This window comes from Clarias gariepinus, chromosome 19 (assembly GCF_024256425.1).
Source record: "Clarias gariepinus isolate MV-2021 ecotype Netherlands chromosome 19, CGAR_prim_01v2, whole genome shotgun sequence".
NCBI classification, from domain to species: Eukaryota; Metazoa; Chordata; class Actinopteri; order Siluriformes; family Clariidae; genus Clarias; species Clarias gariepinus.
Window position 1 is genome coordinate 25,243,511 of NC_071118.1, and position 576,716 is coordinate 25,820,226.

The 576,716-nt window shown below is 39.6% G+C and overlaps 10 protein-coding genes and 1 pseudogene across 43 annotated transcripts; 3 read left to right on the forward strand and 8 right to left on the reverse strand.

The window, feature by feature from the left end:
* Nucleotides 1-7,417: 7,417 nt before the first annotated feature.
* LOC128507283 (globoside alpha-1,3-N-acetylgalactosaminyltransferase 1-like) lies at nucleotides 7,418-10,480 on the reverse strand (annotated as a pseudogene).
* A 3,297-nt stretch (nucleotides 10,481-13,777) lies between these two features.
* Nucleotides 13,778-32,478, reverse strand: pcsk1 (proprotein convertase subtilisin/kexin type 1). Its single transcript, XM_053477764.1, has 14 exons — nucleotides 32,120-32,478; nucleotides 31,056-31,160; nucleotides 30,536-30,661; nucleotides 25,252-25,398; nucleotides 22,866-22,942; nucleotides 21,171-21,259; nucleotides 20,884-21,056; nucleotides 20,533-20,745; nucleotides 20,026-20,126; nucleotides 19,057-19,290; nucleotides 18,722-18,879; nucleotides 18,491-18,624; nucleotides 17,866-18,027; nucleotides 13,778-17,213 (listed from the first exon to the last, which is right to left on the reverse strand). Exons 1-14 carry the CDS (start codon nucleotides 32,303-32,305, stop codon nucleotides 16,809-16,811), a joined length of 2,310 nt encoding a protein of 769 aa, XP_053333739.1. The 5' UTR covers nucleotides 32,306-32,478; the 3' UTR covers nucleotides 13,778-16,808.
* Nucleotides 32,479-46,380: 13,902 nt separating this feature from the next.
* On the forward strand, nucleotides 46,381-104,998 carry cast (calpastatin). 20 transcript variants are annotated; one of them, XM_053477856.1, is made up of 34 exons: nucleotides 46,381-46,551; nucleotides 79,254-79,322; nucleotides 81,981-82,217; nucleotides 82,677-82,796; nucleotides 83,143-83,229; nucleotides 84,766-84,801; nucleotides 84,939-85,034; nucleotides 85,164-85,244; nucleotides 86,286-86,336; nucleotides 88,441-88,524; nucleotides 88,952-89,017; nucleotides 89,487-89,558; nucleotides 90,029-90,067; nucleotides 94,484-94,588; nucleotides 94,731-94,850; nucleotides 95,005-95,118; nucleotides 95,233-95,304; nucleotides 95,403-95,459; nucleotides 96,355-96,456; nucleotides 96,553-96,672; nucleotides 96,756-96,866; nucleotides 98,277-98,384; nucleotides 98,525-98,626; nucleotides 98,723-98,842; nucleotides 98,926-99,036; nucleotides 99,122-99,226; nucleotides 99,319-99,423; nucleotides 99,536-99,628; nucleotides 99,743-99,781; nucleotides 101,099-101,230; nucleotides 101,354-101,440; nucleotides 101,624-101,656; nucleotides 103,257-103,368; nucleotides 103,752-104,998. In XM_053477856.1, exons 1-33 carry the CDS (start codon nucleotides 46,507-46,509, stop codon nucleotides 103,353-103,355), a joined length of 3,018 nt encoding a protein of 1,005 aa, XP_053333831.1. In that variant the 5' UTR covers nucleotides 46,381-46,506; the 3' UTR covers nucleotides 103,356-103,368; nucleotides 103,752-104,998. The 20 variants fall into 20 exon arrangements, with proteins under 20 accessions (XP_053333831.1, XP_053333842.1, XP_053333846.1 ...); XM_053477857.1 differs by lacking the exon at nucleotides 46,381-46,551 and adding an exon at nucleotides 49,967-50,194; XM_053477853.1 differs by lacking the exon at nucleotides 46,381-46,551 and adding an exon at nucleotides 58,017-58,225.
* Nucleotides 104,999-106,326: 1,328 nt separating this feature from the next.
* On the reverse strand, nucleotides 106,327-110,553 carry cd8a (CD8a molecule). Its single transcript, XM_053477847.1, has 6 exons — nucleotides 110,409-110,553; nucleotides 109,341-109,655; nucleotides 108,460-108,549; nucleotides 108,206-108,337; nucleotides 107,582-107,621; nucleotides 106,327-107,487 (listed from the first exon to the last, which is right to left on the reverse strand). The coding sequence occupies exons 1-6, from the start codon at nucleotides 110,461-110,463 to the stop codon at nucleotides 107,433-107,435; spliced, it is 687 nt and encodes a 228-aa protein (XP_053333822.1). The 5' UTR covers nucleotides 110,464-110,553; the 3' UTR covers nucleotides 106,327-107,432.
* Nucleotides 110,554-125,598: 15,045 nt separating this feature from the next.
* Nucleotides 125,599-132,570, reverse strand: cd8b (cd8 beta). 2 transcript variants are annotated; one of them, XM_053478798.1, is made up of 6 exons: nucleotides 132,428-132,570; nucleotides 129,559-129,912; nucleotides 127,699-127,788; nucleotides 127,524-127,610; nucleotides 126,469-126,493; nucleotides 125,599-125,895 (listed from the first exon to the last, which is right to left on the reverse strand). In XM_053478798.1, exons 1-6 carry the CDS (start codon nucleotides 132,471-132,473, stop codon nucleotides 125,877-125,879), a joined length of 621 nt encoding a protein of 206 aa, XP_053334773.1. In that variant the 5' UTR covers nucleotides 132,474-132,570; the 3' UTR covers nucleotides 125,599-125,876. The 2 variants fall into 2 exon arrangements, with proteins under 2 accessions (XP_053334773.1, XP_053334772.1); XM_053478797.1 differs by having other exon boundaries at nucleotides 126,460-126,493.
* Nucleotides 132,571-138,998: 6,428 nt separating this feature from the next.
* Nucleotides 138,999-145,814, reverse strand: zmat1 (zinc finger matrin-type 1). Of its 2 annotated transcripts, none has more exons than XM_053477929.1 (7): nucleotides 145,648-145,814; nucleotides 142,799-142,905; nucleotides 142,613-142,702; nucleotides 141,230-141,377; nucleotides 140,856-141,125; nucleotides 140,228-140,318; nucleotides 138,999-140,154 (listed from the first exon to the last, which is right to left on the reverse strand). In XM_053477929.1, exons 1-7 carry the CDS (start codon nucleotides 145,754-145,756, stop codon nucleotides 139,269-139,271), a joined length of 1,701 nt encoding a protein of 566 aa, XP_053333904.1. In that variant the 5' UTR covers nucleotides 145,757-145,814; the 3' UTR covers nucleotides 138,999-139,268. The 2 variants fall into 2 exon arrangements, with proteins under 2 accessions (XP_053333904.1, XP_053333905.1); XM_053477930.1 differs by having other exon boundaries at nucleotides 142,876-142,905; nucleotides 145,648-145,688.
* A 1,682-nt stretch (nucleotides 145,815-147,496) lies between these two features.
* dnai1.2 (dynein, axonemal, intermediate chain 1, paralog 2) lies at nucleotides 147,497-181,913 on the forward strand. Its single transcript, XM_053478845.1, has 20 exons — nucleotides 147,497-147,554; nucleotides 147,740-147,808; nucleotides 147,891-147,986; nucleotides 149,514-149,594; nucleotides 149,687-149,813; nucleotides 149,901-149,953; nucleotides 150,035-150,193; nucleotides 150,885-150,944; nucleotides 151,286-151,414; nucleotides 151,561-151,645; nucleotides 152,188-152,305; nucleotides 152,392-152,435; nucleotides 152,522-152,769; nucleotides 153,291-153,380; nucleotides 153,468-153,555; nucleotides 153,762-153,841; nucleotides 156,887-157,035; nucleotides 160,781-160,880; nucleotides 167,188-167,370; nucleotides 180,831-181,913. Exons 1-20 carry the CDS (start codon nucleotides 147,513-147,515, stop codon nucleotides 180,933-180,935), a joined length of 2,106 nt encoding a protein of 701 aa, XP_053334820.1. The 5' UTR covers nucleotides 147,497-147,512; the 3' UTR covers nucleotides 180,936-181,913.
* A 17,286-nt stretch (nucleotides 181,914-199,199) lies between these two features.
* On the reverse strand, nucleotides 199,200-398,604 carry vav2 (vav 2 guanine nucleotide exchange factor). 8 transcript variants are annotated; one of them, XM_053479120.1, is made up of 30 exons: nucleotides 397,420-398,604; nucleotides 336,038-336,154; nucleotides 259,598-259,656; nucleotides 244,094-244,162; nucleotides 234,906-235,011; nucleotides 234,618-234,632; nucleotides 231,932-232,030; nucleotides 229,342-229,410; nucleotides 228,823-228,923; nucleotides 219,827-219,926; nucleotides 217,784-217,879; nucleotides 215,188-215,256; nucleotides 214,862-214,948; nucleotides 212,507-212,592; nucleotides 212,163-212,295; nucleotides 211,754-211,768; nucleotides 211,376-211,485; nucleotides 211,170-211,271; nucleotides 208,745-208,833; nucleotides 208,590-208,603; nucleotides 208,478-208,499; nucleotides 207,978-208,105; nucleotides 207,753-207,824; nucleotides 205,530-205,591; nucleotides 205,104-205,220; nucleotides 204,891-204,978; nucleotides 204,679-204,802; nucleotides 203,063-203,146; nucleotides 202,583-202,737; nucleotides 199,200-201,059 (listed from the first exon to the last, which is right to left on the reverse strand). In XM_053479120.1, exons 1-30 carry the CDS (start codon nucleotides 397,621-397,623, stop codon nucleotides 201,012-201,014), a joined length of 2,640 nt encoding a protein of 879 aa, XP_053335095.1. In that variant the 5' UTR covers nucleotides 397,624-398,604; the 3' UTR covers nucleotides 199,200-201,011. The 8 variants fall into 8 exon arrangements, with proteins under 8 accessions (XP_053335095.1, XP_053335094.1, XP_053335096.1 ...); XM_053479119.1 differs by having other exon boundaries at nucleotides 203,063-203,149; XM_053479121.1 differs by lacking the exon at nucleotides 211,754-211,768 and having other exon boundaries at nucleotides 203,063-203,149.
* Nucleotides 398,605-405,734: 7,130 nt separating this feature from the next.
* Nucleotides 405,735-415,933, reverse strand: brd3a (bromodomain containing 3a). 3 transcript variants are annotated; one of them, XM_053479128.1, is made up of 11 exons: nucleotides 415,822-415,933; nucleotides 413,199-413,568; nucleotides 412,757-412,894; nucleotides 412,314-412,446; nucleotides 412,026-412,213; nucleotides 411,547-411,915; nucleotides 411,276-411,404; nucleotides 410,975-411,181; nucleotides 407,931-408,157; nucleotides 407,511-407,800; nucleotides 405,735-406,919 (listed from the first exon to the last, which is right to left on the reverse strand). In XM_053479128.1, the coding sequence occupies exons 2-11, from the start codon at nucleotides 413,397-413,399 to the stop codon at nucleotides 406,801-406,803; spliced, it is 2,001 nt and encodes a 666-aa protein (XP_053335103.1). In that variant the 5' UTR covers nucleotides 413,400-413,568; nucleotides 415,822-415,933; the 3' UTR covers nucleotides 405,735-406,800. The 3 variants fall into 3 exon arrangements, with proteins under 3 accessions (XP_053335103.1, XP_053335105.1, XP_053335102.1); XM_053479130.1 differs by having other exon boundaries at nucleotides 410,990-411,181; nucleotides 411,547-411,918; XM_053479127.1 differs by having other exon boundaries at nucleotides 411,547-411,918.
* Nucleotides 415,934-419,137: 3,204 nt separating this feature from the next.
* wdr5 (WD repeat domain 5) lies at nucleotides 419,138-434,626 on the forward strand. Its single transcript, XM_053479148.1, has 14 exons — nucleotides 419,138-419,326; nucleotides 421,146-421,280; nucleotides 423,663-423,771; nucleotides 425,137-425,210; nucleotides 428,789-428,878; nucleotides 429,049-429,138; nucleotides 429,219-429,302; nucleotides 429,489-429,544; nucleotides 429,628-429,674; nucleotides 429,775-429,850; nucleotides 429,974-430,007; nucleotides 430,126-430,200; nucleotides 430,314-430,401; nucleotides 432,537-434,626. The coding sequence occupies exons 2-14, from the start codon at nucleotides 421,197-421,199 to the stop codon at nucleotides 432,635-432,637; spliced, it is 1,008 nt and encodes a 335-aa protein (XP_053335123.1). The 5' UTR covers nucleotides 419,138-419,326; nucleotides 421,146-421,196; the 3' UTR covers nucleotides 432,638-434,626.
* A 2,125-nt stretch (nucleotides 434,627-436,751) lies between these two features.
* On the reverse strand, nucleotides 436,752-545,360 carry rxraa (retinoid X receptor, alpha a). 4 transcript variants are annotated; one of them, XM_053478230.1, is made up of 11 exons: nucleotides 545,041-545,360; nucleotides 515,273-515,386; nucleotides 483,210-483,445; nucleotides 462,023-462,173; nucleotides 461,736-461,915; nucleotides 458,184-458,353; nucleotides 448,821-448,950; nucleotides 447,272-447,404; nucleotides 445,728-445,819; nucleotides 443,366-443,471; nucleotides 436,752-442,285 (listed from the first exon to the last, which is right to left on the reverse strand). In XM_053478230.1, exons 1-11 carry the CDS (start codon nucleotides 545,066-545,068, stop codon nucleotides 442,138-442,140), a joined length of 1,488 nt encoding a protein of 495 aa, XP_053334205.1. In that variant the 5' UTR covers nucleotides 545,069-545,360; the 3' UTR covers nucleotides 436,752-442,137. The 4 variants fall into 4 exon arrangements, with proteins under 4 accessions (XP_053334205.1, XP_053334203.1, XP_053334204.1 ...); XM_053478228.1 differs by having other exon boundaries at nucleotides 458,184-458,368; XM_053478229.1 differs by having other exon boundaries at nucleotides 462,023-462,182.
* Between the last annotated feature and the right edge of the window lie 31,356 nt (nucleotides 545,361-576,716).

Here is a 576,716-nt window from a genome sequence, read left to right on the forward strand (position 1 = left end):
TGAATGTCTTGCTTTTTATTACTTGTATAATTCCTCAGCCAGGAAGAGAGATTAAAATAAAAGAACATTAAGCAATTTATGGATGAAAACTTGACCATGGAGAAGGGCAAGACAGTCAAAAGTATATATGGAAAAAGAAAAAGAAAGAAAAAAATGTTTAAAAAAAATACAGTGCGACCTTCTCCTAAAAATACATTGTATGTAAGTCAGGACTTAGAGTCTTGATTGTTCGAGTAAATCCCACGAAAGGGCCCATATCCACTGGAGTAGTTCAGGTTTGCTCTTTAAGTCATGTGTAAGGGAGAAACAGTAAACAGCGTGAATCAGAAGGAAGATCTAGTGATGTTTTACAGTTTAACAACAATATATTTGGAGACCAAGTGAATTTTCTAGCCAGTATTTTCTAAACCATTTCACATACCTCATATCGAAAAAGTTTCATTTTCTTACAGTCCCAAAATAGATGCATCAGTGTTGCGTCTGTCAGGTTTTACACACACATGCTTTCCAGTCGACCAAACCCGCTCTCTCAACTCGTATAATTGTATAAGCTAACATCAGTGATATACTAGACATCAGTGCTATACTATAACATCAGTTATAACTAGTGACACTATACATAAGTTCTAATATCTTAAGGCAATCTCGAGTACAACCTAAATGAGGCTTATATTGCGACTGAGAGGTGTTTATCAGAGACATAGAAATGAGTTGTTTCTAGGGTGTGTGCTGCTGCTAAAAAGCAAGTTAAAAAGGTAACTGCTTATTGGGGTAATTATAAGGTAATAGCATTTTAAAATGTTCTGGTATAAGAAAATAACCAACAATGTAATGTGTGCTTTATACCAACATGTTGACAACATATTAATGAACTTATTAATAAATTACACATTAGACACTATGGACAAAAGTATTTGTTCAAAGCTGTTAATCATTGAATTCAGGTGTTTCAATCAGGTCTCCTTTCCCCAGTGAGGGGCGACCTTAATGCTTCAGCCTACCAAGACATCGTAGACAATGTAATGCTTCCGACTTTTTGGAACACTTTGGTGAAAGCCCTTTTGTATTACAACATAACTGAGCTCCAGTGCACAAAGCAAGCACTACAAAGACATGGTTAGATGAGTTCGGTGTGGAAGAACTTGACTGGCCCTAACACAGAGCCCTGACCTCAACCTCATCGGGCACCTTCGGGATGAACTGGAACGGAGATTGCGAGCCAGGCCTTTTTGTCCAACATCGGTGCCTGACCTTATAAATGCTCTACAGGATAAATGGGCACGAATTACAAATCATTTGGACAGCCTCCAAGAAGAGTGGAAGCTGTTATAGCTGCATAAGGGCGACTGACTCCATTTTTAATTACTGTATGTATTTGGATACATCATTGCAGGTTTAGTTAAATATTTTTGTCCATAAAGCTCCGTGCCATTTAAGGTTACCTGTTAAAGTGAATACTTAGACTTACTTAGCATATGTTACAGATTGAACAGTGGTAATGATAGCCATTAAATCAGCATGTTTTCCACTTTTGCTTCACTACAGAGGGAACAAATTGTTTCTTTTTTTTCTACAATCAAAAAGTCTACATGAAGCAGTTATTTATCGCTATCTGAAACCTATCTAGTAAACACCTTTTTATGGCAGACCGCTACCGACTGTAGTTACATAAAAAAAAGTTAAGAAAGTTGTTACTTGTTGTCTTGTCATACCCAGAATACAAAGCCCTGCCAGTCAGAAAGTGCTTGGTAATGACAGGCTTCCACATGACAGATGCCACGGCTGGCCTTGAGGGCATTTCTTATACCCGCATACACACCTGCACTATCTGCACTAAACCAGTCATGGGAAATACGATCATGTTTTGGTGTGGTGCAGTGAATGGTCTCAGACTGGGTGTGGGGGAGGCTGTGTGAATCCACCAGATTAGGCCAAGCTCACAAAAACAAGCTGCCACACCCGAAATTTACTACATGTGACTGTAACAAAGAGCTGTAACGTGTGTGTGTGTGTATGTGTGTGCGTGCATACTGGCACGTAATAGAGTAAGCAAAAAAAAAAAAAGGATTAAGTCCTTCAAGACGTGATTTACATTGGTGCGTGTTCAGATTTGAAGAGCACAAGAGGAGCTGTCGGGGCTTGCCTCTGGAGCCGACTGTATCATAGAATTGTTCGGTTTATGGTTATTACAGTAGTGCGGTATAAAGGAAAACGTACCTGTTTGTATTGGCAGAACAGGGTGCATGTGTGAGCTTTAGGGTGTCGTGAAGAGGGAATGGTTGGACAGTGCAGTGGAGTTAAAGATGCAAGGAAAATGTGTAATTTTATTAATTTTGGATAATAGCATTATGCTGATGCATCAGAAATCCTAAACGAAAAGAACAAAATGTAGACGTGAACAATTTTTTGTCTCAACTAAATATATCCAGGAACAGAGAAATCATTCCCTTTATTGTGCTGTACTTTAAAAGTTGATAATCATGCTGGTGTACTTTAACGTTCTAACAAACTACTTGACGCTAAGAGCTCAGGACCTACAACGTCCTCTGAACGTCCTGAACATTCGTACAAATATTTACATATGCATTTATGGCATTTGGCAGGCACCCTTATCCACAGTGACTTACGCTTATCTTATTTATGCAACTCAGGCGTTCAGGGTTATTAAGGGCCGTGCTCAAGGGCCCAGCAGTGGCCCTATTTTTCTTTCTTTTTTTCTAGCGTAGTAAAAATAGTAATATTTAACTGTTTAAATATCTCATTACCTTGTTCCAATAATGCCTCTCAGCTGCTAATATAATGCTAATAAGATTCGATTAACTGAATCTTAAGAGACACTGGAAGGAAAATATGAAGAAGACATAATAGGAGGAAAAAAAAACAACAACCAGACAACAACAACAAAAAAATCCTTCTTGTTGAGGTCATTGTAAAAAGAATCACGCCTTTTCGTTGTAATGTAAACGAAATAATGATTAAAGTAATTGCAAAATGGTTGGCAGGCCTCTGTGTAGGGTTAAGGCATAACCACCTTCTGTGTTATGATTGGTTGGAAGAATCCAGTCTCGTCTATGATTGGTTAGAAACCTAGAGCACAAAGGCGGGACAAAGACCTAGAGCATGAAGATAGGGAAAGTGTTGTGTTTTCAGTCCAAGTTTATGATCTTTTTTTTTTGGCGAGAGAATATATATTTTTTCATTTCCCTTTAGGGGCTCAGTAGGAATCCCCTTACAATGATGTAATTGTGATATTATTTAAGAACTAGCAGAGCTTGATATAAAAAACAAAAATCATCTAGAGTTAGATCATTGTTAAGTGATTGAGCATGAGCATGACATTTTGAGATCATCATAATTTACCTTGTTGTTGGTCGCCTCGTCGGATGATTTAAATTTTATTCAGGCTTGGGACTGGCACTGAATCCAGAGGCCGGGGTTTGGGCATTAGGTGAAAATTGAACCCTGGCATTCCGCATAGCGGGCAAGAAACCTACCACTGAGCCACAGATGCTCTTAATTGACCTTTTCGATGCTTTTCAGAACCTGAAATTGCATTTTATGAAATTAAATACTTCCTTTGAATTCTACATTTACAGAAATCCTCATGTGTTCTCATTGCTTATATAACCTGTAATTGTTTTTCCGTATTGAAAGCAGCCGTCTTTTCTGATGTCATCCGTCCATTAACATCACACTAGAAGAGTAATGAAGTTTTGATTAGTTCTTGCCTTTCTTTTTATTTTAATACAAGATGGTCGTCACATCTGAAAGCAGAACAATAGCAGAGGAGATGATGAGATGATGCAGATGTGTTAGAGCCTGATCGAATTTCCTCTCTCAAGCACCTCGTCTTTGTTGACACAAGTGCTCATCCTCGAGAGTCGTTAATGCACGGAGCTGTTGTGTGATTGCACGTCACAAAGCCTGCCTGCTGGGGACATAATGAGGAACGGATGGGAGTTGTTCACTGCAGACTTGCTCAGAGTTAAGAAGAGTAAATCAAAACCAGACCAACAGTAAATAATTGCAAAGAAAACCATCCATTTGAATTTGTATATATATATATATACAAAACATAGGATATTCAATATTTAATGATTTATTTTCTTGGTTTTGTTTATTCCCTCTCCATTATTCAGGCCGGATGTGTTGTGTAAGCATTAGCATCTAGCATCACGTCATGAGTCATGTCTAGACGTCAGCCAGTGCACACCAGACGTGTCTCACATGCGTTTCCGCACTCACTACTGGCAAGAGAAAGACCAAGCCAACTCCGACATTACTCCTGTTGCACATTACCTCCTCTTTTTCCTGTCTCTTTAGTTGTAAATCACATCGCTACACACTATTATACAATAGGGTCCGGGAACAAGAGAAGGAAATCTGGTCTATATTTCTCCGAAGTAGGCTCATGGTTATTTAAAAGGTTTCATCAAACTGTCATGAAGAGTATGTGAATACAATGGGCTGCATGTAAAGATTAAAAGAAGTGTGTGTTAATTCATATTACTCATAATAATGTTTGATCTTGAGCCTTGGAAATCTGTGAGATCTAAAATCAATGTGACGCTGAATAATCCATATACTTGCATCTATGTTGTTTTTCCCTGGGTGACACACACACACACACACACACACATACACTCACAGAGACACACAAAAAACTTTGCAACTATGCAAACTCGAAGGTTACGCAATGGTTGTAGATAAAGAATTTAAATAAAGTGCCCTGCATACTGAAAGTGCAGCTTTGAGATTTCAGTTGAAACCAAGAGCACAGCAGTTTGTTGCAAATGAGCTTAGGATTTCATTGTATGACATGAGGCGGCACGGTGACGTAGTGGTTAACACTGTCGCCTTGCGCCTCCTGGGTCGAGGTTCGATTCCATGCATGTGATTGCATGTTTTCCCGTGCTTGGTGGGTCTTTGTCCTGGTGCTCTGGTTTTCTTCCCACACTCCAAAGACATGCAGATTAGGCTAACTGACATTCCCAAACTACACAATTGAAGTGTGTGTATGACCTGTGATGGATTGGTACCCCATCCAATGTGTCCCCTGCTTTGGGCCTGGGATAGGCCCCACATGACTCTGTATACAGAATAAAGCAGTAGATATAATGAATGACTGAGAGTATGGCATTAGCATCAATTTAAATGTGCAATAAATTTTTTAGGGGGCATGGTAAGTTAAAGTTGCATCAGTTTTCTCCACATGGAGATATAAATTCTATAATTCTATAATTAAACACGGATTGTTGACAACATTGTACGAATAAGCAGCATGTGTATACTTGTAAGCCATTGAGTCAGATATTATGGTGTGGGACAGAGACACATGTTTGATTGGCTATAAAGAAACTGTAAAGAAGGAGGTGAGAGGGAAGCACCTGGGATGGAAGAATGATATGCGAGAGGTAGGAAAAAAGGTCTAAAAATAGAAAGAAAGAAAGAAAAAATAAACGCAAAAATTGTACCATATGGTGCCGGTGGTGAAACAAACAACATTATCGCTCCTGTATTTCTGTTTTTTTCTCTCTCTAGTGGAAATCCCATAAGCACAGACTCTATCCTGTGCAAGATGGATGACTGCCCTTCTCTAATTCACTATTTACGCAGCGCACAATGACTCACAATGACGCACAAATGCATCCCAGAACTGTATATTAGAATATCCAATGGGACGATAGATTTAAGATGATCTGGACATAAGAGAATACAGTACTGTATATGTGGAACAGCTGTCATTAAAAAAAAAAAAAAAAGATATTAAAAAAAGACTGTAAATAACCAGGTCTGGTTAATGTTTGACCAGCAGAGTCAGTCAGCTCTGGTACCAACTCCATTAAGTCCTTATCACACGAAAACACAAATGTTTGAGCTGTATCACTTAGCAGACACAGCTGGTGTGGCTGCTCGCTTGTTTAACCAGAGCAAACCAGGTTATTCCTGTTTCATTTAAAGGGAAACATACGCAACAATCACAACTGGAGTTCACCCGAGTAACTTGTTAACACCGAAAGGATTAACAGAATGAAAGAAACTGTTGGTTTTGGTGTTAAGACTCGTTGGAATACCAAAGAAATGCAACAATGTTTTTTTATTTCAAGTAGATGTACCCAGAAATGATTTCTGCTTTCTGTACAGTTACATTTATTTACATTAAAAGACTTCAAAAGAAGCCAAAATACATGCAATCGAGTTCAAGATTTTGTTGGCTCAATAGTTGCTCCAGGCGTTCCTTGGATTCCTTCCCTAAATCGTCCAATCACAGGCTTAGAAACTCCCATGGTGCTATAACCACTAAAGTCCACAAGAATGCCATTCATTTAAGAAATGTCCCCGATCCATGGAACGCATTGAAAGCACACGCGCTGGTCGTAACCGTAAAGTAAAAGGTCCTTATAGTACGGTATTAGCCCAAGGTTTCAATTCGGATTCACAATCAGTGAGTACTTATGCGTCTACCTGTTGGTTTATAAATGAAACTCTATAACGACTTGCAATGTTTTATGGCATTTCCAAATATTTTATAGCATTTCAGTCCACTATGTCAGGTCTTACAATATTTCACGTCAAACATCTTGTAGATTACACTATTAGTTACGGCCAAAACAGGGTGTAGGTGCTAAAAGGCGCCTGACCTACTGTAGGTGAAAAAGTAAATTTTCAAATAGGATCGTATAACACCATTTTTCATAATAATTAATGCTTTTTATCAATTTTTATTTTTTTTTGAAAAACAAAGACATTTGCTAAATACAATGTCCCGCCCTTTTATATAGTGTCCGTAACTTTTTTTTTTACATTTGGATTTTATTTAAATCTTTCAGTGATATAAATCGTCATTCAGATGCAACTTGTCCGATTTAGATTTCACATGAAAAGACATAAACCTGAAAATGAGTACTATTCTGAAATGCAAAATTGTTAAGATATACAATAGCAACTTTAATTTGACATGGTTACGGACACTACAGATTATTTTGGGAAAAAATCCTTAATTTCGCACGGAATGCTTTAATTTAAGCAACATTTTTCGCAGGTCATATGCTTCTAGGAGCCTAGACCAATTTTTGTATTAATACTCATAAAGTAGGAGTAAATGGCCATTTTTGGGGGCACTCATAAAATCATTTCTCCAAAATGGTTCAAAGTTAGCAAGTTGAAATTTTTAGGGAAGCAAGATTGGTCACCTCCATGTTGCATAAACTTCAGAAGTCGCTCCTTTGGCACATGCATTTTTTGTATTATATGTATAACAACCAAAAAACCCCCAATATAATCAGCACCAGTACTGTGTTTTGGCTGTTAACAAGCTTTTCAATAGCTACTATATTATGCAAAATTATAGCAAAATTACTGATGTCAGCGCAACAGTGAAAAGCAAGTCTTCATGTTTTGGTTTTCTTTCTAATTCTCAGCAAACATTTCTTTCTCCGTTGTACTTGCCTGTCAATCTGCATCGTCTCCCTATAGAGCGCAGCCTCTGAGTGGGCGCTTCTGTGACTCCAGGTGACTCCCACCAGTTGTACTCTGGGAAAAGAATACAAGCAGGCCTGTGCTTGACCAAATAGCGGTTCAGGTAACCCTCCTCTAAGTCCTGCGCTTGAATCTTCTTGACCTGATCCTGTAGCATGAGTAAGGAGCAAGTCTGAGCCATGGCTAATACCCAGGAGCACAGGCCTCCATAGAACTCAGAGCTGTAGTAATAGACCCCTTCCCACTCAGCAACATAGGCCTGTGAGTCTGAGTTCTTCTTATAGGGGTAATAATACCTAGATTTTTCAAAAAACTAGAATGAGGATGTAGTGTGGCCGCCAGCTTCCCCAAGATCTCCGGGCCCACTGGGCTTGTGACGTCCTAATCAACATCAATACAGAACACATATCCACCTCCAGAATAATCTGCTTCTTGATAAGGGTTTCTTCTTTCCTAGAAAGTCTGAAAAACTATTTCATTAACTAGAAAAAAAACCTCGTGGGAATTCTTAACTTACCCTAACTTACAACTTTCATTCATTGTAGTTGGAATAACATATTATGATGTGTTATTCATGCTTTGGTTTACATATTAGATATTGCGTATTAATATGTATAGATCACATGGACCACTCAATCCTCAAGGCCATCGTTCTGTATAGTATATTGGATAATATAAAATGCATGGAAACATACAGTATAACTGCTGTGAAATACTTCTTCATGCTTCTGACATTAAAGGGTTTTTAAGGTGATATTTTACTCCATGATAATATGAGCCTGAGTAACTAGAGCTGCAGAAAATAGTAGTGATAATGTTTTTTTTTCTTCCCCAGCCTTAATAGGGTTGATGCTGTTTTAATAAAATATTTGTTACCTAATCTGCACTTGTTAATGCACTTCTGGTGCAACAATCCCCCAAAGTGCAGATCAGCGAGGGCGATGTTATTAGTGAACAAGGAAATTATATTTAGCATCAATTGTGTGAAATCTCACAGATCAAGAACAGTGTGATAAAGTGTTATAGTATGTTTTTGCTGCTGAGTTCCATCAAGTTTATGGAAAATCTAGAAGACACATTACAAATTTTTAGTACTAAAGTACTAAATTAAAAATAGACTTGTTTTTTAGTCTTTATGACCGGAAGTATGCAGACACCTGAATAACCCGTGTGCATTTTTAAATTTCCCATTCCAGATGTTTTGCCTTTTTTTTGTTTTGTTTTTTAGTATTGATGATGTCAGGGCTTTGTGCAGGACAGTGAAAATCTTCCAAGACAACTTAGGCAAAGCATGTTTAATCATGTCCATATACTTTTGGTCATATAATGTTTATTGCTGTATACTCCCATGACCATCAGTTCATTGTTGGTTGCATAAGTTTTTACCCCCTTTGAAGATGGAACTTTTAATGTGTGTCCTGACTCTTGAAGACCATGAAGCTGCGCTTGGACTCAGGTGATGCAGGCAGTTTTTCTGCAGGCGTGCTATAGTTTAGGACTAAAATTCTCACAAACAGTTTTGTAACCGAGTCAAACATCTTTCCTGTTATTTTATGAACTTTCAGCCCTTATAACATGCAGGTATAGCCGGGATTGACTTGGCGTCATACTGAGGTCTGATATCACACAAATGAGGTTAGGTCTGGTTCTTCTCAAGGTTATTTCCTATTGTCATCTCAGAGTTTTTCCTTGGCATTTTTTTTTATAACCGGGCTTGGAACCGGCGCTGCAGGGTTCGAACCCAGATCCTCAGATCTTCAAACCAACAACCTAGAGCCTCAGCCACCTGTCTCCACTTCTCGTTTACTTCCATATTTTTTGACATTTGTGAAGCTGATTTGTGACAATGACTAAGACTACGTATATTATACATAGTAATGTCAGCTAATAGATTAAGTACAGTATAAGCCTCTTTAGATTTGTATTTTATGAGACTATACAACATAAAATCCTTAGCTGTTTGCGCTGTAGAGCACTTGATTTGCACTTTTTTTGGAATCGTTTGAATAGTTTTGAAGTTACATTTACAAATGTACATTATGTTACAAAGTAACTATAAATAGGTGTGTTTGATACAGGCATGGACTCTTAATTAAGAGTTAACAAACACCCAGCATAAGCAGTGGCTTCCGATTCCCAAAGGAAAATCCTGAAAGCATATGCAAGTTTAATAAGCATCATGCATGCACTTCCAAACCATTCTGAAATATATCACATGTGAAAATAAATATAGGAGCCGACCCTGAGATGTAATTTCATTTCATCCATCCATATAGGAACCTCTGTAGTCCAACTAGAGACCCAGGAGGCCAATAATGACCATTGTATTTATTCTCCTTTTTACATCTGTGGTGGGACCTCCAGTCAACATTTGCACACTACGAGCAATTTGGGAATGCCAATCAGCCCAATCTGCCTGTCTTTGGACTGTGTTTGGAAACCGGAGTACCTGGAGGAAACATGCACACAGAACAAGGCAGGAATCGAACCCGGACCCTGGAGGAGGTGCAAGCCACCATGCTGCCATAAGACATTTGATGTCATATTAAACTCAAATTCACAAAGATTTAATGCTCATGTGTGGCATATAAACCTGTGCATGAAACCTGTTGATCTCTTAAAACGAATCAGCGTATCAACATCTTTGTGTGTTCTGAGGTCCTGCAGAGAGCAGAAAAAGAAAGGAATGCATATTTTAAGACTTCCAATAAAGTTGTTCAGTGATCAAGCATGCATCTGTTTTTTTCTAACGTTTGATAAAAATGCCTTTTCCTTGAAATTAGAGATAGCCTTAAATGCTAAAATATAATGATGATGATGATGATGATGATTGCATATTAAAAATTCAAAGCAGAAATATTGTGATTAGCAAAACTAGCAGGAAGAACTAGCTCAACTCTGGAGAAGTAAGCAAGCCAGGAAAAACTGAGCAAGAGAGATTAAATAGCGGAGCGAAGACTTACTGACCTGAAGGCAGCCTGCAGCATGGGAACAGTGCCATCTCTCTCACTTTCTCTCTCTCTCTCTCTCTCTCTCTCTCTCTTTCACTCTCTTTTTTGTCACTGCTGTCGCCTTTTTACCTTCCAATTCATCTTCTGTACCCTTGATACATTCTCTCTTTCCTCTCTCTTTATACGGCGGGTTTAAGGAGCCATTTCTGGCTCGAACCCACAGCAGCCAGATGTTTAAACCATCCCGGTGAACACACTTCAGACCGAAAAAGAAAAAAAAAAGAGTGCAAAAGGGGGTGGGTAGATACAGCATGCAGATGTATCATAATGTGATAATCTCACTCATCATCATTACTGCTTAAGAGTCACGGGAAGCCTGGAGCCTATCCCAGGAGACTTGGGGCATGAGGCGGGGAACACCCTGGACAGGTGTACAAGAACACAAATTAACCTAAACTGTTAACATGTCTTTGGATTGTGGGAGAAAACTCACCATGAACATGCAAACTCCATGCTCACAGAGATGGGAATCGAACCCCGACCCTGGAGGTGCAAGGCGACCTGGAGGTGCCGTCTATGTGATAACCTATTGGATATTAAAGTTAAGCATCCTGGAGAAAGTGATGCGACAGCGAAGATACAGATTTCGTCTGTCTAGTTTTTACAAATCAGCAGGCCAAGATTTATCTCTCGCTCATCTTCTGTATCACTTATCCTGTACAGGGTCACATAAAACCTGGGGCGTATTTCAGGGACTTGTTGCATGAGGCAGTTTACTCACTATATGATGCGCCAGTCCTTTACAGGGCACACATTCACATGCTTAATCACACCGCGGGGAAATGCATATTAGCCTACATTGCGTGTATTTAAACCTTTGGGGGAAACCACAGTACCCGAAGGAAACCCACCAAAGATGGGGAAAACACCCAAACTGTACCACCCAGGAGATGTGTGGTCACAGTGCTACCGCTATGCCAACGTGCCACCCAATATGGCTTTCCCATAAATATTACTAAATAACTATGCATACATCTCGCTATGATTCACTTTTTTTGTCACTGGAAAGTTGAGAAAACGGACATATCCTTTTTTTTTAGTTCGGGGCAATGACTTCCATATCTAGTGTTGAAATCTGCTTCCTTTTACCGCTTTACCGTCTTGTACTGAGTAGAGCTATTGCGTTATAGCTCCAGGGTCGTAGGTTTGAAGTGTCACTGCATCCTTTTCTAGAGAAACCTCATGAACTGTACACGCAATCATTCATCAAGAACACTTGCATATTACAGGAACTCGGCTGGGAGTTATTACAACATCCCCCGTACAGTCTTGACTTCGCTCCAAACTATTTCTACTGTACATATTTGGGCCATCAAAGGAGTTCCTGGGAGCCCAACGTTTCAGATATGAATCAAGCAGGCTGATCACGGCTCCGGCTTACTGTAAAAACTTTCTACCTTGATGGTATCTGAGTACTAATGAAATGCTGCGGTAAGTGCATTAGTGTAGTAGAGGGTGATACAGAGAAAATAAGGGCGTTTTACTGTCATAACTGTTGTGTTATTCTGCATGATCAAAAGTCATGCCTTTTTTGTTTAAATAGCGAATACAAAGTATTTAATTGATACTTTTTTTATTTCTATTTTATTCAGCATTATAGGGTTGACAATACAAGTAAAATAATTAGCTTACTATACTTTATTTAAACCAGGTGCAACAAGTCACTCTGCCAGATTTTTTTAAACAATGTAACTGCATTGTGTTCTGGAATCTAGAATTAGTTTTCTCCATTCCTTTAAATTTGTTTTTGTCTTGAAACCTTAAAATTTTGACATTTTGCCTGCATAAGATAATGTCTTATTTATCTGATATGTAATTGTAAAGGCGTGCTCGGCTTTTGCATAAAACCACCTGGGTTAATTGCATTTACACTGACATCACGTTGATTTGCATATGTATATTTGTTGCATAACACCACGGTCTCAAAAGGTGTGATTTTTTTTATCTTGTGCACACAAGTTATTATCTTGCGTGTGCACGCTTCTTACCTTCTAACCACAAAGCAAATTAACTGTTCAAATAAAACAATGGAGGCCTTTGTGTTTTAAATATACATTTTAAATCAACAAGGTGTCAGTGTAAATGCAAATAACTTGGCTGTTTTCGTGCGAAAGCCTTAGCATGCCCTTAAACGTATGCAGATAAAAAACTTGTTTGCACAAGATAATATCTTGTTTGGACAAGATAAACTTATTTTTGTACTTTTGCTATCTCTTTTTGCTATGTTCATGATCGTTGATTGTTTTTTCCCCTATTAAAAGGCACGCAACAGTTAACTTCTCATTCTCAAAATCATCACGCACATGGCAAACGTTTTTATAAAAATGAAATTTAATGTGGCCTCGCACCTTGGGTGGCTTGAGGGTTCGATGTGTGCAGTTTGCATGTGCTTGGTTCGTTTCCTCCTCGCACCTATCCCAAAGACAGGTTAACTGGTAATTAGGGTAACTGGTGTTTCCAAAATTTCCTGTTGTGTAAGTGAGTGTGTGTATGCCCAGCAATGCATTGGCACCCTGTCCCAGGTGAACCCTCGAATAGGCTCTCTTGACCCTATACAGATTACATAATGTAGAGAATGAGAGACATAGTCAATGTATTTCAGAATATATATTTTTTTCCTTTTAGGCCTAAATTCATATACAGCTTAATCATATTTAGACCACAAGATGGCGATATAACCTTTTATACAAACAAACATCAGCAGGTTTAACATAAACTCGCTTTCTGTTGCGCTTTTGATACTGTGTGTGTGTTCCATGCATACCGCTTTATCCTGTATACAGGGCCGCAGGGTGACTGTGACATTCCATCGATGGGCAGACACATACCGTCATTCACACACTAAGGTCAATTTGGGAATGCCAATTAGCCTAATCTGCAGGAAACCCACCAAGGACGGGGAGGACATGCAAACTTCATGCACACAGACCCGAATTGAACCCGGACCCTGGAGGTGCAAGGCGAAAGTGCTGACCACTAAGCCACTGTCCCATGAACGATCAGTGACATTAGAGTAGTCTATAGGAGGGAGGTGATTCGGGACTGTGTGCTTGTGTGTATGAATCTTTTACCCATAGTGAACCCATGGGTCAGCTAAAAAAAAAAAAAAAAATCCTACACACAGACCACAAAGCATTCACTTGCAAGATAGCTTGACATTTTATTATGATGTAAAACCATATATTATAATATTCACACATAATTGAAACTATATTTGCTTTTGTAAACAACTTTAATCAATCAACATATATATATATATATATATATATATATATATATATATATATATAAACACTGACTCCACTGAAAAATGAGTAAATTACAGGATGCACGTGAAGGTTTTTCATTCTTTCCCTCTCTCTCTCTCTCTCTCTCTCCATCTTTACATTCAGTTTATCCGAACTGTATATTTTCCGGCTACAATCACAGAACCAGGCAAACTCGATCTAACCCAGGCTTTTGAAGTGGACACCTGCTGTAAACAGAAGAGTTAATGCGTTCGCTTGTGACATGAACGACGATTCAGATAATTCACCGAGCATCATAACGAGCAAACATTACAGCGTTCAAGCTTATTTCACATCATCAACATCAATCACAGACAATACCTTTCAGATCTTTATTACAATAAATATGTCGAATTTATTCATCTATAGATCTGAAATCATTCAGATTTGACAGAAATACAAAACTACCTGCAATAAGAGCGCTTCTTATATGAGGTAAGATGATGTCAAGGTACAGCAGGATGCGATAGATTAGATGTACTTTATTCCTATTCGGTTGCATAAATTACTAGGAATCCATAGAAAAATAAATCTTTATTTCATATTAGGAGCTGTTGAATATACAAAATAAGATGATAGTCTCTTACATACATCATGATTTTTAGGATGGTCTAACAACTAATAAAAATAAGGGGCGTTCGAGTCAAACCGGGACTTTTGAAGGCGCAGAATAACAAAACTTTATTTCTATATATAATCCCCTGCTACACTAATGCACTTATCCCAGTGTTTCAATAGTGCTTGGATATCATCTCAGTACACCAGAGTCATGATTTATATCTGAAACCCTGGCCTCCCCGGAACTCCTCAGGTTTGGAGCGAGATCAGGACTGTATGGGGGTTGTGGCAATAACTCCCAGTCAAGCTCTTATAATGTTTAAACGGTGTTGGTAAGTGATGGTGTATACAGTTGACACAGACAGATGCGTCTCTTCTAAAAGTCAAAAACCGGGCGCTTCGCTCTGTGAATGTTCACGGGAACAACTACACCGGGATCCGAGCAGAAAAGGGATCTTCAGCTAAGAGTCTCATCACCCTACTGGGCTTGAAGTTTTCTGTTGAAGTTAATCAATTTTATGCCTTCATTCATGTGAAATGTCATAACAAATCCCAGTTTGACTTGAACACCCCATGTATGTTCTTAAATCTTTTGAGGATTTTCCAAACTACCATATGGCCTTGGAAAAAAAACATTTAAATGACCTGCTTGTGTGAAAAAGAGGTATAAATAATTATATTATAATATAATATGTAATTATAATATATTATATATTATTATCAAATATATTATTATAATTATATTATTATAATAAATAATAACTGTATAAGCTTCTTAATAATTACATGAACATCTGTGTAGGCTTTACGGTGTAACTACTCGGATAATTTGTGGAAATAAAAGGGAGTTTTACTAACAGATGGATGTAGGAGACTAAATAGATTTACAACACAACTTTATATTAAATCGAATACTATATCGTTAGGTTCTAAAGAAAATATTCCATTGAGTAGCGCATGCAGAAAGTGATGGCAGTGAAAGCAGCATAATGTAAGCAGCTACAGGGCAGAGAGGGCCTGGAATGAGAAAGGACATCGGCACGGGTCATGTGACAGGAAGTAAAACAGGGTGTTACAGGAGCACCTTACATCCAGCTGTTGGGAAATAACCAAATGATTCACGTCATGTCGGAATAACTCTGAGTGAGAGTTTGTAATAAACATATTGGGTGTATTGGCATAAGTATTCACCCCTGTGGTGAGTGGCCCAAGAGAAAACTGTTCACTTTATTATCGGGGATCTTGAGATCGATGACACAGTCATTAGTAGTCATGTCTCAGGATCGGCCACACTTCAATGCTAAGATGGATTCCCCACCACAATCATGTGCATCTGTGAGCTCAAATATGCAGACATGGGCAGGTAGGGTTTTTTTCCCTGTATGTGTTATGCTACCATGTGATGCAGCATAATCAACAGATTGAAAAGATATTAAGGTTGGCCTCACATGACTCAGAGGAAGCACATTCTAGCCCCACCATCCCCAGTTGATACTGGAGCTGCTGTGCCACAGGGGAGTGTTAGCCAGTGAGTCAGAAACTGGCAAGACCGAAAAATTGTTGCACATTATTAGTGCAAAAGTCATGTGATATCAATATAAATACGCCTGTTCCTGGATAGAGTTTATTAGAGAGCATACCTAGATGAACAGCATCGTGAAGATTGGTTATCAAAACATGTTAAACATTTATTTTAGAAATGGAGTGTATAATATGGCACACCCATGACTCTACCTTGAGGAGGCTATGTACCAAAATATTAGCTGTTCACAAGATATGCATTAAAACCTGGATTTATGGAAGAGCTGAAATTTCCATAAAAGGCATGTTGGAAAAGTTTAAACTGGTCCGATCAGACTAAAACGTTTTGGTCTTGTAGTAAGTTCTGCCTTGGCATGACACAGCTCATCATTCGGGAAAACATCGCCTTAGGCGAAGCATGGTGGTGGCGGCATCACCAAGAGTTTCACCTTCTAACCATATAAAATGTGGAAATGGTCAAAGGGGGTGAATATACAGTATATGCAAGGCACTGTACTGTATGTATCATAAAAGAAACAATGTTTTTTTTTAAACTTAGGATTTGTTTTTACACAATATGAAGTTTTCATACGTTTTCGGGTTGATGTGAATGTGGAAATGCACGAAAAGGAATGAGAATCGGTCGTGTGCACAGGAGGGTTGATGAGACTGCGATACACAAAACGGGTCTGGGAGTGTTTACCAATGAGAATGAGTGGTGACAAAAACTACAAACATGCGTAAAAGTGAATGTCTCATTCTATGCCTGGCTCTCATACCTTTATCCATATGCTTTGTCTCACTTTCTGCCATTACAATTCCTCCCGGCCTACATAAAGGATCGTTCTTTTATTCTTACATCATTATGTTTATTTTGTACCCCTGTAATTACTTCTCTGCCCCTGTCCTAATCTTGCTTACCCAACCCCCATAAACCCCCGACCCCAATGCCTCACTGCTGCTCTCCTTCGAGCATGTCGAACAGAGCCTGCATCAGCCGGTCGTCTCTGTGCCGATAGGCTTGTGCTCTGTAGAAGTTGTCGCTGTAGTCGTTGTACAGGTTGCCCTCAGGGACCGTGTCCTGTTTGAGCCAGTCCATGGCTTCATACAACTTCTGCTTGGGGATCCTGTCTCGAGGTTTGGCTTGGTTAATGGAAGCCATCGATTGAGGATACATGGCAGGGCTCTGACTGTTAAAGGCTGACTGGAGGAGGCGGAGCAGAGCTACATCGGGGGAGGACGGAGACTGTGCCGAAGCAGGCTTTTCTTCTGGGTCAGAAGCAGAGTCAAGAGTGGAAGAAGCGACTTTAGCTGGTGGCTGTGGCTTCTCGGGTTTCTTGGAAGAGAGGACGGCCTCCTATGATGAACACATGATGTAATATTAGATATTAATAAATGATAACAATAAACATTTGCACACCATCCCCACTCCCCCACTGGCCAGCGTTCACATTGTCATTGTTAACTAAATTCTTCATGGTATAGGGGAAAGAGGCAAGACCTTCACACTAGACATGATTGATTGAAAATCATGAAATTTCAGTTTTATAAAATGTATGTAAGAAATGAATCATTCCCTCTGATCCTCCAGCGCTGCTTGATTGGTCTCACCATCTGTTAGTGATCGAGGAAGACGTGCATCTTGACCGTTCCTTCCTCTATATGTCCATACAATCAAGTCATTGGCAATCACCGACTAACAACCTATCTGTTTCTTAGACAATTGGGTTTTTGGGTTAACGTCCATAAACAAATATCTTTCCAACAGTGTTTGACTGATGGTACTCAGTTAGTAACCTTGTAACCCAGTGTAAGGATCTCTCCAATGACAGAAACTTTAAAGCACTTTTGTAAGTGACTCTGGATAAGAGCGTCTACCAAATGTCTAAACGTAAAGTAAACGTACAGTAAATTCCATGATTAGTACAGGACTAGAAACAGTGAGAAGTTACAAACTGCACCTTTAATCAATTGGTACTAAATGCGAAAAGAAGTACACTGTAGTGTACCTCCATCATGTCCTCCACATGTTCCACTCCCCTGCGGTCGTTCTGCACAGCGTTGTAGGAAGTGTACACCCTCGGCTTTTTCATGTGCTCCGGTTTCTCAGAGGTCCCGTGAAGGATCAGCTTCCAACTTACGATCTGCCCCTCATTCTCCATCCGCCCTGACTGGAGAGAAAGTAAGATAAATGGAAAATAGAGATATAGAAAACCTATACAGTATATGTTAGATTCAGGCAACTGAGCGCCAGTGGAGCCTATTTCTGGGCCAGAAAACAAATAAAACCGGAAAATTGCTAAACAAAAGGCACTAAAATGATCAACTGCATGGCAAATTTTTTTAATCTTTGTAAACATTTGTGTATCTTTCAATTTAAATCATTATTATATGTCTAGAAGCAAGTAAAATATTACTTACTGCACCTTTAAACAATTCAACATATACTGTAGTAATGTATTAACATGTCATATGTTCTATGATCATTAAAGCTCTCGATGCATTTATTATATAATTTATTGATATAATTATTATTTATTTATTAGCAAAAATATGTTTCCTTTAATTTTATTGTTATATGTAGGATGTTTTATCCAGTGTGTTTCTAAGAAACATTGCGGTCTCCCTATCTACCGTATCAGTGATCTTCAGGGTCCAGGTGCCGGTAGGGTTCTCTCCCCAAGTGTGCACAGACATGAAGGCCCAGTTTTTGAAGCCATTGGAGGAAGTGTCTCTCTCCCTCTCAGCCAACAGAACTGTAGTAGTACCTGAATGGAGAAACACGGTACAGTATATTATATTTTCAATAAAATGCAGTAGATCCGCATGGACTCAACAGCATCTGTTCTAAGTGTAACCTCTCACCTGATGGAGACGTGAGCGTGATGTGGAGGTCTCCTCTCCTGGTGTACTCGATGCTGGCCTCCACCTGCACATGCTCTAATGAGACAATAGCGTTTGTCTGACCAGTGCATGCTTTAGTAGGGATCTCAATGCTGATCTCTCCTGCTGCCTTCAAAGGCCTGGAACAGAGCACAAACTTTGTATTGTATATACCATGATATTAGGTATGGTAATAAATGCATTTTCTTATCTTTTAGGATTAAATTGTAAGTTATAAAACGCAACAAATCATTTAGATAAGAGTATCTGTCGTATATATTAATCACAATCAGCTGAGAAAGTTGTAAGTCCTGTACCTGGGCTGGAAGGTGTCATCTCTCACAATGCATTGCTTTTTCTCAGGCACGTGCTTCCACACTTCGGGATCGGCCAGGTCTACCAGGGCTTTAGCGTTGAGCAAGCCGAATCCGAAGCGGCTGTTTACCATAAGCCCTGCGCCGTTCCTCTTCCAACCAGGGTTATTGGCTAGAGGGTCGAACTCGGATGTCCACACCACCAAGTGCTGCAGATCCCTCCAGGTTAGATCAGGACTGGAGACATTTAAACATATACACATCTTTATAAACCTATATACTGTAAGTTTGACATTTACTTAGCATTTATGGAAGGAGTCTCCAGTGTCAGTGCTTTGTAACAGTAATAAGTGAAGCTGTAACGAGTTGGTAGCCTTATACAGCGACTGTATAAAAGTACTATAATAGCACTCTTCTTGGAAGTCTGTCCACAAGATTTTGGAGTGTTTTCATGGGAATTCAGGCCCATTTCTTCAGCAGAGCATTTATCAGGTCAGGCAGTGATGTTGGACGAGAAGGCCTGGGTCAATATTTCTGTTCGAGTTCATCCCGAAGGTGCACGATGGGATTGAGGTCAGGGCTCTGTGTTCGGGCCAGTCAAGTTCTTTCACACCAAACCATGTTTTTAAAGTCCTTGGTTTGTGCACTGGGGCGGAGTCATGTTGGAATAGAAATCGCCTTCCCCAAAGTGTTGCCACAAAGTCGGAAGCATCGCATTGTCCAAGATGTCTTGGAATGCTGAAGCGTTAAAATTGTATTTCACTGGGGATAAGAGGCCAAACAGGTTTGGCCAAATATTTAATTCCATATAATGTATATATAAAATAAACTACATATACAGTGAGACATTCCTACCGTTATGCTCCTTCGTCTTTTGTTTCTTACTTTATATTGTAATTTGTAAGACTTTAAACAGTAGGCTACAGGTAATTTATCTACTGTGAGTGTTGTTATGACAACATGTGTACATACTTCTGTTCTAACGCCAGGGCGAATATCCCAGCTGCTAGCGGAGCGGAAGCAGATGTTCCAGTGTGTGTTTCTGTGCATTCATTGTGAAGGTCAGCGCTAGTCTGGAATAGAATGGACGCAACACAGACATAGAGTATGTGCATTATTATACATCTATTATTTAGTCACAATATAACGCACCAACCAGGTCGATTACCAGTAGTACTACATGCTGTAATTGGTTTGCTCCGTTCAAGCTGCAATAAAAAACTTAAATTTGGGCTACTGGTGGTTTCTGATTATTGGGTCAATAATCAAAGAAATTGTCTTTGAATTTTGTCTAATTGATGGTGTGATTCACATTTCCATCATTTCACTGATGCCCTTAATTAGAGCGACTTACACAAGTGTATGGATAACTACAATATATCCCGATACTGGTTCATATAGAATGAGTAATCTCAGTCTAATCAGACTACACTTAATGTGAGCTCAGGATGCTGGAGTGTATGCGTTTAAGTGACTCACAATCCTCTGGTCAGTGTAGTCTCCACTGCTGTAGGCGGTGGCGAGGGTGGATGAACATTTCTCAGCGTACCAGGGCGAGAGGCCCTGCTGTGACGCACTGCTGATGGAGATGGTGAAGATACTATCTGTATACCCGTCACAGTCACAGTTATCACCCTGACGCCCACCGTTACCTGACGCCCAAACAAAGATGGAGCCTTTTCCACCACGGCCCTGAGGACACAGCGTCAACAAAGTCTTTCCTACACCTTAAACTTTATTCATACTGTATTTAATTGATTTGTACACAGGAAGTTGGTATACAGTAGGTCTTTTTCTCTCAACACATACGATCTTAATAAGATTTTTCACCTTCTGGATGCCAAACTCGAAGGCCTTCTGTGCTAGACGTCCCGGCCCCTCGACTGTTTTCCCGTCATCATTCGGCCCCCAGCTGGCACTGTAGATGTCAACGTGGTCGGGGTTGAATCCTATAGAGCTTGCCTCGATGGCATCTGTCACAATGCCATCTAACATTCGGATACCTGAGGATAAATCGGTTGATAAATAGTCATTTATTCTGTTAAATAATTAAACACTGTACATACATCTTCATTCGGCATTTAAGATAATTTCTAAGTTAATAACCGATTTCTCACCTCCGACTTTTGAGTTGTACGCCACTCCAACTCCACATTTGTTGTTGTCTGCTTGCATCGCTATTTCACCTGCACACCTTGTTCCATGCCTGAAAAAAAAAAAAAATCAAGATAATATTTTAATATAATGTGATACATTTTTTACAATAACTAACCCACTAATTCCGTATACTGCCTATCCTGAGTCATGAGTGGCTTGGAGCCAATCCCAGGGGACTTGGGATGGACGGGGTACCAATCCACTACAGGGCACACAAACACACACACTCACATATTTACTCACACACCACGGGCAATTTTGGCCGCCTGGCTTTGAACTGTGGAGGGAGTATGTAACAACCTTAGGAGCGGCCTTATTTTCCGTCTCGTCTGTTCCAACCATTCAGCATCCAGCATCAGCAGTACACTAATCACCAGCCTGATCATCTGTCATCATCTACATCCGTTTCTCACTGGTTTATGCCTTAAGTTAGATGGTTTTTACGGTTGAATGATTAATAGGTCATTGTGTGGCTTAACAAACAATGGATGCCTGGAGAACTATTCCTCAGGATGCCATTAAAAATATAGAAGTCTGACTCTTTGGAAGCAAAATATGAAGAAATGAGGGGGCTCAAGACTTTTTTACACACTACAAATCTGAAATACAGTATGTGCGTTATTAATGCATTAATGCTAGCATGATAGCATTAAGCTTTTATAAATAAACCCTCTTTTGAGAATAATTTGACTACTTATAAATGCCGCACAATACCGTCAATTATAATAAAGCACTTCGGGTCCACTGACACTGTGTGTTTCTTCACTCAAGATCTCTACCTACTCTAGTATGAGTCACTCAGATGTATTGTGGGAGCTGGACGCTGCTTTAGTGTAGGAGAATAATGATTGCATACTTCTACCACCTATGACTGCCTCTAATTGCCAATAACAGCTCAACATTCAACATTTTACACTTGCAGAAAGATAATGTTGGTCATACTGAAATTACACATGCGCTAACAGGTTCGATCGTCAAGTATATACTTTTTGAATAAAACAAATGTTTAACATGATGATATTTTCCAGGATTCTCTCTTTCTATGTGCTATTATGTAATAAGATTGTTTTAATCCCATAATGGACAAGTACTGTATGTGTAGTAGAAATAAGAATCACCAGGGATCACATATGATATGATATGATTACGATACCTAAAAGCGATCCGATCTGAATATCAAAATTTTATAAATATCCCAATTTGACGTTATTATTTATTAATTATTATTCTATAAAAAGTTATTCTCTAATTCTTCTTCTTATTATTATTATTATTATTATTTGACAAATGTTAAACAAAATTAACAAACATTTTACTCCTACCAAACTGGTTGGTGTGCTGCATACCAAGGTGTGAAAAGTTCAAAGCGCCAACTGTAGAATTTAAGAGAAACTGGAACATTTTACCACCTCCCAGCTAACATCTCCCAACTAATTCCATATAAATGTGAATATAAATGTAATCCAGTAACACTAGAGTGAATAAGAGACCTTTCTAAAGCAGGCACACAGCTTTAATCATGGCTGCCATTTTCCCAGCTCTGATGATGTCGAATAGCACCCAGCAACAGCGATCCATGCACTGTTGTCCTAATTCCTTAATATCAAGCGCTAATCCTACTTAAAAGCTGAAAATTATGATGGTAAATTACTCACTTGTTCTCATTGGTGGAGTCGTATCTGGGGAAAGGATCAGGATCGTTGTCATTAAAATCATAACTGGCATCGGGATCCTGGAAGAAATAAAAGAGTAACAAATTGTCTATAAAGAACCACTAGGCGGAAATACCATGCACATGGCAACTCTGAGTTATTTTGAAGGATCTTATAATCACATCTTATAAAAGTTTCTTATATAACGTGAACAGTTTAATATAGAAGTGTGACCCCTTAACCAGCGTTGGCAGCACCATCTTTATGGCCGTTGTTTAAATTTTGTATAATCCTTTGCCGCTTTCCTTTCGGTGGATTTTAGACAACGTTGTTGTTGCTCTGAAACAGTAGCGTTACATTATGTTCTCTAAGAATTCTTGTCATGATTTGCAATTTTTGGCCTTGTTGCTAGTTTTTGTTTTAGCCTAGCAACCATGTGGAGCACCTTTGGAACACTTTAGCATCAGACTAGCAACCATCTAAAACACCTAAACACATTAAAAACACTTTATCAACACCTAAGCAACACCTTATCTAGAGCCTAACAAGTATCTTAAGAACAGAACAACAACCACCTAAACACCTTAACAACACCTTAGGAAACAGCCTAGCAGCTTTATCAGCACCTTAGCTACAGCCTAGCCGCCAAGTGTAACACCTTAGCTATAGCCTAGCAAATGGCAGGATTACCCTAGCAACAGCCTAACAACCACCTAAAACCTCTCAACAACACCTTAGCGACACCGTAGCAAAACACACGGAACTCCTCAGCAACAAATTAACTACAGCCTAGAAAACATGTGGTACACCTTAAGAACAGCCTAACAACCACCTAAACACCTGAACAACATTTTAGCAACAGCCTTGCAATCAGCTGGAACACCTCGGGCAACACTTTAGCTACCACCTAGCAAACACCTAGAATATCTTAGCAACCGCCTCACAATCACCTCAGCAACACCTTAGCTACCATCTAGAAAACACCTAGAATATCTTAGCAACAGCCTCACAATCACCTAAACACCCTATCAACACCCTGCTAACATCTTAGCAGTAGCCTTGCAACCACTTGAAACACCTCAGCAACACCATAGCGACACCGTAGCAACACACACTTAACTCCTCAGCAACACATTACCTACAGCCTAGAAAACATGTGCCTTAAAACCTGGTGCCTGGAAAACACCTTAAGAACAGCCTAACAACCACCTAAACACCTGAGCAACATTTTAGCAACCGGCTCACAATCACCTCAGCAACACCTTAGCTACCATCTAGCAAACACCTAGGATATCTTAGCAACCGCCTCACAATCACCTAAACACCCGATCAACACTTTGCTAATATCTTAGCAGCAGCCTTGCAACCACATGAAACACCTCAGCAACACCATAGTTAAAGCCTAGCAAACACCCAAAACACCTAAACACCATAAGAACACCTTAGCTACAGACTAACAACCACAAAAACACCTTAGGAACAGCCTAGCAACACCTTATCAACAGCCTCACCACCCCCAGGAACACCTTAACATCACTTTAGCAACACAATAGAAAAATCATATCAAAAACCTTAGAAAAATGTAGGAACATCACAGTAACCACCAGAAACACATTAGAAACATGACACTCCTCAGCGACAGCTTAGCAGATATTAGCTATACCTTAACATCAACCTGAAATAAATTAGCAATGATTAGCATAATGACGTAGAACAATTAAGCAAAACCTTAGCAACAGCCTAGGCTTCAGATGAAAGACCTTAACAGCACCATAGCAACAAGTTAGCTACAAAATCAGGGTGATAAAATTGTACAGTGCAAATCTCAGGACGAGGTTCGAACCGTGACTGGAAACACATTTGGTATTGATCGTAGGACAGAACGTTTGAGTGTTCCTGTCACTCTACAAAGGAGACACTAAAAGCCTCCTGATTGAGTAAAGATAATTACAGACACTATAGCTCCATCTGTGCGGAAACACAGACTCGATCTCCTTCAGTCTCTGTGTATGTGTGTGTGTGTGTGTGTGTGTGGCCTCTAATTGCACACATCTATTGATGATCACCCACAAAAGGCCCACACTCAAGTGATAAGCGGCTCTCTTACAGCCTCGTCGGTTTGTAAACACGAGACGGAATACAACGCTCCGGAATACAGCTCATGCTAGAATGCAAAAATGCTTATTTTTCAGTATCTTAAAATCACGTGGAAGCATTTCTGTCTCCATACACACAGCGCTTTCATTAGACGCCTCTGCGTGCTCCGGTGACGGTCACTTCAGATAATCGTTCGCCTGGTTGGTGGCGGGGGGGTCGTCGTCACCATGGAAACAGTCGAACAGTGGTAAGGTGTCGGAGCGTGAGTTTGTTGCTATGGTGATGCACTTACGTAATTGGGGTAGATGTCGGTGTGGTTCCATTCCAGGCCGTCATCCAGCACGGTGATGACAACGCCTTTACCCGTGATGCCTTTCTTCCACACAGGGATCACGTGAAGGTCCAGCTTGGGCAGCGACGACGATGTCCGCGTGTCTTGCTAGAGCGCAGGATAGAAGGAGGGAAACAGGTTAAATAGGATATAAATATAGGCTTATTTGGCTTTGAGCATTTGTGCGTGAGTGTGTGTGTCCTTCTCACTTTATGGCTGTAGTATCATGCAAACAATTCAACCATTCATGATTTACAGTTTATAATTATTGCCTTGGCAGCCTGATGGAAAAAACCTGTAAATCTGTGTCCATGTGCCAGAATTGTACCGTGGTTATGTAACCAATCGAGTAAAAAACGGAGGGCTATTTTTAATACCTAAGCCATGTTCTAGTAAAAGGTTTTTTATTTAGATGATTTGTTCTGCTTCAAAAGGTGATCTCCTGCACCCATAAATCGGAGAGAAAAATATGGTAAGTGGCTAATGGTTTATGGCTGGCGTGTTATGCCAGTTCCAGCATTAAGAAAGGCCAGGCTGGGGAGAAGTAAATTACTCTTTGGCAATAAAAGCACTACATCACTGCATCAATGCATTGAACAGTATATTCAAAGTTTTAAAGTAGTTTTCAACAAGAATAGACCTTCCATGAAATGCTTTATTTATTTCAATAAGCAATTTGACATTTATCTAAATGATTGTCATAAATTTCCGCTCTCACGCACGTGTCTCCAGATACATTTGGGAGAGGGTTCGATCCTATCTTCAGCTCTCTCCTGTGATTACCCTATTGTGTTTACTTGTTCTTTGTTGATTAACTAAGTGATTTATTCCATTCCTGTTTGGACTACTTATTGAGAAGTCTTAATTATAATATCATGCAATTCTGAAAGATATTTTGTTTGGAGATCCGTTTTTAAAATTTTACGTTTCTTAAACATGCATTCTCTGACGAAGCCTATTAACCCTCTGTATAGACTCATCTTGCCTTTACTAATCACGTTACAGTGAGACGGACTGCAAAACGGCATAAAAAAATAAAATCATATACTATAGATGAAAAATTCACCATATTAGAGAAAAAACTTTTGAAAGAACATTTACATTTAACAGTCACATGCGTTGACTTTTTTGTAAGGGCTGTAATTTAGAGGTTTTTGGTTTGAATTTGAAAAATGATCAGCACTCTGGTTAAAGTACAAACTTCTTGTCTATATCTCTCCAGTCACTACTGTTCAGGTGTGAACATGTTTCAGTTCATTTGTAAATGTGGCGCAAGCAAAAATGGAATAGTAATGAAATAAACAGTGCATGTTACAATGAGACAAATTTCGGATTAAGGAATGCTATCCAAGGACGTTGTGATCTTGCATGACAATGTACTGTACTGTACTGTACGTCTGCACTGCCGACACTCTGCACTAACTTGTTTTTTTTGGTGTTAAAGCATTGTCCCTATAGTCCTGATCTCACTCTATATGAATTTCATCTGTCTTGTGTCTTGTCCCCTGAAATCAGCCCTACGAGGATAAAGATTCACTTCTGATGAAGAAATGAAGACAGTGGTGCATTCATGGCTCGCAGCTCAGCCTAAAGCGTTTTTTAATGAGCGAATTCAAAAGCTGGATGACAGATGGACGTAATGTATTATAAAGCAAGGAGATTATGTCGAAAAATGATGTATTTGTCTTTTCTGAAGGTTAATAAAAAAGACTTAGAGCCAGAGTGAGTAACATTTTTAACATCTTGCCCTCATACAAATAAACCTAAGAATAATGAAAAGGTTTCTGTACTAATCCTAAGGTTTTGCCTTTCCAAAGCTGAACTGCTCTTGTTTAAAATGAAAAGCCTAATGGATATAATCTTCCATGTTGACCTTTCAGGAGCCTATTCTCAGTCCTTGCCGTGTCACAAAGACATGCCACCTTTAGACAGATTATTAACCCTTAGAAACAGAAATGCAAACACGGCTTTAATAAAGCAAGAAGAACGAAGTGATCAATTTGATAAAGGGAATGTGTTGTTTGTGTAAAAAGCCCGAGATGGAAAGTGGAAGCTCATTAGTGTCAGCTTTAATTGGTTAATGGACAGGGAATAGAGACCCTGCCATACGTTGCTGATGACTCAGAGCTAAGAGAAGGGCTGAAATAAAGAGCTTCGAGATAGAGGGTGCATTGATGTTACACAAGCGCGACCCTCTGGAATGACTCATAACTCAGATCTCTAAGCTCAGAGAGGGGGAAGGGAGCAAAGATAGTACATGTATCAGAATTTTTAGATAGGATGATCAAAGCCTTTAGATATTCACACATAATGTACTATGTAACAGTGTGTTTTTATACTGATAAACAGCAAAAACCAAAATCAATATGTCATCCAAAAAACCATGTTAGCTATCTCCTGCAGATCTCTTCTATGATCTTTTGCTCTGAAAAACTAACACCCACCCAAACACACGCTCAGACTGGCCACACCCTCTCAATTACAGCATGCGGCATGCTGTAGAGACGGAGAGAAACGTCTTGTGAGTCATCTCTGATTGAATTATCGAGAGCCACAAGGTAATGTATTCGCCACACTCCATGACAATCTGTCTTTTCCCTCTGCCCTCCCTTCTTTCTCGGTACATCCTGTCTCCTCCCCGGTCCTCGCACGTCATCCTCGCTCTCTCCCTCTCCCCCTCCCTCTTTCTCTATGCACCACTGCGCTACAATGTCTCGTACCGCACACACAATTGCCACGCAAACCGAGACACTTTTGCAAATTAGTTCTTTAAAAAGGACTTGCCTTGTTTTAGTGTGATGAGATGGTAGACTTTTCACTTTGATATACACATTATTATTGAGCACATGCTTGGATGAACTATATTTTAGAAAAAAAAAACATTTAAAATTGTTTACTTGTTTAAACAAAAAGCATGAAGAATACTTTCACAGAATCACCCACTACTCTAATTTTACTAAAGTATGAGTACCATGGTGTTCATGGTATGTTATATGATGCCATGGTATTTTTCTCACAGTATCATGGTACTTATTTGCTGATATAGTACATGTACCACACTATGGTACATGGTTCTACAGGTACATGCATACTTTGGTACCGGGATACTATACTATAGCATCCATCTATGAACCTCTGTACTGTACATATCATAATGGTTATATTTATATAGGATTGTACTATTGGATATATGTACAATTAATAAAAAACCATAGTGTATGTTAAAACTTTTCAGATTACATACTACTACTACTAATAATAATACTGTACTACACCATATGGTACATACCATAGTACTACCATGGGACCCACTAAAGGGCCATGGTATCTAACTAAGTCCTATGGTGCCACAGTAATACTATGGTATGTCCTATAATGTACCATGGTAACCTATAATACATACTATAAAAAATTGTTATTGGATATATTGTTGTTGATTTACTCACAAGATATTCAGTAGATATTAAGAGACAGATTAAAAAACATCCACCAAATCAAGCTGGAATTTATTGTATGAGGTGTTCAGTTAGGTCTCCGGGAAGCAATAACTTTATGTGCCTTTTATGGTGACTCAGATGTTCCAATATCCTGGTTTACGACTATAAAAGCAAGATAGACCCAGAAAATAATAATACCACTATACCACAATATGACATACTAATAAGAAAACTAAGGAAACTACACTAAGGAAAGTGCAAAAGAAAACATATCTAATGAATACACACGACCAGATCTGCTGTTATTAGGAAATGACCAAGTGTGTTAAGGACCAGCACTGTTATATTTTGTTGTAATATTGTATCTTGAATTGATTCCCTTTTCAGTATTTCTTTTTCTCCTTTAATTTGAAGTTGATACAACAAAAAATGTAGCTTGAGTTATTACTAACCAAAAAACAATCACGCTTTCCCGTGTCAGAAACAACAAAGTTATTTATATCTTTAGCGTTCATTGTTAAAAAGAGCTGACAGTGGAGACTTCTTCCAAAATTGCTAAATGAGCATCTCCTCACTTTTTTTTTAAACCATTTATGTGTAACGTCCACCAAACAAGTTCCTGTCAAGGCATTTTTATTCTAAGAGATTTTGAGTGTATGAATATATTGCTTTGAGGAGGAATTTTATTTCGCTGTTATAGAAAATGAATCAACGCCTTCTGACCAATCAGATTTGAGAATTCAATAGCAAAATCATGCCGTTATAGAAAGAATTCTATTAGATGGAAAAGTGGGTTACAGCTCAAGGCTTGATTGGATGGAAGGGTAAATCTGGTAGAAATGGGACACATGCATTGTTTAAAATAACAACACAGCCCTTGGTGCTAAAACAAAATTAGTCGGTTTGGTTTAACAAAGGCTACTTGTCTCCTTTATAATAAATTGTGTGCTCTTCCCTCCTCTGTGTGCTGATTTCCTCTTTCTCTATCTTTTTGTGCATTTCTTTCCCAGAATATTTCCCATATTTTAAGTGAATAAGGCATCAGACTTTACAGTTATGGCTTCTAAGGTCACTTAATAGGACAGTGGTGGCCCAAAAACTAGTTTTAGGGTACTAATTTTAAGGTTGCAAATTAAAATTTCAGTACCACTAATCTTTCACCGTGGCAACCTTGAGCATGGGTTTTAGCTATTAACCCTGTAAGCCATTTGGGATTAAAAACATCAATCAATTTTATATAAAGAAATGTAAAATTTAACTGCGGATTAATTATGTGTTTGTGTGCTTGCTCTTAAAATCAGCTCATAGAGAAATAGTTTATAAACGTCACATCTGAATCCCGTGTCGGTCCCGGAACCATCACAACTCCAAATCTGAGTCCAGTCCAGGCATTACTTAATTGTCTATTGTCAATTATATATGTTTAATTCTAATTGATGTCTGCATATAATGTACAGTATATACTCATAATCTTTTTACGTTTTTTCCACATTTCTGTGAGGTATATCTCTGTTTATTTCTGCAAGATTTGACTGCAAGTTTTGCCGTCCTTTATGAGTTTGATTGCCATGCAGAATTTTGATTTGGATGGATGGACCAATTTTTGTTCCTATTGACATCCTAATTATGTCATTAAGCTATCATGAAGATGATTATTTTCTTTATTGATATGACCATGATCCATTTGGAAACCTCTCTTTTAAACTTTACCTCCAGCATTATTAAATGTTTATTTATGCTATACATACTAAATGGAAATGGGTAATTTGCACACTGGGATTAGGTCTAACCAACCAAAGGAAACTTACCAAGTACCACTGCTGGTTCCACATGGGGTCATCAAATAGTTTGTCCACAGAGCAGTCTTTACAGTTGCTCCCCATCGGAGCACGCTTACTTCGTTTCATTTCATACTGCTGCTCTGCCCAAGACACCTTCAGAGAGAGAGAGAGAGAGAGAGAGAGAGAGAGAGAAACAGAAAATATTGATATATATTCACATACTGTATATACATTTATGGAGCGACAGATGGATTTATGCATGGAGAGAAGGAGGAATGGTTGGATGGATACATGGCTATATGGAAAAATAAATGAATAGATGGAAAGCCTCCAGATAGCTGGATGACTAGATTAAGTCAGATTAATGGATGGACAGAGGGATAGATGGTTGGCCTGATGGATGGATTGGTGAATGGTGGATTAATATCAAACATGAGAACATTTTAAAATATTATAAACTGTATTAAGTACTGACAATGCAACAGGTCATATATGGTTATAAGACATGGATAGGTGTTTTTTTTTTTAGATTTCTGAGAGATTTTACCCGGTCATCTTCTGACAGCCTTTTGGTTATGTGATCTGCACTTCTTTTGGTCCTGCTAGGATGAAAGTGATGTTTGAATAAATAATGGTTTTGTAGGGCCCCAATCTGCGAAAAATAAGAAAATCATGGATTGAGTAAAAGCTGAACAGTGGTAATTTACCTACCTACCATTTGTTAACCAAGGTAACCATTTTTAACCAGCTCCAGTAAGGTTAATAAAAACTAAAAACTAGTTATTTATAATTAATATGTTTTGTTATTTAAATAATGCTTGAATGGATTTAAGCTTACTTACATTTCTGTAAATTTGAGTAAATTACTTATGTATTAGTTATAAATGAATTAACTTATGTAAATTTGTCCATTAATAGAACGTCGCTAATACTTAAAATCCCACAAGCAGCCTTTTTTCCAATGCGTACCTTATTAATGAAGTAAAGGCCAGTAATGAGTAATAGAGAATGTTTTTTTCACTGGATTATCTTTATAAAAAAAAACATTTTAAAAAGTCTTATGGTATATTTTGGTTACATTCTAAGGAAAAAAAAATAGGTATGTCACTTGGTGAACCACAAGTGTACACTTTCATTAGTTTTATGTATATTTTACCTAGAAATGCATCCACACCTTTAATTAATGCTTAAATCTTAAAGCTAGATTCAAGAGTCTTAACTTCAGTCTATTTGCTAAAATAAAAAATTTTATACTATAAGGAAATATATATCCATATTTCCAAGTGTAATTGCAATGAATGGTATACAGAATAGGGGGAGGCACCAGGAAAAGTATTTTTGGTTGTCTAGAGATCAAGGGGTGGCACACAAAGCAACCTGTGGAATATTTTAAACTTGTGTTTCTAGCTATTTTCTCCATGGTAATCAATCATCCTAAAGTCAAGTCAGATATGCACAATCATATCCTACCTAAATATCTACAACCATAATGCATTCAAAGGAAATGCATTATTTGGATTCTAACAAGAGAGGATAAACAATTTGCACGAAGCAAAAACCTCGCGTTTAAACGCAGTAACGTGGGACGTGCGTGGTTTCGCATCCTCCTACCTGTCGCACTAACTCGTACCCGAGCTCGTCGGCGATGGTCCGGGCAGCGCGTAAACCCCCCGGTACCTCCACGGCCCATTCGTTCAAGTACTGGCGCTGCGAGCGCGCGCACACAGCGCAGAGCAGGAGCGCGAGGACCGCGCGCAGCATCAGCACCGCCGACGGAGCCCGACATCTCACTTCCATCTCAGACTGAACACCAGGGATGGAGAAACGTAGGCGGACCGTCTAATCGTCAATCGGACCGATCTAAGACGCAACCGAGGAAATAATGAATGAATGAATTAAATAAATAGATGAATAAATAAGCAAGCAAATAAATAAACGGTTAATAAATAACGAATAAATTCGAATGTATATATATATATATATGTATAAATATAAATATGTTTTTTAAAGGTTGCCTCTTCTTTTTTCTCCCCTCTCTAAAGGGGAGGATGGTGCGGATGGCAGTGTAGAAGGGCTAACTGAAAGCAGGCGTGGAAAAGCCACCAGTGAATGACTCGGGGAAGGGGAAGGGATGTTTACACGTCAATTTGCGAAAACGCTCTGACGTCAATTTCTACCTGGGGTAGGATGCTCGAGTCCTGAGGGAGATGGAGATGAAGGAGGAGGAGGAGGAGGCAAAGGGGAAGGGACATTTTATCTATAAATAACCACAACATTTTTTTTTTTTTAATCTAAGTGAAGATAGAGAGTCTCTGATCTCAGAACTCGTTTGATGATATGAATAAATTCAATAATTTATTATTCTGTTTACTATTGTGTACTATCCTGTATTAAAAAAAAAAAAAAAAAATCTAATTTATAGCTTGCTTTTTAGTTAGGGCAACACTGACGACAGGATGCGCGTCATCGAGTCGGTTCAGCACCGCAGCTCTGAACAGCTCCAGTGAAAAGGCGAAGATGCATTGACTAAGATTACCTCCTATGTTTTACTATTCCTCACCAATATTTATATTTATTTTTATCCATTTATTTATCCATTTTTTGGATCTGTTTGGTTACTATATAAGGCACATCATCACATGAAGGAACGTGTACTGTTTAATGAGATCAGGTCATGGAACAAGTAGTGATGAACCGCAGGATGGTTCCAAGATAGGACTGAGCACGGTCATTTAGTGGTTAGCACTGTCACCTTGCACCTCCAGGGTCCTGGTTTCCATTTGGGTCTGGAGTTTGCATGTGCTTGGCGTGTTACCTCTGTGTACTCCGGTTTTTCTTCCACGATCTAAAGAAATGCAGGTTTCATGAATTGCTGTTTCAAAATCGCTGTAGTATGTGAATGACAATCGGGCATCCCTCAAGCTACTAACCTGACCCCATTAGTACCTGGCACAAAAATGATGGCTATATCTCCGGGGCAGTGACCATCCATTGCCTGATATGCCGGATGAACCAAACCAAGATAGAACAGGACTATAAAAATGGTTCTTAAAACCTTTAAGCCCATAAAGAAGAGAGGCGTCAGTTATATCAATATTAATCAAAATTCAGATTTTTATAATATATATTTATATTATACATGTATAATATTCTAAAGACATTTTATTGATACATTAATCTGACAGTCTGTCCACTGTTTATAATTAAAAAAATGTTTTGGAAATTATTATTATTAAAGGAGTGGTGGCATAGTGGTTAGCATTATGGTCTCGCACCTCCAGGGTCAGGAGGTTTTTTTTTTTCAGGAGTCAGGATTTTTGCTTTGGATATGTATGTGTGGAGTTTGCATGTTCTCCTTGTGTATAAATGTGTAAGTGTGTGTGCAGGTGGGCAATTGATTGGCACCCTGTTTAGGTTGTACCCTGCCTTGTGCCCAAACTTTCCTGAGATAGGCTCCTGAACCCAAGCCACCCTATACAGGATAAACAGAATAAAAAATAAAGGATTTAATATAATAAAAGATTAAAATGTTATAACTGACTTCTCAGGCTGTGTTCAGTTCATCTCTGTGGTACAGTAGATATAAGTAGCATATGTCTTACATAGTGGACCAGATGAAAATTACTTAAATGTCAATTTTGATTGGGTGCACAAACATTGGTGAGATATCGATATCAATCATATGAATAACACCTGCCACCTATAGGCTTAATCTGGGATTTATAGGTTTAAATATTGACGTGTAAGAGGTACTTTGCAAGCTGGGGAAAAAACGGCTGTCTCCATGTAAGCATGTTTTTTCTTTGTGCTTTCGGAGCACATGAAGCTCATTAAAAGCTGCTTTAAATACATTTTATGGTTACAAGCCTGACTGGCTGATGGTCTAACTTCAATGTTTAATTGTGAGTAACTTAGAAAGCTATTCAGCAGACAATAACTCTAACATTAATGATTCCTTTTTTCAAAACAGAAATTAGTACAGTCATTTAACCAAGTATTATGTCTGAACAAAAGCAATATCTTTAGAAATGGATTTAATAGTAAAATCTACCCTGTTCACTGTGTGTGTGGCCAGGTTGTATTGGTGTCATCCCATTAACAAGAAAGGAACTGGTAGTCAAGATGCCAGGTTGATGAGTTGAAATTGCTAATTGCTTTACTGGTTGTACAGGTTATAACTTAAGTAAGTGGAAGAAAGTTGTTGTTGCTTAGCAGACAGGCAGCAGACCCTACAGAGCATGTGCAGAGTGCATGTCATCACTGTAGCTTGTGGCTGATTGGTTCCAACAGGCCGCCCAGCCCTCGTACACTATTAAATGCACTTGGATTGTGTTGGAACCAAAGAAAAATCCTCTTGTGCTAGATTTATAGACAGCAGTTTGACGTCTTCCATCTGCACTTCCTGTTAGTTTTTCCACACGCTAATTGAGTGCACAGCTGACATTTACTTATTTGGAAGTGAATAAGTAGTTTCCTAAATGACTCGTATTTATTAGATATCTGATGATCTCACCCAAATTAAACATTTCCTTACCTCTTTACGACTGCACTAAAAAAAAAAAAGGTTGCTTTACTGGCAGAGTAAATGTTCCAATTATCTGAAAATCTTAGCCTCTGCAAAACTAAAAGAAGAAATGTAAAATCAATTTTCGGGGAAATCTATACGTTATAGTGTTTATTTGAAGGGTAAATGAGTAAATATTCAGTTAATGTAAGTGAGCGAATGGTGTGATAATGCAGTGCTGTGCCTGGAGGATAATAACTGTACTTGAGCAAACAGTGCATGGAGCAGCTGCTATTTGCTTTTACCTGGCAACACATGTTTGCTTTAGAACCTTTATAGCAGCTAGCTAGACTTTGTACTGGGAGGCCTTAAAGCAGATGGGCTTACAAAGAAATATATATATATATATATACACACTACAGACATACACACACATATTACAATATTTATATTTATATTTTATATCCCTTACTACATTGATTAATGTGTTGTCTTATCATAAGTTTTTTTATGCTCATCAAAGTGATCAGGTAACATTGCTGCCACACGTCTCCAGGGTCTGAGAGACCCATGTGGAGTTACAGATGTTCTCTCCTTATCTGGTAGGTCCTTATCAGACTGGCTAAGCTAAAGTGTGAATCAGTGTGTTTTTTCCGAGTGCTGTCACATCCAGTCTTTAGACTGAGCTGGTAAACACCTCCTAAGGTCATATTGTTATTCTGTTAGTGAAAAAGCTGACCTGAAGATCACCAAGATAACAATGTACAGATTTTGTAATAACTTGGTGTCGTAACCTAGATGGCACAGTAACCTTTCTCTGGTGAGGTTCAGTGGAGAGTACTTTCTCTGGATGGTGTTACTAATGAACCAACAGGAATGTCTTATCAATATAAGGGATATTTCCTATGGATTAAGACTAGTGCAGGTCAAAACCATGTAAATGTATTATTAAAAAAAGAAAGAAAAAAGGTCTTAAAATTTCATTATTATGAAAAAGAAAGGATAGAGGTGGCTATAAGATAATGCAAAGGCAATATTTTTCGGATAAAGCTTTGCAATGTAACAATGCAAACATCATTCCTTTAAAAATGTCTTGTCTTCTTGTTTAAAGACAATCCAACTTGTCTTGTTTCTCTACTTCTTCATAGCTTTCTAATAATAATGCTATATGCATTATTAACCCCCAGCCCAAGCAAACTAAACCAACCATGAGCAACCACTTATACCATCTTGCTTGCTATAGATAATTTACAACAACACCATTTTATATATATATATATATATATATATATATATATATATATATATATATATATATATATATATATAAAACCTGCTTTCAGCAAGTGTATTAATGCTTTACTGGACTGCTTGTTTTGCTGACCATCAATCATGCAGGAAACAGCGAGCTAATTACACAGATCAACCTTGCAAGCTCGAACAGAAATCCTGACCTGACAAAGCTAGATGAGTCAGTATAGCCGACTGCTCTTTGACTCTTTGACTGCATATCAGACATGCTAATGTGTAACGACCCGTGAAATAAGGTCTCTACCATATACATCTAAAGATCTCTTTAATGAAAGTGGAAATGAGATGGCTGAGACAGCAGGGGTTACTCTATGTCACACGGACGTCATAATGACGTCCTTCCCTGTGTGTACATTACAGGAAGGTGGGAAATTAATGGAAGAAATTCACTGGCGTATATCGTGTAAGACGGAGAGCTTTATTCAGCTCTGACCTGCTGCCGGTCCTTCATCTTGTAATACAGTGATGTACGTCAATATTGCGTCAAAACGGAAAGGAAAACACTGTGCCCAATACCACTACCTTTTACTTTTCACATCATTAGGTCAATTACTGCTATTTGAACCTGATATGTATTTAAGAGTCATGATATTCCGATTTTTTTTAGTTAATAATAATTCTGTTTTTAGACCAGATTTGACATACAGAGGATCTGTTACATAATGTCCTTTTCTGTCTCTGAAGCACACAACATTATTTTTTTTAGCTGTCTCAAAGAGTGTCATTTGTCAAGGTTGTGTGGTCGTCATGGAAACCTCGTTCTCCTTCTCACTTTCTCTCACTCATTCCAACCACACAAGACTGACAAGAAATTAACGTGATAATGTGATATGTCATGCATGACTATCTATCTATCTATCTATCTATCTATCTATCTATCTATCTATCTATCTATCTATCTATCTATCTATCCTTTTTAATGTTTACTGATATTCTCAGCTAATTTTATACCAATACACATAATATATATATATATACCTGTATGTATACATTAGGTATATTTATTCTTTTTTCTAAGGAAAGTGAATTCAGTATTTAAATCTGCTGCATTGATGTTGCTGATGCCTCAAATATATTCTAACCCCAATTCTCAGATCACATGCTTCTCTATATTAACTCACTCCTTCAGCACAACACTCTTCCCCATTACCCGTATTTCCATGTGTACACTCAGTAGCCACAGGACCGGCCGCAGTAATCAGGATTGCTGGAGTGTTGCGGGAGACCCTACGTGCAGGGAGAGTTATGAGCAGATCTCGAAGGCCCTGCGGTCTCTGAGGCAGTAAGTTGGTGTAGCTCTGTGGCGTTTCTATAGCAAATAATGACTAAAGGCACCAATTAAGGGCCCGAACAAGCAATACAGCTGATAAGAGGGATTATGCAAAGGACATGGAGTCCATTCAATCAATGCTGTGCATGTTATCCTATTCACTAAAAACTCGATTCATTTTTCATTTTTTTATTCTTTTTTACATTTTTTTTAAGCAATTTTTTTTAAGTAGTTAGTAAAGGAAACATAACATGAAAAAATAATTCTAAATCCATTTTTCATTTTTTTTTCTTTTTTTCTTTTTAAAATATAAATACAAAAAAAAAGATAAGTATTTTTTGGTATTACATTGATATGACTATATTTTATTAATTTGCAAAAATTTATAAAATATATATATAAATAACCAAAAATACATCATGATAAAATAGTTTAATTACATACAAAAATAATTACTGGTGTGCAATAATAAAAAAATAAAAATAAAAAAAGCCTAAATAATAAGATATGCTAGATCTAGCAATTGTTTGATGTAATATTTACGGACAGGTCTATATTTGATTCTTTTTGAATATATCCCACTGTACAACATTTGACAGCCAAGATGCACAAAAAACATACAATCACGCTGTTTATTTCCTGATTCTCTTGACGTATATTGTTAAGTCCTTGTGTTTACAATGGTTGGCTTGCTGGTGAGGTCATTTTAATCATGTTACTGGCTGCCCATAAAATCAGAATCATTTTATGAGGAACTTTACCCAGGCAGACATTGATGTAACTTTTGAACTGAAAAAATCAGCATGGCATCAGAATGTGAAATATTCTTAAATTTGGACAAACAAATCAATAATTACTTAAAATAGGTTTATTTTATCTTTTGGAAGATAACTTTCTAAAATTCCTAAAAACTAACAGAATTATCTGACAATAGAACAAGACATATTTTGCTTGCAATTTTGAGTTAAGATTTTTGCAGCATGTTATTTTTCTGGGTATTAATTAGGTTTACATTCATTTATAAAACTAATTATTAAAACAAATTTTTAAATTATACATAGCTCATGTTATACTTATAATTAATATCATTTGGTTATCTGTTATTGGTTTACATGTGTGTAAAAAAAATCCTTATTTAATAGATAAGGCAAAATATACCAGATTCTAAATATAGATGAATTAACATAAGCAAAAAAAAAAAAAAAACTCGTTAAAGATTTTAAGGATCATTAGGTATATTTCTTGTCAGTTAGCTGAGAAAAAAACAACAACAGCATACTCCCTTTCCCATTGCCTGTCCCCATCAGAGGATGTCTCTTTCCATCTTCTTTTGCTTTGAAAGGTCATGAATGACGCTGATGTATGTGTGGAGCTCACAGATGTCAGTAATCTGAGCAGCGCAGGCAATTAACCTGCTGATAGCAGGATGGTGTAATGGCTCGATCTCCACTGATGAGTAACAGAAATACAGGTGACCTTCTTTCAACAAATTATGGCCAATATCAGACATAGGGGCGTTCTGATTTGCTTTGGTGCTTTAAACCTGAATCACAAGAATTACTCGTTTTATATACTGGCATACACACTAATATTTCCACCTATACAGTACCTCTGCTCATTTATGCAGTTACCCAATCAGGCAATAATGTAGGCGCAGCATAATGTATAAAATCAAGAAAAAACAGTTCAAGAGCTTTATTTAATGTTGATATTAAAAATCACGTTTTAAGTTTCAAAATGTAGACAAAATGTCTGTTAAGACTGCACATTAAATTCTTGTGATGGGGTAATGTACTCTACAGATATGCAGAAGGTATGCAAAAAATTTGACTTTAATCATGGTATGTATGTTGTTTCCAGATGTGCTGAGTGACAGTTCAGTGGGTGGAAACCTCTTACTGATAAGAGGGGTCAGAGCTGCCAGGAAGTATATAGCAACTCATATACTCCCTCTTTACATCCAGAGAGAGCAGAAAAGCACAGTTACCCATGCATGGATAGGCTCATGGATAGGCTACAACAGCAATAGAAAACAAAAAGAACAGAAATCTAAGCACAGGTTCATTAATATTGGACAGTTGGGAGTTATTTTTTTAATTAGCAGCCCAGCACAAACATCCAACCCTAGCAACCCGAAGCAAGGTGTGGGGATGAACTAAGAGTTGGAGCTATGCCACTGCCCCAAACAGTGGTCTTTATACAAAGTAAGAAGTACTCTGGTAAGGCTACCCATGTAGAATAGGCATGGTCTCTGGGGAAAAAGCTCTGGCATCATGGAAGGCTGGGTGCATTGGTGGGATGGTGACATTGTTGACCAAGGGACACATGCAGACATCTCCACCTACCCCAAACCAGAAGGTATCTGGGCTCCAACAGCAGCAAGGCAGAAAAGGAAGAATCTTTATTCCCAATTGACTACAATGGCTGGAAAGAGCCCTCTGATTATCTTAAGAAATAATCTCAACCAACTAAACCAGAGGACTACAACGGCCAACTTTTGTGTAAGACAATTGGATGTGTATGGACCTAAAATTGCATGGACATACAGTTAAATTGGCACCATTGTGACTAAATTAGGATGCTTCAGACCTTAAACAGGTCTACCTTAGTGACCTGCTGCAGCTTAGGTCTTCTTCTGACTGGTAGAGGTTTGAGTAGCATAGTCTGTCAGGAACTTCACATCATGCAAAAGGGGTGCGTAGAAACCTCAAACTCCACGAGTACCTGAAATTCCCAAAAATTGACATGTGCTGTGCAAGAGGCCCATCTGAGCAACAAACAACAGTTCTCTATCGAAAGGTTTGGAACACCCTAACACCATAACAATTGAGTAGACCAAAGGGTGGACTCCTCGCTCTTGTAAGAAACAACATCTCCTCCATTGAAATGCAAAAAATGCTGAAACAAAACAAATAAAGTTCCTTCTACGTGACAAAAGCCTAAGAATCTCAAACCTGTATACCCCACCTGACAAGATGTTTTAGCTCCACATTCTCAAGCCAGGAGGCAAAGATTGTTTGATTGTTCGTGACTTCACCAGACACTCCCTTAGCTTGTGGCTATTCTAAGCTAGATTCCAAAACCAAAAGATTGGGACACTGGTTTCTTCTGAACCAGCATCATGACTGCCCTACCTTCTACTACAGAGTGGTGTGAGAGAGGTAAACCAGCATACCAGAACCAAGAGATCAGTGAGTTAGTTGACTGAGACCCATTGTGCCCATGTTTTGGCCAAGCGTTGCAAGCATGAAACAATGCCTTTCACCTTTGTTACAAACAGCTAACAAAGGTGAAATGCCAACATATCTGGAGTTCACTCTAAACACACAGATGTAGAAGCCCCACACTGTAAAGATTAAAGGTTCATACCAGAGCAGTAATTGAGTATGCCCATAATTCTTGGAACACCACCAGTATCACCAAAAAAACGAAAACTGACATTGCAAAACATGAGAGTCCATACATGAGAGCTATGAACACTTCAATGCCAGAGATGCAGGAACCAACTGACCATTCCCCCAGGAAATTAGAGACCAACTTTCCAAAAATTCAGCAGGCATCAAAAACTTTCTAAGGCAAAAGCGTCTTAGTTACCCAACTATGGACCTCCAGAGTCATTATGCCAAGCACTTGGCCACCACAGAGAAACTTAAACCACTGTCTCAGAACTGGTAACAAAGGGAACACTATCGCCTGTCATGGAGACGGCCAATATTCTGGAGGTAATCCACAAACATACCCCAAGCTACAGTACATCACAAGCTGAACCCAGTCTACCAGATTGATCTGCTTAGGATGCTATCAGGAATGGATGCAATGTTTTTGTCCATCAGTTCTTTTCATTCCCACAGGAGCTTGAAGAACAGAGCAGAATTTCACATCCTCTTTGGTGCCAATGAGTACAAATACGGGAAGGTCTGTCAGAACAGTGTCCTCCTTTCTAACTTCCTGTCCACCCACTAATTGCTAACGTCTGGTCCTTCTGACCTCCCATTCAGGCAGCTCTGCGACAGCCTGAGCACCCTGTTTCAAAACAGCCAGGTCATGCCCTGCCCTGGCCCTGGAGAGAAAATTTCATGGCTCCATTCAGGCCAACAAAGACTGAATACAGGATAAGAAGAAGGAAGTAGTATATACTTTCCACCAGCTCAAACCATTCTGGTCATTCCCCTTTGAGCTCTCTAAGGTGTTTCAGCCTGCAGACCCCCTGGAGAGAGGATGCGAGGATTCTTGCATCATTCTGTGTAAACACAGAGACTTGTGTAAAAGTCCCAGGGGATCACCAGTTCCTGAATTACTCCAACCAGCCCACCTGGCACCAATAACAATGACATAGTTAGAGTCACAGAGATCACACTCTTTCCTCCATGCTTTTGGCTTGTATTTGTATGGTTTTATGAACTGCTAAATGGATAACTGCATAAATGGAGAAGTCTAATAAAGTGACAAGTGTACATGTTTGTGATTAACAATGCCTCCCGTTGAATGCTTTGGTAGCAATATCTATAAGTTCTAACATAGCATACTGTAAATGTAAATGTACAATAAGTCAAAGGTGAGCAGTCAAAAGAATGCTTTGGAAACAAGTGAATGAAAAGGCAAGACCCGGCTTCTTATCTGTGTTGTGAAGGACTACACGCACTAAATAAGGGCTCTAGCTGTTGACAGGCACCACTGTAGCCTCTGTTGGCTTTGTGAAGCTAAATGTTATCAGAGCCACAGACTGCCATGCACTACACCTTGCACTTGTTCAGCGCGTCCAGCAATTACCACGGCACAAAGGCTCACCGGGCCAAAAGGGCTTCTCTCTGTACTGTCAGACACTCAACCACTTTCTCCTCCACCCTTTTGTCAAATTTATTTCAGCTCTCCAAACGGCTGTGAGGATGAGTCATACAGCACCACTTTCCATCACTGCCTGATAACTGCGGAATAAAAAGTGTCAGGGTCAGATTTTAATTATAGCACATGTTTAATAAAATAGGTGCTGGCATTTGTTAGATATAACAGTCAGCAGTGTGAGATACCAAGGCAGCGGTCATTTGTTAAATGAATAAATAATTGTTAACAGTTTTTAACATAATAATAATAATAATAATAATAATAATAATAATAATAATAATAATAATAACAAATAAAAAGGTTTTGTAATGGTGAAGCCTAATCCCGAGAATGCCAGGACTGTCTGCGGCCAAGAGAGAAGACAAGGAAATTGACTGTGACTCCCTCCACTGTCAATCACAAGTAAACTAGCCAATCATGGGTGTTCATGAGCTTACAGTGGTTACTCACGCGGAATGTCTATGACTGCCATGCACTCTGTCGCGGCAAACGGCAACAGCCAAAATAAATCAGTCGCAATTCAAAATAATTTGTGAGATGACCGCCAGGTGGCGCAAGGGGACATTTTGCAAACGGCTGTAAGTATGCAGAAGAGGGTAGATAGCGCTTCTTTTCGAGTGTGTTAAGTTGCCCTGTGATACAGCATTATTAAAAAAATTTAAAAACAATAAAATTGACAGTAAAATCATGTAATATTGTAAAAACCTAATAACTGCCCTGGTATACTTTCTATAATGAATATTTTGGCCTAGTCTGGATTACAGTATAATTGACCATTTTTACATTTTTATCTTGACCAAAGGACCCAGGAAAAAAAATGTCTCTCTGTCTAACAGGCTATCTCTTAGGCGGCACAACGGCTTAGTGGTCAGCACTGTCGCCTTGTGTCTTCAGAGTCCGGGTTTGATTCCCGCCTCGGGTCTGTGCGCATGGAGTTTGCATGTTCTCCCCGTGCTTGGTGGGTTTCCCCGGGCTAGTGTGTGAATAAATGTGTGATGGATTGGCACCCTGTCCGGGGTGTACCCTGCCTTGTGCCCTAAGTCCCCTGGCATAGGCTCCAGGCCCCCTGGGACCCTAGTATAGTTGACAGAGGGCATCAGTTACAGTGAGTGAAAGACTAGCTCTCAGACAAATGAGTCCTAAAATACTTCCTGGTAATGTAGGGAAATCTTATCGTACGGGCTGTTTTGGTCTGACCAAGGTGCCACTGCTGTGTTTATGTATGCAAAAAAAAAAAAAAATGTCAAGGTCCAGTTATAATAAATGAATCAACCGGTTGCATACATAAAGTGATATCTAGGACGGGGACTTGGAAATACATGTCCATTTGGAACGTTATGGCCCTTGCCCAAGCCCTTCTAATGTTTTTACAAGCAATATACTACCATCTATGGTTGTAGTTCGATGGGTCTGTCAAAAATGTTAAACCACTGCCACCTGGAGGGCTGTTGCTTTCATTGAATTTGAAGCATTGATCATTAACATGTATTATTATTATTATTAGTAGTAGTAGTATTAGTAGTAATAGTAATAGTAGCAGTGGTAGTAGTGATAGTAGTAGTAGTATGTTCTTAAAAGTGTCATATATCTTGGTCAAGTGTAGAACTGAGTAGTCTGTTAATCCACCAACATACTATTTAACAAGATTTACACTTATACCTTTTTGCAATAAATTGTTTATTTTTATTTTTGTGACAATTTATTTACTCTTATTTTTATGTAACTTATTAAGCTATAGTATCTTACTGTGTCAGCAACCACTTTATTATATGTTCTCAAGAGACAATACCATGGAAATGAAATTTGCATATTTAAAGTATACAATGTGAAGCTTGTATAACTATACACACTTACTGTCATCTAACAATAACTCAACATGCAGACTTTATTGTCTAAATAACTGGCAATGAAAAAGTGTACACCCTAAGTGAACATGTCAAAACTGTGTCCAAAGTGTCATTATTCTACACCATTGTTCCTGCTTAACCCTCCTGGGCATGGAATTCACAAGAACTGCGCGTATTGTTGCTGGGATCCTCTTCCACTCCTCCATATTGAATCACAGAGCTGCTGGATGTTAGACACACATGGCGCTTGGCCACCTTCCGCTTGAGCACATTGCCCACAGGTGCTCAATAGGGTTCAGGTCTGGAGACAAACTCGGCCTTGTGACTTTGCATGGTACAGATGTTATCACTTGGGATGTACTTACTTTTGTTGCCAGCTATTTTGACAATAATTAAGTTATTTTCAGTGGACAGTAAATCTATACTGGTATACAAGCTGCACACTGACTACTCTAAAATATACCCAAGTTTCATTTCTATCGTATCTTGCTTTCAGAAGATATACTAAAATGTTTGCTGAAATTAAAGGGGTGTACTAACTTTTGTCAGTGGGTGCATGTTAAGTTTAAGTTTACTTTTTTTTAGCAGTTACATTAGCTAGCTAGTTACATTTTGTACACAATATTTATTAATTAGCTAGCGAAATGTGTTTTGAAAGTAACTGCATTAAACTACTTATGCTAGTTACGCGTTGTAAATTAGCTTGTTAAAATTAGCTAGCCAGGATTTTGACACTGTTTTGATGAATTAGCTACTTTGTTACAAAACGGTTATTTAAGCGATATCACACGAGAGCAAATGCTTCCAATAACACCATTTATTATGAACAGATTATAATTTGTTTCCTTTTTCACTAGGCCAACAAATATATCTCCACAAATGATATAACAGCGACTGGCGGAGCTAGCGACTGACTGTTAGCAACCGACAGGAAAGAAGTCTTAAAAGGTTAAAAGAATAAACCCTTAAGATGATGGACTGTCCTGTGAATCTAGTAAGGTCTCATATCGTTATCAGACGGGTTTTCTTAATCAGTTTGTGCTATTAACGGGTATGAGTTAAACGTCCCAGTGATGTTACCGTCCATCATCAGCACTTTCATTCAATCAGATCGCACGGTCAAAGCTAACCAGCAAAACAAATCACACTTTTTTTTTCTGAGTAAGGAGAATATTTCCCTTATCACTGATTGTGTAAAGAAGCAGCTAATCGAGCAGAATCAGGCGATTCAATTTATTTTTATGCTACATGCTTACAATTTCAATTTTGCACAATGTCAACAAGTGTACACAAACTTTTTCCCGAAAAGCCTAAAAAAAAAAATCTGGTGCCAAAGGAAGCTAAAAAAAATAAATCACAGGATGTTACACTAAAATTACATTCATTCGGGCTTACTTCCCGTGTTGGTGCTACTTTCTGGGTGAAAGACGGGATTGCGAGATTTAGTTTAGTAATGACGCGTTCGTGTTGCGAATGCATTTATTGTAAACCTGCGCAACAGTTCCTAGGAATATTTGTTCACACCCTTTGTTAAAGTCTCTTACTGATAACGTCATGCTGATAGATAGCAATCTTCCCATCTGTGCATCATTACTGAGAATGAACAGAAACATCAAACATTCTGCAGTCAGATTAAATGAATGTTGGGCTTTGTAGTGAGAAAAAAAATGACATGAGTTTGTGTGACACACCTACTGAGTCATTACCAGCTTTTCGTTAGAATGTGAGCCACATACAGTACTGTAAATAAGAAATGAGCAGAAGGACCATATGGTTTAACAGTTGTTTAACTGCAACATTAAGGGTCTGCTTTGATGATTAGAAACTAGAGGACATGAAGAATGGCTTTGTTTTTATAAAACATACCCACCCCATTGTTCTAACCCCATTGTTTTTTTTTTTTCCGTGGGGTAAAAAATGCCCCATGACCATCTGTAGCAAATCACTAAACTCCTAATGCATTTATCATATACAGTATAAAACACATAAGACATGAACAATCCACCACACTCGAATGCATTTGCAGAAGGACATGCACAAAGTGTTGGCACTGTTTACTCATTCCTTCACTTGCTTTTTTTCCCCCCGTCCTGTTTGCCTCTGGCATTGCGTCGGTTTAGTAAGACGCATACTTGAAGCAGGAGGAGCGATCAAGCATGCCACAGAATTCCCTAGAGAAAGCGCAGATTCGAGCAACGGAGCTTTGAAAGACTACGACGCAGAAATGCCACGAAAGAAGTCTCAAGGACAAAAGAAAAAGTCCAGCGAGGTATGTGATTGAATTGCGCAAGCGCTCAGGATCTCCAGGCATGTTCAGTAGATTGTTTTTAACTCTCTGCATTTTAGCTTTCCCATTGACTAATCACAGCATGCGGGACACGCAGGAACATCCACATAGCTCAAGGAACATGTCATGGAATTCGGATAAATTTTAGTCATTCTGACACTGTATATAGCTGTTAATTCGGTGTAATTAGAGTTATTTTATTACTTACTCTACTTGTTTACACCTTGCGAGAAGTCAATATAGGTAGGGCTTATTCAACACTGTACAGTAGGTGTTTGCTTGTGTTAAGTCAATACTCTATGAGTCCATTCTGTGCATTCACATAGAATAAGGACTGAGTAAATATTGTATATTTAGACACATTCATTATTCAAGTCAGTTTTATTTGTATGTATTATTGATCTTGTTATAACAATTATAACAGTTGGTTCATTCCCTCTGCAGCGCTGGCTGCGGATCAGTACAGATCACAGGTGTACAGTACGCTCATATGATATCATTTCTAGCCTAATCATGGATATGAATACGAGATTTTTAGTTTATTGCTTATATAAGGAGTCTACAGGGTCAGTGCTTCGTAAAGCTGTTTTTCTTTTTTTATTTTAGGAAAGAATATAAGATATTACAGTTTGGTTTGCTGTGTTTTATGGCCATCATAAGTTTGTCATATTTTTTTTGTCAGATTACTTTTAAACGTGAGAATAATAATAATAGAAGCTTATGTTCTCAAAGCTATGGGAGAACAGGAAGTAACTTGTTCCACATTCAACATCGCTTAAGGAACAATGGAACCATATAACAACAATAAATTGATTGAAAAAGAATAGCATGCTTTTGCATGTTTAAATGGAACTTTGTTATTTTGGAAAATATCTGGTAACAATTACTTTGATAGATGTTTGGCCGCATCACCCCCATAACCCCCCCCCCCCCCCTAAAATTGTGCTACACATGACCTATTCAGATAGGCACGTACTTACTTATTCCGTTTTATCTATATATAAATAAAATAAAGGGTTTCTCTGTACATTGGTCAGAACTCATTCTTTCAATGGTATCTTTATGTTTCATATATTGGAGGAGCTGAAACCAGTCCCAGAAAACTTTCTGTCTGACATTTTTTTTTGCCTGTACGATAAATCAAATCAAAACTTGGAGTAAAAGTGAAGTTATGAACAGTTTTGTGCTAGATTATGTAACAGCATCTAGCGTTTTTACTCTTTTCAACATAGCGCTTTTTCCATCGAGGTGGGCGGGGCTAAACATGTCACTCAACAGAGAAAATTGATGCGATAGTTTATCGTAAAAACACACAGAGTCAGAGGAAGATGGTAATCATCTACAAGCCTGGCTCACTCCAGAAAAAAAGAAAGTAGACTATGAAAACTGAACCTTCTATGATGTATTGACAGATCATTGTCTGTTTAATTTCCTGCAGGGAGTTTAAAACCAGTTTGTTTTATATATTCCGAAACCGTGGTGCTAATAGCAAGCAGGAATGTGAGGCGCCGCCTGAGATAAAACATGGGTTGTTGGCATTAGTTCATATTTCCCCTGCTGAAATAACAGCTTTGAAGTGAATAAAAATAGAAATATTACTGATTGCATTAAAGCTGATCATCTTACTTTTAGCTTAAATTTTTTAAAACTTTTTTCTTAAAACTTTTTACGCATACTTGTGCTAGTGCAGTATACTGTATAAGAAGCTTATGCCTTAAGGGTTTCTTGAAGAGGGAACGGTCCTGGATTAAAGCGCTTGCTCTGATGTCTTTGTGTCTTTGAAGTATTTAAGTATTGTGATATGTTTTCCTACCAAACTGCACAACAGCTAAATTAACAATAAGGGTTTACTTCAAGAGTAATGAGTCACACATCAACACTGTACAAGTCAAACACTGAATTAGAATTTATCACTTCAATACAGCAGGAATAATGTATGAGTGCAGCAGGGAATTTGTTCTGCATCTATTACATAGGACTGGGCAGTATGACAATATCATACTGTATCAATATTGTGATTAATAACTCTAACTTCTCATCATTTGTTTGACTGTCTGTAGCTTTGATTACAGCATGCAGTCTCCGTAATATTTATTCTTGGCCGGGATCTGGTATTGGTGATGGAAGAGCTGAACTATTATGTAGAGTTTAAATAAAAACTTTTATTAGGGTTAAGATTAGAGCTGCAATTTGTATATGAAAATGATTCCTCATGCCCCAAAACCACTCATTCAAAATAGTAAAAAAATTTTTTTATAATTCCTGGAATATAATAATAATAATAATAATAATGCCATCAGGGAAAAAACCCTCCATAGATTTGATGATCATAGATGGTCATCAGGTACATTCAGGTCATCATCTGACTTCACTTGATTGGCACATAACGTTGCTGAGTCTAGACCTGATCAATTGAAGTAACCCAAGATCATAACATTGCCTTGTACAGTGGACACTATGCATGATGGGTACAGCATGGTGGTGTAGTGGTTAGCAATGTCGCCTTGCACCTCCAGGTCCTGGGTTCAATTCCTGCCTTGGGTCTGCCTTGCATGTTATCACCGTGCTGGCTTGGTTTCCTCTGGGTTATCCGGTTTCCTCCCATAATCCAAAGCTGTACAGATTAGGCTAATTAGCATTTCCAATTAGTGTGTGTATGCGTGTGTGAATATTGACCGGAGGTCCTGCCACGGTTGTGAAATGGGAATAAATACAAATAAATTAATCACAATTGGCCTCGATCCCTATTTGTAGTGCAGAGGATGGACATCCTAGATGGATGGACACATAAAACCACATGACCTTTTCCCATTGGTTCAATCTTTATGCTCTTTTTTTCCTAATCAGTTTCACTAACAAGTGGATTTTTTTTACGACCACATATCCATTTAGTCTCATTCCTGTGAGCGTGGAAATGCTTTTACTTTCACTATTAAATCTAGCTGTAATTTCTACTGCTGATTTCCTTAGTTGGATCTACTTAGTTGTTTCCTTTGCTTGAGTCAGGGCAACAATTTGACCCCTTCTGAAACTGAGTAATGTCTTATCCTTGATCCAGCCCCTACAGGATGATACAGATCAGATGTGAGATTTGGTCTAAGATTTGTGTCTTTCTTATCACGTGCATAGCTTTTGCATGCTTTTTGGTCTGCAGGAAAGTAAAGGCCCTGCATGCAGGTATTCTATTGTATATATATATATATATGTGTTGAAAGGGTGAGGTCTTGTGAGGTGTGGCGAGCTGTCCAAGTTCCTCAGGAAGGTGGGTTATAACTGCGATCTCACACTCACACTCCCACAGAGCAGCGAGAGTCTTGCGCAACCCGTAGCACAGAAAGTAGTGAGGACAAGTAAAACATAACTACGGGGCAAAACCAGTCGACGGTGCCAGTTAGACTGGGGGGGGACTGTAAGAAAAAAAGGCAAAGACAAAAAGGAAGCCTTAGTTTAAAACAAAAAGTTAAGTGCACAGCAACGGGAGTGGCGCAAGTGGAATGTGAGGGCTGAACAAAAGTCTACTTCAGCTCTAGTCTGGGAGATTAAAAGCACACCTCCTTCTCCTTCTCCATCTCCGTCTGTGGTGTCGGTCGACTTCATGGCATACGCTGCTTACTGGATTTTCTGTGTAAGTAATTTTCAAGTCGACACTTGTTTATTTAGAGTTTTAAACTCTGAGAAAAGCCTTAAAGGGAAAAAATAATAACGTCTTGTTAAACGGGTCGCGTAGCTTCTTGGCAGACAGCAGTCCAGATGGATCAAACTAACTATTAAATCGGAAAAACATGAACCCTTCGCATTGCATATCTTCATTGGATCCTTTTAGAGGTTAGCTTCCTTGGCTAGCTGATGTATTTTTATCTCGTATTCATGTATCCATAGTGCAACTCTATTTTTGTGCAGTTTATAAGATGAACTTTATATATGACACGATATTTGATGTATCCTTCATTATTGTGAGTATAATATGTTTATAATACGTATTATAATACGCTTTCTGTGCGTCCTGCATACTGGGAGAGTAGAGTTTAAAGGTATTATTTACAGTATTGTTTACAATCTGGCAACCCATGTGGACTCCAGATGTTTAACCCTTGCAACTGTTACCTGGGATTATATTACAGGATTCCTAATGTGCAATGTTTTGGTTTGTTAGAAAAAACAAACAAACATAAAAAATGGACAAAAATGTTCTTTCTGGTGCATTTGTTATACTGTATGCATTTACACAGTACCAGTCCACGATTCGGACACGCCTTCTAATTGAATGTGTTTGTAATAACAATAAATAACAACAACAACAACAACAACAACAACAGTCAGGTGTTATTTTAAAACATGCAAGTCCAGTTGTTCAGGAATAGTTCTTGCAAGAACAGTACTGTCAAATCCATTTGCAAAACCCATGAAGCACCATGATGAAACTGGCTCTCATGACCATCATTCCCAGGAACGCAAGACCAAAACAAACTTCTGCTGCAGAGGAGAAGTTCATTCACGGTGCTTTCACACTGGGGTCTAGGTACTGTTACCGAGAACACTTGGCCCAGATAACAGCTGATTTTGATCAGTGAAAATGCAATCGTTTCGCAAGAGTTACCAGTCTCAGAAACAAACCACACCTCAGATTAAAGCAGTTATGAAGTCTTAGAGCATAAGTAGGAGACATATCTCAACTGTTCAAGAGATCATTGGCTATTTTGGACGCCTTCAGTATTGTTTTACAGTGTAAAAAGAAATAAAAATCAGGGAGGACCATGGAATGAGAAGGTGTGTCCAGACGTTTAACTAGTACTGTATATTTGCGAACAGATTATTTGAGGTTAATTTTAAATTAAATCTTTTCACTCAAAGGCAAATTGATACTACATAGTGCATTTTATTGTCACTTTTATGTGCACGTTATTGTTTGTATAAATTTAAAGGCATGCTAGGCTTTTGCATGAAACCCATATAAGCAAGTTGCGTTTACATTCGTTTAAATTTTCATAGTTTATTTAAAACATAAAGGTTTTTTGCATTGCTTTATTTAAACAAATACTTCGCAGTTGTGGTTCTCACAAAACAATAACATTTAAACATGAAATAATGAAAATATCTGACATTATAAGGGCTTTGCAGTAAACAGTACATCTACAGTAGGCCTCAGTGTGTAAAACTGGACAGCGCAGAACACCTAGAAATAACAATTACTAGTAGGATTATGCATTTAAGCATTTTAGTTTGTCATAAGCTATTTAAGTTTGAGTTTTATGCCGCAGATAGAGTAAAATTTAATAGTCTATTTTATAAACCTACAATAAATCAAATGATGTAACATATCTACAGATCTCGAGATAGCAGGAGAGGATTTACGATAAGGAAGTGGTTAGTGAATGGACTTTTTGGACAATTAAATTGCCATGTTAAAGCTTAGTGTAGCAGACACGCGCTGCTTACTTTAGGATTATTTCTTTCTGTTGAAATAAGTTGGGTTTAACATTAGCTCTATTAAGATTTTTTTTTCGCCTTTTGGTGATCTTTCGCATTTTTTAGCCATTATATCTAACTACATTTAATGCTAGGACATTTAGTTGCTTATGAATTACAGTGAAATGAAATCTCTTTCTTACATTATTAGTGTTAAACCTGAGCACAGGCCTACTGCACATTACAGTGGATTGGGAAACTTTTTCCCCCTTAAGGAGAATATATTTTCATATTTGGGAACACAAAATCCAAGCACTCAGTCGTTTAAATGTATGTGAATTTTTCGAGAAAAACTGGTTTCTTGTGTGTTGCTTGCTCTCCCTGTTTCTCTCTTTCTTACATTCTTTTGTTCATTTCATCATCATCGCCTCTCGCCAGCAAACATTGCAAGTTTCAGCTTCAGCTCCATCTCCTCTAATCTCTGATCATGTTCAGAAATGGGAGTTTTGGAGACACAAATAATACACATGCACTCCGTGAGATTTGACTGTAGTTTGATAAGGTCAGAATAATAATCAAATCAGACTTTTTTTTTTTTTTTTTTTAAAGATCCAATAATAACAACATTATTTCTTAGAATTTTGTCTCCATCTAGTGTACATGATCTAAAAGAGCAGTGATTGATTAAGAGTTTAATATTTCAGCCAACAGCAGTGCAACTTATATAATTGATTTTATATATATATATATATATATATATATATATATATAATCAATAATAATCAATTATATATATATATATATATATATACAGAGTCAGCCAAAATATACATATACATACTTTAGGGAAAAAAAAAACATATAAATATTTTAAGAATAAATTAATTGCTATACGTTATATGATAATATTATTAATATTATATTCATATAATATACATCATACTATTTTTTTCCTGAAGTATGTGTATATATATATATATATATATATATATATATATATATATAAAAGATGTAACATAATTGCAGTGAGAACCATTAGAAAAATCCTGAAAATAACTTCAATAATAAGCTGAAATTTTGCAAGAGTACATACAGTACACATGTTACAATACGCAAAAGTTAAAAATGATATATTTCATCATCAACACGATGGCCAAACCCTCAAAACTAGTCTGACTTATAAAAGTCAGAGTCATGAAGAAAAACATACCTGTGACAACATGTCTTCTGGCAAGCCAAAATCAAACAACGGTGATTTATAATTATCTCTTAAACAAGTATTATGAGGAAATTTTTAAGGACTTAGGAACTTTGTTATTGCAAAAGAAAGAATAAAACACTTCAGGTCATTCTGTTAGAGAAAAACAACAATGAAAAAAACAACTCATTGTTTATACTATTTAAGGGAACATGCACACTCCATTTAGGAATTGAACCCTCAACCCAGGAGGCCATAGTGCTGAATAATGCCTAATTGTATTTTAGTTAGATATACTGCTTAAAATAATAATAATAATAATAATAATAATAATAATAATAATAATAATAATAATAAAAAAATAATAATAATAATAATAATAACTATTATTATTATTATGTCCAAACTGTATGCAGCCCAAAACACAAATGCCTCTTGGGTTCACTGTCCCATAACAAATAAATGATCTATTTAAGTACATGGTTTATTTCAGTAAGAATAAAAATAGTTTGCATATATTAAAAATGTATTTGATTATTATGATTAGGCTTTGAGCTACTAATTTTGTCCTGATTATTATTTTTTTATTATTGATTTTTTTTTTATGTTGAACAATGCACAGTAAAGCCCCGCTGACTCTGACTGACCTTTATTGTTAAAATTAATTGCTCAGGATATCCGCACTATGTGTGTGGCGGTTAATCTTTGCTGTTTCATGTGTGTCTCAAGGGCTTGTTTCAATTTTTGTCAAGTTAAGCAGTTAACAATACAATGGGGTGATGTGGTACATGTCAAAATTAGGTATTTTTTTTTCTTGTGCTATTGTAAATACTATAGAATGAGGACACCCTGGGTATCTTGGAGCACTTTCCAACTTGGAGCAGTGCGAAAAAAAAGGATACCTGAATAAATTATGAAGGTTTGCATAGAAAATGAGGAGGTTATGAAGCTCTTGAGGATGGTTCAATTCTGAGCTTCTATGTCTCCAGGAGCTCCTCAGGGCTGGTGTTTCTGCTCCTCCTGGTGGATCAGAGACTAGACTACATCATCTGTTTCATGCCTAAACTTGTTTAACAAACTAAAGCATTCGGTCCAGTAGAAAAATGCTGAATATGGTTAATATCGAACTTTTTTAACCATGCAATAATTTTTTTTCCCAATTATCAACCTTTATCAACCTCCAAGCTTAGTGCAAGATTGCTATGCAAGAAATATTAGAAACACAGTCCAAAGACATGCAGATTAGACTAATTGATGTTCCCAAATTGCCCTTAAATGAGCATGTGAGTGTGTGTGTATCCAGGGTGTACCCCGGTGCATGCCATGTCTTCTGGAATATGCTCCAGGACCCCACAATCCTGTATACAGGATAAAACCGAGTGAGTGAAACTACACTTCTCTGCATTAACTCTCATTATGTATTTTTGAAATATTTAAAACGTCCAAGAAAAAAATATATATATCATAATATAAGTATAATTCATCTCCCACTAAAATAAAACATATCAGTGTGGGCTAATATGAAATACAAACAAAAAGACAAAGATTAAAATACACATTTAATAGTCATCCAAACTGTAATCCAAAAGCAATCCTAGTCATTGTACTAATTGTGCATCAGTGAACTGATTTTTTCTAATTAAATAAGCAGACATCTTTACTAAAACTAGATGTGTGCATACAGTAGATACTTGTACAGTATGTAGGTGTGACTGAGCGAGCGTTCTTACTTGCAGAACAAAAACAGATCACTCTGATTAACATACAGTACCAGTCACAGGCTTCACGCACCTTCTAATTCAGTTTATTTAGGGATTTATTTTTTACACTCTAAGACAACAATGGGATTTGAAAACTATAAAATATCATATATATGGAATTTTCTCTAACTAACTAACTAACTAACTAACTAACTAACTAACTAACTAACTAACTAACTAACTAACCAACCAACCAACCAACTAACTAACTAGCTAACTAACTAATCAACAACAACAGTCAGTTATTTTAAGACCTGTAGGTCAGCTGTTCTGGATCAGTTCTTGCAGGAACAGTGTTGTGTCAAGTGCATTTGCAAAATCAAGCACCATGATGACACTGGCTCTCATAAAGACCTTCACAAGACCTTCACAGGAAAGCAAGACCAAAACATACCTCTGCTTTATTATTATTAAGGTAATTTAGAGTTACCAGCCTCAGAAGTCACCCATTACAGGGGAATCAATATCAGATACATTTCAAAACAAAGAGTTCAAAGGAGATTATTGCATACTGCGGACGCTTTTAGTATCGATTTTCATTGTAGAAAGAAAATAAAACTCAGGAAATGGCACTGAATTAAAAGGTGTGTCCAAACTTTTGACTGGTAGTACACTATCATTTATGCCACACCCTTTTCATATTCAAATTCAAACTCATATAAATGATTTGAAAAGATTGATATACAGATGGTGGCGAATTACTAGTACACTGGCTGGTGTAATTAAACCTATGTTATTTTATAGTCTATCAGCTGATCCGGCACTTTACACTCCTGCCAAGCTGGACTGAATCCTAAATAACTTGCTGTGAACACAGCTGAATTCCAACATTGCTTAAAATTGTTTGAGTGTTTAGACTTTTGTCTCATTTGTCTCTCTCGTTCCTGATGTTAAATCCGCACGTTAGCGTTTTATGGCGTTTGGACACTTATTTATGGCTATTGGAGGTCTCGTGACTGTCCTGTGTGCGTCTATAAATACCCTGTACATGCAGTAGCTCCTCTTTCAGTGACACCCACGTACACGCAGGCCACAGGCCAGGTCAAGGTCTTGCCATGGCATTACCACATCACCCTTCATGCGTTCACCTCCTGTACATGTACTCTTATAAAAAAATGCCTAAACCTTAAAGGACTTCATGCAAGTGTTATTATCTAAGCACATTATTATGGCTTTGTTTCTGAGATGCTCCAGTCAGGTTTAACAGGCCTGTCGACGTCTCTTCAGGTGTGTCCACCAGCATCCGTTTATCATCTGCTCCGTACCTGATGCGCGTCTTCGGCAGATACGTGGCGTCTGGGTGTGGGACCGTGTTTGTCTCATGCGTGCTGCTTTCTCAGGCATGAAGACGTCAAACCTCATTCCTTTATAGCTTGTTCTACTGCAAGTGTTTGCAAGATTAACAAAGGGCTTTAATGGAGAGTTCATAACTAGGGTGGAATTACCAGGAGAGGTAATTACAAGACTGTGGATAAGTGATTCTTGGGGGTTATGAGAGTTCAAAGAAATACAAACAAAAATGTAAATATTACATTTATAATATACACTGATCAGCCATAACATTATGACCACCTGCCTTATGTTGTGTAGGTCGGCCCTTTTTGCACCATAGCATTGTTCTAACCCCTTTCTATCACAACCAGCATTAACCTTTTAGCAATTTGATCTACACTACGAGCTCTTCTATTGGATCGGACTATACAGGCCAGCACATCGGACTATACGGGCACATGTGCACCAGGGAGCCTTGGCCACCCATGACCAATAAAATGTTAATGCTGGTTGTGATAGAAAGGTGTCAGAACTCAGAGGTCATAACTGTTTTGGCTGATCTGTGTCAGTTGAATAATATATACACTTATTTTCGAACATAAGCTTATATAAGGAGGCTTCATCGTCATCATCATTAAGATTTTGTAGAGCTCATTACGTTTTCCATCGTGGGAAAGTCGCCTTTTTCCCCCATATACGTAACTCAGAGAAATTTGCAAGGTAAATAGAAAGGCTAATAAAAAAGGTCATGTTTATAGCCGTAATAATTTAAGTGATAACAGAAACTAACATGATTTACAGACTTTCATCAGTAAATGTGACTATAGACTGATGAACGCATATCATGCCTGGCATTATTCTTCATCTTCACTGTGGGATGAGACTCCAGGACAAGGATATTTTGAAACTACTTAGTGAAATTATCTGTTGCCATAGTAACAGTCGCATATTCCAACATGTGCATTAATATGGACCTTGCAACGGAAACTCGTCTCGAGCTCCAGACCAATCAGAGTGAAGCAATCAGGAGCACTCTGGTCTAATCAGCGTTAATGAATAATCATACTGAACTGGTGGAATGTTCAGTTGGAGTCGAGTGAACTCCCATTATTAAGCAGCATTCAGAGCATTCATGTCGTGTTCCTCCACCCAGAAGATATACAGTATACAGGGATAAATGACAATACACTTGGACTTTGTTCCCAGTTGTGTAGGTTGTGTTTAGTAAAGATTTACTGTATGGAGGCATGTATGAGGTTTACAATCAATGCATTTTTTTGTGTTTGGTTGCGTTTAAAAAAAAAAGACCTCTTGTCAGATAAGATGATTGAAAGGTGAGGGTTCACGCCTTCGTCCAAACAAGACTATTGAGCCATTCATGCTCTCTGAGAGCACATTTGGTGCAGGTTGTGCGAGTGAAACGAAAACAATTTGTCTAATACAAAGTTTGTCTCACTTTGGCAAGAGACGTATAAATCTTTACACTGATTATGAAGGATTTTTTTTTTTATGCAAATCTCCAAAATTATTGAACTCTCTCCACTTGCTCTGACATTCCAGATTTATTATTATTATTATTATTACTTTTAAAAGATATTATTCTTATTCTATTAAAAAATTTTCAATACGGTTCCTAATTTAGCCCACTGCATATACACCCCTCCTGTGTGTGTGTGTGTGTGTGTGTGCTATTTCAGAAGCTTGGCCCTGCCCCCTGCCCTAGGCCCATGTCCCGCCTCTTCCCCTTTCCTCTCCTCCCTCTTTTTCCAGTGCTTGGAACTTGCTCTCTCTCTCTCTCTCTCTCTCTCTCTCTCTCTTTAGACAGTGTGAGAAAAGTTTGCAGGGACACACACACTCAGTCACACACAGACAACCACAAACACACACAGACAGACAGACAGAGGCAGCAGGAAACATGGGGCAGTTGATCAGCTTGTTACGGGGCACACAGGATTCTTCACGCCTGGAAGACATCACCGAGGAGCAACAGGTCACTCTTACTGGATATAATGTCTATGAGGTCTGAGTAATGAGTGCGGGGCATGATGGGCATGTGTGAGTGTGAGACTGGTAGTGGGTGCTCGATCCGTGGGTTTATACCCAGTGCACGTGTGTGTGTGTGTGTGTGTGTGTATGTCTGGTTGAAGTGAACGACAGAGATTTCTTGTGTGTGCCAGCCTTGATGTTGTTGCATTTCTGTCATGCATTTATACAATAACTAAGAAGGGCTGGGTGAAAAGGAGAGAGTTCCTGGCTCTGAGCCAAGGCTTAAAGAGTAGGAGTAATGGAATGTGACAGGAACGCTTGGAAAACTCTCCAGATTTGTACACAAAAACTTGTACATGTTATGTCTAACAGCAATGATTTTTTTTTTTTTTTTGTGCTGTGCTTGTTTGCAGGACGGTTGTATTTTGTTGAGAGGGAATATTTCATATTTGCAAAAAGTGGTTTGTGGAGGAAAAAGCAGTAGAGCGTTTTTGGTTTATCAGGACAGTAACATTCTTATCTTTGTGGAAGTCCTGTGATTTATTGACTTTATTCTAAGGTTAATCTGAATAGGATTTCTGCCTTCCAGTGCTTCTTATAGATTTTTATTTTCGAAATTTTTCTTAATTTGTCTTATTTTTTTTACATTTAATTTAATTTACTTTTTAATCCATGGTATAGTTTTTAGGAAAAAATAAGAATATGAGATATTTCTTATATTCCTATTTTTAGATTATATATATTTTTATTGTGGGTTATATTTTGTAATATATACAGTATATATATTTGATGAAATCAGTTAAGGATTGATTTATACTAAGCAGTTTACACATTTTGGTAAGACTATTGGAATTTGTGTCAAAGAGTAACCGAAAACCAAAAAGTATTTATGTCATAAAAAAAAAAAAAAAAAAAAAAATTAAATTAAAAAAAGCTAGGTATAGCTTACTGGACGACAACAGATGCAACAAATCAATAAATATATAAAATATATATAATAAACAATAATATATAATATATATTATTGTGGGTCATATAAATAAATAAATGTGTGTATAGACCCACAATAAAAAAAAAAAAAAAAAAAAAAAAAAAAAATATATATATATATATATATATATATATATATATATATATATATATATATATATATTCAGGAACAATACTGGAGATTTCAGTATATGGAATTATGTTCCAATTAGTTGTTCACATTGTTTTGCATTATTTATTATATATACATTTAATATATATAATTTGTTACATCTGCTGTAGTCCAGTATGCCATACCTAGCTAAAAGCAAAAGATAAAAAAAAGAATTACTTTTTAAAAGGTTCTAATACTCTTAACAAAATGTGTAACCTACTTAGTATAAATCAATTAAAGACATCAAAGACCACTTCATTAAATGTTTAATTATGTTTGCACACACCTTCTAATGATACTGGTAATTTCAAAACTTTAATACAGCACATATGGAATTAGATAATTAATTAACAAAAACAACAGCAACAACAGTCAGTTGTTATTTTAAGACCTGCAGGTCAGCTGTTCTGGATCAGTTCTTGCAAGAACAATATCAAACACCATGATGAAGCTGGACCTTATGAAGACTGCCCCAGTAAGGCAAGACCAAAACCTACCTCTGCTGCAGAGGAGACGTTCATTTAGAGTCACCAGCCTCAGAAATCACTAATTAACAACCAGCACCTCGGATTAGAGCCGTTATGAAGCTTTAGAAGTAGCAAAAACATCTCAATATCAACTGTTCAAAGAAGATTATTGCATATTTTTAACGCCTTTAGTATTGTTTTACAGTGTAGAAAGAATTAAAAATCAGAAAAGACCATGGAGTTAGTGGGTGTGTACAAACTTTTGACTGTAGTTTTTTCAAAAACTGTTATAGCCAAATGTAACATAATTCTGACACAAAGTGCTGATAAGGAACTTAAATTATTAAATATTAGAACTAATAAGTTAAACATTAAGAATGAGATGTATCCCAGGTGACATACTGTACTATAGATTGTGTATTATGTTTTAAAATAATTTCTTTATTACCTCAACTGAAATTATGCATTTATTATGTTTTTAAAAACATATGTGTATATATGCATAATCTGAGTTGTTACGTTTTTGAAAAATAATAAACAAATCAATTCACAAATAAGTACAACATCAAAGGAATTGTTTTAATCATGTAACATATTTATTTCAAATTCCATCTTATTTATCTTTGAAGTTAAAAATGAAAGCAGAAATAAATACACATCTGCTTTTTATTTCACTTTGTTTCCAAAAGGCAATATTATTCAGCTTAGGTTTAGTGATAACATTTAAGATTCTAATATGTTTAATATTCACTTTATTTCAGATTATAAAACTATTTTGAGAATAGCTTGAGTTCTTACATTTTTCTGTTTTTGGACCGGTCAGCAGCTGCACATCCATGTTTATGTAGGAGTTCCTTATCACCAGGGGCTTCCTGCAGCTGTGACTTTTCAGACCTGCTGTCTCAGACACACAGGCATGATGTTGTTTTTCCCCCCTGTTAGTTATGGTGGTAGGACCTGGGTCTCTTTAATGCGTGTGTAAGTAACTCTGAGACAAAGTTGTTACCCAGAGTGCACTCTGATATCTGTTTAACATCAGGCAGTGTTATCAACAAAACAACAGAAAAAGCAATGCTCCTTTTGTTGATTTTTGAATGTTGAATATAATCAAGCTTACAATCTGACTAAGACAGTATCGTGTGGTTTAATGGTCTATTTCATTTCTGATATTCAGAAGAGACGTTTTAGGTGTGTGTCAGGAACAGGCTTGTCTGCCACGACCTTTAGTCTTCCATATGACTAGGCAGATAATATGACTTGCTCTCAGCCTTCTAATCGTCCAATCTGAAAGAGACCAGACAGTGATCGGCCCCACCTAGAATGAAACATTACCCGAGACAAATTAAAGGCGAGTTATTAAAGCAGGTAACAGGCCATGTGATAATTAGAACCTAAATGCCAAGTAATATGAATACAGATTGAATTTGGGGTTTGGCTCCTGATTATATCATCTGTCCAACTGGTAAATAAGTCCCTAAATGGAGTTAATGAATTTTCCCGCATAAGCAGTTTTTAAGCATCTTCTGTTGTTCCAGTGATTGAGGCACATGAGATGTTGTTGGAGACTGAGTGATGGTGGTTAAATGATTAAATTTGTCCATTTTAATATGCAAAAAAAAAAAAAAGTACACTTTAAAATCGCCATTTTAGCCCATTTGGGGCTCTACTTACTGTATATATATATATATATATCAAAATTATGCTAATGTCTAGTAAGCCATACCTAAGATTTTTTTATCTGACATAAAAAAAAAAAAATGTTTTGTTAGTTACTTAATGACACCGGTACCAATTCTCATACCAAAATGTCCAACCTATTTAATATGAATCAATCAAGACCTTCAAAAACCACTTTATTTAACTTTCTTTATGTTTTTTTTTGTTCGAATTATGAATTTGTGCTTATTTTCGAAATTATGAATTATGTGTGCATAAATGCGCTCATTTTCTAATAGTATGAGCAAATGAGTATAGTCACGCACGTGACCTCCTTGTCTCATTCTGTACAATGTTAGCAATGTGATCTTGCTGGCTATGCCAGCTATCATGGATTGCGCATGGTTGCAGCAGAGAGCAGGCCTTGTTTCTGTTCAGTTCACTTCCTGTCAATGACCAATACTGGCTGATTAGCAAGAACAACATACCGGGTTAGAGCTGTTACTCACCTAGCATTATCTATAGACATTTTAGCATTTAGGGTTGGAATGGCAGAACATGGGGGCTTTTCCAATTTGCACATGGTTTTATAACTGCAACATTCCAGAGATATTTTAGGGCCTATGATATCAACATATTTGCCGTGACTCTTCTCCAGGGTCAGAGCTTGGAGTTTTGCATGCTCTCTATGTTTTCTGGTTCCAAAGAACATTCTGTAACAGCAGGTGAATTAACTACTGTAAACTACACCTAGGTGATAAAAAGTGTGTGCATATGTGTGTGTGTGTGTGTGTGTGTGTGTGTGAATGGTATAATGGACTAACATTCCATCCCAAGTCTCAAGCATGACCCTGACCAGGATAGAGCACCTACTGAAGATGAATTATTAAAAAAGTTGCAATAACTTTATCTGAATTGATTTAAAAAAAGAGAATAACTTTGATCTTATTATTCTGTTTGCGCATTCGTGTTCCCTGGCCTCGGCTTCCGTCTGAGCGAACCTGTCAGATTTCTCAGCTCAGTGTCCCGTAGCTCATCTCCAAACCCTGCACAAATACAAACACATTCCTTGGCACTGCTTGAGCACAAACAGCTCTCACCCAGTTATTTCATTCTCATGGGAACCTGTCATAAACATTATGCACAAGGTCTGTACGCCTTAACACCACCATTACCGCAGTCTTTTGATTTGAAATGATTCTGATCTTAATGGATATGTTTGCGCAAGATGATCCTTTATTAGCTTGTTAAAGTTTTAAGCTGACATTGTAGCTTCTCTTAGTTACTTACTTATTCTCTATACCACTTATCCTGTATCCTGGAGCCTGGAGATGATCCCAAGGGCGGGCACGGTCCGGGGTACACCCTGCATGGGGTGCCAATCCATCACAGGGCACACACACATATACACACACAATCACATGCTCATTAGAACACTCCGGGCAATTTGGGAACGTCGGTTAACCTAATCTGCATGTTTTGGACTGTTACCAACCAAAGTACCCGGAGTAAACCCATCAAGCACGGGGATAACATGAAACTTGCATACACACACACACACACTCCGAAGCGGGAATCGAATCCCAACCCTGGTGTTTTTTTTTTCTTTTTTTAGAAAATGATGCCCCGATTATTAAAATTACATACATGTACTATAGATGACACCCTCAGGGTTAAGAGATTTTCTTTGAAAAGATAATATCCCAAAATATAGCATGAATAGTCAATATAATTATCACACTAATCACTGCCACTTTAGTTGCCATGGTCATTACTCAGTAGGTTATAAATGAGAACTTAATTAAGTATGCCATATTATTTTGCATTTTACTTCATACCTGATCTAATTGGGCCGCACAGTGGCACTGTTGCCTTGCACCGCCAGCGTCCGGGTTCGAGTCCCACCTCTGGGTCTGTGTGCATGGAGTTTGCATGTTCTCCCAGTGCTTTTTGGATTTTTTCCAGGTACTCCAGTTTCCTCTCACATACCAAAGACATGCAGAATGCCCGTAGAGTTGAAACGAGCGTGTGTGGATGTTTATGTGCTGCGATGGATTGGCACCCTATCCTTGGTGTACCCCGTCTCATGCCCAAAGTCTCCTGGAATAGACTCCGGCTCCCCGCTACCCTGATGATCTTTTAAAGATGGTTGTTGTTCAGGAATTCTTCCCCAGAAAAGTTTAAAGAAGTGGTATATTCATGTTCATGATGAGTGTACAGTATGTAAACCTCTGACTGCAACTGTATATCTTATCCACTCCCGTTTCGTCACATTGGGTATTTCAGTATTGAGTAACTGTAGGTGCTATTTGTGACCCGTTACAGGGCCTGGAAATATATCCACGTGTGTGCTTATGTGTGTGTGTGTGTGTGTGTGTGTGCACAGAACCATTAACCATTTCATTGTGCATCGAATTAATATGTGGCTTCATAATATTGAGATGAGATGAGAACGAACAACAGGTCCCTAGGTGCCATATCTTTGTTTTAATACTGTACAGGAAGTTTGTGTGTAAACAATTAGGTGTTATGCAACATACGTGTTTTATTGACAAATATGCGTTTAATGTCGATGTCAGTCGAGTTTGCATGTGCATCTCTATTCAAAATTAGGTTTAAAAATAAAGACTTTATGACTGTTAGAGCTTTTGTTTATTTTTGGGGTGGTGCCAGCTTCCCACTTCCCTCAGTGTCTAACCGCATGATGCATCATAACTCAGCGTGGACAACTTTAAATTTGGACTGATAGTTGAACAGTTTTTTGACAAAAAATAAGTGAAAACTATATGATGATATGAAAAATATAATATGATGGAGTTTATGGCAGTATAAGCATGAAATTTTATCCTGGATGGATTAAATTGACTAACATTATGTTCTGTATAACTGATTTGTCCTGTTCCTGGGTACGATTGTCCCCAGGATTGTCCAACACTGGCTTGTGCATTTACACTCCACAAGGTAGTAGGTGGTGGTACGCATTTATTTGGTTTGCAAGATGGCCATAAAAGTGAAAAAGAGTACAAGGAGGTCACATGATGCCGTGTTCTAAAAAGCGTTTCACTTCTGTGTTCAGGTTTGGTTGGCCTCCATATTAACTGTGGCCAAATACACTGAACCATGCTCAAATGCGCTGTATTATAATCATGTTTTTCAACTAGACTCGATCCTGGTGCGCTGATCTGTGCCCAGGCACAATACATTTCGTAAATGTACCAGACTTTGGGGTCAGGTATTCTCATTTCTGGGTCCAAGACCATAATGTGAAAGCACCCCACTGTGTGCTTGGGCATGGACCAAATCCAAATATGAAAGCCCACTGTACCTAAACATGGATGTGGGTGGATACTTATGGTGGAGGCAATGTTAAGGTCTGTCATCTCCGACATCTCATTGTGTGATCGCCAGTTTTATCCTCTGCAATGCCAAGTCGAAAGACATACAGTAAGACACAGACACAGTAAGTCCCCAACACATGAACGAGTTCTGTTCTGCGTGTTTGTCCACAAGCCCAATTTGTTCGTAAGTCCAACAATCGTTGTGTGGGTACTAGCATACTTACATCAGAGGTGGAAAGATTCATAAAATTTCATAATCAAGTAAAAGTAGCTTCAGTAAAGTCCAAAAATCTACTCAAGTAAAAGTAAAAAGTAGCGAAGTAGAGTAAAAGTTAGCGAGTTCCTTTTTTTAACAGCGGAGGTGGAATAAGGGATTCTAGTGCAGTTTAAACAAAAATAGTTGTTTTTAATTGAAGGAACACCTTTGCAAAATAAAGCTGTTGCCTTTCTTGTGCTTGAAATCAAAGTGATGCACGCTGCACACATGTGAGATCATACAGTATACCGGACATGTGATCTAAGTTCTGTAATTGATCACGCACTAAAGTATGTTTGTATCTTCGAAAGTTTGTACTGTATGCAGGGGACTTACTGTACATTTAGGCAGAGCATGCAGGTTGACCTCATCGTCCATTCCTTCATTTTGTGTTGATCGGTACGTAAGTGTACTCGGGTACAAAACAGTCTTTTTTAAAGATGTTAAGGCTGGGAAGTGCAGGAGAGGAAAGGGAGGTACAAAACAATGAAGTGTGAAACAATCACGCCTTGTGCCACACCTTTTCACTTTTATGCCACACACACACACACACACACACACACACACACCCTCACACAAAGCTGGTAAAGCCTGATGTACTTGCCATGTTTTTGTTTAATAAGTTGGTCCCCACTTTTCGGTTCACTCTCGTGATGCCAATCAAGTGTGAGTTCAGAAATCTCTACGTAACAGATGAGACACTTTGTGCCTTAACCTGTACCTATACTGTATACGCAAATCTTACGAGTTCTATATCTCTTACCTCATCACTGATTCAGTGCTGCATCACTCTGTTTCTGTAGAGACATGTTCGGTTTTTTACTAAAACGTGCCAGTGGGTGGAGACGGTGGTGACACGGTGTTGCTCCCGGGTGTGATGGTGGACGCCTTAATGATGCTGAACTGTCCTCTTCAGTTGGGTGGCAATATTAAATCGCTGTTAATACTGTAGACCTGCATGTTGCGCAAAGTAATTAAAGGTCATTTAAGGTCATGGCAGAAAGATCATCATATTCATAAATATGGAAGTTGTTAAAAGTGGATTTTTTCACTGCGTAGTAGTATTACTCTTATTTTGTATTGATTTCATGACCCTTTTTTCATGTTTTGTCTTGTATTTCTTATGCTTTTCTTCATGCATTACTGTGTGAAGTATGTAATAACACTAACAGTCTCAGCAGGCCTCCTAAGAGAGGGGCGTTACTGGTTCCAAAGGGGGGAAAAAAAACAAGCAGATACAACATGCCTTATCGCAGTGTCATTTCATGTTCATCCAAATTCTTTGTTTAACACAGTTGCAGAGTTCTTGTGATTATATAACCATAACTGGGGAAAAATCCTGTTTTCTAGATACTTAAATCTTATTTGTTCTTGGATTCCGAGCTATCGTCCATCAGACACGGTCCAGCAAGCATTAACTCTAAGCTTCTATTCCTGTTAAAGTCTTCGTTCTGCTTAAAATTGCTTTCCAAAAGATAAGAGTCGCCAAGGGTTGCCAGTAACCATTTACGTGCTTCAAAGCCGGCAACACGGTGGCTTAGAGGTTAGCGCTGTTGTCTTGCACCTCCAGGGATCGGGTTCGATTCCCGTCTCTGTGTGTGTGGAGATTGCATGCACTTCCTGTGCTTGGTGGGTTTTCTCCGGGTACTCCAGTTTCCTCATGCAGATTAGTTCTCAAATTGTATGTGGGCGAGTGTGTGTATGTGTGTGTGCGCCCTGCAATGGATTGCCACACTGTCCAGGTTGTACCCCGTCTAGTGCCCTGTTTTTCCTGGGATAGGCGCCATGCCCCCCGCAACCCTAAATACTGGATAAAGTGGTATAGATGATGAGTGAGTGAGTCGTCCAAAGCCCCCCTGGAACATGATCCATAATCGCCAACCCATTAAAGATACCACCTTCCTACCTTACAAAAGTGAAAGGACAATTAAGGTACTATAGGCAAATAGTGTTATCTCTTTATCTCACATAAAGCTTAACGGTGGTGCTGGTGTCTTCCATGTTGGGGTTAAACTGCACGCTGTGGTGTGAGTCTGTGGCATTTGATTGCATTCCAGTTTGTTCACATAACAAGCAGAGCTATGCAGCTAGGATGTTGTCCGTTATTATTATTCTGTATCGGTTGATTGTTTAAGATTGTACTGTATCTGGGTGTGTGTGTGTCAACAGAGTCTTGTAGATTGGGGCTACAGAAATAATGCCTGCAACAAGAAGCATGTGGTTTGATGTAGGAGCTCTAGATAGAGGAATAGATATATGTTTTATTATAACTTCATTTATGTTTAATATAAATAATAATAATAATAATAATAATAATAATAATAATAATAACTGTTGTTGTTGTTGTTGTTGTTGTTATTATTATTAACAACAACTATTATTATAATAATAGTAATATTATTATTGTTGTTGTTGTTAATAATAACAACAACAACAACAACAACAACAACAACAATTATTATTATTATTATTATTATTATTATTATTATTATTAACAACATCTATTATTATAATAATAGTAATATTATTATTGTTGTTGTTGTTAATAATAATAATAATAATAATTACTACAGTACAACAGCAACAATTATTATTATTATTATTATTATTATTATTATTCATTTTTAACAACAACATTATTATTATTATTATTATTATTATTATTATTATTATTAACAACAACAACAATAATAATATTACTATTATTATAATAATAGTTGTTGTTAATAATAATAATAATAATTGTTGTTGTTGTTGTTGTTGTTGTTATTATTATTATTATTATTAACAACAACTATTATTATAATAATAGTAATATTATTATTGTTGTTGTTTTTAATAATAATAATAATAATAATAATAATAATAATAATAATTACTACAGTACAACAACAACAATTATTATTATTATTATTATTATTATTCATTTTTAACAACAACATTATTATTATTATTAGTATTATTATTATTATTATTGTTATTATTATTAATGATAACAATAACGTTAATTATTATTATTATTATTATCATTGTTAATAATAATACCTATAATAACATTATTTATATAGCTCTTTTATACGTTAAAAAGTAGATTATAAAACAGGATAAAACAGATAATATGTAATAAACAAATAAAAATGTAATAAACTTTCTAAAAATAAACATGAACTATTATTATTGGTTTGGGTAAACCATTGAATTAAAATTAAGTATTTACAAATGATAATTGTTGACGCTATATGCAATTTCTCATTAAATTATTAAATATATAATAAATTTAAAGGACGGCATGGTGGCTTAGTGGTTTTGTCATGATATATATAATTTTTAAAATTTATTTATATAAAAATAATCATAATAATAAAAAAATAATTATTAAAATGATATATCAGAATATATTTTGTGTTAAAGTAATGACAAAATGAATAAAGCAGGCTTTATTTCACTTTTATGCCGCACACACACTCTGACACACGCCTGATGTACTTGCCATGTTTTTGTTTAATAAGCAGTTCCTCGCCTTAAAGTTCTTACTCGTGGTGACACGCTGTATCCTAAACAGCTCGGAAATGTCTGTGTCAGAGACGAGCCACCCTCAGGCATTTGTTCTTCTTTTTTTCTATTTGAACCTGAACAGGTTCTATGGTGTATACGTAAATCTTACATGTTCTATATTTCTTACCTCATCACTGATTCAGTGTTGCATCACTCCATTTCTGTAGAGACATGTTCAGGTTTTTTATTGTCATGACATGCCAGTGGGTGGATTGGTGGTGACACAGTGTTGCTCCTAGGTGTGATTGTGAAGGCTCCATTCAGAGTGAATTCCTTCCCAGTGTGTATCCGTGGGATAGACTCTGAGTCCACCACAACCCTGAAGAGGAAGATGCGCCTCCAGAATTTCAATCTCGTCTCTATTAGAGTTCAAATCTTGCCTTGTCTCAGATCAAAGGGACTTACCCCACATACGGTTTTGTTTTTCAATTTAAAATTACGCCTGTCCTGTGGGAGAGTGGTGGCTCGGGTGGATAAGCCTTCCTAATTTGGGAGATTTGTGGATCTGAGGATCCGGGTTTGAGCCCGCACCCTTAAGTACCCAGACACTGCTTGCAGTGCCAGTCCCAAGCCCTGATTAAAAGTCAGGAAGGGCATCCGGTGGTGTAAAACCTATGCCAAATTGTGTGCAGATGGTATGGTCTGCTGTGGCGAGGCCTCGATGGGAGCAGCTGAAAGAAAGAGTTTTTAGTGTAGTGCCACGTGGTTGATTGACCATGCCCCTCCGTTCCACAGACGCAGGATAAGAGGCATGGAAAATGTGTGTCGAGACTCTGAGCCCCAGTTTGAGCCGCAAAAATAAAAATCTGATATCTGCGAAGAATAAAGAATTTCACTGTGCATAAACACTCTGAATAAATGCTGAACTTAAATGTCTACAGTAATTCCAAAATGAGCTCCTGTATGTTTTTTATTCAGACACCAGGTGGCAGTGTTGTCACAGGAAATCAAGAAACAAGGAAGTCCTCAAGCAGTGAGTTGAACCATTGCATTGGGCTGCTTTTGTACAAGTACTCGCACTGGCACACGTTCATCAGTCTTGTTCAGGCTTGTGTTCCGGAAAGAAAAAAAAAATGCAAGCGCTTAAACGTGTATTATTATTATCATCACCACCGCCATCTCTCAGTGCCTCTCCTATCTTAATGCTTTTGATCTGTCTTTATTAATGAGGCTTCTTCAAGGCTGTTACTGTATGCATCCTGTTTGTTTTTCCTTGCATAATCTCCCTCTTTCTCTCACTGTTTCTGGGTGGAGTCGTGAGGTTGCGAGGCTGTGAGGCAGGGCCTCGCTTCGACTTTTGTGATCCTTTCTCAGATTCCAGAGTGGTGACTGTAGGAGTCACACCCAGCCCGAGCAGCTCTCAGCCAACGCCTGCTGCTTTGGCACACAAAACACACTTCTTCATCGTCATCCACTATCCCATACCCTACGTCCCCTTCTTTATCGAAAATCTTCCCGAACCTGTCTTCTTTGATCATTTCCAGCATATTGAAACAATCTGCTTTTTTCCCTTGGCTTCCTGTCGGACAGGGCCTTCCAGCCAATGGGAGAGCTTCCTACCTCGGTGTCATCACTGTAGAAGGCGGGCTTTCATAGGAGGAGTCTGAGACTTCATTTTTCTGGTGTGTGTATGTGTGTGTGGGTGAGTTTATGAGGGTGTGTGTGTGTAAGAAGTATACACTTTGAGCTGTCACACCGTGAAGGATTTTTTGACTCTTTGGAGTTTATCAGGAGACACGCAGACTGAGAAGGGACATCTTTCTAAACATAGGATCCAGATGGTACGTACGTAGAGCACCCTGTGTGTTCAGTGTGGTTTCCTGCTTTTGAACCTGATCTCTCTCTCTCTCTCTCTGTGCCTGAAAAGGTGCCAACATGGACTGCAGTTCGTGGAAAATGTGATGGCTGCAGTTTATGACTTTTGCCGTAGATTGCTGGTACTTGTTTTGCATGAAACGTTTGAGCATACAGTAAAGAACAGGCAGATAAGAACTGATTTATATTCAAATAAAAGTTTAAAAGACTGCGAATGTTGTTGCTTATAAAATGGCATTTCTTTCGCAGGGCGGTTTCCTGTCTTAACCGTGGGCCGTGAATATGAACCGAATCCAACCCAAAACCAACATGACAGATTGTTTTGTTTGTTTGTTTATTTTTTTTCCGCCAACAAGCCTTTGATTTTCTGTTTGTTTGTTTTTTTATTGATATCTGTTCTTGCTTTTATGGATGTCATGTCATTCCTAAAAGCACTAATGTAATGGAGAACAGAACCAGATCAGTCATATGGTTGATGATGATGATGATGATGATCACGAGCGGACCTGGAATGTTATCTGGGGTACACCTTGTCCCGGATGATTCAACATTCTTCCAGTCTTTGCTCTGCCATATCAGGTGGTTGTGAGATGGATGGCACAACAGGTCGATGTTGGAGTCAATCTGTGCAAAAATACAATCACGTGTGCATGTAAGCGAGATAGCACACTTTTCCAGGCATGTGGGGTTATAAGCTGCTTGCGAGTAAAGACATGTTCAGGCCAAAAAAAAAAAAAAAAAAGAACAGAATTTATGTTAAGGGGTGTGTCGGAGGATGGACATGGCTTAAAGTTAGAAATTATAATGATTATAATACTCATCTAGACAGAGAACTTTAATACTGATGGGTTCCCCAGTCCGCACAGGCGTACAACGTCACAACTCCCTTTGTTTTAAATGCAATAGTCAAGAACTGCATAGAAAACTCTTAAAAACTTAAACTTTAAGCTTTTTGTTTATTGCACTGTTTACTTTCCATAGATGTGCCTGGTTGCATGGTGCTGCGAGCGTGCATTAGTCATCACTTCCTTTAAAAGAAAAAAAAAATAGAAAAGATTTTATAATGGGGCCAACAGCTGTACTGTTGCTACAGCTGTCTAGTGTTATAATGCAACCATATATATATATATATATATATATATATATATATATATATATAAAGGAGAGACCTGTGATGGGTTGATGGGATGGGAAGAGTGACGTCTCCAAGATTTGCATATTGCATTCAGGAACGATGTAAACTGGGTGTGTTTGTATTTAACTCACCAGTAAATCCACCAGGTATGCAGGCACTAACAGTGAGTTCTGGGTTGTGGCTAGCATTCCTAAACCAGTTTGTCCCTTCTCTTCTGCTGTTCGAGTTTGATTGACTACACACACACACACACACACGGTGTGTATACTGTACGTTTCGTCACACTTGTGTTACAAGCTTTGCTTCATACTCCTTGCACTTTCTTCAGCCAGACATTACACTCATTAAGACATCAGAGCTGCCTTTAACCGCCTCTGTTTCTCCGCCTCTCTTTTCACCGCTAGCACTCTGGTGTCAGGGATCCTAGGGTGCGCGGGATTAGGCCAGCAGCTGCGCCACACCGTGATATGGAACAGCCAGAGAGCAAAGCTGGACACAAGCTGTGAGGTTTTTTTTTTCCAGCAAGTTTTGTTCCCGAGGATTGATAGCTGTGTGTGTGTGTGTGTGTGTGGTGTTTACAGTGATCCTGAGGCATTTGTGGCCAGTGTGTGAGCACAGATTCGGCTGGCTGAGTCATAAGACTGTGCTTGGGGGCGGGTGTGGGTTGGGTTCAGGCTGCAGGACAGGGAGCAGTGCAGGATCAGGACAAGCACACACTTTAGATAATGTAGATTCCTGCTTTATTCTTCTAGTTCTTTTAGTTATCTGATTCAATTTTTTTTTAATGAATTTATTTACATTTTTTTAACACTTATTCGGCTTTATTACCCCAATTGATTCTTATGAATTTAATCCTTTTAAACATTTTATATTATAAATTTTTGTTAACGTTTTGGTTTTGACTCATTACTTTGAGTAACTCGTCTGATTTATTTATTTCACATTCATGATTCCTTTTTTCCAAACTTTTTCCTTTTTTTGGTTTGTTTTTTTCCGGTCTCAAAAGTTAAGTTAAGCCGATAGGGTTGAGGTACCAACTATGGCAACCTGGTGGAGCTGGGGCTTGAACCTCTGACCTTCTGATCAGTAACTCAGTAACATTAACCCCCTGAGCTCCCTAATTGGTGCTATTGTCAGAAGTGGGATCTCATCTCCATTTATATTCTTTTATTCCATTTTTTTATTATTAGCTTTTATCTTGATTTATTTTTTTCAATTCTGATTCATCTTGATGATTTGTTTGATTCAATTAGTTGTCACATGTAGCTTACAGCTTATCCCAGTAAGGAAGATGGCTTAAGCGTGCAGGGTCAGCCAGCACACAACACCCTGGAGCAGACAGGGTTCAGGGCCTTGCTCGAGGGCCCGACAGTGGCAGTGCTGGGGTTTGAACTTCCAACCTTCCAAACAGTAACCCAGTAACCCACAGCCTTAACCGTTTGAGCCACCACTTCCCTGATTTATCTAAACTCTCTAAGGAACTATTTTACATATTAATTCTTCTTACAATTTCTATTCAAGTTATAATCTTTTATTTTTTTTTTATATATTAGTATAATGTCATCTTTTCCCTGCCCTGCATTAATCTCACATTGTTTTTGATAAAAGAAGTGCAGTTGTTCCAGTGTCTATCTGCTTCTGTTGGAGACACATGGGTGGCTCTCTCTAATATGCCCCGCAAAACCTGTCTTCAGTTTGTATTGGCACTGAAATTAGGCGCAGTGTCGCATAGCTGTCCTGTGAGAGTGTACTTTTATTTGCATAGTCATGTTGTTGCAGGTCCGAGTCCCAGTAGTATGATCCTGATGTGCGCAGCCTAGATGTTGCTGTAATGTTGCCTTTTTGTATGAAGGACAGACGCGGTCACATAGGGACCATTACAGGGAGGTTCCTTCTGGTAGACAAAAAGGGTCAAAAGTCACTGAACATGTTAGTTCCTAAATTTTAGTTAAGTATGTTAAGTACATTTCCATAAGTGAGTTCTCCATACAGTGCCCAAGTTTGTTTGTGAGAGTAAACCGAAAGCAGTAGATTAAAGCTTCTGTATAGTTTGACATAAAAAGCAGTTAAGGAAGTTTACATTTTTTTTACTCTTTTACTTTTTTTTGGTGGGGGGGGAGGGGGAGGGGGGGAGGGGGTGGTTAGCAGCTTCCTCTCGGGTTAATACTGCAATTTATATAACAAAAAATATACAAAAAAATATCAGTTAAAATAAACACATGATGAATTTTTGAACTAATAGAGCATAAGTACCAATAATAAAATTGTTAAATAAAAAAATAACATTAACGAGAACCCTCTGTGACAGATATAGAAAAACACATTAATGAACACTGTTGCAGTTTTAAAGTCGTGATTTCCATTTTCACAACCGAGACAAAAGTTTAACAAACCAGTGACTTATTTCGCATTGACGTATAAGCAGAGGTTATTTCTTATCATTAATTGTTAGTCAGTTGAGCTGTGTGCTTTAATTGCTTATACAATTTAATCGATCTTTTGTTGGTTCATTAATTAAATCAATGTCAGGTTTTGATTTTGATGTTCAAATGTTTAAGAGAAAATTAGACAAATTGCTTAAAATCTCCCAAAACCAGGAAAAACAAAAAAAAAGCAAAACAAACCGCTTCCATCTTCTGCTGATACTCAAGTTTTGTGTTGTTTTTCTTCTTCGTCTTTAATTCATAAGCGATTAATGACCACCTACTGTACTGGACTGGCATCTATGAGGAAACGATGCTCTAAAGGCAAGAAAAAGATCATCGATGTGTATGAGAGGTGACATTCAAACAATCATCTTACGCAGCAATTTAGTGTTTATTAGTACAGTCGTTTTCAAAACCAGTAGATAATATAGTAGCTGCAAATTAGACAATAAGCAATTGTGCTACAGAAAGGAATCCAATCGAACTGAAAGTTGCAGTGGCGAAATATCACATGGAGAGGGGATTTAACAGAGCTTTTCCATGTGTTTAACTTCACCACGCTAATGCACTGAGACTTTAATGCTATGACATCACTAAATATTTCATTGACCAGCATGGAAACCTGATGAAGAGGGGTGTTTTCATCTCTCTGTTTAGTAAATGGTGCTTTTTGTGCTTTCTTTGAACGATCCTCAAAAAAAAGACTCCAGATGAACATGAGGTATGCAGGGTATGTGAAGAATGCGGCACGTCTAGAATAACCGAGTCCAATGCAGACATGGGCTCGAGTCCGAGTCCTTGACTTGCGAGTCGTGCTTTATGGCTCCTGACTAACGGACTCGTTAACAGTAAGGTACAAAACGAACAATAAGTATGAATTTGACATATTTATATTTGCATATAAAGTTGATATTTTTCAGATGTTTTTTAAAGATCTGACTTGCAAATTATGTTTAGCATAAGGTTTGTCATAAAGCTCTCAAAAAATGTATATGTAATAACACAAAAATACAGATTATTCAGTATTCCTATTATTTACTGTTTGTATTAACTAACGATACATACGTATGATGAAATGATGCAGTTAGTTATTATCATTACTATTATTATGACCCAAGCACTATGACATGTATGTGTATGAAGGTCCCTTTTGTTCTCTCTTGATTTTTTTTTCTTCAAGTTTTCAAGCATTCAGGGCTTTTTTGAGGTCTTAACATGCTCAAAAAGTCATGAAAAACAGCACACAGGTTGGAACCTGCTGTCATTAGGATACAAGATTCCGCTGCATAGCTGCATACGCACGTGCAAGCCTGGTACACATTTCGATCTCATTGAGCCGAACAACATTCACTGTGCATGTCATAGGCTCTACTCAACAATAAGTCAGTATTTTTGGGTTGTTCACAAAATTGGGCCAATGTGATCTCGAAACAATAAGATTTCAATTCTCGATGTCTCGAATGGTTCAGCCATGTATGTGCCCGCTGTGCCCACTGCCTTTCTGGTGTGCCCGGGTGGTGATGGCTTGGGAATGATGTTACATTTTGCTGAACTTGGCAAAGCAACCACAGTTCCAGATCATAAACGTTAATGGAACATGACAATGCCAGCATTTGATGGTCCTACAAGTTCTCGCTGAAAAGAGATGCTTAAACATTTTTCCATTCAAATGGTAATATGTAGATCTTCAGGTCAGACTTGTTCTGGATTTTGATTTCCGCTGATTTTAATAAGGCGAACAGCTGGGCGCTTGGAATCCATTTAACAATTTATTATGTTGGTATTAGCGGACATCTTGGAGCATGCAAAAGTTTGAGCACCCCGGTCAACAGTTTAGTTTAGCGTTACATGTTGCTTTTTAAGAAATATATGTTTATCTTGAGTTTTGAGTATTTTTTAGTAGTGTATCAGCTATGCATTAATGCAATTCAGACAACCGTCTGTAACCAACATCATGCAGATAAAAGGCTAAGGCTTTAGGAAATATTTATCATCAGAGTGGGGAAAACTATGACTTGGACCATGGCATACTGTAGTTGTAGAGACCAGATGGACTGCTTTGAATATTTCTGTAACTGTTTCATACGCAGTAGTCTGGAATTTTTCTCAGAATGGTATGAAGAAGAAAAAACATTAAGTAAACAACAGTTTTGCAGGTGGAAATGCCTTTATGATGAGAAAGGTCAAGCCAACAGGAAGGATACAGTACTTCAAATAATCAGTATTTAAAAAAAAACAAAAGCACCCCAGGACACACAAAACATCAGCCCTTGAGGTGGATAGACTGGGCAGTTATAGATTTATAAAAAAAAAAAAAAAAAAACTCCCATTAGGAGTGTGTGTTCCAGGAGCATGAGGAATCATTTTCACACCTGAATTGGCCCCCATGTTGTGCGCCGTGATCAAAGTTAAAGGGGGTTTAATGAAGTATGAGAAATGCATTTTATTAATATTTTTTGCATTTATTTATTTTGACATATATATTGTATTTGTATTGTATAAGCCTGGTAGCAAGCTTTTACAAAATATAGTTGCATATATAAAGTATAGTTTTTTCCTAGGGTTAATATTGTCTATTCTGTCCACTTTCTTTGCTATACAGTTGACATTCCCATAAGTATTTCCTCATGTAGAGTCTATTGCCTTAAAGGCTCATGACTTTAACTTGCATTACTGTATATCTTGCCCTATACACCACTGGCATAGGTAGAGCCGCGTGAAGTGTGCAGTGAAATAAAAAGAAAGCCAGGATAAGCCGTGCTTGCTCTACAGCTTCCTCTCTCGCTGTTATTTGAGCGTGTCTAATTGTTTCTTGTTGAGCTCTATTTATAAAAGTTGTGAAATAAAGCAACCGTGCTTTGAACACATAAACAGCCAGGACTCAGGACTAGATTTCTAGTTCTGTGTCTGCTTTAAAGGGTTTGGTTGGATTGATCCAATTCCACTCCATGAGAGTTTCTAAGAAAGAAGAACATTTTAAAAACATACAAGTTTTGTTTGTACAAGAAACAGTATGTATTGTATTTCTCACAGACCTGAGGTGGGAATCGAACCCACACCATGAAGGTGTGAAACCTTGTAAAAGTGCTGCCTGCTTGCTAGATTAATAAAAAAAAAATTCATATCTGGACATGTGTAATATATTGCCACACATTATTGCTATCCCAGCTGGGAACAAGCACACGCTGTTTCTATTTCTATCTGTGGTCATGAATTTGCACGTGGATGAATGAAGCAATACAAAACACGGTGTGAAATTCAATTGATGTTATTTTGGTTTACAGATTTACATAGAATTTTCCCCCCGAATTGAATTTATAACCTGTTTTAATGTAGAATGTTTGCTCTTTGTGTCACAGAGACCGATTACTTAGAATTAGTTCGATTGTTAAACGTATGAAAGCAGAAATTAGTTATGGATAATTAATACTGAAAGCTTTTTTTATATTGTAGTCATGCATGAGTTCTGTATTTCTGTAGCAGTTAGAAATATCAATGCTGTTTGAAAACCAATACAGCGGTACCTCGGTATACGGATTTAATCCGTTCCAGGAGCAGGTTATTCTGGTGAAATTTTGTATTGCAAAACGCATTTTCCCATAGGAAATAATGTAAATCCAGATAATTCGTTCCAGCCACCCAAAAATATTACCATTATTATTAATTTCCAACACTATTATCATATTTTTGTATTTTAAAACAATCAAAACATTGAGAACAGACATGTAAATAAAGTAAAATATAAAATAAATAGACATTAAACTTCGCTTAAACTTAATTTATGATTCCTCTTGACACCGAACAAATTGAAAGCGGCTTCCTTCTCTTCTTGCTACTGTCCTTGCTAACATTCTTGGCACCCATGGTCTTCACCAAATTTTGCACAAAATGGAAAAAACACACACACACACAAAAAAAAACGTACTGTACATACTGTAGCTTATTTACAGTATGACCAATGATCATGCCGGTCATTATTAAGTGATAATACCGCTCTGCACTATATTACCATCTGCATCAATGATCTGAATTTAAAGTCTTTTGTTTTCTTTAATCGCTGCCATGCCTGAGGTCGTGCTTTAGTTTGAAGCGTTCTCACTGAGCCTGTTTGTCAGTAGATTATTAGTACTTCTGACTCTGCAGGTTGATCAACATAAATGTCAGAAATGACACTCTTACTTTCATGATGCTTATGTTGCTTTGTTATAGCAGGCCATAAATCATTTTAGATCAAATCTTTAAGGTTATACTGTATACACACTGTTTCTCAGCCATAAAGTACAAGAGTATGTTTGGCCATTAAGGGCTTACAGCATTTGTGTGTGTTTTTTTTTTTTTTTTTTTTTACAATAGAACATTTATATAAACAATATCGGTCCTTTATTTGCAGTTTTTCCTTCTACTGGTAGAACCATGGACCAGCCACGTTTATCTCATTTTAAATACACACAGCGCCTGGTTAGTTTTAATAAGGCGTGGCCATGAAGTGACATGTGGAGGTCCGGAGATAATCTTTCAGACGCACAAGCTGTGCCTCGTGTGCCTCGTGCGAGTTCCCACAACATCTTGTGAGATCATCATACATAGGTCATGGCTTTTAGTTCCTGATTTGATAGGGTCATATCAAGAACTCTTTTACGCGGGATAATATGCTTGAAGTAAGTTGTAAATAAACTTTGGAGAAGTTATGACCATGACCTAGTTGTTGGTGCCAGACTGGCTGGTTTAAGTATTTTAGAAACTAAAATAGGGCACGCCATCCAGGGTCGTACCCTAAGTCTCCTGGGATAGGCTCCACGCCCCCCCGTGACCCTGTATACAGGATAAAGTTGTATAGATGATGAGTTGGAGTGATTTAACAGGAAGTGAGAAACAGGTTTGAGAAGTTTCCGCTAAATTGTTCAGCTCAGCGATAGCGGTGTATTCAGTAATGGCCAAAATGAACCCAGATAAAGCCCAATGCCCAGCCTGGCACTGATCTGGCGTGTTTGCCCTGCACTACGTAGCATTTGTTCTCTAAAGCTCTGCCAAACAAAGACAGTTTGATGTATGATCTCTAGAATAGCGATGTTTGGATGTTCTATAGGTTTCACTGTTTAGTTGCTGAGATACCGTGTGGAGGTTTGTTTGTGCTCTTTATAGTGATGAAGCAGCTTTGCATGACTGGGACATCATTCCCAGTGTGCCTTTGCCCTGTAGCCATTCAGTAGCATTCAAATTAAATATGTACTGTATGTTCATTCATTATTATTCTCTTTCTCTCTCCACAGTCTCAATCTAAACCTTCCGCTTCCACCCCATCGGTGTCGGCCTCCACCGTGAAACCTGCACAACATGAGGTACAAGTTATTTGGTCACCGTTTTTTATTTTTTTAGTTTTACTATTTCTGTATATTGTGTGAGATATCACTACCAGTCAAAAGTTTGGACACACCTTTTAAGTCCATGGTCTTTCCGGATTCTTTACTTTTTTCTACACTATAAAACAATGCTGAAGGTGTCTAAAGCATGCAATAATCTCCTTTAAACACTTACAACTGAGATAAGTCTGCTACGTACGATCTGTAGTCTTCATAGTCTTCATAACAGCTCTAATCTGCGGTTCTGTTGTTAATTGGTGATTTCTGAGGCTGGGAACTCTAAATGAACTTCTCAAATAATAAAGCAGTGGTAAGATTTGGTCTTGGTTTTTTTCTCGGCAGGTCTCCATGAGAGCCAGTTTTGTCATGGTGCTTGATTATTATTATTTTTTTTTACAAATGCATGTGACAAATACTGTTTTTGGAAGAACTGTTCCAGAACAGCTGACCTTTATGTCTTACAATAACAGCTGACTGTTTGTGGTGGTGGTGCCGGTGGTGGTTCTGGTGGTGGTGTTACCTAAGTTCCTAATTTTCACATTTCCTATGTGTTTATTTATAGTTTTATTTTGAAAACTCCAGTATTGTTCTACAATGTAGAACATATATCGCAAAAACAACAACAACATTGAATTAGAAGGTGTGTCCAAACTTTTGACTGGCAATGTATATTACAGGAACAGGAAAAAAAAAAAAGAACATGCATTGTTCCTTTTCCGGTTGCTCTAAAGTTGGTCTGTGTATTTGAGTCTGGGTTTATTACAGTACAGAACCTTGAGCCTGAATTGAGAAGACGGTACAAAATTTCGAAATCCTTTTGCTTTAAAGGTCCCGTATTTTACTATTTCTGTAACAGGTTAACATACAGATCATAGAGGTCCCTTTACAGTAAGTGTGTGTTAATGCTCCAGCTGAAATATTCCTCGGGTAATGCATTGCCCTCTCTCTGTTTCACTCCTCCTTCAAACACACTCATTTAACGGTAATGCCTTACTGTACTGCTGAGTCTGGTTCTTCTGAAGAACAGCAGAGATGAGGAACCAGCCAGGGAGGGGTTTCTTATATGAGGTCATAATAGAAGGAAAATCTATCCTGACAGATGCAAAAAAAAAAAAATAATAATAGAAAAAAGGCAAAAAGCAGGGAGTGTTTATTTCTCCATTATTGTTTTTATTTTTTACACACACATCTGAATATCTTAAAATGACAAAAAGTGAAATTTGCGTCCTAGACCCCGTTTAAATTTTAAAAATTTGAAGATGACCCGAATGTTTAGTGTGACTGATTATTGAATGCCTGATTGAGGGTCTACTGTTGCAGGAAAATAATCAACAACAGAGTGAGGTGTCATATCTGGACATGATGTGGAGGTGTTTCCTTACTGTACAACATCAACATTAACCAACCAATTAGATTTAAGAATTCAAAGTCAGCAGCGTAGTGATGCAATGTGCTATAACTACTTAAAAAAAAAAAAAACAATGCTTCCTCTAGTTAGGTACCTCCATCAAAGCTGGGTTTCCCCATGTCTTGTTTGCTTTTGTGGCAATGCTTCATGGCAGGTCTATTGTAGCTAGGACAAATAGTTGCGTCTGTGGAAATGACCCTGCCTTCCCACTGTCCTTTAGTTTCCCATGGTGATCCACAACAGTCCGGTGTCATCCTTGTTAATGAAGGGTTTATACTGTAAAGGATGTGTTTTATTGCTGTACGTCTAGGCAACCGGATGCTTATTTGATGCCCTGTAATCTCTTGGCTGAGCAACAAAAAGACTTTATCATTATAAAAAATGTTCACGTTCACAATGTTCCTGTACAAACTGAAACCAGCTTGAGTATATACTGTACATACTGTAGCTTCTGTAACAGTTTTTTTGCAGTTCAGTCTTACAATAAAGGAACTACTAGACTAGTACGGTATACACCCAGAATATTTTCCGAACATATCAGACTCGAGCCTTACTTGTCCTTAAGTAATTACTCACAGACATGCTGATGTGGTTTAGGGCGCAGTGTGACTTACAGCTTTTCTAAAGGTTTCTAGCAGCAACTTTTTTCGAATGGTTCTACCATCTAGGACTTTGTTTCCTATGGGGACATCCAAAGAATCTGTTATGATACTAGGTGTGTCATATTTTTTAATACCTCATAAACAGGAAGAAAATGTCACAGTGTAGCTGAATCTGGGGCAAACAATATGGGGCAAACATGTGGCATGGGGAGGGGGGGGGGTGTTGTAGGGGGTTGATCGAACACACTATGTTAGTTTTATCGAAACTTCCATTTAGAAGCTTTTTCTAATGAAACTTGCTGGTGATGTTTCCCCAGTCATAGTGCTATCCGCGTTAAACGTGCCATTATCACACATTCGATTATGGGAAGCCATTAGGGTCAAATTTGGTCATATGATTAATTAGTTTTTACATATGAAATATTGTAAAAAAAAAAAAAATAATTGTTAGGTGTTAAAATTTCCAGATTAATGGCATGTTAATATTGACATTGATATCATGCCTAATTTTCTTTTGATTCTGTAAAACCACCAAAATTGAATTGAGTTGAAAATAAGTTATTTGTAGCAATTAACTAGTATTATAATACCTTTAGTCAAAATGGCAGTTTGATATCTGCATTGCAGAAAGGGGCTGCATCGTCATCCACTGCAGGTGTGGCTGCAAAGCCGGCAACCACCACAGCACCTGCAGCCAAGACTACTTCCAGTGTTCTGTCTACGTCCACTGCGTCTCCTGCAGCTGCAATCTCAGTGACCAATATAGGGGCTACCACAGGACCTAAAGCCAGTGGAGGAGTAACCACCACTACTGGATCTCCAAAATCAACCATCACTAAAGAATCACCTAAAGTCGCGGCGCAGGTAGCCGGTCATCGCGTTGCATTGGGATTGGTCATTGCTTTCTCCAGTTTCATCGCACTTCTGTACAGCTTTTCATTTCTGCTTATTTAAACTGGGGTCTTCCTTTCCATGTTTCTCAAGCTGTTTCTCAAACCTGTTCTATGGCATCATGTTTGTACGAAATTGCAGACTCTCATCAGCTGGATCTTTTTCACCTCTGGGTTTGTTTGATGTTCTTCACATTGGGCATCAGACATTGACTTGTCTTTATGTCCTGTTTCCGATTCCCTACTTGCGGTTATTTTCTCTTATATTGTAAATGGGGACATTCCTAAATTTAAATACCTTGGTTATGACACTCCCTATTTTTTTGTTGCATATTCAGTACATGCCTGTTGTGTCAGCAGAACAAGTCCATGCATGGCTGTGTGGGGTTGAAAATGTTGATGTCAGATTTTAAGCATAAAATTTTTGATACAGGCCCCACCTGTGTCTCCTGCCAAAGCTCCACCTGTGAGCGCTGGAACAACCGGTGCAGTAGGTGGTGCAGGAAAAACTCCTATAGAAGTGCCAAAGCCCAAAGAGACTCCTAAAGTCCAGGTACACAAACGACAGATACAGTATGTTCTGGGTTCTTCATTGCTTTGCTGGACTTGCCGGAGATTCGTCAACTCTTCACACTGTTTTATTTCCATCTGGAATATATTTCTGCACATATTTCTGCTTGTCAACATTGTCTTTCCTTCTCTGGCTGGGGTACGAGCAGAACTACAGTGTTTTACCTTGTCTTTCCCGTCCATCCTTCAATAACACCACTGCAATTTGCTTTGGCCGTAACAACTTCTTGAATAATGCATTGTACAGTAAATTGCATGCCTTTTAGCCCTCTCATTAAAGGTTACGCATATACTTCAAATAGAACACCACAGTTTCATTGTCCAAACAGGACCCTAAGGTGCCATCTAAGGTGACCTCCACAGTAACAAAGCCCACTGCCACCACTGTCCTTTCTGCAACTGCAAAAGAAGCCAAGGTATTTCCTTTTTTTAATCAGGGGTAAAAAGATATACTGTACTTCTTCTCTGGAAATCTTTTTTCCTTAATAGTCTAGTTGAATAGCCCATTGTGAATTATACATGCTTTTCCCCAGATGGATGGTAAACTGGATATGAAAACACCCAACCTTCTTTCAGATTTGTCCAAAATGTGTTTTTGACCTGAATCGATTGAAAGTCATTCAAAACTTTAAAACGTTTTCATTTTTTTTAAATCCATGTTGTTTACATTAATTACATGAGGAATTTCACATATTTTTGCATTGTCACATTTTCCCAACCATGGCAATCCATGTCTTCATAAACCTTGCTTTGAGGACATTCTGGAACCTGTTTGAGTCTTTTAGTCCCAGAAAAAGAAATGGTATTGCTATAGCTACAGCATACAAGGACATTCTATACAAATGTGTGCTTCCAACTTTGGGAACACCAATAGACTAAACAGCCATAATATTAACTCCAGCCACTGGACTGCAGTGCCGGTCCCAAGCCTGGATAAAATGGCAGGGTTGACAGGAACAAGAACGAATTATATACCAGTAAACTGGTGACAGGATCTCGGCACCCAAGACTCATTTATGCCAATGGGAACCAAAGGCTATTCTGTCTATTCTGATCCAACAGAAAAACCAATGCAGCACAACTTGCCAAAAAGGGTCAATGTTGGCCATGATAGAAAGGTACCAGAAAATTTGGGGCATGGCATGCAAAATGCCCAAGGCCGCTGATCTGGTTTCCACACTCCCCGGATCCTGCACCCATGGGATGCACCGGACGAACAAGTCTTATCAACAGAGTCCCCACCCTATTATCCACAGCACCCAAAGGATCCACTGCCAACATGTTGGTACCAACTCTTGTGGAGGCATGTCCTGATGGCCAAGAGCTGCACAGGTGGCACAATACAGTGCTTAACGTTTTTTATTGTAATGTTATGGCTGATTGGTGTATATGCATGATGGTTTACAAAGTTTTAGCCTTTCACTTGTTTTATAGGTGTTTTACAATATTAGATCTCCCTACTGTATAAATGGATAAAACATACAACTTGTCATTTTTTTAATGAATGAAAAATAGTTTGCATAAGCAATGTGCTGTGAAATAAGCTAAATGGGACACTTTTGTGTAGCACCACATGACAACGAGTGTGTTGTCGCTTTAAATTGACATAATTTCAATCTTGCCAGTCTATAGATTGTGCTAGATTTTTTTATTTTCTGATTATTTTTCGGACTGAAACACAGCCCTCATCTAACCATGTTCCTTTTACTTACCTAAGTGTCAACCCACAGGCAGATGTTTGCACAGAGAGGGTGGGGTCAATTGGGGCAAAACAAATCATCGTGTTCTTATTGCAAATGTCGTTTATATTGCTGAAAACAAACAGCTTTAGTAATAAAAAGAAATTATCTAAACCAGATTTCTTACTTTTATTTCTAATTTAATTTAAAAACAAATTGTGCATGCTCTGCAAGACTCTCACTTTCACACTGTCTTGTTCCTCTGGTCTGCAGGTGAAGTCAGAGGCTTCTGCGAAAGCCAGCACTCCGGTGAGTCAGCAGCAGTCAGGCTTTAAAAAAAAAAAAAAATTATTTCTGCATTTCTGAAGCTGTGTATCACCCCCTATAACAAGCATGGCCGTTTGCATGAGCACCTCTGTACTGCTATATTTTATGATGTAACACAGGCACCCGATATAGATCCATTTGATGCCTTGGCTGGCAGCTTGCCACCTGCAGAGCCTCCTAAACCTACTCAGTTTACTGGTCCTGAGGTCAAAGAGGTATGAGTTTTAATTTTAATGCATGTGCTATGATTTTTTTATAATTTTTTTTTATTTAAGCATGCATTTTGTTTTTCTGCTATGGAAAGACAAAATGAGCATCGTAATATTGTGTTGCATGTGCATTAGCGTGACGTAACCGCAGACGTAGCTCAGCGCTGTGGAGAGAGAGATGACACACTGCCACCTGGATACAGACAGAAGGACATGGTCAGTCTCAGATTAGTAACTCGTTGAGTTGCTACAGCTTATTGCTTTCATCCTCTCTTCATGCACCTACCATCTTTCTAATTCGTGCCGTTGTTGCCTTGTTGTCTGTTTTATTTCTAACCAGTGTGTAAAATGTTCTAAGGTTGAGTATTTTACATCTTATTAATGCTAAATCGTACTTTTTTCGTCATCAGCCAAATACACTCCCTGTTTCAAGTAGATTATTAAATATGGCACTGTTTAACATTAACATTTAGATTTTAGCACATATCTCTGCGCTCTCAGTTCCGGTGTTTTACATGCCCTCACCTCAGAATATATTTTTTTTAAATGCATTGTTTTTTTTTGGTTCATTTCTTATAAAGCAGTAATGTGAAGCGCCACTATTAGCTCCATGGTTTTAGAACATACAGTATGAGACAAACTGATTTTAAACTTCATGCAGGAAGAATAAACATACCTTACTATGTCCATTCATCTTTGAAGGTTCAAATTTCATAGGCTACTTTGTTTGTTTTGTTTTGAGTAAGCCATGCTGTGTCGTGCATTCGTTTGTGTTTCGTGAGGATTTGGATGTGTTGAATTATCACGTTGATCGGCTCTGCTGAATGATGCGTATAGCCACGCCCACCTCGAGGGAAAAGTGGAACGTTTATCCAAAAACATATGCTGGATGCTGTGACATAAACTGGCACAAAATGGCTCATAACTTCACTTTTACTTAACATTTTAATGACATTTATAAAAGATTTTTATCTTCAGGCAAATATTGAAGCACTGGCAAAAGTTTCATAAAATTCTGTCCAGACAGATTTGCGTGATGCTGTGGCAAAATCGCCTGGACAGACATACAGATATACAGACATACATGTACAGTAGACAGAATTTATTTATTTTTTTAAACTGGTTTCTAGTCCTCCAATGTATCAAAAGTGTCACTGAAAGAGCGAGTTCTGAGCAAAGTACAGACAAAACTTTATATTATTTATACCGTATAGATAACCTTAGAATAAACGTTATCGCTTCCCCTATTCACCCCAGGAAAAGAAAACACCTTCTGTACAACCAGAGAAGCCAAAGCAAGTCTCAAAGGTAAGTGTCCTTATTATTGCTACTGATGTCACACTTGGATTAGTCAGCAAGTAGGTCAAGGGCTAATGATATCAGTTCTGAGAGCTGACCGAAATTAACTTTTCAGCTTTTCTAACTGCTCAGAGGAAGACATTCTGAGCCGTGTTTCAAGAATGGTTTGTTCGATTCAAATCATGGAAACCAATCTTGCTTTTTATAATTTGGTGGACCTTTTATTGGACATATTTAAACATGAACGTATTATTATGAAAAACATATCAATCAAATCAATAAAAAAAATCCATATTCATCAAAAGTTTAGTTTTTCTAAGATAACCCTGTTTATGAATCGATACTCAGCGATCGATAGCAAGCTAACAGCAAGATTGTGCTTTGGGTAAAACTAATGTCTGATGTCATAAATTAATCATAGATTATGATCTCATCTGTTGTAAAGAACAGTCTTATTATTTCGAGGCCTTCAATGCCAACCTACTGTGCTCCCGCAACACCTGGTTACTGGTGTGTGTTTTGTACACACACTGTGTCATATGCGTTCACACTCATCCCTGGCTGCTCCCACGTTCGCTCTAGTACTTACACTTATGTCTCTGAGCAAATGGCACCACCACTAACCTGACGTCATCATTACTAAATTACACTCAGTTGTCCTGGCCCATCAAACTCCCCCCAAAAAAAAAACAACAAAAAAAAAATCATGGACAGACGAACAGTGTGTGTACAGGACACACCCTTTTCTTACTTCCTGTCCTTTATTGTTGGGGATTTCCTTTTTTTTTGTTGTCTTTTTGAATTTAACGTGTAAGAATTTGTGCATTTTTTTCGTGCAAGTAGGAAGAAGGTTATTTGTTCTCCATGGCGTTTGTAGAAACCAAATGTTTTGCCTGTTTTTAAGCTGTAATGGAGTGGGGTGTGTCTGTACTTGCCTTCCATTCCTTTTGGGCTTATTGCACCCTCTTGTGGTATCATATTACTGATATTATTTGTTTATTTTTTTCTCTATATAGTTTGTTTTGGTTTTTGTATTTTAAGATGAAAGAATTTTTGTTTTATTTATTCACTCCATGATTAGTTTGTTTGTTTATTTATGTATGTTCGATGTTTTTATTTAGTTTTTAATAATTCACTTATTTTGCTATATTTTAGCTTTGGTTTTAATTTATATAATTTTAGTTTGTGTGATAATTACAAAGGAATGCATAGAACGCATCACATTTATATAATATATTTTTAGATATCTTTAAGATGACATTTAATATGTTTTTCCTATCATCAAAGCATGCATTATGAGTATAACATTACATAAAGTATATTATGTTACCATTTAAGAATTAAAACAAAACAGCTAACAATTAAAATAAAGCCATTAAGACAGAAACACTATTAAAAAAAAAAAAATAAATAAAATAAAATAAAATAAAATATATATATATATATATATATATATATATATATATAAAAGATACTATACTTCACTATACTACACTATACTATACTATAGTATACTATACTGTTAAAAGTCACTATAATCATAATAATAATAACACTAAGTATATAATAATAATAATAGTAATAATAATAATAATAATATTTTATTATTATTATTATTATTATTACAAAAACAAAAACAATTATTATTGTTGTTGTTTTTGCTGTTATATATATATATATATATATATATATATATATATATATATATATATATATAATTTTAATAAACACATAATAATTATTGTTATTTTTTCTCCCTTATGCTCTGTAACGAAATGAATCAAATTGAAAATTAATAACTGACAATAAAACAATATTTTAACATGTCCAAACAATAGAAATAATAAAAGTAAACATGTTTTAAAAAGAACAAGTTGTAATCGTAATGTGTTAACAGCTTGTGACCAATCCGAATCAGTACAGTCGTGCTGTATAATGTATTTAATTCCAACCATCTTGTAATAAAAATAACTTTGGACCATGATATTATAAAGAATAATAATCTGTTCTTTTTTCCACTCAGGCTTATATATATTTACAGTATATTTTTTCCTCCTTGTGTGTTTGTGTGTTTGTGTCTGCACGCATACTGTATGTGTGTGATCTCTAAAAGCCCATAACATCGGACGAGGCTTTGGAATCTCTGTCTTCTGGATTCACATCTTCTCCACCTCCTGCTGCATCTAAACCAGAAGTGGTAGGAACATTAATCATGATTCATATCTGTTGTACCGTTGTAACGCTTAGTCGATGTATAACAGAGGGCGTCTCTCAAGTTGTTTATCTTAGGCTGTATTTTTGATGACTTTATCTTCAAGTGTACAGTAAGTCCTGATGTCTGGTGGAATGATTCCCTCCCTCCCCTGTCAATCACAGCAGACATTAGAGACCATGAGCTCATGTATGTGGAAGCAAAGTGCTTACTTTCAAAAAGTTTTTCAAGTTGATGCCCTTTTGTAAATTTGGAATCTCTTCACATTTCAATCAGCTACCGATTTATCTCATTAACTTCTCATCAACATATTATTAGCAGGAAAGTATACGCATAAGATGAAGAACATTGAGCTGCGCAGATGTCAGGGATTGTAAATTGACTATGATTTTATTCTTTTATTTTTTTTCAGAAACATGAAACTGTGGCTGCTGCTGCTACCCACAAGAGCTTCTCCCCTGCTCCACCCGTCCAGAAAGTAAGAGAGATACGGGGATGTTAATTTAGCATTTTAAGAAGGTGTATCGAGGGTCTATATACTTTATATACAGTAAGTCAGATGAGTAACTGTGAAGTTTTAACACCATAAAACTTGAGCTTTGCAGTTTTACTGTAACATGACAAAAATGGTTTTAAACCATAGTATATGATATTGCATTACCGATATAATAATAAAAGCAATAGTTATTATATTATGGAAACATTAGCACACAGAATATGTTGAAGAACAGTGGACTTAGGTTTAGCCAGGTTTATCAGTCTTAGTTATTATAGCAGTTTTGGATTTCCAGTTTATCCACAGTATCGTTTACGGATAACGTGCATCAGTGAACAAAAGAGTGAGTGTTGAGGATTAGATCTGTGTATACAGTATGGATTGAAATGCATTCGAATGCAATGCATACCAGGTAACCTCGTCTAAACTCCAGTGACAAACTCTTTTTCAGGCACAAGCCGCCTCCGTACCTGCGAATCTGTCCCCTGCTCCTCCTGCTGACAAGAAACCAAGGGTAGAGAAGGTAAGGACGACCATCTTTGAACCTTAAACCACATGGAATAGCTTTGTGCTGCCACTTCGGTGCATTGCATACGCACTTATTATGAAAAGAATAATCTTAAATGAAATTATTTTATCATACATTAACGAAATGCATGACCTCACACCAGCCTACTAGAGACACATCGACTATAATCGCTCATGATCTCGAATCAACTATTTAATTAACTGTTAATTGTATTACTAATTAAACTATTTTGTTTTCATTTTCCGAATAATAGTAACATATTCAAGTCACGTACAAAATACATGTGTAGAGATTTATAGTTTAAAACCAATTGTATGTATAATGTAAGATGCAAAAAAAAAAAAAAAACAGAACTACAGTTCTAACCAGTTATTAAATAAAAAAAAAGTAAGAAACATAAATGAAAATGGATAAATCTGACTTTAAATAAAGACTTTCACTCACTATTTTTTAAATCATGCCAGGTAACGGTTTCTCCAGATAAGGCGAAGCAAGATCCCAAGGTAAAAAATCTCATCTCAAACATTTTTTTTTTTACTTTCCAAGTTTTTGGCAGAATAAAAGCAAGACTGTTTTTAAAGTTTAGTATATGTACAGTAGTATACTATGACATAATCTATAAAGTTGAAACACAAGTTTTTCTACAATCTAGAGCAATTTTTTTTCAAAACTCTCCAATAACACGGATGCCATTAGGTAATCAATTAACCTTAAAATTCAGGAAAGTCCATGGAGTTAGAAAGTGTGTCCAAACTTTTGACTGGTCGTGTACTTATACAGATACAGTATTTTTCATGCCTGACCTTATAATCAGGTCTTTAACTAATACAACAATATGCAACAGTCAACACAATCAATACTAACATATCACAAGCTTAAACCAATCACTCTAACTGCGCCCTCTGGTGGCACTTATGATTAAGTACAGACATTATCGTAACCTTAAATAGCAACGTCTTGTGAGTGGTTCCAGTAAAACATTGCCAAAGCACATTGGGTTCAGTCTCTACATTGTAATACATTAGCTTTTATCGTCTCCTCTCCTTAAGTGTCCTCTCTGCTCTGTTTTATAATGGCATCTATTCATAAACACACAGGGTGTGAACCGTACCAGTGATAATAAACCATTTGTTCTTGAAGAATTGTTTTGACTTTCTATTGCATAAGAGGTGTGGATCTTTTGAATACAAACTCAGACCAGTATTCAAAAACATACACGCCATTACAGTATGCATGAAAAAGGATTTTGAGAATCAGTATATTTGCATTGAGGAAGCGGCTCTCTGGACCTGATGCTCAATTTCCTGCCGTAATTATCGTCCAATTCTTTGCACTTGATGAGTTTTATATGTGTTTCAAGTGCTGTAGACAAAAGGAGAAAGTTAGCAGTGTTCTGGTTTCTTGCGATGTGGAATGTTGGGAGGAGCTGAAGAGAGCAAACACACACACATCCCCTGCAGAAAACCTGGATCAGCTAGTTTCTGATCACACAAACACACTCACACACTCGGCAATATTTACTCAGTTATATGATGAACTCGAATGTACCCGAACTGTATACTGTACCTGTACTGAGACTCTTTAACATACTGTACACTGACATCCACATGAATACTATGCATTTTGGACACAAAGGTCCTTCGCATTATTTATTTAACACGCATTATGGCAGAACGTTTGTGTGATCTTTTTATTCCAGATTTATTCACTCGTTACTGCTTTATTTGAATTCGGAGCATGGTGGTTGGGATTTTAGCGATCTGGTCATGCAGTGATTTTACATGAGGTGGTCTGGGGTCATTCACCGTTCCAGGTCTCCCAAAGCTGTTCGGTGGGTTTGAGGTCAGGGCTCTGTGCAGGACACTTGTGCAGTTCTTCCTGTCGTATGTCATTATGAAGCTTGTTTTGTCGAATGCCTTGTCATGTCTGAACAGGTTTGCGCTATAGCATACCAAGACATTATGTATAACTGTGTGCTTTCATATACATAAGACCATAAGACTTTTTTTTGTGTGTGAGTCATTTTATGTAACAGCAGATGAGACAGTGGTGCTTTGTAATAATAAGAGTTATAATAATAATAATAATAAGAGTTTCAAACAAATATAAAATAATTGTGGGCTTGCATCTTCAGGGTTGAGGGTTCGATGACATTCCAATGACATGCAGATTAGGCTGATTAATAGTTTCAGATTCCCCACTGTGTGTGTGTGTGTGGGTTTGTGTGCACATGGATTGGCACCCTGTCCAGGGTGTACCCCTCCTCGTGCCCTGAGTCCCCTGGGGTAGACTCCAGGCCACTGTGACCCTGTATACAGGATAAACAGTATAAAGATGGAGTGAATGCGAATGAGTAAAATTCTAGGCATTTTTAGTTTGAGTTGTCTATAAATAGATAACTTACATTAATCTGATCAAAATATCCTAATGAGAAATATTAGATATACTGTATTCAAGATATTTTTGCAGTGCATGGTAATGCCATGGTTATGAGTTATACTGTATGGTATATAAAGAGCGCAATAAAAATGCGTTTGTGTTAAATAGTCAAATACGCAATAAAACCATAGAGCACAACCAACAGGATAATAAAATAATAAGACTATAGAAGACACAGATCCTACAGACACTCAGGGATGTGTTATTGCCATATAAACGAGTTTGCATGTTCACATTAATGGGATCACTTACAGTACACACACTGCCAAACCTTTTAAACCAATACAGTGTGATATTACCGGTATACATACACCGATCCGCCATAACATCATGACTACCTGCCTAATATTGTAGACTGTAGACCAGGAAAATCTCACGAGAGCTGCAGTCGCTCTGACCGTCTAGCCGTCACAATCTGTCCCATGTCAAAGTCACACAAATCCTTATACTTGACCATTTTTTCTGCTTCCAATACATCAACTTCAGGAATAAAGGTTCACTTCTGCCTAACATACTGTATCTCACCCACATCCAGCCACCATTGTAGTTAAATATTAAAAATGTACTGTAGCTACTGCGAAAAGGGCTGAATTGTGATGGCTGGAGGACTGAGTCAGAGCAACTCCAACACTGCAGCTCTTTTGAGACGTTCCTGGTCTACAGTGGTCAGGACGAACCAAAAGTATGGGAACAGGTGACAGGGTCATGGTTGGCCAAGGTTCGCTGACGCACATGTAAAGAGAGTGAAGGCTGGCCCGGGTAGTCCGATCCAATAGAAGAGCGAGTGTATCTCATATTAAGGAAGAGATGCTGGTTGTGATAGAAAGATGTCAGAGGTCACACAGGTCATTACTGTTATGGCGGCAAAAGGGAGGACTTACTCAATATTAGACGGGTGGTCATAATGTTATGGCTGATCAGTGTGTCTATCCAAGATGTTGTGTGTTAACTGAACTCAGCTTTACACACCAATCACTTGTCTGCAATTATAGATGTTTGGGTGTGTAAATACTGTTGTCTAGGCAACACTGCAGTCACCCTGGAAACCAAAGTTTTGTTTTTCGGAAATACATTTCAATGTGGCTCAGTTGTGCAGTGTACACGCCTACTTAGACACACACACACACACACACACACACACACACACACACTGACACTGTTATTATCAGAAGCTGCACAGTAAAACCTCAGACAGGCAGGCAGACACACACATGCACACACACGCATGCATGTGCACACACACACACACACACACACACACACACACATGCGTACACAGAGTAGCTGCATATTTGATCAGTGATTTGTACCTCATGTGGAACACAGTTCACAAAATACCTCTGGGTGGTTTGCAGTTTTTGTTTTCATGTGCTTTCTTGTTCAGCGCCACCATGTGGTCTGTTTCATGTATTATGGAAGAGCAGCACAACATATTCACATATTCATATCAATGCCCTCATTCTTATACATGAACACTGCAACTACTTAAGGAAAAAAAAGTATAATTGTTTAGACGAGGCCGTTTTCTGTCAGCACACAGGAAAAGACTTGAGGACTTGTACTGTACAATTTGTGTTTTCTGGTTTCTTGGTAACGCCGGCCATGTTTGGCTGTATTAACGTTACAGAGAAAAAGAAAAGAGGATGGTGAGAGGATGACTGTAATTTATGACCCGCAGTACTTAATAACAGGAACTAACTTGTTTTATGGACATCCAAAAACATCAAATGTACAGTAGTGTCAATATGTGGGGCGTTCAAGTCAAACCGGGACTTTAGTGAAATTTCTCATGAATGGAAACCGGCTGAGATTTATCAAATACTTTAAGGACATTCAGCCTGTGGAACGCCTGATCCTTGATAACTTGCCACCTATTGCAACATCCTCCGTCCAGTCTTGACTTCGCTCCAAGCTGTTTCCACATGTTTGAGCCATTAAAGGAGTTCCTGGGAGGCCAGAGTTTCAGACATGAGCCCGATGGAGCAGCGAGAAAACTTATATATTAAGATAGAGAAATAAAGGGAGTTATTACGCTCATAGCTGTGTTCTGTTATTCTGCGCAATCAAAAGTCCTGGTTTGACTTGAACATGCCTTGTTGATGCATTTTTGAGTCATATTCAGTTAAGAAGGACGCAATTACAAAGATTACAATAAAATAAAAGATGTTACGAGGATTAGATAGAACAAAAATATTGGAACATTTTCATAATAAGGTGTAACTGCACTGTATAATGTAACTTTATTAGTAGAAAGGTATAAACGACGATACCCCAAAAACAGTAACCCTAATTCCCCTTAGGCCATGTCACATCTCTCAGTCATGTTTTATTTTTATTTATTTCATGTTTTTATTACATAAGCAATGAATTTTCCTGTCCCGTTTTCCAGTTTATCAGTGTAGATTTAGCTGAACTGCAGTTAATCACTCATTGTTGTCGGTCAAACGTTTATCTATGTTTCCTCCTGTGTATTTCCTCAGGCAGATCCCATGTCTCTGGACGCTCTCGATGCTCTAGCCGAAACTTTACCTGAAGATAAACCGGCTCCCGAACCCCCAAAACTCAAACCTGAGCAAATTGTTGATGTAATAACTCTTTAATACGACTCTCTTTCCTGATTACATGTTTTTTTCTTTTTCTTTTTTTATTATAATTAAACAGGCATGCTTTTAATGATCATTAGTGACCAGGTTATCAGGTAATTCTGTGCATATTGTGTGTTTCCAGGAGAAAAAGCAGAAGTCAGAGAAAGGTGTGCGTGTGGGTGAGAGAGAAGACTCAATTCCACCCGAGTACAGGTTCAAGGAGGACAAAAACGCCAAGCCGATACCTCCTTCACCAAAAGAGGTGAAGCGTCAGATTCTTAATTATAATTTTTGCGTGAAAAAATAGTAATGCGCTAAGTTTTCTAGATTAATCACATGCGTATTCACACTGAAATGTCCCAGTTTGACTCGAACGCCTCTCATATATTGGTTGAGTAGTATTATAAACATTTCAGCCACCGATGGGCTCGGCTGATGCTCTGGATTTCCTGTCTGGAGATTTCACTGACGCCAGTGCGGCTCCTGCTGTTCACAGCGCTGCTGCTCCTCCTAAAGCCCAAGCCAAGCAGGTAAGAACATCATCACAGAACGATAAAAATATAAGCTAATGAAGCAGCTGGCCATGGATGTCATGCTAGGTCTTCGTCACCAGTAACGTCTACTATTTTTCTGGGTTCTTGCAGCCCAAGGTGGAGGATATCGCAGCTCTTGAGGCTCTAGAAAGTGATTTTGTGGCTCCTGCTCATGCCAAAAAGGTATTTTATACTTCTATAAGTGACAAGTAGGTGGCTCTAGTGGCTCTAATATTGGGCAGCTTGCACCTGTAATGATGTATATCTTGTTGTTTCTGTAGGTCTGTTCTGGAGCTCCTCCTGTCCCAACACCAGCCACTAAAAGCACCTCTGACCAGGTAATCAATCAATCATCTTTCATTTATATACAGGAGCACCTTACAGCAAACTAAGTTGAACCAAAGTGCAACACAGCATTAAAAAAATGACAAAAATGGCGATAAGATGAAATAAAAAAGAAGAAAAAACACATAAACTAAAAAAATGCTAAGAATCAAATGAAAAAAATATATATCAAAAGCCATTCTAAATAAGTGCGTCTTAAGTTTTGCATTAAACGGAAAAATGACCAAAAAAAAAAAAAAAAAAAAAGCCAACAAGATAACAACCTTGACCTGCACCTTGGGTTTAAGGTTTAAGAAAGAAGAGTGTCTTAATTGTTAGGAAATACATTAGCATTTTCCAGTTAACCTCATCCGTTTCTGAAGCTTAATAGAAGAACATGTGTCATGAAGACACGGCAGAAGGGGGCATCTTTTCTCATGTTTCACACAGACGCATGATTTTGATTTCAGTTTTTACATTTGATTTTTGTATCTATTCTGTGCCAATGCCTGCGAGGGTATAACCTCCTGTAAGGTTTCGTGATATTATGTGAACTTTCTCATGCCTCTGTAAACATGAAACAACCGCTCATTCTGCTTCCTGATACCTTATACCATTTCTTACCACTTCCTATAGCCCGTGTTCAGAAGAATATACGTACAGATAGCTCGTGTCTGCTCAAGACATTTCGTCTAACCAGAAAATGCTTATGTGTTTGCTAAACGTTTGCTTTCAGTGTACGTGATGTATGCGAGACATACAGTAGCATTTGACTTAGCATTTAGACTTATTATTTAAAATAATTTTGGTTTAAATCAGAGCTATACCGTTCTACTTTGCTCTTACAGTATATCTACTTCTGTTTCGTATAGCTCTACATTAAAAAATTTAATATCTGTTTTTACTTAGGGAGACATGTCTCTGGATGCTCTTGATGCTCTTGGAGACACGCTTCCGGAAGCGAAACCCGTTCCCGAGTCCCCAAAACTCAGACCTGAGGACATGATTTCTGTACTAAATATCTCATTTCTACATTTATTTTAAACCTGTACGGTACATACCGGACATGTAAAGACGGATCCACTGATGGGTTGTGTGTTTGTTTAGGAGCCTAAACTAAAATCAGAGAAAGGTGTGCGTGTGGGTGAGAGAGACGACACACTCCCTCCAGATTACAGATTCCCCAAAGACGACCCCAAATCACAGCCTCCGCCTCCAAAGAAAGAGGTAGAACATAAACCTCTTATCAGTTGTAGTGTTTGAGTAATGAGATTTGTTGTTTAATGATTGAGTTGCATCTTTTTGAACAGCCTTCACTGGACACGAACGAGGCTCTGGATCTCCTTTCCGAAGGTTTCGACAGCTCGTCCACAGCGCCTCAAGTCCAGAGCCAAATCCCTCCCTCGGCACCGCCGGCAACCGTAAGTCACGTTATTACATCTGCACAGCCTTATACACAGCCATCTATTAATCATTTACACATTTCTAGAATGGCCTTAAAAACAGACTAACACACTTAATTATGTGATGTTGTAGGAATATACAGTATCTAACCTCACAGTGGTACAGTAGCAGTAACTCTGCTTCACATTGGGCTGCATCCCCCCACCACACCTTTTATACAATGCTCAGTGAATAACTTCTGATCGATCATATTTAGGCGAAAATCATGGCATTTTGACGCTAGATAAAGATAAAAAAAATTAGCGATCATTATTGATGACAGTTATCAAATAGGGACATTCCCAGCCAATGCCCAAACCCCAGCCACTGGATGCAGTGCTGGTCTCAAGCCCGGATAAAATGGGTGGGTTACGTCAGGAAGGGCATCCGGTGTAAAAAAAACCCTGTGCCAAGTTGTTGTGCGGATCAGATCGTGGTGACCCCGACGGGAGCAGCCGAAAGACTAACAGCAAATATTAAATGATTAGGAACAGATGTTTTTCTGCAAGATGCAAGTTAACAATAAGTTAAATAGGAACAGATGTTGACTGGCTGCAAGATGCAAGTTAACAATTGGTTGTTTATGCAACAACCTCAGCAGCAACCTCATTTCCCCTTTTGTCTGTTCCAACCACTCAGCCTTCTGAACATGAGAGGCAAAAACTGGCCAAAATGAAAACCAAAAAAAGTATTTTGGGAAGGCTGGAGAACTATTCCTCAATACTGGATTTAAAAAAAAAAAAGCCAAATACGACTTTTGCACAGAAATTTTTTTATTATTCTTGCTAAACACCTTACTAGCACTGATTTTTCATTATTCTTGTAATCAGATTACGTACAGTGCTGTGCACTTGCATGCAAAGGCATGCCAAAGCAAAGTTGCTTTCAAAAATAATATTACACATTTTCATTTATGAAAACATACTATTTAGAGCAAACAGACAGAATGAAACTAAAAATAGAATGATATTCAGGTTGACGATGCTTTGCTGTTTAAAAATGCAGCCCTCAGATCTCAGAGACACATTGTGCAAGTTTTATAAGGAAATTAGCTCGTCATATTTTTGGAGTATTTTTATACTCGTACTTTACAGAAAACAATTGCAAATAAAGCGCAATAAACTTCAAAATGCTTTTTGTTTATAAACTGGTGCATTATGTAATATTTTGCTTCCTTTAATGCCATTCAAACATTTTCCTGTAACGTTTGTTGTTTGTTATTGTTGACTCAGTAATGCACAACGAAGGCCAAAACTGTATTTGTTAAAAAACTGTGGTGTCTATGACTTTTGCACTGTACGGGATAACTATGCAAAAAAACTAAAATAAATTATTTTACTAAAATTAAACATGCTATAATAACAACTGAATTATTTCCCTTTCATCAGAGCTCATCAGACTTTGCACTTGATGCACTAAGCGATGACTTTGTTTCTGTCTCAAGCGCATCTAAAGTCTGTTCTTCCACACCAGCTCCTCCTACAACTGACAGCCAGGTAAATGTAGCTTCCTGTCTCATGCTTTGCAGCACCTTCATAATGTCTGAAGTAGTCTGTTTAAACAACAGCTCTACGTGTAAAAAAAAAAACAAACAAAAAAAATCTCTTGGGTTTTTTTTTGTTTTGTTTTTACTTAGGGAGACATGTCTCTGGATGCTCTTGATGCTCTTGGAGACACACTTCCGGAAGCGAAACCCGTTCCCGAGTCCCCAAAACTCAGACCTGAGGACATGATTTCTGTACTAAATATCTCATTTCTACATTTATTTTAAACCTGTACAGTACATACCGGACATGTAAAGACGGATCCACTGATGGGTTGTGTGTTTGTTTAGGAGCCTAAACTAAAATCAGAGAAAGGTGTGCGTGTGGGTGAGAGAGACGACACACTCCCTCCAGATTACAGATTCCCCAAAGACGACCCCAAATCACAGCCTCCGCCTCCAAAGAAAGAGGTAGAACATAAACCTCTTATCAGTTGTAGTGTTTGAGTAATGAGAGTTGTTGTTTAATGATTGAGTTGCATCTTTTTGAACAGCCTTCACTGGACACGAACGAGGCTCTGGATCTCCTTTCCGAAGGTTTCGACAGCTCGTCCACAGCGCCTCAAGTCCAGAGCCAAATCCCTCCCTCGGCACCGCCGGCAACCGTGAGTCACGTTTTATATATATTATATATCTATTCCTTGTTAAAAGACGTTCTGCTAAACATCAATCCTTCCTCTTTTCCATCAGAGCTCAGGAGACTTTGATCTCGGGCAGCTTGAGGATGACTTGACTCCTTCAAGTGCATCCAAAGTCTGTTCAGCTGCTTCAGCTCCCACCGCAATAGACAGACAGGTAAATCTCTCTCACACACACTCACAATACACACACAGTGTTCATATGAAGACATTCACTGACCGACTCGAGCATCTTTATGTTGTTTGAAGATGTCCGATGGTGCCACCTCAGCCATGGACGCGCTCTCAGAGACTCTCGACGACATCCGTCCAGCACCTGCGCCGGCACCGGTTCTTCCTAAAAATATCGTTAAGGTAAAAAAAAACAACAACAACATAGTGATAGTAATTTTGTACTTCACGTGTAGATGTTTGTAGATATTTGGAGTTTGATCGGTTGCACGTTGTCTCCATGTGATCTGCTCAGGAGAAGGAGGTGAAGGAGGAGCGTGTGCATAAGGCCGGTGAAAGAGACGACTCTCTTCCTCCTGAGTATCGACCCACAGAGGCAGATATAAAGGTACTGAGACTTTTAACACTCTCACTTATCACAAAATGCTGTGTGCGTATTATTTCTTTATAATAATAATAATAATAATAATAATAATAATAATTATTATGATTTTAAATAAAGGCTGCAGCAAAAGCCAAAGCAGCGGTGGCAGTTAAGAAGGTAATTTATTCTCTTTTTTTCACTGTGCTACTGTTAATGAGAATGAAATGTTTATTATTGGTAAAATTCTTGTCCTATTAAGTTGCGTTTACAGCTTATAAGATTATTTTTGAGAAATAAAACACAGAAACAGACGAAAATCTTTAGAAATGCTCAAGAACAATTCTTGTTAAAAATGTATAATAATAACAATAAAAAAAATTATAGCATGATTTTATTTTTTAAATCACATTGCGATTATTTTGACACATACGAGGGGGTAGCAAAAAGTTTCGACATTCACACGTGACCGATCTGGTCGCTTTCACTATACGTCCTCCCTCAGACACCTTAAGACCTGCCAGTAGAATTCGCTATAGACGCTCTGGCCGCTGGAGACAAGTCTCGATGCGCAATGCCGCAAATGTCAGGAAAACATAATGAGCATGCACTTGGTCGAGTTGCGGATCTGCCTTGCCCTTTTCTATCACGGAGATGATGAGCCCATTTACTTTGAAGGTTTTTGCCCTCGATATGAAGCACGGGTCATCCACAGCTCTTGTCAGACTTTGACGCAGTGTTCCTTTTGCTCCTGGGTCAGCAGCCTGGAGACGACCTCAGCAGCAACTTGGCGAATGTTCAAATCACCTGGATTACCTGGACTGTTCCGTATGACATACAGTCAACGGCAGCAATGTTGTGAATTGATCTCCAATGATCATCATGAACAAGTTACCGAATGGTTTTGACATTTTTAGGGTTTGAGCTTGTCAAAGGTCTTCCTGATATCTCGTCCTCTTCCAGTGATGTCCTTGAAGCACGCGTGCACCCCAGTTGCCATAAACCCGCCGAATCGAACGAATCAAACATCTCTGTGGCAGATTTGCCCGAGTTTACACACAATTTCACGTTCGCTTTTTCGTTCTTGCTGTCCATAATGAAATTACAGACGTGGTAACGCAGGTGGTCAGCTCCAGTCGCACAGCTCCCGATGTACACAGGATGATGTCTTTTGGCACACTGACTTATGAAGGTCGGTGCTTCATGTGATTGTGCATGCAGAACTAGTCTCGAAACTTTTTGATACCACCTCGTATTGTGTTTAAAAGTGCAATAGTTAACTATTTAATGAAACATGTTGTGGTTTCATCTAGGCTGACAGCGAATAATTGGACTAATGATGTTTATTAATATTTACTTGTCTCTTCAAAAGTATTTTAAAAATAAACATGCTTAAATTACTGACCACATAAATTCCTAGCTATGATATTCTCGTCTATTCCCGAATGCGTTTATATATGTAGACCTTTTTAAAACCTATTTTGCACTCACTTGCAGCCGTCAATCGATGATTCCCAAGCCCTTGACATTCTGTCCAGTGACTTTGACTCTAAAGTGCCCGTGACTCAACCCGCGGCTCAGTGTCAGGCTTCTGCTGCTGCCTCTGTTAAGACATCCTCCAGCCAGAAGGTACTCAGCCTTAACATCAATCTGCACATCCTCAGTGATTAATCAATGATTTTAAAATAACAATAATAATAATAATTTTAAAAAAGACGTCTAATATCTGTGCCATTTACCTTTGACTTTAAGGAGTCCGGTGTAGTACTGGACAAACTGGCGGACAGCCTGCTACCAGAAAATTTCCCGGCCACGAAACAAAGTGACAGCAAACCAAAGGTGATTTTCTGTTTACTACGTGCACCTTCATGATCACACTCATAGTCTTATAAATCATAAGTCTGGAGCGGTCAGGGGACTGTTTTTAGTCTTCCTAGCAAATCATAAATCATAAGTAAAGTATTTCCACACAGACTATTTTAGTTCTGATTAGTTCATTTAGGGGCGTCTGTCTGGTTTCAGGGTAAAGGTAGAAAATCAAAATCTGCATCAAAGGTAGGTTACAGTATCCCTGCATCCGAGCACACGTTTAAAAGCAGGCCGTGATATCATGCGCTGGATTTTTATTTTAATTTCATTCGAAGTCATCGCATGCAACATTCCGCATGAACTTCATGCTTTGGCAGTTCTGCACATCGGCTGCACTCTTTTAATAGCAAATTCACTTTTTGATCATTTTAATATCATTTTAATATCTCCTCTGCACTACATTATTTAAACACTTCTTGCTGAATTTCTGCTGATACATGATGCTATTGATTTATTAAGAGCACATTATTATTTAATATAATAAATGAGTTGATTTGGTAAATAAAATGATTTTACTGTCAAAACCTGTCATATTCTGGCAGATGTTAAATAACGCAAATGAATATTAAATATCACAGTTTTGGGCTGCATCATAAAAAAACAACAACTAAGGAGGTTTTAAATAACTGGAACTGGGTTAAAAGTTCTTCAGAACATTATCAACATCATCAGCTTTGTGGAAGAAATGTCAAAAAAAAAACATGAATGGAGAACACTTGGTGAAAAACCATAGGCTTTACGAAAGTAAAAAACATTTCCATATGCACACAATGTAATTAAAAGTATTTTACAGTGGACACTATGCATGATAGGTGCATCGTGTGTTAGGGTGACCCTTCTTACCCTGACGCACACAGCACTCTGGAATAGGGTCAGTCTGGACTCATCAGACCACATGACCTTTTTCAAATTCAATCTCTATTCTCTCTAGCAAACGACAGCCTTTTTATCTGATAAGTCTCACTAATAAGTATGTCAATAATAAACATAGCTCTGGTTTTAATCTTTAGATTTTTCTGCAATGCAACTTCACCAAGCGTTTACGTGATCTCCATTCAATTGTTTTTTTTCCCAACCACATTTCTTCCCGTCACCTTTAGCTTTGATCACAGCACACGATATACAGTAGTGTTCATGTGAAAATGATTCCTCGTGCCTCCAGAATCACTCTTTCACAGTTTGAAATCTGCGATCATAAGGAATCATTTTCACGCATGAAAATTATTTGATAAATTCCATAACTGGAAGTTGGAGATGTGCGAACAGAGACAGTTCTGAGAACAGTTTGAGAAGCACGAACCTGGTTCAATCTAATAGACCCTAAATCTAGGACTGTTCTCAGAACAGTTTTTGTTTGTATGACTTCTGCTTCGTGAATTTATCCAGGAAATTTAAGGAATTAAAATGTATTTGTGTAATTAAAAAAAATGTAAACGTTCAACCATTTATGACAAGGAGGTACATGACTTTCAGAGAGCTCTGTATCTTGCACGAGCACAAGTTCTAGTATACTGTAGGCATGTGCTTTTTTTTTTTTTTTTCTTTAAGGGCGCGACATCCTTAAAGGGATGTGCTATCCTTAATACAGCCATATTCAAATTTTATAGACTTTTTGCACTTGATCTGTACCTGCATTATTTTTTTAGTTGCTCTGCTGCCACTTGATACGATTGTGGCTGTTCCATGAATAATTGCATGAATGAGAAGATACACAGGTGTTCCTATCAAAGCGTCAATAAATGCGTATCCGTTACATTTCCATCAACCGGTCTTTCATCTTTCGCAGAAACCCGCAGTAGCCGACGCCCCAGCCGCGGAAACCCTCCCTGCCAAGCCGAGCAAAGACGTGTCCTCAACTTCTGTAAAGAAAGGCGGGAAGAGCTAGATCTCGCACATTAGTAAGTGTAAAATAATGGAATATGTTTTTATTATGCTTCCAGAACCACTCTTTGAACAGTTGATTTCTGAGATCATTTGCTAAACACCAGAACTGGACATTGGAGACAGTTCTGAGGACAGTTTTAGTAGCATGAACCTGGTTCAGTCTAAATCTAGAACTGATCTCAGAACAGTTTTGGTTTGTTCCTGTATAACATCCTGTATAACCAAAATTTGTCAAATCAGATACGTTGAGGAAATTTAAGGAATTAAAATGTATTTGCGTAGAAATGTTTTTAAAATGTTTAACCATTTACGACAAGGACTTAGATGCTTTTCGGAGAGCTCTGTATTATAAGCAATCTGCTTAACAGTAATGCATTGATCCTGTCCTGTCTTTCAGGTTGCTGCCAACATGAAGCGATAAACAGACGCCAATCCAAGAAGCTGCTCGAACGTATTATATGTTGTAATGGTAGAAAGGTGTACAGAAGTTTTTTTGCCACAGAAAAAAAACACATTCAGCTTTCAAAAACACCCGCACAAATTGTTCACGTGTGCAAAAATCAGAGCGCTGATCTGGGATCAGTGCATGCAGTGCATTAAACTACTCCTCAGATCAGTATAAATACCCGGTGCAGGACTGATTTCCATTTGAAGCATAAATAATAATAATAATAATAATAATAATAATTACAATTTCTCATGATAGAAGGAGTCTAATGTGCCTTATATACATGATGTTCTGCTATAGTTCAACATCTCTTCAAGAAATGGATTAGGAATGGTGTAATGCATGATTTCTTAAATTTTTTTTTATTATTTGGGGGAATTATCTTTATAGTAATAAGCATAATATTGCCACTTACAGACACTAGTGTACAGCACTTCCACTTCGGTTTACTTTTACATCTAGTTTACAGTATAGAGTCTAGAGTATGGATAAAGGATAACAGATAACGGATGATACTTGTTGTACTTTATTATTTTGGATAGAATTTGTGCAAAAGGGCTTTTGTACGTACATGTCTTTAGCAGGGTTGTGTGTCTTTTTTTGTTTGTTTGTTTTTATTTCTTTTTTTTCCCTTGCGAGAAAAAAAACAAACTGGCCTTTTAAAAGCAGGAGATCTGAAAGAACTTACTGGCAAGCCTTACAAGCCAAAGAACATCCTTTAAGTACGCACCGAGGAAGCTGTTCTGTGGTTTGAGCGCATGATTCATATGTAACACCACCTGAACTCGTCCTGTACACGCACTGTTGTCATGTCGATCACAGCTTGAGTAGGATGTGGCAGACCAAGTATGAATCTTTGTTTCGTTTTCATCTTAACACCGCTTGGTTAGACAGCTGCACTAGCATGTGCTTTTGGTTTTTCCGTTTTTTTTTTCACTTGTCCATTAAGGCACCTTATTTTGCGAACCTGACTTTCAGTCATTTAGTCGGGATAAGTCTTCCATAGTCATACGATATTGTTTTAGTCCTTTTAGTTTTCTTCCTGTCGTGGTGATATCACTTAAAAATACTGTGCCTTTCTGCTGACGTGCAATCTTATTTTAACCCAGGGACAGAGATATGGAGGAGGGATTTATTATTTTTGTTTTTGTTTTTTTTGTGGTTAAATAAATAATAATAAAAAAAAAGTTAAAACTTTTATAATGGTTTGTGCATCTTTCTTTCATTTTAATATTTTTAATATCCTGGCTTTAGAGGTTAGCACTGTCGCTAACCTTGCACCTTCAGGGTCCGGGTTCGATTCCCACCTCAGAGAGTTTGTGTGTGTTTTATTTAGGATTTTATGTCATGGACCAACACAAAGTGGTACATAAAAGTGGAAGAAAATTTATAAATGGTTTTCACCCAAAAAAAAAAAAAAAAAAAAATCCAGTGGAACCAATTACCTTCAAAAGTCACCTAATTAATAAAAAGAGGCCCCCTGTGTGTAATTTCAAGTCAAGTCAAGTACAGCAGGCTTTAATTGTCATTTTAATCATATACAGTTTAGTACACAGTAAACCGAAACACTGTTCCTCCTGGACCGAGGTGCAGCATAAATTAACAAAACAACCTACAGTAATTAACTGACAAAACAGATCAACATTATATAACTACAAAAAAACAAGTACAGTATTATACAACATAAAACGCTCGTGCAAATGTGCAAACAAGAGCGACAACATGACACAATGTAATACTCTGGTGATGAGGTCATTTAATCTCCGTATAAATACAGCTGTTCTGTGTTGAGAACATTAATGAACAAACAGCATCATGAAGCCCAAGGAACACAGCCGACAGGTCAGGCATAAAGCTGTGGATAGGTTCAAAGCAGGGTTACTGTAGGTTATATAAAATATCCCTCATTTCATGGAGCGTTGTTCAATCCATCATCCGAAAATGGAAATTTATATGGCACAAGTGCAAACCTACCAATAAAAATTCTATGTGTTGTGGAGAACTAACACTGTGCATGGTGGTGGCAGCATCATGTTGTAGGGATGCTTTCCAGGAACAGGGACAGAGAAGCTGGTCAGAGTTGATGGGAAGATGGATGGAGCCGAACACAGGGCAAACTTTAGGGGAAAAAAAAACTGTGGCAGTGGTTCACCTTCCAGCAGGACAACAATACTAAACATACAGCCAGGGCTACGATGGAATGGTTTAGATCACAGCATATTCATGTGTTTGGACTATTAAAAGTCCAGAATGAAATCTAACTGAGAATACAAATGCACAGCACACTTTTCAGATAATTATTTGAAAAAAAAAGAAAGAAAACTATTTATCATTTTCCTTCTACGTCACAATGATGTGACACTTTGTGTTTGTCTAGCTCATAAAATTCCAATAAAATACCTTTACGTGTGTGGTTGTAATGTGACAAAATGTGGAAAAGTTTAAGGGGGGTGAATACTTTTGCTGTATATAACACAATACCTTATGTATCTAAGGTGTAAAACGAGACTTGTAGACAACAAGGTTAATTATTTAGATTTTTTAAAGATATTTTCTTACAGCAGATTAAATCTTACACTGTACATACAGTAACTAACTCCATATAACCCAGTACAGTACAGTACACATACATCTCAGTAACAGGTGTTCTTATTGGTGTGTAATACTTTGTTTCGCCAGCAGATGGCACCTGAAGTAATGATATAAAACTAAAACAAAGGAAATGCCTTTAGACATGTATTCTAATCTGATGAAACATTTTTATAGTTATAGGAGATCATTTGGAATTAAATAAAATGTATACATTAAAGGGACTGTATTTATTACAATTATTGAAAAGAAGGCTTTACAATGCATCAGTGAGAAGAATAAACATTTGTGTATGTGATAGAGTCACGAAGGAAAGAAAACAAGAGAAAGAAAAACAAAAGTTGTCAAATAAAAATAAAAAAATGAACAAAACCTTTGCTGATGCGTGTGAAGTTTAAGTTTAGGGTTTAAAGCAATATGCTGGTGCAAAAGAATCACACAGGAATAAGATTACTACAGAATATCTGCCATTAATCTCAGCTGTGGCAAAAAAATATATACATATATTTTGTGTCTTATATTTGCTTCTTTAGTTTTCACTGGTGTAACAAACCTAAAACATATGTAAACCTAATCATCATCTCAAAAAAAAAAAAACCTTAACGAAATATAAGCTGTTTATCGAAATCATTGGGTATTTGTCTAAATACACATTCCTACACATAATATTTAATATAATCTATATACATCTATATTTTTAGGGAATTAGACACATTTAGAAATTTTGTGCAAGAACAACAGAATTAGGAACATTAAAAACTACGACATAGATCATCATCATCATCATCATCATTATCATCATCAAGATAAGCTCAACAACCAAAAAAAGAACCCTAATCAACTATCTGAACAACTACAAAGAAAGTCTATTGAAATTATCTACATTAGTCTTTGCGTTAAGGATTGTAAGGAACATTACTTGCACAAATCATTTTACATCTCAGAATAGGATCTGACAAAATGAGCATGATTTTAAAAGTATGATTTTTGATGAGTATTTGATGAATTAGTTTAAAACATGATTTTTCCTGGTCACTGTGTCTAATAGTCTGGAGGATTGGGTAGAGTTTTGTGGCCCGCTGGTCTGCTCCGGGGTCTGCAAACATACACAGGAGAGATTCATACAGTAAATTCATCACAAATGTACAGTATTCAGAAAAAAAAGAAAGAATGAGATTAAAAGAGCTTACTGTTTTTTGTAATGATGAGGGCATCGTCGTGTTCTTATATCTTGAGAAGGTGAGAGGAAATGTTATGTTAGTGGTCGAATCTAGTTTAATCACAGGTTAAACTAAACACTTACTGAAATGTACCAATACATCCATTATTTTAGAGATGGATGGCTAAATGGAGGAGAGTCTAAAGCATTAGAATTCCAAAAAAAAAGAAATGTGCCACATCTTAAATATTCAGTATTCAAATTGTTGCAGAATGTCTCCATCCCTGTTTAAATGTAAGAAAGTGTGCAATATTGTGAAAAAGTCTTTTTTATTGAAGCACATATTACACTATGCTCGCTATCTAAAATGGACCATCCAGGTTTTGCACAAACTTGTTAAGTGTGTCAGATTGAGTGCACTACTGTATGACAATAAAGCAAAAAAAAAAAAAAAAAAAAACACTAAAATGTTATATAAATTTAATAGCATCTGGGAAATGCACCCTGTTTTTGATATTGTGGTTTAATTATTTATTTCTCATGTTGTCACTCACATTCAAAGTTACTATAAAGTGGTCTATAAAGGGTTAATGGTGATGATGCTAATGATGATGGTGATGATGGTGATGGTGCTGGTGATGGTGAAGAGACTTACGATTGCAGTAAAGAATAGTGAGGAGAAGAAGCAGGAGTAGAATTCCACATCCAGCAACCAAAGAAATAAAGATGCGCAGCTCACAACCCAAAAGCACATCTAGGTTTTTAGACCTTGTCCCTGCTGGCGCACCTGAACACATGTAATGTTTGTGGTGGAATGTCAAAAATTAAACATTTTCAAGATCTTCATTTGAAAATTGTTAATAATAAAAATAATATAAATAATAATAATAATAATAATAATAATAATACCATTTTGTCCACATGTCGGCCCAGGATTGGTCGTGACAGCCACTGTCTGGACAGGGACCGTTTGTACCTTTGGTTTGACTGTTGTTGGGACTGAAAAAAATGATATGTACCTTTATGATCAATATGTGCAATCAATCAATATATTATTAACTTTAGGACACAAAATGTCCCATATTAAATGTTTTTATTTATTAGCATTATATTAGTATTATTCTATACCATATATTAGCATTATTAGCTGTGTTAGCAGTCTTCTCTAGAAGAAAAACCATTAGAAAAATTATCATTTATATTTAACAATGTAAAGTTCTATTCTGTTTATTTATACTGTTATGTGTGTTAGAATTATTAAAGCCACTGAAGCTAATTCCAGGATTTTTATACAGTATACTAGTAAAAAAGACTTGGACATAAGTTTTGAGAAATGTTTTTAAGGTTCATAATGCATATTTCGGGTTTCTTCTTGTTGAGATTGTACATTTATGATAGGACTATAGGGTTGTTTCAATAAGAAAAAAAAAGTCACTGTAACGCAGTAACATTATAATATCCTAATGTCCAAACATCTGGAAATTGCTTTGATCAGCTGGTAACACAGCTGGATCAAACACAGCTGGATCAGCTGGACAAACTGGAAGATGGAAACTGCTCCTACGGTAAACTACTACTAATAATGTGAGATCACAGAACAGAAACAGTGGAAAACATTATATAGGCCAAGTATTTATTTACAGTAGAAAGCCAGAATTTAACAACACCTGGCTACGATGGTCTACCAGTTTGATCAGCTTTAGAACTTGGCCAGATAAGGCTGACACATCTGGATCACTGTGAATGAACGGTGATGGTGTTATTAGCTGTGCAGATGTTCAGTAACCCACCTGTCTCTCCACGCAGTTCGGTGATGCCGCAGAATTGCAGTTCATTGTTGTTGATGAAAACGCAGCTGTAAATGCCGCTGTCTTTCTGCCGCTCAAAATTTTTTACATTGAAATATTTTTCAGTCACTTCAAATTTATGTTCATCAACTACTTTGCCTAATTTTTTAGTCTTGCTGTATGTTCCAACGTACTCAAACCCATCTCCGTTTCCATTCTGCCGAAGCCAAAAGAGTGTCCCAGAATGATCCTTTTCACATACGATCTTCACAGACTCGCTTTCTTTAATCACCTTTTCAACGACTTTACCTTCAACACCTAAACATGTGCAAAGAAATCTATTAGTCACTGATTACGATGAGCAAGTTTACATATTTACAAATATGCGCAAATATGTACAAATTTGCATATGTGAATATAAACATACAAAGAATTAGAAAGATACTTTAAAAATTTGTTGTTAAAAATAATAATAATAATAATAATAATTGCAAAAACTAAAAAATATTTGTTTTTGAAAATGGAAAATGTGTCTTGAGATGCAGGATGTTGAGCCATCAAAAAAAGTAAGATTTTTATACTGATGTATACTTTCGAGAAATTTAGCAAGTAGGAACAGTATATATTATACAGTATATATTATAAATTTAGATAGATAGATAGATAGATAGATAGATAGATAGATAGATAGATAGATAGATAGATAGATATGTGCAGTAACAATTGAGTCATAAATGAATGTCAGTATGTACATTGTACACACATCAGTACCCAAATTATCCATGGATAATCAATGATAAATACATAGTATAATAATAATAATAATAATAATAATAATAATAAACTATAATTTAGATTTATTTTTGAAAATTCTTAAATTCTTCAGATTATAAAAATGTGTAGAACATTTTAAACCAAGCATTTTTGATGCAAATTATCCAATGAACTCTAGTACTTTATGTGAAATATAATGTTTACATTAATGTTTTATTTAATTTTTAGACCATTAATTACACCTTCTAACCTCTTATACCTCCAATACACCGGCTAAAAAAAGGAAACATTTCTTACCATGTGATACAAATAAAAAGACACAAAGAACACTCTGGATCATTTTCAGAATCATTTTTTCGTTGTTTTTCTTGTTTTGCACTCAGTTTTTGTTTTTCAGTTAATCCCAGCAGAATGGTAGATCATGAAGACTGTAAAGAAAAAGAAGAGGAGGAAGAAGAAGAAGAAGAAGTGAGAAGAAGAACTTCTCTCCTCCCCGTTTTTGATTCGTTTTTCATTTCTCTTTTGATCTGGCTTTGTTGGATTTTTTTAAACAAAAACAAAAGAAATTGTATATAAATTTAAACCTGTATTACTCAGAATATGTATAATATTTAAAAAAAAACAATGGAAACTATTGAATTAACTAACAAAAGAATTGTCGAATTAACTAACAAAAGAATTCAACTTTGAGCACATCCAAATCTACAATATATGTTCTTTATATGTTATATATGTTAGTTAATAACCAGTTTTTTTCCTCAGTTTGTCTTACACAATCATGTAATAAATTTGTTTTTAGCATTATTGTTTTTTTTTTCTGGCACATGATCATTTTTTATAAGCAACTGTTTCTTTTGTAAACACGTTCACTTATTTTCAGATGTCATTTTTGATCATTTTGTCATACAAGTAATTTTTTATTCCCCATCACAATGACCACAGGAAGATCACTAAAATAATAATAATAATAATAATAATAATAATAAAAAGCTTTAGTAATTATATGCTGAATGTATATCTTTCTTTCATGAGCGGTGCATGGCTCTGTCACATGGCTAAAAAAAACTTATTTAATCCCCTCTAGTTTTAATTGCCCACAATCTCAAGTCTTATGAATGTACATACAGTATGTGTGTGTATGTGTATATATATATAGAACTGGATCACATAAAAAGGAAATTGGATAAATGTTGCTTGTAATCTTTCAGTTATCATGCACTTTGCAGCAGGGTTGCAGAACCATGCACCAGTCTGAGGGTCTTGCAGAGCACGCATCGCACCCAAGCCCACCAATCAGAAGCCGAGCTGAGACCCCTTTCTAAAACCACAGAGTTTTATACACACCAGATACTAAACATCACCTATCTATACTTCAGCCAAGTTTGCTGTTCATTGTTCGTTTTTTTTTTTTTTTTTTTGTGCTATAAAATCACCTGGACACATCTGTGTCACAGCAAACAAAACAGTTATTTTATTTATTTTAAATTTCCCATAAATCCAAATGGACATGTGAACAGAATTTGTAAAATGTGTTCAAAAATGATCTGCTCAAAACAAATTGTTTCAGGTATTAAGAATCACTTGCTTGTTCAGTCAACTGCCACGCCTAAGAAAGTGAAAGAGCAGAAATCACATGGTTGTAGAGAGGGCAAAATAAACAGCATACCTATGTATAGACACAGCACTTTTAGACCCATTTCCCTAATTTTTATTTTGATTCCGCAAAGCTGACAATGACTCATTGACAGTTATTGTCAATGACTGACAATGACAATAACTGTGGTTACTCAATAGCACATGGAATTTTTTTAAACCATCTTACATGTTTCATTTCATTTATTATTTAAGAATTCATCTGACTCAACACTTAAAAATCTGGACATGTGTCGAGGTCTGTGAGTCTCCAGGATACCATGAGGTTCTTTAAAAATGCCAAGGGTTTGTTACTACTAGACTTGAATTGTGTTGTGTTGTGTTGTGTTGTATAGTGTTGTGTTGTGTTGTATTGTGTTGTGTTGTATTGTGTTGTATTGTGTTGTGTTGTGTTGTGTTGTATTGTGTTGTGTTGTGTTGAGTTGTATTGTGTTGTATTGTGTTGTGTTGTATAGTGTTGTGTTGTATAGTGTTGTGTTGTATAGTGTTGTATTGTGTTGTATTGTGTTGTGTTGTATTGTATTGAATTGTGTTGTATTGTGTTGTGTTGTATTGTGTTGTGTTGTGTTGTGTTGTATTGTGTTGTGTTGTGTTGTGTTGTGTTGTATTGTGTTGTGTTGTATTGTATTGAATTGTGTTGTATAGTGTTGTATTGTGTTGTGTTGTATTGTGTTGTATTGTGTTGTATTGTGTTGTATTGTGTTGTGTTGTATTGTATTGAATTGTGTTGTATAGTGTTGAGTTGTATTGTGTTGTATTGTGTTGTGTTGTATAGTGTTGTGTTGTATAGTGTTGTGTTGTATAGTGTTGTATTGTGTTGTATTGTGTTGTGTTGTATTGTATTGAATTGTGTTGTATTGTGTTGTGTTGTATTGTGTTGTGTTGTGTTGTGTTGTATTGTGTTGTGTTGTGTTGTGTTGTGTTGTGTTGTATTGTGTTGTATTGTGTTGTATTGTGTTGTATTGTGTTGTGTTGTATTGTATTGAATTGTGTTGTATAGTGTTGTATTGTGTTGTGTTGTATTGTGTTGTATTGTGTTGTATTGTGTTGTATTGTGTTGTGTTGTATTGTATTGAATTGTGTTGTATAGTGTTGTGTTGTGTTGTGTTGTGTTGTGTTGTACACAGGGAATCACCAAAAATCTAATCATTACTTCTTCTTTTTTTTAAAGTTACATAACTTTACCCAAAACACATTTCAAAACATCAAGTGTTTCAACAGTAGGTCTTATTTGTATACATGACTCCTATCGCATTTTCATTGCACTCATTGCATTTGTCTACAGTAGATCTTAATAAAACGCGGATGTGGCATTTTGAAAACTAGTTTGGGTGTTGAACTCTAAAACAGTGTAAATTATGTATTTACGGTCAACACGTGGATTTAAAGTTATACTTACAGAATTCCCACATTTTAGCTCAGAAATACAGAATCACAAACAGGTCATGTTCAGAATGGAAAGAGAATGACATGAAATTGTCTGAGTATACACACAATCCAGTAGATTAATAAATACATTTAAAAATAATCAATACTGTTAATGCCTGATTAACATTAACAATCAAGTCAAATACATTAGGACATAAAACCTAAAGCAAAGTGGCACTGAGCTGATCAGAGTGACTCTAAGTATCCTGACTTGACTCTTATCTGCACACTTTAAGTCAATTTAAGTGACTCTAGATATAGACGTCTGCCACATCATTTCATATTTATTATGGTTTTATCCTAGTAATATGAATAGCTGTGTGTGTGTGTGTTCAGGGTCAACATAAGGTTTATATGCTGTTATATGATATTTTAGCCCAGACAGAAAGGGTACTACATGGGAAACCTTCTCTGTTCTACTTCACCGGATGTCCCAGTTTTATTGAGTGCGCACACAATCCAGTTTAGTTAGTTAAGTCCCCATACTACATCCTTAACAGAGTTAGACCGTATTATTTATTTTATAAGGATATTCCTATATGAATATGAATGTCAGGCAACTATTACCTTACTGTACATCTTTTATGGAAGTTGATTCGGGCGGGTTGTTGGTGGTGGATGTACAGGAGTGGGCGGAGAAATGGATTTTCTCTTAATTTCCATGGTCATGACTGAATCAAATTTAATATGAACAAGCTATGACCTACTGTAGTAAATCCGTAAAAACGCATTATGTTTCCTATAGTAAGCAAATCTAATATAAATCACGGGGTAAAGATTTATCTCTGTATACAAACTATCCAGTACATTTATTATTTATTATATTACATGGGAATAAGACCTGGGTTTAATTTCCAGCCAATACCCGAACGCTGTCACTGAATGTGGAGTATCCTTAGTGCCTGTCCCAGCCTGGTTAGAATGAGAGGTTTGCATCAATGTAAAACCTGTGCCAAGTTGTATAAGGATCAGAAAACCACACGGTACATTCCATATGCCCACCTGCACACCTGGTCTAATGAATCTTGATTTCCGCTGAAGGGAGACGGAATTTGGCATCAAAAGTATAAACTCATGAACCCAACCTGCCTTGGATTAAAAGGTCAAATTGCTTGAGGTGTAATGGTGTGGGAAATGATTTAATGGCACACTTTGAGTCCCATAATACCAACTGGGCTTTGTTTAAAGATTGATTCAGACTATACAAGTACACAATTAATAAGAAGAAATAAGAGTTATGCTGTTACTGTCTTGGCTTTGCACATCTATCTATAAAAAAATCTTTTTTTAAATTTGTTTTGTGCAGCCTGTACTTTTAGTATGCTAATTAGACCCAACCTCCCTTCCATGGCACTGAGATAACATGACCTTATAATTTTCTTCAAAACAACCATTATGGTAGACACAGGGCCAACTCCAAAAAAGACGCAAGCTTTTTATGGAATCCGCCAGGAAAAATCTTCACTTGTTTGTTTCACCACCTTGTCACATGACATTTCATGTGCATACTATAATAATATTCATTAACCTCTGACAAAGATGGGCGTGTACACAGGATCAGCCTTGTCTCACTCACTCTCAGTCATCGTCTATACAACTTTATCCTGTATACGGGGTCGCGGGAAGCCTGGAGCCTATCCCAGGGGACTTAGGGCACCTGGCGGGGTACACCCTGGACAAGGTGCCAATCCATTGCAGGGCACAGACACATACACACTTACATTACAGGGGCAATTTAGGGAACACCAATTAGTTTAATCTGCATGTCTTTGGACTGTAGGAGGAAACCGGAGTACCTGGAGGAAACCCACCAAGCACGGACAGAACATGCAAACTCCATGCACACAGAGCACACAATCAAACCCGGATACTGGAGGTGAAAAGGCCACAGTGTTAGCCACTAAGCCACTGTGCCGCCTTAATTTTATTTTTTGTCTTTATTTTAACATACTTTCTTACATATAGTATGTAATATAAATTTTGAGAAACCTGTATGGTCCGTGTCAATGTTTAAATTCCAAATATTAATGTTAATGTTTAAATATTGAGTATTGTTCTACAGTTTACCATAATTCCTATGGTAATTCCTACTACTTCGTGTCCTCTGGCCAAAAGATCAAAGTAACTGTAATAAAACATGATGAGGATGTATAAATGGATTATTTTATGATATTATTGAAATACTGTAAGCATTTAGGGTAAGCTATGCTTTATTTGCCATTGTGAAACTTTCACAGCACACCTGGCAGGCGAAGAGCTTTAGGTGACTACTGCCCCCTGTGGGCTAAACACATGTCCTGTTTAAAGGATGACGATGTACAGTATGTCCTACAGTACAGTACAGTATGCCACTAGTATCAGACTCAGCTCCTCTAGCTTACAAACTTTATTCTCTCATTTAATCGTAGGACTGTACCAAGATTTCCGAAGTAAACCATCCTCAACTTTGTATTTGGTAACTTAAAAAGATCCTTAAGTCTATTGTTATGATCATTTGATAAATAATGCTTATTTATCAGACTGAAGCCTTTCAAGTAATGCAAGAAAAATTTTTTTTAGATTGTTAATTTTGTTTGTTTATGTAAACTTTTATAATATAAATGATGGAGGCCCACTCAAGGTCCTTAAATCATTTTTTGAAAATGATCTTATCTTATCTTATTAAATAACTTTTGTTCAATGCATTCCTAGCAACACATTATGCAAATCTACAGACTTCTTTATAAGAGCGATGACTTACATGCATTAGAAGAAAATTCGTTTAACCTGTTCAACCAATTTATTTCATATTAGATTATAAATAAAACAACTGAAGAACACAAACAAAACTTGGAATGACTCAAGAGACACTAAAATGTGTCCTAAACAGTTGCCCCCTTTTAAAACTCATATTGAATTACAGCACCAATGTGTAGTATTATGTTTCCTCTAAAGATGTCAGTAGTTGCACCATCGTCGACCGTCAGTAGGGTAGTAGCCCAAAGCCCTAACCACTGAGCTACAAGCGCACTACGCTGGTGAGTAAGAAAAAGCAAAACACCAGAATGTGCAGGGTGGTACTTTAGAACCCTTTGTGGCCACATAAGGCGACATTTTTGGTTTCCCAAAGACCCTTTTAGGATATGACTTTTTGTTGATACCAAAAAAAAAAAAAAAAAAAAACCTTTTCCCCCCTATCCGAAGCACGAGACATCCGCTGTTAAAAAGAAACTAATATCGAAGCGATGCTATCCTGTGGAAAAAAAAAAAAAAGACTGCATTGTAAATAACGTCTTTGCGAACGGCCACTTCCTGAGAGCAATGGAAAAGAGTCTAGAGCTGATAAAGTTTCACATGTGCGCTGGAGTGTGGAAGATAGCCCACTCTGGGCTGTAGGCGTACAGAAATCCTCTGAGGTGTGAAAGGAAGAGCTGCCTACACCACAGCAATCCTCACTCACCTGAAGCTCTTAATGTCGCAACACGTTGTCTTGCGTCACGTGATTCACGTTCACGCTGTCAGTGGGAAAATAACGCAATTTCACCAAGGCCACACACTCAGGGGAAAGACTGCGAGTTACTGAAAACATCCACCCAGGCATGACATTATAAATATAGGCTTACTGACGCTAAGTGAAAACACATATATCACATAAGAGTAGTGTGTGTTATTTGCCAATAACTGTTCTGTTTTATTCTTATACAACAACAGCAATTTGCCTAGAGTATGATTTTAAATATTTATTGTCAAACAATACACCGTACACCTAATCCATCTATATTTGCGTTTAGTGTTCAGAAACGTTCATATAAGCAAGTTAAGTTCTATTATTGTTTACATTACAAGCACTAAAACCTGTCTGTCTGTCTGCCTGTCTGTCTGCCTGTCTGTCTGTCTGTCTGTCTCTTCATGATCGAAAACCAACATGAAATCTGATAAGTATTAAATATGAGATACTAGAGGTTTACTCTGCGGTGAATCTACCCTAGTAATTTACCAGTAACGGTGAATAAAATATACGATCAACTCGCTGCTGCTCCTTTCATCGCTCCATTGGCACCGCCTCCTTCTGCCTGTCATATGACCCCTGATCCAAGCGGTTAGTAGATACACTACTGTATATCGCCAAAAGTGTTCACTCGTCTGCCTTCACATGCATATGAACTTGAGTAACATGAAATTCCTAATCCATAGGGTTTCATTAACATGATGTTGGCTCCGCCCCCTTTGCAGCTGTAACAGCTTCAACTCTTCTGAGAAGTCTTTCCACAAGGGTTAGGAGTGTGTTTACGGGAACTTTTGACCATTCTTCCAGAAGTGCGTTTGTGAGGTCAAACACTGATTTTAGGTGAGAAGGCCTGGCTCTCTTCCTCTGTGAGGAACGCCTGTAACCATAAACGTTGATGATGATGATGATGATGATGATAATGATGCCTACAGTTACATTTAGTGAGCAACACCTGTGACAGAAGAACCTGTGCAAACACACAAACATCAGTCACTGGCCACATAGAGTTTCCGTTTTATATACAATATAGAGATGAGATAAGAGTTCAGACTCTTGGCTAAAGCACTACAAACTGAGCTCAGGTGCATCCTGTTTACATAGGTTATCTTAAGTTATCTTAAGTGATGTGTATAAGGTCCCAGAAACCACAGTGCGTGCAATACTCAAAACCAAATAATAAAGTCCAAGGAACTCTGATTAAGCTTAGTTGAGGACTAGACAAAAAAAAAAAATCAAAATCTCTGAATTATGTATAATTCTCACTCACTCTCTACTGTATACCTCTTTTCACAAGAGGTTTGGAGTCTATCCTAGGGGACTCGGGGGATAAACCAGAGTACACCCTGGACAGGGTGCCAGTTCATGGTATGGCCAATTTGGAAATGCCAATTAGTCAGATCTGTACTGTATGTCTTTGAACTGTGGGAGGAAACCGTAGGACCTAGCGGAAAAACCCATCAAGCACACCCTATGGTAGGACTCGAACTCTTGATCCTGAAGAAGCAATGCCACTATACCAACATGCTGCTGACTCAATAATTTTGAAATTGAGAAGTTCATAACCACCACTACTAGATCTTTCTAGACCTAGCTATTTAAGCAAATACAGAGTAGGGCAATCAAGAACCCACCGGTCACTCAAAATGAGCTTCAGAGGTCCTCGGGAGATAACTTGGCTGATGGGAAAGCCTGGTAGAAGGATAACAATCTCAGAAATTCCTTGCTAATCAGGCCTTTAAGCTATGAATCAGTTGTGTCAACTGGGCAACCTTCTTCCTTGTTAGGTGGAAACATTCCATTACTCATTCAAGTAGCTTCTTCAGTCTAAGGGAAGTTGGTGGCTTCTTGTTCCTTAATATTTAAGTCCTTCAAGGTCAAAGGATCCCCGTCTGAAAAGGCTCGTTATATCAACAGTGGAGACGGTAAAAGTAGGAGGGAGGAGTAGGAGGGAGGGTCGTTAAAGAGTGTGAGGGGAGCTGTTAAGAAGAAACAGCAATAGATATAGATGAGGGCAGCATGAAAAGCAGGAGACAGGTTGTGCTTAAGACCTTCAGAGAAGTATTTTCCACTTTCACACAAGGGCTTTTACCCCTTTCTTGAACCAAATTTTTTGCATTCATACCCTCAAACATGTCCCCATTGTCCTTCAGGTGAAGGTACTGTATACCGCTGATTCAGGCCCAGAGGTGTTGCTCCTTGTGTGTTGATACATTGTCCCACTGTATCATAGAGCTATTATAGAGCTCTGAACACTCTTCACTGCTTTGAACCACATATATTCAATTGCTCTTCCTACAGTATGTTTTTGGTGTGCGGTCTTTGGGGTGGACAAGACTCTGACTTAGTGCGTTGGTGGGTTTAAGTAAACTGGTATGTGGTTGTTGTTGGTCTTTCGGCTGCTCCTGACAAGGGGTCGCCACAGCGGACCATCTGGTCTGCTTTTTTACTGGTTTTACTGTGCTGATGCAACCCTCCAATTATTTCCAGGCTTGGGTTTAAGCACTGGTGGGAATCAAACCTGGGCCTTCCGCCTGGCAGATGAGACACTTACCAACGAGCAACAAGTGTGGTGTTTTCCAAAAATCCTTTTTAACTTCTCTGACACTCCAACCACATACAAGATGAAAAGAATTATCTGTTGCGCCTGGGTCTCAGCTCTCTTTGTTGTCCTTCTTTTGGATATGGGATCTATATTGTTGAAGGCCACCTTATGATATCCGCAGGTCTTGAACACTGCCTTCAGATACTTGTGAGCCTTCTGTTTAACCTATAACAAATATGAGTAACTTACCAATTTAATGCTGCTTGGATGAGTAGTGAGACATTTCTACCTAACAATGTAGACCTCCAGGTTCCACCGAACATCTTCAAAGAGACATGATAATGGCAGGTCACAGATCTAATCTAATAAAGCTTGAGGAAGAATGAGAGACAACAAGCCAGATCCAGGAGTGCAAAACTTGTACTGTAGACTCGAAGATCAAGTGTGCAAAAACTGAATATAATATGAACTAGATAGCACATAACACATTGTTCCGGATAAAGCAGCTACAATATTCAACTATACTGTAGGTACATGGGTCATGAAGCACCATACAATCACTGTACCTTGTTCAATACACTACAATGTTATTGAGCAGAGCCTTTCTTCATCCTCTGAGCTTTATATCTGATTCTGTCTATTTCCTGTCTGATCGATGGTGTTTTCCTTACTGTAGCTTCTTAGCAAATGCTCTAGATATCTGACCCATGTTATTCTGTACTACTTTTATTGCATTATATTGGTATAGATTTACAGATTATGTCAGTTAAAGTAAAAAAAAAAGGTTAGGGGTTGAGAAAAAAAATCATCAAAATATTACACTGTCATATATAAACAACTAGGTTAAAAATAAATTATTAAAAACAACACAGTGTTTCTGTTTATCTGCGTCTTTTCTGTGAAAGGTGGGTGCTGTTAGATTGAGAGTTACCTTATGACTGGTGGTCCACCCTCGGTTTCCATTCCCCTCACTTATTTTTGAGTCATCATGTCTCTTCTGGTACTTTTTCACTCTGCGCTTAGGTCTGACCCGGGGATCCCTCCATGACTCACAAAAGTGAAAAACAAAGGGTTCCTACATGAAATAACACCCATGAACATGTATATATCTGGTTGTGAAGCGAGAGAGAGAGAGACTGTGGGATGGGGATTACCTGGGCTTTCCTTTCAGTGCGAGACTCCAACCCATGTCCTTGTGCACCACAATAGAAGACCTGGATGAGTAACACAGCATCCTACACAGCAGACTTTATGCAGGTGGAGAGCGAAATCATCGTATGATTGCACAGACAGTGAGATTGAACGATGTCAGTGTAGATGATGCGTAGATTCAGAATGAAGGTCCATGAGGAGCGGGAACGTCGTCCACGGTGACTGCGCACCAGCCGAGGTGGAACAAGAGGAGGTAGAGAGCGTTGGTTTTCTCGTCCATACTTCTACACACGTCACTTTCCTGCGCAGACAAAATGGCATCATGCTTGCTCTGCAAATTGAAATCAGTGTCGTTCAAAAGATCTGTGTCAAGTTGATATTTGATAAATTTATTAATAAATGTAAAAATTTGATTACCTATCAAATAGATTTTTTAATTTTTAAAATCTATCAAATAGATTTTTTTTTGTGAGATACGGAAATATACATATGTATGAAGTTTTAAGTTAATACCCACTAGATCAGTTAGCAACATTGCAACAATGTTACTAAAATTGTTTAACATAGAATCAATACATTTGATCAAACCAAAGGAAAATGTATATTAATATAACCGAACTTGTGTGTGTGGGTAGTGTATTAACTCATGAAAGTCATCCAACCTGTAAAACACCATTTAACTTGGAATTTATACATAGATTAACAATTTCTGTAAATCCTAAAAAAATTGTTACATTTTAGATTAAGTAATTTTAAAAAATGTATCTTGATTATGTCATATAAAAGTGTGCACTTTTTCTTGTTTTTTTCTTTTTATAAAGTAGTATTATTTGTGGACTGTGTAGAATGTGGAAGCATTGTTGTAGTATCGTCACCTCTTATTGTGTTGTTTTTGATTTTCTTTTTTTTTTAAATAAAAGATTATTATTATTATTATTATTGTTGCAAGCTGTTTATGGTTATATATCCATACAGTGCCATCTGGAATTATTTTCTACTTAATTTATTAATTAAGCTACTAAGCCTGGTTGCTTAATACAGGTTATTTTATATTATTATTATTATTATTATTATTATTATTATTAATATTATTATTATCTTTATTATTATTTTTGTTGTTGTTGTCCTCGTTATCTAAAAAATTCATATTTTATTCAATTAATTAAAAACAACTCAAATGTTTTTGTATCCTACTATTATATTTATTATTTTGTCGTTTCTTCATGTTTAAAATAAATGGCGGTCCTGCTGAATCAACTAAACGCACTTTACTGCTGAAACACTGACAGTGAAAAAATGTTTCTATTACTGCAGATATTGGCACATGAATTTTTTAAATCTCTTGAGCTTTGAATTAGTGTTGAAGCTCTGGCTTAACTGGCGAGCTTAAAAATACGTATATAAACTGCAAGCTACAGTATAATGTAGGTTCCCTAAACAGGATGTTCTAGCTAAATGCCTAAAAGACTAATGGATATCATAATAATTCTGATTGTCTTGTAGACTTTCACCTCAACATGCAACTCAAATAAAACTGACTGAAAGCCGACGTTTTGAGTTTATCACTCTGGACCCGTATTGTCACATTTCAGTTCTATAAAGGAAGCACTTCAGGTGACAACATTAAAGCGGTGTGATATAACTAAACGCTATACATAGTGTATATATAGGTATACTTATAAATATATTATAGTTATACTTATGTACTTACTGTATATAGTGATACTTATGAACTATACATATACTGTAATATTATATATAGCGTATAGTTATAGCACATTGCTTAAATGCTGTCACCTAAAGTGTTTCCTTTATAGAACTAAAATATGATAATACGGGTCCAGAGTGATAGTATTTACTATTGTAAGTTTAGTAAATGCATGAATAAATAAATTTAAAATTCTAAGAAAAAGCAAACAAAGAAATATTACACAAATGCGAACAAAAGCAAACCCTAAGTATATAAGTTTACATGTTAATCAGCATAGAAACAGTATAATGTACAATGCACACAAATTCTACTTAACGCTAAAGAAGAACCTCATTTATATTTAAATAAATGTCTTTTATTTATATAGGTATACCTTATTTTATTATTATACCAAAATGTATTATGGTAACTTCACTGACCTTGATTTGCAACATAAAAATGGCAACAATGAAAAAATATTATTTGCAATAAAAAAAGGAGAACCAAATAAAAATACTTTAAATTCATATATTTTGTGTTATTTAAGTGTTTTTTTTTAACATTATATCGCACTATATATTTGTAAGGGACTGAGAGTAACACAATTTCAATTCTCTGTACAGTATGTATGTACTGTACATGTAGCAGAATCGACAATTAAGTTGACTTTGATAAAAATATAAACAAACCCATTACAAAAGCTATTTTAAGAATGGATGGTCAAGATATAATGCCGATATATATAGAGATTTTCCAAAAATTTCATACATGGGACAATATATGAATCATATTAACAAAAAATCTTATATATTGCATTATACATATTATTAAATATTATAATATCATGTGAGAGCTTTTTGTTTAAAATATTAGTAAAGCAATATGACAGTTTTAACTCTGCTAAAGGAAGTCATAAAATCAGTAAGCCTATAGCATATGTAATAATAATAAAAAATAATAAAGTAATAATCTGAACTGGCAAGATGGACTGTGCTCTTTCAGTTTCCAAAATTTTCTAGAAACAGTTTCCTTTGCTTGCCCCACATTTGACAGTCACCCTGCATCTGGAAAAATGTTGTGATGTCATAAAGCACATGCATATTTAACCCATATACATAACATTACACATTAGTTCACACCATTAAAATATTATCATTTGCATGCTTTAAATTTAACCCCCTACTACGGTGTTGAGTTAGCAGGTACTTTGAGACGTAGTAAAGGATATAGTATGGTAAGTACGAGTACTGAGTGTAACGAGAGCCTGAGCTGCTCTCTCTCTCTGTGCCTGTGACGCTGTAGCTGTGGCTGGGTCTGTGGTCTCTCTGTGGTTTTTTTGTTTCAGCTCAGCGATAAAAGAGCTCAAAGTTAAACGAGCGATGAGGGAGAGAGATATAACGTCCTCTCTGCCTCACTGCACAGGAAAATGGGTTGTTCATATAAAACAAAACAGCTGTGGATCGCATCGCGGTGGAACAATGGTGCTAGAAAACCTGCCTGCAGCTACAGTACAGCTCTCATTACTGATCACGGTTTGGTGTTTAATGGGACGGGGGTGGAAAATTCATAAGCACGAGACCTGGGAAGATACTGTATCATATTGTAATATTGAGATTGTGATGAATTGTCTCTATACAGTATGTTATTCATTTCTAAGATCATCATTCTCATCATATAAGACTAGGAGTCCTCCACTTTCATGATCTAATATTTTTGTGATAACGCCCACTTTTATAACACACACACCTTCACATAGAGAAACAAACTCACCTACATGGACCTCGGAGAGGGAAACTCATGCTAACAGTCAAACACATAAACCACCACACCCTCAGATATGTAACAAAAACAGGCAGTGTGAAACTAATGTGGTGTACATTCATACTTTATATCATAACAGTGAGAATAAATGCAAATAATAATCATTTAAATAATTCTATTCTAAATCATTTCATTTGTTAACACTCATTTATTTAATACTTAAAAACACTGGGCATAAATGATGATGCGTTTCACAATTTGCGAAACATATTTTAACACCTAAACTGTAGAACTTTAAAAGCAAATGCAACTTCAGTTTATAAAAATTCAAATAAAACATTTAGATCAGATGATTATTTAGGACAAAATTTTTTCAAATAAAAAAAAACAACACAAAATTTACTTGTAAAAAAAACGAAATAAAAAAGAAAACAGAAATTGGTTTTAAAACAGAAAAAAATTCCAAATTTAAAAGGTAACATTGTTCTGCTGGATGATAAGCTAACACTAACACTAGATATCTTACTGAAACTACACTGATGGTCGTCATTAAATAATACCTATTCAATCAATAATTTAAAACTTTTCATTTTGTAACTTAAACAGTAACTTAAATTTGTCATATTTATCTCTATTGCGTTTAGCTACAGTACAACGTTACACCTAAGCTTGCTAGCTAGCATCTACCACACAAGCTAGCATAAAGTACTGTATGAGAAAAATCAAGTAAGCTTCATTTAAAAGTAAATTTACTAACATCACAAACATCATTTAAACCGGGAATATCAGTTTTTAAAGACTTAAAGTTATTACTGACTGTCTTTATTATTATTATTATTATTATTATTTTACAATTTTACAAAAAAAAGTAATGCATTAATCAGTGTTTATGGCATCAGTGAGAAGAAATAAGTGCACATACAGTAAACCAACTTGCATTAAAATAATCAACATGCTAGTGGTTGTATATCTGAATAAAATAAACACTAGTTAATGCATTAATTAATATGTAATAGACTCCAGCATTGTGAAATTCTCAATTCTGATTGGTCTGAAGGTAAGTTCATTAATTTTCTTTTCTAATTACCAGAACAGTTTCAAGGTTTTTGTTCTTTTTCAAAACAAAATATGATCGCTCCTATAGTAACAGTGTACACCGAGGCTTGTATAGTAGACATCTTCACACAAAACCGTTTAATTTTTAGTAGTTTTCTGGGAAATTTAATTTGCAATTACGGAAGGATTCACCAGTGACAAAGGTAAGTTTTTCAAGACTTTAGGACAGAGAGCTTTGAGCTTCCTTTGTAACATGACAAGCTGCACAACTTATTAACTTCCTGAGAAAGTAAAACAAGCTGCAAGTTAAGAGAACACAACTATGGATGTTACAATAAATGGATTTTAAAAACATGCATGAAGTATTTGCTGAATAACTACAAAAGTGTAATTTTTGGCAAATTGCTTTGGAATAAGAGGAATAAAACACTTTTGGGACGTTGTGTTTTAGGAACACACACCATCCTGTTAGTATGATTCCTTGGTTAATGTTAAGGTTTAAAGGTTTTTGATGGTTTTTACAAGCTGCGGGACGAGCAGCTCTATGCGCTTTAAAATGGAGCAAAATCCCATGAACATCAGCTTACAAATCAGATGCATTAAAAAAACACACACAGACACATGCATTTTCAAATATACAGTTTTTTTCTATCATTGTCAAATACAATTTAAAAAAGACATTAAAAATCCTACCCATCCCTGCAGTACTAATGTCAGCGCTGTCACCCCTGATCTGCATTATTCTATAACTGTAATATAATCTGTCTAACTGTAGGTCGTTTCGCATAAAAGCCTCTTGCTGAAAGAAATAAATAACTCTAAACATACCGTTACAGAACAGTGAAGGAAACAGAGCTATAGCCAGGATCAATAGGCTCAGATTCAGAAATGAAGAAAGGGCGTCTGCTTTAAAAATACTCTATATGTTTCTTTATACAGATGATTCATTTACAGGAGCGCTTCCTCTCGTCCCGTCTCATCTCGTCTCGTCTCATCTTATCTCAGCCGATGCGTTCTGTGTTTCAAATAAAAAAGCGATCAATAACAGACCAACTGATTACTTCTTAAACAAATACAGTAATCAAGCACCAGGTTATTATACAGAGAGGTCCAATATTCTGGATCCATTAGCTGGATCCTAATAAAATTATTTTTTTTTTATTTTAGATCAAAAAGGGGTTTGAAACTAAGAAGAAAAGAAGGAATAAAACTAAATCAGAGTCAAAATATATCAAAATTATTAAACTTTTTACAGCAAAAATGTAACAAAATTTTAAAATTGATTGAACTATAAACCTTTTCTATTCTCCATTTCAGCCTGTTTAGGACACAACAGTTGTCTAGAAATTAGATACAGAGAAAGAAATTCTTAGCTCCGGACCTGCGCTGCACATTTTAGTGTTTTCGCCGCCCTATCACACCCACTTCAATTTGGAATCGGTTGTGTCGGAAGCTGAGAAAACACTAAACTACGCAGGGATGGCGGAATTCCATGACCAGTGAATGACAAGACCTCATATGACAACATTGTTTAAAATTTACAACGAGTAAATAAAAACAAGTAAATCATAAAACTAACTTCTCAAACCTGTGTCTGCACTTCTTAGGTAGTCCTGTATCCAGAAGAAACAAAAAAACAAAAAAAAGTGATTTTTCTTTATAGGTTTACCTTATAAACAATATACATTTATATATGACTATAATATATGATTTTAAATGAATAAATCAAATAATGGGTGATGCATAATAAAGCTCATGTATCATACTGTGCAGTAATGTATATGTGACAAATAAAGGCTTAACTTAACTTATTGCCCTGAGCCTAATACATTAGAGAAACTAAACATTCACAGGGATTTGTGTATGCTGTGTATGATTTAAACCAACTTATAAATAAATGTATTTAAAATTTTAAAGTTTATCCAAAAAATGATAGAAGCTTAATGAGATGCTGAATTTGAATTTGGAAGAATTCAGCAAGAAACTACAGTATTTTGCACTCTTTAGCCCACTGTTGAATATACTGGGACAGTAGAAAGTTTTCTTAGCACGCCAGAGCCTTGATCAGACTGCCTGCTTCATGTCTGAAACGCTGGCCTCCCAGGAACTCCTTTAATGGACCAAATATGTGGAAATGGCTTGCAGTGAGGATTTTTTTGGGCAGTTACTTCATAATTGTGTGTATAATTTCACCGGCAGACGTGTCTATTCCGCAATTTTCCAACAAGGTATTTTTCGATTTTTAAGGATTGGGCGTTCCACTCGCTGAACGATCACAGGAGCGATGATCGGCCAGGATCATCATTCACAGTTCTTGAAAAGGTTTGCACCATTTTAATGTGGCTAAGAATCTTATCACTTTTACTGTGCTTAAAGTCTTCTGCAAATGTCAATCGCTTTTTACACCTTCATCCATAAGAAATGTCATCACAAGTCCTGGTCTGACATGAAGGCGCCTCATATAAAAGATAGTGATAACTTTGCAGTTAACTATGTCAAGAGAATTGATTTGGAAGTGCAGACTCAGAATACACAGAAGGGTTTATTTTCATATTTTTATAACTTTTCATGCATCCACTGTCTTGTTGTGTGTGTCTATGTGTGAGTGAGTGTGTGTTTGTGTGTTTGTGTGTGTGTACTCACTGCTAAAATAATACAGTGTTGAGATCAGGACCACCACCAGGAGCAGGACAGCACCGATGCCCGACCAGAGTACCAGAGACTGGCAACCTGGAACAGAACCACAATACAGTAAACATTTAAACATTTCATTGGTAAAACAGAGAATCTTATACGTCTCCATCAAACAAGCCTGTACCTTTCAGAGACTTGGACTTGCAGATCTTGGGTGAACGATTCTTATGTATATGTTTTTTTGTTGTTGGAGGTGCGAGGGTGGTTATGCTTTCTGGAAAAACAATCAATAAATGAAACAAAATGCATCAGGAGCCAAAAAACAAACAAACAGATGATGCATCTTAACCACACGTTTATCAGACTGAAGACTGGTTGCACCAAAAAGCAGAAAATGTGCATTTAATCTAATCTGTGTTTATCTCATAGACATGTGTGCTTTATATTTATCCAGCTTTCTTCATAGACATAATTTTGCGGCCAGGTTTGTTATCTGCAGTATCTAACATGACCATAGAAAACACTTAGGAAGGAAGTATAAGAAGTAAAAACATATACCGTATATTTGTTTAAGAAATATCGCTTGAAAGTTATTCTGTTCCCCAGTTTGTCAGCAGTAATAAGCCACAGCGGCATAATGAATGGATTACTCGGATCACCGCACACATACTGTATACACAGCCTTTCTATATTACAAACAATTCAGTTGTTTTTAATTGTTCCATTGATTTTAATTGATGAGTGATTAATAAGTGTTTAAATTTAAAAAACCTATAATATATCAGTTACTAGCATTTAAAGCGGGAAATGTTATCACTCTGGTCTGTTACTGCTGAGAATAAACCAACAGTAAACCAACTGATCTGCACAGGTTGTACAGCGGATGCCTTTCCTGACGCAACTCTCCCTTTTTATCCGGACTTGGGACCGGCACTGCATCTGGTGTCTGATTGAGCGGGAATCGAACCCAAGAGAAACCTACTGTACCACTGAGCCACTGAGAAATATACAGTACTTGAATAATGAATAATGGATACCAAAAAAGCACAAAATTAATAAAATAAAGGAAAAAAAGAGAGAGTCTTTTTATGCGACTTTCAGTACATTCCTAGAAAACATTCCTCTGACTATAGCAACTTATATACACACTGTCACGTTATGCACACATACATACTGTACACTGACAATTTGCACATTTCATCTCTTTTTCTTATTTTAAATTGCCAGTTTGCAATACAGTATAAATTTATATAAGGTACAATTACAAGGGACCCCCTGAAGACTGTCGTGCGCTCGTTTTTATTCCCAATTTAGTCAAACTGAACATCTTATCAACATCTTATTATCTTTATAACCATATGTCTTCTACGTATATAGGAGTTGAACTAGAATAATAATGTCTAATCTTCTCTCGAGATTACTTACAGGGAGTTTTTCCTCTTCCCTGTCTTCTCTGGCTCACTCGTTACAAATCTCATTATACGTCCACATCTGGATTTATATTGTTCAAAGTGCAGTCAAGCATTAAGAATTAGGAATATCTAGTAAGATTTGTTGCTACACCCAAAACCATGCTGCAGATGAGCTGCTTCCTCATTACGGTCATATTAAACTCAAGTCACTACACAGTTTTTGTTAACAGTTTCTCCAACTTCGAACTGTGCATGTCAGGGAGACCAAAAGTTATCATTACTTTTAAAATGTGTTATAAGATTTTACCACTACCAGAATATGAGAATGACATCACAAATATTTAGACTTCTCAAAATAAGCATATTATTATTATTATTATTATTATTATTAGCATCTGTGCTATTTCTTTGCCTTTGTGACCCATTTTCTGCTCAGTCGTGTTTGTATAGTATGCAGTTCATCGTGCTGCTGATTTTGCACTAAAACAGGTCATCACTCTATACTGCACAATCATATCATATAGGTTTCAAAAAAAAAAATAAAAAAAAACACAGAAGAACAAATTTGGCTTAAAATGCTCTGTGCTTTAAGGGCTACAAGAAACTCAAAGATGAATGAAGAGAATAGAGACCTCCAGGTCTGATAGAATATCCTGTAGGCATCAGATCTTTGGGGTCCTGCGCTGAGTTCTGACTGACGAGCAGGCACGAGTAGAAGCCCGTTTCATTCTTCAGTATGCCAGTGATGCGCAGCGTGTATACCACCTTTCCTGAACTATCAGAGGCCGTTGGCTTGTAGCGGCTTTGGGCGATGTTTGCACCATAGCGTAGGAAGTTTATGTTATTGGCGGACAAGATGAACTCGGGTGTGTCGCTGTCCTGCAGTAAACGGTACCAGTTCACCTTTTGACACTGGTGGTCCGGACAGAGGCAGTTCAGGGTCTCAGAGCTGTTGATGCTCGGGTAGAGCACTTTCACTGCGGACGCTGAAGAAATGAAGAAAAACAAGACGAGTTAGGGAAAAAAATCATTATATTTGTGTATATCGTTGTATTGTTATGAAAACTAAATTTCAAAATCTAATTCATAATCTTGTTTGCCTTGTTACAGGTAAAATTGCTGTCATGCTCAGTAGAGTGTCACTTTATTGTGGATAACCTAACTCGCGTCTTCTTAAGGGGCGTCCTGCACGTGCACGCTATTTGCCTTGTAATTATGTCCAGCATGGTGTGAAAAGTAACTAAAACATACTTTGTCTTCACACTATCATGCCCCATTTAGACGATGCAGCAAAGAGAGAGAGAAAGAGAGAAAGAGAGAGAGAGAGAGAGAGCCGTTGAAACGCTTCACGTCGCCAGGTGCTTTGGAGTTGCCAGGAATACCAGATTCAGAACAACTGGTTCTGCTGCTGCTCGTCCTACAGTAGCTCTGGAAGACCAAGAGTGACAAGACCAAGACGAGACGGACTGTTTCGATGGAGTCATTTAAAAAGCGTATAGAAACTGAGGCCACTACTGCTGCTGGGATTCCGAGGTTACTCATCATACAGTATGGTGTAAGACTAAAATAAATTAAGTTTGGACTTGCTGGACGTGCAAGGTCTTATGAGGTTGTCCCAAATGTTCATGGTCAATATCGTTAAACTTTTTCATCTCTGGTGGACACAGATTTCTGTACAAAATTAACTTTTTTTTTTTTGACAGAAAATTGTATATATTGTAGACATTTATATGTCTAAAATGAATTAAAACGTACTGTAAAAGGGAATTTGCGATTATTACGCGTATAACAAATTGTTCACAAATTGCGCTTGAAATACAAGCGGAATAAAACACTCCGGACACCTCTTGGTCAGATATTGTTCTTGTATCGGTTCACTTTGTGCACGGTGTTTCATCCCTTACATGGTACGACATTTCTACATTTTTGCACTAAGCAGCCACTTACGCAACAACAGATTGGAAAAACAAGTGAGTAAAGAAACACACGTTTGCCAACATAAATCTGTTCCATTTGCCACGATTATTTTGTAAGAACAGAACTTGCAAAATGCCAGAGGCCTTGCTTGGAAAAGGCCGCATAGGGTAGAACATTTTATAGCGTCTTCTTGCAAAATAGTTTTTCCTTACTGGTCCTTCTGAGGCAGGCTGCTGCAGAACCATGAGAGAAATGTGCTGACATGATGTCAGGTTGGTGGGGTTACGCTGTTTCACTGAGCAGTCACCAAAATGAGTTAAATAATGAAGTGAAAACATGTTCAAGTTTAGAAAATAAATCGATACTTTTACAGAAAAACATGAATATGCTGACTCGGTTCCGGCATGCATCGACGATGTCACTAATGCAAGATATACAGTATATATACACAAAAAACAGTTATATACTGTATCTACTGCATGCAATATTGTACAACTTATACTCATTATAAGTCATACGTCTATAACTATTATATACAGCTTATAAACGGTATATAGAGCTATGTAATCTTATAAGCTATAAACTGACTTTATAATCAGTGTATACGCGTTAAATCTGTATAAAGAGTTTTTCATGATGGCATCTCCTTATAATCACTTTATTGGGATAAGTCTTGAGTTATAGTTTACTAATTATAGTGAATCAGATTATAGAGTTTATATCAGTATATAAGCACATAACCAGGTTATAGAACGCATTATCAGTATATAAGGGTAAAATCTGATTAATAGTGTTTATAGTCAATATAAAAGAGTGTAATCAGATTACAGAGTTTATATCAGTATTATATCAGTATATAAGAGGATAATCAGTTTTTAGGGTTTATAATCAGTATATAAGCGTATAATCTGATTATTAGCGTTTATAGTCAGTATATAAATCTATAAACAGTATATAGTTGTAGAAACAGATTGTAGACAGTAGCTTTTACTTATTGTTTATTTATAAATTTTATTTTAAAAAAGCATATAATTAGTATATAGTGCTTATAACCAGTATATAAACGTATAATCATAAACTGTGTTTATAACTAGTGTGTAAGCGGAAAAACAGTACACAATGCTTATATGCAAACACTTATGCGTATTTCACTTATTTTTTGACACAGACAGCTTGCGAAGTCCTAACCACTCTGTTTACATAAAACGAGCAAAATCCGAATGTTTCTGCAATTCTCAAATTTCAAAAGTTATAACGCTGAGCCATAATATTACATCAGTGTTAATCCACTTAAGTTTTAAAAGCATCATCCGACCTGGAGTGGAGAATTAACTTCATCTGCGCCACCTCCAACAAACAACAAACTGTATATACTTTTTTTGTAAATTAATATGTACACAAAAAAATTTATATAAAACATGCACACATAAAAGAATAAAGTTCTTATTACTTTCAAAGCTAAAACAATTAAGACGAAACCTAGACAGCGTCGCAGACAGTCAAGTTGACCGAGGCCTACTTTTTGCGAATTTCAGTGTGAGAGATATAATTTGATCGTAATCTTAGTGAGGGACTATATCATACCTGTTATTATAAAGCAGAAAAAGCTCCATAAGTAATTGAGGGTCATCTTCAAGGATGCAGTTGTGTCGCCAGTATGGGGTTGCCTGTGCGTGTGCGTGTGCCTGTGCGTGTGTGTGTGTGTATGTTTGCTTTAGTTTTTTTTTTTTTTTTTTTGCTGCCTGTCCTTCTTGTTATGTCACACAGCAGGGAGGAACTGAAGTGTCTCGGGCCCCAGGCACTTAGTGAGCCTATCAGAGCATGAGTCACACACACACACACACACACACACACACATGCACATATACACCAAAGATCTTTATTTATTGTTATCTAACAATTATACTTAACAATAAATATAAACTTTAGAAACACATTTAAATGTATAAAAAAGCAAGTGTATAGCAAAATATCTGTAATCTTTTATTTTTTCATTGTATGTATTACAATAACAGCGCATGTACAGTATATGCATAGATTTTGACACAGGATATTTTATCACTATAAATCTTTCCATGCCTAATATTAAACTTATTTTACTTTTTTAAAGTATGTAAATTATTCATTTTTCTGCCTAAATAACAGGCCATCACAAGCACCGTACTGACGTACGAGATATTACGGATTAAGTTCGGAATATAAAAATTATTTTTTTAGATGGAAAAATAAGCCAGGATATAAATTTTTTAAGCATGTAAAAAAAGTTCAATAAAAAAAGGTAGCCCTGGATAAAGATGTATGTTAAAAATGCGATAATTGTAAATATCATTAGAAAACAAAATAGAAAATAAGGAATATGATATTTCACTAATGTCTTCCCAACATTCCATTAAATCCATCAGTACCGCCATGAAATTTGGAGTAAACCTGCCTGTTGTTTGCTCAGTGCTACAGCCCAGGTGTGTGACCTAGCCCAACATCTGCAGCACACCACCAGCAGCCTGCACATCAACACTGCTGGAGTTAGAGCAAACCACACACACACACACACACACACACACACAACGTTGGCTTTGTACACTCTAACTAGAGTTTAAACACACATTTTATGTCATCGTAGAGGTTTTATATCAACGCACATGCATGTGGCTCCATCCCTCTTGCTTCGATTTGTCTAAGTGGGTTGTCTGTCTTTCAGTTAGTGTGGGACTTTTTTTTTTATAAAGATAGTGGTTGTTGTTTTCATGAGATGAAAAGATCTGACAAAAAATCCATCACAATAACTAATTTCACCAATAAACGACGGGTACAATTTCCGACACTGTTCCACACACTGTTTTACTTTTAATTTCCAAGAAAATAGTAACACAAGAAAGTATAACTACTTGTATATATATATATATATATATATATATATATATATATATATATATATATACATTATATCTTAATGTAATCTGATACAATCATATTGTCACTTTTCCCAATTTCAATTACAATAGAGACTCTTACAAGAAAAGTCAAATATAAAAGACAGAATCTGTTCCTCATAGATGTTGTTCTTCCGCGGACCCAATGCCACGTGTAGCTCAACTCAGGACGTATACGGTGCATGAATATGCAAATGCAGAATATGGTAATGAAGCTCTAAATATTACCACTTGAACGTAAACACAGTATAAGTCAGATTAAAATTTGACACTATGGTGTAAATCTAAATATTAATATGCAGAAGCCCCAGACTGACTAAAACACACAAGTTTTATTAGTCAATTACTTATGCAAATGGAAAATGTTTGATGTGGACAAAATTTTTTTTCATTTAGCAGTAATGAGTACATTTTCATCTCAGTATACATCTGAGCAGTTGAGGGTTAAGGGCCTTGCTCAAGGGCCCAACAGGGACAACTTGGTGGTTGTGGGAATTGAACCTGGGATCTTCCGACCCGTAGTCCAATGCCTTACAATGAGCTTCCCTGACTTACGTTTGGAAAGAGGGCAGGGGTCAGGGGTCTATCAGTGGTTATAGCACTGGACTACAGTCATGAAGGTCCCAGGTTCAAATCCCACCATCAGTATAATGAGATAAAAATGCAAGTTGCTCTGGATAAGTGTGTCTTCCAAATGTGGATATTGCACAGGTTTTAGTAGTAACTGTACTGCCTTACACACATGCACTTAATGTAGTCCTGCGTTGTGGTCAAATTTAATAATGTGTAGTCTCATGTAGTCCTGCGTTGTTTTCTGTCGAAGGTTTCATTGTGCACTGTAGCAGCTGTATAAGATTAAAAAGGTAGTAAAAACCGCTTGAGATATTTTAAACATACTGTATTAGGTATTATACTGTAAATACGTAAAAATACAGTTAAATCCATTTTACTTCTGGATTGTAACAGTACAATAATAATGCGAATACTTATGCATTGAGGTTACACCTGGGCTATATGATGGTTTAATATTAATATAATGATAAATGATCTCAAAATAGTCAGAATTGTTTGAGATATTACACATGTATCATATCTTACATGTTGGTTTATTAAAAAAAACTGAATTTGGTACTGAGAAACTGCAATTTAGATCTTCTCCTTAAGCTTTGCTATTTTTTGGACATCAAATAACACCACCATGTAAATTATTAGTATTACTATTATTATTATTATTATTATTATTATATATACTGTATGGTACTGTCTTTCTTGCAGTTTGTTAGCAAACCTGTATATATACAAATTATGTACCTGTATGTCAAACCGTAAGGATGTGAAAAATATAATTTCATTTACACACTTAGCCGTGCATTTAAAAAAGCATTGTATAAACCTCTAAATGAGTATTTCAACAAACAAAAACATTTGTTAGAACTCAAATGAAGAAAAGGTTAAATGGAGGAAAGGTTCAGTTGCCACACTCTGAAGCCCCCATCGCCCCACAGCCTCAGTCGGAGGTCTTCAGAGGCTCGTGAGCTAACGGGAGGGTCGTACGGGGGGAGGATGTGGGCGAAGCATGCGCGCTTAGTGGTCGAAGGTTTGTCTGAGACACTGGGAACGTAACCACATTGTTCTTTGAAAACAGGAGATCTCAGGGGGCTTCAGAGACTCGCTGAACGTGCCGGTGAGGGGTGTGCGCTCTTGGCTTTAAGGTTTTCATACGAAAAAGCTCAAACATCTGGAAAACACGACTCGAGAAACTCAAGAGTGTGTCTATAGAGAAGTTGTGTTATAAACTTGTTATAAACTTGCGTTATGGGTGCCGTATTTTAAGAATCTCCTATATACAGTATCTTATTCTAAAGTACGCCAAAACATCAAAATATATTTCATTTAATATATAACAAGATTAAAGACTTTTTTGTTTTTACATTATTTTATTCGTTTTATGATGCTCTTTAAACAGAAAACACCATACTCTCTGATCATAGGATGAAATGAATGATGTCCACATACAGTATGTAACTGTACACCACCTAGCAAAAAAAAAAAAAGTAATTTGAAAAGGTTTACATTTTTGAGCTGCGTCAAGCAAAGACAACAACCAAGGAGATTTGAAATTACTGGAACTGGGTTAACAACCCCTTAGCAAATTATCAAGACCTGGAAGGGCAGTGCTTTGTCAACTTCGTAGAAGACATATGGTCAGAAAAGAAAAATCATGAATGGAGATCACTTAAACACTTAAAGTTGCATGATAAAACAAGAAGCACAGCTATGTTTCATAGTGAATGCAAGAACATTTCCATCCATCCATACAGGATGTAATGAGAACTCAGTGTAGAACCAGCTGTGTGGCCATAAGAAAACCACCTGACTCATTAGGGAAAAAGGCTTTAATTTGCTTGACAGCAGTAAAGATTGGACTTGGGAAAAGCTCATGTGACCTGATAAGTCAAATTCAAATTTTATTTGTCACATACACAGTCATACACAGTACGATATGCAATGAAACGCTTACAAGAGTCCAGACTGAACCTATTCCAGAGTGATGGGCGTGTCAAGAGTGAATAGGGGAGTGCATGAAGCGATGCACCCATCGTGTATAGTGCCCACTGTACAAGCCTCTAGAGACAGTGTGATGATCTGGGGTTGCTTCAGTAGCTCAGGTCTAGTCTCAGCAACGTTTTGTGGCAAATTTTTACAACCAAACATAATGCAAAAGGCGGGAAACCTTCAATTATCGAAAAAGACTGGAAGGCAAAACTAACCTCATAAATGGAGAAAAGTATAAATGATTCACACTTTCAATTCAATAAAAAAAAAACTTTATTTATCCCCATGGGCAATTTATGGCATGCAGAATAGTTGTTATAATAAATAAAAATAATTAAAAATAAAAATATTATGTACAAAATACTATCGAACAACACAAATGAAATACAGCTGTTGTAATGCTTGTAAATGTAAATAGTCCGTTAATGCAAAAAGCTTTGACTAAACATATGTAAAGTAATTAAAGGTTTGACCTTGCTTTAACGTCTTTATTCCATGGTGAGCAGAAAAGCATCTCAGACTGACACAAAACTGTCTCCAGAACCATGACATTGAGCTCAGTGGACATTTCCCCAGACTTCAGATCTGAATCTTTGGAAGAAGAAACAGGAGATTTGCAGCATGAACCCGCAGGCGACAAACCTGCACCAAACATGTGATGCGATTATATTAATGTGGATGAGAATCTTAAATAAATATTTATTTGGAGCATTTATGGCATGAAAATCTGAAGGTTTTCTGAGCACTTACAGGACAATAAGTGTATTTATTCCTTTTGATGATGTTCTATTAGTTTTAGGATTACAAAATATCTGATATATGTCTACACTTTAATGAGTTTTTATCTCCAATGTATTCACATACAGCAGGGAAAATAAGTATTTAGTTGGCCACTAATTGTGCAAGTTCTTCCACTTAAAAAGATGAGAGGCCTGTAATTTTCATCATAGGTATACCTCAACTATGAGAGACAAAATAAGATTTTTTTTTTTAAAGAATTTATTTGCAAATTGTGGTGGAAATAAGTATTTGTTCAATAACAAAATTGCATCTTAATACTTTGTTATATACCCTTTGTCGGCAATGACAGAGGTCAAACATTTTCTGTAAGTCTTCACAAGGTTTTCACACACTGTTGGTGGTATTTCGGCTCATTCCTCCATGCAGATCTCCTCTAGAGCAGTGATGTTTTAAGGCTGTCGCTGGGCAACACAGACTTACAACTCCCTCCAAAGATTATCTATCTGGGATGTGGAGACTGGCTAGGCCACTCCAAGACCTTGAAATGCTTCTTAGGAAGCCACTCCTTTGTTGCCCGAGCGGTGTGTTTGGGGTCACTGTCATGCTGAAAGACCCAGCCACGTTTTATCTTTAATGCCTTTGCTGATGGAAGGTTTTTACATAAAATCTCACGATAAATGGCCCCATTCATTCTTTCCTTTACACCTATAATGAAAACTACAGGCCTCTGTCATCTTTTTAAGTTGGAGAACTTGCACAATTGGTGGCTGACTAAATACTTATTCTCCCTGCTGTAGACGTTTTTGTCTGTGCACTATATCTTAGTACTTTATCCTTTATTTCGGGGCAATTGAGGTCTAACCCGAGAGCCAGGTGTGAGCTGTAAAAACCAAGTGTCCTCATTTACCCTAAATGCACCTGTCATTCAAGACAACATTAGATTCAAACTCACATCATTACAATCACAGAACCTGACGTTAATAAAGAGCTTTTCCATAATAAACAGGAAAGTATATAATAATTCCTAATCAGAAAACTCACATTTGAGAAAACTGAAAAGCCTCAACATCAAATCATACACATAGCCACTCTGTTGCAAATCCATCAGCAGCAAACATTGGATTTTCTTCACTCTGATCAACAGGATGAACTGTCAGTTGAACAGCGCCACCCTGAGTTAGAGATTGTCATTGCACCTGTCTTGAAAAGTGCTACACTGTTGTGCATTAACATTAAGGTTTCTCATTTTGTATTGTAACAACCTGTAACTAAAGTTAATATAAATAGGATTATACATACATTTATGCGCGTGCACACACAAGTATTCCTTTCTCTTATTAATGAATAAAATAATATACGCTAATGAGTTTTAAACTGATAAGTAAAATTAATCACACATGCATTATAAAAAGGAAAAAAAAAATTCCAGGAGACTGGAACCGAACCTGAACCCTGGAGGTTCAAGGCGACAGTGCTAACCACTAAGCCTCCGTGCTGCTCGGAAATCCACTTGCGTTGTGAAAAATATAATTAAACATAGCTTCAGTTTTTACGATGCAATCTCACTAAGTGTTCAAGTGATCCCTGAACAAGGTCATTTAGGTTTTACCAAGGCCACATTTCTTCTGCAAAGGAGATTATTCAGTACTTTCCTTCCTGTATTTATGAATATGACAGACAGTTCTTAACCCAATTCTGATAACTGTAATGTTTTCTCTGATAATTGCAGGCTGATAATTTTACCCTTGATGAAATGGCCATACAGTATGTTTAAATACTCATTAATCTTTTATACCGCTTATTCCAAGAAAATGAATGTATACCCTACCCTTTTCCTGGTCGCAGAAAGCATGAAGTCTATCCTAGGAAACTTCGAAAACTGCTTAGATGAGAGCATTCACATAAAAAAAAAAAATCAAACCATAATGAAGAGTACATGATATTTATTTCATCCTAGTGTTTTGAAGAGACACATTGCACGGTCTAAAATTTCATCATGCCTGGATTAACCCTGTTGTGCAAAAAAATAATAAATTAGCAGCAGATTAATGGAGTTCCATCGCATAACCCTGATCCAATACACTATTAAAAGGCTGAAAAAGGCAGGAAGCTGTTCGGCGTGTTAGGTACTGTAGAAGTCTGTGGTGTAGAAAAAGTGAATGAGGATAAATATGTCACTTTAATGTCATAATAACTGTCTAGCAAAATACCCCCAGGATAGTTTCATCCCAGAGCTTTTCTTCCTCTGTCCTGTTGTCCTCTCTGCCCTTCACTTTCTTCTCTTTCTTGTGCTTCGACTTCTCCTCTTTAATTCCTTCGCTTTGTACTTCTCCTTCTCCCTCACCTTTCGTCATCGCTACCTGAGGCACTCTGTTCCACTCTCCATTGTCCTCCCCTTTCCGTCTTTTCTTGCCATCCTTTCCTTTTTGCTTCTTTTCTTTCCGTCTCTTTCCATGCTCTTCATCGGAGCTTTCTCTCCGTCTTTTTGGTTTCTTCGTGCTGCCATCGTCTCTCCTTCTCCTCTCTTTCCTCTTTTTTTGCGCATCCTCTTCTGAATCGTCGCTTTCTTCTCCTCTTCTTTTTATTCCTACTCGTCTCCTTTTCCTCCGTTTCCTTTTGTCTTTGCTGTCCTCGCTGCTGCTGCTGCTATACGAAGACGACGAGTCGGAGAACGAGGAGCTAAAAGATTCAGGGCTCCTCCCTCTACGTAAAGCTCTTCCTGTCAGCCCAGGGATGAGTGGAGGGGGGTAGGGAGAGTAACCCTGATCCCACTGGTTTGGCGCCGGGAATCTCCCTCTGAAAGGGGCGGAATTGGGGTGAGGATGAACCGGCGGGCGCCAAGGCGGCGGTCGGAATGCAGGAGCTGGAAGACGGGGTTGGAGGGAGAGAATCTGAGGTTGGTCACAACGCTCTGCGATCTCGTCTTCTTCATGCTCTGCTTTCCTCTGTCCCCGCATCTCAGATCCCTGCCCCGTTTTGGGCTCCAGTCCCCGAGCCCTCTGCGCCTGGATGTAGTCGGCCAGTTCGTCCTGGAACGAGTCGTACACTTTCTTTTTGCTTGCATCTTCTTCCGTCGTCTTTTCTCTGAATTGAAAGAGAGTGTGAACGTTTGGATAGACATTAAGTGTATACAAGGGGAAAAAAAAGAAGTGCTTACTTTATTTGGTGTTTATTGCCTTTCATGTGAGCCTGATATGCGTCTATGGAGCTGAGCGTCACATGGCAGAGTGGACACGTGAGGGAGTTTACTAAAGAAATAAAACAAGAGAACGACAGGAATGAAAACAGGATGAAAGCACATGTCGCCACACAGACGATTAATTACTAAACTGTATTAAAGTGTTGATAAACTGTACCAGAAGTAAATTTAAATAAAAAAAATTTCATTACTTAGTAGTAAAATATATGTAGAAGGAAGTTTAAATACAACTTAAGAGCTAGATAATGTACTTAAACCATCCCTTTATGTTAAAATCTAATCCCATCCGCTAGTGTAGATCACCACAGGCTAGCTCACAAACAGATGCAGATTTGCAGGTAGTCCCCGACTTATGAACATTCTAGTTACGATTTTCCGCAGATATAATTGGACCGTGGTTCAATTCCATTTTGGAAAGCCCAGAAATCTGCATCCACTGTCCAAGGAAGACTACAAGATAAGTTTTCATGCTACAAACGCTCTGTTTCAGCTGACCTGAATTTTAAAACCTGATTACACCGATTACTCATGAAATCTACTTCAGGGTGTACATGAGGTGTAGGTGCCAGAACATCAATGACAGTACCGTGCTCATTCTCCTCCTCCAGCTGACTCTGCGGCGCCTGCCGGGCCAGGTTGCGCTGGTGCTTACGACCACTGTAGTGTTCGGCGGCCATCGTCGGGTTGTTAAATGAAGCCGTGCACAACTTGCAGTACTTGTCTGGGTCACTCAGGTCGACCCCCTGGGCAGCAGAAGTGGTGCTTTCCTTCCTGTCCTGAGCGACATCGTCCTGCGTGCCTGCCTCCGCTGTGTCCTCAACGGCTGTCACAGAAGGACTCACTGTGGCCCTGGCGTCTGCCAACAACAATGATTAATTATGAAACATGCTACTATACTGTGAAATGTATACAAATCAAGCAAACACAACACTATCACTCAAAATGATTGCCATCCCTCACCTACTGAAGACGTGGCGCTAGACTTCCTCATGTTCTTGGCATGGACTTTTCCCCTGTAGTGAGATTTGGCGACCACAGGAGAGGTAAACACCATGTTGCACAGCTGGCAGAACCTCTCAGGATCGGCACCAACACTGTTAAAGGTGACCTATAATGCAGAATTCACATTTTTAAGTCATGGTTAGACGTTCAGGTGCATCTACTCATACAAACAAAACACTTTAACAAACTTTTATAGAATTACATTTCCCCCTAATGTGACCTCATATAAGAGGTCCCTGGTTTAATGTTTAGCTATGCTGTTTTCTGGAGGGTCGTGTCCCAGCGAGACACTGAAATGTCATCCACATAGACACTGAAATGATATGTTTGGAGGAGGAGTGAAATAAGTGGGCGTTTAAAGTATTAAAAAATGCTTTGTGTGAGGTGTATTTTAGCTGGAGCATCAACACACACACGCTTTAGTAGTGCTCTGTGACCTGTGTCCACTTATAGAAAAAGGCAGGACAGCAATCAATCAATCAACCAGTGAGTCTATAAATAAATAAATAAATAATGTTGATTCTGTATTAGGGAAAGTGGGATTTATATCTTTCTAAATTGAATTGATTGAATTGAATTCCTAACTACCACTAAACAGCACTGCGCAACAAATCTGCACCAGAATCACTAATCACATATTAATCAACATACAGTGCTGAAAAAAAGTATTTGCCCACTTCCTGATTTTTTTTTATTATTGTTGCATATTTGTCACACTTTAATGATATAGTACACAATAATACAGTTTTTAAATAATTAATTAATTAATTAAATTAAAAGAAAATGTTCAAACCTGCCTGGCCCTACGTAAAAAAGTAATTGCTTCCTAAACCTAATAACTGGTTGGACACCCTTGGCGACAACAACTGCAATTTAGGTTTGGCAAGAAGTGTTTCACATCGGAGGAATTTTGGGCCACTCATCAGCACCGTCCTGCTGCATAACCCAAGAGTGCTTGAACTTGGTGAAAAAAAAAAAAAAGATTAAACTTTTGTCTCATCAGTCCACAGAATATTTTATCCAAAGGTCTTGGGAAGAATCAAGATGTTTCTTTGGCAAATGTAAGACGAGCTTTTGTGTTTTTTTTTTTTTAACATTGGGACAGTTTTTCAGTTTGGGCAGCCATTTTCCCTTAATAAACAAAATCCTAATTCACAAACTTGATTTTGTATTTACTGTGGTTGTCTTTGTGTAATATTAAAATGTACTGGATTACCTCAATCACATAAGTGTAACAAATATGCAAGTATGACGTTTACTAAAAAAATAGATTTTTGACCCAAATTAGATACAATGACCCAAATGAGCTATCGTGCTAAACCTGCACTCATGGTAACTTACCTGCGAGCCGTCACTCTCATGGCTCTGCTTGTTTCTTTCAGCTTTTTTGCTTTGCAGGTAGATTCGAACCCGCTGAGCGTGCTTTTTACCCTGATGAGCAAAAAAAAAGGTAAAAAAAAAAAAAAAAAAACCATCCACAAACATCTTAACACTATACAATACACAAATTTAAAAGCTCATACCAACCTCATAGTGAGAGACTTTCTGAGACTCAAACATCAAAACCGCCTCACACACCTGACAGAAAGTGTCAGTAAGCATACCTTTAAGGAGCTCTGTGTCAGTCTGGGTTTCTGCCAAAGATGAAAAAAAAAATCACATATTTAGTTATGCAACAACAGTTAACATTATGCTTAAAGAAGACAAGAACTATGTTGATCAGAGTGTGCAGATGTGAGGAACATTGCAACCTAGTGTATGCTGGATTACATGGCAATACATCACTGCTGTTTATTCATGCTTGAGTATTACATAATCTGATGAAGATTTGTTAATTTGTCAGCATTCATAGTAGCACAATAAATTATACCAATTGCTTATCTTTATTATACGATCAATATTCATTTCATTAGGGATAAACACATTGTTCCTTTTCAAAAATGTAGCTACTAATAATTAACTAAAAACCTGATCAAATCATTCAAGCTATTCTAAGTCCTCAATTCACTGTGTAATTATTTTCAAAAATCAATGATACGCACACATAATCTGAAGCTCAACTTTAGCCTGGTCAAGCACAGAAAATCATGGAAAATAATACTAAGATTTATGCTAAAAGATTCTGAGGTGGATGCTAGGTAGACAGTATAAAGCACTAATGTTTTAAGGGGAAAAAACTGTTATTGTTACTTAGCAATTACTCACTTAAAAAATGACATAAATATATATACAGCACTGTGGAAAAGTCTTAGGCACATTAGACAAAAAAAACTATGAAGCTCACCAAACAGCTCAGTAATTAATAAAACAAAGTCAGTATTTGTGTTATGATGCTTTGCCCTTTAGTCTCATGTATTAGTTCTGTACTTTTATAAGGAAATTAGCTTAAGAAATAAGTTTTACTCAGCATCCTGCAGAACCAGCCAGAGTTCTTCTGAGGACCTCTGACTGTTACACCAGCTTTTTATTTCTGTGCAAAACCCATCAGTTTCCATATTGTTTTTGTCTGAAAAGTGGGCGCTTATATATTATACTGCTTTTTTTCCAAATATTTTTTCAAACTACAAATATTTTTCTTTAACTTTTTTTTATATTCTCCCTAAAGACTATACAATAAAATCCTCTAATGACAGACCCATCTTTCTTGTGATCTTTAATGTGAGCCAGGGAAAATAAGGATTTTTACCCGTCAATTTGCGTTCTTCATTTGCATTTTGCTGTTGCTGTGCGTATCTGTAGTTGTCTGTTGCTATACTGTCCGTCTTATTAGGAGTTAACAGTGATAATCTCTGTCTAATAGAGACAGGAATCACAGGGGGCCTCCCAATACAATATTATCATGATATCTAGGTAGCAATTTGTATTGCGATTTTGTAAGCACAAAAAACGTTTTTACTTTGTTACACATTGCTTCTAGCGCATGGAACGCTGTTCTGTGTGAATAGTTTATAGGGTGTGCCACCTGCAGGTTTACACAGGAACAGCTAAATTTTACAACCTCAAATGCAAACATCCATAATTTTAAAATTGATAAATGTTTGCATTTAAAATTTTAGATTTAGTGTGGCGCTACATGAATTGCCACGGAACAGAATCATGATACAACACTAAATAAATGTTTGCACCCATTCCTACTGTATAAGATTTTAGAGGCTTCAGAAATTGTTGAAAGTTGACGCTTATCAACTTATCAACTAAGCCCAACTTGGGCTTATCACCCCATAAATCTTACCATGTACAGCTGACTGCTGAGATGTCAATGACGTACCAAGTACTGTATGTGGGAAATGCCATACTCTTAAGCTGAACCAAATTTTCAGTGATTACATCTAGGACTATTAGGGCAGCAATATAATGTTGAATACTGTTTAGTTAAATCCTTGGTATTTTCCTAATCCTAATTCATTATATTAGCCTTTTTATTTGTCTTTCCTTTATTGAATTACATGTACTGTAACAGGAAATAAAAAGGTGTTTAATTTTTAACGTCACATCAGTTCATCAGTTCATTTGTAACTGCGGTGCAAGCAAAAATAAATGCTCCCTTGCGATTTGCACGAAAGAAGAGATTCCGAAACAATTCTATTTGTGATCTGAGATGGCACCTGGCACTGAAACAACTTGACGGGTACCTTTTTTTTTTTAACTTACTTACCCAACGACGGGTATTTATGCTAGTCTATCACTATACTAAAAGATAGATATACAGATAGATAGATAGGATCAGGAACAAAAAGGTAGATAAATAAAAATGTTTTACATTCATTAGTTTAAAAGTATCCATTTACCAGAGACATAAACCGGATAAACCTTGAGGTGTTATGTGGTTACGTGCCTTCTTGTTCAGGTGGTAAAGGGGTCAAATAATCTTTTAAAATAGTAAACTAGTAACGACGTCATAATAAACTTTAGCTCTATTACGTCATCCTACGTAACTATGACAGTCTAAACTCTAATAATAGCTAATAATAATCTAGTCTAATCTAATATCGGAAATAAATACCTGTTTATATGTAAGGTTTTTCTATTTTTTAAACCTTTTGAATTTATTAACTCTAAAAGCTGAAGTTAAACGCGGAGTGAAGCAGCCCTGAGTGTGTTATTGTTTGATATGGAAGCCAGCCGTGAACCAGCTAACGCTAAGCTAAGCTAGCATGAATTAGCAGCATGCTAGTCTCATTAGCGTTAGCTAATACAGTATAACTGCTGAAACCTCTCCATCTCGAACAATTGGTTAGCAGTGTAGTATTTATGAATCCGGAATCTGGTGAAATACTCGTTAAGGTGTTTTTTCTTTTATATATATTAAACAGGGATGTAACAGACTGAACACAGCTAGCACACAGATGTTTGGCTAATTACTGTGCCGCACTCACCTTCTTCAACATCACAACTATGGACATTAGTACTGTTTTGCACTGTTTCTAAATGCACAGTGACACTGTTTTCAATCGGACACGATACGCTGTCCTCAGACACAGACATGTTTTGTTTTTTTATCTCATAAACGGAAAAGGTAAAGCCACCTAATCCGACATGACTAAACAGAGCCTGGCTAGGCGAATATAACGCAGCACTGCGCATGCGCCAAACGCACTCTCCTACTCGCCTGTATTAAATCAGCTTAAATTAACATGTGCCAGGAACACCGTCAAACAGTACATAAACTAAGGTATAAAAATAAGATAGCAAATAAAGCAGCATTTAAATAAAAGAAAAAATGGCTTTGCGTTGACTTGTGTGAGAGAACTTGTGCACAAATTCATTATCTTCATAGTCTATATTGCTTTATCCGGTACACAAGATGGGGTGCCAATCCATCACAGGGCACACACTATGAGCAATTTGGGAACACCAATTATCCCAGGTTCAATTCCCACTCAATGCCCACACCAAGCCACTGGGTAAAATGGAGTGGTTACGTAAAATGTGTGCGCCAAATTGTGTGTGGATGGGATAATCGGAAAGACCACCAACAACAATAAAGCCTAATCTGGATATCTTTTGACTGTGGAAGGAAACCAGATCACATAAAGGAAACCCACCAAGCACAGTGAGAACATGAAACTCCATGCACACAAACCTGAGGTCGGCATCAAACCCAAACATGGAGGTGCGAGGTGACAGTGCTCAGCCCTATGCCACCGTGCCACCTGTGTTCAAATTATGAAATAGAAATACAGCGCATTTTGAAAAATCATGAAAAAGTTTATTTTCTTTTGTAATTTAATGAAAAAATCAATCTTTCGTATATTATTGATTTATCAATAACAATATCATTATTCAATATTTCAAACATACTCACTCACTCACTCACTCACTGTCTATACCACTTTATCCTGTTTACAGGGTCATGGGGGCCTGGAGCCTATCTAAGGAGACTCAGGGAATGATGCGGGCTACACCCTGGATAGGGTGTCAGTCCATCGCAGGGAGCATACACACTTATTCACACACTACAGGCAATTTGGGAATGCCAATTAATGTGGAAGGAAACCGGAGTACCCGGAAGAAGCCCACTAAGCACTAAGCACGTGGAGAACATGCAAACTCAGACCATGCACACAGTTTAGAGGCGGGAATCGAACCCTCACATTGCTAACCACTAAGCCACGGTGCTGCCTGGGTTCTAGTCTACCCACAGTAGGCTGGGCTCCATATTATACTGTCCAGCCAACTGCTTCAATAAGCAACGAAAATCACATGTACTAATAATGCAAAAAAGTTTTACATTTCCAAATAGTCTTAACCACTTTTCCTTACAAAATAAAGAAAAGTCAGTGTGATTTTAAACAAAATTTAGGATCAAAACTAATATTACTTTTTAAAAGAAAGTAAGGAAGAAAAAAGAGAAATTCATCAGATAAAATGTACAAATTTGGGTTCCAGAAATTTCCAGAATCATCTTTTTATTTTCTTAGATATATTTTGTTGTATTTATTATGCGACTTAAAAGTTGAAAATACCTCTTACAGCTAAAAAAAAAAATTTAAACATTAACATAAAGTGTGTGTGTTTTACTTGTTCCAGTGTTTAAAGGTAAAATATCAGTCTTGCGCCATCTTGTGGCAATAGAAGAGAATGCGCATGCGTGTTACTCAGTTCCTCGTTTCCATGGAAACCCGGACAGCACAAACGCTTAGCAACCAGTCGCAGGGGTGTGTAGTCTATGCGTTTACAAATACCAGCTAAGGAGTTATAACTTAGTTTATTTTAAAAATATAAGGAGCTGAAAACCAAGATGCCGGTCGCTCAGAAACCTGTGACTGTTCGGTCCGTGCGGGTAAATAATCGAAATTAATGTGCAGTTCTGTGAAACTTTTGCTATTTATGTAGTTAGCTGAGAAGTGTGTTGCTCTCTCTCTCTCTCTCTCTCTCTCTCTCTCTCTCACACACACACACACCAGTAATTTCCACCCCACAATGGATTTATCTTCATTTGTCTTCATGTCTTCATGTCTCACACAGGGATCCATCACTCAGTCCCTGTTAAAAGCCCCTTCTGTAAAGGGAGGCAAAATCACCAGCAAAAAGAGGGTTAGTACCAAATCAACACATCATATTTCATCCATGTCATCTGTGTGAAATAAAACACACTGAGGTCTTTTTCACCATGCAGGATGATGAGGACGGAACAGACACCGGAGACGGAGACGAGTGGACGCAGGGAAGGACTTTGGTTAAACCTCCAGACCAGCTGAACCTGACTGAGGCGGTGAGAACAACTGGGTTCCTTGAAGGTTTCTGAGCTTAATGAGCATCCTAAAGGGATTTAAGTTGTAATTGATTGATTGATTGATTGACAGGAGACACTGTGTTGAGCCTTTAAACTTTGTACTATACAGCAATGTGCATTTCATGTCTCAGAAATGATTTCCTTCTGGGAAGTAAAGAACCGGATTTAGAAATGCAACATGAAGATTTTTATTATTATTATTATTATTATTATTATTATTATTGTCTAAACCACAGTTTTTGTACACTCACTGTTTTAAAATGAACATTATGAGCTGCTTTTGAGTTACAGTAGCGTCCCTGTCAGCTTGTTTTTATGCAACTGTATACAGGATAAACTGGTGTAGACAATGAGAGTGAGTGATCTTGCACAGTGTTGCATACACTTCACTAAAATCTCTACAGTCTCTGTCTAGAGCTAGGAGCTGGATTACATCGGTGAGTCAAAAGAATTTACTCTTAGGCTCCTAGTAATGAATCCATGCCTCATCTCCAGTAATGATTCTCTTCAAGAAACTTTCACCTCCCGTAGAGTATCGCTCCATATTTTGTTTGCAGACATCCACACGCTTCGGTTTATACTCTTGTGTTGTTTCTACACCAGGTATACCCTCAGATTGTTTTCCAAAAACAGTATGTCCCGAAGTTTGTTTTTCTTATACCGCAGTAATCTGCCAATCCTAACCATTTTTTATATTAAAAAAATGATACTTACATTATTGCAGCTATAGATCGTCATCCCTTAAACAACTTTCATTTATTTCTCGTTTGCGAAATGAACTAGCTAAAAAAAAGAAAAGAAAATATATAGGAAAAGATACTAAATAAACATCTTGGCACAGAAAACAGTATGTACTTTCATTTTTAGGGCCCAAACACTATGACATCAGCAAGATGATGGGTGTGGCTTGGGGCCCTCACATGAGATTTTGCTGCATAGCTCATATCAACTTGCACGTATGCACACGAAACCCGGTACACATTGCACTGAGGATAGATTGCGGAGAGATTTTTGATATTTCAAATGGGTCAGCCAAGACGATGCCTTCAATTTATGCTGAAAAGTGGTTTATAACCTTCTGTGTCATACTGAAATCACATTGAATGACATCAGATTGAGCGACATCATAGAGTTATCAGTTTTTTTTCAGCATCTGGGCCTTTTTGGAGGTGTAAAAATTAAATTCCTCCTTTTCCTAGTGTGCCCACTGTCTTTTTGGTGGCGATGGCCAGATGGTGCTTGGGCCTGCTCATCGCTGCATGCACCTTAAACGTTGCAGCAGTCAGAGCTGCTGTTATAGAAAATAATCAACACCTTCTACCCAGTCAGAATCAAGAATTTACCAGCACTGTGGTATATTTATTAAAAACACACACTCTTGGCCAAGACAATACTGTGTTTTCGTTGCCTGGCGATTGAAGCTGAGGTCTGCTAAGATCAAACGAACGTTTCCTTCAGTATTCATGCCAATTAACTTTTTAAATTTTTTTCCTTTTGGTCTCTTAGGAGCTGAAAGAGGAGTTCACAAGAATACTGACAGCAAACAATCCGCACGCTCCGCAGAATATAGTCAGATACAGCTTCAAAGTAAAGCCATTGCACATTCGCCTCACTTTTACTCTCCGTTTCCTGTATACTATATATATATATATACACTAAACACGCTACGCCTTCCTCAGGAACGCTCGTATAAGCCGATCAGTAGCGTGGACCAGTTGGCTGTTCACTTCGTGCTGGAGGGAAACCTTCTGCATAAGGATTCTGATGACGCTCGAAGGCAAAGAGCCAGGCAAGGCTTTGCAGAAGGTAGGATGGTTACCATCTGTCAGATTACAAAAAAAAAAGAAAACACACACCATGATGTTATATTAATAGTGATGGTATTGCTTATAGTTTCAGAGCAGACAACTACGGAGACAGAAAACGTAGTAGAAAACGAGGACACGGTAAGTGAAGGCAATAACAGGAAACAGACGTGAAGTTAAATGGAATGATTTAAATGAGTGTTAAATAGTTGTGTTGTTAAGCTGGCAGATGGGGCTGAGGATGCAGGTGATGCAGAAGATGGCAACGGAGAGGAGAGACCGGACAGCGTCGACATCCAAGCAGAGAAGAAAGAGCGCAAAATCACCAACCAGTTCAACTTCAGCGAAAGAGCATCACAAACGCTCAACAACCCTCAGAGAGTAAGATTCAGCTTAGTCAATCCAGGATAGTGCATGAAGCTTGGGTCACTACGTATCTTCCACAGCTGCTATTTTGTAAAAAAAAAAATTTTGTCTCTCAGCTATTCCCTTTTGGATCTCTCCACTTTAAATCATCCGCCTCCATCGAACCCTATCCTCTGCATCCTCGTCTTTTACACCAACTAACTTCATGTCCTCTCTCACTGCATCTCCTCTTAGGTCTTCCTCTAGACCTCCTGCCTTGCAGTTCCAACCTCAGCATCCTTCTACCAATATATTCACAATCTCTCCTCTGAACATGTCCAAACCACATAAATCTGTCCTCTCTGACTTTATCTCCAAAACATCTAACATGGGTTGTCCTTCTGATGCGTTCTTGATCCTATCCAGCCTTGTCACCCCAGTATCTTCATCTCTGCTACCTCCAGGTCTTTTCTTCAGTGCTAGTGTCTCTAAGCAGCTTCACCTCCTTCTTTTCACACTATATGTTGCTTTGGACCGTTGACTCCAAGTACTTAACGTCCTGCTCCTCCTTTACCTCTGCTCCCCGTAGCCTTTCTTTTTAAACTCTGACCGTAGTGATACTATACATGTACGTATCTGTACTCAAGCTGACAAAACGTGCATACTAGACAGTAAAGACCCATGCATGATGATTTCTTTGGGTACCAACTGATTTCTATTTCTGCAGGAAAGATCCTGCCAAACCGAACCTCCTCCTCGTGCCACCTTCTCCGCTACAGTTAATCAGGTAAGAGCAAATGTGACTTTCGTACTCAAGGGGCAAGTGAAAGTTATTTTTACTCAGGTCTGCCGTACACAAGGTGATGTAGATGTGACTAAAGGATGAGCTAAAATTAAATGTCTTGGCATGAAAATAGAATAAGAAATAAAAAAGTTGTGCATTACCAAAAGTTGTGATCATGGACATCAGGAACATCACTCAGGGAAAAATATTTAATTGTTTCAAGTTCCACCATGATGCGTCTTTTATCTGGCGTCTTTGTTCATATACTGTACAGCAAGGCCCATTCTGGCAACGGAATAGATTAACCTTATACACAAACACGTGCTTCGTGTGTGCGTTTGCAGTGGGAGATCTACGATGCCTACGTGGAGGAGCTCCAGAAGCAGGAGAAGAACAAAGAAAAACAGAAGACCCTTTCGTCCAAGAAGGAGGAAGACAAAGCCAGGAAGAAGACAGTGTTGGTGGAGAATCAGGTAGGAAGCTTTGAGTCATGTGTGGTCAACAAAGGCATTCTTTCAGGCATTAACGTCATAAAGCACGTGTTTATTGTCTGCTGTGTAAATAGACATTAATAAGAGGCTGAGCGTAACACATCGCACCGATCTCCTTTATCAATCAGAGTGACGATATCACCAAAGTGGCGAAGGTGGCCAAGATTATCGAGCGCATGGTGACTCAGAACACCTTCGATGACATTGCTCAGGGTAATTATTCCTCCTTGAAATTTAGTTAAGGGTAAGAGTCCACGACCCATAACCTGTAAGAGCCCAGACTCCTTTCTCCTTTAAGAGACATTACAAGGGATGTACTATAACACAGACCAAAAAGAGCACATGGAACACGTTTCGAATGACGTCACGTGACATTTTCCCGGATAATTTAAGGGTTACTGTCACATGACTGCACCAGGATGTTTATTAGATGTCACTAACGGAATTCTCACTCCCTCTTACTTACTCACTTATCATCTATACCGCTTTGTCCCGTGTCTCAGGAGACTAAGGGGACAAGGCGGGTTGCCAATCTATAGCAGGGCACACACACACATGGACGCACGCACATACTACAGGGCGATTTGGGCAAGCCAATTAACCGAATCTCTATGTCTTTGGACTGTGGGAGGCGAGAACATGCACACAGACCCGACGCAGGAACCGAACCCAGACTGAATAAGGAACTTTCCAGGAAATTTAAAGCGTTCATGAAACCCCACCTCTGCTTTTCCTCTGGTCTTCATCCATTTTAGATTTTAAGTACTTTGAGGATGCGTCAGACGAGTTCCGAGAACAGGAGGGCACGCTTCTGCCACTGTGGAAGTTCCAGTATGACAAAGCCAAGCATCTCTCAGTAACCGCTCTCTGCTGGTCTGTATGCATCATACCACCCATCTCCATCCATTTAATTATTAACCTGAAGGAACTGGTAAGTGCTATTTTTTCTTTTCATCCAGGAATCAGAAATACCAAGACCTGTTTGCTGTTGGACTCGGTTCATGTGAGTTCACCTTTAGAGTTTTAAGCAGACTTTAATATTCCTTCCAAATGCAATTTTTAATTGTTCTTTTATCCGTTTCTTTCAAGATGAGTTCACAAAGCAGGGTCGAGGCATGCTGCTCTTCTACTCCCTGAAGAACTCCACTTACCCAGAGTACATTTTCCACACGCAATCTGGGGTCATGTGTCTGGACATCCACAAAGAGCTGACGTACCTGGTGGCGGTGGGTTTCTACGACGGCAGCGTTGCCGTGTATAACCTGAAAGAAGACAAACCTCAGCCTGTTTATAAGAGCAACGCCAAGACGGGAAAGCACACCGACCCGGTGTGGCAGGTAGGGGGCGCTACATTAGAGAACCATAACTACAGTATGACGGGCGTTCAAGTCAAAGTGGGATTCATTAGTGCTCGAATACCAGGGCGAAAGTTTTTTCAGTACGTTGTAGCCGTGATCGGACTGCCTGTCTGCCTCACGTCTAAAACGCTGGCCTCCCAGGAACTCCTTTAACGACCCAAACTATCCTGTGATGTGCAAGTGGTGTTGATGAATAATTGTGTTTCCCCAGACAGATGGCGCAAGTCGACAACACATATTAGATGATTTTCAAGAATCAGACGTTCCACTCGCTGAATTGTTCATGGGAACGAGTGCAGCGGGGTCGAGCCACCTCGGCCGGGTTCAACTTTTAATCATGAAAAAATGTCTTAACAATTTCTTAAGGTCCCAGTTTGACTTGAACGCCTTTCATATTGGCAGAAATCATACAAACTGCATGACAGAAAAATTCCATATTAAGAAAACTAAATAAACATTTTATTCTGTTACGTCACATTTTGTCTTGCAAAATCCTTAAGATAAAGTGGCAGAACGACGACATAGACAAGAATCATAATTTCTTCTCGGTCTCCTCTGATGGACGTGTGGTATCGTGGACTCTTGTGAAGGCAAGTTTAATAAAACCTGCTTTGTTTAATATCCAAGGTTCTACTGTATGTGGTTTAATAATAAGGGTAATGTTTTGTTCCTTTCAGAACGAGCTGCTGTTCACAGATATCATTCAACTCTCTGTAGAAGGAGCTGTTTCTGAAGGACAAGAGGACATGACGATTGCTGACATAGGTGATCATCAGCCATCCATAACTTCTTACAGCATGTATAATTGAGCGTTCAGTTTAATTGGAATGATCAGCCATGAGCGTTCTTCCTTTAAACTCTTGCATGGTCCTTGGTTATTTTTGTTTTGACCAGATTGTTTTTGCTGTCTATTGTTCCTGCACAACATCGTGAAACTCCTCAATGCTATACAGTATTTTTCTCTATTCCAGCCTGTGGAACATCTTTTGATTTCCATAAACAGATCGACTACCTTTTCCTCGTTGGGACTGAAGAGGGCAAAATCCACAAGGTCAGTAACAACTGTCTCTGTAGTCTATCATTATATCACTTTTAACTTATCAGTTTAAACTTATTGTAAGGTATGATGTGAATAGGATTGTTTCCATGCCGCTACGCCCATAAACAACCCTGCTTCCTGATTCCTTACAGTATATAATAACACCTCCCTATAGTCTGTATCCAGACGAAAACAGTGCGACAAAAATTTTCCTTTTTCTAATTTTTTTGGCTTATTTGTCACACTTAAATGATTAAAACATGTTATAATTGCACAAAGATAACTCAAGTAAATACAAAACCAGAGTAAATACTTTGTCAGACGGGTTATATTTAAGTGATTTCTTGATTCGACAGTAATCAGGCCTGGATGTGGCACGTTAAATTAAACTCAGACAAAAGAATTATCAAAGTTTATTCACAATTTATTCTCATTTAGCAAGGGGGCAATTACTTTTTCACATAGGGCCAGGCAGGTTCGGAAAGGCAGGTTTTTGTCCCTTAATTAATGAAATTAGAATTTTAAAACTGCATTTTGTATTTACTTAGGTTATCTTTGCTGACATTCAAGTGTAACAAATCTACAAAAAAATCTAATTCAGGAAGGCGGCATATAATTTTTTATGTCATGCAAATAGCTTGTATCCTCTGGAACTATTTTTTCCTAACCAGAATATGTTAATGTGTTCCTTTTCAAGCAATACTTTTTCCTTCATTTCATTTTTAAACACAACAATTTGGGCACTCGTCTAAAACCTATTACTTATGAACAGAATATTATATACTTAACAAATCATTTTTGCAGGTTTTTTTATTATATTATACTAAAGTATAATATAGGCAGCATGGTTGCTTAGTGGTTAGCATTGTGACCTTGCACCTCCAGGGTCCAGGTTCGATTCCCGCCTCGTGGTCTGTGTGCGTGGAGTTTGCATGTTCACCCCGTGCTTGGGACTGAGGGTCCCACTATGGTCACCATTGACCTCCATGATCAATTAAAGAAAGCTGACGTTTCAAATCGAGCAAAGGAAACATTAAAATTACTGGACTTAGGTGATGAAATGTCCAACACATTCCTAAAACTTGGAAGGACAACGCTAAATTATTAACATCAGTAAATAAATGTGGTTGGAAAAAAATATCATGACTCATGACCTGGATTGGAGATCACTTAAACACTTGGACAGTAGAAATCATAGTTTAATAATGAAAGTCAATGTGATGAGAACTCACAGGGTCGGGACTGAACAGCTGTTTGGCCATAAGAAAACTGTGTCACATATGTCATATGGCAATAAAATAAAGTCAGCTGATGACCTGAATGTACTGAATGACCAGATTATTACAGACATATTTTGGACACTCATGGACACTTATGGACACATTCATGCACACTTCATATTTATGTTTCATTCTTGGATCATTGCACACAAGTCACTTTAATGAGTCACTTTCTTGCATATTTGCACCCCCCCCCCAGTCATTTTTCTTTATTTACACAAATATTTCCATATTTTCTATATTTTTTTATATTGCACAAAATATTTTTATTTTTCTTCTGTATTTTTTTATTTATAAAATTTACTTTTAAGGTCACTGGCGGTCATGTAGACATTCCACTGTATATCATACTTAAATTTGAATTTGATTTGATTTTGGGAGTCACATTGTCAGAGTGGTTCTGGGAGCATGGTCAATCATTTTTACAAAGGCGATTGCATGAAATATTAATGTTTGCGACTTGTTTTTGGCCGAGCGGTGTACAGTGGTGGCCAAAAGTATTAAAACGAAGTTATGCCAATGTATTAGTTCTTCCTGTGCAGAAAACAGATGAATCCACTAATTAGTTTGAGCCTATCTGACTGAAGAGTTGTGCCAATTAACTGAAAACCTAGTGAAAATCATCTCCAGACCTAAACCCGACAGCAAGGCAGTAATGGTCAAGAAACCATGTTCTTCAGGAAGCAATCAAACAAGCATAGATTGAGCAAGTGACACCAGAGTACTGCAGACGTTTTGACTCTAAGCCCAGCCGGATCCAGCCGGTTTTGAAGAATAAGGGACTTCGTACTAAATACAAAATTTTTTATTAGCAATTTCATTGGATCTAATAACAAATTTTTATTAGGTACCTGGTCAGTGTTGTAAAAAATTTGAGAACATCATTAAACATCTGGAATTTCCTTTGGCATTAATGAAGTATCTGTTTACCTAGAACATTGAATTTTTTAATTTCGTCCCAAAACTTTTGGCCACCACTATATACATGTGAGTCAACCTGGAATAAGATAAATGCTGCATAAATTTGCCCACGTTACTGCAGATGCGCGCAGCTTGTTGTGCTTTAGGGACACACTCGAGTCCCAAGTGCAGGGCAAAAATGCCACATCATTGTAAAAACTCCTACACTCGTCTCACTTTATTGATGATAAGAGGTCTGGGGAACCATCATTACCTATCACGTAGGCCCAGGTTGATAATATTCTGCCTGATATGATGGCAGAGTGTTTCCGACTGAAGTTTACACCCCCACAAAAGGTAAAGCCTGTGTTATGCAGTATTTTCACGTTTTATTTTTTTTGCACGAAGCCTTAGGAAGCTTTAGGGTCGAACCTCAGATTGAGGTGATAAATCTGTGACATTTGAAAAAACAAGCTGAGACGCCTTTGTTTGGCAAGGATATTGTGGAGCAGGGCTTCTGGGAACAGTCTAATCCGCTCATCGCAGAGACACGCCATGAGGTTTAGTGTCCATCTCTCTCTCTCCCTCTCTCCCTCTCTTTTTTGAAAAATGAGAGGCAATCTTGCTACCTTTCTGGATTTATTGTTGTTCTTCTAACCCCTCCTTGCAAATCATGTTAATGTTTGGAGTTTGTAGCAAGAAGCAAAATTACAAAATTAAGCATTACAGCAGCATTTACTTCTGTAGTGCCGCTTTGTCTTCATCCAAAATGGGAATCTCTCCCAGTAAGACTTACCGTTCAAGTGTGTGTGTGTGTGTGTGTGTGTGTGGTATGAATGGTTGATATCTAAGCCCGGTTCCATGTGTTCAATTGCAGTGCTCCAAATCCTACTCGAGCCAGTTCCTGGAGACTTACGCTGCACACAGCCTGTCTGTCGATGCCGTGAAGTGGAACCACTTCCATCCGAAGGTCTTCATCTCTTGTAGCTCGGATTGGACGGTGAAGATATGGGATCACACTATCACGTACGTACTGTACTGCACGCCTTTACACTGCAGAGCATCACCAAAGTAATGCAAAGAATAAAACATAACTGGGTGGGCGCTGTTATGGAAAAATACAGTGCTGTGAAAAAGAATTTGCCCCCTTTCTGATTTTTTGGTATATTTGTTACAGTTTAATGATTGTGCTCATCAAACTAAATTAAATATTACACAAAGATAACCCGGTTAAATACAAAAAAAGACTGTTTTGTCCCTCCATGAGGATAATTAAGATTTTTGGCAAATGTCTACATTTCTTTAGCTTTCTCCTTGGAAGTCTGCCCTGGATAGCATTTATGCCCAGTCTCTTTCGTATTGCTTTATCATCAACACTGACCTTATATGAGCCTAAGATATGGCCTGGTAACCATTTCCATTCTGATAAATGTCAATTACTTTGTTTCTCTTTTGTTCTTGAATTTCTTTTGATCACGGCATGATGTGTTGCTTTTTTTTTTTTTAGATCTGCTTCACTTTGGCACACAGTTTTTATTTATGAAATCATCATTTACAAAAGGCATTCTGTATTTACTTAAACTACCTTGGTGTAATATTAAAATTAGTTTGAATGTCTCAATCATTTAAGTGTGACAAATATGCAGGAAAATAATAAATAAAGCCAAGAAGGGGCAAATACATTTTCACAGCACTGTAATAAGCATGTGCTTGTGTTGATGTGGTCTAATGTGAATAAGAGTTTCAACTGTGACGCCGGAGTTGATTGTTTTTTAAACGCTCCATAGTTTTTTTTTCTCAGTATAGGTTTTCTATACATAATAATATTTTTTACGAAGTCTGCTGATTCAGTGTTTTAGGTCTTTTGGCCAGATGTTTTTCAATGATTTGTGTTCCTGAGCCAGTTAGTTATTACTTTTGCTCTATGCCAAGATGCTCCATCAGGCTGGAAAAGGCATTGCCCTGATTGAAGGGTGTTTTTGTACCATTCCTTATTCATGGCTGTGTTCTTAGGCAAAATTGTGAGTGAGCCCGCTCTCTTGGCTGAGAAGAAACCTCATTTATGAATGGTCTAAGGATGCTTTACTGTTGGCATGACACAGGACTGATGGCAGCGCTCACCTTTCCTTCTCCAGACAACCTTTTTACCAGATGCCCCAAACAATCGGAACCTTCGTCCAATCCTTGTACCTTTTACATAATATCAGTCTGGTCATGAAGTCACCAAGTCTCCCCTTGAAGTTCTTGATGATCTAATAAATGGTCGATTCAGGTGCGCTCTTTCATTGCAAAGCAATGATGACGTGTTTTCTTGCAGGTAACCATGATTAACTGAGGAAAGACTATGATTTCAATTACCACCCTCTTATTTAAAGCTTCCAGTCTGTTATTCTAACTCAATCAGCATGACGGAGTGATGTCTCCAGCCTTGTCCTCGTCAACACTGTGTTAATGAGAAAAACACTGACATGATGCCATGAGCTCGTCCTTTTATGGCACGACTGAAACGCAGTGGGTTTTTTGGGGGGATTAAGTTCATTTTCATGGCAAAGAGATCAAAAAATATTAATTTTAATTCATCTCATCTTCATAATCAATATTCATGTCATTCTCAAAACATTTGCTCATGTAGAATAGTAATGATTATCTTTCAGCCATTTGAAAAGTGGAATAGAGTTTGAAATACGTCCGGTTCGGGGTCATGGATAAAACTGCAAGGATCATTCCATAGCCTTTCCAAGCTCTGTTATCTCTACCTTAGAAACAGCAAGCGTAAAATTAAACGCGTTTAACTCCTACAGTTGTTATTAAAATAAACATAATTAGCTTGTCAAGACAATGATTTGACAAATCAGTTAGCCATTCCCGGTCTGTCAAAGAGAGACCCCTGGGTGAGTAATGATTATAATTACGATGTCATTTTGACAAAGCTCACTATGCATGCCGGCGTCTCATTATTCTGGGCCGTGTAGCTCCTCAGACGACCTGCGTTCACCAGCAGAGGGCCCTAGTGTAGTGAAGACGGGAGGAGACAGAGGTCGTCGCACCCTACAACAATCCTAAATAATTGAAAGGAAGTATTCGGAAGGCATGCGTGATCTGCACGCCATTTATATTAAAAACTTCCGTCGGCCGCGGCGTCATATGCTTTCCTTTCAAGTCTACCGTTTTTTTCATGCAAAAAAACATTTTAACGAGCGAATATGAAAGCTTATTCACAGACGGACAAAGTGTATTGTAAGCAAAGCGATTATGTCGAAAAAGTATGTATTTGTCTTTTTTTATTCTGTTAATTAAAATAAATCCTACAGTGGATAATTTTTCATTCGTATATTTGATATTGGCCTCAAGTGATATTTCATAGTCTCTTTAGAAGTATTTGCGCCCTAAACCATAAATTTCAGTAAAATATAATCCAACTATCAGACGGTGGCCCACGCCTTAATGCAGGAATCTTATGAATAGTGATTAAAAATACGTCTGACTCCATAACACCTGAAAAATAACTCAACTCTGTATGTGACTCACTGCGAATGAGTCCTGAGATGAGCTCAGTTCAGAGTAAAGCACATGAAAGATACACTTATGGTTCTGGGTTTTGAAGCTCCATCAGGTTGTGTGGGCGCATAAGAAACCTGGTGAGCGGAGACGCGCTGTAGACCAGGGGTTCGTCTCGGCTGTCCGTGCGCGATTCCATCACCGGAGAAAGGCCAGAACAGGGTCGGTGTGGCTGGAGAGAGGGAAAGAGGATGAGTCTGTCTGATGATGAGGGAGAGGACACAGTGCAGGATACTTACTGTCTGCTCAGCATGACTAAACCAACCTGTACTAGTGATTCACCAGGATTATGATATGCAGGTGATTTGATGTGTGTGTGTGTGTGTGTGTGTGTGTGTGTGTGTGTGTGTGTGTGTGTGGTTTAGCCGAGACTACAGGGTAAAAATCAGACTACATCCAGACACAAAACTACTTTCAAACAACTAAATATTACGAGGGATGTTCAAGTCAAACCAGGACTTTTGATTGTGCAGAATATCAGAGTAAAAACTTTCTTTATTTCTTTATATAATCACCTGCTACACTAATGCACGAGTTCTAGCGAATCACTAGTGCTTGGATACCATCAGGGGAGAAAGTTTTATCAGTTCATTAGAGCTATTATCGGCTCATTAAAGCTGATTAATGTTTGAAACGCTGGCCTCCCAGGAACTCCTTAAATGGTTGTAAACATATGGAAATGGCTTGGAACGAGATCAGGACTGTACGGGGACGTGGCAGTGCTTCCCAGCCGAGCCCCAGTATTTGTACAGTTCTTGACACCTGGCTCATTTCATCTGGTTGAGAAGCCAGTTCACTGCGAGCTAAAGAACATGAAAGACACCTCTTGTATTTTGCTTCTGGTGGCATTCACTTTGTTCCAGCTTTACCTTGGTACGGTTTATGTAAATGTTGACCAAGGAATTTACAAACCTCATCAGTATGAATTCTTTTCATTATTTTGACACTGAAATGTTTTCTTGGTTGTTTGGTTCAGGTGAACATTTTTTTCTCTACGCCAGAAAAAACGTTTTTTTTTTGTGTGTGTGTCTATGTGCGGTAAAGTTCAGTTTTTTTCTTCCTGCCTGCTAGAAGGTCCTTCCTTGTTAGTGATGACGCTCAATTAAACGCAGTTGGATAAGATTCTGGCGACCCGCCATGCGCAATTAAGTCCATGATTCTAAAATCTTTTCACAAGACTTGCATCTGTTCTCTTCTCTCATGTATTTCTCAGGAGCCCGATGTTCACCTTTGACCTGAACACGGCTGTGGGTGACGTGGCCTGGTCACCGTACTCCTCCACCGTGTTCGCTGCCGTCACCATTGATGGAAAGGTAAGAGCTGCTTCGGCATACAGCTCATTCGCACACTACGGGGAACGCCGGTTAGCGTAACCTGGTTGTCTGTGGACTGTGGGAGGAAACCCACCACGCACGGGGAGAACACGATGCGGGAATCGAACCCGGACGCCCGAGGTGCAAGGCGACAGTGATGACCACGTGCCAGTGTTTATAGAGGCAGGAAATTGTAGACACCAGGCATGATTTAATAAATGGTGGAACTTTTAATTTAAAACATTCATTATGAAACTCAGAAGGCTTAAAGTGCTGCCATTGGTACATTAAATAGATCTAAATAGATTCCTCATTTATGTATTTGAGAGAACAGCGGAGGTTGGTAATTGCTAGGGAATGATCCGTCTTGCATCAGATCTTGACGTTGCCTCCTTTATTCATATTTAATCAATTATGTAAAACTTTATTCCTGTACAATGTATTTATCAGTGAATTCACTGCTTATGTCGTGCTAATACGGTACAATGATGCTGAGAGATGTGTGTAATTGTCTGTGATGGTGGTTTCATCATTTACTAAGACATTCCAGACCACTCGCATCAAGCACACACACACACACACACACTTTTAAAAAGTGTAATAGGTGTTAATGAAACAGTATAGCAGCTACACGATGGGATTCCACTTCTGGTGTTTCATAATGCTGCGCGCTCACACACACACAGTGTGTGTGTGTGTGTGTCTGTCTGTTCGGGTTAGTCTCCAGGGACAGCCATTAACCAGCCTGACATTAACTGTTAGCCTCAGAACAGAGGCTGAAGAAATGTCCTGTTCCGTCATCTCCACTGCGGATACGCAATAGTAGGCGACAAGTTGCTCGTGTCAGCTGGGCGCCTTTTTTTCTATCACAAGGGTTTCGAGCTTGTGATAGAAAAGAAATGTCAGTATAATGTTTCTGCTAGTGTAGTGTTTATGAATATCACTGCTGGGCCTCTTGTGTAACGGATATCCGAGATACACAAGACTGAACAGATGCCTGGATGACACAGGGCTCGAGTTTGTTGTAGAGCAATAAATAATGTATAAATATAAGAAATGATATGTTTAGAAAACACTGTACTGTCTGTCTCTGTAGTAGCTGTGAATAAAAAAAAAAAACATCTCAAGTCTTTCTAGAGATTTGTTATACAAGAGATGTGGTACTGTTATTGTTACAGTTATCACCTTGAAGATTATTTTCTATTAACAGCATTCACCATAGGAATTTCAGTGTAACTTTTTCAACAAATCAACATCTTTATTATTATTTTTAATCCATTTACGTGCACATTTTTTGCTTTTGCACATCTACAGTACAAAACAGTCCTCACTTCAAGACAGTTCCACATGTTTGGGCTATTTAAGGAGTTCCTGGGAGGCCAGCGTTTCAGACATAAAGTCTGATCATGGCTGGCGTATTGAGAGAACTTTCTATTTCTATGGTGTCCAAGCACTAGTGAAATGCTGGGATAGGCGCATTCGTGTAGCGGGGGATTATATAAAGAAATAAAGGGAGTTTTTACTCCCATAACTTGGGTTTTGTTATTATGTTCTTTGCAGAATCAAAGGTCCCAGAAGTCTCGTAATATTTATTTTGGTGGATGAATAAGCATAATAATACAGTTAACTGTCCAAGCCAATATATGAGTAAACATTAGAATAAAAAAATGATGGTGCATCCTCAGGGTTGCTGATTTATGTTGTTATTTCTCGCGCCGTCCCTGAAAATGTTTATTTAAATGCAGAGAAGCGAGTCAAGCTTGTGGATTACATTGCATTCTTGAAGTATTTAAGGCCAAGGTTGAGATACATCTTTAATTTGGAGACAACTGAGAACAACTTAAAATGAGTGGACGCCAAAAGCTTCCTGAAAATGTCAACCCTCTTGGAACTTTGTACCACAAAATGTGGTTACATTCCAGCATTTGGCAAACGCCCTTATCCAGAGCGACTTACATTTTTATCTCCTTATACAGTACTGTACATGCATCAAGGATCGGCTCTGAGCCCCTTCTTGTTTCATATGGTGAAGGACTGGACGACAGATGAGGTTAGACAGGATGTTTGCAGATGACATTGTGATGTTTGCAGATGACATTGTGCTTTGTAGTGGGAACAGGAAACAGGAGGAGGAAAATCTAGAGAGATGGAGGTACGCTCTGGAACGCAGAGGAATGAAGGTTAGCCGTAGCAAGACAGAATACAGGTGTGTGAATAAGAGGAACCTAAGTGGAACGGTGAGGCTACAGGGGGCAGAGGTAAAGAGGGTGCAGGACTTTAAGTACTTGGGGTTAAAAGTCCAAAACAACGAAGAGTGTGAAAAGGAGGTGAAGAGGCGGGTACAGGCAGGTTGGAATGGGTGGAGAAAAGTGTCAGGTATATTATCTGACAAAAGAGTATCAGCGAGAGGTAAAGGAAAGGTGTCCAGGACAGTGTTCAGACCAGCGATGCTCTACGGCTTAGAGACAAGGGCACTGAAGAAAAGACATGAGGCAGAGTTGGAGGTAGCAGAGCTGAAGATGTTGAGGTTCTCCTTGGGAGTGACAAGGATGGATAGGATCAAGAATGAGTTCGTCAGAGGGACAACCCATGTTAGATGTTTTGGAGATAAAGTCAGAGAGGCCAGATTGAGGTGGTTTGGACATGTTCAGAGGAGAGATGGTGAGCATATTAGTAGAAGGATGCTGAGGTTTGAACTGCCAGGCAGGAGGTTTAACGTCTCTGTTTGCATGGAGATTTCATGTTCTCCCCGGCCATGGTGGGTTTCCTCCGGGTACTCTGTTTCCTCCCACAGTCCAAAGACCTGCAGACTGGGATAATTAGAGTTCCCAATATGCCTGTAGTGTGTGAATGAGTGAGTGTATCTGTGTATGTGTGTGCGCTGCGATTGATTGGCACTCTGTCCTGGGTGTACCCCGCATCATGCCCAAAGCCCCCTGGGATCGGCTCCAGGCCCCCCGCGACCCTGAATACAGGATGAAGCAGTATAGAAGATGAGTGAGTGACTGCACACCTGGATGCTCACACAGTGAAGCTCCAAAATCTCAAAATGGAAATCCTGCTCAAAAGGTTGTCATGGCAACGAAGTGGGCACCAATTTCATGTTTGTGTCCATAGTTTTGGAAAAGGATGTTCATCGAAGAGAGGTGGTGAGATGTCCACATACTTATGGTGCATAAACTACAGTATAGTGCATCACAGATGTTCAGTCTAAGTGAGACAGCATTCTATGCATGCATTCTTCGCTCCTGTTATACATCTCACGGGATGCTGCACTAAAGCAGGACATTATTGTATGGTGCATCTGTGAGCGTTTCTCATTTTCTCGACTGTTTCCAGCAGCGCCAGTTTGGCTTTCGTTAATTCAAGCTGTATTCTGTTAGATGGGAGTTGCGCTGCGCCGTATTACGGAGCCGTTCCTGGCTCTAGGGTCTTTATTAGTGCCAGTCAGATTGTGTGCCAGCATGAGCGCGCAAGTCACAGTGTGGAAATAACTAGTAAGTGCCAGAGTCTCAGTAAGACTGGCGTCTCTTCAGAAGTCTGCTCCTTTCCTGAAGGCTAGAAAATTTCCACTCTGCAGTATATTCATTTGAAATAAGGTTCAAAGCAGGGCCGAGTCGTTAGATTATATATTATACTGTACGTACTCGCAGCAGCCTGAAGCTGAACGTTCCCGTAGAACGCTGTCATGGACATGGGTTTATACAATCGGGGCACGGGTGCCGAAATTCATCTGCGACACGACTCCATCGCAGAGCCGTGCTGTTGGTCAGTATGTGACTGTGTGCTTTCAGTGGGCCTCCTACAGTTACAGATGGCTCCTTCAGCCCTTACGGGTGTATTTTTGTGTTTCTGCGCCCCTGCCTCAGCTGCTTAGAATAGAGAAGTGCATTTAGTAATGCTCTGTGACTAACTATGAGCAATGCTGCTTGACTAATACTTTACCGCGGGCACTCTCAGCCTCTGTCCCCTGACTCTCACTGACTGTCTTGCTCAGGTGGGTGGCCTAATGGCCATGAAAAATGATCAGCACCATAATTAGCCATATTTTCTCTCTCTCCTTCTTTCTCTGTCTCTTTTAATTCCCTTTTCTAGCTTGATCTCCCATTCTGTCTTTTTATTCATTGCTTCTCAGACTGCGATGTTCAAACCGCAAAGATGCAGGCTTTATACGTATAATCCTTTATATACCTTATTTTCCGTCTATTGTCTGCACTGACTGTTAATCCTGCCTGCAGCGCCTCTGACTGGATATGAGGTGTGTGTGTGTGTGTGTGTGTGTGTGTGTGTGTGGATATTATGGGGCACTTTTCCAGACTGCATTATTTGTTTGTGAGCTTGAGCTCCTTCCTCTTGTGCGCTGGTGTCAGACTGCAGAGTTCAGACTCTACTTCCTTTCATGTACCCAATTAAACTCTTCTGCTAAATAACAGGGCTAAAATTGTTCTGTTATAAAAATAAAATAAATAAAAAAAGGAAGCAGAAATCTCTCTAGGTGTGTGACCGTCCTGGACTTGTCTTTGCACCAACCTTGCTTGAACTGCTGGACCGGTGCATTAGAGCCGCACAATTAATTGCAAACATCCATTTTGTCCTTTAACGCTTCCTTCCTGCTTTTCATCAACCTTTTTATCTGTCTTTCCTGCATTCCATCCATTTATCCATCCATCCAATGCATTCATAATAAAAGCTGCAGTGACACCAAAGGTGGGAAAAATACACAAATCCTGTCCTCCAGTACAAGGAGAGATACCCTAGTAAAATATGACATCATATTGTAATATAGTACAAGTAGAAGTCCTGAATTTACAGTTCTTACCTTCAGATTTATTTAAGTACTGAGCTTGTATTAGCTTACAGTAGTTTTAAAATCATTGGAATATGACTCTTTCTCTCTCTCTTTCTCTCTGTTTCGTTCCTACCTGCACTTGTCTCCGCTTCTGATTTCAAGCACCTGCTACATGATTAGGGAAGGCAAATCACGCAATTATGCATAACTAGCGTTAGTACCCGTTGTTGATGGGAAAAGAGTTTGTAGGAATAGTTTAAAGGTTAAAGCTAAAAATAATCTGATCATCTTTAATGTAATCAGTGATGCCGTTATTTCAGGTTGAAGCCCACATCTGTGTGTCTTTCTGTACAGAAAAACTCTGTCTAACTTATTAATAAAGTATTAATACAAATAAAAACTATTTTGTAAGGTTAAGTATCGTACGCCTACAGTAGTTTACACTAAGTTGTACATCTGTAATTGCAGAGTGAATTACATCGAAAAGTAGATCAGATCAAAATTAAGACAGGTTTTGTCTTGAAACGCCTCCAGCGCATTAAAATTCACTAATACCACTTCAGCGCTGTTATTTCAGTGGTGCAAAAAAAAAAAAAAATTAATTAATCCCAGTAAAAATATTAAGTTTGGCTTTTTCTAATTAATATCTATTGGTGCAGATGTTTGTGTAATTAAAATAAATAAATAAATAAATAAATAATAATTATTATTATTAAATAATTGATAAATATTGTTCAGGCCGTTCTGCGTGATGCTGTGACAAAATCTGGCTGGACAGACAGAAATTTTTCCGAGACTGGTTTTGCGTCCCCTATGTATTCAATAAAAATATATAATCGAAAGAGCGAGTTCTGCCCAATATACAGACAAAAGCTTTCTTTTATTTATATACAGTAGATAGCCAGCTGGTGGCTCTTGAAGTAGGTAACGGCTTAAATACCACATACAAGTAAAAGTCAAAACTTATAAACTTATCCACTAATAAAACTATTTAAGTATAGCACAGATATGTGAAATATGTGCTCAAGTACAGTAATGAAGTTAATGTACATATTACCATCTACCCCGGAGCAACACAGCGTATAAATGCAATATGTAGAACCCTTTATCCATCCATCTATCTCTTTTTAAATAATCAAACCATTCTGTTAACCATCATGCCATGTGGTTTGGGGATGGGATTCTCCTGAAAGAGAGCACTTCCAATATCCTTATCACTTGGCAGTGAACCTTCCGACGACAGTGGCACATGGAGCCAAACCGCGCATGAAAAACGACTCCCACAAGAATGTCACCACAGTCACGGCCTGCCATATTCACTGACAGATTTGTCACCCTCGTCCCTGTTCTGACTGAAACCCTTTCAGGACCGAAAGTTACACAGATCTTTTCCTCCGGGCTGCCGTTCCAAAATGGAGGTTATCAGGGCCATCGTAGCGTTTACACACATACCGCAGAGCTATTAATTTTTCCATTAATTTAAACGACCCTAATCCTGCTCTTCCGTCTGTCTCACAGGTGCACGTCTTCGACCTGAGTATAAACAAATACGAAGCCATCTGCCAGCAAGCCGTGGTGTCTAAGAAGACCAAGCTAACTCATATCGAGTTTAACCCCGTGTACCCCATCATCATCGTGGGAGACGACCGAGGCAACGTCACCAGCCTGAAACTCTCGCCCAACCTCCGCAAGAAGCCAAAGGTAAGGGGGAAGAAAAAACATCATGCTGCCCGCAGGAGCTCCTGGCTGCAAGCCTCAGGCACTAACATGTGATGTATTTATGACAGTATGTTATTAGTTCCCTGGCTTGATCTCCACTTCCATTTTGCTTTACTTTCAATGACGTTAAGCCAAGACAAGACTTTGATTTTGCACCACATATATTGGCAAAAAATAACTGGAACGATTTACATTTATTACTGATTTTTAGAGAGAAGAATTTTAAAAGGATATCATCCCGGCTTAGTTAAAGCCAGCTACTTCATTTCCTTAAAACCTCTTCGGATTGTTTATTCTTATTCTGCCCATTCATATGCTTTATCCCTACTGTACACTACCCCCATCAAATTGTGTATTAATTAATGTACTATATAATGTACTATATTAATATAGCATACTATATATGTGGTTATATTTCATCTCGTAGATTGTCCATGAAACACGGAAGTTCCTGGTATTGCTTACAGTATGTTAAAGCATTTATAAACTCAATTAATGTGAATGCAAACCTAAGACAGAAAAGAAAACGTCTCGACACCAACAAAGCACTGACACCGGAGACTCATTCCCACTCACTCATCGTCTATACCGCGTAATCCTTTATACATGGTTCCGGGGGGCCTGGAGCCAATCCCAGTCCACACAAAGCCGGGATTTTTTTCTACTTGTTTTTTTTTATTTTTTTTATTATTATTATATTGTCTACACGACCTACGTTCCAGTCCACATGAAAATGCAAAACGCCCTGTTAAGTGCTGTTAGGAGCGTCCCTAATCAACAGGTAGCCAATCAGAAGCCTAGACAAAACGTCATCACCGGTTGTAGAAGTCCGACGGGTCTCATCCCAAAACCAGCGTCACTGTCTGCAGGGTCTGTGTGTCGTCGGAGTTTCGCAGCAGTAGAGCTTCGTAGTACATTCAGACGATAACGTAATGTGTGAGTAACTGCGTGTGTATGCACACGTATGTAAAAAGTCCAGTAAGCAACATTAACTTTGGACAGTTTTTTTCAAAAGCTTTGCTTGCATGTGGATGAACCGCGGATAAAAATCTCAGTTTTTAAAAATATCCGGCTATGAGTGGACATGGCCTTAGGGTACAAGGCGAGGTACACCCTGGACAGGGTGCCAATCCATCGCACGCACACACTCAGGCAATTTGGAAAAAAAAATAAGCCTAAGCCTTTGGCCTACCAGTCACAGGGAGAACATGCAAACTTCATGCACACAGAGGGGAGTCGAACCCGGATCTCGAGTCTCGGCAGGACGGTGGCCGAGACTCATTCTATAAACATTAAATAAAAATCTCCTTTACCACATAAACACTTATAACAGCTCTTTATTTATTATACACAAGAAACCATACTGTATTGAGAGAAGCACATTAATATTGTCAGCAGCAGCACTACTGTCAGATCTGCTGTTGAAGAAAATGAATCAACACCTTCTGACTAGTCAGAGTTGAGAATCCAACAGCGCTCTGATAAGTTTTAGCATTCAGGTGGTACGCTCAGACCGCGCCCGCCCAACTGTTCAGCATTTTCACGTCTGTGCGGCAGCTTCTGCGACGCAGCGGCCTTCCTGAGCGAAAGGTCGTCTCGTTATCCCTCGTTTGCTCATTTCCACCTCATCGTCATGCACACGCCAGCATAACCGTGCCACCATTTATCCCGGTGATCTACTTACTGTAGTTGAATCCTGATTAACAAGCATCCTGCATTCCACATCAAGCTACTCAGAATTCATGGATTTCTTTGCATTATTCATGCCAGTGATTGTGTTTGTTTTTTTTGTTTTGTTTTTTTTCGGGTCGTTGTTGGTTTTTTGTTTTCTGAAATGAATCAGTGATCATGAGTAAGAAGACCTAAGCCTGTACTGAGCAGGATAAATAACAGTGTCACACAGAATGAGCTGCTCCCTGCAGATAATGAGCATCTCCAAGCTTCCTCTCTCTCTCTCTCTCTCTCACACACACACACACACACACACACACTCCCCATCACCCTCAATATGCTTTAGAGATAAGCTGCCATCTGGGTGTTTGCCAAACTGCATCAATGTGCTTAGCGTACTCTTTTGTTATTGCAAGAACACGAGTTTGTGTGGTCACTAGTGCTGCGTTACCATTAAAATCGTTTGTACTAATCGCTGCAGTAGTAAATGTCCCAGGCTAGCACTGCACCACTACTGTATAAGAAGCAGGCGATATACAGTACACACTACCTGACTTACAGGTACCAGCCGGCGCTAGGATGGAATGTGGGACGCGCTGGAAAATAGGAAAATACCCAATAACATGGTGGTGTCATGCCGAGGCGCATTTGGTGACTCAGTGGTAGCTTTCTCGCCTACCATGCGGAAGGCCCGGGTTCGATTCCCAGCCAACGCTCAAACCATGCAATGCCGTCCCAAGCCTGGATAAAATGGGAGTTGTTGTGCGGATCAGTTGGTCTGCAAGTTTGAATCCAAGTGATGCCACAGACATCCAATGCCAGGAGTACAGGGAAACAAACTTGGGGCAACATAGTTTGTCTCCCCTACCAATCCCAGTGACACTATCAAGCCAATCAGTGAAATCTGGATGTTAGTTGTCATGTAAATCAGGGTAAATATATAAAATAAAGCATGCCACATACAGTAATCCATATATAGTCACAGTTCATATTGTACAACATCTGCAATCCACGTAATTCTAGCTATAAGGACTGTGAATACTCTTTCCCTTCCTGTCGTTTCTTTTTTTCTTCCTTGAAGCTGAATAAGACAAGAAACACAGCTTGTAATGTTACCAAGCAACCGTACAGCCCTCTGCCTTAAAGACATCCCTGGAAAACTTCAAGTTACAGCTTTATCACTAATTGTTACAAAGCACTCAAGATCCTTTACATAAGTTCAGGTCACTTTAATTTTGTTTTTATTTAGCACTGTTAATAATGGACATCGTCACTCCCAGTGATCCCGACCCCACCTGCCCTCCGCACACGCTGGCTCGTCCCTGTGCTGAACTGGACTTCATGTTAATTTAAAGAATTTCTGTTATATTGAACTTTCAGCTGCATAACACACATGATATCATCTCTATCTGATACCCCAAAAATGAGGATGGGTTCCCTGTTGTGTCCGGTTCCTCTCAAGGTTTCTTCCTATTGCCTTCTCAGGGAGTTTTTCCCTGCCACTGTCGCCGTCACCCTTGGCTTGCTCATCAGAGACATTTCATTATTATCTAGACACATTTTTCTCACACGTACACACTTCCATAAATTTTCTTTTCAATTTTTCTTATCATTTTTGTGAAGCTGCTTTGAGACAATGACTATTGTTAAAGGTGTTATTGAAATAAAATTTATTGAATTAATTGAATTTTCACAAAGCCGATGTACAGTACAAGAATAAAAGTCATGCATATACTGTACACACCGATAGGTTATAATATTAAAACCTGTGCATTGAGACATTTAGGATATGTCTATTTTTTTGATCGATTCGTTCTCTAATGAGCAAGCCGGAGGCGGCGGTGGTGAGGATAAGCTCCTTAATCCTGCAAAGCGTTGAGAGAAACCAGACTCAAAAAGGAACGCATCTTCATTTGGGTGAAATCGGACATCCTGACCCTAAATAAACAATAAACTTATTCTGTAACAGGGTGCTATATGGTCAGTGTGCAAATTATTTGTCAGGAACATGTTTTAGTTATCAGTTTGTTTTTAGGTTGTTTCCTTCGTGCACATTCCACACAGTGTTTATTAAAGCCAGTGTTTATTTAGCGAGTATATGTTTGTGCTTTGTTATTTTATATCATTTTTTATTACATTTCGTCTGCTTTGCAAAAGTTGCCCCTCTTTATGACTGAAATAAATCATGTTTATATCAATGCGCGCTTTCATCTCCCTTTTGATCCAAACGCCGCTGATATGAGCAGCTTTATTACAGTCATAATATACTCAGATATAAAGAGGGGCAAATTTTGCAAAGCAGACAAAATGTAAAATCAGTATCCCAGAAAAACTACATACTGTAGCACAAATATATATTCTCTTAATAAATGCTGCCGTTTATGAAATGAAAGCGTGCGCCAATTGTGAGCAGCGTTATTACAGTCATAAATTCACAACCACGTTCCAGCCATTCGTAGTCAAATAATAATTCAACGCTGGACACAGAGCAAAAAAGCATGATGATTATTATTATTTAAAAACCTGAAGCGCCTAATGTGGATTCATGCGACGAGTCATTTTCTCTAAGACAGATTGTTACATCGATATAAGAATATTTATATTGAAATTTGGATTTTTTTTTTCATTGAAGACCTGAATCAGCACATCGCTCCCCAAACAACACAACAATTAGCATTTATATAATGACATCTTACATCTGAATGGAGTCGTTTACATAAATACTGCATACCTTTTGTGTACATATTTTTTTCTGATTTGCTACAATATAGTTTCATTTACAGAAAAAAACAAAAAACAAAGAGATAAAAAGTGATTGGCATCATGGGCGGGGCCGTCGACCCCGAAGGGTTTTAATCAGATCGGAAAATTCAGCAGTGCTTTGATATAAGCTTTTATTAGCGCTAACAGCAGAATCAGTCTCGTTCTGTCATTTCATTTCTTTATTCTACGCATTGCTTTCTTTTCAGGAAAGGTCGACTTCTATAAGAATCGATACGCTGCTCTTTTAACTGCTAAGAAAGTAGAAAAAAAAAACAGTCTACATCTTGTAGTCTTTTACAAACTCGATCAAGTCTGACCTTTATGTTTCCCGAGTTGTCGTATTACCTCGCTTGGGATTTGTGTACGTGCGTGTGTGTGTGTGTGTGTGTGTGTGTGTGTGCACTTTAGATCGATGCAGTCCCAGTCTGGCCCACAGGGTAGTACAGAGAATATGACTGTGACAGGAAGGAGCAGACTCGACACTGAGCATTGAGCCGAGCCGAGTTAGTGCAGAGTGCAGAGGGAACGTCCTCCAGCCATCCCGCTGGGCCACCAGTAATCCTATCATTTCGGCTCACGGGGTTTAATAAAAAAACAAATAAACAACCAAACAACCAAACAACCATAGCCCATATGAAAATTGTATCCTATTTTCATGATTTTAAACTTTAATGATAAGGACCTTAGTATAAAATATCTAAATTTAAAAATGAAATGTCAGGGAAAAGTAAAGAATCCGACAATAACAGTCACATACATAGAGTACTGTGCAAAAGTTTTAGCCACCCTATTTCATTTGAAAAATTTAAACATTTTGAATTATAGAACTTTCATCCAAAATTTCTTAATTATGTCAGTAAGTAAAACAATACTTTATGATATAATTAATTACTCATTGGAATAACAGCAGTTTAATAAGAGTCACGCAGACCTCATTATTATGCAGACTGTGCCTTTATGATTAGATGTTTTTGTGAGTCATTTCAGTCTCATTTTATTTTCAACCAAAGCATTTCCAAAGTATGGACGTGCCTCCACATTCTCAGTCCTAGTTTTTATTTTATCCTAAAAGTTAATACATGTACACTTAGGCCATTTGGCAGACCCTCATCCAGAGCGAATCACACATTTATCTCATTATACATTGAGCAGTTAAGGGTCTCACTCAAGGGCCCAATAGGGCCAACTTACTGTAGTAATGGTGGGACCGTACACCATAGCCTTAACCACTGAGCTCCCCCTGCCCCTACAAGCCTGACTTTAATAGTTATGTGTCTGGCTGTTTATTTGTTGTTTAGTCTGTATTTCTGCATGCCTGACGTCCCCTGAGGACACACACAAGTCTACAGGGTCACTAGTGCTGTTTACAGTTACACAGAACAGATGAGTGACAAAAGCAGAAGGCAGAGTCGAAGGTGCGTCTAAACAAGAGCACCTACCATGCCTGCAAGGCTCCATAACCTGAGAGACAGGGAGCGAACACCATGGAAATTACGACTTCATAAACAAATGAAGACAAAAGACAATGTGAACAGCGCTGGGAAGTCATTCTGTTATCATAGTCCTTATGTCCACCTTCATAACCATTCGACATGCATCTTTGTAAATGAGTCCCCAGGACACTTGATGGGCAAAATGTAAATTCCCTAAAAGAGCAGGATTGTAGTTGTACACACAGGGTGTGATGGTGTAGGGAAATCAGTTTACATTTTTTGTTGTTGTACAGTTGGGCAGTTTGCCAACAATCTCAATTTACTGTTACTGATTAAAGGATATCATGCAATATAAAAAGCAAGTTAGTTCCTTATATCATTTCCATTATAGCAGCTATAAACAAAATACCCTCTCACCCTTCATCCTGAATACTTTCTCATATTAGGAAACACAAAGTTACAGCTTCAAGATACCTTCAAAGACTCATCAACAATTAAACACTTTTCCAAATGTGTTCATGTGGAGCATCCATTATGTAAATCCTTGTGTTCGGCCATAATGATCAGCCCTTATGGCCACCTGCCTAATATTAAATATATCCACCTTTTTCCTCCAATACAGCCCTGACCTGTCAAGGCATGGACTCCACTAGACCTCTGAATATGTGCTGTGGTACAGTAACTGGCACCAAGTTGTCAGGATCGAATCCTTCAAGTCCTCTACGTTGAGAGGTGGATTGAACTTGTTTTCCAGAATGTCCCACAAATGCTCGATTTGATTGGGGGTCTGGAAAATTTGGAAGCCGGTTCAACACCTTAGACTCATTGTTGTGTTCCTCAAAGCATTCTTGAACCATTTTTGCTGTGTGACAGAGTGCACAATCCTGCTGAAAGAGGCCACTGCCATCAGGGAATTTAGTTTCCATCAAGGGGTACTGTACTTGGTCAGCAGCAATGTTTAGGTAGGTAATGTTTAGGTATTAAAGTAACATCTACTCTACCTTAATGGCAAGACCCAAGGTTTCCCAGCAGAACATTGCCCAGAGCATCACAACTGTCTCAACCCACCCAATGCCCGCTTGCATCCATCCACATTGTTCCATTCCTCGCTGGGCCAGTTCTGATGCCCATTTGTACATTGTAGCCACTTTTGGCAGCGGGCATAGGTCAGCATGGGCAATCTGCCTGGCCTGCACCTATACAGTAGCTCTTCTGTTTGATCGGACCACAGGGGCCTTTGCTCCCCACATGCATCAATGTGTCTTGGTTTTCCTTCTTTAAACTATGTTTGGTGCTGTAAACTAAATACATGAACCATAAATATCCCACAAGAGCTGCCGTTTTGGAGATGCTCTGACCTAGTTGTCTAATTCGTCCCTGGTTAAAGTTGTTCAAATCCCTAAACATGCCCATTTTTTTCAGCTTCCAGCACACCAACTTCAGGGACAAAATGTTCACTTGTTGCCTAACTTGTTGTTGTCTTTGTAATGAGATAATCAATTCTATTCCTTTCACCTCTCTGTGGTCGTGACATTATGGCTGATCATTGTATCGGATATAAACCTTTGAGTAGCCAGCATTCCTGTCAGAGTGCTGTTACAGGCAATTAATCAACACTTTTCTGCCCTATCATCACCAGACGGTAAATAAAGCATCAGGCATTGGATAAATTGCAAGTTGCCATGCCCTCACTTTAGTGTATTACTTGGCAGCATGCTATTATCTGTGGAATAGCCTTTCCTTGGTCAAGTGACCACACAATGCTGCAGCCTGCTATCTTATTGCAAAAAATATTGATTTACATCATCTACTGAAATGCGATTTTTGACAGGACCCTTATCTCCTCATCTTCTGCCTGGAACCTCGTCTCCTTTCTGCTTTTAAAAGCCGTTAAGTACTTTTTAACTGCTTGCTGAACATGACAGCAATTAAAGAACTGTTTGGAACATTCACTGCGTTCTTAACAAAAGATGCAGACTAAGCATTTCGCAAAAGTTCCTTTAGAAACTTTGGTACTTCTTTCTGATTTACAGTCCCTGAATTACTCAGCAGGCATTAAATCTAAGTGCTGCATTACTTTTTGGTTTGATCAAAGGAAATGAGTGATGACTATACAGTCTATACCTCATCTGATCATCTATACCACTCAATCCTATTCCAGGAGACTTAGGGCACGAGTCGGGGTACACCCTGCACAGGGTGCCAATCCATTGCAGGGCACACACACATACACACACTTACACACTCATTCATGCTCTAAGCGCAATTTGGGAAGGCCACATAGCCTAATCTGCATGTCTTTAGACTGTGGAAGGAAACCGGTACACGGAGGAAACCCACCAAGCACGAGGTAAACATGCAAACTCCACACACACAGAGGTGGGAATCGAACCCGGACCCCGGAGGTGCAAGGCGACAGTGCTAAACGCTAAGCCGCCTGTATACCGTATATACTGTAAAATGCACCAAGAGTTTGAGAAGCAAGTACTGAAAGTCTGAGCATGTTATTCCTTTATAGAAGGGAGACAGAGAAACCGTGCGTAACAACACGGGGAGGGAGGACAAAGACAAACAGTTCGATTAGTTAGTGTGTCAAGGACATTCTGAGCTCTCGGCATGAACAGTCAAAGCAAATATTGTGTTCGGAGCTCAAATTTAGAATAGGCATCAGTCAGAAGTTACTCTACTGGGGCAGGGACATAAAGTTAGAGGGATCAGTAGCTTGGAAATCTCATATGAAGAGGTTGACACATCAGAAGTTCATTTAACACATATTTGTGAAGTTTACATATTGTTAACAGCGCAAGCATAATATTTATAGTGATACTGTGGATTAATGCTACCTAGTTGGCCTTGTGTCAGTACATAAATCAACTCTTTTATACTGCTTATCCTGTAGTGTCGTGGGGGGCCTATGCCAGGATACACCCTGGACGGGTGCCAATCCACCACAGGGCACACAAGCATACACGCACACTACAGGCAATTTGGGAACGACAGTTAGCCTACGGTGAACGTCTTTGGATTGTTGGAGGAAACAACAGGAATCCAGGGTTTAGAAATTAAACCCTGAACCCTGGACGTGTGAGGACACGGTGCCAACCATTATACCACCTTGCCACCTGTGTGCTTTAATCTTTGCATGGAAAGCCAGTGTTTTCACCTTGTTTAGCCATGATCCACTCCCTAACCCCTTTTCCATCACTAGTCTCAGAGCTCTGTTTGTCTCAGAGCTCTGTTCAGCTAGCCTATCAATGCAAGAAGCACCAGAATATCTTTATAATCCCCACCAGACATGGTTCTGTGCATTATAGATACACTGTCTGCACTTACACTTTACTTCCCTTGCTTGGAAACTCCAGACTGTTTTTAAGGCTTTAAAAAAAAAAAAAACTCTTATAGACTTTCACCCAGAACCTTCTTCCAAAACCATCCCAGTGTGACAGAAAAACCACAACCGTGGCAACCATGCAACGGTTCTATAAATAAAACCAACCTGAAAATGTGTATATGATCCTAAGGGCAACTTGTGTTTGAAATGAAGTAGGTTGGACTTGTTATAAGGCAGCTCTTTGGTGAGCCACCGGCATAAAATGAGAAATCAGATGACTGGAACTGAACGCTCCCAGACGATAAGTCTGATGTAAAAATCGATTTAATTCAGTTCAGCAGGTGCTGGCAGACAATTCCCATCAGCATTCTGAATCGCTCCTAAGCATTTTTTTTTTTTTACAGAGCTAAGAGTTTGTGCAGAATAATAATAAAGGATTTAATCAACGGAAGGAGATTGTCCTTGAACAACAGGGGAGCTTCATCAGCAGAAGTGGAAATGCTAACAGTTCATTTGGCAGCTTCATCAGGCAGATTATTACGTTTTTTGTATCTTGTCCAGAAAAATGATGCAAGGGCGACAAAGGGACCGACGTCTATAATTTGTAGAATGATGACTATATGGCTGATGTGCTTTCCGGCAGGAGCAGAATAAGCCTAGGAGGCCTATAATTGAGAATGTCAGACTGTGTCAGAGTGTAGACTGTATAGCACCAAAATGCTGCTGATCTAAAAGAACTGTTGACATCCGGTGCTTGACTGATCAACAGCAGGTATAACTAGGAGCGATATTAAAAAAAGATTTAACTCAAAGAAACAAAAGCCTCGCACCTCCAGGGTCCGGGTTCGATTCCCGCCTCGGGGTCTGTGTGCAGGGGGTTTGAATGTTCTCTCCTTGCTTGGTGGGTTTCTTCCGGATATTCCAGTTTCCTCCCACAGTCTGAAGACATGCAGATTAGGTTAATTGGTGTTCACAAATTGCCCATAGTGTGTGTGTGTGTGTGTGTGTGTGTGTGTGTGTGCCTTGTGATGGACTGGCACCCTGTCCAGGGCTGTACCATGTGCCCTAAGTCTTCTGGGATAGGGTTTAGGCCCCCACGACCCTGTACACAGAATAAAGCGGTATAGATGATGTGTGAGTGAGCGAGTAAATTCAGTTTGATTTTTAATGACTTTTTATTTATTTATTTGATTTGCACATTTAACAATGGATGTTCTTGCAAAGCAGCTTTACAGAAATAACAATTCTAGACATAAATTGCTTTATTATTTATAGATTTATCAGTTTCTCCCCAATAAGTCAGTGGAAAAAACACATTTTTCGACAAAGGCTGCAAAGTGTCTAAGAAGACCATTTAAAATTTTAAAAATTGGTTGTTTTTATACCAACTTCAACGTCAACCTCATTTCCCCTCTCGTCTGTTCCAACCACTCAGCGTTCAGCACCAGCAGTAGACTAATCACCGGTCTGATCATCTGTCCTCATCAGCACCTGTTTCTCACTGGGTCATGCCTTAAGTTAGATGCTTCTTGTGATTGAATGATTCATAGCTTACTGTGAAACAGCTCAGGTACTGTACAGGGACTGGACTGAAAATAAAACCCAAAAACCTGCCAAAAATGTGAGACAAAAAAGTTCTTTAGGAACCCTAGAGGACTATTCCTCAAGACTTCATTAAAAATGCAAGAAAGTCTGTCTTATTGAAAGTATAAAGAAATGAGGGCTGGCTCGAGACTTTTGCACATTTCGAAATATCTGATAACAGGAAGAAAGTAAACTTCTGAAAATTCATGAAATGCTTTAGAACACTTTAACCCTAGAGTATGGTTGATTTTATTCTCTGTTCAAATTTAGATAAGGCGCGCACACACACACACACACACAAAACCCATTTATGACAAATTTATTAATGTTTTTTAAGGTTTAAGAATTTTAAGGACCTCTGAGATTGCAGGAAACCTATTGATTCTTCTCCTGCTGCTTTTAATATAACAATTAAAATAAGTGTTCATTCATCCAACTAATGACTTATTTAAATCAAGCTTCTCACTTTTTATTATTTGGAGTTTTTTATTCAATTGCATACTTTAATAAGCTGAAAGCATTGAATCTGAGCTGTTACAGTAGCATGCTTTTAAATTGAACTTTTCCCCTTAAAACAGTGCAATCTGGAGCAGCTTTTCTGCCTCTTTTTTTTTTGTTTTTAAGGCGTAGCAATGCTCTCACCAGCCTGCTATTTAGACCTATTTATTATATTATATTATTTTTATCAGTAAAGAAGTTAATGAGTTTCGTGTAACTTTGGGAAAGAGGAATCTTTTAGAGCCGGAACATAAATGACAAGCTGCTTATATGTTCTGATTGTGTGGGAGACGTTACATCATGACTGGAAAATGCTGGTAAGTTTAGACTATATATAGTTTGTACTTATACAGGGGTTGGACAATGAAACTGAAACACTGACCGATTTAGTGTTGGAGGGTTCATGGCTAAATCTGACCAGCCTGGTGGCTAATCTTCATTGATTGCACATTCCACCAGTAAGAGCAGAGTGTGAAGGTTTAAATAGCAGAGTAATAGCGCAGTTGTGCTTAAAATATTGCAATAGACACAACATTATGGGTGACATACTATATCAGAGTTCAAAAGAGGACAAATTGTTGGTGCGCGTCCCATTGGCGCATCTGTGACCAAAACAGCAAGTCTTTGTGATGTATCAAGAGCCACGGTATCCAGGGTAACGTCAGCATACCACCAAGAAGGACGGACCACATCCAGCAGGAGTAACTGTGGACGCATGAGGAAGCTGTCTGAAAGGGATGTCCGGGTGCTAATCCGGATTGTATCTTTAGCTCTTTGATTAGCTCTTTCGTAAACACACCTGCTGTGTGGAGCATAGATGAATAAACTGCCTATTACGACATTACTCCCTTAATTATAGCCTCTCAACTTGAATTTGTTTGAGGCGATGCCATTATTGAGGTTTTCCTGCAACAGAGCAGTTGTTGGTGTCAGTCAGACTGAAAAAAAAAACGGCCTTCCTAATCATCATAGAATTTGAATACAGTCAATTTGAAGGAACCTTAAAATTAAGGCCCTGTTAGAGTTTCATCGGCTGTAATTTTACTTTAATGCAACATCTTAAAATTTTAAATAAAAGCTTTAAATGTCAGTTATTACTAATAATGTTTATTTTTCATGTATGCTTTCGAGGTGACTTCCCATCTAGATGATACGCTACCGTGGAGCAGTGTGCTGACTGCCCTAGTGGTCAGAAATGGGAACTGCAGCAAGCACTATTTCATAGTGACTGGGGCAGGAATCACGGTGCCTCATGCTCTATCAAAGAGGAGCAGTGGACACTACAGTTATTGACAGGCTGGCATGTTTTTTTTTTACTCTAAATTTGGCTAGTTTTAAAATACTCTTTGGTCAATATATACCTTTATAGAAAATACAGAAATGTGCACTTGTTTAGAAATTTCTGAATCATACAACACTAAAGTCACTAAACAACTCTCTTTACCATTACTTTCCGTCATCATACTCAGGAGTTATAAATTAATAATTTCTATGGAAACTCACCAATGTGAGCTACTTTTTTGAGTTTTGAAGCCTCAGTGGATTTAGGCTGGCATATTTTCAGAGTTATTTATATCATCCTAATAGACTGCCTCTTTCTTGTAGTCATTGACTGCGCGAGGCAAAGCTACTTCATTAAAAATGATCTTCCACATGATGAATGAGAATGAATTATCTAGAGGAAGGTTATGTAACAGCTTAGTTTACATGGCCCGTGTTTTCTTCTGCAGTCAGCAGTTAGTGGGATTTAGCGCAGGGTTCAATGACTCCAAGAATAAAACGGATTTATTTGCAGTTTTCCGACTGAAGCGCTCCTCGGGGCGTCAGGTTCATTAGAGCGTCTGCGAGGTCAGTAACCATAGCGATGATCTTTGATGGGGAGCGCGGTCCATTCCGCACCCTTTCCACGCCTGAGGAAATAATGTGTCTAAATAATTGCCAGCCCAAAGCGGGGGTGCTTGCCTGTCTCTCCAGTGTCTGGCTCAGTGCTGTCCGCGCTCTGGCTACGGTAACAACAGGAAATGCTTTTTTTTTTCTCCCAGGTTCTCACCCAGAGATAAGAATAAACATTTAAATTAGTCATAGTTACAATATGACATGAGGTGAATCTTTTAAAAAAGGCTTACACCTTTTTCCCCCTCTTATTCTCTTTCTGTTCGTAGGAGAAGAAGAGTCAGGAGGTGCCCAAGGGACCGGAAGTGGAGATAGCAAAGTTGGAGAAGCTGTTGAGTCTACTGAGAGATACTGACAGTCCTGAACAGAAGTAACCTACTGTACTGTACTGTACTAACACCTCAAGTGCTCTGAACCATCACATCAGTCCAGGATTACAGTTTTACATAGAACACGCACACACACGCACACACACACACACACATAGAGATAGCAAAAAAATGTAGCAGGAAGAAGAAACAGGAAGGTCTAATCTCTCTCCTGGCTTGTCACTAAGTAAATACACTGCCTGGCCATAAAAAATAAAAATAAAAAATAAATCAGAAGGGTGAAATTATTGGGCTGCATTAAGCAATGAAAACAACTAAGAAGATTTGTAGTTACTGGAACTGGCTCAAGAATAATAATAATAAGAAGAAGAATAAAACACTTAAAGTGCTAAAGATTGGACTTTGGAGTAATAGAAAAAGGTCATGTGACCTGATGAGTCCAGATTGAGTGATGGGTGTGTCAGGGTAAGAAGTGCATAGTGTCCACTGTCCAAGCCTCTGGAGACAGTGTGATGATCTGGGGTTGCTTCAGTCGCTCAGGTCTAGTCGACTGACGAACTGAATGTACTGAACCACCAGGTTATCACATCTATGGAGGTTTTCTTTTCTCCCCTGATGGGACGGCCGTATTCCAGGACTCGGATTGCGTAAGAGTGTTTCTGCGAATCACCTTGAACTGGACACCACAGTGTGTGATGTAATCAAAGCTAATTGCGACTGAATGAAAGCTTTAGTGTGTGTGTGACTTTTCTTTTTTTTTTTATCTTTTGGCCAGGCAGTTTATGTAATGAATGAAACGCAACAGGACATGATGTTGGAGGAAAATAATCAATAACAGTGTAGAATGATGTGGCTGACACAAAGCGGAATTACTGTAACTACCGGACATTGTTCATTTTACACTAACAGCACTTTCACTCATCTGATATTAGAGCAGTTTGCTGATAATGATGATATTTCACTTACCGTACTGTGCAAGAATCTGGACCTCGCCCTCACTATATTTATATTTTGCTTCCAATGAGCCAGACTATCTTGTATTGTTTTTTTCTTTATATATATATATATATATATATATATATATATATATAATATTGAGGAATAGTTCTCCAGGCTTCCTGAAGGACTTTTCTGGCTCTCATCTTCTTCAGCTCTCATTTCAGTCCAGTCCCTGTACCTGAGCAGTTTCAGAGGAATGTTTTTTGGTTGTTAAACCACACACCTATGAATCAGTCCAGCCTAAAACGCATCTACGGTAAGATATGACCCAGTAAGAAACAGGCGCAGATGATCAGATCAGTGATTAGTTCACTGGTGATGCTGAGTGCTGAGTGCTTGGAACGGACGAGAGGGAAAATAAGGTCGCTGCTCAGGCTTTTTAGGCTTTAATGTTTCATAAACAATCGAGTCATTAGGCAATTTGCAGCCTGTTACAGTAAAACATTTTCTCTCATTTCTCATTTGATCAATACCTTTGCACAGTACTGTATATAAACTAAATTGTGAAATAACTGAAAGTTCTTCTTATCACTTACATTAGAGCAGCTACAGTATAAATCATCCTTCCTTTTACTATTATTATTTATATATCAAGTTAATAAGACAAAAATGCCACATTATTAAGTAACCACAGAGAGCTGTTTTCATCCTGAAGACAATGATAATGATGTTAGAATATTAGAACAAGCCCACGAGTGTCAGAGCCGCTGTTACGGAAAATTAATCAACCCATTCTGACCAATCGTGTTTGATAAATGTACTGTGATTGTGTGTGCGCATAATATTAAACATCTCCGAAAGCAATGTGCTACTGTATCTGTAAACGTGGAAACTCTTCCCAAACAGGACGACATGGTTCAGCCTTGTGTGAGTGCTGATGTGTTTATTAAACCCATTCATCACGTCTAACACACCTGTTCCAGATCATATGCAAATGTGATGAGAAGATATTTGTTTATTGGTTCCTCAGGCCCTTTGAGTAAGCAAGCTTTAAGTGGGAGTGGGGGAACAAAATAAATAAATAAATAAAATCAATCCAACAACTCTTGTTTGATATTAAAATGCATCAGTCAGACACTTGTAAGCACTACAGGAGAGCACCTATTCAAAACCCAGATGTATGCGTCATTATTAGCACGGTATTGATTGGTAGTTGGTCCACTGGTCAAGCAGAGTGTGTGGGTTGAGTGCAACTCCAGCAGGCATGACTGGACCGTGGTGAAGAGGACCATAAGTGTCTCTTTACCTTTATATAAACCACTCAGAGCTGAGTGCTAATGAATCAAAGAGCTCAGACATCAGAGACCATGGGCAAGCAGCCCGTCCCGGCGCCACATGGGAGCCCAAAACCGTACAGCAGCAGCAGTGAAGAAACATCTCTCTACTACTTCTCTAAGCATAGAAAAGCTTATGAGATTACACACTGTATGTGGTCTAACTATTGAAATACTACAGAAGTGAATGGTGGCTGCGGCTAATTTCAGCTCCTATGATGTTATCGTACTAATTGGACACTTCGGTCCCTTAGGCGTGTCCTTCTCCAAACCTCGCCCCATTCCTGGTTCGACGCTAAACACTCAGGTAGTGAGGAGGTACTTCTGCTCGTTCTTCTGCTGGGTGTTCCCCGGGGCCAGCACTGGCACCCTTTCCTGACTTGAAGGCACTTTGCAAGCCTTGTACAGGATGAGAAAGAGGACCAAAAGGAGAACAGCCACCAGGACATTACACACTATAGCCACCACTGCTGCAGTGGACAGTCCTGCGCCGTCGCCTCTGGACTCCATGTTGAAAGGAGCGGGCGGAACGAGACGAGTTCAAAAAGTTCTCTGAAGTTCAAAACCCTGCTTGAGGATCACGACGAACAGAGTCGCGGTTCTCCTCCACCATTCTGCGCCGTTATCCTTCTGCTTCGACAGAAACGAGACGCGTCCTAGTTCTGTCCTTTCACATCTGTTCTTCAAGCGCTATACTCGTCTCATGCGATGTGGTTTGATGTGGTAAAATGGTGATCCGCATTTCTTCGTGAAGATCCTGCAAGTGTCTTCAAGGTCTTTGTTTTCTCTCTGAAAAAAAGAATAATATTTTAAAATAGTGTTAGAAAAGTTTGTTTTTTTTACCCCCATATCCGAATACGGTCATCAAAGTATCTCAAGCTGGATTATATAATAAATATAATAAAGCTGAATTAGCGATTCAGCCAAAAGAAAACTACTCATCATCTATGTTGTCACTAGTAATAAAGTATTGGCACCCCAGCTTCGCTTAGGTTGCCCATTGCTATTACTGCTTGCCAAAATTCCTGCTGTTCCTTGAGCTCGTTAGAGGAAACTCTCCAGTGTCTTTGGTTCGCCAAAATCTGTTAATGAGGGAAAAACAAATCATGGAGACAGCCAGATCCCAATCAATCAGCACGAGGAGGCGTCTCTACCTGCCAGTCTACAGGATGCTATAAATGCAAAACACAACAACATACACCAACGCAGCAGCATGTTGAATAAAAATATACGAGTCTTCCAAAGACGACATGTGTCACCTGCCCACTGAATGCGCTACTTCTAAAAATGAAATGTCTAGTGCACATCTGTGCCTCGTAATAAATGTGCTGTGAAGCTTTGGTCAGATTTCCGTGAATGGTTTAGGAATAGTTGTGGATAGAGGAAAATAGCTAGTGCATACTGTATATACACTATTAAACATCGACTGTACAAGCCAGTTCTTCATGACACTATGTTTACATTTACGGCATTCAATTCAGAGTGACGTACATTTTGATCCCATTATACATCTGAGCAGATGAGGTTTAAAGGCTTTACTCAAGCACACAAAAGTGGTGAGACCAGGGACCTTCTGATCAGTAGTCCAATGTCTAAACCAATGAGCTACCCCTGCCCTGATCCATTCATTAGTTATACATGAACTGTAGAATATAACAATCACACCCCGCACCGCTCGTAACTGAGCAGAGGGAGTTTAGCGGAAAGGCTTAATCAGAGCATCTTGTAAACACACATTCAGCTCTGGTCTACAACAACACAACAGAAAGGAAGTGTAGCATTATTTAGGATGAGCATGTAATAAACCTCTGATCGGTACATGAATGCCCCATGAATGGTTTAGGAGGAGCTGCTGATAGAAGACAAGGGTGATGACGGTGGTTAACGAGTGATATGACACAACAAGATAGTGATCTCTAGGTGTTGCCTACGCTTCACAGGCAGTGAAATAAAATAAACACAACAGCAACACCAACCAGAACACAACTAAAACACCAACAAAACACAACAGCAACACCAACCAGAACACAACTAAAACACCAACCAAAACACAACTAAAACACCAACCAAAACACGACTAAAACACCAAACAAAACACGACTAAAACATCAAACAAAACACAACTAAAACACCAACCAGAACACAACAGCAACACCAACCAAAACACAACAGCAACACCAAACAAAACACAACAGCAACACCAAACAAAACACAACTAAAACACCAAACAAAACACAACTAAAACACCAAACAAATCACAACTAAAACACCAACCAAAACACAACTAAAACACCAACCAGAACACAACTAAAACACCAACCAGAACACAACTAAAACACCAACCAGAACACAACTAAAACACCAACCAAAACACAACAGCAACACCAAAGAGAACACAACAGCAACACCAAAGAGAACACAACAGCAACACCAAAGAGAACACAACAGCAACACCAAAGAGAACACAACAGCAACACCAAACAAAACACAACTAAAACACCAAACAAAACACAACTAAAACACCAAACAAAACACAACTAAAACACCAAACAAAACACAACTAAAACACCAAACAAAACACAACAGCAACACCAAACAGAACACAACAGCAACACCAAACAAAACACAACTAAAACACCAAACAAAACACAACTAAAACACCAAACAAAACACAACTAAAACACCAACCAAAACACAACTAAAACACCAACCAGAACACAACTAAAACACCAACCAGAACACAACTAAAACACCAACCAGAACACAACTAAAACACCAAACAAAACACAACAGCAACACCAAACAGAACACAACAGCAACACCAAAGAGAACACAACAGCAACACCAAAGAGAACACAACAGCAACACCAAACAAAACACAACTAAAACACCAAACAAAACACAACTAAAACACCAAACAAAACACAACTAAAACACCAAACAAAACACAACTAAAACACCAAACAAAACACAACAGCAACACCAAACAGAACACAACAGCAACACCAAACAAAACACAACTAAAACACCAAACAAAACACAACTAAAACACCAAACAAAACACAACTAAAACACCAACCAGAACACAACTAAAACACCAACAAAACACAACTAAAACACCAAACACAACAGCAACACCAAACAGAACACAACAGCAACATCAACAAAACACAACTAAAACACCAAACAGAACACAACTAAAACACCAACCAGAACACAACTAAAACACCAACAAAACAGAACTAAAACACCAAACAGAACAGCAACACCAAACAGAACACAACTAAAACACCAACCAAAACACAACAGCAACACCAAACAGAACACAACAGCAACACCAAACAGAACACAACTAAAACACCAAACAGAACACAACAGCAACACCAGCAAAACACAACAGCAACACCAAACAAAACACAACTAAAACACTAACCAGAACACAACTAAAACACCAACCAGAACACAACTAAAACACCAACAAAACACAACTAAAACACCAAACAGAACACAACAGCAACACCAACAAAGCACAACTAAAACACCAAACAAAACACAACTAAAACACCAAACAAAACACAACTAAAACACCAACCAGAACACAACTAAAACACCAACAAAACACAACTAAAACACCAAACAGAACACAACAGCAACACCAACCAGAACACAACAGCAACACCAACCAGAACACAACTAAAACACCAACCAGAACACAACTAAAACAACAACCAGAACACAACTAAAACAACAACCAGAACACAACTAAAACACTAACCAGAACACAACTAAAACAACAACCAGAACACAACTAAAACAACAACCAGAACACAACTAAAACAACAACCAGAACACAACTAAAACACCAACAAAGCACAACTAAAACACCAACAAAACACAACTAAAACACCAAACAAAACACAACTAAAACACCAACAAAACACAACTAAAATACCAATAGAACACAACCAAAACAACAGGAAAACTTAAGCCCCGCTCCCCCCTTAAAAAGAAGGCCAGACACAACAAAACTTAAACATAAAATAAACAACCTAAAAAGAAATCAAGCTTGGCCAAACACAATGAAGAAGCCCAGACACAATACGACTAAAAATAAAATTAAACAGCAGCAAAACCAAAACAACAACAGTGAACCCAAAAACATAGCCAACAAATACTCACAATAAAAAGGGGAGGTCCTTACTGAGCCTGGGTCGCTCTTGCTGATTGGCTCTGCAGTGCGTCAGTCTGAGGGACGGCGTACGGAGACAAGCTGGTGGATGTTTACACAAAGAGGAAATGAACGTTAATCCACGGTTTTAAAATAGCTGCGGCTTTACACAACATAAAAATGAGGACGTGAGCAGACTGCAAAGCACGAATCCTTTTTTTCTTGTGATGGTCACATGCCCTGTCCAGGGACATGTGATGGTCAGACAGGACCGCCCCCTTTCTGTTTCGACTCACAGTGTCACCATGTTCCTGGTTTGGTAATGACTTTTAAACTTCTCTGTCCCTGTCAATCATGTTGGCGGACAAATCTTTATAAAGTAAATCAAGAACATCCTGATCCTGATAGTCTCTCTCTCTCTCTCATTGAAGCGTTCAGGTGCTATTTATGCAGCCTGTCTGTTTTCCATCTGCCTTAACATTTCTCTCTCTCTCTCTCTCTCTCTCTCTCTCACTTACTCACACACACACATATGGTTACACTTTGCATGCTGCCAATACTTTCCCTAGACCTCTTTACTCAGTGAGAAACAAATGATCCTGCATGTGAAGCGAGGCGTCAGTACGAATGATACGTTGTGTTTCCTCCTGATACTAAAACCAAAAACCAAAAAAAGGTTAAATCGTTTCTACTTCGATCAGACAGTAGTGTGTCCTCGTGCCCTCCTGTGGGTTGGCACCACGCCCCTGCCTTGTGCCCCAAGCTTCCTAAAAATAGGCTGCATGATGACCCGTAAACAGGATAAGTGACATAAACTTGACTGTAATACAATAATGTCAGGAATTATAATAAGAAACGAGTAAATGAAGTCTGGTCCCGGTGCCAGTTCAATATTCATGCCCTTGGCTGACGTGTGCAAACAGCAGTAAGGGTTCGGCCATGGAGCGAGCGCCTCCGGTTAGCTGGCAGGTTGTTATTTCTAGTAGTGAGCATCCCACTTGTGTAGAGCAGAATGGAAAGCCACCGAGCACAAAGGGCAGCTGCATGCTGAGCAGTCAGTGTCCCTGAAGAGGAACTCCTCCTCCCCACACACACATAACTCTGAATTTAAATGAATTACAAACAGATGCATCAATAGTCCACATGTTCACACACTAAACAAACAGCGTCACACACACACACAAACGCTGACGTTTCTCTGTCTCGGCGTCATTCACTTAAACACAGTGCAGCAGGGATCTGCGTGGAAAAACCCTCGGCCCGTCGATCACCCACCTCGTTCCCGGAGACGCTCCGAAGCCCCGCTGCACTCTGGGAAGCCGAGCCACTCGTGCGCACGCTTGCTCAAGCTGCTGAATCACGAACGCTGGAGAGTCTAAAAGGAAAGAGTGCAGATTAGAGAAGCAAGAGGCCCCTGTTCCGCTCAGATTAAATCCGCCCCCGTTTGGGGAGACTGGGAAGGGAAATGATAGTGACAGACCCCTCCTGCAGTGAACAAACGTGTGTGTGTGTGTGTGTGCATGGGAAGGATCTAGACTGAGTTTATTGTGCTGAATAAAATCACCTAGTGATTCATGCGGAGAATATCAAAGGCGAGTTAATTTTCTCGATTTTTTTCTTTCGCTGTTGTTGTTCTGACTCTCCAGCGCACTCAGCCTGTAGACATCAGGAATCATTCAGCGTTCTGCAAAGTAGCAAGACCTAATGGATGATTTCTATGAGCTAGTGAGTCAGCTTGCAGATTTTCCTTTTAAGACGTGTAGAGGTCACCACCACCAGGAGCATCAGAGATGCCGTTTCTTCGTCACCCTGATGCGCGGCTCTACGGTACGTCACGGACCTCCCAATGCACTTGTTGCTCAGACGACACGTAGAAGGCACGTAGAGAAGGCGGCACGCCGCCGGAATTGAAGCAAGGCCAGGCCCGGTCTCTCGGAGGAAGCAGATGGAGGAGAGACGCGAGGAGAGAGGGAGAGAGAGGAGAGAAGGATGAGAGGAGAGGAGAGCGTTCCACACAGTGTGTAATTATATACGCTCTATGAGGAGGTCTACACGGCCGTCTGAGCAGTGTTTTACCCAAGCGCCTGACAGCAGCACAAAACGATGCTTTATCCCCCCCTTTCCCTGAGTGTGTGTGTGTGTGTGTGTGTCGAAGGAAATCCAGGCGCAGGGTATTAGACTCCAGCTCAGACATCTGAGGTGAGAATAGAAGCTGAGCTATTCTGGGGGATTTCTAAGAAAGCCTCTGCGCGCTCTACCGTAACCCGAAGCAGCTCCACACAGCTCGCGCTCTCTACAGTATAATGACTCGAACATCCCAAAGGTCACGCCATACGGAGTGTCCATCTCGTGCGGTAATAAAACCCCCGGGGAAGAAGAGGAAGAAGAAAAAAACAATGAGTCTGGCGTCATGATGAGCAGCACAGTGAGCGGTCGGAGAGCGCGCGCGCACACATCTGCCATCGGCCTCTTTCATCGAGGCGGCTTCGCGTAGGGTTCGGAGTGAAAGAACGCCACCCACGTGTTACAATACACACGGAGGGATCTGTCAGAGCAGGCATCTATGAGATCACAGGAAATGAACTGCGTGTAGCGGGGCGACTCCTCCGTCTCCATCTCTCTCTGTCTGTGTCTGATTCATGCAGTAAACTTATTCATAGTCAATTTATTTCCCAAACCAATCCCACTGCACCGATCCATGAGAAAAATACAGCGATAAAATATAAAAATCACAATATAATCTCTTGCTAATTGAGGAACAGGAAATGATGTGCAACAAACACACACAGGAAGCCACCCAGGACGGCGGATCTTCCAAGCCGAGAAAGGAAATTTACCCAGGCAGATCTAGTCAGGCTGTTTACTTTGTGGAACGCCATGTCACATGTTCCTGTTTTTCCTTACAGAGTTCATTTATATTAGATCGCGCTACAGCATGCGAGCTCGTCCTCAATACGTCCGAAGTGAACATTAGTTAATGAGTTAATTGTTGCACGCGCTCTTGAGTTAAGGTGACACTTTAATTGCACGCAGGTCGATTCCATTCAAGTAATTACGTGTCGTCTGGTGGCAACCGGTTGCTACAGAACTAATTTCAGGGTTTCACAGCAGGGCGGGGGGTGGGGGGGGGGGGTGTTGGGGGGGTAATACTTATGCAAGCACAGCTATTCACTTTTTTTTTCTTTGTTTATTGCAAACTCTATTGATGGCATTCTGTGAAGGTTTTGTGCAACATGAGGTAAATAAACTGCGATTTAGATCAGCTACAAAATGTGGAAAGGCTGAAAAGGGGTGAATATTTATGCACAGTACTGGAGGAACACTGGAAACCCCTAAAAACCTGGAAATAAAGTATATTTACATCTGTACAGTACATGCAATTCAAATCCTGACTTATTGTCGTGTCTGTTACAGATCCATTGAGCTGGGATTACTGGCTTCTCACTGATTGTGTAAAACGTTAAGAAAACAAAAAGGGAAAAAGAAAATCATCTCAATTAATTTGGAAAAGCCTTGCATTAAATACTCGAAATATCGAAATACACTGCAGGTTGAAAAAAAAAAAAAGAAAAAGAAAAAAGTTGTGTTTCAGAAGAGTCGAATTCTCAACCTGCATCAAGCAAAGAAAACAACTAAGGATATTTCCGAAATGACGGGAACTGGGTTTAGATCCGTCTAGTGCGCGAAGAACCACTTGTTAGTGAGACTCAAAAGAAGTTTGCTAGGGAGCATAAAGACTGGACTTTGGAGCGATGGAAACAGGTCATGTGACCTGATGAGTCCAGACTGACCCTGTTCCAGAGTGATAGGCGTGTCAGGGTCTCTGGAGACAGTGTGATGATCTGGGGTTGATCAGTTACTCAGGTTTAGACTCAACAACGTTATTCGGCGATAAAATGAAGTCAGCTGACGACCTGAATGTACTGACCAGGTTATCACGTCTATGGAGGTTCTTCTTCCCCCCTGATGGCACGAGTGATTCTGACAGCATGAGGAAAAAAAACGCTCTCGAGCCCCAGCTCCCCGCCGCCGGCTCACGCCGCCAGTGTATTTAGGTTGCTCGCTAAACGCCGACTTACTGAACTCGTCTAAATGATTATTTGTCTTTAATGTGGTTTGAAATGAGCTTCCTTTAGAGAGCGAGGAATAGGGCTTTATATCCATGCACACAGCTATACAGGAAGAATGCATCCATGTGTGCTGCAGGTAAAGGCAAAGACCACCACCACCACCACCACCACCCACTCGATCTGTCTGAGCCGAGAGAGAGAGAGACAGAGAGAGACAGAGAGAAAGAGAGAGAGATAGAGAGAGATAGAGAGAGATAGAGAGACATATCCTATCACCTTTGTGTGCCTTGTCATCCTGACAGGATTCTGGCAGTTTGAGTCACACTGAGCTTCTACCTACCTATCTCTCTCTCTCTCTTTTTCTCTTACACACACACACACACACACACATACACCACTGGATGGATGTCAGGCAACGCAGTCAGACACTTTTATAAACTTCAAATCAATAAGCTGAGCATTTCTTCTCCCAGATGCTCTGTAAGGCTTTAAACCCAAACTGTTTCATCTCATCAAGTCTTTTATCATGGAGACAGCAGGCAAAAGTAAGAGACAGAGACTCTCATGACAGGGGTAAAATATATATATATATTCAAATCCGAACACTAAAACCGGCTTCAGTATTTTCCTCCAACAGAACTAAGCAGCTTCGACTGGAATGCAAGGACCAAGAAGTGGCTCGCTGGTTAGGGCTCTGGAACAATGATCAGAAGGTTGTGAGTTTTAATCCTGGTGTCTCCAAGCTGCCACTGTTGGGATCTTGAGAAAGAACCTCTAACCCTTTTCAACCCTTAACCCTCATTAGCTCAGTGCTTCGCCTGATAAAAGGATCGACCAAATGTTTTCTTAATTCATCCTCTCGCATGACTTTCTTTCTTAGACAAACCTTGCTGTTATGCTTAGGAAGAACATTAAAGACTTTTCCCATGTCAAGAAACTTACTGACCTCTCCAAACCACTGGCACTGGAGACTCCTTCCAAAAATATCTCTTCATTGAGGACTAACCCATACTAACAATTAAACCTCCGCACATAAGTTAAAGCCTCCTGGGTATGTAATATTGTGTAGGTCCCACATGTCCCACATGTCCCACTAAAACAGCTCTGACCCAAGTCACAAGGCATGAACTTCTGCTGAAAAACCCCACTGGGATGAGGAATTACTGTTGCCATGAAGAAGTGCACTTGGTCTGCCAGAACTGGTCAGTTTAGATAAGTGTTATGTGTCAAAGTAACAGTCATGTGAAAGCCAGGACTCATGGTTTCGCAGCACAGCACTTACCAGAGCATCATATTGACCAGAAAGACTACTGTAGCCTTAATGCTCCACTAGACTTTGGAAGCCCATGACCCTGACCATGGTGCACAGATTGTCCTTCTTTAGAAGACGACTTTTGGTAATGTAGGAACTAACCACTCCATACAACAAACACAGCATTAGACCAAGTGTTTGAAGTTCCTCTGACCCAGTCATCTATGGATCACAATTTATCCTCCGTTAAAGTCCTTACTCTTGCCCATTTTTCCTGCAAACAACCAAGGAGATTACTTAAACTACTACAATTAGGTTAAAAGCTGCATAATGCATTAGTAAAACCTGGGAGGATAATTGGGAACCATCCTGTTCTTATTGAATATTAGGAAAAAGAAGTAAGGCGAATGAAGTGATGCACCCATCATGTACAGTCTCGGCTGCAGTGTGTTGAGTTGCTTCTGCTCTTTTCATCAGAGCTCAAATCATGCATCATCCTCACACATGGCTGGCTTGTGGTGTCTCCAGCTATCTCCAGTCCAGACCTTAACACAATTGAGGATCTTTGGAATGTCCCGGAGAAGACTTGACACAGCGATTAGACTCTCACATCATCAATACAAGATCTTTGGGAGAAATTAATGCAACATTGAATAAGCTAATGGAAACGATGCCACATGCCGTAAGCAAAGCAAAAGCAATTCAACCAAATGCTAATGTTTGACCTTTTCTTTTTTTAAACCCAGGAGTGTATTTACTGTAAATAAGGAGGAATACTGCATGGATTTCAAAATACTGTACATGTGAGGAGACACAGACATGAAGCTCAGGTTAATCTGCAGGAATGGGAAAAAAAAGTCCATTACTTCGACCAGCTGATTGATTTGCGTACATAAATATTTGCATATGCAGAAAATACGTTTCGAGTCAGTGACAGAATGATAAAGTTCACTGAAGAGGAAGGAAGTGCTTTAGACAAATCGTAACCAAATACTAAACTGAATTTATAAAACCACGGTAGATATTTATAATAATAATAATAATAATAATAATAATAATAACAACAATAATAATCGGATTAGAAAAACATCTGTCAACATTGAAGCACTGAGCTGAGGTTTTAGCTCTGACCAAAAGCACACACACACACACACACACACACACACTGAGCCCCAGACGTAACGTGTAATGCATGTAAAGTCCACTTCAATTAATAGAATCATAAATGCTTCTAGTTTATGTTACGTCTCCATCTAGAGTAAATATGAACCTGATAACTCGGGGAATTAAAGGAAGGATTTGGGCTTTAAAGAAAAGCTACAGGTTCCAGACAAATGTCTTCACAAGGTCAGAACTCTTAGATATTACTATGCTTGGGGGACATTAGGTCCTCACCAAAATGTAAACACACACACACACACCCACACACACAGCTGCAGTATAAGCTCTACATGACTATGCATGCATGTTATTTCTAGCAACATCTCTCTATTATTTCTCTACATGAAAAAAGAGGAGCATCAGTGACTTCTGAACACTTTGTGGTGTAAATTCTGACTTAAATACTAAATGCTCACAAAGATGCACACACACACACACACACAGAGACAGAGAGAGAGAGAGAGACTACACTCAAAGTCTATTAATGAATGTCCAGATGGAACATCTGGATGAGGGTGTGAGTGAGGTACCTGCTCGGATCTCTCGGATGCTGAGGCTGATGGTGCTGATGCTGAGGAGGAACCCGAGCTCCATCAGACTCCGCGTACACACACACACACACACACACACTCACAGAGTGATCTCTCTCTCTCTCTCTCTCTCTCACACACACACACACACACACAGAGTGATCTCTCTCTCTCTCTCTCTCTCACACACACACACACACACACACACACAGCGTGATGTCTCTCTCTAACCCCACACACACACCCCGGTCCTCCTCCTGTCTGCGGCTCTGAGGAGTGTCTGCGCTCGGAGTCGGTTCATCCCGCTAAGGAAACACACACGCGCACACACACACACACACGCACACACACCTCTCCACTCAGTGCTATACCGCTGAGGATCCGATCACACACACACACACACACACACACTGGGCTTTAGCACAGAATCACACTGATTATGAGGAATCGATTCCCTTTAAAAACGACTCTTCAAAAGAATCGATTCCCTTTAAAAACGACTCTTCAAAAGAATCGACTCCCTTTAAAAACGACTCTTCAAAAGAATCGATTCCCACGAAAGAACTGACTTGTGTTGGTTTGTGTTTTAAAACAGATTTTACACAGTTTTGGACAAAAGTTTCCACACACACACACACACACACACACACACCACACACTCATTATATACATAAATGTCACTGGGCTTGCAATGTGTTGCAACATTAACACACACACACACACACTGATCAGCCATAACATTATGACCACCTGACTAATACTCTGTACAGCCGGGGTCCAAAAGTGTTGAGAATGAGACAAATATTAATTTTCACAAAGTCTCCTGCTTCTGTGTGTTTAGATCTTTGTGCAGATGTGACTCTGGTGTCCTGAAGTATAATTACAAGCGTTTCATACCGTAAGGCTTTTATTGACCATTACTGTAGATGAAGTTTATGAAGAGAGTTAATAATGAAAAAGAAGTCTCGACTCTTCATTTCCACGCTGCTAATCAACTTCTAGGCCACATCCTGACTGATGGCACCTCGCTCTGACATAATCAATGCTTGGACGTTGTGGGTGTTTGTTTGTCCAGCCACCACGTAACAATAAGGTCTGGGGAGGTCCCTGAACATGGATCCCAAATTCCACTTGGTGAGGAGCTACATCATGTTGGAAAAGGTGTTGAAGGCAGATGTTTTTGTGCCAGTCTTTATTTACAGCTGTGTTCTTAGGCAAACTTGTGGGTGAGCCCACTCTTTTGGAACGGGAGAATCAACCCCACACGTGAACATCTCAGGATGCTTTACAGTTGGTAGGACTTCCACCCTTTTTGCATGCATTGTGTGTTCTGACACCTTTCTATCACGACCAGCATTAACCTAGTCCTTAATTTGAGTTATACTGACGATTCTACGGGATCAGACTCAACAGGCCAACCTTCACTCCCCATGTGCACTCCATGTGTCACCGGTTTATCTTCCTTGGATCACTTTTGGTACGTCCTGATTACTGCAGACCAGGAACATCTCACAAGAGCTGCAGTTTTGTAGTTGCTCTGACCCAGTCCTCTAGCCATCACAATTTGGCCCATGTCTAATTCTTATGCTTGCCCATTCTTTCAGCTTCCAACAGATCGACTTCAGGGAAAAAAAAAAAAAAAAAAAGTTTTAATATATTCCAACCATTGTAAGTAGATATTAAAAATGAAGCTACTGTGAGATGGGCCAAAAAAAGAGAGAAAATATGGATCATGGAAACGTGATGGTCCATGAATTAGGATTTCATGTATATGGTGCAGACAATACAGATGTTTTTCAGCATTTATATAAACATATATGTACAAAGTAGCAAATGAACTCTATGTAAAATATGAGAAGACCTGAAGACCAATTGAATAATTACAAATGAATTTTTTTCTCTAGTTACTAAGGCAGAAGACAGCTGGATAAACCAATCTACATACACACGTACAGTAGGGGTCATCGGGATCAAAAAAACATGTGCTCTTTTTCCCTTCTAATGAGTTTCAGCTCACTGACACTTTGTTTGTTAATTGATGAAAGCAGCTCCGGTGAAAAGGACCACTCTGTTTTTCCACTGGTCAGGCCATACTGTACTTACATTCTATAACGAGAATAACACGAGATGAGATAAATAGCATTATATGTAATGCAGTAAATAATGATTTATTGGTTTAAAAAAGTAATAACTACATTATACACTAAAAAGAAACAAAAACAATTCCACAGTTGAGGCGGTCACCTTTCGATTTGACTACAACACACAATGTGGAGTTCAGTTCATGTGTGAAAATGATTCCTCATGCTCCCAGAACCAGTCTCACATAATCAAGAGTCGTGGGAAATGTCCCGTGCCATCAGGGAAGAAAAACTCCATGGATATCAGCTGACTTCATATGATTGCCACATAATGAGCAACTGAAGCAAACCCAGATCATAACACTCTGGTTTTTACTGATGATTTTTTTTTTTACCCTGCAATCAAACCCATCTATTGTTGATCTCCATTCATGATTCTTTCATGAGACCACATGTCTTCCACAAAGTTTACAGTCCAGCGCTATCCTTCCAGATTTTGATAATGTTTTAAAGGATTCTCAACCCAGTTCCAATTTCAAATCTCCTGAGTTGTTTTCTTCGCTTGATGCAGCCTAATATTTAAACCCCCTTTAACATAGTGCCTTTTTTAAACCCTAGGCAGTGTACAATATAGGGAAAACTAGATCGATCAGATTTAACAGATTAGATTGGACAAATCTGATGCTTCAGTCACCTGTCTGAGACTCACCTGCTTTCCAAAGAATCAAAAACATGTACTGTAAATGCTTCATATAACTGCTTGTTGTTTAAGAACGTGCGCAACATCTATGAAGAAAATTAATGTTCATTGTAATCGTGCCCACTGAACCATGTTACTCTTCATCATTGCTTGATATTCTTCCTTCACCCTATGACCTGATAATGGAATAAAGGGCTTGTTGGTTTCATTTTTAAGATCTGTTCAAGAAAAATGATCAGAAAGAAGAGATGTACTGTAGGAATTTCCTATAGAATTACATTATTATTATTATTATTGAGTAAATTGCATGAAAGATGAACTATTAATAAAACTTAAATGTACAAAACCAGTTCATGAAGAATATTTAGTGCTTTGCTGCCCTCAAGTGGCAAAAACGAAGACTTACAGCATTATTATTACTCATACATCATGATAAAATTATTTTATTAATTATTACAGTTTGTAAGAATAGTAAAGATATTTAAATAATTAAATACAGTCTTAAATAAAGTCTATAAAAGATTACTTTTAAGTTGACGAGTTAATGCACAGATTGGATTTCTACGACTCGCTGGTCATTTTGGCAGGTAGGTCTAACCTACAGCTCACATTGTGGCATTGCATTTACTGACGAGTCAATCTTTTGCTATATAGTTCATCAGCTCCTTTACAGAATTCCCATCATCAGTGTCAGAGTCTCATCCTGGATTTATATACTGCACAAGGAGCGTTCAAGTCAAGCTGGGACTCAATGTATTTCTCTATATAATCCCCTGCTACACTAATGCAAAAGAAAGTTTTCTCAGTACATCAGCCCTGATCGAACTGCATGCTTCATGTCTGAATCGCTGGCCTCCCAGGAACTCCTTTACTGGCCCAAACATTTGGAGATGAACTGAAGTGAGGTCAGGGCTGTACGGGGTATGTAGCAATAACTCCCAGCTAAATCCCTGTAATTTGCAGGGTGGAAATTTCACAGAGTAAGATCACAGCTTCCGACTTGATTAGATTCTTGTGGTTGTCAAATATTAACATCAACCACTTTTATTATTATTTTTAATGGCTGTTTGACTTTCCTGCAAGAATGTCGCAAGGACCTTGACCAAGCATCATTAGAAATTTAAATGACTTCACTTTTTGTGGTCAAATGAGACCCAAAGCCTTGGTGTATGAATAAGACTGTAATAGTTTAGAGATCTGGTAAACTACAGTATAACTGTAAACTACAGAGGTGTTTTATTGATGCTTTGAGACTATTTCATGGATGCGGATTTAGGTTGATTGCCTCTGCAGGGAGGTTTAAATTTTAGCAGACTGTACATGTACTGCACATCTAAATCAACACAATTATACTTAAAGGGAGAAAAAAAAACATTAACTGTACAATGGCCATGTCAGTCTCAGTCTCTTGAAACCTGAACTGAAGTTCAAAGTCCATGCTGACAAAACAAACACAAGTATGGAAAGACACTTAATATAAACCGTCCTTTACGGAGTAGTGCCGCAGTATCTCAGGACACATCACAGGAAATTAAAAATGTACCTGCTGGGAACTTTGACACCAAGGTTTTGTTGAAAAATTGCATTGCTAAAAAAATCCTACACAAAGAAATACAATGGCTCCGTGGATTTAAACTGAATCACATCATGTTTTGTACTTGTTCATCTTTTTTTTTTTTTTTTTACAACTTTCCAGCTGGTGCTGTGTTTCAATAAAAAATGTTAGACTTTTAAAGTATGCATGAAATATGTACATGGAATCAGAGGTTAGACTGCGTGGGAAGCACAGAGGAGCGCCGTTTCCCGATTTAATTAAATTCCAAGCAGAAATCATCATTCATTAATATGTAACAGAGTTTCATTCTTGCGCTTAAGGGAATATTTTCATTTCTAAATTGTGTTCACTTTACTGGACTACCAGATGTCTTTCCTGTATAAGAAAATGAGTAAAAGATATTTGGTGTGTAACCTTGACACAATGAGGACTAATGACTCTGAGAACAAATATACTCGTACAGTACGTCTATAAAACAAGAAACAAGCGCGACTTCAACGTTAATAAAGACTCGGCCACTTAGACAAAAGAAGAAATATTTATTTTGTGATAGATTTCAGCTTGGAAATAACCAACCATTCGAAAAAAGTACACAATTAGTTTATTTAATCTTTTTTTTTTGTTGTTGTTTTTTTGTTTCTTTAGGATCACTGACAGGAGTTGTAATATCTATGAGCACATGCAATGGCTTTCTGTGCACTACACAAACAGCGATGAAGCTCCTCGGCTTTAAACAGCACAGACGTCTCGCGTTGGACCCCGGCCAGTGAACGTTTCTCACCGTCTCCATCTTTTCCATCAGTGTTTTGTGAAACAGTGCCAGTGTTGTGATGGAACACAGCGATGTGGTGCTTTTCAGTAGATTACATGACGGGCTGATATCAGTGCAGCTCCAGAGGAGTCCGGAACAGAGATAAAGGCTCGATCGTCAGCGTGTCGGAAAATCACGTAGTACTCTTCCCTCTACCGGGGGACCGCTCGAAATCGGGTCCAAAAGAGACGCCGTGGTTTTTTTCTTTCCAGAAAAGGGCAGTCCGTCTGTGTGAGCGTCCTTGTTTATCTTGTGACATAAGAACTTTCCGTCTTGTTTTTTTTTTCTTGTCTTTTTGCAGCCTGACTCATGGTCTCTGATGGATAAAGTGCACTTGATGGCTGAGGTTCAGGTAAAGCAGCAGGCTCTTAAGTCCACAGAATCCTGTCACGAACCCACGGGTTAAAAACACACCACTGCAGCACCATTGGTCAACCAATCAGTAAGGCAAGATAATCGATTACACAACAGAAAATCTGGGAGGGGAAAACAATTACGGATTTCTTTAGAAACATTTAATCAAAAAAACGTGTTACTGATTAGTTCTGAATTTGGACCAAAAAAAAAGAAGAAGAAGAAGAAGGAAGCTGCAGATTCTAAGAGACCACCATATTTCCCTCACATCAATGCACCGAGTCTCTGAGATCAGCGTATCTGTAAAGCAAGCTGCATAGCAGAAGTCTCCTCTCACATCCACCGAGACGAGGATGGATGTTTTTTCCAGTGCGCCCTCCGTTCTCTTACAGATCCCTTGCCAGAAAGCGTTCCCCAGGCTGGACTGCTTTCCATACAGAAGTGACGGCTAAAAGAGAACCTGTACGTGTAGTCTTAGACCACACTTTGTTTGAAGGCACCGTTTTGACTAAAGAGGGCAGAGGTGTGTTCTCATTAGGCGGGAAACGTTTCCCCCCCGCAGCACATTTCCAGCGCATTTGAAGGACTAAGGCAGGTTTTCTCTGTAAAGAAATGCAAAGTGCATCTTTTCCAGGTTCATAATAAACTTTCAATACCACTCTTTTTTTCTGTTTTTTTTTTTTTATATATCATAGATAGTTCTCTGGAATAAATTATCTATACATACACACACACACCAGCGCAGCTCATGCTGTTTGGCCATAGAAATCTTTATAGATCTATTTTTTCTGGTTTTTTTTTTTTTTTTTTTTTTACACAAATTCAGGATCAGCAGAAGCTCTGCTCTGCTCAAGCCCAAGTTCTGCTCTGCTTTTCGGTTTCTCCAACAGACCGGCGGAAACAGTTTGCAGTTTCCTTCACACAGATTGCTCAAAGAAAAAGAAAGAAGGGAGGAGAAGAAAAAAAAAAGATTTGAAAGAAAAAAAGAAAAAAAACAGGAGTACAAATATTTACTCTTTTTTCCCCCAAAAAAAAGAAGAAAAAGAAAACAGGAATGTAAATCCACAAAGGGTTTTTTTTTTTCTGCAGGAAACGGAAGAAATCCTCTCCCTGAGGGAAGTGGACGAGAGATGATCTGAGTGGAGAGAGCAGATGACGTCAGAGCTTCACTGCACGCCTTCCTCATCGACGTATGTTGAAGGGAACCAGCCGATCTACAGACAGGAACGAGAAAACAGGAAAGAAAACACTTTAGGGTTGGTTGTTTTAGAGAAATAATGAACAATGTTGAGATGAGTTTTGACTCTATGCACCATGAAGCATTATACGGTTGCTTATACTGGATTAAATGTTGTGTTTTATTCCTCTTATACCACAGCAAAGCAGCAACTCATTGAAGAATTCATTCTCACTTTTTTTAAACCTAATGTAATTGTATCCAATCGTGTCCCTTGTCTCTTATTAGGCACTAATTTATTAACTCATCAGCGACAGCAGACTAACGAGCTCCCTCCGAGGCAGGTGAAGTCACTAACTGCTTTTTTCAGTGCAGCGTAACACACTCGGGGGAAACTCGGCGTTATCGTCCACTTCTACTAGCACGAGCTTACAGACGCCACGATCGGCCAGAGTCACCACGATTCCCCAAGACAGAGCTCGGCCAATCTGCTCTCTCGGCTCCTGGCTGTGGATTGCTGTGGAATTATTCACACTTTTAACTATCCGAGATTATATTTAACATTGGCTTGCTAAACATTTACTGTATACGAACGACCGTGTTGGTCGCGTGTACAGTACATGCGATTGCGTGTACATCTGGTCACACCTGCGTCGTTCAAAACTTGTTTGGTCAGAAAAAGCCAAGCAAAGTGAGTTTATATATATATATATATATTTTTAGCATTTTGTGCAAGGTTTAGTGAAGACACAGCACCATGAGTCCCAAGAATGTTAGCAAGGACAGTAGCAAAAGGAAACCGGAGCCGCTTTCGGTTTCATCTGTAAAGCAGCCAGTGCCAAGAGGAATCATAAATTAAGGTGAGGTTTAATATCTATTTATTTAATATTTTACTTTATTTACAGTGGGACAAAAAAGTATTTAGTCAGCCACCAATTGTACAAGTTCTCCCACTTAAACAGATAAGAGAGGCCTGTAATTTTTTATCATACGTATACCTCAACTATGAGAGACAAAATAAGAAAAATCACATTGTAGGATTTTTAATAAATTAATGGGTAAATTCCTCGGTAAAATAAGTATTTGGTCACCTACAAACAAGCAAGTGTCTGGCTCTCACAGACCTGTACAGTAACTTCTTCTTTAAGAGGCTCCTCTGTCCTCCACACGTTACCTGTATTAATGGCATCTGTTTGAACTCGTTATCAGTATAAAAGACACCTGTCCACAACATTAAACAGTCACACTCCAAACTAACTTTTGCCTTACTGTACATGTCTTTTCTAAATGTTTTGATTGTTTTTGTATACAAATATATGATAATAGTGTTGAAAAATAATAATAATGGTAATATTTTTGGGTGGCTGGAACGGATTATCTGCATATACATTATTTCCTATGGAAAAATGCGTTTCACAATATGAAATTTTACCAGATTACTCATTCCCGGATTATTTATCATTAACATTATTTCCAGTGTATTACACTAAAGGACGGAAGCATCTCTCCATGGAACAACGTCAGCTCTGTATATGTGCTTATTTCTAGCTCGTGTCTCACCCTGCCATTAGCCTCTCCTTTCCACCAGCCCTGGTCTCCTCCGATCTTGCTGTAGATTTTCACAATGTCGCCTTCTCTCAGAGACAGCTCTCTCATGTCCCGTGCTGCAAAGTTATACCTGGCCACCGCAGTGCTCACCACCTTCGGCGTGAAAACTAAATAAGACAACAGATTAATTAAACGGATGAAACAAATGACACAGCGCAGCCGACGTGGGAGGGGAGTGGGAGGGGTTTAGGACCCAGGTGTGTGATGTGGATGAATCACGAGTGGAGATAAAACCCGAGACGCATGCGGCGTCTGCAATGTTGTCATGCATCACCGGAAATCGGCGTAGTACAAGAATAAGTAGGGAGCAGGCGAAGGAATAAGGATGTAAAAGAAAAAGGGGACGGATGAATTTATGGTTTCTACTGAGATCATAAGACAAGGAGAAAGAGAGAGAGAGAGAGAGAAAGAAAGAGAGAGGGTAGAGAGTACCTGACCAGAAGGGAGTAGAGCTCTGAGAGGAGAAGTTGAGGCCTTGAGGACTGAGGAAGGAGAAGTTGTAGGAAGCACAGGAGGCTGCTGGGATACGAGTGAGAAGAGAGAAAATAGGAGAGGAAATAAAGTGAGAAAAAAATAACCAGCAGCAGACAGAGAAACAAACGACATTCGCACACTTCTTTCACCGTGCACGTGTGAGTATCTGAGGACCGACAGTCACATCAGTTGTACGGCTGTAAAGAAATAAGCGAGTTAATCCTGGAGACAGACTGCAGCTCGTTTCTTTACAGCCGTTCTCTCTTGCTCGTTTCACAGCCGTGCGTTTCCACAGAGGCCTGTTAGACACAGCTGGACGAGGAACAAAGGCAGGGCTGCGGGCGTCTGGCCAGAGGGTGGAGAATAGCGTTTATAATAGACCCTGCTGCATGCGCTCAACACAACCTATTCAAGCTGCAGGACCCCAACCTCCTCCTGGAGCAGAAAGCTAGGGCAGCGGGGCGGCACATGAGCAACGGGGTGATTGACAGGGGCAATGGGAAGAGGCGTGGCATGCAGCATGTGGGGGGCGGGACCAACAGCTGTTTCTTTAGAGGGAGAGTCAGTGAGGGTGAGAGAAAGATAGACAGGGAGAGCGGGTGATGCCAAGGAGAAGAGAAAGGGAGAGAGAGAGAGAGAAACAGGGTACACTTATACAGGCAAAGAGATGCAGAGAGAGAAAGGATGAGAGAAACAGAAAAAGACATGCACTCCAACAGAACCAGAGAAAGGAAGAATGATACAGAGAGAGAAAGTTTGAGACAGAGAGACAGGGACACAGAGAGAAAGATTGAGACAAAGAGAGAGATAAAGACACAGGGAGAGAGAGATCGAGACACAAAAAGAAAGAAAGAAAGAAAGAAAGAAAGAAAGAAAGAAAGAAAGTAAGAAAAAAAGAGAGTAAGAGAGAGAAAGACTGAAAGAGGCACAGAGAGATACAGAGACTTAGAGAAAAACTGAAAGACTGGGGCAAAGAGAGACAGAGGGAGACTGAGACATAGGAAGAAAGACTGATACAGAGAAAGAGAGAGAGAGGAGTGAGACACAAAGAAACTGGAGTCCCAGAGAGAAAGGCTGAGACAGAGAGAGAGAGAGAGAGAGAGAGAGGGAGAAACAGAGACATAGAGAGAAATACAGAGACATGGAAAGAAAGACTGAGACAGAGGGACAGACAGAGACAGAAAGAAAGACAGACAGAGAGAAAGACAGACACATAGAGAGAAAGACTGAGGCAAAGAGAGACAGATACAAAAACTGAGACATAGACACAGAGAGAAAGACTAAGACAAAGAGACAGAGGGAGACAGACTATACTAAAAAAGAAAAAAGAATTATACTGATATAGAGAGAAAGACAGAGATAAAAACTAAGAGATTCTCAAAGACAAAGATGTACATAAATAGAAAAGATATGGAAGAGAGACAGAGAGAGAGAAAGAGAGAGAGAGAAAAAAATAATAAGGAGCAATAAAAAAAGTAGGTTCTGAGACAGAGAAACAGAGCGAGATAAAGAAAGAGTTTAGAGAGAGAGAGAGACATTGGGAGACAGTGAGAGAGAGTGAGACGGGCGTGTACCTGGAGAGCGGGTGCTGGCTCTGGAGTTGGCGCGCTCCCTGGACTTGTACGGGTATCGTAACGTCGTGTCCAGCAGCTTAAAGCTCTCCTTCAGGGAGTGACACTGATAATACTCCACCAGCTCCTGCACACACCGTCCACATGCGTTCAGAACTTCCTGTTACACTTCCTGTCTGGAGACAGCGTTTAACATCAGCGGTGTAACTCCTTACCAGCAGGCTCTCGAACTTCTTGGCTTCAGTGATGTGGATCCAGTTGTCTTTCTCGACCACTTTAATGTGTTTGACTTCATCATTAAACCTGGCCAAGAGAGCAGGAGCACTGTTTAATACTGAGCCATGACGTCAGAGTCGGGTGAACTCGCATCACGCTTACATCACAGGAAGTGGGCGTGTTTTAACCGCAGTCACGTGACCGTCACTCACTTTATGCTGATGGCGAAGCGCTCGGCCTCCGCGGTCCGCTCTCTGATCAGGTAGGTGCCGCTGCTGTGAGACTTCAGGAGGTTATCAGCCTTCTGCCTCTCCATGTTCCCTGCAAACCTGCATCACACCCACACACACACATACAGACACACACACACACAAACATTCATCATCGCAGGTCTTATGCAGGGGTCGGCGCATTGGGAAATGCCATGGCGTGTGTTGCATACGGCTCAACGCAATCCATCACCTGCATCGACTCGAGCCGTAAGTGCAATGCGGTTGTTTTTGATGAATTTTAGTTGGGTCAAATGTTCCGGGAGTGGTTTGATTAGACGTTTTGCTTGGCTGTGAGTAAACTTACCAGCACACGAGAAAATCAATAGTGTTGAAATTGGAAAACAAAAAGGAAGAAAAGGGACGTACCAAGGATAAACGTTGTAATCCATCTCTCTCGAGGACTGACGACTGGGGTACGACTGAGATGGCTGGAGAGAGAGAGAGAGAGAGAGAGAGAGAGAGAAGAAGTGGTAGAGTCGAAAGAAAGAGGGAGCGGGGGGTGAGGGAGAGAGAGTCGGTGTAAATTCATACCAAAGGTTCTGACACACACACACTAAGTACTAAACAACCTCATCTGCTTATAGTGACTACAATTTTATTAGCAAATTAAACAGTGAGGTCCAATAATAAGCGTTAAAAACCACAACCAGGTAAAAAAAAAAGATGAAATCTACAAAGCGGGAGAGAAAAGGGGCAGAAAAAGTCCCAGCTGACTAAAGTAACTGCTGATTTAATAATTTCTTAATCACTTATAATAACGTAATACTTTGTAAAGGACTGATTCAGACACGTCACGTCCACCCTTCGTAATGGCAGGTTATCCAGAATCCAAAAAATTCTCCAAAAGTGTGTTCAATTCAGCTCACTTTCATGATACAAGCATGAAACTTTCTGCTCATAACGCTAATAAAATGCTGGATATTTTCATCATGTAAATGTTTAGATGAACTTTGAGGATGTGCGTGTTTTTAGCTGCAGAGATTACATTACACATTAGGCAACTGTTTACAGATACTGTACTAAGCGTGTACAAATGTTACACACGTTCCGTATACTGTGCTGTATATAAACCATTTTGTAAAGAGAGAATTACTTGTATGTAACTATATGTTCTGAATTAACCCTAAACAAATCGTCCTACTCTTTCATCGAGGCTTCGAATATTTACTTAAACCTTATGTAGCCCGTCTCAGACACCTCCATCTAAAACTTAACTTTAGGACAGAACATCTTTGGCTGGTGCTCAGACAAACCCAGTCCCTTCTGCTGTCTCCTCCCTATGACGTGTGCGCCTCTACTGCTAAAGCTTTCCTACCTACATGAAGAAGAAGAGTTCTCACAGAGCACACCCTGACTTGATTTCTGAGAAAGGTCTTCTTTTGTGCTTTCTCAGGAACTAAGAGCCTTATTAATAAAAAGTGAAATTAATGCTGCTGTACTATACAGTAAATAGCAACTGGAACTAATCTGTTTTATGAAATGCATACAGAAGGATGTTACTAAAAATCGCTGCAGTACAAAAGAAATAAAACACGGTTACATGATTGGTTCGCTGTCACGTCTACTACGACAAGACTGATGGTCAAAAAAAGGCAAAAGTTGCAAATGTAACAGAAGGGCGGTTATTTGATTGACAGGTTCAGCAGAATTAGGTATTCAACAATTTACACGCCATCATTTGATTAAAATATTACCACACTGACTACAAAATAGATTTTTTTTAAAATATATATTTATAATAGAGATAAACCGGTGGATTGACCAGTGACCGAAACTGGTTGGTTTGCTGCTTGATCGGCCATAACTGGTTATCGACCACACAGCATCAGATATAAACGATTCTCTGCCGTGTGCACGAGCTTCTGAGCGATGCAACAGAAACAGATTTTTGTTGCATTACCATTATCAAAAGTCACACAAGTTAAAAAGCCCCTCATCAGCCTCTTTCTCCAAACCCTATAAGCGAATTAGTCTCAAACACACTCGTCAAAAAAAGTGTTAAGCTACAGTAATTAGTCGCGGAAATCACGTGCATTAGGGGCCACATGCACTCATTGTCGTGTCCAGCTTTGAGACGATAAACCGTTGCCGTTACGTCATAATCCTACAGGTGGTGCAATCTAAGCTATTCAAGAGATGTGTGCTGCACAGTAAAATGTAGCTTTTTTATATTTCATTTTTTAGTTCAATGTTAAACTCATTTAAAAAAAAAGTTATTTTGTATTGTTTAAATGCTGCATTTGGTTTTTAAGTAAGAAAACTAATGTTGCTGCATCAAAAAAATGGGCTACATTTAAGTACTGTACTTGGTTCAAAGTCTTAATTTCTGCGAAAAGAAAAGTAATATTAAATCGGGACATTTATAAAATCATGATACTCAGAGATTCCCCATGTAAATCGAATTGACGCCGAGATATCGTGACGATATTGTGCGGCGTAGTGAGCAATGATTCCTGTACCTAATATAATCTATATAGCAATAATCTTTTATATCAATGTGTTTAGTGTTCCAAAAATTTCATTTTGTCAGCATTCCAGTTTACTCAGTTTTCTTTTTTGTCCTCTAAAACGAATCATTAGGAGACAAACCTTTGGGTCTAGACATGGCTTGACACTGGAGCTGGGGAAGTAGCCGATCTTCATGGTTTGAATAAGCTTCCCCTGGGAGTCACACACACACACACACACACACACACACACACACACACACACACACAGAAATCGCACAAGTTATCAAAAGGCCTTTTGTGGCTTTTCTTTTCAGCAGCCATGACTCAAGATGCGGTCATAAACGAACAAAAAGTATTAACTCACCTCCCACCACGAGGTGTCTGGATCTCCTTTCAGAAGCTCAATGACCTCACCTGTCTGGAAGGAGAGGGGGCACTTGCCTGGGGGAGCTGGAGTGCCATGGTAGTTCCTGATTGCAACCATCTTTGGACCTGAAGTCATGCAGAGAAAGATGCCACGCCCAAAAACAACATCAGTTCCAATAGTTGCGCAAAACAATAAAAAAATAATAATAAATGGGTCAGGAAATGAGAACCCAAATAAAGACTGCGGCAATTTAACTGTAGGAAAAAAATATATATATAACCCAAACAGACTACATAGCTATGATCTTGAGCAATATCCTGTCAAGTTATTCCCAAACCCTTTACACTCCCCTGCTGTTTAGCCTGAAATCAAAGCCGAATTCACTGGGTGGCAGCAGTGAGCTACGGCAAAACCCCCGGCCCTAAACTCAGAGTCAATAAATGTTTAATAATAATTTGTTTCTGAGCAGAGAGGGGCCTGACGACACACGCGCCTACCTGACTGTGGAAGTTCAACATCCTGAAAGACAGAAGTGATACTGTGGGTTATTATTTCACTCAGTGGAAAAGTTTTCCATATAAATAATAATAATAAAGATCTTACACTCACCGAATCATGGGGATCTATGGAGATAGAAAGACAGAGGCGTAAAAACAGTAAGAGGAAAAGAAAAAGAGAGAGAGAGAGAGAGGGTCATTAGCTAAATGGTTTCATTTTAGCTGATATTTCGCTCATTAGAGCTGAGATGCGCATGGAGAACTCACTGATTTTACAGATGGTGATGACCTCCAGGCACTCTTTATGGGCGCCGGTGCCACAGCGGGAACAGTAGTAACCCTGATAGAAGATCCCCCTGGGGCAGTGTGAGAGTGTGAGGGAGACACAGAGAGAGGGAGAGAGAGGAAGCGCAGGAAATATTAAGAGCAGTGCCACTTTTTGTTATTTCCAGTCCAGTAACTTGTTGCGTAATCATTTCCCCCAGAACATCAGCATAAACGCAGCCTAAGGGCGGAAAAATACTTGTGTTTAAATCCTGCATTCGTTTGTTGAGTAACTTGAGCACGTCGTCAGGAATTAACGCGACGTGCCCATACGTGCCTGCTGGTAAACGGTAGGATCAGCGTAGTTAGGAGGCACGTCAGAAATGGAGGAATGTTTCCAGGAAAAGTTGTCTGTGATAAACCAGACCCACCCCCCCCCTGTATGATGTGTCTACCGCTGCACAGTGATAAATATGCACATCAGAGATAAGTACTAAGGAAAACTAAGCTCCTTAAGTATCTGGTTGAAAACAGTGCCCCCTACTGGAATTCTGGAAGGCACGCATGGAACAATTACGCTTATGGCGTTGCCGGTCGACGTTTATCACCAACTATATTTCCGCCCTAAAACTCAACCCTCTGTCGAACACTGCTGAGCCTCAGACTGGTCAAAAGTGCATTTCTTAATATCTCTGTAACTCCAATCAAAAGTCAAAGTCAGCTGTTTAGATGCCAGTACAAAGTCGTTTAGATTTAACATTTTTTAAGAAAAAAAAAAAGTTTATTTAAACATCATCGTGTGGAGTTTGCAACTGGTCCGTGTCACCATAATTACAGTTGTTATGCCACGTGCAGAACCAGACTTGAAAGTCAGGCTAGAGGGGAAAGTTTCTGTCCCATGAGAGGAACTGCGCTCAAGGGTGTGACCAAAAAAAAAAAAAAAAAAAAAAAAAAACCTTGTAAGTGTTGCTACCAGTGAATTTGATTACTGTATGTAAAAAAAAAAAAAAAAATTTTCAAAAAAAAAGAGTGGTTCATTTTATTTTATGAGTATGTTAGCTGTTACTACAGGAAAAAGGAATTAATACAGTAATATAATCTCGTGCTTTGACTTGCAGCTGGAATGCTTAGACATGCTGTTATGCGAGCATTTAATTGTGGTAGTAGGTTGGACCCACTTTTGCATTCGGATTTAAAAAGGTGCTGAAAACATTCCTTAGAATTTCTCATCCATGTTGACATGATAGCATCACACAGATGCTGCAGATTTATTGGCTGCACATCCTTGATGCGATTCTCCTGTTCCACCACATCCCAGAGGTGCTCTATAGGAGTGAGTACAGGAACCTCAGGATCGAGAGATGGATATGGTCAGCAACAATACTCAAGTAGGCAGTGACATTCAATTGAACATCAGGGCCCAAACCGTGCCAAGGAAATCTCCCCAAACCATTACACCACCAACAAACTGAACCATTGATACAAGGGAGGACGGATCCATGTGTTCATGTTGTTTACAGTGCAGTCAGTTTCTGACCCGACCATCTAAAAGTTGTAGCAGAAATCAAGACTAATCAGACCATGCAATGCTTTCCCAGTCTTCTATTGTCCAATTCTGGTGAGTCCATGTGAAATGTAGTTTTAGTTTCCTGTTCTTGGCGGACATGAGTGGCACCTGGTGTGCCCTTCAGCTGCTGTAGCCCATCTGTGCTGACTTACGTCTGCCTTTCCATCAGATCAAACCAGTCTGGTCATTCTCCTCTGACCTCTGGCATCAACAAGACAAAGATAACCGCCATTCACTGGATATTTTTTCCTTTTTAATAGGTCATTCTAGAGATGGCTGTCAGTGAAAATGCCAGTAGATCAACAGTTTGGGAAATATTCAGACCAGTCCATCTGGCACCAACAACCATCCTCCTTTCTCATTCTGATGTCCGGTTTGAACTTCAGCAGCTCGTCTACATGCCGAAATGCAATGAGTTGCTTCCATGTGATTGGCTGGTGAGATATTTGCGTTTAAATATGCAGTTGAACAAGTGTACCTGATTGGTGATCTGACCACAGTGTTAGAACTGCGCAGTGCATGCTCATAGTTAGTGGACCGACTTGAGGTCAGCGCAAAACTGTAGGATCATTTACAGGACAGAGCTCTAAAACCTTCTCACAAGACCTAACGTTTCAAGTATTTCGAGTTCAGGAAGCTCAGCTGAGCGTGTCTGCATGCATTTCTGTGGTTATTTGGTTTCCTGGGCTTCACCTTTCAGTCACGGAAATGACTCCAAAAAGGCATAAATAAAAGCTTTAACCTGTTTTCATTGGCTGAGCAGCCGCCCTCTGGTTAGACCTACATATTGTAAGTGATAAAAGATTTGTAGCACGAGCAGCGCGGTGATTGAGCTTTTTTTCGGCTTTTGTGTGTTCTCACCTAAGGAGCATTTTACAGGCTCTGCAGTTGGTGTTCTTTTCAAACGTGTGCATCTGGAAGTCGTGCTGGTTGGCCGTGGCTCTCTCTGGCTTGATGTTGGAGCTATTTGGAGGAAAAATGTAAAAAAAAAAAAAAAACGTAAGCATGTTAAAAATAAATAAATAAAAAATCCCTGTGTAACATTTTATTGCCTGCACTTTACGCACATGGCCATCTCGAACTGTTCCATCCACTTTCTTTTGGTGTCTTCTGTTTTACAGAAGAACTGGAAGCCTTGCTTGCCTTTCAGATGGATCAGGTAGAATCCGTACGACCACTGCACAAGGAGCAGAACAGCGGGGTTAAGCATATGACAGCGTCTGCGTGGTTTAATAATACTCACGAAAAAAACAAAAAAAACAAGAAGGAAACACCAGAGACAATTAGTTATAAAAAAACAACAAAAAAAACCTAATCCCTCTCTGACAAACATGAGAAGGCTGTGTAGCTCTCGAGATAACAGAACACAAATCACACTATCAGAGGCAAGGCAGGCAATCTCAGCTGCTGATCCATACATAAATCAGAGGTTTGATTTGGCTTACCATCTTTCCACTGGCCTGGTAGGCATGCACGATGAAACGAGAGAGAGAGAGAGAGAGAGAGAGAGAAACAGAGAGAAGAGACAGATACCCAGTTACACATGCAATCTTTCAAACATGCAGAGTGTTAGATTCCAAGAAATATAAAGGCATTTTTAACAAATCGATCTTCTCCCCCGTGCACATGATTAATCCAGTGCGTCTCCCCGAGTTACCATGCTGTCTGTTTAAAGAATCGGACTAAACAAGACAACTACAGGCAACTTTACCTCCGTGAAAAGTTCTCACATTGCAGCATCTCACGTGCGGAACATTTGGAAACGTCAACGTACGTAGATATGAATCACGTCTACCTAAATGTCGCATTTAAATTGTGAGTAAACGTGTACGGTAAAAGAAGTAACATCCGTACCTTTTTCATGTCCCTGTTATTTGTGGGGTCGTCTGACATTTTGTAATACTGGAGCTCGATGATTTCTTTCAGCTCGTAGTTGTAGCCTTTTCTCTTGCACACGATTACCACTTTATCGAACAGGAAGATGTACCTGTGGACGCCAGGCAGGAAACAAAGTTTCGGAGGAGAAGGTTTCAGAAATCTCTTTTACCTTTATAACCGGAAGTGCTTGAGCAAATCAGGCTTCGGAGTAAATGTGATTCAGATTTTTTCTATCATTAAAATTCTTGGGTTTGGTCTTAAGTGTTTAATCCGGTTTCAACTGAACTGAAAAGCCACCAACGTGTGTGTTAAACCCTTACCTGTCCTGTTTGGTCCGGTTAACTATAGAGCACACTTTGAGCTCTCCGTCTATCTTTGGCCTTCCGTATTCCTCCAGTTTCACCTGCTGTACAAGCACAAACAGATTTCATTCAGCGTGTGAACGTTTCAGGTTTCCGGATGTAGACGGTAATACACAATTCAAATGGAACGTGTTATGACTAAAGCACACGCTGTCTGAATTTAACCGTGAAGGCTTCTTTGTTATACGGCAAGCATCATGTCATCATTTCTCTCTAATACAATGATAAAGCGGCGGCACGGTGCTGTAGTGGTTAGCACTGTCGCCTCGCACCTCCAGGGTCCGGGTTCGATTCCCGGCCAGGCTCAATTCCCGTCTCTGAGTGCATGGAGTTTGCATTTTTTCCCGGGTACTCCGGTTTCCTCCCACAGTCCAAAGACATGCAGGTTAGGCTAAATGCCGTTCCCAAATTGCCCGTAGTGTGTGAGTGGGTGTGTGTGACCTGCGATAGATTGGCACCCTGTCCAGGGTGTACCCTGCCTGTCCTAAGTCTCCTGGGATAGGCTCCAGGCCCCCACGATCCTGAATATAACATAAATCAGTATAAAAGATGAGTGAGTGAGTAAGAATGATAAAGCAAACACTGTCTCAACTGTTTTTTTGTTGTTGTTTATTTTCCCCCTCAGCCAGAGGCACATATGTAAATAAACCGCTCGCCTCCGAACTAAACACTTCCTCCCACTTGCTGGAACAAAGGATGCAGTGATTCGAACACGGAAATAATGTCCGTCCTCTCAGACGTTTTTAAATGATTTATGAGAGCAAACATTCGCAGCAGCCGCAGGTAGGGAGCGAGCGGCGTGAGGAAGTGACCAGGACACGTCTCAGAGCCGTATAATGAGCTGTTGCTGGACATATAGTAGATGATTTTCAATAGCCAGGAGATGGAAGACAAGAACCACAGCTCTCAGAATATGAATCTTTAACGTCTGTTATTGATGCGTATCTGTACGACACGAAGCTGCTCAACTCTTGAACCTAATTGATCATGACGTGTTGGTTCATTTTCTCGCACACTGGTTCCACAGCAAGGTATCATGGAGGTTTATATTAACGCCCCCTTTTTATGGCTGTTTCCATGGTAACACCATATGATAAAGGAAGGTTGCCGTAAACTTGCAACAGATTGTTAAAGCAATACATTGTTAAATGTAAATGAACCTGTTGTTGATTAATTGCCTATAACGGCACACATTCAAGTTCTCACTTGCGTATATGAGGAGTGTTCAAGTCAAACCAGGACTTTCGATTGTGCAGGATTAAGGAACACAGTCATGAAAGTAAAACCTGCCTTTATTTCTATATAATCCCCTGCTTCACTAATGCACTTCGGTAGAAAGTTGCCAGAACCATGATCTGAAACACTGGCCTCCCAGGAATTCCTTTAATGACCCAAACATGTAGAAATGGCTTGGAGTGACGTCAGGACTGTACGGTCGAACTCCCAGCCGAGTTCCTGTAATGTGCAAGTGGTGTTAGTGAACGAGTGTGTGTACAGTTCCCACACACAGATCACGGGAACGACTGCAGTGGGCTCCGAGCCACCTCGCTCGGGATCGTCACTCACGGATGGACGACCTCTCGTAAAACGTTTGCACCGTTCAGATGTCTTACTGCGGCTAAGAGTCTCCTCACCGTCCTGCGCTTGAAGTCTTTTGTAAAAAGTTGATTAGTTTTATGCCTTCATTCATGAGAAATTCCATCACAAATCCCGGTTTGACTTGAACGCCCCTCATACAGTCCCGTCCCCCCCCCAAAAAAAAACAAGAGTTACTAAGATTTGACAAAGCATACATTTTTTTCCTAAGCATTCGTTGGTAGTTTGTCTCTTACTCTGAATCAAACATTAATCAGGTACATTAAACCTGTAAATAATAATAATATTCTTTATAATTAATTCATTATTATTAAGTTTTTTGCAATGGATTTTTCACTAAATTTAGACGTAATCTTAACCGTAAATGCAAGATTAATGATGATGTCATAGATCCAACAAGTACTGTGGATCTGTGCAAAACAGGAATTACCAAGGAAGTTCACGAGCTAAATATTTCCGACAGCTCCAAAGTTATGATACCCTGGCGATGTTCCTCTAAAGGCCGGACACCTGTGGAAGTTTAGCTTTCGTATGACGTACATCTTAGTGATTTACCAGGACTTTCGGGAGAAACTGATATTCTGTCTCAGTTCTACACTCCTTAAACCTTTATACTATGAAAATAAAATACTTCACGGCTTTAGATTCGATCCGGTTGCCTGGCAACGATGCTCTCATGTGTCCTCAATCATCATTCCTGAACCCGGAGGTCCTTACCAGGTTTTCTATGGAGCACTGAAATTCGCCAATTTTCTTCAAAGTCTCGTTGTCCCTTTTCACCTCATTGATGTACATGGCCAGGTCCTGCGAAGGCACACAGAAGTACAGAGAGACACTCAGACATCATGTCAGACTGACAGTCCCCCCCCCCATGTATCTTAATTCACTGTGTAATATTTCAACTCGTGTTCAGATCGCTCTCCATTACAGCGTGCAGCCAGCGCGGGACTGATCGTCCCCACGGCTCCCGAGCTGAGTGACAGGGTGCTTGGATGTGTGTGAAGGATGATGTGTGAGGATGTCAGCGTCACTTCAGCTTCTACCTGCATGGCTTCCAGTGCCTCCTTCAGCTGCTGTCTCTCTGGCCGATCCATCGAGTGACTCACTAACTCCTGTAGGGCAGAGAACGCGCGCGCACACACACACACACACACACACACACACACACATATGAGTCACCTGAGCTGCAGGACATCTATTTATGATACAGTCGTATTTTCGTGCAGCAGCGCTGTCCTAGAAAAGCACGGGAACTGAAAGGGCGGTGTATCTCTTTAGGTAGTTCATGAAGACTTCTATGCACTAAAAATTATTGTAAGGTAACATTTATAAACCGATTTCAAGGAAATAATATTTTCTAAATTCCATATTACAAGATTAAACTAAGGAAATCCATCAAACCTGCATGGAGATCCTGTCGTTCAAATCTTTTGATTATTTAGCATTACCTTTTTATCCCTGATTTATACTGTAAGCCTGACCCCGAGTCATGTCTCTCACACACACTCGCCTCACCCGTCACTGTCATAGTGCTTTACCATAAAGGTGTGTAATGAGATGAAAACGCTGACACTGTGTACGAGCTGGAAAAATGGAAAGCAAATAATCATGTGCACCAGAACACCCACACCCTCTCCATCCTTCCCATCATCCTCTCCTGCTCCACTGGGAGTGTCAGAGCCGACGGTTCGATTTGAGTGAGGAATGGAATGGGAAAACGTTTCATCACTGCATTAAATATTTGAATGATCTGCTGCGGTGTAGGAATGTTTTCACTATATATTATTTCCCAAAGTGCACCTGGCTTTTGATTTGGTTTGTTGGCTCTTGACGTGGGACAGTTCCAGCAGGCAAAGCCAACAGATACATACGGCTTGTTATTGTTGTGTTGAAACAGGAAACCTGTATTTTTTCCTTTGTAGTTTCAGCTTGAACTGTTTTATGCATCCTTGCAACATCCATAATTTGTTTTTTTTACTGTATACTTTATCGTACAGACATCCCTATGTGTACATACTGTACAATAATCAGTTTATGTTTTTTTTTTTTTCTTGCAGGTGCATGTATTGGTGAGATGAACAGTTTGGTTTTATTTCTTTGTGAACTGCTGACAATATTCCTCCTAAATTTAAGATATACAGTAGCTATTGTTATTTAGAGTGTATATTTAAGCGAAAAGACATCACAGCACATTAAAATAACCCAAGATTATGCAGCATTTGCAGAGCTTTAATAACTCAAAATGCAAATAAATAATTTGTAAAGAAACTGTGTTAATGCTTTGGCTAAATAACATTAAAACATTTCATGCATTTTGTCATGCTCTAGTTTTTCACATCGCTGTTGGGTAACTTCATACCACACTCTTTTTACTCGTGTACATACTGTATGCACCTACAGTCTGCCCTCATTGTTATATATTGTAAATAGGCCACTTATGCACTTGTACAGTAGTTACTGTAGGCGGCAAGTGAACATCCTTGGTTCTGTACATGCACTTTGCACAATAAAAAAAGACAATAAAAGTAACATCTAATCTAATCTAATCTAATGTGACTCTGTTTAATACACACATTCTCCATCCCTGGTCGAACCCCGATCTCCTACATTCCATTCCGATCTTTTGAGTGCTCTCAGTGATTCGAGGCACAGCGAGCGCTCTCAGTGTGTACTTGGGTTGTGAGTTCATCACTGATTTTGAGACGATGTACTGAGCATCAGTGGAAGCGAGCATCTCTGATTTGATGATGTAATCAGATATTTGGGATGTCCATCACGTACTCGGTGCTGATCCTTACCCCAGGAAGAGGTCACTCGTTTGCAAATAAGCGGAAACTTTCGCCGTACTTTACTCTTTTCCACAGAGATGAAACGATGTGATCTGAATCTTTTGTAATTTTTCGTGCCATGTTCATGCAGAATCTTTTAATATGTGTCGGGATGAGAATGAGAATGAGACTGAGAGCAGGAGGATGAGATATATCTTTCTCATACAAAATGAGCAGTTTTTTATACTAACAGTGTCATTTTTTTAATTTCATAGTGTTATCAGTTCTACAGATACTGCACTTATTCACTGCATAGCCTTGTTATAAAATATTTACTGTAAAAACTGTATAAACTATTTATTTAACCTGCACACTTTATAAGTTGCATTGCAACATATTTGTAATATTTGCATTGATGTACTGTGTATGCACTGATAATGTATTTGCACTTCTGGTAGATGCTAGACTGCATTTCGTTGCTGAGTAAGTGTACAGTGCAATGACATTTAAGTTGTTGTTTTCTTTCTTTCTTTCTACGAGGGAAAAAAAGGAGAGGATCAAAAAAAAAAAAGGCTGGTTGCAGTTTTGGAGATTTTTTTAAACAAAATATGCCTCAAATAATTTTTTGCTTTCGCCCAGCCCTGTGAATATTTACAACATGCACATAATAATGAGACAAGGAAAAAACAAACAAACAAACAAATAAACAAACAAACGAAAAAAAACAAACATTTGCAATTATACTTATTCTTTCATCCTTGTAGAAATGATACACTCGTTAATATTTAGATGCTTTTCTGCGATTAATCTTTTTACGTGACTAACATCCGAACGTCCCCAAATCACCGCACGTGTATGATGTCATACTGACCTTGAGCAGGAGGTGGTATTTGAGGACCCTCTGCATAGGAACTACCAGCAGATCCTGCAGCTTGAACTTGCCCTCCTGGACCTTCATGGTGCACTCCTGAGAAACATCAGCGGCACGTCATCGAACAGAAACGCTTTAACAAATCACTCACACATGCAAATTCTTTTTTATTAGTTATGTTTGTGCTTGTTATTATCATCTTCTGGAACGAAACACATTGTAGAAAGTGAGAAAGTACGTTACACGCAATACGACATTCCTAAATCGATATCCTTATAAATAAGCTGAAACACTATTGATACGATCTTTATAATCTTTCAAGCTTCTCTTCACACACACACGCTCCGCACTTGACATTTACTGTGGCTCCGGGTGAAGAGCATGTCATAGTCATACCCGTGTTTGTGTACTTTTCCAGGATAAGATTCCGATTTGTACAAAGCCACTTAAGAGCGCTAAAAGGTCAGTAAGGGTGGGGTGTGGAGCGCGGGCTGAGCGTCCTGCTCTGACAGACTACACTCCAGCGCCTTAGATTTAACTCATAAACCTTCGAAACCTTACGAGGACTATTTCTTTCCACGATTAAATCCTTAAATCAAGAAATGTTGTAAAGCAGTAGAGCCGTACAGCATCTCGGCTGGACATAAAGCGCCTTTAAAAAGTCACGGCGCTAATTCTGGCCACTCGGCTCCGATATAAATCCGACATCGTAATGAATACGAGGCCGGTCGGTGTTATTGCGGTATAAAATATAAATGCCCAGGATATTTCTGTATCAAGGTTTGTTAAGCCCTTGCGAGCTGAAATTGTGTCTATTTCCAGAACCTTTAATAAGAAGCAGAGTTTTTCCACCCACAGCAAGTTAACACTGAATTAAGTAAATTAATATCCTATGGCTTGGGAATGAATATGATACTTAATGAATTAATTCCATTCCTCATTCGAAAAGTAATAAAATGCCTCTTAAGATATTTAAAACTGATGTTAAACTGATATTTAAAACACTGCTGGTTTTCTTTTCCCATAGTACTCAGCTCAGGATTTAATTCATTCGGTGCGTTCATCATTTATTTATTAGTTAATTGAATAATCTTGTTCCAGGTGTAATAATATAGTTTTGGTGTAATCCTCCTGAGCAGTTATTTAACATTTGTGCTACACTTCTAATACTAAGGTCTGAATAATAACCTGGAAATCAACCTTTATACATACATACATACATAATTACTTACAGTAAGTACACACCTTCGCTTTGAGCCTTGGCCACCCATCACCCTGCCACCAGTTCACATACTTTTGGTACGTCCTGACCCAATATCCCATCTTACAGTAGCTACATTTTCGATATCTCATTACAATGGCGGCTGTAAATGCTACAGCTAAACTAGAAGGGTTTAGCTGAAGCTGTAGTTGTGAATCACCGTGTTACTTACATTATGGCATTTGGCAGACGACCTTATCCAGAGTGACTTACATTTTTATCTCGGTGTACATCTGAGCTGTTGAGGGTTAAGGGCCTCGCTCAAGGGCCCGACAGTGGCAACTCGGTGCTCGTGGGGTTTTTAAACCTGGGACCTTAGGAACCGTAGTTCTGTGTACTTTTGTTACTGTGTTAATTATAATAAATAGTATCATATTTATTAATATAAAACATATAGCGATGAATTTTGTTTTTTGAAGTTTTTCTTTTCATGGAGTGTGTATTAATTTTTCCAGCTGACTCTGCATTTATCGCGACCCATCAGGCAGACATGAACGACTGACGATTAGTGTTGGAGTGCATGTGAGTCTCTCTCCTTAACTACATATTCTGAGATTCTATAATTACGGTATGAGAGCTTTCCGACTCGTCGCTCTAATGTTCGGATACGTCTATGAAGCGTTTAGCTGATTAGGACGAGATGACATCGGCGTGCTGCTTGTGCACTTGATCAGCTCCACTGATTTATAGTTACAGAGCTTCGTGTGTAGCTCCAGTGAGCCGATAAAGCTAATGGGTTCGATCGGCGCGAGGGAAGGACGCGGCAAGGTGAGCGAGTTTACCTCCACTTTGCTCTTCACCTCGTCCCGTGTGGCGATCAGGTCGTCCAGCGTCTTCTGAGCGTGCTCCATGTGACTGCAGTACTGTCCGTAGATCAGCAGCCTGGAAGAAACGATAAAAAAAAAAAAAACTAAATAAATTAATTATAAATCAAGTCGGTGTTTGAGTCACATCCAGTGCCGTGATTAAACATTTAACATTCCTGCAGGTACATTCCTTACTAGTGGATAATTCAGCATTTATATGCGCACCGTGTTCGATCCCGCGGCTCGGGGGGGTCCGCTGTTTGTTCCTCGTGCTTTAATAAATGACTCAAGGTTAATTTATAACCGATGCACTATAAAATAAACGACTAGAACTGCCAGGTTAAATTACTGCCGCTGTACGCGTCCACGTCAGAACACAATCGAGGATCTCAGCTTTATCGCAGCGCACCGTTATAACAAAAATAAATCTACTTAACCTAATTAAACTAAAACAAAAGAAAAACACACACTGGAGTGTTGACACAGTAGCCTGCTTGGAGCAGAGTGCTACATCTGGTCTTTGAGATTGCCTTGTTTCATTACATGACCTGGATATTTCTGGCACTTCTGCTTCTGAAGTTGGTGTAACAGATTGGATGTTCTGCACTGGCACCTTCTGTGCATCACCTGAAGTGCTACTGTATAACAGAGACGAATTCAGAAAGCAATGCAACAAATCTGATCAAAAACGATTTCTTTTGTTTGTTTTTCCATAAAGGAAATCACAGCTTTAGCTTCGACTCTTAAAACCGGAGACTACTTCAAAAAAATCCTACAAGAGCATCTGACATCACAAGAAACTTCCCTTACCTTATTACTGTATCTATCTAACAAAATGCTTTGCCGTTATGTACAGTAGCGTGTATTCCGTGCATCATAATGCATTTTTATTAAACCTGTCGGAAAAAATGAATCAACACCTTTGAAAGTATCACAGTAATGCGATGAAGCTTATAATAACCGACCTCACACTGTAACAGAATATTTTTATACTATGTTCGTTTCCAGCTCTGTATTTTTATTTATTTATTTTTTTAAACATCCGAATGGACCTGCGCCCGTCGGGGAGCTGACAGGGTTTCTCTTGTTTCGCTGTGCCGCCGTGCCCCCGGGCTAAGCAGGCCTGATTAAGGACTGATGCGGCGCGAGAGAGATGGCTCTGCTCCGCATGGAGCACGTCTGATGAAGATTAATGGGGGCAGCGTTCAATTACGGGCCACAACACAGACTCAGTGGCATTCTGAAAACGCCGGGGCAGGTGTCAGAAATTAGCTCTAATAACAGATGTCACGGCACTAATTGATTATGAAGGTCTTTTTTATGAGGCAATTTTTTTCAATCAAATTGTATTAAAAACACATTGAGAGAGAAAAAGAGACAGAGGTTTCTGTATGCAAGAAATTAAAATGGTGCAATAAAATCGGATGTCTTTGTGAATTATAACAAATACATAGAATGCAGCATCTCTAGTGTTACAGGAGTGATACTGAAGATATGAAAAAAATGTATTCATAAAATGTCAGTCAATCTATTGAATGTATTAACAGGTTGTTTTTTGTGGGGGGGGATTTTCTCCGCCGATTTTCTCCCTAATTTAGTATCCAATTCCTCCCCGTCACTAGGGGGCTCCCACAATAAGGCTACTACTACCACTCAGTCGGGAGGGCCGAAGACTATCATGTGTCTCCGAACCATGTGATGCCAGCCGACCGCACCTTTTCGAACTGCTCGCTCACGCACCGTTGGAAGCGGCGTAACACACTCGGAGGACAGCGCTATCCGCTCCTTCCAGCCGCGTGAGCTCACAGATGCCCCTGATTGGCTGATTAATGTGGGAGCACTAAGTGCCTCTCATCCCTCTCCTCTGACAGAGCTCAGTCAATCAGCTCTCTCTAGACCTCCGGCTGCGAGAGGTTACAGCATCACCCGGGAATCGAACTCGTGATCTCCGGATGATAGGCCGCCCTTAACAGGTTTAAATACGCACATTATTTAACGATTCAGCCACTGTTATTTTTGGATGTTCTCCTTGTTTTTGGTGGGTTTTCTTGTACAGTTCAATTGACTATACTGTGAGAGTGAATTGGCAGCCCATCTAAAGTCAACGCCTCCATGTGCCCACCATTGGCATTGGCTCCAGGCACCTTTTAACCCTGTACAGGATAAGCGCTGTAGAGAATAAGAGTGAGTGAGGGAGTGTTTGACTGATGTTACCCGATCCCGACTGGCCGGAAAGCGTAAATTGATTTTCCATAACAGCAGCTCGGACAGTCGCTCTATCACGCTGAGAGGTTTATGAATAACTAACGTGCTTGTTCTATTACATTATAGTTTCTATAGCAACAGATTACACCGGGACTTGTGTTGTTTGGATGCTTCACATACTGTATGGTGAAGTGCTATGCAAGAAATGCAGCGGTTTCGAAAGTAGTCTCCTGACAAATAAATTGCCAGAGTAAAAAAAATAATCACAATATGTAGCTTAATTTTTTCTTCCTCCTCTACTAGTTAACAGTTAGTAATTCATTGTGATTTAAGATTAAGAAAACACTTTAGAACGTGCCAATATAAAGTAGGAAAATAATCAATTTACAGTAGAGTAGCATCGCTTTGGGCTGCATTACATCACCTCATCATTTGTTATTTTTCCTACAAACAGCCTGCACTTCTCCAGGTGTTTTAAAGCAGCAAATAAGACTTCAAGGAATTCCTAGAACTCTCAGAACCATCCGTCCAGCCTTTTCCAAACCAACATCCAATGAGACAGAACACAATCCAAGCTTTGAACCCTAAACCTCATGAACTCACCACCTTAACCACTTCACCACTGCGCATACAGCCAAGAGAAGCTCTTGATAAACAATTCTCCATGCTCCGCTGTCTCACACACCCAGGCCAAGGACACGCTGTTAAACGAGTGCCATTACAACGGCTTAATGCCATCATAACCCTGCACCCTGTGACTATGATCTCGCTTTGGAGAGCCATTACACCACCATTGCAACAAACACGAGCACTATCCAAAACATCTATGCATTATGCACGGCCATTACGTTACAAGGGTAACCGAGACACGAATAAACCAATTAGCTGAAAGACGGGACGGACGCAGAGAGCGATCATCCATTATTTTACCCTGTGTGTTCCCGTCTGCCTTTTTAGATCCGGTTTCAGGGAACACGCCGAGGGTTATATGAATAAATGTCCACATTGTTCTGAGAGAGCGTGCTGGAATGCACTTTAGCTGACCGGGGATGGTGTAATGACTTGTGGCCGTGTATTGGATTAAATGCAACCATCAATGATGCAGGTCCTTTTAAACAAGCTTACACGCTCTCATCCAGTGGTTATGTGCTGAAAGCAGATCTCAGACAAAACAGTGAGATGATTACTAGGATTTCACTTCCTGTTCGCTACTCAGCATTAAAAGCATCTCACGGTCTTATAAAGGATCTGTTGACTCACTCAGATCATTACTTCAAGCGACCGATATGAATACACACCATCATAATATATACTTACCTGTTACATTTTTTTTATTACATTCTTTTCATTTTTCATGTCTGACCGCCTCACTCACCGGAGGCTTCCAAAAAATCCGGATCAACGCTTGGAAGGTTTAAGATCGACGCGTCGACGCTCTCACAGCTCTGGATCATCGGGTTTAACACTAAAAATTGGCTTCTGATACCAAACACACACAATACCCGGCCTTCCATCAATAACAGCTCTACAAACAGAACGGGTGATGCAACCAGAGGTGATAAAGCGATGTGTCGATCAGGCTGTCATGTTCACTCCGTCAGACTGGAAGCTAATCTTCCTGAATACTGTATATTCCCTCTTTCCTCTCGGATTGTGCTGAAATCTATCCTTTAAACGAGAGCTCGTTGGAAGGTGAAGGGAAAAGCGATGCTGCTTTAGTGTGAACACTCCCCAGGGTGAGAAGCTTTCATATGTACACTTTCTAAACATGAAATTAGCTTTTAGTGTGCTTGTTGGTTTTCTCATTACGGAACGCGGTCATGCATGCTGTTCCAATGCAAACGTGATTCTGGTGTTAATGCTTTCTCTGTGAACCCCGCCGTCTGTCTCCGTACTGATATTTCCGCTCTTCTCTTAATTGCCTTAGAGTACACTACCAGCCTTTTTAGCCTCTGATGCAACCCGACAGCTATCAACGTTCTCGTTCCAATCAAGAGCGTATTAATTTTTAAATGTTAGCTTCTTAAACACATGGACTTGTTGCAGATATTTAATTTAAACACTTTCCTGACCTTTCCTAACACTTCAATCTAAAAAAGCTCCCCGTCAGCTCAAGCGCTTCCACTCTTTTCCAGCACGGACGCGTTTGGAAAACAGTGGCATTTTCCCTCTGCCCTTCAACGAGCCGGCGTCCTGAAAAACCCGGCGTTCGTTTTATATTCTGTGAAATGTATCGTTGCGAAAGGTCACGGGGACTTACAAGAGGAGATAACAAAATTAATTAAAGTCAGCTGAGCCGCGGAAGAAGGCGCGTAGGACGGCACGGCGAATTCCCAGACCGCTTCCTTCTTTGTAGCGCGAAGAAGGAGGAGAGCGGCGCGCTTCGTTACGAGACTAAAAAACACGTCAATCATTAGGAGAATGGAAAAGATCAGTGACGTGCTCCTGTTCTAATGAAATGAATAATTTACCAAAAATACTCTGCAGGGCATTACGTCTAATGTCACCAAATGTAAATATAAGCGTTTGTGTCTGGGTGAAAAGAGAGAGAGAGACTCGCTTTCGAGCACACAAGCACGCACAGTGTTATCTTAAATCTCCCGCTGACTGACTCAACACTTTTCTAAAAATAAGAAAGGCTCATTTGCTCATTTTCAGATGCTTCTGAGGCGGGAGTTAAACGTGGCGGTCCAAGGGGTCCTTATCAAGCTGGAAAATCTTAAAGGCGCCGCTGTAGATGCTGCACCGTCCGTCTGAGCAATCTCACTGAGCTATAATGAGCAGAGACACTGGACGGTGTCCGTCCAGTTTGAGCTTCCATGCTGCTCCCATTCTTTACAGAGGTACCTCGGCATACGAACGGACAAAATTTTGCAATAAATTTGACTCGGCATACGAATCTCTTTTGGCATACGAGCGACCGAACCGAACCGAGCTGAACCGAACCGAGCTGAACCGAACCGAGCTTAACCGAACGCTGGTAGGTCCAGGAGCCTTTTAAAATAGAACGTTTGCATCTGTGTAAAGCAAAATGAAGTGAGTTCACATTTTTTTGTGTTTTTTTTTTTTTTTTTTTTTGCATTCTGTGCAAGATTATCAAGGACAGAAATACTATCAAGAAGAAAAGACATTGACTTTCAGTTTAGTTTGTATAGCAGCCGGTGTCAAGAGAAATCATACTGTAGATTCCTGCGTCCCTATATGCAAGACATTGCATTGTTCGCTGCACCTTATACAGTACTTCTGTCTAACTCAGATCTGTTGTCCTCATTCGTAGACACTTCATAGCATTGTTTAATGGTAGCAAAAGCATAATACATCAATTCATTTAAAAAAAAAACTCAGTTTTATGTTTAAAGACGATGCTTAGATTGTATACTTCTTAGGTTCTATTAATCCCAAATATATAGGAAAAAATAAAACTGTATGCGAAATTAAAGCTTGGGTAATAAGTCGGGTTAAGGTTAAGTGAGGGTTCATTTTATTCATTTCATATTTTACCTCATTTACATGTCCGTTTTAAATGTTTAAATATTTTTGAGTGGCTGGAAAAGATTGTCTGCATTTACAATATTTCCCACAAAAAAATGCGTTTCATAATACGAACACTGACCTTAAGAACTGGATTAAATATGTATATGTACTGAAGTACCCCAATACTGTACAGTATATGATTACGGTATAAATGAATTAAATGCTGCCACACACACATACACACACGAATAGAAAGAGAATACCTATAAATAGCAACGTATCATCTCAGTGTTTGGGTGCTTTTCTTCTGCACATTATCACTAACGCTAGATCAGATCACAGGCTCGGAGTTAAAATTAAAAAAGTGTGGAGGCGAAGGAGGCGGTGCCGTCATGCCAGCTCCACACAAAGCAGCCGGCGGGGTTCTGCCAATAGCCCACTAATGAGCCCATTACCCACACAATTACATAAAGCTCCTTATTCTTTTAGGCTGAGGCTTTCTTAAAACCCGAAAACCAAAACCGATTCCTATCAAACGCTGAGCAGATCATTCATAATCATAATGCAGGCAAATGTCAAACACACGTGTACACCATCATACCCAGGTTTTCCTCTGACCAATGTCTGTTCCAAGGGAAAAAAATAAAATAATAATAATAAAGGCGTGGGCTGAATGTGAGGGAGTGGGCTGAACATTCCCAGAGTGCTCCTGTCAGCCTGCGCGGTCATTAAGAGAGAGAAACCCGTGATTATCGTTGCCTACACCCCAGCAGGACGGCGAGCACGACTCCGCACCGCTATGCAAATCCGGTCTGCTCCCTGCAGCTGAGGCCTTTGCCGACACTGACGCCGAACTCTCCAGATGCCTCATCAGCGCACGTATAAGAACCCGGTCTCGCTCGGGGCGCCCGAGGCTCGCAGCACTGTTTACGTTTCAAACCCGGTGGATGTAAAAGTGAAAGGGATGTGCGGAAAGCGAGAAGACAGCTGGAGGAGAGATAAAGGACGGCGGCCCCCAACTGCATGTTCGGGGAACAGGCGAAACAGCTGGAAAAGGCTACGAGGAGAGAATAAGTAATACGGTTTTTGGATTACATGCAGCGTGTGTCCGTTCAGCAGCTGGCGTGGGCCAAACATCTCGGCGCCAGCAGCTATTACACTTGTTGATGATCTAATCTCGCTTCCTGCAGGTTTTTATCTTTCAGCTCAACTCGACATGCAGTAATGAGGGATATTTATATGGCTAATATAGAACTATTTCAAGTTAAACCATGGTTTGTGTAACACAGTGTTCTTTTATACAGGAAACAATTATCCTGGACATTACACACATTAGAAGTGAGGTGTGTTTAAATCCCCCCGGCATGAGACATTATTATTCATAAAGTCAGAAATAAAAAATCGTGGCAGTGTCCACTTTACAACATCAATACAGGTAGTCCCTGACTTACAGACGAGTTCCGCTCCAGGAGCACATTCATAAGTCCAAATTTGTTCTTAAGTCCGACAAAGAGTCTTAACAGCGTTTTGACACGAATATACAATCTTAAGCATACCAATTCACTTGACTAAATCTCTGTCCCCTTTATAGGACAGACATTTTCATTGTGCTCCGGTGAGGCGGACTCATTTTTTCTGCACCTCACACACTATACCAGACTTTTTATACATTCATTTACATAGTGAAAATAATATATATAATTGTTAAAATTGGCATCTGGTGCACTGCAGGGTCTATTTGATGTACAATACATGTGAGCTACTTCTGTGATTTGTTTGCATCTATGATTGTTCGTATCTGAATTCGTAACTTGTATGTTCGTAAGTTGGGGAATATCTGTGTACTTTACAGGGTTGCAGTTCAACCATCATTTAGTCATTCAAGCAAGAAAATTGCTGGACACACATTCATTTCTCTTTTTTTCACCTTTTCTGCATGCAATCCTGTTCAAGTGGCTTTTTGTTTTCAGAAAGTAATATTCATTTATTTTAATTTGGTTTATGACACAGATGTTATACAAAAGATCAAAAAAGTTCTGAAAAGTTTTTACATATAAAAAATTCAGTCGGCTGTATTTGTTGAGGTCCAGAAGAAAGTAAAGAAAGCCAGACAGCCCTGTTGCTAGCACTGCTATGAGATCCCTGCGCTGCCAGCCAGTCCTGAATGATGATGATGTCAGCGCACTATGCATGCGCAGAGGGAAAAAGTTGCATGAATTCTGATCTGCCCGTTCTCATTCAAGTCACATGATCGCGTATCGGATATATACGGTACAGTATATCCGCTCTGGGACCACATACGAAAGTGACTCGATCTGAAAAATATCAGATTTGTGAGTTTAGACAGCCATAAAAAAAAGGTCTGTGTTACATCTTGAGTAAAAAATTTAAGGCTGGTATTGGGAACTCAGCCATGGGCAAATTAAAAAATGTGCAAACAGCCCTTTGTGAGCCTTGCCTTCTTGCTTTCTGCTGCGGGATAAAGGACAAAAATTCCCCAAGGTAAAGGAATTAGCAGCTTCTTACCAATGTGACAAATATTTCTAAGCTTTTTGATTCTTGTAATATTATCTTTCTAAGAAACTGCTCAGGAAATGCCTGGTATATAATCTTCCACAAATAAAAAACAGGGGAAACTGCTTCTTTCTCCCGCTGCATTCCCTTTACCGATCAGGAGGATCTGAAGCAGTGGACACATACGCAATTTGAGACATAACAGCGGCTTGTAACAGCATGTCATGCTAAACGACTCTCACCTTACTTATCTACTTATCCTGCTGCTGACTAATATGGGCTCTCGGCCTCACTCGGGCGCTTTAATAAGCCCCGGACCTGCAACTTAAAAACAGCGAAGGATTTGTGCAGTTTAAGCGGGCGCGCTTTCGTTCGGTGTCTCTGAATAACACAGCTGCAATAACAGGCTGCTTGTGCTGAACACAGCAGGATGAGGGTGGAGGGAAGAAGCGCCGCAGGTAAACCGCGTCTCCGTAAAGCCTGATGACACCGAGGGGGTAGTGAGGCATGGGAAGAATTAGCTGATGGCTATCTTCATGCCTGAATGTTCGGAAAGCGTCGGGAGCTGCAAAACATATTCAGCATAAGTTTCGGGCCAGTGATCAGAAGCACTGCAGGGCCGCGATTTTACTAAAGCCACATACACACACACACACGTGAAGCGTTCAGACACAAGGATATAGATAACATTCTTATCTTCTTTTATAGAGGTTACTGCTTCCATTTCCTGCTGATTTTGCTTACACACACACATACACACACAGTTAGGTCTTACTGACCTCTCCTTGAAGTCCAGGAAGATTTTTCCAAGCCCGCTGCCTCCAATCACCATGTTCTGGTCGATAGCCCTCAGCAAGGCGAAGTGGACTCTGATGATATCCTACAGAACATTACACTTTCAGCATGATTCGTTTAACAGCACGCTTGTGTTACACACTGTACAAATTCGCTAGCAGTTGATGACCCACTACATTAACATCTTTATCAGGGGTATAACAACAGTGCGAGTGTCTCAATTCGTACCCTTTCGTGTAAATTGTTCTTGAATACTTCAAGCTTTAACGAGTGCTGGACATTTTTTTTCATTGTTTTATTTTATTATTATTTTTTTAATCAGTCTTCTTAACCTGATAAAGGCCTGCTACTGTGTGCACAGAGATTAAAAAACACACCAAGATTAAAAGGCAGCATGTCACTAAGGATTCATCTTGTAGGTTTAGACACCTCATATGAGGTCACATTAGGGGGAAAGTCTAATTGGCCTGTTTACAACACACACACCCCAAAACTTGACGCACCTCTAGATTGACAAAAATGGCCTTCATCTCCTGTGTAGTCAGAACTTGCTTCAGGGGGATCATGTAGCTCTGTGGAAACATACAGGAGGTGATTGTACAGTCTTCATCTACGGTATAAACACTTTCTCACATGTTGTGTAATGGATGATTAGATGCGCTGCTCGTTATGTTCTACAAACAGCTGCAATAATTCAACTCCTGTCCCGTTGTGCAAACACCGTCTCCTTCGGCGTTCGCACCCTCGCGAAGGCAAAGCTGTAAAAACCCTCCCGCGGCGCGCGCGTTTACGTTCGCTCACGTCCCCCTGCTGATCAAAACGAGTAAACGGCTCGGAAAACAGAATAAGGTTAGATATAGATACCGCGGCGCTGGTAAAAAGCAGCATGAATCCTGAGCCATGAAATCATTTATCTCAGCTGAAAGGTAATGAGCAAGTTTGCATGTAGGAGCGATATTGACTCAGAGCAAAAAATGAATCAAATAATCATCTGGGATTGATGCTTACCCAATTAACCACGTTTGCTTTGCTGAGACAAATAAAGCAAAACCTCTCTCATTCCTCGTTACGATCAAAGACGAAGCTTTATTAAAAACCCGTCAGTTTAGGAAACATGCTAATGTGTAGAACTGGGCTGCCAGACTCCTGTGAAAATCTGCTTCTGAATGTTAAATATGTAAAATATTAAATATTAAAATGACTTTAAATATTAATGATCCTACTGCACTTACAGAGACACAGATATCATTAGCGGTACAACAAGTAGCACCATAAAAGAGAAAATGTACACATCCTATTTTTTTCTTCTTCTCCATCACAGATGCTCACTACAGTACATGGTATAAGAGATAAGGACCCGTCGGATAAGTAATATAACTTTTAATTGTATTGCCTTCATCGCAAATAGGGGCCATAAAAATATATTAGCTTCCTGTATAATCTCCAGTTCATTCAACACTTCCATCAAGTCCTTTACCGTTTAATGACTTTCTGGATCCCTCCAGACAAAAAAAAATTCTTCTGGTTGCTAATTGAAGTCACACTTTTACAGGTTCTATTTCTTTAACAAGTTAACACGGGTCTTAGAGTTCCCCCAAGTGTGTCTTTCATGCTGCAGAATAATAAAAAAAAAACTCCAGCATTTTTTTTTTCATAAAACAAACTCTCTCTATTTCACTCCTCTCTCAAACACGCCATTTCAGTGTCTATGTAAATGAACTACTGCTTTAGAGCTAAACAACAACCCAGAGATGGGTATCTTCTTATATGATGTCACATTAGGGGGAAAATCTAAATGGTTTGTTTAAAGCCTGACCAATATAAAGATGGAAAAAGGACGAAAAACAGGATTTGTTTGTTTGTTTGTTTGTACGTACATGCACAAATGAGACACGACTAAATATTCAAAAATAAATATTTTATAATAGTATAATAGGTCCCCTTTATGGGATTGATTTGATGCACTTTGTAAACAAAATGTAAAATGTTTAAAATAAATTAATAAATAATACATTTATACTCTAAGCCCTTTTCCTATGTCCAAAAATCAGACAAAAAAAAATAAATAAATGAATTAAACAATGTGTTTAATCTCGCATTACATTACGTTAAAATTGGTGCAGGTAGACAATAAAATTTTATTGTGGGATTATAAATTGATAAATTTGCTAATTCAATTGAACGGAATGTTTAATGACCGACCTTGCAGTAATTAAAAGAAAGGCATAAAAGAAACAGACGATTGTGGATGTTTAAAGGACAAATCGCTAGCCTGTGTGTTAGGATACAGGACATATTAAAACAATGCTTAAAGGACTTGCTAGGGACCGCGGCAAATAGTATCGACCTGCTGACACGACATCTGTATCGTCTCATTAATCTATGAAAAGAGAGATGAAAAGGTTCTCTATCTCTTTCTGACTCCCTTTATCCTTCCATCTCTCTCTCTCTCTCTCCTACACAAAGCTGCTTTTGTTTCACTCCAAACCCACTCATATTATTACTCCGTTTTACTTTCACGCCTTTTCTCCATCCATTTATCATCTTATTTCCAGCGCTTAAACTTTTTGTTACCCCACTCGATGAGCCGATGAACCCCACAGACATCATCATGTCCTTTTAGACCTAGAAACTGGAAATTGGCGGACAGGTTGAAATCTGCTGCCAATAGGACGCCTGAGAGTCTGGGCCCTGGCCATGGCGCGAGATTATACTGCATAGCTTGTACACACTTGCACGGTACACATTGAGAGCTGAACAACTTTCACAATGCATGTCATGGACTCTACTCATCAGGAAGTCAGTTATTTTGGGTCGCACCCAACGGAATTGTATAAACGATTGCCACCAAACCGGGTCGACGTGATCTCAAGACATTGAGGCATGCACTTTCTTTCTGGTGCGCTCGGGAGACTGATGGCGCAAGGTGCTTGGACCCATAGCTTGGAACTATATTTTATTTATTTATTCATTTATTCTTTTTTTTTTTTGTGCCACGCTGATGAAAACCCATCTGTGAGATGCCTCGGGCTCAATTTAGACTTGATTCAAGCCCGGAATGAAGTGTCTCAAACCCAGCCACTCCATCCTCACCTTTTCAATGTCCTCCAGCGTCTTGTAGTACTTCGCTTCTGTCTCCTGGATCTCTACCAAGCAGCAGTTCCTCTTGTCGTCCTCCGTCATGCCCATTTTCTGTGATGGAAACAGCAAGCACACACACAAAACACTGTAGGACATTCTGGATGCAAACAAAAAGCAAAGGGGGTTTTCTGAATTCTCTCTAAAGTGTGAGGTTGAGGAACTACGACAGTCGGGAGGGAGGCAGACCATAAGCAGAAAGAGGAAAAACAAAACAAAGCAGGACAAGGAATATAATCACACACACATCAAACTAATACAGATGGATCACATTTGACAGGAAATTAAATTGGGTTCTACAGCACACTTTGGGAAAGGGGAGCTCGATCACAGCATTATGTGGTTTGTTTGTTTGTTTCAATATCATTTGTATTCACTCCATTTATAAATCATGACTGCAATTTGCAACACGAATAGCGGGGATTCTTATAAGAGTCGGGAAAAGCTTCGGTCTGGTGCATACATACTGTATCTTTAGAACATCTGGATGATCATGCACGGCCATGATACCCATCCTTCGTTTACATAAACATGGGCCATCCCAAAAAACCAGAAACTGCAAAGAAGGAAGGAAGCAAAGAAGCAAGGAAGGAAGGAAGGAAGGGCATCTGAGGGTTTCAGTACGATGACTGAACATCTGGGACACGCAGTGAACATGTGTGTTGCATCACAACATGTGTAATCCATGCTGGGAGCAACTGTGGAAGAGATTAGAGATGTTTCTGATTCAGTAACGGCAGCAGACACATGCGACGTCTGGCGAGACACCCAGTGGCGCTTTCTTTTCTTTTCTGCTTTTTTTTCCTCTTTGCTTGTGTCTTTTCTTGAGCTATCATTTTCTAGCCTTTTCTTCCTCTTACAAGAGGTGCACTCAGGTTGATAAAGATGAGATCTGTCTCTCTCTCATTTTTTCGTGTGTGCAGGATGCAGCTTGAAAGTCCCTCCCCAGGCAAGCTCTCCTGTCCTCTCCTTTCCTTTCGATTGTTTTCCCCAGCTCTGGGCTGTGAGATCTGCTCCACCCTCCGGACTTAACAGTACCTGGCAGAGCTAAACCCATGCTTGTTCACTATGTTTACATTCCTGATGGGATTTTACAATTATTAAAGGCTCTACAGGGTCAATAAGGCATTTATTCAAGGAGCCATTTCATCTGTTGTAAACAATACAACTTTAAATTTTACTGCTCCTTAAACAGTCATAAATCCATGTATAAGATACAGTAAAGGCATAATTAGCTTGTTTATACTCTACGTACACGGCAATGGCAAATGCCAGTCACATTCACTTGTCATCCGTGCAAAAGCATTTCTTCGCGGTCTGTAGTTTTATCTCAATCACAATAACGCCATAGAATTTCCCTACATATAACATTTTGTCTTTTGAACATGGTTCAGGTCGTACGTCTTGGCAAATCACATGGCAAATCATGCAGTGTTTACTCTACACTCTTTTAGTGCTGCCACACTTTTTCTGTAATGTGTCCTTATTGCCTTGTAACTTGCGTATTTGCACGTAAAATTTTTCTAAATTGCACTTAATAATCTTCTAACGCACGTCTCTAGGACCTGTTTTGTTTCACTGTACACTTGCATATGATGCAGAAAGAAAATGACTTGTTATACACTGTTGGGACAGAAGAAAGATTTGGATTCGCTGATTCAAGAATCAAATTATTGGGCTCATTGAGCAAAGAAAACAAGGAGGGATTATTGAAATTGAATTTCTGAAGAACTGGCCAACTGGGCAAAAAAAAAAAATAAATCCTTCCAGGTTGTAATGATGGTGTCGAACCGTCAACTTTGTACAAGAAACATGGTCAGAAAAACATCCTGATTGGAAACGCTTAGTGAAGTTGCATTATAGGAAAATCATCAGTACAAACCAGAGCTTAATAGTGTTTAATAGTGAATTATTAATAGTGAATTCCATACACACGCAATGTGATGAGAACTCATAGGATTGGGACTAAACAGCTGTGCGTCCACAAGACAACCACCTCGGTCAGACAAAAAGGCTTCAGTTTGCAAGAGAGCATAGAGACTGGACTTTGGAGAAATGGAAAAAGGTCATGTGACCTGATGAGTCCAGCTTGAGCCTATTCCAGAGCGATGGTGCGTCAGGGTAAGAAGGGAAGCACATGAAGCATCATGTATAGTGTCCATTGTACAAGTCTCTGGAGACAGTGTTATGATCTGGGGTTGCTTTATTTGCTCAGGTCTAGACTCAACAACGTCTTTGGCAATAAAATGAAGTCAGCTGACGACCTGAATGTCCAGATTATCTCATCTTTAGTTTTTTATTTTAATTTTTGGCCAGGCAGTGTACAGTATATTAAACCTTTTTGTCCATCCTTAATTTCGATATCCTGCCTCCTGCATTATGAACGACTGACTCCGACCACACCGCGGACCAAAAACCGTCCCACCTTCCTTCTACCACAGAAAATATAAACTTCCTAAATCTGATTGGGCAGAAACTGCTGAACATCCTGATGAGTTGCAGAGACGTGATTTTAGAGTTACGGCCCTACGGTTCAACACGGGTGTGCCTTTGTGTAGGAGCGGACGTACTGGACACTAAGGGGGAACAGAGAGAAAGGGCACTGAAGGACCAACACACTCATATGCAGTTTTTAACTTACCTGCATGTACCGGATCTGCAGCATTAAGGAGGCAAAGTGGCATGTGTAAGCAGAACAAATCAACACACACACACACACACACACACACACACACACACACACACACACACACCTTAGGGAATAATAAGGGAAGAAATAATGCAGTCTTTTCTTCTTTTTTTTTTAAATGAGCTCTCAAACACGATTGGACACATCTCTCTCCAGCTTTTTTCACACACACACACACTCACACTCACACTCACACACACACTCACACAGATGCCATTCGGAGGAAAATGGCTCACTCACCATGGGCTGCCTAACTTCCACCTTAATGATGTCCTCATAGATATCATCTCCTTCATCTTCACACGGCACACAGTCGTAAATGTCGTCTTCACCCACATCATGCTCACTGTGGATACACACACACACACACACACACAAACACACACACACAGTAACAGATGAACAGAAACCTCATACTCTTTAGCAGCTTGCATTTGCAGTGGAAATACATAAAGCAGACTAATACAGCTTGGAAGTAATAGACAGTAAACAGTAAACAATATCAACATATCTAAATAAAAGTCATCCTGGAAAGCAGAAACCTTTAACAACTCTTTGTTTATAAGCATTTAGTATTTAATCTGAAATCAAATACATATACATGAGGTCGTATTTATACATAGCATTGGTGTTAATGTTTACGGCTTATGTTGCATACTGTTTATTCCTCCGTGGAAATCATTTTCATTAAATGCTATTTAATGGATTATCTGCTTTGTTTTGTTTAACTGTAAGCCATACTATAAGCCGGTTTATTACCGATTTATTAGACTGAATTTAAACTGAGCTACAGCGTTCTTATCACATCTTGTCAGGCCAGCAGAAATGACAAAACAGACAGGACCGTATCAGCACACAGACATGGCAGAAACGGACTACAACTCCCTTGCTTACCTGCACTTGCGTCCTACTACACGTTAATCCTGACACATCTGGAATCACAGCTCTGAGTAAGAACACACTTCACTGTGCCGGATGAAAAAAAAGATATTTTTTCATCCTTTTTTCATTTTTTCATCACTGTTAATCTAAACAGTCACCCGTGACAAAGCTCTTAGTCCTGAGCAAGAACTGAACACTGAAACCTGATTTTTGCAATAAATCATAATAAACTATGTCGGATAAGGAATCTGTTACATCAGAATAAAGGAATGAGGATGAGTTAGTCTGAGAATCAGATTCCAAGATGGATGCAGACAGAGAGTCAGAAGGAGGGCCGAAGTTAGTATTAGATAATAAGAACCAGATTCTTAGTCAGAATCGGAGAGAATCAGAATCAGGCTGTCAAAATCAGAATCATGAAGCTGGAATTACGTAGTGTCATTCAGAGTCATACAGTCAGTCAGTCACGTTAGGACTCTGAGTCTTAGTCAATTAGGATTAGAAAAAATCATATTCAGAGTGAAAATCAGGGGCAGAGTCAGACACAAGATTTGGAATCCAAGCCAGAACCAAAGCGAAAAAATCAAAATCAGAGGCAAAATCAGAATCAGGAGTCAGGGACAATCAGAATCAGAGTTTTGATTAAGAGGCTTGCCAGAGTCAGAGTTACAATCAGTCAAAGTTAGAATCAGAGCCAGAATCAAAGTTGGTCACAATCAGAATCATAGTCAGTCAGAATCAGAGCTAGCATCAGATTCAGTCACAGAGTCAAAATCAGAGTCAGAATCAAAGTCAGTCAGAATCAGAGTCAGTCAAAATTAGAGCTAGAATCAGATTCAGTCCCAAAGTCGAAATCAGAGTCAGAATCAAAGTCAGTCAGAATCAGAGTCAGTCAGAATCAGAGCTAGAATCAGATTCAGTCACAAAGTCAAAATCAGAGTCAAATTAGAGCTAGAATCGGATTCAGTCACAAACAGTCAAATTTAGAGTCAGAAACAAAGTCAGTCACAACCAGAGTCAGTCAGAATCAGAATCAGTCAGTCGTAAGCTGAATCAAAATCAGAATAACAGTTAAAGCTAGTACCAGTCAGTCCAAATCAGAGTTAAAATCAGAATTAGACCCAGTGGCTAAATCAGAGAGCAGAGCGCATTTTTATTTTGAATTTATTCATTTAAAGATTGTATCAAAGTGTCTCGCTGCCAACACAAATGAGTTTCTCTGTTTCTCTGTCTCTGTCTCTCTCTCTCTGTGTGCATGCACGCATTCCTTTTGGCCTTAACACGGTCTTTATTCTGCCAGGTAAATAAATATCTGACCCAGTTGGATGACCTTGTGATTAGCGTGAGGTGTCTTTCTCTCTCTCTCTCTCTCTCTTTCTCCGTCTCAGTCCCAGATGCACACATTGGAGAAACAATCAGCTGCCAGCGCTCAGCACTCTCTCAGTGTGGCTCTCAGTGTGGGGAGAGGAATTCAGATGGTAATTAAACAGATGGGTTGTTAAAAGTGATAAATTGGTAACATCACCGATGTGGTCACGCATGCACAAACACCCACAGACACATAATCGGACTGAACTAACTAATATGTCCTGACTAATAGCACATCTGTCTCTGCTCTGCATCGCCTGCCTCAAAGCAACACAGCACCTCCTCCTTACCTAGACAAATGAACTCAAGCTGCTCCTAATCTGGACTTCTCGTTTCAATCAGGAGAGACAACGAGCGTGAGCAAAACTTGAATCCGGCCCATTACAAGAGTGGCTCTTTGGTGAAAGCGTAAACTCAGACATCACCTGGAGAGTGTGAGACTTCAGATGGAAGTCACTCAGACATTCAGTGTAACTTGTACAGTGTAATTCTTGTGAGAATTGACGGCGAAACAGTACTTTTAACTTCAGTCTGAATCTGAGCGCCGCTCCGGGCTAATAAGTAGATGACGAAAGTAGGCTTAACCCAGCATGACAGTTATTATTAGGATATTATTATTATAGCTTTTAAACTTCACCTGAATGTAACTTAAATGCCATAAGAGATTAGTACACACAGGAGGAGATTTAATGAGTCGCTTTAATGGTGCTAAAATGATTTTAAACAGATGCTCAATTTTTATTTTATTTTTTTTGCTAAAGGCAGTCCCAGAAATGCCCGAGATGAAAACTGTATGTTTCAGTCACACCGGACAGACTTAATGGCTGAATACAGAAGCATTATACACTACAGTCTGTACCATCAGCATATACTTCAAAATATTAACTAGACCTTGACTCCTGATATGCAATGAATGTTACGGTATGTAACTCCCTTTACACATTTTAGCTGAGCATCTCTGGTATGAAGAACACACACGTACTGTAATATTAACCTCCGGGTTTTGCTTTCTATAATCATCACATTCATGCACGTGATCTTTAATCTTTCTAATTACGTATATATCTCTTTAAAGTGTGTGTGTGTGTGTGTGTGTGTGTGTAGAGATGTATTAAGGTTTCTCCTCCTCTTCTTCAGAGTAATGGCTCCTACTGTATGTGCTCTTTTCCCCTCCGTCTCCCTTGCTTTTTCACTCTCAGGATGATGCTCTTTTTCTGATGGTATCTCGTTTGCTTTCTCTCCTTCAGAGTGATGTCTACTCGAGTGCTCTATACTGTATCAGTTTGTCCCTCTCTGTCTTCCTCCTCTTGTCTTCAGAGTTCCCAGTGCTCTGAGGAATATTTACTTTTTTAGATCGTATCTCTTGTTCTCTTTTTCTTTTCAGGAGGACGTCTTGCCTCGTGGCCTTTTTTTGAGAAACACCCAGCCATGTGTTGTTCTTTAGGGTGATGTCTTCTCACTCTTCTCACTAGACACACAGTATTTCTATATTTGCGTTCCTGACTCGGTAGACTACACTCCACTGTACTGTAGATGCGGGAAACATCTTTAAGATAAATAACTAAACAATAAAGCGGGATGTTAAAGGGTTAACAGGGTGACATCTGTTTACAGAACTGTGGGGCGAAAGATGAAATCGATTCTGATCATAATTTTCTGCCTGATTTTTTTTTTTATTATAAAAAAAGATGAGACGGAAATGTGACATTTCAATGTTGGAGCCATTTTTATTTATATTTTAACTATATTTTATTTTCTCTCTAACACTTTTTTCCTTCTGTATCACGTTCATTTATTTTAATTTCTTAATGAAGCAAGAAGAAAGTTAAATCCAGTAAAATTCAGATTTGGGACGCTATGTAAAGGATCCAACATAAGCGCTGACCTGAGGGACACTGGCCAGCTTTGGGCTTTTGGCACCTGTTCGGTCACGTCCCCTGCAGGGTTATACTACAAACTACCATAAAGCCTTAAATATCTTCCTAAAAAATATAGATCTAACTAAATATTTTTGCTCGTGCAATCCAGTGGTTGTTCTTTTTCATAAGTAACAAAACACAGCTAAAAAGCTGGTTGCTAAATACCGCCGGAGTCGCTAAACTCCAGCTCAGATGTCATTCGGAAACGCCAATGCTCTTACAGTAAAGTAATGAGTTTGTTGTTGCTTTATCACCACACCACGAGCTCAATTTAATTAAAAAATTCTTAATTCATAAAATATGTCAGGAATGCTTTTTGAATTAAAATCGGAAAAGAAAATAACACGCATACACACATCTGAGCTGTCTGATATTTTAATTAGGGTCTTGTGTTAAGCCGAATGTCCTCTCAGGGCTGCGTGACCAAAAAGACAAGAACCCAAGAATAAGATAATTAGGAAACATTCTCTCTTTTTGCCCCTAAACGAGCCTGAAGAAAGCATTAGCAGGATGCCGCTTAGCGCAGTGATCTGCGACAGACCTCCTGATGAGCATCTTCCTTCCAAAATCCTTCAGCAGACTGCTTTTCTGTCTGATTTCATTCTGAACAGCAAAGGGAATAATGCTGCTTGTCATGCAGCACTATGTACTGTATTATACTGTGGATCAGACCTATATCAGAGACGTGGCACAAACTGGGCAGCTCCAGTCGCTGTGGGTTACGCCGCTCAGTGTGATTTTCTTTAGCAGAACGTATTCCAACGCGTGTCTGTTCTTCCTGCCAAAGCATTCATTCGAACTGTCCGCAACCATATGACATCATCGGGGTGTGCCTCCTGTTCCTCTTTAGCTGCTTACTGAAAGTTTAGACAGCTTCCGTGCACCAAAATGACTAAGTGATTATAACTTACTGATTATAACACAAACGGAAAAAATAACTTTACATTTAGTCATTTGGCAGACGCCCTTATCCAGAGCGACTTACATTTTTATCTTATTACACATCTGAGCAGTTGAGGGTTAAGGGCCTTGCTCAAGGGCCCAACAGTGGCAACTTGGTAGTTTTGGGGTTTGAACCTGCGATCTTCCGAACCGTAGTCCAATGCCTTAACCACTGAGCTACAGTACAGTAACAGCTAGTATCCAGGTAGAGTTAAAGCTGATGTGACAGGAGAAAGAGGGTTTGATGGCTCAATAAAATCTAGCTCGGTTGACTAGTTGATCATATGAGGAGATACATGTTAAATAATGTGAGTACAATAATAATAATAATAATAATAATACAGGGTGTCACAAAAAAAATTTGTAGACTAACAACATAGCCAATTCTCGCTCCAATGATTTTAGATTTTAACAAGCCGTGTAAAAACTAAGTAACTGCAATGTTTTACATTTAGTTCTGTGTTGCTATGCAACAAAAACCTAAAGATGAGAAGTCGAAAAGCATCTTGTTTTCAGTGTGGGAATAATCCCAAGCTATACTTCAGACTGTCAGGCCACAATTATCCATAATCTTAGTGGAAATGGTTCATGCAGCCCACAAAAACAAACCAATTATTTATTTATTTTTTACATTTTATTTCTACCTGTGTTGAATTCTCAAGTCATTTAACCCCAAATTTATTCTGATGCCGCCTATAAATTCATTTATAATGGAGCAAATTCAAACTACCACACGGATTGTTTATTTCAATCGCATTACTTTACATAATTAAGTTTCAGGATTAAAATGCCTACTAATCCAATCTTAAACTACTATATAATTACAATTTCCAATAATAATCACAATAGAATCCTCATTGTATCACACGTCACCTTTGTTTGTACTGTTTTAAGCCAAGCATCTGGAGACTTACTAAGAAATAAAAAAAAATGTTATATTCTGTATATAATATAAATTGGGTTTATTATTATCATTATTATTATTATTACTGGGTTATATATTCTACCAGGCAGGGACTGAGATTTTCCCCACCGGTAAAGTTAAGTCAGGTGCTCTGATAATTTATTTTCCTTTTGCTTTGTATTTCTAAATCCAAGCAAAGGGATAATGAGAGAACGTGTGAAAACTAAATTGTACAAACACTGTAGTAGCTGTTGCAGCAGTAGCACTGGCTTGTACACTCATTATCCCCCTAACACACACCATATTGACTCGACTGACCCTCCTTGCACATCCAGTTTATCAATAACATTTTCGGATGTTAGTTCGTGGTCTTGATGTAAACTGTATGAGGTAATTTGTCCTGAACGCATCTCAGGAAAATCAGAAGCCTTCCATGCCAGAATGCCCGTGTAGAGCGAGTAACCCGGTAACAACTGTAGCAGGAAAGATGAAGAAAAGCTCTTGTGACACAGCGTGTGCCTAGGTACCTGATTGCTATTTCAGCTGAAAGGAGGAAACAGAGTCTCTGAGCAATTCAGCCTGCTCTGGCCAACAGAATGATTTCATGCTCCATCAGATTGGGGATGGACACAATAAACACAGAGCGAAGTGACTTCCTAGATTACCTTAAACAGCCTCGATTAACAATCCGTCATATGTTATACCGCCACTTCATTTTATTGCAACTCATATCGGATCTCTCCTCGTTCATACTGTACACTACACCGGGGGGAGGGGATACTCAACTGCACAGTCTCAAGGGAGATCAGACACTCTAACTGTCACTTGAAAGCACATATGTAACATGCCAAGCAAAGAAAATTATCTTATTTAGGTCTAAAACCTGAACACAAACAGGTTTAAAACATTCTTTATTTATTAGGAAATGAAACACTTTATAAATCATATGATGAAACCAACACATGGCGGTTTTACTGTTACCTCCATAACAGCTTGAAGACTTTTCCAAGTTTTACAACGAGAAAATTGTGAAAATCTGCCAGTCCACACCACAAACTCTAAGATCCTAACCAGTCTGGTTTCAAAATGGCACATTTCTATAAAGACTGAGAGTGGTCTCCGTCCACCTCGACCTTTTAGCAGCATAAACTACAATACTCTTCTGTCCACCCTCATGAGTCTTGGAATCCATGCCACAGCATGGCTATGTTTTTTTTTCTAATTGAAAGGTTAGTCAACGAGGCAACATGAAGAGGATCCATATCTGCTCAATGCAAACTTTCCACTGGTGTCCCACAAGGCTTAGTACTTAGTCCCCTTCTGTTCTGACTTTCGACTCTTAGGGAAGTTATATACTTATGTAGGTTTTCATACAACTGCTATGAAGATCACACTCAACTCGGACAACTTTATGTATGGCAGCTCGTCAACTGAAAATTAAACCCAGTAAAACTGAACTGCTGTTTATTCCAGAAATAAGGATTCCTCCACCTTTAGGATCTCACGCTCAGCTATTGCACGCAGCCTTGAAGTAATCATGGACAATCAACCATCCTTTTCTGCTCACACTGTTAACCTGACACAGTCACGTTGATTTTCTTTTTCTTCCACACAGGCCATTCAGGTGCTTGTTCAGTCACTTGCTATCTTGAGAATTGACTACTATAACTTGTTCCTGGCAGGCCTGTTCTTATGCACCATTCAATCTCACAATGAAAGCTCTACAACTTGTTTCCAATCTTCCTAAATTATCCCACACCACCCCCTTCACTTTGCTTGTTTCTGCCCCTGTCACCAAGCAGCATAATTTGGTACCAGCTGCAAGGCTGGGAGGGAATCAGACATGTTGCACGATACCCTGGCCAGTACAGTATCTGCAGCCTTGTGTTGGAAGCCAGTGTTTGGCTGAGGACTATGGAAACAAAGATCAGCTGTGCCCTATGGGTCCTTGCTGCCTGGGAAAGGATTTTATTTTATTTCACAGTTGGCTTCCTGTAGCTGCCCGCATCAGATTTATAAGTTTGATGGGCCAGCACCCACTCACCTCATTGCACTTATCACACCAGAAATTGTACCAGACTTTCTCCGATCTTTCAGCATTGCTCAACTGGCCCAATCTCTCTCAAGGTACAAGGAAGGAAATCATCAGGACTCTTCTTTGTCCTGGCATTAAGGAGGTATAATGAACGTCCTCTAGGTGTCCGAACAGCAGAGTCACTGGCAGTCTTCTAATGACGTCCAAAGGACTGCGATTTCCTTAAGTACTTGGATTAAAATACTCTTCCTTGCAAGAAGATTCTGTATTTTAAAGCCTGTAACTCATCATTTAAGGCTCAGCAAACCTCTCTGACATCTCATCTCACTGAAGTGTGTGATGGCACTGTGGAACTTTCAAGCGGTAAAATTGCTGAAGTGTGTCTCACTGTGTCACATCCAGAGATGGAATGAAACCCTTATTAGTTGCTGTAAAATGTCACATGCAACCCTGATGAGTAGAGTTTAATTACAATTTTTTCCAAAAGCTGACCAAGCTAAGAAAGATCAGGCACAGGAACGTTGAATTTATTAATAAATAATTACTTTTTAACCTATAATTGCGCTTGGAGTTGTTTACACTCGGGCACGAACTCTCATTCATCTCAACATGGCACTGAAAACATTTTGAGGTCGTAGGCGATTGATTTGTTTTTATTATGTTTACTGATGATTCAGCATTTTTCCTGCAAGGCTTAAGAACAGTAACGAATTACAAAATGCTGATTTCTAAGAAAAGACTCCGGTTTATATCGACATGCATAATGTTGCTCTCTAGCGCTGAGCATGCTATCTGGCTAAGTCAGCGGAGCTAGGAAATCAGACTCACAGTTCAGGTATCATATTTCAATTAATGAATATTAATGATAATCATGGATCTGCTTATGAATATTAATGACGCTCGGAGCAAAACAGGTGTGTGACTCTGATGAGAAATGTGTTTCGGGTCCACCTAATAAATCACCTTTATAGACTCAAAGACACACTTAACTTTGTGTTGCACCTAAAAACGAATTAATTTCACACCCACTCCATCCAACATGACAGGTGGGTTTTAAACCCGGACGCTCTGACGGGGAAATGACAGACCTCTCCGTACGGCGTAAAAACCGCCATGGCTGGTGGAGAAGACGAGTGTGTGATTGAATTAGGCAGCTGTGAGAACGGCTCGGGAGGATCCGAGAGGTCGCTGTGATCGCTCATCCTTCCAACGTCTCCATTCCTACATCAATCTTGGACTCGATCCATATCAGATACCAGGCTGGCATTGCTATGGCAACCGATGGAGGGGAATCGCAGCAGACGGTTTATATAAAATACGGAGGTGGTGGGGATCAGAATAGCTATTGTGTGTGTGTGGGGTAAACATTGACACTTACTCGGCCAGCTCCTCCAAGCTTCGATAGACGTCATCTTCGTTCAGCGCTGTGTCCTCTGATGGAAAAGGCCTGGGGAGAGAAAGACACAGAGAGAGAGAGAGAGAGTTCAGTTGAGGTGTCAGCTCCACTGCATCACATCCATAATTCACCAGGTGCCATTATTTATGACCCGCTGACTCCTGCGTGATTGACACCTGCAACAATGAGACGGATGTTTCACGGCGTTTATCTGATTTCGGACGGCATTTAATACACACCGAGGAAAAGGTCACGGTGAGACTGGAAGACATGACCTTGTGTGATGGACACAGCGAGACACGCGTACTCCGGGTGCGTTTTCAATAAGCCCGAGTTGAAAGCTCTAGAAATAAGAGTTCAACTCTGACCTCTGAAAACGTGGTGACATGAATTCAAACAAATCACGTCCAGCTCATGTTAATTCAAGTAATTTAGCAAGTTTTCAGCATTTATTTCCCCTGACTTCCAACGTGTATTAATAGTGGAGTCCGTAATTAGTGACATTAGCGACACCTACTGACCAGCGATGACGCACGGCTGACGCCTTCTTCCTCCGAGGGACGTGATGCCTCAGGCAGCATCTCTTCAAACTGCGGTATTACACGTCATTAGGGAGCGGAGGTGGAATAACGACGTGGGTTTGGTATCTAATAGAGCCTACTATCTAGTAGTGTAGTGCACAGGGTGTGATTTAGCATCGATTAGAGCTTACTATTTAATAGTTTAGTGTTGGGGTTAGACTTATGTCAACATAACATTTTGTAGTTTTAGTGCGCAGGTGGGATTAAGCCGTGGATTTAGTATATATTAGAGCAAAGTACTTAGTACTTTAGTGCAAGATGTTGGATTTAACCATGGATTAGGAAAGTACTAAATTAGTAGTTTTGTTTTAGGTTTTAGGGTTAAACTGATCTGTGAATGTATTATCTAACAGAGAACAAAATTTAGTAGTTTAGTGCGCAGGTGGGATTAAACCATAGATTTAGTAAATACGGTATTTTACGCGTACTGTTTAGTAGTTTAATGTTACAGTGGGATTTAGCCATGGATTTAGTATCTATTGAAGTGTACTATTAAGTACTTTTACACATTTACATTTAGGTATTTAGCAGATGCTCTTATCCAGAGCGACTAACAAAAGTGCTTTGTAGTTTCCATCATTGGACAGATCCTTACACTGGGTTACCAGGTTACTAACTAAGTACTAAAATGGTACTTAAGCCTTAATCTATTATAGTAGGGTGTACTATATAGTCTAGGCTGTGGATCTAGTATCTATTAGAGCGTCCTATTCAGTACTTTAGTGTACATGATTGGATTAAGCCTGGATTTAGTATTTATTAGAGCATACTATTTAGTAGTTTAGTGCGCAGAGTTGGATTTAGCTGTGGATTTAGTATCTATTAGAGTGTACAACTTAGTAGTTTAGTGCAGGGTTGAATTAAGCTGTGGAGTTGGTATCTATTAGAGTGCACAAGTAGTTTAGGTCACTTGTTAGAATTAAGCCATTGATTTAGTATCTATTAGAACGCACTATATAGTAGTTTAGTATGCAGGGTGAGATTTAGCACCTATTAAATTAGCGCACTATCTACCTACAATGAACTTCCTTGTAAAATGTTATGGTTCAGGATCTAATTCAGGAATGTGAGACGGGGTGTTTATGACACCTCGAGAACTTCAGTGTCGCCTGCGGAAATGATAGGAATTGTGATCCGCTGGATGGAACAGTGTGTGGTTTACGTCTGGATGCTAAAATTATACAATGTGAACCTGAAGCCAAAACATTAATATCGTCTTTATTTTTGCATCAGCGACTGAATCAGATTTACTGCAAACATATCCTAATGTTTTATCATCTAGTAAAAAAACAGAGAGAGAGAGAGAGAGAGAGAGAGAGTACAGATCTGATTTCTAGAAAAAAGTGGCGGATCAGATATCAGAGAAAACATATTGGATATCAGATCCTGTAATCACAGTAATTGGGCTCGGATTTATGATATATTTATTATACAGCATATACTGTGATGATACGACTGCTTTTTGTTGCGACTGTTTTTATTCCACTTATACTTAAGCATTTTAAAGTGAGGAATATCAGTTGGTTCACAAATTTTCCTTTTCACATGACGTCTAAAGCCAGAACTTACTAATACTCGCAGGCCCGTTAGAGCGCTGCAGATGATCGATCAATTACTCCATCTGACGTTTTTCCTCTTGCGCACTTTTCTCCTGAGAGCTCATCAGAGACATGGCATGCTGTCACGTATGACAAAACCGCTGGCCTTGAGCACTCAAATGATTTGGGTGCAAGATGTGCCAGTGCCTTCAAATCCATGGTACACTTTAGGAACAATGTGCGCTATCCGGATTCACGTGCAGCTCTAATAAAGGCAGCAGTTAATCAGGCCTCCTCTGTTCTGCCATAATGGAGCTGTAATTCAGTGTGTGAACTGCCTGTCGTGGACTTCGATGAGCTCATCGAGATTTCCATTTCGCACGTTGTCCGGCCTGAAAAAGTGACAGACATGCACCTTCACACGATGAGCAGGATAGGCTTTTTTTTTTCTTTCCTTTGTTACTTTCATGCTCAACTTTCTCTTCTGGATGACTGGAGAGCACGTCGACAGGGAACCATTTCAGTTCCTTCGGCGATTATATCTCAGAAATAATCAGTGCAGAGAGAATCTACTGTAGATTCTTAAAACCAGAGCCCCAGCATTTCACACCCAAACTCTGATCTAAACTCCGGCATCAAATCATCCTGGTGTCTTGATGTGTTTTCAATATTACATTATGAAGTGTAAAATACACAACCACATCCTTTGGAAACATCAGTTTAAAATCTTCACCCGAGTTAAAATCTCAGTTGAACTCTACTCTCCTTACATTGTTCTTAAACCCCACACAAATGGAAACCAACACTCTCCAGTGTGGACTGGACAGGCTACACACACACACATCTCAATTCTACTGTGAACCGTAGGTTGGAGAGTGTCTGTTGTAACCAGTGCAGACATTTACACGTGTCAGACATTCTTCATGAATTAGAGTTTTGGGTGTGAGTGAGATATATGAAAAGAAACACACACACACACACAGGACAAAGTGAGAGAGAGAGAGAAAGAGAGAGAGAGAGAGAGAGAGAGAGAGAGAGGTAAAGATCCTGCTGTGACGGTGAGCCCTGGTGCGTGAATCCTGGATAAGACATCCAGACTAAGAGCCAAGATCCATGAATAAGAGCGTGAATAAACGTCTGGATCCTGTCACAATCAAACCGGCATGTGATGATGTGATCCTATGTATGATAAAAATACACACACACATACAGTATGCATACACACGTATATACACGCACATTCTGGGAGAGAAGATGGCAGTAGTGGAGAGCTAAAGATACCTTGGAGTTTACCTTGACAAAAGACTGGAGTGGAAATATAACGCAGATGCAGAAAGGGACAAAAAAAATAAAAAAAATAAATAAAAAATCAGGTCCTTTTATGTCTGCAGCAAAATGTTGCAAATCTTTTATCAGTTTGTTGTTGTTAGTGCAATATTCTATATATACATATACTGTACATAATATACATTTTTTGTTTATATATATATATATATATAGTATTGCAATAAAGCAATACAATACAATTAATATTGCTTTATGAGTCTCCTAAAACAGGTTTACATGTATGCAAGGTCAGAAAACACTTTAGTTTTCTCCAAAAAAATAGATTTAACTTTACCCCATCTCTAAATGATTCGTAAACGACTCGTGTGAAGCAGTTCGAAGAATCAGTCTGTCCAAACCCCTCCTTTCCGTGAGCCCTAACCATAACTGAACAACAGCTCTGGAGATCCGTCAATACATAGGGTAAAACCGACGCCATCTTTTCTATCAATTCGAGCCGGAGTCTGATGAACCGGTTAAAGTGGCACATTGACAAGAAACTGTTTCGCAAGCACGACTGGAGCAGGACGTTTCTCAGTGTCATATGTTAACAAGAGTGTGGTAACGTTAACTGTAGGTTGTGATAGCATCGTCATTGTAATTTGTTTAGGTGCACATGTGGGAACTGTGTCAGAATGGCAAGCGAAAGTGAAAACCTGTGCTTTCGCGGAGTAGGACAGGTAGTATAATAAGTTTCTGCTATAGTTTAGTTTGTAACGCCTCATATAGAGAAATGTGACCCTGGACCACAAAACTATTCATGAAAAAGCAGTCATCAGTAAAATGACGCGAACACAACACAAGATTGGGACTGTACTGCTGAGCTGTTGTTGAATAAATGAGTTTTAGCCACTCATTCTTTGTAGATTCTTCCTTCGGAAGGGCATATAAAACAAATTTACTTTCACAGCGCAGGATACAGCGTCTTCTTGACATGATGTAATGTTAATCCACGTGGAAATTGTACTGTTTGTGGGCGGGCAAGTTGTTCGCCACGTAGAACGTGGGCGGACATTATGCAAATCTGTTACTTAGTGACGTGGATCCGTAACTGAAAAAGATTCGAACTGCTAACGACTCGTTTAGGCAAATGTAAGCCGACTCTTTTTGTTAACAGACAAAAACTTCATTCATCGTGCACCTTCGGCGTCACAACTGTGCAGATAGTTAATGTTTACATACAGCTACATGACACACTGCATGAAAGATCATATTTGAAAACGCATAATCGGAGCACTTTAACTTTAAAATAAAACAAAAAAAGCTACATTGTGACTGAGCAGCACGTATCTCCGTCATCCGCCGTAATTATTATTTAAGTAATATTTACAAACTTAACAAATAATTCACTCCTACCACACGGAATGGCAGTGTGTAAATAGTTCAGAGTGCACCACCTGTAGGATTATTAAGACCGGCCATGTTTTACCTCCTCAAACGCCTCTCAAAACTCAACTTGACAGTGAGCGTGTGGGTTTCGATTTTTGACTAATTTCTGTGTAATTTATAAGATTTTTTTAAGACTTGTGTAATTCTCTGGGAGAGTTTGGGGTCACGCCCAATCAAACTGGAAACCAGCCAATTGTGTTCACTGGTCCATCAACCGGTTCATCTCTGTTATAATTTTAAAAAGTGTTTTTATATATTATTATGTTATATAATATTCATTTTGGAGTCAGCGTGGTGATATGTGAATATTCACACAAAAGAGTTTTGATTTGTATCTGAATAAATTTTTCCCCATATATATATATAAAAAAAAAGTTTACACTCAACCAACTATAGGATTATGGAGGAACATTTTACTACATCAAATGTAAACTTTTCAATCATGGAGTTAAAAGGTGTGTCTAAGCCCACTATACACTACATATACACACTTACGCAGTGTGTGTGTGTGTGTTTACATATTCTTATTTGCTGATTTAAGTTCTTTAATAACTGCTGTAGCATGGTGGAGGAATAAATAAGTACGCTGTGGCTTTGGGCTGTCAGTCAAATCAAATTCTTCTCATAGCCTACAGCAGAGTTAGTGAGGAACACCCGAGTTTATGAGTTTGCGTGTGGTGGAGATTAAGATCACGCGGGGTTAGGACTATGGCAATATAACAGTCACAACATATCATTTTTTATAGTATCTTTGCACATCATTAGACATCTAACGAATCCCAGACACAATAATAAAATCCCTGATAGTTCTCGGATATTTCTGAGCGCAGACTTCTCAATAACGCACAGTCTTTTACGCTGTCAGTATTTATCACGCTGCTGCCAGTGTTAAGAGAAATAGAAATAAATCCTCACATCAACTGGGCTGATTTCCTGCTTTCCAAGTGTCATTTTTATTACATTTTCTCTGTTGATGCCCTTTTGATGAGCTCCATGTGAAAGAACTTTATGTGAATCTGTTCCTAGACGCTGTTGTGGACCCACATGGGGGGGGGAAAAGTGTGCTTTTTAAAACCACTTCAGAGAGAAAAATGAAAAAGCCGAAAGCCAACAAAGTGCTTTTGACAGGATTGTAGACGAATTGTCCAGGTAGTGTATTTTTTACTTCCTCAGGTGAATTGTCACTACTCTTTATGAAACAATAGGCATAAGATGTAAATCTCAGGCTTGCACAGTCCACGATAAGATTTTTACTGAATCTGCTAGGATGTAGGGTCTCGATTAGATTTACAAGGCAAATATTTGGTTGTTAAGAGAACAGTTTCCTTATTTCATTATAAAAATGAATCAGCGATATACAGTATATCATATGATACTAAGGGGTGTAACGTTAAACATGATGTCACGGTTCGGTGACTTAGTTCTCAGTTTCGAAGTCACGTTTCAGTGCATTTCTGTTTCGGTTGGATGAAAAAAAAAAAAGAAATGAAACTTCCTCCAAATTATCATGAATGTAACTTGTGAAGATACAGGAAATTTTTTAAAAACACAAGCAGCACACTCCCATCCATTCCTGAACAATATTAGAAATACACAAAAGACACACCACTTCTTATCTTAATAAAAAAAAGAAAAAAATGTTAACTTGTTTAAGAGTAGTAACTATATATATATATATAAATATATATATATATACACAGTATATACAGTAGCAAATAGTCAAAACAATGGTTCTTTGAAATACTGGTGATGGCGCTGTTACTATTTTTGTATAATTCTCATCGGCGACATAGCACTTACGATGGAAGGCTGAATTATATATATTTTTTACAAAACCCTCTCCGCTCCTCTGACTTTTTAAAGCTGTACAAACTCCACATCTTTGAAGTAAAATCTGAATCTTTTGCAATAGGATTAAGAAGCAGTCCTCAGTGACGTAAGTTCCTGTTCAGTGAAATTAATAATGAAAAAAAAAAACAATAGTTAACGCTAAAAAAAAAAGTATGAATATATATTTATGAAATCATGATACTTAAATGATCGCAATACAAATCGATTCGGCTTCTAGGTATCGTGTATCGGAAGGTCCCTAGGGATTCCTCTTCCCAACTTCAACCAAAAAATACGATTTTTAAAATTTTTATTTAGATTTTCTGCTACGATGTGATACAACACAACTTCCGAGTCTTTCAAAGTCTTTGTTGATGTGCTACAGTAAAAGTTCTAAACTTAAGGCCATATGATATGATATTTGAGGACACCACTGAATCAGGTGTGATACAGATCATTCAGCAAGAATGTGCAGTAAAGCAAAATAAAAACACTTTGTTTAATGTCCACTTTGTTTAATGTCTCCTCCTTTTTAAGCTGTTATACATAATGTGGCCGTCTGACATTAAATATATACACTTATCTAACGTTAGCCAAGCCCACCTTACACTTATTGAATTTCTCTATTTCTCTCTATTTACTTTTGCTAGAAGCAAGAGCGCATTGAACCTGCATCTAAACAAAAAAAAGGTCTGGTAGCATCCGAACCATCCTTAGATTATTCATTTAGTGATCAGCGGACATTCGAACCGATATGATTACTTAGAAAACTAATCTAATCTCATCATCTTTGCAGTTTGATGTTATTTGTTTTGCAGAAGCAACTGTGGCAGGATTCGTCATCATCGTCATTGCATCATTCCTGAGCTCAATACCACCACCCACCATCTGCTCTAAAAAACACAACAACAAAAAAAAAAAGACACACCTGGGCATTCAGTCATGTACCACACATGCGCGCACGCACACATATATACACACACACACACACAGGATTCGCAGATGAGCTGTCTCTCCTATGGTGAGGAAGCCTACGGAGAGGAATCTGTGGCACATTCAAATGAGCCGAGCGTGACGAGCTGTTCCTGAAGAGACTTCTGCTCCTGCGTCTCACGCACGCTGCTGATTGCCGAGTACAGAGTTGTCTGATGAAACGGTACACGGGGCTCTCGAATCACAGAGGTGTTCACTGGTCACAAGGTGATCTGATTTGCTGATTGACGTTCCAGGAGTTTTTATCTTTAGTATAACCTCACTGGAATATTCCATCGTGTGAACCGCTACTGCAGTCGAATAAGCGGCTTCAGATGATATGTCAAATGATACAACATCCTCCCTGTCACTAGGGGGCTCCCACATTAAGCTACTACTACCACTCAGTGAGGAGGGTCGAAGACTATCACTTGTTTCCTCCGAACGACGTGACGCCAGCTGACCACATATTTTCGAACTGCTTGCTCACGCACCATTGGGCCGGCGTAACACACTCGGAGGACAGCGCTATCCGCTTCTTCCTGATTGGCTGTAGAGCCGTGATTGATGTAAGAGCATTAAGCACTTCTCATCCCTACCCTCTTGGAGAGTTCGGCCAATCAGATCTGTCTAGACGTCCGGCTGCAAGAGGTTACAAAGTAAGTTTAGTGTATCACATGTTGCACATGGTCCACATTCTCCACACCTGAAACTTCGCATGGCACGTCGCTCTGCTCATGTTCAATTCCATTTCAATTCTATTTTATTACTTTTTTTTACAGCTAAAAGTTTTCTACATTTTCTTAATTTGTATACTTTTTATTATTTAATTCTTATTTAATAGTTCTTTATTTAAATACTTTATTTCCTCTTTTAACTAAAAGACGATCGTACAAGCATTTCACTGCCTATCATACTGTGACTAATAAAACTTGAGATTATAGACATAAAGGGAGTTTTTAACTATGATAACTATGTTCTGTTATTCAGCGGAAAAAGTCCCGGTTTGACTCGAACACATGCAACATATCTATTTTCCTATAATAATAACATTTAAATGTGACACAGTTTCCTCCAGGTCAGGCCTTTTGACTGCACATCACCAGAAATCAGCGATCCCAGTGAAACCCACGCGAGGTTTAATTAGCTCGGGTACGCGCATCGGTCTCAATCCAATCTCACTGCTGAGTTTTTATCTCTCAGACACAGAGATCCGCTGTCCATTTATAGCACGTCTTTTCTTTCTTTATTTTTTTTGTTCAACATATGACTCATGTGAGCAACGAAGCGAACTGGAGCTGTCTCGGGTGTCACACAGCTAATGTCTGCTTCATTGAAAATGTAGAAAATTCTTCTTTTTTTTTTTTTATTATTAAAATGCCAGAAAAGAAAATAAGGCATCTCTCTCAGGTGTTTTTTTGTAACTCAAACTCAGGTTCATTAACGGTTTGCCGTGCTATGGGAAGGCCAACCCTTTGCCCCGAGGCTGCACTCTCTCACATCACAAGTCTCTACTTCAATCTCTCTCTCTCTCTTTCTCTCTAAACACTTTCAGTCGTCTTGTGCTTTCCACTTAATCATCTCAGTGTCTGACATGATCTTTTCTTTGATATGCGCTCCCGTCTTGCTTAATACCGCGCCACTAAAAATGTGAAGAGTTCGATTTCTGTGCTATCGATTCACTGAAATGAGGAGACTGTCAAACAATCTTGTGATGACGGTTTAACTTGCGAGGGAAAAAAAAAACAAGTAGATATCGACACACCAACGTCTGAACAGTTTACAAGGAATAAAACGCTTGGGGATGTGCTGTTATGGGAAAATGATCGACGAAAGGGTGATGTGATGAAGCAGAGAGACTACTTTCACCCTGCGAGTGTTTTATTCTTCTTACACTATTTTTACACAATTTATTAAAGATGCCAGTTATTTACCTTTTTTTGTCATTTTAACACAAGTCTCTCCGAAATCTGTCTGTCGGTCCGTTGTTCCTTCTTTCATCATGCAGTGTGGTGTCCGTTTCCTCACCGTCTGTAGCTTTAAAGGTAAATGAGCTACTGTCTCTCAACCTCTCTACGAAGAAAACTTTACCATATCAACATAACAACAATCTGATTTTATTTTATAAGCCTATGTGAAGCAGCTGCAATATCAGCCTCAATTTTAAGCTAGTGTGTGTGGCACTAAGCGTGTCCAGCTTTGTTTATGTTAACCGTTACCTGGTTAAAAAAAAAAAAACTGATTTAGGGATGAAAACTGATAATCACTAACTATAAACAGCATACGGATGTGACTTTCAGAAGAGGCAGGAGGACATGACCTGGGGTACTTTAAGAACTAAACTGACATGCCAGTATAATAGTGTGAAGAAGCAGGGATGTGATGAAAAACAACAGTGTAAAAAGAAAAAGAAAGTGTCAGAAAGCAGAGAAAAATGTGGAGGAGTGACAGTTCATCCAGATGTGGACTCCAGATGTCTTTACAGCATAAGTCTGCTTTTCATTAGAATATGAAGCTGTACCAAACCATTGTTGAACGCCATCCAAAATGAGACGATATTGTTAAAGGTAAGGGGACGGTTCATGTTTTTTTCATGTTAAAGTCTGTCTTAAATTGAATTCGATGTACATATAAGTATATTGCAATGCTTCTTGGTCATTTAAAATTTTCCTGCTCTGCACACGTAGTGTTAACTTTGTCACCTGTAAGAAATCTGAGACAAATTCCACAACCCTCGTTCCGTGCAAAAATGCATTCCAAAGTTCAGCTGAGACTCTGAACCGAGCTGAATCGAGTTGATATATTTCAAAGTTGTATTGTACTTGGTAACTCTTTTGCTTTTCTCAGAAATAGCAGTATAGCTTGAATGTATTTTTGCATGAAACGATTAAACAGCACCGCAGCCACAGTCTCAAGGTCATGTGATGTGCTGTACCACAGGAAACCCAGAGCAGCTCATCTCTCCTCTTGCTCCTGTCGCACACAGAAACCACAGCTAGGTGATGCATCTGGGCGCCTCTATAATTAGGACACACTTATCCTGGCAGCTGCTTTGACTCAGCTGGGCGTGTCCTCCGATAGCTGACACAGTTTTTCAGGCCAGACAATGCGAAAGGAAAGTGCTGCGGTACACCTAAAAGTTCGACCTAATAAGTTTCCCCGCAGCGAGTGGTGTGAGCTATAAAACAGGAAACCGTGCAGGTGGAGAGAGAGCAGAGTGAAATGTACTGTAGCTCACCCGCTCGGCTCGTCGATAGGCTTCAGCAGCGATTCGATTAACAAGCCGACAAATAATGATGTAGCAGCTCTGACCGATGAGTTACAGATCGAAGAATAGACATCAGTGCCCGGGTCTAAGGTCATCAGGGCGAGGACTGAAAAACTGCTGCATTTTTTTTGGTGTAAACTAGTTGTTGTGATCGATGCTACTTTCGGGTTTTTTCACCATCTGACATCCTTCTCGTTCTAGTGTACATAAACAGATGATAGATAAGATCCTTTTTTAATTCCGAAAGAAAACTCCAGATTTCCCATTTCCAACCAGGAGTTCAGCAATATGATGTCTCAATTTCCTTATCTCTGAGCATCATCCATCCATCCATCCATCCATCCATCCATCCATCCATCCATTTCCTTATCTCTCACCCAAACATCCATCCATCCATCACTTCTGATGTTCTTCCAACATTTCTGAGCATCATCTATCCATCCATGCATTTCATTATTTTCATATCATCATCCATTCATCCACTTTCTTATCTCTGATCATCCATTCATTTCTTTATTTCTTATCATTAATCCATCCATTTTCTTATCATTAAACATCACCCATCCTTTTCCTTATCTCTGACCATTAATTCATCAATCCATCTCTTTATGTCTCATCATCCATCCATTCCCTTATCTCTAAACATCATGCATCCTTTTCCTCATCTCTGATCATCCATCCATCCATCCCCTTATCTCCGAGCATCATCCATTCATAACCTTATCTCGCATCCAAACATTCATCCATGCATCCATCACTCTCATCTCTGAGCATCATCCATCCATTTTTTTATCTCTCATCATATATCCATCCTTCCATCCATCTCTTTATCTTTGATCATCGATTTATTCATTCACCTATCAATTTCATTATCTCTTATCATCCATTTATCCATTTTCCTATCTCTGAACATCTTCCATCCATCCATTTCTTATCTTTAAGCATCATCTATCCATTTCCTTATCTCTCATCCATCCATTCATTCATCAATCTCATCTTTAATCATCATCCATCCATCCATTTCCTTATCTTTAATCATCATCCATCCACTTCCTTATCTCTCATCATCCATCCATCTGTCCATCCATCCATCCATCCATCTCCTTATCTCTGAACATTATCAATCCATCTATTTATCATCTATACATTTCCCACTCCCTGAACATCATCCATCCATCCATACATCCATCCCATCTCCATATCTTTTAAACTTTATCCATCTATTCTCTATACCTCTTATCCTGTGTAGGATCCTGGAAGACCTGGAGCCTTTGCCAGGGAAATCAGGGCACAAGATGTGGTACACCCTACAGTAGAAAGGTTGCCAACTCATAACAGGGCACAAGCACACACACACATTCTACACACACATCAACTAACACACTATAAGCAATTCGCAAACTTATGCTGCATTTGTTTGGACTGTTGGAGGAAATTGGAGTAACTGGAAGAAACCCAGCAAGCACTGGAAGAACATACAGTACATCCCAAAACAACTTCAACAACTATAGCTTGAGGACCACCTCTACCTCCCTTGAGGACAGTTCCTAACATAGTTTTTTAGTTTCTATGGCTTTTTAGATAGAAACACCTGTACAGAAATATCAAATGTCATACAGTACATGTCATAACACCAAACTCAAAAATATCTCTAAGGTGCTACCTATTGGACGTTTAGGTTTACTTCCAGTAACCACGGATATCAGGCTATAGCATCGGCATCAGCACAAGGTAGCCACAGGACACACAAAGCGACACCCTTACGGAGACAAATCCAGTGTCTTCCAGCAAAAAGAAACATTCCAGCGAGAAAAGTGTTTGCATACTGTAAAATGCATCAGCGTCTACTGGTGACCCTCTGAGCCTGAAACAACATTTCTCTCTTTACAGTTTCTCAAGATGCTTCTTTGATGTACGGAAATAGAGCAGCAAAAACATCTGTGCTGTTATGTTTTGGATAAATCAAACGCCCGATACCCGTAACTGCGCAGCGAGGATTACCGCCTGAACAAATACGTGGAACCAAAGAACCTGGGAGATGTTTCCTAGTCAGGGTGATGTTACATTATACATTTGCATAAACCTTCTTACTTCTGTGGCCCCTCCCACTTTACATCATCACCAGCTCTCCTTGCCTCCTTGTTGCATTTCTCCCAGTCTGAATACTGAAGTGAGGATACTACAGTACAGCTTTCAGTAACCTTTATGTTTAAACGGTTATATTAGGGACACTTCAGATGAAATGGGGCCTTATTTACAGTAATTCAAAAAGGAATTAAGAAAGAAGAAATGAAATCGGTCTCTGATCACTGATTAACTCTCGGCTGACTGTTTATAGTCTTCGCAGCAAAGGTTTACGACTAATTCTGCTGCAGAGGGATTGAAATGGATGATCTTACATTAATACTAATTTATGCAGCACACAGGGCCTACATAAAAATATTGCTGCAAGCAAAGACTGTGTTTCGTGAGCAGTTAACGGCAAGTCGATGTCATTACGCCGCATCGCTCAACACACAACCAAAGAACACTGTATGATGTACGGTGGAATTAGAGCAACACTGCTCAGTATCTCAAACCTTCTCAGACACACATGAACTGTACCTGACAAATAAGTCAAAAGCTGTGCTACTGATCCCCAGGCCCTGAGCCAAAATCTTAAATGGTTCACTTCCTGTTGGGCGGAGTTAACAGATGTGTTGTGAAATTTAATTTGACAACCAAATCTGGTGCGAAAATAGACGCATGAGGAAAAACTGCTGATCGGCCAGGCCAGGCCATGCACGGATGCAAGCTTTAGCCAGAACCAAATGACTATTTCCACGTTTCTAAGCTTTAAATAAAAAAAAAAAACAAGAAGGGTCTCAGTGCTTAATAACTGCATCAAAGCGTCCATCAATGATGAAAGACTCAGTTTTGCCAAAAATACGTTCTAAGTTCTATACAACAGGTGGGAATTCTTGTCCTACCACAACAACGTTCTAACACAGCTCCAGAACTACGAGGAGGTGGCTTTCAGAAAGCTGGCAATGAGAACGGATTGTGGTCAAGGCAGTGGGAAGAGCCGGTGGATTTTAGATGAATATACCAGAAGTATTCGGTTGGCTTTGGTCTTGTAAGCCGCTTTTATACTTTAGTTATAGTTTTTTTTCACAGCAATGTTTCAGAAACTACAAGTCAAACCGGGACTTTCTGGTGAAAGGAGGCGTTAAAGCACTTGACATTTCCAGAAGACTGAAGAAGCGCAGTACGATGATGAGACTTTTAGCCGCAGGAAAACATCTGAATGGTGCAAATGTTTTTAAGAAGACCGTACGTCCATAAAGGACAAGTGAACCACTGCGGGCGTTCCTGTGAACATTTAACCCTTAGGGGTCAACAGCATCGTCGCTGCAGAATATTCAGATATCTGTGGAAACTGTACCGTAATAAATACCACATTACAGAAACATGCTTGGGCCATTAAAGGAGTTCCTGGGAGGCCAGTGTGTCTGATCATGGCTCTGGCGCGTACTGAGAAAACTTTCTACCTTGATGGTATCCAAGCGCTAGTGAAACACCAGTTGTTTATTAAGTGCATTAGTGTAGCAGGTGATTATATAAAGGTATTTTTTTTTTGTTTTGTTTTTTTATTCTCATAACTGTGGTCCAAGATTCATAGTCCCAGTTTGACTTACGCTAAGCCGCTTCATCAGAATACTGTACTTAAAGAAAGAGGCTCCTTCAGTAAAAGGTCAGACTGAGACACAGCACGTCTCAGTGCCACAAATAAACGCCGAGGGTCACGCCAGGCCACGGTCCCCGAAACCACTCCATGTGCCGGAGCTGTGAGCTCTGAGAGACTCGCCACGATGCGGCGGGACACAAAGATGCCTTTCTTAGACCTCTCTCTCTCTCTTTCTCTCACCATGAGAGCTCGCTGAGTCAGAGTGTGTTCTGAGTGCTCTTAAAACACACACACAGAGGGAACGTTGCAGAGGGTAAATTTGACTTGCATTAGTCACACACTACCTTCCCTGCCAAGTCACATCCTGCTACGTTTCCAAGCCCTGCAGTCGCACGGACACTCGGAGAACTTTCACACTTCACATCTCACATCCCAGCTAGAAGCATGTCAGCCTTTACGTTTTTAACATCTTTACTGATAGCTGCAGAGACAGATGTGGTACATTCAGAGATCACATCAAAGTTGCTCAGAACCAAACAGGAAGTGGTTAAGCTCCCAGTTAGTGATTCAAACCCGCCCCTCCCACTCCCCTCTGTGTGTGTTATAACGTGTTAGCTAATGGCTTCCCCCATCTCGACTACTCTCTTCCCCCTGGGTCTAATGGACCGCTCCGTCAGCTCATTACCCTGCCGGATAAAAGGCTTTATTTGTGGAGCCTGGGCACGTAAAGACACACACACACACGGAGCCTGCTGAGACCCCGAGGGCCTCGTAGCGAAAGCCGACCCACAGCTTGGGCCCACATGCTGGTCCTGGAGCCAGACGTCGTCTTACAGTTTTTCATTAGAACAGGCACCTGAGCCCGGAGCCGAGAAACGAAGACGTCGAGTGAAGTGGGGCGAGATGGAAACTCACCTGATGCCTTTGATCTGAGCGATGCTGTGGTGAGAGATTCTGGACAGCGCCGAGATCACCTGTGAAAACACGAGACGTTTGGGTTAGCAATGATGTGAGTCAGGGATAAAATGCAGGACCTGTAATTCCTCTCACACGAAAGCTGACCAATCAGGAGGCGACATTCAACAGAACCGAGGTGTAATGAATCATATTAGAATATGACAAAAGCTTACACTGCGTAGTGTTCCTCAACACGAATCTGTTTTCTCGCTCCGAGCTTCCTGCGCATTAGCAGCAGCTAACAGGGTTAAATCCACAGAGCGCCCGAACCCTGGTTAACGCCAGGCGTGAGTCACACGCGAGTGGGCTCGACGGTTGGAGACACTACGGGCCTCCAGATGGTGTGATCGAGAGCTCTGGGAGTGCTTTGTCGATCCATAACACACTTACACACACACACGCACACTCACAAACACACACAATTATAAACATGTAATGCTGGAAAGGCTTTTGTCTTGCCTCATTACATGCTTATAAGAGTGTTAAACAGGCTGCCATGTTGGAACCAGCTGCCCATCAGCCTTAGCAAAGTGATTGTGTGTGTGTGTGTGTGTGTGTGTGTGTGTGTGTGTGCACGCAACACGTTTGTCTTTTTAAGCAGGTGTGCATGCAACCTTTCAGCCTGGCGATATACACTGACACAGTGCTCCTGCTGCGATGAAGGTGACTCCGTAAACCATCTCTTCGAAAACACGTCTCTATTTCACACACTGTCTTTTTTCATAACGTTCATACGATCGAACGAGGCTGGCGCTTGAAGAAAAAAGATTTGTAATACAGTAAATCCTTAACATGCAGTGTCCGTTTCAAGAGCTCGTTCGTAAGTTCAATATGTTCGTCCCTGACTTACGAACGAGTTCTGTTCCTGGAGAACGTTAGTAAGTCTGATTTGTTCTTAAGTCCGGTGAAGTGAGTTTTATATCCCTTTGAAATGAATATACAATGTAAAGCATACCAATCCACTTGACTAAATCTGTCTTCTTTCTCCAGACTGCCATCATGTAGCCAAAAACTGTAATCGCATTTATGTAAATGAATGAAACGGTGTTGTCTCTGCGTCTTTTAATCGCAAGGGCGAATCCCAGACGTCAGCTGTTTTTTACTGTATTGGACTGTGAACTCTGTATTGTTGTGGATTTTTTCAGAAATTAGGATCATTCACCATCAGGACCAACCATTTTATACATTCACTTACACTTGAAAATATCGTATATAATTGTAAACATTGGTATCTGGTGCACTGCCGTGTCTATTAGACATGAACTACTTTCGCGATTTGTTTGCATCTACCTGTACTGAAGTTTTTGCACATAGTTTACAATGTTTGGCATAATCTTCAACAATCTTTGTAATTAAAAAGGGTTTGTTACTACTTTTAGTTTGCTATATTTTTATTTTTATTTGAACACACACGAACACAACAACAGCCTGATTTATCCTCTGTGATAAAACTGTTGGAGATGGATTTACAAAGTTTTGAAAAATCACACTAAATTCCCGTTGAAACAATTTTAACAAACTATTTTGGCATTTTTGTTTTTTAACACACTTGTGAATAATAATAAAAAACATGCACAACATTTTCTCCATCAGTTTTTAATACTACTTGCTTGTTTTTCTCAAAACCGCTAAAAGCATTTGGCTGTCAAACCATTCAAATAAACTCATGATCCTACAGGGTTCTCACTCTCTCACTTTCAGCCTGTGTGTGTTTTTTTCATGAAGCCCAGCTGAGGATGAATGAAAGCTTTAGGATCAATAGCACTGCGTTACTCTGAACGCTTGCATTTATCACCCTCCTGTCTCGCCCCTTCATGCACCACCAGCTAATGGGTATAAATATTAATGGAGCCTCAGTGTGGTGACACCAACGCTGCCCGGCTGAGTTATAGACCTCCGATGCAGCTTTTCATCACTCTCTCTCTGTCTCTCTCACACACCTCCCTCTGCATGCAGTGTACCTCAGCTCACCCATCCCTCTTTCTCAAACTATATCGTGCTCATCCTTCACTTTTTTCCTCCTTTTTCCTCCTCATTCCTCAGTTATCACTCAGGTCAGGTTGGAACCGGTTTCCGTTCCGTCATTATCGATTTTTCTCTCATCTCAGTGAGGCTCCCTGAGGAGCAGCCAGTCGCAGCCGGAAGGAAACGCATGGCCTCCGTCACCTCTCGCGCACAAAGCAGATCAAACACAATAACTGATTTAGAGGAAAAACGGGAGAAAATATTACACTCCGAAGGGACACAGGTGATCCCCCGCAAAAGACAACTGCAGGAGATGGAGCGTCTGAGGGGTAGCGGCAGGAAGCGAGAGCATGAGAGTGTGTGTGTGTGTGTATGTGTGTGTGTGTGAGAGAGAGAGAGAGAGAGAGAGACATACACATCATCTCCTGATGATGAATTAATCTAATATTAACAGGTAGGTACACAGCCAGGATGCAGTGAGAAGAGAGGAGAAGAGAGGAGAAGAGAAGAGAAGAGAAGACTGAAAATTGGGAGGAAAATGGAAAAAGAATGGGAAAAAATAAAGGAGAAATAAGACAAGAAAAAATAGAAGTAATTGTAACAAAAAGACAAAAGAAAGAGAAATAAGAGGGAATGAGAAGAAAAAAGAAAAGTTAACTAAAAATTTAAGAGAAACATGAGAAAAGAAGAAAAAGAAATGAAAAAAAGAAAAAAGAAGAGAAGAGAAACAAGTTAAAAGATAATAAGATCGAAGAAGTATGGAAAAGTCAAAAAAGAGATAAAAAGAAGAAAAAGTTGGAGAAAAGAAAGAAAAGAGAGGAAATAAAAAAACAATAGGAAAGAGACGAGAATAAGAAGAAACAGAAAAGTTGGGAAAAGCAATAAAAAGAAAAATGAGAAAAAAAACAGAAAAAAGTGGAAAAAAACATTTATGAGAATGGAGTGAATTAACAAGTGAAAATAGAGTTGAAAATAAAACAAGATAAAGGGAAAAAAGAAAGAAAAATTATAAAAAGAGGAAGAATAGTGAAAAAAATCAAAGGAAAAAAGACAACATGGGGAAAACAAAGAAGAAAAGAGAAGACACCAGACAAAAGTACACAGGATAAAACCAGGAAAAATAAACATGAAGGAAAGTCTGTTAGCAGGTAGGTACACAGTCGGGATGCAGTGAGAAGAGAAAAGAGAAGAGAAGAGAAGAAAAAAGAAAAGATAACTGAAAAAATTCTCATGGCCGAGGTGAGTACGAGCAGCGAGACGTCTCAGAGTGGGGAGCGAGTAAATGAGACGGAGTTAATAAGAGGACTCGGTGCTGGGAGACGTGAGAAACGTGAGAACAGATGGTTGTGTGAAGAAGTCACATGGTCCCTAAATTCATTAATTATCCACCTGATGAGATGCCACCGAGTTCTAAACAAGCACAGAGGCTCTGTGAACTACCTTTGGCCAACCACACAAACACACACACACACACACACACACACACACACACACACTCACAATAATGACCTTGACTCGGGTGAAGTAATGCTAACTCCCAGCACTCGTTCGTCAAGTGTGTGCTCTCCCGTGCAGCGCGGCTCCTCTCTGATCAATACAGTAGCAGCACTGGGGAAGCCCCAGATTTGGGTCAATGAGATGGAGAGGCGTGGGGGGTGTGGGGGGTGTTGGGGGGTGTTGGGGGGTGCTGGGGGGTGTTGGGGGGTGCTGGGGGGTGCTGGGGGGGGTCAGTGGCAGGTCAGGGATAAAGAAACACAACCAGTTTAGATTGAATACTGAAGAGTGAGAGGTGGTGCTGCACACAGAGACTGAAGTGTGTAGTAAGAAGAATCTACACACACACACACAACCCGTTCATCCGCTCACACACAAACTATAAAGAAATCTCCGCTTAAAACCGTCGTGATAAACGTTCCCGACAAGCATACGCTGGAGTTTAGAACCGGCATCCTGATGTCACTTTAAATCAATCGAACAGCTGCTCTGATTACAGAACTGATGACATGGATTTATTCTCCCTGCTTCAAACTCAATACAGGTAGATCATCAGGCACTGCTAACTGCTATGAGCTAATTACAATGTTGCTAATTTCTATGTTGCTAATTAATGTTTAAGCATTAAAGGTAACAATTTAGTCACGTTAGGCCATATTGCTATGTTCCTGAACTGTTTGTGAGACACTGCATTGAACTAGGAGAACTGCATTGTACAGGTAGTCCCTGACTTACAAACAAGTACTGTTCCAGGAGCACGTTCACAAGTCCGATTTGTTCACAAGTCCGATTTGTTCACAAGTCCGATTTGTTCACAAGTCCGATTTGTTCACAAGTCCGATTTGTTCTTAAGTCCGATTTGTTCTTAAGTCCGACAGAGTCTTATATGCCTTTGACACTAATATACAATGTAAAGCATACCAATCCACCTGACTAAATCTCTGTCCCCTTTTCACATACTGCCATCATGTGGCCAAATACTATAATCGCACCTAAGGAAATGAATCTCACAGTAAAGTGTTGTCTCTGTGCCTTTAAATCACAAGAGGAATCCCGGACACCGTTTTGTCTCAGAGCTGTTTTCCACTGTATTGGACTGTAAATTCAGGTTTTTTTAATGTTCTTTAGTGCCTAAAGATACACTTAAAAATGGGTTGTTTATGTAACCACCTCAGCAGCAACCTCATTTCTTCTCTCGTCTGTCAGCCTTCAGCCGCATCAGTATACTAATCACCAGCCTAATCATCTGTCATCATTTGCACCCGTTTCTCAGTGCTTTAAATTAAAACAATTTTTTATGCTTAAATGATTCATAGGTCAATGTGGTTCAACAAATAAAAAAATTTACATAAAGAATATGAAGTGAGGCGGGGCCAAGATATTTATCTCTTTTACTCTACAGCTCTCTTACAAATGTACACAATCATCTACAATTTGTCATGAATTGTCAAGACTTGTTAAGAACTGTGACTGTTTTGGAGAACTGTGACTACATAAACTAGTCTTTAAAAGCGGAAGGCTTTAACGATGCAAATATAAGAAAGCTGCATTTGAAGCCCTGAAACCGGAGACTCCATTCCATGACACACAATCTGAAATAGTAATATTACTGCATAATATTTTAATCTTAATATAGCTGGAAAGGCATCTTTAAATTCCACGTGACATAAATGTCTACCTGTCAGTTTTAAACAAGATATAAGACTTCCAGGCTTCAACACGGCCTCGTTCTTATTGCACGTTTATGATTCAGGGTTATGCACCGTATCTCTAAGCGAGAGGTCATTTGGAGGTAACACGATTCCTTGTTGCCATTTTCCCGAGTGGAAAAAAAAAAGCATTAAAAATGAAAGTGCACCCTCAACATTTATTACCTTTCCATCTCCAGCCCTGAGGGTCAAACAAAGATGGAAGCGAGTCAATGATTTCCTTTTAAAAAAAGAGCCCTGAACATCTCACGGTTAATCAAGAGGGCGGGGCGGTGTGGTGAGATTTAATTGTATTTAATTTTGTGTGATCAAATGTGTGGTAGGAGCAAATTATTTCCCAAGTTTATTTAGAATCGTAAGAAATTTTCGGGGAAAATAAATATAGAATCAGAGTATTTATAAAATGGTGATGTAATTCCCATCCCTAATAAATACAGGAAGTCGATATCAAAAACTGTCGTTCGCAGCTATGGATAATTATTTAGCATACATATGTTTGGACTACCATCACACCCCCGTGTGTCTTTCTATGGTCTTGGTGTTCACTTTCCTTTTCACTGGAACTAAACCTATGGAGGCCTAAACCTGCCAAGAGAACAAAGCAACTTCATTAGAGACGAGCTGGACCACTGACTGCACTCGACATCAGTGCCGACCTCGCTGACGCCCTCGTCATGCTCCGAAATCTAGTGGAAAGCCTTCTCAGAAAAAGAGTAGTGGACGATTTTAGCCTCAGCCTAAGCAGAGCCACCACCACGGCTTGATTTTTCCTCTTAATTTAGCCGTAGCCGGTTCCCATCTTGTCCATCTCTCTGTTAAGGCCCTCAAACAGCCGTCAAGGCAACTAGCACCCAATGGGAAGGTGAAGACTATCACATGCTAAGTCTAAGAGGAACACTGGGGAACGGCAAACTCGGAGGTCATGAAGCGCTATCCCTCTTTGTGCCAGCTCACAGATGCCCATGATTAGCCAGTGTCGCTGTAATTGATGTGAGAGTGCAAGTGTGACCCCCCAAGACAGCATGAGCAATCTGTTCTGAATGGCCGTCGCATCTCCTGGGAATCAAACTCATGATCTGTGTGGGTGATAGAGGGAACACTTCACCGCTGCGCCAGTCGGAAGGCTGTTATAACAGCCGAGGAGGAACGAATCTGGAACGGAATGTTGAGTAAGCACATGTAGACGTGATGTGACGCAGCCACGACGAGGAGTAGACTGATGAAGAATGATGCAAGAAGACTTGTGAAGTGTGCAATGCCAAGAGTCATGACTGTTTAGTATATTAAAAGTTGGCATATTATTAATAAGACATAATCACATGAGTCATAGTGCATTTCCAAGAACAATACATATACAACATATGCATAAAAAAAAATACTTGGACAGTGAAGCTGAATAAACGGTCCTCACCGTGTGTGGCTTTTTATAAAAGTGTCAAACTCGAACACTCGCCATAACGAGGCCAAACTTCCATCTGAAAGCTATTACATGATTAAACCTCGGCTCGCTTCAGCTCCGCTTCCCAAGTTCCACAGAAACAAAGTGTGTGTTCATCGTCGGCCACTGGCATTCTCCCACTGTTTGCTCGTCACTTACCTGAATCGTTGTTTTAAAAAACAACGTAGCGTACCGCTGCTGACTCAGATGTCTGTGCAACACTTAAAGCTGCAGTATTGTGCAATGAAACGTTTAACACACCTATTACCGACTCGATGACGGTTATAAATATAAATGTGTGTGTGGCGCTTCGGCCAAAGTAGGGGGGGGAGAAAAAGCACTCAAGAAAATAAAGAAAATAAAATGCATGAAATAGATTCGAGGTATTTTAGTGACGTGTAATCTGAGCAACAGGAGGTGGCTTTCGGTAAGCTGCCAGTGTGAACGGATTGTGGTCAATGCGGTGGAAAGAGACGGTGGATTTTTAGATGAATATACCAGAAGATGGATGGCTTTGGTCTTTTAAGCCGCTATAATCCTTATAGAAATATGATTATGTAGGTTTTTGTGTCGGAATACCGTAATATATGAGGAACTACAAGTCAAACCGGGACTTGTGAAGAAGATTTCTGGTGAATAAAGGTGTAAAAGCGATTGACATTCACTAAAGATTTCAAGTGCAGTACGGTGATGAGACTCTTAGCCGTTGTGAAACAGTCGAACTGTGCAAACGATTTAAAGAAAGCCGTACGGCTATGAATGACGATCTTATTCCTTACACACATTTCTTGTTCCCGTGAATGTCCAGCGAGTGGAACGCCTGATCCTTAAAGAGTGATGGATATCTTGAACGCCGCGGATTAGAAATATTTGACCTGGACTTTGGAATACGTGTGATGGAGCCGGTCACACTTTTTCTGGTTTTGCACACCTCCGTTAGCTGCCGGTACAAAACCAACACTAAATACTGTATACCGAACTCAACAGACACTGAAAAACACAAAATATGACTATTTACAACTATAAACACAATATTATGGTGTGTATGTGAATAGATGTACTGTATAGTAAAGTCCTGTAAATAAGTGTTTGCGTGTGTGTGTGGGTGTATTGTATCGGCCTCACCGGCTTTATAAGTCAGTCCAAAGCACGACCATGAAAAAAATAGCATTCCTGTGATACCGTCCCAGTGGTGAGTAATCCAATTTTGATGTATCCATAGAGAGACGGACAGGATTCACAGCCTTCTGCACTGCTTGGAAAACAAATAAGTGGCGTCCGGTCGAATGCGTGTAAACAATGGAGCGCGTCTTCCCTTTAAACATGGTCTGTTGACCTTCTTGCGTAACGGGGATTCCCCTCGTGATTTGGAGAGAAAGTCTGTCGAGAGTTAACATCCATTTATTTCATATTTCACTTTATGTTCAACTTTTTCTTCGTTTTTTATATGATTATAGATTTGGAAATTGATAATATTTTTAAGTGGCTGGAACGGATTATCTGCATGTACATTATTTCCAATGGGAAAATGCATTTCGCAATACGCAATTTCGACTTGCTTCTGGAACCCAACACTTCCCCCCCAGAGTCATTTCTACACATTTAAGCCATTGAAGGGGTTCCCGGGAGTCCAGTGTTTCAGACATGCAGATCATATCTCCGGTGTACTGATAAAACTTTCTATCTTGATGGTATCCAAGCAATAGTGAAACGCTGGGATAAGTGCATTATTGTATCGGGGGATTATATAGAGAAATAAAGGAAGTTTTTACTCTCATAACTGTGTTCTGTCTTTCTGCTCAATCAAAAAAGTCCCTCGTAGAAGCGTCTGGCTCTAAATAAATATTTGGTTTCTGGCACAACTCCAGAGTAGCCACCTCATTATTCATCTCTGACAATCTGTTTTATGGTTTAAATCTAATAATGCGATATATGAAATATTCAATTAGCCCACCCTGCTTTTGATTAACATTATTTCCCAAAAGCGCAATCGTTATCTCATCTTTTATGGTGCCGAGAGTTCCGAATCAGCCCTGTACTGCGATCTGGGTAGCTCGCAGGAATCGTAGTCGATCTAATTGAGTCGTAAATTAGGATTTCTTTTCGAGCCATAAAAATGATAACTGACCAAACAACGCCGTGCGCCTTCTGCCAAACATTCCCCATTACTCCACGTAAGTGCTTGTTGATGTTAATTTGTTGCAGCAGGCTGTGGACACATGAGAGACAAGAATAGACCTTCCTCAGCTGAGCAACGTGTTCGACCTGGGCTGTACCGCTTTACCAGTTAAACAGGACGTGACTTTTTTTTAAATTTCTTTTAAAAAAGAAAAAATTTGACTTCTAATTGAATTAGATCATAAATAATCGCTCGTCTTCAAGCTGTAATGTTTATAAAAGAGATAACGATGGTGACGCTGAACCCAGATTCCCGATACCGCTGTCAGGAGCAGATGTTGTTGCCTCGCACCACGTGTACGTCGTTGCTAATTTGTTGTAGCAGCTTTTTACGCAAACTGGATCGGCTGAATAAATAGAAACCCGACATGACGAGCGAAGCATAAGGGAGACGCTCTGACGGGATTAAACCGTGCATCGTAGAGGTCGGCTGAACAGAAACGTTCTGAGTCTACGCACAAAGAGACACACGGGCCGTGCTTATGAAAGCAAACGACGTAACGTGAACATATTGGTTATGTGGGTGTGGGAGTGTTGAAGTGTGTGTGTGTGTAAGAGTTGATTGTGCTTTTGGCAGGCAGTGGAATGGCTAGCAGATGCAGTGGGAGGATGCGCTGGCTGTGTTTGTAGGAATATTTGAAAGAAGAAAAAAAATATATATATTTTTTTTTTTAAATGTGTCGGGATTGTATGCGGATGATACTCATTCGTGCTGTGACTTTACTTTTTTTCATGCTTTGTGGAAGCACTGCAAGGAAGTACAGTAGGGTTTTTTTTTTTTTATTTATTTATTTTACAAGCTGAATATACAGTACGCTGACTAACCTGCAGCAGTTCGGTCAGAGTGAAAAGATTTCCCTAATCGCTAAGTCATGTTCCTGTGCTGTTGTTCTTATCAACCCGGTGCATGTGAGTCTGACCATAAAGACGACATATAGGATTAGAGGGATAATCCAGAAAAGCAATGGAAGTCTGCATCTCTCTGCAGAAGAAGATAAGAGTGACGGAAAAGAGATGAGCGGCGAGAGTACAGGTCTGCACCAGGACATGTAGAGACCGTACTTCAAGCTGAGACTGGAAATCATCTGAGCCTCGTTCTTCTCTCTGCACTCAGCCAGTGAAAACATACGAGACAGGATGACGAAATTCAAACTCCATGGACGTGAACGAGATACGAGAATGCTCTTACAGTATATTCTTTCCATGTTGTCTTACTTGGGGAAAATTTTTAAGGCTGTGCCTAAGATCCAACTCTCAGCATGATGGAGTGTAAGGTGTGAATAGTGAGCCACATCAAAGGGTCAAGCCACAATGAAAATAAATCAAGAAAAAACATATTAAACAAGATGAACAACGTATCATTAAGATGAGTGTTTGATCTAGATTTTTGTTTTGTTTTAAATCGCACCAAGCATGTTTTAAAAAAGAAAGAAAGAAAACACATCTTCAACCAACAAAAGAGGTGACTAATCCTCAGGATTATTGTTAGACCTGGTTCGGTTACTGGAAGTGCTCAGAGTGGGATATCCTGATCAGTCAGTGTTAAAGAATTCAAAGCTTTAAAAGCAGAACACGATAGACAATAACCCTTAATAAGCAAGAAAGTGACTTAGAGGTTTTAAGAGCTTGGATGCTGCTTGCTTATAAACCAAAACAATGCAGCATTTTAATGCCTAAACTTTAATTAATCCTCCAGAAGCCTCTAGCTAACTTTGTCTTAGTCTGTGATATAATAAAAGGTCAAACAGGAACATAATGCTAACAAGCTGAAAGACAACATAACGCCATCCATAGTAGCGGAATCGGACAAATGTGTTTCAGCCAATAAATCAGTTCCCCTGCTGTGTTTGTATACTGAGTCGAGGACAATGTCCAGTTAAATGTCCCAGTTAAATTATAAACAGTACCAGTCAAAAGGTTTGGACACACCTTCTAATTTGATGTTTTTTTTTTATTTTTTTATGTTGATTTATTTTCTACATTCAAGAACAATACTGAAGATTCCAAAAATATCCATAGTGGAATTAAGGAATTCAGAAACAACGCCACCAACAACAGTCGTTATTTTAAGACATGGAGGTCAACTGTTCTGGAACAGCTCTTGGCAAGAACAGTATTGTTAAGTGCTTTTGCAAAACCCATCAAGCACCATGAGGAAACTGTATCTCGTGAAGACTTTCCCAGGAAAGCAAGACCAAAGCTTACCTCTACTGCAGAGAAGTTCATTTAAAGTTACCAAAGTTTGGATCATTTTAGTGACTCGGTTCTTTGAATCTCGTTCATCGAAATGAACGAATGCAGATTTGAGTCATTTAGTTCATTTCCTTCTTTTCTTTAGAAATAAAATAAAATGTTACATTTTCAATAAACAGACCCCTAACACGTCTACATACAAAGATTTTGGCTATAGTTCCAGCAATGTATTATGACAAACAGGATGAGCAGCTCACCTCTCACATCTTCTGGTCCGAGTCGTTCGTTGTTTTGTCACGTGACGCTATGCAGTGCATTACACAGGAAACAGAATTGAGCGGTTCTTCTCATTGGTCTTTCAGTCCGAGTCGTTCGTTCTTTTAAATCTATTGCACTGCACAGAGTCTATGGGAGTCACGTGACAAAAGAACGAACGACTCGGACCAAAAGAATCAAGAGGTAACTACTCATTTCTGTTTCCTGTCATGTTAAAGACTCTTCACTAGCAGAAATCGCCAAATAACAAAGAGCACCTCGGATTAGAGCCGTTATGAAGGCCTCTTATAAACAGAGCCTGTTTATTCGTCCGTATTTTTTTTCCCCTGACAGGATGTACTGTACTACAACTGTACAAGTTCAATCACGTTCTTTGATTATCGTTTTAAGGATGGAACAGACGTCTGCTCTCCGGATTGCACCTCAGCTTTAAGGGAAAAAAAAAACAAAACAAAAAAACAAGAACATCTTTCATCATCATGTCTCTGAGTAAGTGACTAAACTAGAGGAAATTTAGAGAGACAACAGACCTGACCAGACAGTAAGAGACGGGAGTTCTTCAGTGCAAAGCCTGCTGAGACTCAGCTCCATTACATACCCACGATATTCTCGCTGTTCTTCATATACTGTATTAGCACATGCTGGGGCGATTATTGTACATTATGCTCTTTTTTATACCAAATCATCATTAGATTCAATTTGTCTTCGTATGAGCAATTAATATTAATCTTAAGAGTCTTTCATCTGCTAGAAAGACCACATAGCAGAACACTTATTGGTCCCATCTAAGTGCAGTTACCGTTAATCTCCATAAAACGTGGGGATATTACAAAATAATTACGTTAGCTGTGCCGCAGTTTCGCGGCGCCGGGCCACGTGTGAGGATTTTCACGGCGCTCACAGAAGATAAAAGCTATAAATTCTGTCGCTCTATTTGATTTTCTCATGCCTTCGTTGTTGAGGTATAAACACTGTGTGTGTGTGTGTGTTTGTGTGTGTGTAGCATGGGCCAGATGATGCCCTGCAGGAGGTCTCAGTGCCGACTATTAAAGTCACCACAGGACAAAGGGCCTCCATTAGGACCACCCCGTCACCGAGTCGCCATGGCAACCACCCAGCTGATGGACACCAATGATAGGAGTCACATGACCCAATCAATCACTGGAAGAGAACCAGAAGGGGATTATATAGAGAGGGACATAAAGACGTGATAAGTGCTGAAGGTCTGATTAATACGCTAATGTTTCAGCTTATACGATCTCGACAACCTTAAAAATAAAATTATAAATAAAAAATAAAAAAAATGATTTTCTAAAGAAACAGATGGTTGATGGTTTACAGACTAGCCTAACCATGTTCACGCCAATTCTGCTTTCTTGAATTTGCGTGTATTTTGTACGTCTGTATATTTGTTTCATGCAGGGGTGTTCAAGTCAAACCAGGACTTTTGCTTTGAGTAATGGTGTGTATAGTTCACACACACGGCGCAAGTTGGTGACGAGTTATCCATTAGATTTTCAGGGATCAGGCGTTCCACTCGCTGAATGAATCTTTAACACGTTCGCACCATTTGAACGTTTAATTGTCTCATCACCGTACTGTGCTTAAAGTCTTCTGTTAATGTAAATCACTTTTTTTGTATGCCTTCATTCATGAGAAATTTTATCACTAGTCCCGGATTGAAATCGAATTGAAGACCACTCATAATTAAAATAAATAGAATTGAAAAACCACTATGAAAAACCACTATGGCTCCTTCTTAGGGATGTACGTCCAGTACACACCTTCTAACTCCATGGTCTTTCCTGATTTTTATTTCTTTTTACACTGTAAAACAATACTGAAGATGTAAAAAATATGCAATTATCCAATTTGAACAGTTGATATTGAGATGCGTCAGTATAGATGTGAAAGCGTTGATCGGCTTCTTGGAGATCACGACTATCAGTTCTCAAGTGGCAGCAAATCGTCTCATCTATGCCACGCTATCAGCTAGTATAATAAACTTGTGCTGTGTGGCATCACGCGTGTTCACAAGCAAGTGCACAGACATTGACACAAATACATGGACATAATATCGAGAGAAAAAAAAAAGAAAAAAAATGTGCAGTGTCCATCGCAGCAGTGGCAAATATGTTACCGTGGAGATGAAGAGAGCTCTTAGCGAGTGCGAATTGAGCGCCAAGGGCTAGTCAGATCCTGACACAAACATCACATTCAGGTCTATTAAACCTGTCTGTCGCTTTTTTTTTGTTCCTCTCACCGAGGCCTACTTTCCTTTCCACTGCTAAGAATGAAAGCGATTAAGACGACGCTGAGACCGATCAACAGAGGGAGAATTTTCTCAAAACCCGAGCTCCATACTGACAAGCGTGTCGGCTCATCCAGACGTATCAACTTCACACACTCTGATCGTCCTAACGCAGCTGGAGGAGGCGAGGAATGACCCGTACTAACGTTGAGGAGGAGAGAAAGCTTCTGTCACGTTAGATTATTCTCTACCAGTCGGTGCTTTCGAAATGACAAAAGGTGCTATTCGGAGGCGGACGAGAAGGCCGCGTCTAATTTGAGATTTCCCGCAACGCACCGCCGCTCTGTAATCCGCCTTTGGGTGTAACGGGAGGGAGGGAGCGACAACACGCTGGGACTGAGGTGGATCGTCTTGAAAGAGTCGGTCAATAGGCTGGCATTCACTGTACGCACGGCTAAATCCAACACAATATGCCCGAGCTGCCAGTTTCATACTGGTGCTTCAGGAGTACGGAGGCGTTCGGGATGATGACTGAGAGAACAGACTGTGTGAGATGGCATTTACGGCACTGGGCCAGAAGAATTGAGGTCAAGAGAGAGCAAGCTGTGTGTGTGTGAATCGGTTTGAACACTGTGCCTCCTCTCAGTTGGCTTAGATTTGAAATCAGACCTTCGGAAAGACTCTGAGCTTATTAATGGTCCTGTTGCTGAGAGCCAAAAGAACAGGAATCTCACACACTCATACATCCTTGTAATATTCAGTGCATATTCCACTTCATTACACCTAAACACACTTTCAGCCTAAATACAGAAGGCCAGTGTTGCAGTGGTTAAAATTTTACACATCACATGGCGTTAAAACAAACACAGAACACAAAGACGCATGCAAAAGTGTGGGAGCTCATGATCAGTATGGATCCAGCTCATTGCTTTCCACCGAGCGAGGGAAAACTGGATACACAAAAACAAAGAACGAGGAAGTGTTATCGTCGCTTTGTCAGTTAATTATTCTCACAAAAGACACGCCGGTCACTCAGACACCAGCGCAATTCCACTATAACATTCCACTATAACCACAACGACCGCTGCCGAACAGTGCAGCTTCTGATCCTGTCCAACGCGACGGTGAGGCTGCCAGGCACGGGATATGAGATGTGGTTATATTATAAGACAGAACACACATACTGTACACATATGTGTGTGGATCAACATTGACACACACGACAGTGACGGAGTGTTTATCACAGAATTAGCGTTCCATACTCGCTCGATCGGAAGCCTCAGCTCAGTGACACAAATCACTCCTAAACTCATCACTCTCCAGCAAACCCGCAAACATCTCCCACATCTGTCTGATCGATGAGCTCATGCCAAGCTACGCGTCAAGGCAGACCCATCTGAGAAATCGTGCCGTGCCGGCTGGACTCTGTCCAGGGTAATAATTAGTCACTATGCACAAAAATTCATATTCATCAAAAGCATGAGGAGATCTGTGGAGGACAGTGATCGAAGTGTGTACGAAGATTGAATGGGAATCTAAGGATGAGGGTGAACAGGTTAAAGGTTCTGTGGACAATCTGAGTCAGGAAGTTCCGGGTATCTGCAACAAGCAAGAGTGTTCAAAGCATTTAAGGGTGGGTGGTCAAAGTACCTGTGGAGGAGGATAGAGGAGCTGAGAGCATGCACCAACTATCAGGATAAATGGAAGAGAGTATGTTAGAAGATGATGGTGTGTGTTAGGAAAAGCGTTTTTTGGAAGGGATGGTCAGAGTATTTGTGAATGGGAGTGGTTAAAAACTTTTATGGGTGAGAGTGGTCAGAGTATCTGTGGGTGGGAGTGGTCAGAAACTTCTGTGGGTGTGTGGGAGTGGTCAGAAACTTTTATGAGTGGGAATAGTCAGAGTATCTGTGGGTAAAAATGGTTGGAGTATCTGTGAGTGAGAGTGGTCAGAAACATCTGTGGGTGGGTGGGAATGGTCAGAAACATCTGTGGGTGGATGGGAGTGGTCAGAAACATCTGTGAGTGGGTGGGAGTGGTCAGAAACTTCTGTGGGTGGGTGGGAGTGGTCAGAAACTTCTGTGGGTGGGTGGGAGTGGTCAGAAACTTCTGTGAGTGGATGGGAGTGGTCAGAAACTTCTGTGAGTGGATGGGAGTGGTCAGAAACTTCTGTGGGTAAGTGGGAGTGGTCAGAAACATCTGTGGGTGGATGGGAGTGGTCAGAAACTTCTGTGGGTGGGTGGGCGTGGTCAGAAACTTCTGTGGGTGGGTGGGCGTGGTCAGAAACTTCTGTGAGTGGGTGTGGTCAGAAACTTCTGTGAGTGGGTGTGGTCAGAAACTTCTGTGGGTGGATGGGAGTGGTCAGAAACATCTGTGAGTGGGTGGGTGTGAGTGGTCAGAAACTTCTGTGGGTGGGTGGGAGTGGTCAGAAACTTCTGTGAGTGGGTGGGAGTGGTCACAAACTTCTGTGGGTGGGTGGGTGGTGGGCGTGGTTACAAACTTCTGTGGGTGGGTGGGTGATGGGCGTGGTCACAAACTTCTGTGGGTGGGTGGGTGGTGGGCGTGGTCACAAACTTCTGTGGGTGGGTGGGAGTGGTCAGAAACTTCTGTGGGTGGATGGGAGTGGTCAGAAACTTCTGTGGGTGGGTGGGTGGTGGGCGTGGTCACAAACTTCTGTGGGTGGGTGGGCGTGGTCAGAAACTTCTGTGAGTGGGTGGGAGTGGTCAGAAACTTCTGTGGGTGGGAGTGATGGCGGATTTGGAGGTGAGGGATAGAAGCAGTCAAATATCTAAGTGCAGGATTGTTCAGAGTATCTGGAAGTGGACGTGGTTAGAATCTGAGATAGGAAGTGGTCAGAGTTCCAAGTCAAAATGTCTAGGGACTTGAATCTGCTTCCAGAAAGGGAAAAAGTATCTGTGGAGAAGGATGGATGGAGTGTAAGAGCGGTCAGAGTATCTGCCGTATCTCCTATAATAGCTGCAGAGTATCATAGAAGAAACCAGAGTAATTGTTTATAGTAATAAAGTATAAGTGGGCAAGAATAGACAGGATGGGTCGGAGTCCTGGTTTTAAAAGTGGCATGTGAAATCTAGGAGAAAGAAAGTAGAAACCTGCCTCAAGCTCATAAAAAAACCTCTCAAGTGTCTTCTTATTCTACATCAGCTATAATAACACAAGTTTGCAAAATAACTAAATGAAAATTCTGCCAAAGAGCACAGCAGGAAGAAAAGTGCCAGCACATCCTCCACGCACTGTTCTCATGAGGTCTATTCGCTTTAATCAAAGACAGTCTGTATTTTGCTAGAGAAATGTACTGAGTTAATGCAACCGACACAAAAAGATAAAAGGCGAGAGAGAGTATGAAATTAAAACTAGTGAATGGAGAGAAGCTGTGCTCGCATTATCCGTCATGCCCTTATTTTATCAAACTTGAAGCGAAAATCTCTTTCGCGAAGCGAGCTCTTTTTATGCTTTTACAAAATAAATAAACATCCTGTTCTCTCAAGACAAGCCAGTTCTTGGGTTCTTCTCTCTCTCTCTGTCTCTCATACATCGCAAACAACCCACCTCAAAATAATCATTAATCACAATTACACGTATGATAATAAGTCATCAGCACAAATCGTGACCAGCGTACCCCTGATATCTCGTCCCCCCAACTTCGTTCCCCCTCCTCCCTCCTCCCCAGTGTCCTAGCTTGTCCTTGAGGTGATTACCAAGCGACAGTGGTCTAAATAAAGCATCTGAAGTCTATTGAGGTTACTGAGGTGCTCGCGTACAAATTCCCCAAAGCGGTTGTTTCTGGAGCAGTTAATAAAACTCGTGACTTATTTTTTAAAACACTTTCATCAATCCTTTAATAATTTCATTCTGTTTTCATATCAAGATAACACTTCTTCAAACAGAAGAAAGACAAGATATGCTACCATTTTTCAGGGTGATGAATTTTTCACATGATGTTGCCATGGATCTGTTATGGAACGTGGTGCTGTATAAATGAAGAAAAAAATGAAACAAAACAAAAACTAGAGATAGTAGCAGTGAATATGTATAAAAAGTATTTGAACAGACTACAGTTTATAGTGTGCCCTACTTTTTCACTGTGGTTGTGGTTTGGAATGAGACCAAACTAACTCCGCTGAACAGAAATTAATGCGTTTGGAGAACAGGCAACAGAGAAAAAAGTTTTTAAAAAACGAGAATGAGAAGTTTATATGTACTGTAGTGTGTTGAGAGTGCAGAAAGATTTGTCCTAACATACGAGTCACAAATTATCCACACTTTTAAAATGAACAAATCATACATTTTATTTATTTATTTTTTAAACATAATCTTACACGTTGTCCATCTGTCAACAAGTGGTCGTATCACGTCAGGACAAAATGTTTAGGGCTGAGCTGTGAGCCACGAATGCACGGCCGTCTTTACTTCTTTATCAGATGTGAATCCTCGTCCTCGTAAGGCTGCTTTCAGAGGACCAGACAGGTGAAAGTCAGATGTACGGTGGCAAGATCAGGACTGCTTTAAAACCTCAAAACCAAGTTTTTGCAGGGTGTCAAAAGTATAAGCAGACGTGTCCGGATGTTTGTCATCACTTCTCTATCCATTTATACACTTCGTCATGACAACACACTTTCTCGATACTCAAAAACAAATCAATGCACACCGCTCTTCTTTTATTCGGATCGGTGCCGCGCTAACGTAATCAGGTCATTTTCATCGGACTGGAGCCCTGGATTTTTTTTTAATAATTGTTTTGGTCGCACTAAGAGCACTGCATAAAATCTCTTGGATAAACTTGTACTGGTCGAAATCTTTTTATATAAGATAGACTCCTCATTTGCGGATTTTCCTGTGCATGCCATTTACTAAAAAAAGCACTGTAACAACAATAAAGAAAAGAATCTAATGCCTAACATTTCACAAATCTGTGTGCAAAAAGTGATGAATGAAATATTTTATTTTACACTTGAACCAGAGGGACCAGATATACTTTTATTCATTATACATCCATTTTTGCTCGCACCGCAGTTACAAATGAACTGATGCGACGCGTTCTTACCTGCACAGCAGCGACCGGGGAGACGGTAGCCTCGGACTGAGAGCACCAATAAGACAATAGTTTCAATATAACCGGATCATTTTTGACTCACCTGTGTAGAATTAAACTCTCCGATCTTCAGTTTTAGTCTAGAAACTCCCAAATAAAAAACTGCAACATCTCTGTAAACCTGCAGCTGACTAGGGTTTTGTCAAGATAGACAGATTTAACACGAATGCCTAAACGTCTTTGTTCCTTAAACGCCAGGCCCTCTCTCTCAGTGCTGGCGTTCGGGACAGCGGCCTTTGTCGTTTAACTGGGTTAATCTCTGAAAGCACTGATGCAATGCAGCTTGACAGGTGCATTTAATAGCAGCGTGATCACTTCTTTCGGTCCAGAGGAACCACGCAGGACACGCACATCTACTACACACTCACGCTACAGTAACATTCTGTACAGTATATCCAACACCCTGACACTATAAACGCCACTCCTATAGCCTACATGTTACATACTCGCGATGTCAAGGCCATACTGTATCCTGAGGTTGTTGCCAGGGCTGCTGGCATTGTTTGTTTTGTGAGTGTAGCCCTCCGAGTTAGGGCTTCGCGTTTGCTGTCAGAAAGTGTTAACGGTGTTTGACACGCATGCCTAGCTTTCACGTGTCAGGGCGCTTTTGCTCATCAGTCCGATGAGCGAGGAGAGCGATGTCATTTCAGGAACCACAATATGATTTTATTTCCCTTTTAACTCCATCATGGCAGCTATTAGACTTCCAAATAAATGAATTAAATCAATCTCCTAACAAAAGATCAGCGCCTATTACATGGAAAACAAAATAATCTATCAAACTCTCCAAGCCACAAGTCCCTACAGACTCCGAAACGTCACAACATATCGTCCGTCCCACAACAAAGACACCTCAGATGCCAATCTTGTACGAGATTTGATGACGTGCCAGGTAGACAGACAACTCCAAGCCTGGCATTTCCAGCAGAGGTCATTCAGGTTCATTATGTCAGCTGCCCATCATCGCGAACTGCCCGATTGGCTCTGGAGTGCCGTCCGCCATCTGTGCATCCGAACCGTCTCTGTATCATACGTATCCCGTCGAGATCCCATCTAACTCCAACTCAAACGGTGAGCCGCTGAGGCGTGTAACATACTCTGATTGAGGAAAAAACAACCAAAACGCCCAAAGAACCAGTGAGAACCGGGGGGAGAACATTTTAATTCCGTGCCAACCCAATTTCTGGGTTTGTCAGCGGTAGCTGAGCCAGCGTGTCTCGAGATTAAGATTGCTGGCTATACAAAATCAAGACCAAAGAAACAATCACCGTCTCCAGAGCAGTGCCCTTTCTGAGCAGCAGGCAGACTGTGTGTTTATGATCTTTATGTTTCGCTCTCTGCGCTTGCTGTGACGCAGTTCCTGTTTAATCAATCCGAGGCTCTTGGGGGGCCTGAAACAAACGCGCTCGTGGATGGGGAGTTGCACCAACCGCGGCCACTAGCAGGCTGACGTGAAGGCCACAAAGGTGGGGGAAAATGTGGGGGGTAGGACAGCCGAGCTGTAGACGCAAAAAAAGAAAATGACTAGAGCAAACAAAGCTTCGTGGACGGTTCTGGCGTTGAGAATGCTGGAGGATAAAACTTGTAACAATCCCTGAAATCTAAATCACTGTCAGATTTCATAGCTCTCTGCTCTTGACAGAATCCCTCAAACGTCAGCGAGTCGTTCCCCCTTGCCAAACCACAATCATTACGTTATTATATAGTGTACGTTAATTACCGAACCCCCGTTTTGGACTAGTTTTGGTCCGTGGACGGGCCGTTAATCAAAGACACATGAAGTGACCCGACTAGCCAAATTAAACCCAGAGAACGGAGCCAAAATGCTACAGCGTCCTCTCATCTATTCACAGCGAAACACTTACATCAGAGTTTATTGTTATACCTAAACAGATGATGAATCATGTGTCATATCTGGTACACCACATTTTCTGGACGATAAGTTGCTCTGGGGTATAAAAATCACTCCACCTAAAAACTTCACGAATCCCTTCACTGCATTCGTTTTTTCCTAATAAATGACATAATGCTGTGCAGGAATTTTGTCCTGTCAGTCACGCAAAAGTTCAGCGCTCTATTGTCTCCTGATTTCAGCGCCTCTTCATGTTGGCTTTAACTGGAAAAACTACTGTAAACAAGTGACTTTCAGTCCAGGAACCCTGCATTTACATTAACGAGTGACAAACTGTCCCCGCCAGTTCATTTTCTTTGCTTGTGCCTAAAAACAAAGTGGTGATTTTCAATAATGTCAGGAAAGAAAGCACATCGAATGGCATGAAAATACAGAGGTTTAAAGCTCTATATGTGTACAGTACTGTACGTGGGCGCTTGTTTGCCCTCACACACTCTTTAATACCTAGAAAGTGCTGTCCAAACAGAAGCGTTCGACATCCATCAGCGGAGGCCCCCAGTGGAGTCAGGAGCCAACCGAGGCATTGATTTCCCCTGTCTGAAATCGGCCTACCTTCCTGTTGTTTGGAGACTTTGCATTAGTGGGAAGGAGAAATAAGTTGTTGAATGCCACTCAATGATAAGGAGAGAGAGAGAGAGAGCGAGAGAGAGAGAGAGAGCGCGAAAAGAGAGAGAGAAGCCATTAAGGCAACGTTTTTCTCGCTTCTGTTGTTGTTCAACTTTTACTGCTGCATTGGGCTTGACAGCTCAGAGCTCCTGTCCACAATACACCTCTCCACACTACTTAAGATGTAATTTTTTACTTCATCTCTTATTCTACCTTTCTCAGAAATATTATGATTTCTACTATAACTAATACCTGAATACGATTCTTAAGTAGGGGGGAACAGATGCCTCACTTTTCCTGAACAAAACGATGAAAACGACTCGTTTCTAAGCAATACGGTTCCTGAGATATAAAGAATCATCAATTCTGGTCGTGTGAGTGGAGGAGGCGTGGTTTAGCCTGGATGTCTTAGCAACGTCTCTCTCTGCACCGCCGACTCTTGCATAGACCAACAGGAAAGTGACTGTGCTGATTCTCAGACTGAGATCTTGGGAACACTTGGTGATAAAGCGTTCGTTGTTTGTTTGTCAACGTTGATGCAGGCCAGAGACCCGGATGAGTTTTGCGGTGGTACTGTATGCGCGAAATTCACAATTGTGCTTCACCTTGTCCACACTCTAGAATCCTCCTGGTTTTAAATAGGGCACTTTTTAGCATGTTTGGTGATGGTTTTTAAGACGTTATTCATATATGTATGACTTACTGTACATTCATCAACTAAGTTTTAGGAAAAAATAATAGTAAAAATGCCTTTCCCATTAGATACTGAACTGGCGAAGGCGCGGACATGAAGCGCCACTAACAATAAAACAATATACAGTATTTGTTCTGATACTGTTTACATTTCATTTCACCAAAATAGAAAAGAGCAAAGGGTAAGAGCAAGAGAGCTAGAGAGAGAGAGAGAGAGAGAGAGAGAGAGAGAGAGAGAGAGAGGACAGCAGAAGAGGCCCGAACCTAAAAGCAATACTAGAGTTTCCAGATCAGTGACCTACATGCTACATAAATGATTTTTTTTCCATTTTCCCTTACACTGTTGTTTTTAACAAAAAATCTAATAATCCTGCTTGTTTTTCATACAGCTGTGGAAATTGAACTCCAGATCAGGCTACTCAAAGAAATGGGATTTTTTGTTTTTTTTTTAAACCAAGATGTGACAAAGGACGAGAGACTTCTGCACGTCTGTCTTATTTAAGCATGTGGCAGCGCATTCAACAAGCTGATCGAACAGCTCTCAGCTCCTCAGACTTCAGTTCTTACACACCAGATTGAGATTTGCATTTGCAGCATTTGTTTAATGTTTAATATTTAGAGAACTTATTAATAAGTCTATAATATTGATATCATCATGAATATTACCATAATACAGTTTTCTGCGATATCTTATATCATCAGTTTTTTTTTTTTAGACTTTGATTTGTACAATTCTAAACAAACTCAGCAAATAGTTTGCTTGTACCACATGGGAAGCTGTGCTCCCCGTCAAGGTGCGGACAGTTTAGAGTGCACCACCTGTAGGATTATAGAGGAAAGGCAACATTTTACCACCTCAAATGCAAACATATATTAATTTAAACATCATAATAATAATAATAGTCATTTTTGGAGTCAGTGTGGTGATGCTTGTAAGCCACACAAAAAAGAAATTCCACACATTTCTATATTTTATACCTGTATAAAGATATTCATTCATCTTCTCTACCACTTATCAAACTACATGCACACAGACTCTAAATGGGACTCGAACCCTCAATCCTGGAGGTGTGACGTTGCAGTGCTAACCACTTGTTTAAGGATATATACTTAGACAATAAATATTTATAAACGTTATTTATTTATTGGCAGTTTATTACCAAAACTATACAGTACATGTATTTCATGATGCGTAAACTCTATGGTATTATGTATTTTAAATTCATATTTTATTTGTCACAGTCATACACAGTGAAATGCTTGTACGGCCGCAAGTGACCTTAATAAAAAAAAAAGATCAATCAGAAATAAATTATGGAATAAAACAAGAAATAAATAAAGAAACACTTTAGCTATATAAATATAGCTAAGTTTTATATTTCTGTCAAATCACTCATCCCTAATGATTAACACTGCCTAAAGGACATGACACTACTAGTAACATCCCGTATAATTTGCCTCTGTTTGCCGCTAAAGTTCTTAGAATTAAACAAGGGAACATTTATAAAAAAATAAAAAATTTAAAAACCTTTCGTTTATTTGTAAAAACATTCTGCTTAAAAAAAAGTATTCTGGTACGTAAAAAATGAAATCACTCTTGCTTTAATAGAAATAAGTGAAAACCTCCCTTTCCATCAACAAAACTACAAACTGCTTCAGAAATCAATAGGAGGAAAAGACGAACTTCCAAACTGCAGCTTCGCCACCGGCGCTGCTTTCTAACGTTTTCACCACACCGATGCACTTCTGCTTCCTGTTTTATAAAAACCATAGCCTCAAGCTCGGAGAGAAAATGAAAACTTCTGCGCTACTCCATCATTTGCGGTTGGTGCCTTCTTCCCATCTGCCCTCACCTCGTGGTGCTTTACTTTTATGTTCGTTTTATGTCTCCTCATGTCATTTCCTCTGACATTACCTTCACACCAGGTCTACACACATACACACACATGCACACACATGCACACACATGCACACACATGCACACAATCCTTCACCCTCCACTTGCTTGTTCTCAGGTTCGCCTGCAGCTCACAGCGGCCCTAATGAACGGACAGACTTAAGCAGATTGCGCGGTGAGCGTAATTAACTGCGACGTCCTGCTCAGAAACCATCACCACCCTGATTTGGACGTATATTGGACGATCTTCTTTTCTTTTCTCTTAGAACTGTTCTCCGGGTCAGAACCACATCTTCAAAGAAGATTACAGAGACGGAAAGTTGAATCTCGGAGCGACACGCCCATGTGTCAGATAATGACTTCCTCTCTACAAAGTCACCTACTTTACTACGCTGTTAATCTTTTGTAGACGCTTTAATAAACTCATGAGGTCATTTCTTCGTTCTTCATCTACGTCGATCCCAAAAAGTTAACAGACTCAAATTCCCTTATTAAATGAATATCTTTGATGCAGAAGGAGGAACGTCGTTATCTATTTCAAGAGCCTTCTGAGACATTCACCAGAAAACTATTTCTGCGCTGTGAAAAAAAAAAATAAAAAAATGGACTCGTCAAATAGCACTTTTATTACAATGCGATAGAGCAGAACTAGACTGGACATGGGCAGTTATCACAGCGGATAACGAGAGACGGAGCGCGGCGTCACTGTCCTGTCACTCGGCACTGATTCTGAAATCAAATATGCTGCATGATTCAAGCAACCTGCTAAATCTCATCACGCGCCAACTCCCGGTGCCTAATGCTGCCAAGTTTTGCATAATGCACGTCAGACCATAAACACGTTATTTCCTAATGATAAGAAACGTAGTCGGTAAATTAAAAAGAAGCTCAGTTCATACGGTATGAGACAATATCAATTAATCTTTTTTTTTTTTTCCAAGCAGAATAAACTTCAACCGCAAATTTGACTTTGTGGCCAAAGGTCTGTGGACGTCTGATCATCACACTTGTTTGCTCAACGTTCCAGTACAGATTTCGTCCTCCTTAGTGATGCGTGTTCATTCAGCTACAGGACTCTAAACCTTATTCAGACTGCAGGCAAATCTGATTTGTTTCACAAATCTGATCTCAGAGACCGACTGTCCACACTGTGATTTGAAAATGATCAGATCTGATTCGTCTCCGTTCAGACTGGAAGCACAAATCAGGAACGTTCTCGCCTATCTGCATTGGTTGCCGTGGAAACGACGCCGGAGGCTTGCATGCAGCATAATATTTCCTCATACATCACCGTTTCTGTAGACTCCCTCTAGCTTCGTGTGCACTGATCCCCCTAGACCTCCATCAGACATTTCACTTCATCCTCTGTCCAGGAACTACTGCTCCCCGTTTCCATACTGCGCATGGAAAAATCAAGGGTGCGGCTTTGACATACTTTTGTGTTAATAGCGACCACCTAAAGCATAGCAACACAACTTTATACAAAATTACATCTTTTTTTTTTTTTCATCGTTATTTCCTCAATCGTCCCCGCTTGTTTGTCAACCACGGATTAATGTCCCATACCGTCCTTATCACGTAAACTTGAAATTCCACATCTCCAGATCTAGTTTAAATTGGATCTACAAAAATCTGATTCAATGTGCTTTTTTTTTTTTTTTTTTTTTTTAAAGGAAGCATAACAGTGCCAAAAAAATACTGTTGAATTGCATGAACTTAACAAAAACATTTTATATTGCAAAATAGTATGCATTGTAAACCGCAGCAATCAGAAATCCATTGCTCTCCTGTATATCCAGGATGTGAAGACCTGAATTCTTTCTATCGGAGTTTTAATTCCTGAATTTTGTCGACCTGGATTTTAACACTTGAATTTTTTCCATCAAATTTGTGAGGTTGAAAAATTAATGAAGGCGGTATTTTTAATACTGCTATTTTAAGCATTGTAAATGCTGTAGGGATTTTTTTTTATTCACATCAAATTGAAGTGAAAATCCTTTTTATTGCAACAAGTTCTTGTTCAGTTTATGTAATTCAACATGCAATTTTGTACTATTTTGTATAACATTATTACACATTCACTACATGATGTTGCGCAGTTATACTGTACATTATTTTATATCACTATATGTACCATATCTCTGATACCAAATGCATCTTCTCCTTGTATAACACAGTGTTATTATTGTAAATAGGCCACTAATTCACTTATGCTAATTGCATTTTATTGGCTCTGTACATGTACAGATGATCTAATCTAAACCATATCTTCATCGAGATTCTAGAGATCTAATGCATCCTGTACCATTTGAACTTCGTATGAAAGACCTATAGTGTAGGTTTGATGTCTAGGTGTCCGCATACTTTTGACCATGTTGTGTATTTAAAAAAAAAAAAAAAGCATGACTTTTTTTTTTAAACCATCACATAAGCCAAGTGGACATCAACATTATTCCACTGCTTTTAAACAATGGGCGAAAGTTCAGATACACTTGTCGCATGGTAAGGCCTAGTTAGCATTATTATTTATTGTGTGTTGGTTGTACTCTTACTGGTGGCTGTCAAATAATACCTGCTATATTTAACACTGAAAAAATGCAAGTGTACTTATAGAATTAATAGTACTTATAGAATTAATAGTACTTATAGAATAATATAATTAATGTGAAAGTTGGAGAGTCGGTATAAACAATCATACCCATGCACGGTACTAATCAATCATGCCTAGCATGAAAACAGGCTAAATAAACATTGATGGATTTACTGCCTATCCCCGTACACATTCATACATCTTATTTTATGGATATTTACATCACCAAGTTCTCCAAACTGACGCTAATCATCTATAAACATAATTTAGCTAATAAATTTACATAGCAGAGGGAAAACTTAAAGCAGCCACAGAAGCCTAACGACATTCAGTATGATTTGCTTTCTCCATCAATTTGACACACATTTCTCTTCCTGACCTGAGTGAGAAATTGTACATTTGAATAAAACGAGCTGAGAAAGAAAAAAGAAAGAAAGGGAAAAAATTGATGATGGATAAGTCATGTCGAATCTTTCTTTTACTTTTCTTCAGTTTTGAAATTGCATTTTTAAAACAAGTCTTAATTTTTAGGCGTAACAACTTAAAGTAAAAGGGTTTCAGTATAAAAAGTATAGGAACAAAAAAAAAGAAAATGAGTTGAGACTTCTCATCGGTGGTAACGCTACAAAAACGGTCCTTGTGTAGTTATGCATTGAAAGCAGTAATAATGGTGTGTGGAGGCTGCAAGTGTGCCGTTTAACGTATCTGGGAATTTTTAAATCCCAAAAAAAAACAATGGGGGTGTTGATTGTTACGCCGCATCGTCACACTATCTGCAGTGTTTCTACGCTTCGTCTGTGACGCGTGTATCCAGCACTACGCGTGATCCAGCGCTCTATCCGGCAGGCTTTGGGGTTCGGACCACCTGCATTCCTCCAGAGACTAATTACTTCCCATAACAGTGTGAGGCCACACTAATTATGCTATACAGTCGGGCAAGGCAAGGAATTGTGGATTTCTAACTTCCTCCAACGTTTAGCCTTTCCCCTGAGGTTCCCGGCCCCAGACTCGTCGTTTTGTGGCCGTCGCCTTGGCAGGCCTTTATTGCAAATAAATGAAAAGTACACTGAGTGGAGCCACCTGTGGAGCCAGAGCGCAAACACAGGCAGAGTTATTCTGTTTGAACAAATCAAAGTGATCAAACAGCTCAAGCGAAACGAGGAGGAGGAGGAGGAGGGTGGCGGGCGGACGGCCACCTCGTAATGGCTCTGACCCATGATTTGTTCTTTTCCTCCCGCACTGGAGGCAGCGAGCTGTGTGTCTGCGGCATGGCAGAGTCGCATAAATGCAGGCATCCACTGTGGAAAATGAGCATGGTACTGTGTATAAATCTCTCCACCATTTAGCACGATTTATAATGAAATAGTCTGGAGGACAGATATTCTTCTTGTCCGTCTTTCACCAGCATTAGCATTAACTGCCTTATGCTGACTAATGCTGAGAGAAACCAGAAATGGGAACAGTATGTAAAATGAATGTGAGTCACTTCCAAACAAGAGTTATTATTCAGACGAGACACAATGCGCTTTGTTCGACAAATCCAGGCAGATTTTCTTTTTCTTTGCCGAGGCTTTAGAGATAGGGCAAGTTGGCCACGGTCAGGTGCGCAGCAACGATAGATTCGTCATCAAGGTGACTGACAGCAGGTGGCATATCCACATTGTAATCTTGGCATTGCTTCATTCCATCGAACGGGAAATTACTACTGTACAAACCCAAAAGAATGGCCAGTCCTGCCATGATGGTCAGAAATACATTTTGTGTTTGGTGGTGATGAAAAAGCACAGATCATTTCAAATCCCATTTTTAGGATAGACATTTTTTTGAGAACCTTCTTTCAGGTTTTTATGGATAAAACTGTGTTTCTGCACCTTTTCTTTTGCTTTTCATAAATCCATCCAATTATACAACACGTCCCGGACAGGAAATGCATACATAATCATCATCGTCTGGCGTTTAAAAGGCAATTAAACCCCCTTACTGTGACTGAAGTAGCCCTAGGCTACGTCTCACTCTTTATCCCATTCAGTGCCTTGGCCTTTCAGCTGGAGGTGACTGCAGGAAATGAGTCGGTCCTAACAGAGCGTCCCTGCAGAGGGATTCCGGGACAAGAGCTGTACATGTCCGAATCACAGCACAAATCAAACACAGAAGACGTTTGCCCACCAGCTCCTCCGCTACGGCTGCTTTTGCTCTTTGCTGCCATGTGATTTAACCGTCTCAGAGCTTTCCTTCAAGAGCAAACCTAAAGGAAAGTGGCAACTGAGAAGTCCGTAGACTATTTGTACCTTTTTTTTTTATTTGACCTTTGACCTCCAGGCTAACGTCTGCATATCTGGCACAGCAACAGTATGACTTGTCCCGTTCTGAGACGAAGACTGTTGTTCTTGAAAGGTATTGTCAAGTGCATTTGCAAAACCCATCAAGCACCATGATGAAACTGGCTCTGATGAAGACCTTCCCAAAAATGTAAGACCAAAACTTCTGCTTTATTCATTGAGAAGGTCATTTAGAGTTACCAGCATCAAAAATCACCAATTAACAAACAGCACCTCAGATCAAAGCCTTTATAAAAGCTTTACAGAGCTTAAGTAGCAGATACTGTACATTTCAATATCAACTGTTTACAATGAGATTATTGCATATTTTTGACGCCTTTAAAATTGTTTCCAATCGACTATGGTTGGTCACCTGTAATGTCAATCAAACAGCCCCTTCCCTATTGAATTCAGGGCTTTGCGACTCTCATATTCATGAATATGAGACTTTCTCGCTATTAGCTACAAATGGAAGTCTGAGCTGCAGGACCAGACTTCCACTAGCAGTGACCCTGGTTGATCTGGTTAAAACTGCAGATGACTAAAAACAAACTTGACAACAAAAACGATGGCCATTCTCATACATTGCATGACAGCGGCGGGTCAGTCAAGGAGCTGAGCTTGCTTACAGTCCTATAGCGGAGGTGAACTTGTCAAGAACGATCGACTGGCTTGTCTCTGAGCAGCTCTAACGCCTACACTGCCTTTCTGGACAGTCATGGTCACCTTGGACATCGGGAAGGAAAAAAGCCCTAAGGAGACACGGGCTACATCTTACTGTCTCTTCTTGGATGAATGATGCATGTGCTTCGCTTGCATATACAGAATGTACATATGCGAGCGATTATACAGTGTCTGGGGCGTCTGAGACATGACTTGCAGTTTTCTGTTATGCCCTTCCTACCGTATTAGCTTTCAGGCAGATGGGTAACATTTATAGACAGCAACGTACCCTGTAATAAGATGGCTTTCCTGAATGTCTGGGCTTCTCGAAAAATTCTCCTGCATTAACTTAATCCACTATTCTTCTGCTGACTGGGCAATCAAAAACAGACAAAACTGAAATCTACATAATCAAATCACGTCTCCGGTGTCTGCTCTGCCTTATTTATTTCAGCACAGCTGGATGTAGGGTTTTTCAATTCACAACTGCAGACCTGGCGAGAACGATGGGCAGAGGATGCAAACAATTTGATGTGTTGACTGTGAATTGCTGTAAACATCCAGACATTAACAGTAGGGAAGCCCTCTGGAAATAACACCCCGAGCAGGCTCACCTTTATGTACATCCATATAAAAGCTTGCATTTACAGAATATCTGATGGACTTTTTGGTGTAAAATTATTTGTCTTATTATAATATTAACAAACAGGCATTACTTTTTGTCTGGTCTTTTTGTACAGAATACATCTTTTTGTTCATTCTTTATATATCAAAGGTACCATATTTGACTATTTCTGTAACAAGTTAACAGAGGTCTCAGATCTCCCTGAAAGTGTGTTAACGCCCCAGTCTCTTCATAACTCCCTCTGTTTCACTCCTTTTTCTAACATCTATTTCTAAATACCATTTCAGTGTCTATGTAAATAAGCTACTGCTGAGCCACGCCCTCTTGAAAACACTACTGATGATAATGGCGATGGTGGTGGTAGTGTTTGTGGTAGTGTTTGTAATGGATGTGGGGGTAGTGGTTGTAAGGGTAGTGGAAGTGGGGTAGTGGTTGTAGTGTTGGTAAAAGTACTGATGATAATGGCGATGGTGGTGGTAGTGTTTGTAATGGAAGTGGGGGTAGTGGTTGTAACGGTAGCTGCAAGTAAAGGTAGGTGGAAGGTGGTTGTAAGAGTAGGTAGAAGGTGGAAGTGGGGTAGTGGTGGTAGTGTTGGTAAGAGTACTGATGGTAATGGTGATGGAAGAAGTGGTGGTAGTGGTAAGGGTAGTGATGATGGTAATGTAATGGTAATGTAGTGGAAGTGTGAGTAGTGGTAGTAAGGATAGCAACAGTAATTGTGGTGATGATGGTGGTAATGGTAGTGTAAGTGCTGGTTGTGGTAGTAGTGGTAGTAGTGGAAGTGGTGATGGTAATGGTAGTGGTATTGGTGGGGGTATCAGTGGTGGTGATGATGGTAAGGGTAGTGATGGTAATGGTCATGGTGGTGATGGTAGTAGTGTTGATAAGGGTAGTGGAAATGGGAGTAGTGGTTGTAAAGGTAGTGGAAGTGGGGTACTGGTGGTAGTGGAAGTGGTGGTAATAAAAGTGGTAGTGAAAATGGTGTTAATGGGGGTAGTGGTAATGGTGGTAGTGTTGGTGGTTATGATGGTGGTAGTGGTAGGTTACATTATTCTCTGTTCATCAGTATTGTTCTGTATGTATGTATTCAAGCTGATAGACGGATGAGAGCTGAAATGGTGGAGGCTCTGATTGATCTCATTATAAAACTAAGAATTTAAAGAGTCATACGCTTCTCTATCTAAAGTCTCCTCTCCTATAAAAGCCTTGCAGCGGAAATAATATTTCTATATTCATCTCACATCACCATTTCTTTTTTCCCCTTAGTCTTCCATCACATACAGAAAAAAAGTAATTTAGTAGAGAAATAGGCTATAGCTACCGTTGGCTGTGGGAGATAAAGATACTTCCTCTTTCTCCCTCTGGGTCCAAAAGGGAAATTATGGGATGGCGGGGTGTGACTAGAGCTCATCTGCAGTATGGCTGGACTTACACAGATGCAGTTCGTATAAGCCTTCAGAGGTCCATCTGTCACCATTTACTGAATAAGCTAAGAGCAAACACTAGCAGGCTGCAGCTGGGGTGGACTGTGTGAATTAATTTCCTTCAGGCAGAAACAATGCAATCACACTAAATACTGGCCGGGAGAGCCAACTCATGAACGCATGAAAGATGCTGTTCCAACTTTAAAAATAAAAGAAAGGAACTTAGAGAAATGTGTATGTGTCTGATTCTGTGAGGATGTGGAAATTGATGGTGTCCTTCTGAGAGAAACGGCTCGCGCATTTGATTTCCATGCATTAGGTGGGGTTTCATCTGGGCGGAGAACTACTCCAATTAATTATATTACAGCGGGAAACTTCATTAGCATGGCAGCCCTTTAATGCCCTTCACACACACACATACACCTATACAAGTATATTAATTATGACTCTATATAAAGCTGGATCACTCAAGCCTCGCTGTTTAACATTACAGAAAATCCCGCTACATGTTCAGTAATTCTATAACACATACACTATTCGTCTCACTGACACACACATGCTGCTTCCTATTGAGATATGTTCACGTATTTACACACAACTTTTGTTGTATTTATTTATTAGTTATCAGGCAATGCTGCCACTATATCTTCTTAGTAATTGATCAACAAATCTAAAAAATGTTAATATTCCAAGTTTATCTAGTTTCTTTCGGCAGTTTTTATATTGCCTGTAATAAAAATCTATTTACTGGGATTTTATAAAATCCCAATATTTAGAGAATCACAATACAAATCGAATATCATACTGGGTGATTATTATCCATACTGTATAACACTCACAGTAGCTATGTACGGTTATGCTAATTGTAGTTATACTTTAGCAATACAACTCCATTTCTCCATTTAAATTGATCAACAAGGCTAAGGTAAATGTTAATATTCCTAAATAACCTGTCTCCTTATAGATGATGTTCTACAGTATGTTTAGTTAAGCTCTACGCGCTCTAGCTAGTATAATAACCATACTAGCTATCCATAGCTATGCTATATGTAATTTAATCCCGTTGTCACCACTTTCTTAGTCATTTATCCACAAATTTGAAGTAAATGTTGATATTTTTCATTAAAATATGTCATTTTCAGTAGAATTCTACAAGTATTAACACATATAATAAGCATATTAGCTATGTTCCGTTATGATATATGCAATTTCACTATAATGTAATAATGTTGTCCCTTTTCTTAATCTATATCAACAAATCTGAGGTAAAAATTAATATTCTTAACAAATCTATCTTGTTTTCATTGACATTCTATGTTACTTTTTTCTTTTATTTTAAACATAGTAGCTACAGTATGTACATGTTACAGAATGCTACGCTAAGGGATTTACAAACCTTACAGTTACAAATTTTTGTCAAAAATGCCTTTTCCTAATGAATTAGCAAGGCATCTGTGGAAAATGTTAAAATGTATATGTAGAAAATATTCTGACGAGTTTGTTTACTTTTCATTGCCATTTTATTGTAATTTTGCTTGTGTAACATAACAGCTTTTGCAGCATAACAGCTATGTAGTTATGCTAAAGTAATTACAGTGTAGTTTCCGCAATATTTTTCTTAGTAATAATATCCCAGGAAAATGTTGATATTCTTGATTAAAATATGCTATTTTCAATTAATATCAGCATTCATTAATATTAACAAAAATAATATAGTTATGCTAAATATAATGACAACATAAGTTAGTCTTGTCTTTTCTTTTCATAATAATTTCATTAACATATAAGAGGTAAAAAATAATATTCTGAGCATTATATGAATGAATCTGAATATAAATACTATTCTTACTGTCATTGACAGACATCAAATTTTAGTCAAATATGCCTTTACCTAATAAATTAACAACGCATCTGCGGAAAACATTAATGATTCAGATGGATTTGTTTACTTTTTATTGCTAAGACTATGTTTATATTGCCTGTATATATAAATAATAGCTTTGTACAGTTATGCTAAGGGTAACTATAGTGTAGTTTCATTAATACTGTTCTTTTCCTTAGTAATTTATCAACACATCTGAGATTAGTGTTGATATTCTTGATTAATTCATTAATTAATGCTGACAAACACTATACAGTTACGCTAAGTATTATTACACTATAATTTATAAATCTTGCATTCTTGCATATTTATATTTTGAGCAAATCTGTCTGATTTTTCATTGACATTCTATGATCTAATAAATGATCTCCATGGAAACGAGTCCAGACAACATATGAGTGTGATGACACTCCTCACAGGGGCACTTAATTTTAAAACTAGACAGTGATTATCTACTCTCTCAGTCTTGGTTTAGTTAAAGCCCTGGACTAATGAAAGTTGAAAAGCAATAAATTGACATTGATTATTGACTGAATACTGAATGTTAAATTCCCAGTGTTGACACCCAGAGTGTGAAATTAACACAGTACGTGTTATATAGGTCCAGGTGCAGGCAGTTGTAATGGGCCTAATGGAACGAAGAATAGTATTGTTATCCATAATTTACTGGCCACTAGTAAATATACAGTGTAATGGGACAACTGGGAGGTGTGGTGTGCCTGTTTGGCAAATGTCTGGTGTTATCATGTCTGGCAGATCAGGGAGGAGAGACCCTTCACCAGATTTTTGTTTGGGCCCCAGAGAGATCAGGACTGGCTCTGACTATGTTGTTGGTCTTTCGGCTGCTCTTGCCAAGCGGTCGCCACTGCAGACCACCCGATCTGCACACACAAGCTTGGCACAGGCTTTACATCAGATGCCCTGACACAACCCTCCCTCATTTTATCTGGGCTTGAGACCGGCACTGCATCCAGCGACTGGGGTTTAGGGCCTGGAAATCAAACCCAAGCCTTCCGCATGGCAGGTAAGAAGCCTACCACTAAGCCACTGATGCCCCCAGGACTGGCTTTGACTATACCTACACATATTTTGTATATACCTTAACATCTATACAATAAATAAATAATTAACCTCGGTCACTAGCAGGTTTGAAGTGATTTCCTAACTGCCTTGTAAAAGTTTTCCCATGTTCTCTTAAATGACTTGAACAAGTCATTGCTTTATGTGTTTACTTCCCCACATCACGAGCACCTGTTCTTGTTAAGCAGACAGGTGATTCGATGCTGACACTCTAACATTCGTTTTACTGCTTAAACTCCTTTGTTATAAAAAGTTTACTGTATGCTATTTGTTAAGGGTGCAACAGACCACAAAATGCATGATTTAGATCATAGCACAGGTTTTGGGTTTTTGATAAGTGAAGGATCGTGTTATTTTTCAGATCAAAAGAAAGAGAGACAAATATACAAATATAATTTTACAACCCCTTTATTTTGGGTTAAACAAAGAATACTAAAGCAAAGAATGTTTGTGGAATGTTCTGATTTTACTTTTTAGGCATGCAAATTATACAGGGTTTTAAAAATGCATGGGGGACTTTCTAGGTGTGATCTGGCAACCCAGACTTGCAGAAATCATGCAGATAGAGTTTGAATAAGTAAAAATATATCTAGTATTTAAACTACGGTATATATAGTTTGGAAGACGATATTTAATTTTTAAATCATTAGTAAATTCAGGTGTTTAAATTAGGCTCCTTATCTTATTGCTTCAGCATACCAAGACATCTTGGACAATGCAATGCTTCAAACTTTGTGGCAACAGTTTGCACAAAGCCCCAGTGCACAAATCAAGAACTATAAAGACATGGTTTGATAAGTGCGGTGTGGAAGAACTCAACTGGCCCTAACACAGAGCCCTGACTGCAGCCCCATCGAGCACCTTTGCAATGAACTGGAATGGAGATTATGGAGAGTCGGGCCTTCTCGTCCAACATCAGTGTCTGACCTCATAAATGCTCTACAGATTGAATGGCCACGAATTCCCATTCCTATTACACTACTAGTATTAAATACCATAAGGAAATAATGTTTTAAGTCAATGAAGCTTAAAGCTTTTTTTTTTTTTTATCTGATTAATAAATAACGTAAATAATATTTTGTATTACAAATTTAACAGTGCAAAATGTGGACCTACAAAAATTGGGTCATTCTTGAAAATGTCTTCCCGTATTGGTGATATTCCTGCCGTACTGAGGAAAACCTTAATCGCTGTACAGAATCCTGTGCAAGACTCTTATCTTATACAGCGCTCTTATCTTGCTGTATATTGTCCATCCTCCTTTTATGACTGGCTGTTACTCAGGCTTCACTGAACTGTAGAAAATCCCATGATGGAAAATCCATCCAACACACACAGGACCTTAATGTGGCCCCACACACAGGTACTACAGTATAACCTTACTTTCACATGGCTGTTGTTTCGTTAAAGCACTTGACTTAAAGATCACACTAATCACCTACTGCATCATACCGTACCTACTGTACTATGTTATGGATTTTAATATTTAGGAGACAATCAATAAGTCTCGCTGCTGTCAACCCTTTCTGGATGCATGAGTGTGTAGTCTGTAGACTAATCTCATATTCATAGATTGGGGTTGTTCTAATGAGTCACCTTGTCGCATGATTAAAAGGTGTGTGTGTGTGTATGTATATATATATATATATATATATATATATATATATACACACATGTGTGTGTGTGTGTGTGTGTGTGTGTTTGGAGAGTCACTGATAAGCACCTCACCCTGGGAGGAAGAGGTGCTGCACTGTTGCTCTGGAAGAATAAAATGAATCGATTTGTTTACAGCTAAGTAAGAGTCGCACAAATGTGGAGGATGGTGAGAACGATCGGGAAAGAGAGAGAGAGAGAGAGAGAGAGAGAGAGAGAGAGAGAGAGAGAGAGAGAGAGAGAATGTGTGTATGCAAACACTCAAACGTGAAGCAAATGGATGGAGCAGGAAAACAGAACAACAGCTTTGGAAGTGAAAAGTGAGGGCTGGTCTAAAATGTCACAATTTAAATGTCAGCCACGCTAATGTGTTTCAGCAGCTGTTCACACACAGACTACGGACAGTTGCGATAAAACCGGAGAAATAATCAAAGCTATTAATAATCTCCTCTATCTGTCGGTCCTCAGGTGGTGTGCACCAAAACATAAGCACTGACAAAACACTATATACACACGCGCTTTGTTTTGAAGCCTTTCTATCAGAGGAACAGGTATTCAACCATCTTCTGTGGGAGCGGACCAGACGAGCTAACCTTCACTCCTGATGTTCATTTATGAGCCTTTTGGATCTGGTCAGTCAGTCGCTCAGATCCTTACACTCGCCCATTTCTCCTGCTTTCAGTTCATCAGCTTCTTTTTCGCTTGACAGCCATCATCTCATACTGAAACTCGAACAAAGTACACGTCCACACGTGACGCCATCAGACACCACACCCACGCATCTCTCTTGCTCGGCTGAGCAACATACGTTGCTGTCGCACTTCTGCATCAAAAAATGCAACCCAAATGTTGCACTTCTGCATTTACCGCATAACCACTTGTTCGCATCTCTATCAGCAGAGAGCGTTAACATGAACGTCCAGGGTTCACACACACAACAGTAGAATCGCATTATCTCGGCTCCGAGTGAGAGATCCACACACACATAGTGACAGGCGTGTCAATAGCACTACAGCATGAGCTGGTGGAGTGCTCCGAGCGCACGGTCAATCCATTTGCTCTTTATTTGCACCTATAACGTACACACATTAATCCATAATCTCATCGAGGCGGTGGTCCGTTCCGATCGAAAGCCGGCGCTCAGACATCGTGTGAGGTTTTGATCCGAGGGAAGGTTGACGTGCTGAACTACAGTACACTCCTGAGGTGCGGCGTGGAGAACTCGTGTTCTGTAGAACAGCTGTGCGTTCAGCTGGAATGATGATGGATCTGTTCTGGCTCATGATTGTGTGTTTATACATCAATATTTACAGCAGATATTTATGGCCAAGAAACAAGCATTTTTAAACAATTTTGTTTTGTTTAAGCAAAAAAAAAAACAGTAAAAAAACTAACAAAATAACCCAAAATTAGCCAGTTTTATTAGTCAGAAATTGTCTGTATGAAAAAAACAAACAAACAAAACAAACAAATAATAAATAAATAAATAGAAATATGAAAAATTACTGAATTTTTAAAAAGCACAATCTAGAGGGTCAGAATTAAGGTATGCCAATAAAACTAAAAAATAATAAAACAACAAGAAGAAAAAAAGTAAAAATTTAAGTAAATAAATAAAACATAAATTTTATGTAAATAAACAAATGTTAATTTATTTAGATTTGTTTAAAAATTAAAAGGAAAGAAAAAAAATTTTAACGGAGAAAAATCAGTGGAAAAAAACAGGAAAAAATTTGAACAATTTAAACAAATTAAAATAGTTATTGTTTCTGCATCTAAATGTAAAAAAAAATATGAAGCAAAAAGAAGGCAAAGAAAAAAAAGAAAAGAATTTATTCAAAAAAGCAAAATGTGTCCGTACTTGAATTTAAAAGGAAAATCAATCAATCAAATAAATAAATAAATAAAAAAATAAATAATGTGTGCATCAGTATGGAATATTGTACAATAAAACAACAAAAACAAACAAACACCAAATAAAACATAGTATATAATAAATAAATAAATATATAAATAAATATATATAAATAAATATATATATATATATATATATATATATATATATATATACACACACACACACTGTCTTTGACTATATACACATACAATCTTCATAAGACCAAAATGCCACAATGGTTCATTTTTATTATATATTTTTTTTTATCCACCTTATACTTAAAAGCCTCAGCTTAAAGACCACAAACAGATGATTAGCCTTCCCAGGGCTCCTCCAGCTAGATCTCATCACTCTAAAGCGCGGTGCCGTTGCAAACCGAGATAAGAGAAAAGAAGAGGAAAAATCAAAAGCCTGAAATATAAAACAGGAGCCGGCCAGGTTTAAGTCGTCGCCACTGCTCTGAGAGCTTTATCAGCGACAACAAGACAGAATGCAACGTTAATAAAGCGCGCAGGACTCCCGAGGCATCTGAATGGAGGCTGAATGAGCTGTCTCGTTCGCCCCGGGGCTATTAACCCCATGACCCGGCATCTGGGAGGACCAGAGGTTCATAAGAGAGTGCGTGTTAGTGATGTTCTTCTCCACCGGGGGCTCCGCCCGCCATGCTGAGGGGCCATCCGTCTCGCTTCCTGTTCCACACAAACACAGCGCTGCCCTGAGGCGACAGAACAGCCCTGAATCCATAACTGGGGCCGAAGCGCTCATGAATAACAACACAGATTTGTTGGCTGGCTTTTCCAATCTCGGGAAACTGACATTAAAATTAACTCGAGCGCTTTGTATAAATTACTCAGACTTCTGTTTAATAATAATGATAATAATAATATTCCTTGTACGCAGAGCGGATGAGGAAACACGTTCCCGTGCAGGGTCCCTCAACACCGTGTTCAGCATCCAAATAAGATTTACATCCGTACGTTACATGCAGGTAGAAAAATTTTTTTCTTTGGATTTTTCAGATTTTATTCCCTAATTTAGTCATAGCCAATTCCTACCTGGCCTTAGGCCCATCAAGGCGACAACCTCCAACCAGGGAGAGCGAATGACGCTAAACACCTTTATTAGCTCAAGGACGACAAACTAGTTGATATCATCCAGAGATCGCGAGACCTTCTAGTGCTCTCACATCAATCATGGCAACACTTGCCAATCACGAGTGTCTGTGATCTCACGCAAGCGGAGAGAGAGCTACGGTGTCTGAGCAAGCCATTTGAAAATATGGGATCGGCGTCATGTGTTGGTGGACAGGAAGACGGCCCAGAGAAGAAGTGGGAACTGGCGATGACCCAAAAGGCCCAAAAAAACATCTCGAACGATTGCATGATAAAGGCTGATCGTTTAAATTGACTTCTAAGAGACACTTTGCTCTCTTTAGAGCAAGAAAATACAGTAGAAAAAATCTCTCCAGCAATTATCTCTGGAGTCGCTGAAACCAGTTGACTCATTGTGGGGTTGTGTTAAAAAAAAAAAAAAAAAAGCTCTTGCTTGGACAGAAAGAAAACAGAAAGGAAAATAACTATACAAACAATTTAAATATTTGCACCAAGCCTTTCATATCCACCCAATCCTCAACCCATCTAAAAGGAAACACTGACTCAACGTCGCTGCTGACTAAACAGTGTTTAACTGGATTTACAGAGCACTAACGCGAACCCCACTGGTACAAATCATCCAGCCATGGCGGAAATCGTATACAGCATGTACATGATACAGTATGTCCTGGACCATGATTTATCCTCCAGCAAGAAACCTGAGTCATCTCGACATCTCTATAGGAAGCTTAATGGTACATTAGCGCTGTAGTGTAACGGCGCATCGGTAATGTTAAATACGCCCTCTTCTAGGGTTTAAACGGTCCATTAGCGCTACGTCCCTGATGCATGAGCTTCCTCTACAACAGGCTGAGGCATCCGAGGTGTCCTCAAAGCATGAAGACTGGATAGGGGAAAGAGAACGAAAAAGGAAAAGGGCGGCTCATTTTCCAACACAAATTGGTCGAGGTTCTGAGAGGCGGTTCTTGTCGCAGGCGGCTTGGTGAGGGGTCCCCTGTGATCTATTATGGATCAAATATCAAAGCCGGTGATAGACATTCAGGAAGGCAGGATGCTTATTAACCAGGAGAGCACTAGGATGAAAATTGTGTGTAATGATGAGTCCATCATCTTCGCAAAAAAAAAAACAAAAAAAAAAAAAACAGAGATCACATCCTGCCTTATGCAGTAAGATAAAATAAATCAGATCAAAGAGATCTTAGTCTTAGCGAAAGCTCAGCATCTACTTGAGCGGGAATATTCGACATGGTTATAGTCTTATACTTACACACAGAGAGAGAGAAAGAGAAAGAGAGAGAGAGAAATAGAGAACACAATATCCAGCTGCTGGTATAATCCGTCCATCTGATATAATGAGATAATCTCCACTAATCGGTTCTTGAATGATCCACTTTGGCTCGAGGATTGACCACTGACTGGTTCAAGCCGGTTATTATCTCGCACAGAAGAACAGGACAGACTGAAGATATATGAGATTATACACCAACCAATAATGCTGACCTTGGTACCGGTACTGCTGGAACCTTACGTTCTCAGGACAACCAGCAGGTGAGAAGTCACCTTAAAGAAATCAATCCAAAGACGCGACCTTTAGTATCCAGAAAAAAAAAAAAACAAGACAAAAGCTCTACGCAGCATCCACGACACAGCTTTACCCTTCTTTAATGTTCAAAAAAGTACTTAAAGTGTCTATGAATATTCATTATATGCAAATTGGAAACAGCGTAAATCTCCATCTTCAATCTTCACAGATCACCTACAACAGTTACGTTGAATATGGATAAAGTGCACATATAAACCTCTTAAAGTACTATATTAAATCCACAACAATATTATTTTTATCCTTTATATATTATTTATTTTTAAAATACAGTACAGTATGTGATTATGCAAATATGCAAATATATAAAAATCCCCTAGCATGAATTTAAACTATTTAACCTCAGCTAATATTAATATATTTATATATCTATAGCAATATTATTGTTTTTTAAAGTATTATCAAGAATCCCATTAATAATATTTTATTATTAAGAATTCCGTTTTTAATGCCGAAACAAACCCTAAAAATAGCCGGTGCCTATGAATATGTATGACATGCAAATTAGAAGTGGACATACAGTGCACTATATTCTCAAAAGTATTCGCATATGAACTTAAGTAACATCTTAATCCATAAAGTTTAATTAATATGATGTTGGCCCTTTGCAGATATAACAGCTTCAACTCTTCTGTGAAGACGTTCTACAAAGTTTAGCAAATTTTTATGTTTATAGGAATTTCTGACCGTTCTTCCAGAAGCGCATTACTGAGGTCAGACACTGATGTTGGACGAGAAGGACTGGATCGCAGTCTACACTCTAATTTATCCCAAAGGTGTGCTATCGGGTTAAATGGTCAAAAATTCCCATAAACAGACTGCTAAACCTTGTGGAAAGCCTTCCCAGAAGAGTTGAAGCTGTTGTAGCTGCGAAGGGGGCGAGCCAACATCAAACCAGTCCATCTTGTGGGAGATGCTTCAGGAAGCACAGGGTGAAATCTCATCAGATTATCTTGATAAATATTATCAGGTTCTCCTGAACAGCTAGAATGTCTACGGTCTGCCAGGCTGTAATTGTTGCAAAAGGTGTTTGGCAAAGTTTGAAGAACACATTCATCATTCCCATCAAAATTATTATTTCTAAGTCTGACAATGTCAGCGTGTCTTGTTCTTTTGCTCTATTTTCTATTCAGACTCATTTCGTGTGTGTTTTCTTGGAAAGCAATAACATTTCTAAGTCATCCCAAACGTTTGAGCGATAGTGTACAGTAGATAGCCGAAACATAATGAATATGCACAACTGAACGGGACACATGGTCTTTAAATAAATACGAAATACGGATTCTAAAGCATTTAATACTACTGTAAATCTGGCACCACATACAAACTACAAAAAACAAAAATGGACTAAAAACAGTCAGTGTCTGTAAATATGCACGATGGACGTCATGTCTGGAGCGCTGCACGAACTGGAGCTCTGGAAGTGACTTCCTACACACGAAGCGCTAATATGAGCTTGCATAGCGCTTCCACTTCTAAAACGAGAGCAATAAGGACTTTCCCTCGTCTCCACTATACTGGTTTTCACTTCCTGTGTCCAGAGAGACATCCTGCATCAAAGCAGTCACTGTAAGACGCCTGGACACAAGTATCTAACGATCAGCAGCTAACTACGTAGCCGTTTGGAGACTAGCGTGGAGTCTCAGTATCTGACCGTCACTGTTACTGTAACACTAGCTGTGTCAGTGGAGTAGATAATTAGCATGTAGTTTCTGTGAATAACAAAGTAATGGATTTAATACGAGGTTATACAGGCAGTCCCGAGAAAGTCTGTGATAACACACCTCATTCGAACGCCTAACGAACATGGCAAGTGCAGGAAGAGTTAGCATTAAAAGTCAGGACTGCAGTGCGACCTGGATAATTACCGTCATCTGAAACGCGTGATTAAACCCCAGAGTGAAGCGACTATTCGAGTTTTAAGGCTCTGCACAAACAAACGAGGCCTGGCACGGAGTCAGCATTGAGGAGCCACTGTTTAAAACGCTCAACTGTTTCCCCGTGTTAAATAGCTTCATTTCATGCTGCCTGTTTTACATTAATGACATTAATTATGGAATGGAGAGACTCAGCAGCGTGACACGACAGCCTTCAGTATTTTGCGCACTGACTTTCACACTCGGGGTCTACTCCGGTAAAAGATCGCGCCATAACGATGTCACCTTGAGGAGGAGCAAAAACTAATGAAACGCTCCACACTAGCAGTGCTTCGATCAGCTCTGTGAAGCAACAAGTAGGAAAGCAGAAAGGAGGCTCGGGCACAGGGCAGGTATGAGAGTGAATCTGGCAGATCTGCTGAACGCCGCAGACTTGATCGGTTTTGGTGAATGGCGGGAACTGGAACTGGATGACCCTGATGGTGCGGCACTGGAACACAAAGCGTGTTCAATCTCGGGCTGCTACTCTGAGCCGCATCGACAAACCTCTGCTGATGAGTCGGAGACGTTCGGTGTAGCAGCGCTGGTGTTTATTGACTGCGGTACGGGACGCTCCTGCCAGTGCAGATAATAAAGCCAGCTGACGCAGCAGCTTTTAATGCGTCCCAAGGCCGCACGTGATATCGATTAGCGCTCGTCTCTCAAACGTCCCTCCTGTTAGGAACGCCTACGCTGCGGCGCACACCCGCACGAGCGTGCACACGGCATGATGTATGCTGCTGAAAGAAAGTAAGAAAGAAGGAAATACATAAAAATGATTGATAAAGTAACAGACAGGAACAGAAAAGGAAAGGAATAAAAGAAATTGAAACGAAAAAATAGATGGATAGATGGAAAAGAGAGAGAGTGACAAAGTGAGTAAGCACTTATTATACTGTAAGTAAGATGGAAAGAAAGACTAAAAAGATACTCAAACAATAAAATAAGAAAGAAAAAAGAAAAATTGAGACAGAGGGACACGCACAAATTCCAAGAGTCAGACAGAGAGAGAGAGAGAAACAAAGTGAGGGAAACAGCCTGAAAGAAAGATAGAACAAAAGAAACAACATTCGAAGGAAAAGAGCCAGAAAGAAAAAAGAAAAAGAAAGAAAGAAAGAAAGAAAGAAAGAAGGAAAAAGACTGAATGAGATACGGGCATAGTAAGAGCGAGAGACAGGCAGAATACCCAAAGAGAGATGGAGAGACAGAGACAGACCAAAAAAAGAGAAAGCGAGTAAAAGAAATAGACGAAGACAGCTAAGAAAGAAAGAAAGAAAGAAAGACTGAGTGAGGTATTGGAACAAAACAGTTTTATAAAGGTGACCAAAAGAGACCTAATAAGAAAGATGAGAGATGATCGAGATTGAGAAAAAACAAGTCAGAGACATAGACAAGGAGAAGCAGACATGCTGAAGGAGAAACAGTTTCAGGAAGGATGTAAAGCCAAACGCTGTGTCTGATTCCTGAGTAAATCTGCGAGCCGACCTCAGGAGAAGACTGAATGAATATTGACACTGGCGAACAGAGCCGGAGCTGCGTAAGTGTCCGGGATGGCTGATGACTAAAAGCCTCCAGCTCGCACTCGTACCTCTGATCGTTCCCCCACTCCCACTCGACTGTACTCTCAGTCCCAGCTCTCCTCCATCACCTCGTCCTCTCTCCTGTTATCATTTCTGTCGAATCCTATCCAAAGTGGAGGGGTTGGAGTGGAGAAGTGAGATAGATAGTTTCCTTCTCCACAGAAAACACTCCGCAGTGTGTTCACAGAAGGCTTCATTTAAACGCAGGGTGGAGAAGCGAGGCACTGCGAAGGGAACAAAAAGACTTTTTTTCCAGTTGTCGGGGTCAGGTGACTAATCCTCAACCGTTCCAAGCTTTTGCAGCAACAAAAGAGCTGTTTCTCAATCACCGCGAGTTAGTTCCAGGATTGAGGAGATGCAGGACAGCTTGAAGCTTGAACCAGTGACATTAAGGAGGCTTGTGGTGGGTCGTTTGATCACCATGAGAACATCATGAAGGTTTTTTAAGGCAAATTTAGGATAAATATGTCAACTTTTACTAGCTTACATACTAGCTTTTTTTGTCAAGAAGTCAACAAGTGGTTGAGGGGTAAAACATGATGCCACCCTTTCTGCTAATGGAAGCGAGCTGAAATTGAGAGTAGATTTCTTTATACTCTTACATGTCAGTAGTCAATCCAAAATCCCTCTCTTGGCTTTCAAACTCTTCCCACACAACCTCAGACAAACTTGGCCTTGGACTTTAAGTTCGGGGCAAACCTGGCTAACATCTCTGGCTGGGTGGAATAGTATATTCTTCGTATCGCCTTTCCATCAGTGCGATACTAAACAATCACAGGTACATGTCAGCTTCTGTATGTAAAGGAAGAACAAAAAAAAAAGCACTGTCTGGATTTAAGATGGAACGAGACAACATCCTAGCATTCACGGTCTCCAGTTGAAATCTGGCGCATCACATGGAGATGTTTCTAGTTTTACGGAAAATGGCACGTGCAAAGAAAACAAAAAGTACTGATGCTTGATAAAAAACAGACCCTGACCTTCCTGAAGTCACGTATCAGCAAAGGTGGGCAACGTTCACAAATGCTGTATTTGAGTAAAAGTAGAGCTTCCCTTGGGCAAATATAACACAAGTAGAAGTAGATATAGAGATAAATATGTATTTAAGGACAGAAATGAAGTAAATACACTCAGCTACCTCCCACCTCTGCTCGTCAAACCCTCATTCCCATAAATACCTCAGTATATACGGAGGACTTGCATCGAAACTAAGTTCTGATTTTCTACTTATTTTGCCTTTTCATCCAATTCCAACTCTTACTTCAAAAAGATTTACCAAACAGGGACGATTAAGGCTAGCGCTTCTTCACAGGCGTATTTAGTGCTGCTCGACTCAAAAGCGCTATCCACCATCTTTTGCATGAGAAGCCCGTGATTGGTCCGTGTCACTCTGGTCTACATGAGAGACGGGGAATAACCGCATTCTTCTTGCAATGCGTCTTCTTTTGGCATCTCCGAGATTCCCAGTCGTATTCCCTCGATGTCAGGACGCCGTTCTCGAGCTTGACACAATATTCCTCAGACCCTGACCTGTTTTTACTAGCATGAGGATATGTTGTTGATGGAGGCTATAAAGCGCTCTGGATAAGTGTCTCTGCCAAATGCTGTAAAGAAGCGTGAACTCAAACCTTGTAAACTTTATTAAAAATAACAACCTGGGGCAGTATGATGTATCATGCAGCCTGCAGCTGTTGAGGAAAGTGTTAGGGTGGTAATTACACTCATTACACCGGCATGGGGAAGGAGATTAAATACAAATGCGCCGTCTCGTTGTAGCACGTCACTTCTTGTAAGTGTTGCCGCTCAGCACCACACGCTATTAACATGGTTGTATATAGTACATGAGCGTTGGTGCGACGTTCGTTTATTCCCTCTGCCTATACAAGCAGGGTTGGTTTACGCTGCGGTCCTGTGTGAACCTGTACTCGCATGAATCCAGAGCTTTTGAGCAGAGATTTTTACACCTTACAGGCAAACACAGATTCTCTCTCTCTCCTACACACACACACACTGGTGTGAACACTGCTTGCCCTGGGGACACCACTGACCCAGAACAAATGACAGAATAATTTGTCCAATTAAGCCACACACCTAATTACATATGAAGGGCAGACACGAGCAGGCTTGAGTGGCTTTGTTGAGCAGGAGAAGCATGTGGAAGTGACATGAAACCTCTTCCGTAATAAAGAGACACAATAATACCGACTATGCAGAATATACAGTAATACGTCCATTTAGGATTGGGCATCAGTCCCGTCCCGGTTACGCCACAACCATCATGTGACCTGGGATCCCTAACGGCCTTTGGTTAAGCACCGCTTTTTTCCAGCCAACCTTATACACTAACCATACACCTTTCGCACATGATGTCATGATTCTCTCTGTCATGGCCCCGCCCACTTCTGGATGGCAAGAGGGAAATTACTTGTCAGATTTCCATGGCAAAACCCACATACAAAACCAATCATGTTAGCACTTTTAGCAACAAAAACAACAACAAAAAACACACATCTAATAACGCTATATCAGATATCCGATGAAACGCTTTTTGTTTTTATTGAAGCTACTGTAACTAACTTCTAACGAAAGGCTGAATCTCAAATCACTTTCTACTCCCTGATCAAGGGCACGACTTGGTGTGTGGAATTAAAGGCTTCTACACCCTATATAGTGCACTAGTTTTTTATTTAACGGTATCTGAAACAGTTAAATACGGAACAGTTAAACCCTGGAACAGTTAGTTAGCTATTAATTAAAAAGCTTGATCATCATCTCATTGGCAACAGAAGCACTAAATGAGTTAATGCTAACGCTGATACTAGCAATCACCACTGAATCACATATTTGTACACCGTCTGAGGTGATAAATTGATTGATTTCTGATTATGATAAATAAAATTTTTGCAAATTAATATCCTATCATCTTTATTCATTTCCACACGTTTATTTCTCTTTTAAATAAGTCACGAAGTCTACCACAACATCCTGAACAGATGCTACCGATCGCTAGGTCATGCTTTTATCTGTGTGAGAAAGCATCGGGTAATCTGGTACGTCATCACGTATACGTCATTTTGTTATATTTTTCAGCTCTGGAACCCACCTTGTATTTCTTTCTTCGTTCAGACGAACTTCATGGTAGTCACATTTCTGCAAACGATCTAACACAACATCTAACCATGACACCACCTGTCCGATAGTTTTCCCCCTATTGTTCTTTCTCTCCCTCTCGTTACACACACGAGCATGTCGTTACATTCCGTTGCCTCATTAAACGTGCCAGTGTTGAGAGGATCATTGACCACTGAACCGCACTAAAGGGAAATTAAAGAGGTGTTTGTGTGCAGGGTGATAAATATACCCCATGCTTTATATCACACGTGATGGCCCTCTTACTCTCTAAACCCTGGGTGTGATGCAGCAGGAACGCGCCTTGGATCAGACCCCAGTCCATCGCGTGGCATTGTTCCCGTGCACGTTCACACCTACAGGAACCACGTGGAGTTGTGAATTGCTCATCCAGCATGTTTTTATAAAAGGTTTGGAGAGCACATGTGAAAATCCACCTAGACCTTGAGATCGAAACACTGACCCTGGAGATGTGAGATAGTCATGCTTTGCTAACACCTGCTCTATGAATATACATGATATGCAGATTGGAAGCAGCCTGGCGTCCTGCGGCTAATCCAACCCCCAACATTCCAACCCCCAACATTCCACCCTCCCCCAACTACTCTGGTCACAATATGCTACAAGATATGATATATACACTGTTTTTGTACATGTTATGCTATACATGTTATGTTACATGTGTTATGCTATGTTTTATGTTATACATGTTATGCTATGTTATACATTTCATATTTATGGTACACGTTATGCTAACACACTATGTTACATGTGTTATGCTATACATGTTATGTTATTTTATTTTTATATCATACATGTTGTAAGTGAGTTATAACACTTGCTCGTTTTTCAAGTCAAAATGTATTAAAAATATTTGCTCGTCTTGCGGAACACTCGCAAACCGTGTTACTCGCAATCCGAGGTTTTACTGTATACCTATATGTTATGTTATACATATATGTTGTTATATATTTTGTGCTATGGTATACATGCTGTTTTACATATGTTATACATAATGTGAGATACATTTTATGCTATGTGATGTTTGAGCTATCAGTCTTGAATGTTCTGAGTCTGGTGCTATTTCAGAACATCCAGGAATGAAGCTTTATCATGTCAAATCGGATCAAATCAGAACACTTTTATTGCTTATTAATTAGGAACCTTTGTTGATTATTTCCATTTACCAAAACGCCATGAAGTATCTCTACACTCTCTTTTTACGCACAAACACACACACACAGTTAATGTCCGTAGTGAACCGTGGTGATCAGTCAGCTAATGAAGCTTCACCGGCGTTGCCACGTCAGGCAGTGACTCCTTGTCAGCATCACAAACACACCAACGTGCTACACTAAGCAACTGAATTAGAGGCCTGATGTTTGCCGAACTATCAACACTGCTCCTGAGTCGTTAGCGAGGTCTGCAGCTGAACTTGTCCCCAAGCGACTGTTTCACAGCACGAGCAACACCGAATGCACCGGAACGTCATTTCTACCCAGCCGACTGTCTCTGCCCATCATTTTTTACGGTTCTCCGGCGGGCCTGATGCAGGGAAAGATGCTCCAGAAGCAGGTTAGTCATGTGAGCAGAGAGGGCGCGGTACTGGAGCTGCCTGGTGGTAAAAACAGCATCGAAGAGTTCCCGGAGCACAACACAGCAGGGTTTTGTGACTGCCGTGATCATCGGGTAAAACCGAGCCACCTGGGCTCAACGGGACGTGCGCTCGCTTTGTGGAGGTTTTTAAAAAGTCTTTAAGCACTTTCTCAAAACCTGACACGACAAAAGACGAAATTTAGTGCCCGGCTATTAAGCTGACAAACAGGGAGGCTGTAAAAAAGTTCCACCGGTGTTTTATTAGCCTCAGCGGAGGAAGGGAACGTGTCAGGTCGCTATGCCTGGTCACATACGATCTCCAAATCCTCGAAGCGAAGCCTCTGAGCTTTTCCCTGACCACGGAGCGATCGATTCCTGATGTGCGTTTGCTTGACGCGCCGAATTACACGCCACCATCGATTTCCGTTTGATAGCTGCGGTAGAAGCGACAGTTTTGTTTCTTCAAGGAGACAAACTGGCCTTGTGTTCGGTGAGTGATCGCTCTACTACAGGACATTAGGATCGTTCTCTCGTTCCTCTCTCCTCCTTTCTTTCTGCTCTCTGGTCTATTCTGGGTGTCTAATCTAATCAGCGTTTAAATGATGGACTTAATAAACACTGTGTCGCGTCCGATAAAAGGTTATGTTCCAGACGAGGTGCCTAAGCACAAACCTCCCACGCGTCGTGGAAGAAGAGATGATGTGGAGACCGGCATGACCTGCACTGTTCTTAGAATATAAATGTTATTAAAAATTAAATGAATAAATAAATAAATAATATATATATATATATTTAACCAAATAATAAAAAAAATAATAAATTGAAATATAGAAGAGTTGAAATGTAATGTCGTGTAGCGTAGTGTAGAACCGTGGGCAAGATAATGTGCGGAAAAGTTGAGGTTCAAAGTTCAAAGGTGCTAGTGCAAAGCAGCTAGTGTTTTATAACAATTTTTTTCTTTCTTCCGTTGTTTTCTAAACTATAACCTTTTTTTAAACCGTAGCTGAACTACAGCCCTCGTTTTTGTTTGTTTTTTGTTTTTTTTATCTTTTTGGTTTCAAGCTTAAACTGGACAGTCTGTGACCTAAAAGGTGAAGGGGCTGCCTTTTCCCACAAGCAAACAGGAAGCCGAAAAAAGACGGCCTAAGGCGTCCCAGAATGTTTGTTTCGAGATGTTCCCGGGAGTCACCAAGACGACGCTGGAGCTACGCCCGAGGAGACGGTTTGAATGGTGTCTCGAGCGCCGCCACACAGGGGTGTCAATCTGTCAGGTCAGAGGACAAGCCCGCGCGTTAGACGGCGTCTGCAGGCACGGCGTGTCAGAATCGTTTGATAATGTCTGTCTATTTGAGATGACGGGTCTGATATAACGACCTGACCTAAAGTGGATGCTTGTCGTAAAAATAACTCCTCAAATAACCCTGGTTCAGAAAAAATTTAAATAAAATAAAAAATCACAGTGGAGTTGTTTTTTGCTATTTACTTTTTTAATAAATTATAAAACGACACGATGAGATTAAGCACCGGCCGACGTTGCTCAAGGCGCTGTATCATGCTGTAAAAGGTTAACGATAATGAAACCCGCTCGAGGTTGGAAGTGTGTCTACGGAGGACGCAGGACGGAGACGTCTGCTGCTCCTGGCCTGGTCTTAATGAACACAATGACTGATAATAATAATAATCAGTCAGACGAGCAGCACTGCAGGTAAACACATCTGCTCCGCTCCAGCCGGCTCGTGGCACGTGGAAAGTGTCGTTAGTCGTCCTGCACAGCTTCCGTGATTACAAGGTGACGGGAACAGCGTGACGGCCTAAGGAAAACGTGAGGCCTGGAGTCGTGGACAAAGACAACAGAAATGTTTTTCGAAGATCCCGGAGGTGAAATCTGCCACAAATCAGCAGCGTGACGCTGAGCGCGTGAGTCAGGGTTAGTGTGGCGTGTTTATTACGTTTATTACATACCTGCTAATCTTTGATGTCAGTTTTCCAATCACAGCTTTTTATCTGCATTTGACAAAGTTGCTTTTCTCATATTAGATACAATCTATACAGATGGACAGAGAAAGAGAGATGTAATGACAGATAGATAGATAGATAGATAGATAGATAGATAGATAGATAGATAGATAGACAATAAAACATACATGGATTTAGAATTATTTAGAAAGAAAAAGAAAGAAAGGAAGAAAGAAAGAAAGAAAGAAAGAAAGAAAGAAAGATTAATTAAAAAGGTAAAAGTTAAAAAAAGACTGGAAGGCAAACAGAACAGAAAAGAAGTCAAGAATATAAAAAATATATATTATATATATATATATATATATATATATAAAGTAAAAGTAAATGCTTGTGTACAAAAAAAGTGATAGAGAGAAGGAGAGAGAGAGAGAGAGGGAGAAATAAAGATGAGAGAGAGAAAGACAGAGATAAAGGAGGGAGGATGAGAGAAGGAGGGGAAAGAGAGGAAAAGTGAGAGGGGAAAAAAGGAAAAATAAAAAAGGAAACAAAGAAGGTAATTGAGAGAGAGAGAGAGAGATGGGGAAAGAAAGATAGAGACTTTGACTTTTATAAATCTGCCCTTATAAGCAGGTTAATAAAATAGCCTTTAGATAACTTACTAAAATATACACATTAAATAGATAAATTAATACTGTATGTAAATTAGCAACATAAAAAGAGCATGATTGTGGCTGAGAGAGAGAGAGAGAGAGAGAGAGAGAGAGGGGGGGGAAGAGAGAGATTAATGTTAAATGAATTTTAAAGAAACAAAGATAGAGGGTGCAGAAAGAGGAAAAAAGAGAAAGAGAGGGAGAGAGAGAGAGCGAGAGAGAGAGAGAGAGAGAGAGCAAGAAATAAACAAAAAAAGAAAGAAAGCAGAAAGATGTAATTGAGAGAGGGAGCACTATGAGGGTTGAAGAGACAAATGAGAAAGAAGGAAAGAAAGAGTGATGGAGAGAATGTGATACAGAGCAATAGAAGAAGAGAGAAAGTGATAGATAGAAAACAACAGAGAGAGAGAATGTGAAAGTGATATATATAGAGAGAAAACAATAGAAGGAAAGGAGAAAAAGTGATAGATCGATTTAGAGAGAGAATGAAAGAAATAGAAAAAGGAGAGAGAGAAAAAGGAAGGAAGCGACAGAGCATGTTAGAGCGAGAAAGAGAAAAGGCAACAGAGAGAGAAAGCAATATATTCAGAGCGAAAGCGATAGAGAGAAACAATACAGAGAGAAGGAAAGCGATAGAGAGAGAGAAAAAGAGAGAAAGCAACAAAGAAGGGCGAGAGAGAGAGAGAGAGAGAGAGAGAGATTTAATGAGCCACACTGCAGGCTGCTCGTTCCTTAGAAAACTCCCACAGCTTCACTTCCTCGAACTGTGTCCGGTCCTTGGGAGGGGTTTTAGGGGTGAAGGTGAGGAAGACGAGGAAGATGAGAAGACTGGCCTGTGGTTATAGACAGAACTCACAGGAGGGACAAGAGACGGCTTTAAAATAAACACTCCGATCGACACAAAGACAAACACGTGTAAGACGAGGGAAGCGGGTTTGTTGACCGGAGGCCTTCATTAAATCAGCAATCCCAGGAAAGGAGAGATGGACAGAGAGAGAGAAGGAGGGAGGGAGGAAGAGGGAGAGGAAGAGAAGGAGGGTGGACAGTCCTGGGCCTCGGGGGACAGCTGTGAAAGGAGGAGTGGAGGAGAGAAAGCCAAGACGCACTTTACAGAGGTCACCGGGGTTCACGACACGCTGGAGAAGGAGACGCACGAACGTGTCGCCTTTTTTAACCGTTTCAGCGTGACTGAAATATAATTCCCCCTTCGAAACTCCTTCATTTGGATAAACAGGTGATGCGAAAAAAAGAGGAAGTGAGAGCTAGAAATAAACCACCAGCATAATGTGTGTGTGTGTGTGTGTGTGTGTGTGCATGTGAGTGGCTAAATTTGTAGCATATTGTGTGTCATTGGGAAGGTCTGCCCCGAACAGATCGCTCCGTCACAGCCCACTTCCTGTGAGTGCGATGGGGGGGCGGGGTCTCAGCTGGGTGGGTGTGTGTATGGATGGATGGATGAGGGACGGGGGAGGAGGAGGGTCCCAGTCTGTCAGGGTCTGATAAATGATCACACGCCGAATATCTCCATTAAATCTGCCGCGTGAGGAGACGCGGTGCTGCTTGGAGCTTCGCCATTAGCGATGCGATTCACAGCTGAACGCTCCGCTCCCGCAAGGACAGAGCCCGGTTCACCCCGGATTAGGGCAGAATGGGCAAATTGGGCAAATCTGATAACGGAGAAGCTGTAAATGTTTCATTTGTGCCGACTCTTATCCAGAGAACAGCCCCAGTGACTCGACTTGGTATCCCTAAATTAATACGACGGATATTTAAATGTAATGCTAATGCAGCAACCCATGACATTTCGGGAACACCAATTAGCTTAATCTGCATGTCTTTGGACTGTGGGAGGAAACCCACGAATCACAGGAAAGACATGCAAACTCTACACACACAAGACTCAAGAACCCTCGAACCCCTCGACCCTGAAGGTGCGAGACCACAGTGCCAACCACTACCCCAACGTGTCGCCCTACTTTGTTCATTGTGACGATAAATGTTCAGTCACAAGCATGTGAGATGGGGAGAAAGGGGGCGTGGCTTCCAAGATGTCAGTTAACATTAATAAGCATGCCGATTATTTTTATTTTTACTTGTTTTTATATTTAGCTACACTTTATAGTAAGTGGATTATGCGTAGTTAGTTCACAGACGGTCTTGTCCTGGAAAACGAGCTGTTTTAGTTTAAATACAGTACTGTGAAAAAGATTTTAGTACTAATTGTGTTATACTGTACGTCTACCATGTCCGCATTATTATGTCCAAAACCATTCATTATCTTCAAACATGAGTTAAAAATGTATAACCAAACAATATAGAAGAATCGAGGACAGTTTTTTAGATGGACACACAAAAAAATCCTAATGTAGGATCCTGAGTCTTATATATATATATATAAACACACTTTTCTGTTAGTTTTTTTGGTTTGTTTGTTTGTACCAAAGCTGTTTGCACGCACTGAAAGTAAAACAGCTGGTAGGTTTTACTGAGTGTGCTGGAGAATATGAGTTCGTCTGCCAACGTTATCACATTCACTCCTTACAAAGAACTAAAAAAAAAAAAAAAAAAAAAAAAAGAGCCTACAGTATATTGTTTTTTGGTTCCATCTGAAAACTGGTCTATCATGTGAAATGTAGCTTTCTTTACAGGCCTGCAAATATTCGGCTGTAATGTTATTTATTCAATCATTTTTAAGGTATGTTTGGAAATAGTGAATAGTTCTGGACATGATACAGACATAACGTACATGTATAAATTTGTACTAAAGATAATACACTGCCTAGGATTTCTGCAGTAAAAATTCCAGTTTAAATAGTTTTCTAAGGTTTATGAATTAAATATTTAAGTATCATAATGAGACAAAAAGAAAAAAAAAAGCTTTTCAGGGTTGTGTAAGGTGGCTCGACTGTGCCGAGTGGGCGGAGTTTCTTCAGAGTAGCTAAAATAGTAACAGTAATAGAGGCACAAATCTGAAAAATGACTCAACGCGCACGTGCTTTGCGCGAGAGAAACTGGCTTCATGGACTAATGAGCCGTAGACGGTGTACAACCCGTATGCTAAATCAGTTGGTGGTGCCTCTGACACCTGACTCCTTCCGAAAAATCTATGCATTTTTAGCAGAAAGGCAGGAAAAAAGGCTATATTTCTCCCCAGCGCAACTGAAATGAGAGAACAAACCTCCAGGCGTTCCGAACACAAGTCGATAGCAACGCTGCTGCGGAAAAACAAACTCGTTTTTGTTGGGGTGGTTTTTTTTTTTTTTTAGTTGACTTTGCATTCAGTTTTGTCACCTGCAAATCACTAGAGACTCTTGTTCCAAGCGTAATCTCTAGAGCTTTCACAGAAAGGAAACACATGCATGAGGTTTTGAGTGTGACCGTGAGCATGTATATGTATATATATCCTTTCGTACTCTGTGAATAGAAAGCAAGAAAGAGGTTTGGTTTAGGAGAATGTATGAGAAAGCTGATTTCTTTCTCGCCTAGCCTGAAACAAAACAAAACAAAAAAAAACTAAGACGCTCTTTTTTTCTCGGCTGCCATTTCCATTCAAATGAAATTAGGCTTGCAGTGAGTGACATTTGGAGAGATTAGCTGTTGAAGCTGCAGCGGCAGCAGCCCCAGCAGAGATAATACACACGTCTCCAGAGTGCAGCTTCACAGGAACATGCAGCACCGAGAGCGAGAGGGTGGAAGGAACCAGCACCAGATATACAACACCAAAGCAAGGAAGAAGAAAAAAAACAAGGATGAAGAGCTCATTTAGTCTTGTTAAACAATGGAGAGAGAAAGAGAGAGAGAGAGAAAGAGAGAGAGAAAAGAAAAAAAAGCTCCCAGGGTCTGGTTGCGTCACTTCATTCATTGATATTAGAGATGAGAAATCGATGGAGACACGTGACGGCTAAATGAATGTCACATCGCTGAAGATGCACGTTTCAAGGAGAACATTAGCATCAATCTCCGCTATGAAAATGATCTTGCTAACATCTGTCAGCCACCACAGAAGTCCACAACTCCTAACATCTGTCCCAGGCCCTCAATCTGAACCCCGCTCTAAAGTAAACACAAACAGCACCATGCTTGGTTTGGGTGGAGGCGTTTGTTCCTTGCGAATAGTTCAATAAAAAATTAAATCATCCTTCAGAGCACTTAAAGAGACCCTGTGGGATCTCCAAAGCCAGTATTATGTTAGTTCCGTGTACACGGTGTATCTTTAATATGTTGCTCTGTTTTTGTTGCTTTTGTTTCGAGGCTGACGCTAGGCATACTGTATTAGTGATATTTACGTTTATCTACCTGCATCTCCTCTCAACAGGAATGAATAGTTCTTTAAACTTTGTGAGCTGGAATGTTAAGTAGTTTAAGGTGTGAGAGCACCTTCCTTCTCTTGACCGGATGGTTTAAACCCTTAACACTTCAATCGCCTTTTTACAAGAAACTCAACTGGCGAGGGGGCAGCACTACCACTCGACCTTTCAAGCCAAAGCTAGGGGTGTCTCAATTCTCATTAATTCAAACATGTCTTTTGAGCACCATAATGTTATTACGGATATTGATGGTCGTTATATTATTGTTTTCACATACTAATGTAGTGTTGGCTAATTTATATGCCCCTAATTATGATGTTTTCTTATATGAACATTTTTTTTTCTGCTCTACCAGACCTGAGCTCATACTCTCTCATATTAGGAGGAGACTTTAATTAACTGCTGTTTAGATCCATCACTTGACGGGTCATCTCCCAATCCTAAGTAAATCCGCCACGCTACTTCAGTCCTATCGCTGCTGCTTTGGTATCTCTGACAGATGGCGTTTCCTTCATCCAAAAAAAGAGAGAATACTCCTAATGTTCATTATACTTTCACCAGAATTGATTATTTCTTTATAGATAATCAACTGATCCCAATGGTTAATTCTTGTGCTTATGAGAACATTGTGATATCGGATCATGCTCCAGTTATTTCATGTCTATAAAACTCTCTGATCTCCCTCAAATTAAAAAACATTGGCGCTTTTAATTCGTTACTGAACACAAATGAAACACCAGAAATGTCACTTTAAATGTTTGGGAACGCTCTGAAAGCCGACCTCGGGGGACAGATAATTTCGTACACTGTAAATATGAAAAGAAAGGCATATAAAGAACAAAAAGATTTGGCCAACCAAATTAAAGAAATAGATCAGCAGTATGCTCTATTTAAATACCCTGATCTGTATAAAAAAACAAAAACCAATCTTCGTTTTTACTACTGGGCAGCAAACATTCAATGCATCATCTTTTGGGCATATTTTCATAACCAACCTAATCGGCCTGCCTGGGTGGAAATGGAGATAAACTCAGTCGAAAACCTCTCTGTCTCTGCACTCACTGGATCTGCACTCCCCGTCCCCTCAATGAAATCAATCAATAGTTCAGTACCTTGAGAGTATGGGCTCAGTTCGAAAAGCACAGCGGTCTTCTGGGCTTTTCTCTTTCCAGTCCTATCTTCTCTAAACATCTCTTTCAACCTTCTTTACATGATTCAGTGTTTCAGGAATGGTACAATAAGGGCATCATTGCAAAGATCAGAGTTTGTTGATCAGAGGTTTCCATCATTTGAAGAGCTTTCTGAAAGGTTTGACCCACCCAATTCTCATTTTTTTAGATATCTGCAAGTAAGACACTCCTCAATACCAAATTTCCCTGAGGCTCCTGATGCAAATATCATAGATAATCTCCTCTGTTTGCGTATTTACTCTCCAAAACAGCAGGTGGCAGTTTGGTTTGTGAGCCGCCATTAAAAACAAAAAACAAACAAAAAAAAAAAAAAGGCGTAGGTAACCTTTGCACTGTGCTTAATATTATCCAAATTTCTGGTTGACGTCACGGGTGATGCTCTTGCGTGCCTTCCTACATTGTCAGCTATGGCTGTGTAGGTCAGAGGACGCGACTGGAGCATGCTATGTGTACACAGAGACATTTCACTGACGTGGTCATGTCTAAACAGCGATCTTCTTCCACTGTCGTGTGCGAGACGATCCGCTGTACCGGAGACCACCTCTTCAAACGGACTGGGGCGCAAAATGAACCAGTCTTTGGAAAACAATCCGAGGCTCGAATATATTTAAAAAAAATAAAAATAAAAACACCCTTAGCTAGCGTACAGTATGTGAACTGACGAGACCAACCCGAGGAGAAAAGTCTAGTCAAATCAAGAGACTGTATTTTTCTGGATGCAGTGTTTAGGACCTCGTGTGTTAGTGTATCAGGGGGCTATCTGACTCATTGGTAATTTGCAGTTAATTACAGCTGCAAAGAGTAAACAGTTTGAAAATGGATAGCTGATTTCAATAGTATAAGTGCCAGCTTTTTTTGGAAAGGAGTATGACTTGGCTAGTAAAAGGTTCTACCTCACAGACTTGCAAGGATTTGAACTTGACTCAAGTTAAAAAAAAAAACTTGCTCCATAACCGATTGTTTTCGTACGTACCGCAATGAAGGCAGCTCAAACTCCAGCCTTCCTCCACATAGGGGAGCTCAGCACCTCTCCGACCCCCATCTAGGGCTGACCTTCAGCAGGAAGCCTGGGCCTGCAGAACTGCCTCCTTCCCGAGAGGAACCTGCAGCTTATGGAGCATTAGCAAAGAAGACCTCGCAGCTGCTATCGGACTGCATAATGCATGATTTTTGACTTGGAGCCAGCGTTAATGTTTGCACACAGAGAACTGTGTTTTGGGTTAAAAGAACGAGCACGGGGCCTGACATAAAGCCCGGACGCGCACTTGCAGGGCTGGGAACGTGAGGGAGTATAGCAGTAAAGCTTTCAAAAAAACTGCGTTGGAGTTTGTTCGAAACAAATCCCACAAATCCATCACAAAGAGAGTCGTCTCGGGTGGTTCGACTTCAGAGAAAAGGCACAAACAGGGAGTGGACAACAGCGCAAAGAAGGCGTTCTTTACCTTTCTGTCGCCTCGGGCTGCAAAAATCTCATTACTCACTTTCTGCCGCGTCTCCCAACCCGAGCCGAGAGAAAACGACGGCTGCTTTTACATCAAAGTGCTGAGTAATGTGAAGGAAGCTGTGCCGACGTTCGGCTCTAATGAAATCGGTTAGTGGATGAGCACGAGCCTTTGATTCAGGTTTGTCCTGATTTCACAGCCTTCTCTGTCGAGCGCTGGGGCGTCTGCCAGCTGCTAATTGGAAGTAAAGAAAGCACCAGGCAGCGGTCCTTAGAGGCTGGATTTGGTGTGGAAAGACTTTTTAAAACAGATTCAGTGGTTTATAGGTATCGTAATCCGGTGCAAATAACAACCTGTGTTCCCTCAGAGCTGCCGCTTCCAACTCCACACTCCCCGATCCTCCTACAGACGCCTTCAAGAAAGCGGAGACAAAAAGACGGCCACACACCACTTAAACAAAAGACAGGACGCCTTCGATTATTGGAAATATCTAACTTTAAATGCGTTACTCAATCCACTTTTTTTTTTATTCTATACTGTTTTTATTTTCATCTCCTGACCTTCTCAAAGCAGCTGGAGCAGGACGCAGGAGCGGAAAAGAAAATTAACCGTACTTGTGTGTATGAGTGTGTGTGTGTGTGTGTGTGTGTGTGCATAGTTTTTGATTCGAGCCAAGTGTGCAAAAAAAAGGGTGAACAGTAATAACAAGGAGGGGAAGGAGATAAAGAAAGAAAAAGGGAGGGAGAAATATAAGAAAGAAATGCCGGCAAAAAAAAACAAAAACAAAAAAAAAACACAGACCGAATCAGAAATATGTGGCGAGAGGGCACGGAGTCCTAAAACACACTCCATGTGAGGTCCAGATGCAAGAAGTGTGTATCTGCACTCTGCAGACTGTCTGAGCTTCAACATTAATAATGCTCCTACGTGTCAGAGCCAAACAGGCATCAGAAGAAGACAAAACAACGCGTCTGCTTCACTGCACATGCGCGTGTGCTTCCCAGAAACTATATAACGCACCGACTGCGTGCAAAACAAGACAGATACTCTAGTAAACCCAAGAGCTTTGGGGTAAACCACATTGCCTGACATACTTCTAGCCATGAAAAAAAAAAAAGAAAGCAAGAGAAGGACTAGTTTCTGTATGACTCAGGAGAAGAAATGCAGGACGTTCTCATGCTGTGATCGCTCGTCATTAAGTACGAACGAAGTACGCCAAGGTTTTGTGCGTCCTGGATATTTTCGATTTTTTAAAAGGGAACATAATGCATGCTTGAACACCTCATCATTACTGAGCCCTATTCAGAGTGGGTTATGGTATGGTCAAAAGTATGTAGACCCCTCACTGCCATGCCCTTATGCGGCTTTTATTCAAACTTGCTGTAAAATCAGATGTCTTCACAATGCAGTGGAATTAAGGAGCTCATGTTTTCAATGTCTGCCAATAGTTGGAGTGGAGGAACTCAAGTAACCTCAACCCCACTGAACACTTTTGAGATAAACTGGAACGCTGACTGCACCCAAGGCCTCCTTACCTGACCTCACGATACTCCCGTGACTGAATCATCACAAATCCCTGCAGCCAGACTCGGAGATCTAGTGCAGAGACTTCCCAGAAGAATAAGAGATTATTATTATAACAGCACTAAAGAGGACTAAATCTGGAACTGGACAAACTTTCGGCCATATAGTGTACGGGATCGTTTCCGAGACCCCAAAGTCTCAGACTGGCAGCTTTACCTTGCAGCGGTGTGATTTTTTGAGTGTTGTGTTTTTCTTGGATTTTATACACACAAGGCTTTGATTTTTCTGAGAAAGCTTTTGCAAGGCATGTCATATCATTTTTTTAAAATAAATAAATAAATAAAACAGGAAACACATCAAACTTAAGAATAAATGCATTATTATTTGCGTGAAAGCATTAAGGCAAAAAGTTTTCAATCATTGCACAACGTAAAACAAAAAAAACAACAAAAAAACTGCTTAAAATCATCTTTCGATCAGTGAGAAGACGATCGATCCACTCTTGAGAACCGCGCCCGAGTCCTTTTGAAGAGGTGGTCTTGAGAACGATACGGCATACTTGGACACAGATCGAATCAGATACCCGAGAACGGAAGTCTAGACGCTGATCGATGTTTAGACGTGACGTCATCAGTGCCATCCCAGAAGACCCTCTGAGAACTGCATTTATGTCTATACTGGACTCGGTAGGAGTAAATCAGTGTGTAGTAGGACCCACTCATAAAGCAGGTCACACTTTAGATTTAATAATATTATTTGGATTAAGTATAAGAAATTTATTCACAATACCACTATCTGAAGTTATCTCAGATCACTATCTTGTCTCATTGCAAGTGTGTCACAATAATAATGTACACACAGCGCCGCGCTACCGTATGAAACGTACATTCACATCAACTACCAAACAGAGTTTTATCAGTAATCTCCCAGAGTTCCCAACTTCGATTAGATCACCGTCTGACCCCACAGAACTCGATCAGGCGACTGAATATTTAGAGTCGACATTTCGCTATACCCTAGATAATGTAGCTCCAGTCAAAAGAAAAATTATTAGAGATAAAAAACTTGCTCCCTGGTATAACGATCACACGCGCACTTTAAAACAGACCGCTCGGAAATTAGAACGTAAATGGCGTCAAACTAAATTACTAGTATTTCAAATAGCATGGAAGGAGAGCATCCTGAACTATAGAAAAGCTCTTAGTGTAGCTAGATCAACGTATCTCTCCACTCTTATAGAAGAAAATAAAAATAATCCTAGATTCTTATTTAATGCTGTAACCAAATTAACCAGAAATAAGACCACTGCAGAAATCTCCACAACAACATCATGCAATAGTGAGGACTTCATGAACTTTTTTAATAATAAAATTGTAAATATTAGGCATAAAATTGAGGTTTTGAAACCGAACAATGTAATTGATGAAGATGTTAATCTAGCCATGTCAGACCAGAACCTAGAATACTTTACTCCCCTTGAAGAGAATGAACTAATTTCACTCATCTCTTCTTCAAATTCATCAACCTGTATATTAGATCCTGTACCGACACATTTTCTTAAACAGATAGTACCAGCAATAATAGAACCCCTGTTGAGAATAATTAATTCTTCACTCAGCATTGGATATGTTCCAAAATCTTTTAAATTAGCAGTTATCAAACCAATAATTAAGAAACCTGACCTCGACCCCTGTCAGCTGTCCAGTTACAGACCAATATCAAACCTCCCCTTTATCTCTAAGATCCTGGAAAAGATAGTAGCGGAGCAGCTATGCTCATATATACATAGGAATGGCATACATGAACTGTATCAGTCAGGATTTAGGCCTCATCACAGTACAGAGACGGCGCTCGTTAAAGTAGTAAATGACATTCTATTGGCCTCTGATCAGGGTTGTGTAACTATGCTTGTATTACTTGACCTCAGTGCAGCTTTTGACACTGTTGATCACGCTATTCTTCTTCACAGATTAGAAAATGTAGTGGGAATTAAGGGTACAGCCCTCTCCTGGCTCAGATCCTATCTGACCCATCGTTATCAGTATGTAGACTTAAATGGTGATTATTCTGCATGTTCTCTAGTGGAGTTTGGCGTTCCGCAGGGTTCAGTTTTAGGTCCACTGCTTTTTTCCCTTTACATGCTTCCTCTGGGCAACATAATCCGTAAGCATGGTATTAGTTTTCATTGTTATGCTGATGATACACAGTTATATGTCTCAGCAAAACCTGATGAGAAAAAACAGCTTACTAAAATTGAGCAATGTGTGCAGGACATAAGAAATTGGATGCTAACTAACTTCCTTCTGCTAAATCCGGATAAGACAGAAGTTCTAGTCATAGGACCGCATACAGCTAGGAGTAAAATTTTAGATCATACCGTAACTTTAGATGGCCTTTCTGTTCCATCAAATGCAACAGTGAAAGACCTTGGTGTGATTATTGATTCCAGCCTTTCATTTGAAGCACATGTAGATAATATTACCAGGATAGCATTCTTTCACCTCAGAAATATTGCCAGAATAAGAAATTTATTGTCACTAAACGACGCAGAAAAACTAGTTCATGCTTTTATCACCTCTAGGTTGGACTATTGTAATGCCTTACTGTCTGGTTGTTCAGCTAGGTGCATAAATAAGCTTCAGCTAGTCCAAAATGCAGCAGCGAGAGTCCTCACCAGAACCAGAAGATATGAGCACATCACCCCTATCTTATCTTCACTCCATTGGCTCCCTGTGAAATTTCGCATTGATTTTAAAATACTACTCTTGACATATAAAGCATTAAATGGTCTCGCGCCGCAGTACCTGAGCGAACTGCTAGTGTCTTACGATCCGCCACGCCTACTTCGATCAAAGGATGCAGGCTGCTTGTCAGTACCGCGTATTATGAAAAATACAGCTGGGGGCAGAGCTTTTTCTTACAAAGCCCCAAAGTTATGGAATAGTCTTCCAAATAGTGTTCGGGACTCAGACACAGTCTCAGTGTTTAAGTCCAGGCTAAAAACCTATTTATTTAGCCGAGCATTTTTATAAATAGATTTGCCATAGGTAAAGGAGCAGATCTGGGGGACTCATGGACGTAGAGTATTATGGTAAACTGGTATGTTTGGATGCTGTCTTCCTCACTCTCATTGATCACTCAGGTTTGCTGACGGTGAGGTGATTGTTTGCTTTACATGTCAGGAAGCCCTCATGTTTGTGTTTCCTTCTGGCTCCTCCCTTTTAGTTATGCTGTCATAGTTAGTCCTGCCGGAGTCTCTGCTTGCACGCTACAGTTAATATACATTCACATTATACATTGTGTGACTGTGACCATACCTAACTGCCATCTCTCCTCTTCTTCTCTTTCCCCCCCTCTTTCTTTTTCCTCTCTCCTCCTGTCCCCCCCTTTCACTCTTTCTCTCTCTCTCTGTCGAGCTACACATGTCGTTCCTGAGCTGCCAGTGATCCAGACTCCCTCTGCCCTCCGGACCTGTCTGACCCATCCTGGTGCCCCGCTTCTGGCTGAAGATCTCGTCACATGGATGCCCCGTGTGTCTCTCTGGGATGCGTCTGGTGTCTGGGAATGATTCTCTCTACCTAGAAAATGGTTCTAGCCTTGACTGGTGTTGGCAACTGTTTCTCTGGGGACTTGACAGTTCGATAGTTCATGACTGGAACTTCTTACAAGTCTACCTGGGTCTTCAATAACTACCTGGACTCCATATTAACATCAATTAACATCAGCTATTATAGCTGAACTGCCTCCCACCCTACACACTGTATAAATGCAGATCATTTACTGCTTTTTGTTTCACCCAAATGAGGATGGGTTCCCTGTTGAGTCTGGTTCCTCTCAAGGTTTCTTCCTCTTACCATCTCAGGGAGTTTTTCCTTGCCACTGTCGCCCTCGGCTTGCTCACCAGGGACAAACTGACCATTTTGATTCATACAAATTCACATTTCATACAAACCTAAATAATTCTTTTGACTATGTAAAGCTGCTTTGCGGCAATGAAAATTGCTAAAAGCGCTATACAAATAAAATTGAATTGAATCTGTCTCCTCTGAAATCTTGTCTGTGTGTAGCTTATTCCAATCTTAACCTTTGACCTAAACAGCGATGGACTACAAAGTTTCACAAGAGCATTACTCTTTTCTGAAATATCTGCAGTGTGAAGGTTAACACATATATGTGTTGTGTTTAATAAAACCAAGTAATTGCATACCGCCACCTGCTGTATCGGAGGGTGAAAATACGAAAGTGCACCCGAGAACGGAGAGCAAAAAAATGTGAACGCTGGTTAGCGAGGTGGGAGCAATCGTGTCCAATCTGAAAAAAAAAAAGCTAATATTAAAGCTAATATTCAGTCTGGTAGCTTCACTTATGTGAAAGTGTTGTGTATCTCTTGGACTTTATACATACAAGACTTTAAATTCTTTTAAAGAAAGCTTTTACAAAGTAGCTAAATAAAAACATGGAACACATGAAACTTTCAAGCACATGCATGATTATTTCCGCAAAGTTTAGTCGTGTTGCACACTGTAAAAAACAACAAAAACTTAAACTTAAAATACTCGTTCTTTGTAGAAAATCGTTCCACAAACCACATGATCCAATAAACCATCTGTTTCCAAGACCAAAACAAGAGCAAGCAGGCGGAGGGACGCTCCTCTGGCCTTGACAGAAAAACGGCATTCAGTAAGACCGACGCCTGACTGATGGCGGCATGACGATGATGCGCGCGATGTGACGACGCCGGGGTGTAAATACAATGTTTATTCGTCTGCAAAGATGTTTTAAATCAACTGATGTGAGTAAGCTACAGTTAATGAAGGAGTCAGCGATAATGAGGAAAGATTGTTTATAGATATTTCATCTCGACAGCTCAACAGCCAAACAGATACACGCCGCTCTCTGGGGAAGCTCCGCCCCCAAATTCATGATCATCGCCAAAACAGGAGCATGAACGTCTGAGATCAGACGGCGATCGAGATACAACAGGGAAATCGGAACTTGTAGTTACATATGCCGCACAGATACGTCTTGTTTCACTCTGCATGCATATCCGTGTCTGTGTGTGTGTGTGTGTGTGTGTGTGCTGCATGGCGTGTGCAGGGTTAATGGCGCAAAAAGGATTTGAGTGAATGGTGCCCTTCAGAACAGACGTTCAGTCCTGCCTCTGGCTATAGAGACATCGCAAGTGAGAACACACACACACACACACACACACACACACACACACACACACTCTCATATGCCCCTTCCACTTGTAGATTCCTTTGATCTAGCTCACAGCGAAAAAGAACAGCTCTTCTGTCCCACATTCATTAACGTCGAGGCCATGGAAAGTTCACTCACACACTTGACACTTTTCCGCTCACACACACACTTTTCCACAGACGCACCAAAACATCATCTAACCAGTCATGTTCAGTTTCCTGCTTGTAGGAATGAATTCACTTCTCAAGACACCGAACGTATCCGAGCGCTCCTGTCCCCGGACTGCTTTCTATTTTAGGGCAGGAGAGCATGCTGGGTAATCAGGTAAAATGGAAGGGGAAGAGGAGTAAGACTAGGGAAGGCTGTAACTGGATTGATTAGAGATTAACTATTGATCACGTTATTGAGCGTACGAGAGGGAGGAAGCGGAAGGACAGCGGCTGTTAGAGATCCTGTCAATCACAGACTCCCAGGCAGGACGAAAACATACGATCGTGTAAAGAGAGAGAGAGAAAGAGAGAGCGAGAAAGATCAGTTCAGTGTCAGAGGTCATTTAATAATGGGCTAACATTTCATTTAAAACATAGCTCCCAAATTAAGTACAAACTTCTTAAAGTCAATAAACTAAAGCAGGCTTTATTATTATTATTATTATTATTATTATTATTATAAATTTCCTACTGCTCTGATACAAACATACCAGGCTTGTCAATTTAATTCTTTATCTTAAAAACTGACCTGAATTTTTATGCTTTTACAACTAAAATGCAGACTTAATTAGAAGTCTATGTCAGTGCTGCACAATTAATCGCATAAAAACTGACTTGTGTAATTATTTAATTCTTTAAAGTTTGTCAATAACTTAACTATTTGTTGTTTTGTTTTTTTCATATTTTTAGGATGATAAATGCAGTACATTTTGGCGATCATTAGTTTTTTAAATAAATGAATAGATCTAATTAAACATAATTTTACAATTATTATTACTATTATTGGTAGTAGTAATAGTAGTAGTAATATTATTATTAGTAGTAGTATTATTATTAATAAAATAACAATAATAATAATAATAATAATAATAATAACAACAACAACAACAATTAAATTTATCTGGGAAAAACTTTTTTCCTCAAATTGGATTCAAAACAAGGAAATGTATAGAAATAAAGAATAAATCAAATATATAAACAAAGTCTGAATTTAATATAATTAATAATATTAATAATAAGTACCCATTTGAGTTTATTGGGTTTAAATAAAAAAATTTTTTTGACATTGTGACATTATTTTTGTTTTTATATTTAATTACAAATATTTAAATCTGTATTTTATTTCTTAAAGAAACTTTGATATATTGGGAAAATGTTTTTTTTTTTATGAATAAATAAAAGTTTAACGGTTAACGCGACATGCTAACATTCTCGATCTGCAATGCTGCAGCACGACGTGAGAAAACAAAGCATTATGAGAGCGTCTGATTCAGAGCATCTCATTCAGGGCGCCCCCTCTGGACAAACAGAGTCACTACAGTGGAACAGTTGGGCGGCTCTTATTGCTGCCTGGCAGGGGGACGAGCAGCGGGTAAGAAATGAACAGAATAAAAAGAGAGAGGGTTACAGTTTAGCACTCTCAGTGGGAGAGCTGAGCTACACCTGCCAGGGCATCTTAACACACACACACACACACACACACACACACACACACACACACACAAAAAGCTGAATGCAATTTGTTTTAGCGACAATAAAAACACTTCGAGTTGTGCTCTTACTGCGCGCGTGTACAAGAAAAATGATGGAGATGACGGAGAATAAAAGACTGACACTTGTGTAAAGGTTTAAATCTCGAGCCTCTCTCTGTCTTTCCGTCTGTCTCTCTCTGTCTGTCTCTCTCTGTCTCTGGACAAAACCCTTATTGTGTCAGAGCTCTGATTCACCAAAACACTGAAGAGGAAACATTTAACATTTAACACACTGTTCGAAATTTAAATTTCATGTCCTTCAATTAAGGACGCAAAGACAGATAAGAGGAACCTCCAGCCCTTGTTTGTCTTGTTTTCCCGAACTGATGAGGCTCTGACCCGATGTTGAAGAGGTTAACTGGAAGTAAGACGCTGACCCTGGATGACACGGTTTCCGTCCAGTGTTGAAACTTTAATTTCGTCCCTCTCTCAGTGTGCTGGAATTCCAGAGTGCTTAACATAATCCTGTGTGTGTGTTGTGTGTGTTGTGTGTGTGTGTTGTGTGTGTTGTGTGTGTTGTGTGTGTTGTGTGTGTTGCGTGTGTTGCGTGTGTTGCGTGTGTTGTGTTGTGTGTGTTGCGTGTGTTGCGTGTGTTGCGTGTGTTGCGTGTGTTATGTGGACAGACTCAGGTTCTGCACAATCACATCTGTAACAGAGTTTACTTTAGACACCGTGAGAGCCGGGAAATAAGACAGGAATTTAAATAACAGATGAGGTCAACTGCAAAAGCAAAATACTAGACGTGTGAATCCATCCTGTACTGAAGATTACAACACATCAGTACAACACAATGCAACATAAACACACGAGAATAATGTCATATATAAATAAAATATAATCTGACCTGGTGTAAAAATAACAAACCACGCCTCCTACACTGGGAGCAAACAGTCTGAGGGGCCACACCCAGTTTTTTTACACACCAAAAGCCACGCCTACTTCTCCAAGGTTGACACCCCCTCCAACTGCAAACACAACCGACAAACACGAAGGGAACACCTCCTTAAACAGAACCGACAGAGAAGCAACACCTCCTCCAACTACACCGACAAACACAAAGACCACACCTCCTCCAACTACACCGACAAAGACCACACCTCCTCCAACTACACCGACAAACACAAAGACCACACCTCCTCCAACTACACCGACAAAGGCCACACCTCCTCCAACTACACCGACAAAGGCCACACCTCCTCCAACTACACCGACAAAGGCCACACCTCCTCCAACTACACCGACAAAGGCCACACCTCCTCCAACTACACCGACAAAGGCCACACCTCCTCCAACTACACCGACAAAGGCCACACCTCCTCCAACTACACCGACAAAGGCCACACCTCCTCCAACTACACCGACAAAGGCCACACCTCCTCCAACTACACCGACAAAGGCCACACCTCCTCCAACTACACCGACAAAGACCACACCTCCTCCAACTACACCGACAAACACAAAGACCACACCTCCTCCAATTGAACCGAAAAGCACACAGGCCACACCTCCTTTAATTGGACTGACAAGCAGGCAAGCCACACCTCCTCCAATTAAATCAAGGAGCACACAGGCCACACCTCCTCCAGCTAAATCGACGAGCAGACAGGCCACACTTCTGTATCCTTTCCTAACATTCATACACAGTACTCACACAAACTGATGCACACAAGCCACACCCTCACTAGGACTGACAGGGAGAGAGGCCACACCTCTGTCATGATGGTTAAAAACTCAGAAGCCGTTCCTGATCCACCAAACAGACTGATAATGTAACTGAAAAGTTGAAATTAAATGCGCGACACCGACCATACTCCAGAGCCATGCTTTAACCACTTAATAATTCAGCTTTAATGAATTCCGTACGGCACATCGTCTTCTGTACGTGCAGCGCAGCGATAACTTCTGTAAACATTACGGCCACTGAGCCATAAATTTGTAAACCTACTCAGAATATCAATCTTGTTCTTTGGGAGTGAAAGGACAGCCTGGATATTTTCCATTTCCTCTTTATTCATGTCCACGGACTCGTCCAGAATGTACCTGTCCATCAGAGAAGCTCCTATCAGCATGCGTCATCAAGCTAAAGGCCAAAGAGTAAGGGAGATGCTAGGAGAGAGAGAGAGAGAGAGAGAGAGAGAGAGAGAGAGAGAGAGAGAGAGAGCCCTGTGTGTGGTTCGTAGCTGGAGCTGAATGCTGAATGAAGTGTGTGCTGGAAGGGAAGCTGCTCTTCCTGGCGACCTTTCTTTACAGCAATGGAGTGGTAAGCCACAGAGCGGTATAAATAACCAAGTGCCTCGAACCCGCCGCAATATCTGACACGCTCAGCTCAACAAAGACAAGACGCTCCTGCAAAATCTGCGTGCACGACCATCCTCTATCAGGAAACCGGTCGATGTCATCGTGCAGCGAAGATAAAAAGAGCAATAATTTATCGCACAACGCCGAGTTCAGAATGAAATGTGTTTTGCGGCTCATCGCTCTCTCTCACGGAATATTAAACATATCCTCCTGCCATGGCCTGCAGTCGAAGCGAAAAAAAGAAAAAAAAGACAAATCAGTGAGTTGATTCGGAAGAAACCAACAGGAGAGGGGAAAAATAATGTTACTGCTGTAGTCAGAGCCTGTTGCGAGCTGTATGACATCATAACACACTTCATAAGCGATCGCTGTTGTTTACGTGATAAACTCGAAACGGTATCACGTCTGAAACAGATAACCCGAGCCGCGTCGCGTCCTTCACGGTGCGTCCGACGGCGGTCGAGCGAATGAAACGCGCTTACTTTTCAAACCTGATGAACTCGTGCGCTTGGTTTTCTGGCTGAAAACTAATCTGGCGAGTCCGGCTCCCAACTCGTCCTCCGCCTCCGTCGTGGCTCGTATCCCAGACAACTGTCAAAGCTCCGCAACCACCTGTTTCTATAGGCACCTCACTAACGAGAAGCGCTTTAATGAGCTATTTTGAAAAAAACGAGCGAGGAAAGGAGGGGGCGAAGACGGTCCAAAAGTGATGGGGTACTCGCTATTAATTATTCATATCAGGAGAATTATCATCATGCACGTTTTCGAATGAATAATTGATTGTGTGCTGGAAGATTCATGTCAAAAGACGCAGCGATGACACTTACGGATGGGGGGACGTGAAAAAAATAATAATAAAATCCTCAGGGGACCGACAGCACTTTTTTTAAAAGCGTTTCTCGGGACACCACGACTAATGATCTGGTCGCCTGGAAAGTGATCCATGCCATTTTTTTTTTTCATTATTTTTATTTCTAGACCACTGACTGATTTCCCATTTGGACTTTTTGAATGTGCTCATGCAAAAGACATCTACTTCAAAACTGGCTTTTAGCTGTGTCCTAATGTACGATGCAGTCTGGAGAGTGGGTTCAGTCACACCAGACTTTCTATTTAATTTTTCACAATCGCTTTTTTCGCTTCGAATAAAATTTGCCATAGAGTTGAGCTTCGACTGGGGAATTTGCCTTGTTAAGCAGTAACACGATTGAAGAGCTTTGTTGTATTTAATATACGGTTTTATAAACACGTTCAAAAATGTCTTCTTCGAAAAGGCGTGCCATTTATGCAGTCAGTCAGCAGGTTCAATTAAATCAAAGGGTGAATAAATTATAAATTCATTATCTAACTCACTGGGTATAATAAATGCGCCACTGTGCTGCTCAGCCGCGTTGTTGTCTGGAAAAATGATTGATCAGTGGTAGGCTACGTGGTGAGGTACTGTACTAGACATATGGTTTAAGAAAAAAAAGCTAGCAGGTCACTGGCTAATGTTTCAGCTAATCAATCCAAAAGTTTCTCTCCAAACTTATTATGTGTCTTTATTTTCACTCTATTTTCAGTTTCCAGTCATGGGGTGACTACATAGTCTATTTTATTTAGTATTCGCTCTGTCTTGGCCTGTCTGTGGTGCAGGGGGTGGGATTTGAAACACATAATGGTTCGAGGATTAAGATAAGTCCATCACTATGATAAGCGTGAGGCTCCAACACAACTATGTATCAAATAAATATTGGGTTGTTGAATCTACTGGTCTTTCGAGGGAATTTCTGCGGGGTCTTTAGTGGTGTGCTGTGGTGTTTGGCACCGGTAACGTTAGCGGTGGATCCTTCGGGTGCTCTCTGTGGCAATGTGGGTACTATGTGGATCGGGCTCGTTTTTGCGGTGCATACCATGGATGCTCAATCGGATTGTGATCTGGTTGTGTTGAAGGCCGGGTCAGAAGCTGTGGGCTTTTTGCATGCCGCGCCTTGTGCATGGTAGGCTGAGGTGCGCATTTTTTTTTTTAGATGAATTTCTTTTGTGGCCAGCATTAACTGTCATCGTGTTCCTTCTGTCTCAGAGTCCATTTAGTCAAACATTCCCGTCTCACAGCCCCGTGTCAGACGGAGCACCACTGACCTCCGTTGCTAACACCACAGCAGGCGACCTTACGCCGACTACCACCTTGCTAGACCTTCAAACACGGCTGCTCTTTCTTTGCTCATCAGTCTCCTCTTCTTCCCTTGGCTGCTTCGTGAACAGCTACTGAAGCCCGCGCTGTAACCTTTACCGAGCGTCAGCTCATTAGGAACACCATTGTTTCTAAGCAACTTTGTCAAAACGGCGTGCCGCAGTGCTGTGAATGGTGGAGTTCTCGGCTTGGCAACCGGGCGAACGGTCTGAACTGATCCTGGGAACCGTTCGTACTGTAGACACGTCTGGATGGAGATGTGAGGCAAAAGATGGAGACGAGAAGAAAACGCAGACGAACAGGCGATCGTGTAATATGGACTTGCACAGTTGCTGCAAAACTCACTAATTTGTTCGTCCATGCTCGCGGCACACATGATCTCAGTGTGAGGGCTAATTATTTCAACACCAAGCAAAGCATTATAGTATAATGCTAATCAAATGAACACAAATGTCACAACCTGAAAGCTTTTACAAGCTCGTAGCAGGTCAAGCTAAGAAAATCAAAATTATGCAAATGCTAAAGAACAAAGAAAGCAAAGACAAATGATTAAGAGCCCAGGGCTTTGCTGAAGAATCAAAAAAAGGGAGGATTGTCTTTTCTTGCGGCGTGCCTCGTTTTTCATGCCAGAGCACAAAAGACATCAAAGTTGTGCTCCTGCCCTTTCTTTCACAAAGGCATGAGGCTTAAATATTATTTCAAAAACGGTTCAAACCGGGGGCGTGTTTGCGTCTGCAAGTACGGCTTTGCATTTAAACACCGCGCACATCATTCACCCGGTCTTAATTGAGCGGTGCAAATCATCCCAGTACAACGAGTCCGTTAACAGCTGCAGCCTCATTGCCGCCATCATTACAACGACATAAAATAAATTGATCGGCATGTTCATGTAAATGACAGCAACGCTCGTTCCAGGTCTAATTAAAACTCAGAGAGAAGGCCATGTGCCTCGGATATGACGGCGCATTGACCGGAAAGCGTCCTCCGGGGAGCGGCATGTTCGTTTTGCAAGTATTTTAAAGATGAATAGATACTGGGGAACGAATTCTGGTTTATCCATGAATAGTATATAGTACGAGCAGCAGTCTCGAGGGCTGCCGGGATGATGTGGGGGACAGAATGAGACTGAAGAGCACAGCAGGTGCGCAAGGTTTACCCAGGAGAGGGCTCGTAATTAAGGTGAGAAATGTTGGGACGTGTGTAGTGAGGTGTACCCTTGATGTTAATGGAGAGGTTTGGAGACAGAACGAGGTGAGACACACTGTCATTACACGGCTGAATGCCTCCGAGGGTCTCCGAGAAGGTCCCCGTGAGACGGCCGGCTACGGAAGGTTCTTCACAAGGTCAGTGAGGGTTGTATAGACTAGTCTGGTGCTTCTCAAAGTGGAGTTGATGGAGCACAGCAAGTGGCTTGTTCTGCTTTATTACAGTGATCGAAAGGACATTCCACATAGTTAAAACTTTTATATTTAGGACTCAGATCTGATGTGATCTACTGGACTAAAGTTTTTATCCACTCATCCACTATTGGGACCGTTTATCCTGTGTATGGCTAGGGGCGGGGGGGTAGGGATGGGGGGGCTGGAGCCTATCCCAGAAAACTCTCACATACACATACACACTCTCACATCAAATCGCACTAAAGCCAATTTGGGAATCTCAATCAACATACACTACCGCTAAAAAGTTTGGGATCACTTGGAAATTCCTTGGTTTTTGTTTACCGATTTATTTTCTACATTCGACAATACTAGTGGAGATTTCAGAAGTAGATTAGATTTTTGTTTGTTTGTATTAGGATTTATTGCCATATCAGCTTCTCGGGCTATTTCATGTCAGATTCATATCAAATATTAAGCTGATTTATTCAAACCAATTTGATATTATGTTATCATGTAAGTGATTTAGAGAGTTGTGTAAAGTAAAATATGAAAATAAATAAATATCACATTATAGCATGGTCTTGGCCAGAAGAATAAGATTACATTACATTAGATTCTTTAGGTGCACTTTGGATTGAATTTGTAAAAGTTTTTCTGGTTTTGTCTCGCAGAATATGTTTTTTAAATCTTGTTCTGGTAGAAATTGTTTTCTTATAGTATTAAAACATGACATTAGGTAATAAATTAACAATTACAACAACAACAGTCAATTGTTATTTGAAGACCTGTAGGTCAGCTGTTCTGGATCAGTTCTTGCCGTCATGCACCATGATGAAACTGGCTCTCATGAAGACCTTCCCAGGAAAGCAAGACCAAAACTTACTTCTGCTTTTATTTTTGAGAAGTTAATTTAGAGTTACCAGTCTCAGAAATGACCAATTAACCTTAAGCAGCACCTCAGATCAGCACCATATGAACGCGCTACAGGGGCATGAGTAGCAGATACTTCTCAATATCAACTGTTCAAAACAGATTATTGTATATTTTGGACGCCTTCAGCATTGTTTTACAGTGTAGAGAGAAATTAAAATCAAGAACAAACACGAGAAAGTGATTCTAAACTTTTGTGTGGTAGTATATATTGTATGTCTTTGGATTTGAGAGGAAACCCACCTCAAGCCAAGCGCAAGGAGAACATGCAAACTCCACGCCAACAGACCGAAAGTGAGATTCAAACTATCAGTCCTGAAGGTGGGAGGCAAAAACGCCACCCGCTAAACCACTAAAGGGGCCAGTGGGGTTGCACGCCAGGTCAGGCTCAAGCCCAGGTTAAAAAAATGGATGGATTTCATGATAATAGGCATAAAAATCAGAAAAGATACAGATGAAATGAGCCACTGTTATGAAACAAAATAAGTAGTAGAAAAACGACAAATAATAATGTTCTGAACTTCATAATGTGCGTGGAATGTCTGTGTCCTAGGCTTACTGTTTCACTAAAACATTTTCGAATTGTCGTTGTAATTATCGACTACTGTGGGTGGTAACAAAAAAATAAATAAAAAAATCAGGCAGAGGGTAAAGAAAATAGGCTCTTTATTAGTCTAACAATAGTGTTGCCTTCGATACTACAGTCACATTGTGTAAGACTTGAGTGTGCTTGGAGAAAAAAATAATTCGCTTTAGCACTAAATTTAATCAAACTCCTAGTTGCACTGCTGTTGTATTGAGTTCTAGTCTTAATTCTAAAGGTGGACAAACCTTCCAGACCCTGCTGTAGACATGGCTTCCTTCATGCAGCCAAGATCGCTGAGCTATACAGTGAAAACTGCCATGATCAGATTCAGAATCTACAGTTACGTCTAGGTTATGAGGCGTTACGTGTGCACATTTGGACAAGCTGGTACAACAATTTAAAAAAAGGAGAGAAGACACAGAAACTATGGCTTTCTTTGACCTGGCTACAGCACACACACACACACATACACACAGACAGCATGTCTCTGTGCCTGATCCTGACTGTTCCTGAAATTCATGCGACATTGAGACTCGTCTTTAATCACGTTCACGTCAACATGAGTGACTGAGAAATGATTATGTATTACAGCTCGGAGCGAAAGTTCAGCACCGTATTGATAAATTAAAAGCGCTGTTTATCATTCAGTTATGAACATCGCCCCGGCTCGGCTTATCTCTGGCGTAAAAGTGGGGCATATGATTTAAACGTACAGGACATTAGTGTTGAGCTGTCCTCTCCAATGTGTTATAATGCATTGCCGGGCTTTAATGGAAAATCAATGGCGAGACAAGCCCGTCACCTCCGAGTCAACGCAAACGCAATTTTTTCACATCGACACCTGGAGGGTGTGCGAGATTGATTCGGCATGCGGGAGGATTTTAATATTGTTTTTCTGTGAGCTCATTGACTCGCACACGACGACCCTTGCATTATCTGTTAAAGCCCACTGTCTGGCGAAACGATTAATCTTTCCTTGCCTACCCCTCCCTCTTTTATTCCCCACTTCGCTTCCTCTTTCCATTCTTCTCCATCTCTTGAACTAAGCGCAGTCATTAGAGCGAATATCCACACAAATCTGGTGGATTTATTTAACGAGCGCTGTCTCCAAAAAAATAAATAAATATTCACAAACTCACCGTCATGAATCTGAGCACAATTAACAAAGGCTAGGCTTAGATCTGGTGTCTTCACGTGTACAGGATTAATTGACATGGAAATTTTTATGCTGTCAGAACTTAATACTTTGACACAAATATTGAAAACCATTAATACCATAATCGGACAAAGAGCTAGCTTACTAAAAATTCCATACAGGTAGTCCCCGAGTTACGAATATTCAAGTTATGAACGGATGGAAGACCTACAAACATTTACAAAAGTAGCTCAGGTGTATTAAAAATAGACATTGCAGTGCACCAGATAATCACATTTACAATTATATATACAATATTTTTAGTGTGTAAGTAATTGTGTAAAACGTTTAAAGTCCAGTATATTGTATGAGAGTGTGTGTGTGTGCAGCCTCACTGTTTTCAATGAATCAGTCCGGGAGCACAATAATAGAAAAATGTCTGTCCTGTAAAGCTGTCCTGACGGTGAATAATCCAAATTTTCGAAAAATCCCTAATAAAACAAAGGTCACAGTCGAAACAGCACTGAGACAAAATGGCATCCATTCAAGGACGCAGTAAACACCGTGTAGTGTTGTCCCTTCCCCGGACGCCTTCCTAGGCTCCATTTACCGCCGCGTCACTGGGAATCCAGTATAATAACATATAATTTTATTATAGAATAACATATAATTTTTTTATGCCTTACATTGTATGTGTGTCAACAGTGTACAGGACTCACTTTGTCTGACTTATGAACAAATCCGACTTACGAGCATGTTTGCAGAACGGAACTCGACCATAAGTCGGAGACTTGTTGGATTTGCTACTTCTCAGGTATATCGCCATGTTTGCTAGCTTACTTAAAACTCAAGATCTAATACATCAATATTAAATTATCTCCAAATTTCTCACTACAAGGCTGATGACACACCCGTACAAAATAACGCAGCCCTGAAAGCTTCACCGAGACATAAATCCAGAAAGGTCTCGCAAGCAGTACCAGATGCCATACATTCGCGCTTGTGTTTCGTATCGTCAAGGTATATGTGTCCAGATAAATACAATGCTCGCACAGATCAATCTATAACTGCTGGACCGAGGCATTTGGCTTAACTCACCTTCCCGAAGTCCCGCACGTCAAACAGGTCGAAGGGATCAAACAGCTCGCTGTTCCTCAGGCCGAACTTGTCATGGCACACCTTAAGGAATGTCCGGATGTTCTTCAGACACAGAAACTGAAAGAGAAGAAAAGAAACAATTATAAAATAAAATAATTTAAGCGGAAAATCTTCCTAAACCTTCAATTCCATATATTCGTAACCAATATTTTTACAGAAATAGCAGACGGCTTGCTACTGTTAGAGAGGATTTCATTTCCTGCGCTGCCGTCTTGTTTCCTGGTTTTCAGTACGGGTGATTATGCAGTGCCAGATGTCACTATGATCAAGACTGGCTGAAGAAGAGACGCGCTCATGACAAACACAACTAGCTCGGGTCTAGAGGGACTAAAGTGTCATTTAGGGCAAATCTGTGCCGAAACAAATGAGCAAGATGTCATGTAATTCTTTATTAATTTTACATTTGCAAAAAAAATGCATTTTTTTTTTTTTTATCATGGCACGGTAGACCTCGAATTGGTGCAAGCTGAAGCCATAAATGATCAACCCGACCTGTCTGGTGAATAACTTTCACGACTGGTAAGCAGGAATCAACCAGCCTTAACCATGGAACAATTTCTGTTTTTGTTTTTGTTCATTGAAAAGGTCAATGAATTTTCAAGTTTGTTTTGATCCATGATTCGACTGCACGTACACCCGTCTCAGTAACCATGGAAGCAGACATGGAGCTTTTACACACTGAAGAGTTTCTTAACGAAAGTGGCATTTACACAATGACACTCGAAACACACTTTTGCGGGCTCTTAAATACACCAACATACAAATAAACTGAGAACCGAGAGCCCTTATTCTAGCGGCCTCATCATGCCATTATTAACCAGCATTCACACAAGCACAACACACCACACCACACACTGCATTACTGTTAACACCAATCACTCCGGTGCCACAGCTCCAACCGTCACCCATTATGCCTCACACGCTGGCATTATGCGCTGGTACGAACGCGAGATTAACCATTATTCGCTACACAAAAGCACATGACGAGACTGCAATCACTGTGCTATAGACACAGCGGTCTCTTCATCGGTTTAAGTAAGGATGCGCACCCGTACAAAGGCCTACAGTTCACTTTTTCTCCGATTTAATAGTAAACTGATGAGAATCATCAGCTGTGTTAGAGCACTGAGAGCAGGACTCTCTCCAGAACTCCGGCAAAAAAAAATACAAAAATGCTGTACTACTTTAAAACCGTTCTGCTATAAAACTTTTCAAGCAACAAGCGTGCACATTAGAGTTTTCTTTTTTTTTTTTTTTTTTTTAGACCCACAAACAAACAAAAAGAGCAACGAAGACGCTAAGATGACACGGTGGTTTTTGGTATTGAAGCAAAGCCACAAATCAGTACATAGAGAAAATACGGTCACAGAAATATATCTGGACCAGAGGTTAATATATTTGTGTCACTCACGAGATACTACACTAAGGCCATGATAATCTAGTGAGGACTCGACAATAGATAAATATTAAGACCATGCAATAATCTAATAAGATTACAAGATAATATACTAAAACCAAAAGATAAAAGCCAAGATATAGTCACAAGATAATACACTAAGACGATAAGACCTTACATGGACAATATGATAAAATATTGAGGTCACAATTTAATATAATTGATACGATAAGTTAAAATATCTGGGTCATGAGTTAATATATCGCGGCATTCAAATATAAATTGAAGACAATCTATAGAGGCCAAGAGATAATACTGTATACTGAGGCCAGAATATAATCTAGTGGGGTCACGTAAGGTAATAAGGCTATGAGATAATACTTTGAGGTCACAACATATATAATATATGTAATATTAACTATAAACACTATATAAAAACCTATAATGTCAGAAGATGATTGTGTTTATGTCTGTATATGAGTTAATAGTATGATCTATTTAGGCTACAAGACAAACATACAGTGGTACCTCAGCACACAAATTTAATCAGTTCTTAAGGCGAATTTTTATATTGCGAGACGTATTTTCCCATAGAAAATCATGTAAATTCAGATAATCCGTTCCAGCCAACCAAAAATATTACGAGTATTATCAATATTACCAATTTCCAACACTATAATCATATTTCCACACTTAATCCTAATCTACGATTCCTCTCGGCACCAGCTGCTTACAAAAAACAAAACTAAGAGTAGCTCCGTTTTCTTCTTGCTGCCGTGTATGTTAACAGTCTTGGAACTCATGGTGCTATGTCTTCACTGACAAAAATAATAAAAGCGCAACTTAGCCAGCACTCGGTTCAGCTCAGTTGGGTTGCTCAAATGCCGAAAATGCTTCGTATGTCGAGGCAAAATTTGTTCTTAATGTGAAAATTCTTAAGGCAGGCCATTTGTAAACTGAGGTACTACGGTATTGAGACCGGGAAACATTATTTTGGGGCACCAGAGAATATTGAGGCCATAAAATAATGTATTGTGGCCACCATAGTGTATCGAGGCAATTACATTTTATATATACAGTATATATATATATATAGAAGTAATGCCATGAGATTATACAATGAGGCCCACTGATATACAAAGGACATTAAATAATAATATATTGAGACCATGAGGTTATTTAATCGTGTCATGAGATAATATTCTTTATCCATAAGATAATGTAACGAGATCGTGAGATAATATAATAAGGCCACGAGGTCAATTATTTGTGTCATGAGATAATATTTTGATTCTATGAGATAATTCAAGCGTAATACTAGTAGTTAACTCCATGCCTAGGTTTCTGTTTCCTAGCCACACAATATTAAAACCCAACCCATTTAAGTCTCTAAATTCCACACGAGTCTCTCTACCAATTCCTCAGGTAACAGTACATCCTCTGCTGTGTTTAATTGGTTCACAGAGCTTTTTTTATGCACTTTTTAATTGGATGAAAAGACCTACTTTTGCACAGTGGACTAATTTGGCACACAGTGCCCCCGTTGCAGGTTTATTTGTTCTCTACACAACATCATTTGTATTTACATGACTATTCGTGTGATACGCTTGTGAATGTAAATGTTGACTCTAAATCAATTCAGCACAGGAGATGCGGGGGGATGGTGGTGGAGGTGTTCCAAACACGCCACAGTTCCATATAATGATAAGACTGCCTTCATTTTCAGCAGAAACCAAACAAATCACAGACAAAGGGGAGAAGAAAGGGGGAGAAAAACAAATCTGAGAGGTAGTGAAGAAGATATGATCGAAGAACAGATGAAAGAATACAAATAACAAAAAGCTGTCATGCTTTGACAGTCTATCCGGAAGCATTGCTGTGCTCACACACATACACAAACACACACAGAATAATGTATTAGCTTGCTCCTCCAGAGGTACACCTACACTGCTGATCATGCTTTCCTACGGCATTTCACAAAGACTTTACAGAGCAACACCAAAAGATTAAGAACAAAAAAAAAAAAAAGAGGGAGCAGAGATGACTACTGGGAAAGGAAGAGAGCAAAACAAAGAAAGAAGACAGGTCTCCTTAGAGAAGGTTGTTGTGTCTAAGTAGGATGGAAAATACGACTGAAAGTCAGGTGGGAGGAGGAATAGCCGTCTGGAAAGACTGATCCGAGATGGTAAAAAGAGTCAGAGCGTCTGTCAAAAACAGCATGATGGTGAAGAGGACGGGAAGCTGTTCAGAAAGGCCGGAAAGAAAAAAAAAAAACGACTCAACGGTGAGGCGATGTATCAGACAGAATGAGAGGAGTACACTTCTGGATCTTGGCACTAAAGGAGTACAAACCTCCTGAGATCGGAGGAGAAAAGGGCGCAGGAGATAAGTCACCCGCATGACCCCTGCCTTAATGATAAACCACACAAAGACTGTGAGGCTTTCAACAACAACCTCTGCGTAACAAGTGAGGCAAATACAATGACTTTAAACCTGATTATTTTAGATATATGCTTAATAGTTATATTAGATATAATATACCGTATATTACATTATATATACAGTATATATATTAACTATTTAATTATGGTATCAATGTGTAGTATTATGTTTCTCCGTTGATCACGTGATCGTCAGAAGAGAAGCATGTGTACATTTTTTTGGCCGACTCTATGTATGTACAAGATTTCGAAAAAAAAACAAAACAATTGGGTCGCCTTTATGAAGAATACATAAGGGAAGACTTTCCTGTGGAGAGAAAAAAAAAAAGAAGAAGTGAAAATGGCCAAGTCAGGGCAGGGCCTGCTGCGATCCACATGTAGCATTTTGTAAGTGCCCTGTTTCCCTGTAATCATCATCCATACACAAGTATCTCCCACAGGAGAAGTACGTTCTGGCTTAAACAGGCGTGTACACACACAAACACACACACCCACTCAACAACCGCCTAAACTCCAGGGCCGCAGAATATCGCATTTGGCCAAATTGCCTTGAAGATTTCCAGGTCACACAGATGTTAAACCTTCTCTGGAGAAAGGCTCCACTTGGACTAATTGGAGAGGCAGACACGATGAATAATGCATGCTGGCAAGCGATATGCAAATCTGATCGCGTTATCCAAACACCACGCAGATTCTCAGGAACCCCTCGGTGTCTTCACCGAATCAAAAGCAAAGCCCCCCTGTTGAAACACCATCTGTCTTAAAATCAGAGAAGAGACCTTCAATCAAAACCTAATGCTATAAAAAAAAAAAAAAGTACCAGTGTGTAGGGCAGGGCTGGAGGACACATGGACTTCAGTGGAGGAAGCGATGTGAAGCGAAATTTTGAAGGTGGTTAAAACTCTTGTAAATTATTTTTTTTCCAGGGTATCTTCATATGAAGCACCTGGAAGCAGCTTGGCCCAGGAGTCGGTCTGAGGTGACTATGTACCGACTACAAAACATCAAAAGTACTGCTACAGACATCATCTAAAGCAAATCTACCAGAGATTATTGCCTTATTGCTTGTCTGCCGCTTTAAATCCCCCTTCCCTTGCAGGGGTACAATTCCTGGATATGGAGTCAGAAGGTTTTACTGTCTAACCTCCTGTGTTGTCCTGACTGGCCAAATAGCACCAGCTTGCGCTGGATCTTTATCACCATGTGCATGGCGGCATGACCTCTACTATCCAACCCTATTAAGGCATTGGCACTGACAAAGACGGGCAGGATGTCTTTGATACAAGCCCTGGACAATATGAGAAGCTCTCAGTCCAGACCAGATGTCCATCCTAATGAGGGCAATGAGAGACACCTGACTTCATTTCAACTCCTGCTGACCTTAAAAGATAGTTGCGTTCTTAATATATAATTCATAAATACCTGCTGGGTAAAAGGGGGAAAAATGCACAGAAATACCTTCTGGGAGTGTTTTTTTTCTACATGCTCTGGCATGTTTAGATGCATGCCTCCATCCTGAACAGGGCTCTAATCTATAGCAGAGTAAACCACTGCCCTATCATTGACATGTCTGGTTTAACGAGGTACGCAAGTAGGGTGATCTCTAAAGCTAGACCATTACCAGCCTTCAGGTTCTCGAAAAATGCACACACAAAGTCTTAAATTCTCCATAGTTATTTCCGAGGAGGGTCTCGTAGCTGTGATTTAAAAGCAAGCTAGAATTGTTTGGAATCTTGAAGATGGCCAGCCATTCATGAGGGGATTTTCCAAGAGCTCGCATACAGTACAGTTAGCATGTGGATTGGGAAGGATCAGAATCCCTGGAGGCTCCACACCAGTCTGTGGGCCATCATCAAGAATTATCATCACCACAAAATGTGTAGCTTAATACTCTTGATATCACAAAAAAGATCACTGCCACTGTGAAATCAGAAGTGTTACACCGCAGTTCCTGGTGGACCTTGATGGCAGGAGTGATGACACCTTGAGATGTGTAAAAGATGACAAGAACCTAACAAATGTTTTTTTTTTTCTTGTAAGGTTGAGTTGATACTCGAGGCTGAGTATCAGGAAAAGAACAAGCTGTGAAAGTGGACGACCATTCCCAGCAAGGACAAGCACTCATTCGCAAGGTTGACGTAATCCCTCGACTCGTTCCTAATCGTCTCGAGAACGGGCTCTTGATGTGGTGACGTTAGAACTGAAACATCTTCAAAATTATCCACCACTCACCTTGACAAATTGCCACTGTGTGATTGCCTGAAATGCTTTTCAGACATTCTCTGGGTCTCTTGTGGTCAGGCTGGCTCCGCTATGCCCGGGCCATGATGACCTCAAAATGACTGATTTTTTTTTATGCTCAGTAAAGGAGTTGAAATCCTGAGGAGACCGAGTAATGGCTAAATAAAAGCTACAGTTTCTGGGTTAATGAATGTCACAAAAAGACCTGCAGAGAATAAGTAACTCCTGTGAATCAGTGGTGTGCTATTTATGACAGCAGGGTTGCGAGTGCCTGGAGCTGCCTCCATCTACAACAATGTTAAACAATCTTCCTCTTGAATCGACCCCCCCCTGGCTTCGTCTCTAACTTCACCAGGACATGCGAAGACATGCTTTTGTCATTTGTAAAGAATCCCGAACTGGCATTAGTGGATGAGCGCGTCATCGTCATCTGTCTTCAGGATCCTCTTTATCCTGATAAGGGTCGTGGTAGATCCAGGAGGCAGAATCCACCCCTGTGGGACGCCAGACCGTCCCGTTTTCCATTAACAACCTTTAAGCATTAAATCGCTGCACTAAGTGGCCTGTAAATATTTGTACTGTGCGTTTACCCCTTCAGTTATAACAATCTTCCTTGCCACTCTTTACTCTTTTTACTACAGTAAGATAACAACAGAGCTGCAACACCGCTCCACTCATACTGTATAATTCAATAGCAGCAAATATTTACACTCCTTTCAACGCGGTAGAGGGAAACGAAGCTCGTATAAAGTTTCAGCGCATTAAATCATTTCCTGATTCTTTCCATGCCGCACGTCTGAAACTGACCCGAAGTGAAGAAGTGCGCTGGATCTGAGTTTTTTTTGTTTTTTTTCCTCATTCGAGTCTACAGTATGTTTCGCGTGAGTGCGTGTATGAACGTGCAGCTGTAAGTACTCTAGTATTCTCTCCGTGATTACCTCAGAGATGGTTAATGTCATTAGCATGGAAAACAGCCCCTTAATTACTCATCTGACTCTTGGGCGTGCATGCACAGCTTCATTAAAATATTCGTCTCCATAGCCGGGATAAATAATTACTCAATCACCGGGGGCACCGTTTACGCTACCTAATGAGCAGCAGAGCGCCGAGTGTACAGGTGAAGCGATGATGCGCACATCAGAATGCTGAGCATCCTAAAGTTACGGCGAGACGATTAAGGGTTAGGATTTGCACTCTTCATATCTAAACTATCGCCAAAGCCGATCTACTGCATACGAAACGCAACCAATGAGGCAATTTATAATTATAAAGCGTATCATCTCTTTAAATGCACATCATGCAGGAATAATTATATCATGTCTGAATCTGTTCTGCTTGCTCTTAAGCTCCTGATTGCAGTGGGAGCCTGGGCAACTGCATAAGTGTTTTCTTTAAACGTTTTTAACAAGAATTGCCCGATATCACCCTGCTGGGTTCTTCAACAAACTCGCATTCACGTTCACTGAACCCAAGACCAGGCTGTTTTTGGGATGTGTTTAATTAACTGCTAAATTTAATTTTCAGTCAAATGTAATACGCAATAGAACTAATTTTCTTGCCACGCTTCCTTTTCACACTTTTAATTTGTTTAGGCAGGTGAGAACAACAGCACTCGCACTCCACTTGGCGTGGACTAAAAAACGTCAACCGAGTCTGACAGAAAGTGAGCAGTGTGGTCTCGGTCCACATCCAAGCGAACTCTTAGTTCTGTGCTATAATGTATTTATCTATGGATATAATAAAACTGTAAAGTTGTAAAAATTTTAATTGGGTTTAAGTGTGCAAGTAAAATGTGCTACTTAATAAAGTGAACATTCTGCACACTTCACGATAACAAGTGAAGATTTTAGTTAATTCCAAAATTCAACAGATGGCTTTGTACATTTTTTAATATGCTCTTTTGAGTGAGCAATTAAATTCCATGTGAACGAGGTTGTGGGTACATCTACTGATAAATAAAGGCTTTTTATATTCTGAAAAAGATACAAATGTTGTTAAATTCTTTAGTGGACCATAACGAAAAAAAAATCTGGATGTTAGGACCTTAATCCTATTCTATATCTAACCAATTAAGAAACTTAAGAGTTTAAGATATACTTAGCCAATACAGACAGACAGGCATGTTTTGGGGACTATTTCTTTGCCATTACAAACAATGGAGGGGAATCACCAGGTACCAAGTGGTACAATATTATCATGATACCTAGGTGGCAATTCGTTTTGTATTGCAATTCTGTAATTATCACGATTTTATAATTATCCCAATTTGATATAAATTAGATTAGATTTTTTTTCATTCTAAACAAACTTAACAAACCTACAACACAGGATGCTGTGCTGTCTGTTAATTTGTGAATAGTTTAGAGTGCACCACCTGCAGGATTTTGTAGGAACTGCAACATTTTACCGCCTCAAACGGAAATAAATTTAAAATAATACATAATGAAAAAATATATATAAATAAATAGATTTTGGCGATACTAGAATCACCACACAAACAAATCCTGATACATCACTGAATAGATTTTTTTTTTCTCCATTACAGACCAATCCACTTTCTGTATTTCTGCTTCATGTTATATGGAAAGTAAAGGATAGTAAAGGAATGTGCATGCCTGAAGAAGGTCTGAACCAGACACTCATCTCTCAATAAGTGGAAGTGCTTTGTCAGGGAGATGTTGTTGAACAAGATCCTGAACGGACGCGATCAAAGAGCGGCTCCTCATCACTGATCCCTTCAGACAAAGGCACAAGGATTAGTGAGGGAGAGAGAAAGAGAGAGAGAGGGAGAGCACGAGAGCCACTTGGCTCCTACACAGACACACACACACACTTTCATCAGTCTGCAGAGACAACCGATGCCTTGTCATGAAGGAGAATCGGGAGAAGATCAGAACTGCATCCGTGCACCACCGACGGTCTGGCAGCCAGACTAAAAGAGATTCTTTAATCCGGCAGGGCACGATGAGGGCGAGGAATGATGAGAAGAGTGAGTCTTCAGACACACAGACGTGCAAGTGAAGTGCAAATGGTGAGCTCAAGAGCAGACCGGCTTTGACGTCTTCTACATGCAAGCGTTCAAAGCAAGACGTTCTTAACCGCCTGAAGCACTGGCGATGCAGGGGGAAGATTTAAAACAGGAAAAGAAAAAAAGGTGGGGGGGATAAAATATGACACTCCTTATATTAATAAAAGCAACAGTTTTGTTACAGTTATTATTATTCCTTATGTTACCTACTTATATAACTGTTACTTTTATATTATCTTACGGTAATAATACTACAGGGATGAAAAATAGTGTAGCTAATGGATTATATCTATAATGTATGGACGAAATATATACTATATCATATTATTATTACACCACTATACGGACGAAACTATCCGAGCTACACCTGATCATCGCGCCCGTACGTACCGAAGTCTTTCTACAAAAATAGGAATGTTTGTTCGCCCTAAAATCAGATTAGAATCCACCACTGGGGTCATGAATCACCGTCTCCGAGCGCAGCATATCACTATTTCTCCACTCGTCTAGATGACAGGAACTGCTTTCATCATCGCAGATGTCTTGCAATAAAAACACAAAATTAGTGCAGTGTAAACCGGTAACGATAAAACTCTAAGAGAAATAATAACTCGGGTCGAAATACGAGTCTTGTTTGCTGCGATGAAGAAAATTCCAGCGTGCTGGAAACGCTGTAGGCTTAAACAATTAAATAACGCAGGGGAAAGTTTTTTGTGCTGTACAAAAGCAAGAACCAGATGTTACAGCTGTAGCAAGTGTAAAATCCCTGGCTCGTGATGTATTAGGAAAGATTACAGCATGCAACAGCCAAACAAAAGCAAAAAGCTTAATCGAGTCCAAGCTTAAGATTGTCTCATGCTTATATCAGATTGCATTCGCAACAGACTTGTAGGAGCGTCATGACTCGTCTTGCTAGCCGCTGTCGCTATTTTTGTGACGCTATTTTGTCATAATGCATGTCTTGTGTTAAAACTAAAACGGATTTAAATCAGATACATCGTGATAGTCAGTACTAAGTAATACCCTTTCTCCTTATAGGAAATAAAAGTTGGGACTTTTTTTTAGTGCATTTAGCTTGTATTATAAAGAACCATCTACTCCACAAACTCTGGGTCTCTGTCGTGTCCATGTGCATGTTCAGTGACTAAGAAGAACAGATTTCTCTTATGTGTGGATGTGGATTTGGGGGGAGTGAAAGGGGGAGGAGGCTACACGCTCTTACACAGAGATCCCGAATGCACTCCCTTCTTCCAAACCACGAGATGACATCACCAGGCGACTGCTGAGCTTTCAAAGTTCATAAAGTCAAATATCTTCCTCAGCGCACTTCCTCAGACCTTTGACCATTTTAAGCTGTGGAGTTTTTTTTCCCTTCATGCTATACAGACTGCTTGTCCATGTACAATATAAAGGGGTAACACACAACACAACACACAGTTTTGTAAACTTAATGTCCGCTGGTGAATTGTCTAATCCTGAGCTTGGGCAGTGAGCATGGGAACCTCCTGATACGATATCATCATGACACCCAGGTGCCGATTCGATTTGCCAAGATTCGCCAAGACGTACAGTACTGAACTGAAAAGACGAACAATATTACCTCGTTGTCATCTGTGAGTTTATTTCTCCTGAAAAACGCCAAAATACTCGCGATTAGGGTGCTGGGTAACTAACTGTACCATGGTATGAGGAATGCAAGTGTTTGTTTCAATTCAATCATGCATAAATTATAAAAAAATTGTGTACACATGTAAATAAAATGTGTAATCACAAAAAAGGGGAAAAAAGAAGGAAATGTTTATTTAGCGTTTTTTGTAAAGTACGCTAAAAAGTTTTACAGAACTGAATAATAGTAATGGGAAGTTTAAATCATTTTAGTGACTCGGTTCTTTGAATCTCATTTATCAAAATGAACAAATCTTTTTTTGAGTCATTTAGTTAATTTCGTTCTTTTGATAATAAAAATAAAAACAATTACATATACAAATTTCGGCTATAGTTCCAGTAATTAAATATTACAATGCAGCTAAGGACATATTATAATAAACAGAATGAGCATCTCACCTCTCATATTCGAGTCTGAGTCGTTCGTTCTTTTGAATCTACTGCACTGCATAGCGTCTATGGGAGTCATGTGGCAAAGGAACGAACGACTCGGACTAGAAGAGTCATTGAGAACGAATCGCTCAATTCTGTTTCCTGTACATAACCTACGATGGTTTTTGCGATGCTTTGCGCACTGTGCCCAGGAGAAAATGAACAAAGCAATCACCGAGACTACTCGTTCTTCTGAGTCACGTTAAAGATTCGTTCAAAAAGAACGAATCATTTATGAACGACCCATCACTTCTGAATAATTAATACGAACTAATTTGTTTCATATATGTTAAAATGTTAGAGATGGAAGAGAAGATGAAGGCCCAAGAGGGGGTTTGTGGATGTGGTTGGACATGGAAAGATGTGGTAGACAGAGCTAGATGGAGATAAATGGTCAGCTGTGGTGACCCTAACGGGAGCAACCGAAAGAAGTAAAAGAAGAAGAAGAATGTTCCACAACATTGAACATAACTAAAAATGATATTGACATTTTATTATAAGAGAAGATAATTTCCACACTCGTCTTGCTGATTAGCTGCCACACTTTTTGCTAACAAGTTATTATGCCCCAGATTAGTAAACCTGTGCTTGCTGCATGTAAACTTTACGCACCTGGAGAAAGAGAATACGAGCGAAAGAGAGAGAGAGAGTGAGAAAGCGTGTACAAACCTGCCTCGGAATTGACCTGATTTACTACAGCTTATGTTGCTGAAAACTGAAAATACCCCCCCGAGACCCTATAAATAAATTGGCACATTTGAAAAGCCTTATTGTGTTGCGATACGCAAGACACAACACGCATAATTACATGAAAACAACTACACTCTGGTTGGTGACATCATACCTTGCGTCGGTGCATCATCACAGCTGTCGGAGCTGGATAGCGATGAGCAACTCATCTGCGTGAATCTCCCTTTATCTCCATGGTAACAAGCTGAGAAAAAGCACCTTGGAACGAGGGGAATGGAATTTGTTCTTTTCTTTGAAGTGTCTGCCGTAGAGAGGTCACATGACTCATCACCGAAATCTCTCATGAATCTAAAAGAAATCATCTTTTTGTTTTTTCAAAGATCAAACGACACGCCCTTATCATCACCGTGAAGTTGATTGTTACACTGAAACTGCACGACCTGGTGTGTGTTACACCTCTACCACCTCGGAAATCGTGTCTGTGAATTCGTTACGCCGATTTTAATGACAAGCTGCGTTACATCCTAAACTTATGACAGTTAACAGTCCAGGCATCATAATTACCTCTGATGATGATCGAGTTCCGAAATAGAAAGCTCTACAGCACCGTAAAATATTACTGAGCGCATTTCAATACTTAATGAAGTAAATCCAGGGTGCACGAGGGATGTACGTGATCCCCCCCAAAAAAGCTTGAGAAGCACTAAAGTTACAGCTAAATCTACTTCTTTAAATATGAATTAAAAATGAAAATAGTAGTATAAAAATCTTTCTGATTGGAGAATGCGTTGTGCTACATCTCGGTCTTATAATACCTGTATGACATATTGTATTATGCGAGTTTTTCCTCCATTGTTTCCACTTTCAGCTTTAATCCATCACATTTTCGTCCATCATAAAGGACACCTGTGATGACGGTTCTTCTAGATGTTTATTAAAGTGGACGTCTCTCGATTGAATATAACGTCTATAGAAATGTGTGCGTTGCGACACAGACGCTTGTACAGTACAGAGTGTTGTTTGTTTCTAAATAATTTAAACATCCATAATTAGGGTCCCTACACATGATAAATGCTATAGACGAAAGATACTGATCAACATTATAATGCTGTATAAAAAAAACACTTTGGTAGACTTAATAAACTTTTCTCCCCAATTTTCTTTTTCTAGAGGCTTGTTAGAAAACACATACTGCACAATACTTATACAGTGCCGTGAAAAATTATTTGTCCCCTACCTGTTGTGTTTTTTTTTTCATTCAGATCATCAAGCAAATTTTTACTTTACACAAAGATAACCTTAATAAATCCAAATAGCGTTTTTTAAATGATGATTTTACGTAGCTGTCCAAACCAAAAAGCTGTTCAAACCTGCCTGGGCCTATGTGAAAAAGTAATTGCCCTCTAAACTTCAATGCAATCGAGTCTTCTACATCGCTGTGGAGGAATTTTGGCCCACTCTTCTTTGCACAATAGTTTTAATTCAGCCAAATTAGGAGGGTTAAGCTAACAAGTTTGTCTACGGCAATCCAAAACCTTAATAATTATTTTTTTTTTTTTGATGATCTAAATCATTTATGTGTGACAAATATGCAAATAAATGCAAAAATAAATAAATAAACAAAGACAAATACAGGTAAATACTTTTTCACAGTGCTGCAATTCCTAATACTCTACTTGGATTCCTCTATTGTATTGACAATTGATGCATTATTGATCGCTTATGGACATATGGACATATTCTACAACTCTGTCTCCACTATAAAAGACTTTTTTATTCAGTTTAGGCTCCACAGAGGACATCTGCACTCATCCAGTCACCGCGTTATGCTCAGGAGGCATGGGCTGAGAATGAACACCCCGATGTGTCCTGACATTTAAAGGACATGAATAATACAGGAACGCGCAACACATTCTTAGACACAAGGTCTTACAATTCAGTGATTCACGAGGCGGCTACCGTTTTGACTGAACTCAAAAAGATACCACTTTAAAAAGAAAATGTTTTTTGCCTTTCATGAAGCAGCGCGGCTTGACGCCATGATAATGCCTTTAACGCCGCTCCGTAATCGAGGCGGCTCTTCTGCAACAGTAATGCCGTTAAGTGGGAAGTCGTCCTTCAGTCGTTCCTGAGAGAGTGAGAACACTAACTACAGTGAAGAACGCATTCACTTCCATCCAAGCGTAATCTAATTATATCCTGTGTGAGATGAGCACTGGGGAGGAAACGTGGTCCGAGCGAGGAGACAGATGGAGGCGTCTCTGCAACAGTTCATGCTGCACGCTCCTGTGCCGAAGTCTTACAGATCGAATCCCGAATACAACGATTAGGTTCAATGAGAAGTGAAAAGGAAAAGTGGTGAAGCGATTTAGGTTTCGGGTTTTGTAAGGTTAGAACAGTGAGAAAACTCTAACCTCTAAAATAAACATGTTCAATATCATGTTTAGAATACAGCAGAGTTTCAGGTCCGAAACATACAGTACCTGCAGTGGCAGCGAGCGGAACGAGACAGCATGGAAGTGCTATATACATACATACGACTAGCAACTAACACATGTGAGTTTTAACACAACATTTTGATTTTGTGGTTTCTGTGACCTAATAATAATAACAATAATAATAATAATAATAATAATAATAATAATAATAGTGACTTAAAAGTATTTCTAACTTTGGCTCTACATGACATCAGAAAACCCAAATGCACAGTTTGAAGCCTGTTCCGTCAAAACAGGATTTCTGTATAATTTATATACATTTATAATTTATATATATTATATATTTGTACTCTGTATTTTATATATATATATATATATATATATTATATGTATATATATATATATATGTATATTATATATATATATATATATATATATATATATTATATATATATATATATTATATATATATATATATATATATATTTTTTTTTTTTTTTTTTTTTTAATCGATTATTGACCAATGACGTGTTAAAAATGCGAATCCATGCCGCTTTTAAGTTTTAAGCATTACGTTTTTTTTTTTTTTCTTTTTTTAATGCATGGCAGCTTCTACAACTATATTGAAGGCGAGAGTCAGTTTTGTTATTAAGTATTAAAACTAGATAAGATGTTTAAACTAAATGTTTTCTAATAACCTTAAAACTACATTCGGATTTGCTTGTTTAAAAACGCTTTTAAAAGTGTCAACAGAATTCAACAAGTTCCTCAAAGGAGTAAAAGAGTTACAGTCAAATAAAATATGTTTGATGAACATTGTGGTGGACTTTCTCTAGACACTTAAATGTGTGTGTAGCACAGGGGAGGGCTGAGATGTACCTAGTGCTCCCACAAAAGCCAATCAGGGATTGATTCTACTTGTGCAGCCGACCTGCGTATATACTCTGTGTGGGAAACACTGTACAGTGAAGATTTCTATAAAGATATTAATTTAGACATTTTCTCACCGTCCTAAAATTGTGGTTTCCTGGTAACGTTACAAGCTACTTTTTATAACTTAAGTGATAACAGCGATAACTAACACGCTTCACGGATGTTCCACACTATAAAATGTACCTATAAACTGATAAAAAAAAAATGTAAAAGCACGCCTTGTTCATTACATAATAAAACTCACAGAAATGACGGGAAATCATATAAGAGATATAAACCACGTGTTATTCTTAGAAAGATGACTTGGATCTCTGAGTGACATTAAGCAGCATCACTGATTATTGTCCTCGTACAGCACCACCCTGTAGTGATTTATTCCTTAACTAACACACAATATCATACCGTTTAGCGACAGTATCATATAAAACACAGGTACAGTATCTCTATCGCCTCTCTTTCACTTAATCTGTTTATCACCCGCCGTTACACCAGCAAATCAAGCATGCGAATAAAACTGGAATCATGACCGGCAGGGGAAGCTCCTTCCATTAAATATCATTTTCTCTCCGCGATCGTGTTTCCCATCAGCTCACAGGGAGGATAACTGAAGCGGCAGCTTGGCGACCCTGGATTCATTTAACGCCCAATAAGCGACAGTTAAACTCCTATTGTAGGACTTAATTAAGAACATTTATCCACATTAATTGTTATTTAGGCTGCATATTTAAAAGAGAGAGAGCGAGAGAGAGAGGGGAGGAAACGAGAGACTCTTCCCCTGAGGGTCTCCAAAAACCCCAAAACAAGAGAAGAAAGGCAACATTTTCTACCACGATAACGCGAAAACATACAAAACATGAAAGCTCGTTACGTTTCGTTCGCTTCCCGAACCGTCGGTACGTCTCAACGGGTGCTTTTTTTAATTTTAAACGTGCTAATCCAATAACAAATTAATAGTCCAGGAGTTATCCTGATGTAATTTCTGGTGTGTCCTTGGAGAAATTAGACCTGCGAATTTGAAGCTAATTGATAAGACAAAATCCTGGTTTCAGCATCTTCACTGCAATCACGGCGGAGCAGCCAGAAACAAACCTGTTTTTAGGATGATGATAAGATGATTTGTTAGACATCACAGAAAGTCTAACATGGTTTTTAATGATGCTCATTTGAACACACAACTCAGATTAATAGCTTCGACTCTAACAAAATTTGCTTTGTATGATTAAGCAGTATCACATGAAAGGGAAAGCTGTTGTGCTGAATATCAGCACGGCTGTGACGAGGTCGTAGAACATACTTTGAGTACTAAAGATATTACAGCTGTGCTGATATTTAGTACAACAGCACGGGCTGTTATGTAGGTGTGATTGCTTTTATTTTAACAGATTATAACAGCATATCCTTCCATGACTAGCGGGACTGTCTAACCGCGACTGGTGGAGATGACAATTGACAGCTAGTGTAATTAACAGGGATGAAAGTAGTTTTAAATTCTTACCGATACTATGTACCCCAAAAAAGTGATGTGAGGCAGTGGTGGTGGCAGACAGTCTTAAAGACGTACAATATTTATTTTTTCTACTTCCATTTTTCCCGCTTCAGAATATCAGCTAAATTCAGGGTTCTGGCCTTGAATCCCAATTACCATTAAATAGAAAGTTAAGTGCACTACGTAGGGTGTAGAATCCCTTTTTTTTTTCCACACACTAAAACTTCGTCCACACGAAGCCGGTGCGTTCCCTATCCGATCATTTTTTTTTCGTGAACACAGCGTCGTCTCAAGAAATATCTGCGTGCACACGAAACCACTGAAAACGGTGTAGTATATATGCCAGACCAGTATGGGGCGCTGTAATTCTGTCATAGAGATACACTATACACGGAGAAGACGACTTTGAGCATGCGCATAACCTTGCGCGCTGTATACGAACCAAGATTGTGTTGTCCATTATCGCTTGTTGCTCATAACAGTTGCATAGAAGCAATAGATTTTGCTGTAATAAAGCTAGCAGGCTTTGTAGCAACACGAACACAATCATGTAGTCCGCCATTATTGTTGTTGCTGTTACGTGTGACGCAGCCGACACGTGATGTGATGACATCATCGTTTTACAAAATATACGGATTGGCCGTACACACGAAACCGCAAGGGTGGCGTTTTCAGATTTATCCACTTTGAGACCCGGTTTAAAAAAAAAAACGCCGGATCCGTGTGGACGAAACGCCAATACGATAAAAAATGTATACATATACAGCGAAACGCGTCACCGTGTGGACAAGCCCTAAGACTTGTCCTCGATCAGGAGTTAGAGAGAGATTTAGGATTCAGCCTTGTGTTAGAAGATAGCTAACTTTTTACTTATAAACAGAACAGTGTTGTTTAAAAATGACATAACGTTATCAGATCTGTGCAGCTGACGTAATTTAACATACAGAAGACAGTTACTGTAATTAACGATTTCTAATTTTTCATGCTTTTAACGCTAAACTATCAAGAACAATATAAGGGTTTAAACATAAAAACAGACATTGTTTTTGACGACATCCAAAATTCACGGGTAGTCTGGGAACGTAACCCACACGAATATCGTGGGTCGACTGTAGTTAAACGTCCCAGTGCTGTTATACTCAATATATATCACCACTTGTGAAATGTCTCTCATCCCATAGGATTACTCGGGTGAAACTAACTTTTGTATAATTTAACGACTTATAGATCTTTTCATCTTAGCACGCGCTACTCATTTTGAATCCCGCCGCCTGCCGCACTACATACATCAGCTGAGGCGCCACCTGATGGAGATGGATTATAACGGATTCATTAGCATGTTTCCATCACAGACGATTGCCGTCTGGAGCTTTTACTTCCTCAGCAGACATAGATGATAAATTCATAATTAGCCCAGGCTGAAAATTCAACGTTCATGTTTAAGAAATATAATAGGATATAAAGCCAAACTGCATAAATGTATAACCGGAGGTAAAAAAAAAAAAACTTTGATATTTTAGCAAATTCCAACGCCCTGCGCTGCTTTTCAATTAGCTCCTTAAAAAATAAAAACCCAAGCGGTTACGAGTTCCCCGAAACTACCACATGGTTTTGGGATTTCTCATTCAAGCAACATCTGAACAAAAGGCCCAAAGAGCTCGGGACGAAACCAGCCAGACCACAATAAAGGGTGTTGAACAAGGCTGGGCTCTTCTAGAAGGAGAAACCGAGACGGTGAAATAAACGGAAAGAGAGGGTGAGCAAACGGAATGACTGAGACTGAGCAATAAGGGCAAAAAGAGGAGCGTTAATGATAAAGTTTGTGTCCTGTGACATGAACTAGAGCATATTCATTCCATCTCACTGCCCATACACACACACACACACACACACACACAGTGCATGCACAGTCAGGAAAGTAGTCGATTATTAAAATATTAGCTCACTTTGCTTAGCTTGGGCAAAGTCAACCAAGGTAAATGTGCCGCACTTTAAAACTTGAAAGCTTAAATCTTTAATTAAGGAAAAATCCACAGAAAAATAATGGAGTGCGACAGGAGGACGAGATGGCCGTACTCGCCGTTAATTTAACAGATTCCAGGAAAAGCAAGAGCTAATAGAGCAAGGTCAGAGACATTATGTGGGAAAACTACATCGGATCGAAACCTCTAAACGTCTGCAGCTGCCCACACACAGGAACCTGAGGCTCACCGGGCTGCTGTAAAAAAAAATAATAATAATAATAAAAATTAAACGAGGCACGTTTCATTCAATCAGAACGCCTCGGACTTTGTGGCTTTTTTTGTGGAACTGTCACTCGCTCACTCATCATCTATACCGCTTTATCCTGTATTTAGGGTCGCGGAGACCTGGAGCCTATCCCAGGACACCTTATTTATTTTGTATACAGAGTTGCAGGGGGTCTGGAGCATATCCAAGGAGACTTACGGCACGAGGCAGGGTACACCCTGGACAGGGTGCCAATCCATCGCAGTGCCAATCCATCGCAGGACACACACACTCTATGGGTAGAAAACCGGAGTACCCGGAGGAAACCCACCAAGCACGGGGAGAACATGCAAACTCCAAGCACACAGACACGGGAATCGAGCCTGGCCGGGAATCGAACCCGGACCCTGGAGGAACTGTTTTACTTATAGTACTGTACAAAAGTCTGTTTTATAGGAAAACAGTTGTTAGGTTTTACTGAGCTTGCTGGAGAATATGAGTTCTTCTGGTAACTTTGTCACACTCGCTCCCTTCTATTTTTATGCAAATCCCAGAAGCGTACAATAGGTTTTGTTTTTTTTTGTTTCCGTCTAAAAACTGGTCTGTCTTGTACTATATATTTTTTTTCTTTACAGCCATGCATATATTCTCCTGTAATGTTATTTATTTAATAATTTTTAAGTTATATATATGGAAATACTGAATGATTTTGTACATAATTATGCAGACATGATAAACATAGATAAAAATATTGGTACAGCATATAATATGGTGCCTAAGACTTTTGCACATTACTGTATAACGACTAAATATCGTGACAACACCACTGAATCTTCTAAATTTTGTTTCTAAGGTCAACGCGACTGGATGTTCGGAGACACCACTGAATCTACCATGATAGTATCTTAATTCTTAGAGAAACTATTTGATGTTTGGTGACACCACATAATCTTCTACGATACATTTTAATTCTTAGGGCAACATTTCAAAATTCTGACATCACCTCGGAATGTTCTACTATATCATTTTGAAATCTTAGGTTACCGATTCATTGTTTGGTGACATCATTAAATCTTCTCCAATACTATCTTGATTTTTTAGGGCAAAGATTTAATGTTTGGTGACATCTTGGAGTCTTCTACAATACTTTACAATTCTTAAGGCAAGGGTTTTATGCTTGAATGTTATCAAATAAAAATCTATTTCTTTAGAGTGTGGATTTATCTGATCATTGATCATTGATCATTTATCTGGTCTTTATACTAATAAGAATAACAATGATGGTGTTAGGAAAATGAATACTGCACTTCCATCTTTCAAACTGGTGTGAATCAACTTTACCCAGTTAGAAATAAAAACAAAAACACTTCTTCGTCCTCTGGACACATCTCGATCAGGTTCGCTCGGCGGCGTGACGAAAACCCACTGCTACCCAAACAAAGCCCACTGCACCCGTTTCAACAGGAACTCGTTCGTTAAATGGTAGGATGTGACCAGCCAGTCACAAACCAGTTTGTGCGTGATAAGATGTTTAATTTATGAAGTGAGGAAAGTTTCTTCCTGCTCCACTCTCAGTCTGGGACACGCAGGGAGTTGTTAGAACTGCGTGGGAGACCATGGCGCAGAATTAAATGTGCTCCTTCTGTTTTTCCGCTCTCCCTTCTTTTCCTTCCTTCCTTTCAGTTCGCGTATCATTTTGGTGCCGGTGCTTCACAAACAGCGCTATCGGGCCCGGTTATCAGCCCGTCACACTGCACAGGGAAGATAAATATAGGCAATTAAAATTTAAATTGCTGTGCACATGGCTGTGACACTCTTTCCTTTTTCGCGTTCTCTCAGCCTCCTCCTCCTCCTCCTTCTTCTTCTTCTTCTCTCTCAAGATCCTCCATCGTTCTATGTATAATTTAGTTTCTGAGCAGTATCGCATGCACAGACACATTAACGTACGCGCGTTGCTTCTGAAATGAACTGCCGAGGACGAGCTACTGCATTTATCTGCCCGGAAATTTTCAATTTTATTTCTGTGGCTCTTTTAACAATATACATCATCACAAAATAGCCTCACTGTATATACAGATCTCTAATAAGCAATCTAGATGTGACGGTGGCAAGAAGAAAAAAGAAAACCACAGCTGTGAATCATTCAGATTGTTGATTCAATCTGATTCGGGTTGCGATTTTTAACTATACTCAATTCAATAGCACTAATGTTTACTGTTTAAAAGCAGTTAGTGAACATTGAAATGCTGTGCGTTTTTGATTGTTTTAAAATTTTCTTGCCCATCTAATGCACCACACTCCAATCCACTGAGTGGCGACACTGCACCGACAGGCCATAAACTTAAAAGAAGAAGAAGAAGTGATACTTTTGCACAAAGCATGTAGTTATGGAAGACGGAAGAGACTTGTATTTCCTGCTAAAGCCGTGATCTGATTTTAAGGAATTTGTCGACTTTATAATTTTTAATATTTAACTAAATAGTTTGAATTAATTCTGAATCAAAAACTTCCCATTTTATCAAAAAAATCTTATCATTTTAATTGTAATTATTATTGTCTAATTTTAATCTATTGAAATGCAATATACACAATATTTTATGCAATAAATTTCAATTAGGACTTGATAGCAAATTAATGAATTAATAAATCATCCATTGATTTCCATTGCAGGTATAAAAAAAAACAAAAAAAACGATAAAATAATGTGGAGTCAACAGTACAAAACTAAATTTTTTTTTTTTTTATTAATCCTATTACGGTTTGGTTTTAAAAGCATCTGAGCATTTACCAGCTCACACCATCGGTTTACTTTATACAGTAGGTCTATTTATTTTCCACAAATGAAAAGTGCTATTTTTAATTATTAAAAAAATTCAGAGACATCCTTACAAAATACAGTGCACTGATCTTTACTGTAAATCAAACACAGACGTGTTGATTACACAAGATGTACTTCACTTCCATGAACTCAAAACCTTCATTAATCATGACATGAGACAGGAGGTAGGGGGGTGGCTTCCAAATGGGGTCAGTTACTATCGGAGTTCAAAACACGTGCACAAATCGTTTCGGGTTCACGTGTGGCACTGGGTCACTGTCCACTGGCGTCGTCATACAACTTTTTGTTTTGGTCCCTCTGTGACCCTTAACCGAGTCACCTTAAATAAACAGACCCAGGTTTGGATTTCTCTGGTGCACTAAACCCAGACTCAGCATTACACACACACACACACACACACACACACACACACACACACACACACACACAGTTAACATGTAAACACTTCAGCAAAGAACACGTGTAAACAGATCAGAACCTTGTCCGTTCTATACCTTTTAATTATTTAGCCTGCAATTAAGAGACGCGTTTTGAGAAACTGACTGCGAGGCTGAACCGTGTCCGTTTTAGTCGAGCGTCGATACTCCGCCCGCAGACACCGAGACCCTGAAACTGCTCATCCTGTGATCAATATGCCATCGACCAGCTTGCTGAATTGTGTTTTTTTTTTTTTTTTTTCAGCCCTGTGGTTCCTACCGATTGTTCCAACCGATACCGAGCGCCTCGTTCGAACGAGTTCATTGGAAACGAAAGTTTTCTGTGTTTCTTCTCTTCACAACCGATTACGATCAGCCCTCAGAGATTACGGCACTGAAGCACAAAAGAGTGTAATACAAAAGTATTTCTAGAAATAAACAGGCTGAAATCTTCATTGTGCCTCATTGTTTATTCACTCACTTTTTTTTTTTTTTTTTTTTTTTTAGCAATAGCTTTATCCTAGACAGGGTGTTGGTCAACCGGAGTCTGTCCTCAGGATGGTTTTGAAATCAGAAAACTTGGACAAAACCCACATGTATTGCGGGAAGACCATGTGAAACTCCGACCAGACTGTAACCCAAGCCCAGGGACTTGTGCACCAGCAGGTTGCAGCTCATCAGGACTGGCTTTCTGCATTAGCATTGCTCTGATTAGGAAACAAGTCAGCATCAAGTGCTGCCCAATCTGCAGGAATCAAAGTTATTCACGCTCATGTATGCACCCTTAATGACCGAACAATATGAGATCTTTAGCCCTACCACCTGCTAGCCTGATCCCATTTTTTTTTCTTTCTCTTATTAAAATGCATCAAGATACATAACTATAATTTTGTACTGTACATTCAATTAAAATAAAATCTAGATGTGAGCATGATCTTCGCTCACCAATTTATGCCCGAATTACGTTCTGTGGTCGGAGCCACATTAACGTCTCCTCCATCTGCGACTGTAACGGAGGCATGACGCATGAGTTTGCTGAGCTACAACCAGATCGCCGACCTCCATCACTGTAATCGTTCTCAGAGAGAAAAAAATCTGTATTGTGATAACACAACACATAAATCCAGGAAGAGAGAGTGAGTGAGAGCAGCATGGGAATGATGCGAGGATGAGGAGGAGGGTTGTGTTGCTGTACGTTTATGTTTTTCCCATCTGCTCTGGATCAGCCGGTAATTAGAGACTAATGCACGCTGATCCAGGATCAGATCAGGGTTTTTTTTTTCCCCCCTGAAGAGATTCCTTGAATATCAGTAGATATAATAATTCCTAGTAACAGCTTGTGCTTGCCTAAACACAATTTAGTCCTATAATATTTACGTTAACATTCAAACCAAAATCTTTGTTCAACCTTTAAAAATCTACACCTGTTGTTGGCGAATGCTGTAATCCCCGACTCTCCATCTCCATCAACTAATCAGAAAATACCGCACCCTCCAAAATTATTGGCACCCTTTCCACAACTTCAGTTTTTTAGCGAGGGAGTATAAATATTAGTCTTTGGAGCGATGGAAAAGGTCATGTGACCTGATAAGTTCAGATGAGTCTATTCCAGAGTGATGGGCGTGTCAGGGTAAGAAGGGAAGCGCATGAAGTGATGCACCCATCATGCATAGTGTCGACTGTACAAGCCTCTAGAGACTGTGTGTTATGATCTGCGGTTGTCTCAGTCGCTCAGGTCTAGACTCTTTTGTGGCGATAAAATGAAGTCAGCCGACGACCTGAATGTACTGAATCACCAGGTTATCACATCTACTGTATGGAGGGGTTTTTCCCCTGATGGAACAGGGAATATTTCACAACAGATATTGTGAAATAGTGGTTCTGGGAGCATGAGAAATTATTTTCACACACGATCAGGCCACCACACTACACTGTACGCAGTAATTAAAGCTAACGCCAGTCGAATGAAATATATTACAGTGTGCAACTTTTATCTGGCCAGGCAATGGTGATAGATTTATTACAGATAAAATTTAAGTCTCCTTCAGATTCCTAGGTTTGTGCATGAGAACTTCAGAACACAGCACTTGTCAGAAGATCCATATTCATAGTCTAAAACGGTCATGACAGAACTTTGTCAGCTCCAAGGATTCTGGAATTAAGATTCAAACAACTTTATTGATCCCAGAGGGAAATGATGTTGTCTTGGCTACAGTTGCTTTCTGTTATTTCAAAAGAGTAATAAATTAAACAAGGGGAATTTGAATAAGGAAAAGGGGGGAGGGAAGAGAAATAGGAAAAAAAAAACTACTTAAGAAAAAGTAAACAGTAATGTCCGTATTACACTAATAGGAAGACACAGCATGTGAGTCGTGACTGAATTCACACATATTGCACTTGGAATCTATGAGCCTCCAGGCAGAGCCTACCAGGTTTTGGGCAGAAAAGTGGAAAACTTTATGATGCCATGTAACATATAATCGTAAAATTTGGTCATTTATTTATTAATATTATTATTACTATTATTATTATTATTATTACATTGAAACCTTGGATTACGAGCATAATTCGTTCCGGAAAACCTCATATTTCAAAACACTCATAAATCAAAGCAAATTCCCCCATTTGAAATAATAGAAACTCAAATTATTTGTTCCACAGCTCAAAAAAATAAATACATAAAAATACTTGATACGAAATATAAAGTAAAAATTAAACAAATTAACCTACACTTTACCTTAAAAAAAAAAGTAAAAATAAATCCTGACAGATAAGTGTTTCCATTTATGCGCGCAGTCTTACACAGTAACACTTCCTCCCCTCTTATTTGAGTTTCACACACACACACACACACACACATTAACGGAAAGATTCAAGCGCACACTAATGGAATCAATGCTGTAAAGTAAAAAGGCGAGGTCTTATGGGAAAAGGGGTCAATTTATTTAGAAAAAACTGGGAGGGAAAAGGGTTTAAGGAAGGAGGAGGGGGGAAAAACAAGAAGGTTTTTTAACACGGAGAAAGCCTGAGATTTAACATTAACATTAATTATCGCCAGCCGGCCCGACCTTGCGGCCTCTCCCCTTCAAGCACCTGCAGAAAGGGGGGGGATGGGGTTTTACGTAGGGAGCATAAGGAGTGAGTGAGGCGGGTGAGTGAACAACAGGTTGAGGCGCAGCCCATCACAGGCAGAAGCCGGGACATATTTTTCCAAAGTAACTTAAAAGTAACGTAATAAGTAATCTGATTACTTTTCACATGTAATAATCAGTAATGTAATCAAATTACAATTTTAAAGTAGTAATTTGTAATAGATTCCTTTTTTGGAGTAACTTCCAACACTATTCCAATTTTGTTACCCTAAAAACGTTTTAGACAGATATGATTTTTTTATTTTAGTGATCTAAGTCACTTTTTGTATGTGGTCCTAAATCAGATATATATAGCTAATACACAGTCGTGAATCAGAATTGGGAATTTGTGTGAATTTTTTTTGCCTCTGCGCGTGCGAGGTAGAACCTGGTGGTGCGAGGATTTCTTTCTTTCTTTTTTAACCCAATGCCAACTTCTATAGCTATATTCATGACGAGAATCAAATCTAAATATGGATTTACTTTCACTTTTAAAAACTTTATTAAAAGGTTTCAATGAGGATTTCATAGCGGCGCTAGCAAAAGCTGCTAACAAAGCTAAAACCAGGCGTCTGGATTTCTTCCTACTTCTGGACCTCAACAAATACAACAGACTAACCGTTGTCTCGAGTCAGACAAACATCACCTTAAATTATGGATGTGAACCGTCGCGACATGCAAATCCGATCTGTGCAGAATATCAGAATTGAACAATGTGACCTGTAACGTAAAGGCAGCCAGAGACGTAGACACTTTCTGGTTTCTCTGACAAACTTCTAGCTTCTTAGCTCTAAAACGTTTTTTTTTTTTTTTTTTTTTTAAATATGGACTAATCCACTTCAAGGAGAAAACGGCACTTCACGGCTTCATGTTGCGCTGCACTTACACATTTGATACACAATCGTATATTATCCCCTTACTGTATATTTTCTGGAAGAAAATCCTATTATTTGAGAAGGAAAAAAAACACCACCAAGATGGTAGATTGTTAAATACATTTAAAATTAAAACTATGTCTAAATGCTGAATCTTTTCCCTTCTTCACTTTGGTGTTGGTTAAACACCACACTCAGCACTGAGATCTGTACCAGCGGAGAAGACTGACGGCTCGATCGAGGCTGGGGGGAGGGACGGATCTGTGCGCCGTGCTGGAATAATGAGGAACTGCTCACAGACTGGCTCTCTTTCAGATTATCTAGCGAAACATAGAGGCATTGTCTCTGCTGAAATCCTGTTATCTTATATGATACGAACAGGAGACGGACGACACCATCAATTTTCACCTAATTATCCCATTTCCAGGCAGCGAGGCGGCAAAACAATTAAAACGAACTTGGGTGAGCGAGTTAAACCTGACTGAAAGGCAATAACGTTCAAGCACGTGCCCGCGCGGATGAGTAACGATCTACACTACGCCGAACGACAACGCTGCACGGCAGATGCTTTTTTTTTCCTTTTTTTCTCTCTCTCTTGCTCAGTATGGAACGGTTTCACAATCATGCCACGAATACCCCTGCGTCGCCGCCAAGAGTCTCTCGATGACACGGCCAAGCGTAAACACGACTGCTATTCTGCCTGGAAGTGGACGGGGACGTCAGAGCACGGGCAGCTTGCACGCTGTGATGTATTCGCTAAATTGGCGGGAGGAAAATTGTATCCTAGATTTCATCATGTTTTGGAAATGATGACATGTTTCAGTGAGAAGAAAGAGTCAATATTCTGTATTCAGACTCGCAAACATCAGCAATAAACTCAGTACGGAATAAAAAAAATATATATATAAAAAAAAAAGACAACGATTGATGGTGGTGGAAAAATTTCCTCCTGACGCTGGAGACTTGAACGAGTTGTGGTTATGATATCTCACTTTATGTGCTTGAAACAAACGAATCGACAACTTCTGACCAATAGGAATCCAGAATTGAACACCGCTGTGATACAAGTGCCAAAAAAAAAAAAAAAAAAAACACTAAGGCGAGGGTTTCCCCGGATGTAAGCTTGCTCATGCAAATCGCGCGCGTCAGCCCGCCTTGCACTTTCGCTCGCGTGGACACGCGGATAACAGTAGCGCAGTGTGGACGCTGACCTGTTTGCATGGTATTTAAATGATTCGCAAATTTCTATCGCTTGACCGCTTCCTGTATGTGTTTTAAAGGAAGAGTAGCATTTATCAGACTAATAAACCGTTCTCCTTTTTTTTTTTTTAATACACTTCCTCTAGAACCGGTCTCAAACCGTCGAACGCTTTAAACGTTCCTAATCTTTCATCTTTAAAACAAAAACACTACACTGAAAATCCCCTGCCATGTACAGATGGGGAAAAAAAAAGAGAGAGAACAAAATGATTACACTTTGGTCAATTTACTTCTGGAGCACTTGGTGCTTTCCTGTTGAATCAACCAACACCAAGCACACACACACACGTCCTGGCTCTCGGTCTTCCTTCCTCATGCTGAAATCTCTGCATATTTTTAGTTTTAAACAAACCCTGGCCATTAGCCGGACCCAGCCTGAGTGATGATAGGAAGTGAAGAAAGCCATAAACAACTCGGAATCGTTTCGCTCTGCTCGACAGGTTGAGGTGGATCTGTATCGAGTTTAATAAAGTAACGAGGCTAAGAATAAACACGAAAACCAGGACGGGAACACGGTTAGCTACGGGGTGCGAGTTCTCCAATTACAATGGATCAGGGAGAGCGCAACTTCTTCTCGCGTTTCTCGCTATCTCATGAGCTACACGGATAATAAAGGATTTAATTACAACTGAGAAAGTGTTATTAGAGTGGAAAATGTGCTGAAGGTCCTGTAAGAGCAGTTGTAATTTCGAATATTTTACCTCTGCCAGAAAGACTCTTTCTCTTCCCCCTACGCTTTTGGACGACAGTCTCGCAGACTCTGTTATTACCAGTTATTATTGCGGGGGCCAGAAATGTTAGGCCGGATTGTAGAGAACAATTCCTCAGTGCTGTAAAGACATTTGCTGCTTTGCTGGGAAAAAGGGTGACTTTTTTTTTTTTTGGCCGCCAAATAAAAACAGACGTTACATAATCTGTCGTCTTCGAGAGCCTGTGATGTGAAGAGCAAACGCAGCACATATGGAGGACAAAAACCAAAAAACCCCGAACCATACATTTGGGATTGAATCATTTGGAAGGCGTTTTTTCCCTAGCAACAAATGAGGCAGAGTGGAAACATACAGTACAGCTGAACATCAAAATTTGACGGTTCCAAGATTTTAACGTACAATCTGGTGGTTATGTAGAACAGTGCTGTGCTAATGTCTTGAGCCGAACGTCAATCCTTTATATTAAATTATATCATGTAGATTAAATTAAAGAAATCAGAGCAAATGTTTAACCACGACAGGCTGCAAAGTGCCGTTTAAAGATGCGGTTCAAAAAATGGGTTGTCTATGCAACAACCTTAGCAGCGACCTTGTTTCCCCTCTCGTCTGTTCCAACAACTCAGCACTCAGCATCAGCAGTATACTTTTAAAGTAACTAATTACTTTACAAAATTACTGTCATTAAAGAGTAATCAGTTTCATTAGTGTTACTTTCTGATAAAAGTAACTAGTTCGAGTACTTTTTCATTGCAGAAAATGAAAACTCCTTTGTGATTCCTTATGCATGTTGTTTTAGTCACGACCTTTATAATTATTCTACCATCATCACTCAGAGAAGTTTGGCCCATAATCTGTTAACCACTAACACCCCTATCTCACCTACCCGGTTTCACGCGGTGGCCGTAAGTACGGTTCATAATAATTTACCGCGAGTTTTGGCGCTGTGATTACGTTTCCATCTTTTCACACGTCGGTCCTCGCATAGTCAAACCGCATAGGTGAGATAGGGGTATAACAGCAGGAATAACGGAGGGGATGGGTTATCGGGGGCGGGGCTTGTAGGACGACTTTCACACACACTAACGGAATGACTGCTGCCTTGCTCACAGATTACATTTTTAAAAATATATAACGAAATGACTGATGCTTAAATGGCGGACCTACTGCGTTAGATTACTCGTTACATCGAAAAAGTCTGGCTCTTTGGAAGCAAAATATACAGAAATTAGGGGGATCAGGCCTTTTAAACAAAACTATGGTGTTGTCTTTTTTTTTTCAAGTTTCTTAGGAAATAAGTCTAGTTTAGCAGTGTGCTACATCGTCATGCTAATGCCTAATTGATCTATTAACCATTTAGCAGGCTTTTCATAGGATTAATATTGTGGCATCATCTGTATGGTCTCTTTAGGGTTTATGTATCCTAGAACATGGGGTTGTTAAAAAAATAATAAAAAAATGAAATACTCTCGAATCTAGCTAAACTTCAGTAATTTCTTAAAATATGTACAAGTATGCTTTCTAGTTAAATGTTAAACTAAGTAAAACTGAACATGAAATGTTTAACTCTTTTAAGAAATGAATAGCAAAAAATTATCTGCCAATAGAACAAGATTTTTTATTTTGTTGCATCGAATTTAAAAAGAAAATTTGACTGCAAATAAGATTAACAATGTTATATTTTAAGAAAATGTATATAAATTTAACAACAATCAAAATATTTTTACTTGACAAAGATATACTGTAATTTTTTTTTTTTTTTTTTTTTTGCAGTGCTCAAATCAATATAACGATCAATTGGGTTGTTTTTCCTAATGGAAGACCGGACAAGGTGGAGTCACACACAAACAAAAGAATAAAAAAAATAATAATAAAAAAATATGAACATGGGCAAGATTATGTCGATCAGAGGGTCTGAATGTCGGCATCGAATCATTTCTCACTTAAGTGCCCAGCCGAAGGTCATTGTTTGTAAAAGTGGCTTGGACAGCCATATTTTTTATATAATATTTTTTATGATTTTAAATAAGCAGAAAAAATATATGCACTGTCGCTTCGTACAGTTTGACAAGACGTAAATGGAGTCTGCTACTCTGGAGCTAAAAGAGGAAACGCTTTGGTTGGAATGCAAATACACAGCCCGTGTCATTTTTTTTTTCATTATGATATGGATAACAGAGTGTGTGAGAGTGTTTGTTGTGTCTGGAGATTGAGAGCAACTACGGGAAAAAGGCTAAGGAAGAAGCAGACGTTCGGACGTGTCTCTGTGTGTTTATGTCTTTCACATCTTTGTTTGTAAATGCACATCGATCCAGGATTAAATCGTTTTTTTTTTTCTTTTTTCTACTAAAATAAATACTTATAATAAAAGGGGAAAAAAAACACACACCAGTGAAATTATTACTCTATCTTTGTGCTGAACATCGTACCCTGACCCCAAGTCTTTCCTTCTTCCTGGCATCTCTTTAAATGATTAACGCCTCGCCGTCCTGTTAATGATTTTGGAAAAAGATGGCACGAGTCCAAAAGACGAGTGTGCGTATGTTAGAGAGAGACAGGGAGAGAATCTACTTAGGAAACATTAGATGAGAAGATGATGTCTTTAAAAATGTGCTTGCATGCCTGCCTCGAGCTGTAATCTAATAAAGCACTTCGCTGCTGAACGCGGTCCTTAATGAGTCGAAAGAACACGAGACATGATGAGCAAGACTGAGCGCCGGGGCGTCCTGAAGGACGTATCCGCCGACGGATGGGTTCAATATCCTCTAGAGATAAAACAGAAATCCCTTATGGAAACGTAAAGTGGATGTTGAGGCCAGTCGTACACGTAGCAAGAAACGCACGTGAACAGTATGTCGGGTCTACGAGCTCGAGAAACCGGTCGAGATTCACGTGTGAGTGTCGGGGTGTATCCCTTCCTGGAAGAGGCTCCAGATCCAGCGTGGCCCTGTCCCTAAACTGATTACAGAAAATGAATGAATAGAAATGACGCTCAGTGACTAGTTGGTCTGCAACCAAATGTTGTAATGTTGTGCTAAAAAACATTTCCTGCTCTCCATTATATCATCCGAATGAGGATGGGTTCCCTGTTGAGTCTGGTTCATCTCAGGGTTCCTTCCTATTGCAGGTTCTCTGCAGGGTATAGAAAAAATGGATACGGTATGGCAGCACGTTGGCGTAGTGGTTAGCACCGTCACCCTGCATTCCTAAATTGCCTCAGAAGTCCAACTTATCCAGAATCACTAAAACATCTTCAAAGCTCATTTATTTATCGTCTACACTGTATCGCCAAAAGTATTCACTCTCCTGCCTTCACATGCATATGAACTCGTGTAACATCCAAATTTTGAATCTACAGAGTTTAATAAACAAGATGTCGGCCCCGCCCCCTTTGCAGCTATAACAGCTTAAACTCCTCTGTGAAGCCTTTCCACGAGGTTTAGGAGTGTGTTTACGGAAATTTCTTTAAAATTCTTCCAAAAGCGCATTTGTAAGGTCAGGCACTGACGTTGGACGAGAAGACGTGGCGCCTCGTCCTGTCTTTGTTCTAATTCATTCCAAAGGTGCAGGCCAGTCAAGTTCTTCCACACCAAACTCGCTCGTCCATGACTGTATGGACCTTGCTTTGTGCACTGGTGTTAGAACTGATGTGGGGTTGTTTTTCAGAAGTTGCTCTCGGGCCCCTTACTTCCAGTGAAAGGAACTCTTAATGCTTCAGCATACCAAGACATTTTGGACAATTTCATGCTCACAACTTTGTGGAGACAGTTTAGGGACGGCGCCCACCTGCACCTCCACTCTCCGCACACTAACAGCTCCATGCTGAGCATGAGAATCTCGCGCTAAGAGAACGAGAGAGGCCTCGGTACCAGCCTCTCGCTCCGGGGGGGAAAAAAAAACAAGCACTTCTCTTTTTCTATTAAAATGCTTTTGTTAGTCATTAACCCAGTACTTACACCAGATGAATTCATTTTCTCTTCTCTTCTCTTCAACCCAGGAGTGAAGTGGTTGGTAATAATGGCAAAGAGACGAGCGCATGCTAATAGCGTTTAAATGACGTAGCGTAAAGATATTAAACTCTAGTACGGCAGAATCTACGAGCGCATTCAGCAGAAAAGGGTTCTTCACTAGGTTATTCGAGAAGTTAAAGATTTGTGATTATAGTTCAAAAACCTGATGTAGGATCAGGAGTCTAGGATGGACGGGCGATTGTTTTGGCTCCTTAAAACGATGTGTGATTTGGTGCTGCAAAGCTGTAAAGCTTCCCAAACCATGAAGAAGAAATTTATCGCACAGAGATTTCATAATCGTTTAACCTTTATAGAACCATCATTAGTCAAGTACATGTTTAAACCTGAACAGATCTGAGATTTGGACTGGTTTGAGACCTTAACAAACGTAGTAGTGCTATAGGTTAATCTAACATTTATTGAACATCTGTAGTTAAATTGACCATAAATCGAGCTGGAACTAGCAAAAAGATCGAAAGCAACTTAAAGATAAACACGTTTTTAGGGATGTGTTGGTGTTAAATATCATCGTTATCATCAAGTTATAGTTTCAAATTAAAAAAAAAAAAACTGTCCCATCTAATGATCCTTTTTGTTGTTCGCTTGATTAGAGAACAACCCACCTATTTACACACCTTTCTAAATAAACACCATTCTCAAATGAAATCTCAAAACCTTCAGCATCCCCACTTGGACCGAACAGCAGGTGAGATGATGATGATGATGATGATGGCTCTCAACATGACTTCAGTTTGTAGCTGAAGTTCCAGCGGTAGTAACGTTCAGACTGCAGATAAACACAATAATTGGAAAGGTCCAGAAAGTACCCGAGCCCATAATGAAAGATCATTACTCCCAGCGTTTCTCATCGCGTGATCCTCGAACGTCCCGAGGCTACAAAATTCATTATTAGGACGCGTGATTGGGTCTTTGTTCTTCATGCTATTTTTTTTTTTGGTGGTGTTGTTCATTCGATTAGCTGTTTTCTAAACGAGCCCTGTGGACTTGACTATTTAATTAGGCGCTCTTCGATGTTGTTGCGCTCTTACACAGTTTGTCCTCAGTTATAGTGTTTTTCACTACTTTGTAAATGAACCTGTAACTGCTGCAAAACTTGGGCTTATCAATGTTCCAAAGAAAAAAACGAAAGGAAATGTGTGTGTGTGTGGATTAAAAACAGACATTCTTAGAACACACTCGGTCGCGGCGGTGAGAACAGCCTACTGAGAAACGCTGGTAGATGGGAAAACGAAGACACACCTGGAGTGTAAACTGCCTCGTTTTCTTTCCTCTGTGATACGAGTGAAAGAATAAATACTTAAGTTAAACTGTTCTGTGTGAATCTTTTATCTTTCTTTTTTTTTCCCTCTGATCATGTTCATTAACTGAATAAAACGGTGACCCCTTTTTCTCCTTTTTTTTTTTTTTAAACTCAATCAAGTTGATAGCTCATATAACACGGCCATAAAGTTACTCAAGTGCAAAAATAATGACGACAGCAGCAGCAGCAGCAGGAGCGTGATTGACCGTAAGGGGTTAGTGAGGACAAAGTTAATAAAAATTAACTGTTAAATGTTAACAATAGGTTCAAAGTCTAAAAGGGCTAATGAGGAAAAGCACACACACACACACAGTTACGTCGCCCCTCAAACTGCTGACTAGGCTTTCATAACACTCTTAACTTATATAACTATTATAAATTTTGATTAGCCGTTGTTGTGTAAACATCATCACACCTACGATCGATCGAAGCTTATTTTGTTCTCTGCGTGTTTAATGGAAACGACAAAGTAGCCCAGATTGACTCGCTTAACATTCACGAGAGCGGCTGCGAATGGATTTCTTTCTCGGATCAGACGGTGAAAGAGGAAGGCCGTGTCTAATTAACGACAGGGGAAGTGAAAGAGACAGGGGTGTCAGCAGGGCGGCTCGGGGGCCAGGGGTCCCCAACGTCTGCCTGACGTTTATTTATAGAGGCTTTGTGTGGCACAGACAGCAGACGGGTTAACCAGCCGTCGTCCGGTCTGGCACGCATCCACTACGCGTCTCATTTACTCGCGATGCCGGTTTCTACATGTCTGATCTAAACTGAATTTTGATAAACTGAAAATGCCTTTTTTTTTTTTTAAACCAGGAGAATCAGCAGTTCATTTATAAATTTTATTTACGGTCTCATTGATTCTGCTTTGGCCACCTCAGCGATGACTGAGGAGGAGGAGTGTGAAATTATTTTATTTATTTATATTTTTTAAATAACCAGTTGCCAAGCAGCCTTTGATGTTGCGCCAGATTGCAAACAGGATAATCAGATGTTTAGGTGTGATTCGAATGACCAGATATTACATCATTTTAAACAAATGTCACAAAAAAACAGCATCATTAATAATCCACTCACTGCACTAAATAGCCAAAAGTTTGTGGACAACTGACTGTCATTCCTATAGTCTTATTGAACATCCAGTAAGAGATTTAATCCATTTTTGCCATCAAAGCGACCTCCACCATTTAGATGTTGCGGTGTGGACGTGGCGATTTGTCTTTGTTCAAGTGATGTGGTGTTTCAATTCATCCCAAAGCGGGCCAGTGAGGTGAAGGTCGGGGCGTTAGTGTTCCTTCGCTCCAATTTTGGTGAATCTTGCCTAACTACAGAGCTCGCTTCGTCCACAGGAGAACGGAACAGGTTTGGACTTGTAAGTTCAAGCAAAGAGGAAATGCAAAGACGTTTTACACGAATTTTTTGGAACAAACAAAAGTCACAAAACTCAAAGCGTACACACGACTGCATCCAATGTGTAACGACATGAAAACTAAATTCAACATGTTTAACTTTTATAGCGATCTGTATTAAAGCAGGTGTGTGTGTGTGCGCGTATTTGGGCATACAAAATTAATCCGTTCCAGAGGCGAGTTCTTTAGGCGCATTTTCCCATAGAAAATAATGTAAATGCAGATAATCATTTGAAAACAAAACATTCGGAAAGGACATGTAAATTAAGTAAAATATGAAATAAATGGACATTAAACTTCATTTAACCTTAATTTATGATTCCTCTCTGCGCCAGCTCCTTTAAAAAAACAAACTGAAAGCAGCTCATTTTTCTCCTTGCCGCTGACCATCCTAACATTCTTGGGATCCATGGTTTGTCTTGACTATATCTTGCACAAAATGAAAAGAAATAAATAAATAATGCAAAATGCTTTGATTGGCTTTCCACCGACGCAAACAAGTTTTGAGCGGCTCCCAGACGGACGCGAAACTTAGCTAGCGTTTTTGTTTGCTTCGGGTCAGTTCAGTCGCTCGTATGCTGAAAATGCTTCTTATGCCAAAGCAAATTCCTTGCAGGATTTCAGTTCTGAAGGCGAGACGCTCGTATAATGAGGTAATGCTGTGTATGCATTTATATACACAAGATATAATGAATGCAGATGTGCTCCAGTCACCGTGACTGTGTGTGTGTGTGTGTGTAGGTCAAGGTCTGGCCTGTTTTGGGCTCATGTATAGAAATCCGAGCAAGCCAGAGAATAGACAAAGTCTTGGCATTTGGTTCCTGACATTTAAGCGAACACTATTAAATATCAGTGAGCAGCAGAACACGTGTCCAAGTGGAAAATAATGTAGAAGCATGAAGACTTCAGATCACACCACTGCTACACGACGACGAGTCTGAACGCTAAACTCACAGAGAAAATCTGATGTGTAGCGGCCGAATGTGAACACGAGCCCCCTACTGTAAGACGTTACTATAGAAACCATAAGGTGTGTTAATATAAACTCCTGCAGCCAGAAATTACTGCTCTAAAAATATATACAATCAACTTTGCAGCGAAATATTATCCCGCTTATCATATTTGTTTGCCCAGCACACACACACACACACACACACACACACACAGAGTTTCCTTTATTCCCTGCTGTGCATAAGCACAGACACACAATACAAGTTTCCTGTGTATCTCCTCCAACCCTAACTGCCTCCCACCCGACATGCTCGTACACACACACACACACACACACACACGTACAAAATGCCTTCCACCTATTCTCCACAACAGTCTTTTTGTGGTCACGTACACAGCATGTACTGCTGAGCGAATACACCAAAAATAATACCCTGGTACCTTTTTTAAACCAGACACACTGCCACTTTTTTTTTTTTTTTACAAAATGCATTCCAGAATTAAATAAATAAAAATAAAAAAAAACATGATATTTCACAACATTTAATATATCCAAGCAATAAAGTTATCAAAAATAAATACATAATATACCGTACTGGTGTAAAAGTCTCAAGCTCCTCCCTCATTTCTTCATATTAAATTAAATTAAATGATTAAAGAAAAATTAAAGAAAATTAAAGAAATGGGGAAAAAAATGTTTTATTGCGACAGGCTGCAGAGTGCCTTAAGATCCCTTTTAAAAATACTTTCGTTTTTTATACTAATCTTAGCAGCAACCTCATTTCCCCTCTTGCTCAGGTTTAAAAAAAAAAAAAGGGGGGGGGGGGGTCAAGACTTTTTCACAGTACAGACGAACGTGTAAGGACAATGCTTATTTTAAAATTTACAGAAGACTCCAGTGTCAGAGCTTTATAACAGTTAAAAGCTTTGCGCTGTTTCTTTTAGGTTCCAGTTTCAGTGACACTGTTTGATAGAAATCTTCGAAGTAGCCAGAAAATAAACAGATAAAAATACATTCACATATTTTCTTACGGGAACAAAGAAAAATGTGTAATCGATACCAGGCAGAACAAAGTATTTTGGGGGGATTAATGGTGAACTGTACATCAGTGCTAAGAGAAACCAGCCAATCAGGCTCGTCTGTGAGTTTATGCATGCAGAAGAGGGCGGATAGCGCTTTCCTCCAACTGCGTCGCTGATGCTGATTGCTTAAAAAAATAAATAAATTTGCTTCTTCATCTTGAGTTTATGAGCGATGGGTGCAATACCGCCACCTGCTGGAGTGGAGTGTGCAACAGAAGATGATCACTTTGTAGGAGACTATAAAACGTGTATCACTTTGTACAAGACATGACATTAAAACAATTACCAATACAAGTTACACATCAATATGTTGTTTAAAATCTGACAGTAAACATTAGTGCTATTGAATCAGATTGAACTGAAACTGTCCAAATATCTAATCCGACAGTCTACCTGCGATTCACAGCTCTACTATTCGGTCTCTTCTATTGTCCCAGAGTTCACCTTCGACCCCAACCCTGTTTTTGGTAAAAAATAAATACACCTGGAGTGTGAGCCGTGCTGAAAGTGTGCTGCTGGTCGTGTGTTTGTGATGCCAGCCAGCAGCAGGTTTGGATGAGGGCCAGCAGGAAGATGAAAGCTCGGGGAAGGAAGATTAATGTGTCCAGACTCTGCAGTTCATCATCTCAAAAGGCCGTTCCAGAGGTGCTGGTCAGACTAAATGCTATTCCACATTCGTCTAAACATCCTCACTCTATAAGGTCAAGTGTGTGCGGTACGACACGGTGGTGACGGTCAGGCCGGAAAACATCGACGTGTTTGGAAATAAACAAAGTTAAGCCTAGGAATTTAGGAAAGACAGGAATTTAGCTCGGCCCTCGACCTCAAAACCGAATGCGGTACAGACGGTAATGCTCTTTATCAGGTTATTGCCCTGGCAGAGATGTTTACTTACAGATTACTGTTATTGTAGTCGTAAAAGGTTAAAGTGCACACCGAAAGAATGAATGACTTCTCTGCAGCCTTTTTGTCCATTTCCTAAAGTTTGCAACTGATACAAGAATACGAATGCTTTTAATAATTTAAAATTACTACTGTTCTTTAACACATACACGCCGAATAGCTGAACTGAGGACATCCAGGGCTTTGAAAACAGAAAAAAAAAGCTTTATGGGAAAAAGATTGGTGGACGCTGCCAAGTGTTACAGAGCACCGGAGAAATGCGTCCGGTGCACGCTCCGCTGGGTGCGATCCGAAGCGCCTGTTAAAAAAAAAAAAAAAAAAAAAAAGGAAATAAAATGCTCTCACTCGGTGCGGCACACTAACTCTAAATCTGCTTTATCCCAAATGAGCTGTTGGGGTCCATAACAAAGCTGTATTATAAAGCAAGACGTCAAATTATTGCGCCGGCTTTGTTGAAATACGACTCTCCAACACCGAGCTTTTGTGAAATATCAACGGCCAGAGAAGGAAAAGCAAACATTTACAAGGGATAAAAAAATACAAATAAATTTTAAAAAACACCAAGGGGGGAAAAAAGGCTCGCTAAGACAGAAACGTGTAACATAAAAAAAATAACAAAATAAATAAAAATCTGGAATCCTTCCTGAAAATCATCACGATTATCATTTAATCATAAAACTGTAGTATAAATCGGACATGTGACGTAAAACTTCCCCAACTTGCCTCTTATTTGCAGGAGGTGGAGTGAGCGGGGGGGATAAAGTGCATCTATTTTACCGTTCACATCTAGTTACAAATAAAATATGTTCGCATATCAAAGCAAAATACAGATGAAAAGAAACAACAAAAGGTTCCGTCATAAACCATCATGAAATTAAATTTTAAATGAAATAAATAAAAAAGGTGGTGGATGACATCGGGCAGAGATACGTGAAGACGAACGAGGGAGATATTGTTGATATTACAACGGACATCATTCTAGAGAAGCTCAGAAGCAGGGGTGGACAAATCAGGGATTTATTATCTAGCAAAAAATATAAAAGCCCCAGTGCAGGTTATTAGCTCTGAGGCTAAAATGTTGTAGCCGAGCTGTGGAGAACAGGTACAGGTATACAGCTTTAAAAATATCAAAAATAAGATTACTAAAAGTAAAATACTGTAATACTGTGTCATTGTTTAGATGTCATGTCGTTTAATAAATGTGATTATTTTTGGAGGTTAGTTACGCCCCCACACCTCGGAAATTCAAAAGAAGAAGCAGCGATACTCTTGCAAAATTTGAGTATTTATAGAAGATAAATTCAGTTTTTTTTTTAAGCTGTAGCATATTTTTAAGCAATTCATCAATTTTAGACCAATTAAACATTTGTAAATAGCTTGTTTGCCAAAAAGAAAAAACCTAAATAATTTTAAAAGTCTTAATCAATTTGAAATCCAAAACCCTACCTATCCAATCAATCGATTGATCCGACCAACAAAAGTTTGTTTAAAATGCACAATCGACTAACTCACACAGTTCTAGTAGCCATGTATTATAAAAACCAACATCTGCCTAAGCAAGGGAGGCGAGAGAGTTTATAAATTCGTAGGCGTCATCTTCATCCATTCTCTCAAGACAACAACAAACTCGACAGCAGGAAGACATCACCGAATTGCTACTGAATGTTTTAGCTTTAAGCTTAATGCAGTAAATATCATTAGTTCAGTAGTTTGGTTAATGTTTATTCTTGCATATTAAAGTATTTAATATATTTATGGGGGAAAATTCATTCAATTCATTAAAACTAGCTTCAGGTAAAAAAAAGTTCATATCTTGAAAGGACTTAAATAACTTATCGAATGCAGATAGTTACATTTATCCAATATTATCTTTTAAAACTTACATGATTTTATAAATCCTACATTTATTCCTAGACATTTATTCTTTATTTATTAGACTTTATTCTTAAAATGGCTTTAATAATGCTATACAGGTGTTCCCCGACTTATGAACAAGGTCCGTTCGAGAGCAGATTTGTAAGTCTGATTTGTTCTTAAGTCCGACAACATGACTTGCCTTGACACACTGTGGCGAAATCATGTGGCCAAATATGGAAATTAACCTTACAGTAAAATCTACGACTTTAAATCGCAAGGGGAATCCTGGACGCCATTTTGTCTCAGAGCTGTTTTCCACTGTATTGGACTCTGAACTTTATTTTGTTGAGGATTTATTTTACAAAATTAGGATTATTCACCATCAGGACAGCTTTACAGGACAGACATTTTCTATCATCGTGCTCCAGACTGATTCATTGAAACCGGTGCGGTCGACTCATTTCTCCCACACACACATACATACAATATACCGGACTTTTTATACATTCACTAACACACTGAAAATACTGTATATAATTATAAATATTGGTATCTAGTGCACTGCCATGTCTATTTTTTTTTGTACAATACATGTAAAATCAGAAGCACTAAATATGTTCGACTGTAATCAAGATATTTTAACTGGACTTAATATAATTCTCTGTAGTTAATAAAGGTGTATATTTTTATGTAAAAATTCTTCCAATATACAGTAAACACTTGTACGAAAAAATCCTAACACTGATGGAAGGAAGAACTTTCAAGTCTATAATAAATACTCCTGTGTGCCTTTCATTGAGAACAGCAAGCGAGAACGATCGATCTGCATACTCAGCACCGAACCCCCGGTGCGCTACGGCATATGGACTTTTACAATGAACGTAAAGTTTAATGGCAAATCCATGCACCACATCACATCATGCACTCGACTGCTGTAATGTGTGTGTGAGTGTGTGCTGGAGTTACAGCTGTTACACTGCAAATGTAACCAATACTAGACATATGGAAAAAAGTTTCAATATTATAAATAATCTGATTCTGGTGAACCACAAAATGAAAAATTGCTTAATTTGTAAAACCAAACCCTCAACACCCCTTAGCACGCCCATGTGCTTCATTTCCCATAATGCTTCAATACGTAACAGTGTGCCATAGTATCATGACATTATTCCCAAAATATTGGTTTTTTTTTTTTCTAGAATACAACTTGACTGTTCTTAAAACAGTACGATGTTAAGCTTAAAAAGTTGCAAAATTAATCAATGAATTTAGAATCATTATGGCTTTATTACCAAAACATGAAAAATTTTCTCGAAACAATGACATTGAGACGTTGTTCTCAAAAGGTTACTACAACCTGACTCTCAAAACACTAGAACCTCATTCTTGAAACATTACAACAATATTACGACCTCACTCTTTAAACACTACAGCCTCATTCCCGAAACCTGACAATATTATTCATAAAACGCCGTGGCGTTACCCTCAAAACGTTACGGCGTTACCCTCGAAACGTTACGGCGTTACCCTCAAAACACTACTACAACAAGGTCACGGGCGGCCGCATAAGCATTTTATTGCATATCGTACAAATTTTTTATTTGAACTAGGGCTGCAACAACGAATCGCTAAAATCGATTACTAAAAGCGTTGGCAGCGAATTTCATAATTGATTCGTTGTGTCGCGCAACACTAAGACATTTGATTATTTAAAAAAAAAAAACTTTAGTTGATAAAAAATACAAGCGGAGGTAGAGGAAAGATACATAACAGAGGCTGCTGGGTCTTAATGCACGTCTCTTACTGGTATAATCAACATCTGTGCACGCGTGTACTGTTTACTTTAACACTGACCACGTGTGTGTGTAAAATATATTTTATTTTGTGTCTGTATGCATGTGTGTACAGAGCGTGTGTGTAAAGTAAAAGCCAATCTCTTTAGAGGCTTTTAAACCATTTTCTCTCTCTGCTCAAGGCGTAGCCTGCTCTTTGCCTGCTGTGTGCGTGACCCCTCCTACCCCTCCTATTTTACACACACACACACAGGCTTTCTCTCTGCTTTACACAGAAACACTGCACTGTCGTGATTCTTCTCAAAGGTAAAGTGCAGATTAATTTGTTTTAATTTTATTTAACGCCAGTTATTCCGTTTAGTGTGTTTTTTAAAAGTTTAATTTGGTTTTCGATTGTTTTGGAATACGAGTCGCTTTCGGAACTAATTATGCTCGTAATCCAAGGTTCCACTGTATATATTTGGCAGATGTAAAGCATACATGTCTATGTTTGTGTTAGTCCATTTTTTTATTATTATTACTATTATTATTATTATTATTATTATTATTATTATTATAACAGCTCAAGGAGCAACATGTTTGTGCACTTTCTAAAGATTTTAGTTCTGTTTTTGTATAAAGGGGTTGGAAATAAATGCTTCACTTGGTTTTTGGTTTTTATCTGATTAATCGGAAAAAATAATCTACAGGTTAATCGATTATTAAAATAATCGCTAGTTGCAGCTCTAATTTGAACCTCATCCTCGAAACACTACTACAACCTCACTTTCAAATCACTACAACACCACAATATTACACCAATATTCTTAAAACTTGACAACATTACGCATGAAACACTACGGCCTTTTTTTTTTCAAAACATTATGACGTTATTCCTGGAACACTACTACGACCTCATTCTCAAAAAAAAAATCCTCGAGACTTTACCACATTATGCATTAAACACTACGGCTTATTCTCAAAACACTACTACGACCTCACGTTCGAAACACTGCAACCTCATTCTCGAAACATAACGATGTTATTCTTGAACCGTTATGACATTATTTCTGAGACATTACAACTTTTCTCAAAACCTTATGACACCGTTCTCAAAATATTGACATTATATTTTTTTACTCAGAATTCTACAGCATTTTTCCCCCTATTATGCCTTTCAACAGACAAGAAATGATAACCAGATGACTGACCAAGGTCTGCTTTGTGTGTTACCTCTGAGAGAATACAGAAGACCTTAAAGGCTGCACATTGAAGTGAGAGAGCGTGTCAATAAAGAGTATTCATCACATTCAGACATAAGGTGCACGTTTTAATGGCGTTCACTAACGCAGAGAGCCCTGGTATACCCGGAGCTCCATGTTCCCATAGTAAAGGATTTGTTGCCCTTTTGAACTCTTTTGTGTACACGTTTCATAACGCGGCAAAAATGAGATTTTCTGAAGATCAGGGCACGAGCTGTGAACAAAGAACCCTGCTCCTTCAGAAGAAAGCAGGATTATGTCAAAACCCAAACTAAACACAAGCACTGGATGCAGACAGACACACACCCACACACATGACCCTGTGGCATCCAGTTTTTGCAGCACATTCTTCAGCTCGACGCCTCCTCGCACGTCGCATGGGTGTGTTTCCAACTCTCTGTTCGCCTTCCAGATGTTTTAAGTTGGATGCTTGTGGTTTTGGGGGAAGGTTTACATAACCGCGTCTGAGCAGAGAAAAACCGGAAGGCTGAGGGCTCGAGGAAATCCTCCGCCAATTAAGCCTCAGATATTTACGGAGATGTTTTCGCTAATAGAAAGTGGATGGAAGCGAGAGGAAAGGTCAGCTGATGGGTTGTACACGGTGTCAGGAGACGGAGAACGCGCCATTACACTCTAGTCAGCTGCTGAACCTTTCCTTCAAACACACTCTCTCTTACAGTCTCCTTTGTTTTTTTCCTTTTTTTTTCTTCTTCTTCTTACCCAGGATGCTGTATATTCAATAGTTTTTTTTTTTTCCCTCTAATCCCATCACGCACCATCGCTTTCATTACGCCTCAGGCTCGCTGATGCCACGTTTCTCAAACTTCTTTCCCACTTTAATAAGAAAAGCTGCTCTGTAATCCAACCTGCTGTTACCTCAGCTCTTCCTCACACACAGGAAATTGGTTTCGCAGACGCCATCCATCAAGATTGGACACAATACCCTATTAACCGAAAAAAAAAAAAAAAAGTCAATTTCGAAAGCATTTTTGTACGACATTCAAAGCGTTAAAATTTAATATCACAATAATGGCCCAGGCTTTTACAACATTACCACAACACTGTACTATAAATATGAACACTGCGATGTCGGGAAGCATCCGGCTCTCTCCGGAAGAAAATCGGCGACCGCACGCGTTGTGTCAGTTTGCCGAGGTCTACAAATTAACTTGAGTGTTTGTCCACACGGAATTCAATTTTCGCAGCGCGTGATTAGATGACGCAATAATTCATCTTGCTTCAGAGGGCGGCGGCGATTATCAAGTGCCCTTTACGTTCTGAGAGAAATATTAATCTTAGGAGAAGGTCGTACGATGAGAATCTGACACGTGACAAAACAAGCAATAAAATCAGAGGAAGAAAAAAAAAATTAGACAAAAATAAGACTTTTCTACGGTACATATGAATCGCGATACATAAGCCTGAGGTTCAAGGGTACTTTTTATGAAGTCGTAAGAGGTGATCTCATTTAGCCAAGAATATTTCCATATTTAACAAATTTATAAAAAAAGACGCAGCATTAGTGATCAGCGCTGTCCCCTCGCATCTCCAGGGTCAGGGTTCGATTCCCGCCTCAGGTCTGTATGCATGGAGTTTGTATGTTCTTCCTCCGGGAACTCCAGTTTTCCCCTCACACTCCAAACACATGCAGATTGGCGTTCCCGAATTGCCCGTAGTGTATAAATGACTGTGTGTATGTGTGTGTGTCCGTGTGTGTGTGTGTGCCCAGCAATGGATTGACACCCTGTCCTGGTTGTACCGTGCCTCATGCCATTAGTCACATGGGATAGGTTCCAGGCCCCCTGTATACAAGAATCAGCGGTATAGAAGATGAGTGAGTGAGTGTTATGAAGACCTTGAACCTTTAAAATAATAATAAAATGATGTCATAACTCACAGCTTCACAACTGAATTGAACATGAGTGATTAAAGCCGTTCCTTATATCAGTGTTTTTATTTAAAAACCAAGCGCAGCATTTAAACAATACAAACTGACTTCAAATACAAGAGTTTAACATTTAACTTCAAATTAAATGAAACAAAAAGCCACATTGTTACTGAACAGCACGCATCTCGGTCATCACAATTATTATTAGCAAATAATTCGCTTCTACCACACAAGACACTAATGTGGGAATACTTCAGAGTGCACCACCTGTAGGATTATACAGAAACGATCACATCTTACTGCCTCACGTGACTCCGACGTCTTGAGCACGCGGGCTTCTGATGAAGGTGTTTCGAGCCTAATTACTTTATGTAGTGTGTGGAGACCGGTGTAAGTGTGTGTAATGAGCAGGGTTGAGACTAGGTTGCTCGCAGATTTTCGAGTAAAAGGCATACTGGAGGATTTTGAAACACGTGCGACTTTCGATAATGTAACAGCCTAGAACTGTGTGTCTGTTCCACCTTTTAGAAGCTTCAGCACTCAGTATGGACTCTTTTATATCTGAGGCTGATCAGACATGGCTGACTGAGCTGAAAACCAGCCAGTTCTGATCACTGTCTGATGGACCGTCTCAATCATAAGTGAATAAAAAATAGATTTTTTATTAAAGATTACATCATAACCAAATTGATTTTTTTCTCTCTAATACAGAACTCCTTGACGTGACAGTAACTTACAGCTATAAACATCGAAAACAGCAAAGTCCTCAATTTTCTTTACATTTTTCTTTCTCCTATTTTCTCTTACTGATGCAGCAGATTGTGTAAAGCCGTAATCATGTTCACCATCCCGACGAATTCCATCACTGAATATCAACAAGATGATAAAACACCTTTCATAAGTGCTTGACATATTTAACTTTCTTTAAAAAAACAATTAAACTCCAACCAGTTTTATTCCTTATTCAAGTGACGGTCAACATGGACGCAATAAAAAATAATAAAAAAAAACACACTGATGAACCGAAGCACAAGTTAAAACCTTGGATACACCTTCTAAGTCAAAGGGTTTCGAATGTTTGTTTAGAGTTACCAGAGCCGACAGAGTAAGGTTGCTCGGTTTAGGTAAAAATTAAATATAATACAATTAAATTAAATAAATTGCATCATGATTGATTGATCATATTGAAACTGTGATTTAAACTGTGACATGTATCTATTAAATGTACCATTTAGTCTTTAAATGCACTCATCTTGGTTAACAAAAAGTATTGGTGAAAAAGATTACAAGTAATATTATTATTATTATTATTATTATTAATAAAAACTTCACATTACTGATGATGATATAAATTGCAGCCTTTTGCGATTAGATCATCGTACTGGTCGATATCACAATTGTGATTTTATACGATTAATTGTGCTGCCCTACGTAGTAGAAATCTGTTCAGTGGGGATTAAATCATATTTCATATTATAAAAATAAAGGAAGCCCATTAAATTAAAAAGTGCATCCAAACTTTTAATTGGTACTGTATTTTTATTAGAGTTGCAAATTTCGCACATGTTTCTTAACCCGTAATCAATCATTAATCAATTAGTCATTAATTATTTTTTCTAAGACTCATAATTCCAACAAATTTGTTATGTGAGACACATTAATTAAAGCTCAAATAGTTTAAGAAAACAAAATATTAAAAGAAGGAAAGGAAAAATAAATAAATGAATAAATAAATAATGGTGTAATGGGCCATAGCTATGCAGTGCCGGTCCAAAGCCCGGATAAAATGAGACGGTTGGGTCAGGAAGGGGATCCGGCGTAAAACCTGTGCCAAGCATGTGTGCGGATCAAATGGTCCGCTGTGGCGCCCCCTTGCCCGGGAGCAGACAAAAAACCAACAACAACAACGGACCTGACCCTTGAACCCTCGGATTTCATTGACTGTGTGGCCCGCATGTGAACCGCGAATTAATTACAAAGTTTAATTATCATAGCATAAAATACAGATTTACTGCCGTTGTTATATTTGGCCCTCGTTACTGAGCAAGAACTCTGTGCACAAATTATATGCTCACGTGCGTGCACGTGTACTGGTTCAGGTTGCCAGATCATACTGTAAGAAGAAGAAAAAGAAAAAAAAATAAATAAATAATGCTGCTCAAAGCCAGCTCAAATAATATCAGTTCAAAAACTTGCACTGTAGCGTAACTATTTCTACACTTTTATTCCTTCACTAAAATTAGACTCATTTTGATTACCAGCCCAAAAAACAATTTTCCAGCCAAAGGCGTAATAAAAGTAGTTCAGTTACTGGAAAAGCGCCCATCCTCATCATCTGGTCTTTAATGCACTACGAAATCCGCTTTGGAAATTTCGGAAAACATTTTGCAAGAAAGTGTTAAGAGTTTTCCTAAATACGAAGATTCTTTGGACGTCCTGTTTTGTGTATACATACGTTATACAGTGAGTGTGTGTGTGTGTGTGTATGTGTGATATACTGTGTATATGCATGTATACAAAATAAAACAGCTGTTTTACTTACATTAGTGCTCAAAGTCCTTAAGATAACATGCCTTTGAAAACATTTCTACATAAGAGAACTTCTACACAGAGTGCTAAAGAGTAATAAAATAAACAGTCAATATTTACTGTGAAATCTCTGTCCTTGAAAATAATCAGAACTGTTAGATACAGATTAACGTATCAGTTTTAAAAGTAAAACATTTGTTAGGTTTTACTGAGCATGCTGGAGAAAATGTTCTTCAGGTCACGTTGTCACATTTGCTCGGTTCTATATTTTCATGCAAAACCCTTTTTTTTTTGTTTCCCTTTTAAAATCTTGTCCGTCATGTGATCGGTTGCCTTTTTTACATGCATGCAAAAATTCTTCCGTAATGGTATGCAATTTTATAATTTTTCAGTTATAATGGTTAATGTTTCTGCAAACATACTTAACAAAATTTGTACTACAGATAATATGATGCCTTAGACCTCTGCACAGTACTGTATATGGTACAATATTGTATATGCATGGGGCACAGATCCCAAAAGCCTTCAAACTTATAATGAAAACACTTTGAAAGAAACAAAATGTCTTTCAAAATTTTCCATGTATTTAACATCCCCAGATACAAGCCCACATAGTGTTATATTTATTTTTTTCCCGTGAGGGCGGGTGAAGGCCAGGGTTTACCAGGGATAAAAATATTCTATACACACACAAATGTCTTGCTGTAGTGGCTGGTTTGCATCTTCTGGATCTGGTGACCTGTACACATTTGCCTACTGTCACACAAATACACACGCAGAGTGAGAAGTGCGATGGAAATCATACTGGATTTCCATATGGAACGTCGCACTGACGAGGACGACACATGACCCCGTTCAGGACGCCTCTCTTTAGAACGGCTTTCCTCTTAACTAGTTGACTAACACAGACTCGCACAGCGTTTATATCTATGAACCCGATCGCATGAACCGAGTATATACTCCAAATTCACCACTCAAAAGGTGTGTTATGTCGTGAAACAGGAGGGCAAGTCTCTTCAAGTTTCTTCACCTTACCATTGAATACAGCGCTTAATATTACCTGGGGACCTCGCATGATTTCGGCTGTTTGTCAAGTAAAAACTCCTCCGCAAATGACCTACCGTATTTCAGGCCCTGTGATTATCTTAGTCCCGTGTGAATCAGCATGTCTGTGATTTAGTCAGTACTTGACGGCGTCGTATGTCAATTTTTCAACTTTTTTTTTCCTGCGCACCTTTTAAGCTATCAATCTTCCGCGAAGAACAGAGGCCGCGTTTCAAAGCGAGTCCTTTGAAAGTATTTCGGTTGCCGGGTCACATCGCTACACCAATACAACATGCAGAAAACCCATCAGAAGAGTGAAAGCTAAAAGAATGATTAGCAAGCGATGGATGACATGTACAGCAGGATGTGGTGAACACTCTGCTGTTTATATCATACAGCTAAACCTATCATGAGATTTCCAAACAACAGCCTTTTGAAAATGGTGCACAGCGTCCCCAAATAATACCAATCCTGTGCGAGTAGTACATAAGCCGCTACTATGGAATGTATAACGCATTAGAACACTTACAAACCTTGCAAAATGTCTTAGCAAACAGGAAGTGAGGATTTAATGGCACTGATGTGTAATCATTTGACTGTTGCCTAATGCGATGTGAATAACACGTTGCTTATAGACACCTTAAATGTAAGAACACTATATACACAAACCTCGCGGCTACTTATTTAAAAAATCTTTTTATTTTAAGCCTGATTTGCAACCAGCTACAAATCTGGGGATGGTGTACACATGGAAGCAGGAGGGATGGAGAGGAAACGGCCCCTCCCTCTTTCACAGCTGTGCATGACATGCTATTTCATCTAGTTTGCATGATTAACTGGCACATCCTCCACCTCGCAGAATCAATAAGCTGTTGGGGGATTTTTTGCCTGACTTTTGTCTCTAATGCTGCAACCCTACCTGTGTCCTCTTCCTTTCCCTAGCCAATTAGGAGATTTGATCAATACTACTCAGTAACGGGATATCGGCCGGAGCTGCTCGGAAAATCCGCAATGTGGCGAATCTCGTCCCGTTTATAAAGGGAGGAGGAGACAATCATATATCTCGTTTGTTCGTGTGTGGAGATAGCGAGAAAATATTAAGAAGCTTATCTCGAGCAGGGTGAGAGCTTGCTGTGGTTAGGAACCGCCGGGAGAACTGTTTGCTTCTCCTGATTTTATCTTCATCTCCACCTCGAGCAGAAGCTCTCATTAATCCGCGACTCGAGTGCACCCACATATACGCACTAGTGCGAGCCAAACGCTTTACACCATGCTGGATAAAATTTACAGCACAAAGCCCTGAAGCTGAAATGAACATGTCCAGGCCATCTGTTTGCTGCTTACTCCTCCGCTCTTTAAAAATAAAAGAAAGAAAGGGAAAAAAAAAAAAAAGTAATGTCTTATTCCCCGGCTCATCTGCGTCTTAATATCCGTCGAACAAAACTCTCGCAGCTTGGATTTTTACGAGCGTCGGCTCAACAAATGGGTTCGTCCTCCGTTTTTTCCCTAATAGGATGTCACTTAAGACAGAAGCGGCCTCTGAACGTCCTGCTGCGAAAGCATCTCAACGCGAACAAGATCGTAATGCGCGTGAGCACGACTAATAAAAAATATGGTAATATCGGGCACCTAAGGGGGTTTCGACTGCCGCGAGTAAAGGAGAGATGGAACGAAGCTGTTCGACTCCCTAATTTCCAGAACCATCAACAGCAACTATTACAAATGTACACGGAGAATGTAAAATGCCTCGGCCGCACATAAACACATAAACCGATCATCTGCGAAACAGGCGGTTTCTACCTGCTGAGCTGAACCTGATGCGGCTTCGAGCGCTGAACGATAAACTGTTCCTGAAAGACGAGAGGTTAAACGTTTTTTATTACGCAACGTCAGGTAGGGTCGTTCAAGTGATTAGAAAAATACATATTTTTTTACATATTATAAGATGTAGGGATGCACCGAAATTTCGGCCGCCGAAAATTTTCGGCCGAAATAGCGTTATCGGTTTCGGCCGAAACGTAAGAAAGCGCCGAAAATAAAAGCCGAAATTGTTGCCACGCCTCTCCCATCCTCCCGTCTCGTTCGCGCTGTCATTACGCATCAAACACGGAGTATGTCGGCGGTTTGGAAGCACTTCAAAGTTTCAGATGAGGACAGCAAAGTTGCAATATGCAACATTTTTTTAATACAAACAAAAAGAAAATATTTTAAACATGTTTTTTTAATGAAGCCATTTTCGGTTTCGGTATCGGTTTTCGGCCAAGTGCATCCAAAAATTTCGGTTTCGTTTTCGGCCCAAAATTTTCCCTAATAAGATGTTAAAAGACTTAGTAAAGTGCACAGTGATATCAAGATTGATATCGAGAGTTGTCGAAACTTGACTGACTCGACGCATCACGGCAGCTTTATATTCCGACTGACTCGCCACATCACGACAACTTTCTATTCTGACTGACTCGCTGTGCCATGACGCCTTTCTATTTTGACTGACTCGCCACATCACGACAACTTTCTATTAAGACTGACTCGCCGCGTCACGGTGGCTTTCGATGCCTGCTGACTCACTGTGCCATGACGCCTTTCTATTCCGACTGTCTCGCCGCGTCACGGCGGCTTTCGATGCCAGCTGACTCAATGTGCCATGACGCCTTTCTATTCCGGCTGACTCGACGCATCACAACGGCTTTCTATTCCGACTGACTCGACGCAACACGACGCCTTTTTATTTCGACTGACTCTGCGCGTCGCAGCGGCTTTGTATTCCGGCTGACTCGTCGCGCCGTGACGGTTTTCCATTCCGACAGACTCGCCACATCACGACAACTTTCTATTCCGGCTGACTCGCCGCACCACAATGGCTTTCTATTCCGACTGACTCGACGCAACACAAAGCCTTTTCAATTCGACTGACTCGTCGCGCCGTGACGGTTTTCCATTCCGACAGACTCGCCACATCACGACAACTTCCTATTCCAGCTGACTTGCCGCACCACAATGGCTTTCTATTCCAACTGACTCGCCGCGTCACAGTGGCTTTCCAGCCTTTCTAGCTCGCTGAATCACATCAGTTTTCTATTGCAACTCACTTGCCGAGTCACAGCGGCTTTTTAGTCTGACTCGCCGAATCACAACGCCTTTGTATTCCAACTGACTCGCAGTGTCACAACATCTTTCTATACTTGCGTCGTCACGACTGCTTTCTATTTTAAATAACTCGCCCAATCACAACTGCTTTTTATTCATAACGGTTTTCTATTCCAACTGGCTCGTCGGGTCATGACGGCTTTCTATTCAGACCGAGTCGCCGGATTACGACAGCTTTCTATTCTTATTGACTCGCTGAATCACTGCAGCTTTCTATTCCGACTGACCCGGAGATTAATTAGAAATATATTAGCTAGTTCTCTCTAATGTGCTGCCCGGCCCTGTGTTAAGTGTTAAGTCCAAAAAAAAGTGGTTACTAATGTATTTCAGTGTGGCGACCATTATTATGTGCATTTATACAAACGATGGAATATCGACTGAGAAAGCGAGTACTCGAAGCCCTGTAAGAGATGACATTATGTAGCTATCCTGATAATGTCCGTGTTTGAATCTTCAAATAAAAAAAGACAAACATAAAGCGTCTTAGGTTAATATTATGAACCTGTCTAGCGTATTCATTTTCTCTAAATTTAGTGTTTGATATGAGGTGACGGATTCATTACAGTTTTCTGATGACACATGATGGGTGTTACGATAACAAATATTTTCCTTTCAACTAGCTATAATACAGCAGTGTAGGTAAAAAAAAAATAATAATAATAAATCAAAAATCCTTATTTAAATAGTTTTTTTTTTTCCCAGCAGGATTACTGATACCCTGGATTGTCCCAAAAGCCCGAGCTACTAATTTGTCCACTTCTGCATGGCTAACCTTAAACAACAGCAGCTTCTGTAACTCACATCCTCCCTCATTCTCACACACACACACACACATAGTGTCTCTACCCAATATGCTGAGTAGCCACTGGTTTCCTCCTCTTCTAAATCATATTAACTTTCCCCGGCCGTGAAGTGACCGGACGGCCCAGGAAGTCGTCCTAACGAGGGCTGTAAATGAAATCCTTTACACCCAGCTGCCACAGGTCAAAGGTCGGGAGCAGCCCGACCAGCGAGATTAAATTACGTGAGGAGGCTGCATCTGGATTACTCTGTACTCAGCACACTGGTAATGAGGAAGAGTTACTCTGAGATTCAGGCTGAACCTGACAGGATACAGAGACGGGGCTTTGAAAGAAGAAGCACTTTTCTGAATCATTAACACTCACACTATCCCTAGACGATGTAGAATACTCACCCATTTAGGAACTATACAGTGGTCTTTCATCACGTATTTAGTGACAAAAACACACAACAGATCCACAGCCAATGATGTGAGATCACAGATCAGGTCTGGTTTCAGTATACAGGCGATGAAAAACATCCTTAAGATCCCAGGAGACTCGGTGGAATCCCATTATCACAACACAAACTACTCTAAGTCACAGGTGGATGTATTACATCCTGTCAGGTGAGATCATGACTCGCTTATACTTGGGCATATCTCTGGTCTTCAAAACGGACAAGGAGTCTGTATTTCTTTACGTTCCTTATTATTATTATTAAATGGTGGTGATGAACACAATACACTAATGCCATCTTAGTAGATTCAAGAGTTTTTTTATTATTTGTCCTATTTGTTTGATTAATTGAAACAGATTTAATTAAAAACCCAAACAATTTTTTTATAAATAATGTCATCTGATAATGGATATTACATCTTGGATACGTAGGATCAGTATTAATTGTGGCTGACTAATAAAGAGAGAGAGAGAGAGAAAAAAAAGCATACCCTTGATTAAATTCTGTAAAGAATGGAACTAGGTTTGGAGCAGCACCTTTTTAATTTATATAAACACGCTGGACTGAAGATGTGTAGACAAACTTTATCATATTTTATCATATTTATTATACACTGCCTGACAATAAATATACAAATAAAAAAAATATTTTTTCTTTTTTAAATCATCATGATTTCAGATGGGTCTATATAGCAAAGAAAACAACTAATGACTGGATTCATGAAGTGGGATAAGAGCTGCCTGACACTTTACTAAAACCTGGAAGCGTAGTGCTGGAACGTCAACTTCATGGAAGACGTGATCGGTAAAAATACTTGTGAACAATTAATTATATGCTTTTGCATCATAAACCATCAAATAAATCTATGTCTAATACTGAAAGCAGGCTCCTGAGTGGTGCAGCAGTATAGTGTTTTAGAGACCGCGAGTTCGATTCCCAGGTGATCCTGCAGCCATCATTATCCAGGAAGCTAGAGAGAAGATTGGCCCGGCTTTCAGTCGGGGGGGGGAGGGGTGGGGGGCGGCACACCTGCACTCTCACATATACTGTATCACAGTGACAATAACTGGCCAATCATGGGCATCTGTGAGCTCACCCGGGGGGGAAGGAGCGGATAGCGCTGTCCTCCAAGTGTGTTACTCCGCCCCCAACAGTGCGTGAGCGTGCAGTTCAAAAAAGATACGGTCGGCAGACGTCACGTGTTTCGGAGGAAACACCTGATAGTCTCCGACCCTCCCGACTGAGTCGTAGTAGTAGCCTTAATGTGGGAGCCCCCTAGTGACGGGGAGAGGAATTGAAAATGACTAAATTAGGGAAAAATCGCCCCCCCCCCCCCCAGAAAAAAAGTGTGTTACGCTGTCCTGAAGGTTGCGTGATCAGCAGTTCGAAAGTAAAGATGTGCTCAGCTGGCGTCACGTGTCCCGGAAAAAGCCTTGGATACCTTCGACCTCCCTCGTTGGTCGTTGTCTCCTTGATCTGTGGTAATTGGACACTACTAAATTATGAAATATGCTTCGGGATTAATAAACTATCTATCCATCCAAACGGACAAAAAAGTTAAGAAAAAATAATTTTTTTTTTATTAAAATAAAATAATTTAATAAATTTTATACATTTATTTATTTAACTGACGTGTCTGGTTGGTAAAATGCTCTGAAATAAAACACTTTAATAAATATTCTGCATGTTGGCGTGAATTCCTGAGTTCCTGGAAGCCAAACGAGTGAAGTTGTGGAAAAAGGTGGGAATGTTTCTGAACAATAGACTAATTAGTTGCTTTCCATTTATTTCCCGATCTTTGCTTGGGAAACTCTCAAATCCATCACTTGCCATCTTACGATTTTTGTGTTCACAGCCATTCACGAAAACTCATCCACGCCTGTAACTGTTCCTTCAAGATTTTGTCATGTCGGCAGAATGTCGGGTATAAAATCCTGTAAAGGGTGCTGCATTATTCAGCAAACCGAGCAACGCCGGTGGAATATGGAGGAATGGAGCCTGAGGGAGAGATGTCAGCAGAGTCGATTCAGCGGTGAAGAAACTCGATAAGGCAGATAAATCAGAAAATAGGGACGGCCTGTGAAATAAAACCTCTTTTCGTCGCGCGGATTATTGCGAGCGTTATGAAGACATCAGTCTCGCGACCGTAGAAGGCTGTAAAAATAAAAACGGGTACAGAACGAAACGAATGCATTATGCTAAACAAACAGGCTTACTGCGTAAAAGCGCCCCGTGGGTCTGGTGGAGCGTAAAAGAGGTCGGGCTAAACGCGGCAAATTAGCTGTATTGAAAGAGGAAGGAGAAGGGCGTGTGTGTGTGTGTGTGTGTGTGTGTGTGTTTCCAGAAGCCCTGCAGAGACTGGGGAGCAGAAGAAAGAAAAGATCAGTTTGGAGTCTCTAGATGGAGTCTCTAAACACAGGTATCAAACACACACATGCGCTCACACACACACACAGCTGCTGCATGAATCATGCCACAGGCATTCACTACTGCCTTTCCACTGCTTACTGGAGGCAAAACATCAACAAAACGCAGACTCCAAAACTTTCACGCTCAGTCAAATCTGCTTGAGATGGAGATTCATCGGGAGTGTCTGCTGCAGCACGGCACCGGGACCAGCTTGTGTACAAACACTCTCAAGGATACAAAGCAAGGACTGTTGAAAAATATATATAATACATTTTGATCAGCAGAATCTTATCTCACAACAAAACTTTTAAGGTTCCCCCCGTCCTAATCTCTATATCTGTATTTGTAAGAGACGCATGGTTAGCTCATTCAAGAATTTCCTCACATCTCTGTGTAAAGAGATAAGACCACACACACACACACACACACACACACACTATGCACTTTTCATTTCTGGTCAATGTGAAGTCAACCCGGGACTTGTAATGAAATCTCTCATGACTGAAGGCGTAAAAGCGACTGTTATTTACAAAAGACTTCAAGCGCAGGATGGTGATGAGACTCGTAGCCACAATGAAACCTTTGAACGTTTTAAAGGAGGCGGTACAACCGTGGACGATGATCCCGGCTGAGGTGACTGTACACACAGTCCTTCACCAACACCACTTCACACGTTACAGGAACTCGGCTGTGAGTCATTGCCACATCCACCACACAGTCCTGACCTCGCTCCAAGCCATTTTCACACGTTTGGGTCATTAAAGGAGTTCCTGGGGGGCCGGCGTTTTAGACGTGAAGCAGGTAGTCCAATCACCCTTGATGGTGTCCAAGCACCAGTGAAACACTGGGATAAGTGCTTTAGTGTAACAGGGCATTATATGGGGAAACTATTATTTATGGTATTACGCAACATCAAAAGTGATGGTTTGACTTTGTCGTATTTTGTGGGGGAAAAGCCCTCTTAGATTTTATCATTCAGGCTACAGGTATAGATTTCTTTTTTATCAATTAGTTTGCCTAGTTTAAAACTACCCTAAACCAAAAACGGTCACAGGACGCACACAGTGGCCATCTTGCATACGCAAAAACACAACGTATATCTAACAGCGAGCGAGAGTAAGGTTTTTTTCCTCCTCACATAGTTTCACTTTCTAAGAGACTGTTCCAGTAAATGTTTGCTGATCATTTCTCAGCACAATGAATGAACGCTGCAGCTTCTTTTTCAGAGCAGTCATATCCTGGTCTGAAAAAAAAAAAAAAAAAAAAAATGCTCTTAAATGATGGTGGGGAAAAAAAAAGAAATAAAATGTTCTAACAAGGTTCTAGCAAGCGAATCCTCCTGGAAGTTGAAGACCTGAGCGCTCATTACAGCGAAGAGAAGAAGAACTAACACCTCCGTGTGATCGACAGCTACAGCACAGCGCTTGTGTAATTCCCCTCTCGATGGGAGCTGCAGCAACGTCCTGTCTTTACCGTCTCCATGCACTGGGGACGGTCTAAATGAGACGCTGTGTTACGAGAGCAGAGTCTGGCGGTGCCTGATACCGACACTGCTTCACTGGATCGCTCATCTTCTATAGCTGTAGTTATAGCTGTGGTGCGCTACAGAGGCGGTCTTTATGTCAAAAATTTCTAAAATAACAAAAGAAATGAATTTAATATAATATAGAGGCTAAAAATAGAATACAATATAGAGTTGTTCTGGTGTCTTGTAGCCTCCACAAGGAGACTTTTTGTTGCACTAGCTACTGGTTGTTGTTGTTTTTTTTCAGTTTATTTCCAATTGCAGCATGCAGTGATTTTGATTTTTTTTTTTTTTTCTTGTGGTCTGAGGGTGCACTGGAAACAACTCAAATCATTTGGATATCAGAAAAGAACTAAATTTGCTTTACGTTATTTTAAGGAAAGTAAAAGTTTCTTAAAGAGAATCATAATTCGTGACGAGACACAGATTCATCACTACCAGTCTAAGAGTAAACAACAGAGTATGGAACGGAAACATCCTTAACGAGAAAAAGTTCAAAAGGCAGCCGTCAGATGGAAAATTCATTCAAAGCTTTCAACAATTTTCTGGGATTCTCAAAGGGCCAGAAGTTTTGGAACACTATCAGGAAAAATGCGCGACAATCAACCCTGCTCGTTACAGTGAGACGCTTATTGAGGAGCTAAAGACTAACCGTTGGATTAAACGCAGACGACTGATATCCAAGGGAGCAGCCCTACAAGGATGAAGATTCACTTCTGACGAAGAAGTGAAGACAGCAGTGCGTTCATGGGTTGCACGAATTATTTAAAAACAAGGAGATCTTGTTAAAAAAATAATTGAAATACATTCTTAAGCCAGAGGGTTAGGGTTGTCTTAGGGTTATCTTCGACTGCTCCTCATATAATATTTAACATTACTTCTTTAAGGGACAAATGTGTTTACGTAACATTATTTTATTAATTTTTTTTTTAACTTGCACTTTTTCACTCAAAAAAAAAAAAAAAGTGTAAAATTCATAAATTTTCACACAATTTTGCAGAGGAATCTAATTATACAACCTGATTCTAATTGGTCGGGTAGTAATTATTTAAATAAAAGAAAGTAAAAAAAAAAAAAAAAGCAGCTCTTATGATTGTTACACTTCAAGGCAAATTACAGATCATAACTAACAATACACTAATACCCTAATACCTTGTTTTTACAGAAACAGTTAATTTACAGCAAATTGTAAAAGAGTTGACAGAGAATAATTATTTCAGACGTCTAAAAGGAGTCTCCAATGTCAGAGCTAAAGTAACGTTTTCTTCGCCATCATAACTTCAAGTCAATGCGATGTAAGGTTTAAAGTGCATTAAATGCATTAGAGTTTTTTTTTTAAATACATAAACTAAAAAAAGAAGCATCAGGACTCATTACGGCGATCCCAGTTACTGGTAATCCACCTTCACCTGACCTTCCTGTAAGTACGTAAAACGAGTCTATACCTCTTAAGATAATGAGTTTTGGCTTAACGTGGCACTCTCTAGTTGTCGATCAGACAGATGCAATAAATACATAAAACAGATCATCAGAATAAAAAAGGGCCTACGCCCGTCGATCCGAGTGAGCAGGTGAACGACAAGGAAAACGACAGAGCGACTCCAGCGCCGGTGAACTTCCTACCCGAAGCAGCCGTGTAATCACCGCACTGTGATTTAATGGCAGCCGTAAAAAACTCACCGCTGTGTTATCAAAGCATGCAGTGACCTTTTGGGCTCATAAATCACACCGCTGATTCTGTTTCCAGTCGCGGCCTTTTTCCCCTCCCAGACCGTCACAGGAGAACAGGGAGGACACGGGCGTGGCTGGATTACAGGGCTCCACTGCGCGTTTGTAAACCATAAACACGTTTCCCTTTTCTACTGACCGATGTTCCAGCTCTAAAACAAACCTCAAAAGATTTTTTTTTTTATAAGGTGTTAACATGCTTCTTTTTTTCCCACACACACAGGAGTCTTATATAGTAGATGTTCTGCATAATCTTAGTTTAATAATGAAACCAATTCATACATTTGTTTGATCAAACAAACAAAGAATGCACGTAGAAATGGAGATGAATGAAGATGTAGAGTTTATGGAACGAGTCTCGGGTGTCAATCATTTGAACATTTTTCCAGCAAAAATTTTTTTTAAGCTTCTTGCCAAACAATTCATCTTTAATTAACTTCAACCTTCAAGGTAAAAAAAAAAAAAATTAAACGAGGAAACGACTCTTTATAGTATACGCTACCTCACATAAGCGACAACCGGTTTGTGTAGCCGTTCCACAACTTTAATTCTACATTTTTTGTCTTTGAAAAGTCTTTAACAACTAATAAAATTTAATCCTGCGGTGTAAGAGGAATTAAAAAAACCTATTCAAGTACGATTTGTTGCTTATTTTCTTCTTGAAGCTCACCTTACAGTAAATGCTTTAGGGTTAAATTTTCCATAAGTACAGTTACGTTCCTTAATACCTGAAGTTTCCTTAAAAAATTTTAAAGAATTCTAACCATGCAAGAATCCGGCCCACAGCCAAATTCTTCACAAAGAAGAGAGTGTTTGACGTTTGTGCTTCTCGCTGAAAGAGAAAGAGAGAGAGAGAGAGAGAGAGAGAGAGAGAGAGATGCCTGTTCATCGTGTCAGGTCACATTTCTGAGATGAAGATTTAAAAGGAAGCCTTTGATGTTTTTATTGCCGATATCAAACACCTGAACACAGTATAAACACTCAACAAAATATGCAATACAGGAATCATCCTCAACTCTAACCTTTTAAACACGCTACCTCATATCTGATATGAAAACCTGAGGTGATGTGTATTTATTTTTTATTTTTTCTCTAAGCCCACAAAGCGCTCCCGAATTTCCACCAGGTAAACGCGGCACAGAATTAATGATCCCGTTTTCTCTCGTGCATGCACGTGTGCCTCAACTTGCATTGCAACTGTTCCGTGGAAAAATGTGGAAAAATATGAGAAACTCAATAGTATTTCGTCCCCTTTCCAACATTGCCTCACAGAGATCTCTGGCATCGACTGCGCATTCCACAAACACAAGCTGCTGGGGTTTTTTTCTGATCTGATTTTACGTTGACAAAGCCAAGCTTCCTGAGCATCCGCCTTCCACTAGGGCCCAACCCATCCCAAAAACATGCACACAGATTTTTCTCTTCAGAAGAAATCTTACATGCTGCACTTCACCTACATCATCTCTCATCGTCAGGGGTTGCGGATAGGGGCCTGGATCCATCGCAGGGCCCATTCACACACTACAGGCAATTTGGGAACGCCAGTTAACCTATTCTGCATGTCTTTGAGCTGCCGGAGGAAACCGGAGTACAAAAGACAAAAGAGAACCCACCAAGCACGGGGAGAACATGCGTGGGAACTCCACACACACAGCATCTACACACACAAGGTTTTAAAAAAATATATTATATATATATATATATATATATTTTATTTTATTTTTATTTTTTTTTTTAACTCTACATTCAAACTAGCAAGCAAAAAAACAACGCAGAATTTTAAACAGATTTGATGCAAATTAGTTAAATCCAATCGATATGCATGAATGATTTGTGAGTCACAACTTTGTCTTATCGATGGTCTTATCACCATGTTTTCAAGGTCCAAAAACATGTACTCCTTCTGCCCTAAATAACTGCCCAGGTGCAAGTGCATGAGTGAGTGTGAGGAAGTAGACCAGATCTCTGGTGCCCCTGCAGATCATACACTGACTGAATAGAACGCTGGCTTAGCTAGAGCTGTCGCTTCACACCTTCATGGTTGACGGTTTAACTCTCGCGTCTGCTTGCGTGCATGAAGTTTGCATGTTTTCCCCAGGCTTGCTTGGTTTCTACCTGGTCCTCCAGTTGACTGGCGTTTTCAAATTGCTCATTAAGTATGCATGGTTGCTGTGTGTGCGCGTGCGTGTGTGCATGTATCCTGCAATTCGCTGCCACTCATGTAGCAAATGCACATGGGCGCGTGCAGCATAGGAAATGGATGCATGAACAGTGAGTAGGACTCAGTTACGATACGATATCACGATACCCAGGTACTGATTCGATCTGTATTACAATACGATTCAATGTTATATTTGTTTTTTGAGATTTTCTCACAACTCTTAAACTCTGCAGATAATTCGCTCCTACCACACAGGATGCTGTACTGCCTGCCGATGTGTTAATAGTTTACAGAGCATCACCTGTAGGATTAAAGCAAATCCAAACGTAAAACAATCCTTATTTTGCCGATGCATGAACTGCAACATAAAAGAATCAAGATACATCACTGAATCAATTCTTTACCACCCATCTCTAATAAGTTGCATGTATATTGATGGATATACTACCACAGGATCTGGAGTAAACGTTTTCTGATTCTTTACTGGAATGAAAACGGCCAGAGATGGGAATTTAAGTCTCTCTGATTTCTACGCCAGATTTGGATGCAGATTCATTACAGATTTATCAAACGAATATGCTTGCAGGTCGACTGATCTAAACCTAGCACTTTGCTGATTTGACATCACTTTCTTTCACATGTTTGTGATCAGAAATTGCGAGTGCCATCCTACAGTCGAATGCACTATTTACATTAAGAAGTTTAAAAGGCATTTCCTGCATGCAGGTGTACAACCATTTGGCTGGAGGTGTCCCCCAGGGATCGGTGCTCGGTTCTGAGCGGTTCATCCACACCTAAGGATTTTTGCTTCCATAACCACAAAACTACTCAGCCCAGTTATTATTCTCGTCCTAAGATCTCAATGCTGACGATGAGCACCTACCTGCGACATCTGAGGCCTGAAGTTGATCTGCTTTAGGTCTACCGATCCGGGTGACAGATTGTGCAGCATTTGGCACAAGAGCACGCCGTCTCGGAGCGCCTGGGCCAGGTCGAAGACGACAGCCGAGGGCCAAACCACCCGGTGATTCGGGGGCAAGACCTTGCAGTCGATGAGCCACCGGGCACATTGTCTCCACTCCTCCATAGTGACAGCGTGAAGAAGAAGAAGAAGAAGAAGAACGAAGCGTATCCAAAAAAAAAAAAAAAAAAAGTCAGAAATGTTGCTTCCCCACACAATCCGAGCTACGGTTCTGTATGATCGTCCATAGGACAAGGAATTTAGAAGGATTTCATCATCATGGTGTGTGTAAATGTGTTCCTGAGGAAGTTGCACTCAGGACCAGGACTCCAAACCCGTGGTCCGAGTATCAGATCAGGAAGATTGTTCAATCAGTGGAGTTTCCTCTTCTTCCTCATCAGAACATCCAGCACAAAAGAAAAATTATAATTAATATAATAAATAAATAAAAACAGCTCTGCAGAGTTTATACACTGTGTGTTCACATGAAGACAGTTACTGTGCTGGAACACACACACACACACACACTGGGGTTTAATCACTGCATGTCCAAGCAAGAAGGAAAACAGGAGATCATGGTGTGTTAGTTAGTGTGTGTGTGTGTGTGTGTGGAGTCTCACACGGAAACAACTTAACACAGAGACACACTCAGCACTCTCCAGCCTGTTCAGATTTCTTTCTCTTTACCGCAGTTATATTCACCCCGGGGGTGAGTTCCCGGGTCTCGGTTATATTCACCCCGGGCTGAGTTCATCGGCTCTCCGCTCCGGACTCACACCGACCTCACACACACATCCGTCTGCGGGGGAAACCAGAGAAAAACTCCTCGGTCCTTTTCAATCACTCAAAGGAAGGAAGGGGGGGGGGAAACACACACACACAGAGTACTCCGTGGCGTGTCACCGAGCAGATATTCACCACCTTCGCGTCCGTTTTTATCCTCTTTTCCTTCACTTTCCGCTTTTTATTCCTTTATTTCCTTCATTCCTGCTCCGCGCGCGCTGTAACGCTGTTTTGTGTTTCCTCTCTGACTCCCGCTCTTCCGAGCCGCGCGCGCGCACACGTCCGCGAGCTCACACCGAGTGAGACAGAGAGAGAGAGGGAGTGTGTGTGTGTGAGAGAGAGAGAGAGAGAGAGAGAGGGCGCAGAAAGAAAAAAAAGGAGAGAAAGCGTGGAAGTGTGCGAGAGAGAGCGCGCGCGCCCGCACGCGGGGACAGAACGCAATCAGATCCGAACAGCTGGGTTCCGCGGGCGCGTGTGTGTGTGTGTGTGCTCGCGCGCTCACCTCGTCCAGGTTCTCGAGCGAAGTTGTTGGCTTTTTAATTATTATTTTTTTTCCCCGCCCAAAATAAACATACTATTAAAAACACGAACACCCTCACTTCAAGGCGAAATGGTTTATTTATTTTTGTGGTCGGGCTCCTTTTATAATAATAGTAATAATAATAACGGTTCAGTGCTGAGAAATCCAAATTGGAAAACTGTTAGAGTACGAATGACTCCGCCCACCACACTTAACTCCGCATTTTACCTGAATGGCAGCCTTAGTGCCATTCCTGAGCCTGGATAAAAATGGGATTCGAAATTAAGAAGGGCATCAGGCGTAAACTCCGTACCAAACTCGAAATGTCTAGATCTGCTGTGGCGACCCCTAATGGAAGCAGAATGAAAGCAGCTGGAAGAAGAAGATAAACAACAAAAACAACTATTATTATTATTATGCTACCACCACCATGCTTCACTATTGTTATATCGAGATTGTAATATGTTTTGGGTTTGTTGGGTGTCTGAGGAAGCCTGTGTATGTAAATGTGTGTATACTGTATATATATATATATATATATATATATATATATATATATATATACATGTGTGTGTGTGTGTGCCTCTTTTTAAAACTTAAACTGAATGATGGCAGGACTGTATAGTATTATGTTTCCTCTAACGATGTCACTAGTCGCACCATCGTTGATGCTATCATTGGCATTGTTACAATAATGGAAATCAGATGTCAGTGCTATCAGTAAAATTTTTATTATTGGGTTTTCATAATTGCAAGTCTATTTGACTATCTACTTGACTTTAATGGGTTCAATCTAAACCTCAAACAAACAAAAAGTTTGAGGTTTGGATTGAACCCATTAAAGTCAAGTTTTGTAAACAAAAAGTTCCACAGACGCATTTGAATATAAAGCAGGCAACAGTGTGACAGAAATCAGTATGCAAAATGTTTTGACATGTGGGTTCATAAATTGATGTAAAGAACTTACACATTTGCCTGATGTACCTGATATTAATAATTCTGGATTATGTTCATAAAATACACCTGTGTGCACTCGGACAAAGGATTTTCAAACCTACATAGGAGTCTAAAGCTGTTGTTACTTTTTTTTTTGTTTTACATTTACAGAAATATGGAAGATTTTGATTATGCATCTGGATTCTTTTTCTGTCCTGGCCTTTCAGGAGACAAATTATTGATCTGCATCAAGCCAATAAAGCATTTAAATGTTGGAAAAGGGTTAAGAACTGTTATAGATTATAAAAACCATGGGTAGTGCTGAATGTTTATAATCAGAGATCACTTAAACACTTGGTGAAGTTGCATTGTAAAATAACTGACAGTAGAAATCCCAGGTTAATCGTGGAAGTAAGATGTTTTTTCACACAGACAATGTAAGAAGAACTTAAAGGATTGGGACTAAACAGCTGTTTGTCCATAAGTAAACATTGTTAGTGAGACTAATCAGAAAAAAGGTTTTAATTGCCTTGGAGGCTTAAAAATTTAATTTTGGGGCAAGGAAAAAGGATGAAAAAAAGTCATGTGGTCTGATGAGTCCATAGTTCCCACTGTACAAGTGTGTTATGATGTGGGGTTGCTTCAGTTGCTCAGGTCTAGGCTTGGCAAAGTTATGTGGCAATAAAATAAAGCCACTGACGACTTCAATGTACTGAATTGTTATAGAAATTCAAAGCATTGTTAGGTGAAATGAATACTTCAGGCAGACCTCATGATTACAGATGCAGTGAAGAGTAAAAGTTGGTGACTCAAAGTTTACCCGTATCTTTCCATTTATCATCATAACTATAACCCATGGAACAGAAACACAGATAATCTGTACTTTACTCTATGACCAGAAAACTAATTATTGCATTAACATGCTTACTTATCATCTGTAAACCAGGTGACCATTCAATCCTCTAATTACAAACACAACCCTCATCAGTATGGCAGAACAGCTTCGCTCAGTCGACCTTTTGCGAAAAGATTTACATAGAAGAGTCATGTTCAATCAGATCGTCTGGATCGCACCCTGCAGCGTGTAGCTGCTTTGCTCCAGTAATAATCTGGTTTATTTCGAATGAGCAATGGCTTTCTCTTCCCAACATGATGAGCTGTCACTAAAGCTGGCCAGCTGATCCATCACTGGTTGGCTTGTTTCTTATGTTACAGCAAAGAAAAGAAAAAAAGAGAGAATGTCATGTTTCTTATAGACATTGTGCCTTATCAAGCTAAAGGCTATTAAAGGCTATTTCTGTATAATCTGCTATGGAATGGTGAATAGGACTGCTTTAAAAAGTGTTAAAACTTTGTTAAACTTTACTGCAATGCTGATATCACAGTGAGGACAACGACGATGATGCCTCTGCACCCAAAATCAGAGAAAAGCTTTTCTGTCGAAATAACTTCCAGCACCTCCTCCTCCACAAAAACTCCTTAATTAAGTTAAATCATTCATACTTTATTAAAAGAGCCACTAATTGTTCTAAAAATATATATACAAAAATATACAGTTCTTCCAATAATCTGTAATGTGAGCATGACTTTAATGTGCTTTGATGTACAGTATATTTTGATAGAAAGTACAACCAGTGGTCGAGAACGCAAAAACAGTGCATTGTCGCCATCTAGTGGTCGCTTTTAGTGGCATTTTAACTCTATTTTATAAAGGCAGGTACTCACCATCATAATAAATTTACATCATAGTAAACATTATATTTTTACATCATATTTTTTTTTCTTTTTAGTATTATTTATATATTATTTCTATGTATGTCTTTTATAAATTATTATTTTATGTTTGCTTTATGTGTACAGGTACAGTGTAAGTCCAGTGATCCTCGACCCGGAGAACTACTGCCCTGCACTTTTTAGTGCTTTCTCAGCTCCCAGCACACCTGATTAATCTCATCAACTAATTAACAGCAGCAGGGAAAGCATTAAAATATGCAGGCCAGTGTTCCTCCTGGAATACTACAGTAGTAGTAAAAAAGGATTTCCTCTGGGGGCTCGGGCTTTTTTTTTTTCTCAGCTTGCAAAAGCATTCCTAGAGGTATATTTGTTAGTCTTAATTGACCCAGGTGTCTGTGTGTGTGTGTGTGTGTGTGTGGGTGTGGGTGTGGTGCCCTCTCATCCATGGTATATTCTGGCCAAATACCTGGAAAGGCTCTCAGACCAGAATAAAGGCATTTATTGAAAATGAATAAACAAATGAATTTTGGATAAATTACCCGGGTATGATAAATACGGAAATAAGGGAAAACTAACTAAAATATAGTTGCAAGCAACGATGAGTGGGCCCAAGCACCGTGCGCTATCGGCACCCGGGCACACCAGAAAGACAGCGGGCACAGTGGGCACATGCATTTAAAGGGGATATCCCGATACGGTTATGACATAATTTTGAAAAATGGGGAATTTTATGTTTAGACCTCCAAAAAGCCAAAAAGCAGATGCTGAGAAAAAACCTTACACCATGATGTCACTCAATATTCAGCATAAGTTTAGGCATCGTCACTGCTGACCCATTTGATGTCATAGTGCTTGGGCCCTAAATAATAATCCATAGGGAAACAATAGGTCCCTTGACTCACTATGAAAACATAAGGCTGATGTCATAGTGCTTGGGCTCTAATCAAGAGCAGTCGCCTTGCACCTCCAGGGCTGAGGGTTCGATTCACACCTGGTTCTGTGTGCATGGAGTTAGCATGTTCTCCTCGTGCTTGGTGGGTTTACTCTGGTTTCCTCCTACAGTCCAATAACATGCAAATTAGACTGATTGGCATCCCCAAAATTGGATGTGTATGTATGTGTGTGTGTGTGTCCTACAATGGATTGGCTCCCTGTCCACGCTGTACCCCACCTCATGCTTAAAGTCTCCTGGGGTAGGCTCCAGGCCCCCTGAACCCTGTAACAGGATAAGTGGTATAGACCATGAAGTGAGTTAATAGAAAAAAATGATTAAATATAAATAAGGAATTAAAGAAGGATATTTTGGCACAAAAAAAAAATTGAAATGTAAATATTAAAATATTGAATGATTAAAATGAATAAAACTGAAATAAAACTGAAATAAAAAAAAAGGAAAAAAGCTGCTTTTTAAATTTTCTCACATAAACTTATCATTAGCCTGATCGTCATGGCAGTTTGGGGTTTGAAATGATTTCTGGGAACTGGTCTTTTGCTGGGAAAGTGCCTTACACTATTCATATACACTATTTGTGTTGTACATGATTATTTTTTAAGGGTGAAATTCCTAAAACGTCTTTTAAATTGCCAAGCACAGTTTGTACTCAAAGGATTGTCCAGCACACAGCACGATGGCGAAGGTCCAAGGAGCTCAGTGCAGATCTGAAAAAGAAGATGGTAGGACTCTCTCCGAGTTTCATTTCTAAACACTTGAAGATTCCAAGATCAGTTCACAAAAATTGTACACAAGAACGTGTTATTGGAAGGTGTAGCCACTTCGCCAAGGTCTGGAAGAAGTCTCAAACTGTCATCCTCACCCCATAGGAACAACCCAGGAACCACCAAGACACAGGAACAGTTTTACATCACCATGGACTGAAAGGCTGCTGTACAAGAAAGAAGCCCCTGCTCCAACACTATCACCACCACCTTCAAGCACAACTATTGAAAAAAAAAAAAGCCTTTTGAAAGACAGCTTAGGCTAGAGTTATGTTTGGAGGAGTGAAGGTGAGGCATTCAGCCCCAAAACACTGTACCAGCTGTTGAGCATGGTGGTGGTGACATGCTTTGGGGCTGTTTTGCTGACAGTGGAAATGGTGCACTGCACAAAGTGGGTGGAATAATGAAGAAGGAGGACAACCTCAGAATTCTTCAGCAAGGCCTCAAATCATCAGCTAGACGGCTGAAAATTGAGTGCTCCAGCAGAACTTCAAACACACATCAAAGCGGGTCGCGAAACGGATAAAAGCAGGCTAACTTTACTTTTGGAGCGTCAGCCCTTACAAAAATTTGCTGACCATATGTAGACGTCTGGTCTGTGCCAGAAGGCCAACATATTAATTATAGCGCTACCAATTCGGCCAACAAGAGCCGTCAAATGTCCAACCAGAGTTCTGCCAGACGCTGCTTGTTGGCAACCAATTGCTAAACTTAGAATTTCTAAGTGGCATTAAACAAAATATTAGACACATAGATGTGCTGTATGTATACTTCTGAGATTTGAACATTCAGCGAGTGGAATGCCTGATCCTCAAAAATCAATGGATAAATCATTTACCAACACCACTTGAACATTACAGGAGCTCAGCTTGGAGTAATTGCCACATCCCTCATCCCGACCTCACTCCAAGCCATTTCAATATGTTTGAAACTTTAAAGGAGTTCCTGGAAGGCCATCGTTTCATACATTAATCAGACAGGCAGTCTAATCATGGCCCTGGCATACTGAGAAAACTTTCTACCCTTAGTGTATTAGTGTAGCAGGGGATTATATAGAGAAATAAAGAGTTTGTAACTAGTCCTGGTTTGACTTGAACACCCCTCTTAAAACATTATGAGATGTGTCGTGTACCCTGAGATCCAAGCAGCGACTGTTGAGCAGATTTAAAATCTCAGACTACAGGCTGTTAACCTGTACATGACACTAGAGACATTATAGTAATCCCCACCCCAGGCATTAAGTATTCAAGCAGAAATTAATAAGGCAGCTTTTGTCAGAGTATTTTTTTCATTTATTTTATGAAAAACAATTTAACCGGCAAAGAAGAGATTCCAGGTAGGAGATTACATCAAACGTTAGCGTGTGCGCGCATCCAACCCGAAGGGCCAAAGTCTGGTAAACAAGGCTACGTCTACTGACATCGAATCCTGCGTTCCTCCGCTTTTCCAACGACCGACATTTACATTAAGAGAACTATAAACAGCTCAAAAACGTATAAGAAAGATACAATAAACTGGCATGCATGTCAAAGATAAAAAGTAAACATTTATTTTTTTTCCCTTTTTTTTTTTTTTTTTTTTCAAAATATAAAAAAGGAGCTATCATAATTCATTTTTACCCAGGGTCTAAAAATGAGCTAGATTAATTTTTATTTATGTATTTATATATAGATAGATATATACTTTCTATATATTTTTATATAGGTTTTTGTCTGTTTTTAAAAAGTTATCACTCTAAAACTTGATATGGCTTGATGACCAATGCGATCAAAATGTTGAGTGGGAAAAGCAAAATTGTGTGTGGGGGGGGTGGGACTCGCTGCTTATTTAAAAAAAAAAAAAAAATGAATAAAAGCCAAATTAGACAACGCAAATCAAAAGAAGTTACTATCTAAAGTAGTGCTTTAATAAGAGTTAAAGTCTAATGAGTTTGGCTTTGTCAAAAAAATATTAAGGCAAATTGCATCTTTAAGGTGTAAATGCAGGGATTTTAAACAATGATCATAAACCTCTGAAAATAAAAAATTAAAATTAAAAGAAAGTTTAACATTAAAACATATGACCAGCCAGAACATTAACACCACTGTCAGGACAACTTTATCACTAATTATAAATCAGTAATATGTTGGCAGGGTCATGAGCACCCAAGGCTCACCCATACCAGTGGGCACCAAAGACCAGCTCTCCAAAATGAAAAGAAAAAAAAAAAAGGCACCAGAACACCCAGCGCACCACAGACTGCCACACACAGGGTCCGGAAGGCCAAGGTTCGCAACACAACCGAAGAAACACAAGCCTGATCCACGGAGGCTCCACCCTGCAACCCAAAGGATCCGCTGCTAATGTCCTGGTGCCAGACCCCACAGATTTCCCCCTAAAAGTCCTGTGGAGTTACAGCCGCCTCATTGTCATAAGGGTAACCCAAACACTAGGTGGTTTTTAATATTATGGCTGATCGGTATATATGTATATAAAAGGGAACATTACAAACTGCTTTTTTACAAAACATGCAGCATATGGAGCTAGGATGAGGTGGGAGCAAAAATAGCTGGGCAATAAACAAGCATTTATTCATATAACAATGTACACATGTAATTTAACACCTGCTTTTTGCCTTACATTCAAAGATCAATGTTGTTTGAGCATGACTGGAGGAAGACTCTGCGATTCCATGATCATTCCAAAAGACACTAAACTTCCTAAAGGGTTATTTATTATTTAACAGCATTTAAGTGTTTGAAGTACATGGATTTCTGTTGGAAAAATAATTAAGATGTGAAGAGACAGAGCTGTCACTAAAATCACACAGGGCTGAGAAACATTCACTCGTGAACGTGGTTTAGAAGGAAGGAAGACTAGCACCTCAATAGGTCGAGTGTTTGAAAACTCCCCCCCCCATTCCAAACACACACACACACCGTCATCTTGGAGTTGGTGCCAAAAACACAATAGTTTAGGTTTTTAACTGAGAAATTACTTTTTGCATCTTGAATGCTGAAGGATTCGGATGTAGAAAATGTAGATTTTTCTGAATGTTCCTTTAAAGAAAAGAAAAGAAAAAAAAAATCTATTGATGGGACAAATATGGGGAAAAAATTAAGCTGTAAAGAAATCAAGGAAAAAATAAAAAATAAATAAACAGCCCGCACATTAAAGAGGAGACGATTTTTTAAATCGTGAGCATCAAAAATATATAAAATGTCCATGAGCTTTTATTTTATTCATTTTTGCCCAGAGATGCCATTGGTTTCTGTCTCCCCGCCCCTTCTAAATTTCAACCCATCTACAATCGGGTTGGGAAGGTTCAGTTTACTTTCTTTCCACACAAAAACTTCAGAAAATTATGTTTTTCCTTATAGCTTGACTGATCTAAAACACCCTTACACAATTGGTGGAAATAATCGCTTAATTTACCTTTTTTTTATATATATATTTTTTCCCGTACTGGTATTTTTTAGAAAAAAAAAAAAAAAAAAAAAAAAAAATCAAGTTCAGACATGACGCATTTTCATTTTTCTCTCTCTTATAAAAAAGTCTTGGAGAAACAATCACGACTGCATATGACATTAAAAAAGTAGAAGAAATTAAAAGTGGGGAAAAATAAAAAAAGGGGATCAGTCGGAGTCACTGCTGTCTGAAGTAGAGCCGCTAGAGCTGCTGCTGCCCGAGTCTGAAGAGCTGCTGCTGCCGCTGAGCCGGGAGGGACCCGAACCTGGGCCGGTGCCACCTTTCTCTACAGAAACACAAGAGGAAGGAGGATGTTAGAGGACGGAACTGACCAGAATCGCTTTGCTTTTCTGTGGTACACTTACTTACAAAGGGGGTTTCTGAAATATTCTTAGAATAGTAATAATAATAATAATAATAAAAAAATAATAATAATAAATACAAAAAATTATATATATATATATATATATAAAGTTTTAACAACAGAGTCTGATTATTTGCTGTCAGTCTAAGTAATTCCTCGTTTATGCTCTCCAGTAGCACCCCCTGCTGACATAAGGCTGCGCACACGAGCGCTGCACTTTTGGGAAAATGCATGCAGCTGGAATGCGTTTCTATATAATAGCAGCTCTTGTACTCCATTACAGTTCATTTCTGCCAGACTTCTCTAACCATTTATCATGGACATGCGAGAGGGATGGAGGGAGGGAGGGAGAGCTGGGGAAGTGAGCTGGAGTGTAAACTGGAACCAGGCCAGGGACTTTTCATGCTGTTATTAGGTTTGCGCCGCTGTTCCACCCTGATCCCCCATCAATAGTGCTGTTTTTTTTTTTTTCAAAAATATATTTTTATAGCATGGGTTCAGGACAAAACTTACGTAAAGGTCTCCTTTGTTTCTTCTGTAAACAGGTTTTGACGTATCGCTCGAGCTCGCGCAGGGTGGAGGGCTTGAGGGTCTCGAAATCGATCTCGATCTCATCGGGGTTGGAGTCTCGCAGAGAAGGCTCCCGGGACTGGATGATGTGCACCACTCTGCCCAGCTTCTCTCCGGGCAGCCGGTTAATGTCCAGACTCAGCTGCCGCTTCTCGTCGTACGTCATGGGAAGGGCCGCGTCTTCGTCCTCCGACTCGTACCCTAGTCCTCCTCTGGCTCCCTTCTTAGCTTGCCTGATAAAAGTAGACTCGGGTTAAAAATACGGTTCAAACTTACAAAACAACAGAAATCTCTTTTAAAGAGAAGAATAAAAAAAATGTTCATGACAAAAAAAACCAAAAAAAAAACCAGATGAGCTCAAACCTGTTGCCAGGGACCGTGCTGTTGGCTTTCCTGGCTGGCGCCTTTTTCTGCTGGGTCGGTTTCGCAGGCTGCCCCGCCTTAGCCTTCTTATCCTCCTCGAGCTTGCTTTTGTTGAGCTGCTTGTTGTCTTTCTTTTTCTTGTCCTTGTCCTTCTTCTCTTTCTTCTTCTTTGGTTTGGTGACGGGAGCCTGTGAGAGAGCAGCTAGCTGCTCGTGGACGGCTTTCAGCTGGGGATAGAGGCAGGGAGAGGGGGAATCAGTGATCTGCCCCAATGAAAAATAAAACCATCAAAATACATGATTTCTGTCATAAACTAGGATCACAGTGATTTTAATGTGTCAGTAAACAGTATGTACCATATGCATGCATTTTCTTACATACTTTTACGAATAGATTAATTACCAGCACAAATAAATTCACATCAGCACATCATAAAATGAGCTACCAATTGATAAGGGTATTATAACATTGACTAGGAACACCCAACATTCATTGTTTATTAAAAAAAAGAAAAACAGATAACCCGAATACTCTGATACCAAACACAACACTACGCAGATCCATAACAACAAAGGTTACAATTCAGATGATTTCTCTGGAAGCTGTTTTAGACTCATTGGCTTGCTTTACTCATCCAGAAAAAATAAGAGCAGTGAAAGTATGTCTGCTTTTAACGCCAAGCCCACTAAATCCGGGGAACGCGAAGATATCCTGCCCGTGCATTTCCTAAATTTTACTCGCATATGCAGGATACTTGACACTAATTCATCTCTTTAACAGTTAACCACACCGTCTCAGCTAAGCACAGGATGTATGGAACATATGCCGTCATCCTTCATCTCATAAAAGCCAACAAGTGTATTAATATTAATACAGTAATATGATATAATCAGCATCAGATTCCTACTGCTGTTACATTATACAATTATAGAAATGTACACTGTATGGTATAACTGATTAAACAAGACACCTGTATGTTGGATCAGGGTTATTACATTTTGGAACAAGGATGATTTTTATTTTATTAATTTTTTTACCTTTGATACTTGGAATCAAATGCTTTGTACAGAAATGCTTTCTTTTTTTTGTCAAAGCCCTTGAATTAAAGCTGAAAGTCTTGACTTCAGTCACATCTTGTGTGCTGCATTTCCGATTCAAGGTAGTGGTGTAACAGAGGCCAAAAAGACCAAAAAACACATCTTTGTCTGAAAAATCTATGTACTTGACTTCATGTCTTGTTTTGCACATAAATTTGTAAAATAAAAAATAAAATGTGTTAATGTGAAGCATGTTTGCGCCTGAAAATGTAATTTTGCTGAACACAAAGACAATGCTGTGCAATTGGGTTCTTTATGGCAGCAGATTTGAGACCATCACACTCATATATGATTCCTCCCCAAAGACATTCAATGCTGTTTGTAAGTCATAGCGAGATGAAGAGACAAAACAGTATAACCTTTTAAGAAAAACTTTTTTTTCTGTAATTTGTTACAGATAACATTTGAATTACAGATGTGTTTTGTTTCCTGCTTTGTCACAATTGTATATAGATATTTAAAATAAATAAATAATAATAAAAAATAATAAAACGGTTCTCTTGTGCTCTGTTACAAGATAACAGTCCATGCAATTCAACATCTGGATTGTTTTATTTAAATTACTGAAGGAAAAAAAATCCCTTCACATGCTTTTGATGGGATGTAAACTTTGCAATTGCTTTGCAATGGATTGCAAACACTTGAACAAACTTCATATTTCGTTAAACATAGGCGATACACAAAAGCATCCGTGAACATGACAAACGTCAAATACAAACTTAGAACCTGTTTTAACTAAAGAAAAAAAAAAAAAAAAAACATTTAAACAAATGAATCAGCAGTCAAATTGAGCATGCCGATAAGACAACGTTAAGGGGGTAATCTCGCTCAGCAGCAGCGTTGCCTTAACTTCAGGAAGCTCCTGCGGAAAGTGAAGTAAATATTCCAGAAAACTGGAGTGGATGTCCTGCCTGCCCTCTTATCTCTCTATGCAGAGTGCAATTCTGTTCTCTCTTTCTCAGTTCTAAGCTGAGCGGATGGCTGCACTGAAGAATCTGAGGGGGTTTGTAAAGAGGGACAGGATGGGGTTTGACTTGCCTGACTACTCTGCCTGATCCTGCTCCATCCGAAAGTTAAGTATGGCTGAATCCGGATCAGTATTGGGGTGTATTATACACTGCCTGACGGAGCTCCCATGGAATAAGTCTCATCAGAAAAAAAAAAGGAAAACAAAAATTGAGCCTAAACCTGACCAACTAAAGCAACCCCAGATCATAACACTGCCTTTAGAGGCTTGAACAGTCCATCTCCACTATGCATGAAAATTGCATAGCACTTTGCTTCATGTGCTTTACTTCTCACCCTGACGGCGGCAGTGTATTTGACCGTTTCTTTAACACTAATACTTATTACAGTGCCTTCCATACTTAATGCTATTACATGATCTAGAACTTTTTATCTGGCACTGCCAACTAGGAAGCCTGATGACTACACTAACTGAAACAACATAAATAGTGTTATATCACCTGCTGGGTAGCATTCTATAAAGTCAAAGCTTTCTCCAAACATTTTCAGAACAACTGTATAGCCACCGTCAACCGCAGCCATTCTGCTATGGAGTTTAACCTTTTACCCCAAAGGATTTGCTAATAGGGGATTATATAAAACAAGAATACATTTCCTTTCAGTAAATTACCTACTTGGAAAGAGTGTTAACTCTACAAGTTCTTAAAATATTCATTTTTTTCATACATCTGAGACATGCACATTTCATACACAGAGACATTATATGTAATTCCCGCATGTGTGCATATGTAATGGTATGATTCGACAGGACACCCTAAAGCTAAATAAAATTAAAAAAAAACATGAAAGTCGAATTAAAAAACACCACAAATACATGTTACAACTACTACATCTAAATTTAGATTTTACAACACAAACAAATCGTGGACCCTGGCAGGGCCTATGAAAGTTTAGATGTCAGAACCTTGTTGTGAAACCCACCTGTTCCGCACCCACCTGTTCCTGCAGCTCGGCGAGGCGCGTGGCCCTCTCCTCCTCTGAGTCGGAGCTGTCCGAGCTAGAGGAGTCACCGCTGCTCTCACTGCTCGCTGTGCTTTTACTGACCACGCCCGCTCCAGCGGCAGCGCCCGCCACGTTCACCTCCGCCGGCTCGTCTGGCATCTTAGCGAAACGCATCTCAAACATGTCCTGTTCAGACACGCACAGACGGTTGGGTTGGTTACTTTAGTTTTTTCCCCTCATCACTTTGCTTTAGCGATTACTTTAAGGTTACGTTGCAAACCTGTAGTTTTCGTGCCATGGCGACGACCTCATGGTCAGGCGGGTTGTACTTATAACAATTTGAGAACATTAATCGCACATCTGTGGCGAAGCTCTGTGCATCTGGGTACTCCCGACTGTCCATCTTTTTCTGCAACAAATTAAAAACACAATTGTGTTATGGTTTGACAGCTCTCTTATGACCAAACATTCAGGACCAGAAAGATGCAAATATTATCTTGGAATAGAGATTCTATCCAGATTTGTGGTTTATAAGTTCTAACACCACATACTTTGACTGTACTTAAGTCCATAGGGTGTTTGATGATGTCATGGTAGTCATGCAGTTCGAGTGCTTCAGCATCAACGGGTTTGTAAAACGGCCAAGCGTATGCCGCGTGCTTTTTTGAAAGCATTTCTTTCAGGATGGTGCTGCAGTGTTTGAGGTGCTCGGTGAGCCGGCCTCGTTTGCTCCCGGGTTGACCCGCTTCTCCGTCGTCCAAGTCCTTCTTGGGTGGTTTGATGGGTCGCCCGGTGCTTTCTCTCCGCAATGCCACTTTGGCCTGCTTGCTCTCGGAGAGGGGTATTGGCGATTCGCTTCTGCTGGCCGTGATGGCAGAGGTAGTGGGTGTGGTGGTGTCTGCTTTCCTCTTGACCCCTTTCTTCTGGGAAATCAGACAGAATGCAAACAGGAACAAAAAAATAAATAAAAAATAAATACATGTAGCAAAAAGATGACACTTGTGTTTTAGCTCTTGGTCCTGGGACTCACCTTGCCGAAGGGTTGAGAGGGTGGCATGCCAGGCATGATGGGAGTGGTGGGTGTGTTCTGTACAGCGGGTGTGCTGGGCGTGATAGCTGGCACAGGAGGAGAGATGACTGGCAGCTGAGGTTCCGGCGACGTGGCATCAGGGAATGGGGAAGTCGGAGAGCCAGAAGTCACAGTTCCCTCCTGCTGACCTGCATTTAAAACGATTAAAGAAACTGTTTGTTTTTTTTATTTAATAAAATGTGTACCACAGCAGTATTAACGCTGTTCCAACATCCTAAATTTACGTACCTGGTCCAGGTTTGCGACCTTTCGCTTTAGGGGCAGGAGGAAGCAACTCAACTTCCTCTTGGGGCATCAGAGCAACCTTCTGCAGGAAGATCTTCTCCAACGCTTGTGCCATTAAGACGATGTCATCTGTTGGCTAAACACCAGAGAGGAAGTAAAAAGATTAGATTTTCTAATACTAAAACAGATTTCACTCAAAATAGGACAGTCACACACCCACTATTGTAACCTGAGCTGATTTCGCTCCTGATTGTACATTGTAAAAACCCAGATATAACGTGGTGGATCATGCCATGTGCTTCGAATGGTCAAATGAAAACGTCATGGAACAAGTCACTTTTTTAAAAACACTAAACATCTGTGACGAAAACACATTAGCACACACTATGTCTTGAGTATACCACTATACAGCACACAATGTGATGCATCTATTTTCTAATGCTCACCTTGTTGTAGATGTAACAGTTGGTAAACATTGTATTGAAGTCTTGCATACATTCGCTGGCACTCCAGTAGTATACGTTCTCCAGCCTTTTCTTGATGGTGCCCATGTCCATCGGATTCTTGATTATCTTGTGATAGTCCTAACAAAGAAAAGAAAAGGAAAAAAAAAAAAAAAAAAAAAAAAAACATGACTACGTTTTTATTATGCTCAAAAATGCAGAGTAAAACATCTAAATATATAATACATATGAGAAATAATCAGAGACCAATCTACACCATCACAACATACTATAATCACACACTTAGCTAATTGTCCTCATTACACAGACATCAAAGTTTTTTTTCTCTCATTTGTTACGCACTGCAATTGTATATAATAAGATTAAATAACGCAGTATGTAATGTATTTCCCATATTAAACACATCCCTACTAGCTAGACTCACCGGCAATCCGAGTTTGATAGCATCGACTGGCTGGTAAAACGGCCATGCAAACTGATGCTTCCACAGAGTCTTGACCACGACATTCTGCATGTACTGCAGCTGATTGGTCTTGCGGCCGGGTTTAGTGGTGTTCGTCACCTCTGGAGGCGGAGGGTTGACGATTTGAGGAGGTTCTGGAGTTGGTGAAGTGACATCCGACATTTCGGTTTGGCGGCAGAGCTGCTGCTTTCCACGGCTTGCCGGCTCTGCGCAAATCTGATGCTACTGTACAGGTTTTAACAGACGCTCGCTCTGGGTTTGTCTCTTGGTTTCGCTCATCCGACAGAGACTACATCCCATTGCAGGACCTGGCCTCGTAACCTCTGAGGGGCTGAAAAAAAGGAACAAAAAGAGCACGGGTTATGTGGTTATACATGTATGGTTTTACACATATGGTCACGGTTTGAAGAATGTAAATAAAACCCTTTCGAGAGTCACTCGACTTGATTTATAATTTTAGTTCCTGTTGTCACTTATGCAATAGCATACACAAGTAATAACTACAACTGGGAGACTTTCCTGACCTCGATAAACATGCTAATTACTAGTAAAAATACAGTGGAACCTCTGCATACGAATGCTCTTCCTTATGTACATCTGGGAGCCGTTCAAAACATGTTTGCGTGAGTGGAAAGCCAAGCGAAATGAGTAAAAAATAAATAAATTAACATTTAAGTCAGCAAAAGCTGTTTTGGAAGAGTCAACTCATGATGATGCCTGGTAATATTTTGGGGTGGCAGGAACAAGTTATCAGCATTCACATTACTTCTTATGGAAAAGTGTGTACCGCAAAACTAATTTTTGTCCTAAGAACTCGTCTCCAAAATAAATCTGTATGCCAAGGTTCCGCTGTAAATGATACAAACCTAAAAATTACCACAGCACCAATCAGGCATCTAATTTTTTTTTTTCATCCCAACACGTGGCAAAATCTGTGGGCATTGGTGGCTCAGTGGTAAGTTTCTCGCCTGCCATGCGGAAGGCCCGAGTTGTTTCCACCCAGTGCACAAACCTCAGCTACTGGATGCAGTGCCGAGTATCCCAAACACAGATAAAATAGGAGTGTTGCATCATGGAGGGCACGCGGCGAAAAACCGTTCCCAAGTTGTGTCCGAATTAGATGTGGCTAGAAAAACCATACCCACGCGCACCTAAAATCCACATAGTGTTCTGGAGTTCAGTTCCTATTTTCTTATTTGTTTACATCTGCGACTTTCTTGCCACCTGGACTGACAATGTGTGTGGTTTTCTTGCATCCTTCTTTGATAAAACTTCCTAACTCGCTCCTCCCCAATGTAGAGTAGAAATAAAACAGCACTTGAACCCCTGTAAAGAAAAAATAGGAATTGACCCCAGGGCTGCATGTCAATGTAAGGGCTTCAGATTAAGCCGAGCAAGCTTCCTGCGTACATTGTTACCCTAGCAACAAGAACAAAGTATTAGAACGCGCGCGCTGATGCAAATTTGTGATTTAAAATATAAACGGAACTCCTGTCAGTTAGAAAACTGACCAACCAGGGCGCAGGTTTGAGCAGCGCTGCGGTATACATTACGCTGATTGCGGTCAATTGTGCACTTTAACGCTGTGACTGGAGAAAAGTTCTCCTCCCGCGTAAACCCGCTGGCTAGCACACCAGCCTCATTAGCACCCTAGCTCCACTTCTCTTACAACACCGGATATATTTTATCCATATCTACCCTCTCTCACACACACATACCACAATAAAGTTTTAACCGAAAAAGGAAAACGATAGCTCATCACAAGACTGACACAAGAACCAGTATTTATGTCTAAATAAACTGCAACGCTAACGGTATATCATAGCATTAGCCAGCTAAGTAACCTCATATAACAGTTACATAGTTACATTTAGCTCGCAAAACAAGAAGAAATTAAATCTTCCTGACTTAATAGTTTTTTTTAAATGAGCTTTACTTTATTTACAGTTTTATTACACGAAATAAAACGACATGTTTGTGTAGAATGGAAGAGTATATTATTAGCACGATTAGCCATGCAAGGGTAAACATAGGATATATAATTTTGACGTTACACTTACAACCTAAAAATTAAGCAATTATTACAAATATTATAATTATTTTTTAAACAAATATTAAATATTAATATTAATATAAAAAGTTAAAATTAGCAACGCACGCGCGAAAAACGTTACAGCTAGTTAGCGCGAGCTTGTTAGCAAACATCCATCAAAACATGGCGGGCGGGTTTTTAGCTGCTTTAGCATTAGCACGCTAGCAAATGTAGTCCATTGCGATGTCGGACAAACCGTTAATAATTAAACTGTTAAGTATTTCTTCCAATACATGCACTTAAACATATGCTTTTATAAAACCGAGCATTAATACATTACAATAAAGTGGGAACCGGTATTAAGGTTAAGTGTATTCTCTGTCGCGAGTCTTTGTGTTGAAAACAATGCTAGTCGGTGTAGCGCGCTAACTCCGCTCTCGTGTATAATATCTATACATAATCTGAACTGCGTATTTATCCATCAGCCGCTGTGCTATGCATAACACCATCAAACCAGCATGCAGAACATAAAGGAAAAGGTCGCTACGTTACTTTTCTCGCGGCTCCAGGTGAACTACAGCCTGGGACTGATGCGGGGTCGCTCCTCTAGGTAGAACAGAGATGAGGTACAAGAAAACGCTATGCGCATGCGCCTTGGCGCGTTTTTTTCCCACCTATATTCCAAGCAACCCGTGTTCTTTTGCTTTCATTCGCTATGAGTTTAGAATCCGCCAATCAGTTAGAGAGAGTAAAACGTTCTGGCCAATCTATAAACGAGGGCGGGACTTATAGATACGCAGGTGTGGAAAAACTAGCACAGGTTAGGAGCCTGATTATGTATTAAAAACTAGCACAGGTCAGGAGCCTGACTTTATTTCTTTATATTCTCTATTTACCTCTATTACTATATTTCAGGACTTATTTCAATGCAGAAGCCTTTTGCACAATGTGTTTTTAGACTGAATGAAACACAAATAATATTGCATTTTTTTCTGTCTAATTATTACTTCTTGTCTAATTATTTCTATTATACACATAGACTAAAATATCACTAACCCTGTAAAGTGAGATTTTAGTAGAAACTTCTTTTTCAAATTCTCACTTGCCTATTTACTTCTACTAAACAAACCTTTTATGCTGAATGTGTTTAATTACAATCTTTTCTTTGTTTCCTTTATAACAAATTATGTAACCATGCTAAAGTCTTATGCACCCTGTTTATTTTATTATTTTATTACTGTCTGTACAAAAACATTTATGTATTCCAGAAAAGAAAGCAGCATATTATATAAGCAACCACTGTTCAGACAAAACAAGGAAACTGCAACAGGTGCAAAAGTCAAAGTCTTCAGAAGAACTGTGTGGTTCTGCAGGATGCTCAGTAAAAGATAGTAGATACTTTCCTTAAAAAGCTGCACAAATATACTGTATATCTTAGGCAGATGCTGTGGCGCAAGTAATTGATAAAACAAAGTTATAACTTTTCGCCACAAGTTTAAGACATCACCAATCAATGAATCTCTTGAGATATCAAAAATCCTAAATGTCTTGAGATCATATTGGCCCATATAAATAATTGGATAATTGCTTAAATATACAGTATATACAGTACAAGCCCAGGTAAAATGGGGGGGGGGGGGGTTGCATCCGGTGTAAAACCTGTGCCAAGTTGTTGTGCAGATCAGTTGGTCCGCTAGGGCGACTCCTCGACGGGAGCAGCAGAAAGACTAACAGCAACAGACCTTTTCTTTTAACTGTTATTTTAATTAAATAATATTGCGCTGTATAATTAAAAAAATTATTACATTTTCTTCGTTACAATGTTATACTTAAAAACATATTGTTTTGTTTTATTATTGTTGTTTTGTATTTCTATTGTACAGTAGAAAACAATAACAATAAAAGAAAAGTTACTCTTAAATATTTTATGGTCCATCTTTCTTTTTCTTTATGGTCCAAATTTCTGTTAGTAACAATAAAAATATTGATGTAGATGTATTGAAATTAAAACAATGCCACATAAAAAATTTTGTATTATAGACAATTCTTAAAAAATACAAATTCATGCACGGCACAAATCATATATTTTGGAACATTACTTATTCAATATATATTTTTTTTCATTTATATATTACATTTTTTTATATAAGTTTTACATTTTTTGCAAAACCATAAAGTTAAAACTATGAGTATGTTGCAGGATTGTACTGTATGTGGCATAAAGCTGAATTACAGCTCATGCAATTTAATTAGTCCCTGTTCTGTTAAACCTGTATATGGAAATATTTTTGCTGTGCTTAGTGACTCGAGAGTTTGGTAAATAAATACTTTAGTCAGTCATTACAGACATAAGGATTAATACTATTAATATAAGCATGATAGCTCCTTAAAACAAACAAAAAATAGAGCTTCTTTTCTTGTCATACGAATGAGCAATATAAGGTGGAAATAATAGAGACAGAAGGTGATTGATTCCAGAACGAAGTCTAGCTATAAAACACGACTTGGATTAGCATATAGTAGATTAGGGCGTCTCAAACTAGAGGTCATGACCCCAATGATAGTCAGTAGTTAAAAAATGCCCTGCATTAAAAAAATAAACATTTTCCAAATTGACATCGGAATCAGGTGACAGTAATAATGAGGTCATTTGAGGTGATTTAGATCCAGATCCATGGTAGAATAGCCTACAGGCCCAAGCTGCCCCCTCGACCTCTTAAATAACTACCACAGAAACAGCTGATAGATTATATATATCATATATATTATTATATTTGATATAATATATTATATATAAATATATATTATATTTTCACAAATTGTCCCCGAGACTAAAGGGTCCTCAAAACTTTGTCACACCAAATACTGACTGTTTCATTATTTACTTGCTCTACTGCAATTCTTTGCATCTGCCTCAGATATATATATCTAAATCAAACACTGCAAATGTTCACTCCTTGCATAAACTTAATGTAATTGTCAAATATACTTGTAAAGCAATGATGATCGGGCCCAAGAACCTGCGCTATCACCACCCAGGCGCACAGTGGGCACATGCAATTAAAGGGGCAATAGCAATACTATTATGACATTATATATAAATGTATAATTATATATAACTAAAGAAGCTTTTCGTCACAAGTTTAAGACATCGGCAATCAATGAATCGCTTGCAATATGAAAAATCCTTAATGTCTTGAGATCATATTGGCCCACTTAGCCGGCGATCATATTCCCCTAGGAGAAGTATATCAAATTCCATTCGGTGCATTTTGCAAACAGCACAAAATAACCTACTTCCTGTTTAGTAGAGCCCAATGATGTGCATAGCTAAAGTTATTCGTCTCAATGTGTACCGGGTTTTATATGTGTACAACAGGTTGTACGTGCAAGTGTGGCTAAGCTTATGCAGCAAAATCTCATAAGAAGGCCCCGTACCATGCCCAGGGCCCAGCCGCTTAGGCTTCTTAAAATGGCAGCAGGTTCCAACCTGTGTGCTGACAGTTTTAACATGTTAAGACCTACAAACCACTTAGGATGATTAAATAAAAATCCTTAAAAAGAATAAGAGGGCCCTTCACACATTATAATATTATAGTGCTTGGGCCCTAATAAAAAAAAAAAAAAAACTTATGAAATTCTTGTAATTATACTTCAGTATAACATAGTAACATCTGACAATCAGCTTCCTGTTGATTTCCAACACTGATAATCTAAAATACCTTTGGTTGTTGCTTTATGCTTACAATAATACTCGTGCAGATAAATATTTTGTAACTATTAATATCCAAACCCCCTCTCTCTCTCTTTAGAGTGTGGGTTTAGACTGGCACGCTTTCAGGCGTCTCCATCTTTGCGCATGCGCAGTGCTGACCTCGACGCCACATTTTCCCCGCCTGGACTCTCCCTCCATCAAACCCCTGCACGGCTTTACCGAGTCAATGTAAACAGAAAAACGTGGTGTTTTCACGCACACTGCTTGCATTTCTTTCGGGATAAACACCTCCGGTGCACTTTGGAGCTTTAATTCCACGTCGGTCGCCTGCAGGCTCCGAGGGTGAGGCATGTTTTCTACAGGATCTCGCATTGTTTGAATGAATGTGAAATGGTTTTGAGAAAAAACGAGTTTATTCCAATGCTTCCCGACATTTCAAGTGTTTGGGAATTCTAATAGATCATCGTTAGATATTTATCTATGAATTAACATCCTGTAAATAACATTATCAGATATTTTCAGTCGTATTAAAGCGCTTACGTTTTGTTTAATCGCTAGCTAGCTAACCTTAACGTGTTCTTTCGTTTTTTTTTTAAGGCTGTGTCTCAACCGACTACGGATGGACACCTAGGGCGCTCGATTACATTGCGTTGAAAGCAGCTGTTTCCTTGGTTTATCTAGGGGACCTAAATAGGGATCACGCAGCCAATTGGAATTCAGCCTCTTTTAGGCCTTATTTTGCTTGCTAGCTCGCTATACAACAGCTACTTCTGTTTATCAGAACATTATTGAAACATTTATAAAGTTGTTTAGTCAGAAAATGTTTTATTTTACATTAAACATTTAAAAAAGATAGATATATAGTTTAGGACGGTTTATTCTTGGCTAACTTTGCATTCGCTATACCGCGTTAGGAGCGTTTAGCGTTAGCATAGTTAGCACGGTGTTAGTGTAACGTTAGCAAGCTAGCTAGCTACATCACTTTCTTTGCATTTAGTACCATAGACACAAAACAGACTAGCCTTATATATAAGTGTATTTTAACATGCTAGCTATAGGTACACTAGTACATTTAGCTACAGAATTAACACTCGTTAAAGTAAATATTAATGCATTTAATAAGTATGTATTGATTTCAATGTGGTTCAGAGACAGTAATTGAAAAAGCCTGTAATAAAGAAGTTTTTCTATCTAACAATCTGACTATAAAGGATTGAAATCACCAGTCATGATATGATATATTATCACGATACCTCTGTGATAATTTGATTAAAATTACGATTCGATAAGTATCCCAATTTTATAAATATTAGGATTCAATATTATTCCCCCCACACACAAATTTGTTACAAGTCTAAACTTTTAAAACGTTTAATAAGTAATTAAATGTAGCCCATTAGTTATAACATTAGTTTTCTTACCTAAAAAAAAAACATGCACAGCATTTAAACAATACAAACTAACTTCAAATACAAGATTTTAACATTTAACGCAGCAGCACGTATCTCTGTCGTCTAGGGTAATTATTATTTATAAACAAACTTGGCAATTAATTAACTTATTCCACAAAGGATAAAAATGTGTTAATAGTTCAGAGTGCAACACCTGTAGAATTATAAAGAAACTGTGACGTTTTTCCTCCTCAGACATCTCAAAAGTCTCAAAATTTGATAATGACCAATTTTCGACTGATACACTAAATTTTTGGTAGTGGCATGAACATTTGATTTGGGTTTTTGCATTAATTCCAGCTACCAGTTTATAGAGTTAGAAATTTTAAGTTTAATGCAAACATCTGAATTAGGGTGTTTTTTATGAATTAGTTTAATTATTGTGGTATCTGACACCACAGGTGTACGAATGAAAATATATGTAATTCAAAGTGAAGCATGCAGACGGTGTGTGTTCAGTTTGTCAGTTTATTTGTGATTTGCAAATATATAATTTGTGTAACTTAACCAAAAATTTGTATGGCTTTCTCTTATTTTGTTTTAAAATTAAAATTTTACAAAAGAAAAAGGCCAAAAATAATATTTATTATTAAATTGTTATAATACGCCAATTACTATTAAGTTTAACCCTCATTCCTTAATATAAATTTTATTTAATGTTTATCTGTGTTTATATATATTTTCCCCCGTGTTTGATTTTTTTTTTCCAGTCCGGCTGAGGTGGAAGCTGCATCTCTAACCCCAGTCCCTGCTCCTTGCTTATGATGGCAAGTGAAGAGAAGAAACCAGAGACTGAAGCGACTAAAACGCCGACGGCCTCCTCTGGTTCGGCCAGTCAGAGTAAAGTGAGTAACTGTGTGTTAAATCGCTCTCTCTCTGATTCTCTGTATTAACAAAACATTACAAGGCTTTTTGCACTCGTTGCCTTTCCTGAAAATTATTCATATAACCATTATAACCATATATAACATACATATATAAACTAGGATTACTCTTGTAAGCAACCGTTACTAAATATATTAATGTTCTTTACACGACACAGCCATTGTTGGTGTAAACCAATTAGTGTTCACTCCAAAGTTGATTTGGGCATTTGAGGCTGTAAATTGTACACATAATTGTACACATAATCCTTATGAATGATTTTGCACATAATGTTTAAATTTTTTTCCTTTAGTGGTGGTTTATTTGTTTAAAAGAAAACCAATTTTAAAACCATAGTTGACCAACGCCCAGGAGTGTTTTTTTTTCCCTAGAAGAATTGTATAACGGGTCACCTTGAGATACATTGTCCAGCATTTTATACTACCATCTTGTGAGCATGTGCAGTTAACCTCATTGTAAACGCGCAGGTTATTCCAGCTTTGTTTATGTTTTTGATTGTCAGCAGTTGCCCAGGTGTGCAGAACGAGTAAAATCTATTGTCATTTTGTCATACTCGATCACTTGAAATGCACAGGAAATCATCCCATTATTGACTATAATTAATGTCCCTGCTATCCGACTGTTATGTTTACACCTGGTGGTTATTTGTTGGATGTCAGGATCCTTTCTGAATAGAGACGATAAAGATCTTAGAACTTAATATAGTTATATAATTAGGAACGAGAATCACTGGGGACCTCCTGATACGACATCACAATACCCAGGTGCCAATTCAATTTGTATTAAGCGTATTTTATAAATATCAAAATTTTATATATATGTGTTTTAGATTTTGTTCTAAACAAACTTCAAATTAACTTTATTATAGCAATATATGATTTGCCACAAAAAAAAACAACATATGTAACTGAATAATTAAATTTATAAGAAGACTTTTCTCTGAACCATGTGACGCCAGCCGACCGCATCTTTTCGAACTGCTCACTCACGCATTGTTTGGGGCGGTGTAACATGCTAGAAGAACAGCTCTATCTGTTTCTTTCGCTTGCGTGATCTTACAGACACCCCAGATTGGCTGTAGAGCCGTGATTAATGTGGGAGCACTAAGTACCTCTCATCTCTCCCCTCTGAGAGAGATCGGCGAATCAGCTCTCTCTGGACCTCTGGCTGCGAGAGGTTACAGCATCACCTGGAACCGAGCCAGTGAGGCCACTCGGAGGCCTAAGCTCTGTCTTCCTGTGTAAAATATAACTAAAAGGACATTACCATATTAGAAGGAGCACATTAATAATAACTTGTGATTTGCTGTTATTTGTATATACAGATTTTAATTTAAATTTTATATGTATAGCACTTTTAACAACGGTCATTGTCGCAAAGCAGCTTCACAGAATAAAAAAGAAAAAGAAAAAAAAGAAAATGTGTATGAATAGTGCGAAAATGTGCATAAATCAAAACGATCGGATTGAGTTTCAGGAAAAACTCCCTGAAAAACCTTGAGAGGCACCAGACTCAACACATCCTCATTTGGGTGATAATGGATAGCAATGATTAATCTGCAGACATCCTGTGTGTTGGGCAGCTGGAATTAAATATAACATTTGATGTCTTTAAGTTAATTTGGTGTCTAGTTTGTTATTTTAGGCTCAGGTAGACTGTAAAAAGTACAGTCCTGGACTGTTAAAGGACTGTTTAGATTTACAACCAGAAGCGAGGCATCAGGATGAGTCAGTCAGGTCCAGAGGGCAGAGGAGGTCTGAAGCTCACAAGCGCCATATGTAGCTTCACAGAGAGAGAAGTAGAGCGAGAAGAGAGGAAGACATAACAGGTTGGGTTTAGTCACGGTTACATTATGTATAAAGTCAATGTATATTTAGTGCAGAGTGCAAGCAGGGAGTCCGGCAGGACTAATCATGACATGACTAAAAGGAAGAGCCAAAAAGAAACGGACGTAAAGCAACCAGTCATTTCACCGTCAACAAACCTGAGTGATCAATGAGTGTGGGGAAGACGGACAGATCTACAGACAGAACTGCTGTTATAGAAGTGAAACACGTTCTGACCGATCCAGATCGAGAATTTAACAGTGCTGTTATATAGTACAACAATATGGTATAAAGCTGTTATTTTCTCTTCTGAAAAAGAGATGTGATTATTTTACGAAGACTTTCAACCTTCAGACTTTTTGAACAAGGCTAGTCAAAAAGGTTAAAGACTCTAACGCACTCATCTTGGATTCAGTGATCGTTTTACAGCATGTCAGTAATGGCAGTGTCTGTATTGTTTTCACTGTTTAACTGTATCCTTACTACCCTGTTTTTTTTCATTCTAATTCATTACAGTCTGCACCTGCAAAGCCGAACTACACTCTGAAGTTCACTCTTGCGGGACACACAAAGGCCGTCTCCTCGGTCAAGTTCAGTCCAAGTGGGGAATGGCTCGCCAGCTCGTGTGAGTAAACTCATCTGTGTTTCATCGAGTCATGATTTTCTTCATAAGCTAACAATGGCTTCATTCTGCGTTCAACACAGTTTGCATTGGAATGTTTTTACATGATTTACCAGAATATAAATAAAAATCAATTTAATGAGAAATCAGTCTCATGTTCACTTTTTATTTTTGGAGAAAAAAAATTTCCACTTTCATTTGGGACAGTCCATTTCCGTTCTCAGTGTAGAAACTGTTTTGAGTTATACAGTACTGTGCACATAAAGGCTGTAGAGCCAAGATGCTTTAAAACAATTGTATTATTCATTCAGATTAAAATTTAATTATGTGTCACGTTTCTTAGAGTTCAGTGAAATGGTTTTTTCCGCGTATCTGAGTAAAGAACCTGGGCTCAAAATGCATGATCAGCCAGGATACAGCGCCCCTGGAGCAGATCGTGCTAAAGGCCTTGGTTAAGAGCTCAACAATAGAAGCCTAGTGGTGCTGGGGCTCGACCTCCCAACCTTCCGATCCTACCCACAGCCTTAACCGATTGAGCCACCACTACGTCCACAACCTTTATATATAAGATTAATACAACAGTAATTCATGAAACAAAGTCCGTATTTGGTGTGACGACGCTTTAGGGACCATTTAGGCTCTGGTACGAATATTCCAGTTTTATTAAGAAATTAGCTACGGATTTTTAATTACATTTACATTTAGGCATTTGGCAGATGCTCTTATCCAGAGCGACCAACAGTGGCAACTTGGTGGTTGTGGGATTTGAACCTGGGATCTTTCGAACTGTAGTCCAATGCCAATATTCCACCGTAGTCCAAATACTTGGCATCCTGCAGAACCAGAACCAGACAGCACCTACTTGTTTATTTATACTGATGTTTATAAGTCAGATTTTGTTGACTTAATAATAAAATTCATTAAAAGAAAAATCTATCACAGAGTTTGTACTAAAAATATAGACTTTTGCAGATTAATAAGTTATAATGGAGATAAGACTCTAATTAAACACATCCTGCATCACAGGTTTGTTAAGTAGAAGTAAAAATAGGCAAGTGAGAATTTGAAAAAGAAGTTTCTTTAAAGGCAGGGTTAGTGATATTACTGTACGCAGAGACGAAAATAGTAATAATTAGACGAAGTTTTTTACTTATTTTACTGTTTTTCTTTTTTCTTTTGCGTAATAGTTTCCTTTCAGTGTTTGTTTTTCTGTTCTGTTTACCATGTGAAGCACTTGGGTCAACCTGAGGTTGTTTTTGTACTATATAAATAAAGTTAAAGTAATAATTAGGCAGAAAAGTGCAATATTCTTTCCTTTAACATGTCACACTTTATAAAATCTCGCTCTGCACCGTTCTTGTTTTTCAGCGGCTGATAAGCTTATTAAAATATGGGGTGCGTACGATGGGAAGTTTGAGAAGACAATATCTGGACATAAACTTGTAAGTGCAAACTCAGTTCTGTTCTTCGTACGATTTTATTTTTTTAGCCTCTGGAGTAGTGCTGAGATTTTAATCAGCATGTGATGTGTTTCTCTCTCTCACGCACACTCTCTCTCTCACACACACACACGCACTCACACTCATTCCTAGGCCACGTTGCATGTACGTTTCTTGGATTACTGAAGCGGCTCAATTACATCGTCAGTAAAGCTGATGATCTTGGATTTGTCTGTACCTGTTATTTAACATGGAAGAAATTTGATCGTACTTTGTTAGGCCAAACTACATTTTTTATATATTTTTTTGCAAATATTTTTATTGAAAAAAGGAAAACAATACAGTACTTGCAGTTACAGACATACAATTTACCTTTCTTCATTTTTCTAAATACATATACTTATATATTATAAAAAAAAAAAAAAACTAAACAAAAACATTTAAAAAACAAAGAACACCCATCCCCCGTCCCACACGGCTCAACACAACCACCAAACATATTACATAAATATAACAGTAACAGGTATACATTTAATCAGGCAATACCTCCAGACTAGTAAAATAAAAAATAAGGTTGCCAATTGTGGTAAAATTTGGCTGTACATCCTCTTAACGTATATTTAATTTTTTCAAGTTTAAAAAAAAAACATGACATCTTTAAGCCACTGGGAGATAGTAGGATATTTAGCAGACTTCCAGTGTAACAATAATATACGTCTCGCTAATAAGGATGTGAAAGTTATGATATCCATTTGTGTAGAATTAAGTGTAAGTGAGCGATCAGGAATCCCAAATATAGCAATCAGAGGACAAGGTTGGAGAGTTACCCCAAGAACAGTTAACATAATAGCAAAATAACCTGTCCAGAAATCTTCTAGCTCTGGACATAGAAAAAACATGTGGCTAAGGTGACAGGAAGAGCCATGGCATTTATCACATTTGTTTTCCACATCCGGATACATTTCAGAAAGTCCAGACTTAGAGAAATGTACCCCGTGTATGACCTTAAATTGAATAAGTCCAAGACGAGCACAAGAGGTGGAAGACCGTACCCTCGCTATAGCCTGTTCCCAGGACTCCTTATGTATTTGAATTCCCAGTTCCCCCTCCCATGTACACTTATGCTTAACATTTGAGTGGATACTAAGAGACAGGATAGAATCATAGAGTTTAGAAATGGTTCCTCTATGATGATGAATAAATCGTAGCATAGTTTCCCACTGCTGTTCTGGAGGTAAAGAGGGGGAAATTAGGGAAACACTTGGCAACAAAATTTCGAATTTGAAAATAGTGAAACAGGTGGGTAATGGGGAGACCATAACGAGATGACAAATTGGCAAAAGGCCTAAGTACTTAGAAGTTAGTTGGTGGACTTTATCTGAGTTTGGAGATTTAATTCTGTGGATTGACATTAAAGTGTTTGGGTGTTTGATGGCATTGCCACCCACAGTGTAGTAGGACTTTGTGCAAGTTTATTTTAAGTCATTGTTTTATTTATAGGGTGATCCCAATAAATTATGATTGTGACATTTGGGCTTTTATTGGTAAACAAAAAGCCTCAGAGCATGAACAAGCTTAGCATCTGTATACTAGTTGCCAAAAATATACATTTATTTTATATTTGAATGTAGTGTGTTGAGCTAAAAACAGACACAAATTTCAAATAAATGTTTACATTGCGAAAATATACAGCATGTAATCAGCAACATTATTTTGCAAACTGTTTTCAGACAATACAGGAGTCCTACAAACTCTGTGAATTTTAAAGACAACAGCAGAAAGCATTAGACTTGTGTAAAGAAACACGTGAATGAAAAAAAGTGTAGATAGATGGATAGACTTTGATCTTTATCAAACCAGCAGCAGCAGGCTACTTAAACAGTAGTGATGGTGGAGTCAGAATGTAATTTATAAAAGTTTATACAGTATTGCAAATGATGCTATATAGAAAAAAAATGTTTGTCATTTTTGAAGCAAATGATTTCAGATAAACTGCTGTTATTAATGTCATGTTTTCACGTTATGAGTGTGTTGTGTCTGAATCAGTCCTCTACAAACTACACGGCCTGGCAACAAAAAAAAAAACTGCACTCTCTAAGATTTCATTCAGACACCTTTATCTCTGATTACAGCACACAATGTGGAGTCCAGTTAATGTGTGAAAATAAATCCTCATGCCTCCAGAATTGAGACAAAACCACTGTGTTTCTAAGAAAACCTCCATAGATGTGATAACCTAGTCATTCAGTACACTGGGGTCGTCAGCCGACTTCATTTTATTGCCACATAACGTTTCTAAGTCTAGACCTGAGCGACTGAACCAACCCCAGATCATCACACTGTCTCCAGAGACTTGTACAGTGGACACTGTGCATGATGGGTGTATTGCTTCATGTGCTTCTCTATTTACACTGATGCACTCATAACTCTGGAATAGGATCAATCTGGATTCATCAGACCACATGACCTTTTTCTCTTACTCCAAAGTCTAATTTTTATGCTCACTAGCAAATTTAAGCCTCTGAGTCTGATGAGTCTCACTAACCAGTGGTTTTCTTATAGACACACAGCTGTTTAGTCTCAGTCCTGTGAGTTGGCGTGTTTGTGTATGGAAAAGCTCTTACTTTCACTGTTAAACATAGCTCTGGTTAAACATATTTTTAAACATAGCTCACAATGATTTTTCACTAGCAGTTCAGCCCTATCCTTACATTTTTTTGCCCTTTTTGTAATGATGTTTTTTTCCCCCAGGAGGTGCATATAGAGAACACCCTTGAATACTGAATTTTAACATGAAACGTTTAAGATATTAATCATGAACCAAAACTAACTATTAAATTATTAACTTAGCAGTTATTACTGATACTTTTTATGTCTTTTCAGTTTCTTATCCTCTCTTTCATTTGTAGTTTTCTTCATATTTGAAGCACTGGACTTTGCTGTTTAATTTACACATAAAAGTTTAGTCAGTATAAAGCAGATGCAGTATTTTGCAGTCTATCAGTCTGGTTCGGTAGGAACCCCATGATTTGTGCCTTATGAACTTTTGCCTTTGCATGGACTTGCGCTGTAATTTATTTCATTAATTTTGAAAGCAGAGATTTACTCACCCAATGTATTTGTTTTTGTACAATTTTATTTTAGAGGCAAAGAACTTTATTTTTTGAAATAAATTAACACATGTGCATTAAATTATATTAGTGTATCGCATGCTTAAAATACCAATCAAAGTACTGTAATGTGCACATTGGTTAGTAGTTAAACATTACTTCAAACAAACTTCCTAACTAGACAAACCTTAAAACAAACAATAATAATATAAAAAATAGCAATTTATCAATCAGTATTATATAACATACTAATCGATGAGAGACACGTCATAAGAACCATTAAGATAAAAAAGTGTCTGAATATTCCTACTTGATAGATTTAGATAAAAAAAAAAAAGGTGACATCTTATCTTGGCTCTGCTAATCACTAAACACAGATGAGTCACTTAAGAGAAGAATTACATAAGAGATAAAACATTTGTTGGAGGGATTTAAAAAGGCTCACTCTTGTCTATGATTGTCATCCTACAGGGAATCTCAGACGTGGCCTGGTCCTCTGATTCCAACCTGCTGGTCTCGGCGTCTGATGACAAAACTCTGAAGATCTGGGACGTGAGCTCTGTAAGTCCTGCAGCTCTGATCACAATTTAAGCTCATGCTATTAATAATAAAACAAAAAGGGATTAAATGATGTCTTGAGTATTGTGTCAGTTCAGAAAACAAATAAGTTAAGTAAAGTGATTTATATTTATTTATTTATTTATTATTATTATTTTTCTTCGATTTGTTAGGGAAAATGTCTGAAAACCTTGAAGGGCCACAGCAACTACGTGTTCTGCTGCAATTTCAACCCTCAGTCTAACCTCATCGTGTCTGGATCAGTAAGTCTTTTTTCTCTTTGTCTTTTCCCTTCATCACTGTTTTCGTAAACTTAACACTGCTCGTTGTTTTCACCTGTAAGTTTGACGAGAGTGTTCGGATATGGGACGTCAAGACGGGGAAGTGTCTGAAAACGCTGCCGGCTCACTCGGACCCGGTCTCTGCAGTGAGTATATACTTTGTGCTGCCTTATAATAGGCTCTACATTATAAGGGCGTGCAAATATAGAAAAATAATCAACACTTATACTATCAATCTGTCCTTTTACTTTATTAAAAAATGTTTTTTCTTTGTTCTGTAAGGGGGCGCCGTGTTTAATTTCATCAGATTCATTCTGCTACTTTGATTTCAGGTACATTTTAACAGAGACGGCTCTCTGATCGTATCCAGCAGCTACGATGGCCTGTGGTGAGTAAACTTCATAAGAACTTGATGATAAGAACGTTCAAACCTGGTACGTGTAATTAAACCTGGGGCTCGTGTTGTTACAGCCGTATTTGGGACACAGCATCAGGCCAGTGCCTTAAAACGCTTATTGGTGAGTTCTTAAACTCTTACCATGCATTAAAACATCTTTAAAAGTCATCTCGAACTTTGCTTTGTATAATCATCATCATCATCATGCTTGTCTTCCTCAGATGACGACAACCCCCCTGTGTCCTTTGTGAAGTTTTCCCCCAACGGCAAGTACATCCTGGCCGCCACGCTGGATAAGTGAGTATCGGCCCTCCTGCTGATTTCTGATTCAGAAATCACAATGGCATTTTGATTATGGCAGGTTACGTTTATTATATTTTTTGAAATGCCTCAATTTAAAACCTTTTATGTTGTTTGTAGCACCCTGAAGCTTTGGGACTACAGCAAAGGAAAGGTGAGGATTTATGTGTATTTTTTTTTTTTTTTTCTTACTTTAGAAGACACGGCAACACTATTTTAATGAGCCTCTCAAGATTAATCTACTCCACTTATTAATGTTTGTGTTTTTACAGTGCTTGAAAACATACACCGGTCACAAAAACGAGAAATATTGCATATTTGCGAATTTCTCTGTCACAGGAGGCAAGGTGAGGCATTCTCCGCTTTGATTCTTAAAATTTTTATTAGTAACACTAAGCATAAATGTTTTATTGGTTTCTGATTATTATTATTATTTTTTTATTCATGGAAATTTCCGTAGTGGATCGTCTCTGGCTCAGAAGACAACATGGTTTACATCTGGAACTTGCAGACTAAGGAGATCGTACAGAAGCTGCAGGGTCACACAGGTAAAGAATCAGCATGGCTGAACTGAAGAAGTTTACTTTTATTAGGTTTTGTTTATATATCATTTGGGTTCTCTTGAGTTTATAACCTTAGAATGAAACTCTAGCAGCCAAAAGTCTCATTGGATTTTCTCCTTAATAATAACTGACGGTATGTTTTGTATTCTTTTGTTCGGCAGTTCATGTTCGATCACTAACATTATTTTAAATTTCTATATGTTTACATTTCGGTTGGTAAAACCTTGCTGTTCCTCTTTAATCCTACACGCTAATATTCACACATCGGCAGGCAGCTTAACATCCTGTCATGAAGGAGCAAATTATGTATTAAAATGTATTACTGTATTAGCATTCTAATAACAGTATAAATCCAATCGTTACCTAGGTAACATGATATCGTATCAGTTGGTCCCTGGTGATTCAGATGTCTATTATTTTTCACTACACGTTCCCATGACTTTGTTTGCATGGAATTTACTTGCACTCTTATAAGTGCATTTTAATTTTGAAATGAACAAATATTTTTTTTTTCTTTTCAAGGTTGAATTTTTTTTTTTAATGATGTATGGGCGTTTTGCATTTAAATTTCAAAGTAGCATCTCTTCTCTTGGCCGATTGCGATGAAACAAAACCCATATGTTACCTGAAGCTCAATCAGATATACCCGTGAAACCCTATTAAAATTTGTTTAGTAGTTTTTACATGATGTGTAAACAAACAAACAAAAATATGTGTTCTGTTACTCATCTTGTCTCCCAAAATAATTTTTTCAAAAATATCTTAAATGTCCAGGCATGCTGACTTACACAGTTGTACTATATCTATAGATTATTAGATTAGATGTTAAAAGGGGTTTGCTAGGATGGTTGCTGTGGTATTATTTAAGGTTGTTGCTTGGTGGATGATATTTCATCTTGGGTAGTTGATGGATCTCCAGGGTCTGAGGGTTTGAGTCCCGTTTTTGGGTCTTTGTGTGTGTGTGGAGTTTTTTCTTCCCGTGCTTGAAAAACCACTTGGTGGTTTTCCTCCAAGTACTCTGATTTCCTCGCATAGTCCAAAGACATGCAGATTAAGATAATTGCTGTCCTCAAATTTCCCGTAGTGTGAAATTAGTGTGTACTTGTGTGCCCTGTAATGGATCTGTAACCTCTGTCTAGTACCCTGTTCAATTTCAATTTTATTTGTATAGCGCTTTTAACAATTTACATTGTCACAAAGCAGCTTTACACAATCAAAAGAATTAAGTTTGTATGAAATGTGAATGTGTATGAATCAAAATGATATGATTGTCCCTGATGAGCAAGCCGAGGACGTACTAATGTCCCCTGTTATGTCCCCTGGGGTATGCTCAGGTTTCCCGCAACCCTGTACAGGATAAGTGGTATAGTTAGTGACTGACTGACTGAGTGAGAGTAAATTTTTAACAATATTTGTCTGCAGCTCACTTTTCTATTAACTTGTTCACCACAAGAGGGCGCACCTGTTGCTCAGTGCAGTGTGCAATATGGAAGTTGTTTTTTTTAAGCAGCCTCAGTTTTGAATGAGAATACAGAGATAAGCTGGAATTTTGACAGCCTTATTGTTTTTATGCTTTGTTTAATCTAGTTAGGCTTCATTAAAGTCTCATATACTAATTTGGTATGATTGTTCTTTTAGAACTATATGTATAATGTATGTGTTGTGATGAATTATAAATAAATAGTTAATTAATGAAACATAACATGTTTAAGTGTCAGTTTTATAAGAAAACCATAATTGTGAGATGCTGTGTAATGCTTAGTGGTTGCTTTTGTTCGATTTGGCTCCTGGGTTAATTCTAGGTGGTTGATCTTTCCTCTTGTGTGGTTGCTATGGTGTTACTAGGTGGTTGATGTGTCATTCCATATGGTTGCTAAGTTATCCCTGAAACTTGTTCCCCACTTCATCCCCTGTAAATGAGCTGTTACTATAGAAACAGGTAACGTATTAGGTAGAACAAGCGCGTCAGTATAAACCTCCGTCACGCACACTACATGTGCCTTACAGATGCCGTTATAGGATTTACACCTCCTCTTGAACAAAGCAGATTTAATAATTCAACACTGCTGCGGTAATCAACGCCAATAAACCTTTTTTTTTTTTTGCTTCTCCTTTTCCAGATGTCGTGATCTCGACCGCCTGCCACCCGACAGAGAACATCATTGCGTCAGCAGCACTAGAGAACGACAAGACCATCAAGCTGTGGAAGAGCGACTGCTAGGCTAGAACACATGCAGGATTTATTTTATTATTGTTGCTTTTTTCTTTTTTTTAATTTTGTATTTTTCATTTTTGGAGGGAAGGAGGACATTTATTACGAGGAACACGAGGCCAAGGCCGTTCATACCCATGATCGCTTGGTCTTGGCAAGAAGCACTGCAAACGCACGTGTCCAGAGCAGCCAATGCAGAGAGACTCATGTTATGAAAACACCACTTCTTTTAAACAGTCTCTACACTAAATCTCTCTCTCTCTTTCTCTCTCTCTTTCTTTGTGTATCTCTCTCTTTCTCTCTCTGTTTATCTCTGCCTTACCTATCCATGAGCTGTTTCCTCTGATCAATTAAACCCTCAGCTCTGATTCGTGTATATTTTGGTCTTGTCGATCTAGCTGGCTTTGATTTCCTCTTCTAGCTAACAAGCTTTCTGACTTGTTCTGTTTTGTAGAATGTGTTGATTTTTTACATTAACGCGAGCCAGAAGTGAACCACGGGTGTGCAGAAAAGTGCAGCAAAGAAAAAAAAAAAACACCAGTTCATCTCGCACATGAAATGGTCTGGTCTGATTATTGTCTGTCTGCCAGTGTTTCTCGTGTGACTGACTGATTGCCATTTTTAAAGTGGAATTTATTAAACTGATTACACAACTAAAGCCCATGGAGATGGTGAGATGGTCTAAAGAAGAATAATGTTTTGCTATCACTTTTCTTTTTATTTTTAAAGAATATCCCACCAAGGATGATAATCTTGCGCTATAAACTTTGTAAATAGCGTGATCATCGGTGACGTCAAAATTTTATTTTATGATGAAATTCTGAGGTAGCTTTTTCTTTTTTGTTTATCGTTCGTGCTTCCCTACGTTACCCACAATGCTTTGACCACAAGCCTAAAGATTAATCTACCTAATGAGAGCGATGCAGCAGCCCCTTTCTCACTTCTCACATTTAAGGTTGGACTTCTCCTGTAATTTTCAGACATTTCATTTTTCCAGGGCAGTGTTCTCTCAAATCTCCTGATGCTTCATGCTCATGTACAGACAGGCAGTGTGACTTGTGATCCGGTATATGCTTCAACTATCCAGTGTTACTCACTTTCGCTTCTTCAAATGTCAAACATTTTTGATGTCCTTGAAAAATGTTTGTATTTTTCTTGTTGACATCACACATGCCAAAAGAAGAACCTTTAAGATTTGTGTTACAGTTTATACGAGTATATAATATCTTCCTAAATTTTGTCGCACTGCTGTTTCTGCAAATAGCTAACAAGAGAATCATTAGTGAGACAGGACAGCCTTGATCATGATTAAGATCGTATGTGAAAAAATTGTTACTGCAAGGCATTAGGTAATTTTATAAATACAGTTCAGATTGTTATAACCCATATGAGGCCTGCGTTCATTCGTCTGCAACATGCACACTTTGGTTATTTTTATTTTGCTCAGACGCAAGGTCCGTAAAAAGTTTGCTTTATAATGTGTTTGCAGCTACTAGTAAAAAAAAAAAAAAATAGACCAAATATATCAAGGTAGGCTTTAACACTGCCTGGGTTTTGTATAACCTTCATACAGCTTCTCAGTTTAACCAGCTCTCTTTTTTGTTTGTGGTCCAACAGTGTGTGCTGTGCTAATAATGGTGGATGAGTGTTGTACTTTGCTGCAAAGTAAGGGTTGGTGTTTAAAAAAAAACTGTTCTCTTTTTTCTCTGTAAACTTTTAGTGTGATCACAAGGGCTGCATGAGAAACTGGACTTGACCTGTGTCTCAATAAAGTTGTTCTTTTTTTATTTTATTTTTTATATCTGTACCACTGTAGGCTCAGCGTAGACATGACATCGGGTTGTGCGGTCTACCGTTAGCTCATCATCCTGCCCATCTAAGCTGATTATCTAAAACGGATACTGAACTGCAATTCACACCAAATAATGCTCACTCTGATGTGTGTTATAAATTTAATCTGGTATAAATGAGTTTCTAATAAAATAAGGCTCTGTTGTTTTTCGGAATCTGCTGTACATGCTGTTGAAAATGGCTTAACGTTTACGGAACCAAAAACAAGAAGTCTATAGAATAGTACGAGTTAAAAGTCTTGGGCTGATTTCTTTCTAGACGGCCAAAACATGGTATTGGTACTAAAAAGTGTCATCTAGTTGAAAAGTAAATGTTCAGTCACCATTTTTTATAATCCTTAATTCTTGTCTCCCAATTCTTATGTTTTTTTTTTTTGTAAATCTGCATACACATTTTTACCAGGTAAAAAGAAACACATTTGGTAAATACAGTTTCATGCATCTTTATGTCTGTAACTTTTTAAAATTCAAATCTTTTATTTATCTCAACTGTTGAAAAGTTTGGCCAATTTAGATTTTACATTAAAATACACCTAAAAAAGTTTTTAAAAAATGCCAAATTGTTAAGATATTTCAACATGAGTTTGACATGGTTACAGACACTACAGATGTTTTACAGATCTCTCATGCAAAGCCCTAAGGTACAGTAGCCCTGAGATTTGGTAATTGTACAGTTAGTGTTAATTATTGGGCAGATTAAACATTTACAGGTCATGTGCATGTAGAAGCTTACATCAATTTTGGCATCAACACTCAATGAAATATTAACCAGTTTCTTTTTAAATGATTGTTTCAGATATAAGACAGTATAAAAAAAGCTGAAAAATGGCCACTTTGGGGGATTATATAAAATCATCTTTCCCAAATGGCCAAAGTTAGCAACGTGGAATTTTGGTCACTTCCATGTTTCATAAACTTCAGAAGTAGCTTATTTGTCACACATTTTCTGTGTAATATGTATAACATGAAAATATGCAGATACACCGATACTGTGTTTCGGCTGAGACCAAGTTGTAATTTCACATGGGGTATAATACAATATTATTATTATTATTATTATTATTATTATTATCATATTTTTTGTATATCTCTCAGTAAATAGAATAAAGCAAACACTATCCAATCAAAATAAAAACATGAGATGAAATAATTTTTTTAATTTATGGTTTAAATGAAAGAAGAATAACGGAAAGAAAAGATTTTCTATTCATCATGTGCATTATTAGGGCTGTAGGATTAGGGCCACCTATTAAGCAAAACTTTTTTTTTTTCTTTTTTTATGTTCACATGGGTTATCAGTGTGTATACATCACAAAAAAAAATATGGGGGAGATAATACGTTAGAATTCTTATAATTATGTTTTTCTATTGTTTTTTCATAAATGTGTGTGAACATGCCTGGTATGATGTCATTATGGTCAAGATAACAATAGAAAAGGACAATTGCCTGGCGTCTCCTCCAACTTGATGATGCTTGGTGATTGGGCACCATTTTTAAGGAAGTCTGTTGTAGAAAAATGCACATCCACAAAGTAGTACAATTTGCATTTAAAGCTATACCTTTTGAACTTGTCTAAGATAAACCTCAATACATGTAGCATAACGGAAGTAGAAGTATAATATAAAACCTGTAAAAATTAGCTATCATGGATGTTGTTGCCAGTATGTCTTAGTATTTGTAGTTTTTTGTGTATTTACACAATTGTTTTGGAGAGGTTAAAGGAAAAAAAAAAAAAATGAAGGAAACCTGCACAGGCAGTAAAACCTTATACACCTCAACCAAACATGTAGTAGTATCAGCTTAGGACAGAATTGGGTCTCTGTAGCCATATCTTTTTTTAAATATTTAATATATTTTTATACTTTCATCATACTTGCGCACCTTCAAATCCACAGGCATGTAAAGAGATTTCGTGTATTCATTTCCATAAAGAATATATACTGTATATAATATTTGCAATTGTAATGAAAATGCATTTTTATTCAATCGTTCTCCAAAGCGTTTATCCTGTGCAGGGTCGTGGGAAGATAGTGAATCCGGGGCACATAAGCACACACACTATGGTGAATTTGGAAAAGCCAATTAGCCTACTCTGGATGGAGCACCCCCTAAAACTCCATGTACGCAGACCCGAGATGAGACTCGAACCCATGACCCTGGAGCTGCAAGGCCACAGTGCTAATGCACAAATGTAGTAATAATGGGTTTTTAAAACCTAAATCAAAAATTTAATGGCAAATGGATATAATACAATGTGCAACAACAAAAACTGTAATCTTTTTAAACTTTTATTTTTTTTTCTTACTTTCATGAAAGAACAACAACGAACAAAGCACAAATAACATCTCGAAAACAGACAAAAAAAAATTAGGCAGAGGATCCTGTCACTCAGTGACATGAAATAGGAAACAAAACAAAAACAAAAAGGTAAAGTACAGGCAAAAGCTGCAAAAGGGCCTCTCGGTTCCCGTCCCCGACTTTTATAGAGGTCTGAGTGTCTCGACTCTTTCCCATATCAAATTAACATTTACACAATGTATACAACAGCCCACGTAGGAGGTATGAAGGAAGGTATGAAGAAATAAGCACGTGATAAAATTACATTTGTACAAAAATAGATCTTTTTAGGTGTCTCTCTGTGTAGCAACTAAACAAGTGATTGTGTTACGGTCAAAGGTCATCCTCGTTAGGCAATTACATAACCTTCTCCCCCTTTCTCCTTTAGTTCCCTGTTCAGCCTGTACTCATCGAGTCGATTCGGATCACAATCATCATAATCATAATCACAATCAAAGATGTTCCTGATTATCACTTAATTGATAGTTGAAAAGACCCAGGTTTTAAAAAATGCACCTGAATAAAACCCGTTTCATGGATCGCCGTGTTGTATATACACAGCCGACAGAGCAAACGGCTTCTTCTTTGCCTCTTGTTTTTTTGTATTTCCTTTTTTTTTTTTTTTTGGCTTGTCGTCGCAGTTCTTTAGGTCTCGTAAGCATGATTGTGATTGTAAAACAGTGAAGGAGCTGGTGCGTGATCATGTGTTAGCGCTTAGACCTGCTAGTACTTCAGCAATCAGGTTTTTTTTTTTTTACAAAATATAAAACACTCCTTTCTAAAACCTTTCCGAATATTACACAGTGCAATTAGGCCTGTTTTCTAAAGTAGGGCACGAAGCACTTGTCTCTCTGCTAACACTAAAACACTGGGAACATTTAAGGAAAGAATTGTATATTTCTATATATTTGTATTTCTAAATATATACACATGTACATATAGACAAAATATAGCTTTAGGGTATATATGTATATATCGTCATCGTAAAGGCTTTATATATATATATATATATATATATATATATATATATATATATAAAGCGATGACGATCTTTAAGGTCAGAGGACTTGTGTTGGTTGCAGGAGAGCGCGTCTTGGTTGTAAGCAATTTCACAAATCTGTATATGGCTTCAGGAACCCTGTGACAATTCTTGCCTCAAAACCTGATTTGTCAAGGAGTAATTTGGTTTTGAGTCAATTCCTGTGAATAATTTTTTTTTTTTTACAAGGCAATTCTTGAGAAAATCAAATATAACTGCTCAGCCAAGAGGCGTTGGGGGTCTGGCGTTTGTTTCTTTAGTTTCGGACTGGAGCGACAAAGCTAATGTTGCTTACAAGTAATGGAAATCTTCTGCAGGCAAGATCTTTTCCACAAGCATCTGCCATCATATACACAGCTGAAGAACGCCATTTACACACACAGTCTTTCAGCTGCTCCCATCGAGGGGTCGCCACCGTGAACCATCCGCCACGTACACACCTCGGCACAGGTTTCTTCATGACGCAACCCTCACATTTTATCCGGGCTTGGAACCGGTACTGCATCCGGTGGCTGGAGTTTCGGCATTGGGTGGGAATTGAGCCGCATGGCATTTTTAGGCTCGTATCATTTATGGTGGGAAACCCACAGTAGCACTGAGCCTCCAATGCCCTGATATATTAGCTTTAGGTGGTAAATAATGTAATGCTTTGGTGATCATGGAGAAGGACAAAATGCTTTTCAACAATCTGTTCTGATGTCAGGTAGGGTGAAGTAAAAAAAAAAAAAAGTAGCAACATTGCTAACACAACCAGGCAAAAAAAAAAGATAAATTAATTAAAATAACTAGCATACACCAATTATCTGTGTCACTGACAATTATTGATTAAGTAGCAGGACCTCTGTGATTTAAAACGAATAAAATTTTGGACTGTGTTTTGGGCTGATGGTTCTGTGAAACCAGTAGGTCAAACTGTGTCCTACGTGTCTAAATACCTGAATATTATCTGAGGAAAAGTCTTTGGGTACCATTCCTAGTTAGCTAGATTAGCATCATAGCTCCAGTGCCAAAACTAAAAGAGTAAATACGGTGGATCCTCGGCATACGAACGCTACACCTTATGAATTTTCACCTTAAGAACTGAAATTTTTGCAAGAAATTTGCTTTAGCATACGAAGCATTTTTGGCATACAACCAACATAAAAAGCAGCCGGTGCCAAGAGGAATCATAAATAAAGGTTAAATGAGGTTTAATGCCTATTTTTTTTTTCATTTAGATAACTTTTTTTTCCAAATATTTTGATTGATTTTATATGCAAAGAATATGATTATAGTGTTGGAAAATGGTAATATTGGTAATATATTTGGGTGGCTGGAACAGATTATCTGCATTTACATTATTTCCTATGGGAAAATGTGTTTCGCAATACGAAATTCCGCTGTAAGAACAATCCATATGCCGAGGTACCGCTGTATACTCCAGATCAGTAATCATATCTTGTCTGATTAACTAGATTTTGTTTAGTTTTTCTTTACAATTTAACGATTTTCCACCACCATGTTTGTATGATCAAGACTCTTATCACTGCTGGCAATTAAACTAAAACTAAGGGGAATAAAAGTTCCCCAGCTGTCAGCTTCAATAATATTCAAAATTTTTCTAAAAAAAAAGAAAAAACAGAAATTCAGTTAATTATATTAACCGATTACGAATCCATGTCCGATCCTTTGTCCAGATAAATGAAAGATATAATACATTGAAAAAGTGCCATTTTTTCCCCAATTAATTCCTTCAAGTAATTACGCAGTGTTGCACCTCATCCACCAGGGGGAAGTAACAGCTCTCTCATTTCCTCACTGCAAATAAACGCTCGCAGCAGAACTCTGCGCGCGTACACATTAGCACCGGGGGGAACCAATCCCTGCTCCTGCTCCTCTTAAGGTCAAAATTAAACTTAAACTGAGGCTCAGGGCTGGTTTGATGTGCTGTAGAGATTTTGTTGCGGGGGGTGACATCAGCCTCACCATGGGCAGTCTTTGGAAAAAATGCTAAGATGCATAGTTAAGCAGCAGCAGCAGCATTGGGAAAGAAACAACAACAAAGAAACAAAGATGGAGAATATAGAAACATTACAAAGCTCAGGACATTTCACACTCAAAGATAGAGACAAAAAAAAAAAAAAAAACCAAAAAAATGTAATCTTAAACGACACTTGGTTTGCCCAGAGAAGTGCAGGTTGTGGATGGTCATTGGCCCCTGTCCCCCCTCAAGAGCCAACTAACCAGGTAAGGCTCAGAGTATGAGGTTAAGTGCTAACAAACAAAGACGTCCTCATAAGGTGAACTGCAGGGAAAGGGACGTGGGGGTGGGGGGTTAGGGGGGGTCAGGGACCGACGACGGAGGAGTGAAAGAGGTAATTGCACGTTGTGAAACAGAAATGAATACTGAGTGTGGCAGTAACGTTGTGTACAAGTGATGCAGCAGTCCACACCTGGGCTTGACTACGGCGGAGGTGAACTGGTGTACCGCAAACCACCTGCTTTAGTGATGATCTGGACTTCTCTGAGGCCTCGTCCACACATACATGGATGGTTTTGAAAAACATAGTTTTATTCTACTGTTAAAAAAAGGCAAAAAAAATAAAAAAATCCACCCACACAAATTTTTTTTTTCAGAAAATATTTACGTCCATATGAGCAGTACTTTTAAAAATTATCGCCGATCTCACAAACAATATTTTTCGAAAATTTCCTTGCTTTTTAAAAAAATATCTCCATTCATATTGACAAGGGTTTTAGGAATTTCTTCGCTCATACTGACTGTCGAAAATATCTCATGCTAAATGTTGTTTTTAAAAATTTTTCCATAATGATGGTGTTTTTAAAATTTCCGTTTATACTGACTGTTTTTGAAAGAAAAAAAAAAAATCAGTTCACACTGTTTTAAAAAAAAAATAGCTCAGTTTACACCAGCAATGTTTTTTCGAAAATTTCTAAATTCACACTAACAGTGTTTTCGAAGATTTCTCCTTTCACACCCACAGAACGTGTTACAGAAAAAGAAATTCGTTCATGCTGACAGTGTTTTCGAAAATATCTCTAATCATGCTGACTTGTTTTGAAAATATTTCCGTTCACACCCACAATGTTGTACAAAAAAAGTTATTGGTTCATACTGACAGTGTTTTAGAAACTCTCCCTGTTCACACTAATACTGTTTCCGAAAGTATCTCAACCCACATATTTAGAAATTATCTATTTCGACATAAAAATGCAAAGATCATTTAAAAGAAAGCTCACATGAGAAGACGGTCCAAGTAGGTGGCGACAGTATGTCATACATCAAGAGCATGCGCATTTACCGGTAGAGGAATTAAAATGCATCATTTAGCAATTAGCAATAATATAGACCAGCTCGCGCTATGACGTAAACGTTTTCTGAAATTACTTTAGCTTGAAGGCCAGCTTTGTTCTAAGTGACCTAAAATGTGTGGACAGAAAGCTAAAAAACGATGAGAATAAAACTACGTGTTCAAAACTATCCATGTACGTCTGGGCGGGAACTGAGACACAGTGAAAAGTCTTCGAGAGTTGTGAGTGGAGTCCCTACAAACAAAAAAGTTTTTCGTTTCCTGTTCCCTCACACGATCTGGTTTTAACTGTGGGACGGTATCGCTCATACCAGTACGCTGAGGAACAGCTGTTAACACCTGGGCATTCAAAGCCATAAATGTTCCCCCATTGTTCAAACCAGAAGTCACGTGAAGATGGTGCTCGGTTCTCCTGATCTGAAAGCTCGTCTTTATCGTTATCGTCATCGTCGTGATTCACACTCTGATGTGCAATCCATCTCTGAGCGCTCATATCCCCAGACATCTGGAGCCAGATGTTGTTCATACTGTTGAAGGCCTGGTGTGGAGCTTTCCTTTCCTTAAGTCAAGAGCCAGATCATCTCCACAGCTTCGATCGCATCATTCCCAAGACCATGCTTTCCAACAATCCTTCTGTCTGAAGAGTCTCTTGTTGTGTTTTGCTTCCTTTATTGTTTTTTTTTTTTTGTTGTTGTTGTTTTTTTTTTTACATGAACTTATGGTTTAGTCATCATGTCCTGTATTATTTGTTGCCTTTAGAGTCCCACTCAAATTATTAATCTTTTTATTTATATCTTTATACAAAGTATAAAAAGAGACCCTGCGGGCACGTTATGAGACACAGATTGGAGGGAACAGCTTGCTGAGCCCCCGTCCAGCGTATAACGTCACATTTAAGGAGGAGTCTTTGTTAAGAAGGAGGTGCTAGCTTCCTCCCAGTCTCCCAGGGCGACAGGAGGGTCGTGATATCTTTATGTCATTTGATGAGGCGCCTCCAACATCTCCATGAGGAAGGTGTCGATGGGCGTGTCCCCGATGAGCTTGAAAAAGAACAAGTGTTCTAGACACTTAAGGCCGATGGAACGCAGCGCAGGCAGCCGCAGCAACAGCTTTGCGAACCTGTTCCATACACACACAAACATACAGATAAGAATATACACTTTTACGATAATACTACACAGCACAACTGAAAACTGAGACGGCACAGAAAAAAGTAGCTTGGACACAAAGTAGCTTGGAGCGGTTTATCGCCCCTGTTATGAAGACTTCCAGGAACATGGAGTAGAGCGATGCACTTAATAACAGGTCTGTATAACAGCTGGGTAAATATTTATTTAATCTATGCCCTTAATTAGGAAGAAAATTGGAAGTAGGTCTGAAAACTCTCGTTGAAGCACAGGGTTGACCTACAGGAAAATACACTGCTCGGCCAAAAACAAATAAATGTAAATAAATAAATCGCCATTTCGGAAGGGTCATTGGTTTTATTGGGCTGCGTCAAGCAAAGAAAACAACTAGGGAGAATTACTGGAACTGGGTTATTAACCCGCGAACACTATACAAAACTGGAAGGATACTGCTGAGCTGTCAAAAATCTTGAATAGAGATCTTGGTGAAAAAAATCAAGAGTAAAAACCAAAGGATCGGGACTAAACAGCTAATAAGACTAATCAAGAAAAAAGGATCAGTGGAAAAAGGTCATGTGACCTGATGAGTCCAGATTGATCCCTATTCCAGTGCGATGGACACTCAGGGTTAGAAGGGAAGCACATAAAGCAATGCTCCCATCATGCATAGTGTCCACTGTCCAAGTCTCTGGAGACAGCGTTACCATCTGGGGTTGCTTCAGTCGCTCAGGTCTAGACTCAGCAACGTTATGGGGCAATAAAATGAAGTCAGACCTGAATGTACTGAATAATCAGGTTATCTATGGAGTTTTTCTTCTCCCATGATGGGACGGCCAGATTCCAGGACTTTCAGATTATAGATGAGCATTAGGAATCATTTTCATACAACGAACACGTACGCCAAAGTCTTTCCTTGTCCTGGTTTACAAAGCCAAAATATTAACGAATTAATGAATGTAAAAATGTTTAAATATAACACACCTTGACATTTTCGTCGTTGTTGCTTGCTTGACAGTTTACTTATTTAATTAATTCTTAGTTTGAGTGCAAGTGTGCATAAGGTTCCCCTTACCTCCCGGGTTGATCGGGGTATTTATGCTTGCAGTATGCCTCCAGAGAGGCGTAAACCTTCTCCCTCAGAGCCTCCACTTCACTGGGGTTTGACAGGCCTTTAGAGTCTAGAAGTGAAAAAAAAAACGTTTTTTTTTTCCTGTTCAGTGGTCTGTCAAAAATGTCAAATTTAATTAATCAATATTGAGATCCGCAGAATATTTATAAAGAAAAGTGACTGAAGGTTGGGAAATGTGTTTATTAACTCGGAAGGGTGCTGAGACTTTGCACTTTTCTGCTGCTGCAAGATTACCAGTTTTAAAACAATTACTGATAAACGCACAGCGTGTCCCAGAGGAAATGTGAAAATGCGGAAGGCAACAACAAAACACAAAGGATAGGCTGTATTTTATAGGGTTGGTATGTACCTTTCAGAATCTAGAGTTCTTTATACAACATCTTTACCAACTATAGTTCTACGTCCAGGACGTGACAACAGATTCTTCATTATTTTTCATATGATATCACTGGGGAAACCCATACAGGTTTAACGAAGCACATTGTCTGATTAATATGGAGTAAGGCTCATCAACGGGTCCAGATACAGCCCCAGTAAATTTCAGAATTTGAGTGGACTGAACTTTGCATTTTATTTGGCCGGTGAAGCAAGCGAGCGTGAACATAATACAGTATGGCAGGGAGTGAATTCCTTCTTTCCTCTGCGCTCACACCTCAATCGATTTCTATGGAGTGCTCCTTAGAGAGCTCCTAATTAGGCGAATGGGAGCAGTAATTCTGTAACTCGCTTTAAAGAGGACAAGCGGAGCCACAAAGCACTGAGCCATCTTCATGAAAAAAACGACTGCTTGCTTTGTCTGATGTGCCAGGACTCATTAAACAGTGTGTTTACTCTGTCCACTGGTCTACAGTATCTAGTGGGATCACGCTTTGAGAGACTCTACTTAACTGTACTGCTGCTTGTTGTTGGAGTGGTACTCTTAGGATGTTTAGGACTGTCTTTTTTTTCCCCCCAGGGAGGTCCACTGTGTGTAGCTTTTATATCAAAGCTTTTTTAGTCAAAACTTAAGCGGCACAGATCCGTGCCAGCAACACAGCATAGGTCAATGATGATGAGGCTTCGGACATCAAGCTGTGCATTTCCAGAGCATTTTAGCCATTTTTTGATTTATATATAGGACTCATTAAATAAAATAGCAATAAAAAAAGGATAAAAAGAGCTACTGATGTATCTTACATAATTCATAAAGATATAGTGGCACCTCGGCATACAAACGCTTTAAGGAGCCTCGGCATATGAAGCATTTCCATCATACGAGCAAACAATTAGGTTGTATGTCCGGTAGCCAATCCAAAATTGTTTTGGTCAGCGAAAAGCCAAGAAAAGTGAGCTTACATTATTATTGTTATTTATTTATTTTTTGCCATTTTGTGCAAGATTTAGTGAAGACACCACCATGTTATTGAGCACGGCAGAAAAAAGGAAAGGGAGCCACTTTCAGTTTTGTTTTTAAAGCAGCCGGTGCCGAGACGAATCATGGATTAAGGTTAGGTGAGGTGTAATGTATATTTATTACATATTTTACTTAATTTATGTATTTTCTAAATTGTTTTTATTTATTAATACTACTGATGTTTTTTCCTGATTTTCGCCTAATTTAGTTGTATCCGATTCCTCCGCGTCACTAGGGGGCTCCCACATTAGGCTACTACTACCACTCAGTCGGGAGGGCCGAAGACTTTCACGTGTTTACTCTGAACCACGTGATGCCAGCTGACCGCATCTTTTTCAAACTGCTCACTCAACCCCTAATTGGCTGTAGAGCCGTGATTAATGTGGGAGCACTAAGTACCTCTGATCCCTCCTCTCTGAGAGAGCTCGACCAATCAGCTCCCTCTAGACCTCCGGCTGCATCACCCGGGAATCAAACTAGCGATCTCCGGCACTTTAATATAAATACTAAAAATATACTTAGGTTAGGTATATTTAGGCAAATATATAATTCGTTTTTTTAGGTAAATTTTTAGGTGGTTGGAACGGCTTATCTGCATTTACATTATTTCCTATGGGAAAATGTGTTTTGCTAACCAACATCTCGCCTTTAGAACGGATTCAATTTCTATGCCATGGTACCGCAGTACTATATTCAACACAATTATATTAAAGTACAGAAAGGCACCTATCAAGGGGCGGAATATGTTAGGTCGAGAGCGAATACCCAGTTCTTGAAGTCGATGTGTTGGAAACAGGAAAAATGGGCAAGCATAAGGATGAGCAGGAAAATGTACCCTGTTATACTGGAAAAATGTTTAAGAATGAAGATAGAAGTCCAAGGTTTTATATAAAGGAGGTTTTTGAACGCTACCTGGGTTGAACAGCACTATGGCTCGTAGGCATCCCAGCTCTGTTTTATCCATCTGCATATCCCTCATCTTTGACACCAACTCTGTGAGCACTCTGAAAAAAAAACCCACACACAGTTAAAAACCTCACGCAGGTTATATCTCATTATAGCACAGCCCTCTTGAATTCTTGATTCTGATTGGCCAGATGGCGTTGATGAAATTTGTACACTAGCAGCTCTGACTAAAGTTCTGGCTTTAATTCAAATCACGGTTTTATATTAACTTACGCTTGGGTTTGTACAGAGGAGGCTCGATTTAATCCGATTTTAGAATAAAAAAAAAAGGTTTTCAGTAAGATGTTTTTTCGTGTTGTATTATTGCTTTGTTACCGTTAAAAGTGAAGCTGTAACTGAGTTTTCGGACTGAAATTTCAGCAGCGAGAACTTTCCTGGTAATGTGCCAAATTGCATTTTTATCGTACTGACTTAGAGGGGAAAAAAGGAGATTTAACTTTGTTTGTTTTTGTGATTGTAAGTGAATAAAATTACAATGCATCAATCTACATCACTCTTTCACTTACTTATTGATCTATACCGCTTTATCGCGTATACAGCGTCGCAGGGGGGCCTGGAGCCTATTCCAGGAGACTTAGGGCATGAGGCGGGGTAAGACCCTGGATGGGGTGCCAATCCATCATAGGGTACACACACATACACACATTCACACACACATTCACAAATTGCTATGAGCAATTTGGGAACGCCAATCAGCCTAATCTGGATGTCTCTGGACTGTGGGAGGAACCCGGAGTACCCCGGAGGAAACCCACCAAGCACAAGGTGAACATGCAACAGACGCGAGGTGGGAATCGAACTCGGACCCTTTAGGTACAAGGCGACAAACCATATTGTCCATTCCAATAACAGTACAACCCAAAATATTTTATTCCTTAAAACCCAGCCACTTTCATGATTTCTTTCTCTGACGATCGTCTGAGGATGAAGAAATTGGGAGAGAAATTCCGTGTTGCTTGATTTAGAGCGCTCCGTCTTGTCGTGATCGTTCTTGTGCACAGCATGAGAAGGTCAGTCCAGGCATTTATAGTGCACAGCCCACAGGCACAGTGGCTTAGCTGCCCCTGCTGCTTCAACTTCCAGCACAAATGACACGCAAATGGATTTCCTTTTGCACTTTCTGTCTGAGTAGCTCATTATTTCTGCATGACCTCTACCACCTGCATATGTGAATCTTTAATGATTACTGATGTTAATCGATAAAAGAGCTCAGGCTTTCTGCCCTTCTCTCTTTGATGTCCGCTGGGGAAAATGCCAAGGTTCCTCCTCCTGCCCTTGCGGTGGTAAAACTTGATGAAATCATGTCTGTGCGCTGGCATTTTTCAACGAACCTCATTAAAAAGGAGCTCGCCACTGAACAACTAAAAAGTGCATGCTCCTAACGCTGTTAAAGTGGAATATTTACCAGTTTCGTTGTGTATTTGCTTGAGATCATTTATCTAATCTAAAAAAGCTAATCAGTAGTGCCCTAAAATCTTGTGACCTCTGACCTGTCGAATATAGCTCCCACTCCGGCACTGTGGGCGCTGTTCCTGTGCACGTGGAGCCCGGTGGCAAGCAGAATTCCGTCCTTTACGGCTATGGAGCGGTGCGAGAACGACGCAATGAGCAGCTCGTTCCATCCTGGAGAAAAATGGGAAAAAAAATGTAAATAATAAAACGATGATGGCGAATGAAAAGTATTGCTAAGTACAAATCAATCTACACTTACATAAAATTAAAGAAAAAGCCCAGTCTAGTCGGAATTTTTAATCAGAAATTTGGGACCCTGAGCTCAGGCATGTTCAATTCAATGAAATTTTATTTGTATAGCGCTTTTAACCCAAGTCATGACATCAAATCAACAAGGCTGCTCACAGCATTAGTAGTAAACATAATAGCGCTTATTTATGAACTTCGAGCTTCTTGCTTCTAAGCTAAGTCGAATGCAGGATGGTTCCTTAAATTATGCAAGAATCTTTTATCCCTCATCCATGGGGACTTTATGAGTTTTACTCGGATGAGTACCAGTCACCTTGACGTACAACGGCAAATGGTTTTATGACCGAAATGCTTTATAGGCAGACCTTTTTACGCTGCATGAAAAACTGGAGGAGAACACGGAACAGAATTTATCTGACCATGAACTGGCAGGCTTCAAAGTTTTCATGTATTCAGTTTCCCATGCATTACATTTTTCCTTTAATATTCATGGTTCGAAGGTAATTACAGCGGAATCTCGGAATACGAATAAAGTAAAATCTGAAATAAAATCCGAAACAAAATCCACTGACCCAAACAAGTTTTTTTCCAGATTTTATCCCTAATTTAGTCATGTCTAATTCCTCCCCGTCACTAGGGGGCCTCCACTACCAATCAGTCGAGAGGCCCAAAGACTATCACGTGTTTCCTCCGAACCATGTGACGCCAGCCGACCGCATCTTTTCGAACTGCTTGCTCACGCATAATTGGGGCGGCGTAACACACTCGGAGGACAGCGCTATCCACTCCTTCCGCTTGTGTGAGCTCACAAACGCCCCTGATTGGCTGTAGAGCCGTGATTAATGTAGGAGCACTAAGTACTTCCCATCCCTCCCCTCTGAGAGGGAGCTCGGCCAATCAGCTCCCTCTAGACCTCCGGCTGCGAGAGGTTACAGCATCACCCGGAATTCGAACCAGTGATCTCCAGATGATAGGGCGAGCACTTTACCACTGCGCCACTCGGAGGCGACCCAAACAAGTTTTAAGCGGCTCCTGAATATACATGCAACTTGGCTAGCGTTCAGTTCGGTACATATGCTGAGATTGCTTTCTATGCCGATGCAAATTTCTTGCAAAATGTAAAAAATTCGTAATGGAGAGCCTCTGTTGAAGGTTGATCTTAGAATGATCACAGAATCATATGATAATGAAATATATAAATATGATATATTTTTCTCCAACACTATTACAGCAAATCCTAAAAGCACTATTTGTAAAACGTGTATGCTTGTACTGTACAAATAAAAGGAGTGCTCAAGTGTGTATGCATGGAGTCAGTAAAGGTGTACATGCACTTGCCTGCTCGCAGCAGGATGACCTGATCGTCCAAGGGCAGTTCAGAGAAGTGCGGGATCCTCTTGGCCCATTCCACCAGGGTGAAGAGCTGCTTGTCTGCCGCCTGGCAGATATTAGTGACTGGATCATTGGGCTGTGGAGAGACACAGGCATCAGTGAGCATCAGAACAGTAGGTTGTCCAAAACAGGGGGACAGGGGGGGTTATAAAAGGCTGCGTTGTTCATCTTTAATGGAGACGGTGGGCATGGGCTTGTTTGTATGTGTGTGTAGAGTGCAGTGATTAACAGAGCAAAAGGGCTCTTCTGACAGCTCTCCACATGTCTCTATGTGTGTGTGTGTGTGTGTGTTTGTGTGAAGCTTGGAAGCTGATGAGTAATCTCCTCCATGCAGGAAGGCAAAAACAACAATGCTTCTAGCCGAGTCTCTCAGGAAATACCTGCAGAGAGGCAGCGTTAAAAATCCACTTTGTCCGAACAGGCGTTTCCTGCAGGAAGCTCAGCTGGACAGAAAGGCGCTTGACAAGTTCTTGCTAGAAAGTTCCTCGGAGGAGCAGCAGCAGCAGGAAAAGCTTCATTCAGCATGACACTTGATCAACAATGAATTCACTGAGAAAATCAACTCCTCTCACACGCCGAGGTGTCAACACTGCTATCACCCGGTGGGTGGGATGGTTGTTTGTTTTTTCATTTTTTGTGAAAAATGTGCTGTCTCTTAAATCAACATAGCAAAAAAATTAATTACCGCAATGAAACCATAAATATTGCTTCACTCCCGGTTGTTGGTCTCCTATGTCGCAAATGGGTCCAAAAATAACTGTCACGCAAGAGCCACGGCTTTGCAACACATCCATTGCATTGCTTTTTTTTTTTATTGCACTGGGTCAGAAATTACAACTACACACTGTACATAATCTATACACTAGATAGAAAGAGGCCTGTGTCTTTTCATTCATAAGTGCAATTATGAATTGCCTTGAGAATATATCCGCTGTTTCTGTTGCAGTTATTTACAAGCTCGGGTTGCCAGCTCGATGCCCGATTCTATTTGATCACTTGGGGGTGAAGGTCCTTGCTCAAGAGTCCAACAGCGGCAACTGGGGACGTCCTGGTCAGCAATACACCAACATACCTCCCGAGCCACCCCTTTAAGCCACCCCTGCCCCCTTGGGATCAGATGGGGGCTTCAAAATTATGCACCATCCTTTCATGCAAAATTCACTTTGGGGTCATATTTATACATTCTGCTGTGTCTCTAGTGTGTGTGATGTACATAACATTTTTTTTTTTCATTTTTGTATTGGCCAAGGCTCAAGTCAATCAGATTTTCAACCTCTATTGTGACCTCATATAAGAAGATTCCCTTCCCTGGATTGTTGCTCAGCTAAGCTGTTTACTGGAGGGGCGTGGCTCAGAGGTTGCTCATTTACATAGACACTGAAACAGCACGTTTGGTTTAGGAGTGAATTAAGGGGTGTTTGATGTATAAGAAATGTTGCTTCTGAGGGGTATTTCAGCTTGAGTTTTAACACACACACACACTTTGGAGTTAAGAGAATTAAATACCACGCTCAGGCGGTGATACAGAGAAAAATGCATGTTTTATTTTTTTATATGAATATGAGAGAGAAAGAACGGAGGAGAGAAAAGAAGGCCGTATGTGAAAGGACGTGAGTAAACACAACTGGAGTGCATTCGTGTCAAAAGTGCTCGCACCACAAACATGATTTAAGAGGACATTCGGATCAATACAAGCATGTTTTAAAAGCAGGAAGAAAATCGATTTCACAACTTACTTTTTATGAGGGGCGTTCAAGTGAAACCGGGACTTTTGATTAGGAGGAATTCAGGACACGGCTCTAAGAGTAAAAACGCATTCTACGAAAAATTTCAAGCTGTACACCTAATTCTTTGAGTGGAACAGCATGAAACTACAAGCTCATAATAATGGTCCTCTTTCCAAAACGCTTGGATGCTTTTTACATAATTTAAATAATTGACATAAAATACCAACAAGCTCAGCTTTTTCTCCCACTATGCTGAGTCAGGTTCTTTAAATGATTCTAAAATCCCCTAAACCTCATTTGCAACTTTAAAACCTTATTAGAAATAACATTACGAGACCTTAAACTGAATCAAATCTGTTTCTTACACTCAAAACACACCAGCCCTAATTTCTACCAAACAGCTCAATGCTTAAAACTGAAGGATTTTTTTTTTTCTTAAAAGTAAAAAAAAAACAAAAACAAAAACAATTCTGGGGATCAGTCGATGGATATTCTGGGTTTTTTCACCAGTTGATCCTGCAGACTGGCTTTCGTCTAAAGCTCATGCTGATCTTTTCCTCCTTCTGTGAGCTGTAATCTTCTCCCACTCACTCACTCACTGCAGATCAACCATAAGACATCAAAGACACCAAACTGTTAAACTACCAAGTGAAAAACTATATCAGTTCATCAGATCATGGCTATGGGCGTCTCACCTTAGGTTTTTTCTATTCACATGTAAAAAAAAAACAACAACAACACATAATTAATTCATAAAGCAGCCAGACAAGTGTGAGGGAAGCAGCAGCAAAGAAGCTTTTATGAGGAATACAGCTCCAACATTTCTAGTTAAACAAGGCCATGATTATGAATGATGCAGACGGGTGTAAGCAGCGTTTATCCTCAGCCTGTTGCTCTCACTTTCTCCCACAACTAAGCGGACGGTCATAGCTAAAGACATCATACTGGCATGAATACTTGGCCTGACTTGTGGACAATGTGGCTTTAAATATGCAAATAATCCACAAGAAAAGAAGAAAAAAAAATCTATATAATTCAGCAGCTTCAGAAAAACATGGAACCATGTACAAGTTTATTTTGTCCATTAAAGGTGAAATCTGTAAGTGTAAATGTAGACTTCATTAGTATTCATGTTTTAATATTCATGCAAAATATATATATATATATTTTTTACTGAAATTTCTGGCCCAGAAATTTCAACTTTTGTTGACTTGTGTACCGTACATATTGTCGACATGTGTGGATTAAGCCAATTAGATTTTTGCCTATTGTGACCTCATATGAGAAGACCCCGCCTTTTTTTAAAGCCCTGCTAGAGGGGCGTGGTTTAGCAGTAGCTTATTTACATAATCACACACACACATACTTTGAGGAGCTTGGAGACCTGCGTTAACTTGTTCATGAATCCGTACAATATGGGACCTTTAAATGACATGAGTTTAAAAAACTGTTAACACAAACATACATATATGTTCATTTCCCTTTTCTGTAGGGTATATTTGTTGTTGACAAAATATATACATATATATTCGTTTGGAAGATTTTAAAACGTGATGCAACTGGAAATAATGTTTTTTAGCAAACTCACTCTAACTACTGCTGTAGAGATGACTTTATCATGGTATATGATTTTGGTATATCCACACCCTTTTCATCCACAAAGCCTCAACGTTCTTATTTTAGCCTCCGAGCAGAATGAGGTTACGTGTGATGCGAAAATAGCCGATGCTCATTTCTCTGCTTTTACACTCCGAGTGTGTTCGAGCGAGAGCGGCTACGATGCAGCTGGCCGCGTGATTCGTTTATGAGGATCTGCCAAGCACGCGGAGCGACTACCCGCGAGGTCAAAATGAAGCTGGTGAATTCGGATTTGTGCAGTCACTTTATGACCGTGACAAAATAACCGTTTTCTTCTCTAACAAATCCAAACTGCTCCGTGTGCATTATTCGACTGCTGATCTGCGATGTCTGCCCTCTTACAGAAATGCCTGGCTTGCATATCGTTTTATGAAAATTTCATGAAGGCAGGAAAGCACCGTGCATCACATGTTAATGTTTCATAGTCTGCATACAGCTGCGTGATGGTGGGGAGAAGAAAAAAAAAAAAAGAAGTGTGTGCATGAGCAGATGAGAGGGTCGGGCCATTGTGTGTGTTGCGTGAGGGATCTGCAGCCTGAACAGGACCTGAGCAGTAAGTTAACACTAAACAAACATTTATCTGTTTTCAGGCTTAGACGCAGAGTGACGGGTTAACACTGGAACTCTACACTTCTACATTCGGACTAATAATCTACTGAAATAGGTTTTCTTCTATCATCTGTGTAAATTCAGGATCTTTTTCAGCAATATTGGAGGATATTGGAGCGATATCAACAGATATTGGGGGAATTTAATTTCTATGACAGATTTCATTACCGGTGCACACGACACACGTTAACAAAAACATCAAACATCAAAACAGAGGACAGAAAAAATATCCCGCATCTCACGGACGCACTACTCTGATTTAATCTTATGGCCGCATTAATTGAATTGCATGCACAATCGATGACTAGATATTTAATTGCGTAATAGACAAAAAAATTTAATGAAGACTTTTTCCGTCCAGGAACATGCTGCAAATCCTAACACTAAATACCATTTTAATTTACTCTTGCATAAACTCTATATTTTCTATTAATGTAAAAATCGTGTGAGCTATACGCTGAATAAACTGCTGTTCTTTACATACTGCATAATAAGGGTGGAACCTCCTTCTTCCATCAGGTACCTAAAGAAAAAAAGTCGGAAGTAAAGACTTTATTCTTATATTCTCAATTTATCGATCAGGAATGGAGGGAAAATTCTCCACATTGTCTAATGTTACTTCTCGTTGGTCACTTTTATTTTATTTCTCCAAAGTCCAATCTTTATGCTTTCTAGCAAATTGAAGCCTTTTTTTCTGATTTGTCTCACTAACCAAGGATTGGTTACACGGCTGTTTAGTCCCAGTTCTTACACATCACGTTGTATGTATCTAACATAGCTCCGTTTTTTACTGTTGATTTTTTTTTTAAACAATTTTTTTGCGACTTCAATAAGTGTTTAAGTGGTAAATGGTTCTTAACCAAGTTTCAGTAATTTCAAATCCCCTGAGTTGTTTTCTTTGCAAGATGCAGCCTGATAATTTGACCCTCCTGAAACTTTTTTTTTCCCAACACGAGACAAGTGAATCATGAAGACTCAAGTCAGACTAATGGAATATTTTACTCCATTTAAAAGTACCTACTGAGAATAACAATCCGAGCTGGACAGCTCATAAGGAAGCAACACACTGAACACCCTTTCTCGGCTAAACGGAGGCTTGTTACTGACGCCTGTTGAACACCTGATCTAGGTCACCATGAGCTAAACCCAGTTTATTCATCTCAGCCCAACCTCATAATTAGATGCATTCAAAGACGAGGCCTTGTGATTAATTAACATATGGAACAGTAGCTCCTAAAAGAGCACAAAAAGGAGAACGAGACCAAATAAGCAAGAGAGCAGAGGAGAATGAGTCAACGTTTCATTTCACTCTGCCTGTCAAGAGCTTGGATACCACATGGGACCAGACGTCCCGGCTCATCTAAAATAGCTCACGCTGTCGTGCTTCATTGTTTATTTGAACAATTTTCTCTTTCACAAGCCATCATCTGTAGCAGAGATAAACAAATCCATTGTGCAGGGTAGAGCAAACCTGCCTGCATTCTGAAGCCCTGTTTCTAGTGAGACTGTGTCTTCATCAACAAGCCTGTGATGGAGTGCTTTCTTGTGTCAGCTTTCCCAGAGGCAGTTCTCCTCCCTCTCCATCTCCCCAATGTCACCCGCTATTGCTCATATATTCTCATAGTCCAAAAATAAACCCCATTTACTCAAATAACCACTGCCTTTCGCTTTCAGGACTATCCCTAAAGAAGCTCCCAGACTCTCTCCCTCTATCTCACTAAGCACTGCCCTGTCTCGCAAAATACACTTCCCAGATGTGTGTATATCTGTGCAAAAGCAAGCCATGCAAATCTGCATTTAAATTGGAGTCTTGTGGTGAGAACACGCTGGAGATCACCATCAACATGTTCTAGATAAAAATAACAAGCTGTTTTAATCACAGCCCCTAAGCTGAGGGTAAAGACTCAACCAGCAGACCTAAACAGAACCTTGAACAACATAAAATAAAACACCTCTGGATGTGCTGTTAAGGACAGACATGTGGTTTGATGTGAAGCAGGGTTACTGTAGCCACCTTAAAATTGATAATTTTCTTAAACAGAATGTCCTGAAGTGTTTTATTCCACTTAAACCCCAGCAATTTGTCAATAATGACCATTATTTATACAAGGCGAACATAAAGGTGCCATATATTACTATTATTAACTCTCTTTATTTCAGTCCTCCTTCGAACATGCTGTTTCAGTGTTTATGTAAATGAGCTACTGCAGTGCCACGCCCCTCCAGCGTACAAAAGAGCTGAACAATAAGCAAAGGGAGTTGGGGGGGGGTCTTCTTATTTCAGGCCATGTAAAATAAACACATGATCTGAAAGTCCAAAAATGACTAGAAAGTTAGTTGGTTTACAGTTTCTTAGGTTTAAATTGGGTAGAACTGCTTGATCTGTGTGCTGCACCTTTATGCGCTTACCGGCCAGCTCCGACGCGCTTATCCGACCGGGAGAGAAACACATGCACGCACATGATAGTGTTCTCTAGGTTATTCCCAGAGACGTTCCTATTCTACATTACGTGCCAGTTTGTATCACGTACATCTGTTACATCAAAGAACATAAATCGTTTAACATCTTCTGGTGAAAATCCCGGGAAACAAAGACAGGAAGTTGTGTAGATATCCGGAGACAGATGAACCATGGGAAGTTCGACCTTATAAGGAACAAGGAGGAAGAGGCGGAAGAAAGAAGAAGCTAAGGAGATTTAAGACTTCTAGGAGAAATGTGAGACATTGGCCAAAAGCTAACCCAGCTGTAAACAACAAAGTGTTGTAATTCTGGAACTGGAGACTCCTTGCAAAAAAAAAGCAAATAAAAACATCTCTTTACACCAAACTTTACCATGATCAATATTTATGTGTCTCTTTTAAAGTATGTTCAACGTTGTTCAATCAAACCATCCATTGTGCCATTAGGGACCTCATGCGATAAAGACACTCCACCCTGGAGATATATCCATTGTTTCCATGGCAGTTAACTAAGGGGTCGGGTTTTTGCCATTGTCACTCACATTCACACACTAGGCCAATTTGGGAATGCCGATTAGCCTAATCTGCATGTCTTGGAGTGTGTGAGGAAACCGAAGTACCTGCATTAAACCCACCCCGGAGGTGCAAGGCGACTGTACCACACCACCGTCTTGCCATGTTATAACAGATAAAGTACAGCTAATAAAAACGTCCAAGGATTCCTTGAGTAACTCGAGTAATTCGATTTTAAAAAATGATTGAGTGCCTCGAAGCTTCTTTTAATTCATTTTAAAAGCTTACGTTATGTTTTTGCACAATTATTTGTTTGGAGTGACACAGCACACTTCCGGATGCAAGCGCTTACGTCACCCACAAAGCGGAAGGAGACACAAACAGTTAGCTGCGTATTGATTTGATGGAGCGTTCTGTTGCGGGCTGCAAAATAGAAGGGAGCGATAAAAATATCAGCGAGCCAAGAGAAGAAGAAACCAGCAAGAGAAAACGACAGAAATTGTCAGTAAAGGCTTATGTGTTATGCCCGAGCTGTAAATTTAGAAACTTTTAGTTCTGAAAGTTTAGTTGCACAACTTAGTGTTTTTGTTTTTTTAGTTTTTGCATCTGAGAAAAGGCTTTAAAATAAGAATGTATGGCACTGTAATGCACTTAATTCATCTCAGTCACCTTTAAACTATTCCTGGTATTGTGAATAATGACAATCCTGTATGCATTTAAAAAAAATCTTGGTTTCTCTTATATATTTTACATTGCTGTTTAATTAAGCAAAAGTTACTCGATTCAAAAATTTGAAGATTAATCGATTACTAAAATATTCGATAGCTACAGGCCTTCAGATACAGATACAGTAACACTTTTGAAGAAGTGTATTAACATAAAACCAAGGTAAGAATTAGAGTCGTAACCATTCAAATCATAATTGCTGTTAAAGAAATTAATCAACACCTTCTGACCAGACAAAAACCTGTGGAATCAGACTCTTTTGTCATTTGAATAACTTTTCTTTCTCGTGAAGCCATAATTCTTTTTGGGGGTTTTTTAATCGATGAAATGAGGTACAAATCCAACAGAAGTAAAGCTAACCAGCTCCCTGTGGAGCTCGCATAACACGTTGCTCCAAAGCCAGCGCAGAAATCCAATATTACAAGATCTACCCACATGAAGAAACATCTAAGAGGAACGATAAATCGTAGTGACAGGTGTATAATGCCAGACCAGCATTCAGATCTGTGATTTACACGGCAGTTACTTGAGAACGCTTAGACTAGACTTTTAAAGTTCCCTTCGAAGTATGACATGCTGATCAACAGGATAAACTCAATTCCTCACACGGAAAAAAAAAATAACAAAAGAGGTCATAACCAGACCCTGTAGATTAAACGAAGCGAGTGGGAGTAACGGATGGGAAGACAAGATATTTCAAATATTCCTATAGACGTTCCCACCGAATCTGAATGTTTTTTCAGGCGTGTGGCGCCTTGAAGAACCGCATACTGGACACTAACGTGTCTGGTCTGCTCACCATCCCCATTTTTTAATCTGGGGGATAAAAATACTTTAGCTCACGGCTTCGAAAAACCGTGTGATGTACTACCAAAACTAATCTCCACTTTAAAATCGTACAAAACACACTATTCCAACATCATCACCTTTTTACCTCCTCAGCCTTTATTGCATCGTTTTGTTCTTTGCTTTTTGATGTATACATGTTTTTTCAACATGTTTGAACCAAAACTTTTGCCTGTGTTTTATTTTATCGGCTTTAGTCATAAAGAATAACAAATAAAATGAGACGTAAAGACAAAATAGTCCGACTAAAATAGAATTAGGACAAAACAAAGCTACATAAAATACACTGCCTGGACTAAATAAGGCGGCGTTGGTGGTTTAGTGGTTAGCACTGTCGTCTCGCACCTCCAAATTATGAGTTTGATAAATCCTCCACCGTCCCTAGTTGGTCTACACAGGTTACTAGGCGGATGGTTGGACAAAATAAAGTCGCCATTTCAAAAGGGACCAATTTGCTTCCCTAATGGCACGGCCGTAATCCAGGATTCAGATTATTAAAGAGTTCTGGGAGCATGAGGAATCATTTTCCAACTTGCATTAGATACCACAATAAGTGACATAATCAAAGCTAAAATAAAAAATGTTAAATTAGTGTGCGACTTTATTTATTTTTTGACCAGGCAGTGTATTTTGAAGGTCTTACAGTTTTATGCTTTATTAAAGATTATAGATGTGGTGCATTCATCCTCGATAACACTTTGATGAATTCCCTCACAAAGATGTTCATCACAAATACAAGTAAATTTGAATAAAATCCATGGACGCTTTCGCGGAATAGCTGCTAACTCACCGAATTGGACGGCACGCCCAGGTTGGTCTCGATGTACGTCTCGGTCTTGGGTTCGACGGCGAGTTCGGCCTCTAGGATCTTCTCCACCGGCATGTCCTCGTTGGCGCTGCTGCTTGACTCTACCTCGTTCTCGTTACGTTCCTTGGCTCGCTGGCGCTCCTCCTGAACGGCTGTATGCAAAAAAACTGGGTCCATTCAGTATTGCTGATTACGCTGATCAACTTCAGCACACACAAACACAAAAACAAATGAATAAACAAAAGGCTATCGAAAAATTCTGCACCTTTTTGATGGGACCAAGTTACCCAAATATTATACACTTTACGCAAATATCTACTAATTTACGCAAAATAAATAAGCAATGAGGACTTATTGCTTCTAACTTTACTAATTTTGTATCATCGTAACAATAATTCTAGTTCAATTAAAAAATGCTTACAGTCAACTCATTAAAAAAAGGCTTAAAGTTTTTTATGAGAGTCACTGCTAACAGGAACTTCTCAACAGGCAGAGACAACCAACATAATTTTACGATTTAAACCCTTTTCTAGGTAGCTGGAAAAGACCGCTCCATGCTTACAGCAAAAATGCTAATCAGCTCATTCAACCCTGTGCTTTTACCAAGCTGACACCATATGGCCTTGCCTTTTATTTGTGTAACGGTCCACAAAAGTCACTCAATCATCCTGGATGGGATGCCAATCCATCGCAGGGCACATATACACACATACGCATTCACATGATCATTCACACATTTTGCCCAATTTTTGGTTTTAAACGCCAGTTAGCTTAATCTGCATGTCTTTGGACTATGGGAGGAAGCCGGGGTACAGTACCTGGAGGAAACCCACCAAGCACGGGGAGAACATGCAAACTCCATGCACACAGACCAGAGGCAAGAATCGAACCCTGACCCCGGAGGTGCAAGGCGACAGTGATAAACACTAAGGCGACGTTAGCTTTCCAAATTCACAGGTCAGAGTTCACCTAGTAAGCCTACATAAAGGAAAAGTAAACACTAATCAAAGTAAATGTTTACCTAATGTTCTGCATTCTTTCACCGTCAGAGAAAATCTTTAAAAGGAGCTTTTCAGCTGCCTCCTGTATTGCAGTAGCAAAAGATAAAAAATCGCAAAGGATAAAAGAACTGTAGACGTTAACAGATCGTATTCTGCCTGGAGGAAAAAAATATTAAACATTGGGTAGTGACATCGCTGGCCCTAGCTTCCGATTCACACTTTCATGGACGCGTCAGAAGCAGACTGACAGCATAAGGCACGGTGGAGTGTTTTGCTTGTAACGGTGTTTAGTTTAATGGATCAGGCATTTCATGCGCTCGAGCAGACCAACAGAAAGTGGTTAGAGTGCTGAGCAGACACTCTGTCTAACTGTGGCCAAGGCTGAACTAACCGCACTTCAGGCCTCAAATTGTTCCGGGAACGTCTTCCTGTCTTTCTGTTTCTGCATGTGTGGTACTCTGTTCATCCAAGAACCCTCTCCTGATATGGCCCCCATTCTGCGCATATGTGGAAACCCACACATGCCACACACATTCGAGGTTTGCTTTCATCCTGTGCTATTTCCTCGCCGCTGAATCACAGTAGTGGCTTGGTGAAGGGGTCCTCGGGGCAGGAGGGGGGGGGGGTAAAGGGGGCCCCACTTTTACCAGAAACTGCTGTCTGCTTCTGGAGGTCAGCCCAAGGGTAGAATACTTCTCGAGGAGTCAGCGAGAGGTGAGGCGCCCTGAAATCACGTTAGCTTTATTTCCTTCGGAGAAGAAGGAGAGCATAAATTCATTTAATCCTGTTTTCCTGCAGTTTCGCTCAGCCCTTTTTTTCGGGGTTGGCGCGGCCCTGCCTAGGGCTACGGGGGGGGGGGGGGGGGGGGGGGGGGGTTTAGGGCTTATGGGCTGTTCAAGCAAACCAAATGGGATATCGGATGCGCGTGGGTCAAGCAAGGCCCACCGCGTATAAGCATTTCTAATTCACGTTGCGGCAGTGTGCATAAGATCCAGCAGGTAAACAGCACGCAGTTTGGAGTTGGAGTTGGAGGTGTGAGTAGAAATTCAAGCTACAAGAAATAAACAGCATGCTCCATTTCTTTCTTCTTCTTCTTCGAGGAATCCAAAAACCCGCATGAAATTAATGCTAAACGAAACAGTTTAGTCAGCAGGGTACGTGTACAGATAAAGCTATAACATATTCGATTCATTGTCCGAACGGGAGAAGAGCTCTCGGATTAGAACCCGTCAAAAGGCATTACCCCAAAGGAAGAAGTGAAGCTTTCTGAAGTGAAACTGGCGCTGATGAAGTCTTACATCTCGTACTCTAGGGAAGGACTGTGACTAACGTACTAAAAGTGCTAATGTCGTCTTACATAGGGGTGAAGACATTTTCTCTCCGTCTCTCTCCTCCCTTGGACTTGAACTCCGATTCCGTGCTCTCTCTCTCTCTCTCTTGCCTTGGGTCTGATTTGGATAGGCTGGAGAATATAGGATTCACGGTTCATGGTTTCAGAAGAAGAACTTCTGAAATACTTCACTCTTTTTTTTCCCCCCATTTTTTTTCAAACAGCAGAAGAATCATCTTCATACAGTATATCATCCTTGGAACATCATCTCATTGCTCCTGTCCATTCCGACCCCTTGTTTCCCTTTTCCACCCCTGTCCTCGGTTTAAAGGACCTGTTATGTAATTTCAGGAACTGTCCCTTGAGTTCTACTACTAACCATAACAAAGCTGTTCCACCACCAGGAACCAAAAAATGAGTAACACAAGCAAGTTTTTGTCATGGTCAACCCTGACCTTATAAACTTTCTAGAGTGCAGCATGCATATTTATACTTCCTTGCGGCGTAGTATCATTTCGAGCTACTGGTTTTTCTTTTCTTTCAGCCCTGAAATTAGTTCCACCACTACTTCCATGCATGTTTTTTTTATTCTTCCCCCAGACAATGAGGCACTATCCGGATCTGGATCTGTTTTAGTACTCCAAATATCCGTGTCCGTATCTAAATTTTGGTTTAAACCTGGAGTAGGTGTGCCTTGATTAAATAATTAAAAACAAACCCTCAAACAAAAAACAAAAAAAAAACCTGAATGCAATTCCCCTTGCAAGCAGCAGAGGGCACTAAAAAAAGACAAAATGCACTTTTAAAGACCAAGGATAACCTATGACAACCTCCAGAGTTCAGTATGGATGCTTATCACAGTAACACAAGCCTCCTGTGTAGTCCCGCTCACATATCACAGCTGCTGAATCAGAAGACCGCGTGTCTATCGACGCACTAATTAAGAGTCTGATCTCGTCAAAGTCCAAGGTCGTTGAATGTTTAATCACTGCCATGCATCAACTTGGAAGTTTTCCAGTGGAGTCAGCTAGCGGTGAACGACTGCAACCCACATCGATATCTCACTGTACAACCCAGCAACCACAATAACGGCGTTCCTATTAGTTTAAGTTGCAGAGAAGGGATACGTCTAAGCTCTGTATTAAAATATAAAAGAGGAAAAGGCCTCTCCTCTATTTCTGTCCTCTCTGTAATCTGCTGTACCTTCTCTCTTCATGCCCATAGCCAGGCATTTCTGATAGCGGCAGTACTGACAGCGGTTCCGCTGCCGCTTGTCGATCACGCAGTCCTTGTTGTCTCTGCAGGTGTAGGTCAGGTCCTTCCGTACGGTTCTCTTAAAGAACCCCTTGCACCCCTCACAGCTGTAGACGCCGTAGTGTTTACCTGAAGACACAGAAAATCCGTCAATCTAGCACGGCATGGGAAAACATGGGACGCAAAATCACGCAATGTTCTAAATAGTATTTAGCCATTTTCATGTTTGCACGTACCAGAGGAGCGATCTCCGCAGATAGCACAGATGTGTTTGGTGAGAGACAGAGGCGTCCCCGAGGACTGCGCTGGCACCTTCATCATGCCGTTGATGCCCACTGGCGGCTTGATGTCCTCCGAGCTGCTGACGGAGTTCATCGGCGAGTTCAACTGTAACATATATACGCACAAAAACAACAAAAACCTGTTTAGATACACTCTTAAAAGGAATTTTGGGACATCTAAGGCTTCTCCGATTTATTTAGGAGTTCTTAATGTAACAGATCATGGTGAAGAACCTTCAACTTTAATGGTTTCTGGATCTAACCTTGTTTGAAGAGTTTAGATACTTGTAAAGGCCAGCCAGGTGTTGATACACACACATGATACTTTAAGAGGTTTTAAAGATGCACGATATATCTTGCAATAGAAAAAAGTTCATCAAGAGCTCTATTTAAAGGGTCTACCAGGTTTTACATCAGAAATATGTAAGAATATTAGCTGTATTATGGTATTTCTTTAGACAGGAACAGGTTTTTAAAGATAGTCATGCATATACAAGCCCATGCCGAACCTTTATCAATCAGAAGGAACTAATGGAAACACGGTAGGTGTGGCATGGTGTTGAATGTCCTAGTGGTACCCCAGAAAGACCATGTGGGCAACTTAAAACTATCCATCCAAATCAGGAAGATGCTGCTCTCATTTGCTGTAACGTAACTCTCATAGTCTTATGGCAATCCAAAAAAAAGATCAGGAATTTAGACTTAAGAATTAAACAAATCTTTTTCTTTTTTTTGCCCCACAATTTCCTTACTTATTTATTCGTAGCCAATTTCCATCTGTCTCTCTCCTATTAAGGTGAAGACTAGAACATGCTTCCTCTGAGATGCGAGATGCCAGCTGACGAATTATTTTCAAACTGCTGCTCACGCACAGTTGGCGACGGTGTAACATGCTCAGAGGACAGTGCTATCCGCTCTTCTGTCTTCAGAGCTCACAGACACGAATGATTGGCTAATATTGCCACGATTGATGCGTAAATCAAACCCCGATTTGAGCGCCGATTTACAGGGCGAACGTGGTTCCACTCGGGAACTGTCAAAGAAAGATATGTTTGGGCTGAGGTCACATATCCCTATACACTACCAGTTAAAAAGTTTGGACACACCATCTAATTCCATGATCTTTCCTGATTTTTATTTCTTTCTACTGGTTGAATTCGTCCTTTCGGTGATTTCTCAGGCTGGTAACTCTCTTCGGCAGCAGAGGTGAGTTTTGGTCTTGCTTTCCTGGAAAGGTCTTCATGAGAGCCAGTTTCATCATGGTGCTTAATGGGTTTTGCAAATGCACATGACACAATACTGTTCTTGCAAGAACTGTTCCAGAACAGCTGACCTTCGTGTCTTAAAATAATAACTGACTGTTGTTGTTGTTGTTACATCATTTCCGAATTCCGTACGTGTTATTTCATAGTTTTGTTCCAAACTGTAAATTCAACTTAAACTTAAAATGAGACACTCTCAAAGAACTTAAAACCACAAAAGCCTACTGGATCTTACCGTTCGTTATACGATAAATAACTTATTGCTCCTTGCTGAGATAAACCTCTCTCATAGTGCTGCATGTTAAAGATGCATTCAATGCAGCCAAGTCTATTTAAACAGTTGATCATCAGTATAAACTAGAACGAATCAGTCCAAAATGAGACGCTGTGTGTCGACAGATATAATGGAAGGATACTTTCTCGCTAATTACATTCTAGCTAATAACTAACCATTCCCAGCTAAAATAACATACTTAATATACTGCTTTCCATTTCGCTGCTGTCCAGCATGTACAGAAACAACGCAGCCTGTGAATGTCGGTCTTTGATTGAGTTTGGAAGACACATGGAGATTCTCATGTGATTAAAGCAGATCCGTTTGGGACGAGCTCACATGGCTTCTCTGTTCATCTCCCTCGCTTCCATCCTCTCTCTCTTTCTAGAAAAGAGTAAACCCGAGCCTTATTTATTCTCATTCAACACTGCCAGTGCAAATATTCTCTGGTAGGATAGCTGCAATAAAATATTGAACAGGACAGTGAAATAAAGACAGTGTCTTTTGTGTTTCCTTTTTTTTTTCTTATTGCGAAAATACACCCATGCCAAAAATGTGCCGGAGTGAACTCAACTAGACACAGAGGGAGATTTGTTCATACATGAATATCCTGAAATGAGGCCTATGGCGTTCCGCATGGATTTACAAGCGCGTGAGAGGGAGGTCCAACCTACAATCAACAGCAATTCATCATTTTCCAATCACTGATCATCACCACCCAAACACTTCCAGCACTCACGGTGCATTAATAAAAAGTTTTTTATTTTATTTTATTTTTTTATTATCCAACATTTACTGAGAAGCAAAAATCAGACTGAAATGTGATGCATTGCCAGCGCTATCAGGCGCTACACTGACGTCCAAAATCCACAACAGAAAACAAGCAAAATATGTTACGCGCTACTTGGATGAAAATGTGAGATGCTCTGGGTCTGGGGATTTGGGATTTGGCTGACTGAGACACAGATAGAGAGAGAGTGTGTCAGGAAAGATCCTCGTGAGGGGATGCACGAGACTGAGCAGGGGGATCTGTGTGCAGATGTCTTCTGTACTTAATGAGATGTGATAATTCACCGAAAGATACACATCAAACCTCTAAATAACGCTGAGTCACTGAACGCACGTTCGTCACTAGAAATATTTTCCTCTTGCTCAACATATTTGTAGTTTGATATATTAATAGGTTTTGCCTTTTATCGACCGATAAAGCGCTGAGTTGAATACCTTGTGTACTGATAGGAAAATCTAGCATCTCATGTAAAATACTCTGTAACCATAACGTCGCTTCTACCCAGGGATAAAGGTAATCAACTTCACTACCTTGATTACTAGTTTATTTTAATTACGAGGGGGCATTCAGGTTGATTAACAGAATAACAGTTATGAAAATAAAAACACCCTTTATGTCTCTGTTTCACTAGTGCTTGGATCCCATCATGGTTAGAAAGGTTTTCTCAGTACGATCGGAGTGCCTGCTTCACATCTGGTTCGTAAGGAGGTCAGGACTGTATGGGGGACGTGCAACAACGCCTAGCCAAGTTCCTGTAATGTGCAAGTGGTGTTGGTGAATGATTGTGTGTACAGTTATCAGACACAGATGCGTCTCTCCCACACGTTATCCATTGATTTTCAAGGATCTGGTGTTCCACTCGCTGATGGCTTATGGGAACGACTGCAGTAAGCTCTGAGAGACCTCAGCCGGGATCGTCATCACAGCTTTCTATAAAATGTTTTCAACATTCAAATGTTTTACTGCAACTAAGAGTTTCTCGCCTGTTTCACAACAAAGTCCTGGTTTAGAAAGTCCAAGTTCTAAAATTGTGATGTTGGAATATTCCCCCCCTAATATAGTCGTATCCAATTCTTCCCCATCACTAGGGGTCTCCCAAATTTTACATTTAGGGATTTGGCAGACGCTCTTATCCAGAGCGACTGACATTTTCATCTTATTACACATCTGAGCAGTTGAGCGTTAAGGGCCTTGCTCAAGGGCCCAACAGTGGCAACTTGGTGGTTGTGGGGTTTGAACCTGGGATCTTCCGAACCGTAGTCCAATGCCTTAACCACTGAGCTACCCCTGGCCGTAAAAATTAAGCTTCTACGACCATTTAGTCGAAAGGGCCGAAGACTGTCATGTGTTTACTCGTGACGCCAGCCAACCGCATCTTTTCGAACTCGCTTGCTCACACACAGGGGGCGGCGCTTTCCGCTCCTTCCGCCCGCATGATCTCACAGACGCACCTGATTGGCTGTAGAGCCGTGACTAATGTGGGAGCACTAAGTACTGTACCTCTCATCCCTCCCCTCTGGGAGAGCTCGGCCAATCAGCTCTCTCTAGACCTCCGGCTGCGAGAGGTTACAGCATCACCCGGGAATCAAACTCGCGATCTCCAAATGATAGGGCGAGCACTTTACCACTGCGCCACTGGAGACAGTCACACGACAGCCACTAAGCAGGCAGGGTAAAGTCTTCCTCCAAGATCACACCAGATCTTCCCGAGCCACTGCTGGGGGCATCACTTCCTTTGTGGGGAAGTACACAGACCAGAGGTAACCTTTAGATGACCCCCAACCCCGGAGGTGCAATGCAACAGTGTTAACCACTAAGCAAACATCAGGCTGAAATGCGCCCTTACAGTGTTTATGATTATGAATCCATTAACATGATGTGTATCGAACAGAACTCAAGCTGTGAAGGTGCTAACAGCGAGAGAGGCAAGACAGCTCAGGTCAAGACCCCATTTGGAGGAAAAGGACCCCCGTCACTCATCAGTTAACGCTTGGCCGATGTGTTGACGTGAGTGTTAGTGACGGCTGCGTAGTGTCAGATGGCCAGAGGGCACTCGCAGACGAGACACACCAAAATAAGACAGGCGTGTATATATATATATATATATATATATAGTTTTTTTTTTGCAAACTTCATCTTATTGTGTCTCATATTAGACTTCCTTTTATGGATATGTTCCATCAGTTAGTTTTCATCTTCATTCATTTTAGGTCTGCTTGGTGCCTTTATGTGTTCATAATTATTGGCACCTTTTAAGAAGGAAAAAGTTAAGGTACTTAACTAATACACTAAGGGCATTCATGGCTCAGTGCCTGCCATGCAGAAGGCCTGGGTTTGATTCCCAGCCAGTGGATACAGGGCATCCTTGGTGCCAGTCCCAAGCCTGAATAGAATGGGAAGTTTGTGTCAGGAAGGGCATCCGAAATAAAACCTGTGCCAAGCTGTATGCGGGTCAGATGGTCTGCTTTGGCATCAAGCCCTTGATGGGAGCAGCCGGAAGAACAACAACGTTTAACTAATACACACACAAAAAAAATTGTGAGTGGGTGGTGAAATAAAACCACAATGTTTTAAAAAATGCAACCATCCGTAAGAAATTCCATTAAAGACTGACTTGGACAAATGAAATATGGATATAAAGGTACATAAAAAAGTTGACCAATAACAACTAGTTTCCGCATCTATAACGATAAGCGATTAGAACCGTGTATTAAAGACAATATGAGTGTGTTGAGAGTTTGCATACATGACCCCAAAGTCCCCATAAAACACTGAGGTCTCTCACCGATGCTCTGAGGCTGTTTAACAGCTAATGCTTCAGAGGCTCTTGTGAAGATTGATGACGACAAAGTACCACCATATTTTAGTCCAAATCCTGCTTGCCAAAAAAACTCGGCCATATATTTCTCTCTCCCTACAAGAGAATGACCCCGAACAGCACAGATCTGTCTCCGGGACGATCCGTAATGACCGTCTCGGTCGCTCACTGGAGACAAGCCTGAGAATACAGACGGGTTTAAAATGCTGTGAGTGGAGGAGTGGACCGTGATCCTTTAATACTGTACGTGTCTCCCAACCTGTTAGAAATCCTTCTTTTTTCCTTTGCAGGGGCTTCACCTGATATAAACACACTTCCACTGATAGCATGTGTTTTTCATTTTGCATTGCGCTATTTCAGTCGAAGTCGTATGAGCTGTTACTACGGAGACAATAATCTCTTAGAACATTAAGTACTGACTGTCACATCTGGACAGAACTACTTGGACTATTGAACAGAAATGATGTCTGACCAATCAGATTCAAGCATTAAACGTATCACATAAACGTACTAAGAATGATATTTACTAGGAATGGGAAGCGCAAGGGATCACCTGATACGATATCATCACGATACCTAGGGTCTGATTTGATTTGTATTGCGATTCTGTAAATATCGCAATTTTATAAATATCCCGATTTAATATTATTATTAGTTTTTACAATTTGTTACAATGTTACACAAACCTAGCAGATTTGCTGGATTCACACAGGATGCTGTGCTTTGAATCCTGTATACTGGGTCGTGGGGGGTCTGAAGCCTATCTCAGGAGACTTAAGGCACGTGAACGGGGTGCCAATCCAACGCACATATACACACTCACACACACACTACGGGCAATCTGGGAACGCTAATTACCCTAATCTGCATGTCTTTGGACTGTGAAGTACCCGGAGGAAACCCAACAAGCACGGGTTAATGCAAACTCCATGCTTACAGACCTGGGGCGGAAATCGAACCCGGAACTTGGAGGTGCAAGGCGACAGTGCTAACCACGACGCCACTGTGCCGCCTGCAAACATACAGTATTTACGTTTAAAAAAATTATTATATAAAAAGAATAAAATTAGGAGTCTGTGTGGCGATACGTGAATCACTGAATCGATTTCCGTCACGTCTTAAATATTTACACAACACAACACACACTCCTCATTTAACCCCACAATACAGTCACTTTTACGTCTCACTAGACTAAACACACTCGCTACGCGACAGCAAGTGCAACTAGTTCAGAAAACTAATGAATTCATTAAATCTATGAAATAACACAGTGCTTGAGTAAAGTGTTAAAACAGCTTTATTTGACGCAATTCGTCTTACGGGACTTTATAATTATATTTACGCGAAACACACTCCGCCTTTAACAGCAAAAACAGAGCGGCTTTTACGTTTCACTAGACTAAACAGGTGCCTCGGCAATCCTACACTCATGCACACACACGCACACGCACACACACACACACACACACACACACACACACCACTTGACTGAATAATAACGACATTGATGCCTACATGCAGTCTGTAAACACACATGCACAAAAGTGAGACACACACACACACACACACGCGGTACAAGGCTGCTTTAAAGCCATCACCGGCTGTGCATCTCTCACTCACGTGGACGTTACATCCTGAAACTATGCATGATGTATCATCTCAGAAGGAGCTATTAACCTTGAGTAAAATGAAGGCTGATCAAGGCTATGCTAGCAGGATCACCAAGCTCCTGCGCGCTGCTGCGGGAAAGACATTAGCAAACATCGGGGAAGGGACAGACGTGATAAATCACGAGAGCGCTGCTTTACTTTACACGGCCCTTCAATGTAAGGAAAAGCACTTTCGGTTATGATGAGGTCCTGTCTTGTGAAACGGGCTCTATTAAACCTGCGCGCACGCACACACACACACACACACATAGACATTTTACACACCTGTCCTCTAACTGCGCTTCCATGCAGACTTCATCTCTCCGTCCCGTCCGTATCCTGGACTCGGTCTCTGTTCAGCCTATTTTCAGTTCACTTGCAACTCTATCTGCTTGGACTTAGTCTCTGTGGTGGGGCAGCAGGATTAAAAGGGCTCACTTCTGTTACTGCAAATAGATTAATCTCTCCCTTTGCCCCCGTACACGAACATGCACCCTTGTTTCTGGGGGTAGGATGGCTTTAAAATGCCCCTCTCCACAAACATACAGTACGTGTTCTAAGAAAACATCAATCGTCTCTACGTCCTAGCGTTAAGTACCTACACGGCATTTTCCTTGAGTCGGACACGACGTCACTCTGCTGATTGACTCTAGCCCGTGGCGGTGTCTCCATTAGCCGGTTGCTCAGCATCCCAGGGGTCAGAGGTCAAGGTTCACTCTGCTTAACAAGGTTTCACTCAAGCTGCTTAGCAATGACATCGGGAGCACAGAGTCTGACCTCGCCGCCGGAGAATGAAGACAGCCCGAGCATGCATAAGATTACTTAAAGATTACTTTTATTAATTCATTTGTGATACGACATGCTCTGAGCTCCTGCCTCTACAAAATGTAAACCTTTAATAAATTGAAGAGAGAAAAGAGAAAAGAGAAAAGAAGAGATCTTGTAGGTTTGCTTGGGCTAAATATGGCCAGAGTTAAAAATGTTGCAATGCTGCGGATGCTATCCTCATGGCAACACATGGAGGAAAAACAAATACAAAAGTAAGGAGAAGAGAGAGAGAGAAAGACAGAAAGAAAGAGAGAGAGAGAAGAAGAGAAGCAAAAGGAATTAAAAATAAAGAGAACGAAGCAAAAGAACGCAAAGAAACAGAAAGGAGGAGAAATAAAGAGAAAAATGAGAAAGAAAGAAAGAAAGAAAGAAGGAAACAGGAAGGGAGGACAAGATAAAAAATAATATATTACAAAGAAAAGAAATAAAGTTTGGATTTTAAAAAGTAAGAAAGATAGAAAGCAAAAAAAGGGAAAAATACAGAGGAAAAGAAAGAAAGTAAAAAAAGAGAAAAAAAAAGAAAATAAGAAAGAAAGAAAGGAAGGGAGGGAGAGAGGGAGGGAGGGAAGGAAGGACAAGATCAAGAAAAATATAAAGTAACAAAAAAAAGAAGGCCTGGATGTGAAAAAAAAGAGAAGAATTATAAAAAAAGAAAGGAAAAAGAAAAGAAATAAATGAGACGATAAAATGCAAAAGAAAAAAACAAAGAGAATTAAAGAATGAAGGCATTAAACATAATGCAGGGTTCCAGACTTTAAAGCAATTTCTAGAAGTAAACTTGGAGTAGTTCAGTCTGTGCTAAAGTCATTGATATTCACACAGCACTGCGTCTCTGTCTCACACACACACACACACACACACACACATTCTACTGATAACTCGGTGAAAGTCTCCACTAGTTCTCAGCACTTTCCTTAGTTCAGTGCGAGAGTTCAGTCGAGGCGCTAAATCTCCTGATCTCTATTAAATAGGCGACTCATTGCAGTGTCCCGGCACGACCTGGGAGCGAGTTCACTCTCCATCACGGCCTGCCTCATAATCTCACCTGGCATTTTAAACGGAGCAAGTGGAGACACAACATGGTACGTTTCATGTGAATGAGATGAAAGGTCTCGATGCTGCGTCCACGCCGACAATCCCGAGACCTCTAAACACCTTAGAGAGAGAGAGAGAGAGCTGAAGACTCAGAACGGGGGCTTTAACGGAGCTTATCCCGTCTTACCGAGCCGGAGAACAGACTTCCCGCTAAAGGACACTTCAAAGGCTACCTCATATCCTCCAGCCAAATGTCCTAAACACACTCACACACATCCTCCAGCTGAAACATCGTCTCACACACTCTCACATCTCACGATCAGTAACAATGATGTCGTTAATGTCTAATTATGTAACGCTGCGTCTTCACGATGACTCAGAGAGACAGAAATAAAACAGAATTTCACTGAAACTTTGATGATATTATGGCCTTGGGCTGCATGTGAACGGAGGGAAAGGACCACCACATGGAAGCGGTCTAAACTCCAGGACACACACCTCGGAGGTCAGTGTGTAACCCCCTGGGCCCGATAACCCCACTTGAGCTCTGACCTTTGACTGTTCACACGCATAACTCAGTCTAAGAGTGACCCCACTGATGAGAGTAGGAAGGGGATTCTGGATTCTGAAGCTTAGCATGACACTTGATGCTCCCTGCGTAAATATGTAAAAAAAAAAAAAAAAAAATATATATATATATATATATATATATATATATATATATATATATATAAAAGACTCGAATACAAAAGAAGGCAAGTATCATGAGTGATTATCATGATCAAATGTTTTCAACTTAACCTCACTGAGGCATCTCTACCAAACGGTTGAGCTATGCTATGCTAAGAAAAAAATCACTAAATGACACCGTCACTCGCATACAAAATTGAGCTAATAATAATAATAATAATAATAATAAACACTTTGTACTGTTTCACCATCACACAAAAACATTAACATTTTAGGTGACTTTTACAGATTTTTTAAAAAATATTTGTAAACATATTGATACTTTTACCATAAAGTGACTTCTCAACCATTTGGAAGAGGCCTGTACTTGGGTGCATAAAAAAAGGAAATATTAATTGTTGTTATTTTTCCCATTTATTTATTTATTAATTTATTTGTTATTTTTGGGATGTGCTGTTAGATGTAAACAACCAACAACAGGGCGGTGTGACACAAAAAAAACTACCTACACACAAAGGTAACTGAAGAACTGAAATTCTTCTTATACCACAGACATTTCTGAACACTAAATTTTATATATATATATATATATATATATATATATATATATATATATATATATATATATATATATATAAATTGTGTGTTTTTGTTCATATTTGCTCATAATTACATTAAACACTGTTGAACATTCAGGTATCACTTTTAATTTTATGTGATCTCTTAAGAAACCAATATTAAGCACACCCATCACTTTACATTTAAGTTTTTTTGACTTTTTTTTTTTTCTGCCAGCGCTAAACTCCTACAATTTTGTTCTTTAATTTCAGGTTCATTCCTTCAACACAGTGTAGCATGACGATCCTTCTCAGGCATGTATGCTCATTCTTTAGATTCTTGGCATTTAAAGACATCTAAATCAGTTTATCGCTGAGAAGATCCCACCCGGAGATAGCGCTCCGTACGTGTGGTAATTCCATGAGAAGATCTGCCTCGGTTTCTGTGCTCCGAATCGTGACTTTTAGATCACTGGGAGAGCTAAACTTGTGACATTGTGAGTCTGAGCGTGTCTCTTGGTGCGCGCAGTGCGAAGACAGAAAAGCCAGAGGCTGATCTTTAATCTGCTGTTCTGTCTGGTTCTGGAAGACTTTCTCTTAAACAAAATTATGTTAAGGATTTAAGTCAAAGACTAAAGCAGACTTCCGGTCTAGCGGGCAAGGCGATGACATCATAGGGAAAGAGGGTCCTGATGGCGAGTGATAAAAGTGCCTGAGATAACTCGAATTTTTAGTATAAAACGAACTCAAATAAGTGTAGACATATCGGCCTTGCAGCAATGCCTAAATTCGGAAAAGAAAAGCCAAACACAAAATACGGAATGCGACGAAGGAAAGGAAGACAATATACTAGCCGCTAACAAACAGGGAGGACGAAACATGCTTAGACACGGATGGAGAGCCTGACTTATACTAAATGGGATAAGAGAATTCAGGAAGGACTTTAAACACCAGTTAAACAGTGTAAAAGAAAATATTAACAAAACCTGCAAAAGGGTGGAACAAACGGAAGATCGCCAAGATCAATAGTGGTCAAATTGTAAAAAAGCATGACAAAAAAAGGACTGGATTTGCAAGGAAAAAAGGGGCCATGTATGTGGGCCATGACTATACTCCGGAGCTGATGAGGAGGCGGAGGAAATATGCAGAAGCAAAAACAGCGCTGAAAGAAAAAAAGATTTCAAACTCCTTTCCCAGCCAGACTGAGAGTGTTTTAATGCGGAGGGAATCGTGATCTACAACTCGACAGAGGAAGCAACGGCAGACATGGCTAGGAGGGGGATACTGGTGAAAACGTCCAACATCCCTCTTAGATCAGATTAACCAGCTGACTTGGCGATACAGTGGAAAACAGCGAACCCGGTCGTCAACAAAACAAAGGTCGTGCTACGAACAAAGCTTCAAAGAACGGCTCCAACCATTCCAGCGTCAGGATAATTGTTAAGTAACATGTGCTAACCATGAGCGGAAATATAATGTTAAAATTGCGTTTGGGAATTTTAAGCAAAGTAAAAATAATAGGTGGGAGGCTTATATTTACCAAGCCAATATAAGGAAGTTAAAACATCTGGGGTATAGATTTAAATATCATGTCGGGACACCCTTTATTCAACATCACAGACCTGTACATCAGCTTAAAAGCTGAAGAGGGCAAAGATATTTCGGAAGAAGGAATTAAAAAAAGGCCATATCAGCATTATAACCCAATAAAGTGGCGGGACCAGATGGATTTCCATCAGAGTGGTATAAAGGAATGAAGGATATATTAATACTCAGAGATAGGATAGGATTCGCAGAACGTTACATTTGATAGACCACATAATAAAATATAGATTCCAATCAATATTAATAAGCCTTGATGCAGAAAAAGCATTCGATAGAGTTAATTGGGAGTTTGTATATAAAGTGCTACAAAAATTTTTATTTTATAAGACTTTTGTATTAACTATTTAAGCATTATATTCTAGGCCAACAGCAAGAATTTAAGTAAATGGAGCCATATCAATTTTTTGTCCACTGAGCCCAGAGTATCACTCAAAATGATAATATTACAGGTATTAGATTACAAAAAGAAAAACATTTTTTTTTTTTTTTGCGGATGATATTTAAATTGACCTAAATTGATATCATTCTTTAACTCATTCAGGTCCATATCAGGTTGCAAACTAAACATTTCCCAGACCCAAGTACTGAGCTTTAATTATAGCCCTAGTTAGACCACTAGATCTAATTTAATTTTAAATTGTCTATATATAAAATATCTAGGAATAAATATTCCAAAAGAACTAACAAATTTGTATGCTCTAAATTTTAACTAAACCGCTAAACCAAAAGATATAAGGAGATGGAATTTGCTTCCAATTCTAAGCTTTGAATCTTTAGACTATTGTATTCCAAAAAAATCAAAGTGAAATAAAAAGTAGGCAATTTAATAAATGGGACAGATTAATATCGCAATATAACTGGCAGGGGAGAAAAGCAAGGATAAGATTTCAAACACTCCAATTGGGGAAGGAAAAGGGAGGACTTGCTTTGCCCTGTTTTAATGACTACTACGTAGCAGCTCAACCGGAGAACCTTAATTTGTTGGTGCAATCCGGATTATCAAGCAAGATAAAAGAAAATTGAAGAAAACATATCTGGGGCAATTCCAATACAAGCATGGTGAGGGGAATAAAAAATTATTGAAGGATCTGAAAAAAAAGGCAATAAATGGATCAATCTCAATCCATCAAAATCAATATGGTTAAAAATTGTTAAGAAAAATCACTTAATAGGGAAGATAAAGATGTTAAGATGGTGCCCCTATGATCTTGACTTTACCCTGAATAAATTTGATATAAACTATCAGGGATGGGCGGATAGGGACCTTACTTGATAGTGATTTTCAGACACATATAATTCAATATATGTTTAAGAAACATATAATTTAAATAATAGTGATTATTTCAAATTTTTCCACGTTGGACATTATATTAAACACTCTTTAACAGGGAAACCATATGCATTTGATCATGATCCATTGAAATTTTTTATTAGTGCCTATACAATGGACTCAAGGCATATAAATATATATATATATATATATATATATATATATATATATATATATATATAGATACATATACTTGAAGAGTGAACTGTAAAGGAAGAAAAGGGGGGGTTTCATTGTATTAAAAATTGTGTATAACTCAATGGAAATGTTATCCCCAATAAACTTAAAAAAAAAAAAAAAAGACTAAAGCAACAACACTTTGTATACTGTAGTAAAAACGCTCACTCAGGCGAATTCGTGTCTCAGCAGGAGGATCATACGTCTGTTTTTACACGTCTTCCATCAAAACGAGGTTTAACTCCTGGCACGAAGACAAAGCTGGCTGACGGTTCCGCATTCACGCCGAGAATCATGTTCTCATCCGGAGCTTCACTTCAATTAAGGGGAGCGAAACAGCCTTAAACCCCCTCCAGTGTTTGCCAAACAGGACTTCTAATTCTCAAATCTGATTGGTTAAAAGCTCTGGCAGGAAAATCAAAGGTTTCAAGCTGATACATTATTGTTTCTTTAGTAACAGCTAAGTTGAAGTGCTTGGTGCATGGTGGCGCTAATGTCATTTAAGTATATTAATATTTGGGAAAGCAGTCTCGCTAAAGACAATGAGGCTTATCAGCTTTGCACTAGTAACTTCTGGACAGTGCTCACATGTGTGCATCCTGTGTGTTCTGACTATATGCAAGAAATACAACATGCAATGATGCACATCTACAAGCTGTCTTTGTGTTCCTGTCGCTACTGTAACCATATTAACTTGGAAAAAAAATAGGTGAGAAAATGACGATCGCTCTTGCAGACGACACAACATTGCATGCAATTGTAAATGTTAAAGAAAGTATAATGCGTCGTTCTATATTAGATAAAATACTGCATATTGCAATATAGTTATCAAGTCGGGTCAGGACATGCTGTTGTAGGAAAGTAATCAACTTCAAGGTGACAGTAATCCTCGAATCCGTCTGGATGACAGATTACCGTTTGTTTGTTTTTTTGGCTTATTCCTCTTTTATGATTATTTTGTTTATTACTGTAGTATGAATTCTTAAAATTGGTTTAAGGACAGAACTAGGATTCAGAAAGGAGAATTAAATCATGTCCAAGCATCATAGCAACTGGCAAAATTACTGCAACACAGCCTTGCGACATTATACACTGTAACCTACGCATTCATCACTTATGAACCAACCACGACTGTAAATGCTGGAAGAAAGTGTGCTTTAAGCTCATATGAAGACGATTAAAATCACATCAATACTCAATAACTACTGTAGAAACAAAAAAGAGAGCTTGTTGTTAAAGCCCTGCTTAACATTCTGACTGTTCCTTCATAGACATATAGCCGAGCAGCCCTCTATGAATCCCTTCTAAATGTCACCTGCCAGCACTGCTCCTAATTATAACCCTTAGAAATATCCTAAGCTACCAAAATAAGGCTGATATCCAATCGGCGGCTTTGGCCGAGGAGTACCCAGGGACAACAGAGAAGCCTGACCCCGTCTGTGGATCCCCTCTGGAGCGAAGGAACGCTGAAGGGGAAATGGAAGGAGCATGTCCGCCTTTAGATTTGCTCTGGTGTTAACAGACATGGACGCCGAATGGCCGGGCTGATTGAGAGATAAAAAGCAGATCCCCCTAACTCCTCACTCTGTCCTGCAGGGCATTTCCCGAGATCTGAGCGCCGACCGCTTTAAGATCCGTCCTTCTTGGCAGACTGTGCGCATATTTTGCAATGTTCTGTACATTAGACAGAATTGTACTGAAAAGTCCTCTGTCCTGTTTCCCTGTTCTCTGCGGTGTTTGTGTTTCGTAAAGTGCCCTATAATTCGAAAACGTTGTTTTCTCTCCCCTTGAGGAAAATCTGTATTATATGGAAGGTAAGTTATTGTTTTTGCAACTGCACGCTGGGAATGGGACCTGCTCTCAGGCAAGCACTTTCAGGACCGCGAAGACGTATTGGTGTGGGTTCCGGACCCGCGCAGCAGGTCTGACAAAAGAAATGGTAAAGGGCCACATTTCTGGACCCAAAACACGTAAAACGTGTTTAAGCTCTCGCTCTTTATCTCTGTTCCCACAAACCCCTGGACCACTTTAGGGCTTGAAGTAACGGACATGTTTTCTTCATTACAACCATATCTCGGGGAAGGCTAAAACCTGCTCCATGTCTCCTTTTCTCTGGCACGGAAAGAAGTTGTTCTAAAGCAGTGATGAATTTTTAAATTGGTCTTTTAAACAGCAGCAAGTTCAGGAAGTGCTGTAACTGGAAAATTAGGCATTTTATTACTTCCTATCGGCTAGAAATGATTTTATATATGCCCCAACCAATAAGTTTTCAGCATTATACTGTCTCGCTTTATTAACAATAACAATTTAAAATGCTAATTATTCATATTTCTTTATGAGTATTATTACTAAAATTGGTGTAAGCGTCTAAAGCATAAGTCCTTCAATATGACCATTGCTTAAACGAAAGCATTCCGTGCAAAAAAATCTGTAGTGTCCGTAACCATGTCAAATTCATGTTGCAATATTTTAACAATTTAGCATTTCAGAATAATACATATTTTTATGTATTTTTATGTGAAATATAAAATTGGCCAAGTTTCATGTCAATAACAATTAAGATCATTGAAAGTTTTGAATGCAAAAAAGTTACGGACACTAAATAAAAGGGCATAAAATTGTATTTAGCAAGTGTGTTTCTAGGTGCGACGCTTTTTAGCACCAATATCATGTTTTGACCATTAAACAGCACCGCCACATCACTTTTATTCTATTATATTTGAAAAAATGCATTCAACAAATGCTTATCTCCTAGAATGGATTTCGACCATTTATGTGTCGTTCCATGTGGGAAAATAATTCCAATTATTTAGAACATTCAGAGTCATGCCGGCTCAGCAGGACGTCCAGTATATTAGAAGCTTATTATTCACCTTTTGACTGACACGGCTAAGCCGTGGCTGCTAAGAATTACAGCAGACGCCTGTTTCGTTCTGTTGTGTTGTGTCAGTCTTTATAGGTGAACGCCCCATGAGGGGTTATGGGCCGGCGCCAGAGACGTGCAGTCAAATTTTAAACCCTGGCTAATGAACCATTTATTTATTTAAATAAAGAGTGAATCACAGCTGGTAATCAATTCTCAAAGGACTCCAACAAAATATGAATGTACGGCGGTGGCAGGTTGTTCATTTCATTCTTAATGTGAACCAAAAATAATACAGTGCCAGCCAGATGGAGGATTCTCATCATTACGTCAAGCTATTTAAAACCAGTAATGCAACAATGCAGAAAATTGCCCTTGACAGGTTTTATTCGATGAAACGTCTCTGGCACACACAGATTTTACGATCTGCCATCTAACACCATCAAGACTTATTTTGTTTGCTGCTGTGAAGGAGCTCTCGAAACCCTTAGAGCAAAGGGCTTCCTTTCAGAGAAAGGGTCAAAATCCAGGACTTTTATCATTCAAAATATTTCTTTTTTTAGACTACCGCCATGACACTCTTCGACTTCACCAGCGCTCGCTTTTCTCTAGCCTTCCTTTCCATGTTCTTCCCTTTTATGTCCGTTTCTTCCTTCAACTTCATCATCTGACAGAAACAAACCACAAACGCTGCATTAATTACATACAGATTTGTAATAGTCGCCAAGTTTCCTGCATGGTTGTTGACAATGAAAGGCTCTACTGTGACCACACTGTGTGTTCGAGTGTGTTTATGTGTGTGTGTGTGTGTGTGTGTGTGTCTGTGTGTGTGGGAATGATTAGACCCTTATGCCGAGCGCAAAGCTTGACTCCTCCATGAGCTCTAAAAGTCAACGGCATCCATCAGCTGCGCTGGGGCCCATCTTTAGGTATTAATGGGTGGAAAATGGTCCTTCTGCTGGCGTCTCAGTGCGGAGATTAAAATCTGAGCCGTTACCTCAGTCTCACACGTGAAAACATGAGAATCGGGCTGTTCATTTTTGTTCGCTCATGAGAACATGGTTTATAAAAGGCTGAAAGAGAGAGAGAGAGGGAGGGAGAGAAAGAGAGAGAAAGAAAGGGGGAAAAAATCCCTTCTGGCTGTATGCACAGCCTGATCCTACCAAAGCGTAACTGTTTCTCAGGCCTCCTTTACACACAGCTCTATTGTGGGCCCATTTAGGCCATGGCACAATGCTGCTATCCAGTGAGTGTGAAAATCAGATGTTTTATGAGCACCTCATAGGAAAAGAGCTGTAGTTTGACATTTCCAATGTACAGCCCATGCTGCCATCACTTGTGACACATTAATGCATTAATACTCTAGTCTCGGGTTCCATCTTCTCCAAACATTTACATCTTTTCCATGTTGGTCCTTCACGAGGACGGATGCGGGACTGCTTATGTTAACTGGTTGATGAAGTATAAGGTAGAGACATCCCAACAGTCAAACTCTTTTAAAGTGAAAGTGTGAGGGAGCTCCAGAGAAACAACTTATTTTACCTGTGATGTCATTTTTACTATGCTAAACAAAAACAACTTTTAATCCTGTTGAGGCTGACAGAGGATCCAGTGTCTATTCTGGGAACACACAAAGCGAGGTGGGAATACAGTCTGGTTGGAACACCCAGTCCATCACGGGGCACCAGAGACACATGCACAAACTCATTCGTACCTTTGGGCAACAACACATGGATGCAATCTGGTAACACACCAATGGCAGGACAGAGGCGGAGACAGGAACAGAACAGAAACAAAAGCACATGGTGAAGTAACAAGAAGCACATGACATAAACTTAAAGACAGAACAACATAAAAGCAGAGAGGGAGAATTCACAACAACAGGCATATTCTTCTGAAGTGGTGTTCTTCTCAAGCTTAGAATTAAACCAAAGACCTTGGAGTTACAAAATGGGGAGTGCAACCCACTGTGCTGTCAAGGCATTAACCATTAGTGTAACTGAACAATTATAATCACTATCTTTCTGAGTACCTATGGTGTTCCTCAAGGTTATATCCTTGGACCTTTATTTATTTTTTATTTTTTTACTAAACATCTACGTTGTGTAATGTATATTACAAAGCAACTGACTCATTTAACATACTCTACATATTTTCACCAAAAGTACCATTGTGCTACCTTTAAGGTGACATTGATTTTGCAGTACCTTATGTTTCACTTGTCATCATATGATGATGGACCTTGATGCTGGCAGTGTAATATCTCCTGTTTAAACGAATTGCAGTTTCTATATAAAAAACTAAACAAAACTAAATATGTCTGGTGAAAGAACCATAATGTACAGCAATCTTTCAAGAATTACACTACTGTGCAAAAGTCTTGTTTCCCCCCCCCCCCCCTTAAAAAAAATAAAATTAAATAATGTTTAGTAAATTAAAGAAATCGAAAGTGTTTTACTGCCACGGGCTGCAAAGTGCCTGAAGATACAATTTAAAAATGGATTGTTTGTGTAACAACCTCAGCAGCAACCTCATTTCTCCTCACGTCTGTTCCAACCACTTAGCACCCAGCATCACCAGTATTCGAATCACCTGCCTGATCATCACCTGCACCTCTTTCTCCCTGGTTCTTGCCTTAAGTTAGATGTGTTTTTATGCTTGAATGATCCATAGGTCACTGTGTGGCTTAACAAGGCTTAACAGGGACTGGACTGAAAATGAGAGCCAGAAAAGTCCTTCAGGAAGCTTGGAGAACTATTCATCAAGTCTGTACCAAAAATACAAAAAGTCTGGCAGTCTCTTTCGAAGCAAAATAGAAAGAAATAGGTGCTGGATCAAGATTTTTCACCCAGTATTATACTGTATAGAAAACTACATTACACCAAACTGCTACTAAAATCAAGAAGAAGCTGTCTTAAAAAAAAAAAAAAAACACCCACAACATTAACCACGTCTCTATGTGGCCTCATGATAAATCAGGCGCTTTTGTAATGTGAAATAACATATACTTGGAATTAATGGCAGTGAAACACCCTGAGACTAACAAAAGGACCGTTGTTCAGAGTGCTCCAGGTGGCACCCCACCTGCAGACCAGGGCTTCACTTCTTAGTCAATAAGAACCTTACTACAAAGCGCCCGCATTAACAGAGAAAGACAAAAGTGATTCTCAGGTATAACTGAGACAGATAAGTACAATATCCATTGACAGGGCTGACAAAAAGCCCTCTTCACTCTTAAACACGCTCCATTGCTAGCCCATAGATTCAGGAAAACTAAAAGTGCCTGTTGTAAATGAACTAAAACTGAGGGTCTACAGACCGGTGCCATAACAAGTGCAACGCTCACCGGGTCATTTGTTTATTTAGTCGTACCAGACTGGGTACGACCACAGGTCAGGACTTAAGAAAATAAATGACTTAAGACCTGACAAAATCATTCTTGTTCGAATATGTTATTGTTTCTACAAGTAACAACGTTAGGGGTGCTGTACAGTATGATCTAAGCCTAGTGAAATAAACATATAAAAACTCCACTGAAGAAAGACATGCAAGTGTTGCCATGGTGAACTTTTACTCTATATGGACTTTATTACTCTGTAGGATTCTTAAAAGTGTGTGGGTATTTGTGTAAGGAAATGAGTCAGCACCCCAACCATGGTGTACCCAGCTCTTGTGCCCTAGGTTCCCTGGGACAGGCTCCGGGTTCTCCGAGAAAATGGATGGATTCATAGATCAAAAGAAGGAAGGAGTCTCCAGTGTCAGTGCTTTGTAGTTATCCACAATAGACAGACTGAGTAGCTCGGCTTCAGCTACTAAACAATGTTTTTAGTACTGAATAATTTTTTAAAAACCTACAATTAAGCAGGTGATATTTATCCACTGAACTAGATGTTAAATTGATTATTAATGGCTGGTGTTTATCATCATTTATTAATGTTTTCATGTTATATTTGTATTATTCGCGATAAATTTTAGCTGCCATATTAGTTTAAGTTAATGTTGCTAACGATCTAGTGACCACATTGTTAAACAAAATGTCCTTGTTTTTATCGTTTCCATCTAGATTACAAGAAGTGTGCGTTTTTATTGGAACAGGAACAAAAAAAAAGATAAAATACTGTGAATACCGTATATAAAAGTGACCAGTGTAACTTGTGACCACTAGTGGCCATGAGTGGTACTGCAGGAGAGTGAAACTAAAAATCGCAAGGGGAAAAAATAGCGAGGACAAGCAATATAGCAGACTTCAAATGCGTTCAGGATGTTTGTAAGGCCTCAGGGAAACACTGGGTTTTAGTTGGAGCATGTTTGTCGATTTAAACAAACCCGCACTTGTTTATAGTAAAAGAGATCCAGTGTAGGTATGAAATTCGATTTGCAGGGAATCAAAATACGTAACTGGGCAAAAACGTTCAAGCATTTGGGAATGGTTTATTTTTAAAAAAGAAAATACAAGGGGTTAAATTATGTCCCGTCCTTATAAAAGGTTCGTTCACTTCACACATTATTTATTATTCACAGGCACATTTTTATTACTGCAGTACTTATATGGAAATCAGTCAGACGAAAATGACTTATAGCTGCCCTTTCTTAAAACCTTTTACATTTTCAGTGTAAAATAATAACCTACATTCATATCTCATTAGCGTGCACGTGTTAACTGAGTGTAGATTATGGTTTTAAGAGCTTAACACTTTGTTCCATATTCTAAAGCAGAATTTTAGTCATCGCTAATTAGCGATGAAAAACTGCAAAGAAGTCCGTTTCTGTGTAACTGAGCATTCAGTGGTCTGGTGGGCCAGTTAATGGATTTGTGTGAATGAGCATAATGTAGTAGTTAAGGTTATTAATAAATATCTGGGTAGAGCATGAATAATAATGTGCATAATTTAAGTATGCTTTGTGCTGTAGTGTACAGAAAAGAGAGATAGGAGATGTGTGTATGCATGGATGGATTTGTGCAAAAAATAATATTAATTTATTGCACACATTATAATAAAATCATGTCAAATAGGAACAAAGCAACCACGCAGCTACAATACGGTACACAAAGCATACGAAACGGGCCGAAAACGAGATTATTAAATTTGTTAGGGTTTTTTTTTTTAGCACATTTAATTGTCTGAACATCGTTCTGTATTTGAGAGAGAAAAACAGAGACAGAGAGAGAGAAAAATCAAATGGAGTAGATAAGAAAGCAAAACCAAAATCAGCAGTAAGATTCAGAAGAAAAAAAGAAGAAAGATTACAAACCCCGGGCCTACCTGTGGGCTAACACTGGGGCCGTAGGCCATGCCGGGAGACGCCATGGAGTGCGGGCCCATGGGCGAGCTGATGACGGAGAAGGGAGAGCCGAGGCCGTTCATTGGCGAGCTGAGTGTGCTGATGGGTGAGTGCAGGGATCCCGAGGCTCCGATGGAAGTCGGGCTCAGCAGGGGAGGATGCATGGGACGGTGAGACGTGGGAGAGCTCAGAGGAGATGAGGTCACATGACCTGAGTCTGTGAGAGACAAAGAGAAAATGATTGAGGAGGAATAAAGTTATAGCTCTTGCTTCAGGGCACTTTAGAGACATTCCTGCCTGAGATGTCTACACGTTACTAACAAAAATGGGATTTTAGTGGAAGGAGGGCACGGCTCCTAACATCTGGTATAAGGATTGCTGTTTCTCTTTGCATAAAGCAAAAAAACCTGGTTCTAAATTACAAACAAGCTGCGGCTCAATTCTATTTATACCACATTATTGGCGAATAATTGGTTATTGGTTATTTGTGCTCCTTAAGAAAGAAAGAAAGATGTTTTTTCTTTCTTGAGTAGCTCAGACTGCTCATTATTCCTCAGTGTATTATAGCACCAGGGAACACCGACTCCTCAACCAGCTGATTAAGAAAATCACAGCAAGGACTGACGCAAAAGAGATCAGTTTCTCCCATCCTTTCCATCATGTCCAGACCATCCTTTCCATCATGTTCATCCCCCCCAGCATGCCACCCTGTCCCCAGACTCTCATTATGAGCAGCAGTACAGTATCACTGTAATGTAAAACCTTCACATGACCTTTTCACCCAACGAGTGAACTTCAGATAGAGACAGGAAGACACGAGAGACGCCTGAAGAAGTCAGAAGTGTGAGGACTACGACATCATGATCTCGGGTGCTCAGGCGCAAAAACTCTTGCTCTTGAAAACCCAATGTTCCCTCACTTTTTTACCAGTAATACAGTAGACAAGTAAGACCGTTGACCTAATGTTGTTACGTAACAGAAGACAGGCCTCCTCACAGGACCGTTTCATAAGCAGCTGAACATGAACCAAGAGTGACGAGTTGACAGCTGAGAATAACAACGTGTTAGGTCAGCGATGTTGTCCAGAAGCATGCTGTCCCACAACGACTGACATCATCTCCCAGTGCTGCTGGTCCGTTCCAGGCCAAAAGCACGAGTTAAGAAACTGGAAAGAGGAGAGAGGATGCTGCGCAACACGTTCCAACCCCCTTCCGCCGCATCGCTTTCTCCAAACACATTCAAATCATCACTATCAGGACGCAGGAACTCAATGGCAAACTTTTTTTTAAAGTTTCAGGCTGTGGTTTTGGCAGAGGTTGCTATTCAGGAATCCAAAATTCAAACAAAAAAAAAAACACGGTTTGAACCTTCATCTTCCCTGACAAGCCTGCAAAACATCTATAGACATGTGTGCTGATGTGATTTACAAGCTAGAGGAAAGCGCTAGTGGGCAAAAAGGAAAGTATGAGAAAAGAGAATGCAGCCAAAATGGTAATAAGGTTAAACCTGATTTAAAAATTCTCATTTTAAAAAAGCTTGAAAGCACTCACTTAGAGGATAGACTTTATCCTAGATACAGGGTCGCAGGAGGCCTGGAGCCTATCACGGGGGACTTAGGGGACGAGGCGGAGTACACCCGGGACGGCGTGCCAATCCATCACAGAGCATACACACGCTCTACAAGCAATTTGAGAACGCCAATTAGCTTAATCTGCATGTCTTCGGACTGTGGGTGGAAACCGGAGTACATGTAGAACAGGCAAACTCTATGCACACAGACCCGAGGCGGGAATCGAACCCGGACCCTGTAGGTGCAAGGCGACAGTGCTAACTACTAAGCCACTGTGCAGCCAGCTTAAAAGCAATTATCTGATTTTGTATGTTGATTCTGTGGATATACTTTCATAGTGGCAACTGTGACACCAAGTAATACGGTACAGATATTTAAAATTAATGTTTAAAACATCATAATTTGTTTACGAGTCTGTTTAAGGGTGGTATCACACTATCACACAAGATACCCAAGATGTATTATTAATAATAAATTTATATATATATATATATATATATATATATATATATATATATATATATATATATATATATATATATATATATGATAATATTGTATTACTGATCTCTGGCCTACGCGTGACCCCAAGGCTTGGTACATTTTTATAACATGAATAATCCATACTCTGCATTCAAATATCAAGACATTAGGCATACTATGATGGTTGTCTTTCTTGCACTCTTTGGGTTTACTAGCATCTTACAAACCAACAAGACGCACACTGCCACCTACTGTACTGGACAGTGTAAATAGAAAATAATATAATATTTATATAAATATATATATATATATATATATATATATATATATATATATATATATAATTTATTATAAGAATAATAAGTGCAAAAAAATATGCAGGTGTACTCGGGTAGGAAACAATATTACTAAGGCTAAAGCCGGTCAGTGTGGGAGTGGTGAGGGATGAACAATCACACTTGGGCATGGCATAAAGCAATCGTGCCTAGTGTGAAAGCAGCTTTAGTTAGAATATTTTGTCTTTTTTTTTTACATTCTAGCAAAAGAAAAAGATCTGCTAGCAAGACAAACTGATCTCTGCCAGCTAATACAATTACTTACTGCACCTTCAATTAACAAAAAAAACCAAAACACTGCATTTTTTCCTTTCCTTCATACCAAATGTTTTTTTTTATCCCCCGAAAAGCCAGCCCAGCCTACAACCAAGACATGTCAGTCAGTCTGCATCAGCGTAAGCAAGTCGTCTGATGTCTTAATGTAACGTGTCTGATAAAGAGCGAGCGGTGCAGAATGTGTAGCTCTAGAGGGGACACAGTGGATGGCCTTCTCCTTGCCAAAAGGGAAACATTCTGTTGTTCGGAGACTTGTCTGGCTCAGTGTTCTCTCCAGCCTGCTGTGTCATGTTTGGCAGAAAGACAAGCTTGTGTGCTCTAATAGGGAACAATAAGGGCACGCAGATGTGTGTTTGTGTGTCCTCACTCAGTGCCGGGTTTAGTGTGTTTTGTTTGTGTCTGTCCAGCACTAGGGGTCTTGCTGGATCGAATGCCACCTTTATTCAGGATTAAAGATGATAAGGTTAGATGTTTGGTAAATTTGGCTTTATTTTATAATAGTGTGTGTTAATGTTCTCATGGTCGTTTACATCACCAAGCACAGACCTAAACTCCTTAAATGTGCAGTCTTATCCAGATTCAATGTTTCAGTGGTTTAGTGGTTAATTAATTAGAGGGACCTGCACAATTAAAGGTGTGGTCGATAAATCAGGGTGATGCTGTAACCTCTCGCACGCGAAGGTCTAGAGAGAGCTGATTGGCCGAGCTCTCTCTCAGAGGGGAGGGATGAGAGGGACTTAGTGCTCCCACATTAATCACGGATCTACAGCCAATCAGGGGCGTCTGTGAAACGGAAGGAGCGGATAGCGCTGTTCTCTGAGTGTGTTACGCCGCCCCCAACGGATCGTGAGCGAGCAGTTCGAAAAGATGCAGTCCGTGTCACGTGGTTCGATGTCTTAGCCTTAATATCACGTGGTTCGGAGGAAACACGTGATAGTCTTCGGCCCTCCCGACTGAGTGGTAGTAGTAGCCTTAATGTGGAGCCCCCTAGTGACGGGAAAGAATTGGACACGCCTTAATTAGGGAGAAAATTTGGGGAAAACCCCCCAAAAAATCATTTTTTTTAATGCAGTATATGAGAAATAGTAATGAAAACGGAAATAGTAAGATACGGGACCTTTAAAGGAGGCAGACTAACACCATTTTAAGGTGTACAAATTCAGCTATTACCACTAAACCTTTCACAAGTGCAGATTTTGTCTTTTCATCCGGAATAAACATAACTGCATTCTTTAAAGGTGTCATCAGTAATTTGAGTGAAATCCTAACAGAAGTGTCACAAAGACAGATATTGTCCTCTGAGCGGTTATTTTGTACGTAGAGCTCCGATGTTTCCGCGCTGGCGCTTTTCCCACGACCTGTTTGGCTGCGAACTGAGACGTGTTTTACAAGCTGTTTAAAAAAAGCACTGGAAGCTTCATCAGGAGCTTCTTACCTGCCCTGGATGTGCTCCCGAGATGAGATAAGAGACGATAAAATAAGAAATGCGCAACTTTGGCAAAAGGTGGACAAGAGTGGCAGTCCTCCAGTTAGTGTCCTTGCCAATCATGTGAGCAGGCGGACAGACTGAGAAAAGGGAAAAAGGAGTGGAAATGAAAACAGACGTCCTGCGCAACAGATCACATGATGATCGCCGGTGTACGAACACACACCTGACGGCAAGAGAGAAAATTAAACAGGATTACCGCATGTGTGTGTGTGTGTGTGTGTGTGTGAGGAGGCTACCATAAACAAAGGAAGTGTTTTCTCTTTTAAAAATGTCTTCATTGGGGAAGTGTGAAGATTTTACCCCAGGCTCTGTGTGGGATCGGTGTAGGGGTGTGGGAAAGGTTCCACAGAGCATAGTGTCTGGATAACGCTACACACACACACACACACACACACACAACAGAACAGATACACAATAATGCACAAAAATGCAATAGGGAGTGAAACCGGGGAGGGGAGTATGTGTGTGTGTGTGTGTGTGTGTGTGTTACTCCTTGCATATCTTACTGTCACCCACAGACCACACACACACACACACACACACACACACACACACACGCACACACAGAGAGCCAAATAGGATGACTGCCAGATTAATGAACATTAAAAAAAATGTAACTGGTTCTTTCCTAGACCTTTCATTTCATCCCAGAAGGCTCACAGGTTGCAGCTCTAGTGATGACAAGTTGCTGTTTGTTTTATCTCCCGCGCCCGGTTACATCACTCCCTGAGAACAAAGCAGTCTCGCATTCCTGCAAACCACATATCAAGGTAAAATGTGTTTATAAATGATGTTAATAGCTTTCTGTATGCTCGACATGTTCTCTCGGTCATGGGAGATGGAATCTGCAGAGGCAGTAAACCTTCCAGAACATAACATCTTTCAGCGAGTCATTACTGAGCGGCTAACAAAGAGGCGGCGAGGAGCGGCAGACTCTACATTCACACTGAGGACATCTCAGACGGGGACAAAAGACACAACGAGCCCTTGAGTGTAAACGAAGATTAAAGTAGCGGGCGCGGAATGCCTGCGTGTCTCACGCCTGTCGAGAATCATTTTCTTTTGATTTTCAGTACTTATTTGGATATTCTTCTAATTTCCAGATCTGACCTCGAGTAGTTTAATTTACGTCTAACACGTTTCTGCAATGTTGTCTAATTCCATCGAAGGAAATATTCACCAACAGTACAGGATGTAACTAATTCTTAGTTATAATAAAAAAGCTTTTGTATTAAAATTAGCTTTCGTCTCATACTCCAGTCCAGTAGGTGGCAGCCTTTTATAAAATGCAGTAAAACAAGAAGAAGGAAAACGCTAATCTTTCAAAAATGTAAGTAGATTTTGCCAAATAAAGGCAAAATCTGTAGTTTATTATCAAGGAACCTTAGTCTATTAAGTGTTCTTGAGTTCATCATCACATCTACACTACATGTTCACGTTTACATTCTGGACCATTACACAAAGTCACTTTAATAACCATTGCACAAAGTCACTTTTTCTATGCATACTTGCACAAAATTATAGTTCTATGTATACAATATATTTCTATTTTCAGGTTCTATTTTTTCTAGTAAAATTTTTATTTTAATTTTTTATCATATTTCTTATATTGATATTTATTACTTATAAGTTTTAATTCTCTTTTTAAGGTCACTGGCGGTCGTGTAAGCATTTCACTACATTTCGTACTGTGTATGACTGTGTATGTGACAAATAAAATTTGAATTAGAAATTAGAAATTTTATTTGAATTTGAAGTATAAAGCGATTCGAAATCAAAGCCTGACCCATCGAAACAATGAATCAAATCAACCAATTAAAGTCACGTTAAAGGTCATGAGCTCAAAACGCAGAAGACGGCAGACAGCGCTTGTTTGGCTTCACGCGTTCCACAGGAGTTACGTGTTATCTCTTCCCCTGCCTCCTAGTGTCATCTTTAATTGGTCGATTTGATTAACTGCCTTGATGGGTCAGTTTTTGATTCGGAAATGCTTCACGCTTTTAAAGTTATCTAGGTCAACGCAAGAACACTATATATTGATTGATTGATTGATTCAATTTATTCTCATGATGTAAGCACAGTAATTAAAGTAGATGTTCCAGACAAACTTTGGTTAAATGCTTGACGACTCACAGTTGATTAAACCACGGTATAGCGTCTATATAAAGTTTTTAATCATCCCAGATCGTTTGAAAAATCCACAGCAATCCAAAGAACCCTTGAAAAACCTTTATTCTGAGAGTGGAGTGTTAATAAAACCAACATATTATGAAGTTTTCAAAGGAACTGGCATGTGGGGGTTTGTGTATCTGCATGCACGTATATATATATATATATATCCTCACCCCGCCTCACGCAGTCCCCTGTACCGCTGGAGACATGACTCATGAGCTGTAGCTCGTGCATTATGAATGTTACAGGTGCCCAAGCCCAGCGCTGGCTCCTGCTCAGGGTCCATTACCACCTGCTCGCTCTCACACCTCCTCCACCAGTCTCCATGGAGAAGCAGCGAGGAGCCCCGAGACCACACGTGTCCTCATTGTTCACCATAATCAGAATGAATGTTTCATGCGACCAGGGTGTCTGACTGTATACAGTGCCGTGCAAAAGTATTCACCCCCTAAAGCCTTATTAGGGGCTGTTTTGTTTAGACTCATGACATTTTAATTCAGTTCAAGAAACGTGAGCAATTAGCATGACATACTGGTCATTTGTAAACCATGCGTTAATAGTAGCTGACATAAATGTGATGCAGGTGTACATTTTTATTAGTTCTGTAGATGTTTAAATTAACTATGTTACAGGATATGACGGTCGCAGGTGCTTTTTATCTTTATTTTTTCATTAAAAAACGCATTATGTAAAAAATAAAACATGGCACGGTGTGATGTAATGTAATGGAAAACAATTAATGACAATGTGATGTGATGCCATTTTCACCCCGGGACTTTGTGCTGGAATCTCTCGTGAATGTAGCGCAAACCTGATTAGCCACAGTAAAAAAAAAAAAAAATCTGAACGTGTGTAAATGTTTTAAGGAAGGCTGTATGTCCATCAATGACGATTTAACTGCAGCCGTTTCTGTTAACATTCAGTGAGTGAAACGCCTCATCCTTGAAAATTGATAAACTTGTCACCCACTTGCGGAAGAGACGAATCTGTCTGTGGGAACTGTACACACAATCATTCAAGACCACTTGCACATTACAGGAGCTCGGCTAGGAGTTATCGCCGCCTCCCCCCTTATAGTCCTGACCTTGTCCCCAATCGGTTTCCACATATGTGGGCCGTTAAAGGAGTTCCTGGGAGGCCAGCGTTTTAGACCAGAAGCAGACAGGCAGTCTGACCACGACTCTGCCGTACTTTCTACCTTTAATAAATGCTGGGATAACTGCATTAGTCTAGCAGGGGATTATATAGGGGAAAAGGTAGGTTTTACTCCCACTGTTATTCTACACAATCAAAAGTCCTGGTTTAAATTAAACGCCCCCCGGTTACGCAACGTCCACAAGTGCAGCTATAAAACAGTCCCTCCTGGGCCTCTGTCTGAAAAAGAACAACACATAAAAAAGTAAAAATAAAAATGAACAGTATTGCCAGTCCAGGAAAAAGCTGGTCACTGTATGACAGCACCGAAAACAGGAATACATTTTTTTCCAAAGCTAGACTCATACCAGCACATGGAGACATTCGTTCTGGGGCACTGTGAAAACATCCTGGCATTGCTGCGGATTTCTGAAAGTCCTACACAATGTGTTATTCACAAAGCTGTTTGGTGTTGGCTGGCGCATTACTGAAGCCCACATGTAGCGCAGTGGGGCGACAATGAAACAGAAATCATTAGCATTTCTGTGAAACGCTCAGGTTTATTCATAGGTAAAGAAGAGGGGGAAATAACAGCGCAGCTTCCTGTAGACCTTCCAAGTGGGCGAGTTAATTCTGAACCTAAAGCGGCAAGGGGAGAAATGCTGAGTGTTTTTTTTTTTTATGCTTATTTTTTTATAGAGGCTTGAGCGTGACGAGGAGTGACCGGGCGGTGAGACAAACATCCTGCGCGGACCTCAATCTGTGTAAGGGGACAGACCTCTTGTCCAAAATCGAGGGACAGTGCATGGCCATGGCGGTATTTACGTGACATTTACCACATGGCCGCTGATAGCAGGCGTCGTTAAACGGCTTGTGGTGTTTATTATTGTGCAGCAAATTTGAACAATTAGTGAAAAACAGAGCGGCGTGCTCGATTATGGGTGTGATTATGGGGCTGGAGATGTGTGTACGAAGTGGGAGAAAACGATCTGTATGAAAATGTGTTTGCAAGAGACAGCATCTCTGGTATTAATCACCCGCGTGCTGTGTGCGTTTGTATAAACACGCTAATCCGGTGCACACTCTTAAGGCACGGAGAGTAAATAGTCCTGGCTGATCTGTTTACCCGAACTCGGGATGCGATTGCACAGAAGACAGATAATGAGGACACAGAAACAGTCTTAAAAAAGCTCCCTGTTTAGCAAGAGGACGCACGAAGAGACTGAGCGTGATTGAACATAGCGTTCTATCCAAGAACCTGCAGAGGAACCTGAGATGAACGCTTCTGACTGGTATTTAACCCCCATCCACGTTCCTCATCTGTTCCCCAAATGTTTTTGGCTAATCTCTGACTAGAAGAAGTGAGCAGGAAATCTGTGAAGTATAAAAAAAAAAAAAAAAAGGGCACAGAACGAGGCTCTTGAAGAACTTGAATAGCGCAGTGTGTAATGGCTTAATCAGATGGCAAAGATTTGCGAGACCGGTTGAGGGAATAATACTGGCTTTTTAATAGCACTCATCAGCAGGCGGGGCGAGACAAGATGCAGGCTGACAGCGGAACCGCAACTGCGACTGCGACGTGAGCTCAAATAAAGAGGTTCCTCTGTGTCTTTGGCGGGCGTGAGTCTGCTGGAAGAGCCATCGAGCCTCCAGCCACAACAAGAGGGAAAAAAAAAGTTTAATGAGGGATAAGTGTTTGGGGGAGAAATCACCAGGAACTGGCCACCCAAGACACTCTATGTTGGTGGTGGATCACAGGGCACCGGATTGCAGAAACCACACTTGCCCTCCTGCTTGCTGTTTATTGCGCTCCATGTTTACTAAGAGGAAACAGAAGAAAGCGGCGATGAAGGAGATGCAGTTGGCTGACGACGAGCCGCGATAAGCTACAGATTACATGTGCTATCGCTCCTTTTCCTCTGATATGGCCTAATTGTCCTTATCGACGTCAAGGCGATACGAGCACACTTCTGAGCCAAAACACACACAGACACACACACACGGAATAACGTATCCTATGAGCTCGGGCTTCAACGAGCCACATAATAGCGTTGAGTGATGTCGAGTCTTTCTGTCGTACAATTAATTTCCCTTTCCTGCACTTCTGAGTTTGGCTCACTTTAATGTTGTTCTGGAGGGGCGCCAGCTGAAGGAGAACCTTTTATAAAAGACGCTTTGATGTAATATACTGACTTGCCCGGTTCATTAGTCACAATTTGGGAGGGAAAAATTGACTGCTAAATAAAGAGATTTTTATTTCTCTTTTTCGTCTTTTGGCGTAGCAGTTGTAAATCAGTCACATCGCAAGTCCTCCTGATAACATCTTCAGGGCTGGCACACGAGCCTTCCCGCTATCTAATCTATTATGCTTTTGAACACCCAAGAAAATAAATCGAGCCTACCAAGACACGAGCCTGAATCAGACCTCATCTCGGAACAAGCCGATTACTTCCAATTTCTCGCTGTTTCTCCGCAGCCGTCTCAGTTTGCTGAATGTAATCTTGGGCTTGTTCTTACATCTGAAGAACCAGAAAGCGTGAGTGAAAGGACGCCAGGGATGAACGCCCCGCTGCTCCGGCTGACAATACAAGCCTGATTGCAGCCGGGACTCGATATGACACGGGATGTAATTAGAGGCAGAGACCTGTGGAGTCGTTCCCCAAGGAGCATCCGCATGTAGCGTCGCTTATGTGAAGCTAACGCGAAGCCAGCACACTGAGTCGAACTGTTTGAAGTCCCCACAAGAGTGCGGCATTAGCATTCATTTCCGCGCTAAACCCGAATCCCCGGTGTCGTTACACCTAGAGGGGACGTGTCGCAAAAGCGAAAAGCTCAGCTTTACAGTCAGTCACGGACGATGTTATTATAGTGCTGTATATATACGTCTATAACACATTTCCCCTGTTAGACGAGACAAACAGACGAGACGTTCTGGCTCCCTGCATGAATTCGTCTTATAATAAGCTTCACGAACCATTAACACCAACACAAGAGATCAAATTCACGGCGCACGAACACAGCGAGATCTAATTAGGCCTGTTTCCAAACACCCCACCAACAGACACACGCGCAGTAGATTACGTACTAAACCCTGGGTCCTTGTAATCAGTGTCAAATCCACTGCAAACACTGGGTGATCCTTTAGATTCTCCATTTTTCTCTAATTAACCCCCCTCCAAATGTTTATATGCCATACCGTGTGAGGAGATACGATAGTATGATACTGCGCAAAAGTCTTGAGCCAAGTCTTGGAGAAGCAAAGAAGACGACTTTTGGCCAGAAGCTCTGCATACAAATTTAATTTGTTCTGGAAGCAAGATCATTAGGCGAAAATTCATTAAGCAAAACACATTTTCACATAAGAAATAATGTAAATGCTGGTAACCCGTTCCAGTCAGCCAAAAATATATGACCAATATAATAAAAATAAAAAAAACGTAGAAAATCACCTAGCTTTTAAATGTACGCCAAAGCCAATGTTGGTATCGTGGGTCGACGCTTTCGGAATTGGTAAAATTCGTAAATTTCCGCTGATGTTTTTTGACCAGTTCCCGCGCAACTTAGCCAGCGTCCGGTTATGTTCGGTTCGTTCGTATGCCGGAAATGCTTTGTATGCTGATGTATGAATTCTTTAGGCGAAGATTTAGGAAGGGAGGGAACTCATCTGCACTCATCTTCCACTGTATCTGGAATGCACCTGTAGTGGGAACCTTTTTTATATAGCACTTTTAACAGTTGTCATTGTCGCAAAGCGGCTAACGTTTAATTGCTAAGAATAGATACTTATCTTACAATGAAAGGTTTTTGCTGAAGAGCCTACTTACCTGGATTCCTGAAGCACCTTGACCTTATTAAAACGTTGACCAAAGTCTACTTTATTCATCTATTTCTGCTCAATAAGAGTCCACTTTTACTAATATTAATTTTCACGGCTCGTACGCGGCAACATCAAGAAGGCTCACCCCTTGTCGATATCGTAAATAGCCTAAATACCCTTTAAGCCTCCCTTTGAAATGCTTTGATTTTTGTAGACAGACTTTTTCAACACAAAACTAACCAGACAAAACAAAGCTTCTCATGATCAACTACCCTCACTGAGGATCGACTAACCGGATGCGTACCTGAGAACTGCCGCTGTAATCATAAAGACTGTCTCGTTTCTGAATCAGAAACAAAGACTGGAAGAAAATTGATCTGCACATCTCACGCTATTCGATTCTGGTGCGTTCCTCTGGCTTGGCCTCATTCACAGGGTGTAAGAAGAGTCTGGTGGTCTGCATCGGTACTATGTTAAATTACACATACACACACACACTCGCAGGTGCACGGCGAGTTGAACCGGATGACGCGGCGGCAGACGTGAAGTTGCCGCACGGACGGTATGGAAGAGGCTGCTGTGAATCTAACAGGAAAACATAATCCGTTCTGACATTTATCACACGCCAGCGTGATGACAGCACGCCGGGGAATTTGTCACTTTCCGTTTAGGATGTGTGTGTGGTTCGACTTGTTTGTGTCTGCAGGCTAGGAGTTATTTCTCGAAAGTGTGGTACCCCCGGTGTTGTCCGACGCGATGCCAGATCCTCCGCACACATGCGCAACGGTACCTAAGTGAGACTTGTACACAGCACTGTTATACTTGGCGGCCGTATCTATAATTCAGGTGCTAGTGTAAAATAAGAACATTCCCTCTGCGTGTGTGTGTGTGTGTGTGTGTGTGTGTGTGTGTGTGTGTGTGTGTGTGAAAGTGAGACAACGGGAAAGAGAAAGAGAAAGCGTGTCCTTGGCCACGTCCCAAAGCAGATGTCTCTCCATCCTTTCACATATACCCTTATAGGGCTGCTTTGGGGAGATAATATCACGGCCCATAAAATGCATAATTCGTTTTTTCTACACAAAGCCGGGGTATGTTTGCGCATGATTTAGGACAACAGATCCTTTCCTATTTGCGTCAAATGAAGCAAAAGAAGCTGGTTCTAATTTCGAGATTATATTAAACAACAACAACAACAAAAAAAAAACGATAGTGAAGCTCATTTTTAGTGAGAAAGAGAATTTATTAACCAAATAACAAGCTTTTGAAACCCCCCCTCCATCCTTTTTCTGATTATTATTCTTTTGTTCTGGTCAAGGTCTTGATAATGAAACGCAAATGGCTGGCTGTTGTTAAAAAAAAAAAAAAGAGTAGAGACTAGAGCAGGCAGACTCCCGGGGCTGGACGGTACAGCGAAGGCAACTCTGGGAAACTATGTGTGTACGTGCAGCAGGAAGAGGTCTAGCAGGCCGAGAGGGAGCGCGTGGACCACAACAGGGGGCCAAGCACATGATGTGTGTGTGTGTGTGTGTGTTTGTGTGTGGTTTGTGTGTGTGTGCGTGATGGGGAAATCATAGCTGAGATCCTCTCCCAGCGTCCTCTCTCCCTTTGGCGTCCAACAAGCAAACAACAAGACGAAACCCAAGGGGTTCTTCTGCTTCTAAGACAAACAATCGGCATTAAAGAAGAGGGAGTGCTTATGAATAATAAGATCCACACACACGCACACTTGTGCACATAAATTACAGCCATACCCCACAAGCAGAAGCTTGATGAAGTTCCATCAGAAGCTAATGTAAACACGATGGAATGCCGCTACGGTGGATAAATCATCTGTGACCTGATACATATTCATTACAGAAAAGAAAAGACAGTCGCATTATTATCTCTGCCTCGATCACCTTCATCATCATCATCATCATCATCAGTCACTGTGAGCTCTATAGGGTTCTCACTATATAAAAGCAAAAAAATCTACCAATAGACGTCTCACTTTTGCTTAATAAAAAAAAAAAAAACATTTAATGTCTCTCCGTCCGTCCCTGTCCTCCTTAGTGTCTCTTGCACATTAGCAATTTTAAATTGTTGATACAGAAAATACATAAGATGCCTTTCCATCCTAGTCAACTTAACATGCATGAAAAGAAAAAATCTTAATTTTCATAAATCATAAATTAAATAAATTAATTATTTTTTCATAATAAAAAAAAATCAGACATCAACAAAACAACAAAAACAGAACTATATTTTAAAAAAAGTATACAAGAGATCCTAATTGTCAAATCTGTATTTATGGCTTTCCAAGACTGAAAAACAGAAACAGCGCTCAAACTGTGAAATTTATTCTGACGAGACGTCAAGATGAGTTTCCTGTCCTGCTGAAAACCAGAAGGACACAAAAGAAGAAGAAAAAAAGGAAAGAAAAAAAAACACACCTTCAATAGTCCTAATCCTCACTTCATAACTCCTGCACACTCGCACATCCAAAAGCCGCATGGCTGCAGGGTTGGAAGGAACGCGGTCCACTCCATCACGGATAGGACAGAAGTGCTGATGACGACAGGACGAGGACGGGGAGGACACGCGCCAGCTGAGAGTCTGACACATGGGCAGGCGCAGTGAGACAGGACTGAGTGCTGGAGAGCGAACATGCTCCTAAAAGCTCGGTCTGTCACATCGAATTACGCTCCCCAACCCCGAGAGTGGGATTTCAGGTGTTTCAGAGCCCCAGATGACGGAGACAGATGGAGAGAGTAGGAAAGGGAGAGCCAAGAGACACACCAAGAAAGATGGAGTATGAAAGGGAAAGGCAGGCAAGGACAGACTGGATGAGACATAATCTAAAATAGAGACGCAATAAATGACAAAGTGAATGAAGGAATACGATTGTAAAGAAAGAACTTATGGAGAAAAGTCTTGAGAGAGAGAGAGACAGGGAGACAAAGAGGATGAGTCTGAAAACAAGAAAAAAGAACAGAAGTTTAGATATAAGACATAAGGCAAAATTTAGAGAGAGTGGAGAGAGAGTAGAAGATGGAGTGAGACCATCGGTTTGGGAAAGAAAGTGAAAATAAATAGAGAAAGTAAGATGATGATCTTTAAGGGACGAGATAAAAAATAGAGACAAATAAAAGTGTGTAGGCGAGAAAGAATTCGTCAAGAAACAGAGATGAGTGTTAAATGTTGGTTAAAGGCGAGACTAAACAAAAGAGCGATGCGGACATGGGACAGACGGGCATTTTTCAAAAAGGACATAAGTAGGAGTGGAGACGAATGGACGTAACGTGATGTATTATGGTAGAGATGCAAGATTAGTGGAGTTCACTCACTTTAAAGGACACCCTGGACGGGGTGCCTATCCATCGCAGGACACACACACACTCTTATGATCATGCACCTAGGCTAATCTGCATGTCTTTAGACTGGAGTACCCAATGGAAACCCAGCAAGCACAGAGAGAACATGCAAACTCCATGCACACAGATCCGACACGGTAATCGGACCCGGTACCAGAAGACGCGAAGAGACAGCGCTAACCGCTAAGCCACGGTGCCACCTAGCAGAGTTTAGATACGTTAAATAGAAAAATAAACACAGATGACGGGAAATAAATGAGTTTATTTAAGGAAAGGTGACAGCGTGTTAAGTGTGAGACAGAAAAAGACAATGAAGAGACACGGAGAGACAGACGGCATCAAGGTGCGGCATGTGGGCTCATGCTTTGCTGCCATTCAACTCTCATCTTTCAATAACAAGCCCAAAGTGAGAGGTTTTTATTTCACTACCGGGCAAACAGGGAGGAGAATAATGGTTTAATTACACGACTTCACCTCCTGAAGCATTTTATTTCTCCTGTAGCGCAGCAATTAGCCAACAATTACAACGATTTTTATTCATTAAAGAACGACGCGTTAATATTTTGTTGGCTGTAGCACGGACTGGCACAAGGTGCCGACACTGGAGACTTATTTTTTAAATGCTAGATAAAGAGACAGATATCATCATAACCCTGGTAAACCCGATATCCATCACCTTCTGACCAGTCGGAATAAAGATCCGGTTTCGGCACACAATCTCGTCTGTGTTGCTCAGGCGCATGAACGAGACCTCACTCAGCCACCTATGAGATCAACAAGCCGTAGTTTATTCGCAGCCCGCTCTGTGGTTAGCCTCGGTAGAACACGGAAACCAGATGAATGAGGTGTTATGCCTGGCAGGAGGAACGATTCTGCAGAAGCCAGGTGTTTTTCACAAGACCGTCAATGTAAGCGTTCCGGGACGTCCCGGGCAGGCACGTCTCCGGGCATGGCATGGCCTCGGACGGCACACACCTGAAGGCCAGGCCTCACACATACAACAGGACCATCCATCGCATACAGCAAACACAGGGGCTGCTGACTCTCTTCCCCTGCTTCTGGGCGTAGGCCAAGACACACACCAAGCAAGCAGAACATTAAAGCTCGGCCTCGGCCAGGGTTTTTCCACACCGGTCGCGAAGGCCTTTTTTTTTTTTTTTTTTTACCGTGCTCCAGCCCGCAGTACGACGGCGGATTAAAAGGATAAGTTTGATTTATGCAGGGCAGAAAGAAATGAGATCCCCCCGTTACATGCTTCATCATATAAGTGATATGCAGGATCTGCTGTTGTAAGATACACAATGATACACAGCTGTTGTAAGATACAGGTTTGCTATTGTAGTATACACAATAATACAGTATGTCAGAATTATGCAGCGGCTTGCAATAAATCGAAACACACTAAGAGAGAATAAGGCAAGTTTTTAAAGTATTATTACATAAAGAATACATATTTTTTACTTCCGGTCAATGCTGCAAAACATCATATCCAGTTGTTTTATTTCCCATACACCACTGTCATATTCCAGTGCTCACAATTATTATTTTGTTTGTTTTTAAACAATATTTTATTTACATTTCCAACACAAGGTACTTCCTGTCGTCACTTACAGTATAGCAGCTATAAAAAGTCCTTTCCTCACCAGCCTCTCATTATTCCTGCTTCACCTCCCCCCAGACTGTTATAAAGTGCTGGAACTGGAGACTCCTTCCAAAAATAGTTATGATCCACAATTATGCACAAACTTTACACAAAGGTTTATATAGAACAACTGTTGTGAATGTTATTGCTTTCTTTTTACTACGAGAAATATTATTTTTTTAAAAAGGGAAAAACCAGTAAAACCAACAATGAACATCTTTTGACCAATCAGACTTAAGAATTCTATAATGGGAAACATCAGTCAGAACAGTTTTGCTACTGGGATGATAACGTTTTAAAACGTTTGCTTATTGTGTACTACTGCTAGACATTCTTTTTATAGTCACCTTACAATTTTATATTTAGAATTAAAAATGTGGTACAAATATTTAACCCTTAAATGTTCTACTCAACCCTTTGGTCGAGCACATTTCGAGTGCTACATTATATTGAAAAATGTATTGAATTTACCCTGACTGAGCCATCTCTACCACTTGGTTAAGGTATGCAGAAGAAAAAAATAATAATAATAATACATCATATGAACAACCACATAAAATGTAGCATTTTCTATAACTTTTCCAGATTACTGTTGGTATTTCAAAATATCAAATTGTACTCTTACCATGAAGCAACATCTCAACCGTTTGGAAGAGGCCTACACTGGGGTGATTGTTACATATTGTTACTTTGCTGAAACTGAATTTTGTTATTATTGGATATTTAAGTAAAAAAAAAAATCCGTAATGTGAATGGTAAGGGTTAAAAAAGTACAGTTTTGAAAGGAACTCATGATATCACTGGCCTTTAAATGAATATATCATAACGTTAATATATTGCTATACTGACATGTCTCTCTGGTAAAATAAAATGGACTGGCTACTGATCGAATCCAGATTCAGTGATAAAAGTAATAAATTACACACACACACACACACACACACACACACACACACACACACACACACACACACACACACACACACAGCTGTCCTGGTCTGACTGCACGGGTGGACTCTATGAACCGACTCTGCTAAATGCTAATCAGGCTTTTGCAAGCTGTCATGAAAATCTTCCAACACGTACAAACCACTTTCCCTTGGCAGCGTGTCCCTCCTTCACTCCACAACAACACACACAGTATAATCAAAAGTCAATCAAAACTCCCCGCTCTGAATCTCGTCAAATGCATTAATCATGAACCATCATGTCATTTCTTCCTCCCTTTAATAAACCCGTCATAACTCACTACTAGAATATAGTAGTATAGTAGTATATCACTACTAGACTGCGTTTCGGAAAAAACGTTCACACAAAGTCGAGAGAGCAAACAGTGTCCAAACTCGAAACACACTCCACCAGGGCAGCAGTGTAAACACCCTCGAGGTCGTTCTCTTTCACGCTACAGGAGGGACGCTTTCCCTTTTCAGACGGATCTGACACTAAACACCGGCTGATGTGGCCTAAATCAGCTTTATCGAGAGCGGGGTAAAGAGAGAGTACACACAGTAATCAATTACACACTGAGCAGAGAAGATCGTCTCCGACACTGACCGATAGCCGGCTGGGGGATTGCGAAGGGCCATGGAGAGTTTAATCACCCATAACCTCAATTACAGAGCTACACTCAGACTCATAAAGCAGCAAAACAAGATCAACTCCTGCTCTGAATTCCAGTAAAGCCGAAGCACAAATATGTGCACGCACACACACACACACACACACCAAACACAAACACACAAGCTGAGAGAAAAAGCAGTTAGGATAACACAGATTCCAGCCTGGCACGCCATGTAAAAATAGCAACACCTTGATATACTCTGGGGAATTTTAGACATTCGGCGTAAAACGGAATCTCTTTCATACGGTTTCAGCAAATGACGCTGATCTTATTCTTTTGCATCACTGTAATGACGGGATGTTTTATCATACTGTACAAGATTAGTAAAGTTAAACAGCATCTATTAAGATTATTTAGATTTTGATCCTTTTTGGACATGGGTATCAGGTTTGTGTGTGTGTGTGTGTGTACACAGATAAAAAAAAAAAAAAGGAAAAAAAAAAACACTTTTTTTTTTTATGAACAAAAATGTGCTTGAACATAGCATTCGAAGTGTCCATTCCGAAAAAAAAAAAAAAAAAAAAAAGAATTTCGGCTTGATTCCCGGGGAACATTTTTAGGGTAGTGCCCAATTCCTGCATCCTGACTGGCTAGAAAATACATACCTGGACCCTGGAGGTGCAAGGCGACAGTGCTAACCATTACACCACCGTGTCGCCCACACTAAAACAGGATTGAAACTGCAGGAATTTCGGAGATGCCAGGGTGCATGATCTTGTTTAGGCTGGCACAATAACGTGGAAGCAGGTTTTGCACGGTCAAAAGTCCCGGTTTGACTTGAACGCACCTAGTCCTTTTTTTTTATTTTGGAGTTACGAGCTGCGACCAAGCCGACAAAGTAAAAATTCGATCCTGTATGCTTTCGTGTGTAAACTCAACGTTACACACTTTCTCGGCCACGCCCCCGATGCGGAGGTGAACTTCCAGTGACCCAGGTGCTGTACGTTCTAGTAAGCCTCGAGATAGAGTTCTTCTGAGTTCTAAGTCATCCTTTTGAAGTTTTTATAGATATCATAGTTCTCGGGAAACCACACACACACTCACACCTCAAACTGATCGACTATATCGCCACGCCGTTTCAAACACTCACGAGTAGACATCCCAAAAAAAATACACACCGCGGTCTCACACACACACACACACATGGGGTAAAATCTCAGACGCTGATCTTAGCAGGGATGGATTACGTCTCTAGTCCTCGTCGGCGTGTTCCCACACACTCGAGGAGACACCCGGAGTCCCGCCTCCCACCTCATCCCTCCTGTCTGGGATGAAACATGTGCCCTTGTACAGAGTGTAAACACAAGTAAGAGAGCAGGGGTCATGACCTTTATGTGACCCTAAGCTTCTGCTTCAGAAGTGTGCTGGAAAACATTACTCTCACACCAAGCACCTGATCCAGTTTGCTGATTGCACACAGCGCTAAGCTCTGCTAATGAGTCAAAGGCACACTGTACACACACACACACACACACACACACACACACACACACACACACGCATGCACATGCTCTGAATCACATGCTCGGATCCACACGCCCACGCACTCAGCCATATTTCCTCTCATTCCTTTCACACACACACACACACACACACACACACCCTTTTCTGTTAAAATACAAACCGTGATACTTAATTTGATTTATTACCTGCCAGCAAAGAAGAATGATTTCCTGTTCTCTGAGCTCGTCAGGGTACCTGTAGCTTTACAAATCATTTTTAATTGACAACGTTATGGAATTTTCGGGACAAACTGATTCGCCGGATTGGAAACAAATGTTGCAAGGATTAAAAGGCTAAAACGGGACCATTGCTGGATTTTGAAGAACGCTTATAAGAACGTACCCTATATGTACATGAATTTCTGCCAGACTGTATGGTGTGTGAAGTGCATACTTTTCGAACCGGCTAGTCTTACCTGTTTTACAGACTCGAGGGGAAACGCTATTCATGCTTTCCTTTGTATACATAAGCTCGCTGAGGCATATGATTGGCCAGATTTGCTGTGACAAAGCAGTGAGAGTGTGCCAGAGCTCGTGCTGTTGTGTCTCTCTGATGTTTTTCATTTAACCATCAGAGAGAATTCTTAGTTTTTTTTTTTTGTTTTCAACGTAATATTTGATTGGAATTGACCAGGTGGTGTGATCACTAACTCACTCACTCATCGACTATAGCGCTTTATTCTGTATTGAGGGTCGCAGGGGCCTGGAGTCTATTCCAGGAGATTTAGGGCATAAGACGGGGTACACCCTGGACAGGGTGCCAGTACAGTACATCGCACAGCACAGATTAATAGTACTTATATTTCTATAAAACCACGTCCTAGCTTTTAGAAATTAGATACAAATCCCTGTGAAGGATCTGTTACCATAGAAACCATAATGTATCACGAGGAGCACGTACTGTAAAGATCAACAATATAGTGTTAGATTAAAATGATCCTTTTTATGATATTAAGGATCTTTTCTGCAGGGGTTCCTGATTCCCACCTGCCTTATTAGGGCACCATCATGTGCTTCATAAAACGCCGCCGATTGCGTCGTTTTATACTCATGAATCACTAGGTAGCCGAGTAACACATTGTTCCCGCCCCTTCTGCATGCGTGAGTCCCGAGTGGTTAGTGTTGCTATGATTGATGTGGGAGTGCCAGTACGACAACTGAGATAATGACCGTAGCATCACCTACGAAGCAAACTCGCTATAGAGTGAGCGTGTTTCTGGTATGTTACTCAGCACCCCTGATAACCAAAAATGAACATACAGTGTCGACAAAATGTTAACACCATGCACCTACCTGTACATGGATCTACTGTACATCGCTATAACTGGATACACGACGTGTTACAGATTAGTCAATGTCTTCTATCAATCACCATAAAGTATTTTTGAACTACTAACTTTGCGATGTGTTGCCCAATCAAGTCATCATTTCATGTCTTACGATTAGCAGTTTAATCAGAGCAGCCGCTATCCTCTCCGGAGTCCTGACCTCTGACCTGACCAACGTCCTCCTTCATACAAAAACAAGGCAGAGAAAGCTCAAATCCTGACTCGGTGTCCCTCTGTCAGCCCAGAGAGCGAAGCCCCGACGTACGGGCAGCCAATCGGTTGAGCAATAACGCAAAGATAAATGAGAATTAGTCACGGAAAGCAAAGGTCACTTCTAATCTGCAGTCATTCTATCAACATGAAGAGGCAGATCAAAAGGCTATGATGCAGCTTGAAAGGGGAATTTAGTCTGCGGGCTGAGAGAGGCTCCGCGTAGTTTATCTGAAGAATCAAGTCTCGAAAATCAGTGCAGGATTGAAAACGTCTTCGTTCGCAACTCTGTCTCTACGATCGAGCAGAAGAGCAAATTAGGAAATTGAACTCTTATTATTTCATTACTTAAAGTGTGTATTATAATATTTTCCTGAGGTCATAATTTCAAACTAGAGTCAATCCCTTAAGAAATTTTGAAGTAGGGGCGCAAAGATGCATCGCTTTTCATGGGCAAAACTATGAAATCGGCTCCTTCGTCGTACGGTTCTTGAGACCCGGCCATTTGGCTGTCCTGGGCGTCTGAGGTTTAACCTCGTTGTCATGGCAACGTTCCTCTCTATGCATAAATCATATGTTAAAATGAATAGATATCCTGATTTTTTAATTGTTTTAGTTTGTGTGTGTGTGTGTGTGTGAAGTCATGTGCATGGGAAAATTCCCTTCAAATTCTCAACCTTTTCCTTTCTCTCCGAGCGCAAACAGGAAGTAGGAAGCCCCTTTCTTCCTGCAGAGAGAGACACACCGTGGGACACACACTCCAGTGGTGAAGATTACAAGCAAAGGTGGAGCTGTTGAAACAATCACACACTCATCCACATTCCACATTCCCACTCTCTGCCTTTCTTTCTCACACACACACACACACACACACACACACACACACACACACAAACTGGACGAGTGTGTGGAATTCGCATTAAAATGTCTGTCTGACTCCCTTTTTTAAAAAGTTACTACGATGGGCGTTCGAGTCAAACCGGGACTTTTGATTGTGCAAATTTAGGCAACATAGTTCTCAGAGTTAAAACCATCTTTATTCCACTTTATGATCCCCTGCAACACTCATGCACTTAAAATGTTTTACTGAGGCTAACAGTCTCATCACCGTACTAGTACCTGAAGTTCTGGGTTGATTTGGGTCGAATCAGTTTTTTACGCCTTTGTTCACCAGAAATCTCATCACGAATCCCGCTTTGACTTGAACGGCCCTGGTATTTCCCGGCAGCTGATCTGCAGATTTCGTTGCACACATTCTTTTTTGCGACACCTGTGAACGGCGTGTGGATTTGCTCGGAAGTCTCAAGCCGAGCCAAAGCTCGGTTCCCCTAGGAGATAATCACAGTAGCACTTCACAACACAGAGAGTCCTTTTAACTGATCCAAAACTAACAGTGAAATCTCTGGATTACAATAACAGCAGCTCTGATAGCAGTTGCGACAGTGAATCACAGGTTTACATGAACACGCTCGTTCTAAGATCTTATCATTTCTCTAACTGCGGAGTTTTTTTACGCTGCGCATATCAGTGTGGAATATCTGATTCATGATATCTAAACAGTGTGAGACGTGTCAGCAGGGCCTGCACCGGCACATCGGCGACGACGGAAACAAAAGCGGCTGAAAAACAGAATTGATCACAAAGTGCATACGCTAGGTTTGTTTTTGATTTGTTTAGGTTTTTGGATTTTTGAAAAAATATAAAAATAAAAAAATAAATCTGAATAGAAATAACGCTCCAGCCTCAGCTAAATGAACGCTGATGGGAAAATATACTGCGGTTTTATAGCAAGTCAAACATCTTAAGACGTTCCGGAAAGACTGGTAATTTTTTTCGACACGAAATCCACATGTTCTAAATGAATAAATACACAGTGACGATTGGAAAGGCCTGTGTTTAAATCGACGCATTTCCGCAGTAACCACACAAGCTCCTGTTTTATCGCTTAAACCGTCCAACGTTTCATCAGAGATTCCGCCGTGTAATAAACAAAATGAAGAAAGAAAGAAAAAAAAATAATCATGAGCAAGCGAGTCGAAGCTTTAAAAAGGCAAAATGTGATGCAATACCGTTCCTCAGATTCACACTCTGATTACATGGGCTGTAATTTTCTGCTTGGGTGTGTGTGTGTCACGTATCGGAGTGGACTAATAATTTTAAGGGGAGTTAGGTTCTTTTATCGCAAATCATGAATAACAGTATGATGGAGGAAAAAAGTGTCACTGTGTGTGTGTGTTTCGGGGGATATCATATGAAGCGCTGCTATAAAAAGATATAGCCTCGTGCTGGTGTATAAGCACATAGTGGACACGCACACACACACACACACACATGTCCGGAGTGGATCACAATACACCGGGACAGATGGCGGTGGAGGCGTTAAATATACAGCAGCATTACCGTGCTGGGTTACAGGCAGCTGCTGCGGCCGAAGAAATACACGAGCGGGAGCTGCAGCTAATCTGCGAAAGGAATATTCATAAGTGTGGGCTGCTGCAGTGCTTCGGTAATCAGCAGAGAGGAAATACAATACGTGCTTAAGAGGATTCTCTAAATCTGAGACCAAAAAAAAAGAAGAGAGAATAAACCTTTTACCGGGGCCGTTCGAGTCAAACCGGGACTTGTGGGGTAAAATCGGTTGGCATTTACAGATTACGCCAAGCACATTACGGTGGAACATTTGTACAGCGCAAACGTCTGTACGTCCATAAATGACGTGGCTCGAAGCCCACTAGCACCACTTGCACATTACACAAACTATGAGAGTTATTATCACATCCTCTGTATAGTCCTGACTTCATTCCAAGCCGTTGTTTGCCACAGGAGTTCCTGGGAGGCCAGTGTTTTTAAGATGTAAAGCAGGCACATGTTTGGCACAGGAGTTCCTGGGAGGCCAGTGTTTAAGACGTAAAGCAGCCACATGTTTGGGACAGGAGTTCCTGGAAGGCCAGTGTTTATGACGTAAAGCAGGCACATGTTTGGGACAGGAGTTCCTGGGAGGCCAGTGTTTAAGACGTAAAGCAGCCACATGTTTGGGACAGGAGTTCCTGGAAGGCCAGTGTTTATGACGTAAAGCAGGCACATGTTTGGGACAGGAGTTCCTGGGAGGCCAGTGTTTAAGACGTAAAACAGGCACATGTTTGGCACAGGCGTTCCTGGGAGGCCAGTGTTTATGAAGTAAAGCAGGCACATGTTTGGGACAGGAGTTCCTGGGAGGCCAGTGTTTATGACGTAAAGCAGGCACATGTTTGGCACAGGAGTTCCTGGGAGGCCAGTGTTTATGAAGTAAAGCAGGCACATGTTTGGGACAGGAGTTCCTGGGAGGCCAGTGTTTAAGACGTAAAGCAGGCACATGTTTGGGACAGGAGTTCCTGGGAGGCCAGTGTTTATGAAGTAAAGCAGGCACATGTTTGGGACAGGAGTTCCTGGGAGGCCAGTGTTTAAGACGTAAAGCAGGCACATGTTTGGGACAGGAGTTCCTGGGAGGCCAGTGTTTATGAAGTAAAGCAGGCACATGTTTGGGACAGGAGTTCCTGGGAGGAAAATGTTTAAGACGTAAAGCAGGCACGTGTTTGGCACAGGAGTTCCTGGGAGGCCAGTGTTTAAGATGTAAAACAGGCACATGTTTGGGACAGGAGTTCCTGGGAGGCCAGTGTTTAAGACGTAAAACAAGCACATGTTTGGGACAGGCGTTCCTGGGAGGCCAGTGTTTAAGACGTAAAGCAACCACATGTTTGGGACAGGAGTTCCTGGGAGGCCAGTGTTTAAGATGTAAAGCAGCCACATGTTTGGCACAGGAGTTCCTGGGAGGCCAGTGTTTAAGACGTAAAACAGGCACATGTTTGGGACAGGAGTTCCTGGGAGGCCAGTGTTTAAGATGTAAAACAGGCACATGTTTGGGACAGGAGTTCCTGGGAGGCCAGTGTTTAAGACGTAAAGCAGCCACATGTTTGGCACAGGAGTTCCTGGGAGGCCAGTGTTTAAGACGTAAAGCAGGCAGACTGATAATAGCTCTGGCGTACTGAGTAAACTTTCTACCTTGACGGTATCCAAGCACTAGTGAAACACTGCGATAAGTGCATTATTGTAGCAGGGGCTTATAGAAAGAAATAAAGGGAGTTTTTACTCTTATAACTGCGCTCTGTTATTCTGCACCGACTTGAACGCCACTCGTACATCTGACTGTTGCAAAGCTCACGAGACTCCTTCCAAACCTAAAGCTAAGAGAGACATAATCGGCACAGTGGCAGCGGTGGAATCTGAGAAGTTTGAGATGAATAACCCGGGTCTCAGAAGGGCTTCATATTAAGCTCATGCGAGGCGACTGTTATCTGAGGAACTGCACCATCTGGCACTGCACCTTTTACAGACTCGAAAATCACAGTATTTACGAACGTCATTTACGAAAATAGAGCTAGCTATGAAACACACGTATAGGAACGACAGAGATCATTTTTCATGCACTATATTTTTTTACATTTATACAAAAGAATGTGATGCATGGAACGAGAGTGGAAAAGCTACAGTAAAAATCTTATCCCTATACAGCGCTTGAAGTCTCCGGTTTTAAACCTTTTTTTTATTTGAACGCCCCTCGTATTTATTCTATTTTATTTTATTTTTAGAATTTAAAACTTCTTCGTCACCACCTGTTCAGATTCACGTGCATTTCGTTGCACGGTCACGTCCGTCATTTATCTCGGTATCAATATCAGTAATAGACTCGAGCACGTGTCCACGAGCTGCCACGGGGGAACCAGTTTTGCCCAATCAAATGCACCCTGTCCCAGTTTTCCTCCCTGCAGCATCTGTGCTGCTAATGGTCTCTTTTTCGCAAGAGTTCATTTGAAAGTGACCTTAATGTTGACACATGGACAGCAGAAAAAAAAAAAAACTCTTTAAAACACAATTATACAAGAAACAGCAAAATATGTCCTTTTTTTATATATATATTTCCCACCAACATGAATGACTACAAGAACAAACACACTAATGACAGGGTGGACAATGACAAGATTTGCTTTACCAGCTTTGACTGGCTAAGAAAAAAGGGGTCATCTAATAATAATAATAATAATAATAATAATAATAATAATAGTAATTAAAAAATTTTAACTATTTCTGTTTGGTTGTGCTATATTTGTGCAATACCAAAAAATCTGGATGTTGGCTTTGATTTCTCTGATTACCAATAGGAAAAAACCCACACATCCAGAAAGGTATCAAAATTTCCAGTAGATTTATCCACTTGGCATTTTTCTCCCTGTAGTGTTCCAGTGAAACACACCCAAATAAGACATTTCCATTCGATCCTGAGCAGCAGGCGTCGTCTACGCATGATCCCTCGACCCTTTAATGGAAAACCATATTGGTGCCATGACCGCTTATCTGTTCCCGACCCAGCATGCCTTGCTTCCTCAGACGGTCCTGCTGCAGAACTTGTAGTCTGGTTGAAAAGTCATTTCTCGGACTTCAGGAATGTTTCAGTAGACCGGGATACCGCGACATGGGGCAGCAGGTGCTCCTGCTTTGACCTTCCGCCGGCCTTGGTGGCATCTGGATCAAATGCTCTCTCGGCTTGCACCTCTCCTTCCGCTCTCCAAGCGTAATTCCAAACATGTTTGACTGCTTTAGTGCCAAAATAGACTCTGCCTGAACTTTCCTTCGCTAATGTTCACAACCAGGGCTGCTCTCTCCGTGGCGTTTGGGTGAAACTTGTTTGCAGAAGACAATGTAAACAAAAAAAAGTAATTGATCCTGTATTGGGTTTCTTACTCACTGAAGTGACTTGGAGTCTATTAAACACAGCATCATCAGTATACTAATCACCGGCCTGATCATCTGTCATCATCTGCACCTGTTTCTCACTTATTTAAGCCTTAGGTTGGATTTTTTTCCCCTTTTTTTGTGCTTGAATGATTCATAGGTCACTGTGTGGCTTAATGAGGGACTGGGACTAAAAATGAAAGACCTGCTCAAATTGAGAGCCAGGAAGCCTGGAGAAGCATTGCTTTGGACTACATCAACAATACAAGTAAGTCTGACTCTTTGGAAGCAAAATATCAAGAAATGAGGGGAGGGATAATACTTTTGGACGTCTTAAATCAATCAGATGCCTAATTAGGAAACTGAAATGGTAGAAAAATGAATATTTTTTGACACACTATATCACTGATTTTGATTTGATTACCATAAGAAACCCGAAAAATATTTAGCCTGCATTGAAACTGCATGCAAATGTGTCCCAAATCCAATTTACTGACCAATTCTAAGAGAAGGACAGGAGAGCATGAGAAAGCTACATGTAGCTCCAGGCTGACTTCCTAGCCAGAGGCCGGTCCTGTCGGAGCCGGGGTGGTATCGATGGTATCCCTCCTGGTTGATGAGTCCTGACAATAAGTAACATTTCATTGTGATAGAGGAACGCTGTGGTTAGATTAAGAGCTCAGTGAGTTATCAAAGGCTTAGTGTGTCTGAATTCCCCTGAACAAGCCACCACAGAAGGCTGCCGTCACCCCCTGCCAAAGAAGCACTCTTATTTCTGTTTCATTCAGGGGACGACCTGACATCAGCGCAATGATCTACTTGCACTTTTATTTCTAATTGATTTTAACGCTCTTACCTTTTTTGGTATAAGAAAATCTTAAGATCTCAGTTTTTTTTAAGTTCAAATATAACAAAGCTAAAAAATGAAATAAAGGTTTGAAATGTTTTGCTTTAATCCCTTGCTGCCTGAGCTCATACGCTTAGCAGGTGTGCGTCTTTAGCTACCAATTACCACAGATAATCTCAGCCACCTTCAAAATGTCCCTTACATACGAACAAGTTCTGTTCTGAGAGTGTGTTTTTAAGTTGAATTTGTTCATAAGTCCAAAAAACATTGTCTAGGTACTAGAATACCAACACAATCGGCTATACACTGTATAAAACTTACATGTTCCATAATTTAGTCCTTGCTCTTTAGAATGAATATGGGTTGGCACTTGTTAGCCGTCCCCGCTTCATCGCCGCTGCCTTTACGGTTGCTTCGGGACACCCTGGGATGCACGCTGCATGCACACGACAATCTACAAACTTTCACGATTGAACCGTGCACAATGGCAAGTTCGTATCTTCGAAAGTTCGTAACTCGGATGTACGTATGTAGGGGACTTACTGCATGAATGAATTAAAATGAAACCCTTTTATTGGGCCCAGAAATGAAAGAAGTACTCAAATCAAAGCATACTCCAGTCTAAAAAAAACGAAAAAATCCCAAGAAAAATGGTTACTCAAGTGCCTTCTTTCAGTGTCTTGGCTTTGAAGAGCAGCTTAAATAAATAAAAGTATTAAAATAGCCACTGCACGGGATGATGATGATGATGATGATGAATCCAAGAGGGAGGAGAGGGCCCGGCCCTGTAATCGACTCTGAGCGCCTGGCCAACAGGAAGCTGTGAGGGAGTGTGTGTACGGTGGCTAGGGCCAATTAAAACCGGAGGAGTGTGGGACATGTCGGAGCTAACAAGCTCCCTTCCCTTGACCCCTGCCCTCCCCGAGACCCTGATCCAGAACGTATACGGAGGCAACGGCCGCTGCCGCGACTCCCCCTCGGTTTTCGGCATCCCCGCCCCCGTCGTGACCACAAGGTCTACAAACACATGCTTGGATCGCTCGCTGGAGTTTTACCACATGGCGCTGTTTTTTTTCTTCCCCCTTTTTTTTTCACTCAAGATCTATGGTTCAGCTTAAGTCTTTAAACAAAGAGCAAAAATACACTCAGCTCGTGTCGGCCACATTCCCGCATTCAAATTTATGGCCTTAATTCAGTCTCTCTCTCTCTCTCTCTCTCTCTCTCTCTCTAACCACTCGGGACGATAAATAAGCGCCAAATTAATTGGCAGAATTTATGAAGCCACCATTTACTCCAAGGCACCGGGGCCCCTGAAGCACAAGCAGGACAATTACGCTGGTTATAGAAGTGGCGAGAGGTTGGTTTGTCGGGTGTAACTCCTTCCAGAGTGCAGTCAATAAAGTGTGATTATTAAAAAGCACACCTGGAGGAAAAGGATGGACAGAAAGAGCCAGAGTGCATCCATTACCCGCTCTAATGAAACAACAAAGGCAGAGCCAGCAACCATTTTTTTTTTTTTTCTCTACGCCGCCCAATACTGAATTGGTCCCACAATTCAGTCTCTCCAAACATGGTCCATATGTGAGTTCAGAGCTGGCAATCAGGACCCATTATGGAGCAGGCGGCTGAGTTCATCAGGAAAAAATTAGCCCGCTGCTCGCCCGTGCTCTCCCATTGGCCGCTCGCTTGGAGCTCTGGGTTTGAGGGCACCCCAGACATTCCTGCGGATAATCTTTTCCATTCCTCCGCTCAGCGTGCCGAGAAGAAGCCCAAAACTTCAGGACAAGGCCGGCATTGTGAGCTGCTTTAAAAAAAAAAAGCATTTTTTTTTTTTTTTTTATACGCTCACCTTATACAACACTTGCAAAAGAAATAAAATAAAATTCTTCCTAGGTCATCCTTACACTTCACATGCGAAACCCAACCTTTAACGCAAATGAAAAACAAAGACGAGTGCCGAGACGGGAGCATGGGGATGCTGCGTTTCTCACGCTCTCTTTCCAGCAAGGATTTGCTTTTACGGAAATCCAAAACAATATAAAACCGCCGGAATCTCAAGTGCGGCCACATCAGTGAGTGCAGAGAAGTTCAGGTGGATCAGCTACGGATCAGTCGCTTACTCGCACTCACACTCGCGCACACACACACTTGGGCTGGCCTCCTTCGGGCTCAAGGAGTCAGCGGCACGTTTCCTAATTAGAAACATTGTCATTATTCCTTCTATAAACGCGCGACTCCAGCTAGGCTCCCCCCGGCTTTTCTGCTGCCAGCGGTTAAAACCTGCTTACGACAAAAAAAAAACACACCACGCCATGCTCCCTTTTTAAAGACTGCCTTTGCATTCGACTTTTATGTGGCGTGGAATCCGGACATAAACAGGCAACTTTTAACAGAGATACCAGAGTTACCGTCGGAGTGTAAATGGGTTTGAATATTTCAGCAAAGTCAAACAAGCCTTCAAACGAAGCTATAAAAAAACAAAAAAAACACACACACACAGATCGCGGCTCTGTCAGCGAGCTCAATAAAGCATGCAGACTGACTGTAACTGCTCTGGAGACACACGCACGCACGCACGCACGCACACGCACGCACACACACACACACACGCACACACACACACTGCCCCCACTCAGGCTCATGACAGTAAAAATGTAGTTAATCAATCACATGGCGCTCTGACTGCTTCACAAAGAAACACGTGCGCCTGGGAGACACTGTTCAAACACGTCCACCGCGCAGGTATTTGAGAAAATGTCTTTTAAAAAAAACGAAAACATTACAAACGCTCATGATTAAACCAGAAGAAACCTACATAAATATTTTAAGAACTTTTTGTTTTTTAACACTGATTGTTTTTACCCAGGACTAACGCGTCTGGTCGAGTCCTTGTGAAGCCACAAATTACTGTATAACCAGTTTACAGGAAAAAGCATGTCAGAGACAGAAACCGCATGAGTGAAAATTGCACGTTAGTTCAAACATTTAGCAAAAGTTCGCCACCAGTTCGGTTTCTACCGGCTCTATAATCAAGTGCTTGTCTACTCCGTCATTAACACTTTGAGAAATTTTAGGGAAAGCCCATGGAGCACTGCGTTGCTAATAGTTAATGTTGTTTTACATGCTGTAAGTTCGCTGACTTTCACATGAAAATAGCCACAAATCGGATCTCTCCATCTGATTACTATACGTGCTGATGGCATCAAGATAAAGAAAACCAGCCAACAGTGGATGTCTTTGGACTGTTGGAGGAAACCGGAGAACCTGGAGGAAACCCATCGACCACATGGAACTCCAAACTCCACACACACACACACACAGAGCGGATGTGAGATTTAAACCCTTAAAACCTCGAGACTGGTTAACCACTGAGCTGGCGTTCAAGCCAAACTGGGACTTATCTTATAATAATAATACTAATAATAGTAATAATAATAATAATAATAATAATAATACATTTTATTTATATAGCCACTATAGCTGGGACAGTCCTGACCTCACTCCAAGATATTTCCAATTAGTTGAGGAATTAAGGGAGTTCCTGGAAGGCCAGTGTTTCAGACGCGAAGCGGGCAAAAAGTCCCGGTCTGACGTACAGGACGTACTTTTGATTATTTTACACCCTGCAGTTTTTACATTTCTTGTATCACAGCAATTTGTTGATACGTTTAACGTTCAATATCAGCTTCCTTTAAACATCCCGACAAAAACAGACTAAAACCAAAAGAAACTTTAGCATCCTCCATCATAAAGACTTAAATATCCTACAGAACAATACTACGAAGTCCAGAGATCAAGATCATAAACCGACAGTGCTCGAATATTACATGAAAAGGTTTTAAATGTAATCAAAAAACACCTTTCCAGCTCATGTCTCTCTAGCTTATACCTTGTAGAACTTTATACTGACCATATTTTAAAGCTAGAACGGCACCAGCATGGGACCAGGAAGTAATATATGACATATATTGACTATTATCATTCATATTATCATGCACATTATCGTTCTGCTGAAATAAATCCACAGCGACTGGTAATGTAAGTCTGTCACTCGGAAATGTGACACTATGAATGAAAATGTTTTCTGATTTCGACTGTATCATGTCCAAATACCGAAATGCCGGCGGCTCTAGTGAACTCGACAAATTCGCAGCAACCTCCGAGCCGATCTAGGGCTGAATAGTATGCGTGTGATGGGACGCGGCATACTCGGCATACCACGAGGAAGTCATGCTCGTGCTACAGTAACCCGGCATTCTCAAGCCTGAGTGATGAAAAAACTCTGGTTACAACTCTCTATGTGGAACACCTGTACATTATTTACTCACATGCTCTAAAGGTCCGTGAAATAAAAGCGAGGTGAAAATGGTGCGATGTGTGTACATGTGTGTGCCCTCGCCCGTAGGCGCACAAAAGGCTTCTTGAATGTGCCGAGCGGCGGACGGACTACAGTGCAGGCTTTGTGCGCTGGCAGCTGCTGAGTGACGAGGCTGTGTTACCTGTGGAGAGTCTGCGCTGATGGAGAGGACACATGCCGCTGAAACAGGAGCAGGATTCCCCCGAGCGGCCTCTCTGAGGGGGCGGCGCCAGCGAGCACTGGGGTTTCAGGAACCCTGCGTGAACAACAAACAGGTACAGTGTCAAAATAACTGAGACATACTTTTAGGAAAATAAAGGTCCAGGATATAGGCGTCCAGTTCACACATAACCTACGATTGTTAGTTTACGCTTGGACGCCAAGACGGACGAATTACGTAGATGGTCCTTGTACGGAACGAGACATCTGTCATACAGAATGAATAGTGGTCATTATTAAAGGAGACAGTCCTCATCAGGGAATCAGATACTCATTATAATAAAAATCAGATGGCTGTCATTAGGGAATCAGAAAGTCATTATAGCAGAATAAGCCAATTATCAAACCATGATCAATCGTCATGACGAAATGAGCCACTCGTCAAAACAGAAACAGATGTTGAGCATAACAAAGTCTGATAGTCATTATAACACAATCAGACTGTTTCATAACAGAATCAGACACTCATAACAGTATCAGATCAGCCTTAGAACAGGATCAGACCGATTTAGACACTCAATAACAAAATCAAGAAGGTCCTCATAACTAAAATCAGACAGTCTCAACGTAATCATGTGGTCCTCGTAAAAAAAGAAGACAGAATCAGACAGTCATAACAGAGTCAGGGGGTCATTTCAACAGAATCAGACGGTATCAGACAGTCATAACAGAGTCAGGGGTCATCCTAATAGAATCAGACAAAATTCAGCCAGTCCTCAAAACATAACAGTACAAATGGTCTCAAACTCACGTCACAAAAGAGAAAAAAAAGGTTGCTCCTCCTAACAGAATCCGACAGTCTAATCGGATATAAATCACGCAGTAATCAAAACATATAAAATCAGAAGATGATCAGAACAGAATCAGGCTGATTTATGCTCCCTTCATTTGTTTCTAGAATCACTATAAATAATCGTTTCCAAGCGCGTTCCACACGAACATCACTTTAAAGATGTGATTACAGAATCTTTGGAAATCATTTTTATACCACGTCCAAGCTTTTACAAGCATTCCTTTCATGGCAGAAAGTGTTTGTTTATTTTTCCTAAATACAATTTGGTCGCGCTCCCGAGACATTCGAAGAAGCCCAAAGACTCCAAACAAACATCCAGCCTCGCTCACACGATGACCTGGCTTTTAAACCCCTAACCAGCCCGTTACGGAAAGCGCCGACCCCATAACTCCTCCTGCCTCTGCTTCTGCCTTTCAGTGGCACAGCGTGACCCATTTGACCCCTAACATTTTTCAGCTCCATCCTGTACCACATGACCCAAAGCCCTCAAGGCTGTACAAGCCTCCAGGCTTGCCTCGATCCAGTGCCCCTTCCCAGGGCTCAACAAGTGGGTGGCACATGACTCTACGCTGGTGAAATGCCAGATGAGACAAGCACGCCTGCGGGGGGTAGGGGGGAGGATGCCAAGCTGTGCATTTTGGAGGTCGTAGGTCATTCTGAACACTAATGTCATTTATATGACTCATGGATACCAGTCAAGTGAGAACAACAATAGATACATTTATTGTTCCTTTAAAGGTTTTAATGTAACTCCAAAACAAGGAGGAGGAGTTTAGCTTTTTTTTTTTTAAACGGTACAACGGATTAGATAAAAAGTTGTTAAACAAATAAACGTCATACGTTCTTCAGTTTGTCCCTCGAGGGAAACAATGTTTTAATAAGAACCTTCAGAACAAAGACCTTGACTCCCGGAGAGAATTCCAACAAACGTTCTTTTAGGAAGATTCGTTTAAAGAAAAAAAATAATTATAATAATGATGCATTCCTTTAGTGTTCTTGGTTTGTCCCACTGTAGAAACTCCGAAGGTTCTATGTAAAGGGTTTCTCAGAAGGAAATGATATTAGAAAATGTCCATGCCCGGAAATGTTCCCTCAGATGGAATCAGTAAATGTTTAGACATAAGCGTTCTTTAGTTTAATTTGTGAGAACTTTAAAAAGTTCTACATAGAACCCTGTAGAAGTATTTCAAGGTTCTTTCTATAAGAAGAAGATTACAGGAACCCATAATGATCCAGAGACCCTTTCCAATTTTCAGAAGCATGCATATTCATAGAGCTTGATTGTCCTTCTAGGTCATTAATAAAAGAAAAAAAAAATTAAACAATTCATTATTAAGTACAGATTCAAGCGTATCTACTGTAAGAGATGCAAGGCATCGGCTACCTTACCGAGAAGAAGAAAAAGACAATTTAAACCCTAGACTCAGAGCTCACGGTCTAGACTTTTACAGTAGTTGATTTTTTTTCTTGCTAGTTGAAGCTGCACTAAATGTGACTGAGAGATGAGGGAGAGGATGAATGAGTTCATGCCAGTTAAGTTCTAAGTGCATCACCAAAGATATTATATATATTTATGTTGTCTTCTTCATTTCCAAGTATAGACCTTTAAGATCAGAGCAAACACTATGAGAGAAGGGCAGCGACATCGCCTCGCTTGAGTCCCTGCTCAATAAAGCGCTTTAGCATCCACCATGAAAATCATGTCATTCCAGATGAGCTCAGGCAATGACATTTAAAACGGGCACAGAGATATTGAATTAGTTTTTCTCGCGATAAGCCGCCTGGGAAGCTGAAGCTGTGGTCAAGAGTAGAAGGCCTGGGAGAAGAAAGTGAAGGAGAACAGAATGGAGATGACAAGGGTGAGCTGGTAAAAGACATTCCACAGCTCTTTGATTAAAATCATGAAAAAAAAAACAAAAAAAACGTACAAATGCCAGAGAGAGACGTCGGGCTTTAAGTGAGGGGCGCGGCAAGGGGATACGGAGGAGATGAGTTGGGAATGGAGGTGATGAGCTCAGAAGGGTTCCAAAGAGAAGATGAAAAGATACTATTATATTCCTATATTCTATGTTCCATATACATCATATTGGTGAGGGAAAACTGAAGGAGATTAGCCGTCTCTGCACTCAGAATTGCAAATGTCCTTCGTCAAACCGCAGACAATTTCCTGAACTGCACTAAAGAAAAGTGGTCAGTGACACACACTCGATCTCTATGAGGTGTGTCACTAAACATAAACATATGAGCTAAGCCATGCTTTTTGGCTAACTCTTACATGACGGGACATCGACCGCTAAAGAACAAACTTTTTTTTTTTTTTTAATGGTTCAATTACATGATCTAAATGGTGGCATTCAGCATAAATGAAGTGATGGATGATGGGAAATGGCACAAAAGGTAGAAAGGAAAAAGACGGAGCACTGAACAGTATGTAACGGTCATTTGTTCGTCATTTAATTCCATGCAACAATATAAGAGTTTTAATACACCTAAAAAAATCACCAAAAAAAATCATGCCAAATTAGAAACCTTTTTCACTTTGTATATATGTATGTTGATAAATGGCAATCGTTTCCTAGATTACCGAGAACATTTGTATTGATCATGATTTAGGTCACAGTGAGCACACAGTGAGTGAAAATGACAAAATGATGACTAAATAGAGAAAAAGAGCGCCTTTTAGGCATATCGTATATCTTTCGAAGATAAGAACATGCGAGGTGAAAAGATGGCAGACATAGTTTGTTCTTGAAGAATCATTTATCAATTAGCACGATACTAAAGAGCAAGGACGAGATCTTGGAACACGTTAATTTTATATTGTCTATAGCTAATTGTGTTAGTATCCTAGTATCTAGACTATGTTTGTTGGACTTATGAACAAATTGGACTTAAGAACGAGCATAAGTGGGGCGGAACTCGTTCGTATATCGAGGAATTACTGAATTTCAGTATATTTATGGTTTGGGTAGCTTTCTTTTAAATCATTAACACAGAATATTTATTTTCATACAATGTAACATTAATTGAATGTAACGTGAACAAATATTTCACTATTGGAATTCAGATTCAGTCTGATAGCCATGTGAGTATTGTAGTGTGTGCTGGGGAATGGTGTCAGGAAGATTCAACATAGAGATCATGAGATAAAATAATAAGTCCTAACTTTTGTGATTTGGGGAACTTAGACAATGGGCCCCTTTAATAATCATATATTAAAAATAATATACAAGATATTTGATTAACCTACAGAGCTTTTTCGACAGTTTAACAGTTTTGTATTCTTAAAACTTTAGGGCGATAACCCTGGCCTTGTAAAACATATTTAAAGCTGCATGAGTCATATTATTACCATCTTGTTTATCATTAAGAAACCTTCAGTCTGTTACCATCTCATCAGACGTAAATGCTGAAAGGAGAGTGCAACATGAAGTCTCTTTCTAATGGGGCGGTCAAAGGGAGTACTGACGAACCAATTATCCTTTCACAGCACATCCTCTCTCTCTCTCTCTCTCTCTCTCGTCCGCGCTCTCTGTACAATGTTCCAGACCCGCTTTAGTTACAGAGCTGCAGCTATTTCACCTCATGAGCCGTGAGTGGATTCAGCTCTGGCACTCTCCCCGAACCTCAGATGTTTGCTTTCCACTTAAAGAAGTAATCAGAGGGAGCAGTGTCTCATTAAATTCAATTACAGCGCTGACAGTTATTCTACACTGAACAGCCTCGACCTCTCCCAAGACTTAATCAAAGCCCATCACAGATGACAGTACCGACATTGTTGAGTCTCCTGAATAAACCCTATTGGGCGTAAGCTTTGCCCGACTCTGGGAATTCAACGCTCTCGGTTCTGATTCACTACTGGAGCGGATTTTCTCTGGTTGCACGTTACCAATCAGCATGCTGAAAAAGCGGGCTTCATCAGGGAACAATCATCTACAGTCTTCAGATACTTTATAATTTATCATTTATGCTCTACATCCCTATGCAAAATATTTTATGTTTTTTTTATTTTTTTTATTGCAAATTAAAGATTTTTACAATTCCTTAACATTTTTTTTTAACAAGCCAGACAGCAAGTCTTTCCCATCTTTAGTGTGACGGAAAGAAATCGTTGTTTAAATTGGAGAGGAAAAAAACAGATTATCTTCTTCGGAGTGTAAACAAGACTGATTATATTTTCTTAAAATTGTCTTATGATATCACCAACTCATGTTAAATTTTATTCACATTCGAATATTTGTTATGCAACCAGTTTGATAGCAAAACGAGATAAACACCCTTTATAAACTTTAACTCATTTTGACCAAATTATTGTCCGAACTTGCAATCTGTTCCTCTTTTACCAGCTTTGGACTATCACTAGCACTGGTTTTGCTGCATTTGGGCGACATGATGTACTTCAATATCTACTAAAGTAATAATTACAAAAGGAAATTAGTTTGACAGCTTCAACACTCAGGAGATGCGCAATTGCTTTGTTTACGAGACGGAAGCTACTGTATGGATATTGCGTGCGGAAGCTTATGTGTTGGCACGCATGGTTATGTTTCCTACACCCAGTTCTCCAATAATGATTTCTGACATCTATTATACTCTCATGGGAGCTCAAGTGTACAGTATGAGTGGTTTGTTTGTGGTTTGAGGCCTGATCATACATCATACAGTGTATCCGTGTAGGGCTGTATGACGATGTCATCAAGAAAACAGAGAGAACTGAAATAGATAGAATAAAGATATTTGATATTAAATTGCATAATTACATTCCCACAAGCACAGCTGCAGATACAGTTATCTACTGGGACAAAACTGTGCGTAGTGGAGTTGTAGCGTTTTGCGACATCATTTAACATTCGCACTGATACATTGTAACAAAAACAACTTTGGTGACTCAGAGAAAACATGTACAAAATACGCTGAAAGAGAACTCAAGCGATTGGGACTAAACATCTGCGTAGCCTTAAAAACAACTTATCAGTTAGGCTAATCAGAAAAGAGCGCAACGAAGGGCAGCATAACGGATGGACTGTGGAGGTCACATGGTCTGATGGGACGAAAAAGAGAGGTGGAATACCTGGTAGCCTATGCGGGTAGTGTTATGATCTGGGGTCCGTTCAGGTTGTCAGGTCGGTTTAGCAACTTGTGTGTCCAAAGATTAAGGAACTGCTGACGAACTGAACAACCAGGTTTTTCCATCAATTTATTTCGATTTCTATGGCATATTCCAAGACAATGACAGGATTCATCAAGCTTAAATTGTGAAAGAGTGTCTCAGGAAGCATGAGACATCATTTTCACACATGAAAAAAAAGTCGAGACCTTTACCCCTTAAAAAATCCTTAAGAAAGAAGAGGAAAAATCTGGACGTACATAAACGTTGTAATATTGCATAAGCTTATCAAAACATGGCCGTAATCAAAGCAAAAAGGAGGTCGAATGAAATAAAAGGGTGTGTGACTTTTTTTTTTTTTTGGCTGGACGGGGGATTTTCTAACAGCTTGAAATACTTGAAATTTGTTTCTCTCAAAACTGTCAAAAAAAAGGATAGATCTCATTTTGCACGCAAACCGTACATACAGTATACATGCATATTCAACCAAAAGAAACACTCACATCTACATGCTTTTATTTGCATACTGCATTTTATACATTTCTGTTCAGTTCAGTTCAGTTTTTACTGTTGTTATTCTTATTAAAGTCTCATTCTCAAATCATAATTGATGCATCTGTGTCAAGTTTCACTTTCATTCTTTGGGATCAGAATTCACTACGGCTTTTGAAAACAAATCGTGCAAGCGGGACCTAATTCAAATGCTGCCTCCTTCTCTCCTCTACGCAATGACGCTTTTGCTGCATGCCCACTAACTGTGCATGCAAATTATTGTGCACACAGATTAGTTTTCGTGTTCTTAGTAAATGAAGGGCTTGGTCTGACTAACCTTGATAAAACTGTAGAGAAAGGGAAATTATACGGAAATGTTTTAATCTTTTGATCTTTTTGATTATCCCATTCACTGTATCTTTAATCAGAGAGCTCGCTAGAGGGGGTAGAACATTAGGCCATGCTGAAATGCAACCCTGATCATGACCGACCGCTGAGATCCACAGGTGTTCTCATCCAGCTGATCAAAACACATCACAAAGGGCCTGTCTTGCTTTACTTACAGACCCCACACCGTGCACCTTGGATTACAGCATTCAACTGTATACTATAGCCATTACAGTATGTGCTGTTTAATACCACATATCATCCTGTATAGTTCTTGTACTAGGTTCAACTGTGATTTTCACAGTCCAATATACTGTACTTCAAAGGCAGCTCTAACTGCATATTAAAGGTCCCATATGTTACTATTTCTTTAACAAGTTAGCTTACTCAGAGGCCACCAAAGTATGCATATTATTGTTTCAGCTGAAATACCCCTCAGCTCATGCATTTTTTTTTTTTTTATAGTTTCTCAATAGTTCCCCCTTACCCCTCTTTCAAATGTGCATTTTAGTGTCTATGTAAATAAGCTTGTGCTGAGACACACACTCCCGAGAACAGCAGAGGTGGGTTGACCTGAGCAGCAAGCCTTGGGAAGGGACCTTCTTATATGAGGTCACATTAGAAGATAAATCTAGCTGGCTCATTTAAGCTAAAAAAAAAAAAAAAAAAAATGTCTTTTAAATTAGATGTGTCTTTTTCAAGATGAATAGCAAGTAGAGAAAGTCTCATTCAATAAATACCTAAACAATGGTAGTTAAGCTCTACTGAAAAGCATAAATCGTATCATTCATACAACAACGCAACAATACATTTGCAAAACCCACTGTTTCCTTAATAAGTTTAATCTCAGTTCAGATTAACGCCCTAACTGACATACCCATTATCTCTGCTACATCAATAGCACCCCTACCAGTGCCAGTATACACGTTAATATATCGAAACGTAGCAGAACACTAACGCAGCAACATGCGCTGGCACTACTTCCTGTCTCAGTTTCCTCTGTACACTAAAACCTGAGCCGCATGGTGCACGCTGCCATCCAGCTGTGTTTAACATCAGCACCTGCATGCTACAACAGGCGACAAAGATAGCCCAGTAAACCCGTCTACAGACAGGTGATGACATGTCTTCCGGCACAGATGAACTTTTAACTTCGATATGTGTGTGCTTTGTCAAAAAAAACAACAACAAAAAAAAAGCAAAAAACAAAACAAAGGGCATTCAAGTCAAACCGGGACTTTTGATCGTGCAGAATAACAGAACACAGTTATGAGAGTAAAACCCCTTTCGATTTCTCTGTATGATCCCCTGATACACTAATGCATTCCTTCCTTAGTTAGTGGATACCATCAATTTTTCTCGGTACGCCAGAGCCGCAATCAGACTGCCTGCTTCACATCTGAAACCCCGGCCTCCCAGGAATTCCTTTAAAGGTCCAAACAGGTGGAACTGGTTTGGAGTGAGGTCAGGACTGTATAGAAGATGTGGCATTAACTCCTAGCTGGGTTCCTGGGATCGTTATATATATATATATATATATATATATATATATACTGTATATGATACTGTATATGGTGAAATTGTTAAAAAGCAGATCTCATGCAAGTTCAAAAGCAAATCCAGAGAGAGAGATCTGAAGTGCGTGTATGTTTCAGTGCATGGGTGTGAGTGGGCTGTGTTGCTAACGGCCATGCTTGTGGTTGCCAGCATGAGGCGTTTTATTCACCACTCACTTTCTATATCACACGCGGCGAGAGAACTGCCAGTTGCCCAGGCGTGGCATTTCGTTTTACTCTTCTGATTTTACTCTTCTGTTTGTCAAAATAAATAGGCGTCATTCGCGACGATGCACCTTGACATAAAAATGCATGCTACTCGAAGTTACTGTAATCAGACCCAGCAATTAGAGGCTTTAAGTATTAATTAATAAAACACAGAGCCAGCATTGTTTTACTGTATGTGCGTTAAAAGAGAAGGAATGCACACACTACTTAAATATTAATGCCCTGCCAGTGTGTTTACTGCCTGCCAGGCACTTCCAGCCATACATCACCCTGACTGGCAGCTGAGATTTGTGGAGCTGCTGTGTCTTCTGTCTTGTATTTCCCGTCCTTATGCTACAGGGAGACCTTCAGAACATGTCCAGACCGGGAGAATAATACATCTGTCAGAGATTAGACACATCAGCCGCTCACGGAGGTCTGTCTTTTTTTGTTGTTAAACTTTAAATATGGCCCAGACTCAGACACTCACGGAGGGGGGAGGGGCCAGGAAGGAAACAGAAGTCAGCAGTAACGAGGTTAAGAGGCAGATTTTTCGAAAAAAGGCCCTGTGCGAGTCAGACATCGCTCCGGGGCTCATGGAGAAAACAAGGGCTTCTCTCATTCTGCTCTGGGATTCAGAAAGATCCTCGGGCAAGCGGAGAAATCAGATTTGTCTGATAGGCCTCACCGACTGATTGAATATATGCAGGAAAGCAAAAGAATCCTTTGATGCAGCGGGAGATTTAACATCGCTCGGTCTTCTCATTTTCATGTTCCCATCTGTCACTAGAACATAGGAGATGGGGAACCAAATCGTTTCATACCATGATTCTTTTGTGTAGCGAATCATGTATTGCCACATTGACTCCTGTCGTAAACCTCACGAGGTTACGTTATATTAACGTTCATCAATTGGTCAACTAATTTAGTCGTGTTCAATTCCTCCCCGTCACTAGGGGGCTCCCACATTAAGGCTACTACTACCACACAGTCGAGAGGGCCGAAGACTGTCACGCGTTTCCTCCGAACCACGTGACGTCAGCCGACCGCATCTTTCCGAAGATGTTACCCTAGACTTGCTTACTTGCCTTGGGGGTGGCGTAACACACTCGGAGGACAGTGCTATCCGCTTCTTCCGCCCGCGTGAATTTACAGATGCCCCTGATTGGCTGATTAATGTGGGAGCACTAAGCACCTCTCATCCCTCCCCTCTGAAAGAGCTCAGCCAATCAGCTCTCTCTAGACCTCCGGCTGCGAGAGGTTACAGCATCACCCGGGAATCGAACCAGCGATCTCCAGATAATAGGGTAAGCACTTTCTTGTTTCTGGGAATAGTTCTGGCTGTAAGTCATATCTCAGGTTTACACTTAATTATCACATTCATCATAATAATGTATGTTATGGGTTCTGTTGTAACAACCCCATATACAATAGAAACGGTTAAAACTTTTAACTTTTAGGTAAATTAACTTTTTTTTGGAAGGATATCCTGTTATTGGAAAATAATCTTGCAAGATGGTCGCTAATTATCTTTCTAGGGTAACAAAGCTATTTAATAATATATATTTATGTCCACTATCTACAATATACTGTACTAATAAATGTATTCCTTTTTGTATAACCAGAGTGAATAAGAAACTTTTTTGTTCAGAGAAAGGAGGAAGGTAGAATGTGAGGAAGACTGAATCGTAGGTGGAAGTGATAAGTACTCTGTAGCGTGCGGTACTTCCTGTTAGCTTCTGAAATGACCTGATCTTATTGCTCCCTCCTCGTCCGCGCTATCACCATTAGCCCTTCTCCAACTACAAACACACAAACCCAGCAGGATGTGATGGAACGAGTGTATCTTATCATCACGACCCACCACATTGCCATGTAAGAAACACACACACACACACACACTCATAAACAGAGCTCTGTTGCATGTGCTTCTGCTCTCGTCAGTGAACAATGTCCTCCTCAGTATCTGACCCAGATTCCCATGGTGGTGCGGCAGACTGTGCAGCTCAGACACACTCATTAGCATCATCATATCTCCCTCCTGTCCCCATTAGCTTAATACCTTCGCCTCCATTCATCACTGCTGCACACCTCTGCCCTGCCAAGCAACCAGCAGGCGCATCCCTTTTCCTAATGAGGCGCAAGAGTGTAAATAAAACACACTCACTTGTAGAGCTGTGTTTGGATTATTTGATATAGCAGTGCTAATGCATAAAATCTTTTGCTCTCTCTCTCTCTCTCTCTCTCACTGCTTCCTATCCAGAGTGTGAGCTTATTGCCTAATCCTAAACCAAATGATTCAAACAAAGCAGAATTTTTATAATATTCATGCAACTGAAGCAAGTTCTCATTTTAACTGCCTCAATAAAGCATGCAATTCCAAAACTTTTCAGCTAATAACGCTCAGGAGGGGCGTTCGAGTCAAACCGGGACTTTTGATTGCGCAGAATAACAGCACAGTTCTGATACTTAAAAACTTAATTTATTTCTCTATTCCGTATAATCCCCCGCTACACTAATTCACTTATCCCAGCATTTCACTAGTGCTTGGTTCACGTGCGAAACGCTGGCCTCCCAGGAACTCCTCTAATGGCCCAAACATGTGAAAACGGCTGGGAGCAAGGTCAGGACTGTACGAGGATGTAGCAATAACTCCCAGCTGAGTTCCTGTGATGTGCAAATAGTGTTTGTGAATGTTCCCGGGATCAGGCGTTCCACTCGCTGATCGTTCACGGGACATGAAGTGGGCTCCGAGCCACATCACCCGGGATCGTCATTCACGGACATACGGCCTTCTTTAAAACGTTTGCACCATTCAAACATTTTAAGGTTTTTTGTGTCTTTTGTAAAAGTCAATCATTTTCAGGGACTATTTCACGAGAAACTTCATCACAAGTCCCGGTTTGACTTGAACGCCCCTTGTTGTAAAAAAAAGTAAGTTATGTTACAGTGCACTACTCACTACAGCGGCATTATTTTGTGGATTCTTTTTTTCTCTTAGATTAAGAACAATTTATTACCATGAAAAATGTGAAACATTATTTTTTATGATATATTCTGAGGTTTATGTGACGCAAACTCTTCCAGCACTGCTGTGTTTACAGATTCAAATACAGTTCTGACTGTAATATACCTATATCTCTTGTTCTCGTTCGCCCTTAATATATTAGCGTTTCCATGGTGACCAAACAAATATATGAGTAATAGACATTTTTCTGTAACATGATGTTCATTTTAAATTTCTGGAATGAGTCTTCAGTATCAGATAAGTTTTTCCACGATGAGTGAACTTGGTGGTAACAGGACAAGCATTTAAAAAAAAATAAAAATACAAAAATAAATAAATAGAAGGCACTCGTCCAGAAACCCGACGGAATCTACGAGCTTTTCCTTTGCGGACCACTTTTTTTTCTCTTTTTTTTTCCTCCGAGAACCACATGTGCATAATCAACAGCAGACAGACACTCCATGAATAAAGGCACATCTGAAACTTGTAATCAGTGACGTTCTGGATTTCAGACACTGTGCAGTCTGGATAGGAAACGAAACATTAAAAAAAAAAAAAAAAAAAAAACACTCTTAACATCCCTGAAACACATTTCCAAGACTCAGATCTTCCACTTCAGCAGGTCTATTATTCAATATCAGAGGAGACAGGATGAGGTTTAAAAAAAAAAAAAAAGGACGTTACAGGAAAAATGGAGAAATTAGGCAAAGTTTGCGTAAAGGATGTGACCTTGACTCTAAAACAAGCGGTCGGAAATTTTATGTATTGCTGTACAATCGTGGGAGGAAAACGTACTGGATGGGAAATGTGTGAACACGAAAAGCAGAATGGAGGAATGGAAATGATTATTTTTCTTTAAAGAAAAAGGCAGGACAAGTCATTAGTTTCAGGATGGGGTGGACTTATTGTGTGTTATTCAGAATGTCTGAAATAATGATGTGTCTGATGTGAATCTCAGCGCATTCGCTGTGAAGCCTTTACTGGAGGTTTCTGGTTTACTTTTTCCTGTTGATGTTCTAGACAAGCGCTTCGTACGAGACCAAACCCACAGACGCTGAGAAAGCTTACAGTACGCGTGTCTATGTGGTCTCTTCTCGTAGCGAAAGCGAAACCGCCTGCCTCAATGCACAAACGAGGATCATTTTTTAACCAATGGAGATTTATTCTCTGGGACTCGCCCATTTTTTTGCCCTTACGATGAATACCAAAGCTGGTTGTCAGAGCGACACGAACAATGCAAACAATCCAGGTGTAATTCACTAAAGCCACAAAGAACTAATTCTCCTGAAGAATCCGAGCCAGCATTGTGAACCATAGATGCAGGCCAATTTAGAGGAAATAAATATACGGATATCAATAAAAAGGGCTGATCGCTGAGTAATCTTCTTAAAATTAATAAAAGGAAAATAAAAAACATTTTTGAAGTTGTGAACTTTCATTAAATTCAATTGAATTCAATTTTATTTATACGGAAATTTTTAACAATGGTCATTGTCACAAAGTAGCATTATAGAAGTAAATAAAGAATATATATATATATAAATAAATTTATATAAAAGATATATTGGGGTGATCTTTACATAAAATTTATGAAACGAGTCTCCAGTGTCAGTCCTGTGTAACTAACAGCTGTTTCAAGTAGTTATTATTATAATTTATTATTATTATTATTATTATTATTATTTTTATTAATAATAATAATAATAAAATCTTATGCAATTATATGATTAAAAAAATCCAACCCTGTAAACCAATTTTTTATTACTCTTTTAATTAGAGTAAGCGTTAAAAGGAACTAACTTTTTTCACGTATTTTAACTCATTTTTTAGACAGTAGCAACAAATTCCATAATGTTAAAGTTTAACCTTATTTATTTATTTATTTATTTATTTATGTCTGTATGTATGTTAGTATGAGAAACATTCTGACAAACTGTTATTAGATAAGACATCACACTGCCGGAACCCCTGTAACGTTGTACCGATGTTCCAATGAAGTTCATCGTCAAAGTTTGATAAAATGACGTCGAGATAACTTGGAATGACCGACCCGAAGACAAAACTGTGAATACAACACGGAAACAAAAAAATTTGAACCTTAACATCCATTTACACGATGTCGAACAACAACATCCATGGTCACTTGAGTTTCGGAGATCGAGACACACCCAACAGCTTCCCACACACAACAAGTGCATCTCCATTACATTATGTGTCACTTAGTGTTGTGATGTTAATGATCTGTTTCATCCAGGCTTCGGACTACAGGGTAGCTCACTGGTTAAGGCAGTGGACGATGGTTCAGAAGGTCCCCATGGCCTTCGGTAGGTATTGTTTGGTATTGGATTTGTTGCTTGTTAAATGTACACACATTGACTAACCCCAACCCCCTAGTGGTTCACTGGTACTGTAAGCACGCAGCGCTCTCACCACAAGTCCTGCTTAGTCCATCAGTTTGGTATTAATAGTGTCTTGAATGCTATGACATCATCATGTAGTCCACGTTGTTCCGACATCAATTTGTCAAAGTAATTCTAAATTTCAGAAACAGCCTAATACCAGCGTCGAGCCGATACCCGTAACACGCCAAATGACCTCACCACTCTGCTTTGACAACCAAAAACTCTTACTGGGTACATTTTGATCTCCGACCGTAAGTTCTTTTAATGGCTTTAATAGTGTTTGGCTGTACCTCAAGCCCAAATCTGTTTGCCTCTGAACACAAGATATTGTCCATTTCTGTTCAAGTGACCCTTAGATGCGTTCACGTCACCGGAGGAAAGGAAGCTTACAGGTTCAGGCTGTGACTTGAGGTTTCGGATTTCCATTTCAGGTGTTTAAGAAGAAACAATCCTGTCACTTCTGCAAGTCCCTTCGTGTGCACACGTCCCCTCTAAGAGCTAAACTCAGACTTTATTCAGACAGATCCTGCATAAATCGTACAGACAGAATAGCCGGACTGTGAAATAAATAGATTGAATTTGAAAAGAGGGAGAGATTATAAAAAAAAGAAGAAGAAGAAGAAAATCTAGGTCGAGTCACATGACCGGGCGGTGCAGGAGAGATTACGCCGCCGCACCATGTGGTCATTTACAAAACAAATGTTGAGTACAGCTTTATCTCTGGCTTTCTGACCGGCTCGGAGGAGGGAGGGTGTAACCGAGTCGATGATGTGCTCCGTACAGAGCGAATAGGAGACGGAAGATAAAGACTTGCAGCTATTTGGGACACAGCTGTACCACACAAAAGCAACACTGTATTTCAAAAGCGAAAAAAAATTAAAAAAAATAAATAAAGGGCTGGAGCCTGGAAATAAAATGGAAGCTGAATAAAAGCCAAACGCAGCCGTGTGTTACGTATTTGGTTAAGGAATTAAATCTGTAATAAATGAAGCAGTAGTCTGTGCTTAATGCTAACAAAACAAGAGCAAGATGTGGGAAAAGAAAGAAAATGTCAATGTGCTCTGGGGAAAACCGTCAGCTCGTGACTACAGATGGATGTTTAACGCGGGCCGACGGCTCAACACGGGAACGAAAAAAAAACAGTTTAAATAAAATGATAAGATTGGCGGTTATATTAATCATTCCTGTTAAACGAGGAAATAAAGTGAGTCGCCTTGACAATTAATAATTATATAAATAAATTACAAATCAGACTTAAAGTGAAAAAAAAAAAAAAGATTAACAAATACTAATCGAGACAGACAGAATGTCACTACAGTTTACAGACACGGCCCCGGACGCGGCACAACTGGTTCAGATCACAAGGCTAGAGAAGAAACTGACAGCCGGATGCAAGGTCACACTTCAACCCTACGTTTATAAATAAGTGCTTACTGTATATGTGACAAAAAAACAAACAAACAAAAAAAAATATGCCGTGTTCGAGTCAAACCGGGACTTGTAATGGCATTTCTGGCAAGTGAAGAAGAAAAGAGGCTGTGTGTCCGTAAATCGAGATCCCGTCCGAGTCGTTCCCGTGAACACTGAGCGAGTGAAACACTTAATCCATTAAAATCGATGGATAACTTGTGCGGGAGAGGCGCATCTGTCTGACGAGTGTGAACTCTACACACACTTATTCACCAACACCACTTGCACGTTACAGGAACTCGGCTGAAAGTTATTGCCACGTCCTCCAAACAGACCCTCCTTTATAATTTATTTATTGCATCTGTTTGCTTTATTATTTAGCTAAAAGTCGGCAGGAAACATCTGGAAATTAGCTTTTCCACTCACGTAAAAAAAAAAAAAAAAAAAAAAAAAACATAACAGAAAGGAGAAATAAATGTGAGACTCCAGCAAATTTTAAAATAAATATAATAAAAGTGTTGCATCAGGAAGGACATCTGAGATAAAACCTGCGGCAACCTGAAGCAACAACAACCCAATAAATGCTTTAAACATTTATAACGATAAAATCTTTTATATATTTTTTTATAATCCAAAAAATAATTTCTTTACATAACAAGTTACTTTCTTGCGAGTTTTATCTTGTAAGCAGATCTCATTCGTTTTGTTCGATGTTTTTAACACAACATTAGACTTTTAGAAACGATCCTGGTGTGCAAAATAGACGGATCCTGGATGCTGAGGTGGTGGAGTGAATAATGCAGGAATGAGGAGAGGCAATCCATCCACACACACACACACACACATGCACACAGTAATGATGTGCACATCCCTCTCTCTTTCTCTCTCCGCTGTTACAGGTGCAGCCAGGCAGAAAGATGTAGGCCATCTGCACAGCAACACAGAGAAAATAGCTCAGTGCGCAGACAGAGGGGGACACGCTCAACCACCTGCACATGAGAGAGGGAGAGACATGGAGATAAAACCCTGGCAGACGTTTATTTAAGGAAAACGCTTAATCAGCTAAGAGGCAGGGACTGCTAAAGAGAGAGAGAGAGAGAGAGAGAGAGAGAGAGAAAGGGACGAATATCAGCTTCTCTAACGTTGAGATTCAGTGTAACCCAGGCACACGAAGCGATCGTGAAAGAGAGAACAGATGTTTGTTTGTGTTGTTTCCAGCTGTTTCATTGACTACGATCAGGAATTATATAATGACTAATAAACAAACACAACTTCAATATATACTGTAAATTCAGCACGATTCTTAAAAGCTTCCTTCATTTCTCTATATAAATCTCTGCTCCTAGTGCCTGGGTACCATCAGGGTATCACCAGAGCCATGTTTCGACTGCCTGCTTCACGTCTGAAACACCGGCCTCCCAGGAACTCCAGGAACCTATCAAACATGTAGAAATGTCTTGGAGCAAGGTCAGGACTCGGTAATAAATCCCAGCAGAGTCCCTGTAATGTGCAAGTGGTGTTGGTGAATGCTTGTGTGCACAGTTCACACAGACGGATACGTCTCTTGGCGACGAGTTATCGTCTCTCGGCGGCTGCCGTGGGCTCCGAGCCACCTCGGCCGGGATCATCACTCACAGACCTTCTTTAGAACGTCAGGTGTCTCATCACCATACTGTGCTTAAAGTCTTTAGTAAATGTCAATCAATTATATGCCTCGATTCGCGGGAAACATCATCAAAAGTCCCGGTTTGACTCGAACACCTTTTATAGTTCCAGTTAACATTATGGGACATCCTCAAACCGAGGCAGTCACCAGTATTTATGTTACATTAGCTATAAACACTCCTTCCATCACCAGCCTTTCTCTGTCTCTAACTTGAAGCTGAAGTTCCCCGCTCCCTGTTCCCTGTTTCCGGTTGCCATGGAAACGATTTCGTATTAACGTATTAACACAAACCCGCAAATCATCAGCTGGACTGTCAAAATAATCGTACTTGAGAATTCAACCCTACATCCGTAAGAGTTTCATTAAATCATTTACGGTGCCAGGATTATGATCACAGCCCCACCACAACACACACACACACACACACACATACACAAAAGCTGCTAAAACCACACTACGAAGAAGTTAACACATCAGCCTCATCCAGCGCTTTTCCTTCCCGAACATTTCAGGTGATGAGACCGATCTTACTCAACGCCTGCTCATGTCACTAATAGAATAATTCCTGATCGCATCCGTCACGGAGAATTTATCCGGGATCACGGGTCGTGGTTTGGGATTAAATTTTACTCTCCACTAAAAGCATGCGATTTCTATCAGGATTAGTGTGCTTCAACAGAGCAGGAGGTGTAGCAGGGTTTTTTTTTTTTTTTTTTGCCATGTTATCTCTCTCTCGACTCACTTCATTAGGCTCCGTACACAAGGGGTGAGGGGGGTGGGGGGGGGGTGGGGGGGGGGGGGGGGGCGGGTGCTGGCCTGGTCGCATGGGCCCAATTTAGTCCACAATAAAAATATGGAAAGACTCGACCTGCGTCGTAATGGGAGTCGTTCTTTTATTTACGCGCCGGCGCGCTTTAAAGACGCCGGGCGCAGACTGCACGGGGGAAAGAGAGGAGGAAAACGGGGGCTAAATCAAAACCCGTAAATTCCAGGGACTTTCTCCAGATGTTGCAGGAAAAATTCACTGAAGCACTCCAGATGTGCCACTTCTCAAGACTTCCTCTCTTCGTGTTTTTTTTTTTTTTTTTTCAAAGCCATTTAAGACGTCTGCTTTATGTCAAAACTGTCTTATTGGAAATATTGACAGCTATATAAGAACAACGCACACACACACACACACACTTTTACTACTAATACAAAAAAAAAAAAAAGTTTTAGAGGGAGAGAGAGGGAAAAAGAAATGGAAGATTTGCCTGAAATGTTCCACAACAGCATGATGAAATGAAACACAATCCCACTCAAGGTGGAGAGTGTTTTTCTCCAATGTAACACATTTAGTGGGAACTGTGGTTAGTCCTGTGGTTCCCACACACACACACACACACACACAGTAAAATGTGCCAAGGTTAATACTCCACCTTCAGGCTGTGACCCAGACACGACCTTTAACCCAACGTGTCCCAGACAATACAAGAGTCATAAGTATCTTTGGATGGTGTACCTCTTAAACACACTTAAAAAGTGGATTCAAGTTCTGCCAGACTAAAAGCCACACCGACACACACACACACACACACACACACACACAATCGCTATAATACGAGGCCGTCTCCAGCTCGACGCCGCAGGCTGAAACAGAAGAAACCATCCTAAATGTGACACTTGAACTTGTCGGGGCCGTTTTCTGCAGGCGTCGGAATGTAAGCCCTGTGGAATGCGGTACATTGCTGCAACACACACACACACACACCTCACAGAAACACACACTTTCAGTGCCTGCCTGCCTGCTGTTCATCTCCCCCTGGGCTTTTCTCTTCTGTAAGAAACGTTTTTCAAGTGCCATCCTAAGCATAAAGGCTCCTCAGCCTGAGCCGGTAGTCTAGACAAACACATAGGACAACGGCCAAACCACAACCACGTCCCGATCCCATGCCGTAAGTGCTCCTAAGTTACTCGAACAATTCAAGCGGAAATACAACTCACACACACACGCGCGCGCGCACGCACATGCTCACACCAGCAGCGGCTAGTGGCACTCAGGTTTAAAGGGCTCTTGCTCACAGCTCAACAGGCACTTAATGATAAGCAGGATCCTCAAACTAAAGAGGTCGTGACTTTCCCTCCTCCCTGTGCACCTGGTTCTGATTAGCGCTCGAAAAACCCTGATCAAACACATTCTTCATCAGTGTGAGTCAAATCCAGAAAAATCAGGAGCTGATCCCTTGCCAGGATCAAGAATGACGTCTTAAAGGGACGTTATTTTTATTGCACGGGTAATTAGCCAACTTCCCCGTCATACTGTACAACTGGTAACTTGGCAAGGCAAAACGCATAAGACCTGCTTCTTCTGGGATTCCTACGCCAACACACACCTGTGTCTTTTCAAACTGCTGCTCAGGACAGTTCGAGGAAAAACCTAATTTGTCCTCTTGCTCATACATGACCTCACGATTGGCGAGTGTCACTATAACTGACAGGTGGCAGGGAGTGTGAAATCCCTCCCATCCAGAGAGCTGTGGGATTCGATGTTCAACGTTTGCGCAAACGCTTTCACATACAGTAGGAAGCCTGAGCCGAGGATTTTAGTTTGTTTTAAAACTAGTCTGGAGGTTAGAGGTGGGCACAGGACCTTTTTTTTTTTTTGCACTTATAATGCACTTATCCCAGGGGTTTCACTGGTGCTCAGTTTTCTCTGATTATGTCTGAAACGCTGGCCTCCCAGGAACTCCTTTAATGGCCGAAACATCCAGAAAGGGCTTGACGGTCAGGACTTTTATTTTAAAAGTAAATTAAAATAAAATTTTAAAATGAACTGCAATCACCTTGTAATTTTTTTAATCAAAAATCTTATGTCGTAATTACAATAATACAAACATTAAAATTGACACTGTCATACAGTATATATATATATATATATATATATATATATATATGCATGCAGGACGGCAAACTAAACACAAACCAGAACAAGTCATAAATTCAGACGCTAAATCAAGGCAGACCAGACTCAACCAAAAGCAGACCAATGACTTTTTATGGGCCAATTAAAGTCACACAGACCGGCCAGTAATGGACGTCACTGGTCAGTCAGTCAGCGCTCGCTGGAATCCTGAATGTGGGAACACCGGTTGGAAACTGAAGTCTTTTAGAAGTAAAGGAGCACCTGGCTACTCGTCTCGTGAGCGTAATTCTTCCTGAAATGAGAATGATGTATACAGTAGAGTATAAGTATTACTTACACTATATAACTTATACTGTACTGTATACTGTACATGCCGTCGCAACGAATAGGATGTAAATAGCGGGAAAGCAAAACTCGAGCGTCTAAAGCACGACTACAATGAGTGTTTATTATTGTACGTAGCTGTCTTGTGGCATAAACTGCATCGTGAAACAATAAAATCGAATTTAAAAGACTCAAAGTCTGATCCTTATCAGTCATGTCTCAGGCATTAAATGGGAAAACACTATGACACAGCGAACGTCTACACAGTCTCGTCCTTGTTCTGGGAGCTACAGGGAGCTTTGTTTAAGGATTATAGGGAAGTTTTTTGTATCCGGCTGTTTACTCGCTCGGGACGGGGGGAGTCTTTAAACATCGGAATTCCCTTGTTTTATGCCTTCAGCAATAAATTCAGACTGAAAACTACTCAATAAATCAAAACAAGCTTATTTCAAAGTTAATTGGTTCCCGAACACTACGTGTAATGCTACGTATATTGTACACAACTCATGTATTTATTTATTTTTATAAATTTTGCTGATATTTTAAGACTATGTTCAAATCTAAAATTGGCAATGTTACCTTACAGCTTACTTTTGATTGTGCAGAATAACAAAACGCGGTTATAAAAGTAAAAACCCCTTTATTTCTCCATATAATATACAATAACGCACTCATCCCAGCGCTTCTCTTGGATCCAATCAAGGTAGAACTTTTCTCAGTAGGTCTGAAACTCTGGCCTCCCAGGAACTCCTTAGATGGCTCAAACATGTGGAAATGGCTCGACTTGGGAATGGCCCAACTCCTGTAATGTGTAAGTAGTGTTGGTGAATGATTGCGTGTACAGTTCACGCACACAGACGCATGTTTACAGGAACGACTGCAGCGGGCTTTGAGCCACCTCGTCTGGGATCGGCGTTCACATGTGTACGGCCCTTTTTTAATATGTTTGCACCATTTAAATGCTTTACTGCGGCAAAGAGCTTCATCACCGTACCGTGCTTGAAGCCTTCTATAAATGTCAATCACTTTTACTGGTTCATTCACCAGGAATTTTATCACAAGTCTCGGTTTGACTTTATACATGGTAGACTGTCCTTTGAATACTGATATAACATTTTATTTCAATTTAAATTCAAAGGTTTTTTTTCCCCACTCTTCTAATAATTAACACAATTAACACACATTCGGACAGACCTGCATCGGTGCTGTGGCTCGGAAACCACTGCTGAATGAACAGAGGCCCAGGTGAGATTTGGGAAACAGGAGAGGAGGAAAAAAAGTGGGCAAAGAAGGATCAGTGGAGCTGGAGGCATCTACCGCCTGTAAATCAGTCTCCTGAGTGCTGGGCTCAGTGGGGAGGGGGAAAGAAAAAGAAAAGTACAAAGTAAAGAAAGATTGATCCTGATAAAAAAAAAGAAAAACCTGGTTCTCATAGAAAAAAAATATATGTTCCTTTTTTATCCTGGACGTCTTATATTTCCTTGCAAATCCGTCCATCTTATCTTAATTCGGCGGATCACGTTATGGTGGCTGTAATGGATCTGGGTTATCATAATTGCAATCGGGGCCCTTAATCTGTCACGTTGGTTTTAGCTCTCCGGCGTAAGCTGTAGCATTAGTGGGCAGAGCCACACACCCACACACACACACACACACACACACACACACACATGCACAGACATACTCGGACATGCAAGTGCACACTGGTCTCTGCTTTCCTGTCACAATTGTTCACACAGGTTTTGGCATATCTCTGGCAGGACCACACACTTCTGCCTAGGACGTAATGCGACATCTAACAATAGGTGTAGTAACATGTTATGTTATGTTATGTTATGTTATGTTATGTTATGCTATGCTAGGTTATATGGAGGCTGAAAATATGTCACTGCTTTTTTTTTCTGTGCTATGAAGCTCTTATATATGGAGCGAGCCCTACAGTACAGTTAAACTAGCCAGCTTAATATACAGTATATGTATTACCGCTAATAATTTCAAAATTGTCCTTTCAAAATTCAAAATTTCAAAGTGTCCTTTAAAGATTTTGTGTAATAGCTTGTTTTATTTTCATTTCAAAAAAAGATAAAAAATTTTACACTGAAATTATGTTTAGCAGCTGAAATCAAGAAGACGTGGAGGGAAAAAAAAACAGACCAAAATATTCATAAGAAATTGTACTATATACGGTACTATTGTACATTTCATATATATATATATATATATATATATATATATATATATATATATATATATATATATATAGGCATTTGGCCAGAGCGACTTACATTTTTATCTCATTCTACATCTAAGCAGTTGAGGGTTAAGGGCCTTCCTCGAGGGCCCGAAAGGGACAACTTGGTGGTTGTGGGATTTAACCCTGGGATCTTCCGAATGCCTTAACCACTGAGCTACCCCTGCCCCAGGAAACTTATTTGCTCATACTATGCTACATACTTTGGTACACCGGTATATGAACTAGAGTATGATATGTACATTGTTCTACCATGTACTGTAGTGTGGTACTATGGAACAAGCGTTCCATACAGTACCTACAGTACATGGTACAACTCCTTTTCGATGGCACATTCTCATCATATATAGATTACTCTTCTATGGTACATGAGCATGTTGACAGTATGCTGTACGTTTTCAATAGTATTAGTCATGCATTATACATGTACCAAAATATGTACCATGGTATAAGCAAATAAGTACCATGTTCACCATTGTCAGAAATACCATGATCTACCATTGGACTACCATGGTACAATTTCTTATCAGAGTAATCTAAATACAGTGCAATGAGAATGAGCCATCAACAAAAAAATGGTTGATATGGTTATAAAATGGTTAGCAGTTGTTATTATTATTATTATTAAAAAATTCCGTATTCCTGAATGTCCACTCCATGCGGGGAATCCATGCTGTGATACTGGACGCACTGTGTTATTTTCCCTTCATGAAGAGGAAATGGACACCACTGCATTACCTTCCTGTCCGTGTTGCACGGTACAATTCGATTACAGGCCAAGGACTAGACAACTGACAGTGCTGCTCCTGGATGGGATTTTAGCTGTCTTTCACAGCTTTGACTGATATATGGAGAAACACTAGAGAATCGACTCTAGCATCTCCTGCACTCAAAAGACATTCAGTCTGCCAAATCGTGTACCAAAAAAAAATCAGTAAAAACCTTACTCGGGGACTCCAAGAATAGTGAGAAAAATACTACAGCGCTGTGCAGCGACATAAACTACAAAACACAAGCGGAGGTGACATGCATGGTGACGTCGAGCGCTAAGCTTCAAAAAAAAAAAAAAAAAAGAAAGGAGGGGGGAAAAAACTCAAGCCCAACCCGATTCAGTCTCTTCCTGCCCTTCCTCCACTTTGCAAACACACATGCAGGAAATTTTTCCATCATCAGCCTCTGATTAGGATGACATGAAACACGGCAGACACATGGCAACACGTGAACATAGTGGAATATCAATGATATGTAGACATATATACTTGATAAATATATATATCCAGAAGACGCTAAGACTAGACTAGAATAAAATAAATAGAGTTGTGTGAGAACTGAAAATTAATTATTATTATATATCATATAATAATATAATTTTTTTTTTAAAGGGTCAAGACAACTATTTACGGATGTGCCCAAAAAAAAATCTATCCAGAATGCAGACAGAAAGGGAACAGTAGTATTGAGTAAGAAATTGACACGAAAGTAACAGGTAACGATGAAATATTTTTTTTGTCACCTTTAAATATAGCCATGAAAAGAGGAAGAATGGTAATCCGTGATTGGTTGCGCTTCTTATCTGGCTTTACTCACTAAAACTGAATAAAGAACCGTTCTTTATTTCTTCTTTTCATTTTGCTGTGCTTAATCAATCACATTCAAGTCAAACTGGGACTTTTTTCATTGTGCATAATAACAGAACACAGTTATGAGAGTTAAAACCCCCTAATATATATAGATTATATAGATGTACTTATCCCAGCGTTTTACGAGTGCTTGGTAGAAAGTTTTCTCAGTGCGCCAGAACCATGAGTCTGCTTCACGTCTGAAACGCTGGCCTCCCTGGAACTTTTTTAATAACCCCAAACATCTGGAAATCATTTGGAGCGAGGTCAGGAGTGTACGAGGCATATGGCAACCGAGTTCCTCTAATGTGTAAGTCATGTTCCTAAATGATTGTAAACGTCTGCAGCGGGCTCAGAGCCACTCCGGCCGGTGATGTGTAGCATACTTGAAAAGGATTACACAATTCAAATGTTTTACCGCGGCTAAGATTCTCATCACCGTACTGTCCTTGAAGTTCTCCTTTCAGTTTTACACCTTCGTTCACCAGGAATTTTCATCACAATTCCCGATTTGACTTGAACAGCCCTAAAATACACGTATAATCTTTGGACGATATATAATTTTGCACTTAGAAATGCAAAATCAACTCTACAAATCACTGATTTGTCTTAATATAAACAAACCTGATTGGTGAACAGATAACAAGCACTCAGAGAGCTCAGTGCTCGTATATATTTGCACTGTGGTTAAACTTGACCTTGATGATCAGAGGTGAACTGAAATCCAGAGCAGGAAAACCACGTGCAAAGCAAAGGTCAAGGTCTTTACTCCTTTGATAAAGCACTCAGTCTCGCTACTGTGGCGTTTAACCACGTGAGCTGTTAACAGTGCAGCTACAGTAGGATGTAAATTCAGCTCTATGTTCTATGATGGAAACAAAAACAATCAGGTGACAGGTTTTCTGGAAATTCAAAAAACTGTTTCCATAAAGCAAGAATAAAGGTAGACCTATACAGTCCAATCTGCAGATGCTGTAAGTAATCAGTCCAACCAGCGGTTCTAAAGTTCCAGTGGTATACGTTAATCATGCTCCTGTACACTTGTGTTTCCCTGGAAGCGCTCACACAGTTTTATGTTCTTTGAGATTACGTTCTGTAAGCATTTTCCAAAATCAGCACCAGGTCAAGTAAGTCCAGATGTTTCAAATGCATCAGCTGTTTAATTATGCAGAGCATTATACAATCATTTACAATTATGTTTTTTTTTTTTTTTTTTTGAAAAAACGAATAGCTGATGTGAGATGTAATGGCATCCAGTGTTCCTGGGATTTACTCTGTAAATGGGATGAGGAGAAACACCAAGATGACATTCTAGAAATGCAACCACCTGAAAAATATGGAATTACAGTACACGACCTCTTAATCTTAATTTGAAACCGGGCTTAACAGTGAACCTTGAGGGTCTCGTTCCAAGCTTTTGTACCTTAAATCCTGAGTTTAGTAGCTTTTTATGTGAACTGGTGCACAGATTCATGTTGGTCATGATGCGGGTGCACTAATGGATTGTGGGAAAAAGCGAAGCATGATCACTTTAAGCCATTAACTTTTCCAATAAACCAGTTCCCATAAAAATGACAGCTGCAGCCCTTTTACAAAAGCGAACCCAAAACTGGCAGGCTGTAAAAAACCTGACTTGTATGCTTTTAGTGGTGCAAGTCTGCACGGTCCCCTCGAACGCGGCCCTGTAAAATAATCCCCACACCCGGTTCTACCTTTGTTCCTGAATTATGGCCAGAAGAGGAATGTGCAACCCCTCCACCATGGCTATGAATGTCAGTTTCTCCTCAAAGGCCATGAAGTTGCCTGACGGGGTGGAGAATAGTGGCACCCACATCACTCGAATCCTGAGACACAGTCAGTCGCAGAACGACTTAAATGACAAGTTGCCGTCATAAAAACAGGCCTGTTAAGTTTCCTGCAAGAAATCTGGATCTCATATGATGTAAAAAAAAATTTAACCAGTTTGCAGGATGTGATTGTCCTTGTGGTCATGAGAAATAGATTCTTGCTAAGACAGCGATGAAAATCTGCCTTAGCACAAATATTCCTCGGTAGTTAGCAGCTAAATAAATCATAGTCGGACGTTAGCACAGCAGCGCAGCAGGCTGATGCAACAGCGGACAAACTGAGCTCAGTCCCATGACATAGTCATGCACCAAAATACACACACGGAACAAAAATAATGACAATGCATCTGTCTATTTATTTTTGCTCTTTTAATTGTAAACAACACCCTATCAAGTCCATTTCAAACATTAAATTAATGCGTGTTGGTGGTTAACTTTTAATGAGCTAATGGAGAGAAAATAAATGAAAAGATTGCAGAATGAAGGGTAATGATTCAAAAGAAAGGAGATATTCATTAAACTGAAGGGGCATTAATAATTGCTTTGAAGATCACTGCTTAAAAAAGTCTATTGGAAAAATGAAAGAAAGCTTAAAAAATAAAAAAGTGATCCTTTTGAACTGGCAAAGTCAGTAATTACTCATGCCAATGCAGCGCCAAATAAAAAAAGATCAAGTTTTGCTATTCTTGTCCTAACTATTGTCTGATGTCAATTAGTTAGTGTTCTTCAGCGTAACCGCAATCCCAAAGCCTCTAAATGTATATACAGTATGCATACAGGCGTACAGTAGAAACTGTATCTCAAGCCAAAAAAATCCTCACAGCTCACTCAAGAATCATGCCTTGGTGTAGAAACAATGTAATGATGAGCATTAAGGCGTAACACGACTCTCTCAGGGAAAAAAGGACACAGTAACACTCCGGACTGACTCCGACCAGATAAGCAACACAATGGCTAACCTGAACTGTATACGACCCCCAGTTCGTGAGCTCATCTGTGGGGATCCGCATGTATTGGGTTACACACCTTATTGTGCTTCGAGCTTTACTACAGTCAGCATCTATTTGTTTTGGAGGCAACCCTAAGTGCAACAGAATGAGATGTGAAGTGTAGAGTGAGATACTTGTACCGGATCTGGTTGCGGCCTCAATGATAAAGATGAATGCTGTGATTTAATTTGCTAAAGAAGTGCAACTTGATATTTTAACTCATGCAGCACATCCCAATGCAAATCCTACTTAAGTCAGGTTTAGAATATACAATTTTGTTGCCAAGGTACAGCAAAATCACACACACTGAAAACAAATCCTTTCTGGGCTTTAGAATTGATTTGCAAAGCTCACTGGTGGCTAATTTAGTCACACCTTGACGCCACTTTTGATTGAACACTTCCAGAATTTCTCTGATTAAAATCTGTGAGCAGTGTGTGCGCTGCTTTGAAAGCTTGTGTAAGAGTCACCAACAGGAGGATGGCACAGAATCATGTGAAACTCATGAGACAGCTACAACATTCAGAAGCAGCAATGATGCAACATAATAATAATAAAAAAAAAACTTAGTAACTTATGATTGCTTTAAAAAAACAGTTACTATTTATGCAAGCCTATTTTCTGGTTGAGCAGAACTTAGCAAATTTCCTCAACCGCAGGTCTACTGTTGGAGAATCTTCATCATATTATTAGATATTGATAATGTTATTGTAAAGTCTGTTATAAAATGTAGCTAGGAATGTTTTGGGGTCATTTTGATATGTATGTAATCTGCTGTAAACGTGCAACATAAAACTGGATTTAGGTGTAAAATACATAATAATTCTGGTGAGGGTGGTAGTGGAATTAGGGTGCAGTGTCTTGAGGACTTTGTGGACAAAGATGAAATAAGTTGGACCACAATGGTTTGCAGGACACTGTTCTGTAATATTATAATATTCATAAACTCAGACATGCACAGAGAGTGCACGCGGACATCAAACTGAGCTTAGGATAAATTAAAATGCAAGTGTGCTTAGGTGTTTTATTATTATTATTATTGCTACTACTACTACTAATAATAATAATACCAAAACTGGCCTTTAGGTTTAGATTTCTTTACAATTAATAGCTAATATTATTAATCATTATAAATCTATGTTTATTTACATACACACACTCATTAATTTTGTTCTTTGTTATTATTATTATTAGTAGTAGTATTATTATTTATTACAAATAATAATAACATAATAATAATAATAATAATAATTAACCTGATAAAATACTTTATTTACACACTTTATTTAAATACTTTATTTACACACTTTTTTATAATCACACTTTGTTCTGCTATTATGATTATTGTAGTTGTTATTACTATAATAATAATAATAATAATAATAATAATAATAATAATAATAACACCAAACCTGGCCTCTTTAGGTTTCTTTAAAATTAATAGCTAATTAATCATTATAAATATATATTTATTTACATACACACACTTTGCTATTATTATTATCATTATTATTGTTTTTGTTATTACTATAATAATAATCAACAACAACAATAATAATATAATTTACAACAACAGCAACAGTTAATAATAATAATAATAATAATAATAAGAGTTAGTACTGATGATTTTGCGCAGAAAGCTTGTATTAGCTGGTAATAATTATGCATTGCGTTTTTAACGCGCAGACTTGAAGACTCTAACACGCAGACACACTCACACAGGTTAACCTATAGAAGCCACACCTTGAGCTCTAATCAGCACTAAAGCCTCCTGGTCTATAGGCTCCCCTAAGTGTAAAGCAAACTTCCTTTAAAAAAAAAAGTTTTACACACTTTATTTCTGTGTGTGTGTGTGTGTAACAGTCTGACATAGTGTCGACACACTGATCCAGATTAATACTGCTAATAACATTAATATCATCAAATGAATCATCATTTTAAACATATGTGAAACGTGCACAGTGGAAGACAAGCGCGCGCGCCTGCGCGCGCACCTAAACCCAGGAATGGATTCAAATCGTGGTGTGAGTGAGTGCGCGTGAGTGAGTGCGCGTGTTTTCTTTTGTAATGCATTAAAAATAATGATGTTATATAAGTATAACACGGCTTAATAGTGTTTTATGCTTAACTGTAAAAAAAAGAAAAAAAAAGACCAGAACATTTTTGATGAAGTGAAGGAAGGCGCACTCTGGGATCTTCCTCCATAGGCTAAGCGCGCGCACTACACACACACATACGCACGCACGCACGCGCGCGCATTCGAAAGCCACACGTCCCCTCTGCTCGCACACATATACTGAAAGCACATTTTTAGAAATTCTCCACATGATTCGGAGATCTGATCTGATTATCAGTAGCAGCCAAACGTAAACAGGAGAGAGAGAGAGAGAGAGAGTGTGTGTGTGCGTGTGTGTGTGTGAGAAAGAGAGAGAAAGCAAGGCTGGATGAAATGAAATGCCCTGCTGCTGTCATTGGAAACGCGTGTCAGTGGCACCGGAGCCAAGTTTTGCGCACTGTTTACTCCTTCACACCGGCGCACAAACACGAACCTAAACTCTGCCTGCGGAGATACAAGTCAAAACCTCCAAGTTATTGCGCGCGGGACTGCGTTCATTTGTGGTAAACAAATCGTGCGTTTATAAATAACGCGTGCCGGGGACAAACAAACACATCGTACAACTGAAAAAAAGAAGAAGAAAAAAACAAACAGAATGATTAACAGGAAAACTTACCCAATGATAAGAATGGTTTGGTTTCCATGTCTGATCGGGTTAGCTCATGCCAATGCCAGCTGACACAAGCCGTGTTGTTTTTCTTTTTTTTTTCTTTTTTCTTTTGAGCTTTATGTTCTGGCTTGAAAGGGAAATCGAGCGCGTCCTCGCTGCCGGCGGTAAAAACGCGGATCCGCGTAAAAGCGCAGTGTTGGAAAGCAGCGCTCACTGACACTCTGTCCGGTTTTCACTTTTGCGATAGTTGATAGTTTGTTTCTCGCTCTCTCGCTCTCTCACTCACTCACTTACTCACACACACACACTCTCTCTCTCTCTCACTCTCTCTCGCGCATACACACACGCTAAACTACTGCAGCAGGGCCCACTCTAGGGGGACTCCATCCCAAAGAGGGACGTCCTCAATCAGGGACGCCTTACAATTCTTACTATTCAGCAAGTTTCTCTCTCTCTTTCTTTCCTTTTTCTGAAGCAAAATCTGATTAGAAGCAACATTTACATTCAGGAATTTTGGCAGACGCTCTTATCCAGAAAGTGCTTTGAAGTTTCCATCATCGGATAGATCCTTACACCGGTTACTACTGTACAGGGTTGGTGAAAATTAACCAGGCAATATTTAACAGCTATAAAACATTGACATTTTTATTTTCATGCACCAACCCATTTTGCTTTTAAATGTGCATGTATGGTTAGACCAGCATTTTCCAGGACGTTGGCTGGGACCTCATAAATGACCTCCAAGAAGTTCAGATCTCACTCCATGTGATTTTTTTCTTTTGTCCTGTGAGGCTACACAAAGGAGGAGGTCTCCAGGACAAAGCCTCGCTCACTGGAGGACTTGGAGGTGTGAATTCTGGAGGTTCTCAGCAGTATCCCCAAACACTTCCTTTAGAAGACTGTGCATTCCATCCCAGGCAACTGGCTGACGCCACCAGGGTCTCCTTTGGAATTTTAAGATTTGCTTTCTTTTTCCTATATAATACATGTACAATTATATAAAGTACATGTACAATTGGTTTCAATACATTTGTATTAGAAATATGGACTTTATTACCAATTATTAATGCCTAGTTACTTTTCGTCCACCCTGTAGGTTACTGACTAAGTGCCATCAGTCAAACACTGTTGATTACATAAAGAAATCCAACACTCTATTAATCTTTTTAATTTATAACCTGATCTTCCACAAAATTTAAAAAATAATTTTATATATATATATATATATATATATATATATATATATATATATATATGCAGTTTAATTCCCACCCAATGCCCAAACCCCAGCCACTGAATGCAGTACTGGTCTCAAGCACAGATAGAATGTGACGGCTGCATCAGAAAGGGCATCCGGTGTAAAAACCTGTGCAGATCAGACAGTCCGCCGTGGCAACCCCTCGACGGGAGCAGACAAAAAACTACCAGCAACTTAAAAAAACAACTTGACATTTTGGTCTATTGCCATTTTCAGTGGTTGCCCACACCAGCATTCAACTTCCTGCTTAGTGGTTAGCACTGTTGCATTTCACCTCCAGTGTTGAGGGTTCGACCAGCATCTCTCATTCTTGTGCATGAAGTTTGCATTTTCTCCCCAAGCTTGGTGAGATTCCTCCACGTACCCCGGTTTCCTCCTACAGTCCAAAGGCAAGCGTTAAAGGCACTGCAATTGAGATTTCCAAATTGCTTATAGTGTACAAGGTTTTTATCCTCTGCAGATTATCTTTCTATTACAGCAATGACCCTGGTGTGATGTCATAGGTCACAACAGCCAAGCATAGGCTAATGATAGATAGAGGGACAGATAGATCATCTTTACTTAAACTTAGGACTTCAGTCTGACGCGAGGTCTGGAAAGTCTCTCAAACAGAATATAACACAATCATATGAAATGTTTGTCATAAATCATTAAATTGCTAAATAGATTTGATGTGTAGTTTAGCACACAGCCAAGTTTTTATTTTTTTATTTTATGAAAATTTATCATGAAACTAAAAAATTTAAATAGTATTTGAGTAGTATATAAACTTATCAATCCATCATCCATCTGGGAACCTCTGTAGTCCAACTAGAGATCATGTAGGCCAATAGTGACTATTGTATTTATTCCCATTTTTTACAACCATGGTCAACGTTCACGCACTACGGGCATTTTGGAATGCCAATTAGCCTAATCTGCATGTCTTTGGACTGAGTACCCGGGGGAAACCCACTAAGCATGGAGAGAAAATGCAAACTCCATGCACACGGACCCAAGGTGGGAATCGAACCAGGACCCTGGAGGTGCAAGGTGACAGTGCTAACCACTAAGCCACCAGTATATAACATGCATTAATAAGTATATATTTTAAATATAATTTGATTTAATACTAGTTTAAGGCATTAAAAACACTTCCACAACATGAAACAAAAAAAATCTGTCACATTCTTAAGCATAGCTTACAACTAAATAACGCTGTAAATTGTATCAAAAAATTTTAATACTTCATTTCAAATTATTTGCATCCAGGATGTTTTTAGGTGGAGATTTTTTAATGCAGTTAGGATTCTTCTTTACTATGTTCACTACATGTAAATTTATGCACAAGTAGAAAATGTGCAGTTTGCTAAGTTTATATAATAGTCAGTTTTTTAAGATTTAAATCTCAAGGCTTTGGACAGTGTAATGAGTGTTATGCAATGACACTAAGCTATACTCAATGCCCTATAATGAAATTATATAATATGTAATATGTGCAAACCCTAAAACAAAAAGAAAACATAATTGTGTGTATGTGCATGTGTTAGGATTTAAAAGAAAAAAAAATCTTTTGATTTGTGTGTTATTTGCTGCTGGCCAGTTCACCTCTGATCAGCCTGCAAGGTCATTGGTTTGAAACTGACTCGTGAATATCTCGGACTACAAAATACAAAATATTATGCTCACCTTTAACCCAAATGGAGGCTTTAAAGTTTTTTTTCCCCACATACTTATCTGAAAATCTAATCAGAGAGCTGAAATCAAGGGAATCGCAGCACGAATAAACATACACCAACTGGTTGGAATATGATCTGACGTGAGACTAAAGGTTTATTTTAAACATGCATCTCAATCAGGAGTTAATTTCCGACTTTCGTTTTGACATGGTCAGGATAAAGCTTTTACTGAAGACTGGAAGTTTTCCAATAACAGCTTACCCTGAAGTTGATTACTTTCCAATAACAAAATGTCCCAAAGTCAACGAGTCAACAATTGCAATATTTTCTTTTTGTATATTTATAATTACACTTGATGTGGAATGTCCACAAGACAAGTTACGTTATCCTGTTAACATTTATATCTTTCTTGGAGTTTATAAGACAAAAAAAAAAAAAATGCAACTTCTAATGTTACAAAGAAATCTGAAGACTTTCCCAGGGCAAAAAAAACACTGTACTGACACTGGAGACTCCTTCCGTAAATGTTACATAAATATCTCCTTACAGGAAGCTTCACCATATCAAACATTATTCATCTTACTTCAATAACGATAAATACTTTTTCCATTTTATATTTTGCCTTAAATTATATGGCGCTGTACAAGTCTATGTGAATTAACAGTTACCATAGAAACAACAATGTACTGTATTATAGCAAGTGCATTTGTATAGAGCCAGCTTTATTGTCAAACCTGCTGACCAATCAAATTCAATATTTTTACTGCTTGGGTTATATTATAAAATAAACGCTTTAAATGCTCATATTTTTTTCCTTGGGAAAAAAAAAGCGAAATAATATGGATTTTCAGGAGCACTTTACCGATGGCATTCATACTGAAAAAGGACCTGCTCATTTGTTCATTATTATACAGCTGTCATCTAAATGTGGCCATAACAACACTTTATCTCTTGCTCATATTGCTGATTTTGCTCTCCAGGCACCTGTCCATGTGCATATACATGTATCATCGCTCTTAGCTCTAACAGCAAGCCAAGAGAAAAGAGAGAGAGAGAGAGAGAGAGGGAGAGATAGAGAGAGATGCTGGCTGAGATCCAGGATGCTGAAGAGGCAGTATAGAACTTTTCTTGTATGGCTCTTAGGTTGTGCATGCAAATGCTCGTGTATAGTATATATACACACGGTGTCCAGGAATCAACCTGCCCAAAAAAAAAAAAAAAAAAAAACCTGCAGAGTGTTTGAAAGTGCTTGGCGCAGATCGCCCAGCAGGAGGATCCATAATTAATGCAGCACACTGCGCATTAGAGATCAAAGACGTTTGTCGACACTATTCAATAAACCCAAAGCAGCGGTGTCTGGGATCCAGTTCAGACTGAGTGTGTGCTTGTGTATGTGTGAATGATAAGGATGATATGAACAGGGAGACTGACACAGAGTCGTTTCGTGTTTGAGAGCAGTACATCGTCTACGATGCAGGAATTATGGTCTAAGTACTTTCTACAAAACAACGGCTCTGATTGTGTGGAGTTAACGAGCTAAAGGGCTCTCAGGTACATGCACAACGGTACATGTACTATAGTATAGTACACATCATTCTACCCTATACAGTACAGTAGTATGGTACTATGGAATACACACCATGATACTGTCAGAAATATGCTATACGTGTTTATGTACCATAATGGCAATATTCATATAGTAACCTCCGAAGTTATGGTTCCCTCCGAAGGTTAATACACAATACTTTGCAGAATGCCAAAGTACTTATTGGGTACTGCAATGGAGAGCAAAATTCAGCAGGTATCTAATGTGATACTGCCTGTACTATACAATAGTAGTAGTACTATAGGTACCAACATGCAGATTAGGCTAACTGGCCTGTCCAAATTGCCTGTGGATGGTCCTCTGGAGAAAGAAATAGCAAACCCATTCCAGTATCCTTGCCAAGCATACGTTTGGTAGCCACTGTAGTATTCAGTAAGTATGATGGTACTCACCGTAGTACTACCATGGGATACGCTATAGTACCCACCATGGTATACTGTAGTACAAAGTCATCCGGTGCCTCCCATGGTTAATAATAAATTTGCGTATGTCCATCAGTTTTATCATAAGTGTCAGGATTGATATTGTTGTGAGCATGCTGTAACAGGAAAACAATCAACTTAGTACCAAAAATTGTTCGTTAATTTTGGCTATTTGTTTCAAACCGCACATCACAGCATGTCAATGTGTTTTATTCCTCCTCTACAACTGCTTTTTTTTTCTTATTAAAAATGATTTTTTTTTCATGCATTATTTTTTACGTTATATTTTTAATATTCATGCATGGACCGTATACTGTAGTTTCTTCCAACATTCTGGAACAGCAAGCAAAACAGTCTGTTGTTTACGTGGTAACAGCTATAAAGTCATTCTTCACAGGTCTCTTACAGTTATGGAACAGTTACTGAACTTTTCCCCGAACTGCTGTTGGAGAAAATGAATCACCAATCAGATCTGAATATTTAATTGCGTTTGGTGATAATTAATATTATCAACTACTCCAATTAATCATTATGGCATGAGACATTGATTAATCAGTTAAATCGTAATCTTAATTAACATCTTTTCAAGTGTTTGAAGTCATTCATGTAGAACCTGAACATAGAAGGTTCTATAAAAAAAAACTTTTTTTTTTTAATGAGCAAAAAAATCTCCTGTATTACTTCGTCTTTTCCTTAAATCATCTATGGTGAGATGGGTGCAGTTTCTTTTCCATACACACCAGTCCAAGAAATAATTAACGCATTTGGTGCAACCTGCGACGCTTTAAATCAATCGAGGCGTTTTACCCCAACATTTAAATCCTCCCCAAGGCAGTGTGTAATAATCAATAAACCCAGAGTGGCACATTTGGCAGTTTAGTACATGCCTGTGTACTGTACACGGCCAACATTTCTACTGAAGCCAAGCATCGGTGTTGTGAAACAGAACTAAACAGTGTTTATAGCTGCATGTGGTAAAGCCATTTTCCACACTTGATTAATTTTGTGGTTTCTTAGGAATCGAGTGAAAGTACAGAGTGTAATTTTTGCAAGACCAGCAACACCACACCACAGCGCATGGTGAAGGTAGTCAATGGTTGAAAGGAACACTCAGAACAGCCTGTGTCCTCCAAAACAAATGCTGGATCCAGTTGTGATGAAAGACAGACTCTGACTCAGCACCTAATTCCATAAGATGTGGGAAAAGTGCAGGAAATAAACAGCTTTAACTTTCTCAGAGAGTTCAGTTAATTGACTTGTTGTACTCCAGCCCCAGGTGCGAGTCAGATCAGGGTCGGTGTACCAGTGGGGTTTGAGTAAGGAGCTCAAAACTGTCACCTTAAGAATACATGAGGACCATTAACCTGGACTTAAAGCCCAAAAACTCGACTTTAATTTGCATCTCAGGCATTAAAGCCTTTACTTGGAAAATTACAACTTGACAGACTTGAGATTAACTTTGACGTATAGCTTGCAAAACATGACTCGTGACTTATACAGTAGTTCAGAGACTTGAGACTTGACCTGAAAGCATAGTTCGAAAATGCTCAAATTTAATTGGACTCATAGCTCGGAGACTTACAATGATAGCATAGATCCGATTTTTCAAGGCTGTCTTAAATAAAACGTGATGTGAATGTAGGTACATTACCATAGGTCATGGTCGTTATACATTTTCCTGCTCGGCGCACCAACTGTGAAGTTTGCCACCCGGAACGCGAGTACAATGTAAGTAATCAGGGGGAAATTCCACAAGCCTCCATACGGGCAAAAATGCATTCCAAATTTCAGCTGAGACTCATATGAAGCTTGTGCTAAATCCTGTTAGAATCTTTCAAAATGACGAAATATTTAGTACGAATTAATGCAACAACTAGTATTTCAAAAACTTGACTTGGACCTAAAACCTACAGCATCAGTGAGCTTTAAATGCCGTAGACGGGTTGAGTAGACTGGTGGTTGAGTTGTACTGTATGAGCGGTCACCGTAGAGCCGATCTGGCCTTATGATTACAGAGTGCAACAGCGCTCGGCTCAGATGGATGTTTAGCCCACGGCCCACGCTCTGTAATCTAAGACAGACACAACACACTCTTTTAAACGCTTCAATTGGCCGTTCTCTCATCTGCTTGTGAGACCCGGCTATTTAATCCCTTTCTTTGTCATGATTAATAGCTCCCTGACCTTCGACCTTTCCTCATATAAATCTTGGGAGGGTGTTGTGGGTCTCCTAGGCTCTTCATGCTTCAGACCACTCTTCTCTTGATGTCTCAAGGCACACACACGCGCATTTCAAGCTCTATATCGGAGTCATTTTTAAATAACGCTCTCCTGCCTCGGGGAGTCACCTCTACCACCGCCTCTGTTGAGGGAACAGCCACATGTGTCCTTTTACCTCTTGAGGACGTGATAAATGGACCACAGGCTGTTGGGTTCCTTCTGCGTTTAAAACATTTAGGACATTCAAACTTAAAGAGCGAATTAATCAATTTTCCAAAGGATCAGAGATAAGTTTTTTTCTCCTGATTAAAAATGAAACTTGATATTTCCAAGAATCGGTTCCTTTTTTAAATAAATCTCTGCTATACATAAGTTTATATGTGTATTTTCATATTTGTGTACAGTATATCATATGTACAGTATATCTGTCTTCGCATCTGTTCAGGACACAAACTGTTCATTCTGAATAATGTCATTGAATTGGGCTGCATCCCTGATACCACATAATAATAAAAAAATGTATTAAAAAAGAGAAGCAGAGACAATAAGTGCTTGGGTAATGACATAATTCTTTTTGCTAACTAGCCTGAGGGCTAACCCGTGGTCATCAGCAGAAATCTGTGGTTCACATTCTTAACCCGAAGGGGTCAGACACTGTGCCGAGGGCTCACTTCCCTATTTACAGAGGTTACTAGATCCAAGTGACAGTGATGGGAACAGAAGCGAAAAACAGGACATTTTATGCACTGGAATGCACTTTACGTACGGTCCACGTTCATCAGATCTCCTGGATTTGAGGTCTGCCTAAGATGTCCAAGTCGGCGCCTTGTTGAACGAGTTTCGTGCTTATTCTTAACAGAAAGTACAAGATATGAACAAGAAGGTGATGTTTAAAAAGTTTCATAAGTGCTTCTGAAGGACAAGCAGGGAAAATGAAGCTTTAACATTTCGCTGTGGGGAAACTAATTCAGTTGCAGTCAGTGTTAGCCAGGAGAACAAAATCGCTTGTTCAGGTATGAAATTAAATCATATTGATTAGGAGTATAGACGGATACAGCTCCAGATATTAATCTTGCAAAGCAAAGCTAAGGCATTTTAAAATCATTGTCTAAGTTATGGGACTTCAAAAGGGCTCTCTGACAATCACAGGATATCAGCAAATATTCAGCCCACAGGTTTTTAAAAAAAGAAAATCTAATAACCGGGAAGCTCTTGTCGAGATGCATTAGTGCCCTGGCAGTTTACTGTTAATAATGCCGTAACTATTAGTAATTGTTACTCCTTAATGTAATTCTGGTCATAAATTTACATGAGCCTTATCTCTCTCTCTCTCTCTCTCTCTCTCTATCAGTCTGTCTGTCTGTCTATCTATCTGTCTGTCTGTCCACCTGTCCATCTGTCTATCTATCTATCTGAATGTCTGTCTGTGTCATTCATAATTTTATCTATCTATCTATCTATCTATCTATCTATCTATCTATCTATCTATCTATCTATCTATCTATCTATCTATCTATTTGTCTGTCTGTCTGTTTATCTGTCTATCTATCTATCTGTATGTCTGTCTGTTTTATCCATTCATTTTTATCTACCTACCTACCTACCCAACCCACCCATATATCCAATCCCCCACCTCCCCATCCCCATCCACCCCCCCACCCACCTACCTACCTACCTACCTACCTACCTGTATCACTAATAATGTAGGCTAAATGATGGCAGACATCAGTCTGTGTCTCTGTCTGGCTGTCTGGCTGTTTTTCTGCCTGTCATGGCAATCAGGGTTTGGAGCGGGAATAAGCACAGTAACCCAGTAGTAAAGTGAGTGGACCACAGACTGCTGCCTCATTATTCATCATGGCTAATCAGGACCCCTTTATCAATATTAAAGCTTATATCACCATCTCTGTCTGTGTGACAGCCACGTGACAAGTGGAGTGTGGAGTGTTGCACCGCAGGGGAGTGTGAGACTCAACATACATCACTCTTTAAAATCATATTAAAGCCATATTGGCTGTGCTTCAATGGGCGCCGTGATAAATGCTGCACGTCCCGCGTTATTGCCCAGGACGAAACCGAGTCATTAGAGACCGGCTAATGTGTAACTGCTACATATAAAATGTTTTCAGACATCAGGACTGAAACAGAACAAAGTAGCACATGAGAAAAATATTGCTACAACCACACACACACACACACACACACACACACACACACACACAGAAAGAGTTTTCTACAATGGACCTGTGTCTGAAGTTAGTAAAATATAAACGAAGACAAGAGACATAATGTATTCCTTTGCTCTGACAGGCTTATTTTGCTCTCCGCTGCTTAACAGCAGGACTCCGCCGGACTTCAGCTGGATAAACAGATCCTGTGGAGAGAGGTTCTCTTTAGGTACACGCTAGTCACACCATTTTATTATTATTTTTTTCATGAAGGAGCCAAATACAAATGGACTCCCTAGGCAATGGTAAAATAGCATGATGACTTAATTATAGTATTTTGAGAAAGCCATGGAATATTGCTGTTGTCTGTGGGGGAAATGACGCAAGTTACTGCGAAACACTAGATGCAATGCGGTTGATGGAAGAGAAATATTTTTACTTACCGACTTGAAAACATTTTTCATCCAAGAGAACATAGTAATTGCGAGAAAGCGAACTCACATTTGCAGGCCAATCCAAACTACCGAGATGGTTATCAATTTTGTGGTAAATAAGTGCAACTGCACTGTTCAACTGTCAGAAGCTACTCTAATTTGTGTGTGCAGAGATGTATGGATAACCGAACGTGTGTGTTTGTTTGTTAAATGGGACAGCACTGAAATATTGTGATTTACAACCCTTCTGCTTTCCCTTTCTACTTTTCCTGGTCAGACACCATGACGGAGGAAGCAAGGGCTGCCATCATAAATCTGGACACTTCCTTCAGCTGTCTCCGACTTCAAGGAGGAACTGTTACAAACAGCCTCAGCCCTGTCGCCCCACAGCCCCAAGCCCTCGGCCCATCACCCGCCCCCACAGCACACAGCGGCACTGGCGCAAATGATAAGGAAGAGGCTGAGAAGATGAGAGAGCGAGAGAGACAGCTCCAGGACACACCGGATCCGGTTTCAAGCCTTTTGTTTCCCAAATATGCCGATCTCCAGGAATTCCCGACGCAAATTACAGTAAGGGTTAAGACAAGGAATGATTGCGATCAAAGGATGTAATGTTAAACACCTGAAATTTTGGCATAGAAAATGCTTTCTGTGGATGTCTAGGGGATGTCACCACAAGTGTAAATAAAGTAGAAATCTGCCATTAGTTCTTGAGAAATCTATGACATGGGGCAGGAGTACGGGTTTGGGCTCCTCTGACATATTAATGCATTGGAATCCTTTTTTCAAAACATTTTTATTCCACAGGATCCTTTCCCTGAGCGTCCATGTTACACCCCTGGCTGTGATCAAGAGGGAACCAGATTGTTCCTGCCCTGAGTTCTTGTGTAGAATTTCACCTTAAAGGGGATGGAGTTAAGAAAATATTTCTATATCAAATTAAATACCAATTTACTTTTAAATTAGCTATCAAAAATAACAAAAAATCAAAAAAAAAATTAAATATAGATAAATAAAAAAAGACTTTGATGAGAAAAAAAGCAAAGACACTGGTGACAAAAAATGTTTGTGAATTAAAAAAATAAATAAATAAATTTATTTCCTCGTACATAAGTATTGTGGATGGTTGTAAATCTGCCTTGCTTTCTAACCTTGCAGTGCTTTTTTAGAGCAAACTAGATCATTCATTGGCCATAAGCATAAAAAAAAACAACAACAACAACAACAACAGTATGTGTGTTAAGGTATTTTATTTAAAATCTTCTTTGGAATTCAGTCTCATCAGCTTTGCTATTAGTCAACGATGCAAATTCACAGATTAGATTTAACCAAAGTACTTATGTGATGTTTCCAAATTTTGTCATGTTTTCCCTTGAATTTTTTTCATTTCCAAAAATGAGCTGAGAAGAATCTAACGAACCCGAGCTTTCATTCTTTAACACAAGAAACAGTTTTTTTTTTATTAAATCAAAAAGCGTAACATTACAGAAAACCTCCACAGAGCATAGTTGTGAAAGTAGACATTTCATTTCAAATGACACTACTTTCCTCTTCTGTGTCAGAAGGAAAAGTTTTCAAAGGCTTTCCATGTCACAGAAGAGTCCTCCAAGACAAGTGTAAAAACAACCATTCCAGAATGCCAATTGCAGAGCGAGGAGCAAATTTTTGGCGACGGGAAAGGAGGGGTGGCTGTCTGAGACACTGGGAATAAAGATGTGTTGTCATTGAAATGCATAAATGCATCTGTGAAATCTGGGATCAAAGAAACACACGGCTGCCAGTCAAACCGCAGTCCTGCCATGAACTCCAGTGCAGAACTACAAAGAAACCTCGCCTTTTCTCCGACCTGCACTGCGCCACAATGTTGGCTTTTCTTGCTTCATTGTCTTTAATTCTTTTTCTGTCCCGCGTTCGCAGATGTTCTTGATTTGGTATAAAGCAAGAGTTAGGTTGTCTGAGGTAATTTTAAGAGTTCTATCAGCACAGCAAGTCAATAAGGCTTTGTAAAAGGAATTGATATCTTGGAGGAGCGGAATAAAAGATCTGAATTTGCAGTCCGGAGTACGCTGTTAAAGTGACATATTAAAAGCTTTTCTACATTTTACATTCCTGAACTGATTCTGATTGGGAGATAAGTACCTTCTATTAAATTCGACACATACATCAGATTAAAGGCAATACAGCCAGGAGGGCTAGGAGTGCATACACATCAGGAGAATTAGCTTCAATCCTTTAGTGGAAGCAGTTTTAAGCTTTTCTGGACTATTCCCAAAAGCAAGTACAGCAATAAAAGCCCTGCACGTGTCCTGAGACCTAAACTCTTTTATGTGAATATGTTGAAATTTGCTCATGTCAGCCACTAAGTTGCTGGGCAGACATTTGGGCATAGCCAGCAGCCCCTCTCTGTCGCCTTCACTTCGCTCAAGACAACGATGTCATACACTTTTTAACATTTCCAGGAGGCATGTCATTAAAATAGGCCTCTACATGCCAACACCTACAGCACACACTCACACATACACCTTAACAAATCTGTTCCTCACGTCCCTGAACATTCAGAAGTGTCTGTGCTCATTATGTCATATAAGTAAACAGTGAGAGGAAATCCTGCCGTGGGAAAACATCCTGGAAACTGACAATCGTCTGCAGACTGGTTGTATGTACTGTATGTTGATTTAGAGACACACTCTTGAAATGTTCCTCTTTAAAAGCGAGTGTCTTCAAAAACGCTTTTCAGAAATTTCCTGTCTGGTTAGAAAATGTTAACTAGCATTAGCGGTGAAAATTAATAAGCATTAATGGACATTACTCATTCCTAGTTGGAATTTTTGTCAGGTTAGGCACATTAGCTAGCATTTTAGAGATTTTAGACAATCTAGAAGTATAATTATAGTTATTAAAGTAAAAAAAAAAATCCCCTTTAGAATGTCTGGTCAAAACGTAAATCTATTAGTAGAATCCTGCAATTTAAAATCCTCTTCAAAATTCTGGTAGGTTCACTCATGTAGGCTAGTTGGCTTATTATTATTATTATTATTATTATTATTATTATACAAATAAAAACTTCCAGTCAGTATTAATGAAAAAATAAAGTATTAGAATGTTAAAGTTGAGAATAATGAGAATACAGAATGTTGTCAAGTTAGTTAACTAGTTAGCTAGTTGGCTAATTAACTTATTAGCATGCACTGTAAACCCGAATAAGTTGGCAAAACTCTGCTGCCTCATTATGTATTAATGTATTAATTATATTAATTTTATTACCTAAAATATTTAGGTAATCAGTTACATCAAATTTTTGAGTAATGATGTTTTCAATTTTAAGTAAACAGAACTATCAGTTTTTGAGTTTGTTGTACTCATTCATATTAATCGTTCTTATTTTGCATTAATGAGTAGCCTAACTTTTTACTAAATTTTCTTTTTTGTTGTTGCAAATCAAATAAATTGTTGTTGGTCTTTCGGCTGCTCCCAGCAATGGATCGCTACAGCAGACAATCCGCTCCACACACAAGCTTGGGACAGGTTTTATCCCAGATGCCCTTTCTGACACAACCCTCCCATTTTATCTGGGCTTGGGACAGGCACTTTATCCAGTTGTTGAGAATCGAACCGGGGCCATCTGCCACTGAGCCACCAGTGCCCTACTGCCCTGGTGACGCCAGACACAAAAACGCTAGTCTGAAAGATTTTAAGTTGGTGGAACTTTAAGGTGACAGTTACTGTTCCTTAAGTACTTAAAATATTACATTTGTTCAGCTAACTTAAAAGTCTCATTTATACAAAAAGTTCTAAATACTCATCAAGGTCTAGTAATTTGGACTAATTGTAATTATTTAAGTTAACAGTACTCAATATGTTTAATTACTTTGAGCATTAGGGTTTACTGTGTGGAATGCTATTAACATACAGTATATGACTATAACTTAAAAATCCCATCAGGGATTCTGTCAGGTAAACTCATCCCAGCTAGTTGGCTAATGGTAGGAGTTATAACATCTATAAATATCACACAAATTCCTTGCAGAATCTTTGTGTAATCTGTTTAGGTAATGACTGTAGCACAAATTATAAACGTCTGTGTCTATATTTTAAAGGTCTGGTCAGATTAGCAGACATTAAGTGATCAAATTTTAACGATGATGAAGTTAAAAGGCCTCTGAGAAGCCTTAAAGATAATTAATTCATGGGGAAATTTACCCATCCTATTGACAGAAGATCACCAAATAGAAGGTTCACTCATGGTAGCTAGTTGGCTAATGTCAATAATTAAATCTCTGAACATGTGTTAGTATTAACGAATATCAGAAATCATTTTAGAATGCTTCAGGTTAAATAATGTTAGCTAGATTTAGCAAGTTTCTCAGTAGGCTGGCCAATGTAAGTAGTTTTATACATAAATATTTATAAATTTGATCACAAAATCACCTCAAAAATTCTGTTAGATTAACTCACGTTAGCTAGCTGGCTAATCTCTGTAGTACATGTTGTAAACATAAGTGACTATAACTGAAGGGTTTTTGATGTTGTCAAAAAAAAAAAATTCTTTTGAGATGCTAGTTCATATTAGCTAGCTTTGGCTTATTTAGCTCTTTATTAGAAGTAAAGTTTTGACATTTATGAATCCTCTCAGAAGTTATACTCATCCTATTGACAGGAGATCATTTATAACTTTAAGCTTATAACTTGAAAGTTTTTTTTTAATGAATTCTGGCATGTTTATTATGTTAGCAGTGAACATTGCAACTGTAACGGCTATTTTCCATCCATCTACCCAGGAACCTCAGTAGTCCACTTCGGGATGGTGAAGGCCAATGGTGACCATTGTATTTATTCCCACTTTTACAACAGTGGCAGGACCTCTGGTCAACATTTAACTACGTATCCACAAACTACAGGCAATTTTGAAATGGCAATTATTTTAATTAATTGGTGGGAGAAGACCGGAGCAACAGGGAGAATATGCAAACTCCATGCACACAGACACGTGGTGGAAATCGAACCTGCACCCTAGAGATGTAAGGCGACAACCCTAACCACTAAGCCACCATTCCACCAATGGCTATTTTACAAGCATAAAACTACTAGAAATCCTGTCTGGTTAATAAGGTTAGCTAGTCGGCTAATGTTATCATTAGTAGTGAACAGTAGTGCAACTTCAGAATTTGCAATAAAGTTGCAGATTTATTTCAAAATTAAAAATTATAAAAGAAAATTATGATTAGGGAGAGATACAAGGAACCACAAGAAGTACAAAGACCTGACTTATCTCAGAGCAGCTTTGTAGTGTAGTGTAAATACAGTGACACCGAGACTAAGGTATGAGTGATGGGAAGATATCAATGACCAATCCTTAAGTAAATGTTTATTCCCATTGTAATAAATAGACTGACTAAGTGTGGTTTGTTCTCATGTAGACGGAGGGTTCGACTCAACCTGCCATGCCAGTCTGATGTCCCTCCCCTTGGTAAAGACGAAGGCCTGTCACATGAATCTCAATGCAGAATATTTACACTCAGTTTGATTGATAGTGTAGCAGCGAAAAGTCATGCTTATGAGTCACACACATGCAAACACACAGAGCAGAGTCCAGCAGCTGCCTCATTGGGCTACATCTGTTCTACATTAGCATCTCTCTGAGCTCCTATACACTGGGACTGCAGGATCTCAACATATTAGAACACACACACACACGCACACACACACACACACACACACACACACACACACAAAGATTTTCAACAGCTTCATCACAAGAATCAAAAGGCAACATATTCTTACTCAATGTATAATAGTTACAATATTAGAATTTTCATAAAGTAGGTGGTTTTGTTCTGTAAATTACTTCAATGGTATTTATTATGAGGTATTATTATAAGGTGCTGCTGGTTTGATGTTGTCACCTTAGCAACCTTGGTAATTAAAAGTTTAACCTATACTAAGTTTAGGCCCTCATTAACTAAAGCCCACCTCCAGTGGTAAATTTGCAGAAGTCTGTTTTTGCCAAGTAAAGACGAAATTAAGCCATTTGATAGTTCTTAACAATGAATATTTTGGACTAAATTATTAGCGAAACAATCAAAGTTTCCAAAAATGATTGCATTTTAAGAAGAAGGTTTTCATAATAAGTTGGTAAAAATGATCACCACCATTGTTTAACTCAATTTCCTTACATGAATACAAAGTTTTCCTAGTTTATTATCATATATTTTTTTTACCGTGTTTTTTTTTCTTCTTTTATCCAGCATTTTACTTAAGGTTTAAACTCAGGTAATATTGCAGCAATGTCTTTGGTGTCTGAACATTTACAAAACCTCATTAACAATGTTTCCTCCTACTACTTTACGTAATCTGTGCAATTTTTCTTTGTATACAGTATTAACATCAACACACCCACTTTTTCGACAAATGGTCTCATTATACCAGTGTAACTGTAATATGTCAAATAAGCTACTACTGGAATGAAACTTTCAGTCGGTCTCTAAATCCATTAGCAGTTTGAACATCAACTCATACCTACTGTATATAAAGGCAAAAAAAAAAAAGAAAACAGATAGACTTCAAGAAGCTTTTAAAACTGTTTTTTTTTTTTCAGCCTCAAGCTCTCCAGCTCCATATCCCAGCCCCCTCTTGAACATGATGAGCATCAGCAATAATGTTGGTTAACCTTTTCCTTATTCTCTTTGCCATTTTGTCAAATTGTGGCCAGTTAACTCGGACCACAGGTCAGGGGCAGGTCAGTAAAAAACACAGCAAAAAGAGTACCCCCACTCCCAGATCACCACCATCAGTGGAAGGAAATCCACAAGTTTGCCCCTAACTCCTAGAATCCACTCTGCCCCTCGACCTCACTACCTCCAGGCGTGCCCTCTTTGGCCTCTCCACACCGGGAGGGATGCTTTGAGGTCACCCTCTCCATTGGAAGAGACACTTGGCTCTCAGGGGGGGTCAGCTATCCTTTACAAGGAGCCCTGACATCTGCCTGGTGACTAATAGGTCGACTCCAGTGACAAGTACTGATGAGCACCCCTGAGGCACGAGTCCTCGAAGCCAAGCAGCCACTTTAATAAAGCCTACTCAACCAGCCGAGCTGATAATAACAGCTTCGGAGCTAGCCGAGCTACGGCTCCCTCCCTGTAATGTCATTTCAGGAGATGTGTGAGCGCTAAAGGTGCAGGTGATGCCATCAGTCTTCTTTCTTCTTCCTGCAGCGGGAGGAAAAACGCTCATTAACATAAACACATGGTAACGTTGGCGGAAAGGAGCAGGTTGCCAGTGCTCTCGTTCTCTTTCCCTCTCTTTCAATTTTTCTTTCACTCCTTCTTTCACTCTCGCCCTTTGAGATATCTCAGCTCCTTGAGCGGCCAGTGAAGATTCTCATCACTCAGTGCTCCAGCTGCATAGACACAAAGGGACGTGTTGAATAGCTAAACACTCTCAGGATAAAACATTAACAAGGCTGCCTGTCGCTCGGAGGGGGATTTTTGTTCCCCTCAAAAGACACCGTGATCACGATCGATCTACTTCACAATTAATCTTCAGGACAGGCTTACTGGGATTTCTATAACCTCTCTGCAGTGACACCGGAGAAATTCCCACACCCGGCTCATGATGCAAGACGCTGAATTTCTCTGTTGTACCTCAGACAAAGAGAATGATACACAGCAAGACAGTGCAAAACCTATAGACACATGGGTTGGTTCAGAAGTTGAACTAGTGCATGCAGTTGCATCTTTGGCATCATGTCAAATAGAGCAGAAGCGTTAATTATTTACTTTTCACCAAGATTATGTAATATGACCTGATGCAGCAGAAGCATCACACTGACACTGCACAATTTTTTTTTTTTTAAATATACATTATTTGCGAGATCTTTGGAAATTTCTACATTTTTGTAGAAACAAGTTCCAGTATAAATTAAATACACCTTGGACATAGAATCAAGCGTCGGCTCTAAAGGGAGCAACTAGAGATCCTCAGGAGTTCATTTTGAAATTCGATGTACATTTTGCTTTTTTATTTCAAATCAGATACTATAGAGAAGAGAAAAATAAAACAAAAGGGTTAATAGATACCATGATAGCTAACTTGTTGGAGACTTGCTAGTTTAAACTGGCGAACACATTCATTTTCCTTTCACTATCTCAGCCTAGCACTGCATTTTTGCATCTGGCATTTCAACTCTCATAAGTCACTGGGCTCCTTAAGGGCTCCTCGGATTATTACAGGTTCTTGGCATCTTAAAGGGGTTCAACTTGGAACCTTCTCTAATAGGAAAACATGTCAATTTCCCCTATCCCTGGACCCTTTAAAAAGTCCCGCAAACTTTATGTGGAATATATAGAGATTTTTATCCACATCTTACATTTTCGAGTCTGAACACGAAACAGAAATATTAAGGCTTTGCTCCGTTTTGTACTTTCCTATATTTATTTGCTTGACGAGCAAAAATAACCTTGCTATCCCACATGAGCTTTGGGAGAGGAGTAAGACTATTTAATTCCCAGATAATGAAGTAAAATGTGTCCTTCCTGAAAGTCCCCTTCTGAAAGGGATGTCCGTATCACACAGTTCCCAGCCCTGCTTTTCCCTTGCTTTTGCAGCCTAGGGAATTTAAAGTGCACTTGAAAAAAAAAGAAGAAATAGTAGAATCATAAAATAGCGTTTTTCCTATGAGAAAGCAGCTCCAAATAAGAATAAACCTAAGCAGCAATCTGAGCAACTGTAGCTCCAAAAAACAAACAAACAAACAAACAAACAAACAAACAAACAAACACACCCACCTGTTTTCTATAAGCGTTTTTAGATTTCATCCATTTCTAAAAAATCACACCCATATGTACACTCAAGCAGAAGTGATAGTTTCATTTCTGATATGGGGTTTTGTGGTGAAGGTGGCAGAACCTCAAGAAAAGGACTTCCCATTTCGTTTCTTTACTTAAACTTGTATTTTCTCAAAAATGTTAAGCAGTATTAATCAATAATCAACATTTTCTCCACCGTATAGATATGGAGATTAAAAACACAGTATCCTTACTTAGGATTAAAGCCTGGTGTTATAATATTAAGCTCTCCATTTTTTTCATACATGAGCTTGTTTGTTCCAGTTTCCTAAAAAAAAAAAAAAAAAAAAAAGCTCCCTCATGGAAGGAAAGGCTTAGCACAGAAGAACAGTACAACATGCATTGGTATTTCTGTACAAAACCTAATCACATTTTCCATGGCTGGAATAAAAGCATAACAAAAAATTTCTGCCCAGTTTCCCCACCCTGTTTCTTTCAGCACACTATTCACACTGTGCATTTTGAAGGGTAACTTATACATTAACGCTCCAGTCACACTTAGTGTCACAAACTAGTAATGAGTGTGTTTATTAGGGCTTGTCCATGAGACACTGTAGATCGCTGGAACTATGCAAACTGTACTCACGCATTAATTCAAGGTAAATTAAGGTACATTAGTACCTTGGGAATGATATGAACAAGATGAACAAGACATCAAATAACAACAGCAAACTTTTGGTGTACATTGTATTCCATATTTCTATATTTCCATCAACAGATTCTTAGTAAAACCTTTTTAGAAAGCTAAAAAAACTCAAGCAGCACGCGAGGAACACTCTTAGAGTATGTTCATTGGAGAAAGTAAGCATATTAAGTAATTAGTTCCTATATATATATATAGACTGATAAACTGGTGAAAAAATCATGAGCACCCAAGGCTCACCCATGGCTATGAGGACCAAAGCCTAGCCTGTCTGGTTCAATCCCACAGAAAAACCAATACACCAAAAATTGCTGAAAAAGTCAATGCTGGCCATAATAGAAATGTGTCAGAACCCCCATTGCATTACAGCCTGCCGATGTGGGGCTTAACAGGAAAAGAGTTCAAGGTCATTGATCTGGTCTCCAAACATTCCAGATCCCAATCTGATCCGCACCCATGGGATCTGCCGGACAAACAAATTCAATCCACGGAGGCCCTACCCCGCAACCCAAACATTTATAGGATCTGGAGCTAACGTGCCGGTGCCAGACACTACAGCACATCCCCAGAGGTCTTATGGAGTCATGCCCCAGAGGACCAGAGGTTCCCTGGCATCATAAAAGGAACGTACACAAAAAATAAAAAGGATCAGTATATTCATAGCTGCTATAACATAAGTAATAAGAGGTCGTTACTTGTTACTCAACTAGCCAAAACACTTAACGACACCAGAGTCACAGTAAGTAGTAAAACATAACAAGTGTTCTTCTGGTGAATCATATCAGCTTTATTGGAAATAAAGTGATGATTCAACATAAGCTTTCCTCCATCAATATCAAAGCACGGAAAACAATAATAAGGTGAGCTCTGTTTTCGCTGAGCAGAGCAACCCAAATCTGTTTAACGCCCACTGCAGTAAATCATAACGCTGTACACCGGTTCTGGCAAAGGAGGAGGTGTGTTAGATAGCCATAACTCAGCGATTACAGGCCTCTGTGTTTCATCTCAGCAGGTTTGGCAGCTGAAAGCAGGCCGGTCAGTGATGCTGTGCATAATTATCAGCGGGATGAATAGCTCACGCCGCAATGCTCAGATCAATTTTTCTACCTGATGAATGACAGAGGTGATGGCACCCTGTCATCAGCGCTCAGCTCCAGAAAGGGCTCATAAATCTCTTACTCAAAGCTGCTCCCCCCAAACACACGTTTTAAAGAAGTGATGGAGGTTTGGTGTGGAATAAGGGGAGTGGAGTGGTAATAATGCTTCCTGTTCATGCAGATGTAAAGGCATGTCTGAACATGGGTACGGCTCAGTTGGACTGGCTTTAATTTGTTTCTGCAAAAATTACAAAGCGAAGGATGGGAAACTATTAAGGGTCCTTAATGTTGACACTGTGTTGGAAAACATGCTGTTATAATGAATAACTAATCCTAAGTCTATTTCAGGGTGGAACTGTTTAGCCATTTCCAGAACCATTCGGGAACCCTTGTTAAAAAAAAAAAAAAAAAAAAAAATCCAAAGCATTTAGTTCTTAATGTTGACCCACTTTGTAAAAATAGAGCAGCCAAATGTCCAACTTAATCTTGATTAACTTTTTTTTTTTTTTTTTTACATTTCAAATGTACCAGTAGGGGAAAGATGTAATTTTGCTGGTTTTAACTTTTTAAAATAGCACTTCATCTGAGTCATTTGATAATTTGGGGTACATCATGTCCGTTGATGATAGTTATACATTTTTTTGGCCGAATCAGAATCAGAATCAGAAAGAGTTTTATTGCCAAGTACGCTTACACGTAAAAGGAATTTGTTTTAGTGACAGAGCTTCCAGAACAGAAAACAAATGACAAGACAAAAACAGCACGACAAAAAAAACAAAAAAACAAAAAAAAAAACATTTGACATCAAATGGAGTAGGGTGTGAGATACTTTTTAAATAAGTTATATAAATATCTGAAATCTGTGGTTTTATACAGTATATTGCACTGTGATACTGTACACAATATTGCACATATATTTATTGACAGTTGATGTTTAACTGTTCATGAGGGAGATTGCCTGGGGAAAAAAACTGTTTTTGTGCCTGACTGTCCTAATGTTAGGTGCTCTATAGCGTCGACCCGACGGCAAAAGTTCAAATAAAAGGTGGCCTGGGTGTGAGGGGTCCAAAGTGATATTCCGAGCCCTTTTTCTCACTCTGGATGTGTACAGTTCTTGCGGCGTGGGCAGGGCAGTGCCAATAATTCTTTCAGCAGTCCGAACCGTCCTTTGTAGTCTTCTGATGTCTGTTTTCGTAGCTGAGCCAAACCAGACAGTTATTGAAGTGCACAGGACGGATTCAATGACGGCTGAGTAGAACTGTGTGAGCAGCTCCTGTGGCAGGTTGAATTTCTTTAGCTGGCGAAGGAAATACAACCTCTGGTGGGCCTTTTTAACAATAGAGTCAATGTGAATGTCCCACTTCAGGTCCTGAGAGATGGTCGTGCCCAGGAACCGGAATGACTCTACTGCTGTCACAGTGCTGTTCATGATGGTGAGTGGGGGAAGTGCAGGTGGGTTCCTCCTGAAGTCCACAATCATCTCCACTGTTTTAAGCGTGTTCAGCTCCAGGTTGTTGAGACTGCACCAGACAGCCAGCTGCTCAACCTCACTTCTGTAAGCAGACTCGTCACCGTCCTGAATGAGGCCGATGATTGTGGTGTCATCTGCAGATTTCAGGAGCTTGACAGTGGGGTCTGTAGAGGTGCAGTCATTGGTGTACAGGGAGAAAAGCAGTGGGGAGAGAACGCATCCCTGAGGGGCTCCAGTATTGGTGGTGTGGCTGTTGGACATTGGAATTCCCCCAGTCTCACTAGCTGCTGCCTGTCTGTCAGAAAGCTGGTGATCCAGTGACAGATAGAGCTAGGAACAGAGAGCTGGTTTAGTTTTGTCTGAAGCAGTGCTGGGATGATCGTATTAAAAGCTGATGAAAAGTCTATAAACAAGACCCTTGCATAAGCCCCTGGTTTGTCCAGATGTTGGAGGATGAAGTGCAGTCCCATGTTGACTGCATCATCAACAGACCTGTTTGCTCTATAGGCAAACTGCAGGGGGTCCAGTAAGGGTCCTGTGATGTCCCTCAGATAGGCCAACACCAGTCTTTCAAATGACTTCATGACCACAGATGTTAGGGCGACTGGTCTGTAGTCATTAAGTCCTGTGATTTTAGGTTAGCATGTTATAATAAAATATTTTATCTACAATAGCTTATTGTCATAGGGTATATTAATTGACCATCAAATATGTTACATATGCTGATAAATTTAATAGCTTCTTTAATATTAATTCAATTATATCTTCAAATATAATGTTAAACTCTTCATGATCGTGAGATGTGATTACCCCTGGCATTATAGCTCAAAATAAGTAAATATAAGCAAATATTTTACTCAGTAATGTCAGTAATCAGTTATAAAAATCAGTAGTGTACATAATCAGTCATGGTTTCTTTGGAGGAACAGGTTTTTAATCAAGAAAGGGTTCTTTAAAAAATCTAGACCATCCACAGGACCATCATCATAGGACCTATGCAATGAACGCAGGGAAAACAGTTACATCCAGTGCTCTGAATGGTTCTCTGTTTATTGTAGAATCCTACAAGGTTCTGTGTTCTGAATGTAGATCCTGTTGTAGATCTATTTTCAGGCAATCAAATGTCTAAAAATAGACCTCATTCAGAAAAACTAAATGTCTTCTGGAACATCTTCTAGAATATCCAGGACCACCAAGCAACCATGCAAAGAATGATTCTTTGGTTGGTCACGGAACCATCCAACAGCGTTTACATTCAGGAGAGTCTTAATGAAGGAGCAAACCTCATAAGAAAAGTTCAGCGTCAAACCCTAGACCTTTCTTTAAATAAAAGAAGAAAAGACGTGATGATGTAAAGCTTGGTGTCTTGTGCCTTGCATTAGAAACTCCGAAACGCCAGGCCATGTGTTTCAGAACGTCGCATAATAAAAATGTTTTTTTTCAAAGCCAGTCCAACTGAGATAGTTTTTTATATTCCACCTGACACGGATGACCTTCTCTCCTCAGTAGGGGGCAGATAAATCTCCTTGGCAGAAGCCAGATAAATTCCCTTATGCACCATATCCCTGACTTCTCATAGCTTCTGCTGCACTCCACTTCTTTAGAAATACCCAAAGGATGAAGATTAAACTCTCTGCAATTCTCAGCACTGAAACTCTAACCCTTCCATCTACTACAGGCTCAGAGAGAAAGCTTGCATTTCCTTCACCCCCCCCCCCTCCCTTTTCTACAATAAAGTGCACCAGGCGTAAGCAGCATATGTGTTTATAATAAGTGCTTCTGCATGTTTTTAGTCTCTTGGAGACACCTTTAACGACTGCAAATCTAAGAACTAAAATGCTGAACTAAAAGTATACAGTAACATCAGGTCCATGGTTGAGCTAAAGCATCTGGCCCTGTTTACTTAATTATGCAATTTGCACCTGTTGATATCAATAGAGAGCTGCTGTAGAACTGATGGCCAACAGGGTCGGTTTATTCAGGCATTAAGGTGGGTAGAGTGTAAAGCTGGGGTGTGTATCTGTGCTCCCGTGTCTGGACAGCGGCGGATGAGGAACTGTTTGCTTAACCTTTTTCCCGCGGTTGTAATTTTAGTCTTTCTGCGGTTTGGTCACTTCGATAACACTAGAGTTAATTATGTGGCATTGAAGCAGAAAATACAGAATAATTTGGTGCATACTTATGCTAAAATACACTGTGCATTACTGGATGAAAATGTTTTGTACTTTCGAATCATCGAAAATGATCGATAATCATCCGTACTTTTGGAGCTTTGCACTGAGCAAAGAGGTCTAATGGATGTTGAGATGTACTATACGAACACAAACCACCGATTATGTTCTGGGAAGTAATTTGCAGTCATGTGGGCAAATGAGGATGTTTATGGCTCTATAAATCGCATGGACACTAAAAACAGTCAATAAAAGGTTATGACCAAAGCAGATTGTGCATGAAGCATGCTCGATTAATAATATTTAACTGTCATTATGACAATCCGTAATGGTCGGATTTGTTTAGTCGTACAAACCGACGCTCGGCATTTCGGCCCTCCTTTCCAAACAGTACCTGGCTTTATTCCAGTGGGACGTCGCCTAATACAAAAAGATCTCACAAGACAACAATGTGGTAATTATGCATTCATTGTTTGGATTTTTTTGCACTGGGCCCGGTGGAGGGATTAAAAGAAAGATAAGCTATTTTCGGCCGTGTTGATTATGCAGCATAAATGTTTCATATTTTCCCCAACGAACAGGAACTACAACAGCAAACCAAAACTGTGTGAACTTCGGAAAACATGTAACATCAAGTGACTCATACCGTACTGTACATACTTAAATATGAAAATGACTGAATCATGTGAGAGAATTATGTGAAAGTAAGGGGAATCATATGATAATGATCACTTGGAAATAGACAAACCATGAAAAAAGTGAATAAGGGAATTTTGTTCAAAACAATCACGTGAATAAATTATAAATGAATAATATTCCAAAGAAATAAATTAATCATTTGGGGGGGAAAAATTCCCAATAAAGTAAATTAGTCGTTTCAAAAAGATGAAAATAAATGAAATACGTGAAAATAAATGAACCATGTAAAACATAATTAAATTATAAATGAATCGTGTTAAATATCAGGTACAAAAAAATCAGAAAATAAAGTAAACATTCGAAACATATCAAATGAAAATAACTGGAAATGGAAAAAGTCATGTGAAGAGGGTTAAAATAATAAATGTATCATGAGTTATGTGTGGAAATAATCACAATAAAATAAATAAATCAAGTAAAAAAAAATTGTTAAACAATCATATTAATAATGTTAAAAATCAGAAAATAAGATGATTTGTGAAACATATTCCAAAAATCATGTGGGGGGAATCACACTGATATAAATTAATCATGTGGGTAAATAGAAATCACCTGAAAATAATTAAGGAATTTTGAGCAAAAAAAAAAAAAAAAATCACAAATGAATGACGTTACGAATTTTTTTTAAATAAATTAATTGGTAAAAATCAAATGTAAAATGTGACAATAAATAAATTATGTAAAGGTATTTTGTGAAAATCCAAATGCCAAATGCAAATGTGAGTGTAGAGTAAATGTAAATATTATATACATATAATACATCATGTGTAAAATCGTTTCTAAAAAAATGAATGAATCATGTGGGGGCAAATCACAAAAATAAGTAAGGTTATGTGAAAAAACAATGTGAACAAAATGAATAGAAATAAAAAATCACCTATACTGTAGTAACAAATAAATTATGTGTGTGTGGAAAAAAAAACAGATCAGTAAAATATCTGAATCATGTGGAAAAAGCATCATTGAAATATAAAATAAAATACTTAAATTAATTATTTGAAAGAAAATTACAATATAATAATACATATAAATAAATTGTGTGTGAGGAATCGTATGTAAAAGGTTTAATCAAAATAAAATAATACTGTGGAAAAGATCATACTGAAAAATAAATGCATGGCATGTGATGAATATGTGAGCTAAAAATGTGTGTCTAAAACCCACAAATTTCATCTGACTCATTTCGAGTTTTTCTCTGACTTTTCTGCCTTTTGAAATGAATAACCCGAATGTGGTGACCTCTATGTTATTTAGGACGATTGACCAGAGCGGGTTTATATTTAGACCTGAGACTGTCTACAGTGAAGTAAGGCAGCGTTTAGCCACGTGTGCGGCCTGACTCGTGTCCGACCTCCGACCTTGCAGAAACCTCACGCTCAAAAGCTTACTGAGGCCGAGGAAAACCAAACAGCCACCATGGAGAAGTGTCCATTCACTAGGCCATTCATAAAACTGTTCCGTTTAGGATGTATCGCCAGGCCGGGCAAACTGCGATCAAGACATGTGAGGGTAAAAAACTTAGGTAAGACTAAAGAGATCTTCTGCGTTGGTTTCATGAACTCCACTGTAAAGACCAATCAGGAAAAAAGAGAGAGAGAGAATTGATTGCAGAATTAAACACGGCTTATTATTTCAATTCACTGACTGGTAAAGAGTAAAGCTCGACCTGATGGATGAGAAAAACAAAAAGGATTTGAAATACTGGCTCGCAAAAATCCCCAATCTGGAATATACATCACAACTGCGAAGGAGGAATATTCACTCTAATTTCTAAATGTTTATTTTTGCTATAAAAAGCTGCATCTGATAAAAAAAAAAAAAATTCCAAGTAATGCTGTCCTGCTGCACAAATCTCTCCTTGTGGGCCGGGCAACATTCCAGGAACAACATGAGCACAGAGAAAAGAAGTCTACTAATCACAAAGTGGAGAGGACAAACATTCCTCTTTAAAACAAACAGACCTCTGTGGTTCTGAATGGACTACAGAATGGACTGGAAAGCTAAATGGACGATGATACGATTCCTTTTAGTGCATTATCACTTGCTTTTATGGCGTTGATTCATTCCATTGTACAGTGCATGTACAGTACTTCATGCTCAAGAGTTGTCTGAACGTTGTCGCTAGGCAACTGGGAAATAAGGATGGAGAACATGGAAGCTAGTTGATAACCGAGTTCAATATTTTAGCTAGTTGTGTCTTTGTCTGTAGATGATCCTACATGATCATAAATTAACCTTTTGGATAAATCTTTACTGTTTAGCTCCAGATCATATACAGTGGTACATACAGTACCTCGGCATATGGACTTGTGAATTTTTGCCTTAAGAACTATCATTTTGCAAGAAATTTGCCTTGGCATGCAAAGCATTTTCACCATATGAGCGACCGAGCCGGTCACGCATTCTCCCTGTTGCACATATTTCCAGTAGCCTAATCAAAACCTATTTGCGTCCAGAGAAAGCCAAGCGTTGTGAGTTTGCATATTTTTTGTTGATTTGATTCTTGCATTTGCGCAGGATTTAGTGAAGACATAGCACCACGGGTCCCAGGAATGTTAGCAAGGATGGTAACAGGAAGAAAAGGCAGCCACTTTCAATTAAGTTTTTATTAGCTTTTTTGGATTTTTCCAATTTTCTCCCCTAATTTAGTGGTGGCCAATTCCTCCCCGTCACTAGGGGGCTCCACATTAAGGCTACTACTACCACTCAGCCGGAAGGGGCCGAAGACTATCACGTGTTTTCTCCGAACCGCGTGACGTCAGTCGACCGCATCTTTTCGAACTGCTTGCTCACGCACCATTAGGGGCGGAGTAACACACTCGGAGGAAAGCGCTAGCCGCTCCTTCCGTGTGCGCGAGCTCACAGACGCCCCTGATTGGCTGTAGAGCCGTGATTAATGTTGGAGCGCGAGTACCTCTCATCCCTCCCCCCTGAGAGAGCTCGGCTAAGTTTTTTAAGCAGCCAGTCGCAAGAGGAATCATAAATTAAGGTTAAGTAAGGTTTAATGTCTATTTATTTCATATTTTACTTCATTTGTATGTCATTTTTAAATTATTTTGTTGTTTTTATATACAAAAATATGATTATAGTGTTGAAAATTGGTAATATTAGAAACATTTTTGGATGGCTGGAACGGACTACTTGCATTTACATTATTGCCTATGAGAAAATCCGTTTCGCAATACGAAATTTCGCCTAAAGAACTCACTTTGCAATGGATTGAATTTGTATGCTACGTTGTAATCAGGAATAAGTTTAATACAATACGGAGTAAATACAGACTACATTGTTAAGTTCCCTATTTATTAACTTCCATTTAGTTTAAAAGAAAGCAATCCAGAAGTAATCTGTAACAAATAAAACCAGCAAATAAAACCAGCCTTCAACTAGCTTTAAGGGTCCTATAAACATGAGGAGTTAGAGCTCAGTGTGTATTTGTGGTAGCTGACACACTGTAGTAGCTGAGCCGCATCACTGGAAAACCATAATAGAGCTCACACCAGGCACCAAACTATTTGCTCTCTCTCTTTTCTCTCTCTCTCTCTCTCTCTCTCTCTCTCTTTTAATAGTCAGTTTTACATTGCTCTCTGTAAGCATTGCCGTTGATGGCATGACTCAACCACTGAACCAGTTCTTCTGTAAATGTATGTGATAGTTTACTGGTAATTAATATGTAAACTTAAACTTAAATCCTGCAAGACTTTTTAAATGCAGCCTTAAAAAAAGTATGCTTTGTAAATACAGCATGTGTACTCAAATATTTGACTACACTTGCACTTTAATTATAATTAGTTGTATAATTTATAGCATTGCCAAATAACCCCTGTTTGTTTCTAATATGTCCAAATAAGGTCATGCTAACCTCATATTATTAACAAAATGAACGTGATCTTATTTGGACACATCTAAAAAAGACAGGGAACAAAGTAAAGACAAAAATGTGTTATGCTTTGAGGGCATTTACTTATTTCTTGCTGTCAAATTAAAAGAAGTACATCAATTTGCTAAAATCTTGATCCACTCCTCATTTATTCATACTAAATAAAAATTCAATAATGTACATTAAAGTAAAGTACATTTGAAGAAATGAGGCGGTTTAAGATCTTTGCACAGTACTGTGCATCTAACTGATCAGAGGCGTGGCCTCTCCCGGGATGACTCCGCCTCCATCTACAGGGAATGAGGGTTTAAAGAAAATAAACATTATTTAATTTATATTCTGTTCTCCACTGATTTGAGACAGTGGTTAGACAGTGTTCTTCATCATCGTCATTATCATCATCATCAAGAATATCTTTTGCAAGAATTGTGTGCCTCATCCTAGTACCGTTCTGGATGCTGAGGCTCTTCTTATGGCGTATGGTGATGGTATGATGCCTTCCTAGGGGCACTTGATGTTTTTATCCCTTTAATATGCTTTAGTACTTTAATTTCTAATTTCCCCTAATTTTCTTGTGCGCTTAGCATTGGCTAAAAGAAATAAGACACATTTCATAATGAAACTTAAATTTGCCAGTTTTTGATCATGACCATGCCTTAAGTGTTGACTCCAAATAAAAGAAGGCCTGTGTAAGTTGCTCATATGATATAATAACAGATGCATCATTTCAATCACTTGAAATAGCGGAACTTTTTTCCCTTCAAGCATCTTCAACTTTTCCTTCCTCTATTTATCTTATAATAAACAGGTCTCAGGAACAATAAGCACATTTAGCAAGTGCCCTGTCAGCTCGTTTGCTGCGCGGGCGTGCTGGCTGTTGTGAGCTGTTACTACAGGTTGGCAGTGCTCAGCATGCAGAAAAAAAGGAGAGAAAAAAAAAAATCGAACACCACTGTGTTGCACCACATTGATCTGAATGCTGAACGCAGTGGTTTCACTTCAGTCTCTTGCTGAAACGAGACATCTGATTCATCTGGCAAGCAGCGCGGCGAGCCGATTCTGCAGTTCATTCAAATAATCCCTTTGGCTCTCATCCAGTGAAAATCAAGCCGTGTGCTTTCTCGCTAAATTGCTGAACGCTAAACAGTAATTAGAAGATAAGTAGCATTGTGTTGCAGCTTGGCTACCTGTGAAGCCAGGGCCGCCGCCGCCACATTTCAACCTAAATCGAAACTGCGCGTGGAGACACAAGTCAGTACCTGTAAGCAGTCATAACCTTTGCACATTCTAGTGACACCAGCTTTCTTTTTTCCATGTTGATATTTTTAGAAAAGAGGGCAGAAACGACTTCTTGGCTGGCCAACTTCCTGTCTTCTAAGCACTAGGTACAATACAAAAACAGGTGGAGGATGTCTGTCTGCCTTTTTTTAAAATACACACACACATTGAGAAGGGGTGAGAGGTTAAAAAAAAAAAGGACCTTGGCTCTAAAACCAACGAGCTGTCAAGCAGGTGTGCCCCGAGCTGCATGAATAATAATAATAATAATAATAATAATAATAATGAGTCTTTAAGGAAAGCAGCAGAGCTTAAACTTTTCCAATTTTTCTTTTTCTAATTTTGCTTTGCCTCGATCTGCACCCAGCCTCACGAACCTTACACCCAGCCACGAGTCTCGATTTAGTTTTGCCACAGCCCCTATATGAAAGCCCGTGCCCATTGTCTTCTCTGCATATGAATCACAAGTGGTTAGATGACATGTTGCACCTCTCGAGTTCCTGTCACACTTCCTATCACACTCTGGTAGCAGTTCTCGGTAGGCGCGTTCTGGGTATGATGAAGCTTTGTCTACAGTCAAATGTCTGAGTATGGAATGCACCAGGCTATGGTATGCTAATCAGAGTTTTGCTATCACACACAGTCTTTTAAATGTACAAGTCGTAAACAATTCTAGTTAATTAAGACATTTCGCCGGAGCTCTGAACTATCCCGAGTGGCATGTGATCTACTACACTGTAACACTTCCCTCTTGAATTTTTTTTAATTTTTATGGCTATTAATAACTTTCATAACACTGTGCTATAAAACGCGTGATTCTGATTGGTCAGATTGCGTTCACAGGTTTATATTAAAGTTTTTCTTGTAATAGTTTCTATGGTAACAGCATAAGCTTAAGTTCTCTTAAGAAATATGAGGCGCTGATGAGAGTGTGACTTTATAGAATTGCTATAATTAAATGCTAACTTGTTTTCTAACGCTCTATATATAGATAAGAAAAAGCATCCTGTTGAGGACACAATAACTGACCCTTTTTTTCTACAGATGAGCTGAGATGAGAACTCCCAAATCCTTAACAATTCTAATCCATCCATCCATCCATCCATCCATCCAGGAACCTCTGATCAACTAGGGACTGTGGCATTGATCATTGTATTTATTCCCATTTTTATAACCAAGATGGGACCTCTGGTAATAATTCTAATACTTTCTTCATAATTTTATTCTAAATAGACAAGTATTCCATGAACTATCTTCACTAGTAGCTTCGCAACCATTCCAAAGACTAGGTGTCTAGCTGTATTTAGCCTCTGCTTTAGCCTTTACTTGTTTAACTGAACATAATATCCGAACACACCTGGTGTTGTAGACCGCCAAGGATATAATTATAGCCTTCAGTGTCACCTCCTTAAATCTAATTTGTAATTTGATCGGAACGTCAGTGGTCAGACGTATCAGGTGTAAGCCATGTCTAGGTTTAACGAACTTAGCGTCGCGAGGTTCCTCATGAATGAACATCATGTCAACACTGTAAAGGAGAATTTAAAATGGCCGGGGTGATTTGAGCTGACAGGAAGTCTTAATAACCTAATTAACCACTTTTTTTTACAAATGCAGTGAGCAGAAAAGCATCTCAGAATGCACCACATGACAAACCTATGCAAAAAAACAAATATGAAAATTTCCCATTTTAGCCATTTTAGGGGAAAACTGGGGAAAAAAGGATATCCCCTTTTCATTTTTGAAAGGGATTTTAAACAAGCCAATTATCCCCCTATTGTGACCTCATATAAGAAGATACCATTCCCTCGGCTTGTTGCACAGCCTCATCCAGC

Coding starts and splice junctions, on each gene's coding strand:
- vav2 (XM_053479119.1), bottom strand. CDS start 397,623: ATGGAGGAGTGGAGACAATGTGCCCGGTGGCTCATCGACTGCAAGGTC. Junction 244,163..259,597: donor GCTCAGATCAAAGGCATCAG/GTGAGTTTCCAT, acceptor TTCTCTCCCCAG/GCCTTTTCCATCAGAGGACA. Junction 229,411..231,931: donor CGCTGGAGGACATTGAAAAG/GTGAGGATGGAG, acceptor ATGTTTCCACAG/AGCTACATGATCCCCCTGAA.
- zmat1 (XM_053477929.1), bottom strand. CDS start 145,756: ATGTCTGTGTCTGAGGACAGCGTATCGTGTCCGATTGAAAACAGTGTC. Junction 141,126..141,229: donor TAGCGCCACGTCTTCAGTAG/GTGAGGGATGGC, acceptor TGTTGTTGGCAG/ACGCCAGGGCCACAGTGAGT. Junction 140,319..140,855: donor GGAGGAGGAGAATGAGCACG/GTACTGTCATTG, acceptor TTATTTCTTTAG/TAAACTCCCTCACGTGTCCA.
- cd8a (XM_053477847.1), bottom strand. CDS start 110,463: ATGATTCTGAAAATGATCCAGAGTGTTCTTTGTGTCTTTTTATTTGTA. Junction 108,338..108,459: donor GCCGACATGTGGACAAAATG/GTATTATTATTA, acceptor ACATGTGTTCAG/GTGCGCCAGCAGGGACAAGG. Junction 107,488..107,581: donor CCTCATCATTACAAAAAACA/GTAAGCTCTTTT, acceptor GTATGTTTGCAG/ACCCCGGAGCAGACCAGCGG.
- cast (XM_053477853.1), top strand. CDS start 58,121: ATGGGGCAGTTGATCAGCTTGTTACGGGGCACACAGGATTCTTCACGC. Junction 82,218..82,676: donor CACCTAAAGTCGCGGCGCAG/GTAGCCGGTCAT, acceptor TTTTTGATACAG/GCCCCACCTGTGTCTCCTGC. Junction 94,589..94,730: donor AACCTGAGCAAATTGTTGAT/GTAATAACTCTT, acceptor GTGTGTTTCCAG/GAGAAAAAGCAGAAGTCAGA.
- brd3a (XM_053479127.1), bottom strand. CDS start 413,399: ATGTCGGATGTCACTTCACCAACTCCAGAACCTCCTCAAATCGTCAAC. Junction 412,895..413,198: donor CTATCAAACTCGGATTGCCG/GTGAGTCTAGCT, acceptor TTTCTTTGTTAG/GACTATCACAAGATAATCAA. Junction 406,920..407,510: donor GAAACAAAGGAGACCTTTAC/GTAAGTTTTGTC, acceptor GTGTTTCTGTAG/AGAAAGGTGGCACCGGCCCA.
- wdr5 (XM_053479148.1), top strand. CDS start 421,197: ATGATGGCAAGTGAAGAGAAGAAACCAGAGACTGAAGCGACTAAAACG. Junction 429,675..429,774: donor GTGCCTTAAAACGCTTATTG/GTGAGTTCTTAA, acceptor TGTCTTCCTCAG/ATGACGACAACCCCCCTGTG. Junction 430,008..430,125: donor GGGACTACAGCAAAGGAAAG/GTGAGGATTTAT, acceptor GTGTTTTTACAG/TGCTTGAAAACATACACCGG.
- dnai1.2 (XM_053478845.1), top strand. CDS start 147,513: ATGCCGGTCGCTCAGAAACCTGTGACTGTTCGGTCCGTGCGG. Junction 151,415..151,560: donor CAGTGTTGGTGGAGAATCAG/GTAGGAAGCTTT, acceptor TTTATCAATCAG/AGTGACGATATCACCAAAGT. Junction 160,881..167,187: donor CCGTCACCATTGATGGAAAG/GTAAGAGCTGCT, acceptor TCTGTCTCACAG/GTGCACGTCTTCGACCTGAG.
- cd8b (XM_053478797.1), bottom strand. CDS start 132,473: ATGACCCTCAATTACTTATGGAGCTTTTTCTGCTTTATAATAACAG. Junction 127,789..129,558: donor ATATTCTATCAGACCTGGAG/GTCTCTATTCTC, acceptor TTGTTTTTCCAG/AAAGCATAACCACCCTCGCA. Junction 126,494..127,523: donor AACACTGTATTATTTTAGCA/GTGAGTACACAC, acceptor TTCTGGATACAG/GACTACCTAAGAAGTGCAGA.
- pcsk1 (XM_053477764.1), bottom strand. CDS start 32,305: ATGGAAGTGAGATGTCGGGCTCCGTCGGCGGTGCTGATGCTGCGCGCG. Junction 30,662..31,055: donor GGCTGTCAGAAGATGACCGG/GTAAAATCTCTC, acceptor CTCTCTCTGAAG/GTGTCTTGGGCAGAGCAGCA. Junction 18,880..19,056: donor GATGACACCTTCCAGCCCAG/GTACAGGACTTA, acceptor GCTCTGTTCCAG/GCCTTTGAAGGCAGCAGGAG.
- rxraa (XM_053478227.1), bottom strand. CDS start 545,068: ATGGAAACCAAACCATTCTTATCATTGG. Junction 462,183..483,209: donor GCCCCAGTGTTAGCCCACAG/GTAGGCCCGGGG, acceptor TTGTGCGTATAT/ATGTTACAGTTGAACTCGCC. Junction 448,951..458,183: donor TGGGCGTGCCGTCCAATTCG/GTGAGTTAGCAG, acceptor GTCTCTCCACAG/CCCAATGATCCAGTCACTAA.